Source organism: Chamaea fasciata, unplaced genomic scaffold (genome assembly GCF_029207755.1).
Source record: "Chamaea fasciata isolate MVZ Bird 193981 ecotype frontalis unplaced genomic scaffold, bChaFas1.0.hap1 SCAF_70, whole genome shotgun sequence".
In the NCBI taxonomy this organism is placed as follows: Eukaryota; Metazoa; Chordata; class Aves; order Passeriformes; family Sylviidae; genus Chamaea; species Chamaea fasciata.
Genome location: NW_027094155.1, coordinates 1 through 552,391, shown reverse-complemented (window position 1 = coordinate 552,391; position 552,391 = coordinate 1). Strand labels below are relative to the sequence as shown.

At 47.6% G+C, this 552,391-nt stretch overlaps 6 protein-coding genes across 6 annotated transcripts; 3 read left to right on the top strand and 3 right to left on the bottom strand.

Moving 5' to 3' along the window:
* Window positions 1-87,271: 87,271 nt before the first annotated feature.
* LOC136304305 (voltage-dependent anion-selective channel protein 2-like) lies at window positions 87,272-92,081 on the top strand. The gene is made up of 4 exons (XM_066207941.1): window positions 87,272-87,292; window positions 89,282-89,434; window positions 90,512-90,564; window positions 91,850-92,081. Exons 1-4 carry the CDS (start codon window positions 87,272-87,274, stop codon window positions 92,079-92,081), a joined length of 459 nt encoding a protein of 152 aa, XP_066064038.1.
* Window positions 92,082-175,782: 83,701 nt separating this feature from the next.
* On the bottom strand, window positions 175,783-177,396 carry LOC136304310 (serine/threonine-protein kinase pim-1-like; the record flags this gene model as incomplete). Its single annotated transcript, XM_066207945.1, has 5 exons — window positions 175,783-175,940; window positions 176,187-176,363; window positions 176,581-176,947; window positions 177,127-177,177; window positions 177,298-177,396. Coding segments are annotated over 5 exons (852 nt in total), but the record flags the coding sequence as incomplete, so codon positions are not given.
* Window positions 177,397-187,041: 9,645 nt separating this feature from the next.
* LOC136304308 (zinc finger protein 850-like) lies at window positions 187,042-487,829 on the bottom strand (the record flags this gene model as incomplete). The annotated part of the gene is made up of 10 exons (XM_066207944.1): window positions 487,078-487,829; window positions 484,067-484,318; window positions 483,452-483,814; window positions 482,997-483,283; window positions 379,418-379,437; window positions 200,793-200,954; window positions 196,343-196,355; window positions 194,385-195,778; window positions 190,833-191,808; window positions 187,042-188,276 (listed from the first exon to the last, which is right to left on the bottom strand). Coding segments are annotated over exons 1-10 (5,379 nt in total), but the record flags the coding sequence as incomplete, so codon positions are not given.
* Window positions 215,370-218,304, top strand: LOC136304307 (serine/threonine-protein kinase pim-1-like; the record flags this gene model as incomplete). The annotated part of the gene is made up of 6 exons (XM_066207943.1): window positions 215,370-215,888; window positions 216,009-216,059; window positions 216,239-216,605; window positions 216,823-216,999; window positions 217,246-217,399; window positions 218,301-218,304. Coding segments are annotated over 6 exons (1,272 nt in total), but the record flags the coding sequence as incomplete, so codon positions are not given.
* Window positions 471,763-474,652, bottom strand: LOC136304306 (serine/threonine-protein kinase pim-1-like). The gene is made up of 6 exons (XM_066207942.1): window positions 474,553-474,652; window positions 473,227-473,333; window positions 473,056-473,106; window positions 472,510-472,876; window positions 472,116-472,292; window positions 471,763-471,869 (listed from the first exon to the last, which is right to left on the bottom strand). Exons 1-6 carry the CDS (start codon window positions 474,650-474,652, stop codon window positions 471,763-471,765), a joined length of 909 nt encoding a protein of 302 aa, XP_066064039.1.
* A 20,073-nt stretch (window positions 487,830-507,902) lies between the features above and the next one.
* LOC136304304 (serine/threonine-protein kinase pim-1-like) lies at window positions 507,903-510,005 on the top strand. Its single transcript, XM_066207940.1, has 5 exons — window positions 507,903-508,490; window positions 508,611-508,661; window positions 508,841-509,207; window positions 509,425-509,601; window positions 509,848-510,005. The coding sequence occupies exons 1-5, from the start codon at window positions 507,903-507,905 to the stop codon at window positions 510,003-510,005; spliced, it is 1,341 nt and encodes a 446-aa protein (XP_066064037.1).
* Window positions 510,006-552,391: the final 42,386 nt, after the last annotated feature.

The following is a 552,391-nucleotide window of genomic DNA, read 5'->3' as shown; positions in this document are numbered from 1 at the left end:
TGCCAGATGTAGCCCGTCCTTTAACTTGATAAAATAATAGTTTAGGTGTAGGAAGTTCATTATCTACACTTAAGAAACATGTCTGTGTAGTTCTCTATGGGAAATTACAAAATAAGGTGTTAAAATGGTGGTTGGTAAACTGGACAGGGAATGACTGAAGGGGAGAGCAAGAAGCTGTACTTGGAAGGGAAGAATTGGTCTGTTAATACAGATCCTCAGGGTTTGTCTTGAGACCGTTCTTCAGGATGAACTAAATGCCATGGCACAGGATTAAGAGACTTTGGTAGGCTGGAGGAGCAGATAATTCCTGGAAGAACTGGATGGTCTCGACAGCCTGGAATGTAAAGCAGGGCACAGTTGAGTAACGTGGAGTGAAGTTCATGTGCTAGTGAGAATTGTTGTGAAGGAGAAGGTTTAAAACAAAAAAACCCACCCACCCAACAACCAGCTGTGAAGGTTCTGGCTCACAACAGGCTGGCCATAAGCAGGGAATGTGTAGATGCTGTGAAAAAGGTTTGGTTTCAGTGGAAAAGAAAACCAAGCTGTTTTAAGATGGAGAGCTGACAACACTGTCAGGCCACAAGTCACACGTGGGATTGGCACAGGTTGTGTACAGCGTGTTTATGGGATTTTTTTGCTGCTTCCCCTCACCAGATATACTGGAGTTGTTAATTTTTGCCCAAAGCCTAGACTCAAAACCCCCCTGTAATACTGTAACATCTACACCTGAAATGTACATTCAAATGTAGGCTAAAGAACATAAGTTCCAAATGGGCTTCTTATCCTTAATGTTCTTCTGCTGCAGTTCAAGGAAATGTAATGTATTAGTTGCTCATTGAATGCAGTACCACTTTTAAAAATTCAATTTGCTGTGCAGGATTTTTCCCAAGGTCCATTAGATAATGTCAAGTTTAAATCTGTCCGTGAGTCTAGAGAGATGGCCATGCAGATGGAGCTGTGGAAAGCCAAATGAAAGATTTTCATATAAGCACACTGGGCTTAAACAAATCTGTTTAATTTGTTTTCCTCCCAGCCCCTGTTTTCAACAACTTGAATTCCTCAGATATTCAAAGTTATTTTGGAAGTGTTTAACACAGGAAGTGAAAATGCTGCCGGAACAAAAGGATTGTTATTTTAAGAGAGGAATATTTTGAAAGCGGTGGGAACAAACAAAGGTACAAGTTCATTATGACATGAATTTAGTCTCAGACTAAATGCTTTTCTTCTGTGTCCATGCTAGGACAGAGAGATTGCTTCCCCCAGTTTGTCCTCCCCTTGCTGCATGAGGAAACTTCAGTCACCAAATACAAGATCTTGTGCATCTTCATGCGTCTTGGTACATAATGGCAGTTTAAACACTTTGCTTTGTGTAATTTTGTCAGTGGATGGGATAGGGAGAAAAATCTGATTCAGATGATTCCTGGATATTTTTTTCAGGTCAGGGCTGTAATACTGGCCACTGGTGAGTGGTAATTTATGTTAGGGGAGATTTCTTGTGTTTCATAGCTCCCCTAGATTAGTGTAGAGAGGATATTGAGAAAATGCTTGGGCTGAGGTTGGCATGAGTCTCATGGTCAGTCACTAGGTATTTCTAAGGGTTTTCTGAGCTTCTGTGTCTATCTGTGCATCATCCTGTTGCCCCAGTGCAAGGAATTAATTGATCCAGTCAGGATAATAAACTGCCAAGAACAGCAATCCTTTGGTAGATAGATGTACAAAATTCATTTTATCTGTCCAAGCACTGATGAAAAGCAGGACCTGAGCTGATGATTTGCCAGTGTAAACCAATTCTTGTGTTCGGTAAAAATACTTTCTTAAGGCATTAAAAAAACCCCTCAAATTTGTCTCTTCAACGGGCTGTAGTACAATTACGTGGTAGTAAATGCATCAACAAATATTGGTTTTAGTTATTTTTTGAAATAGCTCTTAAAAAGCATCCCAAATCTTGAGAATTCATTGGAGCCTTCCTTAATTGTTTGGCATTTCAGTGTGTGTAGGCAGTAGAGCATGTGAGCAGCTGTAACCACGTTCGTGCGGTCAGTTTTGCAAATACATGAAAAAACTTGCTCATGGGAGAGTCACAGCCCACTTGTGTTTACAACCTGAGACTGCTACAGTGAGTAAAAACAAGCTGGGATACTTGTAGGAACAACAAAAACCCAGGAAACCTTGAGAAATCTTTGGAATCAAAATTCTTGTGTGTTTATGGCCAATGCAGTGCTAAGAGAGCCAGGACATGTGGCATGTTAATGTTTGGGTTTGGTTTTTTAGTGTCCACTTAAAATTAGTAACATGGCTCAGATTTTTCAATACAGATCTCTTAGGTACTGGAGGTAGTTAAATGTGTCATACTAAACACTCTTGGAGTTGAAAATGTTGCTTTGTGTGAGTATTTGTATTTTCTGAAACTCAGCTGTGCATGCTTTTTGTTCGCCGTTGAAATGCTGTAACCACAGCTGAATTGAAATTGGTCGGTTCAAAGGAGCTGATACAATTTTATCTGTTTGCTCATCTAACTTAGAGCAAGAAATAGGCACAGACTATGGACTGAGGGATGTTCACTGGTATGTTTGAAAATTTGTGTTTGATAATTGAAGTTAAACATCATGAGAAAACCTCATAAACAGGGGTGAAATTCAACATGTAAAGTGCTTGTTTTCCTTTGTGGCCTTGTGTGAACTGTCTTGCAGATCAAACTTCTAACTCCTTCTATGTGAGTTAGCATTAGCAATAAGTGGCAAAGTCCATCCTGTTGTTAAGAATTTGGATGCTGTGTAGGGTAAATCCACCTTTTCCCCCTATTGTTCGGCCTCTCTTCTTACCATTTCTGTAATCATCAATGATTGAGTAAATCCCCAAGAGCATTTTGTGGTAGTGATGCAACCACACTTGCCATTTTGTGAGTGTGTGATAAATACGTATTAAATGGTACCAAATGAGCTCAGCAGAGATAATAGGTTGTGTGCTTTTCTCTGGAGGCAAGAACACCAGGTGTGGCCTGGTGTTGGGATCGTGGATCACAGGAATCAGTCGATGACCTCAGTTTTAAAACACCAGTCTGGCTGCATTTGGTCTGCTCTTCTCTCATCTGGAATCTCTGCTGTATGTGCAGCTACAAACCCTTGGTTTATAAATTTGCTTAAAACATTACAAATCTCATACTGATGTAAGACTGCTCCTGCGAGGAAAGGTTTATTAAAGAAACAAATCTTACGTGAGAAGAGTGCAGAGAAGAGATGCATTTTGCCATAGCTGTATGGCTGAACCTATGGGGGTGGACAGAAATTCTGAATCTTTTCTTCCGGCCCCTGTGTTGGAGGAAGGGTTAGGTTGGAATCCTGCAGTTTTCTAAAGTAGTGTCTTGGAAGAGAGAGGAATGAGTCCCAGACTGAGCCTTCCTTTAGGAGAGGAACTGCAGGTCCTGAGAGGGATATCTGCAAGGAGTTTTAGTAGTGTTTCTAGACAGAATATGTATATTTTAAAACAAAGATAACTGTGTTCTGATGGATTCCCTGTATAATACTTCCCAGGTGTTGATGGTACGGTTCATAATCTGGACCTGTGCAACTGTAGTTGCTTTTCTTGACAGTCTCAGTTCCAATTCTGCGTTATTGGCTTTTATAGCAACTGGTGAGAGCCAAGTGGCAGAGCAGTTTCCTGTGGATGGATGCTGAAAATGTCTGAGAAGAGATTGCTAGTTGGGTTTGAGTTGTTCTTTCAGTTATTCTGTAGAAGAAATCTCCTTTGAAAACTGCAGCTGGGTGAGTGGAGTTTCTCCAGGGTGATCTGGCCTGGGCTGTGGCTGTGGGTCACTGCTTATACTGGCTCCAGCTGCTCAGAGCACCGAGGAGAATTTGGGGTTCAGGCTGGCAGCACACAGGTCCTGCAGGGAGGGCAGGAGTGAGATTCCTGGTGTTTTCTGATCTTCTGCCTGATAGCTGGGCAGGGTGAGTTTTCAGGCCTCTCCTGCTTGGAATACAAGCTTGGGGTATAAGATATTGTTAAGTAGGGCACTCCACAAGCCACCATGCTTGTCTGCTTCTCTGCTTTCTTGCAGGGAGCAAATACAGCTGTTCTTTACAGATGGCTTTGCTACTACCCTTCATGTTGGGCCATGATCTGTTCATTCATTGACACTGGTAGAGGTTTGGTTGTGGGTGAGCTCTTTGGAGAACAATTACTATCCCCAATTACAGACAAAACCAAAATAATTAATTCTCCCACAAAATTGTGCCTCTACGAACATAGCTATAAAATGCAGGGATTACTGCTGCTGCTGCTCACTCGGTGACTTGTGTGAAAGCTGGATGTTGGCTCATGGGGCACAGTTTTATTAAAAGTGTATTGGGAGTTGTGGGAAGGTTCCAGGGGGTTAAATGTGGATTTTATTTTGTTTGTCTGTTTGTTTTCCAGTAATGGCGATTTTAGTCTTTGTAGTATCTGGGAAGCATTAAGTTGTCAGGTGCCTTGAACTGTGTTAATCCTCTCTGGCTGGAACAATTAGGCACTGAGAATCCCAAATGGCGAATGGTTTTGGTTAATGTGCTTCTAAAGAACTCATAACAGAGCTTCAGGTGCACAGTCAGGAAAAACAGGAATTGCAAAGTTTAAAGTTTTCATTCTTCTCTCTCTGTTGCTGATGTTTTTGCAGATTTGACAGTGTTTTGAAGAGGTCAGAAAGGTGAACACGCACACCCTCCTCACTGTGTTTGGTTGTGTCTTGTTATCCAATTAGATATTGAAGTCAGTATTTGGATTATTAATTGTTTAGCCAGGAGCAGAACCCTGAAATATATGAATTCCGTTCTTTGTATAAATGTTTTTCTAGAGATGTTTGCTGGATAAATATTGTGTTTTATTTTCATTAAGATGAGATTATGGAATCAAATTTAGAAGGAGGAAGATAATTTGCTCAGGGTAGCCCCATTTTCTTCTTAAAATGGTACTTGGGCATTATTTGTAATGGTATTTTTCAAGTACTGTCTGGATAAAATGTACTAAGGAAACAGCATGGCGCTGTCTGTAGCAGTGCCTCAAACTCATTAAAAATCTACACTTAAGGGAAAGAAATAGGAAACAGTAGGCAAGCTGAGATCAGAAGTTATTGATCGCTTTGATCTCACCAAAAATCAGTGGGGGTTTTGACTTGTATGTTATTAGTAGCAGGAACTGACTTTAGCTAAATAAAATTAGCTGGTTTTGGGGAAAAAACCCCAAACCAGGTGGTGGTGAAAAGTGGCCAAGTGAAGAAAAAAGTGTAAGTTATTCTGGCCTAAAAAAAGAGGGTTTGTGGTCAGTGGGAACAAGGAAATAACCTTCACTTTTTCGTTTTGAAAAGTGCCTTTTTCATTACTAGTGCAAGTGCTTTACCTTGAGGTGTGACCTTTGCGGTGAGCAGTTTTCTGAAACATCTTCCATGTGATGTGCCCTGTGGCACTGGCAATGAAAACGCAGTGTATTTTTAAATACTCTTAAAATAGGGATTGCTAAACTACTTCTCTGAAAGCATCTTCCCTTCAGTTCACCAGAAGTTACCAATTTGAGCAGTCAGGTGTACTGTATTGCTGTTTCTGCTTAGTGTTCTTAGTTCTCCAAACTGAAATGCCATTTGAAGGGATTGTGTGTTGCTCAGTAATGTTAGTGTTGTTCTAATGTCATAATCTCTGTGTGGAAAGCGAGAAATGTCCGAACTGGAGATAAGTGGTCTAACAGACAGCAGAAGATCAACCTCTCAACTCAGTATGTGCCTTTCACATATTTGGCTTATTTTTGCTCCTATTGTGCAGCCACTGCTTAAAGTTGTGTCAGGCTGCTGTGGTCAAGCTCCTTTTTTGTTTAGGGTTCACCTGGTTACCTGACATCAAAGCAATTTCATTCTAGGATGTTGGATGTTGGTTTTTTAGTATGTGGAATACCAGGTTCGGCATGAGCTGCAGAAGTGAGCTGCCTTGGAGCAGAGCATTGAGTCCCAATCTTGCAGATGTGCAAGTTGCACTCACAATTTCGGCGCCTTAGGTTCAGAAACGATTCTGTGGACAGTTCTGCCCAGTGTTCTGCTATTTAGAGTATCTGTGTGGAGAACTCTAAGGAGCCCTGGTCTTGGAATGGGTTATTCAGTTATCCTTTAAGTATTGCTGGAGTGCTGCTGGAAGAGCTGGCTGTGCTAGAAATGGCATTCTGCAACAGCGCAAAAGTGATTCATAACACAAGTAACCCTTTGAGACAATGTGATAAAGGAAAATACTGAATCTGTGTGTTCAAGATCATTCAGTTGTAGAGTTTAGTGGAGTTCTCACACCTGCAGTGCTGATTTATAGGCATCGTCTGTGGCGAAAGGCAAAGTCATCACAGACGTTAAGTGCAGCATATGGTTCTGTATAATAAAATTCAACTCGTGCTCTCCGCTTTAGCCTCTACCATATGGTTTTGACTTAATTTGTAGCCATTTGTTCTGCCAGATAAGTTTAAGAAAAAGTTACGCAGTGATTTATCATTTGAAGAAAACCTCCATGTTTCCTACCCTGTCATTAATGAACTTGGATCAATTATTTGATCAGTCTACCAAAGTTGTTTGAGTTTACCTATTAAACAGTTAAACAGCTATTAAATAGCTATTAAACAGTTCTGTTAAAGGTGTCAATAGCGCAAATAAGCATATGGTTTAGCTAGTCAGAGACAATCTGATATAGAAAACTTTGTATGTGATTCTCGTGACAGGATGAAAGAGTAACTTGGAGTTTGTTTGGTAGTAAAAGTACGTAATATTTTTTAGAATAACCGTGTGGGGGCTGAGCGTGTGTGTTTAAATACTTATACATGTCTACTCTGAGAAATGAGGGGTCAGACGTGTCTCTCCAGGGCTTTGAACATAATTCAGGTAATAGTTCCATGTTGTACCCCATCTTAATTTGAATGCCTAGGTCCAAGTGAATCTTTCAGTTCTGTTATGTAAATGGTGACATTTGAGTATTTTTCTTAACTATCATACATGAAAATGTAATGCTGAAGAAGTAAGAGTTGCCTCATTAGGCTGAAATATGGGCGTCCGTTGATCTAGCAAAGTTTCTGTGCTTATGAAATACAGGGAATGTATTTTTCTTTTTCTCCTGTTAGCAAGAGATTCTGTTAGTGATTCCTTCCTGGATCTTTAGGGGGGTGCAGGTAGTCCTGACTGCTCTGCTTTCTGACAAATTAATTTGGTGTGCTTTACCTTTGGTGGAAGATTAAAGGGGAAAATACTCTGGTATATCAGATTTTCCTTGGAGGCAACTCGTGACTTAGTAGTTTGGAACAAATGCTTTCCATGTGGAATAGGCAGTAAAGGGCTCCTTCTGTAACTGTGAGTGATAGTGAAAGAGTGCTTGTCACCTGATGCTTTGTTCCTTTAAGTATTGTGCATTTAGGGTATTTTATATTCTGTGTAAATGTGTACAGAAATGCTTTTAGAGCAACAAGTTTGTGTTAATATGAGCCTAAAAGAAAAGTCCTTATCTGGTGTAAATTTGATGTTTGTTGGTGGCTGTAAGGTAACACAGCTAGATGCGGTGTAATACAGGACGAACGCGCTTTCACAGGTGCTGGTTAGATTCTCCTTTATTTCATTTAGAATCTTCCTGACTGACAAGACAGGATTTCTTCACCGTGGCTTTTTATTTAGCATTTATTACATATTGACTGGCACTTTTCACTTAAAACAGCAGTGTTAGCTGGCCCCTTGTAACTGTATGAACATCTCAAACGTGAGGAGGTGAATCCAGTGCTTTGAACAGATAGCCAGAGCACGGAGTGCCAGAGGTGGTGCTAATGTGGGCAATGGCTTCCTGTATGCCTGAAGCCAGATTTTATCTTTATACTTTGTATTGGGATTTATAAAATGTAGCTGAGCAGTGTTTTTCTGGATTTGATGCATTTGGAAGGCAATTTTTCTTCTGAGCACGTCCCCGTGTGTTGTTTTTGGAATTTTAAGATGCCTGTCCTGGTGGGAAGTCAGTAATAAGCATAATGAGAAAAACCCAACCCTGTTCTTCAAATGAATTCACAAGCCCACTGGAACCCCTTGAGTTTGATGGAAAAGTGACATTAGTCAACAAAAATTACCTTCTAGTCTCACAGCTCATGTATTTTTTGGCACACTGCCATGTGCATCCTGCCTGCTGCACAGCAATATTGGGAACATCTGGAAATAAATTCGTGGGTAAAAGTGAAAATTAATTATGTGCCTAACTCATCTCTACATGCAGTAAATGATGATATGGAAGTATTCTCTCTGTTAAATGCTAGGCAGGTACTGGATTAGGTGAAGACAAAATTGAAGGAAATGGAATGTTTTGGTACTACCAAGGAGCTCGAGCTCAAAGGCTTGCCAGTCCTGGGAAAGAATAAACATCAGCAGTGGGGCTGCTCCAGTGCATAAGTGCTTCCCAGGAGTAGAAATACTGAAAACTGTACTTGGAACCTTGAAAAGGAATAATATCACCCTGATGCGAGTCCTGTTCTTAGTTTGTAGATGAATATGCCTGAGTAGCTCAAGGGGTAATTCAAATTGGATGACTGAAGGATGGGGTTGCATGGAGGAGCTCTTGGGGTAACATTCAAATGCTGTGGTTAGCTCTGGCTCGTGTTTATCTGTATTTTCTTCCTTCACTACCTTGAAATACCAAATATTCCCTGTGGTGTAATGAGATGCTGCGGTCCTAACTTCCCTATGTTTGCTGTTGAGTAATATTTTGATTGTCATAATTTCAACAAAGAAAGATGTAGAGGCAAAGAAAGGCCCTCAAAATGAATAATGAGCTGTCTTTCTATTAAGTTCACGTTGAATACTTAATATTATTCATTCTCTATGCTCCAACTGTGCTTGTAATGTTGTCTGATAGTGAAGTATGAGCTTCATACGTAAGAACATGAGACTCTTGCAGTGTGGGAGCACAAGCTCTCCTGGGACCAGATCAGGGTGTGGAGGTTCTGGTGGCTTTTTTTTTTTTAGAGCTTTTTTTGATATGTGGAGTTTCAGAGACGTTTTCAGTGACTCTTTTGAGCTCTGACAGAAGAGGGAGTATCTGGCTTTACTTTTCAAGACAAAGCAATAAGCTCAAAATGCGCATGTGTACTTTGTTAACAATACCTACTGAAATTTCCCCAAGTGCTTTGATTGAACATCCCGTGTAGCAAACTACAGAAAGAGAATGATTCATTACTTTTATTGCTTTTGACTAAAAAGGGGAGATAGAAAAGGGTGTGTTTTATTCATTGATCATTGAGAATTGTATTGGCATGGGTAGAACCATTTTTAATCTTTTGTCTCTGTTCCTTTATTAGGCAACAGCTGCAGTCGTTTGAAGTAAATTGTCCATTAAAGCACTCTTTTGGCTTTTGACAAATTGCATCAAACTGCCTCCTTCGGGGAGACACAGCCCTGAGTAGTTGTGCAAGTTTATTCTTGTTGCCAGAGGCAGAAATTGCCTGAATTTCAGAATCTGCATGCACAGAGGGCAGCAGAAATAAGCAAAGGGAAGCTTTATTTCTGGTCAAGTGCAAGTAGAGACATAAGAAGCCTGTCCTTGTTTGGTTTGATGGCACAAAATTGCATTTTCACTCATATTTGTTTCCAACACTTGTCAATCTGTAATAATCTGAGTAACTGTTAGAACCATGGAAACATTCTTGGATGAGTATCAGTCCCGTGCTTGTGTGTCTCTCCCCTGGGATAGTCCCCCTTACCTGGAAAATGAGGAACTCAAACAGGGGCAGCAGTGGGAGGAAAGTTGAGATGAGAAATTTAGAGATAGAACAGAGGCAGTCAGTTCTTCAAGCTTACAGTTGTCAAAAGTCACTGCTGACTTTAAAGTGTCCACCTTGGACACCTACTGTAGAGTACATGTGAAATATTCACATTGCTCAAGCAATTAATTTACTATCAAATGGATATGTCTTATAAGCTCAGAATGTAACCTTAATTAGCACAGGAAATTTAGTCAAAATGTTCTATTCTTATGAAAATTTTATTGCCTGATCTCATTAGTCTGTTTTGTCTCATTTCTGTGTTCATTTAATGGATTGGAAGCCTGTGTTTTCCCTAGATATGCTTTTAAGAGAAGCAATATCAGTTCAGCTCTTGTTCTTCCTGCAGTTTGTGCACGGGCAGGGACACTGACCAGGGCATCTCAGCTCTGCAGAATGACTGAGTAGGAATTTCGTGAGTGTTGATAAGTAGTCAATCTACAAGAGGTCAGCTGTGATTAGGGCTGTGAGGAAAAACTCCAGAGGGGAGGAAAGACAACTTGAGCATGTGGCACAGGTAGAGTTTGAGCTGAGAACAAAGTGCCAAATGAACAAGCCAGAACGAGTAAAATTGTAGGTTTTGGAGGAGAGCAGAGTCATGTCTGTACCTTGTGCATTTGCCAGTCATTGCTGGTAGTAGGATCTGGCTGCCATCTAACAATGGGTATATTCTTTCAAGAAAAGTGTCTTTCTTTGATATTTAAATTTTTTTGTGCTTGGGGAAGAAGGTTGCTCCACCTTTTTGCAGGTAGTATCTTGTGTGCAGGTGTGTGTCCAAAGCAATAAAAACAACCTGAGTAACCCTTTTAGGAGGCAGAGATGCAAACAGAGCTTGACAGAGTTATCTGCCTCAGGCTTTCTTAGCAAAGAAAATCTCCCTCAGGGGGCCCTAGGGGCAATTAACAGGAGAAAAAAAAATACCCCAAACCAAACAAAATTTAAAAAAAAAAAACAGGATCCAGATGTAATTCATTCTCACAACAAATATTTACAAAATCCTCAGCCTCAAAAAGGTGTTTAGACAGTGGAATGTTTTCTTATTTACGTTGAAAAAACTGCATGCAGAAGAGAAAAAGCCTTACTGGCCCTTAATAGACTTCCTTAAGAAAAATTTGATCATGTGAGACAAGATGGGACAGTCTTTGTTGGTTTTTGTCGGATTTCTGTGAAAAACAGAAAAACTCATGGGGTTTTTTGAAATGGACTCTAATGAAAAAGTGTACTATTGTCCACAGAGTCTGTCCAAAAGCTGAAGGCAGCTGCATCATGGGGATGGTTGTGGTTGGAAGGCACTTCTGGAGGTGGCTGAGTCCAACTGCTCTGCTTGGAGCAAGTTAACTGGGGCAGGTTGCTCAATGCTGTGTCCAGCTGGGTTTTGAATATATCTATACTTTGAATATAGCAGCAAGTTTGGGACTTGACAATCGTCCTGATGCTTAAGGAAGTTCTGTCTCTGATACAGTCTGTCTGACCACTTCTCCAGCCTGGAGAGGTGTCTTTGAAAGTCAGCACCACCAGCTTTTCTATCAGCCAGTCTTCCTAGTTTGGTATCTCCAAAGTGGTGAAGGCCCATGTGATGCCATCATCAAGGTGGTTAGTGAAGGACGGCCATATTTGCCCCAGTATTTGCCCCTGGGCTCTACCACTGCTGGCCTTTGTGCTGCTGACAACAACCCTTTGAACCCAGCAGCTGAGCCAGTTTTCAATCCAACTTACCCAGTCTGAACTTCAGCCGTTTGTTTGTCCTCTTTGCACATTTACCTTGGCAGTAGAGATTTTTGTTGTGTAACTTCCCTGTCGGCATCAAATAACAGAGGTTGAAATGCATCCTCTACTTTTAGCAAGTTTAGAGGTAGGTGCCATTGTATAACAGGATTTCTTCAACCCCTCAGGAAAGGAATTTTATTGAATGCTTTAGGTGATATTTAAGGAGTGTGAACTTTGGCAACTTCTTGAACATTTTCAAGTGGTTTAAACACATCCATACTGACTTGTGTTTTCGGAACTCGCCCTTGAAATGTACTAAAATATAACAGCCTGAGAAGCACAAGTTGAGGATCAATAGTGATGAAATAATTTTAATAGGCAGGAGTATTTGTTTAGCAGCAAACCTAAGGGCTCAGCAGTTACACTCATGTGTAGTGAAAAACCTCAGTTCCTAAAATATCAGATGATGTTCAGAAGTTGACTGTCCTGAAATCATTTCTGGAGTGCAGAAGCACAAAGCTGTTGAATACTCTCTTGTTCATGTAGAAGATATAGTTTTTAAAGTTTACAGTAGTCACAAATGCGGTGTTAAAGTATTTTTTCTTCATACTTTCCAACACATATTATCTTAAATGACTTGAAACCGCAAGTGAAGAGCAAAAGGGAAATTAGGAGGCTGGGAAAGAGAGGCCCACCTTTTCAAGTGTTTCTTTTTTTGTTTCTTTCAGTCACTTTTTAAGCATTAGTCGATAGCTCCATAATCTTCTCATTTATTGTAGCAGCAGTACTTTTTAGGCCAAGGAACAAGTTAAATAAAGATGAAACTCTCAGCTAGAGGGCTTGGGTTGGGCAGCTGAAAGCTATTGGAAAGGAGGGTTGTTTGGTTGTTCATCTTCTGGAATAGAAAATGGATTAGGGAAGGCCTGATGATGCGGCGTACTGAATTTCCATGAAGGAGCAAAGGTAGGGAAGATCTAAAACAGGGACAATTCTGCACAGGAAGGAAGAGGATAAATCAAGGTAGTTTAATTGCTGCTTCAGTGTTGGTTGTTCTCTCTCTGTTAGCAGAAGCAGGGGTGGGTTTTCCAGTTGACTTGCTTTGACTGACTGTGAGCCACTCACAGTGTGGCTAAGTGCCACTGCAGATTAAAGATGGGTCTGCAGTTCCTGAAGGAGTGAGGAGTGTTGCACTTCAGTCAATGTTGTCACTTACCTATAACTCATTTTTAAATGTTCTTGCTCGTAGTAAAGAGCAAAAACGGTGAACAGAAGGCTGGTGAGGTATTTTCAAGACATTCAGGTGCTCAGTCTGACACAGACTAGCATTGATTTGGTCTCTGTCCTTTTACTTTGGGCTGTTGCTTTTGGGTTTTATTTTACTACTCCTCTGATCAAGTGAAAAAGTATCCCATCTCTGCTAGTAAACACTTCCACATCTCCATTAGACCGCCTGTAACGTGGTTTCCAAACTGCAGTGCTGTATTTTAGTCTCCTCACTTAAAAGTTAAGGTTATTATCATAGAAATATTTTATTCCTGAGGGGTTCTGGAATTAAGGGGGGTTTTTTTGCAAAACTCTTCTCTTTAGTAAGCATTGATGTTGATATGATATTTTATGAAATTGATCATGATAATGATTGGTAATGTAAAACTAACCAGGTATTGTTTCACGTGGGCCCACTAGTATTTTTGTATAAACCCTTAACTGTTATGTTTGGCATAAAAGCACCTTCACCCTTCTCTTTCTTTCAAGTCCACTCTGGCAAAGGTTTATTATCAGAGAGTCTGCAGTGCTTAAGAACACAAGGAAAAATTTTGGTCTTCTGGAAGAAACAGCCTGTTAGCAATCCACATTTTTGAACAAGTTGAGGTAAATATGAAGATCAATTTTTGAAGTCTTTCAAATTATAGCCATCGGATAACATCTTCTTTCTTGTGCTCTTGAGTATATTTTTACACTGAGTAGAATTCAAATCATATTCTTAATTTGGCAAAGGCAGGCATGGCTGGGACAGTAACTGGCTGCTGGAATAGTAAGAAGAATACATACAGTAGAAGTACTGCTTCTCTGACTAGAGGGTTGCTTTATTAAACCTTTTCTTAAGTATCTCCTTTAATTAAAATTGTTCTAGCAGAGTGTTTACTTAGATTTGGTACCTAATTATGCTGTAATTGTTCATTTGTATGAAAATTTTGAAAACATATGTTTAAATCCGACCAAATAAAACAATTGTAATTATTCTTATACAACCATCAGCTGATGATGATCTTAACTTCCAGAGATGGGATCATAAGCCTAATGTGCCGCAGTTTGTCTGCTTCCGTCTTTGTCCCCTTTTGTATAGAACACTAGGGCACAGGAAAAGGATTAAAGACATGGAAATAACTCCATGAAGTTGTGCTTTCCTGAATGTAGTGATGTGCTGCTTATTCATGGAGTGGAAGGTTGCGACAGATGTGGGTATCTGAAGTGTCTGGGTTGTTTGTGCAAATAGCTAGAATGGCATTTGTTGAAGTGCCCCCATCAAGGTTCAGAGAAATTCTGTACTTGAAGTAAGCCATTTATTTGGTCTCTTAAAACCTGGCTTGAAAACCCTTAGAAATATTTAATATAAAAACTGAAGGTCCTATATGTGATAACTTGAAAACCATCTGCCATCTATATAGCTGGGACAAGAAACTTTAATACTTCATTTTCATGGTCATAGTTGCAAACCAGGCAGAGAATGCACAGTCACTGCCCTTTTTGGTTAACAATGCTAATTTATGGCGTCTTGATGTATTCTGTGACGGCGTCGAGAAAATTATCCTTAAAAAGGCGGTTACTGCCAAGTTAATGGTGAATATTCAGGAATCAATATGCTCCTTTCTTGATATTCCTTTGATTAGGTACCATGGTCAAAATGTTTTCATTTGTTTTCATACTCAATTTGGGAAATTGTTCAATTGCCCAAATTTCTGGGGGGCTGAAATATATATTGCAGTGAATGGTACTTTCTGAAAGTTGCAAAATGTAGAAGAAGCTGGTCATTTTGGGCATGGAGTACGAAACTGAAGACTTGGGGCATCTGCCTTCCCCTTTATTTGCTGCTGTTAAGGCTTTTGGTGGGGTTTTAGTCTCAGGGTAGGGAGGCGGCAGCTGACTGGGAATAACACAAACCCAGGCAAAGAACTTCTCAGAGCAGTGCTGCAGCTGAGCATGTCTATCCATGGAATAACAGAATAATATTTCTGTCCATCCACAGAAAGAACAAAGTGTGCATTTTTCTTATTAGAGAGTCAGGTTACTGTAAAGACTGATCATCTTAGTAGTTTTAAATTTGAGCTTTCATTAGATTAATTTGTTAATTTATGTCCTCTGTAAGTATCCAGTAGCACTGAGCTGAGGTCAGACAGACAGCACTGATGACTCTGGTCCTCATTAGTCCTTAGCCTGTGAGGTCAAAGCAATGAAGCTTGGAGGCAATTTTGCAAGAGAAGTTTGAGATGAAAGAGTTGTTTCCAGCTTTGGGCAGGGAGAGCCAGTCCTGTGCTCTTGCATCCCCCAATGCTCACTGTGAAAGTAAACACTGTGCAGTGGGAGATAACTTTTTTCAGAGTGCTTAGTGCAGTTGGAAATACTTCTGAAAGATGTTTTCTGAGCTAAGAGTGGAAGCAGGGTTTTACTTATATGAAGATTATTAGTGCTCTGTTATATCATCACAAAATAGAGTGATGCTGCCCTGCAGGCCAGAGCTTTTCCAAACTGTGCTGTGTCCATGCTGCAGGGCTGCTTAGATAGGAGTAGTATTTAGCAGTAAATGTGTTGTGAATTTCTGTATATGAAAATCTATTTCATGTGCCTTCATTCTACTCTTTGCAGGTGCTAGTACTGAATCTGAAACAAACACAATACCCAAATAAACCAAAAAATCAACCAAACAAAAAAGCCAAAGACAAAAAAAATCCCCCAAACCAACCAACTAAAAACCAACCAAAAAAAAAAATCCCTCAAATCAGCCAACCAAAAAACCAACCAAATGAAAAAACAACCAAAAAAGAAAAAAATCCCCCAAACCAATCAAATGAAAAAAACAACCAACCGCAATCCCCAAATCAACCAAAAAACCCCCCAACAAAACAAAACAAAAATAGTCCCCAACGAACCATAAAACCAAGAAACCAAAACCCACCCAAATAAAATCCACAAACCAAAAAATACCCCAACCAAAATCCCCAAAACGAGCAAATGAAAAACCAACCAAAGGAAATCCCAAACCAACTAAACAAATTCCCAACCGTACAAAAAAGCCTCCAGACAAATCCCGCCCCCCCAAAAAACAAACAAGATGAAAAATTCCAGTTAAGAAATTACCTTAAGGGATGAAGACTTTTCTGTTAGCTCATCTTCCTTTATGTAATGTTCCTCAAATAGATGATTTGTAATGAAGTAAACAGGTGGTGCCTGACCCTCCCTTTTTGGACCGAGTTGAGAATATTCAAGCATTTACATTTTTATTCACTAGAACTAAACCTGAAATAAGGCACATCACTCCTTGATAAGAATTTCACGTTAAGAGTCAACATTGGATGAGATCCTAGTGGTGAAACTGAATGTTAGCATGTGTTTAGGCTTTCAGCCTGTGTATCTGGAGATGGAACTCTGCTTTTTCTAGTTTGTAAAGGCTGGTACCCTGAAAAGGCTTTCAAGAAAGGAGAAGTTATACTTATAAAATGCCTAATCGATTAAAGGCTCAAAGGCCGTATGGCAATTTCCATGTAGAGAGGAGCAAATTTTACTTTGATAAAAATGATAGTGCTAATGAACAGTAACCCATGAATAACAGCAAAGATTAGTCCCTTTTAATCAACCCAATAAACACTGGAATTGGACACTCCCAGACAGTTCAAAGATGAGTGGCTCTCCTATATCTTGCTGTCATCTCATTTAAAAAAAGGCATTTTGTAGCTTGCAGGGAAGATGGATTTGAGGATTCATGCCTATTGTTTATTTCAAATATAATCTGTATGCACGTATCGGCCGTTGTACCTAATGCTGGTGCGTGATGCCCTGTGGTTATTCCCTAGTGGATTCCTCTGCTGAGATTAAGGTTTAGAGAGAATATTCCAGCAATTTGTGGTCCCCTGCCAGGTTAGTAATTTAAGGAGTGAGCTTCCTGAGCTCGTTGTAGGAGAGGAGTCGTCTTATTCCTTCCAAAACGAACCAAGTAGCTATATGCCTAGTAGTAGTCTATTTGTATCTTTGGCAGCTCCGTTTTTTAATTTCAAGCATTTGTTCAGCTCTTATTTAAGATGATCTTCAGGAGTGAAGTGATTGTTTAGTTAACTTCATGATATTGTGGATGAAGACTCTGGAAGACAGTTGTCTCAGTCTGAGAACAGATAAAAGCTTCTCAATAATGAGGAGAAATAACAAGGCTCAGCATGCTGGAGTGCCTCATATCAACAGCAGCTGATGTATTATGAAACAATTTACCTTCTGTAATGTCTCTGGAGGGCCGTTTTGTGCTGTGACTGACAGCTGGGGAGCCCTCTTGGTAAAGCTTTCAAAGAATGCCCTGGATGGCGTAGGACTTTTGTCTCCTGTGCAGAGAAACGATTCATTTATTCCGGTGGAAGTATCATCTTCCCTCTGACCTCAGTGCATTCTGCATTAAACAGAATGATTTTTCTGGGGGAGCTGGAGCTGATTGCTTTCTATGAGGTTTGGAATGAACCTTTGCCAGCACCGTGTAGCTTATTACTGCTGCATCTGTGACTTTGGAAAGGCTGGGGAAGAAGGGAAAGGGAGAGAAGTGGTTTTGAGTATATCAAATGAGTGTTTTATTGTTTTTCTAAGAAAGAGTGATGAAGTTGTTAGCAAATCATTGTTCAAGCACTTGTGCAGTGTGGTTTCCCTGATATGCTGTGTTTTCTGTAGCAGAATCACAGGAGTCCTAAGTATATTCAATGACAAAATTACATTTATTATCAAGAAAACACTGTAAATTGTATTCTGCAGCCCTCGAGCCAAAAAAAACCAGGCATGAACAAGGGTGTTATTCAAAAAGGCTGCTAAATAAAGAGATGAGAGTAATTAAACAGTTAAGTCTGAAACATACAGGTATTAAAAGAAATGCATTGCTGTTTTACTTAGAGGGGGGAAAAGCAAACATGAGGAACTTTAAAACTGAGGTAGAGGCGACATCTAAGACACAAAAATCCTTGAAAATTTTGAACAGATTTTGGTAGATAGCACAAGTTATGTACACAAAGTGGTAAGAGGTAATTCAAAGGTCACATATAGGCCTGGCTTTCAACTTCATTTGTGGTCAAACTTTGCTAATTTTGTGTACTTGGTAAAAGCAGGGGTGGAATGACAGACTGCAGAAACAGCCTGGGAGATCAGAGTGGGCAACCACCCTAAACTGATATCATGTGGAAAGAAACACCTGGATTTTCTGTTCAGATCAGTCACAAACAATTATGTTTCGTGTCAATGTTGATGGGGGAGGTGAAGAATCTGGTTCTGGTCCTCTGGACTCACACTAAATGAATTTTTGATTTACTTTTCTTAGCTTTCAGTGTAAATGTAGGGTTTTTGAATATTTATGAGATACTTATCAAGTTTGTGTTGTGGAAGATGCTCTAAAAACTCTATTATTGTTTCATCAAATCATTAAACTATTTGCAGGTGATAGTAAGGATTAACCGAATGATTGACTTATCCCTGTTTTACAGACACAGCACCTAATATTTACTTCATTTTTTTTTTTTAATCAAGAACCAAAATAGGAGGGGAAGGAGGAGAAGAAAAATAATCCCCGCCTGATCCTTTGCAGTCAGTAATTCCATGTTCATTTTTCAGCCCTGATTTCTTTGCCCCACCCCATTATTTGGTTCATTGTTTCAATGTGTCCTATTTCCTTCTATTTTCTCCTCGATGCAAACTGCCAGGCTGAAATAATAACTAGGCAAGTAGATTACACTATAAAAATATTCTCGTTACGAGATCTTGGTTGACTCCCAACCACAGTTCACATCACGGAAACATCACCAAGAACAAGAATTGATTCAGCCTCTGGAACAAGCCATCATATAAAATGCCACGGGCTTTTCTCAGCCCATAAAGTAAAACAGAAAGAATGCAGAGACAGAAATGATTTGTCTGGAGGGTTTAGGATGATGGAAACAGTTCCAACAGCTCTTCGGGTGTGGTTGTTTTCCAGTTTACTGGTCACCTTTTCCTCACACTTAGGACATGTAATTTTGGTTCTTGTCCACTAAAGACAGTGCCTGGTTTGGTGTTCTGAGTTCTGGGATATGTGCATGCACTGAACCTAAGTGTTATGGGGCTTGCCTGCCTTTGCTCTGTCTGGGGGATAGTTTATATTGCCTTTGTAGCCCAGTTTCCTGTTTCTTCAAAGTTTTATTTTGCTTTATTTATCTGTTAATAATACTTGACCATAAGTATTTGATCACTTAAGTGCACTATCAAGGCTGGCAAAAGCAAATTGGATCTAGGGCACAAATAACCTGCGTTTCATTTGCGTACTCTCAGTGTAAAAAACAGTTCTCTTGTCCCCAACTTCCCTTTCACATGTTCAAGGCACTTTGTAGCTCTGTGGACCAAAAGGGTATGGCACCGTGTCAGGGTCCGCAAACATGTGCGGGGAACCTGATGGTTCGTTTTAGGGATCTCAGGGCGCAAAAGACACAGCGGGGGACAACTCAGTTTGCTCCATCCAAAATGCAGCTTTATTTAGTGCCAACCAATGCGATAGAGGGAGTTTGAAGGGAAATAAAGGATAGCGAGAAAAGAGAAAGAGGGAGTGGGTTATAGCTACCAACGGAGAGACGAAATCCTCATGGTCCAGCCAATAGATCTGTCTTCTTCCGTGGGGAGATCTCAAAGTCTGTGCTTAACTCAGGAGTCCTTATAGTCCTCTTTGAAGCGGCAGGCAGTTGGCCAAAAAGGTGGGGGAAATCACTGCAGTGTGTTCATTTAGAGAACTCAGAGCAGGTCAGCCGTCAGCAGGTACAGTGTCAACCGGAACGAGTCAGCAGGCGCGGTCACTTCACCGTGACTTGCCCATTGTTTCTGCTCAGGTTCTGATGTTCCCATGTGGGTGCTGGGTTTTTCCATCAAACACACCTGCAGGCAGCACTCGGCCAACATCCCACCAACCTCAGCCAGGCCAGAACTCCTGTGTTGAGATTTTAGAGTCCCTTTTAGTGGTTTCAGTCTCTGTCCTTGGCGATGGTCGTGAGGCAGATGAGGGATCTTCCGACCGTCTCTTACACACCAGCACCTCCCGTGTCAGTGTTGTTGTGCTTCAACTCCTGTGCCAGTGTAAATATGTATTTTAATGTGTCATAACTATATAAATACATTTTAGTAGAGGTGGGGAGAGAGGCAAGGGAAGCAGCAGTTGGAGCAAAAGCTAGTGTCCTCCTGGTATTTTGAGGAGGAAGTTGGAGAATAATGTGTTTTCATAGAGCTTGGACACAAAATATTTGGTAGTTCACATGTGGAGGGTCTTGGGTGTTGCCATGCTTCTCACTTTTCCCTGTGGCATTTTTAAAGTTTGACTTAGCTAAACTGAATTTAGGATTGGGAACAAAACACTCCCATCCCAAAAAGACATCTTTTCCCAGATGAGAATTAGACTGTCTAAGTTCTTTGTTTGTATCCCAGAATTGCATTTGTTGTCATACCTAACAGAATTTATAATCATGGCTCTTGCTTTCAAGGGTGCACTGGTGTATGTGCAGGTGGGGAAATTATTACCTAGAAATATCAGAAGTAATTGATGAAAATTTGAACCTCTAAGCTTAAAGAATTTTAAGACTTTTTTTTTTCTTGTAGATGAAAAGAAAAAAGGTTTTCATTTCAGTTCAGTGGAAATACTGAATTTTGTGGAGTTTGAGACTCAGAGAAAATCTTGGTTCACTTAATTTTCGTTCCATTTGGTATTTGTGTTAGCAGCTACGCTTGTGATGTTAGGAATAAGACGCAATTTTTATTATGCACTGGAAATTTCTTTGAAATATATCTGTAGTGAAAATTGTTGCTGAAATCAAGAATGAATAAGCAACTTACTGCATTTGTCTGAAATTAATTCTTGGCTGTTGTAATCATGCAGATTAATAGATATGTTTGAGAGTGTTATGAGAACATAATGAACCTAAGATCCCAGTAGCAATAAAACAGTAGTTCTGTTTAAAGAATAATTTTATGGTTTCTAGAGAGAGCCTGTCAATTTGAAAGCTTGCATTTAGCTGTGTTCATTTCCCTGCGGGCTGAATCCAAACTGTGAACATGAATTAGTCATCAATGTTTTGAAAGGGAAGAGTAATACTTAGTTTATTACTGAATGCTTTTGAATGTAGAATTAGATCTTCAAGCAGAGTGCCAAATTTTCAATCTAATGTGAATTTATTACTTGTAAAATCATATTTTGAAATAAGCTTTAGGAGCTTTGTTACTGTCAGAGGCTCCACCAGAGTGCCAGGTTTTCTTGACTCAAACTTATTAAAGGACTGAGGACTATCTCTGTAGGATTTAGAGATCTGCTCAGTTTTTCCATGTCCATTTAATGTGTCTGTGAACCATTCTCTAATTGAGAGAATGGTTTGGAAAACTGGAGAATATACACAGTAGTAGAGTGTTGAAGGTGAACGAAATCAAATTTTAATAACTGCACTGAAAATCCTTTCCTTTTCGTAACCAGTGTGTTGACTGGCTTTGCACAGTGCAAAAAGATTTTTCATTTTTTGCCCACAGATATTTTTTCATAAGTACCCTGCCCACAAGCATCTAGACTAATATTCAATTACTGCTGTACTTATCTGGTGCTGGAATATTCAGTGTTCTGTAACCTAGAGGAAAATGTCATAGAGAACCAAAAAACCACAAAATTAACTTAAAAATAACATGATGACTCCTTAAATAGAGTAGAGCTGTTTATATTCACAATTATGGAGTTTCAAAATAAAATAGGAATGGTTGAGATAAAAACTAAAGAGTGTAAAAGGGCCAAATTAAGATGAAATAACTTCTTTTATTGAATCAAAAAGCAGGGTTTTGTAGCTGAAAACTGGAAGCAGTTTAAAAACCTGTGATTTCAGCATAATGAGCGATAGCCTACAAATACTGGGAATGTATTTCCAAAGATTTTGTAATACTTCTCATTCCTGCTTAAAACATTGAAGAAAACTTGTGTGGCCTCAGGAATGGTCTCCCATGTCAGTGTCAGCAGATGTTTTCATCCTCACACGACCCGTCCGAGTTTCAGCTGTCTATAAAACAGGCTTAAAACAACCCTGGTGTGTCAGGAGGCCCTTGGCCCTTCCTGTGACAGGGACAGCTTTGCTTCTGCAGCCCAGAAGAAAATGTGGTTGGCTGTAGGAGACGCTGGGTCTGTGTTTGCTTATGAGTGCAAAAGTGATGAAATTAAAGGTAATGTGGGTATTAATATACTTAGTACATGTTTCTCACTTAAATAAAGTGAAATGACAGCCATGTGACAGGAATTTATTTTCTGATGCGTAATGATATTTCCAGCATATAAACCTTAGCAGGACGAGATTCGACAGAATTTGATTTTTCTTTTCCATAAAACCAGTTTCTCAGGATTTTCAGGATCTCTGTTGGTCCTGCTCGGTGTGACATTGAGTCACTTGGATGTGGTGACCAATTGGACAGATGCTCTTTCCTGCTGTGCTGGCCTCTGGTCTCTGTTTTGATGCATTAGACTGAGGGGGAGAGAATTAACTGAGTGCCAGAAGTTTTATTTTGCATTTCTGATCACAGGGTTTTTTGAAATTTAGGGAAATCACCTGTACTTGGATTGTATCAGTGATTTTAGACTTAAGTATAGGTGACTTGTTTCTACTGGGACCAAGAGCTGTTTCCTGTCTGCAGCAATTTTCCTTTAATTACACTTTCATACACTGTCTAAATAGAACCTGTCGTCCTTCTAATCTATATTTGGTTCAAGGCTTATATGATGAAAGGGTGTTTGACATCAAATACTGATGTGTGAAAATACCAAAACACAATGAATGCATGCCTTCCTATGCCTAAAAACCCCCAAAATCTAGCATGTAAACGTTAAATTCAAAAATTCTTTGGAGTCTTATCTGATCATACAGTTGTTGCTATCGTATTGACATATATTTTGTGAAAGCTGGTGCTGGATATGTGGTATGCATGGGCTTTCCCATGGGTCTTTTCTAAATGTTTAGGTTTTGCAATAACTTTTCAAAACTTCATTCCTATGACAATGTCATTAGTACATACTATTGGGGGTGAAAAACAGCAAGGATCCAAACGTAGGGGGGAAAATATGGAAACTGCAGCTACAAAAAGATTTCTGCATCCAACAGTTAATGTGATTGCAGTGTTCTAGCCGGGCTTGTGCTCCACTTGCCACATACAGCTGTCTGCCTTTGAAAGGGAAATGTTCTGTCAGGTTTTTCCTTTACAGTAAGTTAAGCTACTCTGTGATCTTCTCTGCATTCAACAATTTTCTTATGAACCCTCCTGAAAAGCCCAGTAAATCAGACCTGTAACTTGATATCTCTTTTTCCTCTTGTTCTACTAATTCCCCCTGTGAGCCATTCTAGGCTTCTTAATGCCTATGGAACAATTTCTTATTGAATGGTGGCTATCATCCTGCAACTGGCACCCTTTTAACTTGACCTGACTTTGATGTTTTTATTGTTCAAGCATTTTGCTGCAGCTCTGCAGTGCCTGTTGCTTGGAGCCAGTGATGTGGCTTGTGATGATTGTACAAAGGGGCCAGTGGGAGTGACATGGATGCTACAGTAAAGGAAGAGACAGTGTTCTGCACGTGTTGGAGCAACTGAGACTTTTCTAGTTTGTGATGAGCTGTTAATCACGTTTTCTACGATGAAAAAAGCACTCAAGGTCATTTTCTTTATGACCCTGATGTCACAAGCCATATCAGTCATGCATTAGATGCAAATACAGTCGTATGATACCTTTGCTCTAGTTTAGTTAATCTGTCTTCAGCTGGAATCTGCCAGAAATGTCATCTGCATAGTGTAACTCGGGTCAAATATTGAAAATTGCAGTAGTGGCACCTGGGCTCTGCATCCAGCTCTGATATTGTGCAAAGCACTTGTGAGGACCTGCTCTGAATGCAACTGTGTCCCTTGCTGCTGCAAATTGCAATTCCATTAGCTCTCCTGAGAAGTCTTTTCCCTCTCTGTAATAGGAGATATCTCTGGCAAGTATTTATAACTGATTTGAGGTAACTAACTGGAGTGCTGGGATTCTTTTGATGTGGATGTCTACTTCTGTCTTTAATTGTTTTATAAATTACATAAAAGAGCGAAATTACATAAGCGGCTGCGCACCTGTGATGTGTGTCCCTCAGGGTACCTATTTCTTTAGAACACTAGGAAGACTAGAGAGAATTGAAATAAAACCAAACCTGAAGCAGGAAGTCCACTGCAGTTTAGGTTGTTCTTCACGAGATTGTTCAAGTCGAGCACAGCCATTCTGTTCAGCAGACCCATGGGCAGGGGCTTCCTGGAGCGCTGCTCTGGCACCCATTCTTCGGAGTAGGCGATTGCAGGAAAAAAGAAGAGAAGCCCATCAGCTACTGAAGAGGAAGAGTCACTGACAGGAAGCAGTGGGTTAAGAAATGTGAGGGGGAAAAAAGGCAGAAAACATGAGGTGACAAATGTGAGAAATGGGAGTGAAAAAAGGAGGGAAGTGTGAGGGAAGAAAAGGGTAGGAAACCTGAGTGGGAAAGGCTGAGAAAACTGAGGGGAAAATGGTGAAGATGTGAGTGAAAATAGGAGAGGAAGGTGAGAGGAGGAAAAGGCAGGAAATATGATGGGAAAATTCTAAGAAAGGTGAGTGGAGAAGGGTGAGACACATAGGGGAAAAAATGGAGGGAAATGTGCGGGGAAGAGAGTGAGAAAGTTTGCTGGCAAAGAGAGAGAAACAGGCTGCAAATGTGAGGGGAACCTGGTGAGAATCCTGAGGGGAACATTGTGAGAAACCAGAGGGCAGAAAAAGGCAGAAAACATGAAAGGAAAAAAAGGGTGGGACGTTTGATGGGAAAAGTGGCAGGAAACAAGAGTGAAAAAAGGGCACAAAATGCACAACAAAAGTATTAGGGACATGAGGGGGAAAGAACGATAAATGTGAGGGGAAAAGTGGGAGAAATGGGAGAGGGAAACGCTGGGAAACACGAGGGCAAAAGTGAGAAACATGAGGAGACAACTTCGAGAAAAATGACTGAGGAAAGGAGAAAAGCATGAAGGGAGAAAAGGGCAGGGTAAGCGAGGGAAAAATTGTGAGAATCATGAGAGAACAAAAAAGGAGGTAAGAGTGGGAAGGTGGGGAAATGTGAGAGGTAAAGTGTGAGGAAAGGGAGCTGAAAAGGGTGGGGAAAATGAGTAAAACTTGGGCGGCAAACATGACAGGAAAACTGTGAGACTCGAGAGGGGGAAGGAGTGGAAATGTGAGAGAGAAAAGAACAGGAAACGTGAAGGGAGAAAAGGAGCGAAGGCAGTATTGGCATGACAGCTGAAATGATTCCTAACACATTCCCCCATGCATTTGCCCATTTATTGCACTAGCCCAGGGCTTCTCTGTATGCCCGTCTCCCCCTGTGCCTTGATTCCTGTTCAGAAGCAGCAGAAGTGCAGGATGTGCCCACCAGCAGGAGCTGCTCCAGGCTGGGAAGGGGCCAGGTGGTGCTGATTTCCAGAGGCTTCTGTGTCCCAGGTGAGGCCAGGGCAGGAGTGGGTTGAAAGGTGCTGCTGCTGCTCCTCTGTGCCAGAGAGCCCTGGCTGGGCAGGGCACGGCGCCCACTGCACTGCGGGCTCCTTCTCCTGCCACAGCTGGGCACACCTGGCAACAAATCATGACGACTTGTGGGGAAACCAAGGGCTTTGTGGAGGCTGCATTGCTCTGCACACACGCGGGCCACCTGCAGCACAGAGCTTTGGCCCCCAGAAATGTAAACCCGAGGGGAACAGCTGGAAAAGGTTTCATTTTCACCTTTCAATAGAAGTGACTAAAATCAAAGTTACCAAGAAGGGCTCGATCCCTGGTGCCAGCTCGGTGTGAGAAAGGAGGCATGACTTTATTTCAGTGCTGGGTGCGTGGGGAATCACTTTCCTAACACGTGCTCAGCCAGAAATCCCACCTACTCATTTGTAACCATGGAAATAAGACCTACTCATTACTGTGCTGAAACTCACAGGCTAAACATTCCCTCAAATTAGTTGACAAATTTAAATCACTTCTCAGAAGTTACTGACAGGAGAGTAAGGGCTCTCTTGAGAGTCTCGGGTGGTCATTTGGGGAACATCCCATTCCTGCAATTCTCCTCCGATGCTCAAGAGCCTCCTACAACCACTCTTTTCCCCTTGAATGCATTCCAGCTACATTCTTAGGAAGACTACTCTATTCTCAAGGCTAAGGAAGCCACTTGCACACATCAATCACTGCACTGGGGGAATAGAGGGTTCAACACTGTTAATGGGAAGGGAATCCACGATTTGTTGCAGTTCAGCATTTTCTCAACCCTTTCTTTCTCTGGGAATTGCTCACAAGCATTTCCTCAATGCACCTTGAAAATGTTTTTGCTGACTGAAGCCACATTGTGTCTTTCCTTCAGCAATTCAGAAAGAAAACACAAATTGCCTACTGAAACCTTTCTACTCTCTTCCAAATCAGTTCACTGCTCAAGCAGAAGCCCCATTCCCTCAGTGAGATAGGAGGTAATATTTTGCTTCAGCTGAAGGGTTATTAGAAGAAAGAAGGAAAGCTGTTGGTTCTAGGTGTTGTTGTTTAGGGTTTGGATTTGTTCTAGTTAATTCGTTGGGTGTTGCTGTGAGCTGGGAGAGGGGCCAACTTGAAGACCAGACCAAAAGGGAAGTAGGGTAAGAGGGGAGGGGACAGAAAAGGAGGCGGTGGGGACAGAATACAAGTTTCCTTTTACCCAGCCAAAGGGAAAGGGGACATGGTTCACCCTGGGCTGGAAAAGGCAGTAAAAAGCAGCATTTTCTGTGTGTGTGTTGTGTGTGTTTGGCTCTTGGGAGAGGGAGATACACACCCAGCTCAGGTGAATCCTTCCTCAGAAACAGTTCTCTTTGACTTTGAGGACTTTGTCCCCATTTAATTTCATCTAAGAGTTGGCTCCTTTCTAACACCCCTCTCCCAGCAGCTCAGGGCTGCATTGCACAGTGCTTGCTGTGTGCCAGAGAGCTCAAAGCAGGCTGGCCTGGCACCCCGGAATATTTCTGCAGAACACTCTGCATTTCACCCCTTTGCTCTGGCTCAGTGCACAACTCCAGCACTGCAGGCGCTTCCTCCCAGAGCCGTGTGAGGCCCCGGCTCCTGCAGATGTGACCTGACAAGCTGTCCCTGCCTGCCGCTGGCCTCGCTTCCCCCGGCAGAAGCGCCGTGCCTGAAGGAGGCTGCCCTGTGCCGGAGCCTGCGGAGCAGCCCGGCTCCCTCCCCTGTGCCCAGAGCGCTGCACACACTGCTCGCCTTGGCCAGGAGTTAGAGGGCAGCCGGCACAAGGGTGGCAATCCTCAGCCAGGCCTGCAGCCCTCGGCTGTGGTTTGCCTTTCTCTGCTCCTGTGCACGCTCCGGACGGCCGATGCCACCGGTCTGTGCTGTGCCCAGCACGGCCACGCTTCCCCTCGGGAGCAGCCGGCTGCCAGCTGGGCTCTGAGAGCGCAGGATTCGCCCGGGGCCCCCAAGAGGCAACCAGGGCCGGGCTGCTGCCTCTTGCAGCTCCAAGGGCCTCCTTGCAGCTGCCTCTGCCCCGGCTCAGGCTGCTCCGGGCTCTGCCAGGGCTCTGCTGGGGCTCCAGCCTGGGCAAGGCGGGGCCTGGGCTCACCCTGCAGCCGCTGACAGCTCTGCACCAGCTCTGCGCCTTTCCCAGCAGCCTCCCTGATCTTTCTGCTGTCTCACTTGGGCAAAATTCTCCCCCAGACAAAGAGATTGCACTTAGGGATACAAATGCAAGTGGCAGCAACCCAAATGCTCTCGAGTCAGAGCTCAAGGCCTGCATCTGCACAGGGTATTTGGGCTGCCCCACTCGTCCTTTGGTTCTGCCTGCAAATGCCACTGCCCTTTCTGCCTCAAACACAAGTGCCACAGCTGGGTAAAACCCAGCCCCTGGGCCATATTCCAAAGGCACTGCGGTCCGGAGAGCATGACGAAAGAAGAGCCTACTCCCCCTTCAAACCGTACCAAAGAAGGCATCAATGTCACTTTCCACCTCTAAGCAAAAATGGACAGTTCAGAAGGAAATGTTGAGCATTCTCACAGGCTCAGAAGGAGGACAATCTTCAAAATGACTTGAGGTTTCAGAAACTTTATTTACAATCCTAGGCCAAAATACTACCCTACAATCCTAGGCTAAAATCCTACTCTACAATCCACTACAATGCTGGTGATGGAAGAAAAAGTTTTTAAGTGACTGATCCATTCCTGTCAACTCCTTCCACCTCTTAAAGGTAAGGATGAGTGGCACCAGGCTGGATGTAGGCTTGGCCGATGTTACAAATGGATGCTGCACAAAGGAAAACAAAAAAGCCAAGAATGAACCATTACTTTCCAAGCTAAGAGCCCCAAAGGCAGGGTAATCTTTTTTTCAATGAAAATGGGGATTGAGTCAGAGTAGGTCTAGGGAGCAACAGTGGGACAACAGTGGCACAGCTTACTGCAAGAGCTGCTAAATGCTCCCAGGCCTGGAAATATTTCAGATCTGACCATCCTGATCTCTTTAAAGACACCCCTGCTCATTGCAGGGCACTTGGACCAGATGACCCTTACAGGTCCCTGCCAGCCCAGCCCAGTCTAGGATTCCTGGCTGTTCTCATTTGAACAGCACCAAGAGTGGAGGTGAGGAGGAGGAGGTTCATCTGATGCCTGGCAGTTCAGTGCAGGAGGAGCCCGTCCCTGGGACACTGTTTCCCCTGCAGCCCCTTGGCATTTTACCTGCAGCAGCTCCTTGGCAGACCAGCGCCGCTCCTCGTCTCTCTGCAGGCAGCAGCTCAGGAAGTCACGCAGCAAAGGGGAGAGGAGCTTGGGCTGCTGCAGCTCTGGGATCCCTTTGGTGGCTATCAGGAATCGAGCCTGGAGAAAAGGAAAGACGAGTCTCTCAGCTGCTTCTTTCACATCTGGAACTGCTCTCCCAGATCCCATTGTTTCAGCTGCACTCTGCAGTGGCAGTTTCTGCTGTGGCACAGAGGCAGAGATGACTTTCCTGGACCAACAAAACCCAAAGCCTGATGCAGTCACAGCTTTTCCAGCATCCAGCAGATCTTGCCCTGGCAGCTGATTTCATTGACTGACCTCCTTAGTGGAAACTACATCAGCAAAAGCACCTTTGCCTCTCTGAGGATTCACCTGACCAGCTTGACAGGCTAGTTGGAAGAGGGACTTTGCTCTACTAACTCACTCTAGTATTTCCAAGGAGTATGACATGAAAAGCATCTCTGCAGCACTTGTTGGTCCCTTAAGCACAGCTGCTATAAATGTCATCAAGCTTTTTCCTTGGTTCTTGAAAACAATGGTAATTAAAAGTAAAGAAAGGAAATCCCTCAGTTAAGGCAAGTTCCCCTGTGAGAAGAATGGGGGTACACTTCTCTCCAAACCACTGCTTTAGAAACTTTGTTGGGTTTGGGTTTCTTTCCTTCATTTCAGGAAAGATAACAGCAGCTCTAAGATGCTTGTTTCCTGTTAGTAGGGCCATCTACACAGCCAAAAGAGCTGGAACGACTTCTAAGCCAAAGCCCAATGTTGCCTGAGAAGGGAGATTGTTTGCCTGGGCTAAGGCTTGAGTTCCCCCACGGATGCAACCAAAACCCCAGCAGATGCTGATGTGCTGCAGGGACATTTTCAGAAAGGGACCGTGGTGGAAGTAGTTCCAGCAGATGGCAATGGCATTTTGTCCAATGGCACACGGAACGTGGGATGGGGGAGAAAGACAGCGGGATCAGAGAGTATTTACACCTTACCATGAGAGGACCTTTATTCCCATAAGGAGGTTCTCCTTCCACCATTTCAATGCCCACAATTCCAAAAGACCAGATGTCTGCTTTGGGGCCATAGGACTCAGCTTTTGCAATTTCAGGCGCCATCCACCAAGCAGTCCCGGTCGCCGAGCTCCGTCTACTCTGCTCATAGGTGAGTTGAGCAGAGAGGCCAAAATCAGCTGGGGAGAGAACAAAAGAAGGTTTTGATTTGAATCCTGTGCAATTAGGAAAGCAAGGAAAAGAATTGCCCAGTTGAAGTTGGAGAATGTGCTGCTGAATCTCCTGGACAACTGTCCCTGCTCTGTTTCCTCAGGACTTTAGCCAAGGAAATATGGCATTGGCTGCTTCAAAAATCCCCACATTTTTTACACGGCCTCCAGCAGTGTCTTTTGTTCCCCTGAAGCTTTAGACTTGTAGCCCCCTCCCTCTGGAAGGGACACGCACAGAGCAATGCCACTGTGGACGGCTCGATCCTTGCCATAGGTCTGTGCACGTTGCCACCGCGTGGTCAGCTCACAACAGGCTCCCTGCACTGCCACAAGCACCGTTTTGGGGGGGCTGGCACTCACTCAAAAGCAGCCCCACAGCCCACATATTCCTGGAATGCTGCACCTGACCAAGAATATACTGACCCAGCTTGACAGAGCCATCCGTTTTGAGGAGGATGTTGAGGCTCTTCACATCTCGGTGTATCACGTGGTTGGAATGGAGAAAATGCAGTCCTTGCAGGCACTGAGAGAGAAACCAGAAACGGGAGGGCAAAAATCAGTGATGTGATTTCATCACACAAGAAAGGAAAGAGCTCTCCAAGATTCCCTCTGCAGGGGAATGGGGAGTAATGGCAGAAGACAGTGCCATTGAGGGCAAGAGCTCGCTGCTCCAACACAGGCAGGGCAGGACCTTTCTAAAGAAAGGCATGTCAGCTTGTCAAAGAGCAACAGCAACTGCTGGTGTAGACTCTGCCCTGCAAACCAGCCAGGATGACTGCTGCTGCAGTGGATGTGCTCAGAAGCACACAGCATTCTGGCTGCACTGCTAACCTTTCCAGCTGAGGACTCAGAGAAATGAGTCTCTCTTCTTTGCTGCTCCTTTCAAACAGTGCCACCCCCACCTTTGCTTTTACAGGCAAGGAATGCAGTGCAGACAGGCCAAAGTTTAGAGAGGCAAGATGGAGAAGAGCAAATACAAGAGCCAGACTGAAAGTGCAACAGCAGGAGAGAAGAGGACAAGAACAGAGTCCAGTGAGTGCAGGGGCACTGGCAGGCAGTTCGCTTGAGATGCTCTTGCTTGCCCAGAGCATATCAGCCACACAGAAACAAAGCCTGGCTCACGGAATCGCTCCTGTCCTGAGCCCCTTTCCCAGACAATACTGCCCAAGCCCTGGGACGCACAGATGGGATCCCTCACCTCTCGACTGATGGTTGCCACGTGGTGTTCACATATGCGAACCTCAGCGATGACATCATCCAGAGAGCCTCCATCCATGTACTCCATCACCAGCCAGAGTTCGTCGAGCACAAGGTAGCTGAAAGAAGGGAACAAGGCCATGCAGATGAACATGCATACATTGGTTTCTTTGCTTGATTCTTGTTTCCGGGTCCCTTTGTGACAAGGACAGAATTCAAGGAATAGACATGCCCTCCAGGCTGTGCATTGTTTGCAGTCTGTGCAGTCTCAAGGAGAACAGCACATCTGTGAGAAAGGAGATATTTTAGATGGCCAGCAAGCAAAAAGTACAGTTTAGTATCAGCCAAGATGAAAAACCTGTCCCGCATGGTATTTCTGGAAAGGAGCACCTAGTGTTCATGGCATGGCCAGCCCTGGAAAAGAGGGGCAACAATCCAAGGGAAATCCTCTCTAGCATGCTTCATCAGCATTGAAGAAACTTGAAAAAATCAATCCTGAGACAACATGGAGGCAGTGAGCTTACAAGGTATTGACTTAGTATGGGAGGGTTGATTCAGGTTTTTGGCCAATGTTCCAACTCAGTGTTTGAAAGCCAGGGAAGACACATGCAGGCAAAATACACTCTCTTCCCATCCATTGGAGATGAGTAGAGAAATAATAATTAACTGATTATTAACAGCTCTATTTTCTGCCAGTGTCCAAAGTGGGGTTTTAACCTCGCATGCTTTTACTATGGAAACAAACCTTCATGGGAAGAGACCATGACCACTCACCTGTCTAAATATTCCACAACGTGGGGACTCTTATTCTTCTTCATGACCATGATTTCATTAAGCGCTTGTTGATTCCTGTTCAGTCCTTGAAGATTGATTTTCTTGATGGCCACCTAGAATGACACAGAAAATCAGTAACTTTAGAAGCTGGTGGAATGAGACCACAACACACGTGGAGCGAGTGATTTTGCAATGCCACAGGTGAGCTCTGCCAAAGTGCCTTGCGATTAGACAAAGGAGTAATTAGGAACTGACATTCCTACAGCTCATTTCTCTGCTCCTTTGGGGGCCAGTTCCAGGACACGTGGCCACTGACCACAATTTGCCTTGTCCACTTGTTAAAAATGGTGTCTCAACTCTCACCCCCCAAAGCTCTGAGCACACTCTCTGTTTCTCTGTCCGTACTTCAGAGAAAGAAATGCGTGCCTTGGTACTCTGTGGATACATCTCGGGCTATAGGCAGGGCTTAGGGCTTTTAGGGACGCCTTGCAGATCTCTCCCCTACATGCAGTTCCCAAGTGCAGCACTGCAGGTGGCTAAGGAACTGCCAGGAACATTCAGATGTATTTGCTGGCAACCAGAAATGAGAATTCAGGACTCTGAAGCCGTGGCCCCAGAGAGCAGTGAGATGCCCCTTTGTTGGAGCAATTGAGAGCCAGGGAGAGCGTCCTTCTCTGAAAGGAACCGCTGCCCTCCTTGCCTTCCTTCTGGCAGCTGAGCAGGACAAAGACTGTCCCAAATGCAGCTGGCAGGCTGGCACCAGTCTGTGCTTCTTGTGCCTTTGCAGCACAGCTCTAGCCACAGCTGCAGCCACAGCTGACACGAGAGAGGAAAGCCCTGGAGAGCAGCAGAATCTGCAGGGGCTCTTGACATTTACCTGTCGTCCTGTGGCAGTGTTGATCGCTCTGCAAACCTCTCCAAAAGCCCTAGAAACAAAACAGCAGCAAAGAAAGGAGAAGCCATTTAGACCTTGGAGTGAAAGCCAGTCCAGACAGGAGATGTCTGCTGGAAATGCCTCCAACCTGCAGCATGCAGGAGGGCTCTGCCAGAAGGCAGATGATGCATTTTCCTCTCCAGTGCATGGGCACTGGGCCTGTTTCTGAAGCATTGGGGTTTAGTGCCTCAGCTCAAAAGGCCAGGTGATTCTTTCGTCTTGGATTTCAGTTTCTAAACTGGGCAGTTTTTATCCTGATCACACTATTTCCTTCAGCAAACTCTTGGGAAGAAATGTTCCTTCAAACAGTTATCTGCCTGCTACAAAAAGGGGTGGTTGCTGTTTCTGGCAATGAAATCCAAGTGTCTGACAATTCCTTCTGACCACACTTCCAGATTCTGGCTGGTACTGAGAGATGGGGCAGACTAACCCCAGTGTCTGAATATGTTTGCAGCTTGCCTGACTTCACCCTTGACAGATATTCCAGCAGCAAATCGTTGCCCCATGATTGTGTACAAGTAACTGTGGTTGGACTCACCCTCTGCCAACAATTTCCTCTTCAATGTATTTCCTTCGGGGATTTTCCATGCTCGCCATTTGCCCTGAGGGAAACAAAATGCAAGATGCTCACTTGAAAGCAGAGATCCCACTATCCAGGAGATACAAAAGGCAGCCCTGCTGGGGCTGTACAGTCTGGCCTTCTGAGTCCTTTGTGGCCAGCTGCGTAACAACAATAACTGCAAGAATTGCAACAAGACAGGCAGCTCTGCAGTACAAGCAGGCCAGCACTGATTTCTACAGTCCTTTGAAGAGATGCCTTGGCAGAAAACAAAGCACAGGGAGATGCATTCCCAGGAGAGGAGGGCATCTTCCCCACCTTGCAGCACTTTACCAAAAGAATGCCTTTCCCTTTGTAAACCCAAGCAGCTCATGCTCTAACCAATCCCAAGGGGCCTTCAGCAGCAGGACCCTCACCCTTGATGAGCAGGCTGAGCTGGAAGACGCCCTTGCCCGTGGCCCACGTGAAGAACCACACTGCTTCTCCTCCCCCTGACAGCAGGGATCAGTCCCTGCCATTGCACTCGCCCTCTCAGCCCCGCACACGTGCCCACCTTCCCGCAGCGGGCAAGGGCAGCAAGGACAGCAGTGCTCCTCAGGTGCCGGCGGGACACGGACAGCTGCCCAGAGGAGATGCTGACCCTCTGTGAGCCCAGCCCAGGCCGTGCAGGAGCCGGCCCAGAGCAGGGGCTGCTGCCTCGGGGCAGCTCCGCGCTGCAGCGGCCGGCCGGCAGCGGGACTCTCCCAGCTAAGGAAGGCTCCAGCCTCGGCACTCACACCAGCCCTCAGGGCCAGGGCAGCCACCGCCACAAAGCTGCCAAAGCCCAGGCACCAGCACTGACAAGCAATGGCAAGAAGGCACGGCCACACCCAGCCCCTTCCAAGCTGCTGCCCCCACTGAGGACACGGCAGGATTGGCTTGGAGAGCAGACACAGCCAGGTGCACGTCAGTGCCCTTTTGTGCCAACAGGTGACGGGAGACAGAGAGTCAGCTGGGCTCTCTTCTCAGCCCCACCAGCTCTTATCTGAGGGCACAGGACCGGCAGCTGCTCTGGGCAAGAAGCAGCTTCAATGACTTGTGCTGTAGAATCACAAAGGGCTTCATGTGTTTTCCTAGAGATTGATCTGAGCAGGGCTTGGGCCAGTGGGTAGCATTCTAACAGTCATGGGAATGACTGGGAATCAGGTAGGAAAAAGTGCCATGGATCTGAGGAATATACAGCAGAGGGGCTGGAGGCTCACTCCTGAGAAATGCCTACAGTGCACTTTTATCTGATCATGCCCCAGGCCTGTGTCTCTTGGATGTATGTTTCTAGGAACAAAACTAGGTTATTAAATACAGATTGTAATAAAAGGATCTGTTTTTTTCATTGGGGGCACAAAAAAACCAGCTCTTGCTCTCTGTTTCTGCTGTCACCTGATGTTCTTTCCAAAGAGTCCTCACTGACAAATATATAATCTTCTCATTAAAAAACCTGCAGATGTAGTAGTGGTAAATAGGAACAGTCATCAAAATGACGCCACTGAGACTCATGGGGCAGAAGAGCTCCTTCAAGATGGAGAAAAAACCTCTACCCAAAAAAAATCCGGAAAAAAACCCAAACTAAAACCACAACCAGAAGACAAAATGCCAAAACCAATCAATTTCCGTGAAGGTTTTTTTTGCTCGGATGGCAGATGAGAAGTCAGGAGTCTAAGGAGAATTTAGGAAGCTAACTATTCTGTCCAGTTTTGCCACAAGCACACAGGACTTGCCCAGATCATTTGCTAGCTCACAGCCTTCTGCTGATGCAAGGACAACCCCTGCTTCTGCCTTTAGCAGCTGGGGAAGCTCAGGCAAACCCCAGGCACGTCCAAGCTGCCCTCAGAGGCAGCGGGAACACCCAGAGCACTCTCTTGCTGCCTTGGAGCACAGCCTCTCCTGTGGGGAGCCCTAAATGCTCCTGGGACACCAAAGTGAGGAGGATCATTGGGTCCAGCTGTGCTGGCACGTGCACACAATACACTGTCCCTCAGAGAAGAAAGACACAAGACATACTCAGGAGCTCCAGGGACTCATCCTCATCATCCTCCATCTCCTGTTGCTGAGCAGAAGCCCTGTCAGTGCTGGAGATGAACGAACTGCCCGGCTTCCACTGCACAGCTTGGCCAGCACTAGTGCCTTCAGCTGACACTGCTGCTGCTGCAGGTTCAACAGAAGAGCCTGTGGAGATCTGAGACAACAAAGGAGTTGGTGTCAGAAAGAAAAGTGGCTGGCAGAGATTAGCCCCAGATCCCATTTCAAATGCAAGCCCTTAGCAAGATGCTGTCAGCCACATGCAGGGCTCTGCCATGGGTTTGTTCTGATGTCCGCTCCTCAAACTGGATGGCTCAAAGCCAAAGGCTGGTTTGACTGGAGTGCAAGGCCAGATTCATTGTCCATTTTCTCCAAAATGCATTTGCATGGATTTTCTGAAGGGTGACTGCCAAAATGACCATTCTGCTTTCTCCCAAGGACGCTTTTCCCCCTCCAAGGGCTGCAGACACACTTGCAGCTCTTTGTTCAAATGTTCTACCTTCTCCCATGGAGTCCTCTTTTCCTCCGGCATCTTCTGAACGTGTCCAACTGGCAGCGCTGCTGCTTGGGACAGTTTCTGTGCCTCACAGGAATCTTGGGGCTCCTTGCTGCCAGTCACTTGATGGAAATCTTTGCAGGCTGCCAGGCGAGATGTCAACACTTCCACCTCAAGTCAAAGAGAACAAAGCAGTCAGAGAGTCCAGCTTGTCCCTGTCAGCCAAGAGTCATCGACTGTGAGGAAAGGGAGAGGACCAGATTCACAAGGGATACAGACAGCTTCTTTCCAGATCCATCTGGGTCACCGTGTTCACCTGCAAGAACACCTCAAGAAACAAGGAGAGCAGGAAGAGGCCAGCAGGAATGCATTCAGATGACTGCTGGCCAAAAGGCCAAAGCACTAGTGCCACTGTGCAGGGCAGCAGCTGAGATTCAGCAGAGCAGGGAGTGTCCTTCAGAGTGCCTGTGGCACGCACTGGAGCAGGATGGCACTCAGAGGCATCACCCCACCCCCCTGCTGCTCTGCAGGGGAAAGGCAAGAAGGGCAGAAAGCACCAGGTTGGTGACTGCAGTGGCTATTGCTCATTCACTCACTTGTTTCTGTAGATCCTCTCGCTTCTCAAGGAGGAGACCAATTTTCGCTCGGTCTTCTGCTAGAATCTCTATTTCTTCCTCCAGCCTCTTCTCCCATGCCTTGATCCTAGCCCGAGTTTTCTGCAGCTCTGCCTCCAACTTGTCTCCAAAGTTCCGTAAAGAACAAGAGACAGAACCTTCCATCAGGGGAGTGGCTACTACTCCTCCGCTTACATGGTTTTGTTGATTGCCCCTCTCCTGATGGAGTTTCCATTGATCCTGAGTTCTTCTGATGTCTTCCCTGCTCTTCCTCCTTGCTGCCGTGGTGTCACTCGGAGGTTTGGGCGGCTCTGCTTGTGCCTCTGCCTCCACGTTCTGTACAAACAAATGCAGAGCAAGTGACTGGGAGATGCCATCAGGCTCAGCTTTTTCCTTTTTCAGCGTACAAATCATATTCATTCAGCCACTTCTTTCTGCTTCCCTGCCCACCTCTGCTTCCATTGTAACCCTCCTGTCCCAGTGCTGATCTCTGCAGATGACAAGGCTCTGTGCTTTCAGTGCCTGGGGGACTCCTGGCCTCCTCAGTCCCAAGAGCTCCATTGAATTCCCCTCTCCCTGCCCTTCACTCTGTCCCACTGTGACACTAGCAGTACAATCAGCCTCCATCTGGGGCTGAAGCTCCAACAGCCTCTTCGGAAGCTGACAGGGAACGTGTCTTTTGCCACACAAGAGAAGAGTGGCCCCCCAAAGATTCACGGACAACACATCATCTCTTAGCAGCTTATTAAAAGCCAAAAGACAGGTGGACTCCGAGTGCCTGTCAGCTCTGCTACTGACTGCTCTGCCTGAAGAGGCAAAAGAACAACCTGGCAACAAAGGCACCAAAATCCCTGTCTTCAAACAGCAACTCCACATCCCCAGTGTGTCTCTGAAGTGCTCCCGGGTAAGCACAGCCAAGAAGCTCCCGGGGACAAACCACCCCAAAGAGCTTGTGTTCTCAGATCAAGACTTTTGGTGCCTGTGGGTACTTGGCACGTCTGTGGAGAGGGACAGGTGTCCCCAGACCACAGCGTCCCCTACGTATCCACCAAGGCTGAGCACAGTGCCTTTGACATGCTCCCTCCTCTGCAGACAGGGAGCCTTCCTGCTCCAGGCTGGCCCCTATCAGAATCCCAGCAAGCTGGGGCCTAAACACGGCAGCTCAAAGCCCATTTTCCAGCTGTCACTGGCTGAGGGGAATGGCTAGGTCTGGCAGGACTGCAGCACTCAGCATCCTCAGCCACCAACAGCAAGAGCTGGCTGCTCGGAAACTTGCAGCTCTGCCTCGCACTAAAGACAGCACCCTCCAGAAGTGGCACTTACTGTCTGGGAAAGTTCCGGCTGTGGTGTGACCACAGCTGGAGCCTTGTGGTCATTTGGCTCCGCGTTAGCTTCTTGTCCAGGAGCAGAGGAAGCCAGAGGAGAGTCTGCTCTTGGTTCTGGGATCTGTGGACAGACAGGAGCGTGAGACACAGGCCATGACCTATCATTTAGAACCTTCTTTCTCTTCAGCTCTAGAACCAGCTCTACTAAGCACAAATCATCAACTTGGAGAGCAAGGGGATTCTAAGTCACTCTGACTAAATTCTAATGGGCTGATTCAACTGGACACTGCTCCAAATTAGATATTCCCCCCTGACTACTATCAGGAAGCACATTCTCTCTGCAAAACTGATCTTTTAGTTCTTTTAAAGCTCTGGAATGGAAAATTAGGAAATAGGCAGTGATGCCTTTGCTCTTGCTGCTGCAGACATGGAAAGGGATTTTCTTGCAGCCTACTCAGCTGGCCCTCTACACTCTACTGCCACAGGCCATGCTCACAGCTTGCCGCACAATTTTAAACACCAAGAACATCAAATGTTCTTTCCTTACTCACCTCGGGATCAGCACCTCTGAATACCCGGCTCAGGTGACCTGCAGTGGGCAAGGGAAAATGAAGCAGATGCTTTGAGAAAACTGGAGACAACCATTTTTAGAAGACTTTCCAAGAAGGCCTCCCAGTCTACATTTTCAAAGTTGTCCTGCTCGACCCAGCAATGGAGGAATTGGCAAACTCTGCTGCCACAGACTCTCCCACGGAGGGAACGCAACCCCTGCAGGCTCCCTTGCAAATGCTGCCCGCACGGCCGTGGCTACAGACACCCCCTTTTGAGCTGAACGTGTTGACAGGAGCTTTACCCAAGGGGCATCCCAATGGCCTTTCTGTTTCCAAATCAACTCAGTCACTAAGAAAGAGCAGGAAGACACAAAAACCAGGTTAGGTGACACCCAGGGAAAACCTCTACTTACCTGCCAGGTGAGTCAGGAAATAGCAGGAATAAGTAACTCCATAAACAGTGAAAACTGCAGCGGCGAGTTGCCCAATCATTGTGGCAACTGCTGTGCAAGTTTGCCAACTGTTCTCCAACACTATCAAAAAGCAAGTCTCCTGTCAGTGTGCACGTGCCCACTGACAGACGCCTCAAGCTGCAGGACGCTCCTGCACCGAGCAAGCTCAAGAGCTGCTCTGACACCCCTGAGGCCTTCCGGGCACCAAGGCAACCTTGCGATGTCACCATGACCACGTGGCAACCGTGCCCTGACATCACAAAGCAAAGCCCCGTGACGGCCTGTGAATCGATAGAGACGGATAGAGTGATGTTTGTGTTGGCCTAGGCTGCATTTTTACCTTTCCCCCCTCAGCTGCCTGTTTCAGCTCTTGTTTCTCCCCCTGTGCCCCCTGTGTCCCCTGTTGCTGTGCTGGGTCCGAGCTGGTGGCCGGGCCGGGCGGAGCAGCAGTTCCAGCCTCGGCTGTCCCTGGAGCGCTGGGAGCTGCCGGTGGCCCCAGGCACTGTCCCCTGAGCCAGTGCCATCTGCTGTCCTTGTCCAGGGGTGCTGCTCTGCAGGGGAGGAAGCAAGAACAGAGTGAAAGGCTTTGAAGATGGGGCGGCGGGAATCCCTCTGCTTAGATTTCTGTTTAAAGATATATGGACTGTAGCATAGAGAGGAATAATTTCATGGATATTTATATATGCAAGTTACTATTTGTATAGGAATATTTCTGTATGTATCTTGGTATATTTATAAATGTATGCTACATATATATGTGTCTGTATATATGCATACATCTTTGTAATAACATATGTATATATGGATGTAAGTATATGTATATGTAAGTATGCTGTTCTATGTGTGTTTTAATTCTATTTCCCATGAATACAGTTGTGTAGGTATTTCTATTTATGCAGTTGGAGTTACATGGCTCTTTAATTAGGTATATTGGTATTCCTAGAAGTAAATAGATCTAGTTTTCTATTTACATCTGTGTATTGACTTCTGTATTTTGAGGTGGGTGTATCTGGGTGTATCTTTCTATTTAAACATGTTTGGAGAGGTATAGTTGTGTCATTGTATCGATTGAGATCTTTGTAGACGACTGTTTAGATAGAAATACTGATATTTTTGTATTCCTAGATGGGCTTTAGGCTTGCAGTAATATGTAATAAATTAAGTTGCTAAACACCTAATTGATCTTTGTGTCTAGTGAGTTGTTGTAGATGTTGGCAATAAATTAAGGTTTTCTTAACTGAAGTAGATATTTGTATATTTTTACATAGCATTGTTGTAAAAATTTAAAAAATCCCTTTTTTAATTTAAATTGAGATATATAGTTAAATTAAATACATAGTTGTATAGTGTCAGCGCCGGTGAAGCAATTTGTAATAAATGACATTTTTCATGTGAAATCAATTCTGGTGTATTTGTCGATCAGCAGTGCAGCTGTAGGAATCTGCAAGAAAATGCAATGTCAACTGCAATGGGTGTTTTGTGATTTGTGCTGTCCAGAGCAATGAGCAGTTGTAAATACTGGAGGATTTTGGCCATGGAAATCTCCATCCATGCCCAGCACATGCCCCACTTGCACTCAGGCTGCGCAAGGAAAGCACAGATTTGGGATGGCAGCAGAGCCACACCTTGGCTGAGAACTCACTGCAAGGGCGGCTGAGAAAACTCCGGGACTCCACGGAGCCTTCAACTCCAACCAGAGGCACCCAGGGAGGACAAATCCACCCACCATGCCATGGGCAGCTCTTCAGGAAGCGCTCCAAGTGTCCCTCTGAAGGTCATCCTGAAGCCCAGGAGCCAACAGGGATCCTGAGCCAGCTCCGCTGCCTTTGGCAGCACTTTGCAAACGAGCTGCAGCAAGGGGGAGGCCGCAGGGACTGTGCTGCAGGCTGGGGATGAAGGAAGGGCCATGGACACTTGGGCTGAAATTCTCAGAAATCCACAAGGATGGTGAAGAACTGGGAAGCAACAAGTTCTCACAGCCACAACAATGACGAAAGCCCTTGGTGTGAAGTTCCCTGAGGGAACTCCCAGGGGAGTTGCTACTCGGATCAGCAGCAGCAGAAGCCAGCAGGATCTGCCCCTTTTCCTGGCTTTGTGTGCAGGGCACAGGCTGTGATGGCCCCTGCCCCACAAAACCCTTGCCCATGGAGGCTGCAGGCTCAAAGCAATCCCATTGCAGAGAGAGGCTTTGCAGTTGAAGTCCACTGCCCTTGTGTTTCGGGCTGGAATGGCTCTCGTGCCAAAGCACAGCAGGTAACCAGGGCTTTGGGAGGCACAGACTTTAGAGGGAAAGACAGATCAGGCACTCACACGCCTGAAACTCCTTCAGCTCTCTTCTTCTGTAGAATGAGAAAGAAGCAAGCTGGGGAGAGGCACATGCAGTCCTTTGAAAAAACACAGTGTCTAACAAGTCCTGTGGCAGAAGAAAAATGGGTCACAACCTTGCCTTGTTTTCATAGCCTGCATCTTCTGCAGAGGAGACAATGGGATGGACAGGAGGAAGGGGAGGGGAGGAATGACTGTGTTAACCCAGTCTGCCTTGCTGTGTACTACTATACTTTGCAGCAGTGAACATTAGAGGTAATGCCAAATTCCTATTTAGCACCATGACACGCTGCTGCTTCATTGCAAAACTGCCTCAGCGTTGTTATAAATACATATTAAGTGTTTGTCTTTTTACAAATATGAAAATGAATCTTAGATGTGTTATGGTAGAAAGTTATGCTACAGTAATATACCCTCTTGTAGTAGTGGGATAAATACAGTTTTTAGGCTATAGCAGATGCTTTTTGTAACTAGTTAAAAAAATTACAAAAAAATTGGAGAAGCAATGAAGAAATTCCTCACATAATCTCATGTGGATAGACACAATAGCAAGGACACCGACGACTCCAATGGGAAGAATTTATTGCCTTCGTTATCAAGAGATTTACGACTTTGTGGAGGCATGAAAAATTTATGTGCAAGAAAGAATGGTGGGAGAGAAAAGTTGCAATTAAGCAGGAACACCTAAAGTCAAAAGGAATGTGTAAATCACATACGAAATTTATGAATACGCAATAACCTATGGTATTTAAAGGAAAGATCCTTTGTTAGCAAGCTGTGCTTTGGGTGGAAACACCAGGCACCCAGACGTCTGTAGTTTTGCTTTTCTTATGTCTCTTCTTATTGTTTATTATTAAACTTTTAAAATTTTAACAAAAACTGAACTGTGTTTTTCTCAGAGAAAATCAGCTGAATTTCTTGTCAGTTTAAGCAGATGTGATGAGAAACAGTGACAGTGATTCAAACAGGTTTTCTAACCTTGTCATCCAGAGGGAATTTTGGCTTGCTTTTTCTTCACTGTATGCAAAACGTTTTGGAGTTGTTCTGGATCCTTCGAGGAGGTATCCACAACCGACCAAAATAGAAAAGGGGGATAATGGCATTCATTCTCTTTTAACACCTATTTGCACTAAGCTCTAGCTTCAGCTTAGTAAGGAAAAGGAGAGATTTTTCTTTAGTCATGCAGTGCGGAATCATTGGTGTAGGAACAGCCACAATTCCAGGTGTAAGAACAGTGTGTTCTTGCTCTTAACAGGACATTGTGGACAAAAAAAAGCCCCCAAATCCTCACGATTCACCTCTTAGGTAAAACCAGAATGGTTCATGGTGTCAAACTAGCAGGTGATGGAAATAACAAATGTCCCTGGGCTGGGGCAGAAGTCTGGGAGTCAAAGGCTTGGGAAAAGAGAGCTGGCAAAGCCAGCCCAAGCTGCAGGCTGGCATTGGGCTCAAGGCAAGAAGGAGCTTGTGCTGCCAGCACGGGAAGGGACTCCAGGCACAGGAGCTGGCCGGTGGCAGGAGCAGATGCTGCTGTCACCACCAGGGAAGGGCTGGCAGCGCGCAGGAGCAGCGGGCACATTGCTGGTGGGGACAGCTGGCAAGTTGGAGCGGGCCAAGCGAGGATCAAGAGAGGCTGCTGCTTGTTGTAGAAGTAGTTTTTGACATGGTTACACCAGTCTCACCAAGGTCAGAGCGTTACAGTCTGTGCCATTCTGCAAAATGGCTTCTAGCACAGAGTCCCCATGTGCCAAGCAGAAGCGGCAGCAGCAGCACCCCCAATCCAATGCATTCTATTCCTAAATCATCCAATCTGCTACAAACACGATGCTCTTCCTGTCTTTTTGCACCTGTCCTGGTCTAACACAGTTGTGGGACAATGGTGGTCGTTTCTTACACAAGGGCCTACGCCTACAGCCTTTCGATTCAGTCTAGCAATGTCAGCAATGCTCTGTTATGTTTATGATATGTCTAGGACTTAGTGAACTTTGCGCGAGGTAATGCTACTGAAGTTTAAACTGGACTTCAGGGCTTTTCTATCAACTAATACAGTGTCCGATGTGCTTAAGGCACTTAAGGCAGCTTTTTACTCACCTAAAACTAAAACTTCCATTCCCACTTCTTGCCTGTGTGACTTTATGGATCTCAGTTTTTCTGAGAGTTTCAAAGCAAGCCCTGCATTCTTTTCTGCCTCTTAGCCTGTGTGCACGGGGTCCTGGGAGATTTCTATCTGGTTTCCAACAGGGCTGGGACACAGCTCCATGGGTCCCTTCTCTTCTTGTTCCCAGGTCTCCACACGGTGCAGGTGGTTTCCAGCTGTGACCTCCTTTCCAATGAAGAATCCATGGATCCCCCCAGTACAGCTGCAAGGGGTAGGATTTGATCTCCTTCCAGCTGGGATCCAGGAGCCTTGCAGTGTCCCATGGTTCCAACTGGATGACCCCAAGGTCCTGGGAATGCAAAGGGATGATGGTGGAGCAGATGAAGCATTAGTTGCAACACACGTGTGTGGAAGACCCCTAAAAGGCATCAGATATGGTCAGGAAGCCGTGGAGCAGAGAGGTGGGTTTGGGAGAGGAAGGGCAATTCCTCTGGGAATGTGGGCTTGAGAAATGAGGCACCTGGGAATGGCGGAATTGCCGTGGAATTTCCATGGCTGTATCTCACTGTCATCTCTCCCGGCGCGGGGGATCAGGTGTAGCCAGGGTTGCGGCGGTCCGGTCCGGGGGCGGGACGAGGACGACTCGTGCAGGCGGGGTTTTGGGGCCGGGGCTGGCGCAAGGGAATGGGTCTTCCCGGGCTTCACCAACCAGGTCCGAAGGCCGACCCGGGAGAGCAGGTGTACCCAGGATTCACCAGCCAAGCCCTGGGTCAGAACGGCAGCGGACAACAGGTCTACCCAGGGTCCTGGAGGTCCAGGGACGGGACGAGCGGTCTAGCCAGGATTTTGGAGCCAGGTTTGGCGGGCGGCGCGGGGGAACAGGTCTACCCCGGCATTCACCAGCCAGGAACAAAGTCCGGCCGCGGACAACAGGTCTACCCAAGGGTTGGGCAGCCCGGCACCAAGTCCTGCCGCAGGCAACAGGTCTACCCAGGGGTTGTGCAGCAAGGGACGAAGTCCGGCGGCGGATACCAGGTCTACCTGGGGGTTGGAGAGCCATGGACCAAGTCCGGCCGCGGAAAACAGGTCTACACGGGACTTGGGCAGCCAAGAAACAAGTGAAGCGGTAGACAAGAGGTCTACCCCGAAGCCGGGCAGCCAGGGACCAAGTTCTGCCACGGAAAACGGGTCTACCCCGGGGCATTCGACAGCCAGGGACCAAGTCCTACCGCAGACAGCAGGTCTCCCCAGGGACTGTCTGGCGGCGGATAAAAAGTCTACCCAGGGACAAAGGCCTGCCGTGGACAGGAGGTCTACCCCAAGAAACGAGCCCTGCCGTGGATAACAGGTCTACCCAGGAAACAAGTCCGGCGGCGGAAAGCAGGTCTACCCAGGAAACGAGTCCTGCTGCGGACAGCAGGTCTACCCCGGGGCATTCGGCAGCCAGTGACCAAGTCCGACCGCAGACAGCAGGTCTCCCCAGGGACAAAGTCCTGCCGCGGACAACAGGACAGCTGCCGGTCCCTGTGCAGCAGAAGGAAGCCGCAGGGCGGGCGCCCGGGCGGCAGCGACAGCTGCTCCCTGGGCAGCGGCTTGAAGCCAGCGCGCCCGTCCCGCCCGTCCGGCAGCAGCCGCGCCCTGGGGAGCTGCTGGGAGCCGCAGGGCGGGTGCCTGCGCCCCTCCCGCCCCGCCGCCGGCCGCTGCCTGTTGGCCGTGCTCCGGCGCCTGATGCAGAGCAGGAGGTCGGGGCGGTCGCGGCAAAACCAGGGGTTCCTGTAGTGGAGCCAGGCGCCAGCATCGCCAAGCCAGCCCGGCACCTTGCGGAAGCCGTAGCGGTTGAGCTGGCGCAGGAAGTTGCATAACTGCGTGGCCCAGAAGGTGTGCGGGGCCGGGCCCTGGGAGCCGCCCGGGCTGAGCAGCTCCCGCTCCAAGAGGGAGCGGTCGATGAGCAGCCCCCGGGCCTGGCTGTCCCAGCGCACGGAGCGGACGCGGGGGCTGTTTGCCAGGCACCACAGCTTGGTGGGGAAGGTGCCGGCACTGAGCCCGGCGGGCAGCGGCAGCTCCGGCGTGGCGCCCATCGCCAACAGTGGCCACAACGGCCGGAGGGCAACGGCCGCAGCACAGCACGGCTCGGCACTTTGCGGTTCGGCTCGGCTCGGCACGGCACAGCCAAGCACAGCACGGCTCGGCACAGATCAGCACAACTCGGCTTGGCACGGTAGGGCACGGGAAGCCCGTGGCCAGGGTGGGCTCTGGGAGCAGTGGTGGACTCTGTCCCCACGCTGCATCCTGTGCCTGGGTCACCGTCGGTGATGGGGGAAAAGGACATTGCTTTGTCTTGGCTGGGGAAAGGATGAAAAGGGGACATGAGAAAGCATCCTTTTGGTCACCTTTTCAGCAGACTAACTGTTTTTTTCTCGCCATCTCTGCCTGTTTTTTGCAGAGTTGGAACATCTTTCATGATTTGGAGTCAGCAGCAGAAGCAGGAAGGGGCAGTGATTTTGTCAGCATTGTCATCAAAACGCTAGTGCTGCCCCATGGATGGATGTTGCTTGATGCAAGGGATGAAAGGCCTTCACTTGTAGGGCGCTCACGCCGGTGTCTTCCCAAAGGACGTTGCCATTTTCTTTCCTCAGGAATCGCTTCTTCTGTTTTTCCCCCCATCTGGGGAGATTTCCAATGCAAATGCCTCCTGCAGCCAGCTCTTGCCAATGCAGACTGACAAAGGAGATCTTGCAATGGACAGAGACTCCCTAGAGCTGGTGTGGAGAGGTGAGGGGGCAAGGTTTGTCCTTTAGTCTTGAAATCTTGTTGGGGATCTGATTGTGCTTTGGGGGACTGACAAAAATGTTGTGTCCTGAAAGACCACAGAGACTTTGGGGTTGTCATGTTGGGGCAGAAATTTATGTCTGAGAACTTTTTGAAATGCCTTTTTTTTTTTTTTTCCCCCTCCCCTGCAGAGAACCTTTTCCTACCTTTTGGGGAACTTCCGTCTGCTGGTCTCCCAGATCCAGCCGTTTCCCAGGGTTCCTTCCCAAACTGAGGAGTAGCCCATGGCCTCCACTCTCCAGCTGGAACAGAAAGAAGCACAGAGCTTGCTGTTGTGGGAGAAGAGCTTCTCTTTCCTCCCGGCTTTCCCTTTGGGGCAGGTTGGTATGTGCTCATTTAATAAAGGGAGGTTTAAACTCTGGAGGTGTTGCATTTCAAACTGCTCCAGCCTCGAGCTCTTGTGTGGGTATCCTTGGACAAAAGGCCTCCCTGTGTGAGCTCCCAGTGGGCTGGTTCAGTAAGGAAGTTGATATTTCAGGCTTGTGACTGCTGAAAGCAGTTGGTTTCTGGAGGTGTCCGGAGCTGGGAGCAACTACTTTTCTCGCCTGGCTGCAGAAAAGGTAGTGGGAAAGTGGGGATTTCACTTGCAGAGATGGCCATCAGGGGTGTTTTCTGAGAAATGGGCTGGCAGACAGGCAGGTCTTGTGCTCAACTGGCTGTGTGTTTGTTTTGGTGGTGGGGAGATGTTGTAATGAATCAGCCGAGACTCCATATCCTTCATGCAGATAAAGCCAATTCTTTATTCACATCACTTATTTTATCCAGTTTTCAGGGACCTCATGCACCACACCCATTGGCGGGTAGTTTTCTTACTGCCTCATTGATTGGTCAGAAGGTCATTTGTGTGTATGTGCTAAGTTTCAGGTTGTTTCCATTTTTCCTTGGTGGGTTCTGATGGAACAGAGCTAATATTTATGCAGATGCACTTGTTTTTCTCCCTAGGAACGGGCTGTTTTGTGAACAAACTTCACCTTCTCTAAACAGTTTTCAACTGGGAACTTGCAAGCTATTGCTAGCTGCTTAGCTAAAGTAGCATGGCCTCATCCATATTCCATAAGACCTTTCTTTAATAACATTTTTTATCTGTCTGCAGCAGGGAGAGTCACAGACACAGACACCAGCTGAAGGAACAGTGTCATTTACTATCATGCAGAAGTGCAAAGACAAATCAGAAAAGAAGAAGGTAAGCAATGCACCTCATCACTGGTACAAAAGATTGCCTCTAGTGATTAAGAAAGATACATCAGCAGACACCCTTCTGCTTTATCCTTCATCCAGATCCACTCATCAGGTGGGGAAAGCTGTCCCAGCAAAGCTCTGGAAAGTCCCTGCCAGGAACCAGGAAATCCTACACTGCCTCCCCCTTTCTTGGCCACCAGGCTTCTGCCTGCACTGTGAGAGTAGCCCAGCTTTGACAGTGGTGAACGAGCAATCTGACAGACCTTCTGGGGCAGCAGATCTGATTTCATCTTCCTCTTGGTTTTCTCCCTGAGCCTGTCCAGGGCTCAAAGAGGAACCAAGGGCAGATGTGGCCTTGTCTGGTTTCTTCATGCTGAAAGGTAAAGATGTGTTTCACCAAGTAGTGAATGCATAGATCCTATTGATAGTAACACTTGGTTAAGGAGCAGATCCATCGAACGTTTGGTTGGAAGGGTCATCCAGAGGGCAGATTTAGCTCAGGACCTGTTGTTCAGGCCTTAGTCCTTCAGTATTTTGTGGTGCAAATCAATGCCCTGGAAAGCTGGAAACAAACAAATCCCGCTTGAGCACGTTTCAGAGCGGGAGCAGGATTAGCCCTGCAAGGCCGGGCTAGGGCCAAGAGCAGAGGGCCAGCAGGCTGCATTTGCCCAGAGGCAGCCGTCCAGACCAAGAAGGCCACTGGTGCCCAGGGCCTGAGGTGCCCGAGGCTGCCTCCCCGCTGTGCAGCTCTGCAGAGCCCGTGGAGCGCAGGGTCCCGGGCAGCCAGGGCGGCCTGGCTGCCTTGGAGCACGAGGGGTGTCCCAGAGAAGCTGCGGCCCTTGGCTTTTTAACTGTTGCTCAGAGTCTTGTCATTAGTCCACACTGTCTGACATGTTTTCCTTTCCTCTGGCATATTGAAGAGAGCTTTTGGAGAAAAGTGGCTGATGTAGTTTTTGCTGGTGCTGGTGCTTTTGTCTGCAGGTCAGGGCAGGTGGTTTGAACCAAGGACGGAGTCCGCAGTTAACACTGCAGTTTTGCCGAGTCAAGAAAACCATTCACAACTGGGTGACCGATGCTGAGCAGCTTTGCTAGGTTTTGGAAAGTTATGACCTTAGAAAACCCAACAAATGTTCCTACATGAGGGTACCAGCAGTGTCCCAAAGATCCCAACTTTTTCCACCTCTTTTCTGTGTCTTTGGTGTTTCTAAGTTCCCCATTCCCCAGCAGGAATGAAAGCGTGTATGATAATGTGAGTGATTTGAGAGCTCTGTGTTGTGCCCTGCCACATCAGCGTTGATGACAGGCTGGACATGGACAGGTGTGTCGAGTTCAATTCATCCCAGTTCTGTGCCAACAGCAGCCCCAAGATGCTGAGAAGAACAAGGACGGTGGGTGGGTGTGCACGCACAGCCCTGTGGCCTGACTGCTGTGTGGGCAGAAGGTTCTCAACAGCAGTACATCTTCACTCCCCCAAGTGGGAAGAATCTATCAAATCTATATGAAATGAAAATATTTATGAAATTGCACTCAACGGTACATATTTATATGTATCATACATGTAATTTATAACATATAATGCTGCATATTATATATTTTTATATGCTATAATCAATAGAATATATCAAATATAGAGTTGATCTTTTCCTAAGCTATTGCCTGTGGGTCCTAGAGGCCATCTCCTAGTGTTCCTACATTTGTGCCTTCTGGTACTAGTTCTTATAGCAGCAACTCCCCTGGGAGTTCCTCCAGGGAACTTCACACCGAGGGCTTCCATCACTGTCGTGGCTGTGGGAACTTGTTGCTTGCCAGTTCTCCCCCAGAATCCTTGTGGATTCTGGGTCATGTCAGCACAAGTGTCCATGTGCTGGATTCTTGGAATCACTTGGTCCCTGTAGTGAGGGAACTCTGCTTGGAGCTGTTGGGCCAAAAGGAAAAGCATCAGTAAAGCAAGGACTTGCTGACTGTTTGGGGGAAAAGGGAGGGGTAATGACTGAGGCAGGTTTGTCTTGGATGCTACCCAAGTTTTCTGCTTCTTGTACTGCCGGTTTTTTCACAGCTCCTTCAGTTATTGAGAAGATGTTACAATAATGTTCAATCTGAGCATGCCACTTTCTTACTGAGGCCGTCTGGGCCACTCCATCAGGTGGGGGAGTCCCAGTAGTGACTGACTTAAAAACTTGGAAATGCTCTCTCCAAACAACTGGTTGTTGTTGTACAATCTTCTCTACTTGTATGAGAGCTAGGCTAGCCACAAACAAGCCTTTTTCCCGGGCAATATACCTCTTTTCAGCATCTCTGAAACCATGGGAATAAAAACCAACAGGCCATGTCGGACCACCAGGACCCCACTGCCATATGTGTACTGACAACCCTGAGGAAGCAAATCCCCATTCCCCCTGGAAAGGATCTATAGGATGAATAGGGCCAAGGGCTTGGTGAGCAGTTGCTTCAAAAATCAGTAATTGCATTGCTTCTTCTTGAGAAGCAGTCCGTTCCCATTTTACCCCTTTTCTCAGGAAGTTATTAAGAGGTCTGGCAATTATGGAAAAATCTGGAATGGTTTTTCTCCAAAACACTAATAATCCCAAGGCATGCTGTAAATCTTTCCTGGACTCAGGCACTTTAATTTGATCTCAGGAGGTTAGGGTGCCAGGTGGGCTGCATGTGATACCTCCTTTCCACCAGATACCCAAACATTTTACTTCTTGAGAAGGTTTTTGTCTTTTCTCAGAGGGGATCTGCAAACCAAGGCTTTCTAAGTGGGAAATTATTTTCTGTTGAACGCCCCCCACTTACTGTGTCTTATTGTTTAAAACTTGTGCTAGGGAGTGCTGTGGCTTGTTGCCCAAGGTTTGTGGAAGAGGAGGTGCACTGGGTTATCGCTTGGATGATTCCAACACAATAGGTTTGGGACAGGGCCAATTAGAAATTATTTTAGCCAGTTTATCATAAGGCAAGTTATCCATTGCTTCTGGTGGCACTCCCCTTTTCAGCCCTAGCGACCACAGTTGCTGCTGGTTGGAAATTTGTTTTCCCTTTTCTGATTTTTCATTAGGAGAGGCAATGTGCCTGACTCCTCTGGGTTTTTCTGGTTTGTCCTCTGGGTACTTCACTGGTCCACATTTTCTACTGTAACTTACTAACTCCTCTGCTACCTCACTCCATGTCCAAAGTTTATAACTGCTGTTAGGTTGTGTGCTAGGAGTTGTAAAAGGTGAGGAGTCAGTGGAGTCAGTGGAACCAGTTTGATCTCTTGTATGTCCAAGAAATCTTTCAAGTCTATCTACTGAAGCGATAGATGCTATTGTTTTTGGAAGAAAAATTGCTGTTGGTTTAAGAGACTCTGGTAAACCTCGAATGAGGGGGGTCATAATCTCAGGTTTAACAGGCTGTTGCATTGGTGACTCACAGCCAGAGATTAATTTTCTTTCCTGTATCATTTGCAAGCATGCAGCTTTGTGTATGTTTTCTAGGAGTTGGTCTGAGGTGCCGACTATTGCCAGAGGGTCGCCCGTCTCTAGGGGATTTAACCCCCCTGCCCAGTGAGCTGCACACTGTGTCAGGGAGCATGGAGCATGTGTGTTTCCTGTTGTTAAGAAAACTCCATGTCCCCAGTAGCCACTTGCTTCTTGTTCACTTAATTTAATTTGGTCACTCCCTGTGAGGGAAACTCTAAAAACATACTCCGTCTCTGATTCACTAGGGAGGCGGGAGTATTCTTTCTTTAATTTAGCTAATTCAGTGGCTGTGTATGGTATTTCTTTGGTGGTTATGTGGGGATCACCATCTTCTTCATTTATATAATTATATTCTGTTTTGATGAGAGGTCTCAAGTTGGAGCAACAGTGTTCCCCACAATTTTGCATGTGTACTAATTCTTTCTGAGGGTATATTTGTTTAATGTTGTATGTCTCCTTTCCTTCTGTTTTTCCTTCTGTGGGTGAATCTGCAGATTTTAAGTTTTTACTTCGCCCTTCTGCAAGGGAAATCTGCAGCAAATAATTCTGATTTCTTTCCTGTTCTAATTGTTTTTGCAAAGCTTCCACCAAATTCTGCAGGGATTCTATGACTGCTTTTTCTTCACTCACCCGTTCAAAACGGGTTTCTATGGCTGCCGAAAGACAGGCCCCCAAAACTGAGCAAAGAATGGTTTTATTTCTGCCCAGTTTGTATCTAGCATCATGTTGCAAAGAATATATTCTATCTACAATGTTTTCAAAGTTAAACCAATTATTCTGTGCCCACCTTTCTCCGTCTGGAGAAGGTCTAGCACCATGTTTCGCTAGCAAAGCATAAAATGCACTCTTATCTTTTTCACTCATTTTGTGCAGGGACCAAAACCACTCTCAGGGAGGTACGCTTCAAGTTACACCAAAGGCACAGCTAAAACTGTGTTTCCCTTTGCTTCCCTGGAATGGGCGAGGAGACCAAAACTGCCTGGGAGGTTCACCTTAGTTCCAAAGAGTTGTCTCCTCAACGACACCAAGCAGCCCAAAACACACAAAAACTAACTACAGTCCCATCTTTTGCACAATGAGACCTTTTTGTGAAATCCTGATGACAGGGAGTGCTATACGCCTGGGTGTATACAGTTTGCGGGAATTTTCCCTGGCCCCCTTGCTTTCTAACAGCGCTCACCGAAGTGGCGTGCTAGGTGCGGCTGAGACGAGGGTCCTTCCCCTGTTACAAACTATACAAAACCCGCAACCCCTCTGTCCATCAAGATCCTGTCCGTGACGCCAATTTCATGTCAGGGTCCGCAAATATATGCAGGGAACCTGATGGTTTGTTTTAGGGATCTCAGAGCGCAAAAGACACAGCGGGGAACAACTCAGTTTACTCCATCACAAATGCACCTTTATTTAGTGCCAACAAATGCCATAGTGGGGAGAGAAATAAAAAATAGTAGGAAAGAGAGAGAAAGAGGGGAAGGGGATTATAGCTACAAACGTGGAGGGTCGAGTCTTCGACGCCTAACGATGCCTATAGACGCGATCTTCTCCAGTGGGGTGATCACAAAAGTGAGCGGGGGTCTCCAGAGGTTTTATAGGTTGGTCAAGGCGGGAAGCAAAGCAAGGGGCACAGAGCCAAAGCGGGAACCAGCTGTGTAAAGGCTGAGTGCTCAGGAACAAGCTGCAAACCGTACTTCCAGTACGGACAGACCAGTTTGGACAGGCAGCCTTGGCTCAGTCCACTGTGACCAGTTCCATTGTTCTTGCACTCCGCTCTCATGGAGATGCACACCAGTCCTCCGAGACTTGGCAAGCGTTCCACCTCAGCCAGGCCAGGGGCTGCTTTCAGAGCCTGGGGTCTCAGTCCTCAATCATTGGAGACAGTCGTGAGGCATATCACATCCTTGGACAGACTCTGACAGCTTCCTGTCATGGGCAGAGTGGGAGCTTCAGGCAAAAGCTTCATTTCTTCACTGGAGAAACTCCTGCTGAGTCATGAGGTGGAGAAATGACACCCAACAGACACCATGGATCCTCATATCCCTCCAGGGTGCCTGACTTTTCAAATTCCATCTAAGAGAGGAGACTGGGAGTGGCTGGATCCAATCCTAGTCCCAGACTTTGTCAAAGGTTTACGTGTAAAAGACTGGACAGGTGGAATTGAACTGCAATGCAATTTGTCCCCCAGGATTACCGATTCAATACCAGATATATTTCCATAAATGCAGCTATGATTGATTCTGATCAGGATTAGACAGAAAGATTTATTTACACAACAGAGCAAATAGAGAAAAGAGAGTTATTTACTCCACAGTATAGGAGCTGTAACAATTATATAGAATATAGTGCTCTAGGAAGCAATTTTGAAGTAAACAGGGCCTTGTTGGACTTGTTTGAGCCCATTCCAGGCAGAGCCTCCTGCTCCATGAGGAACTGCCTTTCCTGTGCCATGACCAGGGCAGGTCCCGCTGCAGGAAAAGCCCCAGGCCAAGCCAACACAACGAAGGGCTCGGGCACAAGTGCAGAGTGCCGTGCTGGGAGCTGTGCCCGGGAGAGCCTGAGGCACCAAAGGCACCTTGGCAGCAGCAGCTGCTTCCAGCCCATGGCCAGAAGCCTCCCTTGGCAGCCCGGCCTGCTGGCCCCCACTGCACAGCTGCTGCTTCAGGGCTCATTTCTGCCTGGGCTCTGCCCCAGCCCGCAGAGTGACACCTCAGCCCTGACTCTGGCAGCAGCAGCCGCTGTGCCTGAGCCCTGCAAAGCCTCAAGGTCACCTGTGCCTCCCTGGCTCTGGCAGCCCCTGGGGCAGCGGGGGAAAGGCCAGAGAAGGGGCTGGCTTTGGCTGCTGGATGTGGGCTCCAGCAGAGACAAGGAGGAGTCAAGGGAGTGGATGGAGTCCAGCCAGCAGCCCCTTCTCCCCATGCAATCCTGGAATGGTTGGGATGGGAAGAGCTCTGCAGTGCTCATCTCATCCAAACGCCTGTGATGAGCAGGGACATCTTTCACCAGATCAGGTTGTTCAGAGCCCTGTCCCAGCTGGACTTGAATGTTTCCAGGGAGGGGGCATTGACCAGCTCTCTGGGAAAGCCTGTCCTGGTGGATCACCAGCCTCATCCTCAAAAATTTCTTCCTTATCTCTCCGCATCTGAACCTCCCTTCCTTCAGTTTAAAACCAGCACCCTTTGTCCTATTGGGACAGGCCCTCCTAAAACCTTTGTCCACCATTGCATTCCCAATGAGCCAGGTTTCCGTGGCAATTGCCGGGACAGGTGACCCAGGTGTGCTGTCCCAGTGAGGGTTGCCATGGAACCAGTGCCCAGCACTGCCCCTTTCTGCCTGACTGAGCTGCCCTTGGCCCTGGCAGCGGCGTTTGCTGCTGGTTCCGCGGCGCCTGAGCAGCCGGCGCGGCACAGGGCAGGTGGCCGTGGCACAGCCCCCAGCAAGGGATCCCCTCTGGCTCTGGCCACTGACACCAGCCCTGGGCAAGGGGCCCAGGCACTGGGCTCAGGCCAGTGTCCATGGCCACAGCCCCTTGCCATGGCCCCGGGCAGCTTGGGATGATGATCCAGCCTCCCTCCTGGCCCAGGCCTGGGCTGCAGCGCCCTTCCCCACAGCCTGTGTGCACAGAAGCACTTCCAGGGCTCTCTGCATTTCCCTTGCCCTCACTCTTGCCTCACTCACACACCTCCCAACAACCCACCTGGAGCTTTGACTTGCAAGGAGTTCAAAGCTTGTCTGTCCTTGAGGAGTTGGTCTAATTCTGCCTCCAGCCGACTCTAAATTTTTGTTTATCGTACATCTTCATTGGTGTCTAAAACATTCCTTGCATGGTTCTGCCTTGGGGAAGGGGAACCTCCTTGGTGACACCTTGGGCTTGCCACAAATTGAGGAGATTGTTTGGAACTTAGGAGGTTTTGATTGCTAAGAAAGGAAGAAAACCTCTCTTTGTCTGGGTGAACCCAGTTCTCTGAGCAAAGCAGGTCCCAGGTGAGTGAGGAGAGGCAGGATGGGGTTAGGGAATGTGGAGCATGGTTGTCCAAAGTGGATCAGACCTCAAGGCACAGCTCCTCTGACCAGGCCAGACTTCCTTAGGAGAGACCCTGGATCAGTATCAGTCACTTGAATGCTGCAATGACCTTTGCTCTCAAGAGAAAAATACCCCCTTTGAAAAGAAGAGTGTTGATTCCTTCGACGCTCTTTGAACTATTTCTCCATAACTCTAGGAAAAAAGACTTCCTAATGAAATGCACCAGGCCAGAAGGAAATCAAGGCACAGCCGTGGTTTGTCAGGACTTGCTTTCTCCTAATGAGCCCAGTGATGCATTTGGTGCTGAGCCCTGGAACCTCAGGGCCTGGGAAGAGATTCCACAAACCTTTCCAGGAGTCAGAGTCAGAGGAAAAACCCAAAGTGTCTGGAAGCATTAAAGGGTCACCCTGAGGTCCATCCCCAACACAGGTTCCTCATGGAGTCCTTGGAGGAGAGAATTGGAGGCCAGGATTGCACCAAAACCTCTCAGAGACTCAGTGTGGGAAGGAAAAACCCAAAGTACCTTAAACCCCCTGAGTATCTAAAAGCATTAATGAGCCCCACTGAGTGTCAATGCACAGCTCTCAAGGGACTCCTTAAAGCAGATAATTGGGGCCATGATTGCACAAACCTCTCAGAGACTCAGTGGCAAAAAGAAGTGCTTAAATGTCCCCGACTACCTTGAAGCATGAATGAGCTCCACCGAGTGTTGTTACTGAGTAAAAATCTCAAGGGACTGATTAGAGCAAATAAATGGAGGCCACGAGTGCACAAACCTCTCAGACTCAGTGTCAAAAAAATCCTCCAGTATTTACAACTGCTCATTGCTCTGGACAGCACAAATCACAAAACACCCATTGCAGTTGACAATTGTATTTTCTTGCAGATTCCTACAGCTGCACTGCTGATCAACAAATACACCAGAATTGATTTCACATGAAAAATGTCATTTATTACAAAATGCTTCACCGGCGCAGACACTATACAACTATGTATTTAATTTAACTATATATCTCAATTTAAGGTAAAAAAGGGATTTTTTAAATTTTTACAACAATGCTATGTAAAAATATACAAATATCTACTTCAGTTAAGAAAACCTTAATTTATTGCCAACATCTACAACAACTCACTAGACACAAAGATCAATTAGGTGTTTAGCAACTTAATTTATTACATATTACTGCAAGCCTAAAGCCCATCTAGGAATACAAAAATATCAGTATTTCTATCTAAACTGTCGTCTACAAAGATCTCAATCGATACAATGACACAACTATACATCTCCAAACATGTTTAAATAGAAAGATACACCCAGATACACCCACCTCAAAATACAGAAGTCAATACACAGATGTAAATAGAAAACTAGATCTATTTACTTCTAGGAATACCAATATACCTAATTAAAGAGCCATATAACTCCAACTGCATAAATAGAAATACCTACACAACTGTATTCATGGGAAATAGAATGAAAACACAGATAGAACAGCATACTTACATATACATATACTTACATCCATATATACATATGTTATTACAAAGATGTATGCATATATACAGACACATATATATGTAGCATACATTTATAAATATACCAAGATACATACAGAAATATTCCTATACAAATAGTAACTTGCATATATAAATATCCATGAAATTATTCCTCTCTGTGCTACAGTCCATATATCTTTAAACAGAAATCTAAGCAGAGGGATTCCCGCCGCCCCATCTTCAAAGCCTTTCACTCTGTTCTTGCTTCCTCCCCTGCAGAGCAGCACCCCTGGACAAGGACAGCAGATGGCACTGGCTCAGGGGACAGTGCCTGGGGCCACCGGCAGCTCCCAGCGCTCCAGGGACAGCCGAGGCTGGAACTGCTGCTCCGCCCGGCCCGGCCGCCAGCTCAGACCCAGCACAGCAACAGGGGACACAGGGGGCACAGGGGGAGAAACAAGAGCTGAAACAGGCAGCTGAGGGGGGAAAGGTAAAAATGCAGCCTAGGCCAACACAAATATCACTCTATCCATCTCTATCGATTCACAGACCATCACGGGGCTTTGCTTTGTGATGTCAGGGCACGGTTGCCACGTGGTCATGGTGACATCGCAAGGTTGCCTTGGTGCCCGGAAGGCCTCAGGGGTGTCAGAGCAGCTCTTGAGCTTGCTCAGTGCAGGAGCGTCCTGCAGCTTGAGGCGTCTGTCAGTGGGCACGTGCACACTGACAGGAGACTTGCTTTTTGATAGTGTTGGAGAACAGTTGGCAAACTTGCACAGCAGTTGCCACAATGATTGGGCAACTCGCCGCTGCAGTTTTCACTGTTTATGGAGTTACTTATTCCTGCTATTTCCTGACTCACCTGGCAGGTAAGTAGAGGTTTTCCCTGGGTGTCACCTAACCTGGTTTTTGTGTCTTCCTGCTCTTTCTTAGTGACTGAGTTGATTTGGAAACAGAAAGGCCATTGGGATGCCGCTTGGGTAAAGCTCCTGTCAACACGTTCAGCTCAAAAGGGGGTGTCTGTAGCCACGGCCGTGCGGGCAGCATTTGCAAGGGAGCCTGCAGGGGTTGCGTTCCCTCCGTGGGAGAGTCTGTGGCAGCAGAGTTTGCCAATTCCTCCATTGCTGGGTCGAGCAGGACAACTTTGAAAATGTAGACTGGGAGGCCTTCTTGGAAAGTCTTCTAAAAATGGTTGTCTCCAGTTTTCTCAAAGCATCTGCTTCATTTTCCCTTGCCCACTGCAGGTCACCTGAGCCGGGTATTCAGAGGTGCTGATCCTGAGGTGAGTAAGGAAAGAACATTTGATGTTCTTGGTGTTTAAAATTGTGCAGCAAGCTGTGAGCATGGCCTGTGGCAGTAGAGTGTAGAGGGCCAGCTGAGTAGGCTGCAAGAAAATCCATTTCCATGTCTGCTGCAGCAAGAGCAAAGGCATCACTGCCTATTTCCTAATTTTCCATTCCAGAGCTTTAAAAGAACTAAAAGATCAGTTTTGCAGAGAGAATGTGCTTCCTGATAGTAGTCAGGGGGGAATATCTAATTTGGAGCAGTGTCCAGTTGAATCAGCCCATTAGAATTTAGTCAGAGTGACTTAGAATCCCATTGCTCTCCAAGTTGATGATTTGTGCTTAGTAGAGCTGGTTCTAGAGCTGAAGAGAAAGAAGGTTCTAAATGATAGGTCATGGCCTGTGTCTCACGCTCCTGTCTGTCCACAGATCCCAGAACCAAGAGCAGACTCTCCTCTGGCTTCCTCTGCTCCTGGACAAGAAGCTAACGCGGAGCCAAATGACCACAAGGCTCCAGCTGTGGTCACACCACAGCCGGAACTTTCCCAGACAGTAAGTGCCACTTCTGGAGGGTGCTGTCTTTAGTGCGAGGCAGAGCTGCAAGTTTCCGAGCAGCCAGCTCTTGCTGTTGGTGGCTGAGGATGCTGAGTGCTGCAGTCCTGCCAGACCTAGCCATTCCCCTCAGCCAGTGACAGCTGGAAAATGGGCTTTGAGCTGCCGTGTTTAGGCCCCAGCTTGCTGGGATTCTGATAGGGGCCAGCCTGGAGCAGGAAGGCTCCCTGTCTGCAGAGGAGGGAGCATGTCAAAGGCACTGTGCTCAGCCTTGGTGGATACGTAGGGGACGCTGTGGTCTGGGGACACCTGTCCCTCTCCACAGACGTGCCAAGTACCCACAGGCACCAAAAGTCTTGATCTGAGAACACAAGCTCTTTGGGGTGGTTTGTGCCCAGGAGCTTCTTGGCTGTGCTTACCCGGGAGCACTTCAGAGACACACTGGGGAAGTGGAGTTGCTGTTTGAAGACAGGGATTTTGGTGCCTTTGTTGCCAGGTTGTTCTTTTGCCTCTTCAGGCAGAGCAGTCAGTAGCAGAGCTGACAGGCACTCGGAGTCCACCTGTCTTTTGGCTTTTAAAGAGCTTCTAAGAGATGATGTGTTGTCCATGAATCTTTGGGGGGCCACTCTTCTCTTGTGTGGCAAAAGACACGTTCCCTGTCAGCTTCCGAAGAGGCTGTTGGAGCTTCAGCCCCAGATGGAGGCTGATTGTACTGCTAGTGTCACAGTGGGACAGAGTGAAGGGCAGGGAGAGGGGAATTCAATGGAGCTCTTGGGACTGAGGAGGCCAGGAGTCCCCCAGGCACTGAAAGCACAGAGCCTTGTCATCTGCAGAGATCAGCACTGGGACAGGAGGGTTACAATGGAAGCAGAGGTGGGCAGGGAAGCAGAAAGAAGTGGCTGAATGAATATGATTTGTACGCTGAAAAAGGAAAAAGCTGAGCCTGATGGCATCTCCCAGTCACTTGCTCTGCATTTGTTTGTACAGAACGTGGAGGCAGAGGCACAAGCAGAGCCGCCCAAACCTCCGAGTGACACCACGGCGGCAAGGAGGAAGAGCAGGGAAGACATCAGAAGAACTGAGGATCAATGGAAACTCCATCAGGAGAGGGGCAATCAACAAAACCATGTAAGCGGAGGAGTAGTAGCCACTCCCCTGATGGAAGGTTCTGTCTCCTGTTCTTTACGGAACTTTGGAGACAAGTTGGAGGCAGAGCTGCAGAAAACTCGGGCTAGGATCAAGGCATGGGAGAAGAGGCTGGAGGAAGAAAGGGAGATTCTAGCAGAAGACCGAGCAAAAATTGGTCTCCTCCTTGAGAAGCAAGAGGCTCTACAGAAACAAGTGAGTGAATGAGCAATAGCCACTGCAGTCACCAACCTGGTGCTTTCTGCCCTTCTTGCCCTTCCCCTGCAGAGCAGCAGGGGGGTGGGGTGATGCCTCTGAGTGCCATCCTGCTCCAGTGCGTGCCACAGGCACTCTGAAGGACACTCCCTGCTCTGCTGAATCTCAGCTGCTGCCTTGCACAGTGGCACCAGTGCTTTGGCCTTTTGGCCAGCAGTCATCTGAATGCATTCCTGCTGGCCTCTTCCTGCTCTCCTTGTTTCTTGTGGTGTTCTTGCAGGGGAACACGGTGACCCAGATGGATCTGGAAAGAAGCTGTCTGTATCCCTTGTGAATCTGGTCCTCTCCCTTTCCTCAGAGTCGATGACTCTTGGCTGACAGGGACAAGCTGGACTCTCTGACTGCTTTGTTCTCTTTGACTTGAGGTGGAAGTGTTGACATCTCGCCTGGCAGCCTGCAAAGATTTCCATCAAGTGACTGGCAGCAAGGAGCCCCAAGATTCCTGTGAGGCACAGAAACTGTCCCAAGCAGCAGCGCTGCCGGTTGGGCACGTTCAGAAGATGCCGGAGGAAAAGAGGACTCCATGGGAGAAGGTAGAACATTTGAACAAAGAGCTGCAAGTGTGTCTGCAGCCCTTGGAAGGGGAAAAGTGTCCTTGGGAGAAAGCGGAATGGTCATTTTGGCAGTCACCCTTCAGAAAATCCATGCAAATGCCTTTTGGAGAAAATGGACAATGAATCTGGCCTTGCACTCCAGTCAAACCAGCCTTTGGCTTTGAGCCATCCAGTTTGAGGAGTGGACATCAGAACAAACCCATGGCAGAGCCCTGCATGTGGCTGACAGCATCTTGCTAAGGGCTTGCACTTGAAATGGGATCTGGGGCTAATCTCTGCCAGCCACTTTTCTTTCTGACACCAACTCCTTTGTTGTCTCAGATCTCCACAGGCTCTTCTGTTGAACCTGCAGCAGCAGCAGTGTCACCTGAAGGCACTAGTGCTGGCCAAGCTGTGCAGTGGAAGCCGGGCAGTTCGTTCATCTCCAGCACTGACAGGGCTTCTGCTCAGCAACAGGAGATGGAGGATGATGAGGATGAGTCCCTGGAGCTCCTGAGTATGTCTTGTGTCTTTCTTCTCTGAGAGACAGTGTATTGTGTGCACGTGCCAGCACAGCTGGACCTAATGATCCTCCTCACTTTGGGGTCCCAGGAGCATTTAGGGCTCCCCACAGGAGAGGCTGTGCTCCAAGGCAGCAAGAGAGTGCTCTGGGTGTTCCCGCTGCCTCTGAGGGCAGCTTGGACGTGCCTGGGGTTTGCCTGAGCTTCCCCAGCTGCTAAAGGCAGAAGCAGGGGTTGTCCTTGCATCAGCAGAAGGCTGTGAGCTAGCAAATGATCTGGGCAAGTCCTGTGTGCTAGTGACCAAACTGGATAGAATAGTTAGCTTCCTAAATTCTCCTTAGACTCCTGACTTCTCACCCACCATCAGAGCAAAAAAAAACTTCACAGAAAGTGATTGGTTTTGGCATTTTGTCTTTTGGTTGTGGTTTTAGTTTGGGTTTTTTATCGGATTTTTTTTGGGTAGAGGTTTTTTCTCCATCTTGAAGGAGCTCTTCTGCCCCATGAGTCTCAGTGGCGTAATTTTGATGACTGTTCCTATTTACCACTACTACATCTGCAGGTTTTTTAATGAGAAGATTATATATTTGTCAGTGAGGACTCTTTGGAAAGAACATCAGGTGACAGCAGAAACAGAGAGCAAGAGCTGGTTTTTTTGTGCCCCCAATGAAAAAAACAGATCCTTTTATTACAATCTGTATTTAATATCCTAGTTTTGTTCCTAGAAAGATATATCCAAGAGACATAGGCCTGGGGCATGATCAGATAAAAGTGCACTGTAGGCATTTCTCAGGAGTGAGCCTTCAGCCCCTCTGCTGTATATTCCTCAGATCCATGGCACTTTTTCCTACCTGATTCCCAGTCATTCCCATGACTGTTAGAATGCTACCCACTGGCCCAAGCCCTGCTCAGATCAGTCTCTAGGAAAACAAATCAAGCCCTTTGTGATTCTACAGCACAAGTCATTGAAGCTGCTTCTTGCCCAGAGCAGCTGCCGGTCCTGTGCCCTCAGATAAGAGCTGGTGGGGCTGAGAAGAGAGCCCAGCTGACGCTCTGTCTCCCGTCACCTGTTGGCACAAAAGGGCACTGACGTGCACCTGGGTGTGTCTGCTCTCCAAGCCAATCCTGCCGTGTCCTCAGTGGGGGCAGCAGCTTGGAAGGGGCTGGGTGTGGCCGTGCCTTCTTGCCATTGCTTGTCAGTGCTGGTGCCTGGGCTTTGGCAGCTTTGTGGCGGTGGCTGCCCTGGCCCTGAGGGCTGGTGTGAGTGCCGAGGCTGGAGCCTTCCTTAGCTGGGAGAGTCCCGCTGCCGGCCGGCCGCTGCAGCGCGGAGCTGCCCCGAGGCAGCAGCCCCTGCTCTGGGCCGGCTCCTGCACGGCCTGGGCTGGGCTCACAGAGGGTCAGCATCTCCTCTGGGCAGCTGTCCGTGTCCCGCCGGCACCTGAGGAGCACTGCTGTCCTTGCTGCCCTTGCCCGCTGCGGGAAGGTGGGCACGTGTGCGGGGCTGAGAGGGCGAGTGCAATGGCAGGGACTGATCCCTGCTGTCAGGGGGAGGAGAAGCAGTGTGGTTCTTCACGTGGGCCACGGGCAAGGGCGTCTTCCAGCTCAGCCTGCTCATCAAGGGTGAGGGTCCTGCTGCTGAAGGCCCCTTGGGATTGGTTAGAGCATGAGCTGCTTGGGTTTACAAAGGGAAAGGCATTCTTTTGGTAAAGTGCTGCAAGGTGGGGAAGATGCCCTCCTCTCCTGGGAATGCATCTCCCTGTGCTTTGTTTGCTGTCAAGAGATCTCTTCAAAGGACTGTAGAAATCAGTGCTGGCCTGCTTGTACTGCAGAGCTGCCTGTCTTGTTGCAATTCTTGCAGTTATTGTTGTTACGCAGCTGGCCACAAAGGACTCAGAAGGCCAGACTGTACAGCCCCAGCAGGGCTGCCTTTTGTATCTCCTGGATAGTGGGATCTCTGCTTTCAAGTAAGCATCTTGCATTTTGTTTCCCTCAGGGCAAATGGCGAGCATGGAAAATCCCCGAAGGAAATACATTGAAGAGGAAATTGTTGGCAGAGGGTGAGTCCAACCACAGTTACTCGTACACAATCATGGGGCAACAATCTGCTGCTGGAATATCTGTCAAGGGTGAAGTCAGGCAAGTTGCAAACATATTCAGACACTGGGGTTAGTCTGCCCCATCTCTCAGTACCAGCCAGAATTTGGAAGTGTGGTCAGAAGGAATTGTCAAAGACACTTGGATTTCATTGCCAGAAACAGCAACCACCCCTTTTTGTAGCAGGCAGATAACTGTTTGAAGGAACATTTCTTCCCAAGAGTTTGCTGAAGGAAATAGTGTGATCAGGATAAAAACTGCCAAGTTTAGAAACTGAAATCCAAGACGAAAGAATCACCTGGCCTTTTGAGCTGAGGCACTAAAGCCCAGTGCTTCAGAAACAGGCCCAGTGCCCATGCACTGGAGAGGAAAATGCATCATCTGCCTTCTGGCAGAGCCCTCCTGCATGCTGCAGGTTGGAGGCATTTCCAGCAGACATCTCCTGTCTGGGCTGGCTTTCACTCCAAGGTCTAAATGGCTTCTCCTTTCTTTGCTGCTGTTTTGTTTCTAGGGCTTTTGGAGAGGTTTGCAGAGCGATCGACACTGCCACAGGAGGACAGGTAAATGTCAAGAGCCCCTGCAGATTCTGCTGCTCTCCAGGGCTTTCCTCTCTCGTGTCAGCTGTGGCTGCAGCTGTGGCTAGAGCTGTGCTGCAAAGGCACAAGAAGCACAGACTGGTGCCAGGCTGCCAGCTGCATTTGGGACAGTCTTTGTCCTGCTCAGCTGCCAGAAGGAAGGCAAGGAGGGCAGCGGTTCCTTTCAGAGAAGGATGCTCTCCCTGGCTCTCAATTGCTCACACAAAGGGGCATCTCACTGCTCTCTGGGGCTACGGCTTCAGAGTCCTGAATTCTCATTTCTGGCTGCCAGCAAATTCATCTGAATGTTCCTGGCAGTTCCTTAGGCACCTGCAGTGCTGCAGTTGGGAACTGCATGTAGGGGAGAGATCTGCAAGGCGTCCCTAAAAGCCCCAAGCCCTGCCTAGGTCCCAAGATGTATCCACAGAGTACCAAGGCACGCATTTCTTCCTCTGAAGTACGGACAGAGAAACAGTGTGTGCTCAGAGCTTTGGGGGCTGAGAGTTGAGATACCATTTTTAACAAGTGGACAAGGCAAATTGTGGTCAGTGGCCACGTGTCCTGGAACTGGCCCCCAAAGGAGCAGGGAAATGAGCTGGAGGAATGTCAGTTCCTAATTACTCCTTTGTCTAATCGCAAGGCACTTTGGCAGAGCTCACCTGTGTCATTGCAAAATCACTCGCTCCATGTGTGTTGTGGTCTCATTCCACCAGCTTCTAAAGTTACTGATTTTCTGTGTCATTCTAGGTGGCCATCAAGAAAATCAATCTTCAAGGACTGAATAGGAATCAACAAGCGCTTAATGAAATCATGGTCATGAAGAAGAATAAGAGTCCCCACGTTGTGGATTATTTAGACAGGTGAGTGGTCATGGTCTCTTCCCATGAAGGTTTGTTTCCATAGTAAAAGCATGCGAGGTTAAAACCCCACTTTGGACACTGGCAGAAAATAGAGCTGTTAATAATCAGTTAATTATTATTTCTCTACTCATCTCCAATGGATGGGAAGAGAGTGTATTTTGCCTGCATGTGTCTTCCCTGGCTTTCAAACACTGAGTTGGAACACTGGCCAAAAACCTGAATCAACCCTCCCATACTAAGTCAATACCTTGTAAGCTCACTGCCTCCATGTTGTCTCAGGATTGATTTTTTCAAGTTTCTTCAATGCTGATGAAGCATGCTAGAGAGGATTTCCCTTGGATTGTTGCCCCTCTTTTCCATGACTGGTCATGCCAGGAACACTAGGTGCTCCTTTCCAGAAATACCATGCGGGACAGGTTTTTCATCTTGGCTGATACTAAACTGTACTTTTGGCTTGCTGGCCATCTAAAATATCTCCTTTCTCACAGATGTGCTGTTCTCCTTGAGACTGCACAGACTGCAAACAATGCACAGCCTGGAGGGCACGTCTATTCCTTGAATTCTGTCCTTGTCACAAAGGGACCCGGAAACAAGAATCAAGCAAAGAAACCAATGTATGCATGTTCATCTGCATGGCCTTGTTCCCTTCTTTCAGCTACCTTGTGCTCAACGAACTCTGGCTGGTGATGGAGTACATGGATGGAGGCTCTCTGGATGATGTCATCGCTGAGGTTCGCATATGTGAACACCACGTTGCAACCATCAGTCGAGAGGTGAGGGATCCCATCTGTGCGTCCCAGGGCTTGGGCAGGATTGTCTGGGAAAGGGGCCCAGGACAGGAGCGATTCCGTGAGCCAGGCTTTGTTTCTGTGTGGCTGATATGCTCTGGGCAAGCAAGAGCATCTCAAGCGAACTGCCTGCCAGTGCCCCTGCACTCACTGGACTCTGTTCTTGTCCTCTTCTCTCCTGCTGTTGCACTTTCACTCAGGCTCTTGTATTTGCTCTTCTCCATCTTGCCTCTCTAAACTTTGGCCTGTCTGCACTGCATTCCTTGCCTGTAAAAGCAAAGGTGGGGGTGGCACTGTTTGAAAGGAGCAGCAAAGAAGAAAGACTCATTTCTCTGAGTCCTCAGCTGGAAAGGTTAGCAGTGCAGCCAGAATGCTCTGTACTTCTGAGCACATGCACTGCAGCAGCAGTCATCCTGGCTGGTTTGCAGGGCAGAGTCTACACCAGCAGTTGCTGTTGCTCTTTGACAAGCTGACATGCCTTTCTTTAGAAAGGTGCTGCCCTGCCTGGGTTGGAGCAGCGAGCTCTTGCCCTCAATGGCACTGTCTTCTGCCATTACTCCCCATTCCCCTGCAGAGGGAATCTTGGAGAGCTCTTTCCTTTCTTGTGTGATGAAATCACATCACTGATTTTTGCCCTCCCGTTTCTGGTTTCTCTCTCAGTGCCTGCAAGGACTGGATTTTCTCCATTCCAACCACGTGATACACCGAGATGTGAAGAGCCTCAACATCCTCCTCAAAACGGATGGCTCTGTCAAGCTGGGTCAGTATATTCTTGGTCAGGTGCAGCATTCCAGGAATATGTGGGCTGTGGGGCTGCTTTTGAGTGAGTGCCAGCCCCCCCAAAACGGTGCTTGTGGCAGTGCAGGGAGCCTGTTGTGAGCTGACCACGCGGTGGCAACGTGCACAGACCTATGGCAAGGATCGAGCCGTCCACAGTGGCATTGCTCTGTGTGTGTCCCTTCCGGAGGGAGGGGGCTACAAGTCTAAAGCTTCAGGGGAACAAAAGACACTGCTGGAGGCCGTGTAAAAAATGTGGGGATTTTTGAAGCAGCCAATGCCATATTTCCTTGGCTAAAGTCCTGAGGAAACAGAGCAGGGAGAGTTGTCCAGGAGATTCAGCAGCACATTCTCAAACTTCAACTGGGCAATTCTTTTCCTTGCTTTTTCTTATTGCACAGGATTCAAATCAAAACGGTCTTTTGCTTTCTCCCCAGCTGATTTTGGCCTCTCTGCTCAACTCACCCCTGAGCAGAGTAGACGGAGCTTGGTGACCGGGACTGCTTGGTGGATGGCGCCTGAAATTGCAAAAGCTGAGTCCTATGGCCCCAAAGCAGACATATGGTCTTTTGGAATTGTGGGCATTGAAATGGTGGAAGGAGAACCTCCTTACGGGAATAAAGGTCCTCTCATGGTAAGGTGTAAATACTCTCTGATCCCGCTGTCCTTCTCCCCCATCCCACGTTCCGTGTGCCATTGGACAAAATGCCATTGCCATCTGCTGGAACTACTTCCACCACGGTCCCTTTCTGAAAATGTCCCGGCAGCACATCAGCATCTGCTGGGGTTTTGGTTGCATCCGTGGGGGAACTCAAGCCTTAGCCCAGGCAGACAATCTCCCTTCTCAGGCAACATTGGGCTTTGGCTTAGAAGGCATTCCAGCTCTTTTGGCCGTGTAGATGGCCCTACTAACAGGAAACAAGCATCTTAGAGCTGCTGTTATCTTTCCTGAAATGAAGGAAAGAAACCCAAACCCAACAAAGTTTCTAAAGCAGTGGTTTGGAGAGAAGTGTACCCCCATTCTTCTCACAGGGAAACTTGCCTTAACTGAGGGATTTCCTTTCTTTCCTTTTAATTACCATTGTTTTCAAGAACCAAGGAAAAAGCTTGATGACTTTTATAGCAGCTGTGCTTAAGGGACCAACAAGTGCTGCAGAGATGCTTTTCATGTCATACTCCTTGGAAATACTAGAGTGAGTTAGTAGAGCAAAGTCCCTCTTCCAACTAGCCTGTCAAGCTGGTCAGGTGAATCCTCAGAGAAGCAAAGGTGCTTTTGCTGATGTAGTTTCCACTAAGGAGGTCAGTCAATGAAATCAGCTGCCAGGGCAAGATCTGCTGGATGCTGGAAAAGCTGTGACTGCATCAGGCTTTGGGTTTTTTGTTGGTCCAGGAAAGTCATCTCTGCCTCTGCGCCACGGCAGAAAGAGCCACTGCAGAGTGCAGCTGAAACAATGGGATCTGGGAGAGCAGTTCCAGATGTGAGAGAAGCAGCTGAGAGACTCGTCTTTCCTTTTTCTCCAGGCTCGATTCCTGATAGCCACCAAAGGGATCCCAGAGCTGCAGCAGCCCAAGCTCCTCTCCCCTTTGCTGCGTGACTTCCTGAGCTGCTGCCTGCAGAGAGACGAGGAGCGGCGCTGGTCTGCCAAGGAGCTGCTGCAGGTAAAATGCCAAGGGGCTGCAGGGGAAACAGTGTCCCAGGGACGGGCTCCTCCTGCACTGAACTGCCAGGCATCAGATGAGCCTCGTCCTCCTCACCTCCACTCTTGGTGCTGTTCAAATGAGAACAGCCAGGAATCCTAGACTGGGCTGGGCTGGCAGGGACCTGTAAGGGTCATCTGGTCCAAGTGCCCTGCAATGAGCAGGGGCGTCTTTCAGGAGATCAGGATGCTCAGACCTGAAATATTTCCAGGCCTGGGGCATTTAGCAGCTCTTGCAGTAAGCTGTGCCACTGTTGTCCCACTGTTGCTCCTTAGACCTACTCTGACTCAATCCCCTTTTCATTGAAAAAAAGATTACCCTGCCTTTGGGGCTCTTAGCTTGGAAAGTAATGGTTCATTCTTGGCTTTTTTGTTTTCCTTTGTGCAGCATCCATTTGTAACATCGGCCAAGCCTACATCCAGCCTGGTGCCACTCATCCTTACCTTTAAGAGGTGGAAGGAGTTGACAGGAATGGACCAGTCACTTAAAAACTTTTTCTTCCATCACCAGCATTGTAGTGGATTGTAGAGTAGGATTTTAGCCTAGGATTGTAGGGTAGTATTTTGGCCTAGGATTGTAAATAAAGTTTCTGAAACCTCAAGTCATTTTGAAGATTGTCCTCCTTCTGAGCCTGTGAGAATGCTCAACATTTCCTTCTGAACTGTCCATTTTTGCTTAGAGGTGGAAAGTGACATTGATGCCTTCTTTGGTACGGTTTGAAGGGGGAGTAGGCTCTTCTTTCGTCATGCTCTCCGGACCGCAGTGCCTTTGGAATATGGCCCAGGGGCTGGGTTTTACCCAGCTGTGGCACTTGTGTTTGAGGCAGAAAGGGCAGTGGCATTTGCAGGCAGAACCAAAGGACGAGTGGGGCAGCCCAAATACCCTGTGCAGATGCAGGCCTTGAGCTCTGACTCGAGAGCATTTGGGTTCCTGCCACTTGCATTTGTATCCCTAAGTGCAATCTCTTTGTCTGGGGGAGAGTTTTGCCCAAGTGAGACAGCAGAAAGATCAGGGAGGCTGCTGGGAAAGGCGCAGAGCTGGTGCAGAGCTGTCAGCGGCTGCAGGGTGAGCCCAGGCCCCGCCTTGCCCAGGCTGGAGCCCCAGCAGAGCCCTGGCAGAGCCCGGAGCAGCCTGAGCCGGGACAGAGGCAGCTGCAAGGGGGCCCTTGGAGCTGCAAGAGGCAGCAGCCCGGCCCTGGGTGCCTCTTGGGGGCCCCGGGCGAATCCTGCGCTCTCAGAGCCCAGCTGGCAGCCGGCTGCTCCCGAGGGGAAGCGTGGCCGTGCTGGGCACAGCACAGCCCGGTGGCATCGGCCGTCCGGAGCGTGCACAGGAGCAGAGAAAGGCAAACCACAGCCGAGGGCTGCAGGCCTGGCTGAGGATTGCCACCCTTGTGCCGGCTGCCCTCTAACTCCTGGCCAAGGCGAGCAGTGTGTGCAGCGCTCTGGGCACAGGGGAGGGGGCCGGGCTGCTCCGCAGGCTCCGGCACAGGGCAGCCTCCTTCAGGCACGGCGCTTCTGCCGGGGGAAGCGAGGCCAGCGGCAGGCAGGGACAGCTTGTCAGGTCACATCTGCAGGAGCCGGGGCCTCACACGGCTGTGGGAGGAAGCGCCTGCAGTGCTGGAGTTGTGCATTGAGCCAGAGCAAAGGGGTGAAATGCAGAGTGTTCTGCAGAAATATTCCGGGGCGCCAGGCCAGCCTGCTTTGAGCTCTCTGGCACACAGCAAGCACTGTGCAATGCAGCCCTGAGCTGCTGGGAGAGGGGTGTTAGAAAGGAGCCAACTCTTAGATGAAATTAAATGGGGAAAAAGTCATCAAAGTCAAAGAGAACTGTTTCTGAGGAAGGATTCACCTGAGCTGGTTGTGTATCTCCCTCTCCCAAGAGCCAAACACAGACACAACACACACACAGAAAATGCTGCTTTTTATTGCCTTTCCCAGCCCAGGGTGAACCGTGTCCCCTTTCCCTTTGGCTGGGTAAAAGGAAACTTGTATTCTGTCCCCACCGCCTCCTTTTCTGTCCCCTCCCCTCTTACCCTACTTCCCTTTTGGTCTGGTCTTCACGCTGGCCCCTCTCCCAGCTCACAGCAACACCCAATGAATTAACTAGAACAAATCCAAACCCTAAACAACAACACCTAGAACCAACAGCTTTCCTTCTTTCTTCTAATAACCCTTCAGCTGAAGCAAAATATTACCTCCTATCTCACTGAGGGAATCAGGCTTGTGCTTGAGCAGTGAACTGATTTGGAAGGGAGTAGAAAGGTTTCAGTAGGCAATTTGTGTTTTCTTTCTGAATTGCTGAAGGAAAGACACAATGTGGCTTCAGTCAGCAAAAACATTTTCAAGGTGCATTGAGGAAATGCTTGTGAGAAATTCCCAGAGAAAGAAAGTGTTGAGAAAATGTTGAACTGCAACAAATCGTGGATTCCCTTCCCATTAACAGTGTTGAACCCTCTATTCCCCCAGTGCAGTGATTGATGTGTGCAAGTGGCTTCCTTAGCCTTGAGAATAGAGTAGTCTTCCTAAGAATGTAGCTGGAATGCATTCAAGGGGAAAAGAGTGGTTGCAGGAGGCTCTTGAGCATCGGAGGAGAATTACAGGAATGGGATGTTCCCCAAATGACCACCCGAGACTCTCAAGAGAGCCCTACTCTCCTGTCAGTTACTTCTGAGAAGTGATTTAAATATGTCAACTAATTTGAGGGAATGTTTAGCCTGTGAGTTTCAGCAAAGTAATGAGTAGGTCTTCTTTCCATGGTTACAAATGAGTAGGTGGGATTTCTGGCTGAGCACGTGTTAGGAAAGTGATTCCCCACGCACCCAGCACTGAAATAAAGTCATGCCTCCTTTCTCACACCGAGCTGGCACCAGGGATCGAGCCCTTCTTGGTAACTTTGATTTTAGTCACTTCTATTGAAAGGTGAAAATTAAACCGTTTCCAGCTGTTCCCCTCGGGTTTGCCTTTCTGGGGGCCAAAGCTCTGTGCTGCAGGTGGCCCGCGTGTGTGCAGAGCAATGCAGCCTCCACAAAGCCCTTGGTTTCCCCACAAGTCGTCATGATTTGTTGCCAGGTGTGCCCAGCTGTGGCAGGAGAAGGAGCCCGCAGTGCAGTGGGCGCCGTGCCCTGCCCAGCCAGGGCTCTCTGGCACAGAGCAGCAGCAGCAGCACCTTTCAACCCACTCCTGACCTGGCCTCACCTGGGACACAGAAGCCTCTGGAAATCAGCACCACCTGGCCCCTTCCCAGCCTGGAGCAGCTCCTGCTGGTGGGCACATCCTGCACTTCTACTGCTTCCGAACAGGAATCAAGGCACAGGGGGAGACGGACATACAGAGAAGCCCTGGGCTAGTGCAATAAATGGGCAAATGCATGGGGGAATGTGTTAGGAATCATTTCAGCTGTCATGCCAATCCTGCCTTCTCTCCTTTTCTCCCTTCACGTTTCCTGTTCTTTTCCCTCTCACATTTCCACCCCTTCCCCCTCTCGAGTCTCACAGTTTTCCTGTCATGTTTGCCTCCCAAGTTTTACTCATTTTCCCCACCCTTTACAGCTCCCTTTCCTCACACTTTACCTCTCACATTTCCCCACCTTCCCACTTTTTCCTGCTTTTTTGTTCTCTCATGATTCTCACAGTTTTTCCCTCATTAATCCTACCATTTTCTCCCTTCATGCTTTTCTCCTTTCATCAGTCATTTTTCTCCAGGTTGTCTCCTCATGTTTCTCACTTTTGCCCTCGTGTTTCCCAGCGTTTCCCTCTCCCATTCCTCCCACTTTTCCCCTCACATTTATCATTCTTTCCCCCTCATGTTCCTAATACTTTTCTTGTGCATTTTGTGCCCTTTTTTCACTCTTGTTTCCTGCCACTTTTCCCATCAAACGTCCTACCCATGAAAAAATGACTGTTGGAAGTATTTTTCCACAGTGCTCAGTTGTTTTGAGACAGAAATTGTCGAGCCTACTAGGAAGGGACACCTAGAAAGTGAAAAGATTCTCTGCCTAGTTTTCTTGGGCGCTTCCTGTGATGCTTTAATCCAAGGCAGCAATAGAGCTCTGCCTTGTCCCAAGGCCACATTCTGGAGCCTGACTCACGTGTTTGGATTCTTGCAGCCGCACCGGGCCCTTCAGCCCCTCATGCTCCAGCTGGCAGGGCTGGCAGTGCAGCATCAAGGACCTCCAGCTCAGCGCAGAATGCACCTGCGGAAGAGGAATCACCACCGCTGGATCTTGGCCTTGAAGTTGCAAAAATGATCCGGGACATCAGGAACTCCCTGCCTGAAAGGTCTCCCTCTGCTCAGGTAACCCCATTGAATGGCAATGAAAGAGGCTGCACTGAGAGCTTTTGAATGTTGTTCCATGGCTGAGAAGCAAAGGGTTCTTCAATTTCATTCTTTTCCTTCTTAGTTAATTAGCTAACTGTTCTTGGTCAAGCAAGAGTTCCAAAAGAAGAAGGGATGAAAAAGTCTTCCCTGACAGTGAGGATGAGAGGTGTGAGGCTGTGTTGGCCACATTTGCTTGTTCCTTTTCCTTGGGAAGAATGCCTCATGCAGGGCTGTTTGTGGTGATGCTCTGTAGGTTCTAACAGGCTTTGTTTGGTGGGAAAGAAGAGAAGAGAGAATTGCCACTGAAGGCCAAGAGTCCCATGCAGGGAGGGGCACGTGAGAGGTGTCTCTGTTCCAGCAGCAGATGTGGGCTCTGCCTCTTTTGGGTTGGAAGGCCAAGGCAAAGCAAGGGCTGCGCTGCAGCTGCTGCTGCTGCTGTGTGAGCCCTGCCGTGCGTGTAGGCGCTGCCAGAGCCGTGTGTGGGGATGGGCTGGAGCTGCAGCTTCCTTGTCCTTCTGTTGGACAGATTCAGTCTTTGGATTAGGAATGTCATTTCTCTTAATTCTTGCCTCTCACCAGACTTGCCTGGAGAGAAAGTGTTGGCACAGGCCTCTTTGTAGATTATTCTATCTACGTGTTGGCCAAAGAATGTCTCTCTTTCTCTTGATGTGCAGAGCCATTGCCTACAGTACATTTGTGATTGAGAAAGGGCAGACTTAAGGTGGGGAGTGAGATTCTCTGGATTTAGCAATATCTTCTTCTCAAGTGGCATATCTTTTGTCTTTTCTCAACTCCCACACAGCAGTTTTCAAAAGCGTTTTATTCCATAATAAAAGGAAACCTTGCAGGCTCTGAACCATCTTTAGAATCTTTAGGATTCTGATGGACAGGCTATTGCAGAAGGGAGGAATATTCTGCAGCTGGTCCTAGTGAGAATATCTTTCTGTCCAAAGGTAATTTGCAGGTGCTTAATTCTGGGAATTGACTTCCTCAGTGGAATAGAAACACTACTTGCTTGTGTGACTTTTCATGTGTTTGGGATTGGTTTTCTCTCCTGCCCTCCAAATGTACAGATTTTTGGCACTGGAAGATTGGACCCTGGAAATACCCTAGGTCCATCAATGTTTGCCTGGCTCCTACCTGTGGGGCAGGAGCAGAGGGCTCCAAAAAGCACCACCTTGTGCTGGACTGTCAGAGCGGTTGGGTGGGGGTGGTGAGACTCCCAGGCAGAAATGCGTGCTTTGCCTGTGGGTTTGCAGCACACAGCCCTGGGCAGTGCTGGGAGCCAGCTCTGCCCTTGCTGACAGTCACGTTGGCAACAAGGAGAGCCCTTGGCTTTCTGCTGGCTGATTGCTTCCAGCTGGTGGGATAAGCCAGGGTCAGAGCGTGTGTGAAGTGTGAAGACACCCTCACTTGGCGTCTTCTGGTTTTCTGCATTCATGTTTTCCACCAAAAGTCATTTTGTAAGAGCTTGAGTTTCACTTTGTGCACCCAAATCCTGAGTTTATGCTTGTCATCTGAACTGTGTGGGCAGTGTTCCCCTGGTGTTACACACCTTTTGGATGTGGAGAAGAACAGTTACTGTATCCCTGCTGTGATTCCAAGGAAATATTGAGTGACCTTTGGATTCCTTTCTTTCTGTTTTTCTTTCAAGGGGAATATTAATGTTGCCCCTGAGTCTTCAGCAGAGGAGGCTGTGAACAGGCCTGCAGCAGAGGAAGCTTCATCTGGCACCGAGAGCTGCGGGAACAGTTCCCCGGAGCCCGAGGAGCCTGCTAAGGAGAGAGCCCACAGTGCTTTAGAGAGGTGTGAGAGGGCTGCTCTGAGCCTGCCTGGGACAGGAAGGGAGATCAGAAGAGTTGACTTCTTGACTGCAGGGCTGCCGCTTCCCGGTGCCTTTAGTTCCAGTCCTGCTCGGGCACAACCTCCCCGAGCCCTGCCCTCCACGCTTCTGCAGAGGCTCTGAGTCCTTTGCTGTGGGGAGAGAGCAGGGACTAAACCTGACCTTGTGGGAGTTGTGTCACCAACCTGCATGTCCCAATTTGGTTCGTAACTCAGCTCACAACACCCTTCAGCTTCAGCCATTTCAGCGAGGACTGAGGTCTCTCTGTCAGCACAGGGAAAGAACAAGGCTGGGCTTCTTTGCGGGAGCTGGGACCGTGGTTTTCAAGCTCTCATGGGTGCCATTTGAACTGCGAGTGCTGAGACTTTATTGAGGCACTTCAAGGCTTTACAGAGTTTTGGAAACTTGGAAGGATCCCTGTTCTCCAAAGAGCAGGCTTCAAATTCCTAAGTGAGAGTCTGCCTTTCAGGCCATGTTTTACAGTCTGTGCTAGAAGGACAATTGCTGCCCAAGGGAAACATGCACAAGGGCCAATATTGACTCAGGGTTCTCTTTTCTTTCCAGATCCCATGTGATCGATGTCCTTGCAGGCACTGAGAGAGAAACCAGAAACAAGAGGGCAAATATCAGTGATGTGATTTCATCACACAAGAAAGGAAAGAGCTCTCCAAGATTCCCTCTGCAGGGGAATGAGGAGTAATGGCAGAAGACAGTGCCATTGAGGGCAAGAGCTCGCTGCTCCAACCCAGGCAGGGCAGCACCTTTCTAAAGAAAGGCATGTCAGCTTGTCAAAGAGCAACAGCAACTGCTGGTGTAGACTCTGCCCTGCAAACCAGCCAGGATGACTGCTGCTGCAGTGCATGTGCTCAGAAGTACAGAGCATTCTGGCTGCACTGCTAACCTTTCCAGCTGAGGACTCAGAGAAATGAGTCTCTCTTTCTTCTTTGCTGCTCCTTTCAAACAGTGCCACCCCCACCTTTGCTTTTACAGGCAAGGAATGCAGTGCCAACAGGCCAAAATTTAGAGAGGCAAGATGGAGAAGAGCAAATACAAGAGCCAGAGTGAAAGTGCAACAGCAGGAGAGAAGAGGACAAGAACAGAGTCCAGTGAGTGCAGGGGCACTGGCAGGCAGTTCGCTTGAGATGCTCTTGCTTGCCCAGAGCATATCAGCCACACAGAAACAAAGCCTGGCTCACGGAATCGCTCCTGTCCTGAGCCCCTTTCCCAGACAATCCTGCCCAAGCTCTGGAAAGCACAGCTGGGATCCCCGACTGACCTCCCGACTGATGATGGCGATCTCGTCTTCTGTCAGGCGAGTCTTTTGGATTGTGTTGTAAAGAGTGCCCCCATCCATGTACTCCATCACCAGCCACAGTTCTTCATGCACAAGGTAGCTGAAAGAAGGGAACAAGGCCATGCAGATGAACATGCATTCGTTGGTTCCTTAGCTTGATTCTTGTTTCCGGGTCCCTTTGTGACAAGGACAGAATTAAAAGAATTAAAGACATTCCCCCTAGGCTGTGGGTTGTTTGCAGTCTGTGCAGTCTCAAGGAGAACAGCACATCTGTGAAAAAGGAGATGTCTCTGATGGTCAGCAATCAAAAAGTGCAGTTTAGTAACAGCCAAGATGAAAAACCTGTCCCGCATGGTATTTCTGGAAAGGAGCACCTAGTGTTCCTGGCATGACCAGTCATGGAAAAGAGGGGCAACAATCCAAGGGAAATCCTCTCTAGCATGCTTCATCAGCATTGAAGAAACCTTAAAAAATCCATCCTGAGACAACATGGAGGCAGTGAACTTACAGGGTACTGACTTCTTATGGTAGAGTTGATGCAGGTTTTTGAACAATTTTTCAACTGTGTGTTGGAAAGCCAGGGATGACTCATGGAGACAAACTGCACTCTCTTCCCATCCATTGGAGATGAGTAGAGAAATAATAATGAACCAATAATTAACAGCTTTCTTTTCTGCCAGTGTCCAAAGTGGGGTTTTAACCTCGCATGCTTTTACTGTGTAAACAAACCTTCATGGGATGAGACCACGACCACTCACCCGTCTAAATAATGGACAAGATGGGGACTCATATTCCTCTTCATGACCGTGATTTCAGTAACAATATCCTCCATCTCGCTCGGTCCCCGAAGATTGATTTTCTTGATGGCCACCTAGAATGACACAGAAAATCAGTAACTTTAGAAGTTGGTGGAATGAGACCACAACACACGTGGAGCGAGTGATTTTGCAATGACACAGGTGAGCTCTGCCAAAGTGCCTTGTGATTAGACAAAGGAGTAATTAGGAACTGACATTCCTACAGCTCATTTCTCTGCTCCTTTGGGGGCCAGTTCCAGGACACGTGGCCACTGACCACATTTTGCCTTGTCCACTTGTTAAAAATGGTGTCTCAACTCTCACCCCCCAAAGCTCTGAGCACACTCTCTGTTTCTCTGTCCGTACTTCAGAGGAAGAAATGCGTGCCTTGGTACTCTGTGGATACATCTCGGGCTATAGGCAGGGCTTGGGACTTTTAGGGACGCCTTGCAGATCTCTCCCTACGTGCAGTTCCCAACTGCAGCACTGCAGGTGCCTAAGGAACTGCCAGGAACATTCCAATATATTTGCTGGCAGCCAGAAATGAGAATTCAGGACTCTGAAGCCGTAGCCCCAGAGAGCAGTGAGATGCTCCAAGGCACCACCTTTGTGTGAGCAATTGAGAGCCAGGGAGAGTGTCCTTCTCTGAAAGGAACCGCTGCCCCCCTTGCCTTCCTTCTGGCAGCTGAGCAGGACAAAGACTGTCCCAAATGCAGCTGGCAGCCTGGCACCAGTCTGTGCTTCTTGTGCCTTTGCAGCACAGCTCTAGCCACAGCTGCAGCCACAGCTGACACGAGAGAGGAAAGCCCTGGAGAGCAGCAGAATCTGCAGGGGCTCTTGACATTTACCCGTCCTCCTGTGGCAGTGTCGATCGCTCTGCAAACCTCTCCAAAAGCCCTAGAAACAAAACAGCAGCAAAGAAAGGAGAAGCCATTTAGACCTTGGAGTGAAAGCCAGCCCAGACAGGAGATGTCTGCTGGAAATGCCTCCAACCTGCAGCATGCAGGAGGGCTCTGCCAGAAGGCAGATGATGCATTTTCCTCTCCAGTGCATGGGCACTGGGCCTGTTTCTGAAGCACTGGGCTTTAGTGCCTCAGCTCAAAAGGCCAGGTGATTCTTTCATCTTGGATTTCAGTTTCTAAACTTGGCAGTTTTTATCCTGATCACAGTATTTCCTTCAGCAAACTCTTGGGAAGAAATGTTCCTTGAAGCAGTTATCTGCCTGCTACAAAAAGGGGTGGTTGCTGTTTCTGGCAATGAAATCCAAGTGTCTCTGACAATTCCTTCTGACCACACTTCCAAATTCTGGCTGGTACTGAGAGATGGGGCAGACTAATCCCAATGTGTGAATATGTTTGCAGCTTGCCTGACTTCACCTTGACAGATATTCCAGCAGCAAATCGTTGCCCCATGATTGTGTACAAGTAACTGTGGTTGGACTCACCCTCTGCCAACAATTTCCTCTTCAATGTATTTCCTTTGGGGATTTTCCATGCTCGCCATTTGCCCTGAGGGAAACAAAATGCAAGATGCTTACTTGAAAGCAGAGATCCCACTATCCAGGAGATACAAAAGGCAGCCCTGCTGGGGCTGTACAGTCTGGCCTTCTGAGTCCTTTGTGGCCAGCTGCGTAACAACAACAATAACTGCAAGAATTGCAACAAGACAGGCAGCTCTGCAGTACAAGCAGGCCAGCACTGATTTCTGCAGTCCTTTGAAGAGATCTCTTGACAGCAAACAAAGCACAGGGAGATGCATTCCCAGGAGAGGAGGGCATCTTCCCCACCTTGCAGCACTTTACCAAAGGAATGCCTTTCCCTTTGTAAACCCAAGCAGCTCATGCTCTAACCAATCCCAAGGGGCCTTCAGCAGCAGGACCCTCACCCTTGAGGAGCAGGCTGAGCTGGAAGACGCCCTTGCCCGTGGCCCACGTGAAGAACCACACTGCTTCTCCTCCCCCTGACAGCAGGGATCAGTCCCTGCCATTGCACTCGCCCTCTCAGCCCCGCACATGTGCCCACCTTCCCGCAGCGGGCAAGGGCAGCAAGGACAGCAGTGCTCCTCAGGTGCCGGCGGGACACGGACAGCTGCCCAGAGGAGATGCTGACCCTCTGTGAGCCCAGCCCAGGCCGTGCAGGAGCCGGCCCAGAGCAGGGGCTGCTGCCTCGGGGCAGCTCCGCGCTGCAGCGGCCGGCCGGCAGCGGCACTCTCCCAGCTAAGGAAGGCTCCAGCCTCGGCGCTCACACCAGCCCTCAGGGCCAGGGCAGCCACCGCCACAAAGCTGCCAAAGCCCAGGCACCAGCACTGACAAGCAATGGCAAGAAGGCACGGCCACACCCAGCCCCTTCCAAGCTGCTGCCCCCACTGAGGACACGGCAGGATTGGCTTGGAGAGCAGACACACCCAGGTGCACGTCAGTGCCCTTTTGTGCCAACAGGTGACGGGAGACAGAGCGTCAGCTGGGCTCTCTTCTCAGCCCCACCAGCTCTTATCTGAGGGCACAGGACCGGCAGCTGCTCTGGGCAAGAAGCAGCTTCAATGACTTGTGCTGTAGAATCACAAAGGGCACCAAAGTGAGGAGGGTCATTGGGTCCAGCTGTGCTGGCACGTGCACACAATACACTGTCCCTCAGAGAAGAAAGACACAAGACGTACTCATGAACCCCAGGAAGTCATCCTCATCATCCTCCATCTCCTGTTGCTGAGCAGCAGCTTTGTCAGTGCTGGAGATGAAGGAACTGCCCAGGCTCCACTGCTCAGCTGGGGCAGGCCAGGCCCCTTCAGGTGAGACCGCTGCTGCTGCTGCTGCAGCTGCAGCTTCAATAGAAGAGCCTGTGGAGATCTGAGACAACAAAAGAGTTTGTGTCAGAAAAGTGGCTGGCAGAGATTAGCCCAAGATCTCATTTTAAATGCAAGCCCTTAGGAAGGTGCTGTCAGCCAGTGACTGGGAGCTGCTGTCAGGCTCAGCTTTTTCACCTTTCTGCCCACGAATCACATTAATTCAGCCACTTCTTTCTGCTTCCCTGCCCACCTCTGCTTCCATTTTACCAAAAGAACAACCTGGCAACCAAGGCACCAAAATCCCTGACTTGAAGCAGAAACTCCACGTCCCCAGTGTATCTATATCTAAATATAAAATGATAATAATGTTAAATAGTGCCGACAATACTAATTTGGTAGCTTCGGCCACTCAAGGATGTAACACTAAATACCCTACAGAAAAGCATTGGCCAAGACCCAAATGTCAGTGGTCAACTTTATGAGATTGTATACAATGAAAAAAAGAGGAAGGGATAAAATTGGCTATTTCTACAGGCTTTGCTGATTCTGTGATGCAGAATGCTTTGTCTGTTACTGTGAAAAACACAGTGATTAAGACTGCTGGGTTGTTCATATCCCAGACATTCCCCAAGCTGCAGGATTGGTTGAATGGATGAAGGGGTTGTTAAAAGAGCAGTTGAAAAAAGGAGGAGATGGGAACCTGTCCTGATGGAAAACCCATCTCCCAGATGTGCTCCATGCCCTTAACAATGGGAAGACCTTCTCTAGACTTCTCTGGCTCTGGAGCGGGCTGAGGTCTGAGCACCGTGCAAGCCATGGGGGCGTTGGTTTAAAGTAGAGATGGAAGGTTCTGTTTGCCTCAAAAAGCCATCAGCCTGTTCATCCTACAGCTCTCCCACTCACACGCCATCAGCTCTGCACAGAGCAGGCAGCAAACTGGTCACTACTGGCGTTGCCTTGGTCTGAACTGGGAGCTGTGGATCACCATCAAGCTTCAAGTGTTTTCTAGTGTGATGTATTTTACACCGTTCCCTACAGATTCTGGTTCTGGGTCAGTCCCACAGCAGGTTTGGGGAGTGTTTTGGTCAACAGGGTCTCCCTAGGCTGCAGCTGGAGCTTGGGGCCTCCTTCTAAACTACAGCACAGTAAAAAATATGTACTAAGGTCACAATGAAAAATCCTCTGCTAAACCTTCTTTAGTGTCTCTCAACTCCTAATTCCAATTGTAAAATGCTATTTAGGAAGATCAGACTGATCAAAATCAGGACATTTTTGGTGGATTTTTGTAAAAATGCCTTTTGAAACTTTAAGATGGAGGGATTTTCACTGAAGTCAGTATTCCTCTTCAAAATTTTCCAGCATCCTGTTGTCTTCTTAACTTTCCACACTTATCTCCTGCCAACTTTTACCTGCCCAGAGCCAATCATTTTGGTGACAGCCGCCATGCCCATGTGCCATTTGCTGAGCATCACCTGCACAAGGCCTCAGGTGCTCACTAAGGAAAACTCACTTCTTCAGATTCTTTGCAGAACCAGGGAAGATCTTGCTTGCTCAGTTGGGCTGTGCAAGAGTTTTCTATTCAAACCTACTCTGTGTGGAATCACTGGTGTATTTTTGACTCAGAGAAAGCTGTTTATTTTCTGCTCCTAAATAAAGAGTGAGCAGCTCTGTGAGCAACACCACAGCAGAAGGAACACAAACAGACTGTTACTCAAACACCATCTCTGAAGGGCTTGCGCTCTGCTTTTCAGATGAGATTAAGAGCTCAGTTACAGCAGAGAAGGAGCCTTTCATTAAATCACACATAGAACATGATAGGAACAAATTACAAAGCTCTTCAGAAGCAAATCTGCGCAGACTGCTGGGTAAGAAGGCTCTTTAGGGGGAGCTTCAGTGGTTTCTCCTGCCCTTCTGCAGAAATGTGTCCTACACACCTCATCTAACCACATTCTTGAGGAAAGCTCACAACCAGAATCCTACGGGGCATCCAATTCTCTGAATGCCTCTCTTCCAGTGACACAGATGAGCAGTATAAGCAACATCCCCTCATGGATATAATGAGTGGGGTGAAGCCTTGGGTTAGTGCTGATGTGTATAGTTCAGAAGTGCAATGGTTTGTTCTGCTAACACAGGAAAAGCCCAAAAGCTCAGTGTTGTCTCAGTCCCACATGGGTAACAGGGGATAACCTGTGGAGTTTAAAGAATTTTAAGGCCCAGCAGCTAAGAGATGAATCAACTACCTAAAGCCAGACTCTGGACATAACTGTTTCATTCCAGCATTCTTGCCACACTCTCCTGTCTGCAAAAGCCTCCACCAAGAAAGCTGCAGACAGGGAGGCGAGGAAAGAGCAGATTCAAGCCCCTCACACCAAGGAGAGAGCCCAGAGACCCTCAAGCCAGAGAGATCCTTCCCTGCGCAGCCAGGCTGCCCAAACTTTCCAAGTCAAAGACCCAGTGTGCAAATCCCAGGCATACGAACCCCCGGCAGAAATGCCCCCTGGCCTCTGGATTTGCAGGTGACAGTACAAGCGTGAACCTGGACCTGAGGGATTGGTTGCTTTTCCCTCCCCAGAAATCCAAGGCACTGCATGGCAGAGCTCAAAGTGGACAGCCAAGGGTTACAGGGCTGCCCAGAGTCCTGCACCTGGGAAAGGGTAAGTCCAGGTTCAGTCACAAAGTTATCACCACTTGATTTTGTTCCCTTCTTGTTCTGCTCTCCTGGAATATATTATGGTTAATTAAAGACAGTTAGCTAATTGGATCATAAGCAGGTGCTGGTGAAAAAAAACAAACCACTGTTCCACTTTGAAATGCCACACAGGAGATTCATTGAAATTCCCTTGGAAAAGACATCCCAAAACCCCGTCATCTGTTGATGAAAACAGTCAAGGAAAAGTCAAGAGAGAAAGAACAATGTTTTTCAGGAGGTTTCACAACTCAGGCAACTGTAACCCCCATCAGGCGTTAGGATTGAGGATTGTCATTCCCTCACCAGGAAACCTTTGAAAGACACAAAAACTGTCATTGAAAAGCAGTGCCAGAATGCACAAAGGTGAACAATGATCCATGAAGGCTTAATATTTCCATCGAGGCCGGGATGAGATGAGTAGGAGAGGATGACTGAGGCTCTTCAAAAGCCAGACCTCAGAGCTGAGACAGGATTTAATCCTGAGAGCTCTCTAGTTATCCAGAAAAGGATCAAGACATGTGAGGGAGCTCAGAAAGCCAGAGTGCTCAAAACAGCAGCACGTACACCAAGGGAAGAAGAGGAAATACAGCTGGATACCTCCTAATGCTGTTCTGTGGTGTGACCTGACGGTCTGGTGCAGTGAGTCACAGACAACTTGCTCAAAACACGGGTGGCAGAGCTGAAAATGTTCACTGATAAGCAACAGAAAAAAATTAAGGGCATATAGGAGTGAGCATAGTCACGAGGACCTGGAGAAGCAAGAACTGCAAAAGGCCAGACAGGATGTAATATTGTGCATAATGGGGGTAAAATACATGTTGCTATTCATCATGTATCCAAAGAATTATAGAATAGTTTGGGTTGGAAGGGACCTTTAAAGGTCATCTAGAATGACAGACTATTGAAAGCAACAGAAAAACAGTATCTTAACTGCCAGGGGAAACTGTATTGAAAGCAACCTAGGATTAGAGCCAAAACAGCAACATCTTATCTTTGACCTAAAGATTTATCAGTAACTAGTGCTGTCCGCCACTGAGGGACACACCAAGCCAGAATCCCTCCACTCCAGTTTTCCCGTGCTGTGCTGTCAAACCTCTCCATGCTCCCCAGCTCCTGCAGAAACTGGACTTTGTGATGTGACCCCAGCATGGCAGCAGCCCACGTGAAGCATCACCTCAGAGAAGTGCATCAGCACTTCTACAGAATGAGGCCGTTTCTACCTGAACATCAAGCAACACTAAATTTCTCTGGGAAGCACTGGGTGCAGAATAATCAGGGACAGAAAAAGGATGTGTCTGTGGAGCACAGGGCTGGTTTAAATTCTCATTAGGTTGTTAACAGCTGGTTTCATTAGTCTCCTACAGACAATCGTAATTACTGAGTAGCTACTGCAGGGTGAAAAGCCAATTCAGCTTTTTAACATTCTCAGAGCTGCAAACCTGTCAGTGAAATTATTTTTCAAGTGGCTTGTAAAGTTTGTCTCTTCTCAAAGAACATGTCAGACTGAGAGACTGGAGTGTGAAATTTACACCCCAATAAAAGGGAGTTTGAATGCACTTTAATAGCACCTGAGGTGTTCTGCTCTGAGCAACTGTCCCCAAAGTCCAGGTGGACCTTTCTCCATTGGAACTCTTGAAAATTTGTGGAAGCTTTAACTTTGGCATTAATTTTACAGAAGCATTTACAGCCCAAGTGTCAAGACCATAGTCGTGAAATGCTGTGCAAGCCCTGAGCTTTCTCAAACCAGAGATAAACTTGTATTAAAGGTCTGTCTGGAGCCCAGGACTACTAAATTTGCTCTAGCAGAATTCCATTATAAAGCTTAGCCTGCAACGAAGGTAGAATTTTATCTTATCTTAGTTAAATATTCCCCCTAAACCAGCATAAATGATAATTTCCTCACTCTAATTCATGGTTTATCCACTCCTAATTACACGTCCTTCTTGTCCTAAGCACCATCCTTACTCCTACAACAGGTTGATGGCTTCCATTAAATTTATTATTCTACAGACATATGTTGGATTAAAGTTTACCCAAACAAAAGCTTTATCCACCTCCTGCCAGAGCTAATGGAGAAGATATTTCAGTTTATTCAAAGAAGCTGTTATCTCTGAAAGAGGATCATGCTTAAATTAGAATAAAAGTTCTGCCAGGATCCGTATTCCTTTGTTTCCCCCAACCATTCACTAAAAGCCCTCAGTCACTTCAGAGCTTTTAAAATCATTTCTAGTAGTCACTACATGGTCAATTATTAAAAGAGTCCTGAACGTGCAGTGCAGTTAATGACCGTCTCTGACGTATTTCTTACATGGGTTTTCTTTCCACATTTTCTTCAACTATAGCTAATCAGGTGCCTTCTCCTTTTTGTCTCCTGTTTATTTCATTGACTCTCATCCTCCATGACACAGCATACGATGTTTCCACAAAACCAGCCTGCACCAGCCACTGTTTCACAACTCACCCATAAAATCCCAACCTTTGACACTTCCACCTCTTCATCTTCCCATCCACGGAGGGGAGTCAAGGTCAGCCAAGATGCAAATGAGGCGTTTGAAGCTGAGGAGTGATGAGGTGGTGATTGCTTGATGAGTACAGGAGGAGGAAAGGTCTTGGCCGTGCCTCGGTTTTTAAATCATCCTCAGTGCGTGCAGGAGAATTAAGGACAGAGCAGAGATGCTCCTCTGATCAGCTTCCCCATGGCTTCGCTCCTATCACAAAGTCAAAGACAGGCAGGTCACACATATTCTCTTACTCTGACTCCTGCTGGGATGACAATGTTGAAAAACAGAAAAAAAACACTTATCAGGGATTTTCATTGTGTGAGCTCAGGATTCCCCATGCTCTTGCAAAGGGGGAATGTTCATCGGGCAAAGGATATGAGAAGGAGCCTCAAATTGTCCAAAATCCCGTTAAAAATATTTTTCCTATGGAAACCTTCACCAAGGCTCGTCACACTTCAGGCCGTTCTTACACCCATTTCCTGATGTGCATCTCACAGTCAGGTGTTCTCACTGTTCCAGGGACTCAACACAAACCTTACAGCCCCACACAAACACAGCCCGAGGAGCCGCAGCCTTCCCTCCAAATCTGGGTACCTGCAACAGCCACCCCTGTGCTGATCTGAGCCTGCTTCTCCCCAAAGCAAGATGGTCAATTTATCCTTGAAAAGATTGACAACAGCATTCTTGTCATCTCCAAACGAACCATCATTTCAAAACTGTAATCTCCACACTGAGACTTTATTCACTTAAAGTGTCCGAGTACACAGGCAGCATCAAGGAAGGCACTGAAGTGAGTCAAGTTTAACCCAAAAGAGCTCTCAGCTCCCTATGAAAGCTCAGACAAGCAGCAGAGAAAGAATTAATGCTCCCAGAACGGGCACCTAACAGCCACAGGGCAACTGAAATCTTGGTTTTAGAGAATGAAGGAAATACAGAAAAAGCACTAAGTAATCAAAGGTGAGAAAAATCCATCGCTCCAACAGCTACATGGAGGCTAACCACTTAAGAAACAGAGAGAGATAGAGGGGGAAAAAACCACAATTAATAGTGCCCATGACACCCAGAGCCTAAACAAGCCCAGGGGATCAGGAAAGAGGTAAGCACGTGCTCCAAACAACAGCAGAAATGAAGTGAGATCTCTGAAGGGAACCAAAGAAAGAGGCGGCCTGAAGAAAGGAAAAAATGCCTCCCCATCTTTCATTCCCTGCCCACAAGGTGTTTTGGTTTGTTTAGTCAGGAGTCCCTTGTATCATGTGGTAGAAATCCAGAAAAATAAAGGTCAGGAGAGGCATGGTTTAACATTCCTGCATAGCAGACAAGATATATCCTTGTGCAAATTATTCCATGCAGCACTCACATCTTTAATTGCTTCTTTTCTCTTCCTGGGGAAGCAGAGTTGCTTTATTTACTCCAAGCAATATTTTCTCCCTCCTCCCTGGCAAAGAGCAAGCTCCCGTCTTGGCAAGTGCTCACTGGTTTACTTCGTGCACATCACACGCCTGCTCAGGAGAGTGGAACAGGTTAATGTATCACTTGTGGCAATGATTAACTTGCCCAGCTGCCGGGTTCGAGAGCCCCAGAGTGCCTCAGGTTATACAGGATCACAGAAGGAAAAGCTCCATTGAACTAGGCTGCTGCCACACTGGCCCTCTTTGCCTGTCAAACACATTCAGTTGCTCTTGCACTGTCCTGTGAAAATCCCCCATAAAATACAAGTGAAAATCCTTCCTCACCTGTGAAAAAGCACAGCTAGGTTCTGCTCAGGGCATTTCAAATAACGTGGGCTGTTTGTGACCTCCCCTTGCAAAGGCAGCATCTCAGGAAAACCAAAAGTTTCTTTTTATGGACTCATAGGATGTGTTGGGTTGGAAGGGACCTTAAAGCTCCTCTTGTTGCAACTCTTGCTGCACTGAGGACACCTTCCCCTAGACCAGGTTGCTCCAAGCCCCATCCAACCTGGCCTTGAGCACTTCCAAGGCTGAGACAATCACAGCTTCTCTGCAACTGTTTTGTTCCTGCCAGATCTAAAATCATACCAAACTTAGTAGCCTCAGAGATAGATTTCTGCTAAACATCTCCATTTTTCTAGGAAAGAAATATGGCAAACCTTGTTTACATTTGACTGTGCCAAATCAAAACGAGCTCTTCAGAAAGGGCTGCCACCCACTTTTCTAATTTTTCCCTATTTGGTGCAATACGTTCATTCTGTTGTTGGTTGGAGCACTATTTTAATATATCTGGCTGAGGCTGCTTAAAATAGGACAGCAAGATACCAGAGTGAGGGGTGGAAAAGTGGAAAACAGAGCTCTATGGAAAACCAAAATCCAGTGTTTGTGTAGTTGGAAGTCTTAAATCCCACCTCTCTGGTGGGATGAAATAGGTGCTACTAATCCAATTACTAAAGTATCATGCATCAAGCTGACACTATTTTAAGACTTGAAAAACACATATATAAAAAAAAGCCAATTTAAACAAACCTCAGCTCCTTTCCATTGTCTCTGTTCCACAGTTTATGATAGCAGACAGGAGAGAAAGATTGTTCTGGGAACAATGCTTTCAAGACTCTAAAAATAATATAAAAACTGCTCTGCCACACTCTCAGCTGTTACAGCTCCAAAAAGCACTGCCTCTCTTTGCTCAGACTCACAATTGTGGTGAGATTTCTACCACACCACAGGACAATCTTTTTTGTTTTCTCCTGGAAAAAACTACAGCACTTCTGGGTAGCAAGGCAGACATGAGCCCCTTTTAATGGCCCTTGGAATTAGGCCTGTGGAATGAGGCACACAAAGCCAAAGGCCAGCTCAACCTGGGATATCTGAATGGATCTTCACATTCTTCCCAGGAAGATGAATGGGAATCACTGGTTTGCCAGGCAAACTGCATCAGCTGAATTTTGGGCTAGAAAATGTGCTTCCTGCTCCTCTCAAAGCCAAAATTCCTACACACTTCTTGTGAGTCCTTCTTAGATAAGGACCGTGTTCAACTGAGTGACAGGGAAGCAAAATGGCAATCCAGGAATGAACTTGCCTGTACACAATATCCTGCATCCATGTGCATGCTTACTCACTGGCACACAACAGTAAGGAAGGAACACAAATGCATCATTGTCTATAAAATCAGATGTGTTGAGGAATGAACAAAACTCGCAGAGATATCAAAACCTCCCCTGAAAACCCAGTTCAGGGAGAGCCTGAGCTCTTTTGTGGTTCTAGGCATGAAGGTGCTCAGGATGCAGTAGGATTGTGCCTGAATGTCACTTGGAAAATGCCAGTGGCTCAACTGAGAGCTGTGAAAATGATTTACATTGCATTGAGACGGGCCACAGTCCTGCAAGGGTCTTCCATCAGGAGCAAACAGCGGCCTGGAGGGTGGAGAATGCTGGATCTGTACCACCGCGTGCTCATCCTTCGCCTTCATGCAGAGCTGCCCCAAAGTTGCCATGTATCACTTCTAATATTTCTCCTGTTGGGTATATTTTGGAGCAGCTGTTACATGTGGCTCTTTATGGCGATCCTGTGGGAAGCAGCCATTCATTCGCCTGCTGTGATATCCTCACAGCTAATCCTAACTCCTCATTCCCTTTGCTTTTATTTGGAGGTTTTCATCTACTTGTTCCATTGCTTTGTTTGGGTTGGTTTGCTTGGGTTGGTTGGTTTGTTTTCTTCTTTGGGTTTTTATGGTTTTGGCTTGAGTTTTTTTGTTTGCTCTGTTATAAATGACTGGTGAAGTTGGCACAGCCAAACTCCAGAAAATGTAAACCAGGCTCAACTTTCCAGGAATTACTTTTGATTTGGTTAAGCTGCAGCCCCCAGGCTCAGGATCAGCACTGTATTTGCAGGTTTTGCTCTGCATCATCAGCCTGCCCAGACTCTGCTCACTGTTTTACAAATGGACAAGACAAGGGATATTGCAAAAAGCTTCCTTTCAAGCAGCAAAACCTGGGACAGCAGGACAGAAAAGCAGGGAGAAAAAAGAAAATATTCACCAGCTAGAAGAGAGCCAATGTCCCACCATCTTCCCCTCCACCATTATGAATTTTGGACATTTAGAGACACACCTGGCTCTAAAGCTCCCAGCTCTCAGTCCCTGGTGCTATTTGCAACCCTTCAGCCTTGACTCCCACTGATGTGACTGAGTGCTGGCCACGTGGGGCTGGGGATGCTCAGCCTGCAAAGAGAAGGCCATGGGGAGGCCTCACTGCAGCTGTGCAGGGCTTGAAGGGCCCCCTAGGAAAGATGGGCACAGAGTGTTCAACAGGGCCTGTGGTGAGAGGAGAAGGGGCAATGGCTTTCAGCTGCAGGAGGGCGATTTAAACTGCATCTAAGGAAGCTGCTGCTCTTTTACACTGAGGCTGGGGAGGCACTGGCCCAGTCCGGGGAAATCTACTATCACCGGTTCAACCTGAATCCTGAGTTTTCCCTGCCACCTGCGGGAGCTGGTCCAGGCCCTGCCTCGCCTTCGGCTCCTTCGGCGCTGCTCCTCTTGCTGCAGCGTGACCCTGCACCCCCTGCGCTGCCGGGACATCCTGCCCCTGCCTGCCGGGACACCCTGCCATCCCAGCGACCAGCCCGGGACTTTTCCACTGTTTCAGCTTGGTGCTCTGAGGATCCTGCGGGGACAGCGAAACCAAACTGCCCTGGGTTTTGTGAAACAAAGCCCTCAAGGTTCTTGGTACTGTTGTCGTTTGTCATTAATGCTGTAGTTGTTTGGTGGGGGGGGGGAGGGTTTTTTTGTGTTTGTTTGCTTTGTATTACATACTAGTAGAGAACTGCTATTCCTATTTCCCAAATCTTTGCCAAAGAGCCTCTGATTGTAATTTTACCTGGCAGATACCTGTCTTCCCAAACCAAGACACTGGCTGAGGTAATGAAAGAGAAGTTGTGGGGGAAGGTACTAAAGTCATCACCACAGTATGTGAAGAGTCTAAATGACAAGAGCATAAATGGTAGGGGGAACCACAATGTTAGGGTGCAGCAGTTGGTATGAAAAGCAGCAGTTCTCCAGAAAACATTTTCACTGCTGAAACACGGGGGGAAAAATGATTACAATGAAGAAACACATGAGATGTTTGGAGAAATGTGAGAAATAACTCTTTTTTCTTTTTGCTATACACCTAACTTGAATGTAGGATTGCTTTTCCTAAGGGGGAGAGGATTTTCAGGACTGCAATAGGTGCTTTTTCATCCACAGTTGGGACAGCAGTAGTAAGATGATAAAGGGAATTAGAGGAGATTGTGAAGAAAAATCCAGGAATATATACAGCTTCGTATCCCAAGCATCTTTTTACATCTGGGTATGGAGTCACGTGATGGTACAGAGCAAATTGTGGAATGTTGAAATAACTGCCATTTTGGCAGTGAAAATCAGAAAAAAGATCATTTTGATGCATAAGCTTGAGAAAAAGTGCGGTAAAGTTAAGGTGAGGGGTAGCAAGTAATCAAACCCCCATGATAAAAAGTAAATCAAGGTGTCAGGTCTTTGTGTAATAGGGCTTTTGCCAACCTAGGCAAGTTCCAAGGCTCTATCAGTACACCTCAATAAAAGAAACATTCGGAACAGAGCTGCCAGAAGGAGTAGCGTTTTGTGACGCAAAAGAAATTATTTAAGGTGGGGATAAGGAAGAGGAGGATGATGATTTTGAGGGTTCTGTCAAAAGGCCTAAGGGTGTGAGTACTGGCACTTGACAAGTGGAAAAACTGAATGTAATTAAATATAAAGAGTGCTGAAACTCCTGACCCTGTGATTAGCTCAGTAGATCAGAGCATGGTGCTAGTAACGCCAAGGTTGCGAGTTCAGTCTCCGTATGGGCCATTCACATGAGAACTGGACTCGATGATCCTTGTGGGTCCCTCCCAACTCAGACTGTTTTGTGATTCCGTGATATTGTGCTCTTGACAGGAATTCACTGCAACCGGTTCTTCCAATACGGACACAGGCAAGGCTTCAGGCAGTCTAGAGACCAAATACAAGGACAAAGACCATGGACTTGCATTCACCCAGAAGTGGAACACAGATAACACACTGGGAACAGAGGTTTCTCTCGAGGATCAGGTAAGACCAAGGAGATACTTTGGAAATGTTTCTGCAACTGGTATGAGACAGTATTGAGTTGAACAGGAAGCACTGGAGAATGAAAATTGCAGAAAAGTATCTGGAGTGTCAGAATTGCATATCTTTGCTGAACATGCAGGCTGGGAGTGGGGTTGCTGGCATTCTCAGTCATGTGCTGCTAGGTAATGATTTGGGGGTACAGTTACTGCAGTTACAGGTGTGTGGAATTACTTAGCTGGTTGAATGAATCTAGCTCTTTAGAACTGCCACTGCTGCAGTCAGGCAGGGAAACCAAAGATGGGTCTCATCATTTTAAATGCTTTCATGTGTAAGAACTCAAGTTTGGCTGCCTTGAGATTGAATATATTTTATAAGGTTGAAGAGAAAGATGAGTGTTTGCAGCTTGGCACTACTTACACAAAGGGTTGCTAGTGTACAGCACTCTCAAAACACAGTTCTTTTTGACATTAATAGGTTTATGCCTTTCACGTAATGCCTCAAGTATAAACTAACGATGCCAACGATAAAATTCAAAGTAAAAATTCTGTGGTGCTGTCCACCATGTATGGCCATTCATGTCCGTACTTTTACTTGTGCTTTAAAATGGAAAATGCTGTCTAGCTAGTAACAAAGGGGGAGGAAAATGAGATGGGTTTGTGCTTTGGCCTGTGAGAGGTACTGTGTCTTAACAGAGTACCTGTAGATTATGTGAGAGATTTTTGAGCTACTGTATGGACTGTTCCAACTATAAAGAATGAGCAAACGTGAACTGAGTAGTTTTCTTTCTGTCATTGTTCTGTGAATAACCTTCTTGTTGTCAGCACTAGGTGTGTCATTTTCCTGTGTGTAAAAACATACCTACAAAGTCTATGCTGTTAAAGGGCTTCATTGTGGGAAGAAAAGGTCCTATTTTAATCTGTCATCATGCAGCATCTTCAGATTTCGTTGTAAATCACGAGGGAGACATTATGGTCCTATTTTGTTTTCTCATTAGACAGGATGTAGAGTTCTAGTAGTGGAATATTAACAAAACATGATTCAACTGATTTTTGAGCAGATGTGTATTTTTCTTTGCAGGTGGCTCGAGGGTTGAAGCTGGCTACTGACACTACGTTTGTTCCCAACACAGGGTAAACATTTTCTATTACCTTTATCTAAGGAATGCTAGAATTTCCTGTAACTTCTAAAAATACTTATTCTGCTCATTGTGTAAAAGCTCAGCATTTATCGGAGAAGATTCTGCAGTCGCTCTAGATAATCTTCTGCAGGCAGTGGATAATACTCTGCTTGAAAGCATTCTTCAGCTTTTCGGCCAGTGGCAAATTTACTGTTTTGCAGTAGGTACTAGATCTCTAACTCTCCCTTAAACAATTAGTCTTCATGGTGTTGGCAGTCCTAAGGCTGTCAACTCCGTAAACCAATTTTTTTTTTTTTTTTTTTGCTGATGCTTTTGGCCAGATGTCTGTGCACAGCTGAATGAGGAGGTAGAATGGGCAGTGGAATAGCACTTAGATGTCTTTCTCAATTCTCACGTACTTAAATTTGGTAAGTAGTAGAGCAAAGGAGGGGTGTTTATGTCTGAATAATGCACAAAGATTGAGACTGCTTTGCAAATAATGACTGGTATTAATTTATTGTTGGGGAGGGCCTGTCAGAAGAATCTTGCGTTTGAAATACTGCTTGGATATGAGGAATTAGAAGCTAAGTGAAAAATGTGATCCTGAGGCCTAGGTGTGAGTGACAGGCAGCACAAGTGTTCTGCTGTGTCTTGAGTGGAAGAGAAAGGAGGTTGGGGAGAGAATTAGAGGTGGTAAAGTTTTGTCGTAGTTGTGTTTGAAGTGGTAGCAAAATCAACAGAGACATGCATTGGAGAGAGGAAGAGGTTTCACTAGAGGGACAGAAAAAGGCAGACTAAGTGGATGATGTCTGGAGGATGAAGAAATCTGTTTTCAGTAGATGAGACTGGTACCCAGCAGTGAAGAAAGGAAAGCAAGCACTGCACAAGGAAGGAACAGTGGAGAGAACCAAGCAGACAAAAATTTATTGACAGACAGCTGTTGGTGCAGGCTTACCGATGCTCCTGGAAGAAAATGATGATGCCATCATGCGTTAGACTCTCAGAGAAAAAAGATTTGAAACCAGATGGGTTTTAAAGCATTAAGGAGAAACAATTTTGTCTTTCTTGCTTCTTGAGGATTGTACAGACTTTGAGACGGTAGGGGGAAAAAGTGGCACCGTGTGAATATACGTAACACTGTTAACCTTATCCTGTGCCCTCTTCAGCAGCCGTTAAGTTTTGAGTAGGAGTTACAGTAGTTTCATTAGGTGGCCTTAAGGGAACTACATATTGGAATAAAACTACATATATTGCATACTCGTATACTACTGTGGATAAAACTGCATATTTCTCTGCAGGAAGAAGAGTGGAAAGTTGAAGACTTCCTACAAAAGGGATTATGTACATGCAGGCTGCAGTGTAGACATCGATCTCTCTGCACCAACCATTTATGGCTGGGCAGTATTGGGCTTTGAAGGCCGGCTTGCTGGCTACCAGATGGCTTTTGATACAACCAAGTATAAGCTTACACAAAATAATTTTGCCTGGGGATATAAGACAGGAGACTTTCAGCTGCACACTAATGTCTAAGTATTACCTGAGCCTAGAAAAACATTATCAGAGGAGCCAAACGATAGGAATAGTTAACAGTAATGGCCTTAGGTCAAAGGTGGGTGGAGGGAAGGGGATACTGATTTGTTTCCAATAAATTTATATTCAGTGTTTTCATTTCCAGTACAACTAAATAAGGTGCAACTTCCCAACTCTTGGCTGTCTTGATACCTTGTTTTAGGGAAATTTTGGGGTCTGTATATCTAAGATGGTGATGTAAAGGCACTTTATAGTAATTCGTAATTAAAAGCTCTGAGCTTAAACTGCTGTTATGGCACGAGACAAAAACCATCCATTAAACAACTGTACCTTCTCCCCCTCTCCATCAGACAGAAATGTGGGAAATCCACAGCGGGAGAAATGTGGCACTCAATATGAGTGATCAGCAAATCTCGTTTATTGATAATTCACACAATGCTTTTATAATAACACTAATAAGCTCATGCACATTGCAAAAGTTAAGCTCAGGATTGGTGCTCAGACTAAAAGTCAGCTACGCCTCTTTCTACATTTCTTTGTGGTTACATAGTTTGAGTAAGTTTTTGTTTTACTGTGCTTCTCCCTCATATCTTTCAGCTACAAGGTCTTGTTATTGTATCCCAGCTGTGCTCAAGGACATGCGAAGCTTGCCGCCTTGCTGGTTCTCATGAGAGTGCCTGTGTGCTCAGCAAAGCTCTCTCATGTCTGCGTGACCGTTTGCAGCTAGCCAGTTATCAATCACACTCTCCACATGTTCTATTCCAACTGTACAAGTCCTTGACCACGTAATTCCCATCTCCTGCGCTGGCCACTGACAGCTTTTCTACACAAAGCACATTAAGCAATCATCAACTCATTCAAGTTTGACTGCTGAAAAGTGCCATTAAGTATTAGCAAACATTAGACACAATTAGTTTTGCCTGAGGGCAGGTAATGTTCCTAATCACAATTCCCTCACTCCCACGTTTTAGGGATGAAAGTAGATCTTCTGACAGACCTGAGCTTCCTTCCATCATAAATCAAACAGGGTAAATTCCTGCAGCAATGGGTTCAGAGCTCTCTTCCCTGCTTTGGAGGAAGGAGGAGGCTGGACAAGCATGGATGGGGTTGCTGAGGATGCAAAGAGACTCTCCACAAACACTGTATGGACATGTCAGACCCCTGAATAGCTCAGCTCCTGTGAAATTCCCAAGCTCAAGGCATGATTCACTAATAAATTGTATGGATTATGCAGCATTTGCTTGAGGACAGATGTATCACTGCCTTCTGCAGGAGAAACTGTCAGACCCTCTCTGTGCTCATCAGTTTGCAATTTTCACACCTTCCAGTGGCTGATCTGGAAAACACATCAGCCGTTACCACAATGGATATAAACCACTAATATCCAAAATTCTTGTGAGGCAGCCCCTTCAGTACAGCTTGATAGCACAGGACATAGGTAGCCTAGGGTAAATGCCAAACAGAGCAGAGAATTTCACCACTGAACTGACATTTAAGAGTACATTTCAATGGCTTATGCAGTGCAGACTTTCTGATGTTCTTTCTCCATCATTTTGTTAGATTACACGTCCCAACTTTCAAAGCACAGTATCCAAAATACAGAAATGTTCTCCCTAGACTGAATTTCTCCCCAGAGTTAATGTTAGGATCAGATCAGCTGCAAAGCTACTGGTATTCAGATGTAAAACTTTGCAATTGGAGCAGACTCTTGTCTTGGACAAAATCAATTAAGTGCAATAAATTTCATATATAGGTCCCAAGGCTGGCAAGTGTCCCCTAACGTCACACTGAAGAAACCTGAGCCAAACAAATACCACCCTCCTCAGTCCTTTTCACGTGCTCTTTTTGCTCATCAGTTGCACGAGAAAAGAAAACGCCCATTTTTGCTGCTTGCTGGAGAATAGAGATACACATACCTTCAGTTAGACGTGGTTTTGGTAACACAAGTGATCTATAAAGTGTTCCTTCTGGGGTACAACCAAGAAAATAACACCTTCCAACAGTTTCCAACATAACCTTAACCAGCTGAGGAGACAATTCAGAGAGAAGAGCATTTAAATTACTGTATATGCTCAAATAGAACATTTTTGTTCCTCAGCACATTGCTAAGGTACGGACTGCTGCACCTTGTGACAACACCATGGAGATGGGCTGCTAAAAAACTGCCCTTTATTTTTTATCTTCTATTAGTAAGGGTGTACGACTTTTCATATGCTCCCAGATAGATGCAAGATAACAGAAACCCACTCCATAAAATATTTCAAAACACACTCAAGAAATTGACATTCCAGAAGCTTGGATTCTTGATGCCTATTCCTGCTACCTCGTGTAAAGACCTTTTAAGGAAAGCACACAGTAAGCAGTATTTCTGATTCTGTTTTTAAGAACTCCACCATTATAAGGAATTATTTATCTGCTTTTTTCTACAACTTCCTAAGAAAGTATCATTTATATTACACACTTAGATTATTTAGACTAAAAAGGACTGATTTCAGCATCAAGATTGTGTAGTGATCTCAGTTTCATCTTTCTATTCAATCTCTTTAAACTCACATGAAAAGAATATTTAAATGCATAGACAGAATATTGCAAATGCAAAAAAAAACTATGGCAAACACATGGATACAAATGTACAACAAAAACTCAGCCTGCCAGGCCTACATGCAATATTTTTCTCTCTCTCTTAGGTTAACTGTGCAATTTAACTAACACAAAAAATGGCACAAAAATTATGGATGTTGAATGTGAATGCTCTTGTAAATTGGGTGACACAGCAAACAAATCAAAATGAAAATACACTAAGAAAAAGAAAACTTGGAAATATTAACATAAAGCAGGCTTCACAAATGTATTCAGGAAATCCTAACAGTTGCTTAGGAAAAATGGGAAATTAGCAGCTGCATTTTTAAGGAACTATGTAGTGTTTCAATAATGTATATATGTGTGTGTATATATATATATCTCAAAGATACTGAAACAAGAATGGGGGGAACAAATTTTGAAAACACCTTAATGTACCTTGATAATGTTGAAAGGCAGAAGTCATTTAAACAACAGGAAACCCACAAACCCAATAGCCAACATGAAAGAAACAATACTAACACTTAAGATATTGATAACAAATATTAGTTTTCATTAGGAATGTAAGTGTACCATCAGGCCCATAGTTTTATTTAACCCCATCAGAAGGTGAAAACATTAATTTTTGGTAAATTTCTGCATAAGAGTTGAACTAGTAAATACTGAACCTCTCTGAGCAGAGGTGAGCAGGCAGGAGCAATACAGCATCACTCAGATCATGAAGGCCATCGTGACCCCAAAGAGCTGTGACAAACCTGCAGCAAGCAGAGGGTATGGCTCTCAGATATGGACACCAGGAGGATTAATGGTCAATTCAGTCTAAGACACAGGGTTCAGAGAGCTTTGCTCCCCAGACTGTCCTTTAAGCCCTACAGAATCTCCAGATTTATGAATTTATGCAGGGAGTCACAGAAAATACAACTCCCTTCTTTTAGAAGGTATATGGAAATGCAAAATACAACTCCCTTCTTGAAAAAGGTGTATGTAAATATATGGAAAACCTACACATGGACCCACCAACACAATCCAGTCATTTCAATGTTGGCCTGAATGCACCACCAACATGTAATTTTGGAATACATTCAAGTTACACTAGAAATGAGCATAAAAAACCACAGAAAATCCTGCCATATTTCTGGCATTCCTTGAACGTTAGGAGACTAAATTATTTTCCAACTTATTATCAACTCTATGAAAATAGAGAGTGACATTCCTTCTAGCTGGAAGAAAACATGTTTCTATTTAGTTTACTCAGAACTGCAACATTGAAAGAACATTTATTCTCCCAAATGTGAAATAGCCTCCTACCTTGAATGATCTGTTCAGCGTGTTGCTTTTCAAATCAGCGAAATGATCATTCTTTTTTTGACAGATCACTAAATAACCTGGAGAAGGCCGTGCATCGGCAGCACAGGACAGTTATTGCCTCCGACACCTGGCTGCAGCAGAGGAATTCCTTTGCAATGGAATGGAGAGTAACTAAGCCATGCCTCTGCTGACTCCAGCTGTCAGTCAGCACTGCCAGCTGGATGCATCACACACCTCAGAGATGGAACCAGAGCCCCACACTGGACAGACAGCAACATCACGGGACTGGATTTGGGCAGCCAGAGGAACACGAGTGGCACGATACAAACCACATCAATCAGAGAACTGGAACTGCTGTTGAAAAAGCACTAACTGAGGCCACAAAATGCAAGATTTTTGCAGAGCAACACTGGTTTCACACAGCTGACTTGCAAAGTCATCCTACTGCCTGATTGCAGACCTAGTGAGCTACTGCACATGTGTTATTGTTACATGGTCTCTGCACTGAGTTAAGTTTACAAGGGCCTTCAGCACCGAATTAATTTAGATTCTACAAATAAGTCAATGCTTTTTTAGTTCCAACACTTCACTACAGAAACAGATTTCCAGCATTTCAGTAACTAAAACAAAGAACTAAATGTATTCTAAATGTATTGACAAGGTATTTTTAAAGCGTATGTAAGTCTAAATGACACAGAAAGCAAGCATTCCCCAACAGCTAACATGTTCTTGTGACTGTGTAACTGTGACTCTTCGGTCTTTATATCAGTCGGTTATTTCCCAAAACAGAGCAAACAAATCAGGCCAGCAGACTCCTGGGCTAACAATGCCCACCAAGATGGATCTACAAGATGGACAAATGCAGCATCACACCAACATTACCATGCTGCCCCTTGGACTACTTGATCCCTGTCAGGACAGCAGTCACAAATCCTTCCTAAATCTCCACACCCATTCTCCTAGCACCTTGACTGCCCCTGCTTTTCCTCTGTTCCATGGGGTATCCCTCGAGTCCATTATCCCAGGCAACTGAGAGCCACCACATTTGACAGAAACAGGGGATGCTTCTGCCATGTTTTTAATGGACTTCAGGAGAAAAATTATTGGCGACTTTATTAACACGTTGTTACATTCCACTGCCCCCAGGCTCCCAAGCTGGTTTATCAATTCAGGCATCATCCAGCCTGAATAAAATTGGGAGCCAATGTAATTTATAAAACAGTTAAAGACAGAAGTAGACATCCACATCAGAAGAATCCCAGCACTCCAGTTAGTTACCTCAAATCAGTTATAAATACTTGCCAGAGATATCTCCTATTACAGAGAGGGAAAAGACTTCTCAGGAGAGCTAATGGAATTGCAATTTGCAGCAGCAAGGAACACAGTTGCATTCAGAGCAGGTCCTCACAAGTGCTTTGCACAATATCAGAGCTGGATGCAGAGCCCAGGTGCCACTACTGCAATTTTCAATATTTGACCCGAGTTACACTATGCAGATGACATTTCTGGCAGATTCCAGCTGAAGACAGATTAACTAAACTACAGCAAAGGTATCATACGACTGTATTTGCATCTAATGCGTGACTGATATGGCTTGTGACATCAGGGTCATCAAGAAAATGACCTTGAGTGCTTTTTTCATCGTAGAAAACGTGATTAACAGCTCATCACAAACTAGAAAAGTCTCAGTTGCTCCAACACGTGCAGAATACTGTCTCTCCCTTTACTGTAGCATCCATGTCACTCCCACTGGCCCCTTTGTACAATCATCACAAGCCACATCACTGGCTCCAAGCAACAGGCACTGCAGAGCTGCAGCAAAATGCTTGAACAATAAAAAAATCAAAGTCAGATCAAGTTAAAAGGGTGCCAGTTGCAGGATGATAGCCACCATTCAATAAGAAATTGTTCCACAGGCATTAAGAACCCTAGAATGGCTCACAGGGGGAATTAGTAGAACAAGAGGAAAAAGAGATATCAAGTTACAGGTCTGATTTACTGGGCTTTTCAGTAGGGTTCATAAGAAAATTGTTGAATGCAGAGAAGATCACAGAGTAGCTTAACTTACTGTAAAGGAAAAACCTGACAGAACATTTCCCTTTCAAAGGCAGACAGCTGTATGTGGCAAGTGGAGCACAAGCCCGGCTAGAACACTGTAATCACATTAACTGTTGGATGCAGAAATCTTTTTGTAGCTGCAGTTTCCATATTTTCCCCCCTACGTTTGGATCCTTGCTGTTTTTCACCCCCAATAGTATGTACTAAGACATTGTCATAGGAATGAAGTTTTGAAAAGTTATTGCAAAACCTAAACATTTAGAAAAGACCCATGGGAAAGCCCATGCATACCACATATCCAGCACCAGCTTTCAAAAAATATATGTCAATACGATAGCAACAAATGTATGATCAGATAAGACTCCAAAGAATTTTTGAATTTAACGTTTACATGCTAGATTTTGGGGGTTTTTAGGCATAGGAAGGCATGCATTCATTGTGTTTTGGTATTTTCACACATCAGTATTTGATGTCAAACACCCTTTCATCATATAAGCCTTGAACCAAATATAGATTAGAAGGACGGTAGGTTCTATTTAGACAGTGTATGAAAGTGTAATTAAAGGAAAATTGCTGCAGACAGGAAACAGCTCTTGGTCCCAGTAGAAACAAGTCACCTATACTTAAGTCTAAAATCACTGATACAATCCAAGTACAGGTGATTTCCCTAAATTTCAAAAAACCCTGTGATCAGAAATGCAAAATAAAACTTCTGGCACTCAGTTAATTCTCTCCCCCTCAGTCTAATGCATCAAAACAGAGACCAGAGGCCAGCACAGCAGGAAAGAGCATCTGTCCAATTGGTCACCACATCCAAGTGACTCAATGTCACACCGAGCAGGACCAACAGAGATCCTGAAAATCCTGAGAAACTGGTTTTATGGAAAAGAAAAATCAAATTCTGTCGAATCTCGTCCTGCTAAGGTTTATATGCTGGAAATATCATTACGCATCAGAAAATAAATTCCTGTCACATGGCTGTCATTTCACATTATTTAAGTGAGAAACATGTACTAAGTATATTAATACCCACATTACCTTTAATTTCATCACTTTTGCACTCATAAGCAAACACAGACCCAGCGTCTCCTTCAGCCAACCACATTTTCTTCTGGGCTGCAGAAGCAAAGCTGTCCCTGTCACAGGAAGGGCCAAGGGCATCCTGACACACCAGGGTTGTTTTAAGCCTGTTTTATAGACAACTGAAACTCGGACGGGTCGTGTGAGGATGAAAACATCTGCTGACACTGACATGGGAGACCATTCCTGAGGCCACACAAGTTTTCTTCAATGTTTTAAGCAGGAATGAGAAGTATTACAAAATCTTTGGAAATACCTTCCCAGTATTTGTAGGCTATCGCTCATTATGCTGAAATCACAGGTTTTTAAACTGCTTCCAGTTCTCAGCTACAAAACCCTGCTTTTTGATTCAATAAAAGAAGTTATTTCATCTTAATTTGGCCCTTTTACACTCTTTAGTTTTTATCTCAACCATTCCTATTTTATTTTGAAACTCCATAATTGTGAATATAAACAGCTCTACTCTATTTAAGGAGTCATCATGTTATTTTTAAGTTAATTTTGTGGTTTTTTGATTCTCTATGACATTTTCCTCTAGGCTACAGAACACTGAATATTCCAGCAGCAGATAAGTACAGCAGTAATTGAATATTAGTCTAGATGCTTGTGGGCAGGGTACTTATGAAAAAACATCTGTGGGCAAAAAATGAAAAATCTTTTTTCACTGTGCAAAGCCAGTCAACACACTGGTTACTAAAAGGAAAGGATTTTCAGTGCAGTTATTAAAATTTGATTTCATTCACCTTCAACACTCTACTACTGTGTATATTCTCCAGTTTTCCAAACCATTCTCTCAATTAGAAAATGGTTCACAGACACATTAAGACGGACATGGAAAAACTGAGCAGATCTCTAAATCCTACAGAGATAGTCCTCAGTCCTTTAATAAGTTTGAGTCAAGAAAACCTGGCGCTCTGGTGGAGCCTGTGACAGTAACAAAGCTCCTCAAGCTTATTTCAAAATATGATTTTACAAGTAATAACTTCACATTAGATTGAAAATTTGGCACTCTGCTTGAAGATCTAATTCTACATTCAAAAGCATTCAGTAATAAACTAAGTATTACTCTTCCCTTTCAAAACATTGATGACTAATTCATGCTCACAGTTTGGATTCAGCCCGCAGGGAAATGAACACAGCTAAATGCAAGCTTTCAAATTGACAGGCTCTCTCTAGAAACCATAAAATTATTCTTTAAACAGAACTACTGTTTTATTGCTACTGGGATCTTAGGTTCATTATGTTCTCATAACACTCTCAAACATATCTATTAATCTGCATGATTACAACAGCCAAGAATTAATTTCAGACAAATGCAGTAAGCTGCTTATTCATTCTTGATTTCAGCAACAATTTTCACTACAGATATATTTCAAAGAAATTTCCAGTGCATAATAAAAATTTTGTCTTATTCCTAACATCACAAGCGTAGCTGCTAACACAAATACCAAATGGAACGAAAATTAAGTGAATCAAGATTTTCTCTGAGTCCCAAACTCCACAAAATTCAATATTTCCACTGAACTGAAATGAAAACCTTTTTTCTTTTCATCTACAAGAAAAAAAAAAAAAAGTCTTAAAATTCTTTAAGCTTAGAGGTTCAAATTTTCATCAATTACTTCTGATATTTCTAGGTAATAATTTCCCCACCTGCCCATACACCAGTGCACCCTTGAAAGCAAGAGCCATGATTATAAATTCTGTTAGGCATGACAACAAATGCAATTCTGGGATACAAACAAAGAACTTAGACAGTCTAATTCTCATCTGGGAAAAGATGTCTTTTTGGGATGGGAGTGTTTTTTTCCCAATCCTAAATTCAGTTTAGCTAAGTCAAACTTTAAAAAGGCCACAGGGAAAAGTGAAAAGCATGGCGACAGCCAAGACCCTCCACATGTGAACTACCAAATATTTTGTGTCCAAGCTCTATGAAAACACATTATTCTCCAGCTTCCTCCTCAAAATACCGGGAGGACACTAGCTTTTGCTCCAACTGCTGCTTCCCTTGCCTCTCTCCCCACCTCTACTAAAATGTATTTATATAGTTATGACACATTAAAATACATATTTACACTGGCACAGGAGTTGAAGCACAACAACACTGACACGGGAGGTGCTGGTGTGTAAGAGACGGTCCAAAGATCCCTCATCTGCCTCACGACCATCGCCAAGGACAGAGACTGAAACCACTAAAAGGGACTCTAAAATCTCAACACAGGAGTTCTGGCCTGGCTGAGGTTGGTGGGATGTTGGCCGAGTGCTGCCTGCAGGTGTGTTTGATGGAAAAACCCAGCACCCACATGGGAACATCAGAACCTGAGCAGAAACAACGGGCAAGTCGCGGTGAAGTGACTGCGCCTGCTGACTCGTTCTGGTTGACACTGTACCTGCTGACGGCTGACCTGCTCTGAGTTCTCTAAATGAACACACTGCAGTGATTTCCCCCACCTGTTTGGCCAACTGCCTGTCGCTTCAAAGAGGACTATAAGGACCCCTGAGTTAACCAAAGACTTTGAGATCTCCCCACAGAAGAAGACAGATCTATTGGCTGGACCATGAGGATTTCGTCTCTCCGTTGGTAGCTATAACCCACTCCCTCTTTCTCTTTTCTCGCTATCCTTTATTTCCCTTCAAACTCCCTCTATCGCATTTGTTGGCACTAAATAAAGCTGCATTTTGGATGGAGCAAACTGAGTTGTCCCCCGCTGTGTCTTTTGCGCCCTGAGATCCCTAAAACGAACCATCAGGTTCCCCGCACATGTTTGCGGACCCTGACACGGTGCCATACCCTTTTGGTCCACAGAGCTACAAAGTGCCTTGAACATGTGAAAGGGAAGTTGGGGACAAGAGAACTGTTTTTTACACTGAGAGTACGCAAATGAAACGCAGGTTATTTGTGCCCTAGATCCAATTTGCTTTTGCCAGCCTTGATAGTGCACTTAAGTGATCAAATACTTATGGTCAAGTATTATTAACAAATAAATAAAGCTAAATAAAACTTTGAAGAAACAGGAAACTGGGCTACAAAGGCAATATAAACTATCCCCCAGACAGAGCAAAGGCAGGCAAGCCCCATAACACTTAGGTTCAGTGCATGCACATATCCCAGAACTCAGAACACCAAACCAGGCGCTGTCTTTAGTGGACAAGAACCAAAATTACACGTCGTAAGTGTGAGGAAAAGGTGACCAGTAAACTGGAAAACAACCACACCCTAAGAGCTGTTGGAACTGTTTCCATCATCCTAAACCCTCCAGACAAATCATTTCTGTCTCTGCATTCTTTCTGCTTTACTTTATGGGCTGAGAAAAGCCCGTGGCATTTTATATGATGGCTTGTTCCAGAGGCTGAATCAATTCCTGTTCTTGGTGATGTTTCCGTGATGTGAACTGTGGTTGGGAGTTAACCAAGATCTCGTAATGAGAATATTTTTATAGTGTAATCTACTTGCCTAGTTATTATTGCAGCCTGGCAGTTTGCATCGAGGAGAAAATAGAAGGAAATAGGACACATTGAAACAATGAACCAAATTATGGGGTGGGGCAAAGAAATCAGGGCTGAAAAATGATCATGGAATTACTGACTGCAAAGGATCAAGCGGGGATTATTTTTCTTCTCCTCCTTCCCCTCCTATTTCGGTTCTTGATTAAAAAAAAAATGAAGTAAATATTAGGTGCTGTGTCTGTAAAACAGGGATAAGTCAATCATTCAGTTAATCCTTACTATCACCTGCAAATAGTTTAATGATTTGATGAAACTTCATTACAAATCATCTATTTGAGAAACATTACATGAAGGAAGATGAGCTAACAGAAAAGTCTTCATCCCTTAAGGTAATTTCTTAACTGGAGTTTTTCATCTTGTTTGTTTTTTGTGGGGGTGGGATTTGTCTGGAGGCTTTTTTGTACGGTTGGGATTTTGTTTAGTTGGTTTGGGATTTTCTTTGGTTGGTTTTTCATTTGCTCATTTTGAGGATTTTGGTTGGGGTATTTTTGGTTTGTGGGTTTTATTTGGGTGGGTTTTGGTTTCTTGGTTTTATGGTTGGTTGGGGGGTATTTTTGTTTTGTTTAGTTGGGGGGTTTTTTGGTTGATTTGAGGATTGCGGTTGGTTGTTTTTTTCATTTGGCTGGTTTGGGGGATTTTTTTCTTTTTTGGTTGTTTTTTTCATTTGGTTGGCTTTTTGTTTGGTTGGTTTTGGTTCGTTGATTTAAAGGGATTCTTTTTTTTTGGTTGGTTTTTAGTTGGTTGGTTTGGGGGGATTTTTTTGTTGTTGGTTTTTTTGTTTGGTTGATTTTTTGGTTCATTTGGGTATTGTGTTTGTTTCAGATTCAGTACTAGCACCTGTAAAGAGTACAATGAAGGCACATGAAATAGATTTTCATATACAGAAATTCACAACACATTTACTGCTAAATACTACTCATATCTAAGCAGCCCTGCAGCATGGACACAGCACAGTTTGGAAAAGCTCTGGCCTGCAGGGCAGCATCACTCTATTTTGTGATGATATAACAGAGCACTAATAATCTTCATATAAGTAAAACCCTGCTTCCACTCTTAGCTCAGAAAACATCTTTCAGAAGTTTTTCCAACTGCACTAAGCACTCTGAAAAAAGTTATCTCTTACTGCACAGTGTTTACTTCCACAGTGAGCATTGGGGGATGCAAGAGCACAGGACTGGCTCTCCCTGCCCAAAGCTGAAAACAACTCTTCCATCTCAAACTTCTCTTGCAAAATTGCCTCCAAGCTTCATTGCTTTGACCTCACAGGCTAAGGACTAATGAGGACCAGAGTCATCAGTGCTGTCTGTACGACCTCAGCTCAGTGCTACGGGATACTTACAGAGGACATAAATTAACAAATTAATCTCATAAAAGCTCAAATTTAAAACTACTATGATGATCAGTCTTTACAGTAACCTGACTCTCTAATAAGAAAAATGCACACTTTGTTCTTTCTGTGGATGGACAGAAATATTATTCTGTTATTCCATGGATAGGCATGCTCAGCTGCAGCACTGCTCTGGGAAGTTCTTTGCCTGGGTTTGTGTTATTCCCAGTCAGCTGCCGCCTCCCTACCCTGAGACTAAAACCCCACCAAAAGCCTTAACAGCAGCAAATAAAGGGGAAGGCAGACGCCCCAAGTCTTCAGTTTCGTACTCCATGCCCAAAATGACCAGCTTCTTCTACATTTTGCAACTTTCACAAAGTACCTTTCACTGCAATATATATTTCAGCCCCTCAGAAATTTGGGCAATTGAACAATTTCCCAAATTGAGTATGAAAACAAATGAAAAAATTTTGACCATGGTACCTAATCAAAGGAATATCAAGAAAGGAGCATACTGATTCCTGAATATTCACCATTAACTTGGCAGTAACCGCCTTTTTAAGGATAATTTTCTCGACGCCGTCACAGAATACATCAAGACGCCTGAAATTAGCATTGTTAACCAAAAAGGGCAGTGACTGTGCATTCTCTGCCTGGTTTGCAACTATGACCATGAAAATGAAGTATTGAAGTTTCTTGTCCCAGCTATATAGATGGCAGATGGTTTTCAAGTTATCACATATAGGACCTTCAGTTTTTATATTAAATATTTCTAAGGGTTTTCAAGCCAGGTATTAAGAGATCAAATAAATGGCTTACTTCAAGTACAGAATTTCTCTGAACCTTGATGGGGGCACTTCAACAAATGCCATTCTAGCTATTTGCACGAACAACCCAGACACTTCAGATACCCACATCTGTCGCAACCTTCCACTCCATGAATAAGCAGCACATCACTACATTCAGGAAAGCACAACTTCATGGAGTTATTTCCATGTCTTTAATCTTTTTCCTGTGCCCTAGTGTTCTATACAAAAGGAGACAAAGATGGAAGCAGACAAACTGCGGCACATTAGGCTTATGATCCCATCTCTGGAAGTTAAGATCATCATCAGCTGATGGTTGTATAAGAATAATTACAATTGTTTTATTTGGTCAGATTTAAACATATGTTTTCAAAATTTTCATAGAAATTAACAATTACAGCATAATTAGGTACCAAATCTAAGTAAACACTCTGCTAGAACAATTTTAATTAAAGGAGATACTTAAGAAAAGGTTTAATAAAGCAACCCTCTAGTCAGAGAAGCAGTACTTCTACTGTATGTATTCTTCTTACTATTCCAGCAGCCAGTTACTGTCCCAGCCATGCCTGCCTTTGCCAAATTAAGAATATGATTTGAATTCTACTCAGTGTAAAAATACACTCAAGAGCACAAGAAAGAAGATGTTATCCGATGGCTATAATTTGAAAGACTTCAAAAACTGATCTTCATATTTACCTCAACTTCTTTAAAAATGTGGATTGCTAACAGGCTGTTTCTTCCAGAAGACCGAAATTTTTCCTTGTGTTCTTAAGCACTGCAGACTCTCTGATAATAAACCTTTGCCAGAGTGGACTTGAAAGAAAGAGAAGGGTGAAGGTGCTTTTATGCCAAACACAACAGTTAAGGGTTTATACAAAAATACTAGTGGGCCCACGTGAAACAATACCTGGTTAGTTTTACATTACCAATCATTATCATGATCAATTTCATAAAATATCATATCAATATCAATGCTTACTAACGAGAAGAGTTTTGCAAAAAAAAAAACCCTTAACTCCAGAACCCCTCAGGAATAAAATATTTCTATGATAATAACCTTAACTTTTAAGTGAGGAGACTAAAATACAGCACTGCAGTTTGGAAACCACGTTACAGGAGGTCTAATGGAGATGTGGAAGTGTTTACTAGCAGAGATGGGATACTTTTTCACTTGATCAGAGGAGTAGTAAAATAAAACCCAAAAGCAACAGCCCAAAGTAAAAGGACAGAGACCAAATCAATCCTAGTCTGTGTCAGACTGAGCACCTGAATGTCTTGAAAATACCTCACCAGCCTTCTGTTCACCGTTTTTGCTCTTTACTACTAGCAAGAACATTTAAAAATGAGTTATAGGTAAGTGACAACATTGACTGAAGTGCAACACTCCTCACTCCTTCAGGAACTGCAGACCCATCTTTAATCAGCAGTGGCATTTAGCCACAGTGTGAGTGGCTCTCAGTCAGTCAAAGCAAGTCAACTGGAAAACCCACCCCTGCTTCTGCTAACAGAGAGAGAACAACCAACACTGAAGCAGCAATTAAACTACCTTGATTTATCCCCTTCCTTCCTGTGCAGAATTGTCCCTGTTTTAGATCTTCCCTACCTTTGCTCCTTCATGGAAATTCAGTACGCCGCATCATCAGGCCTTCCCTAATCCATTTTCTATTCCAGAAGATGAACAACCAAACAACCCTCCTTTCCAATAGCTTTCAGCTGCCCAACCCAAGCCCTCTAGCTGAGAGTTTCATCTTTATTTAACGTGTTCCTTGGCCTAAAAAATATTGCTGCTACAATAAATGAGAAGATTATGGAGCTATCGACTAATGCTTCAAAAGTGACTGAAAGAAACAAAAAAAGAAACACTTGAAAAGGTGGGCCTCTCTTTCCCAGCCTTCTAATTTCCCTTTTGCTCTTCAGTTGCAGTTTCAAGTCATTTAAGATAATATTTGTTGGAAAGTACGAAGAAAAAATACTTTAACACCGTATTTGTGGCTACTGTAAACTTTAAAAACTATATCTTCTACATGAACAAGAGAGTATTCAACAGCTTTGTGCTTCTGCACTCCAGAAATTATTTCAGGACAGTCAACTTCTGAACATCATCTGATATTTTAGGAACTGAGGTTTTTCACTACACATTAGTGTAACTGCTGAGCCCTTAGGTTTGCTGCTAAATAAATACTCCTGCCTATTAAAATTATTTCATCACTACTGATCCTCAACTTGTGCTTCTCAGGCTGTTATATTTTAGTACATTTCAAGGGCGAGTTCCGAAAACACAAGTCAGTATGGATGTGTTTAAACCACTTGAAAATGTTCAAGAAGTTGCCAAAGTTCACACTCCTTAAATATCACCTAAAGCATTCATTAAAATTCCTTTCCTGAGGGGCTGAAGAAATCCTGTTATACAATGGCACCTACCTCTAAACTTGCTAAAAGTAGAGGATGCATTTCAACCTCTGTAATTTGATGCTGACAGTGAAGTTACACAACAAAAATCTCTACTGCCAAGGTAAATGTGCAAAGAGGACAAACAAACGGCTGAAGTTCAGACTGGGTAAGTTGGATTGAAAACTGGCTCAGCTGCTGGGTTCAAAGTGTTGTTGTCAGCAGCACAAAGGCCAGCAGTGGTAGAGCCCAGGGGCAAATACTGGGGCAAATATTGCCGTCCTTCACTAACCACCTTGATGATGGCATCACATGGGCCTTCACCACTTTGGAGATACCAAACTAGGAAGATTGGCTGATAGAAAAGCTGGTGGTGCTGACTTTCAAAGACACCTCTCCAGGCTGGAGAAGTGGTCAGACAGACTGTATCAGAGACAGAACTTCCTTAAGCATCAGGACGATTGTCAAGTCCCAAACTTGCCGCTATATTCAAAGTATAGATATATTCAAAACCCAGCTGGACACAGCATTGAGCAACCTGCCCCAGTTAACTTGCTCCAAGCAGAGCAGTTGGACTCAGCCACCTCCAGAAGTGCCTTCCAACCACAACCATCCCCATGATGCAGCTGCCTTCAGCTTTTGGACAGACTCTGTGGACAATAGTACACTTTTTCATTAGAGTCCATTTCAAAAAACCCCATGAGTTTTTCTGCTTTTCACAGAAATCCGACAAAAACCAACAAAGACTGTCCCATCTTGTCTCACATGATCAAATTTTTCTTAAGGAAGTCTATTAAGGGCCAGTAAGGCTTTTTCTCTTCTGCATGCAGTTTTTTCAACGTAAATAAGAAAACATTCCACTGTCTAAACACCTTTTTGAGGCTGAGGATTTTGTAAATATTTGTTGTGAGAATGAATTACATCTGGATCCTGTTTTTTTTTTTTAAATTTTGTTTGGTTTGGGGTATTTTTTTTTCTCCTGTTAATTGCCCCTAGGGCCCCCTGAGGGAGATTTTCTTTGCTAAGAAAGCCTGAGGCACATAACTCTGTCAAGCTCTGTTTGCATCTCTGCCTCCTAAAAGGGTTACTCAGGTTGTTTTTATTGCTTTGGACACACACCTGCACACAAGATACTACCTGCAAAAAGGTGGAGCAACCATCTTCCCCAAGCACAAAAAAATTTAAATATCAAAGAAAGACACTTTTCTTGAAAGAATATACCCATTGTTTGATGGCAGCCAGATCCTACTACCAGCAATGACTGGCAAATGCACAAGGTACAGACATGACTCTGCTCTCCTCCAAAACCTACAATTTTACTCGTTCTGGCTTGTTCATTTGGCACTTTGTTCTCAGCTCAAACTCTCCCTGTGCCACATGCTCAAGTCGTCTTTCCTCCCCTCTGCAGTTTTTCCTCACAGCCCTAATCACAGCTGACCTCTTGTAGATTGACTGCTTATCAACACTCAGGAAATTCCTACTCAGTCATTCTGCAGAGCTGAGATGCCCTGGTCAGTGTCCCTGCCCGTGCACAAACTGCAGGAAGAACAAGAGCTGAACTGATATTGCTTCTCTTAAAAGCATATCTAGGGAAAACACAGGCTTCCAATCCATTAAATGAACATACAAATGAGACAAAACAGACTAATGAGACCAGGCAATAAAATTTTCATAAGAATAGAACATTTTGACTAAATTTCCTGTGCTAATTAAGGTTACATTCTGAGCTTATAAGACATACCCATTTGATAGTAAATTAATTGCTTGAGCAATGTGAATATTTTACATGTACTCTACAGTAGGTGTCCAAGATGCACACTTTAAAGTCAGCAGTGACTTTTGACAACTGTAAGCTTACAGAACTGACTGCCTCTGTTCTATCTCTAAATTTCTCATCTCAACTTTCCTCCCAGTGCTGCCCCTTTTTGAGTTCCTCATTTTCCAGGTAAGGGGGACTATCCCAGGGGAGAGACACACAAGCACGGGACTGATACTCATCCAAGAATGTTTCCATGGTTCTAACAGTTACTCAGATTATTACAGATTGACAAGTGTTGGAAACAAATATGAGTGAAAATGCAATTCTGTGCCATCAAACCAAACAAGGACAGGCTTCTTATGTCTCTACTTGCACTTGACCAGAAATAAAGCTTCCCTTTGCTTATTTCTGCTGCCCTCTGTGCATGCAACTTCTGAAATTCAGGCAATTTCTGCCTCTGGCAACAAGAATAAACTTGCACAACTACTCAGGGCTGTGTCTCCCCGAAGGAGGCAGTTTGATGCAATTTGTCAAAAGCCAAAAGAGTGCTTTAATGGACAATTCACTTCAAATGACTGCAGCTGTTGCCTAATAAAGGAACAGAGACAAAAGATTAAAAATGGTTCTACCCATGCCAATACAATTCTCAATGATCAATGAATAAAACACACCCTTTTCTATCTCCCCTTTTTAGTCAAAAGCAATAAAAGTAATGAATCATTCTCTTTCTGTAGTTTGCTACACGTGATGTTCAATCAAAGCACTTGGGGAAATTTCAGTAGGTATTGTTAACAAAGTACACATGCGCATTTTGAGCTTATTGCTTTGTCTTGAAAAGTAAAGCCAGATACTCCCTCTTCTGTCAGAGCTCAAAAGAGTCACTGAAAACTTCTCTGAAACTCCACATATCAAAAAAAGCTCTAAAAAAAAAGCCACCAGAACCTCCACACCCTGATCTGGTCCCAGGAGAGCTTGTGCTCCCACACTGCAAGAGTCTCATGTTCTTACGTATGAAGCTCATACTTCACTATCAGACAACATTACAAGCACAGCTGGAGCATAGAGAATGAATAATATTAAGTGTTCAACATGAACTTAATAGAAAGACAGCTCATTATTCATTTTGAGGGCCTTTCTTTGCCTCTACATCTTTCTTTGTTGAAATGATGACAATCAAAATATTACTCAACAGCAAACATAGGGAAGTTAGGACAGCAGCATCTCATTAGACCACAGGGAATATTTGGTATTTCAAGGGAGTGAAGGAAGAAAATACAGATAAACACGAGCCAGAGCTAACCACAGCATTTGAATGTTACCCCAAGAGCTCCTCCATGCAACCCCATCCTTCAGTCATCCAATTTGAATTACCCCTTGAGCTACTCAGGCATATTCATCTACAAACTAAGAACAGAACTCGCATCAGGGTGATATTATTCCTTTTCAAGGTTCCAAGTACAGTTTTCAGTATTTCTACTCCTGGGAAGCACTTATGCACTGGAGCAGCCCCACTGCTGATGTTTATTCTTTCCCAGGACTGGCAAGCCTTTGAGCTCGAGCTCCTTGGTAGTACCAAAACATTCAATTTCCTTCAATTTTGTCCTCACCTAATCCAATACCTGCCTAGCATTTAACAGAGAGAATACTTCCATATCATCATTTACTGCATGTAGAGATGAGATAGGCACATAATTAATTTTCACTTTTACCCACGAATTTATTTCCAGATGTTCCCAATATTGCTGTGCAGCAGGCAGGATGCACATGGCAGTGTGCCAAAAAATACATGAGCTGTGAGACTAGAAGGTAATTTTTGTTGACTAATGTCACTTTTCCATCAAACTCAAGGAGTTCCAGTGGGCTTGTGAATTCATTTGAAGAACAGGGTTGGGATTTTCTCATTATGCTTATTACTGACTTCCCACCAGGACAGGCATCTTAAAATTCCAAAAACAACACACGGGGACGTGCTCAGAAGAAAAATTGCCTTCCAAATGCATCAAATCCAGAAAAACACTGCTCAGCCACATTTTATAAATCCTAATACAAAGTATAAAGATACAATCTGGCTCCAGGCATACAGGAAGCCATTGCCCACATTAGCACCACCTCTGGCACTCCGCGCTCTGGCTATCTGTTCAAAGCACTGGATTCACCTCCTCACGTTTGAGATGTTCATACAGTTACAAGGGGCCAGCTAACACTGCTGTTTTAAGTGAAAAGTGCCAGTCAATATGTAATAAATGCTAAATAAAAAGCCACGGTGAAGAAATCCTGTCTTGTCAGTCAGGAAGATTCTAAATGAAATAAAGGAGAATCTAACCAGCACCTGTGAAAGCGTGTTCGTCCTGTATTACACCGCATCTAGCTGTGTTACCTTACAGCCACCAACAAACATCAAATTTACACCAGATAAGGACTTTTCTTTTAGGCTCATATTAACACAAACTTGTTGCTCTAAAAGCATTTCTGTACACATTTACACAGAATATAAAATACCCTAAATGCACAATACTTAAAGGAACAAAGCATCAGCTGACAAGCACTCTTTCACTATCACTCACACTTACAGAGGAGCCCTTTACTGCCTATTCCACATGGAAAGCATTTGTTCCAAACTACTAAGTCACGAGTTGCCTCCAAGGAAAATCTGATATACCAGAGTATTTTCCCCTTTAATCTTCCACCAAAGGTAAAGCACACCAAATTAATTTGTCAGAAAGCAGAGCAGTCAGGACTACTTGCACCCCCCTAAAGATCCAGGAAGGAATCACTAACAGAATCTCTTGCTAACAGGAGAAAAAGAAAAATACATTTCCTGTATTTCATAAGCACAGAAACTTTGCTAGACCAATGGACGCCCATATTTCAGTCTAATGAGGCAACCCTTGCTTCCTCAGCATTATATTTTCATGTACGATAGTTAACAAAAATACTCAAATGTCACCATTTACATAACAGAACTGAAAGATTCACTTGGACCTAGGCATTCAAATTAAGATGGGGTACAACATGGAACTATTACCTGAAATATGTTCAAAGCCCTGGAGAGACACATCTGGCCCGTCATTTCTCAGAGTAGACATGTACAAGTATTTAAACACACATGCTCAGCCCCCACACAGTTATTCTAAAAAATATTACGTACTTTTACTACCAAACAAACTCCAAGTTACTCTTTCATCCTGTCACGAGAATCACATACAAAGTTTTCTATATCAGATTGTCTCTGACTAGCTAAACCATATGCTTATTTGCGCTATTGACACCTTTAACAGAACTGTTTAATAGCTATTTAATAGCTGTTTAACTGTTTAATAGGTAAACCCAAACAACTTTGGTAGACTGATCAAATAATTGATCCAAGTTCATTAATGACAGGGTAGGAAACATGGAGGTTTTCTTCAAATGATAAATCACTGTGTAACTTTTTCTTAAACTTACCTGGCATAACAAATGGCTACAAATTAAGTCAAAACCATATGGTAGAGGCTAAAGTGGAGAGCACGAGTTGAATTTTATTATACAGAACCATATGCTGCACTTAACGTCTGTGATGACTTTGCCTTTCGCCACAGACGATGCCTATAAATCAGCACTGCAGACGTGAGAACTCCACTAAACTCTACAACTGAATGATCTTGAACACACAGATTCAGTATTTTCCTTCATCACATTGTCTCAAAGGGTTACTTGTGTTATGGATCACTTTTGCGCTGTTGCAGAGTGCCATTTCTAGCACAGCCAGCTCTTCGAGCAGCACTCCAGCAATACTTAAAGGATAACTGAATAACCCATTCCAAGACCAGGGCTCCTTAGAGTTCTCCACACAGATACTCTAAATAGCAGAACACTGGGCAGAACTTTCCACAGAATCGTTTCTGAACCTAAAGAGCCGAAATTGTGAGTGCAACTTGCACATCTGCAAGATTGGGACTCAATGCTCTGCTCCAAGGCAGCTCACTTCTGCAGCTCATGCTGAGCCTGGTATTCCACATACTAAAAAACCAACATCCAACATCCCAGAATGAAATTGCTTTGATGTCAGGTAACCAGGTGAACCCTAAACAAAAAAGGAGCTTGACCACAGCAGCCTGACACAACTTTAAGCAGTGGCTGCACAATAGGAGCAAAAATAAGCCAAATATGTGAAAGGCACATACTGAGTTGAGAGGTTGATCTTCTGCTGTCTGTTAGACCACTTATCTACAGTTCTGACATTTCTCGCTTTCCACACAGAAATTATGACATTAGAACAACACTGACATTACTGAGCAACACACAATCCCTTCAAATGGCATTTCAGTTTTGAGAACTAAAAACACTAAGCAGAAACAGCAATACAGTACACCTGACTGCTCAAATTGGTAATTTCTGGTGAACTGAAGGGAAGATGCTTTCAGAGAAGTAGTTTAGCAATCCCTATTTTAAGAGTATTTAAAAATACACTGCGTTTTCATTGCCAGTGCCACAGGGCACATCACATGGAAGATGTTTCAGAAAACTGCTCACCGCAAAGGTCACACCTCACGGTAAAGCACTTGCACTAGTATTGAAAAAGGCACTTTTCAAAAGGAAAAAGTGAAGGTTATTTCCTTGTTCCCACTGACCACAAACCCTCTTTCTTTAGGCCAGAATAACTTACACTTTTTTCTTCACTTGGCCACTTTTCACCACCACCTGGTTTGGGGTTTTTTCCCCAAAACCAGCTAATTTTATTTAGCTAAAGTCAGTTCCTGCTACTAATAACATACAAGTCAAAACCGCCACTGATTTTTGGTGAGATCAAAGGGATCAATAACTTCTGATCTCAGCTTGCCTATTGTTTCCTATTTCTTTCCCTTAAGTGTAGATTTTTAATGAGTTTGAGGCACTGCTACAGACAGCGCCATGCTGTTTCCTTAGTACATTTTATCCAGACAGTACTTGAAAAATACCATTACAAATAATGCCCAAGTACCATTTTAAGAAGAAAATGGGGCTACCCTGAGCAAATTATCTTCCTCCTTCTAAATTTGATTCCATAATCTCATCTTAATGAAAATAAAACACAATATTTATCCAGCAAACATCTCTAGAAAAACATTTATACAAAGAAGAGAATTCATATATTTCAGGGTTCTGCTCCTGGCTAAACAATTAATAATCCAAATACTGACTTCAATATCTAATTGGATAACAAGACACAACCAAACACAGTGAGGAGGGTGTGCGTGTTCACCTTTCTGGCCTCTTCAAAACACTGTCAAATCTGCAAAAACATCAGCAACAGAGAGAGAAGAATGAAAACTTTAAACTTTGCAATTCCTGTTTTTCCTGACTGTGCACCTGAAGCTCTGTTATGAGTTCTTTAGAAGCACAGTAACCAAAACCATTTGCCATTTGGGATTCTCAGTGCCTAATTGTTCCAGCCAGAGAGGATTAACACAGTTCAAGGCACCTGACAACTTAATGCTTCCCACATACTACAAAGACTAAAATCGCCATTACTGGAAAACAAACAGACAAACAAAATAAAATCCACATTTAACCCCCTGGAACCTTCCCACAACTCCCAATACACTTTTAATAAAACTGTGCCCCATGAGCCAACATCCAGCTTTCACACAAGTCACCGAGTGAGCAGCAGCAGCAGTAATCGCTGCATTTTATAGTTATGTTCGTAGAGGCACAATTCTGTGGGAGAATTAATTATTTTGTTTTTGTCTGCCATTTGGGATAGTAATTGTTCTCCAAAGAACTCACCCACAACCAAACCTCTACCAGTGTCAATGAATGAACAGATCACGGCCCAATATGAAGGGTAGTAGCAAAGCCATCTGTAAAGAACAGCTGTATTTGCTCCCTGCAAGAAAGCAGAGAAGCAGACAAGCATGGTGGCTTGTGGAGTGCCCTACTTAACAATATCTTATACCCCAAGCTTGTATTCCAAGCAGGAGAGGCCTGAAAACTCACCCTGCCCAGCTATCAGGCAGAAGATCAGAAAATACCAGGAATCTTACTCCTGTCCTCCCTGCAGGACCTGTGTGCTGCCAGCCTGAACCCCAAATTCTCCTCGGTGCTCTGAGCAGCTGGAGCCAGTATAAGCAGTGACCCACAGCCACAGCCCAGGCCAGATCACCCTGGAGAAACTCCACTCACCCAGCTGCATTTTTCAAAGGAGACATCTTCAACAGAATAACTGAAAGAACAACTCAAACCCAACTAGCAATCTCTTCTCAGACATTTTCAGCATCCATCCACAGGAAACTGCTCTGCCACTTGGCTCTCTCCAGTTGCTATAAAAGCCAATAACGCAGAATTGGAACTGAGACTGTCAAGAAAAGCAACTACAGTTGCACAGGTCCAGATTATGAACTGTACCATCAACACCTGGGAAGTATTATACAGGGAATCCATCAGAACACAGTTATCTTTGTTTTAAAATATACATATTCTGTCTAGAAACACTACTAAAACTCCTTGCAGATATCCACCTCAGGACCTGCACTTCCTCTCTTAAAGGAAGGCTCAGTCTGGGACTCATTCCTCTCTCTTCCAAGACACCACTTTAGAAAACTGCAGGATTCCAACCTAACCCTTCCTCCAACACAGGGGCTGGAAGAAAAGATTCAGAATTTCTGTCCACCCCCATAGGTTCAGCCATACAGCTATGGCAAAATGCATCTCTTCTCTGCACTCTTCTCACGTAAGATTTGTTTCTTTAATAAACCTTTCCTCGCAGGAGCAGTCTTACATCAGTATGAGATTTGTAATGTTTTAAGTAAATTTATAAACCGAGGGTTTGTAGTTGCACATACAGTAGAGATTCCAGATGAGAGAAGAGCAGACCAAATGCAGCCAGACTGGTGTTTTAAAACTGAGGTCATCGACTGATCCCTGTGATCCACGATCCCAACACCAGGCCACACCTGATGTTCTTGCCTCTAGAGAAAAGCACACAACCTATTATCTCTGCTGAGCTCATTTGGTACCATTTAATACGTATTTATCACACACTCACAAAATGGCAAGTGTGGTTGCATCACTACCACAAAATGCTCTTGGGGATTTACTCAATCATTGATGATTACAGAAATGGTAAGAAGAGAGGCCAAACAATAGGGTGAAAAGGTGGATTTGCCCTACACAGCATCCAAATTCTTAACAACAGGATGGACTTTGCCACTTATTGCTAATGCTAACTCACATAGAAGGAGTTAGAAGTTTGATCTGCAAGACAGTTCACACAAGGCCACAAAGGAAAACAAGCACTTTACATGTTGAATTTCACCCCTGTTTATGAGGTTTTCTCATGATGTTTAACTTCAATTATCAAACACAAATTTTCAAACATACCGGTGAACATCCCTCAGTCCATAGTCTGTGCCTATTTCTTGCTCTAAGTTAGATGAGCAAACAGATAAAATTGTATCAGCTCCTTTGAACCGACCAATTTCAATTCAGCTGTGGTTACAGCATTTCAACGGCCAACAAAAAGCATGCACAGCTGAGTTTCAGAAAATATAAATACTCACACAAAGCAACATTTTCAACTCCAAGAGTGTTTAGTATGACACACTTAACTACCTCCAGTACCTAAGAGATCTGTATTGAAAAATCTGAGCCATGTTACTAATTTTAAGTGGACACTAAAAAACCGAACCCAAACATTAACATGCCACATGTCCTGGCTCTCTTAGCACTGCATTGGCCATAAACACACAATAATTTTGATTCCAAATATTTCTCAAGGTTTCCTGGGTTTTTGTTGTTCCTACAAGTATCCCAGCTTGTTTTTACTCACTGTACCAGTCTCAGGTTGTAAACACAAGTGGGCTGTGACTCTCCCATGAGCAAGTTTTTTCATGTATTTGCAAAACTGACCGCACGAACGTGGCCGCAGCTGCTCACATGCTCTACTGCCTACACACACTGAAATGCCAAACAATTAAGGAAGGCTCCAATGAATTCTCAAGATGTGGGATGCTTTTTAAGAGCTATTTCAAAAAATAACTAAAACCAATATTTGTTGATGCATTTACTACCACGTAATTGTACTAGAGCCCGTTGAAGAGACAAATTTGAGGGTTTTTTTTTAATGCCTTAACTTCATACTTGTACAGCAATCTAAACTGAAAAGCATCAAAATATACCACGTGGAATCACTAGTGCGACAACCAAGCCAAAAACAATCTCTGCTATCAATCTTCAGCAGCCAGCTCCCACTTTTTTACCCTGTTTTATAAACCATTTCTTCTTACAGAGTCACTGCCAGGCCCTCACTTTGAGTCCACTGTGTTTGACAGATCAGCTACAACATTTTTCTTCTGTAAAACAACAGAACTTAGACCAGATTTTACTCACCCACAGACTCTGCAAGCCCAGATGTCGTTGCTTTACACTCACTGTGTCAGGTTCTCCTACCACCAAGCCCAAAGGTGCCACAGTGAAGGAGCTCTGGAACTTGCTGCTCTGATGAAGGCACTTGCTCCAACTGCAGAGTTTCCACTCTGTCTAACTGAAACCTTGACTGATGCCAGCTGCGCCTCATTTGTTCCATCACCAGGTTTTCCTGAAGAGCAGCACTCACCCTCCAAATTTTAGCCCTGTAGGGGACAAAATTAAATTATATAAAAATATACAATGAACATCTATATTATTTATAAACTGAAGCATTTATGATTTATTTAATGAAACTGTAAAGTTTAGCCCTCTAGGGGCTAAAATTAAGGGGACAACAAGTAGAAAGACAAGAGAAGCACGGTCTGTCCAAGAAGTAAAAATCACTCGAGGCCCATCAGGAGTTTGAAAGTTTCCCTCAAATAGTAAAGATCACACAAGCAAAACAGAAGTCTCCAAAGTATCGAACAGAATCATTTTGTAGAGATTACATCAGTACATCCACCATTTATTTAATTCATTAACAGGTGCTAAAACCCCTCCTTTATCTGTCCAAAGACCAATCATGCACAGAAAAGAGGAACATATGGAAATGAAATAGAGTCTTGCAACATGCAGGCATGTGGGAGACAGACCTTTTGGGGATCCCGAAGGTGGCAGCACAATTACTAAATTACCTAAGCAAGAGTCAGCCGCCAAAAACTCCTGGGGAAGCACCACGGCCCACAGCTGCCCCTGCCAGTGTCACATGGGACAGCTGCAGCTTGTTTGGAGGAATACCTAAAGGTGATCCACCCAGAAGGAATGGGATCCTGCTTTAAGAGAAGTCTCTAGTTCTTAAAGGATTGCTGAAAGTAAGAGTACGTTTATTTGTATGTTTTACGCTTAATACTTGCTTGAATACCCCTCCAAAAATGTTGTTAATCTGATAACTAAGAACGTGCCATTTAAAAAAATGGCATGTTTTTGTCTCTTTCTTTCAAAAGTCAAATATTCCTTGTTGTTTAATGGAAAAGCAGGCTCCTCTCCAAACACATCCTGTGAGGCCTTTTCCAGTGAAGCAGTGTGCATAACGATAAATGAAAAAGGGAAAGGTTCTTGCAAGTATTTTTATCTGTAGTATGCAGGGGTTGATCTGTTACACCCAAAAATTATTTTCAACTTAAACAATTCACCTTTGCCAAATCCCTAACTCACTCTAAAACTCTAATAGGTACACACAGCATTTCTTGTGAATAAGTTTGCAACAAATCCTACAAGTTCACCCTCAGGAAAGGTGGCAAACACCCCAAGGGAGTATACAACGCACAATATACACTCCTTGGAAGTGGAGGGAGTGAGATTTGTCCTTCCTCCTTGTCTTGGTTTGGGAAGACAGGTATCTGCCAGGTAAAATTACAATCAGAGGCTCTTTGGCAAAGATTTGGGAAATAGGAATAGCAGTTCTTTACTAGTATGTAATACAAAGCAAACAAACACAAAAAACTCCCCCCCACCAAACAACTACAGCATTAATGACAAACGACAACAGTACCAAGAACCTCGAGGGCTTTGTTTCACAAAACCCAGGGCAGTTTGGTTTCGCTGTCCCCGCAGGATCCTCAGAGCACCAAGCTGAAACAGTGGAAAAGTCCCGGGCTGGTCGCTGGGATGGCAGGGTGTCCCGGCAGGCAGGGGCAGGATGTCCCGGCAGCGCAGGGGGTGCAGGGTCACGCTGCAGCAAGAGGAGCAGCGCCGAAGGAGCCGAAGGCGAGGCAGGGCCTGGACCAGCTCCCGCAGGTGGCCGGGAAAACTCAGGATTCAGGCTGAACCGGTGATAGTAGATTTCCCAGGACTGGATCCCTTTGGCCACAGTGAAACTCCTCCAGCCAGCAACAGCCGTTCTCCGCTCGGCGTGCTCTGCGGCGGCTGAGATCCTCGAGGAGCGGCAGACACGCGTCTCCCCGAACGCCGGAGAAAGAAAAGCACGCAGCTGCCTCAAGCTTTGTCTTTTACCGGCGTTATCTCCCCCTTCCACCTTTGTCCACCTCTTTGTTTCGGTTAAGTACTCTCAAGTATCCAACACTTGGTCTCCTTGGTAACGTGTCGGGAAAAAATTCTTTAGAGAAAGAAGGAACAAAGCTAACCCCCAACACTCCTCCTACTTTTTTTGCCAAGAGTGAGGGAGTCCCAAGGAACCATTTCAACACTTCAAGGAATGTCTCACATGCCAGGAAAGGCTCTGACACACTGACTGAAAACACTGGGAGGAGGGAGGACACACAACACATCAGCCAACGCAGATTTTGCAGATTTTCGGCTGCCTTGGACATTATTCCTTCCCAACAGCCACAATCTTTTTCCACAGACCTTCTCCCCAGGTAAAAATCCAGGCGTGATGGTGAAGGGGCTAATTCTTTACCCTGTTTAGAATCAGTCAGAGAACTTCACTGTGTTTGTGACTCGTGCTCTCTTCACTTGAAACAGCTCCCACAAGACCTTGAGGGACAACTTGCTTCAACTGCCAGGAGGTCAAACTTGATAAAATCTTCAATATTGTCCTTTCCGGTGTATTTCCTTATCCTCCTACCCTTATGAGATCTGCCTGTACTGCAGGACCAGCTATCTGCTCTAACAACATGGTTCTTGTATGAAAAATACAAGCCAAAATAGAAAATCTAGATGCTGAAAGGAATATCAACCAAGTCAAATCCAACTTTTAAAAACAGAATCCTCAAGAAATGATTCACCCACCCCAAAACAAATGCAGCAGGAGAGGCAACTTATTCATCTCACAGAGATCATTCTCCTATCTCTCCATGCTCTGCTCCAAAGTGTGTTCAAATCAAAGGATCTCATTTTTTTCCTCTTCCCCTCAATTCTATTTAATTAGGCTTTTTTTTTTTTTTTCCCTTTGAAGTCAAGGGAAAGAGGCCTATTTATTGCAAGGAATATTTAGCCTGGCCTTTTCCTTCCAGTGGTCTACCTCACTGCATCTTCAACCCCATTGTTCCATAGGGACAGGGAGGTATCCAAATAAAGATTAAGAAAAAGGCAATTCCTGTGGTGTTATCAATTGAAGAAACAGGATCACTTTTCCCAGTGTCAATGAACTTCAATACACTAATAAAATTAACAAATATCAAAGTGGTTTGGGTCTGAAATAGAAACATTTCCACTAAATCTGAGTAGCTTTTCCAAATACTGGGCAAATAGTTTGATACACTTTGAAATACTAAAATATCTCCAGTGCTCCAAGATGAAGCTGAGCAAATTTCACTGAGTGAAACGAGACTAGACATTGTTTGCACCTTCTAAGCATGCATTATATTTTCATCTTGGTGTTTAAAACAAGGCCACTGCAAGGAGAATTTCCACTGTCCCAGCTGTCAGTAACTGGTTTTGTGACTTACCTGCTGGGGAATTACTCACTTCCCACTGCAAATCTGAAATCACTGTTCATTTGGACAGATTGCTCCTGACTGCACCCTGATGATGTGTCCTCAGTCCAGCTCGTGGCACTGGCAAGATAAATGTGTAGAATGAGATTAGGGGCAAAACACTAACAAAATTTGCTTAGATCAAAGAGATGCACTCACACCCTGGCAGTACTACCTGACATCTTCCTGACAATATTATGAGGCAATTAATGTCTGTATGTCTTGGCTGATGGAGGTGAATTATGGTAAGTTCTAGGAGGCAACTGTCTAAAGCAGGGGAAGCTGATTAATTACCCAGCAATAATTCATTATTGAGACATTTAGGTCGACTTGTGCACCACAAAGTCAGAGGGAGCAGGAAACAATCAAACCGATGAATACTGTTCAGACTAAACTGTTGGCAGCTACAGCCACAGAGGCACATTTACAGAGAAAATGACACCATCTCAGAGAAATCAGGTGCCTGGAAGCAAATCCTCAAACCAAGTGGGCACTCTCCATCCCACACAAGGGACGCATCAGCACGTGCAGCAGGAGCCCCTGTGCTGGCATTCTCACTGTTTCTCAGGTCTACCTGTTCCCTGCCTCAAACAGGGGCACAAATGAGGAGCCAGTCTGCAAAGCCTTGGGCTTTCATCTCACACTGCTACACTGAAGCAAATGGACAGGAAAATAGAAGAAGCCTGAATACACCTCTGCTGATAAAGATCTCTATGTTAATACCATTAACATTGACTACATCGAATTTAAAGCTGATATCTGCCTGCATATCACATCCAAGTCTCTTTTCAGGTGTACAAAAAATGTGTCTATTTCACAGCATTTCTTCCTTTACTTCTCCACCTGGATCATACAGAAAATACATTTCTTGGCCACCAGCAAATCATTACCCCTCATGGGGACTGTTCCCTAAAGAGTTTCAGTACCAGAACAATGGACTACTGCACAGCACCAAATTTCAATTGTGACTTAACTATTCCACAAAGGGGATTTACTGTAGTAAATCACCTCTCAGGAATACACAATTATTTGAAATTTCACTGACATTTTCCACTAACAAAACAGCACTTCTACGTTAGCAGTGATTCGAAGATGGAAACTTTCCATTAAGCCTTTTCTTTCCTCTGGGTGTCAGAGTTGTCCTCAAAGTCCTTCTGTGTTAAAAATTAATTGTCTGCTTTGGTCTAACGCACCCAATGCATTCGTTAGGGAGTACACGCACAGTAATACCTCAGAAAGGTTACAACCCTCCTCCCCAAGATCTTGGATGGCAATTTTGGGTTACTCTGAACCTCTCTCCAGCTTTGGCTTCTGAACTTTTCCTTTAATCTACTTTTTCATTCACTTCGTGTATACCGATACAGTAGTTTTCCTCTTTTTGTAACCTGGTGTCCAAATACCAGAACGACCGCTTGACCATTTCCATAAGCAAACCATGCTCTGCAAAACTCTTCAGTCAGAATCTTATTATTAAAGCAAGTTTTTCCAAACAGTTTCTGCCGCAGAGCCAAAGGGCCCTCTGCTCAGAATCCTTTTCCTTAAAAGCACGGGGATATGGATGATTTCTGTGCCCCGTAAAGGTCCAGTGCCATTCACCTCTGGATACCAACCTGTTCTTCCATCTGACTGGGGATGGAGTCGCAGAAGATGAGAGGATTTCTCTCCAGCAATGATATCCTGCCCCTTGGCAGATATCAGGCAGTTCAAATCAAATTTCAGGTTTAGCTCACAACACTCAGGATGCTGACAGATGATGGAAGCACTGTCACAGCAGCTCTAGCTTGACTTTCTGCCTACACTACTGTACATTTTAAACCACTTCTGAACAGGATCGCTAGAAATGGGCAGCCATCCCTAAATCATCCCTGAAAACACAATGGCATCCAACAGGTGTTTGCTTGAGTTATCCCCCTAAGGGAAGGCAGTACTTAAACAGGCATAGAGAGGATAAAAGGAATAATTCTGTTCCTAAGAGCTGCCTCCTTCCCCTGTCTCCTCATTTGCCAAGGCCACGCACGAGGCCGATCAGCGCCGCCGGCGCCTCCGGAACCACCTGCAGCTGGCGGCCAAAGGTGACCAAAAAAACCCCCCCAAAAAAAACCCCAAAAAATTTGGGGGGAGGGGGAATCCCTCCCCAGAATGATATTTTTACCTTTTTATTTATTTCGGGGTTTTTTTGTTTGTTTAATCAGGCCCTCTCCGGCAAACCTTCGCTCAAAACCCGCTGAGCTCCCCCGGGGCCGCTCCGGCCGCGCCCTCAGACACCCCGAAAAGACCCTGGAAAGACACGTTGGGCTGAGGGGGGATCCTGAAAAATTCAAAAGAATTAAAAACCGGAAATATCCGACTCGTTTTTTGGGGCAAAAACCGGATAAAATCGGGAGGTTTTGGGGCGGTTTGGCCTCCGGGGCTTGCCGTACAAAATGGCGGCGCGGTGTGAGGGCGACAAAATGGCGGCTCGGAGATTTCGCCATACAGAATAGAGAAAACGGAGATTTGGGAGGAAAAAAGGGGATTTCGGGGGAAAAGGGGATTTTAGAGATAAAAATTGGATTTTCCGATTCTAAATTTGGAGAAAAAACGGATAAAATCGGGAGGTTTTGGGGCGGTTTGGCCGCTGGGGGTTGCCGTACAAAATGGCGGCGCTGTTTGAGGGAGACGTGAGGGCGACAGAATGGCGGCGTCTTGAGGATCGTGCCGTACAAAATGGAGAAAACGGAGATTTGGGTGGAAAAAGGGGGATTTGGGGAAAAACGTGGATTTTAGAGATAAAAATGGAAATCTCCGACTCTAAATTTGGGGGGAAAGGGGCAAAATTTAGGGAGTTTTGGGGTGGTTTGACCGCTGGGGGTTGCCGTACAAAATGGCGGCGCGGTGTGAGGGGTGAGGAGCGGGCGGCAAAATGGCGGCGCCCTGAGGATCTTGCCGTACGAGATGGCGGCGCGCGGGTTTTTTTTTGCCGTACAAAAACGAAGAAAATGGAGATTTGGGGAAAAAAAATGGGATTTAAGGGGAAAAAAAGAAATTTTAGAGAGAATAATGGAGATTTTTGTTGGGAAACGGGAAAATTTGTCGGGTTTGGGGTGGTTTGGCCGCTCGGGGTTGCCGTACAAGATGGCGGCGCGCGGGGGGTTTTGCCGGATAAGACGGAAATTTGGGGGGAAAATGGAGATTTTGGGGGAAAAAGGGAGATTTTAGGGGGGAAAATGGGGATTTTAGAGGGAAAAACGAAATTTTTTGGGGAAAAAAATCGCTTTAAAAAGAAAAAAAATCCCCAAATCGGCAAAACCTGAGGGGAAAAATTTTCCCAAAAACCGCCTCAAACTCCCACAAACAAACAAACAAACAAACAAACAAAAAAAAAATAAAAAGAAAGAAAAAAAGAAAAAAACCCGCGGCGACAGCAAAACAACAGCAACAAAAACCGGCGAGCTGAAAATTTCTTGGAATTTAATTTTATTTAATTTTAATTAAAACAATTAAATAATTAATTATTTGATTATTTTAATTAAAATTTTTCGATCCCAAAAAATCAAAAAAATTCACCCCAAAATTTCACCCCAAAATCCCAAAAAATGACCCGAAAATTTCCACTGAAAACTGAAAATTTTTAAGCCTCAAAATCCCTCAATTTTACCCCAAAATTCCCGCTAAAAATTGGGATTTTTAGAGCCTCAAAAATCCCCAAAATTCACCCCAAAATTGGAATTTTTGAAGTTCCAAAACCCCCAAAATTTCCACCCAAAATCCCAAAAATTCACCCCAAAATTCCCACCTAAAATCCCTCAAAAAACCCCAAAATTCCCACTAAAATTTAGGATTTTCAGAGCGCCAAAATCCCCAAAAATTCACCCCAAAATTTCCACCCAAAATCCCAAAAATTTACTCCAAAATTCCCTCCCAAAATTAAGATTTTTAAAGCCCCAAAATCCCCCAAAATTCACCCCAAAATTCCCTCCCAAAATTGGAACTTTTCGAGCCCCGAAATCCCCCAAAATTCACCGAAAATGCCCTAAAAATGACCCAAAAATTCCCACTAAAAATCAGGATTTCAGAGCCCCAAAATCCCAAAAAATGACCCCAAAATTCCGACTGAAAAATGGAGTTTTTTGAAGCCCCAAAATCCCTCAAATTCTCCCCAAAATTCCCACCCAAAACGCCAAAAATTCACCCCAAAAATTCCCATTAAAAATCAGGATTTCAGAGCCCCAAAATCCCAGAAAATGACCCCAAAATTCCCACGAAAAATTGGAATTTTTAGATCCCCAAAATCCCCCAAATTCTCCCCAAAAATCCCAAAAAACCCCCCAAACCCCCTCCCAGTACAAACCAGTACAAACCAGTAAAGAAAAACCCCAAACCAGTATAAACCAGTATAAACCAGTACAAACCAGTCACCCCAAATCCCTTCCCAGTTCATCCCAGTTCATCCCAGTGACCCCTAAAGCCCCTCCCAGTACAAACCAGTAAGGAAAACCCCCAAACCAGTACTAACCAGTATAACCCAGTACAAACCAGTACAAACCAGTATAAACCAGTAACTCCCAGTATCCCCCAGCGCCGGGCCCTGGCCCTGAGCCGCTCCATGGAGGTCGCCGAGCGTCGAGAGATCCCAGTTCAAACCAGTACGGACAGGTGAGGGCACTGGAATGGGGACTGGAGGGCACTGGTTTATACTGGGATGGACTGGGAGTGGGTTTGGGGGTCACTGGTTTGTACTGGGATAGACTGGGAGTGGGTTTGGGGTCACTGGTTTGTACTGGGATGGATTGGGAGTGGGTTTGGGATCACTGGTTTGTACTGGGATGGACTGGGAGTGGGTTTGGGGTAACTGGTTTATACTGGGATGGACTGGGAGTGGGTTTGACGTCACTGGTTTATACTGGGATGGACTGGGAGTGGGTTTGGGGGTCACTGGTTTATACTGGGATGAACTGGGAGTGGGTTTGGGGTCACTGGTTTATACTGGGATGAACTGGGAGTGGGTTTGGGGTCACTGGTTTATACTGGTTTAAACTGGTTTCGGGGTTTCTTGGCGTGGTTTAACCTTTGCCCCTCCCCCACATGTGAACCGATCACGCCCCTCATCAGGCCACGCCCCCTTCCCTTATATAGCTGGACAAGGGCGGGGCAAACTGGGCGGGGCCTGGGGGTTACTGGGTTCTACTGGGAGGGAGTGGGAGGGGCCAACACGGCTCTGACCCCGCCCACCGCGCCGATATGCAAACTTATGTAAATGAGAGCACAAATAAACGCGAATGACGTCACTGACCACAGGGACTGGGAGTTACTGGTTTGTACTGGGAGGGGCCTGGGCGTGACTCAGACCCCGCCCATCTCACCGAGGCGCCAGCCTTATGTAAACTTATGCAAATGAGAGGCGAAATAAACGCCAGTGACGTCATTTTTACGCAGAGGAGCAAAGCGGCGCCGCGGGGCATGACGGGATACACCGGGGCGCAAAGCGGCGCCGCAGGGCATGACGGGATACACCGAGGCGCAAACCAGCGCGGGGAATGACGGGATACACCGAGGCGCAAAGCGCCACAGGGCATGACGGGATACACCGAGGCGCAAACCAGCGCGGGGAATGACGGGATACACCGAGGCGCAAAGCGCCACAGGGCATGACGGGATACACCGAGGCGCAAAGCGCTACAGGGCATGACGGGATACACCGAGGCGCAAAGCGGCGCTACAGGGCATGACGGGATACACCGAGGCGCAAAGCGCTACAGGGCATGACGGGATACACCGAGGCGCAAAGCGGCGCCACAGGGCATGACGGGATACACCAAGGCGCAAAGCGGCGCAGGGAATGACGGGATACACCGAGGCGGAAAGCGCCACAGGGCATGACGGGATACACCGAGGCGCAAAGCGGCGCCGCGGAGCATGACGGGATACACCGAGGCGCAAAGCGGCGCCGCGGAGCATGACGGGATACACCGAGGCGCAAAGCGGCGCCGCAGGGCATGACGGGATACACCGAGGCGCAAAGCGGCGCGCGGCATGACGGGATACCTGCAGTTCCTCTCCTAAAGGAAGGCTCAGCCTGGGACTCACTCCTCTCTTTTCCAAGACACCACTTTAGAAAACTGCAGGATTCCAACCTAACCCTTCCTCCAACACAGGGGCTGGAAGAAAAGATTCAGAATTTCTGTCCACCCCCATAGGTTCAGCCATACAGCTATGGCAAAATGCATCTCTTCTCTGCACTCTTCTCACGTAAGATTTGTTTCTTTAATAAACCTTTCCTCGCAGGAGCAGTCTTACATCAGTATGAGATTTGTAATGTTTTAAGCAAATTTATAAACCAAGGGTTTGTAGTTGCACATACGGCAGAGATTCCAGATGAGAGAAGAGCAGACCAAATGCAGCCAGACTGGTGTTTTAAAACTGAGGTCATCGACTGATTCCTGTGATCCACGATCCCAACACCAGGCCACACCTGGTGTTCTTGCCTCTAGAGAAAAGCACACAACCTATTATCTCTGCTAAGCTCATTTGGTACCATTTAATACGTATTTATCACACACTCACAAAATGGCAAGTGTGGTTGCATCACTACCACAAAATGCTCTTGGGGATTTACTCAATCATTGATGATTACAGAAATGGTAAGAAGAGAGGCCAAACAATAGGGGGAAAAGGTGGATTTACCCTACACAGCATCCAAATTCTTAACAACAGGATGGACTTTGCCACTTATTGCTAATGCTAACTCACATAGAAGGAGTTAGAAGTTTGATCTGCAAGACAGTTCACACAAGGCCACAAAGGAAAACAAGCACTTTACATGTTGAATTTCACCCCTGTTTATGAGGTTTTCTCATGATGTTTAACTTCAATTATCAAACACAAATTTTCAAACATACCGGTGAACATCCCTCAGTCCAGAGTCTCTGCCTATTTCTTGCTCTAAGTTAGATGAGCAAACAGATAAAATTGTATCAGCTCCTTTGAACCGACCAATTTCAATTCAGCTGTGGTTACAGCATTTCAACGGCCAACAAAAAGCATGCACAGCTGAGTTTCAGAAAATATAAATACTCACACAAAGCAACATTTTCAACTCCAAGAGTGTTTAGTATGACACACTTAACTACCTCCAGTGCCTAAGAGATCTGTATTGAAAAATCTGAGCCATGTTACTAATTTTAAGTGGACACTAAAAAACCAAACCCAAACATTAACATGCCGCATGTCCTGGCTCTCTTAGCACTGCATTGGCCATAAACACACAAGAATTTTGATTCCAAAGATTTCTCAAGGTTTCCTGGGTTTTTGTTGTTCCTACAAGTATCCCAGCTTGTTTTTACTCACTGTACCAGTCTCAGGTTGTAAACACAAGTGGGCTGTGACTCTCCCATGAGCAAGTTTTTTCATGTATTTGCAAAACTGACCGCACGAACGTGGTTACAGCTGCTCACATGCTCTACTGCCTACACACACTGAAATGCCAAACAATTAAGGAAGGCTCCAATGAATTCTCAAGATTTGGGATGCTTTTTAAGAGCTATTTCAAAAAATAACTAAAACCAATATTTGTTGATGCATTTACTACCACGTAATTGTACTAGAGCCCGTTGAAGAGACAAATTTGAGGTTTTTTTTAATGCCTTAAGAAAGTATCTTTACCGAACACAAGAATTGGTTTACACTAGCAAATCATCAGCTCAGGTCCTGCTTTTTATCAGTGCTTGGACAGATAAAATGAATTTTGTACATCTATCTACCAAAGGATTGCTATTCTTGGCAGTTTATTATCCTGACTGGATCAATTAATTCCTTGCATTGGGGCAACAGGATGATGCACAGATAGACACAGAAGCTCAGAAAACCCTCAGAAATACCTAGTGACTGACCATGAGACTCTGGCCAGCCTCAGCCCAAGCATTTTCTCAGTATCCTCTGTACACTAATCTAGGGGAGCTATGAAACACAAGAAATCTCCCCTAACACAAATTACCACTCACCAGTGGCCAGTATTACAGCCCTGACCTGATAAAAATATCCAGGAATCATCTGAATCAGATTTTTCTCCCTATCCCATCCACTGACAAAATTACACAAAGCAAAGTGTTTAAACTGCCATTATGTACCAAGACACATGAAGATGCACAAGATCATGTATTTGGTAACTGAAGTTTCCTCATGCAGCAAGGGGAGGACAAACTGGGGGAAGCAATCTCTTTGTCCTAGCATGGACACAGAAGAAAACCATTTAGTCTGAGACTAAATTCATGTCATAATCAACTTGTACCTTTGTTTGTTCCCACCGATTCCAAAATATTCCTCTCTTAAAATAACAATCCTTTTGTTCAGGCTGCATTTTCACTTCCTGTGTTAAACACTTCCAAAATAACTTTGAATATCTGAGGAATTCAAGTTGTTGAAAACAGTGGCTGGGAGGAAAACAAATTAAACAGATTTGATTAAGCCCAGTGTGCTTATATGAAAATCTTTCATTTGGCTTTCCACAGCTCCATCTGCATGGCGATCTCTCTAGACTCACAGACAGATTTAAACTTGACATTATCTCATGTACCTTGGGAAAAATCCTGCACAGCAAATTGAATTTTTAAAAGTAGTACTGCATTCAATGAGCAACTAATACATTACATTTACTTGAACTGCAGCAGAAGAACATTAAGGATAAGAAGCCCATTTGGAACTTATGTTCTTTAGCCTACATTTGAATATACATTTCAGGTGTAGATGTTACAGTATTACGGGGGGTTTTGAGTCTAGGCTTTGTGCAAAAATAACAACTCCAGTATATTTGGTGAGGGGAAGCAGCAAAAAAGTCCCATAAACACGCTGTACACAACCTGTGCCAATCCCAGATGTCACTTGTGGCCTGACAGTGTTGTCAGCTCTCCATCTTAAAACAGCTTGGTTTTCTTTTCCACTGAAACCAAACCTTTTTCACAGCGTCAACACATTCCCTGCTTATGGCCAGCCTGTTGTGAGCCAGAACCTTCACAGCTGGTTGGTGGGTGGGTGGGTTTTTTTGTTTTGAACCTTCTCCTTCACAACAATTCTCACTAGCACATGAACTTCACTCCACGTTACTCAACTGTGCCCTGCTTTACATTCCAGGCTGTCGAGACCATCCAGTTCTTCCAGGAATTATCTGCTCCTCCAGCCTACCAAAGTCTCTTAATCCTGTGCCATGGCATTTAGTTCATCCTGAAGAACGGTCTCAAGACAAACCCTGAGGATCTGCATTAACACACCAATTCTTCCCTTCCAAGTACAGCTTCTTGCTCTCCCCTTCAGTCATTCCCTGTCCAGTTTACCAACCACCATTTTAACACCTTATTTTGTAATTTCCCATAGAGTACTACACAGACATGCTTCTTAAGTGTAGATAATGAACTTCCTACACCTAAACTATTATTTTATCAAGTTAAAGGACGGGCTACATCTGGCACCAATTACTTTGGACAAAAACCTCTCATCCATCTGTTATTTGCTGTTGAATCTGTCAATATGTTTTCAAGATAGGCTCTAGAAAGTCATCCATCCTCTTCAGACCAGAATAATTCTCTTGCCCATCTCCCTTCTCCATTTTTTTTTCTTCCTTTTACACATTTTTTGTCTCTCAAAATGTAGTCATGATGTTTGCCAATAGATTTCACAAGACTCTAAGGGCCTAGCTCTTGAGTAAAAACAAATTAGAGATAGATGTTGATATTTGTCACAAATATATTTAATTCCTCATTTTAGACAGAGCCCTTCTTTGGTTTGTTTAATCTCTGCAGTTCAGGCAACCTCTTGCACATATATCGACTCACTTAATCCTTGCCTTCTTCCCTTTCTCTGCCCTCTTCTCACCCCCACACACAAGCACATGGCTCTACAGACCTGATCAAAAATTAACTTTCATGAGCAAGCTACTTTAGTCTGCAAATCACCCTGAGCAAAATATTGCCAAGTAAGGGACACACTACAATTAAACATCAAGAAAAAGCTGCCCTAAAAAAGTGAAAAACGCTTATTAGAAAGGATAGACAGGAGTCAGGAAAAACAAAACTTATGGCAAAATCTGGTTTCTTAAAAGAATTCAATTTGAAGCAATACAAAAAGAAAAAAAACCCTATTTCTGTGTTTCCAACTGTCTTCGTATTTGTCCAATTCCTAACCCAGAAATGGAAACAAACCAGTGTAATGCACTTCAACTTGACCCCTGGAGACGCCTCCTTGAAATAAGATTCAAAACCACAACCTCTCAATTCCTATTAAAAATTCATTTCTTCGGAACACTGTTAGGCAGAACAGTGAGACAAAAACCTCTGAAAAAGAATGCACCACCAGAGACAGAAAATTATTTTGAATCTATTGAAAGCATTGATGTTAAATCTCGTTACAAGCTGAAGTCTGTAACAAAAAGTACTATTTCCTACAGGACACTTAAGGACTGTAGGACACCATGTCTCCATAGGCCTGGGAAATGTGTTTTTAAAGATACTCCTTCAAAGGCTTCATCCAGAGTTTGGACAAAACTAGATGTCCAAGTTTCCTGTCTCTTGAAGTAACAAGTAAAAACAATGGTTTGAAGACTGTTAGGACAATCCTGGAAACATAAGAGCAGTCCACACAACCTCAAATCGTTCTCTTTAAGGAAAATGCTGGAACTGCAAGTTGTCACAAGGCAAATTTGCAAAACTTAAACATTTCTACAAGTTTTCTCAGCTGTTCTGCAGTGTTGCTGCAGTGTCCTCTGCTCCCAAAAAAAACAGGTTTTCCACTGTTTTTAGCTGCAGCTTAGCAGTGGTGGGAAAAACTGTGTTTTTGCAGACAGAGCCATCAGCTGGAAGATCTGAAATACTTTTCAAGACAAAGTTCCTCCTCTCTCATTCCCCAAAAGCACTGTTATAGAGAACCTACGTTATGGAAAACTCTCCACATACAAACCTCTGCACATTAACAGGGAAAGAAAACAAGATTAAGAGAACACTGCAAGAACTGTAAAGTAAGAGGAATTCCCCTACAAATTGTTTTGGTTCTAATACTACTTCTAGTATGAACAGTTTTTCACTTCTATGATAATATCTTGCTTCATCCCCGAGTTCCCCAAAGCATAATAACAACTTCAGAAAAATAAAACAAGCACTGGGTTTTGTTTTGGTGGTTTTTTTGTTTGTTTGTTTTAAAACACAGCAGAACACAGCAACATTTTCCAAACTAAGCAAGACAAAGTCACATTGTTCATTGCCACTCTGCCTTTTCTAATTTCCTGGTGTAAGCAAAAGAGATTGCTCTAGCCTGAAAACAGGAGTTATCATCCAGCATCAAACTCAGCCTAAGGTATTAGCTCACATCTGTAATGATGATTCAAAGCTGCAGTGATCAATATCACATCACAAGTGTCTAATCCAGAGGGCATTAAAGGATCCTGTTACTGCCTATCTGAAGGATCACACCGGAGTTTCAGATGATATCAATGCAAAGGTAGAGAAAAGAGAAAATTCTCACCCCACAGAAGCAGCAAATTAAACTCTCTCTAGGAAGCTTCAAGCTTCTACTTTATGTGGAAACTATTTTACTTCAATTTGTCATTTCCGTGTTAAGACACAAGTTTGTCCCATGGAGGAGAATCCCTTCATAACCATCCACCACTACCTGAGGGGTTTTTTTTTCAGATGAGTGTCTAAATAACACACACACAAACAGCTGCAGGTAAACAGAACTTTGTCAACCCAGCTCAGCAGGGAATGGAAAAGGAAAAGCAGACACAGGGAAGTCAAAAGTCAACTAACAAAACTCAAAGCACATTAAAGAGAGCTGTATTTAAGCCAACACAGCTAAGAACTGCCAGCTGCACAAGATACAGGATTTTGTTCAGTGATACAAAATGCCAGTTTTTTTCTGCTGATTTACTAGATTTTGCGCAATTCTCTATTTTTAATAGAAAGATAAAGCTCATGAGTCACCCTGAAATCTGCAGCCAGGTTCCTTCACTCTCTCCTTTCCAAAGTGGCAAACATTTCAAATTAAGCTCTAATACAAAGAATACTGCATGCACTAAAAGCTGTCTGTTCTTGTGTACTGTATCAAGGTATGAAAATAAAAAAGGGTTCTCTGGTAAAAATAAAAAAGGGTTAAAAATAAAAAAGGGTTCTCTGGTACACAAAAAATGAGAATAGGCTAATTTTTACTACAGTGACTTTGCCACAAATCACTTTTTGCCCAATGCAAAGTTAAAACGCAAAGGGCAAAAAACAGTTCCCTGTAACTGGAGAAAGATCTACTTGACAAGTCAGTCACATTAGTGATCTTCTAGTCAAAAAAGGAACTTTTACCAAAACACAATATTCCCGTCCTGTTACACAGAGGGACTATTTGTAGATCTTCCACTGTAGTGCAGTCCGAAAACTTGTAATTTCCATTTCTGGCTAAAATTATTTTTTTTATCTTGACGTATGTTTGACATTAGAGAAATATTGGATGAGTTTAAAGTACAAGTAGGGCTTGTCTGCCCTCCTTTTCCTAAATTTATTCAGCCTTTTCCTTTGAAAGCAAACACCATTCTACATCTACAAATTCTACAAATCCTGCATCATAAGTCCCACACCTACAACTTCCCCACAATTCCTATGCAGCTCCATCCTCTACTGCCACAAGTACCTGGTGGCTCACTGAAGGAAACCATCACTTTTTTGGTTCCCCAGTTACTGTCAATCTTTCACTCCCTGTTCCGATTTAGTGGCACTACCCTGCTAAACTCCTATTTGGTTTGTGCCAGTTCTGCCCACTCCTTTTTCCTACCAACTTGTCTTGTCAGGCTCTTGCTGCTTTCTCTCTCCCCAGTCTAGCATGCATGAGGACCCTTTATGCCCAAGATATAACGCAGAGAAGCTTCCTGTCACCACATTTCAGAACCTCCAGAAAACCCACTTGTCATTAGGTGTAGCAGACTTATTCCAAGAGCAAAATGAAATCAGAGTTCGTTATTTCTAAATATACTTGTGATAGCTTTGATGGTTTTTTCCACCTCATTCCTCTCCTTACAGTCTAAAACATGAAGGTCTTAACCTTCTTTGTTGAGTAGAGAGTCAAGTTCTTGGCTACAAGCACAGTCAAGAGGGCAAAATTTTCCACAGCCCATCACTGACAATCAGCAGAAACACACTGTGCATGTACAACATCAGAACTGTAGGCAATTTCAAACCTTATTCTGCATCCCGACATACGAGTGACACTATACACAGGGCATGAAATGTAAACATGGCAAGAACTTTGTACATAAAACGTAGAAGGCCTCTGCCAGGAGTGAAGAGTAAAACTTTGTACAACACAAGCTTCAAATGTAATGATATTTACATGCTAAAACAAGGACAGCCACAAATGACATAACCTTGCTTTTCTGTATTACAGAAACAAAGGTCACTATTCCAAGTGGAACGTGAGGGTGGTCTGGCTGAAAAATCTATCACCTCACTGACCTCCACGGTTGATTTAACTGATTTGGAAGGCTTGATGAGTGCCCCATACAACACCAAGTCTGAGGGCATCCATCCTAAAGCTGTTTGCTCGCAGAGAACAACCCCCTGAGCAGACGAAACCATCCATGTGTCAACAGTACATGGTACCTGCACTCCCCAAATACAGCAGCCAACGAGGCCCAGGTGGATTTGGAAGAGAACGTGAGTAGTCCAGCTTCCAGGACTGCAGGACACATGGAAGTGAGACCACCCCCAAACAAGCTCAAAACTAATTTCTAAGAGAAAAACGGGTAGTCTATCTTCCAGGATTGCAGACACATGAAAGGGAGAGCCCCTAAACAAGCTCAAGATCCAGTTTTTGGAGAAAAAAGGGTAGTCAAACCACCATGACTGCAGACATACATTAGTGAGACCACCCCAAACCAATTCCAGTTTAATCTGCAGGAGAATATCAGGTGGTCAAGCTTCCAGGAACGGAGACACATGAAAGTGAGATGCCAACAAACAAGCTCAGGGTCCAAATGTAGGAGAAAAAAGGGCAGTCAAGCTACCTAGACAGCAGATATATCAAAGTGGGACCACCCCCCAACAAGCTCAAAGTTTAATTCTCCGAGAAAAAAGGGTAGCTGACATTCTAGAACTGCAGACACATGAAAGTGAGACCACCATGAAACAACCTCAAGGTTCAAATGAGGCAGAAAAAAGATTAGTCAAGCTTCCAGGACTGCAGGCACATCCAAGTGAGACCACACCTGTTATGAGTGGGCCAGGAGACAAATCTCCCTTTAAATGCCTGTATTAGGACAGCTTTGGGCGGGGAACCCAAGGGGTCACACACACCGCCACTGCTCCCTGGAGCGATGAGGACGAGGAGGTGAAACAGCTTTGCCAGGTGCCCGACAGAGCCGGGGCTTGCGTCCCCACGAGAGCCGCAGGAAAGCACAGGCTCGTTGACAAGCCGAGGGCAGTCACGCAGAGAGGGCACTATCTGACTTATGGCGACAAGACACGGAGCCCCAGCAAGCAGCCCCATGCTCTCCCTGCTCACTGGGGTAGTTTGGAGTCCTGTCTGGCTAATGGCTCACCGGCCCGAGGGGTTTTTAGGCGTCCACTCCACCTCCTGTGGGCACTGCAGTCCCAGGGAGTTCTCTGGTTTGCGTGTCGCCATCAGGGCTGTGAGGGGAGCAGCGGAAGCACGGCCCCATGGGAAGGAGACAGTTTCAAAATGGACGCCGGCATGAAATGGGGGGTGAGGGAGAGCGGAAAAGGTACACAAATGAACTTATTCACATGCAAACTGGGAACAATAACGGATACAAATGAATAAGTCTTTAAATAAGTCTTTAACCTAGCAAACGTGGAACAGTAACTTACGCCCCTACGGAACGGGGCATGAGCAACTACGAGCATTAACAAGGGTACAGGTGTGACGCGGCATTAACGATTCATACAAACATTTACAACACGGAACACAGTGATTACTTGAGTAGACACTTTATAAGAATCTTCTATTTCGAGATTTTATTCCCCATAAAACCCTAACAAGCTCAAGGTCCATTTATAATAAAAAAAAAGGGAAGTCAAGCTTCCAGGACTGTAGACACATGGAAGTGAGACCCCCAAAAACAAACACAAAGTCCTTTTGTCGGATAAAAAAGGGTAGTCAACCTTCCAGGACTGCAGACACATGGAGGTGAGATCACCCCCAAACAGGCTGAAGGTCCATTTGTAGGAGAAAAATGGGTAGACAAGCTTCCAGGACTGCAGGCACATGGAAGTGAGATCCCCAAAAACAAGCTCAAGGTCCATTTGTAGGAGAAAAACAGGTAGCAAAACTTCCAGGGCGTTCTCACTTTGATGTGTCTGCAGTCCAGGAGGTTTGACTATCCTTTTTTTTCTCCAAAAATTGGACCTTGAGCTTGTTTGGGGGGGGTCTCACTTCCATGTGTCTGCAGCCCTGGAAGCTTGACTACCCTTTTTTTCTCCAAAAATTGGATCTTGAGCTTGTTTGGGGTGGTCTCACCTCCATGTGTCTGCAGTCCTGGAAGCTGGACTACCCTTTTTTCTCATACAAATGGACGTTGAGCTTTTTTTGGGGGGGTGTCACTTTTCTCTGTCTGCAGTCCTGGAAACTTGACTACCATGTTTTCATTTGTAAATTGACCATAAGCTTGTTGACAGCAGACACATGAAAATGCCACCCATCTAAGAGACTGAAGGTGCAATTTTTAGAGAAAAAAGGGTGGTCAAGCTTCCAGGACTGCAGACAAATGGAAGTTAGACTGCCAAAAAGAAGCTCAAGGTCCATTTGTAGGAGAAAAAAGGGTAGTCAAACCTTCAGGACTGCAGACACATGGAAGTGAGACCACCCCCAAACAAGCTCAAGGTCCAATTTTTTTTGAGAAGAATGGGTAGTGAAGCTTCAAGGTCTGCAGATACATGGAAGTGAGACCACTCCCAAATAAGCTCAAGGTGTATTCATAGGAGAAAAAAGGGTACTCAAGCTTCCAGGACTGCAGACACATCCAAGTGGGTTGCTGCATGGGCCAGTGGTTTTTTGTTTGTTTGTTTTTCTTTTTTTTTCCTCCTCTTTTTTTTTTTCCTTTTTTCTTTTTTTTTCCCAAAAACCTCCTGGAGTGCTACGGGAAGAGGGCAGAATTGCTGGACAGTGCCCAGTCAAAAAGGCACCTGGGGGTGCTTGTTACAGCAGCTGAACATGATCCAGCATTGTGCCCTCGTGGCTACGAAGGCCAACAGACTTTTGCAAATATTAAGAACATGCTAAATTTTATTCAGAAAACATTTCCTTCCAAGTCAATATAAATTAAAATATAACAGTGTTAAGCAACTTTTGAAAACCTGTAACTAAAGCTCCCAAGGTTTTATTACTTTTTATTATTGAGCTTTTAACAGAGCTGTTCCAACATTCCATAAGTTTTTGCCCGAGATTTTATCTTGCCCTCATTCACACGGAATGAAATTCAGGAGGATCAGAAGTTGTTACACGAGTCACAGAAAGGCCACTATTCCCAAAGTAGTGCAGAGTTTTTAGGTTGCTTCTCATGTACCCCCAGGAAATATGCAAGAGTCTGGTTTAATAGGCCAGAGCATTAACTAGAAGCGTGACATGTAAGATTTGATCTCTTCCCCTTTCCCTCCTCCTACACTTGACAGTCTGGAACTGGGAGAGTGGCAGGGTTGCCCTCTTTAAAGTTTCACTGAAATGAAGTCTACAAAACAAGCTCCCATTTTTATGAAATCACATTTCCCCACTCCAGATAAATCCTGTTTCACCAGAAAACCTCTAGTCAGCTCCTTTTGTACATCCGTTCTATGGGATATCTGCTTTCTGGTCCAGAAGCACTCTGGACTGATGAGGTAAAACAGGTAAGAGAAGAGATCACAAAGACTTAGTAAAGGAAGACCTTGCCAACCCATTTGAAGAGTTAGACATAACTAACAGCATCTCCCACGTGAGCATCAATTAAAAAGTGACAAAGGGACAACACCTGAAAAAAAGCCTCCAGCAGACTTTGCCTGTCAGCCCCATCAGCCTCACTAACATCATTTTCATAAGGAGGACAATTTGTGTTCAAGGTTGCTTCCTGAACTCACTTCTCCAAACTGTCTGACCTGCAAAGGTGATGGCTTTGTTGTCACTGACTGCACCAACTGTCCTGATGGATCACTAAGCTCTCCAGCAGCTTCTCAGTATGTTTTAATAGGCACAGAAATGGGAAAGCAAATAAACTACAATAAAAAATTTAAAACAAACAAACAAAAAAACCACAAACAAACCATGGAGAGTCTTTGAACTTCAAAAAAAAGAAGGCAAATTGTTGTTAAAAAACCATAGCAAGCACCCAGGGCCAACCAAACTAATGCTTAGGAAAGCTTACAGAGTCTAAAACACAGTATTATTCTGCCTTCCTAATTGAGTGATACAGAGTCAAAGTTTCTATTTGACACATCCCACATAACTGCACTCAGTTGTAGCACTGCCATTCAACGGAAGCCAAGGATCCAGAAATGGAAAGAATTGCCCAATGTGGTATATTCAAGAATCTCTCCTTAATATTGAACCAGCTCCATGGCCTATGTTCTCATCACTTATGCCATGTGTTATACAATGCACTTAGGCTTAGGAAGTATTATCAGGACAGCTCTAAAAGTAGTATTTCTGAAAAGAAAGGGAAGAAGATGAAGACAAAAAGAACGTCTCTTCCAGGTGTTCCCAAACAGGGCCCAACTCTTCCGACAGACACTTCAGTTGGCTGCCTTTACCTTGGTTTGGTTTTTAAGCAGAGATACTCATTCCAAGCTCTTCATTTCCCTCTAGCTACAAATAATTTTTTCATTAGTGAACGGGACATCATTTTTATGCAAATCAAAGGCCCAAAGGAGTTTAGTTTATCACCAATACTTCTATCTGTTCAACAGGTATAAAGAGAGCAATACATCCACCCTAAACCTATCATCAAGGTGTCCTGCTGTGCTGCTGATCAATGATGCTCTCTCCAGTTCTGCCTCTCAAACAACACAGGGAAGAGTATTCCCAACCAGTTGAACTTCTTCAGGAGTAAAGTTGTCCTATTCCTTCCAATAATGAACTCTGGATCCCTGATGAGTAACTCACATTTAACCGGCAGCATTCTGGGCTGCTCCTATTAACTGCAGCAGCCTGGACAGCTTGAACCTCAACAAAATGTGCAGTCAGCCACTGAGCTAATTTAACCTCATTAATCCTCAAACCAATAGAATAATTTGATGTCCACACAGCAGCCTGTGCACCGCCTCCAACAGAAACATGGCCCTGCAGGAAATCCACACCAACAATGTGCTGCAGCCCTGCTGCCAGAGCTACCGGGGCTGGGAGAATCACTGCACAGTCTCCGAGCCCCCTCGCCAGCTGCACGGCATGGGTCGCACACTTTGTTTGTTCTTGTTAACAGTCAAGGGCTTGTTTCCAACCTGGATGTATCCTGACATCTCCCCAGTGCTGCAGTTTTATGGAGGAGGCTCCATTTTATCTGTAAACTGTTTACCTCCACTTTCGACGTGAACACAAAAAGCATTGCTAGGAGAGGCAAACACAGAAAACCAAGCAGCACTGGCACTTCTCAGGCAGGTACTTAGCTGAATTTAAGCTCCCTATTAATCATTAATTACAGCAGCATTTCAAAACTTTAGTTTTTGAAATAATTTCAGCACCGCTTAATCACAAAGGGTGTAAGGTCTCCCTGAATATTTATGAGCATCTACTTTCAGGGAGGCATTTTAAGGAATGTTCTTTATATATACTAATTGTTATTTAAATCACTGCTGAAAGCCAGGTGCTTCATTTTGTTCAATACAACACATTTAAAACAATAACATGAGATTTTGATAACAAAATCACCTAGCCCACAAAACACTCTTCTACGTTGACTAGGGTGGCAAAACAAGGGTAGTTTCTAAACACAGAAAAATAAATTTTAAAAAAGGATTTTTTCTAAGCATGTAAATGCAGGTCTTGGTACCACATACAAGAACTTCACTTGCAAAGGAACTTGGTCTTGCTAGAGTTTTAAGTACGGTGGTTTTTTAGCAGACCTGGCCTCGCTCATGCTTTGTGCCACTTGTAAAATGGAACAGGGCATTTTAGGAAAGAAGTAACTCCCTTCAACTTCTAAATGCTGTGACTGAAGCCTGTTAAGTTTCAGTGGCATTTCAGATATACCAGGGCATCCTCAGCTTTACCTTGTTCACAGGACAAGGTCCAGAAACCCACTGGCAGTTAGAGGAGCCACATAATCAGTCTTCAGGATTTCTACCAACCAAATTATCCCTGGTAAACAGATATGACCTAGCATGAGAATTCACTTTTCCTTCAGCATATTAAAAGTTATTTATTTGAAGGATAAATATATCTTTCTTTCACAACTACATTGCAACACGGACACAAGTCCAGCAACGAAACAGCATAACAAAAATACATCCCCCTAATATAGCATAGCCACTGTTTTTTCTTCATCAGCCATACAAGATTGATGGAAACAGGAGAGATTTCTCTTTCCTTCTAACACAGCAGGTTAAGCGTCTTGAGAGAAGTCAGATGTCACTATTATCTGCAAGCACACAAGAAAACAAACTCATGCCAAAAAAAGGGATAATAAAATTGAAGTCTAAATGGAAGTTGAGAGAAAAAAATGTCCTGCTCCAACAGGTTAATCTCTAGCTAATTCTTCTTGTGACAAGTAGCTTGAAATAATCATTTCACTCAAATTCTCCTACAACAAGTTTTCCTTGGAAATGAAACAATTTCCAGAACAAGCATAACGATCTTTGACCACACAAAACAGCATTACATTTTGAACTACTCTAGCAAAAAGTCAACTTTTTAAAAAAGATTTACTAAGAAGACAATTTGAAAAGTAACTTTAGTCAGAAGTGATAGAATCAGCTGTAAATACTGGATGGGAAATTCCTGAAGAGACAAGTTTTCCCTTGGAGAGAAATGAAATAATACAGCAATTTACATGTCCCAACAACAATACTGCCTTTCTTTCCAGTTCATCCAGAAAACTCGGAGTATAAACCAATGGCACAGATTTGGCTCTTACACACACCCAACTCCCAGGACATTTTGTCACGCTCATCGTGCTGCATTCACTGGCTCTCCCAAATATTAATTGCCTTCTATCTTCGATATCGACTCGTGACTTGGGGGATTTTGCTTCAGGTTTTAATGCTTGGGATTTTTTTACACAGGACTATACACCTCAATAATTGTATCCAGGAAAGACTGGGTTTGATGCCATTTTTACAGTAGAACCCAAATTTTCAGTACTTTCTACCTACTTGTCCATTAACTGCTGATATAACAGAAGGACAATAAAAGCCATAAACCTCTTACTTTAGTAGCCTTCTGGAGGAGTAATTCAATAACTTCTTGCAAAATAAACAGCAGCGTATAAAAATTAAAAAAAAAAAGTCTTCACCACAGTAATCATTACAGCAGGGCAACAACTATGCATTTGTTTAGTCCATCTAGACGTGGCAAAGGATTAAAACATGTAGACAGTAGCACAAGTCACCAGCACTTATTATCTAAGCCATAAACCTAAGCATACTTCTGTGGGAAAATTAATTACAGACATGGGGGAAATCAGATCAGTCACTATCAGGCAAAGTGAGCAGAAAATACAGCTATGTTGTCCACTCCTGATTGAGTCGCAGGATCAAACAGCACCAAGTGCAAGTGAACTGAGGGGGAATTATTATTATGCCTTTTCATCACTGGAATCGTGCTGCCCCAGACAACCTCGACTCCTGTGTCTGGGCTAATTACAGCCTGTTAAACGTCACGAGGAGACTGCAGCACAGCAACACCTCAGAGGGGGGAGAAAGACAGTTTAAGGAGGGAACAAGCCAACGAGAAAATCCTGTCCTACAGCTGAAGGAGAAGGAAACAGCCAAGCTAACAGGACACCTGCAAAACAAACAAGGGTCCACACCAGGCTGTGTGCACACACCCGCATGCACAGCCACACCAGCACTGCCTACTGGAAACACCTTCCCCTGTGATAAAATATCAATGCCAAAGGTCAAAGACTTTGAGAAAAAAAATATAAATTCAGTGATAAGGCAACTTTTCTAAATCCATTTCACAAATACTTGTTATTTCAAGCCTAAAGTTACAAGTGGTAGGACAATACAGCAGACTCGGAGATGTAGATTTATGCAATTTGCAGTTACTTAAGAAAAGGGCTTATCTGTACCTGTGTGTTTTTACCAAACCCAAGAACTGCGGGTGTCATTAAGCTACACTAAAAACTGCTCCCCCTTCAGTTCAATCACAGCCATGTCCTACAACTCATGCAGTCTGTTCTACCTCTAGGTCCACTAAGGATCGATTTCCAAATTGTGTCACAACTTCAGGGTGGCACAGCATCCAAGTATTACCAATAAATAACTAATAAAACTCTTTTTTTGAAGATGAGACACTAATTTACCAGCACATAATTGTAACTGAGCTGTTACATACTCCAGCTGAAACACTCCTGGTTTGGTGTTGGTAGAAGACGTTCACTGCACATGAAGCTTTACGCATCACATTGAACTAATTTAATTGTAGGTGAGCAATTCTCTCAAGCTCCTGACTGAACTTCCCTATTAATCAGTTATTTGTCCTTAAAAAATATACACCTGAATTTTACTCTCCCTCCCAACTCCCATAAAGAGGAGCGGACTAAAAATGGTTATAAAATGTCAGTAAGTTTGCCAGCCAGCAAGTATCCGAGTGGCTTAATCATTAAAGCTGCCGTTCATTTCCACTAACCACGTGGATGCTTTCAAATGTCTCAGTCCCAACCAGAAACTGTAAGATTTTTACAGACCATAGGAAAGCAAGATGGAAAATTACCTGCTGTACACTATGTTTGTGCACGTGAACATGGATGACATGGGGCATAACAACGGCAATTCTGTACTTGGATGTCCTTTCTGCTTGTTCAGTGTACTCTATACAGCTGCCTTACAAACATGTCAATGTAGGGTAGCAGTTAGGTTTAAAATCAGTTGCAACATGGCTTAAGGAACGAGTTATTTTTGTAATCCAAACTCACTGGGATCCACGTTTGTAAGAATTTCACAGAAAACCAGACAAGTGTATCTGCATATCAGCAGCTCCACAGCACAAACTGTGAGGAACAAAGGGCAGTGGCTTCTCAGGGACCCTTCCCATGAGGCAGCTGATGCACAGGAGCTGCTCTGTGTAGAGTGTGATAATTTACCCAGCCAGTGTTTAAAACGCCCATATTACCTGATATCTGCAGCCATTTTAAGAAGGGGAAGGACCGGGAGCAAAGTCCCTCATGGATTCCATGCAGAATTGCAAATTCCTCTGTTTGGGTGCAGAAAACTGTCTTTCCTAAGGTGACTAACTTAAATTTTTCCATATTTAATTTCACTGTTCCTCCTACATCCAGTATACTGTCAGAACGAGAGAAAACTGCATTCCACCCTAAGTGCAATTGCTACATTAGACAATTCTTTCAAATGCTGGTTTTGTTGAGCATCCTAGTAATTGTCCTATCTCAAAGACCGGCTTAATCCTTTCTGAAAACAGCTTCTCCTTTATGCTTTTAGAATTACTAAATTTTTTAAGTAATTAACATTTTCCCTCTGACTAGTTCTGTTGGCGGACATCAGCAATTTGAGGCTGTCCCCACAATTCACTTGCTTTGTTCTCTGCATTATCCGAGACTGATGTTTAGGTTTAGTTTGCAGGAGGTTTAAATCCATCACTCACCACGAAACCCAAATCAGTGATTTCAATAATGCCTGAAGCACCAAGGAATTTGGGAAAGGACAGGAAGGCACTCCCACACTTTAAGGGATCGGAGAGAAAGCTTTAAGCAGTTTCTCAAGCGTTCCCCCCTTTCTGACCACTGACCTTTGGTCTTGCTTGCTCTATGCTGGGTATTTCTCCTGGGCATTTCTGTAGGAATGGGCACTGCTGCAGTGAGAATAAAGGCACAGTTGAGTGTCATTGATTCACTGATTTGTAAACATCTAAAGCAGGTATTGATCCACTGTCTGACTGGGAAAAACAGCCTGTGGATCAGAAATAGCAATTAATTACCAAGACTTTTTTTTGCTGAATTGTGCATACAAAAAAAACCCTGAAAGATTCGATTATATTCATTTTACTGTAAGCCTTTCAAAGATGAACGAAAAGCCTCTTGGTCCATTTGAAAACACACGGATAACTGTGCTTTCTTTTAGAGTATCACAAATTTACAAAAGTTGCCAGAGGAAGTAAGAAAACAGTAACAAAACCCACCACAGATAAAACTTCACAAATCTCAATTCCAAGACACTGACAGAAATGGTTTACATCTAGCTCTGCTACTGAAGGCTCATTTGCAAAAATTGTGACCACAAAATGCATCACAAATTGGTTTTCTACCTCATGACTGCTGATTACTAGGTAATAGAATATTAATGGTGCTTCTTCAACATCTACTTTTTCTCAAGGTGCATAAATCTCTGTAAAATTGCTTTATCTTACTTTCCAAACATTTGAAAGGCTGGTCTTCAGATGTTTGAACAGCAATCTTTCCATTACAGGGCAGCACACTTCCTTTTCATACAAGTAACACACTCATCACATTATTTCCACCTCCTGATACAAAATCAGATGCACTCTCCAAAGAGGGAAGTGATTCTCCAGCTTCTACGCCTGAAGTATATTTACAAATTATTTATGAGCGTGACCAGATTGTACCATGTCCCTTCCTAAGAGCTTCTAAAACACACGGTGAATCCAAAGGAAGCAAAACAAGATTTCTAAAGCAGCTGAGTCAACTTTCATAGAAGCTCTTTCTTTATGCAGAAATACAAATGCTTTTTAGAAACCAGCAAGGGTATTGATGTTACCAACACAGAGCACATGGTTTGGTGTGACTTTTATCAATTTACAGCCTAAACTACTACTACCACTTGGGCATCTGGCTGAAATACTTCTCTCCACTAAACATTACTGTCTGCAGAGGTAAAAGTTAAACAGACTGTTTCCTTGAGGTTCTCAAGAAACCTTACTTCAAAAGGATAAGCAACTGAAGTTATTTTGTCAGCAGCAGCTCCCTCAGAAGTGCCCATTCTCCTGAGCAGGGGATATTTGTCAAGAAAGCAAACTGCACAGCCAGAGTAGGGAGCAGTTCAGTCACACCATCAATAGCGTAAGGATGAGAGACCCAGTGCTTTGGTACCAAAGCCCATCAGCCCAGTGAGAATCTGCATGAAGCACAACTGTCAGTGCTGACCGGGACAGGAACTGAACAGGGCTGCCTTTCACTGCTCTTTCCTTACCATAGTTATTATACCCGCAAGTGAAAGGTTTTACACGTTGTACAACCTACCCAAAAGAGGATCTCCTTGCAATGACGCCAAACATGAAAGACTGTTCTCACTATAGTACTACAAGGGAGGAGAAACACATCCCTAAAAGCTCTCCCCGACCTAAGAGGTGGTGTGGCAGACAGGTTTTTGCACCCTTATATTGGGATGGGGCAGAGACAACAGCTAACCAAATGCCATGAAGGATCTTTTCAGACAAAAAGGCAAACTTTGTCAATACCAGACAGAGAAGTTCAGACAGACCTTTTGAGCAAGAAGTAGGAATTTAACGCTAAATACCACCACTACATCTACTTTCAGATGAGGGTATTCATTGAGAATTTAACAGAAAAATAGATTTCAAAGACAATAAACCATAATCCTTAGCTCTGGACAAACTGCCCACAGTACCAAGACATGGCTCAATTCAAGTGACTTTGAGCGAAAAGCTCCTTTGAATGAGGCGCATGAAAGGCTTGACCTCAATTTTGCATTTCACAAGGCAGGTTATTTCTCAGAACAGCAAATAACCAACCAAAATACGGGTCAGTTGTTTGACCAGACTATGTTTCGTGAATGAAATCCAACAGCTCAATTACAACTTAGCAAACTCAAGCCATTTAATTCCAAAATCCTAAATCATGCTGGACATCTATGAATTGCAAAACTGCACAAGGTCAGGACCTCTCTTCTGATCCTTGGCCACTCGGAAGAAGGGAATTCCCGAGAACACCTACTGAACAGTACAAAATTGGAGCGCTGTTTTCTTTTGCAAGCATACCACTCTCTCTCTTGTCTCACTGATGGCAACGAGCTTATTTCAATCAACATGTTTACTGAAACACTTAAAAGATGAAGAAAAAAACTTATTGCTTGTGCTCTGAAGATACTACTTCAGTATTAGTGAATTCAGTGAAATTTCAGTGAAGATTACTGCCACAAGACAGCCTGAACTCCAAAACAGTCATTAACAAAGTGGCCAACTTGCATGGAGAGTCAATTTTACAAGAGTGGAAGGACTGAAACCAGAGAAATGACTTGAAGTGCTGCCTAATCTGCCCCTAGAGCTAGAGAAAAGCAGACAGTATTTGAGCCTGAATGCTCTCACTGTGTCATTCGTGGCTTCAGGCAGTCCACACAAAGTTGAGATTTGAATTTGGGAGTCAGCAAACAGGATTCAAGGCTTTGTAGCTACAGGTGGTCTCAGAGCTCTGAGATTTGACTTTCTCTAAAAGATATTCAAGAACTAAAAAGACGCAACAAAACTCAACTTACGACAACTTTCAAGGTTTTCCTTTACCCTACATTTGCCTGGTCATTAAACCTGTAAGAGGATTTAAATTTATTTCCGCTCTCTTAGAACTATAAATGCTTACACCAGCCAGGTTATTGTCCAATTTCTATTCATAGCATTCTGAATGATAGTGATGACCTTCTTTTTACATTTATTATAATACTTCAATGGACAGAAGTAGTGGTGATGCATAATTTTGGCTTTGTTAATTCAGCCGAGAGTGTCTTACGGATTTCATTAAAATTCTACTACAAAAGCTCTAAGCTTTTGACGTATTGGCAATGCAGAAATATCATCTTTTATTCATTTAATTGTGTAACCACCTCAACCCAAAAGTATCTTTACCCACAATCTGCTTGGTCATTCCATCACAACTATTAAGGACAACGGAGGAACCTGTTCCCATAAAGCACAAAGATTAACAAATGTTCGGTTGGGGTTTTTTTTTTGCCCGACACACAAAAAAAGTGCACATTTTCAACACATCTTTTGGGCAGAATGTGGTTGGGCATGGAGAATAACAGGAGGCCTATCCCTGATCAAATATGATAGCAAGAATTGTATTCAGACTAAAAACATTATTCTGCCATTGGAAAGAGGATTATTGGAAACAATACTGAGAGTCACTGCAATGAAAGACAAACAGGGATTGAAGGGAAAAAGTGTAGGTTACCATAACTGAGCAACTCTTCCTCATCACTAGTTTTTACGTTGAGTTGCTTATTTTACAGCACAAAGACTAATAAACAAACTTAAAAATATCCTAACTTGATGACTGATACGTAACGGTGATTCCATAATCCATTCAGCCAAGATTTCAAAGATGGAAAAATAGTACGTAACTGTCAAGTGGAACAACCTTTTAACAGAACTGACAGGAGCTACTTTGCCCTCCTATCTTGTATCATTTCAGAGTTAGAGAAACCAGAAAAAACAATAAGAAAAGCAAAACACAAGTTGTCAGAGTAGCTGCCCATCAAATTCGAATCAATTGAGTGATTATAAATTATGAAACAATAGGTCTGTAATTGCTCATAGGGGTCTTTTGCTCTTGACTGTGGCTCAATCAAGATCAGCCAAACACTTACTAATGCTCTGCTTCTTCAGCTCTAACTCTGCAACCACCCGTGCTCATTTATCCTTAAACCAGATACACTGCCAAAGAAAAATCAGACTGATCACAAGTTTAAGTCATTAGTACAAGCTGTATAAATAGCTTGTGTATATGCTTGTAATGATCAGAAGAAAATATCGCTCCGCTTCAAAGATATAGCACACAATGATCTGCATTTCTGGATTCTGTCTACAAACAAATTATTTGTTTGGTGCTCTAAGCAATTAGTTCTTGTTCCTGGAAATGCTATTTCACATGGGGGAATTCTTCATCCTAATATTTTCACCCCTTTGATGGGAGGCTTCTATTTATAGGTTTTTGGGGTTTTTTTTGTAAACGTACATGGAGTTTGCTTGTTTGGATAGGTTTTGTTATCTTTGTGTACTTAAGAGCAATTTTAAAACATTCCCATCCAAAGAAGTGTCATACAACAAAATAGGATTTGAAAGGTTACAAGATCCCCTGTTCTGACTATTACTTTCTGAAACTATTCCAGCAGTGCTTTCACTGGAATATTTCCTTAGTACTGATAGTGTTCTTGTGGCTATTGAAACAAAGCACCCAGGATACAGTGCCTTCCCATCATTCATGATGTTCAGTCATGCTCTAAACATTCCTGCCCATTCACAAGGCTCTCACGAGCCACAGGGACATTTCCCACTGCTCCTTACTTACCCCTGATGCCTTCATGTCTTCTAAATGCTCCCAACATTTAATGCTTTTTACAGCACTTCTGTCAACATCCAAGTTCCATATTTGTATTTAAAGTCATTTTCAGCTTCCTTAATATGGAGTTTTCCAACTGACACGTCTGTAAGTGCGCACTCTCCTGTTTAACTACTGGTCACCACAAATACTTAAAGGAATTCAGGCATGCTTTCTTCAGCAATCCCTTGAAAAGAAGAAACCTGGATTATCAGTCACAGGCTACAAAATGGCACTGATGATCTGGCTCAACACTGTGCCCTGAAGGCTGTTGCAGGCAGAGTAGTTCAGCAGCAAGATCATCGCCCCTTTCTACATTATCCGGAAATATTTCTTTAGCTCAACAGGGAGACAAGCTACACCAAAAATCCACACCTTATTGCCTATTTTCATTGTTTGTCTAACAGTTCTTTTGGTGGCTCTTCCCCAGCATAACACCTAAATTCCACAAACACGGGAATTCTATTTCAAACTGCACCCACTTCTCCTCATACCACATTGCTCCATATTCAGTAAAGCAAATGAAGTTCTGATGTATTTGAAACAAGACCACTGCCTGCAGGAGCTGTACTAGGGTACTACTGGTGCCTAAGAGAATCCAAAACTCCCTCAGAATAATGTCACTGCCCAAAAATACCTGGATTCCACTCAAATCTTCCCTAACACGTTACCAAGCCCTACAAGATCAGATGCTACTTAGATGTGAACGTTCCAGGGTGTTGCTCATTGCTCAAATTGTGACTGAACTTCAATCACAATTGAATCGGAGTGTTTTCAAGCCTCAATTTCCTCACTCGTATTTCCATAGAGAAATTTCATTTCTGCTGGAATCTACTACACTTTTTCCAAAGGCAGATAGAATACTGGTTCCAACCAACTTGGAGCTGCAGTAAAGAAAAACACTGGAAATACTTTAAGCAACTGCAGATGGCCTTCAGGACTTGTGGACAAATGCTCCTGGATCATTCAAGGAAGTACATTAATTCAAGACCTCTGGAAAAAGGTACCAGTCAAAATGTCTGCCATCTCTCCTTGCACTCACCAGGTGTATGTTTGGTGGCTGCTTGCTTGACTTCAGCACAAGGAAGAGTTGGCATTTTTAATTTACAAGCTGCAGGTAAACTTTGAAGATGTTACTTGCTGTTGGCAATACTGGCTGTTCAATTTGCTCTCTTCATACCTGCTTCTTTCTTCTCCACCTTGCCCCACACAGGGGAAAAAACCCAAAAAAACCTACCTAGGTGCTCTTCAGAGAGGAGAGACTAAATCACAAACACTTCAGGGCAGGAAGCTTGAACAGCTGAAGCTCTTATTTGCAAGTTCTGTAAATGCCATTTCATACAACTCGATATATTCGCCACCCCACCTTTTCCACAGGCAAACGCTGCATCCATCCCTCCACCCATGAAGCCCACCAGGGGCACTCTGGTATCTCTGCCACCATCTTGAGGAGACATAGACTCTGAAACATTAGTTTTAAGGAAACTGACAATTATACACACAGCATACGCTGTTTGCCTCTGCAAGTCACAGCCAACACTTCTATTCTTTCCTCCAACAATAAATTTAAAGTGTGTACTACGTTTATATAAGAAGAATATATAACCCAAGAGTGCTGGCTGCAGCCCCACAAAGCCACCAAAAGTTTATTTGGTCTCTCAAAAGAAGGCAAGCACCTTTCAGAGGCATCACCATTTCCTTCTCTCCTGGATACAGAGCCCTTCAGGCAGATTTGGCACACACGCTTGCATTAAGAGGACAAGATGGAGCAATTCTGTCAGTGCAGCAGATTAAAAAACCTGCCACCAAGAGGCTTTATTCCAAAGGCAATTCTCTGATTCACAAAAGGTCTGCCTACCATACAGCCAAGCAGAGGCTCCCAGATGGTGCTGGCAAAGCAATCTCCACTTTCTCCCAACAGCACAGCAGCATGTTGATGTCTAGTAAAAAATATTTCCAGCCCTGATCCCTTTGCTGTCAGTTGTGTAACAAGCACTGCCCTGATTAAATAAATATAAGCCTATCAACCACCAGCAGTTTCAAGACTTACATGAAGCCCTCCTACTCTTAGGGGAAAAACCCCATGAAGTCAGCATTTAAAACCAAGAGAAAGTGCTTGGAATTATATCTCTTTCTTAATGACAGTCCCACTGTTCCCTAAAGTTTGGGGAAGTTCTTTAAAGCAGCAACACTTTTGGCCAAGTGATCAATAGCTTGCTCCAGTAGGAGACAGGACTAATACTGGACAGGGACCTCTAAAGTCACCAGAAACCAGCAGATTGCAGTTGGCTTCTCCCACAGACACACCTCTAAGCGATCTTGGCTCCCAGTTCCAGTCTCCTCCACCCTGGCATCCACACATGAACAAATGGACGAAGCAGCATTGCTCAAATCCTGCTGCACTTGCTTAACCTCCATAAGATTTCCCAGGAGAACTTTACTTCGTGTCACTTCTGCTCTCCTTCAATCCTGCAGCTCTTCTGCAAGCTTCTGCTCAACACTTAGCACAGACTACTCAAGTAATCAGAACACAGGAACTTAGAAATATTTCAACAATTAAGCTTTCTTCTGGAGAAGAACCAACCATATAAATCATACAATTAGAATATTTCCCTGATTTTTATTTTAAACTTTAAAAAAAATCCACACTAATAAAAGGACCTTAATACATTGATAAAGTACTCACCATGTCAATGAATAAAAAGGTTGAAGTTTCTCTCAAAGGAAAAAAAACAAAAAAAAAAAAAAACAAAAAAAAAAAAAAAAAAAAAAAAAACAAAAAAAAACAAAAAAAAAAAACAACCAAACAAGTCTAGGTGGGAGATAACAGGCACAGCACCCTGTGTCACATTTTTCTGTCTTGAAGAAAAAATAATGGGGATGTTTGGACAAGTATTTATCAGAACAAAGCCTACAGTGGCCCCTGAGGGTAAAGTCAAAATTTTTCAATGCCAGCTAGTCAGTAACTCATTGTGACTGTTAAAAAACTGAACTCAAGGACACTGGCAAAAGCAAGATTGGAGAACTGTAGATATACTATCAAATTTCTACCATGCGAAACCTATTTTGATGGCCACAACCAGCAAGACACATTCCCTCATGAACACATTTGTCACACTCAGATTTGTTACACCAGGTGATTTAAAGTGACCCTGCAGAAAAACTGGTTTGCAGAGACAGCAGACAAGAAAAACTTAGAGGCCACAAAGAGTAGAAGAGGAAAAACTGAACCACCACTTGCTAATGATAGTTCAGTTCAGGCACTTGTGTATGCAGACCCAGCCAAGCCACCAGAAGGTGAATGAAAAATCTGAAAGCACAATTGAGTGAACCTTCAAAAAATATCTATCACTTAAGAGGCCAATTTGTTATGCACATGATGCTGAAAATTTAGAAGAAACAAAATAATTGAATACTGAAGCAGGAGGATAAGAGTCCACACCATTGACACAAGATCATTTTTTCCTCTTAAAACAATGGGAGAAATGTCTTGGATTAAAACACGTGCTTTCTTTAGGACTTCTAAACTGCACTAAATATTAACCTTCCTAAAACTGCACAATGGCAAACCCAAATTAAAAAAAAAAAAAAAAACAAACTTGGGACAAGAAGAAACAGTGATATATATGAACACAGTTCAACAGATCTCCATAGACACTCCTACGTTTCAGAATTGAGTTCATCTTGACTATCCACACACATTAATCTGAAATCCCAGCTTTAGTCTTTCATACAAGTTCTACTTCTCAGTATTTTTAATGAGGAACTAAGATCTTAATAAAGCCATTCATTTCATTGTATCCGAAAGTCCTTTGCCTGCTGTACATTTTCTCTGCAGCTGTAGGCATGCATGAGGATGCCTAGCATGTGCATCTGCGTATTTCTATTTACACTAGGAGTGCTTAAATATTCATCTGCAGTTATGTATTTATGTACACAGCTAAAACCACACAGCTATGTTAGATCTGATGTATTTTAATGGGGTCAAATCTTCAATCCATGCTGGGATTTTCTGCTATTTAAGAGAAACAGGCTGTGGAGCATTTGACCTTTTTCTCCAAGAGCAAGATAAAATGTCCCAGATGTGCCAAATTCTGGAATGCATTGTTTGTATCTCTTGTAAGAACAAGTCTCCAGGCACCTGAGCAAAGATAACCCACCTTACATGGATACCTCACAGACTGGCAGCAAAGTGCTGTCATCTTACCAACCAATTTTAAAAGCAGGCTACTGCATGAGGCTGCCAGAGAGGCTTAGGCAGTGCTGCTACATCTCACATTTCGCACTTGGTTTGCTACAAGAAGCAGCAAAAAACTGTTTCTTTGGCTCACCAATATCAACAGGAAAAGACCAAGTGCTTTCCGTAAAGAAGGATTCTCACCTGACACCAGGAGCCCCCTGGAATCTTGGATACAATCAAGCTCTATGAAATACACTGCTGATATACCTTGCAGATAAGACAGAATTTTACACCAATCTCAGTTTCCCATCTTAATATTTTCTCTTTGCTGTGACAGGTAATTATGCAGAGCAGGACAGCCCTCTGAATTCCTGTCTTGTGAAACAAAGATCGCCTTAATTAACATAACCAGTACAACAAAACTCCTTCTAAACTTGCACTCAAGAGAAAAGATTCCCTTCACTAAGACAGCAGCTTGAGGGCATTGAGAGGATTTTTTGGACTTGGGGGACAGGGACAGAGCAACATTACTTGTTTGTTTTCAGTTTTGTGCAGCTCCTCATCTGGTTCACCGGCTATTGAGAACTGACAGAAATGCCACCTATCTTATCTAAACAGTTCTTATCTGACCTTTTTTGCCTTCTCTTGAGACAGACAGCAGGACTCTGGTACTGCTAAAGGAAAAAGTACTGCCCGGTATCTCTAAAAACACAGATTCTCAGAAAGAAAAGAACAGTCGAATGCATCAAACAAGAACACTTTCTTCCCTCAATAATGCTTACATATTTTCACCTTTTCAAAGTCTCCAAATAAAGCTTAGAAATTAAACACGTCAATGCTACATTCAAATATTTCTCTCTTCTAACCTAAGCCAGAAAAAAAAGAAAACCAAATCAGGAAAAGAAATCCTTATTTTTACTACAAGAAGTCTCGGTTTTCCACATGAGAAGCCACATTCTCAACAAACCGATGCCAGAAGAGTCAACATTATTGAAGAGGGTTGAAGTGAGCTGTCAAATTACCTTCCGTCCTCTGAGGATGTGCACTACACTGCCAGCATGTTTCCAGCTCTCACATTCAGAGTAGGAGAGCCAGGACTAAAACATCTGCTGGGCCTAACGAGGTCCCTGTCACATCTCTGTGATAACACATTGCTCATGTCTATCATGTAACACAGGCAGAACATATTCTCCTGGTTTTAGTCCCTTAGATTCCTCGGTCTAAGCAAGAAATTGGCAGCCTGCCAGGCTTCCTATGGACCATTCTGGGGTGGGACCACCAGGTAAATCTCCCCGAGACAGGGCATGATATCCTAAAGAGAGACACTGCCCTCCTTCCCCATGGATAAATGGGGAGTGATAAATGAGCAGTGCAGCAGGAGCAGGAAGCTCTGCTAAGTTTCCACCACTGCCATGCATTTTCTCTTCACTAAACATCCATTTACTTGCAGGAAGAAAGGCTCCCCTAATAGAACCTGTTCTTTTGATGGCAACCAAGAGGGAAATGGGCAAAAAATAGCTTGAAACTATACCAGTTTCAAGCTATTATTAACTGGCAGGCATACACTGACAGTAGGAGAGATGAGCTGGCAAGAGGGCTTTCAACAGCCAAAGAGCCCTTTCATCATCTGACCAGCTTCATCTATTGTATTCAAATAAGTGTTAAAATACAGAGAAATCACAGTTATCTAGTGCCTTTACAACGAGTATCCAGGTGCAGATTTCTTTCTGCACGTGACTAAATTTAATGCATCCTTGCCGTGTACAAAAAAAAAAAAGCCTTGTGAAATGAGAGGTGCTAACATTTTCTAACAGATGGGATGACATTACAGAACAGGATCCTTTTTGTTACTCATGAAAACAACATGCTCTTGGTGCAATTGATTTCACACATAAATGGAAACAGTTTCAAAGCCCAACATTGCTATTTTGGGCCAGTTAGTAGAAATCCATTTCTAAAGCTGAGAGCAGCTCTGACAATTAATTACAAGCTCAAGATCAAGCATGTCAAATCCTTGGGAAATCCCTAGACATCAATCAGAATGACTCCTGAGGGCCTCCACAGAGTTCTGAGCAAGTATTCTCTCTTTTGGCAGATCATCTTTCAGTGCCTCTGAGCTGCACAGATTATCAGCATGAAGATTTTATGGAATAAGATCAAGGTAAATAGGGCCAGGAGGTGTACAATTTCCTGAGGTTAGGTACAACAGACTTGCCACAGGTAAATAACTGCTCACTTGGGCACTTATACATGTTACAGTTAGGTGAGGGGTGGGGAAACACTCACAAAGGAGACTAAAACACACTGCAGGGCAAACTGCAATTCCACCAATCCACACCTGCAAAACTCATTTACCACAACCCTGCTCAGCACTCCACAAGGACTCCTAATGAATTTATGCAGCACCAGTACAAGTTGACAAATACATGAAAAACATTTTAAAAAAATAACTATAATGTCATGATGTTCCTCATGCTGATCTAAGTCAGGGTAAGAGCTGAAGGGCATTTCCTTGTGAGCTGACAGGCCCACAGCAATAACCCAGCCACGACTGTCCCCAAGGACAACAAATGGGGCAGACCCCACTCTTCCAACAGGCTGAGCTAATCAACAGATCTGCACATCTACTGCAGAATCTGCATAAGAAATCGATTGAAACCATTGGTTGGTATGGATTCATTCTGCCAAAAAATTAACTGTGACGGGTTGGCACGGTAATGACTTGAACTTTTCCACAATACCATGAAGTACTGATGCTTCTGGAAAAACAAAGTAGATTCTGATGTACCATTCAGACTTCCTAGAAAGAAACCACGCCAACAAGATGAGGTAATCTTGAAATTGCCATCTCCAAGCTTCCTAAAACTGGAGAGAAGGTTTGAAATCTGTTCGGACTCTGATTAAACTCAGCAATCAACACGGTAAAAAATATATTAAATAGAGCTTTTAAATAGACAAACTGCAACAGTGTTTACTTATTTCCTTCTATTTCTCCTCCCTGGAATCCAGTACTCAGGCAAACTTCTCACTTCTACAACAGCATATTGACTTTTTGACACTATGATCATTAAACTCAACGTGGAACATACATGCCCAAACAGAAAATCTAGATGCTGAAAGGAATATCAACAAAGTCAAATCCAACTTCTAAAAATAAAATCCTCAAGAAGTGAGTCACCCACCCCCAAAACTGTACCACTTGTAGCTACTTTATAACAGAAATACAGGAAATATCAAAGGCCTTTTTCCACTTTGGAGGTTTATGCACAAAGCAGAAGTCCAGCACATGTTTGTTTGTTAATGGTTGAGACCTCAAGCAGAAAAAAAACCCACAAATAATCCCCAGCCAACAGTATAAAACAACATAAAGAAAGCTCATAATTTCCTGAGTATCATGGCCATAAAGCTGCCCAACAAAGAAAGGGCAAGACAAACTTCATACTTGTACAGCAATCTAAACTGAAAAGCATCAAAATATATCACGTGGAATCACTAGTGCGACAACCAAGCCAAAAAAAATCTCTGCTATCAATCTTCAGCAGCCAGCTCCCACTTTTTTACCCTGTTTTATAAACCATTTCTTCTTACAGAGTCACTGCCAGGCCCTCACTTTGAGTCTACTGTGTTTGACAGATCAGCTACAACATTTTTCTTCTGTAAAACAACAGAACTTAGACCAGATTTTACTCACCCACAGACTCTGCAAGCCCAGGTGTCGTTGCTTTACACTCACTGTGTCAGGTTCTCCTGCCACCAAGCCCGAAGGTGCCACAGTGAAGGAGCTCTGGAACTTGCTGCTCTGATGAAGGCACTTGGTCCAACTGCAGAGTTTCCACTCTGTCTAACTGAAACCTTGACTGATGCCAGCTGCGCCTCATTTGTTCCATCACCAGGTTTTCCTGAAGAGCAGCACTCACCCTCCAAATTTTAGCCCTGTAGGGGACAAAATTAAATTATATAAAAATATACAATGAACATCTATATTATTTATAAACTGAAGCATTTATGATTTATTTAATGAAACTGTAAAGTTTAGCCCTCTAGGGGCTAAAATTAAGGGGACAACAAGTAGAAAGACAAGAGAAGCACGGTCTGTCCAAGAAGTAAAAATCACTCAAGGCCCATCAGGAGTTTCAAAGTTTCCCTCAAATAGTAAAGATCACACAAGCAAAACAGAAGTCTCCAAAGTATCTAACAGAATCATTTTGTAGAGATTACATCAGTACATCCACCATTTAATTAATTCATTAACAGGTGCTAAAACCCCTCCTCTATCTGTCCAAAGACCAATCGTTCACAGAAAAGAGGAACGTATGGAAATGAAATAGAGTCGTGCAACATGCAGGCATGTGGGAGACAGACCTTTTGGGGATCCCGAAGGTGGCAGCACAATTACTAAATTACCTAAGCAAGAGTCAGCCGCCAAAAACTCCTGGGGAAGCACCACGGCCCAGAGCTGCCCCTGCCAGTGTCACATGGGACAGCTGCAGCTTGTTTGGAGGAATACCTAAAGGTGATCCACCCAGAAGGAAAGGGATCCTGCTTTAAGAGAAGTCTCTAGTTCTTAAAGGATTGCTGAAAGTAAGAGTACGTTTATTTGTATGTTTTACGCTTAATACTTGCTTGAATACCCCTCCAAAAATGTTGTTAATCTGATAACTAAGAACGTGCCATTAAAAAAATGGCATGTTTTTGTCTCTTTCTTTCAAAAGTCAAATATTCCTTGTTGTTTAATGGAAAAGCTGACTCCTCTCCAAACACATCCTGTGAGGCCTTTTCCAGTGAAGCAGTGTGCATAATGATAAATGAAAAAGGGAAAGGTTCTTGCAAGTATTTTTATCTGTAGTATGCAGGGGTTGATCTGTTACACCCAAAAATTATTTTCAACTTAAACAATTCACCTTTGCCAAATCCCTAACTCACTCTAAAACTCTAATAGGTACACACAACATTTCTTGTGAATAAGTTTGCAACAAATCCTACAAGTTCACCCTCAGGAAAGGTGGCAAACACCCCAAGGGAGTATACAACGCACAATATACACTCCTTGGAAGGGGAGGGAGTGAGATTTGTCCTTCCTCCTTGTCTTGGTTTGGGAAGACAGGTATCTGCCAGGTAAAATTACAATCAGAGGCTCTTTGGCCAAGATTTGGGAAATAGGAATAGCAGTTCTCTACTAGTATGTAATACAAAGCAAACAAACACAAAAAACTCCCCCCCCACCAAACAACTACAGCATTAATGACAAACGACAACAGTACCAAGAACCTCGAGGGCTTTGTTTCACAAAACCCAGGGCAGTTTGGTTTCGCTGTCCCCGCAGGATCCTCAGAGCACCAAGCTGGAACAGTGGAAAAGTCCCGGGCTGGTCGCTGGGATGGCAGGGTGTCCCGGCAGGCAGGGGCAGGATGTCTCCCCGAACGCCGGAGAAATAAAAGCACGCAGCTGCCTCAAGCTTTGTCTTTTACCGGCGTTATCTCCCCCTTCCACCTTTGTCCACCTCTTTGTTTCGGTTAAGTACTCTCAAGTATCCAACACTTGGTCTCCTTGGTAACGCGTGGGGAAAAAATTCTTTCGAGAAAGAAGGAACAAACCTAACCCCCAACACTCCTCCTACTTTTTTTGCCAAGAGTAAGGGAGTCCCAAGGAACCATTTCAACACTTCAAGGAATGTCTCACATTCCAGGAAAGGCTCTGACACACTGACTGAAAACACTGGGAGGAGGGAGGACACACAACACATCAGCCAACGCAGATTTTCGGCTGCCTTGGACATTATTCCTTCACAACAGCCACAATCTTTTTCCATAGACATTCTCCCCAGGTAAAAATCCAGGCGTGATGGTGAAGGGGCTAATTCTTTACCCTGTTTAGAATCAGTCAGAGAACTTCACTGTGTTTGTGACTCGTGCTCTCTTCACTTGAAACAGCTCCCACAAGACCTTGAAGGACAACTTGCTTCAACTGCCGGGAGGTCAAACTTGATAAAATCTTCAATATTGTCCTTTCCGGTGTATTTCCTTATCCTCCTACCCTTATGAGATCTGCCTGTACTGCAGGACCAGCTATCTGCTCTAACAACATGGTTCTTGTATGAAAAATACAAGCCAAAATAGAAAATCTAGATGCTGAAAGGAATATCAGCCAAGTCAAATCCAACTTTTAAAAAGAGAATCCTCAAGAAATGGTTCACCCACCCCAAAACAAATGCAGCAGGAGAGGCAACTTATTCATCTCACAGAGATCATTCTCCCATCTCTCCATGCTCTGCTCCAAAGTGTGTTCAAATCAAAGGATCTCATTTTTTTCCTCTTCCCCTCAATTGTATTTAATGAGGTTGGTTTTTTTTTTCCTTTGAAGTCAAGGGAAAGAGACCTATTTATTTCAAGGAATATTTAGCCTGGCCTTTTCCTTCCAGTGTTCTACCTCACTGCATCTTCAACCCCATTGTTCCATAGGGACAGGGAGGCACCCAAATAAAGATTAATAAAAAGGCAATTCCTGTGGTGTTATCAATTGAAGAAACAGGATCACTTTTCCCAGTGTCAATGAACTTCAATACACTAATAAAATTAACAAATATCAAAGTGGTTTGGGTCTGAAATAGAAACACTTCCACTAAATCTGAGTAGCTTTTCCAAATACTGGGCAAATAGTTTGATACACTTTGAAATACTAAAATATCTCCAGTGCTCCAAGATGAAGCTGAGCAAATTTCACTGAGTGAAATGAGACTAGACGTTGTTTGCACCTTCTAAGCATGCATTATATTTTCATCTTGGTGTTTAAAACAAGGCCACTGCAAGGAGAATTTCCACTGTCCCAGCTGTCAGTAACTGGTTTTGTGACTTACCTGCTGGGGAATTACTCACTTCCCATTGCAAATCTGAAATCACTGTTCATTTGGACAGATTGCTCCTGACTGCACCCTGATGATGTGTCCTCAGTCCAGCTCGTGGCACTGGCAAGATAAATGTGTAGAATGAGATTAGGGGCAAAACACTAACAAAATTTGCTTAGATCAAAGAGACGCACTCACACCCTGTCAGTACTACCTGACATCTTCCTGACAATATTATGAGGCAATTAGTGTCTGTATGTCTTGGCTGATGGAGGTGAATAATGGTAAGTTCTAGGAGGCAACTGTCTAAAGCAGGGGAAGCTGATTAATTACCCAGCAATAATTCATTATTGAGACATTTAGGTCGACTTGTGCACCACAAAGTCAGAGGGAGCAGGAAACAATCAAACCGATGAATACTGTTCAGACTAAACTGTTGGCAGCTACAGCCACAGAGGCACATTTACAGAGAAAATGACACCATCTCAGAGAAATCAGGTGCCTGGAAGCAAATCCTCAAACCAAGTGGGCACTCTCCATCCCACACAAGGGACGCATCAGCACGTGCAGCAGGAGCCCCTGTGCTGGCATTCTCACTGTTTCTCAGGTCTACCTGTTCCCTGCCTCAAACAGGGGCACAAATGAGGAGCCAGTCTGCAAAGCCTTGGGCTTTCATCTCACACTGCTACACTGAAGCAAATGGACAGGAAAATAGAAGAAGCCTGAATACACCTCTGCTGATAAAGATCTCTATGTTAATACCATTAACATTGACTACATCGAATTTAAAGCTGATATCTGCCTGCATATCACATCCAAGTCTCTTTTCAGGTGTACAAAAAATGTGTCCATTTCACAGCATTTCTTCCTTTACTTCTCCACCTGGATCATACAGAAAATACATTTCTTGGCCACCAGCAAATCATTACCCCTTATGGGGACTGTTCCCTGAAGAGTTTCAGTACCAGAACAATGGACTACTGCACAGCACCAAATTTCAATTGTGACTTAACTAGTCCACAAAGGGGATTTACTGTAGTAAATCACCTCTCAGGAATACACAATTATTTGAAATTTCACTGACATTTTCCACTAACAAAACAGCACTTCTACTTTAGCAGTGATTCGAAGATGGAAACTTTCCATAAAGCCTTTTCTTTCCTCTGGGTGTCAGAGTTGTCCTCAAAGTCCTTCTGTGTTAAAAATTAATTGTCTGCTTTGGTCTAACACACCCAATGTATTCGTTAGGGAGTACACGCACAGTAATACCTCAGAAAGGTTACAACCCTCCTCCCCAAGATCTTGGATGGCAATTTTGGGTTACTCTGAACCTCTCTCCAGCTTTGGCTTCTGAACTTTTCCTTTAATCTACTTTTTCATTCACTTCGTGTATACCGATACAGTAGTTTTCCTCTTTTTGTAACCTGGTGTCCAAATACCAGAACGACCGCTTGACCATTTCCATAAGCAAACCATCCTCTGCAAAACTCTTCAGTCAGAATCTTATTATTAAAGCAACTTTTTCCAAGCAGTTTCTGCCGCAGAGTCAAAGGGCCCTCTGCTCAGAATCCTTTTCCTTAAAAGCACGGGGATATGGATGATTTCTGTGCCCCGTAAAGGTCCAGTGCCATTCACCTCTGGATACCAACCTGTTCTTCCATCTGACTGGGGATGGAGTCGCGGAAGATGAGAGGATTTCTCTCCAGCAATGATATCCTGCCCCTTGGCAGATATCAGGCAGTTCAAATCAAATTTCAGGTTTAGCTCACAACACTCAGGATGCTGACAGATGATGGAAGCACTGTCACAGCAGCTCTAGCTTGACTTTCTGCCTACACTACTGTACATTTTAAACCACTTCTGAACAGGATCACTAGAAATGGGCAGCCATCCCTAAATCATCCCTGAAAACACAATGGCATCCAACAGGTGTTTGCTTGAGTTATCCCCCTAAGGGAAGGCAGTACTTAAACAGGCATAGAGAGGATAAAAGGAATAATTCTGTTCCTAAGAGCTGCCTCCTTCCCCTGTCTCCTCATTTGCCAAGGCCACGCACGAGGCCGATCAGCGCCGCCGGCGCCTCCGGAACCACCTGCAGCTGGCAGCCAAAGGTGACCAAAAAAACCCCCCCCAAAAAAAAACCCCAAAAAATTTGGGGGGAGGGGGAATCCCTCCCCAGAATGATATTTTTACATTTTTATTTATTTCGGGTTTTTTTTGTTTGTTTAATCAGGCCCTCTCCGGCAAACCTTCGCTCAAAACCCGCTGAGCTCCCCCGGGGCCGCTCCGGCCGCGCCCTCAGACACCCCGAAAAGACCCTGGAAAGACACGTTGGGCTGAGGGGGGATCCTGAAAAATTCAAAAGAATTAAAAACCGGAAATATCCGACTCGTTTTTTGGGGCAAAAAACGGATAAAATCGGGAGGTTTTGGGGCGGTTTGGCCTCCGGGGCTTGCCGTACAAAAAGGCGGCGCGGTGTGAGGGCGACAAAATGGCGGCTCGGAGATTTCGCCGTACAGAATAGAGAAGACAGGGATTTGGGAGGAAAAAAGGGGATTTCGGGGAAAAGGGGATTTTAGAGATAAAAATTGGATTTTCCGATTCTAAATTTGGAGAAAAAACGGATAAAATTGGGAGGTTTTGGGGCGGTTTGGCCGCTGGGGGTTGCCGTACAAAATGGCGGCGCTCTTTGAGGGAGACGTGAGGGCGACAGAATGGCGGCGTCTTGAGGATCGTGCCGTACAAAATGAAGAAAACGGAGATTTGGGTGGAAAAAGGGGATTTGGGGGAAAAAGTGGATTTTAGAGATAAAAATGGAAATCTCCGACTCTAAATTTGGGGGGGAAAGGGCAAAATTTAGGGAGTTTTGGGGTGGTTTGACCGCTGGGGGTTGCCGTACAAAATGGCGGCGCGGTGTGAGGGGTGAGGAGCGGGCGGCAAAATGGCGGCGCCCTGAGGATCTTGCCGTACAAGATGGCGGCGCGCGGGGTTTTTTTTGCCGTACAAAAACGAAGAAAATGGAGATTTGGGGGAAAAAAATGGGATTTAAGGGAAAAAAAAGAAATTTTAGAGAGAATAATGGAGATTTTGGTTGGGAAACAGGAAAATTTGTCGGGTTTGGGGTGGTTTGGCCGCTCGGGGTTGCCGTACAAGATGGCGGCGCGCGGGGGGTTTTGCCGGATAAGACGGAAATTTGGGGGGAAAATGGAGATTTTGGAGAAAAAAGGGAGATTTTAGGGGGGAAAATGGGGATTTTAGAGGGAAAAACGAAATTTTTTGGGGAAAAAAAATCGCTTTAAAAAGAAAAAAAATCCCCAAATCGGCAAAACCTGAGGGGAAAAATTTTCCCAAAAACCGCCTCAAACTCCCACAAACAAACAAACAAACAAACAAAAAAAAAAAAAAAAAAAAAAAAAAAAAAAAAGAAAACCGCGGCGACAGCAAAACAACAACAACAAAAACCGGCGAGCTGAAAATTTATTGAAATTTAATTTTATTTAATTTTAATTAAAATATTAAAATAATTAATTATTTGATTATTTTAATTAAAATTTTTCGATCCCAAAAAATCCCAAAAATTCACCCCAAAATTTCCACCCAAAATCCCAAAAAATGACCCGAAAATTTCCACTGAAAACTGAAAATTTTTAAGCCTCAAAATCCCTCAATTTTACCCCAAAATTCCCGCTAAAAATTGGGATTTTTAGAGCCTCAAAAATCCCCAAAATTCACCCCAAAATTGGAAGTTTTGAAGTTCCAAAACCCCCAAAATTTCCACCCAAAATCCCAAAAATTCACCCCAAAACTCCCACCTAAAATCCCTCAAAAAACCCCAAAATTCCCACTAAAAATTGGGATTTTCAGAGCCCCAAAATCCCCAAAAATTCACCCAAAAATTTCCACCCAAAATCCCAAAAATTTACTCCAAAATTCCCTCCCAAAATTGAGATTTTTAAAGCCCCAAAATCCCCCAAAATTCACCCCAAAATTCCCTCTAAAAATTGGAACTTTTAGAGCCCCGAAATCCCCCAAAATTCACCGAAAATGCCCTAAAAATGACCCAAAAATTCCCACTAAAAATCAGGATTTCAGAGCCCCAAAATCCCAAAAAATGACCCCAAAATTCCGACTGAAAAATGGGGTTTTTTGAAGCCCCAAAATCCCTCAAATTCTCCCCAAAATTCCCACCCAAAACGCCAAAAATTCACCCCAAAAATTCCCATTAAAAAACAGGATTTCAGAGCCCCAAAATCCCAGAAAATGACCCCAAAATTCCCACGAAAAATTGGAATTTTTAGATCCCCAAAATCCCCCAAATTCTCCCCAAAAATCCCAAAAAACCCCCCAAACCCCCTCCCAGTACAAACCAGTACAAACCAGTAAAGAAAAACCCCAAACCAGTATAAACCAGTATAAACCAGTACAAACCAGTCACCCCAAATCCCTTCCCAGTTCATCCCAGTTCGTCCCAGTGACCCCTAAAGCCCCTCCCAGTACAAACCAGTAAGGAAAACCACCAAACCAGTACAAACCAGTATAACCCAGTACAAACCAGTACAAACCAGTATAAACCAGTAACTCCCAGTATCCCCCAGCGCCGGGCCCTGGCCCTGAGCCGCCCCCTGGAGGTCGCCAAGCGTCGAGAGATCCCAGTTCAAACCAGTACGGACAGGTGAGGGCACTGGAATGAGGACTGGAGGGCACTGGTTTATACTGGGATGGACTGGGAGTGGGTTTGGGGGTCACTGGTTTGTACTGGGATGGACTGGGAGTGGGTTTGGGGTCACTGGTTTATACTGGGATGGACTGGGAGTGGGTTTGGGGTCACTGGTTTATACTGGGATGGACTGGGAGTGGGTTTGGGGTCACTGGTTTATACTGGGATGGACTGGGAGTGGGTTTGGGGGTCACTGGTTTATACTGGGATGGACTGGGAGTGGGTTTGGGGTCACTGGTTTATACTGGGATGGACTGGGAGTGGGTTTGGGGTCACTGGTTTATACTGGGATGGACTGGGAGTGGGTTTGGGGTCACTGGTTTATACTGGGATGGACTGGGAGTGGGTTTGGGGGTCACTGGTTTGTACTGGGATGGACTGGGAGTGGGTTTGGGGTCACTGGTTTATACTGGGATAGACTGGGAGTGGGTTTGGGGTCACTGGTTTATACTGGGATGGACTGGGAGTGGGTTTGGGGTCTCTGGTTTATACTGGGATGGACTGGGAGTGGGTTTGGGGGTCACTGGTTTATACTGGGATGGACTGGGAGTGGGTTTGGGGTCACTGCTTTATACTGGGATGGACTGGGAGTGGGTTTGGGGTCACTGGTTTATACTGGGATGGACTGGGAGTGGGTTTGGGGTCACTGGTTTATACTGGGATGGACTGGAAGTGGGTTTGGGGTCTCTGGTTTATACTGGGATGGACTGGGAGTGGGTTTGGGGGTCACTGGTTTATACTGGGATGGACTGGGAGTGGGTTTGGGGTCACTGGTTTATACTGGGATGGACTGGGAGTGGGTTTGGGGTCACTGGTTTATACTGGGATGGACTGGGAGTGGGTTTGGGGTCACTGGTTTATACTGGGATGGACTGGGAGTGGGTTTGGGGGTCACTGGTTTGTACTGGGATGGACTGGGAGTGGGTTTGGGGTCACTGGTTTATACTGGGATGGACTGGGAGTGGGTTTGGGGTCACTGGTTTATACTGGGATGGACTGGGAGTGGGTTTGGGGTCTCTGGTTTATACTGGGATGGACTGGGAGTGGGTTTGGGGTCACTGGTTTATACTGGGATGGACTGGGAGTGGGTTTGGGGTCACTGGTTTATACTGGGATGGACTGGGAGTGGGTTTGGGGTCACTGGTTTATACTGGGATGGACTGGGAGTGGGTTTGGGGTCACTGGTTTATACTGGGATGGACTGGGAGTGGGTTTGGGGGTCACTGGTTTGTACTGGGATGGACTGGGAGTGGGTTTGGGGTCACTGGTTTATACTGGGATGGACTGGGAGTGGGTTTGGGGTCACTGGTTTGTACTGGGATGGACTGGGAGTGGGTTTGGGGTCACTGGTTTATACTGGGATGGACTGGGAGTGGGTTTGGGGTCACTGGTTTATACTGGGATGGACTGGGAGTGCGTTTGGGGTCACTGGTTTATACTGGGATGGACTGGGAGTGGGTTTGGGGTCACTGGTTTATACTGGGATGGACTGGGAGTGGGTTTGGGGGTCACTGGTTTGTACTGGGATGGACTGGGAGTGGGTTTGGGGGTCACTGGTTTCTACTGGGATAGACTGGGAGTGGGTTTGGGGGTTACTGGTTTATACTGGTTTAAACTGGTTTCGGGGTTTGGGGGCGTGGTTTAACCTTTGCCCCTCCCGCACATGTGAACCGACCACGCCCCTCATCAGGCCACTCCCCCTTCCCTTATATAGCGCGACAATAAGGGCGGGACAAACTGGGCGGGGCCTGGGGGTTACTGGGTTCTACTGGGAGGGAGTGGGAGGGGCCAACACGGCTCTGACCCCGCCCACCGCACCGATATGCAAACTTATGTAAATGAGAACACAAATAAACGCGAATGACGTCACTGACCACGGGGACTGGGAGTTACTGGTTTGTACTGGGAGGGGCCTGGGCGTGACTCAGACCCCGCCCACCTCACCGAGGCGCAAGCCTTATGTAAACTTATGCAAATGAGAGGCGAAATAAACGCCGGTGACGTCATTTGTACGCAGAGGAGCAAAGCGGCGCCGCGGGGCATGACGGGATACACCGGGGCGCAGAGCGGCACCGCAGGGAATGACGGGATACAACGAGGCGCAAAGCGGCGCGGGGCATGACGGGATACACCGGGGCGCAAAGCGGCGCCGCAGGCCATGACGGGATACACCAAAGCGCAAAGCGGCGCGGGGCATGACGGGATACACCGAGGCGCAAAGCAGCGCGGTGAATGACGGGATACACCGAGGCGCAAAGCTGCGCCGCAGGGCATGACGGGATACATCGAGGCGCAAAGCGGCGCGCGGAATGACGGGATACACCGGGGCGCAGAGCGGCACCGCAGGGAATGACGGGATACACCGAGGCGCAAAGCGCCGCAGCGCATGACGGGATACACCGGGGCGCAGAGCGGCACCGCAGGGAATGACGGGATACACCGAGGCGCAAAGCGGCGCCGCAGGGCATGACGGGATACACCGAGGCGCAAAGCGGCGCGCGGCATGACGGGATACCTGCAGTTCCTCTCCTAAAGGAAGGCTCAGCCTGGGACTCATTCCTCTCTCTTCCAAGACACTACTTTAGAAAACTGCAGGATTCCAACCTAACCCTTCCTCCAACACAGGGGCCGGAAGAAAAGATTCAGAATTTCTGTCCACCCCCATAGGTTCAGCCATACACCTATGGCAAAATGCATCTCTTCTCTGCACTCTTCTCACGTAAGATTTGTTTCTTTAATAAACCTTTCCTCGCAGGAGCAGTCTTACATCAGTATGAGATTTGTAATGTTTTAAGCAAATTTATAAACCAAGGGTTTGTAGTTGCACATACGGCAGAGATTCCAGATGAGAGCAGAGCAGACCAAATGCAGCCAGACTGGTGTTTTAAAACTGAGGTCATCGACTGATTCCTGTGATCCACGATCCCAACACCAGGCCACACCTGGTGTTCTTGCCTCCAGAGAAAAGCACACAACCTATTATCTCTGCTAAGCTCATTTGGTACCATTTAATACGTATTTATCACACACTCACAAAATGGCAAGTGTGGTTGCATCACTACCACAAAATGCTCTTGGGGATTTACTCAATCACTGATGATTACAGAAATGGTAAGAAGAGAGGCCAAACAATAGGGGGAAAAGGTGGATTTACCCTACACAGCATCCAAATTCTTAACAACAGGATGGACTTTGCCACTTATTGTTAATGCTAACTCACATAGAAGGAGTTAGAAGTTTGATCTGCAAGACAGTTCACACAAGGCCACAAAGGAAAACAAGCACTTTACATGTTGAATTTCACCCCTGTTTATGAGCTTTTCTCATGATGTTTAACTTCAATTATCAAACACAAATTTTCAAACATACCAGTGAACATCCCTCAGTCCAGAGTCTGTGCCTATTTCTTGCTCTAAGTTAGATGAGCAAACAGATAAAATTATATCAGCTCCTTTGAACCGACCAATTTCAATTCAGCTGTGGTTACAGCATTTCAACGGCGAACAAAAAGCATGCACAGCTGAGTTTCAGAAAATATAAATACTCACACAAAGCAGCCCCATGATAGTGGGGGTAGGGGCCGAGTGCTGGTGTCCCCCTGCCTGCAGCAGATCCAGGGGTGAGGGAGTTCAGGGGAGCCCTTAGTATTTTGGGTCCCCTGGGAATTGGGGTGACCCTCGGGGTCCCCCAGGATCTCCCTGAACACGCTGACGCTGCCCAGTGAGAAGGTTCAGACCCGGCACGGGGTCCCAGCTCTGTCACCTGCCCTGCCCAGGTACCCCCCAGCCCCTCCCTGGGAACCTCCAATCTCCCCGTGACACCCCAACCTCCCCTGGAACCCCAAACACATCCCTGGGGCCCTCCAAAAACTCCCCAAGATTGCAAACGACCCGTACGAACCCCCTAAACCCTCTCAGGACATCACAATTCCCATGGGACCTCCCAACACGCCCCCAAGCCCCCTTGAGCAGGTTTATACTTGGCACGGGGTCCTCATCACCACCATCGGCATCACCCAGGTAGCCCCAGACCCCCCCGGGACCCCCAAACCCTCCCGGGACCCCCAAGCCCCCCATGGGGGCTCCACTACCGGAATCAACGGGAGTGGTGTCACCCTGTCAAGGGGAGTTAAAGCGGCGCCTGACTGTCGGGGGTTCTTAAAGCCGTGATGGTGGGGAGACCCCCAAAAATCCACCCTGGGGGGCACTCTCCCATTTGCTGCACTCGAGGGAGCCCCAGACAATGACGGGTCCTGGGCTGAGCCCCCCACTCAGCCGGGGCTGTGGAGGGAACTGTGGGCGCTGGGACAGGGCTTGGGAGTCCTGGGGTTTACTGGGGGACCCCTACTGGGAACTCCCTTCCCGCTGTCCCACCTCCCCCTATCCCCCCCTCTCACCCCTTTCCCATTGTTCCCGCAAACCTCCGCTGCCCCCGGCTCGGTTTGGGGGTGACCCACCCCTTTCCCATCGTGTCCCGGCCCGGCCCCGCTCACCCGAGAGCTCCCGGCCCGCGGCCGCACGGACGGAGGAGGAGGAGGAGGAGGAGGAGGGACAGAGAAGGAGGAAGAGGAGGGATGGAGGAGCTGGAGCCGGCAGAGGAGGCACTGCGTGACTTCACTGCTCTCTGGATCTGCAGCTCCTTCGCCCCGGGACCATCGCCCCCGTATCCTGCGGGTGACCGGGGAGGGGGAGCGCGCCCCAAATATCCTGGGCGGTTTTTTTGAAGCGGGGAGGGATGTTTGGAGCTCACAGAAAATATATTTATGGCTCCCGGGGCTTTTTTCTGTCGGGGCCGGGCAGCTTGATGTTTGGATCTCGCAGGGCTCCAGAGCTGAGGCGCAGATGCCCCTCAAGGGGACATGGGGGGTCCCCGGGAGGTGTTTTTGGGGGGTCCCGGTGGCGGTGCCGGCAGAGCCCCGGCGGGAGGCGGGTCCCCCCGCGGTGGGCTTGGGCTTCCTTAAGTTGGTGCGTGTCTCTTTGGTGCTGACCCTGCCCGCCAGCTAAACCCTGCGGGGCCCCATAGAACCAAAGGTGCCCTGGGAGCCTGCAGGGCCTTGTGGAGCCAGGGGACCGCAGTGACACTGTGGATCTCCTCTCTGCACAACTGTTTTTCAAACTGCAATATCAGTAATTGCTGCCACGCCATAGGCTTAAATAATCCACTCTGTTCACTATTGTTTCAAAGGATGACTTTGATTTCTCCTTGACAATCTGCATCAATTCCTTCTCCCATGACATCAACGCTTTTCAAGGCCAAGCTCCAGTGAGCAGTTCTCAAACCTCCAGTGTCCTGGAGAAATCTGAGTTCCTATTCCTGTATTGATAACTCTCATTTGCTTCTGATTTGTCCTAATTAATTCTAACGCATGAAGGTCCAGCCCTGCAGCCTCTGGGGTGGCCCTGTCAGGGGCCATCACACCCAGAACAATTTCCCCAGAAGTCAAAGTCTCACTGTGCACGGTTGTATTCGCAAACTGGGCGCAGCTGTGCACATCCAGGGGTTTCCATTTCCCCACTGGGTCCATTGTTAAGGGTATGGAGAACATCTGTGGGATGGGTTCTCCATCAGGACAGGTTCCCATCTCCTCATTTTTTCACCTGCTCCTTCAACTGCCCCTTTGTCTGTTTGATGATCCTGCAGCTTGTGAATAGTCTGGTACATGAAAACACCAGCAGTCCAAATCACTGTATTTTCACAGTAACAGACAAAGCATTCCACACCACAGTATCAGCAAACCCCATAAAAATCGCCAATTTCATCCCTTCCTCCTTTATTCCTTGCAAGCAGTCTCACAAAGTTTAGCACTGACATTTGAGTCGTGGCCAATGCTTTTCTGTAGGGTATTTAGTGTCACATCCCTGAGCAGCCAAAGGTGGCAAATCAGTATTGTCAGCATTACTGCACATTATTATTACTGTTTCACATATAAAGATAGAGATATAGATAGAAACATAGATTTAGACATAGTGTAACACGAGGCTGGTGGGTTGGAGACAGACACACCACACAGTATCTTCTTGAGTTCTGACCAACAGCCACAATTTATTGTTCCAAGCTCCCTTTTATGGTGAGTTTGAATTTCCCGGGCTTGGAAAGCCAACTGGTTGGGAATCTCTGCACTGCCCACATCTCTGGCCAGGGGTGTGTCTGCAGCCAGGGCTTGGATGGGCTTGGCTGAGCTCTTTGTTCCCCCAGGGACTTCTAGAACAAGCCAGGTCAGCCCAGTTGGGTCTGTTATGATCAGACTCATTATGCCCAGCTGTGAACCAGCTGGACCCTGCTACATCTCCTGCCTTTGCTTTTATTAAAATGCAGATTGTTTTCCGTTATCCCATTTGCAAGGGCCCTTTTGCAGACAGGGTAACACAAGACAGCATGGGTTTAATTGGAAGGAGGTTTTGACAAACTTAATTCTGCTCAGCCAGTGATGTGTCCCATGTACCACTGGAGCTGCAGCACTCACTCCCAGGAGCTGTCAGGCGAGATCACAATCTTCCGGGCTGGCATGTTACAGGTTAACTGCTTATGGTTCCAAACTACAACTTAACACTAAAACAAGAAAACGTTCAGCTTTTAAAACCCTGAGAAAAACCAATTAACAGAATTAACAAGATTAACAATTAACAGAAAAACAATTTGTAAACAGAAAAAACCACTCTGTAAACAGAAAACCATTTTGTAAACAAACAGAATCCTTAAATGCACCGTCACTCTAAGAGTCCCAGCTCTCCCCGAGGTCGGTGAACAAGCTGTTTCCAGCACTGTTCCACACACGGCTCCACACCGTCTGTGGAGGGGCCACCAGGAGAATGCTGCTGGTGGTCTTGGACAGGACGTAAGGTAGGACAGACACGTCGGGCAGGTGCCCAAAGCGTTCCAGTGTCCTTGCAAAGCACTTTGCAAGGCTGTACTGTTAGCAAAACACCATTAGAATTGCTCTTGTGTCACGGAGACAAGACAACTTTTGAAGCATCCGTAGCATTCAACTGAAAACACCTGCGACAACATTTGATAATTAACTGTGCAGTTAGTTCAAAGACGGTGGGTGCCGTCTTTTTTGCTTGATGAGGTGGAAGCATTCATTCTGGAATGTGCAAAGGATCAGGCCAGCGTGGATTCCACTGCCCAAGAACACCAGTAGGATGAAAACTAACAATGAGAATAAACACAGTGATCCACACCTCTGGGCATATCCGGTGGACTTGTCTGTTGGTGATAGCTTGCTCTGCTGTTTCAACAGCAGCTTTTGCCTCTAGGATTAATTTTCTGGGGGAAGTTAATTCAGAGTCACCCTTTAGGAGGTCAAATAAAGGTGCTAGTTGAGAGTCAGTCAGTCCTAGGTAAGGTCTGACCCAGTTGATGGTACCCAAGAGTTTTTGTGCATCGTTTAGAGTCAGAATTTTGGTTGGAAACGGAATTGTTTGTGGCTGTATGGTCTGGTTCATTATTTTGAGTCCCCAATATTTCCAGGGTGGTTGCTGCTGCACTTTCTCTGGTGCTACTTGCAGCCCAAGTGGTTTGAACGCTTGCAACAGGCTTGGCTGAATCAGTGAGAGTTCTTTTCTGGTTTGGGGTGCAATCAAAATGTCATCCAGGCCATGGTAACAGTATGCCCCTGGAAACTGTTCTCTCACTGATCAGAGTACCTGAGCAACACCCCACTGACACATCGTGGGGCTGTTTCCCACGCCCTGGGAAAGTTCTTTCCATCGGTAACGTTGCACTGGTGCAGTGTTATTAATAGAAGGCACGGTCAAGGCAAACTTTGGGGTATCATCTGGGGGTAATGGAAGAGTGAAAAAACAGCCCTTTAAGTCCACAGTCAGGATGTCCCAGGAGGCAGGCAGCATTGTGGGACATCGATGGCACACCAGGCTGCAATGTGCCCATTCTCTCCATCGTGGAATTGGTTTTTCTCAGGTCATGGAGTAACCTCCACTTAGCAGATTTCTTTTTTATAACAAATACTGGGGTGTTCCAAGGGCTCATAGATGGCTCTATGTGTCCTTGAGCCAGTTGTTCCTGTACCAGGGTTTTTAGGGCATCTAAGTCTCTCCTTTCCAAGAGACCACTGTGGTACCCACTCAGGCTGAGTAGTGAGCCATTTCAGAGCCAGTGTGGGGTACTTTACACCCTCTAATACAGTGGCCCCTGTCAAAAATCTGTTCCCACCTCAGCCCACTCCAGAGCCAGAGAACTCTAGGGAAGGGCTTCCCATCCGGGAATTTCGGATAGGACTGATTCCTCACCTTTAGATTTAAAAAGTGTCATTTTGTGCTGATCCGGCCAAGCTATGCCAATTTTGTTTTCGCAGTGGGCAGGCTCAGCACCAAGGACACAGACACCACCTGAAGGAATCAGTGAAATTTACTACAGTTCAAAGCAGCAAAGGAGCACAGAAGGAGCAGCTCAGCAATGCAGCCAGCCGTCACTACCACGGATTGCCCGCAGTGATTGAGAAAGATCCATCACCAGTTACCCTCAGCCTTTCCCATCACCCACACCCACACAGCAGCTGGGGAAGCTGTCACAGCCAAGGACTGCAGAGCCTCTCCCGGACACTGGGAATTCCTGCAGCTGCCTCCAGCCACAGCTGAGGCTCCAGCCTGGCTGGGAGAGGGCCCAGCTTTGATAGTGCTGAATAAACACACTGCCAGCAGCACTCCTAGTGCAGGAACATCTGGTTGCATCCTCCTCTTGGGTTTCTCCCAAAGCCTGGCCAGGGCCCAAGGAGGAACCAGGGGAGTTGCCTTTGACCCTACAGCCCCGAACAAGGCCAGATGTCAGACTTCATGGCCTTGTCTGGCTTCTAAATACAGAAAGGTCAATACATGTTTCACGGAGGAGAGGATGCATCTATTACAACGCTAATGACGGTGCCTATTTTGTTAACGAGCAGATACAAAGATAACCTTTGGCTGGAAGGTTCATCGAGAGGTCACCTTTGGCTCAGGGCCGCTTGTTCAGGCCTCAGTCAGGCCTCTTGTCCAGGCCTTGGCACTTCAGGCTTTAGTGCTGGGCTTGACACTGCTGGCTTAACACTGGGACTTGATGAGCTCCCAGGTCTTTCCCAACAGAAAGGATTCTGTATTTCCATGATTTTATCTGCTGGATTCAGTCAGGTCCATGTTAGCAGCATTACTTTGGTCAAAAAGTTCCCTCTTGGTCAGCTCTTGTGGCCTAAGGCTTCAGCTCCTTCAGCTCCTGGTGCTAAGCTGCTCACGCTGAACGAGACGACTCAGAGAGAAGAATACAGTTCATCCAATTCCTTCTGGGACACTGAGAGGGGAGGGTGTGCAAACAGGAGCATTGTCTGGTGTCCCCTCCTCTCTGCCCTTCACGCCTTTCAGCGCTTAGAAACAGCCGAGAGCTTTCTCCAAGAGTGCGATGAAGCAGCTGCTCCTGCTCCCAGGTCTGGCTCTCTCCAGTCTCTGACCTTGCCTGCTTTTGTCCCTCTTGCTGTGCCCTCTGTTCCCCCGGGGCTCGGTGGCTGCTGCCCAGGACTGTGGAAGTGGCACAGATCCAGGGGTCGAGACCCTCCTTTCTCTGCCCTTGCAGCTGCCTGCTCACAGCAGCCTTTTCCATCTGGAAGCTCCACGTGGAGAGGGAGTCCTCACCTCTGTTCCTTGCACAACCCCCAGGAGCCCAGGGCTGCCATCTCAAGTCCCTGCGGGCCCTGAGGGCTCCCGGGTGCCTCAGGCTGCTGTGACACCACTGCCCACGGGAGGGAACAGTGGCGGGGGCTGTGCTCAAAGTCAGCTCCATGTGCTGCTGCTGCTGCTGCTGCTGCTGCGGGGGTCGTTTGTCCAGCCCTGCCCCAGACTGAGGGATCGGATCCAGGCCCTGCTGCTGCTCCCTGGGGATCAGGCACAGTTTGGTTGTCGCCGTCAGGGCCAGCAGAAGCCGTGGCCGGAGCAGCGGGTGCTGACAGTGCCCCGAGGCGCGGGGCCGGAGGTGTTCCTGTGCTGGGGGCTGGCCGGAGCTGCCCCTTGTTCTCCCTCTGCCTCCCGCAGAGCTGGGCCGGGCACAAGTGGGGCAGCACAGCAAACAGGGAGCCTGCCAGTCTCTTCCAGCCCTGTCTGCTCAGAGTTTGGGCCTTGGAGCTGCAGCTGGACACAGGCAGCTGCTCCTGCTCCCTCTGCGTGTCCCCGTGTTCAGCAGTGCTGCTCCATCAGTCTGTGCCCAGCAACGGGGAAAAGCCTCAGCCCTGCAGGGCCAGGAGCTGCCGGGCTCTGCCTGGGGAGCTGCTCCACACGGGAACCAGCAGCAAAGGACATTCCTTCCCTAGGACAAGTTTTCTATTAGGAAAAAAAAAAAAAAAGAAAATTAAAAACAACACAGAAAAAAAGTGGAAGATAAAAACAAAACCCAAGTGCAGCGTAGTAAAAATACTTTATAGCTTTGGATAAAGAGATAACTGAACTTTTTCAAATGAGATCTCCGTTATTTACTCCATAGATGTGCTGATGGCATGGATCCATCCTGCTGACCTCAGCAGCCTTTTAAAAAAGATTTTGTGGTTTGTTTCCAGTATTATTTTAAATTGTGATTGAAGCAATAGGAAATTGCTTTGTGCCCCGCCAGCTCCAAGCAGGACTGGGAATCTAAACTTTGCCAAACCCCAAATCCTTTACAAGACGACCTTCCTTCTCACCCTGTGAATGAGCTGCACATTCCCTTTGAAATTGTCAGGGGTTTCTTAAAGACGCAAAGTCCCACTTACAGCTTTTTGCTCTGCTTGGGAAGTGCAGAAGGGCAATTCTTCATCCATCCGCTCCAGACTGCACTGCCTTAGGAACGCCGTCCACTCGCCAGGTTTTGCTCACTTGTGGCACTTCTGGAGGAGGAAGAAAGGGCAGTTGCACGATTCCAGCCAAAAAAGGCAGGAAGAGCGGGGCAGACAAAACATCCTGTGGAGATCCAGGCGTTCAGCTGGAACTGTGGAGTGCTTGGGTTCTTGCCAATTGGATGTGGATCCCTCACTGCAATCTCTTGGCCTGCAGGAGAGTCTCACTCACCTGCAAAAGCAGAAAGCTCACTCGGTGGGCTCAGAATGGGCTCGTCTGATGCAAAGCTGTCAGAGCAATGTGAGGGCAGAGCCGGCCCAGCCGTGCCTGGGGCTGAGCCCAGCAGAGCCCAGAGCAGCCTCAGCACCCGCAGAGCCCGGCTGGAAGGAGAGAAACCAGAAAGTGCCCGTCAGCCGAAGGCTCCTGTCCCCTCGTCCCGAGCGCCCGCAGTGCCCAGGCCACGCTGGCCGTGCTCAGAGCTGGGCCCAAAGCTGCCCATCACTGCTGCCTTTGGGGGCAGAGCAGGAGGGCAGGACACGTGCCCAGCCTGCAGCCGGCCACGGCACATCCAGCCCTCAGCAGCTGCGCAGAGCCAAAAGGCAGCTTGACGGCCGAGTGAAGAATCTGTGGCGTCTGCCCCAGCAAAGGGAGGAACCTTTGGTGCCCGGCCAGGCCGTGCCATGCCCACATCTGGGAGCATCCCCCCAGCTGTGGACTCACCTGCAAATTGGGCCCCAGGGAGCGTGTCTGAAGAAGGTGCCAGAATCCAAGTCGATCATCTTCAGCTGCCGGTGGCCAGGTCGAGGAAGAGCTTGGCATCCTTGGGGTTGTCCTTGGTGTCTCCAGCAGCAGCCCCACCTGATACAGCTTCTCCAGGGGCTCCTCCTTCCCTGGGGGCCAGACCAGGCTGTCAGTGCGCTGCCCAGGGCCCCAGCCACCAACGAACCAGGACAAGCATAACTAGGGTGGATGGTGGCCACCAGTGCTTGCTACACCAGGTCTCCAGCTCCGCCCCAGCACAGATGTTCCCATCTGGTCATCCCTGCTCAGAGCTACAGGCAGGACAAAAACACTCTGGTTTTCTTTAGCACTGATTGCCATGAGATGTGTGGAGCTCTTACCTGTCAGGTCTTTGGATCAAACTGTGCACATGGACCTCTCCCATCTTCTGGGGCAGATGAACACCCTGCAGCCAAGGATCACTGAAGAGGTCTTCTAAGGATGGCCTGTCCAAGGGTTGCATGGACAAACACCTCCTGATAACATTTTGGCACTCTGAAGAGAGAAACCAGAAACCAGCAGTCAGTTGGAGAAGGATCCCGTCTGCTTTGCCCCTCCATTCCCGTGCCCAGGCCATGCTGGGTGTGCCCAGAGCTGTGCCTAAACTTCCCCATGGATTCTCTGTTTGGAGGAGAGCAGGACATGTGCCACCTCCTCAGCAGCTGCCAGAGCAGGGTGCTCATCAGCCTGCTGCTGTCTCCCAGCACCGGGATTCCCCTGTGCCCAGAGATGAGGACCCACCTTGAGAGAGCCATCGTGGGAACAAGATGCGCCCCCAGATGAACTGCTGGCCCCTCCTGAACGGGTGCTTCCCCATGACCAGGTGGTACAGCAGGAGGCCCAGGGACCAGATGGTCGCTGCCTCGCCGTGGTAGCGTTGGTGGTGGATCCACTCTGGTGGGCTGTAGGGCAGGGTTCCTATGGAACACAGACGGAGTTCATCAGGGGATGCTGCAACTCCTAAAGCCTCGCCCCGGCATCCCTGGGCGTGTGGGGGCTGGCCCCCTCCCGCCCCCACCCAAAAGCAACTTGGCTCAAGAAATAACGCCGCTCCTAGCAGCGAGAGGGGGAAGCCGCGGTGCTACAGCCAGGCTGGGCCGTGAGATGCCCAGGAACATCCCCTGAGAGGGCTCACCTGCAAATTGCCTGTAGGCTGTGTCTTGGAGGAAGGCGCCACAGCCAAAGTCGATCAGTTTGAGCTGCCCGGTGGCCAGGTCGAGCAGGATGTTCTCGGGCTTGATGTCGCGGTGCAGGACCCCGCAGCTGGTGCAGTGCCGCACGGCCTCCAGCACCTGGCGGAACAGCCCCCGCGCCTCCTCCTCCGGCAGGAACCTCCGCTCCGCCAGGAAACCCGAGAGGTCCTGGCACCGCTCCGGACGCTCCAGCACCAACAGGAAGCCGTTGGGGAGCTCAACCCACTCCAGCAGCTGAATGATGCCACCACATCCAGAGGACAGCCTGTCCAGCAGCACGATTTCCAGGGGCGCACGGGCGCCGTTGGGCTGCCGAAGGACCACGATGCCGTCAGTGGGGCTGAGGCTGTGCCAGGGCTCGGGAACCCCTCACCCAGCCCCGGGTGCTCTGGGCCCCCCGCTCAGCCCACGCCCGCTCTCCCTGCAGGGCTCCCGCCGGCTCTTCCCCTGCCGGGCCCCAGCTTCTCCCGCCGGCCCCGCTCACTCACCAGCTCGCCCCAGTGCTGGACGCGGGCCCGGGGCACGCATTTGATGGCCACCTGCGAGCAAAGGCCAGCAGCGGGCTCAGCTCGCCGCCTGCCCCGCCGCGCCCCGATCTTCTCCTCCTCCTCCTCCGCCCTCCTCCTCCTCCCCCGCCCGCCGCCAGCCCCGCCGCTCACCGGGGTGCCGTCCGAGAGCCGCGTCCCCGAGTAGACGCTGCCGAAGCCTCCGCGCCCCAGCAGCGAACCCAGCCGGTACCGGTCCTGCAGGGCCTCCCGCGCCTCCCCTGCGGGCGACACGCGGCCCTCAGCGCTCGGCCCGGGGCCAGACACGGCCCCCGAGCGCCCCCCGAGCGCCCCGGGCCGGGCATCCCCACCCGCCCCGGGCCCCGGCGGCTCGAGGCCGGCGGCTGCGCTGCCGAGCGGCGGAGCTCGGGCCGGGGAAGCCGCGGCGGAGGCGGCGGGAGCGGCCGCGCCGCGTGTGTCCTTAGCGGGGCCCGGGAGGAGCCGGGGCCGGGGCCGGGGCCGGGGCCGGGGCCGGGGCCGGGGTCGGGGTCGGGGTCGGGTTCGGGGCCGGGGCCGGGGCCGGGGTCGGGGCCGGGGCCGGGGCCGGGCTCGGGACAGGCGCAGCCAAAGCGCAGCGATGCCGCCCCGGCCCCAGGCACTGATGCCCGCCCAGCACCGCCACAGCCAGCACCGCCAGAGCCGGGCGGAGCCCAGACCGCGGCGGGACGCCCGGGGCCGGGGGCGGGCCCGGGGCATGGCCCAGCCCTGCGGGGGGAGAGGGAGAGGCCGGGACGGGGACGCCGAGAGGGGCCGGGGGGGTCGGGAAAGGGACACCGGGAGAGGCTGCGGGACACCGAGGCTGAGTGCGGGACAGCGGGAGAGGGAGAGGAGGAACAAGAGAGGGACGGGGACGGGTCGTAGACGCCGTAGACTCGCTGCTGCCGCTGCTGCTGCCGCTGCCGCCGCTGCAACTGGAGCCCTGGGGCCGTTTGTCCGCGTGTCCGTTCCACGCTCCAGCCCCGCGCTCCCCGGGGGCAGCCCCCGAGCCGCTCCAAACACGGCAACTTGGCCGTGCTGAGCCCACATCCAGAGGCCTGACTCCTGCGCCGTGGCAGAGGAATTCCCTCGGTCGCTGCTGTGCATTGTCCCTGCTGAGGGTCAGACACTGTCAGGACACATTCCCTGCTTGTAGGATTCGTGCCCGACCCAAGCACTACGCTTATGTCTCCAGCGTTACTTTGCAGCAAAAACAGGGGAAGGCAAACTCTGTGTACGGCCCATGGTATTTTCGAGGGTCTAAAACTCACTAAGTCATCTATCTGAGAGGTGAGATCCATTTGGAATTAATGGCACGGAGAAGTAGTGCAACACGGAAAAGGGAAGCATAGAAATAAATAGAGGAAAACCTCTTGGTTTATTTCTTGCATTTTCATTTCACTTCTGGAAAGCTGTTGCAGTTTTCCAGCAACCTTCACCACAGTCCCAGCTGCTCTTTTCAAGAACCTTTGGTGGAGAACGAGGTCGAGCTTCTGGCACAAGATGTGCCACCAACTGCAGCTTCTCCTGGATTTCCATACTGAGTGCAGCACGACTTTTGCAGCAAAGCAGGACAAATGTTTGGTAAACTTTACAATTTGTCCTTTCTTTTTTCCTTGTGGGCTGGGGAGTTGTGCCTTTGGTAAGGTTTTCCTTGTTACTGTTTTAATCCAAGAAAACAGGAGGTGGCACCAGCACTTGTTGGGGAATGCAACCCTGACTGAATCCAGAGACAGAATCTCCCTGACACTGTGTGAGCTCCCCGGGCTGGGCTCAGGTTCCTGCTGGGACTCTGCAGAGAGCTCCAGCTGGGATCAGCAGCAGCTGGAAATACCTCTGGGCATCTCCCTTGTCTGCTGCTCGCAGGAAGCAATGAAGTGAGCCAAGAAGTTCTGGTTTTTCTTTCTCCGGGTGTATTTTTGCATTGTGTTTGACACCCCAGCGGCAATTTTTGTGATGGCCTCTCTAAGTTGATTCTATTTCAGCAGCACCAGCAGCAGAGCTGTGTTGGAGCGCTGTAAATGTGGCCTGTGTGGCTTTAATTCCCCTCGACTTAGTGCCCGGGGACTTGGGAGCATTTCAATCTCTTCTTTGCACGGTGCCTGCAACAGAAAGACTGAGTTCACTGTCACAAAAGCACAGCGGGCAGCAAGGATGGAAAAAGGCAATTGCAGTTGTCCTGATAAAATCCAGTCGGCAGCCAGAGGGGTGCAGCAGCAGCCGCGATCTCCAATCGCCAAGGCAAAGGCAGCAGCAGCCTCCTGCCGTCACCTCGGGCTGAGTGAAACAGTGCTGAAAACAGCGCTGGAAGCCGACCCTTCCTTTCTCTGGAGGCTGGGTCGGGGCAGCACAGGCGGGCCCTGAGCAGTCTGGGCTGTTGGCGGGTGAGCGTTGCTCCAGGCCGCAGTGGAGCCGGACAAAGGCCTTGGAAGGCGAGGCAGGAGCAGGTGGGAAGGGGCCGGCGCTGCTGCTGCTCCTGCCCGGGAGCCCCGGCCGGGCCGGGCCGGCGCCCGCTGCGCTGCGGCTCCTGCTGCTGCCAGAGCCGGGCGGGCCTCGGGGACAGGGAATGGACACGGGGGGACAGCAAAGGCCGGCGGGGCTGCGGGGATGCTGGTGCTGGGGCCAGCGCCGGCACGGAGCTTCGGCCGCAGTTGACCCGGAGGGAACCGCTGGGCAAAGGCTCCATTTCAGCCTTTCTTTCCTCACGGCTGCGAAACGACCGAAATAAAAGGAGAACCAGCAGGGCCCGGCCCCTTCTCCTTCGGGAGGAGCTCCACGCCTGGGGCCGGGAGGGGCCCTGAGGGGCCGGGAGGGGCAATGAAGGGCCATGAAGGGCTGTCGGGGGCCAGGAGAGGTTCTGTGTAGCCAGGAGGGGTTTGAGGGGCCGTGAGGAGCCTCAGCCCCGGCAGCAGCGGGGTCCCACCGTGTCCCCAGGGCAGGGCAGCCGTGAGGGGCCGCGAGTGCAGACGTGGCAGCAGAGCGGGCTTGGGGCACCTCCGGGAGGGGATGAGAGCCTTCCCCAGCTCCAAACCACACCAAACCCACCACTAACAGGATTTCCCATCTTTAGAATCCACTGGCAACTTGGAGTCCACTGAACCATTTAATCCCAGTGGAAAATGCAAGGGAATTTTCCTAATGACTTACATCCAGCCTTGGTTAATCGTGTCTAAGATTTAAAAATCTGACCAGTGAAAAGTAACACTAATAAATAATAAGAACAATAGCAAGAAATAAACTCCCAGATCCCAACACTCAGCACCACACCAAAATGACCAACCTCATTTTTCTTTACTAGCACAAGGTTCATGAAAACAAATGCTGTTAACTTTCTCCACCTCACATCTTCCCCACCAGACAAATGAGGCCGTTTGCAGTGTTTAATACAAGTCACAATGGAGGGCTGGAGGGAAGAACGGGGAGACACTACCAATTTACATGTCAAACCCAGCGGTCCAGCTTCAAAGTGGAGAGAATAAAATGGAATGGGGGCAGGGGCTGGTCAGATGTTCCTCTAAAGGATGGCAAAATCACCTCCAAGTGAACCGGAGGGGAAAATCAATCCATATAAACCACCCAGGGTGTTCAGGGACTCAGCTGTGAGGAGCTGGACATGGACAGAGGCATCTGGAACAGTTCTTTCCTCAGGCTGAGCTCTCCAGCCTGGCCCTGAAGTCAATCAAGTGCTTTCCCAGAGCATTCCATGGTTGCCAACCATCCTTCAAGATGTGGCTCACAGGAGCAGAGAACCTTTCTCAAGGTTCTGAGCAGAAAAAGTGGCAAGAGATGCCCAATTCCGAGCCCTGTTTAAAAACCTGGAAAATAAAAATCAGTTGAACTCTGAAGCCCAGCGGTGGCTCCCAGAATCTCAGAGCCAAGGGGAAACGGGAAAGGCTTTTTACAAGAACCAACGCTGAAGAGCTCCCAGATGAATGTGTGTGACATTTTGAGAGGCTTCCAATTTTCCACAGTTTTCCTTGAATTGTTGAAATTGATTTTGCCTTTGCCTCCTCTTGCACTAAAGGAGCCTCATTTCAGCAGCCAGGAAGGCAAAGCTCATTCCTGGCCCTGGCTGCTGCTGTCCGTGCAGCATTTCCATCCCTCCCGTGGCCTCTTCCCTCAGGGTTCCCAGCAGCAGCAGCTGCCGGAGCAGCACATGGAAGCTGCAGATGGAAGTGCTGCCCACCCCAGCCTGAAGCTGCACAAGGATCCTGCTGCCAGGAACCCCAGTATTCCCTCCCAGGGGCCCTGCAAACAGTCACCAATTTTCAGAAGAGCAGTGTGGACAGCAGCTGCACCTGGCCGTTATCCTCTATGAAAGGAAGAAAAAAAGACCTCAGCATCGGCTGCTCGGGGCTCAGCTGGGCGTGAGCCTGCAAACCCACAGGGCACCAAGTGTTTGGTGGGCACACAGTGGCCGTGGCTGGGGGCACAGAGCCTTGCATGGTCAGAGAGTGGCAGGAGCACCGCAACCAGCTGCAGGGCGACAGGGCTGGGTCTCAGCATGTCCTTGTCCAAAACTGCAAAGCTGAGCATCACGGCCGTCATCCTGACTGACTGTTCATCTGTGTCCCGCAGGAGCTCCACAAAATGTTCAGTCAGGGGCCACACTTTTTTGGTCTGTGAGGAGCACAAGTCGTGAAACGCCGCCCTGGTGCCAACAGGGCCCAGAGGCCAAAGGCCTGTCCCGAGGTACTCGGGCAGCCGAACCAGGAGGCAGAAGAGCTGGGAGCAGCTGCCTGAGCTCTCGAAGCCCAGCCAAGCCCAAGCGACTGCATTCCCCAGCTCAGCTCCAGCCACTGCCCCCTTGTCACCATTGAGGGAGGGATCCTCAGTGAGCTCGAGAAGGGCCCTGAGCGCAAGGTTACACCTTTCCCTGCACTCACTCCGCAGGTACTTTGGGGGAGCGCCAGAGCAGCCGGCTGGCAGGAACATGGCAGCTCCCCGGGGGCTGCTTGTGGCCTCTGACACCCAATTCCTCAGGGCTTCCCACCAGCCCAGCCCCTCAGAGTCTCCCCCAGCCCGGCCAGCCTGCCCGGCAGCAGAGGCGCAGCCCCACAGCAGCTCCAGAGGAGCCCGATCAAGAGGCACCGCGGAGCCCTCAGCAATCCGGCCAGCAGCACACGGGCAGGAGGACACAGACAGCGGTTCCTGGCTGGCACAGGGCTTGTGGCCATCTCCAGGCTCCGGCCTCGCAGGGATGCCCACAGCTCCGGCCCCCGCCCACGCGCTCTCTCGGCAGTGCAAAGGCTTCCGCAGGACCACCGAGGGCCGAGGGGCTTCTGGCCATTTTCCCTGCAAGGCTGCACGCCTGGGCAGCTTGCTGAGCACAAAGCACCCTTTTCCCCCTCTTCCCCTGTGCACCCAGGGCAGCAAAAGAAAAATCCTGGGAGTCTGTGTATTGTAACACATATCCTATATTTATATACTGAAGAAAAGAAAGAAGAAAAGAAGAATCCTTTAGAAGAAGAAAATCCCCGCTGGCTCAGTTGGCCCCAGCAGGCAGAGTGTCCCAGATCAGCTCTCCGCAGAGCTCCAGCAGCGCAGCCAGCCCAGGCCCGACAGTCGAGGCCGTGTCTTCCGTGCCCTGCGGAGCTGATCTCGCAGCTTCCGCAGGATGGAGTACGGAGCTCTCTGGACTGCCCGGAGGACCAAGGCTGTTTCAATGGCCAGGTTTCTGATGGCAGGGCTGCTGTCATCTGCCGTGTCTTCAAGGGCTGCAAGACAGAGGAACACGGGGCCATAGCCCTGATCAGCAGGGACCCGAGGAGAGCCCCCTGCCAGGGCCAGCCCAGCCCGCTCTTGCCATGGCCACGAGGGAGCAGGGACCAAGGGGATTGAAACATTAATTTTGAAGAATTACAGACTTTAACTGGATATTGCTGAAGTAAGACAGATAGACTTCCCCTTTGATAAGCAGAAGCCGGATTTAAGGAACTGATAAATCACGGGGCCTGTCAACTTATGTTTGTGTGTTCTGACTAATCAATAGGCTTCAAGAAGGACAATCAATTCAGAAATCAAATACTCCTGGGAAAACGGGATTCAGTCGTCACGCAACGCTAAAAGGTTAAAAAGTCAAAGCGAAGAAGACTCACTTACTTCATCATTTTGAGACCCCGCCCCATAAAAAAGACCACCGACCCATTTCAAAGAACAAACCACGCATGCTTAATAGCTTTTGGCTAATTACCATAGGAAGCGGGGAATGGGAGGTACTAAAGTCATGAATATACATTTGTGTTTTGGGTATTCAATCCTTCTGTACATAAGAAGACCCTGTGATCTTCTGTGAGCGCGCGTGTGTTCCGGAGCTATCCCGCACGCTGCCCGGCGTCGTAATTAAACATACACTTTCTAACTCTAAACTGCTGGAGAGTCTTTTGTCCGTCATTGTTGGATATCGGCATTAGGGCGATAGTCCTATTTTTTTTAATAATTCAATAGAACACCCCAAATTGCCCAATTTGGACCCCAAATTTCCAAGAATTAGCTGTACAGAGCCAAAAATTCACAAAAATTTCCTTTATGGGCCCCAAAACTCCACTATAGAGATGCCAAGACTCCCCCAGACCCCCTTACATCCCATGTAGAGAACCCCAGATCCCCTATAGGGTCCCCCAGGCGCCCCCGGACCCTCTATCGAGCCCCTATATATCCCCTCAGACCCCCCCCGGGGACCTCCAGACCCCCCCAGACCCCCCAAATCCCCCACAGACACCCAGACCCCATTTAGGGACGCCCCGACCCCCTTTACGGACCCCGCTGGACCCTCTACAGAGCCCCCAGACCCCGATAGAGCCCCGAGACCCGCCCAGCTCCCTTTAGGGATCCCCAGACCGCCCTAAAGCCCCTACAGACCGCCCCAAATCTCCTGCAGATCCCCCATAAAATCCTCTAAGGAGACTTCCAGGTCCCCCCAGACCCCTATAGATCCCCTAGAGATCCCCTATAGATCCCCCATTGCCCCACCGTAGGTCTCGGACACGCCGGAGCCGGCTCGGGGGACCCGGAATAAAGATGGCGGCGCCCGGGAGAGCCACCTCTGGGTAATGTACGCATGCGCTCGAGGAACGCGCCAGCAGATGGGCGGAGCCCAAGGGAAAAGAGGCGTGGCCAATTAAAGGGCGGGGAACGAATGGAACGAGGCGGGGTCAGAGAAGGGCGGGAACTGGGAGGGGAAAGGGGCGGGGTCCGGGAAACGGCGGGAATTCTGAGGGGAAATGGGCGGGGTCAGGGGAACGCGCGGTCCTAAAAGGGCCCGGTTTGGCTTAAAATCACCCAAAAGACCCTAAAATCTCCGGCACCGAGACCGAGACCGACACCAGAAACGGCACCGAGACCGAGACCGACACCGGAACCGAGACCGGCACCGCTCCGGGACCCGCACTGTGGGACCGACACCGAAACCGGCACCAGAACTGGTACCGGAACCAAGACTGAGACCGACACCGGCACTGGGACCGGCGCCGGGAGTGCTTCGGAACCGGCACCGGCACCAGGACTGCTCCAGGACTGCGGCCAGAACCCAGACCGGGAGCGCTCCGGGATCGAGACCGAGACCGGCACCGGAACCAGCACCGAGACTGGCACCGCTCCGGGACCAAGACTGGGATTGGCACTGGGAGCACTCCGGGACCAAAAACGGCACCGGCACCGCTCCGACACCGAGATTGAGACCAGGACTGAAACTGGAACCGGCACTGGCACCGAGACTGGCACCGCTCCGGGATCGAGATCGGCACCGCGACCGGAATCAGCACCGGGAGCGCTCCGGGACCGAGACTGAGACCGAGGCCGAAACAGGGACCGGGATCGGACCCGGAATCGCTCCGGGATCGGCTCCAGGATCGCTCCGGGACCGCCGCGTTCGCTCCGGGGAGTTTTGGCCGCGCCCCCGGGCGGGACTGGGAGGGACGGGGAGGTTGCCCTGGGCCGGGCGGGACCGCCTCGGTTCGCATCGTTCCGAGGCGGCCACCCCGGTCCAGATGATCCCAGTCTCTATGGTTCTGATCCAGATGGTCCAGCCTGTGAAATCCCAGTCCATGTGATCCCAGTCTGTAAAATCCCAGTCCATGTGACCAAGAACTCTCCAAGTTTGATTTACTCTCAAACCACATCCCACCCACCCAGCCCCACACAATCCCGATCCCAACATCCGCCCACAAAAATATCCCCAAACTCAGGAACCGCCCCCGGGATATTTGGGGCGAGCTCCCCCTCCCCGGGCACCTGCGGGATGGGGGCGATGATCCCGGCGGTGCCGCCAGTTCAGGGAGCGCTGGAGCCGCCGCTCCCTCCGCTCGTCTTCTCCTCCCGCTCCTGCTGCCGCTGCGCCTCTTCCTCCCTCCCTCCTCCTCCTCCCCCGGGCCCGGGCCCGGCCTGGGAGGGCGGGGCCAAGGAAAGGGCGGGAACTGGGAGGGGAAAGGGGCGGGGCCAAGGGGACGCGCGGTCCTAAAACCGCCCGGGTTCGCTTAAAATCGCCAGTTGTGCCGAAGATCCACCGTAAATCCACCAGGTTTAGCTTCAAATCATCCAAATGGGCCAAAAATCTCCGGGAACGGGACAAGATCAGCACCGGAACCCGCAGCAACACCAAGGCTGAGATCGTCACCGCAACTGAGACCGGCCCCGCACAGGCACCGGCACTGGGACCGACACCGAAACCGGCACCAGAACTGGTACCGGAACCAAGACTGAGACCACGACCGACAATGCGACCGGCGCCGGGAGCGCTCCGGAACCGGCCCCGGGAAGGCTCCAGGACCGCGGCCAGAACCGAGACCGGCAGCGCTCCGGGACAGACCGAGACCGGCACCGGAACCAGCTCCGAGACTGGCGCTGATCCGAAACCGAGACTGAGACCGAGCCCGAAACCGGGACGGGGATCGGACCCGGAATCGCTCCGGGATCGCTACGGGACCGCCGCGCTCGCTCCGGGGAGTTTTGGCCGCGTCCCCGAGCGGGACTGGGAGGGACTGGGAGGGACTGGGCGGTTCCCCGGGGCCGGGCGGGACCGCCTCGCTTCGCATCGTTCCGATGCAGCCATCCCAGTCCATGTGATCCCAGTTCGTATGATCCCAGCCTCCATGGTTCTGATCCAGATGGTCCAGCCTGTGAAATCCCAGTCCATGTGATCCCAGTCTGCACAATCCCAGTCTGCACAGTGCCAGTCTCTAAAATCGATGCTGTTTTACACCACAACAACACAGATTCTGATCTTCAGAAGGCTGAAAATGACTCCTTTAGTTTTTCGAATGTGTCTCCCTTAGTATTTTACACAGACCAATCTGATTGGTGACAAAAAGACAAACCTCGTCAATCACATTGGTCAGAGCAGAGGGACATCAAGAAGAAGTCCCTCCTAGGAAAAGGAATGAAAAACAATGCTACAGTTCTTAGAAAAACACTCCTCTTGTTTACAGAAAATTCCCTGAGAAAAGAATTTCACAAAACCAAAAGATCTCAGGCACGAAAGCAGGGCTACAATCTCTCTTGGCTTTTGCAGTACAAAGAGAGGGAGAAGAGAAAATAATTAAGGTCTAATCAAAAGGATAATCGGCAAGGTGACTTCCCAACACGGAACACAGGGAATGTGGGTCACCGGGGCTCTGCCCAGTGTGGCTCCTCCAGTGGGGGCTGGAGCTGGAGCCGAGCTCGAAGCTCTTTCTGCACTGGGGGCACTGGCAGGGCTTTTCTGATGGTGCCTTTGTTGGTGTTGGGTCAAGGCTGAGCTCTGTGAGAAGCTCTTCCCACACTGGGGACACTCTTGGGGCCCTCCCTCGTGTGGATGCGCCGGTGGATGATGAGGTTGGGGTTGTGCCTGAAGCCCTTCCTGCAGTGGGGGCAGCGGAAGGGCCTCTCCTCTGTGTGTGTCTGCTGGTGTTCAAGGAGCTTGCTGCTGACCCGAAACCCCTTCCCACACTGGCAACACTTGTAAGGCCTCTCCCCAGTGTGGATCCTCTGGTGGATAATCAGGTTGGGTGTGTGCCTAAAGCTCTTCCCACATTCCCCACATTCGTAGGGCCGTTCTCCTGTGTGGATCCTCTGGTGGCTGATCAGGCGGCACCGCCAGCTAAAGCTCTTCCCACATTCCCCACACTCAAAGGTTCGTTCCCCAGCGTGGGTCATCTGGTGATGGATCCGGTTGGACCCCATGCTGAAGCTCTTCCCACATTTCTCACTCTCATTGAGTCGTTCCCTGGTGTGGATCTTCTGGTGCTGGATGAGGTGTGAGCTCCGCTTGAAGCCCTTCCTGCAGTCGGGGCAGTGGAAGGGCCTCTCCTCTGCATGTGTCTGCTGATGTTCAAGCAGCAGGGTGCTGGTCACAAACCCCTTCCCGCACTGGCAACACTTGTAGGGCCTCTCCCCAGTGTGGATCCTCTGGTGGAACCTCAGGCTGCCGCTCTGCCTGAAGCCCTTCCCACACTCCCCACACTTGTACGGCCTTTCCCCAGTGTGGATGTTCTGGTGGTGGATCAGGTGGATTCTCTGGCTGAAGCTCTTCCCACATTCCCCACATTCGTAGGGCCGTTCTCCTGTGTGGATCCTCTGGTGGCTGATCAGACGGCACCGCCAGCTAAAGGTCTTCCCGCACTCCCCACACTCATAGGGTCGTTCCCCGGGGTGGGTCCTCTGGTGATGGATCCGGTTGGACCTCACGCTGAAGCTCTTCGCACATTCCTCGCTCTCATCGAGTCGTTCCCTGGTGTGGATCTTCTGGTGCTGGATGAGGTGTGAGCTCCGCTTGAAGCCCTTCCTGCAGTCAGGGCAATGGAAGGGCCTCTCCTCCGTGTGCGTGCTCTGGTGCACGAGGAGATAAGTGCTGGTCTGAAACCTCTTCCTGCATTGATCACACTCGTAGGGCCTCTCCCCACTGTGGGTCATCTGGTGACGGATCAGGTGGGATTTATGGCTGAAGCTCTTCCCACATTCCCCACACTCATACGGCTTTTCTCCGGTGTGGATCCTCTGGTGGCAGATCAGGTGGCACCGTCGGCTGAAGCTCTTCCCACACTCCCCACACTCGTAGGGTCTCTCCCCAGTGTGGGTCCTCTGGTGGCGGAGCAGGTCGCTCTGCCAGCGGAAGCTCTTCCCACACTCGGAGCACTTGTGGGGCTTCTCCCGATCACGAAGCTGCTCGTGGACCACCAGCTCTGAGCTCTGGCTCCATCTCCGGCCGCCTTCCCGGCCCGGCCTGGCTCTTTCCTCCTCACATCCTCGCCAGCTGCGTTTGCAGCCCCTCCTCCTCAGGGATCTCCGGCCCTTTTCCTCCCCGTTGCATTCCTGCGCCGTGGAGCCGCTCAAAACGGCCTCTGCCACGAGCTTCTGCCGCAGGGATTTGTCCTCCCTGCTCTCCATGCTCGGCTCCTTGTCTGGGGGAGGAAGGACAAGGACAGGATGGGATTTGCCTCCGTGTCACAGGGAAGGGGAAGGAGATCTCCCGTCTGCTCGGTGCCCGCCCTCCCCGGGCTGCGGCGAGTCCCAGGAACCCAAAAAGCTCCCCCCTCTTCTGTCTCCCCACCTACGGATACTGGGAGTGACCGGGCTCATACTGGGACTGACCAGTGTTATAAATGCATATTATAAACTTGGCTTTTTGCAAGATGTGTTCTATATGGTTAAGAATATTGTGTAATGATATAAGTTTTTTTAGTTCTGCTATTTGTAAAGAAAATTAGGCATAGAGGTACTAGATGATATAGTATGCTTAAACTGTCTGTTTGGTCGGGATAACATCTAGTGAACATGTAAAGGAGACTCTGCTATTGAGATACCAACTATCAGCATCTACCATCTGAAGAAAGTACGGACCAAGGCTCAACCTGGAGGTGATAAGGAAGACACAGCCAAGAAACACGCATGCCCTAAAACAGCGGACCCAAGGAGGGACCATGCAAAACAGTTCCCGGAATATGGAAACTAGTTTATGGAAAAATATGAACATTCAACAGGTTGATACAATGGCAATGGCATTTAAAGAATGACTCTGATACAGCAGAGTGTGGACTTGGCTAAATGCCAAGTCAACCGGCCAAACGTACTTAGCTTTTTTTTTTTATCTCCTAACTGACTCATTTTCTATTAAACCTATTTCTGAAAATTTACATAGAAAGTGAACCTTGTTTTTCACAGACTGGGCTCATACTGGGACTGACCGGGCTCATACTGGGAGCAGCCACTGCCGGCACCGGGACACCCCAAAAACACCTCCCGGGGAGCCCCCGATGTCCCCCCGAGGGGCATCTGCTGCTCGGCTTTGGATCCCCGCGAGCTCCAAACATCCCCCCAACAAACCCCAAACCCAGGGACCCCCCGGGATATTTGGGGCGAGCTCCCCCTCCCCGGCCACCTGCGGGATGGGGGGCGATGATCCCGGCGGTGCCGCCAGTTCAGGGAGCGCTGGAGCCGCCGCTCCCTCCGCTCGTCTTCTCCTCCCGCTCCTGCTGCCGCTGCGCCTCTTCCTCCCTCCCTCCTCCTCCTCCCCCGGGCCCGGGCCCGGCCTGGGAGGGCGGGGCCAAGGAAAGGGCGGGAACTGGGAGGGGAAAGGGGCGGGGCCAAGGGGACGCGCGGTCCTAAAACCGCCCGGGTTCGCTTAAAATCGCCAGTTGTGCCGAAGATCCACCGTAAATCCACCAGGTTTAGCTTCAAATCATCCAAATGGGCCAAAAATCTCCGGGAACGGGACCGGGACCGGGACCGAGACAAGATCAGCACCGGAACCCGGAGCAACACCAAGGCTGAGACCGTCACCGCAACTGAGACCGGCCCCGCACAGGCACCGGCACTGGGACCGACACCGAAACCGGCACCAGAACTGGTACCGGAACCAAGACTGAGACCACGACCGACAATGCGACCGGCGCCGGGAGCGCTCCGGAACCGGCCCCGGGAAGGCTCCAGGACCGCGGCCAGAACCGAGACCGGCAGCGCTCCGGGACAGACCGAGACCGGCACCTGAACCAGCTCCGAGACTGGCGCTGATCCGAGACCGAGCCCGAAACCGGGACGGGGATCGGACCCGGAATCGCTCCGGGATCGCTCCGGGACCGCCGCGCTCGCTCCGGGGAGTTTTGGCCGCGCCTCCGGGCGGGACCGAGCTGGGAGACTCGGAGCTTCCCAAGGCTGAAAATGACTCCTTTAGTTTTTCGGAATGTGTCTCCTTTAGTATTTTACACAGACCAATCTGATTGGTGACAAAAAGACAAACCTCGTCAATCACATTGGTCAGACCAGAGGGACATCAAGAAGTCCCTCCTAGGAAAAGGAATGAAAAACAATGCTACAGTTCTTAGAAAAACACTCCTCTTGTTTACAGAAAATTCCCTGAGAAAAGAATTTCACAAAACCAAAAGATCTCAGGCACGAAAGCAGGGCTACAATCTCTCTTGGCTTTTGCAGTACAAAGAGAGGGAGAAGAGAAAATAATTAAGGTCTAATCAAAAGGATAATCGGCAAGGTGACTTCCCAACACGGAACACAGGGAATGTGGGTCACCGGGGCTCTGCCCAGTGTGGCTCCTCCAGTGGGGGCTGGAGCTGGAGCCGAGCTCGAAGCTCTTTCTGCACTGGGGGCACTGGCAGGGCTTTCCTGATGGTGCCTTTGTTGGTGTTGGGTCAAGGCTGAGCTCTGTGAGAAGCTCTTCCCACACTGGGGACACTCTTGGGGCCTCTCCCCGGTGTGGATGCGCCGGTGGATGATGAGGTTGGAGTTGTGCCTGAAGCCCTTCCCGCAGTCGGGGCAGCGGAAGGGCCTCTCCTCTGTGTGTGTCTGCTGGTGTTCAAGGAGCTTGCTGCTGACCCGAAACCCCTTCCCACACTGGCAACACTTGTAGGGCCTCTCCCCAGTGTGGATTTTTAGGTGCAAGCTCAGGCTGGCTCTGTGGCTGAAGCCCTTCCCACATTCCCCACACTTGTACGGCCTTTCCCCAGTGTGGATGTTCTGGTGCTGGATCAGGTTGATTTTCTGGCTGAAGCTCTTCCCACATTCCCCACACTCGTAGGGCCGTTCCCCGGTGTGGGTCCTTTGGTGGAGGATCAGGTGGGAGCTCCGGCTGAAGCTCATCCCACATTCCCCACACTTGTAGGGCCTTTCCCCAGTGTGGATTCTATAGTGAAAGATCAGCCTGGACCTCAGACTGAAGCTCTTCCCACATTCCCCACACTCATAGGGTCTCTCCCCAGTGTGGATCTTTTGGTGTAGCCTCAGGTTGGCTCTCTGCCTGAAGCCCTTCCCACATTCCCCGCACGTGTACGGCCTTTCCCCAGTGTGGATGTTCTGATGCTCAGTCAGGGTGGCTCTCTCTGTGAAGCTCTTCCCACATTCCCCACACTCGTAGGGTCGTTCCCCTGTGTGGAACATCTGGTGGCGGAGTAGGCTGGACCTCTGGCTGAAGCTCATCCCACATTCCCCACACTCGTAGGGCTTCTCCCCAGTGTGGATCCTTTGGTGGAAGTTCAGGTTGGCTCTGTACCTGAAGCCCTTCCCACATTCCCCACACTTGTACGGCCTTTCCCCAGTGTGGATGTTCTGGTGCTGGATCAGGTTGATTCTCTGGCTGAAGCTCTTCCCACATTCCCCACACTCGTAGGGTCGTTCACCTGTGTGAATCCTTTGGTGGCAGATCAGGCGGTTGGCCTGGCTGAAGCTCTTCCCACACTCGGAGCACTTGTGGGGCTTCTCCCCATCACGAAGCTGCTCGTGGACCACCAGCTCTGAGCTCTGGCTCCATCTCCGGCCGCCTTCCCGGCCCGGCCTGGCTCTTTCCTCCTCACATCCTCGCCAGCTGCGTTTGCAGCCCCTCCTCCTCAGGGATCTCCGGCCCTTTTCCACCCCGTTGCATTCCTGCGCCATGGAGCCGCTCAAAACGGCCTCTGCCACGAGCTTCTGCCGCGGGGATTTGTCCTCCCTGCTCTCCATGCTCGGCTCCTTGTCTGGGGGAGGAAGGACAAGGACAGGATGGGATTTGCCTCCGTGTCACAGGGAAGGGGAAGGAGATCCCCCGTCTGCTCGGTGCCCGCCCTCCCCGGGCTGCGGCGAGTCCCAGGAACCCGAAAAGCTCCCCCCTCTTCTGTCTCCCACCTACGGATACTGGGACTGACCGGGCTTATACTGGGACTGACTGGGCTCATACTGGGACTGACCAGTGTTATAAATGCATATTATAAACTTGGCTTTTTGCAAGATGTGTTCTATATGGTTAAGAATATTGTGTAATGATATAAGTTTTTTTAGTTCTGCTATTAGTAAAGAAAATTAGGCATAGAGGTACTAGATGATATAGTATGCTTAAACTGTCTGTTTGGTCAGGATAACATCTAGTGAACATGTAAAGGAGACTCTGCTATTGAGATACCAACTATCAGCATCTACCATCTGAAGAAAGTATGGACCAAGGCTCAACCTGGAGGTGATAAGGAAGACACAGCCAAGAAACACGCATGCCCTAAAACAGCGGACCCAAGGAGGGACCATGCAAAACAGTTCCCGGAATATGGAAACTAGTTTATGGAAAAATATGAACATTCAACAGGTTGATACAATGGCAATGGCATTTAAAGAATGACTCTGATACAGCAGAGTGTGGACTTGGCTAAATGCCAAGTCAACCGGCCAAACGTACTTAGCTTTTTTTTTTTATCTCCTAACTGACTCATTTACTATTAAACCTATTTCTGAAAATTTACATAGAAAGTGAACCTTGTTTTTCACAGACTGGGCTCATACTGGGACTGACCAGGCTCATACTGGGAGCAGCCACTGCCGGCACCGGGACACCCCAAAAACACCTCCCGGGGAGCCCCCGATGTCCCCCCGAGGGGCATCTGCTGCTCGGCTTTGGATCCCCGCGAGCTTCAAACATCCCCCCAACAAACCCCAAACCCAGGGACCCCCCGGGATATTTGGGGCGAGCTCCCCCTCCCCGGCCACCTGCGGGATGGGGGGCGATGATCCCGGCGGTGCCGCCAGTTCAGGGAGCGCTGGAGCCGCCGCTCCCTCCGCTCGTCTTCTCCTCCCGCTCCTGCTGCCGCTGCGCCTCTTCCTCCCTCCCTCCTCCTCCTCCCCCGGGCCCGGGCCCGGCCTGGGAGGGCGGGGCCAAGGAAAGGGCGGGAACTGGGAGGGGAAAGGGGCGGGGCCAAGGGGACGCGCGATCCTAAAACCGCCCGGGTTCGCTTAAAATCGCCAGTTGTGCCGAAAATCCACCGTAAATCCACCAGGTTTAGCTTCACATCATCCAAATGGGCCAAAAATCTCCGGGAACGGGACCGGGACCGGGACCGAGACAAGATCAGCACCGGAACCTGCAGCAACACCAAGGCTGAGACGGTCACCGCAACTGAGACCGGCCCCGCACAGGCACCGGCACTGGGATCGACACCGAGACCGAGACCAAAACCGGCACCAGAACTGGTACCGGGACCAAGACTGAGACCACGACCGACAATGCGACCGGCGCCGGGAGCGCTCCGGAACCGGCCCCGGGAAGGCTCCAGGACCGCGGCCAGAACCGAGACCGGCAGCGCTCCGGGACAGACCGAGACCGGCACCGGAACCAGCTCCGAGACTGGCGCTGATCCGAAACCGAGACTGAGACCGAGCCCGAAACCGGGAGGGGGATCGGACCCGGAATCGCTCCGGGATCGCTACGGGACCGCCGCGCTCGCTCCGGGGAGTTTTGGCCGCGCCGCCGGGCGGGACCGAGCTAGGAGACTCGGAGCTTCAGAAGGCTGAAAATGACTCCTTTAGTTTTTCGGAATGTGTCTCCCTTAGTATTTTACACAGACCAATCTGATCGGTGACAAAAAGACAAACCTCGTCAATCACATTGGTCAGAGCAGAGGGACATCAAGAAGTCCCTCCTAGGAAAAGGAATGAAAAACAATGCTACAGTTTTTAGAGAAACACTCCTCTTGTTTACAGAAAATTCCCTGAGAAAAGAATTTCATAAAACCAAAAGATCTCAGGCACGAAAGCAGGGCTACAATCTCTCTTGGCTTTTGCAGTACAAAGAGAGGGAGAAGAGAAAATAATTAAGGTCTAATCAAAAGCATAATCGGCAAGGTGACTTCCCAACACGGAACACAGGGAATGTGGGTCACCGGGGCTCTGCCCAATGTGGCTCCTCCAGTGGGGGCTGGAGCTGGAGCCGAGCTCGAAGCTCTTTCTGCACTGGGGGCACTGGCAGGGCTTTCCTGATGGTGCCTTTGTTGGTGTTGGGTCAAGGCTGAGCTCTGTGAGAAGCTCTTCCCACACTGGGGACACTCTTGGGGCCTCTCCCCAGTGTGGATGCGCCGGTGGATGATGAGGTTGGAGTTGTGCCTGAAGCCCTTCCCGCAGTCGGGGCAGCGGAAGGGCCTCTCCTCTGTGTGTGTCTGCTGGTGTTCAAGGAGCTTGCTGCTGACCCGAAACCCCTTCCCACACTGGCAACACCTGTAGGGCCTCTCCCCAGTGTGGATTTTTAGGTGCAAGCTCAGGCTGGCTCTGTGGCTGAAGCCCTTCCCACATTCCCCACACTTGTACGGCCTTTCCCCAGTGTGGATGTTCTGGTGCTGGATCAGGTTGATTTTCTGGCTGAAGCTCTTCCCACATTCCCCACACTCGTAGGGCCGTTCCCCGGTGTGGGTCCTTTGGTGGAGGATCAGGTGGGAGCTCCGGCTGAAGCTCATCCCACATTCCCCACACTTGTAGGGCCTTTCCCCAGTGTGGATTCTATAGTGAAAGATCAGCCTGGACCTCAGACTGAAGCTCTTCCCACATTCCCCACACTCATAGGGTCTCTCTCCGGTGTGGATGCTTTGGTGGCTGATCAGACTTGAACTCTGGATGAAACTCTTCCCACATTCCCTACACTCATAGGGCCTCTCCCCAGTGTGGATCTTTTGGTGTAGCCTCAGGTTGGCTCTCTGCCTGAAGCCCTTCCCACATTCCCCGCACGTGTACGGCCTTTCCCCAGTGTGGATGTTCTGATGCTCAGTCAGGGTGGCTCTCTCTGTGAAGCTCTTCCCACATTCCCCACACTCGTAGGGTCGTTCCCCTGTGTGGAACATCTGGTGGCGGAGTAGGCTGGACCTCTGGCTGAAGCTCATCCCACATTCCCCACACTCGTAGGGCTTCTCCCCAGTGTGGATCCTTTGGTGGAAGTTCAGGTTGGCTCTGTACCTGAAGCCCTTCCCACACTCCCCACACTTGTACGGCCTTTCCCCAGTGTGGATGTTCTGGTGCTGGATCAGGTTGATTCTCTGGCTGAAGCTCTTCCCACATTCCCCACACTCGTAGGGTCGTTCACCTGTGTGAATCCTTTGGTGGCAGATCAGGCTGTTGGCCTGGCTGAAGCTCTTCCCACACTCGGAGCACTTGTGGGGCTTCTCCCCATCACGAAGCTGCTCATGGACCACCAGCTCTGAGCTCTGGCTCCATCTCCGGCCGCCTTCCCGGCCCGGCCTGGCTCTTTCCTCCTCACATCCTCGCCAGCTGCGTTTGCAGCCCCTCCTCCTCAGGGATCTCCGGCCCTTTTCCTCCCCGTTGCATTCCTGCGCCGTGGAGCCGCTCAAAACGGCCTCTGCCACGAGCTTCTGCCGCGGGGATTTGTCCTCCCTGCTCTCCATGCTCGGCTCCTTGTCTGGGGGAGGAAGGACAAGGACAGGATGGGATTTGCCTCCGTGTCACAGGGAAGGGGAAGGAGATCCCCCGTCTGCTCGGTGCCCGCCCTCCCCGGGCTGCGGCGAGTGCCAGGAACCCGAAAAGCTCCCCCCTCTTCTGTCTCCCCACCTACAGATACTGGGAGTGACTGGGCTTATACTAGGAGCAGCCACTTCCAGCACCGCGACTCCCGAACCCTCTTCCCGGCCATCCCGCCCCTCCAGCCCCTAACGGGGTCCCGGCAATCCCACGCGTTCCCCCCCCTCTCGGGGTCCCCGCTTTGCGGTTCGGGGCTCTCCTCTCTCTGGGCTCCCGCTCAGGGAAGCGGCGGCTCTCCCGGGCTCCCCAAACCCGGTGTTCCCCCGCCCCGGCTCTGCCGACACCGGGACACCCCAAAAACACCTCCCGGGGAGCCCCCGATGTCCCCCCGAGGGGCATCTGCTGCTCGGCTTTGGATCCCCGCGAGCTCCAAACATCCCCCCAACAAACCCCAAACCCAGGGACCCCCCGGGATATTTGGGGCGAGCTCCCCCTCCCCGGCCACCTGCGGGATGGGGGGCGATGATCCCGGCGGTGCCGCCAGTTCAGGGAGCGCTGGAGCCGCCGCTCCCTCCGCTCGTCTTCTCCTCCCGCTCCTGCTGCCGCTGCGCCTCTTCCTCCCTCCCTCCTCCTCCTCCCCCGGGCCCGGGCCCGGCCTGGGAGGGCGGGGCCAAGGAAAGGGCGGGAACTGGGAGGGGAAAGGGGCGGGGTCAGGGACAGGGCGGGAATCGTGAGGGCAATGGGCGTGGCCGAGGGGACGCGCGGTCCTAAAAGGGCCCGGTTCGAACGAAAAGCATTCAAACGGTACTGAAATTGTCTAAAGAAGCCTAAAATCCACCCTTCAACCGATCAGGTTTGGCCTCAAATCACCCTAAGAGGCCTGCAATCCCCACAAAGTGGCCTAAAATCACCCAAAGGGCACTAAAAGCCACCCTATAGCCACAGGGTTTGGCCTGAAATCAGCCACTTGGGGATAAAATCATCCAAAGGGGTGTAAAACCAGCCAATGCGGCCTAAAATTGCCAAACGTGGTTTCAAACCCACACAAAATGGCCAAGAATCCCCTCAAATCTCCTAAAACGCTGTGAAATCCTCCCTGAAAATACCGGGTGTGGCCTAAAATCAACAAAATGTACCTGAAGTCCACCCTAAAATCTAACAGATTTCAACTAAATTCACCCAAATGGGACTAAGCCCCACCGAAATGGGCCTAAAAACCATTCAAAGGGATCAGAAATCCACCCTAAAACTGCCCAGTTTATCTTAAAATCACTCAAATGGGACTAAACCCCACCAGATTTTGCCTAAAATCAGACAAAGGGGCCAAAAATCCACACTAAAAGGCTCAAAACCCCACCCTAAACCTGCCCAGTTTGGCCTAAAATTACCCAAACCCGCCTAAAATCTCCGGGACCTGGACCCAGACCAAAATCAGCAGCAGAAGCGGCACCAGCACCAGGAGTGAGACCGAGACCGGATCCGAGACTGGCTCCGAGAGCGGCACCGCTGCAGGACCGGGACCGGAACCGACAGCAGCACCCGCAGCGGCGCTGCACAGGCACCGGGACTGCGGCCGAGACCGGGACGGAAACCGGCACCAGAGCTGCCACCGGGACAAGACTGAGACCGGGACCGCAACCGGCAAAAAACGGCCCAAAAGTCACCAAACACGCCCCTAAAGAGACCGACAGTGCCTGAAAGGTGCCGGAAAATGGCCACAAAATGGCCCCCAAATGACCAAAACCTGACTAGAAATGCCCCTGAATTACAAAACATGTCTCAAAATGATTCAAAGCGTGACCAAAAATGACCCAAGAGTGACAGAAAATTGCCCAAAATGCCGCAGGATGGGGGAGAGCCCGGAGAGACACAGAATTCCCAAAAATTTTTTTAAAAAATCACCCCAAAACTGCATAAAAAAGGAAAATTATTTTTAAAAAATCCTGAAAAAAGCCTCAAAATAGCTCAGAAAAGAAAAAAACCCAGAAAATGCCTGCAAAACTTCCAGTAATAGTCCCAAATTTTCCCAGACTCCCCAGAATTTCCCAAATTCCCCAAAATTCCCCAGAAATTCAACCAAACTCCATCAAAAATCACCCAGAAAATGAAAAAAACCAAGCCAAACAAACCCTTCAAATGCTCAGAAATATTTTTTAAAATCCCTCAAAACTCCACAAAAATTCCCTGAAAACTCCCCAACTCCTCAGATTTCTCAAAATTCCCAACATATACCCCAAAGAAGCCCCCAAATAACAACAGAAAACAGTCTGAAAATGCAAAAACACCACCCCAAAGTTCCTAAAAATATTTTTAAGATCCCCGAAAGCACCCAGAAAGTCCCCCAAAATCCAAAGAAAATTTCCTGAAACTTCCACAAACTCACAGAATTCCTGAAATCCTTGACAATTGCCAAAATTTCCTACACGTGCTCTCGATGAAGTGGTGCAGCAGGCAGGACTTGCTCGTGCCGGTGCTGCAGATCACCAATAACTGCCGGAACTTCCCACGTTTGGTATCAAAATTCCCCAAAATCCCCTCTTGAGAGCCCAAAATTCCAAAGTTTGGACTCAGAATCTCCTCTGGGGACCCCAAAACTCCTGAAAATCCCCTTTAGAGATCCTAAAATTCCCACACTTGGACCCAAAGTCCCTGCTTTTGGATCCAAAATTCCCCCAAAATTCCCCTCAAAATTCCCAATAGAGGCCCCAAAATTCAAAAAAGTTCCCAATAGAAAACCCCAAATTGCCCCATTTGGACCTCTACATTTCCAAGAATTCCCTGTACAGAGCCCAAAATTCCCTCCAAGGATCCCAAAATTTCCCTACAGAGATCCCAAGACCCTCCCCAAACCCTCTATATGCTCCCCCAGGCTCCTATAGAAGCCCTATAGACCCACCCCAAACCCCTTTTAGGGACCCCCGCAGATCCCCTATAGACCCCCCAGACCCCCCCTAAATCCCCTATAGAGACCCCCAGACCCCTTCCCAATCCCCTGTGGGACCCTCCCCCCCAGCCCCTTTTAGGAAGCCCCAAGCCCTCCCCAAATCCCCTGCAGAGACCCTGAGATCCACTAAATGGACCCTCAGACCCCTTCCAGGGACCCCCAGGCCCTCCCAAAATCCCCTAGGGAGACCCCCAGATCCCCTGGAGAGACCCCCAGGCCACGCTGAACCCTCTCGAGATCCCCTATATATCCCCTGGAGCCCCCTCAGAGCCCCTTTGGGGACCCTCAGACCGCCCCAAAACCCCACACAGGGACCCACGGACACCCCCACACCTCCCCGGAGCCGCTACAGGCTCCCCCAGAACCCCGACAGACTCCCCAAGCCCCGGAAAGGCCACCCAGACCCCAATAATCCCCAAAAGAGACCCCCAGAGCCCCGGACTTAGGGACGCCCCGAGCCCCTTTACGGACCCCTACGGACCCTCTATAGACCCCTCAGACCCCTATGGAGCCCCTATGGCCCCCCAAACCCCCTTTAGGGACGCCCAGACCGCCCTAAATCCCCTATGGACCCCCTTAAACCCCTTACAGACCACCCACTAAACCCCCTAAAGACACCCCCAGGTCCCCCCAGACCCCTAGAGATCCCCTAGAGATCCCCTAGAGATCCCCTATAGATCCCCCATTGCCCCACCGTAGGTCTCGGACACGCCGGAGCCGGCTCGGGGGACCAGGAACAAAGATGGCGGCGCCTGGGGGAGCCACTCCTGGGTCATCTGCGCATGCGCTGGACGGAACGCGCCAGCAGATGGGCGGAGCCCAAGGGAAAAGAGGCGTGGCCAATGAAAGGGCGGGGAACGAACGGAACGAGGCGGGGTCAGAGAAAGGGCGGGAACTGGGAGGGGAAAGGGGCGGGGCCAAGGGGACGCGCGGCCCTAAAACCGCCGGGTTTGCCCTGAAATCACCCAAAATGCGCCTAAAACTCTCCAAAGGGGCCTCAAATCCACCCTAAACCCGATCAGGTTTGGCCTCAAATTATCCAAATGGGATTAAAATCCCCACAAAGTGGCCTAAAATTACCCAAAGGGCACTAAAATGCACCCTAAATCTCCATGGTTTGGCCTCAAATCAGCCCAATGGGGTTAAAAGAATCCAAAGGGCTCTAAAATCCGACCAAGGGGCCTAAAATTGAACAAACTGGTTTAAAAAAAACTCACACAAAATAGCCTGAAATCACTCCTAAATCTCCCAAATGGGTGTAAAATCCAAACTGAACGTACCCGGTTTGGCCTAAAATCAACCAAAAAGATCTAAAATCACCCAACATGGCCTGAAAGCCACACAAAAGGACCTAAAATCACCAGAGAAGGACTTTGTTTGACATGAAATTATCCAAAGAGGCTGAAAATCCACTCATAAGGGCCAAAAATAACCAAAAAGAAGGGGCCTAAAACCTCCCACGCACACCTAAGATCCACCCATGTGGGGCGAAAATCATTCAAAGGGACTTAAAATCCATCAAAAATATCCCAGTTTATCATAAAATCACCCAAATGAGGCGAAACCAGACCCAAATGGGCGTAAAATCATCCAAAGGGATAAAAAATCCACCCTAAAGCCCACCAGATTTGGCCTCAAACCACCCAAAGTTATCTAAAATCCACCCAACACGGAACACAGGGAATGTGGGTCACCGGGGCCCTGCCCAATGTGGCTCCTCCAGTGGGGGCTGGAGCTGGAGCCGAGCTCGAAGCTCTTTCTGCACTGGGGGCACTGGCAGGGCTTTCCTGATGGTGCCTTTGTTGGTGTTGGGTCAAGGCTGAGCTCTGTGAGAAGCTCTTCCCACACTGGGGACACTCTTGGGGCCCTCCCTGGTGTGGATGCGCCGGTGGATGATGAGGTTGGAGTTGTGCCTGAAGCCCTTCCCGCAGTGGGGGCAGCGGAAGGGCCTCTCCTCTGTGTGTGTCTGCTGGTGTTCAAGGAGCTTGCTGCTGACCCGAAACCCCTTCCCACACTGGCAACACTTGTAGGGCCTCTCCCCAGTGTGGATCTTTTGGTGCAAGCTCAGGCTGGCTCTGTGGCTGAAGCCCTTCCCACATTCCCCACACTTGTACGGCCTTTCCCCAGTGTGGATGTTCTGGTGCTGGATCAGGTTGATTCTGTGGCCGAAGCTCTGCCCACATTCACCACTCCTGCTCTGGCCATCTGTGAGGTGATGATGTAACTGGAGAAGCTCCAGTCCAGAGGAGGAGCTATGAAACCTGGTTCTGGGGTGGAGTGGCGACATGGACTAAATTCACGCTCTTTTGATGCAGGGCATGCCCTGAAGTTGGATGGGCTGCCTGCATCTCCCAGCTGAGCATCACCTTCCGTCTCCTGCTGCCGCTCAGCAGCTTTTCACCAATCCAGGGGTTGGGATGTATTTGTTGCATCAGCAACTCATCAAAGAAAACTTGTTTTGCAGTCACAAGTACGTTTCAGATTGTTTTATTCCCGAGCATCCCTGACAACTAATCACTGAGCTTTTGTTGTGCCTGAAGGCAAGTGAAGCAGCAGCACGGTGGCCGAGGCTGGGACGCGCGACCACCGTGCCAATTGCCCGGAGCGCCGTCAGGCAGTGCCGGGATCCCGGCTGCGGTTCTGGTCCCCACAACGGAGGAATCGCAGCCCCTGCCTCAGAGCCTGTCAGAAAGGCACCCAAGTGAGAGCAGAGGGAGGGCACCCTTCCAGTCTCTCTTGGGCATGGCCACAAAGCAGCCCCTGCTTCTCCTTCCTGCGCCCGTCTTTGGGGTGTGCTGATGGCAGCGCCAGCCAGGTTGTGCTCTGTGTTCCAAAGGCTGTGGAGAGCGGGCATGAAAAGTGCTGCGTGCACAGCGGAGAGTCCTGGAAGGTGCTGGCAAGAGCGTCCTGCGGGAACAGGGCTCTGGTCTCTGGCCGGGAACAGCCTGGTTTTGCTGCTGTGAGCGCAGGCAGGAGTGGAGGCAGGTGAAGAGGCAGCGGGCGGCTTGTGTTTGTAGAGGGCCTGGGGCTGCATGTGCGAACCTCCACCTGGAATCACACTGGGGGGAATACGAGCTAGAGCTGGAGCGCCTGGCCAGAAAGGACCAGAAGGAATTCAGCCTTGCCAGGGTTTCTTAGGAGTGTGTTGGTGTTCCCCAGGAAAGTTCCCAATGTGGGGAAACGCCTCTGGGGAAAAGAGACTTGCTTCTCAAGGAAAGCGCTTTCCATGGAGCTCCCAGTGAGGAAGGTGCAAGTGTCCCCCTTTAGCTGTCTGTGGTCCTTTCAGTCCTTGAGGCCCCTGGCACTTGGCAGATGGAGAAGGGAAGGGAGAAGGCTGTGAAGAGCAGGTTTGGAATCCACCTGAACCTGCAGAGACCAAGGCAAGCACCTGCAGCAGGGTGTGTTACCCCCACTGTGGACAGAGGTGTGAGCAGGAGCATCTCTGAACAGCTGCGAGCCCCAAAGCTGTCTTGGAGAGCTGTGAATTCAAAGGCCTTCATGCACACACGTCTCACATCTTACCTGTCTGCTGTGTTTCAACTCTTGGCAATATGCATTTCTGTCTTGCTCGCTGGAAGCGGCTCCGGCCCAGAGGGCCAGCACCGAGCTGGGCTGTGTGGGCCAGGCGGCACGGAGAGTCTTGGCTGATCTTGCTGTGTCCCTGGCCTCAGAAAAGGCTTGGAAGGTTTGCCTCCCAAGGCGCCCTCTCATCGGCTCTTCCTGTGCATCTTGGAGAGAACAAGGCAGACGTTTCTGGCAGCTGGGCATTAGCAGGCCTTCAAATGGGGGCGTGTTGTGGAGCAGGCCCAGCTGAGACACCCTGAGAGGAGGCCAGCGCTCCTTGCCCCTCTCCGCAGACACGTGAGCCTTGTCTGCTTTCGGGATGACCACGGCTGTGTCAGGGGGTGCTGCTACGTGGACACGAGACAGCTGGTCCTGTCCCGCCGGGTCCCAGCAGCGCCTCGCAGCAGTCCTGCATCCCCGTCAGGATGCTGGCCAAGAGAGGTCCTGCAAGCTGAGGCAGCTGATTTGAAGCTTGTGCGGGTGCCTACGGGTCAAGGCCAAGGGTGTTCCCTCAGGATAGAGCAGTGCTGAGGGGTCTCTAGAATTCAAAGAAATCAGCAGACAAATGCATCGTCCGCCAGAAGCTCTTTTATTGGCAGGAGGGAAGGGGTCTGCACTCCACCACAAGGCTTCTTTGCCTCGTCTAAATTTCAGTGGTTTTATGTAGGAATTCTATTAAAAATACCATCCATCTTTACACTGCTGAGGTGATTGGATAGGCAGGGGGTTTACAAAGAAATCCATTGTGTCAGATTCCTAGACTTGAAGCTAATGTCCACCTGCTGGCCAGGATCGGTCTCAGCGCACCAAAGCAGCTCGTCTTCCTCATCCCTTGCCTGCACAGGGCTGATTCTGTGGCCGCCCTTAGGTCTTCTGGAAGGTTATGTCTAAAGCTTTTTGTCAAGTCACTCTCCTGTCATGCTAGGCTTCCAGGTTTTTCTTATGTTAACTGGTGCTAAGTACTTAAGGATATCTGTGCTAAGTACTCTTTGCTTCTCTAAATTGCCTGTGCTTCCTTCCATCAAACAAAGGCCTTGTTTCATTCCTAAATGTGCCTGATGCCGCCCAGGTCTTTTGGCACCGCTTGCTTTCCTGTGGCAGGTTCTACCTCCCCCGAGAGTAAAGAGGGAGCTGGAGAAGGAGCTTGCCAGGCTGCTCTCCATCCTTTAGCAGCAGTCCTGGTGAAGTGGACAAGTCCCAGCTGAGCGCAAACGTGCAAATGGAAGAGCCGTGCGCAGGAAGGGTCGGCGGGAAGAATGATCCAGGAACCGATGGCCTGGCAGCCTGAGCTCGCTACCGGGGAAGGCCTTGGAGCACATCGTCCTGAGTGCCATCCCACGGCACGTGCGGGGAACCAGGGGGTCTGCTGGAAGACGGGAAAGCTCTGCTGAGGGATGGGGACACCTGGGGGACTTGGCAGGGTGCTGGCGAAGGAGTTGTCTGGAAGGTGAGAGGTTGAGGCTGGAATTGGAGTCAGTTTGAAGGCAGCATCTGTGGTTTAGCACAGCTTTGGTTATGGAGGACAGAAGGAATAGCTGGGACTTTTTCTGTTCGTGGTCCTGCTTCTCGTGCAGAGAAGAGGGGAGAGCTGTACTTTCTCGGCCACTTAGGTATCTGTAGCAGGATAGGGAGGATTAGTCCTCCTGCAGTCTACTCATTTGTTTGGGCTACTTTTGTAACACTGAGTGGACTTTCACTTGCTGGAGAGCCTTTATTCCTTAAGAGAATTAGGTTCTTATCATCATCCCTTCAGAGAAAAATGTTCGAAACCAAAGCAAGGCCTTTCTTTTGCCCCTGTGTAGTCTTATGTTTTGTACAGTGACATTCAATGGATGACCTTAAGGCAAATGTGTTGCTGCTTTGAGATGGCAAGGAAACTTCCAAACCTATCACCTTCTCGGGCCATTCCCATGAATTTAGGAAGTTTGCAACTTTTTGGAACTACTTGAGTTGAGCAATGGGACGTAAAGCTTTCCTGAACTGAGCATTCTTAAATGCCGGATCCTTCTATGCCTTCGCTGCCAGGGTGATTTTGTGCTGCAGGAAATTACTCCAATGAGAAAACAATTTCAGCATGGAGTAACAGCTTCTGACAAGAGACCAAGTGTTGCCAGCAGCTGCTCCAGGTGCTCCTGCTAACATCCCCTGGAGGAAGGAGCACAGCCCCCAATGCACCTGGGCTTTGGCTGCCCTGTGGCAGAGAAGCCCCCCGGGGCACAGGTCTCTGGGGCAGGAGATGACACCAGCACTGCCAGGGCTCAGGGGGTGGCAGCTCTGCTTGTGCGGGGACTCTGCCACACCTGCCGGTTTCAGCGCTCCCCTGGCCCCAGGGGTCAGAGCAGCGCTGGTGCCCTGGCCCACACGTTCCTCGTCTGTGTCACACCTGCGGGTTTAGGACGGCCACCGGCCGAGACGTGTCCCAAGGAGGCCGTGCCACCTTCTGTGCAAGGCCCCGTGCCCTTCCCGCTGCGGCTGTGTCGGCAGCCCTGGGGGCTCCTTCTGCTGCCCTGAGCCCGCAGAGCAGGGCAGCGTTTGCCCGTGGTTTGAGGCGCTCCGAAAGATCCTGTCTTAGGGCTGTCTTAGACGCTTGGGGCGAGGGATTCCTTCCAACCCGGGCCACTTTGGCTGGGCTGGGGGCGGCCCCAGGGCAGGTGGCAGTGTGTGCATTGGCCCTTTGTGACACGGTGCAGCAGCGTGGTCACTCACCGTGGCATGGAACGGCACAGGGTGTCCAAGGAGCCTTCGTGACACATGGTGACACAGGTGCTGGTGGTGATGCAGCTGTGCCACTGTGCTCGGAGCACGTGACGGGACAGGACAGGATAGAGCGGTGTCGTGAGGAGCCCCCTCACAGCACACTCGTTCGTGTCTGACCCGGAGCTTTTCCGAGGCGTTATTCCTGCCGCCGGTTGACCTCAAGGCCAAAGCACAATCCTTGACCAAGAGTCACCCGTCCTTGTGGCAGGAGCCCTCGAGAGCAGAGTGCAGGACTTGCTGTCCTGAACTCTTCCCAGCACTTCAGTTGTGTCGGTGCCTTCCAGGCACCGCTGCAGGACTTGCTGACTCGGAGCTTTTCCGAGGCATCTCTCCTGCAAGTCCCCATCAGTCCAGTCGCTGACATGGAGCAGAGATCCCCAAGAGTGCCCAAATTGGCCAGCGTGGAAGAGGAAGGTCCTGGAGCTGCCCCAGTAGAGGAGACTGGGCTCAGAGGATACTCTGAGGACCTCTTCAAAACCAAGTCCAGTGCTGCCCTGCTGGATATGCTTGTAGAGGAGGGATTTTCCAAGCCAAAGCAAGTAAGAAGCCTGTGACCAGGGTCTGATCCTCCCAGGAACTGCTTGGCCTCCCAAGCCACCCCTGCTGGTCCCTGTAACCCTCCCAGGCCACCCAGTGTGCGGAAAGGGAAGCACTTCTCTGGGGAAGCTGGGGACATTTCTCCCTCTGGCAGCTTTCCAAGTCTTCCCGTGCCTTCTCCAGGCGCCTGCCATGGTCAGGTACATCCACCAGTGGCTCCTGGCCAATGAGTACTCTGGGCACAAGCTGTTCAGGACCCTGCTGGATCTCACCGAGGCACAGCCTGCTGACGTGGTGATGACTCTCCTGCGTGTGGCCCCATCGTGTGACAGGTATGGGGCCCACCTGCCCAGAGGGCTCAGGGCTCCCCAGCCCATCATCCTGTACAGCCTGTCCCAGGTGTCTGAGCAAAGGAGAAATCCAGGGCCCTCCGGCTGCTCCCTTCTCCAGCTCTGGCATGGCAGGCCCCGAGCCTGCTGCCGTGCTCCCTCCCTGCCCCTCGGGGGTCTGTCCCCACAGGGCTGGGCTGCCTGCATGCTGCTGGCAAGGGCCAGTGGGCAGAGGCAGAGCTGGCAGCCAGCTCAGCTCCCCCCTGCAGCCCAGGCCACGGTGCTGTGTCCGAGGCCCCCCTGAGACAGAGTTCTGACCCTGCAGAGCTGCTTTGTCCATGTGGAAGGTCATCCTGTGCTCCCCCAGCACTGCGAAGCCGGCGCAGATGATGCTCCTCCGTGTGCTGGAGGACTGGCCAGAGCACAGCACGTGCACCTCGGATGGGGACAAAACTGGTGTCTTTGCCCTGGCTGTGAGTTTCTGGAACTGGCCCCAGCTCACCCCACGGCTGCCTTTCCAGCAGCTCTCCACCCTCCTTCCCCCACCGCATCTCCCTGCCTCAGGCGCTGGGATGAAGCCTGGCCTAGGGGCAGCTTCAGGGGCACCGGGCCCGGTGCTCCCCCTGCGTCTCCCCTGGCCTCTCCGTGCCACGCTGGGGCCCTGCCACACCAACACCTCAGCACTGTGTCGGGGGGATTCGTCCTTTGCAGGCAACTGCGGTGATGTGGAAGATCCTCCAGGAGCACTATGTCCCACTCGAAGTGAGGCTGTGTTTCCCCCGCCTACTTGTGCATCTGCTCTTCCAAGTGTTCTCCAGCACTTTGGATCCACCAGAGGAGATCGATACCTTCTGGAAGGCATGCCAGGAGCGAGACGGCCTTGCCACCAGCCCCAACAGGTGCTCCATCCCAGTCCTCCTGTCCCTGCCACATCTCCAGGGCAGGAGCCAGTGCTCCCAGCGTGACCTGGGCTTTGCTCTGCACATAGGTTTGCAGCGTGGACCCTCAAGTCCCTGCTCTGCCAAATGCGCTGTGAGAATGTGGTGGTGGCAATGGAACGCCAGCGTGGCTGGGACAAGCTGCTCCATGCTGACACCCACCACTATGCTTTGGGTCTGCTGGCCAGGTGAGACCCCCTTGACGCCGCCGCCCCCAGAATCTGTGCTCTGTGCTCGGGGTCCCCCACAGAGTCTCTGTGGTGATGAGCCAGAGGGCCTTGTCACCCCGGAACACCAAGCAGACTGGCAAAGGCTGGGAGAGGCGGGTGCCCACAAGGAGCCACCTCCCAAATGCCTGAGGTCCCCGTGCAGGATGGTGCTGAAAGAGCCGACCTCTGGGAGTCACTCCTGGGAAAGGTCTGTCCCCCTGGTTCACAGTGTTGGTTACTTTTTCTCCTGCCAGGCAGATGTCTTCTGTCTCCAAACCCTTGTGTTCCTGGATCATTCACTACCTGCTCCAGCTGCTCAGCACACGGCAGCCACGCTGGGATCTGCCCGCCCTGGTGTTCCTTGTGGAGGTGAGCCTGAAGGCCAGCGCTGCCTGGCTGAGCTGCCTCCCAGCTCTGTGCCCTCTCGTAGCCGCAGCTGCCTGGGACGGTGCCCGCGCCCTGTGCTGCTGCTGCTGCTGCTGCCTGGGCCCGGCCCTGTGCGGGTCTGGGCTGCTGTCGGCCGGGACCCCTGTCACTGCCCTGTGCCTTTCAGGTCCTCCAGTGCCTCAACTTGAGTAAGTGCAGCGGCATCGCTCTGGAGATCCTGTCCAAGAACCTGCGGAGCGAGTGCAGGGAGAGGCGTCTCTTGGCACTCAGAGGCCTCGTGGTGCTGGGCAAGAATCGCCTGATGGTGAGAAGGGGGCAGCGGCTGAGGCTGTGCGGGCAGCGTGGGGCTGGGGAAGGCAGTTGCTTGAGCTTGCCTTAGTTTTGGGTGCTGAGACAGCTGCTCCCAGCTCTCCTGCCTCCCACTTCAGCTGCCCGAGTGCTTCCACACAGGCCTTTGGCCTCTGAGCCCTGTGGCAGCAGGCTGGGCTTACACAGACTTGTGTTCCACACAGGCTAAAGAAATGTGGAACCTGACTGAAAGCCTCATCGAGCTCCTGCAGGAAAGTGATGGCGACATCATCAGGATGACCATTGTTCTACTGAAATATTTGTTTCTGTACAATGGCGTCCTGATACCCAGCCCCATCGCCCTGAGACTGGCTGAGGCGCTCCTGCCGCTCTTTGACAACGTAAGGCTCTGTGCCCCCAGCCACGGCCACCGAGTGCCGCATGGACACTTTGTGCCATGTGGATTTGCAGGCTGGTGCCCAGGTCAGCCAGAAGCAGCCCGTGATGAGGTCTTTTTTCCTTCCTTTCATACAGGATGATAGCCAGGTGCAGCTGTGCGCTATGTTTGCCTTTCAAGACATGATGGTTTCGTTAACGGAAGAGGGAAGAAAGGTGCTAAAGTCACATGTGCGCCAGAGCCTGCTCCCACTCTCCTTCCACTGCCATGACCAGAACAAGTGTGTGCTTGAGGTGAGCACTTGTGAGCTGCTGCTTCCCCCTGGGCAGGGGCTCGGCTGCCTCCTGCCCTGGAGCCTTGCAGGCTGGAGCCTCTTGCAGGCCTTGGCACAGGGACACTCCTGTGCCCTGAACTGTGGGGCCATCTGCGGCTCTCTGCTGCTCTCCAGGCCGCCCGGGAAACGCTGCATTCTTCAGCCAGATTCCTGAGGAGGAGGGATCTTGAACAGATGCTGCAGGTGGATCAGACGTGGAGGTTCGGCGAAGGACTGGTAAGGGACTGAAAGCCGCGGCCTCAGCCCGAAGAAGGCCCCCGAGTGCGGTGCCCACGGAGCCCCGGCCCAGCGGGGCCGCGGGGCGGGGCGGCACCGCGCCTCCCCGGGCAGCAGCCGGCCCTCTGTCCCCTGCAGAGCCCGGCGCCGGCGCCCGCTGGCCGGGCCTCGGGGCTGTGCGGGCAGGGGAGGCCGGGGCTGGGCGCGGCCAGAGCCCGGCCAGGGGCTGAGCCCGTGCCAACCCTTTCCTCCCTGCTGCCGCTCTCTCCAGCTGGCAGACGACAGGAGCCGAGCGGCCGAGCACCTGCGCCGGGCCCTGCCCTACCTGGAGCACCCACAGGAGCCCCTGCGAGAGGCGGCCATCAGGTTCATGGGTGAGCCACGAGCCCGAGCCCCCATCCCCGGCCCGCCGCAGCTCGGCCCCGGCCCCGGCTGCTGGCCCGGCTGCGGCGGCATCCGCGCCCGGCGCCGTGGAGCCGCGCCTGCCCTCGGGGCCGCTGCCGCCCTCTGGCAGCCGTGCCCTGGGGCGGCAGCGTGCGGCAAGGGCCCGGGCCGAGCCCCGCCGGGGCAGGAGGCCGTGTGGCCACAGGGCTGGCAGCGCCGCCGGCAGGGCGCCGTGCCGCTGGGGCCCTGACAGGCTCTGTGTTCCCAGGGATGGCCGGGCGGCACCTGAGGGGAAGGAAGGAAGAGCTCGAGCTCATCTGTGCGGGTGAGTGGGGGCAGCGGGCTGTCAGCGGGGGCTGCTGGGGGAAGCCGCACGCTCTGGCCCGGCTGCGGAGGGCTGTGCTCCCTGTGCGGACGAGGGGTGGTGAGGGCGGAGCACACGGAGAATTCGGGGACACGTCGGGGATTCATGGCCAGCAGCTTTGGGCTGATCCTGAATTATTAAAAAAAATAGGAATATCGCCCTAATGCCGATATCCAACAATGATGGACAAAAGACTCTCCAGCAGTTTAGAGTTAGAAAGTGTATGTTTAATTACGACGCCGGGCAGCGTGCGGGATAGCTCCCGAACACACGCGCGCTCACAGAAGATCACAGGGTCTTTTGATGTACAGAAGGATTGAATACCCAAAACACAAATGTATATTCATGACTTTAGTACCTCCCATTCCCCGCTCCCTATGGTAATTAGCCAAAAGCTATTAAGCATGCGTGGTTTGTTCTTTGAAATGGGTCGGTGGTCTTTTTTATGGGGCGGGGTCTCAAAATGATGAAGTAAGTGAGTCTTCTTCGCTTTGACTTTTTAACCTTTTAGCGTTGCGTGACGACTGAATCCTGTTTTCCCAGGAGTATTTGATTTCTGAATTCATTGTCCTTCTTGAAGCCTATTGATTAGTCAGAATACACAAACATAAGTTGACAGGCCCCATGATTTATCAGTTCCTTAAATCCGGCTTCTGCTTATCAAAAGGGAAGTCTATCTGTCTTACTTCAGCAATATCCAGTTAAAGTCTGTAATTCTTCAAAATTAATGTTTCAATCCCCTTGGTCCCTGCTCCCTCGTGGCCATGGCAAGAGCGGGCTGGGCTGGCCCTGGCAGGGGGCTCTCCTCGGGTCCCTGCTGATCAGGGCTATGGCCCCGTGTTCCTCTGTCTTGCAGCCCTTGAAAACACGGCAGATGACAGCAGCCCTGCCATCAGAAACCTGGCCATTGAAACAGCCTTGGTCCTCCAGGCAGTCCAGAGAGCTCCGTACTCCATCCTGCGGAAGCTGCGAGATCAGCTCCGCAGGGCACGGAAGACACGGCCTCGACTGTCGGGCCTGGGCTGGCTGCGCTGCTGGAGCTCTGCGGAGAGCTGATCTGGGACACTCTGCCTGCTGGGGTCAACTGAGCCAGCGGGGATTTTCTTCTTCTACAGGATTCTTCTTTTCTTCTTTTTTTTCTTCAGTATATAAATATAGGGTATGTGTTACAATACACAGACTCCCAGGATTTTTCTTTTGCTGCCCTGGGTGCACAGGGGAAGAGGGGGAAAAGGGTGCTTTGTGCTCAGCAAGCTGCCCAGGCGTGCAGCCTTGCAGGGAAAATGGCCAGAAGCCCCTCGGCCCTCGGTGGTCCTGCGGAAGCCTTTGCACTGCCGAGAGAGCGCGTGGGCGGGGGCCGGAGCTGTGGGCATCCCTGCGAGGCCGGAGCCTGGAGATGGCCACAAGCCCTGTGCCAGCCAGGAACCGCCGTCTGTGTCCTCCTGCCCGTGTGCTGCTGGCCGGATTGCTGAGGGCTCCGCGGTGCCTCTTGATCGGGCTCCTCTGGAGCTGCTGTGGGGCTGCGCCTCTGCTGCCGGGCAGGCTGGCCGGGCTGGGGGAGACTCTGAGGGGCTGGGCTGGTGGGAAGCCCTGAGGAATTGGGTGTCAGAGGCCACAAGCAGCCCCTGGGGAGCTGCCATGTTCCTGCCAGCCGGCTGCTCTGGCGCTCCCCCAAAGTACCTGCGGAGTGAGTGCAGGGAAAGGTGTAACCTTGCGCTCAGGGCCCTTCTCGAGCTCACTGAGGATCCCTCCCTCAATGGTGACAAGGGGGCAGTGGCTGGAGCTGAGCTGGGGAATGCAGTCGCTTGGGCTTGGCTGGGCTTCGAGAGCTCAGGCAGCTGCTCCCAGCTCTTCTGCCTCCTGGCTCAGCTGCCCGAGTACCTCGGGACAGGCCTTTGGCCTCTGGGCCCTCTTGGCACCAGGGCGGCGTTTCACGACTTGTGTTCCTCACAGGCCAAAAAAGTGTGGCCCCTGACTGAACATTTTGTGGAGCTCCTGCGGGACACAGATGAACAGTCAGTCAGGATGACGGCCGTGATGCTCAGCTTTGCAGTTTTGGACAAGGACATGCTGAGACCCAGCCCTGTCGCCCTGCAGCTGGTTGCGGTGCTCCTGCCACTCTCTGACCATGCAAGGCTCTGTGCCCCCAGCCACGGCCACTGTGTGCCCACCAAACACTTGGTGCCCTGTGGGTTTGCAGGCTCACGCCCAGCGGAGCCCCGAGCAGCCGATGCTGAGGTCTTTTTTTCTTCCTTTCATAGAGGATAACGGCCAGGTGCAGCTGCTGTCCACACTGCTCTTCTGAAAATTGGTGACTGTTTGCAGGGCCCCTGGGAGGGAATATTGGGGTTCCTGGCAGCAGGATCCTTGTGCAGCTTCAGGCTGGGGTGGGCAGCACTTCCATCTGCAGCTTCCATGTGCTGCTCCGGCAGCTGCTGCTGCTGCTGGGGACCCTGAGGGAAGAGGCCACAGGAGGGATGGAAATGCTGCACGGACAGCAGCAGCCAGGGCCAGGAATGAGCTTTGCCTTCCTGGCTGCTGAAATGAGGCTCCTTTAGTGCAAGAGGAGGCAAAGGCAAAATCAATTTCAACAATTCAAGGAAAACTGTAGAAAATTGGAAGCCTCTCAAAATGTCACACATTCATCTGGGAGCTCTTCAGCGTTGGTTCTTGTAAAAAGCCTTTCCCGTTTTCCCTTGGCTCTGAGATTCTGGGAGCCACCGCTGGGCTTCAGAGTTCAACTGATTTTTATTTTCCAGGTTTTTAAACAGGGCTCGGAATTGGGCATCTCTTGCCACTTTTTCTGCTCAGAACCTTGAGAAAGGTTCTCTGCTCCTGTGAGCCACATCTTGAAGGGTGGTTGGCAACCATGGAATGCTCTGGGAAAGCACTTGATTGACTTCAGGGCCAGGCTGGAGAGCTCAGCCTGAGGAAAGAACTGTTCCAGATGCCTCTGTCCATGTCCAGCTCCTCACAGCTGAGTCCCTGAACACCCTGGGTGGTTTATAGGGATTGATTTTCCCCTCCTGTTCACTTGGAGGTGATTTTGCCATCCTTTAGAGGAACATCTGACCAGCCCCTGCCCCCATTCCATTTTATTCTCTCCACTTTGAAGCTGGACTGCTGGGTTTGACATGTAAATTGGTAGTGTCTCCCCGTTCTTCCCTCCAGCCCTCCATTGTGACTTGTATTAAACACTGCAAACGGCCTCATTTGTCTGGTGGGGAAGATGTGAGGTGGAGAAAGTTAACAGCATTTATTTTCATGAACCTTGTGCTAGTAAAGAAAAATGAGGTTGGTCATTTTGGTGTGGTGCTGAGTGTTGGGATTTGGGAGTTTATTTCTTGCTATTGTTCTTATTATTTATTAGTGTTACTTTTCACTGGTCAGATTTTTAAATCTTAGACACGATTAACCAAGGCTGGATGTAAGTCATTAGGAAAATTCCCTTGCACTTTCCACTGGGATTAAACGGTTCAGTGGACTCCAAGTTGCCAGTGGATTCTAAAGATGGGAAACCCTGTTAGTGGTGGGTTTGGTGTGGTTTGGAGCTGGGGAAGGCTCTCACCCCCTCCCGGAGGTGCCCCAAGCCCGCTCTGCTGCCACGTCTGCACTCGCGGCCCCTCACGGCTGCCCTGCCCTGGGGACACGGTGGGACCCCGCTGCTGCCGGGGCTGAGGCTCCTCACGGCCCCTCAAACCCCTCCTGGCTACACAGAACCTCTCCTGGCCCCCGACAGCCCTTCATGGCCCTTCATTGCCCCTCCCGGCCCCTCAGGGCCCCTCCCGGCGCCAGGCATGGAGCTCCTCCCGAAGGAGAAGGGGCCGGGCCCTGCTGGTTCTCCTTTTATTTCGGTCGTTTCGCAGCCGTGAGGAAAGAAAGGCTGAAATGGAGCCTTTGCCCCGCGGTTCCCTCCGGGTCAACTGCGGCCAAAGCTCCGTGCCGGCGCTGGCCCCAGCACCAGCATCCCCGCAGCCCCGCCGGCCTTTGCTGTCCCCCCGTGTCCATTCCCTGTCCCCGAGGCCCGCCCGGCTCTGGCAGCAGCAGGAGCCGCAGCGCAGCGGGCGCCGGCCCGGCCCCGCCGGGGCTCCCGGGCAGGAGCAGCAGCAGCGCCGGCCCCTTCCCACCTGCTCCTGCCTCGCCTTCCAAGGCCTTTGTCCGGCTCCACTGCGGCCTGGAGCAACGCTCACCCGCCAACAGCCCAGACTGCTCAGGGCCCGCCTGTGCTGCCCCGACCCAGCCTCCAGAGAAAGGAAGGGTCGGCTTCCAGCGCTGTTTTCAGCACTGTTTCACTCCGCCCGAGGTGACGGCAGGAGGCTGCTGCTGCCTTTGCCTTGGCAATTGGAGATCGCGGCTGCTGCTGCACCCCTCTGGCTGCCGACTGGATTTTATCAGGACAACTGCAATTGCCTTTTTCCATCCTTGCTACCCGCTGTGCTTTTGTGACAGTGAACTCAGTCTTTCTGTTGCCGGCACCGGGCAAAGAAGAGATTGAAATGCTCCCAAGTCCCCGGGCACTAAGTCGAGGGGAATTAAAGCCACACAGGCCACATTTGCAGCGCTCCAACACAGCCCTGCTGCTGGTGCTGCTGAAATAGAATCAACTTAGAGAGGCCATCACAAAAATTGCCGCTGGGGTGTCAAACACAATGCAAAAATGCACCCGGAGAAAGAAAAACCAGAACTTCTTGGCTCACTTCATTGCTTCCTGCGAGCAGCAGAAAAGGGAGATGCCCAGAGGTATTTCCAGCTGCTGCTGATCCCAGCTGGAGCTCTCTGCAGAGTCCCAGCAGGAACCTGAGCCCAGCCCGGGGAGCTCACACAGTGTCAGGGAGATTCTGTCTCTGGATTCAGTCAGGGTTGCATTCCCCAACAAGTGCTGGTGCCACCTCCTGTTTTCTAGGATTAAAACAGTAACAAGGAAAACCTTACCAATGGCACAACTCCCCAGTCCACAAGGAAAAAAGAAAGGACAAATCGTAAAGTTTTCCAAACATTTGTGCTGCTTTGCTGCAAAAGTCGTGCTGCACTCAGTATGGAAATCCAGGAGAAGCTGCAGTTGGTGGCACATCTTGTGCCAGCAGCTCGACCTCGTTCTCCACCAAAGGTTCTTGAAAAGAGCAGCTGGGACTGTGGTGAAGGTTGCTGGAAAACTGCAACAGCTTTCCAGAAGTGAAATGAAAACGCAAGAAATAAACCAAGACGTTTTCCTCTATTTATTTCTATGCTTCCCTTTTCCGTGTTGCACTACTTCTCCGTGCCATTAATTCCAAATGGATCTCAGCTCTCAGATCGATGACTTAGTGAGTTTTAGACCCTCGAAAATACCATGAGCCGTACACAGAGTTTGCCTTCCCCTGTTTTTGCTGCAAAGTAACGCTGGAGACATAAACGTCGTGCTTGGGTCGGGCACGAATCCTACAAGCAGGGAATGTGTCCTGACAGTGTCTGAGCCTCAGCAGGGACAATGCACAGCAGCGACCGAGGGAATTCCTCTGCCACGGCGCAGGAGTCAGGCCTCTGGATGTGGGCTCAGCACGGCCAAGTTGCCGTGTTTGGAGCGGCTCGGGGGCTGCCCCCGGGGAGCGCGGGGCTGGAGCGTGGAACGGACACGCGGACAAACGGCCCCAGGGCTCCAGTTGCAGCGGCGGCAGCGGCAGCAGCAGCGGCAGCAGCGAGTCTACGGCGTCTACGGCGTCTACGACCCGTCCCCGTCCCTCTCTTGTTCCTCCTCTCCCTCTCCCGCTGTCCCGCACTCAGCCTCGGTGTCCCGCAGCCTCTCCCGGTGTCCCTTTCCCGACTCCCCCGGCCCCTCTCGGCGTCCCCGTCCCGGCCTCTCCCTCTCCCCCCGCAGGGCTGGGCCACGCCCCGGGCCCGCCCCCGGCCCCGGGCGTCCCGCCGCGGTCTGGGCTCCGCCCGGCTCTGGCGGTGCTGGCTGTGGCGGTGCTGGGCGGGCATCAGTGCCTGGGGCCAGGGCGGCATCGCTGCGCTTTGGCTGCGCCTATCCCGAGCCCGGCCCCGGCCCCGGCCCCGGCCCCGGCCCCGGCCCCGGCCCCGGCCCCGGCCCCGGCCCCGGCTCCTCCCGGGCCCCGCTAAGGACACACGCGGCGCGGCCGCTCCCGCCGCCTCCGCCGCGGCTTCCCCGGCCCGAGCTCCGCCGCTCGGCAGCGCAGCCGCCGGCCTCGAGCCGCCGGGGCCCGGGGCGGGTGGGGATGGCCGGCCCGGGGCGCTCGGGGGGCGCTCGGGGGCCGTGTCTGGCCCCGGGCCGAGCGCTGAGGGCCGCGTGTCGCCCGCAGGGGAGGCGCGGGAGGCCCTGCAGGACCGGTACCGGCTGCGTTCGCTGCTGGGGCGCGGAGGCTTCGGCAGCGTCTACTCGGGGACGCGGCTCTCGGACGGCGCCCCGGTGAGCGGCGGGGCTGGCGGCGGGCGGAGGAGGAGGAGGAGGGCGGAGGAGGAGGAGGAGAAGATCGGGGCGCGGCGGGGCAGGCGGCGAGCTGAGCCCGCTGCTGGCCTTTGCTCGCAGGTGGCCATCAAATGCGTGCCCCGGGCCCGCGTCCAGCACTGGGGCGAGCTGGTGAGTGAGCGGGGCCGGCGGGAGAAGCTGGGGCCCGGCAGGGGAAGAGCCGGCGGGAGCCCTGCAGGGAGAGCGGGCGTGGGCTGAGCGGGGGGCCCAGAGCACCCGGGGCTGGGTGAGGGGTTCCCGAGCCCTGGCACAGCCTCAGCCCCACTGATGGCATCGTGGTCCTTCGGCAGCCCAACGGCGCCCGTGCGCCCCTGGAAATTGTGCTGCTGGACAGGGTGTCCTCTGGATGTGGTGGCATCATTCAGCTGCTGGAGTGGGTTGAGCTCCCCGACAGCTTTCTGTTGGTGCTGGAGCGTCCGGAGCGGTGCCAGGACCTCTCGGGTTTCCTGGCGGAGCGGAGGTTCCTGCCGGAGGAGGAGGCGCGGGGGCTGTTCCGCCAGGTGCTGGAGGCCGTGCGACACTGCACCAGCTGCGGGGTCCTGCACCGCGACATCAAGCCCGAGAACATCCTGCTCGACCTGGCCACCGGGCAGCTCAAACTGATCGACTTTGGCTGTGGCGCCTTCCTCCAAGACACAGCCTACAGGCAATTTGCAGGTGAGCCCTCTCAGGGGATGTTCCTGGGCATCTCACGGCCCAGCCTGGCTGTAGCACCGCGGCTTCCCCCTCTCGCTGCTAGGAGCAGCGTTATTTCTTGAGCCAAGTTGCTTTTGGGTGGAGGCGGGAGGGGGCCAGCCCCCACACGCCCAGGGATGCCGGGGTGAGGCTTTAGGAGTTGCAGCATCCCCTGATGAACTCCGTCTGTGTTCCATAGGAACCCTGCCCTACAGCCCACCAGAGTGGATCCACCACCAACGCTACCACGGCGAGGCAGCGACGATCTGGTCCCTGGGCCTCCTGCTGTACCACCTGGTCATGGGGAAGCACCCGTTCAGGAGGGGCCAGCAGTTCATCTGGGGGCGCATCTTGTTCCCACGATGGCTCTCTCAAGGTGGGTCCTCATCTCTGGGCACAGGGGAATCCCGGTGCTGGGAGACAGCAGCAGGCTGATGAGCACCCTGCTCTGGCAGCTGCTGAGGAGGTGGCACATGTCCTGCTCTCCTCCAAACAGAGAATCCATGGGGAAGTTTAGGCACAGCTCTGGGCACACCCAGCATGGCCTGGGCACGGGAATGGAGGGGCAAAGCAGACGGGATCCTTCTCCAACTGACTGCTGGTTTCTGGTTTCTCTCTTCAGAGTGCCAAAATGTTATCAGGAGGTGTTTGTCCATGCAACCCTTGGACAGGCCATCCTTAGAAGACCTCTTCAGTGATCCTTGGCTGCAGGGTGTTCATCTGCCCCAGAAGATGGGAGAGGTCCATGTGCACAGTTTGATCCAAAGACCCGACAGGTAAGAGCTCCACACATCTCATGGCAATCAGTGCTAAAGAAAACCAGAGTGTTTTTGTCCTGCCTGTAGCTCTGAGCAGGGATGACCAGATGGGAACATCTGTGCTGGGGCGGAGCTGGAGACCTGGTGTAGCAAGCACTGGTGGCCACCATCCACCCTAGTTATGCTTGTCCTGGTTCGTTGGTGGCTGGGGCCCTGGGCAGAGCACTGACAGCCTGGTCTGGCCCCCAGGGAAGGAGGAGCCCCTGGAGAAGCTGTATCAGGTGGGGCTGCTGCTGGAGACACCAAGGACAACCCCAAGGATGCCAAGCTCTTCCTCGACCTGGCCACCGGCAGCTGAAGATGATCGACTTGGATTCTGGCACCTTCTTCAGACACGCTCCCTGGGGCCCAATTTGCAGGTGAGTCCACAGCTGGGGGGATGCTCCCAGATGTGGGCATGGCACGGCCTGGCCGGGCACCAAAGGTTCCTCCCTTTGCTGGGGCAGACGCCACAGATTCTTCACTCGGCCGTCAAGCTGCCTTTTGGCTCTGCGCAGCTGCTGAGGGCTGGATGTGCCGTGGCCGGCTGCAGGCTGGGCACGTGTCCTGCCCTCCTGCTCTGCCCCCAAAGGCAGCAGTGATGGGCAGCTTTGGGCCCAGCTCTGAGCACGGCCAGCGTGGCCTGGGCACTGCGGGCGCTCGGGACGAGGGGACAGGAGCCTTCGGCTGACGGGCACTTTCTGGTTTCTCTCCTTCCAGCCGGGCTCTGCGGGTGCTGAGGCTGCTCTGGGCTCTGCCAGGGCTCTGCTGGGCTCAGCCCCAGGCACGGCTGGGCTGGCTCTGCCCTCACATTGCTCTGACAGCTTTGCATCAGACCAGCCCATTCGGAGCCCACCGAGTGAGCTTTCTGCTTTTGCAGGTGAGTGAGACTCTCCTGCAGGCCAAGAGATTGCAGTGAGGGATCCACATCCAATTGGCAAGAACCCAAGCACTCCACAGTTCCAGCTGAACGCCTGGATCTCCACAGGATGTTTTGTCTGCCCCGCTCTTCATTCCTTTTTTGGCTGGAATCGTGCAACTGCCCTTTCTTCCTCCTCCAGAAGTGCCACAAGTGAGCAAAACCTGGCGAGTGGACGGCGTTCCTAAGGCAGTGCAGTCTGGAGCGGATGGATGAAGAATTGCCCTTCTGCACTTCCCAAGCAGAGCAAAAAGCTGTAAGTGGGACTTTGCGTCTTTACGAAACCCCTGACAATTTCAAAGGGAATGTGCAGCTCATTCACAGGGTGAGAAGGAAGGTCGTCTTGTAAAGGATTTGGGGTTTGGCAAAGTTTAGATTCCCAGTCCTGCTTGGAGCTGGCGGGGCACAAAGCAATTTCCTATTGCTTCAATCACAATTTAAAATAATACTGGAAACAAACCACAAAATCTTTTTTAAAAGGCTGCTGAGGTCAGCAGGATGGATCCATGCCATCAGCACATTTATGGAGTAAATAACGGAGATCTCATTTGAAAAAGTTCAGTTATCTCTTTATCCAAAGCTATAAAGTATTTTTACTACGCTGCACTTGGGTTTTGTTTTTATCTTCCACTTTTTTTCTGTGTTGTTTTTAATTTTCTTTTTTTTTTTCTTTCCTTAATAGAAAACTTGTCCTAGGGAAGGAATGTCCTTTGCTGCTGGTTCCCGTGTGGAGCAGCTCCCCAGGCAGAGCCCGGCAGCTCCTGGCCCTGCAGGGCTGAGGCTTTTCCCCGTTGCTGGGCACAGACTGATGGAGCAGCACTGCTGAACACGGGGACACACAGAGGGAGCAGGAGCAGCTGCCTGTGTCCACCTGCAGCTCCAAGGCCCAAACTCTGAGCAGACAGGGCTGGAAGAGACTGGCAGGCTCCCTGTTTGCTGTGCTGCCCCACTTGTGCCCGGCCCAGCTCTGCGGGAGGCAGAGGGAGAACAAGGGGCAGCTCCGGCCAGCCCCCAGCACAGGAACACCTCCGGCCCCGGGCCTCGGGGCACTGTCAGCACCCGCTGCTCCGGCCACAGCTTCTGCTGGCCCTGACGGCGACAACCAAACTGTGCCTGATCCCCAGGGAGCAGCAGCAGGGCCTGGATCCGATCCCTCAGTCTGGGGCAGGGCTGGACAAACGACCCCCACAGCAGCAGCAGCAGCAGCAGCACATGGAGCTGACTTTGAGCACAGCCCCCGCCACTGTTCCCTCCCGTGGGCAGCGGTGTCACAGCAGCCTGAGGCACCCGGGAGCCCTCAGGGCCCGCAGGGACTTGAGATGGCAGCCCTGGGCTCCTGGGGGTTGTGCAAGGAACAGAGGTGAGGACTCCCTCTCCACGTGGAGCTTCCAGATGGAAAAGGCTGCTGTGAGCAGGCAGCTGCAAGGGCAGAGGAAGGAGGGTCTCGACCCCTGGATCTGTGCCACTTCCACAGTCCTGGGCAGCAGCCACCGAGCCCCGGGGGAACAGAGGGCACAGCAAGAGGGACAAAAGCAGGCAAGGTCAGAGACTGGAGAGAGCCGGACCTGGGAGCAGGAGCAGCTGCTTCATCGCACTCTTGGAGAAAGCTCTCGGCTGTTTCTAAGCGCTGAAAGGCGTGAAGGGCAGAGAGGAGGGGACACCAAACAATGCTCCTGTTTGCACACCCTCCCCTCTCAGTGTCCCAGAAGGAATTGGATGAACTGTATTCTTCTCTCTGAGTCGTCTCGTTCAGCGTGAGCAGCTTAGCACCAGGAGCTGAAGGAGCTGAAGCCTTAGGCCACAAGAGCTGACCAAGAGGGAACTTTTTGACCAAAGTAATGCTGCTAACATGGACCTGACTGAATCCAGCAGATAAAATCATGGGAATACAGAATCCTTTAAGTTGGGAAAGACCTGGGAGCTCATCAAGTCCCAGTGTTAAGCCAGCAGTGTCAAGCCCAGCACTAAAGCCTGAAGTGCCAAGGCCTGGACAAGAGGCCTGACTGAGGCCTGAACAAGCGGCCCTGAGCCAAAGGTGACCTCTCGATGAACCTTCCAGCCAAAGGTTATCTTTGTATCTGCTCGTTAACAAAATACGCACCGTCATTAGCGTTGTAATAGATGCATCCTCTCCTTAGTGAAACATGTATTGACCTTTCTGTATTTAGAAGCCAGACAAGGCCATGAAGTCTGACATCTGGCCTTGTTCGGGGCTGTAGGGTCAAAGGCAACTCCCCTGGTTCCTCCTTGGGCCCTGGCCAGGCTTTGGGAGAAACCCAAGAGGAGGATGCAAGCAGATGTTCCTGCACTAGGAGTGCTGCTGGCAGTTTGTTTATTCAGCACTATCAAAGCTGGGCCCTCTCCCAGCCAGGCTGGAGCCTCACCTGTGGCTGGAGGCAGCTGCAGGAATTCCCAGTGTCCGGGAGAGGCTCTGCAGTCCTTGGCTGTGACAGCTTCCCCAGCTGCTGTGTGGGTGTGGGCGATGGGAAAGGCTGAGGGTAACTGGTGATGGATCTTTCTCAATCACTGCGGGCAATCCGTGGTAGTGACGGCTGGCTGCATTGCTGAGCTGCTCCTTCTGTGCTCCTTTGCTGCTTTGAACTGTAGTAAATTTCACTGATTCCTTCAGGTGGTGTCTGTGTCCTTGGTGCTGAGCCTGCCCACTGCGAAAACAAAATTGGCATAGCTTGGCCGGATCAGCACAAAATGACACTTTTTAAATGTAAAGGTGAGGAATCAGTCCTATCCGAAATTCCCGGATGGGAAGCCCTTCCCTAGAGTTCTCTGGCTCTGGAGTGGGCTGAGGTGGGAACAGATTTTTGACAGGGGCCACTGTATTAGAGGGTGTAAAGTACCCCACACTGGCTCTGAAATGGCTCACTACTCAGCCTGAGTGGGTACCACAGTGGTCTCTTGAAAAGGAGAGACTTAGATGCCCTAAAAACCCTGGTACAGGAACAACTGGCTCAAGGACACATAGAGCCATCTATGAGCCCTTGGAACACCCCAGTATTTGTTATAAAAAAGAAATCTGCTCAGTGGAGGTTACTCCATGACCTGAGAAAAACCAATTCCACGATGGAGAGAATGGGCACATTGCAGCCTGGTGTGCCATCGATGTCCCACAATGCTGCCTGCCTCCTGGGACATCCTGATTGTGGACTTAAAGGGCTGTTTTTTCACTATTCCATTACCCCCAGATGATACCCCAAAGTTTGCCTTGACCGTGCCTTCTATTAATAACGCTGCACCAGTGCAACGTTACCAGTGGAAAGAACTTTCCCAAGGCGTGGGAAACAGCCCCACGATGTGTCAGTGGGGTGTTGCTCAGGTACTCTGATCAGTGAGAGAACAGTTTCCAGGGGCATACTGTTACCATGGCCTGGATGACATTTTGATTGCACCCCAAACCAGAAAAGAACTCTCACTGATTCAGCCAAGCCTGTTGCAAGCGTTCAAACCACTTGGGCTGCAAGTAGCACCAGAGAAAGTGCAGCAGCAACCACCCTGGAAATATTGGGGACTCAAAATAATGAACCAGACCATACAGCCACAAACAATTCCGTTTTCAACCAAAATTCTGACTCTAAACGATGCACAAAAACTCTTGGGTACCATCAACTGGGTCAGACCTTACCTAGGACTGACTGACTCTCAACTAGCACCTTTATTTGACCTCCTAAAGGGTGACTCTGAATTAACTTCCCCCAGAAAATTAATCCTAGAGGCAGAAGCTGCTGTTGAAACAGCAGAGCAAGCTATCACCAACAGACAAGTCCACCGGATATGCCCAGAGGTGTGGATCACTGTGTTTATTCTCATTGTTAGTTTTCATCCTACTGGTGTTCTTGGGCAGTGGAATCCACGCTGGCCTGATCCTTTGCACATTCCAGAATGAATGCTTCCACCTCATCAAGCAAAAAAGACGGCACCCACCGTCTTTGAACTAACTGCACAGTTAATTATCAAATGTTGTCGCAGGTGTTTACAGTTGAATGCTACGGATGCTTCAAAAGTTGTCTTGTCTCCGTGACACAAGAGCAATTCTAATGGTGTTTTGCTAACAGTACAGCCTTGCAAAGTGCTTTGCAAGGACACTGGAACGCTTTGGGCACCTGCCCGACGTGTCTGTCCTACCTTACGTCCTGTCCAAGACCACCAGCAGCATTCTCCTGGTGGCCCCTCCACAGACGGTGTGGAGCCGTGTGTGGAACAGTGCTGAAAACAGCTTGTTCACCGACCTCGTGGAGAGCTGGGACTCTTAGAGTGACGGTGCATTTAAGGATTCTGTTTGTTTACAAACTGGTTTTCTGTTTACAGAGTGGTTTTTTCTGTTTACAAATTGTTTTTCTGTTAATTGTTAATCTTGTTAATTCTGTTAATTGGTTTTTCTCAGGGTTTTAAAAGTTGAACGTTTTCTTGTTTTAGTGTTAAGTTGTAGTTTGGAACCATAAGCAGTTAACCTGTAACATGCCAGCCCGGAAGATTGTGATCTCGCCTGACAGCTCCTGGGAGTGAGTGCTGCAGCTCCAGTGGTACATGGGACACATCACTGGCTGAGCAGAATTAAGTTTGTCAAAACCTCCTTCCAATTAAACCCATGCTGTCTTGTGTTACCCTGTCTGCAAAAGGGCCCTTGCAAATGGGATAACGGAAAACAATCTGCATTTTAATAAAAGCAAAGGCAGGAGATGTAGCAGGGTCCAGCTGGTTCACAGCTGGGCATAATGAGTCTGATCATAACAGACCCAACTGGGCTGACCTGGCTTGTTCTAGAAGTCCCTGGGGGAACAAAGAGCTCAGCCAAGCCCATCCAAGCCCTGGCTGCAGACACACCCCTGGCCAGAGATGTGGGCAGTGCAGAGATTCCCAACCAGTTGGCTTTCCAAGCCCGGGAAATTCAAACTCACCATAAAAGGGAGCTTGGAACAATAAATTTTGGCTGTTGGTCAGAACTCAAGAAGATACTGTGTGGTGTGTCTGTCTCCAACCCACCAGCCTCGTGTTACACTATGTCTAAATCTATGTTTCTATCTATATCTCTATCTTTATATGTGAAACCGTAATAATAATGTGCAGTAATGCTGACAATACTGATTTGCCACCTTTGGCTGCTCAGGGATGTGACACTAAATACCCTACAGAAAAGCATTGGCCACGACTCAAATGTCAGTGCTAAACTTTGTGAGACTGCTTGCAAGGAATAAAGGAGGAAGGGATGAAATTGGCGATTTTTATGGGGTTTGCTGATACTGTGGTGTGGAATGCTTTGTCTGTTACTGTGAAAATACAGTGATTTGGACTGCTGGTGTTTTCATGTACCAGACTATTCACAAGCTGCAGGATCATCAAACAGACAAAGGGGCAGTTGAAGGAGCAGGTGAAAAAATGAGGAGATGGGAACCTGTCCTGATGGAGAACCCATCCCACAGATGTTCTCCATACCCTTAACAATGGACCCAGAGGGGAAATGGAAACCCCTGGATGTGCACAGCTGCGCCCAGTTTGCGAATACAACCGTGCACAGTGAGACTTTGACTTCTGGGGAAATTGTTCTGGGTGTGATGGCCCCTGACAGGGCCACCCCAGAGGCTGCAGGGCTGGACCTTCATGCGTTAGAATTAATTAGGACAAATCAGAAGCAAATGAGAGTTATCAATACAGGAATAGGAACTCAGATTTCTCCAGGACACTGGAGGTTTGAGAACTGCTCACTGGAGCTTGGCCTTGAAAAGCGTTGATGTCATGGGAGAAGGAATTGATGCAGATTGTCAAGGAGAAATCAAAGTCATCCTTTGAAACAATAGTGAACAGAGTGGATTATTTAAGCCTATGGCGTGGCAGCAATTACTGATATTGCAGTTTGAAAAACAGTTGTGAAGAGAGGAGATCCACAGTGTCACTGCGGTGCCCTGGCTCCACAAGGCCCTGCAGGCTCCCAGGGCACCTTTGGTTCTATGGGGCCCGCAGGGTTTAGCTGGCGGGCAGGGTCAGCACCAAAGAGACACGCACCAACTTAAGGAAGCCCAAGCCCACCGCGGGGGGACCCGCCTCCCGCCGGGGCTCTGCCGGCACCGCCACCGGGACCCCCAAAAACACCTCCCGGGGACCCCCCATGTCCCCTTGAGGGGCATCTGCGCCTCAGCTCTGGAGCCCTGCCAGATCCAAACATCAAGCTGCCCGGCCCCGACAGAAAAAAGCCCCGGGAGCCATAAATATATTTTCTGTGAGCTCCAAACATCCCTCCCCACTTCAAAAAAACCGCCCAGGATATTTGGGGCGCGCTCCCCCTCCCCGGTCACCCGCAGGATACGGGGGCGATGGTCCCGGGGCGAAGGAGCTGCAGATCCAGAGAGCAGTGAAGTCACGCAGTGCCTCCTCTGCCGGCTCCAGCTCCTCCATCCCTCCTCTTCCTCCTCCTCTGTCCCTCCTCCTCCTCCTCCTCCTCCTCCGTCCGTGCGGCCGCGGGCCGGGAGCTCTCGGGTGAGCGGGGCCGGGCCGGGACACGGTGGGAAAGGGGTGGGTCACCCCCAAACCGAGCTGGGGGCAGCGGAGGTTTGGGGGAACAATGGGAAAGGGGTGAGAGGGGGGGATAGGGGGAGGTGGGACAGCGGGAAGGGAGTTCCCAGTCGGGGTCCCCCAGTAAACCCCAGGACTCCCAAGCCCTGTCCCAGCGCCCACAGTTCCCTCCACAGCCCCGGCTGAGTGGGGGGCTCAGCCCAGGACCCGTCATTGTCTGGGGCTCCCTCGAGTGCAGCAAATGGGAGAGTGCCCCCCAGGGTGGATTTTTGGGGGTCTCCCCACCATCACGGCTTTAAGAACCCCCGACAGTCAGGCGCCGCTTTAACTCCCCTTGGCAGGGCGACACCACTCCCGTTGATTCCGGTAGTGGAGCCCCCATGGGGGGCTTGGGGGTCCCGGGAGGGTCTGGGGGTCCCGGGGGGGTCTGGGGCTACCTGGGTGATGCCGATGGTGGTGATGAGGACCCCGTGCCAAGTATAAACCTTCTCAAGGGGGCTTGGGGGCGTGTTGGGAGGTCCCATGGGAATTTTGATGTCCTGAGAGGGTTTAGGGGGTTCGTACGGGGCATTTGCAATCTTGGGGAGTTTTTGGAGGGCCCCAGGGATGTTTTTGGGGTTCCAGGGGAGGTTGGGGTGTCACGGGGAGATTGGAGGTTCCCAGGGAGGGGCTGGGGGGTACCTGGGCAGGGCAGGTGACAGAGCTGGGACCCCGTGCCGGGTCCGAACCTTCTCACTGGGCAGCGTCAGCGTGTTCAGGGAGATCCTGGGGGACCCCGAGGGTCACCCCAATTCCCAGGGGACCCAAAATACTAAGGGCTCCCCTGAACTCCCTCACCCCTGGATCTGCTGCAGGCAGGGGGACACCAGCACTCGGCCCCTGCCCCCACTATCATGGGGGGGCTGTGGAAGAAACCAGGGGGGCACAGACAGGTCAGGGTGGAACCCCAGAGTCCTGGAGGAGGGGACATGGGGACAATCCCAGGAATCCCCATGAGGGGCTTAGGGGGGACCCAGGAGGATTTGGGGGCGGACTGGTGGGGTCATGGGGGCATTTCCAGGAGTCTTGGGAGGGGGGGAAGAACAGGGTGAGCCCCCAGGATGGGTTTGGGCAGAACCGGATTGGAGCTTCCAGACGCTGAATCCGATGAGGAGAATGACCACGATGGCAGCGATGACGGACACAACGACCACCAGGGTGAGATTCCTGCTGGATTCCGGCTCTGGGAAGCACGGGATGGTGAGGAGGGGCAGGGGAACCTCCATCCCACTGCGCCACATTCCCAAACTCCCAGTTACCACATTCCACATTCCCCGCCTCAGCCCAGGAGAAGATGCCGGGCTCCGGCATTCCGGGATGCTCCACCCGGCACCGGTGCTGCTCCCGCTCCTCCGGCAGCGCCTCGATCCTGGCCCGGGGGGGAAGGCGCCGTCACTGTTGGGAATGATCCCGGATTTCATCCCCCTTCATCCAGCTGATCCCCGTGGTGCTGGGGTAACATCTCTACGTGTGGCAGGACAACATTGGGAAACAAAGGTTTACTTAACCGAAACAAAGAGGTGGACAAAGGTGGAAGGGGGAGATAACGCCGGTAAAAGACAAAGCTTGAGGCAGCTGCGTGCTTTTCTTTCTCCGGCGTTCGGGGAGACGCGTGTCTGCCGCTCCTCGAGGATCTCAGCCGCCGCAGAGCACGCCGAGCAGAGAACGGCTGTTGCTGGCTGGAGGAGTTTCACTGTGGCCAAAGGGATCCAGTCCTGGGAAATCTACTATCACCAGTTCGGCCTGAATCCTGAGTTTTCCCTGCCACCTGCGGGAGCTGGTCCAGGCCCTGCCTCGCCTTCGGCTCCTTCGGCGCTGCTCCTCTTGCTGCAGCGTGACCCTGCACCCCCTGCGCTGCCGGGACATCCTGCCCCTGCCTGCCGGGACACCCTGCCATCCCAGCGACCAGCCCGGGACTTTTCCACTGTTTCAGCTTGGTGCTCTGAGGATCCTGCGGGGACAGCGAAACCAAACTGCCCTGGGTTTTGTGAAACAAAGCCCTCGAGGTTCTTGGTACTGTTGTCGTTTGTCATTAATGCTGTAGTTGTTTGGTGGGGGGGGAGTTTTTTGTGTTTGTTTGCTTTGTATTACATACTAGTAGAGAACTGCTATTCCTATTTCCCAAATCTTTGCCAAAGAGCCTCTGATTGTAATTTTACCTGGCAGATACCTGTTTTCCCAAACCAAGACAAGGAGGAAGGACAAATCTCACTCCCTCCACTTCCAAGGAGTGTATATTGTGTGTTGTATACTCCCTTGGGGTGTTTGCCACCTTTCCTGAGGGTGAACTTGTAGGATTTGTTGCAAACTTATTCACAAGAAATGTTGTGTGTACCTATTAGAGTTTTAGAGTGAGTTAGGGATTTGGCAAAGGTGAATTGTTTAAGTTGAAAATAATTTTTGGGTGTAACAGATCAACCCCTGCATACTACAGATAAAAATACTTGCAAGAACCTTTCCCTTTTTCATTTATCATTATGCACACTGCTTCACTGGAAAAGGCCTCACAGGATGTGTTTGGAGAGGAGCCAGCTTTTCCATTAAACAACAAGGAATATTTGACTTTTGAAAGAAAGAGACAAAAACATGCCATTTTTTTAATGGCACGTTCTTAGTTATCAGATTAACAACATTTTTGGAGGGGTATTCAAGCAAGTATTAAGCGTAAAACATACAAATAAACGTACTCTTACTTTCAGCAATCCTTTAAGAACTGTCAAACACAGTAGACTCAAAGTGAGGGCCTGGCAGTGACTCTGTAAGAAGAAATGGTTTATAAAACAGGGTAAAAAAGTGGGAGCTGGCTGCTGAAGATTGATAGCAGAGATTGTTTTTGGCTTGGTTGTCGCACTAGTGATTCCACGTGGTATATTTTGATGCTTTTCAGTTTAGATTGCTGTACAAGTATGAAGTTAAGGCATTAAAAAAAACCCCTCAAATTTGTCTCTTCAACGGGCTCTAGTACAATTACGTGGTAGTAAATGCATCAACAAATATTGGTTTTAGTTATTTTTTGAAATAGCTCTTAAAAAGCATCCCACATCTTGAGAATTCATTGGAGCCTTCCTTAATTGTTTGGCATTTCAGTGTGTGTAGGCAGTAGAGCATGTGAGCAGCTGCGGCCACGTTCGTGCAGTCAGTTTTGCAAATACATGAAAAAACTTGCTCATGGGAGAGTCACAGCCCACTTGTGTTTACAACCTGAGACTGGTACAGTGAGTAAAAACAAGCTGGGATACTTGTAGGAACAACAAAAACCCAGGAAACCTTGAGAAATCTTTGGAATCAAAATTATTGTGTGTTTATGGCCAATGCAGTGCTAAGAGAGCCAGGACATGTGGCATGTTAATGTTTGGGTTCGGTTTTTTAGTGTCCACTTAAAATTAGAAACGTGGCTCAGATTTTTCAATACAGATCTCTTAGGTACTGGAGGTAGTTAAGTGTGTCATACTAAACACTCTTGGAGTTGAAAATGTTGCTTTGTGTGAGTATTTATATTTTCTGAAACTCAGCTGTGCATGCTTTTTGTTCGCCGTTGAAATGCTGTAACCACATCTGAATTGAAATGGGTCGGTTCAAAGGAGCTGATACAATTTTATCTGTTTGCTCATCTAACTTAGAGCAAGAAATAGGCACAGACTCTGGACTGAGGGATGTTCACTAGTATGTTTGAAAATTTGTGTTTGATAATTGAAGTTAAATATCATGAGAAAACCTCATAAACAGGGGTGAAATTCAACATGTAAAGTGCTTGTTTTCCTTTGTGGCCTTGTGTGAACTGTCTTGCAGATCAAACTTCTAACTCCTTCTATGTGAGTTAGCATTAGCAGTAAGTGGCAAAGTCCATCCTGTTGTTAAGAATTTGGATACTGTGTAGGGTAAATCCACCTTTTCCCCCTATTGTTTGGCCTCTCTTCTTACCATTTCTGTAATCATCCATGATTGAGTAAATCCCCAAGAGCATTTTGTGGTAGTGATGCAAGCACACTTGCCATTTTGTGAGTGTGTGATAAATACGTATTAAATGGTACCAAATGAGCTTAGCAGAGATAATAGGTTGTGTGCTTTTCTCTAGAGGCAAGAACACCGGGTGTGGCCTGGTGTTGGGATTGTGGATCACAGGAATCAGTCGATGACCTCAGTTTTAAAACACCAGTCTGGCTGCATTTGGTCTGCTCTTCTCTCATCTGGAATCTCTGCCGTCTGTGCAACTACAAACCCTTGGTTTATAAATTTCCTTAAAACATTACAAATCTCATACTGATCTAAGACTGCTCCTGCGAGGAAAGGTTTATTAAAGAAACAAATCTTACGTGAGAAGAGTGCAGAGAAGAGATGCATTTTGCCATAGCTGTATGGCTGAACCTATGGGGGTGGACAGAAATTCTGAATCTTTTCTTCCGGCCCCTGTGTTGGAGGAAGGGTTAGGTTGGAATCCTGCAGTTTTCTAAAGTAGTGTCTTGGAAGAGAGAGGAATGAGTCCCAGACTGAGCCTTCCTTTAGGAGAGGAAGTGCAGGTCCTGAGGTGGATATCTGCAAGGAGTTTTAGTAGTGTTACTAGACAGAATATGTATATTTTAAAACAAAGATAACTGTGTTCTGATGGATTCCCTGTATAATACTTCCCAGGTGTTGATGGTACGGTTCATAATCTGGACCTGTGCAACTGTAGTTGCTTTTCTTGACAGTCTCAGTTCCAATTCTTCGTTATTGGCTTTTATAGCAACTGGAGAGAGCCAAGTGGCAGAGCAGTTTCCTGTGGATGGATGCTGAAAATGTCTGAGAAGAGATTGCTAGTTGGGTTTGAGTTGTTCTTTCAGTTATTCTGTAGAAGATATCTCCTTTGAAAAATGCAGCTGGGTGAGTGGAGTTTCTCCAGGGTGATCTGGCCTGGGCTGTGGCTGTGGGTCACTGCTTATACTGGCTCCAGCTGCTCAGAGCACCGAGGAGAATTTGGGGTTCAGGCTGGCAGCACACAGGTCCTGCAGGGAGGGCAGGAGTAAGATTCCTGGTGTTTTCTGATCTTCTGCCTGATAGCTGGGCAGGGTGAGTTTTCAGGCCTCTCCTGCTTGGAATACAAGCTTGGGGTATAAGATATTGTTAAGTAGGACACTCCACAAGCCACCATGCTTGTCTGCTTCTCTGCTTTCTTGCAGGGAGCAAATACAGCTGTTCTTTACAGATGGCTTTGCTACTACCCTTCATATTGGGCCGTGATCTGTTCATTCATTGACATTGGTAGAGGTTTGGTTGTGGGTGAGTTCTTTGGAGAACAATTACTATCCCAAATGACAGACAAAACCAAAATAATGAATTCTCCCACAAAATTGTGCCTCTACGAACATAACTATAAAATGCAGTGATTACTGCTGCTGCTGCTCACTCGATGACTTGTGTGAAAGTTGGATGTTGGCTCATGGGGCACAGTTTTATTAAAAGTGTATTGGGAGTTGTGGGAAGGTTCCAGGGGGTTAAATGTGGATTTTATTTTGTCTGTTTGTTTTCCAGTAATGGTGATTTTAGTCTTTGTAGTATCTGGGAAGCATTAAGTTGTCAGGTGCCTTGAACTGTGTTAATCCTCTCTGGCTGGAACAATTAGGCACTGAGAATCCCAAATGGCGAATGGTTTTGGTTACTGTGCTTCTCAAGTACTCATAAGAGAGCTTCAGGTGCACAGTCAGGAAAAACAGGAATTGCAAAGTTTAAAGTTTTCATTCTTCTCTCTCTGTTGCTGATGTTTTTGCAGATTTGACAGTGTTTTGAAGAGGCCAGAAAGGTGAACACGCACACCCTCCTCACTGTGTTTGGTTGTGTCTTGTTATCCAATTAGATATTGAAGTCAGTATTTGGATTATTAATTGTTTAGCCAGGAGCAGAACCCTGAAATATATGAATTCCCTTCTTTGTATAAATGTTTTTCTAAAGATGTTTGCTGGATAAATATTGTGTTTTATTTTCATTAAGATGAGATTATGGAATCAAATTTAGAAGGAGGAAGATAATTTGCTCAGGGTAGCCCCATTTTCTTCTTAAAATGGTACTTGGGCATTATTTGTAATGGTATTTTTCAAGTACTGTCTGGATAAAATGTACTAAGGAAACAGCATGGCGCTGTCTGTAGCAGTGCCTCAAACTCATTAAAAATCTACACTTAAGGGAAAGAAATAGGAAACAGTAGGCAAGCTGAGATCAGAAGTTATTGATCGCTTTGATCTCACCAAAAATCAGTGGGGGTTTTGACTTGTATGTTATTAGTAGCAGGAACTGACTTTAGCTAAATAAAATTAGCTGGTTTTGGGGAAAAACCCCAAAACCAGGTGGTGGTGAAAAGTGGCCAAGTGAAGAAAAAAGTGTAAGTTATTCTGGCCTAAAGAAGGAGGGTTTGTGGTCAGTGGGAACAAGGAAATAACCTTCACTTTTTCCTTTTGAAAAGTGCCTTTTTCATTACTAGTGCAAGTGCTTTACCTTGAGGTGTGACCTTTGCGGTGAGCAGTTTTCTGAAACATCTTCCATGTGATGTGCCCTGTGGCACTGGCAATGAAAACGCAGTGTATTTTTAAATACTCTTAAAATAGGGATTGCTAAATTACTTCTCTGAAAGCATCTTCCCTTCAGTTCACCAGAAGTTACCAATTTGAGCAGTCAGGTGTACTGTATTGCTGTTTCTGCTTAGTGTTCTTAGTTCTCCAAACTGAAATGCCATTTGAAGGCATTGTGTGTTGCTCAGTAATGTTAGTGTTGTTCTAATGTCATAATCTCTGTGTGGAAAGCGAGAAATGTCCGAACTGGAGATAAGTGGTCTAACAGACAGCAGAAGATCAACCTCTCAACTCAGTATGTGCCTTTCACATATTTGGCTTATTTTTGCTCCTATTGTGCAGCCACTGCTTAAAGTTGTGTCAGGCTGCTGTGGTCAAGCTCCTTTTTTGTTTAGGGTTCACCTGGTTACCTGACATCAAAGCAATTTCATTCTGGGATGTTGGATGTTGGTTTTTTAGTATGTGGAATACCAAGGTCGGCATGAGCTGCAGAAGTGAGCTGCCTTGGAGCAGAGCATTGAGTCCCAGTCTTGCAGATGTGCAAGTTGCACTCACAATTTTGGCTCCTTAGGTTCAGAAACGATTCTGTGGAAAGTTCTGCCCAGTGTTCTGCTATTTAGAGTATCTGTGTGGAGAACTCTAAGGAGCCCTGGTCTTGGAATGGGTTATTCAGTTATCCTTTAAGTATTGCTGGAGTGCTGCTCGAAGAGCTGGCTGTGCTAGAAATGGCACTCTGCAACAGCGCAAAAGTGATCCATAACACAAGTAACCCTTTGAGACAATGTGATAAAGGAAAATACTGAATCTGTGTGTTCAAGATCATTCAGTTGTAGAGTTTAGTGGAGTTCTCACGTCTGCAGTGCTGATTTATAGGCATCGTCTGTGGCGAAAGGCAAAGTCATCACAGACGTTAAGTGCAGCATATGGTTCTGTATAATAAAATTCAACTCGTGCTCTCCGCTTTAGCCTCTACCATATGGTTTTGACTTAATTTGTAGCCATTTGTTATGCCAGGTAAGTTTAAGAAAAAGTTACACAGTGATTTATCATTTGAAGAAAACCTCCATGTTTCCTACCCTGTCATTAATGAACTTGGATCAATTATTTGATCAGTCTACCAAAGTTGTTTGGGTTTACCTATTAAACAGTTAAACAGCTATTAAATAGCTATTAAACAGTTCTGTTAAAGGTGTCAATAGCGCAAATAAGCATATGGTTTAGCTAGTCAGAGACAATCTGATATAGAAAACTTTGTATGTGATTCTCGTGACAGGATAAAAGAGTAACTTGGAGTTTGTTTGGTAGTAAAAGTACGTAATATTTTTTTAGAATAACCGTGTGGGGGCTGAGCGTGTGTGTTTAAATACTTATACATGTCTACTCTGAGAAATGAGGGGTCAGACGTGTCTCTCCAGGGCTTTGAACATAATTCAGGTAATAGTTCCATGTTGTACCCCATCTTATTTTGAATGCCTAGGTCCAAGTGAATCTTTCAGTTCTGTAATGTAAATGGTGACATTTGAGTATTTTTGTTAACTATCGTACATGAAAATATGATGCTGAAGAAGTAAGAGTTGCCTCATTAGGCTGAAATATGGGCGTCCATTGGTCTAGCAAAGTTTCTGTGCTTATGAAATACAAGAAATGTATTTTTCTTTTTCTCCTGTTAGCAAGAGATTCTGTTAGTGATTCCTTCATGGATCTTTAGGGGGGTGCAGGTTGTCCTGACTGCTCTGCTTTCTGACAAATTAATTTGGTGTGCTTTACCTTTGGTGGAAGATTAAAGGGGAAAATACTCTGGTATATCAGATTTTCCTTGGAGGCAACTCGTGACTTAGTAGTTTGGAACAAATGCTTTCCATGTGGAATAGGCAGTAAAGGGCTCCTCTGTAAGTGTGAGTGATAGTGAAAGAGTGCTTGTCACCTGATGCTTTGTTCCTTTAAGTATTGTGCCTTTAGGGTATTTTATATTCTGTGTAAATGTGTACAGAAATGCTTTTAGAGCAACAAGTTTGTGTTAATATGAGCCTAAAAGAAAAGTCCTTACCTGGTGTAAATTTGATGTTTGTTGGTGGCTGTAAGGTAACACAGCTAGATGCGGTGTAATACAGGACGAACACGCTTTCACAGGTGCTGGTTAGATTCTCCTTTATTTCATTTAGAATCTTCCTGACTGACAAGACAGGATTTCTTCACCGTGGCTTTTTATTTAGCATTTATTACATATTGACTGGCACTTTTCACTTAAAACAGCAGTGTTAGCTGGGCCCTTGTAACTGTATGAACATCTCAAATGTGAAGAGTTGAATCCAGTGCTTTGAACAGATAGCCAGAGCGCTGAGTGCCAGAGGTGGTGCTAATGTGGGCAATGGCTTCCTGTATGCCTGGAGCCAGATTTTATCTTTATACTTTGTATTGGGATTTATAAAATGTGACTGAGCAGTGTTTTTCTGGATTTGATCCATTTGGAAGGCAATTTTTCTTCTGAGCACGTCCCCGTGTGTTGTTTTTGGAATTTTAAGATGCCTGTCCTAGTGGGAAGTCAGTAATAAGCATCATGAGAAAAACCCAACCCTGTTCTTCAAATTAATTCACAAGCCCACTGGAACTCCTTGAGTTTGATGGAAAAGTGACATTAGTCAACAAAAATTACATTCTAGTCTCACAGCTCATGTATCTTTTGGCACACTGCCATGTGCATCCTGCCTGCTGCACAGCAATATTGGGAACATCTGGAAATAAATTCGTGGGTAAAAGTGAAAATTAATTATGTGCCTACCTCATCTCTACATGCAGTAAATGATGATATGGAAGTATTCTCTCTGTTAAATGCTAGGCAGGTACTGGATTAGGTGAAGACAAAATGGAAGGAAATTGAATGTTTTGGTACTACCAAGGAGCTCGAGCTCAAAGGCTTGCCAGTCCTGGGAAAGAATAAACATCAGCAGTGGGGCTGCTCCAGTGCATAAGTGCTTCCCAGGAGTAGAAATACTGAAAACTGTACTTGGAACCTTGAAAACGAATAATATCACCCTGATGCGAGTTCTGTTCTTAGTCTGTAGATGAATATGCCTGAGTAGCTCAAGGGGTAATTCAAACTGGATGACTGAAGGATGGGGTTGCATGGAGGAGCTCTTGGGGTAACATTCAAATGCTGTGGTTAGCTCTGTCTCGTGTTTATCTGTATTTTCTTCCTTCACTACCTTGAAATACCAAATATTCCCTGTGGTCTAATGAGATGCTGCTGTCCTAACTTCCCTATGTTTGCTGTTGAGTAATATTTTGATTGTCATCATTTCAACAAAGAAAGATGTCGAGGCAAAGAAAGGCCCTCAAAATGAATAATGAGCTGTCTTTCTATTAAGTTCATGTTGAACACTTAATATTATTCATTCTCTATGCTCCAGCTGTGCTTGTAATGTTGTCTGATAGTGAAGTATGAGCTTCATACGTAAGAACATGAGACTCTTGCAGTGTGGGAGCACAAGCTCTCCTGAGACCAGATCAGGGTGTGGAGGTTCTGGTGGCTTTTTTTTTTTTTAGAGCTTTTTTTGATATGTGGAGTTTCAGAGAAGTTTTCAGTGACTCTTTTGAGCTCTGACAGAAGAGGGAGTATCTGGCTTTACTTTTCAAGACAAAGCAATAAGCTCAAAATGCGTATGTGTACTTTGTTAACAATACCTACTGAAATTTCCCCAAGTGCTTTGATTGAACATCACGTGTAGCAAGCTACAGAAAGAGAATGATTCATTACTTTTATTGCTTTTGACTAAAAAGGGGAGATAGAAAAGGGTGTGTTTTATTCATTGATCATTGAGAATTGTATTGGCATGGGTAGAACCATTTTTAATCTTTTGTCTCTGTTCCTTTATTAGGCAACAGCTGCAGTCGTTTGAAGTAAATTGTCCATTAAAGCACTCTTTTGGCTTTTGACAAATTGCATCGAACTGCCTCCTTCGGGGAGACACAGCCCTGAGTAGTTGTGCAAGTTTATTCTTGTTGCCAGAGGCAGAAATTGCCTGAATTTCAGAAGCTGCATGCACAGAGGGCAGCAGAAATAAGCAAAGGGAAGCTTTATTTCTGGTCAAGTGCAAGTAGAGACATAAGAAGCCTGTCCTTGTTTGGTTTGATGGCACAAAATTGCATTTTCACTCATATTTGTTTCCAACACTTGTCAATCTGTAATAATCTGAGTAACTGTTAGAACCATGGAAACATTCTTGGATGAGTATCAGACCCGTGCTTGTGTGTCTCTCCCCTGGGATAGTCCCCCTTACCTGGAAAATGAGGAACTCAAACAGGGGCAGCAGTGGGAGGAAAGTTGAGATGAGGAATTTAGAGATAGAACAGAGGCAGTCAGTTCTGTAAGCTTACAGTTGTCAAAAGTCACTGCTGACTTTAAAGCGTGCACCTTGGACACCTACTGTAGAGTACATGTAAAATATTCACATTGCTCAAGCAATTAATTTACTATCAAATGGATATGTCTTATAAGCTCAGAATGTAACCTTAATTAGCACAGGAAATTTAGTCAAAATGTTCTATTCTTATGAAAATTTTATTGCCTGATCTCATTAGTCTGTTTTGTCTCATTTCTATGTTCATTTAATGGATTGGAAGCCTGTGTTTTCCCTAGATATGCTTTTAAGAGAAGCAATATCAGTTCAGCTCTTGTTCTTCCTGCAGTCTGTGCACGGGCAGGGACACTGACCAGGGCATCTCAGCTCTGCAGAATGACTGAGTAGGAATTTCGTGAGTGTTGATAAGTAGTCAATCTACAAGAGGTCAGCTGTGATTAGGGCTGTGAGGAAAAACTGCAGAGGGGAGGAAAGACAACTTGAGCATGTGGCACAGGTAGAGTTTGAGCTGAGAACAAAGTGCCAAATGAACAAGCCAGAACGAGTAAAATTGTAGGTTTTGGAGGAGAGCAGAGTCATGTCTGTACCTTGTGCATTTGCCAGTCATTGCTGGTAGTAGGATCTGGCTGCCATCAAACAATGGGTATATTCTTTCAAGAAAAGTGTCTTTCTTTGATATTTAAATTTTTTTGTGCTTGGGGAAGATGGTTGCTCCACCTTTTAGCAGGTAGTATCTTGTGTGCAGGTGTGTGTCCAAAGCAATAAAAACAACCTGAGTAACCCTTTTAGGAGGCAGAGATGCAAACAGAGCTTGACAGAGTTATCTGCCTCAGGCTTTCTTAGCAAAGAAAATCTCCCTCAGGGGGCCCTAGGGGCAATTAACAGGAGAAAAAAAAAATACCCCAAACCAAACAAAATTAAAAAAAAAAACAGGACCCAGATGTAATTCATTCTCGCAACAAATATTTACAAAATCCTCAGCCTCAAAAAGGTGTTTAGACAGTGGAATGTTTTCTTATTTACGTTGAAAAAACTGCATGCAGAAGAGAAAAAGCCTTACTGGCCCTTAATAGACTTCCTTAAGAAATATTTGATCATGTGAGACAAGATGGGACAGTCTTTGTTGGTTTTTGTCGGATTTCTGTGAAAAACAGAAAAACTCATGGGGTTTTTTGAAATGGACTCTAATGAAAAAGTGTACTATTGTCCACAGAGTCTGTCCAAAAGCTGAAGGCAGCTGCATCATGGAGATGGTTGTGGTTGGAAGACACTTCTGGAGGTGGCTGAGTCCAACTGCTCTGCTTGGAGCAAGTTAACTGGGGCAGGTTGCTCAATGCTGTGTCCAGCTGGGTTTTGAATATATCTATACTTTGAATATAGCAGCAAGTTTGGGACTTGACAATCGTCCTGATGCTTAAGGAAGTTCTGTCTCTGATACAGTCTGTCTGACCACTTCTCCAGCCTGGAGAGGTGTCTTTGAAAGTCAGCACCACCAGCTTTTCTATCAGCCAATCTTCCTAGTTTGGTATCTCCAAAGTGGTGAAGGCCCATGTGATGCCATCATCAAGGTGGTTAGTGAAGGACGGCAATATTTGCCCCAGTATTTGCCCCTGGGCTCTACCACTGCTGGCCTTTGTGCTGCTGACAACAACCCTTTGAACCCAGCAGCTGAGCCAGTTTTCAATCCAGCTTACCCAGTCTGAACTTCAGCCGTTTGTTTGTCCTCTTTGCACATTTTACCTTGGCAGTAGAGATTGTTGTTGTGTAACTTCACTGTCGGCATCAAATTAGAGGTTGAAATGCATCCTCTACTTTTAGCAAGTTTAGAGGTAGGTGCCATTGTATAACAGGATTTCTTCAGCCCCTCAGGAAAGGAATTTTAATGAATGCTTTAAGTGATATTTAAGGAGTGTGAACTTTGGCAACTTCTTGAACATTTTCAAGTGGTTTAAACACATCCATACTGACTTGTGTTTTCGGAACTCGCACTTGAAATGTACTAAAGTATAACAGCCTGAGAAGCACAAGTTGAGGATCAGTAGTGATGAAATAATTTTAATAGGCAGGAGTATTTATTTAGCAGCAAACCTAAGGGCTCAGCAGTTACACTAATGTGTAGTGGAAAACCTCAGTTCCTAAAATATCCGATGATGTTCAGAAGTTGACTGTCCTGAAATCATTTCTGGAGTGCAGAAGCACAAAGCTGTTGAATACTCTCTTGTTCATGTAGAAGATATAGTTTTTAAAGTTTACAGTAGTCACAAATGCGGTGTTAAAGTATTTTTTCTTCATACTTTCCAACAAATATTATCTTAAATGACTTGAAACCGCAACTGAAGAGCAAAAGGGAAATTAGGAGGCTGGGAAAGAGAGGTACACCTTTTCAAGTGTTTCTTTTTTTGTTTCTTTCAGTCACTTTTTAAGCATTAGTCGATAGCTCCATAATCTTCTCATTTATTGTAGCAGCAGTATTTTTTAGGCCAAGGAACAAGTTAAATAAAGATGAAACTGTCAGCTAGAGGGCTTGGGTTGGGCAGCTGAAAGCTATTGGAAAGGAGGGTTGTTTGGTTGTTCATCTTCTGGAATAGAAAATGGATTAGGGAAGTACGCCTGAGATGCGGCGTACTGAATTTCCATGAAGGAGCAAAGGTAGGGAAGATCTAAACCAGGGACAATTCTGCACAGGAAGGAAGAGGATAAATCAAGGTAGTTTAATTGCTGCTTCAGTGTTGGTTGTTCTCTCTCTGTTAGCAGAAGCAGGGGTGGGTTTTCCAGTTGACTTGCTTTGACTGACTGAGAGCCACTCACACTGTGGCTAAGTGCCACTGCTCATTAAAGATGGGTCTGCAGTTCCTGAAGGAGTGAGGAGTGTTGCACTTCAGTCAATGTTGTCACTTACCTAGAACTCATTTTTAAATGTTCTTGCTAGTAGTAAAGAGCAAAAACGGTGAACAGAAGGCTGGTGAGGTATTTTCAAGACATTCAGGTGCTCAGTCTGACACAGACTAGCATTGATTTGGTCTCTGTCCTTTTACTTTGGGCTGTTGCTTTTGGGTTTTATTTTACTACTCCTCTGATCAAGTGAAAAAGTATCCCATCTCTGCTGGTAAACACTTCCACATCTCCATTAGACCGCCTGTAACGTGGTTTCCAAACTGCAGTGCTGTATTTTAGTCTCCTCACTTAAAAGTTAAGGTTATTATCATAGAAATATTTTATTCCTGAGGGGTTCTGGAATGAAGGGGTTTTTTTTGCAAAACTCTTCTCGTTAGTAAGCATTGATGTTGATATGATATTTTATGAAATTGATCATGATAATGATTGGTAATGTAAAACTAACCAGGTATTGTTTCACGTGGGCCCACTAGTATTTTTGTATAAACCCTTAACTGTTGTGTTTGGCATAAAAGCACCTTCACCCTTCTCTTTCTTTCAAGTCCACTCTGGCAAAGGTTTATTATCAGAGAGTCTGCAGTGCTTAAGAACACAAGGAAAAATTTCGGTCTTCTGGAAGAAACAGCCTGTTAGCAATCCACATTTTTGAAGAAGTTGAGGTAAATATGAAGATCAGTTTTTGAAGTCTTTCAAATTATAGCCATCGGATAACATCTTCTTTCTTGTGCTCTTGAGTATATTTTTACATTGAGTAGAATTCAAATCATATTCTTAATTTGGCAAAGGCAGGCATGGCTGGGACAGTAACTGGCTGCTGGAATAGTAAGAAGAATACATACAGTAGAAGTACTGCTTCTCTGACTAGAGGGTTGCTTTATTAAACCTTTTCTTAAGTATCTCCTTTAATTAAAATTGTTCTAGCAGAGTGTTTACTTAGATTTGGTACCTAATTCTGCTGTAATTGTTCATTTGTATGAAAATTTTGAAAACATATGTTTAAATCTGACCAAATAAAACAATTGTAATTATTCTTATACAACCATCAGCTGATGATGATCTTAACTTCCAGAGATGGGATCATAAGCCTAATGTGCCGCAGTTTGTCTGCTTCCATCTTTGTCTCCTTTTGTATAGAACACCAGGGCACAGGAAAAAGATTAAAGACATGGAAATAACTCCATGAAGTTGTGCTTTCCTGAATGTAGTGATGTGCTGCTTATTCATGGAGTGGAAGGTTGAGCCAGATGTGGGTATCTGAAGTGTCTGGGTTGTTTGTGCAAATAGCTAGAATGGCATTTGTTGAAGTGCCCCCATCAAGGTTCAGAGAAATTCTGTACTTGAAGTAAGCCATTTATTTGGTCTCTTAATACCTGGCTTGAAAACCCTTAGATATATTTAATATAAAAACTGAAGGTCCTATATGTGATAACTTGAAAACCATCTGCCATCTATATAGCTGGGACAAGAAACTTCAATACTTCATTTTCATGGTCATAGTTGCAAACCAGGCAGAGAATGCACAGTCACTGCCCTTTTTGGTTAACAATGCTAATTTCAGGCGTCTTGATGTATTCTGTGACGGCGTCGAGAAAATTATCCTTAAAAAGGCAGTTACTGCCAAGTTAATGGTGAATATTCAAGATTCAGTATGCTCCTTTCTTGATATTACTTTGATTAGGTACCATGGTCAAAATTTTTTCATTTGTTTCCATACTCAATTTGGGAAATTGTTCAATTGCCCAAATTTCTGGGGGGCTGAAATATATATTGCAGTGAAAGGTACTTTGTGAAAGTTGCAAAATGTAGAAGAAGCTGGTCATTTTGGGCATGGAGTACGAAACTGAAGACTTGGGGCGTCTGCCTTCCCCTTTATTTGCTGCTGTTAAGGCTTTTGGTGGGGTTTTAGTCTCAGGGTAGGGAGGCGGCAGCTGACTGGGAATAACACAAACCCAGGCAAAGAACTTCTCAGAGCAGTGCTGCAGCTGAGCCTGTCTATCCATGGAATAACAGAATAATATTTCTGTCCATCCACAGAAATAACAAAGTGTGCATTTTTCTTATTAGAGAGTCAGGTTACTGTAAAGACTGATAATCATAGTAGTTTTAAATTTGAGCTTTTATGAGATTAATTTGTTAATTTATGTCCTCTGTAAGTATCCAGTAGCACTGAGCTGAGGTCGTACAGACAGCACTGATGACTCTGGTCCTCATTAGTCCTTAGCCTGTGAGGTCAAAGCAATGATGCTTGGAGGCAATTTTGCAAGAGAAGTTTGAGATGAAAGAGTTGTTTCCAGCTTTGGGCAGGGAGAGCCAGTCCTGTGCTCTTGCATCCCCCAATGCTCACTGTGAAAGTAAACACTGTGCAGTGGAAGATCACTTTTTTCAGAGTGCTTAGTGCAGTTGGAAATACTTCTGAAAGATGTTTTCTGAGCTAAGAGTGGAAGCAGGGTTTTACTTATATGAAGATTATTAGTGCTCTGTTATATCATCACAAAATAGAGTGATGCTGCCCTGCAGGCCAGAGCTTTTCCAAACTGTGCTGTGTCCATGCTGCAGGGCTGCTTAGATAGGAGTAGTATTTAGCAGTAAATGTGTTGTGGATTTCTGTATATGAAAATCTATTTCATGTGCCTTCATTCTACTCTTTACAGGTGCTAGTACTGAATCTGAAACAAACACAATACCCAAATGAACCAAAAAATCAACCAAACAAAAAAACCAACAACAAAAAATCCCCCAAACCAACCAACTAAAAACCAACCAAAAGAAAAAAAATCCCTCAAATCAACCAACCAAAAAACCAACCAAACAAAAAGCCAACCAAATGAAAGAACAACCAAAAAAAGAAAAAAATCCCCCAAACCAACCAAATGAAAAAACAACCAAAAAAGGAAAAAAAATCCCCCAAACCAACCAAATGAAAAAACAACCAACCGCAATCCTCAAATCAACCAAAAAACCCCCCAACAAAACAAAACAAAAATAGTCCCCAACCAACCATAAAACCAAGAAACCAAAACCCACCCAAATAAAGTCCACAAACCAAAAAATACCCCAACCAAAATCCCCAAAACGAGCAAATGAAAAACCAACCAAAGAAAATCCCAAACCAACGAAACAAAATCCCAACCGTACAAAAAAGCCACCAGACAAATCCCGCCCCCACAAAAAACAAACAAGGTGAAAAATTCCAGTGAAGAAATTACCTTAAGGGATGAAGACTTTTCTGTGAGCTCATCTTCCTTTGTGTAATGTTCCTCAAATAGATGATTTGTAATGAAGTAAACAGGTGGTGCTTGACCCTCCCTTTTTGGACCGAGTTGAGAATATTCAAGCATTTACATTTTTATTCACTAGAACTAAACCTGAAATAAGGCACATCACTCCTTGATAAGAATTTCACGTTAAGAGTCAACATTGGATGAGATCCTAGTGGTGAAACTGAATGTTAGCATGTGTTTAGGCTTTCAGCCTGGGTATCTGGAGATGGAACTCTGCTTTTTCTAGTTTGTAAAGGCTGGTACCCTGAAAAGGCTTTCAAGAAAGGAGAAGTTATACTTATAAAATGCCTAATCGATTAAAGGCTCAAAGGCCGTATGGCAATTCCCATGTAGAGAGGAGCAAATTTTACTTTGATAAAAATGATAGTGCTAATGAACAGTAACCCATGAATGACAGCAAAGATTAGTCCCTTTTAATCAACCCAATAAACACTGGAATTGAACACTCCCAGACTCAGTTCAAAGATGAGTGGCTCTCCTATATCTTGCTGTCATCTCATTTAAAAAAAGGCATTTTGTAGCTTGCAGGGAAGATGGATTTGAGGATTCATGCCTATTGTTTATTGCAAATATAATCTGTATGCACGTATCGGCCGTTGTACCTAATGCTGGTGCGTGATGCCCTGTGGTTATTCCCTAGTGGATTCCTCTGCTGAGATTAAGGTTTAGAGAGAATATTCCAGCAATTTGTGGTCCCCTGCCAGGTTAGTAATTTAAGGAGTGAGCTTCCTGAGCTCGTTGTAGGAGAGGAGTCGTCTTATTCCTTCCAAAACGAACCAAATAGCTATCTGTCTAGTAGTAGTCTATTTGTATCTTTGGCAGCTCCGTTTTTTAATTTCAAGCATTTGTTCAGCTCTTATTTAAGATGATCTTCAGGAGTGAAGTGATTGTTTAGTTAACTTCATGATATTGTGGATGAAGCCTTTGGAAGACAGTTGTCTCAGTCTGAGAACAGATAAAAGCTTCTCAATAATGAGGAGAAATAACAAGGCTCAGCATGCTGGAGTGCCTCATATCAACAGCAGCTGATGTATTATGAAACAATTTACCTTCTGTAATGTCTCTGGAGGGCCGTTTTGTGCTGTGACTGACAACTGGGGAGCCCTCTTGGTAAAGCTTTCAAAGAATGCCCTGGATGGCGTAGGACTTTTGTCTCCTGTGCAGAGAAACGATTCATTTATTCCGGTGGAAGTATCATCTTCCCTCTGACCTCAGTGCATTCTGCATTAAACAGAATGATTTTTCTGGGGGAGCTGGAGCTGATTGCTTTCTATGAGGTTTGGAATGAACCTTTGCCAGCACCGTGTAGCTTATTACTGCTGCATCTGTGACTTTGGAAAGGCTGGGGAAGAAGGGAAAGGGAGAGAAGTGGTTTTGAGTATATCAAATGAGTGTTTTATTGATTTTCTAAGAAAGAGTGATGAAATTGTTGGCAAATCATTGTTCAAGCACTTGTGCAGTGTGGTTTCCCTGATATGCTGTGTTTTCTGTAGCAGAATCACAGGAGTCCTAAGTATATTCAATGACAAAATTACATTTATTATCAAGAAAACACTGTAAATTGTATTCTGCAGCCCTCGAGCCAAAAAAACCAGGCATGAACAAGGGTGTTATTCAAAAAGGCTGCTAAATAAAGAGATGAGAGTAATTAAATAGTTAAGTCTGAAACATACAGGTATTAAAAGAAATGCATTGCTGTTTTACTTAGAGGGGGGAAAAGCAAACATGAGGAACTTTAAAACTGAGGTAGAGGCGACATCTAAGACACAAAAATCCTTGAAAATTTTGAACAGATTTTGGTAGATAGCACAAGTTATGTACACAAAGTGGTAAGAGGTAATTCAAAGGTCACATATAGGCCTGGCTTTCAACTTCATTTGTGGTTAAACTTTGCTAATTTTGTGTACTTGGTAAAAGCAGGGGTGGAATGACAGACTGCAGAAATAGCCTGGGAGATCAGAGTGGGCAACCACCCTAAACTGATATCATGTGGAAAGAAACACCTGGATTTTCTGTTCAGATCAGTCACAAACAATTATGTTTCGTGTCAATGTTGATGGAGGAGGTGAAGAATCTGGTTCTGGTCCTCTGGACTCACACTAAATGAATTTTTGATTTACTTTTCTTAGCTTTCAGTGTAAATGTAGGGTTTTTGAATATTTATGAGATACTTATCAAGTTTGTGTTGTGGAAGATGCTCTAAAAACTCTATTATTGTTTCATCAAATCATTAAACTATTTGCAGGTGATAGTAAGGATTAACTGAATGATTGACTTATCCCTGTTTTACAGACACAGCACCTAATATTTACTTCATTTTTTTTTTTTTAATCAAGAACCGAAATAGGAGGGGAAGGAGGAGAAGAAAAATAATCCCCGCCTGATCCTTTGCAGTCAGTAATTCCATGTTCATTTTTCAGCCCTGATTTCTTTGCCCCACCCCATTATTTGGTTCATTGTTTCAATGTGTCCTATTTCCTTCTATTTTCTCCTTGATGCAAACTGCCAGGCTGAAATAATAACTAGGCAAGTAGATTACACTATAAAAATATTCTCATTACGAGATTATGGTTAACTCCCAACCACAGTTCACATCACGGAAACATCACCAAGAACAGGAATTGATTCAGCCTCTGGAACAAGCCATCATATAAAATGCCACGGGCTTTTCTCAGCCCATAAAGTAAAGCAGAAAGAATGCAGAGACAGAAATGATTTGTCTGGAGGGTTTAGGATGATGGAAACAGTTCCAACAGCTCTTAGGGTGTGGTTGTTTTCCAGTTTACTGGTCACCTTTTCCTCACACTTACGACATGTAATTTTGGTTCTTGTCCACTAAAGACAGTGCCTGGTTTGGTGTTCTGAGTTCTGGGATATGTGCATGCACTGAACCTAAGTGTTATGGGGCTTGCCTGCCTTTGCTCTGTCTGGGGGATAGTTAATATTGCCTTTGTAGCCCAGTTTCCTGTTTCTTCAAAGTTTTATTTTGCTTTATTTATTTGTTAATAATACTTGACCATAAGTATTTGATCACTTAAGTGCACTATCAAGGCTGGCAAAAGCAAATTGGATCTAGGGCACAAATAACCTGCGTTTCATTTGCGTACTCTCAGTGTAAAAAACAGTTCTCTTGTCCCCAACTTCCCTTTCACATGTTCAAGGCACTTTGTAGCTCTGTGGACCAAAAGGGTATGGCACCGTGTCAGGGTCCGCAAACATGTGCGGGGAACCTGATGGTTCGTTTTAGGGATCTCAGGGCGCAAAAGACACAGCGGGGGACAACTCAGTTTGCTCCATCCAAAATGCAGCTTTATTTAGTGCCAACCAATGCGATAGAGGGAGTTTGAAGGGAAATAAAGGATAGCGAGAAAAGAGAAAGAGGGAGTGGGTTATAGCTACCAACAGAGAGATGAAATCCTCATGGTCCAGCCAATAGATCCGTCTTCTTCTGTGGGGAGATCCCAAAGTCTGTGGTTAACTCAGGGGTCCTTATAGTCCTCTTTGAAGCAACAGGCAGTTGGCCAAACAGGTGGGGGAAATCACTGCAGTGTGTTCATTTAGAGAACTCAGAGCAGGTCAGCCGTCAGCAGGTACAGTGTCAACCAGAACGAGTCAGCAGGCGCAGTCACTTCACCGCGACTTGCCCGTTGTTTCTGCTCAGGTTCTGATGTTCCCATGTGGGTGCTGGGTTTTTCCATCAAACACACCTGCAGGCAGCACTCGGCCAACATCCCACCAACCTCAGCCAGGCCAGAACTCCTGTGTTGAGATTTTAGAGTCCCTTTTAGTGGTTTCAGTCTCTGTCCTTGGCGATGGTCGTGAGGCAGATGAGGGATCTTCCGACCGTCTCTTACACACCAGCACCTCCCATGTCAGTGATGTTGTGCTTCAACTCCTGTGCCAGTGTAAATATGTATTTTAATGTGTCATAACTATATAAATACATTTTAGTAGAGGTGGGGAGAGAGGCAAGGGAAGCAGCAGTTGGAGCAAAAGCTAGTGTCCTCCCGGTATTTTGAGGAGGAAGTTGGAGAATAATGTGTTTTCATAGAGCTTGGACACAAAATACTTGGTAGTTCACATGTGGAGGGTCTTGGCTGTTGCCATGCTTTTCACTTTTCCCTGTGGCCTTTTTAAAGTTTGACTTAGCTAAACTGAATTTAGGATTGGGAAAAAAACACTCCCATCCCAAAAAGACATCTTTTCCCAGATGAGAATTAGACTAAGTTCTTTGTTTGTATCCCAGAATTGCATTTGTTGTCATACCTAACAGAATTTATAATCATGGCTCTTGCTTTCAAGGGTGCACTGGTGTATGTGCAGGTGGGGAAATTATTACCTAGAAATATCAGAAGTAATTGGTGAAAATTTGAACCTCTAAGCTTAAAGAATTTTAAGACTTTTTTTCTTGTAGATGAAAAGAAAAAAGGTTTTCATTTCAGTTCGGTGAAAATATTGAATTTTGTGGAGTTTGGGACTCAGAGAAAATCTTGGTTCACTTAATTTTCGTTACATTTGGTATTTGTGTTAGCAGCTATGCTTGTGATGTTAGGAATAAGACATAATTTTTATTATGCACTGGAAATTTCTTTGAAATATATCTGTAGTGAAAATTGTTGCTGAAACCAAGAATGAATAAGCAACTTATTGCATTTGTCTGAAATTAATTCTTGGCTGTTGTAATCATGCAGATTAATAGATATGTTTGAGAGTGTTATGACAACATAATGAACCTAAGATCCCAGTAGCAATAAAACAGTAGTTCTGTTTAAAGAATAATTTCATGGTTTCTAGAGAGAGCCTGTTAATTTGAAAGCTTGCATTTAGCTGTGTTCATTTCCCTGCGGGCTGAATCCAAACTGTGAGCATGAATTAGTCATCAATGTTTTGAAAGGGAAGAGTAATACTTAGTTTATTACTGAATGCTTTTGAATGTAGAATTAGATCTTCAAGCAGAGTGCCAAATTTTCAATCTAATGTGAAGTTATTACTTGTAAAATCATATTTTGAAATAAGCTTGAGGAGCTTTGTTACTGTCAGAGGCTCCACCAGAGCGCCAGGTTTTCTTGACTCAAACTTATTAAAGGACTGAGGACTATCTCTGTAGGATTTAGAGATCTGCTCAGTTTTTCCATGTCCATCTTAATGTGTCTGTGAACCATTCTCTAATTGAGAGAATGGCTTGGAAAACTGGAGAATATACACAGTAGTAGAGTGTTGAAGGTGAACGAAATCAAATTTTAATAACTGCACTGAAAATCCTTTCCTTTTCGTAACCAGTGTGTTGACTGCTTTGCACACTGAAAAAAGATTTTTCATTTTTAGCCCACAGATATTTTTTCATAAGTACCCTGCCCACAAGCATCTAGACTAATATTCAATTACTGCTGTACTTATCTGGTGCTGGAATATTCAGTGTTCTGTAACCTAGAGGAAAATGTCATAGAGAACCAAAAAACCACAAAATTAACTTAAAAATAACATGATGACTCCTTAAATAGAGTAGAGCTGTTTATATTCACAATTATGGAGTTTCAAAATAAAATAGGAATGGTTGAGATAAAAACTAAAGAGTGTAAAAGGGCCAAATTAAGATGAAATAACTTCTTTTATTGAATCAAAAAGCAGGGTTTTGTAGCTGAAAACTGGAAGCAGTTTAAAACCCTGTGATTTCAACATAATAAGCGATAGCCTACAAATACTGGGAATGTATTTCCAAAGATTTTGTAATACTTCTCATTCCTGCTTAAAACATTGAAGAAAACTTGTGTGGCCTCAGGAATGGTCTCCCATGTCAGTGTCAGCAGATGTTTTCATCCTCACACGACCCGTCCGAGTTTCAGTTGTCTATAAAACAGGCTTAAAACAACCCTGGTGTGTCAGGATGCCCTTGGCCCTTCCTGTGACAGGGACAGCTTTGCTTCTGCAGCCCAGAAGAAAATGTGGTTGGCTGAAGGAGACGCTGGGTCTGTGTTTGCTTATGAGTGCAAAAGTGATGAAATTAAAGGTAATGTGGGTATTAATATACTTAGTACATGTTTCTCACTTAAATAATGTGAAATGACAGCCATGTGACAGGAATTTATTTTCTGATGCGTAATGATATTTCCAGCATATAAACCTTAGCAGGACGAGATTCGACAGTTTGATTTTTCTTTTCCATAAAACCAGTTTCTCAGGATTTTCAGGATCTCTGTTGGTCCTGCTCGGTGTGACATTGAGTCACTTGGATGTGGTGACCAATTGGACAGATGCTCTTTCCTGCTGTGCTGGCCTCTGGTCTCTGTTTTGATGCATTAGACTGAGGGTGAGAGAATTAACTGAGTGCCAGAAGTTTTATTTTGCATTTCTGATCACAGGGTTTTTTGAAATTTAGGGAAATCACCTGTACTTGGATTGTATCAGTGATTTTAGACTTAAGTATAGGTGACATGTTTCTACTGGGACCAAGAGCTGTTTCCTGTCTGCAGCAATTTTCCTTTAATTACACTTTCATACACTGTCTAAATAGAACCTACCGTCCTTCTAATCTATGTTTGGTTCAAGGCTTATATGATGAAAGGGTGTTTGACATCAAATACTGATGTGTGAAAATACCAAAACACAATGAATGCATGCCTTCCTATGCCTAAAAACCCTCAAAATCTAGCATGTAAACGTTAAATTCAAAAATTCTTTGGAGTCTTATCTGATCATACATTTGTTGCTATCGTATTGACATATATTTTGTGAAAGCTGGTGCTGGATATGTGGTATGCATGGGCTTTCCCATGGGTCTTTTCTAAATGTTTAGGTTTTGCAATAACTTTTCAAAACTTCATTCCTATGACAATGTCATTAGTACATACTATTGGGGGTGAAAAACAGCAAGGATCCAAACGTAGGGGGGAAAATATGGAAACTGCAGCTACAAAAAGATTTCTGCATCCAACAGTTAATGTGATTGCAGTGTTCTAGCCAGGCTTGTGCTCCACTTGCCACATACAGCTGTCTGCCTTTGAAAGGGAAATGTTCTGTCAGGTTTTTCCTTTATAGTAAGTTAAGCTACTCTGTGATCTTCTCTGCATTCAACAATTTTCTTATGAACCCTACTGAAAAGCCCAGTAAATCAGACCTGTAACTTGATATCTCTTTTTCCTCTTGTTCTACTAATTCCCCCTGTGAGCCATTCTAGGGTTCTTAATGCCTATGGAACAATTTCTTATTGAATGGTGGCTATCATCCTGCAACTGGCACCCTTTTAACTTGATCTGACTTTGATGTTTTTATTGTTCAAGCATTTTGCTGCAGCTCTGCAGTGCCTGTTGCTTGGAGCCAGTGATGTGGCTTGTGATGATTGTACAAAGGGGCCAGTGGGAGTGACATGGATGCTACAGTAAAGGAAGAGACAGTATTCTGCACGTGTTGGAGCAACTGAGACTTTTCTAGTTTGTGATGAGCTGTTAATCACGTTTTCTACGATGAAAAAAGCACTCAAGGTCATTTTCTTGATGACCCTGATGTCACAAGCCATATCAGTCATGCATTAGATGCAAATCCAGTAGTATGATACCTTTGCTGTAGTTTAGTTAATCTGTCTTCAGCTGGAATCTGCCAGAAATGTCATCTGCATAGTGTAACTCGGGTCAAATATTGAAAATTGCAGTAGTGGCACCTGGGCTCTGCATCCAGCTCTGATATTGTGCAAAGCACTTGTGAGGGCCTGCTCTGAATGCAACTGTGTTCCTTGCTGCTGCAAATTGCAATTCCATTAGCTCTCCTGAGAAGTCTTTTCCCTCTCTGTAATAGGAGATATCTCTGGCAAGTATTTATAACTGATTTGAGGTAACTAACTGGAGTGCTGGGATTCTTCTGATGTGGATGTCTACTTCTGTCTTTAACTGTTTTATAAATTACATAAAAGAGCGAAATTACATAAGCGGCTGCGCACCTGTGATGTGTGTCCCTCAGGGTACCTATTTCTTTAGAACACTAGGAAGACTAGAGAGAATTGAAATAAAACCAAACCTGAAGCAGGAAGTCCACTGCAGTTTAGGGTGTTCTTCACGAGATTGTTCAAGTCGAGCACAGCCATTCTCTTCAGCAGACACACGGGCAGGGGCTTCTTGGAGCGCTGCTCTGGCACCCATTCTTCGGAGTAGGGGATTGCAGGAAAAAAGAAGAGAAGCCCATCAGCTACTGAAGAGGAAGAGTCACTGACAGGAAGCAGTGGGTTAAGAAATGTGAGGGGGAAAAAAGGCAGAAAACATGAGGTGACAAATGTGAGAAATGGGAGTGAAAAAAGGAGGGAAGTGTGAGGGAAGAAAAGGGTAGGAAACCTGTGTGGGAAAGGCTGAGAAAACTGAGGGGAAAATGGTGAAGATGTGAGTGAAAATAGGAGAGGAAGGGGAGAGGAGGAAAAGGCAGCAAATATGATGGGAAAATTCTAAGAAAGGTGAGTGGAGAAGGGTGAGACACATAGGGGAAAAAATGGAGGGAAATGTGCAGGGAAGAGAGTGAGAAAGTTTACTGGCAAAGAGAGAGAAACAGGCAGCAAATGTGAGGGGAACATTGTGAGAATCCTGAGGGGAGCACTGTGAGAAACGAGAGGGCAGAAAAAGGCAGAAAACATGAAGGGAAAAAAAGGGTGGGACGTTTGATGGGAAAAGTGGCAGGAAACAAGAGTGAAAAAAGGGCACAAAATGCACAAGAAAAGTATTAGGGACATGAGGGGGAAAGAATGATAAATGTGAGGGGAAAAGTGGGAGAAATGGGAGAGGGAAACGCTGGGAAACACGAGGGCAAAAGTGAGAAACATGAGGAGACAACTTGGAGAAAAATGACTGAGGAAAGGAGAAAAGCATGAGGGGAGAAAAGGCCAGGGTAAGTAACGGAAAAATTGTGAGAATCATGAGAGAACAAAAGAGGAGGTAAGAGTGGGAAGGTGGGGAAATGTGAGAGGTAAAGTATGAGGAAAGGGAGCTGAAAAGGGTGGGGAAAATGAGTAAAACTTGGGCGGCAAACATGACAGGAAAACTGTGAGACTCGAGAGGGGGAAGGGGTGGAAATGTGAGAGGGAAAAGAACAGGAAATGTGAAGGGAGAAAAGGAGAGAAGGCAGGATTGGCATGACAGCTGAAATGATTCCTAACACATTCCCCCATGCATTTGCCCATTTATTGCACTAGCCCAGGGCTTCTCTGTATGTCCGTCTCCCCCTGTGCCTTGATTCCTGTTCGGAAGCAGCAGAAGTGCAGGATGTGCCCACCAGCAGGAGCTGCTCCAGGCTGGGAAGGGGCCAGGTGGTGCTGATTTCCAGAGGCTTCTGTGTCCCAGGTGAGGCCAGGGCAGGAGTGGGTTGAAAGGTGCTGCTGCTGCTCCTCTGTGCCAGAGAGCCCTGGCTGGGCAGGGCACGGCGCCCACTGCACTGCGGGCTCCTTCTCCTGCCACAGCTGGGCACACCTGGCAACAAATCATGACGACTTGTGGGGAAACCAAGGGCTTTGTGGAGGCTGCATTGCTCTGCACACACGCGGGCCACCTGCAGCACAGAGCTTTGGCCCCCAGAAATGTAAACCCGAGGGGAACAGCTGGAAACGGTTTCATTTTCACCTTTCAATAGAAGCGACTAAAATCAAAGTTACCAAGAAGGGCTCGATCCCTGGTGCCAGCTCGGTGTGAGAAAGGAGGCATGACTTTATTTCAGTGCTGGGTGCGTGGGGAATCACTTTCCTAACACGTGCTCAGCCAGAAATCTCACCTACTCATTTGTAACCATGGAAACAAGACCTACTCATTACTGTGCTGAAACTCACAGGTTAAGCATTCCCTCAAATTAGTTGACAAATTTAAATCACTTCTCAGAAGTTACTGACAGGAGAGTAGGGCTCTCTTGAGAGTCTCGGGTGGTCATTTGGGGAACATCCCATTCCTGCAATTCTCCTCCGATGCTCAAGAGCCTCCTGCAACCACTCTTTTTGCCTTGAATGCGTTCCAGCTACATTCTTAGGAGGACTATTCTATTCTCAAGGCTAAAGAAGCCACTTGCACACATCAATCACTGCACTGGGGGAATAGAGGGTTCAACACTGTTAATGGGAAGGGAATCCATGATTTGTTGCAGTTCAGCATTTTCTCAACCCTTTCTTTCTCTGGGAATTGCTCACAAGCATGTCCTCAATGCACCTTGAAAATGTTTTTGCTGACTGAAGCCACATTGTGTCTTTCCTTCAGCAATTCAGAAAGAAAACACAAATTGCCTACTGAAACCTTTCTACTCCCTTCCAAATCAGTTCACTGCTCAAGCACAAGCCCCATTCCCTCAGTGAGATAGGAGGTAATATTTTGCTTCAGCTGAAGGGTTATTAGAAGAAAGAAGGAAAGCTGTTGGTTCTAGGTGTTGTTGTTTACGGTTTGGATTTGTTCTAGTTAATTCGTTGGGTGTTGCTGTGAGCTGGGAGAGGGGCCAACTTGAAGACCAGACCAAAAGGGAAGTAGGGGAAGAGGGGAGGGGACAGAAAAGGAGGCGGTGGGGACAGAATACAAGTTTCCTTTTACCCAGCCAAAGGGAAAGGGGACACGGTTCACCTTGGGCTGGGCAAGGCAGTAAAAAGCAGCATTTTCTGTGTGTGTGTTGTGTGTGTGTTTGGCTCTTGGGAGAGGGAGATACACACCCAGCTCAGGGGAATCCTTCCTAAGAAACAGTTCCCTTTGGCTTTGAGGACTTTTTCCCCATTTAATTTCATCTAAGAGTTGGCTCCTTTCTAACACCCCTCTCCCAGCAGCTCAGGGCTGCATTGCACAGTGCTTGGTGTGTGCCAGAGAGCTCAAAGCAGGCTGGCCTGGCGCCCCGGAATATTTCTGCAGAACACTCTGCATTTCACCCCTTTGCTCTGGCTCAGTGCACAACTCCAGCACTGCAGGCGCTTCCTCCCAGAGCCGTGTAAGGCCCCGGCTCCTGCAGATGTGACCTGACAAGCTGTCCCTGCCTGCCGCTGGCCTCGCTTCCCCCGGCAGAAGCGCCGTGCCTGAAGGAGGCTGCCCTGTGCCGGAGCCTGCGGAGCAGCCCGGCTCCCTCCCCTGTGCCCAGAGCGCTGCACACACTGCTCGCCTTGGCCAGGAGTTAGAGGGCAGCCGGCACAAGGGTGGCAATCCTCAGCCAGGCCTGCAGCCCTCGGCTGTGGTTTGCCTTTCTCTGCTCCTGTGCACGCTCCGGACGGCCGATGCCACCGGTCTGTGCTGTGCCCAGCACGGCCACGCTTCCCCTCGGGAGCAGCCGGCTGCCAGCTGGGCTCTGAGAGCGCAGGATTCGCCCGGGGCCCCCAAGAGGCACCCAGGGCCGGGCTGCTGCCTCTTGCAGCTCCAAGGGCCTCCTTGCAGCTGCCGCTGCCCAGGCTCAGGCTGCTCCGGGCTCTGCCAGGGCTCTGCTGGGGCTCCAGCCTGGGCAAGGCGGGGCCTGGGCTCACCCTGCAGCCGCTGACAGCTCTGCACCAGCTCTGCGCCTTTCCCAGCAGCCTCCCTGATCTTTCTGCTGTCTCACTTGGGCAAAACTCTCCCCCAGACAAAGAGATTGCACTTCGGGATACAAATGCAAGTGGCAGCAACCCAAATGCTCTCGAGTCAGAGCTCAAGGCCTGCATCTGCACAGGGTATTTGGGCTGCCCCACTCGTCCTTTGGTTCTGCCTGCAAATGCCACTGCCCTTTCTGCCTCAAACACAAGTGCCACAGCTGGGTAAAACCCAGCCCCTGGGCCATATTCCAAAGGCACTGCGGTCCGGAGAGCATGACGAAAGAAGAGCCTACTCCCCCTTCAAACCGTACCAAAGAAGGCATCAATGTCACTTTCCACCTCTAAGCAAAAATGAACAGTTCAGAAGGAAATGTTGAGCATTCTCACAGGCTCAGAAGGAGGACAATCTTCAGAATGACTTGAGGTTTCAGAAACTTTATTTACAATCCTAGGCCAAAATACTACCCTACAATCCTAGGCTAAAATCCTACTCTACAATCCACTACAATGCTGGTGATGGAAGAAAAAGTTTTTAAGTGACTGGTCCATTCCTGTCAACTCCTTCCACCTCTTAAAGGTAAGGATGAGTGGCACCAGGCTGGATGTAGGCTTGGCTGATGTTACAAATGGATGCTGCACAAAGGAAAACAAAAAAGCCAAGAATGAACCATTACTTTCCAAGCTAAGAGCCCCAAAGGCAGGGTAATCTTTTTTTCAATGAAAAGGGGATTGAGTCAGAGTAGGTCTAAGGAGCAACAGTGGGACAACAGTGGCATAGCTTACTGCAAGAGCTGCTAAATGCCCCAGGCCTGGAAATACTTCAGGTCTGAGCATCCTGATCTCCTGAAAGACGCCCCTGCTCATTGCAGGGCACTTGGACCAGATGACCCTTACAGGTCCCTGCCAGCCCAGCCCAGTCTAGGATTCCTGGCTGTTCTCATTTGAACAGCACCAAGAGTGGAGGTGAGGAGGATGAGGCTCATCTGATGCCTGGCAGTTCAGTGCAGGAGGAGCCCGTCCCTGGGACACTGTTTCCCCTGCAGCCCCTTGGCATTTTACCTGCAGCAGCTCCTTGGCAGACCAGCGCCGCTCCTCGTCTCTCTGCAGGCAGCAGCTCAGGAAGTCACGCAGCAAAGGGGAGAGGAGCTTGGGCTGCTGCAGCTCTGGGATCCCTTTGGTGGCTATCAGGAATCGAGCCTGGAGAAAAAGGAAAGACGAGTCTCTCAGCTGCTTCTCTCACATCTGGAACTGCTCTCCCAGATCCCATTGTTTCAGCTGCACTCTGCAGTGGCTCTTTCTGCCGTGGCGCAGAGGCAGAGATGACTTTCCTGGACCAACAAAAAACCCAAAGCCTGATGCAGTCACAGCTTTTCCAGCATCCAGCAGATCTTGCCCTGGCAGCTGATTTCATTGACTGACCTCCTTAGTGGAAACTACATCAGCAAAAGCACATTTGCTTCTCTGAGGATTCACCTGACCAGCTTGACAGGCTAGTTGGAAGAGGGACTTTGCTCTACTAACCCACTCTAGTATTTCCAAGGAGTATTACATGAAAAGCATCTCTGCAGCACTTGTTGGTCCCTTAAGCACAGCTGCTATAAAAGTCATCAAGCTTTTTCCTTGGTTCTTGAAAACAATGGTAATTAAAAGGAAAGAAAGGAAATCCCTCAGTTAAGGCAAGTTTCCCTGTGAGAAGAATGGGGGTACACTTCTCTCCAAACCACTGCTTTAGAAACTTTGTTGGGTTTGGGTTTCTTTCCTTCATTTCAGGAAAGATAACAGCAGCTCTAAGATGCTTGTTTCCTGTTAGTAGGGCCATCTACACGGCCAAAAGAGCTGGAACGACTTCTAAGCCAAAGCCCAATGTTGCCTGAGAAGGGAGATTGTTTGCCTGGGCTAAGGCTTGAGTTCCCCCACGGATGCAACCAAAATCCCAGCAGATGCTGATGTGCTGCCGGGACATTTTCAGAAAGGGACCGTGGTGGAAGTAGTTCCAGCAGATGGCAATGGGATTTTGTCCAATGGCACATGGAACGTGGGATGGGGGAGAAAGACAGCGGGATTAGAGAGTATTTACACCTTACCATGAGAGGACCTTTATTCCCGTAAGGAGGTTCTCCTTCCACCATTTCAATGCCCACAATTCCAAAAGACCATATGTCTGCTTTGGGGCCATAGGACTCAGCTTTTGCAATTTCAGGCGCCATCCACCAAGCAGTCCCGGTCACCGATCTCCGTCTACTCTGCTCAGGGGTGAGTTGAGCAGAGAGGCCAAAATCAGCTGGGGAGAAAGCAAAAGACCATTTTTATTTTAATCCTGTGCAATTAGGAAAGTAAGGAAAAGAATTGCCCAGTTGAAGTTTGAGAATGTGCTGCTGAATCTCCTGGACAACTCTCCCTGCTCTGTTTCCTCAGGACTTTAGCCAAGGAAATATAGCATTGGCTGCTTCAAAAATCCCCACATTTTTTACACGGCCTCCAGCAGTGTCTTTTGTTCCCCTGAAGCTTTAGACTTGTAGCCCCCTCCCTCTGGAAGGGACACACACAGAGCAATGCCACTGTGGACGGCTCGATCCTTGCCATAGGTCTGTGCACGTTGCCACTGCGTGGTCAGCTCACAACAGGCTCCCTGCACTGCCACCAGCACCGTTTTGGGGGGGCTGGCACTCACTCAAAAGCAGCCCCACAGCCCACATATCCCTGGAACGCTGCACCTGCCCAAGAATATACTGACCCAGCTTGACAGAGCCATCTGTTTTGAGGAGGATGTTGAGGCTCTTCACATCTCGGTGTATCACGTGGTTGGAATGGAGAAAATGCAGTCCTTGCAGGCACTGAGAGAGAAACCAGAAACGGGAGGGCAAAAATCAGTGATGTGATTTTATCACACAAGAAAGGAAAGAGCTCTCCAAGATTCCCTTTGCAGGGGAATGAGGAGTAATGGCAGAAGACAGTGCCATTGAGGGCAAGAGCTCGCTGCTCCAACACAGGCAGGGCAGCACCTTTCTAAAGAAAGGCATGTCAGCTTGTCAAAGAGCAACAGCAACTGCTGGTGTAGACTCTGCCCTGCAAACCAGCCAGGATGACTGCTGCTGCAGTGCATGTGCTCAGAAGTACAGAGCATTCTGGCTGCACTGCTAACCTTTCCAGCTGAGGACTCAGAGAAATGAGTCTTTCTTCTTTGCTGCTCCTTTCAAACAGTGCCACCCCCACCTTTGCTTTTACAGGCAAGGAATGCAGTGCAGACAGGCCAAAGTTTAGAGAGGCAAGATGGAGAAGAGCAAATACAAGAACCAGAGTGAGAATGCAACCGCGGGAGAGAAGCAGACAAGAACAGAGTCCAGTGAGTGCAGGGGCACTGGCAGGCAGTTCGCTTGAGATGCTCTTGCTTGCCCAGAGCATACCAGCCACACAGAAACAAAGCCTGGCTCACGGAATTGCTCCTGTCCTGAGCCCCTTTCCCAGACAATACTGCCCAAGCCCTGGGACGCACAGATGGGATCCCTCACCTCTCGACTGATGGTTGCAACGTGGTGTTCACATATGCGAACCTCAGCGATGACATCATCCAGAGAGCCTCCATCCATGTACTCCATCACCAGCCAGAGTTCGTTGAGCACAAGGTAGCTGAAAGAAGGGAACAAGGCCATGCAGATGAACATGCATACATTGGTTTCTTTGCTTGACTCTTGTTTCCGGGTCCCTTTGTGACAAGGACAGAATTCAAGGAATAGACATGCCCTCCAGGCTGTGCATTGTTTGCAGTCTGTGCAGTCTCAAGGAGAACAGCACTTCTGTGAGAAAGGAGATATTTTAGATGGCCAGCAAGCCAAAAGTACAGTTTAGTATCAGCCAAGATGAAAAACCTGTCCCGCATGGTATTTCTGGAAAGGAGCACCTAGTGTTCCTGGCATGGCCAGCCCTGGAAAAGAGGGGCAACAATCCAAGGGAAATCCTCTCTAGCATGCTTCATCAGCATTGAAGAAACTTGAAAAAATCAATCCTGAGACAACATGGAGGCAGTGAGCTTACAAGGTATTGACTTAGTATGGGAGGGTTGATTCAGGTTTTTGGCCAGTGTTCCAACTCAGTGTTTGAAAGCCAGGGAAGACACATGCAGGCAAAATACACTCTCTTCCCATCCATTGGAGATGAGTAGAGAAATAATAATTAACTGATTATTAACAGCTCTATTTTCTGCCAGTGTCCAAAGTGGGGTTTTAACCTCGCATGCTTTTACTATGGAAACAAACCTTCATGGGAAGAGACCATGACCACTCACCTGTCTAAATAATCCACAACGTGGGGACTCTTATTCTTCTTCATGACCATGATTTCATTAAGCGCTTGTTGATTCCTGTTCAGTCCTTGAAGATTGATTTTCTTGATGGCCACCTAGAATGACACAGAAAATCAGTAACTTTAGAAGCTGGTGGAATGAGACCACAACACACATGGAGCGAGTGATTTTGCAATGCCACAGGTGAGCTCTGCCAAAGTGCCTTGCGATTAGACAAAGGAGTAATTAGGAACTGACATTCCTACAGCTCATTTCTCTGCTCCTTTGGGGGCCAGTTCCAGGACACCTGGCCACTGACCACAATTTGCCTTGTCCACTTGTTAAAAATGGTGTGTCAACTCTCATCCCCCAAAGCTCTGAGCACACTCTCTGTTTCTCTGTCCGTACTTCAGAGGAAGAAATGCGTGCCTTGGTACTCTGTGGATACATCTCGGGACCTAGGCAGGGCTTGGGGCTTTTAGGGACGCCTTGCAGATCTCTCCCTACATGCAGTTCCCAAGTGCAGCACTGCAGGTGCCTAAGGAACTGCCAGGAACATTCAGATGTATTTGCTGGCAGCCAAAAATGAGAATTCAGGACTCTGAAGCCGTAGCCCCAGAGAGCAGTGAGATGCCCCTTTGTTGGAGCAATTGAGAGCCAGGGAGAGCGTCCTTCTCTGAAAGGAACCGCTGCCCCCCTTGCCTTCCTTCAGGCAGCTGAGCAGGACAAAGACTGTCCCAAATGCAGCTGGCAGCCTGGCACCAGTCTGTGCTTCTTGTGCCTTTGCAGCACAGCTCTAGCCACAGCTGCAGCCACAGCTGACACGAGAGAGGAAAGCCCTGGAGAGCAGCAGAATCTGCAGGGGCTCTTGACATTTACCTGTCCTCCTGTGGCAGTGTCGATGGCTCTGCAAACCTCTCCAAAAGCCCTAGAAACAAAACAGCAGCAAAGAAAGGAGAAGCCATTTAGACCTTGGAGTGAAAGCCAGTCCAGACAGGAGATGTCTGCTGGAAATGCCTCCAACCTGCAGCATGCAGGAGGGCTCTGCCAGAAGGCAGATGATGCATTTTCCTCTCCAGTGCATGGGCACTGGGCCTGTTTCTGAAGCACTGGGCTTTAGTGCCTCAGCTCCAAAGGCCAGGTGATTCTTTCGTCTTGGATTTCAGTTTCTAAACTGGGCAGTTTTTATCCTGATCACACTATTTCCTTCAGCAAACTCTTGGGAAGAAATGTTCCTTCAAACAGTTATCTGCCTGCTACAAAAAGGGGTGCTTGCTGTTTCTGGCAATGAAATCCAAGTGTCTTTGACAATTCCTTCTGACCACACTTCCAAATTCTGGCTGGTACTGAGAGATGGGGCAGACTAACCCCAGTGTCTGAATATGTTTGCAGCTTGCCTGACTTCACCCTTGACAGATATTCCAGCAGCAGATCGTTGCCCCATGATTGTGTACAAGTAACTGTGGTTGGACTCACCCTCTGCCAACAATTTCCTCTTCAATGTATTTCCTTCGGGGATTTTCCATGCTCGCCATTTGCCCTGAGGGAAACAAAATGCAAGATGCTCACTTGAAAGCAGAGATCCCACTATCCAGGAGATACAAAAGGCAGCCCTGCTGGGGCTGTACAGTCTGGCCTTCTGAGTCCTTTGTGGCCAGCTGCGTAACAACAACAACTGCAAGAATTGCAACAAGACAGGCAGCTCTGCAGTACAAGCAGGCCAGCACTGATTTCTACAGTCCTTTGAAGAGATCTCTTGACAGCAAACAAAGCACAGGGAGATGCATTCCCAGGAGAGGAGGGCATCTTCCCCACCTTGCAGCACTTTACCAAAAGAATGCCTTTCCCTTTGTAAACCCAAGCAGCTCAAGCTCTAACCAATCCCAAGGGTCCTTCAGCAGCAGGACCCTCACCCTTGAGGAGCAGGCTGAGCTGGAAGACGCCCTTGCCCGTGGCCCACGTGAAGAACCACACTGCTTCTCCTCCCCCTGACAGCAGGGATCAGTCCCTGCCATTGCACTCGCCCTCTCAGCCCCGCACACGTGCCCACCTTCCCGCAGCGGGCAAGGGCAGCAAGGACAGCAGTGCTCCTCAGGTGCCGGTGGGACACGGACAGCTGCCCAGAGGAGATGCTGACCCTCTGTGAGCCCAGCCCAGGCCGTGCAGGAGCCGGCCCAGAGCAGGGGCTGCTGCCTCGGGGCAGCTCCGCGCTGCAGCGGCCGGCCGGCAGCGGGACTCTCCCAGCTAAGGAAGGCTCCAGCCTCGGCACTCACACCAGCCCTCAGGGCCAGGGCAGCCACCGCCACAAAGCTGCCAAAGCCCAGGCACCAGCACTGACAAGCAATGGCAAGAAGGCACGGCCACACCCAGCCCCTTCCAAGCTGCTGCCCCCACTGAGGACACGGCAGGATTGGCTTGGAGAGCAGACACACCCAGGTGCACGGCAGTGCCCTTTTGTGCCAACAGGTGACGGGAGACAGAGAGTCAGCTGGGCTCTCTTCTCAGCCCCACCAGCTCTCATCTGAGGGCACAGGACCGGCAGCTGCTCTGGGCAAGAAGCAGCTTCAATGACTTGTGCTGTAGAATCACAAAGGGCTTGATTTGTTTTCCTAGAGACTGATCTGAGCAGGGTTTGGGCCAGTGGGTAGCATTCTAACAGTCATGGGAATGACTGGGAATCAGGTAGGAAAAAGTGTCATGGATCTGAGGAATATACAGCAGAGGGGCTGAAGGCTCACTCCTGAGAAATGCCTACAGTGCACTTTTATCTGATCATGCCCCAGGCCTGTGTCTCTTGGATGTATCTTTCTAGGAACAAAACTAGGATATGAAATACAGATTGTAATAAAAAGATCTGTTTTTTTTCATTGGGGGCACAAAAAAACCAGCTCTTGCTCTCTGTTTCTGCTGTCACCTGATGTTCTTTCCAAAGAGTCCTCACTGACAAATATATAATATTCTCATTAAAAAACCTGCAGATGTAGTAGTGGTAAATAAGAACAGTCATCAAAATGACGCCACTGAGACTCATGGGGCAGAAGAGCTCCTTCAAGATGGAGAAAAAACCTCTACCCAAAAAAAATCTGGAAAAAACCCCAAACTAAAACCACAACCAAAAGACAAAATGCCAAAACCAATCAATTTCCGTGAAGGTTTTTTTTGCTCTGATGGCAGATGAGAAGTCAGGAGTCTAAGGAGAATTTAGGAAGCTAACTATTCTATCCAGTTTGGCCACTAGCACACAGGACTTGCCCAGATCATTTGCTAGCTCACAGCCTTCTGCTGATGCAAGGACAACCCCTGCTTCTGCCTTTAGCAGCTGGGGAAGCTCAGGCAAACCCCAGGCACGTCCAAGCTGCCCTCAGAGGCAGCAGGAACACCCAGAGCACTCTCTTGCTGCCTTGGAGCACAGCCTCTCCTGTGGGGAGCCCTAAATGCTCCTGGGACACCAAAGTGAGGAGGATCATTGGGTCCAGCTGTGCTGGCACGTTCACACAATACACTGTCCCTCAGAGAAGAAAGACACAAGACATACTCAGGAGCTCCAGGGACTCATCCTCATCATCCTCCATCTCCTGTTGCTGAGCAGAAGCCCTGTCAGTGCTGGAGATGAACGAACTGCCCGGCTTCCACTGCACAGCTTGGCCAGCACTAGTGCCTTCAGGTGACACTGCTGCTCCTGCAGGTTCAACAGAAGAGCCTGTGGAGATCTGAGACAACAAAGGAGTTGGTGTCAGAAAGAAAAGTGGCTGGCAGAGATTAGCCCCAGATCCCATTTCAAGTGCAAGCCCTTAGCAAGATGCTGTCAGCCACATGCAGGGCTCTGCCATGGGTTTGTTCTGATGTCCACTCCTCAAACTGGATGGCTCAAAGCCAAAGGCTGGTTTGACTGGAGTGCAAGGCCAGATTCATTGTCCATTTTCTCCAAAATGCATTTGCATGGATTTTCTGAAGGGTGACTGCCAAAATGACCATTCCGCTTTCTCCCAAGGACGCTTTTCCCCTTCTAAGGGCTGCAGACACACTTGCAGCTCTTTGTTCAAATGTTCTACCTTCTCCCATGGAGTCCTCTTTTCCTCCGGCATCTTCTGAACGTGCCCAACCGGCAGCGCTGCTGCTTGGGACAGTTTCTGTGCCTCACAGGAATCTTGGGGCTCCTTGCTGCCAGTCACTTGATGGAAATCTTTGCAGGCTGCCAGGCGAGATGTCAACACTTCCACCTCAAGTCAAAGAGAACAAAGCAGTCAGAGAGTCCAGCTTGTCCCTGCAGCCAAGAGTCATCGACTGTGAGGAAAGGGAGAGGACCAGATGCACAAGGGATACAGACAGCTTCTTTCCAGATCCATCTGGGTCACCGTGTTCACCTGCAAGAACACCTCAAGAAACAAGGAGAGCAGGAAGAGGCCAGCAGGAATGCATTCAGATGACTGCTGGCCAAAAGGCCAAAGCACTAGTGCCACTGTGCAGGGCAGCAGCTGAGATTCAGCAGAGCAGGGAGTGTCCTTCAGAGTGCCTGTGGCACGCACTGGAGCAGGATGGCACTCAGAGGCATCACCCCACCCCCCTGCTGCTCTGCAGGGGAAAGGCACGAAGGGCAGAAAGCACCAGGTTGGTGACTGCAGTGGCTATTGCTCATTCACTCACTTGTTTCTGTAGAGCCTCTCGCTTCTCAAGGAGGAGACCAATTTTCGCTCGGTCTTCTGCTAGAATCTCCATTTCTTCCTCCAGCCTCTTCTCCCATGCCTTGATCCTAGCCCGAGTTTTCTGCAGCTCTGCCTCCAACTTGTCTCCAAAGTTCCGTAAAGAACAGGAGACAGAACCTTCCATCAGGGGAGTGGCTACTACTCCTCCGCTTACATGGTTTTGTTGATTGCCCCTCTCCTGATGGAGTTTCCATTGATCCTCAGTTCTTCTGATGTCTTCCCTGCTCTTCCTCCTTGCTGCCATCGTGTCACTCGGAGGTTTGGGCGGCTCTGCTTGTGCCTCTGCCTCAACGTTCTGTACAAACAAATGCAGAGCAAGTGACTGGGAGATGCCATCAGGCTCAGCTTTTTCCTTTTTCAGCGTACAAATCATATTCATTCAGCCACTTCTTTCTGCTTCCCTGCCCACCTCTGCTTCCATTGTAACCCTCCTGTCCCAGTGCTGATCTCTGCAGATGCCAAGGCTCTGTGCTTTCAGTGCCTGGGGGACTCCTGGCCTCCTCAGTCCCAAGAGCTCCATTGAATTCCCCTCTCCCTGCCCTTCACTCTGTCCCACTGTGACACTAGCAGTACAATCAGCCTCCATCTGGGGCTGAAGCTCCAACAGCCTCTTTGGAAGCTGACAGGGAACGTGTCTTTTGCCACACAAGAGAAGAGTGGCCCCCCAAAGATTCATGGACAACACATCATCTCTTAGCAGCTCTTTAAAAGCCAAAAGACAGGTGGACTCCGAGTGCCTGTCAGCTCTGCTACTGACTGCTCTGCCTGAAGAGGCAAAAGAACAACCTGGCAACAAAGGCACCAAAATCCCTGTCTTCAAACAGCAACTCCACGTCCCCAGTGTGTCTCTGAAGTGCTCCCGGGTAAGCACAGCCAAGAAGCTCCCGGGGACAAACCACCCCAAAGAGCTTGTGTTCTCAGATCAAGACTTTTGGTGCCTGTGGGTACTTGGCACGTCTGTGGAGAGGGACAGGTGTCCCCAGACCACAGCGTCCCCTACGTATCCACCAAGGCTGAGCACAGTGCCTTTGACATGCTCCCTCCTCTGCACACAGGGAACCTTCCTGCTCCAGGCTGGCCCCTATCAGAATCCCAGCAAGCTGGGGCCTAAACACGGCAGCTCAAAGCCCATTTTCCAGCTGTCACTGGCTGAGGGGAATGGCTAGGTCTGGCAGGACTGCAGCACTCAGCATCCTCAGCCACCAACAGCAAGAGCTGGCTGCTCAGAAACTTGCAGCTCTGCCTCGCACTAAAGACAGCACCCTCCAGAAGTGGCACTTACTGGCTGGGAAAGTTCCGGCTGTGGTGTGACCACAGCTGGAGCCTTGTGGTCATTTGGCTCCTCTTCGGCTTCTTGTCCAGGAGCAGAGGAAGCCGGAGGAGAGTCTGCTCTTGGTTCTGGGATCTGTGGACAGACAGGAGCGTGAGACACAGGCCATGACCTATCATTTAGAACCTTCTTTCTCTTCAGCTCTAGAACCAGCTCGACTAAGCACAAATCATCAACTTGGAGAGCAAGGGGATTCTAAGTCACTCTGACTAAATTCTAATGGGCTGATTCAACTGGACACTGCTCCAAATTAGATATTCCCCCCTGACTACTATCAGGAAGCACATTCTCTCTGCAAAACTGATCTTTTAGTTCTTTTAAAGCTCTGGAATGGAAAATTAGGAAATAGGCAGTGATGCCTTTGCTCTTGCTGCAGCAGACATGGAAAGGGATTTTCTTGCAGCCTACTCAGCTGGCCCTCTACACTCTACTGCCACAGGCCAAGCTCACAGCTTGCTGCACAATTTTAAACACCAAGAACATCAAATGTTCTTTCCTTACTCACCTCAGGATCATCACCTCTGAATACCCGGCTCAGGTGACCTGCAGTGGGCAAGGGAAAATGAAGCAGATGCTTTGAGAAAACTGGAGACAACCATTTTTAGAAGACTTTCCAAGAAGGCCTCCCAGTCTACATTTTCAAAGTTGTCCTGCTCGACCCAGCAATGGAGGAATTGGCAAACTCTGCTGCCACAGACTCTCCCACGGAGGGAACGCAACCCCTGCAGGCTCCCTTGCAAATGCTGCCCGCACGGCCGTGGCTACACACACCCCCTTTTGAGCTGAACGTGTTGACAGGAGCTTTACCCAAGCAGCATCCCAATGGCCTTTCTGTTTCCAAATCAACTCAGTCACTAAGAAAGAGCAGGAAGACACAAAAACCAGGTTAGGTGACACCCAGGGAAAACCTCTACTTACCTGCCAGGTGAGTCAGGAAATAGCAGGAATAAGTAACTCCATAAACAGTGAAAACTGCAGCGGCGAGTTGCCCAATCATTGTGGCAACTGCTGTGCAAGTTTGCCAACTGTTCTCCAACACTATCAAAAAGCAAGTTTCCTGTCAGTGTGCACGTGGCCACTGACAGACGCCTCAAGCTGCAGGACGCTCCTGCACTGAGCAAGCTCAAGAGCTGCTCTGACACCCCTGAGGCCTTCCGGGCACCAAGGCAACCTTGCGATGTCACCATGACCACGTGGCAACCGTGCCCTGACATCACAAAGCAAAGCCCTGTGACGGTCTGTGAATCGATAGAGATGGATAGAGTGATATTTGTGTTGGTCTAGGCTGCATTTTTACCTTTCCACCCTCAGCTGCCTGTTTCAGCTCCTGTTTCTCCCCCTGTGCCCCCTGTGTCCCCTGTTGCTGTGCTGGGTCCGAGCTGGCGGCCGGGCCGGGCGGAGCAGCAGTTCCAGCCCCGGCTGTCCCTGGAGCGCTGGGAGCTGCCGGTGGCCCCAGGCACTGTCCCCTGAGCCAGTGCCATCTGCTGTCCTTGTCCAGGGGTGCTGCTCTGCAGGGGAGGAAGCAAGAACAGAGTGAAAGGCTTTGAAGATGGGGCGGCGGGAATCCCTCTGCTTAGATTTCTGTTTAAAGATATATGGACTGTAGCAGAGAGAGGAATAATTTCATGGATATTTATATATGCAAGTTACTATTTGTATAGGAATATTTCTGTATGTATCTTGGTATATTTATAAATGTATGCTACATATATATGTGTCTGTATATATGCATACATCTTTGTAATAACATATGTATATATGGATGTAAGTATATGTATATGTAAGTATGCTGTTCTATCTGTGTTTTCATTCTATTTCCCATGAATACAGTTGTGTAGGTATTTCTATTTATGCAGTTGGAGTTATATGGCTCTTTAATTAGGTATATTGGTATTCCTAGAAGTAAATAGATCTAGTTTTCTATTTACATCTGTGTATTGACTTCTGTATTTTGAGGTGGGTGTATCTGGGTGTATCTTTCTATTTAAACATGTTTGGAGATGTATAGTTGTGTCATTGTATCGATTGAGATCTTTGTAGACGACTGTATAGATAGAAATACTGATATTTTTGTATTCCTAGATGGGCTTTAGGCTTGAAGTAATATGTAATAAATTAAGTTGCTAAACACCTAATTGATCTTTGTGTCTAGTGAGTTGTTGTAGATGTTGGCAATAAATTAAGGTTTTCTTAACTGAAGTGGATATTTGTATATTTTTACATAGCATTGTTGTAAAAATTTAAAAAATCCCTTTTTTAATTTAAATTGAGATATATAGTTAAATTAAATACATAGTTGTATAGTGTCAGCGCCGGTGAAGCATTTTGTAATAAATGACATTTTCCATGTGAAATCAATTCTGGTGTATTTGTCGATCAGCAGTGCAGCTGTAGGAATCTGCAAGAAAATACAATTGTCAACTGCAATGGGTGTTTTGTGATTTGTGCTGTCCAGAGCAATGAGCAGTTGTAAATACTGGAGGATTTTGGCCATGGAAATCTCCATCCATGCCCAGCACATGCCTCACTTGCACTCAGGCTGCGCAAGGAAAGCACAGGTTTGGGATGGCAGCAGAGCCACACCTTGGCTGAGAACTCACTGCAAGGGCGGCTGAGAAAACTCCGGGACTCCACGGAGCCTTCAAGTCCAACCAGAGCCACCCAGGGAGGACAAATCCACCCGCCATGCCATGGGCAGCTCTTCAGGAAGCGCTCCAAGTGTCCCTCTGAAGGTCATCCTGGAGCCCAGGAGCAGAAGAAAAATGGGTCACAACCTTGCCTTGTTTTCATAGCCTGCATCTTCTGCAGAGGAGACAATGGGATGGACAGGAGGAAGGGGAGGGGAGGAATGACTGTGTTAACCCAGTCTGCCTTGCTGTGTACTACTATACTTTGCAGCAGTGAACATTAGAGGTAATGCCAAATTCCTATTTAGCACCATGACACGCTGCTGCTTCATTGCAAAACTGCCTCAGCATTGTTATAAATACATATTAAGTCTTTGTCTTTTTACAAATATGAAAATGAATCTTAGATGTGTTATGGTAGAAAGTTATGCTACAGTAATATACCCTCTTGTAGTAGTGGGATAAATACAGTTTTTAGGCTATAGCAGATGCTTTTTGTAACTAGTTAAAAAAATTACAAAAAAAATTGGAGAAGCAATGAAGAAATTCCTCACATAATCTCATGTGGATAGACACAATAGCAAGGACACCGACGACTCCAATGGGAAGAATTTATTGCCTTCGTTATCAAGAGATTTACGACTTTGTGGAGGCATGAAAAATTTATGTGTAAGAAAGAATGGTGGGAGAGAAAAGTTGCAATTAAGCAGGAACACCTAAAGTCAAAAGGAATGTGTAAATCACATACGAAATTTATGAATACGCAATAACCTATGGTATTTAAAGGAAAGATCCTTTGTTAGCAAGCTGTGCTTTGGGTGGAAACACCAGGCACCCAGACGTCTGTAGTTTTGCTTTTCTTATGTCTCTTCTTATTGTTTATTATTAAACTTTTAAAATTTTAACAAAAACTGAACTGTGTTTTTCTCAGAGAAAATCAGCTGAATTTCTTGTCAGGTTAAGCAGATGTGGTGAGAAACAGTGACAGTGATTCAAACAGGTTTTCCAACCTTGTCATCCAGAGGGAATTTTGGCTTGCTTTTTCTTCACTGTATGCAAAACGTTTTGGAGTCGTTCTGGATCCTTCGAGGAGGTATCCACAACCGACCAAAATAGAAAAGGGGGATTATGGCATTCATTCTCTTTTAACACCTATTTGCACTAAGCTCTAGCTTCAGCTTAGTAAGGAAAAGGAGAGATTTTCTTTAGTCATGCAGTGCGGAATCATTGGTGTAGGAACAGCCACAATTCCAGGTGTAAGAACAGTGTGTTCTTGCTCTTAACAGGACATTGTGGACAAAAAAAAGCCCCCAAATCCTCACGATTCACCTCTTAGGTAAAACCAGAATGGTTCATGGTGTCAAACTAGCAGGTGATGGAAATAACAAATGTCCCTGGGCTGGGGCAGAAGTCTGGGAGTCAAAGGCTTGGGAAAAGAGAGCTGGCAAAGCCAGCCCAAGCTGCAGGCTGGCATTGGGCTCAAGGCAAGAAGGAGCTTGTGCTGCCAGCACGGGAAGGGACTCCAGGCACAGGAGCTGGCCGGTGGCAGGAGCAGCTGCTGCTGTCACCACCAGGGAAGGGCTGGCAGCGCGCAGGAGCAGCGGGCACATTGCTGGTGGGGACAGCTGGCAAGTTGGAGCAGGCCAAGCGAGGATCAAGAGAGGCTGCTGCTTGTTGTAGAAGTAGTTTTTGACATGGTTACACCAGTCTCACCAAGGTCAGAGCGTTACAGTCTGTGCCATTCTGCAAAATGGCTTCTAGCACAGAGTCCCCATGTGCCAAGCAGAAGCGGCAGCAGCAGCACCCCCAATCCAATGCATTCTATTCCTAAATCATCCAATCTGCTACAAACACGATGCTCTTCCTGTCTTTTTGCACCTGTCCTGGTCTAACACAGTTGTGGGACAATGGTGGTCGTTTCTTACACAAGGGCCTACGCCTACAGCCTTTCGATTCAGTCTAGCAATGTCAGCAATGCTCTGTTATGTTTATGATATGTCTAGGACTTAGTGAACTTTGCGCGAGGTAATGCTACTGAAGTTTAAACTGGACTTCAGGGCTTTTCTATCAACTACTACAGTGTCCGATGTGCTTAAGGCACTTAAGGCAGCTTTTTACTCACCTAAAACTAAAACTTCCATTCCCACTTCTTGCCCGTGTGACTTTATGGATCTCAGTTTTTCTGAGAGTTTCAAAGCAAGCCCTGCATTCTTTTCTGCCTCTTAGCCTGTGTGCACGGGGTCCTGGGAGATTTCTATCTGGTTTCCAACAGGGCTGGGACACAGCTCCATGGGTCCCTTCTCTTGTTGTTCCCAGGTCTCCACACGGTGCAGGTGGTTTCCAGCTGTGACCTCCTTTCCAATGAAGAATCCATGGATCCCCCCAGTACAGCTGCAAGGGGTAGGATTTGATCTCCTTCCAGCTGGGATCCAGGAGCCTTGCAGTGTCCCATGGTTCCAACTGGATGACCCCAAGGTGCTGGGAATGCAAAGGGATGATGGTGGAGCATATGAAGCATTAGTTGCAACACACGTGTGTGGAAGAGCCCCTAAAAGGCATCAGATATGGTCAGGAAGCCGTGGAGCAGAGAGGTGGGTTTGGGAGAGGAAGGGCAATTCCTCTGGGAATGTGGGCTTGAGAAATGAGGCACTTGGGAATGGCGGAATTGCCGTGGAATTTCCATGGCTGTATCTCACTGTCATCTCTCCCGGCGCGGGGGATCAGGTGTAGCCAGGGTTGCGGCGGTCCGGTCCGGGGGCGGGACGAGGACGACTTGTGCAGGCGGGGTTTTGGGGCCGGGGCTGGCGCAAGGGAATGGGTCTTCCCGGGCTTCACCAACCAGGTCCAAAGGCCGACCCGGGAGAGCAGGTGTACCCAGGATTCACCAGCCAAGCCCTGGGTCAGAACGGCAGCGGACAACAGGTCTACCCAGGCTCCTGGAGGTCCAGGGACGGGACGAGCGGTCTAGCCAGGATTTTGGAGCCAGGTTTGGCGGGCGGCGCGGGGGAACAGGTCTACCCCGGCATTCGGCAGCCAGGGACCAAGTCCGGCGGCGGACAACAGGTCTACCCATGCATTCGCCGGCAAGGGACTGTCTGGCCGAAGAGAACAGGTCTACCCAGGCCTTGGGCAGCCAGTTAGAGTCTGGCGGCAGAAACAGGTCTACCCCGGCATTCACCAGCCAGGAACAAAGTCCGGCCGCGGACAACAGGTCTACCCAAGGGTTGGGCAGCCCGGCACCAAGTCCTGCCGCAGGCAACAGGTCTAAGCAGGGGTTGTGCAGCAAGGGACTAAGTCCGGCGGCGGATACCAGGTCTACCTAGGGGTTGGAGAGCCATGGACCAAGTCCGGCCGTGGAAAACAGGTCTACACGGGACTTGGGCAGCCAAGAAACAAGTGAAGCGGTAGACAAGAGGTCTACCCCGAGGCTGGGCAGCCAGGGCCCAAGTCCTGCCGCGGACAGCAGGTCTACCCCGGGGCATTCGGCAGCCAGGGTCCAAGTCCGGCGACGGATAACAGGTCTACCCAGGGACCAAGTCCTGCCGCGGAAAACAGGTCTACCCCGGGGCATTCGACAGCCAGGGACCAAGTCCTACCGCAGACAGCAGGTCTCCCCAGGGACTGTCTGGCGGCGGATAAAAAGTCTACCCAGGGACAAAGGCCTGCCGTGGACAGGAGGTCTACCCCAAGAAACGAGCCCTGCCGCGGACAACAGGTCTACCCAGGAAACAAGTCCGGCGGCGGAAAGCAGGTCTACCCAGGAAACGAGTCCTGCTGCGGACAGCAGGTCTACCCCGGGGCATTCGGCAGCCAGTGACCAAGTCCGACCGCAGACAGCAGGTCTCCCCAGGGACAAAGTCCTGCCGCGGACAACAGGACAGCTGCCGGTCCCTGTGCAGCAGAAGGAAGCCGCAGGGAGGGCGCCCGGGCGGCAGCGACAGCTGCTCCCTGGGCAGCGGCTTGAAGCCAGCGCGCCCGTCCCGCCCGTCCGGCAGCAGCCGCGCCCTGGGGAGCTGCTGGGAGCCGCAGGGCGGGCGCCTGCGCCCCTCCCGCCCCGCCGCCGGCCGCTGCCTGTTGGCCGTGCTCCGGCGCCTGATGCGGAGCAGGAGGTCGGGGCGGTCGCGGCGAAACCAGGGGTTCCTGTAGTGGAGCCAGGCGCCGGCATCGCCAAGCCAGCCCGGCACCTTGCGGAAGCCGTAGCGGTTGAGCTGGCGCAGGAAGTTGCATAACTGCGTGGCCCGGAAGGTGTGCGGGGCCGGGCCCTGGGAGCCGCCCGGGCTGAGCAGCTCCCGCTCCAAGAGGGAGCGGTCGATGAGCAGCCCCCGGGCCTGGCTGTCCCAGCGCACGGAGCGGACGCGGGGGCTGTTTGCCAGGCACCACAGCTTGGCGGGGAAGGTGCCGGCACTGAGCCCGGCGGGCAGCGGCAGCTCCGCCATGGCGTCGATCGCCAACAGTGGCCACAACGGCCGGAGGGCAACGGCCGCAGCACAGCACGGCTCGGCACTTTGCGGTTCGGCTCGGCTCGGCACGGCACGGCCAAGCACAGCACGGCTCGGCACAGATCAGCACAACTCGGCTCGGCACGGTAGGGCACGGGAAGCCCGTGGCCAGGGTGGGCTCTGGGAGCAGTGGTGGACTCTGTCCCCACGCTGCATCCTGTGCCTGGGTCACCGTCGGTGACGGAGGAAAAGGCCATTGCTTTGTCTTGGCTGGGGAAAGGATGAAAAGGGGACATGAGAAAGCATCCTTTTGGTCACCTTTTCAGCAGACTAACTGTTTTTTTCTCGCCATCTCTGCCTGTTTTTTGCAGAGTTGGAACATCTTTCATGATTTGGAGTCAGCAGCAGAAGCAGGAAGGGGCAGTGATTTTGTCAGCATTGTCATCAAAACGCTAGTGCTGCCCCATGGATGGATGTTGCTTGATGCAAGGGATGAAAGGCCTTCACTTGTAGGGCGCTCACGCCAGTGTCTTCCCAAAGGACGTTGCCATTTTCTTTCCTCAGGAATCGCTTCTTCTGTTTTTCCCCCCATCTGGGGAGATTTCCAATGCAAATGCCTCCTGCAGCCAGCTCTTGCCAATGCAGACTGACAAAGGAGATCTTGCAATAGACAGAGACTCCCTAGAGCTGGTGTGGAGAGGTGAGGGGCCAAGGTTTGTCCTTTAGTCTTGAAATCTTGTTGGGGAGCTGATTGTGCTTTGGGGGACTGACAAAAATGTTGTGTCCTGAAAGACCACAGAGACTTTGGGGTTGTCATGTTGGGGCAGAAATTTATGTCTGAGAACTTTTTGAAATGCCTTTTTTTTTTTTTTCCCCTCCCCTGCAGAGAACCTTTTCCTACCTTTTGGGGAACTTCCGTCTGCTGGTCTCCCAGATCCAGCCGTTTCCCAGGGTTCCTTCCCAAACTGAGGAGTAGCCCATGGCCTCCACTCTCCAGCTGGAACAGAAAGAAGCACAGAGCTTGCTGTTGCGGGAGAAGAGCTTCTCTTTCCTGCCGGCTTTCCCTTTGGGGCAGGTTGGTATGTGCTCATTTGATAAAGGGAGGTTTAAACTCTGGAGGTGTTGCATTTCAAACTGCTCCAGCCTCGAGCTCTTGTGTGGGTATCCTTGGACAAAAGGCCTCCCTGTGTGAGCTCCCAGTGGGCTGGTTCAGTAAGGAAGTTGATATTTCAGGCTTGTGACTGCTGAAAGCAGTTGGTTTCTGGAGGTGTCCGGAGCTGGGAGCAACTACTTTTCTCGCCTGGCTGCAGAAAAGGTAGTGGGAAAGTGGGGATTGCACTTGCAGAGATGGCAATCAGGGGTGTTTTCTGAGAAATGGGCTGGCAGACAGGCAGGTCTTGTGCTCAACTGGCTGTGTGTTTGTTTTGGTGGTGGGGAGATGTTGTAATGAATCAGCCGAGACTCCATATCCTTCATGCAGATAAAGCCAATTCTTTATTCACATCACTTATTTTATCCAGTTTTCAGGGACCTCATGCACCACACCCATTGGCTGGTAGTATTCTTACTGCCTCATTTATTGCTCAGAAGGTCATTTGTGTGGATGTGCTAAGTTTCAGGTTGTTTCCATTTTTCCTTGGTGGGTTCTGATGGAACAGAGCTAATATTTATGCAGATGCACTTGTTTTTCTCCCTAGGAACGGGCTGTTTTGTGAACAAACTCCACCTTCTCTAAACAGTTTTCAACTGGGAACTTGCAAGCTATTGCTAGCTGCTTAGCTAAAGTAGCATGGCCTCATCCATATTCCATAAGACCTTTCTTTAATAACATTTTTTACCTGTCTGCAGCAGGGAGAGTCACAGACACAGACACAGACACCAGCTGAAGCAACAGTGTCATTTACTATCATGCAGAAGTGCAAAGACAAATCAGAAAAGAAGAAGGTAAGCAATGCACCTCATCACTGGTACAAAAGGTTGCCTCTAGTGATTAAGAAAGATACATCAGCAGACACCCTTCTGCTTTATCCTTCATCCAGATCCACTCATCAGGTGGGGAAAGCTGTCCCAGCAAAGCTCTGGAAAGTCCCTGCCAGGAACCAGGAAATCCTACACTGCCTCCCCCTTTCTTGGCCACCAGGCTTCTGCCTGCACTGTGAGAGTAGCCCAGCTTTGACAGTGGTGAACGAGCAATCTGACAGACCTTCTGGGGCAGGAGATCTGATTTCATCTTCCTCTTGGTTTTCTCCCTGAGCCTGTCCAGGGCTCAAAGAGGAACCAAGGCCAGATGTGGCCTTGTCTGGTTTCTTCATGCTGAAAGGTAAAGATGTGTTTCACCAAGTAGTGAATGCATAGATCCTATTGATAGTAACACTTGGTTAAGGAGCAGATCCATCGAACGTTTGGTTGGAAGGGTCATCCAGAGGGCAGATTTAGCTCAGGACCTGTTGTTCAGGCCTTAGTCCTTCAGTATTTTGTGGTGCAAATCAATGCCCTGGAAAGCTGGAAACAAACAAATCCCGCTTGAGCACGTTTCAGAGCGGGAGCAGGATTAGCCCTGCAAGGCCGGGCTAGGGCCAAGAGCAGAGGGCCAGCAGGCTGCATTTGCCCAGAGGCAGCCGTCCAGACCAAGAAGGCCACTGGTGCCCAGGGCCTGAGGTGCCCGAGGCTGCCTCCCCGCTGTGCAGCTCTGCAGAGCCCGTGGAGCGCAGGGTCCCGGGCAGCCAGGGCGGCCTGGCTGCCTTGGAGCACGAGGAGTGTCCCAGAGAAGCTGCGGCCCTTTGCTTTTTAACTGTTGCTCAGAGTCTTGTCATTAGTCCACACTGTCTGACATGTTTTCCTTTCCTCTGGCATATTGAAGAGAGCTTTTTGAGAAAAGTGGCTGATGTAGCTTCTGCTGGTGCTGGTGCTTCTGTCTGCAGGTCAGGGCAGGTGGTTTGAACCAAGGACGGAGTCCGCAGTTAACACTGCAGTTTTGCCAAGCCAAGAAAACCATTCACAACTGGGTGACCGATGCTGAGCAGCTTTGCTAGGTTTTGGAAAGTTATGACCTTAAAAAAGCCAACAAGTGTTCCTACATGAGGGTACCAGCAGTGTCCCAAAGATCCCAACTTTTTCCACCTCTTTTCTGTGTCTTTGGTGTTTCTAAGTTCCCCATTCCCCAGCAGGAATGAAAGCATGTATGATAATGTGAGTGATTTGAGAGCTCTGTGTTGTGCCCTGCCACATCAGCGTTGATGACAGGCTGGACATGGACAGGTGTGTTGAGTTCAATTCATCCCAGTTCTGTGCCAACAGCAGCCCCAAGATGCCGAGAAGAACAAGGACGGTGGGTGGGTGTGCACGCACAGCCCTGTGGCCTGACTGCTGTGTGGGCAGAAGGTTCTCAACAGCAGTACATCTTCACTCCCCGAAGTGGGAAGAATCTATCAAATCTATATGAAATGAAAATATTTATGAAAATGCACTCAATGGTACATATTTATATGTATCATATATGCAACTGATCAAATAGAATGCTGCATATTCTATATTTTGATATGCCATAATCAATAGAATATATCAAATATAGAGTTGATCTTTCCCTAAGCTATTGCCTGTGGGTCCTAGAGGCCATCTCCTAGTGTTCCTACATTTGTGCCTTCTGGTACTAGTTCTTATAGCAGCAACTCCCCTGGGAGTTCCTCCAGGGAACTTCACACCAAGGGCTTCCATCACTGTCGTGGCTGTGGGAACTTGTTGCTTGCCAGTTCTCCCCCAGAATCCTTGTGGATTCTGGGTCATGTCAGCACAAGTGTCCATGTGCTGGATTCTTGGAATCACTTGGTCCCTGTAGTGAGGGAACTCTGCTTGGAGCTGTTGGGCCAAAAGGAAAAGCATCAGTAAAACAAGGACTTGCTGACTGTTCGGGGGCAAAGGGAGGGGTAATGAGTGAGGCAGGTTTGTCTTGGATGCTACCCAAGTTTTCTGCTTCTTGTACTGCCGGTTTTTTCACAGCTCCTTCAGTTATTGAGAAGATGTTACAATAATGTTCAATCTGAGCATGCCACTTTCTTACTGAGGCCGTCTGGGCCACTCCGTCAGGTGGGGGAGTCCCAGTAGTGACTGACTTAAAAACTTGGAAATGCTCTCTCCAAACAACTGGTTGTTGTTGTACAATCTTCTCTACTTGTATGAGAGCTAGGCTAACCACAAACAAGCCTTTTTCCCGGGCAATATACCTCTTTTCAGCATCTCTGAAACCACGGGAATAAAAACCAACAGGCCATGTCGGACCACCAGGACCCCACTGCCATATGTGTACTGACAACCCTGAGGAAGCAAATCCCCATCCCCCCTGGAAAGGATCTATAGGATGAATAGGGCCAAGGGCTTGGTGAGCAGTTGCTTCAAAAATCAGTAATTGCATTGCTTCTTCTTGAGAAGCAGTCCGTTCCCATTTTACCCCTTTTCTCAGGAAGTTATTAAGAGGTCTGGCAATTATAGAAAAATCTGGCATGGTTTTTCTCCAAAACACTAATAATCCCAAGGCATGCTGTAAATCTTTCCTGGACTCAGGCACTTTAATTTGATCTCAGGAGGTTAGGGTGCCAGGTGGGCTGCATGTCATACCTCCTTTCCACCAGATACTCAAACATTTTACTTCTTGAGAAGGTTTTTGTCTTTTCTCTGAGGGGATCTGCAAACCAAGGCTTTCTAAGTGGGAAATTATTTTCTGTTGACCGCCCCCCACTTGCTGTGTCTTATTGTTTAAAACTTGTGCTAGGGAGTGCTGTGGCTTGTTGCCCAAGGTTTGTGGAAGAGGAGGTGCACTGGGTTATTGCTTGGATGATTCCAACACAATAGGTTTGGGACAGGGCCAATTAGAAATTATTTTAGCCAATTTATCATAAGGCAAGTTATCCATTGCTTCTCCCCTTTTCAGCCCTAGCGACCACAGTTGCTGCTGGTTGGAAATTTGTTTTCCCTTTTCTGATTTTTCATTAGGAGAGGCAATGTGCCTGACTCCTCTGGGTTTTTCTGGTTTGTCCTCTGGGTACTTCACTGGTCCACATTTTCTACTGTAACTTACTAACTCCTCTGCTACCTCACTCCATGTCCAAAGTTTATAACTGCTGTTAGATTGTGTGCTAGGAGTTGTAAAAGGTGAGGAGTCAGTGGAGTCAGTGGAACCAGTTTGATCTCTTGTATGTCCAAGAAATCTTTCAAGTCTATCTACTGAAGCGATAGATGCTATTGTTTTTGGAAGAAAAATTGCTGTTGGTTTAAGAGACTCTGGCAAACCTCGAATGAGGGGGGTCATAATCTCAGGTTTGACAGGCTGTTGCATTGGTGACTCACAGCCAGAGATTAATTTTCTTTCCTGTATCATTTGCAAGCATGCAGCTTTGTGTATGTTTTCTAGGAGTTGGTCTGAGGTACCGACTATTGCCAGAGGGTCGCCCGTCTCTAGGGGATTTAACTCCCCTGCCCAGTGAGCTGCACGCTGTGTCAGGGAGCATGGAGCATGTGTGTTTCCTGTTGTTAAGAAAACTCCATGTCCCCAGTAGCCACTTGCTTCTTGTTCACTTAATTTAATTTGGTCACTCCCTGTGAGGGAAACTCTAAAAACATACTCCGTCTCTGATTCACTAGGGAGGCGGGAGTATTGTGTCTTTAATTTAGCTAATTCAGTGGCTGTGTATGGTATTTCTTTGGTGGTTATGTGGGGATCACCATCTTCTTCATTTATATAATTATATTCTGTTTTGATGAGAGGTCTCAAGTTGGAGCAACAGTGTTCCCCACAATTTTGCATGTGTACTAATTCTTTCTGAGGGTATATTTGTTTAATGTTGTATGTCTCCTTTCCTTCTGTTTTTCCTTCTGTGGGTGAATCTGCAGATTTTAAGTTTTTACTTCGCCCTTCTGCAAGGGAAATCTGCAGCAAATAATTCTGATTTCTTTCCTGTTCTAATTGTTTTTGCAAAGCTTCCACCAGATTCTGCAGGGATTCTATGACTGCTTTTTCTTCACTCACCCGTTCAAAACGGGTTTCTATGGCTGCCGAAAGACAGGCCCCCAAAACTGAGCAAAGAATGGTTTTATTTCTGCCCAGTTTGTATCTAGCATCATGTTGCAAAGAATATATTCTATCTACAATGTTTTCAAAGTTAAACCAATTATTCTGTGCCCACCTTTCTCCGTCTGAAGAAGGTCTAGCACCATGTTTCGCTAGCAAAGCATAAAATGCATTCTTATCTTTTTCACTCATTTTGTGCAGGGACCAAAACCACTCTCAGGGAGGTACGCCTAAAGTTACACCAAAGGCACAGCTAAAACTGTGTTTCCCTTCGCTTCCCTGGAATGGGCGAGGAGACCAAAACTGCCTGGGAGGTTCACCTTAGTTCCAAAGAGTTGTCTCCTCAACGACACCAAGCAGCCCAAAACACACAAAAACTAACTACAGTCCCATCTTTTGCACAATGAGATCCTTTTGTGAAATCCTGATGAGAGGGAGTGCTATACGCCTGGGTGTATACAGTTTGCGGGAATTTTCCCTGGCCCCCCTTGCTTTCTAACAGCGCTCACCCAAGTGGCGTGCTAGGTGCGGCTGAGACGAGGGTCCTTCCCCTGTTAAAAGCTATACAGAACCCGCAACCCCTCTGTCCATCAAGATCCTGTCCGTGACGCCAATTTCATGTCAGGGTCCGCAAATATATGCAGGGAACCTGATGGTTTGTTTTAGGGATCTCAGAGTGCAAAAGACACAGTGGGGAACAACTCAGTTTACTCCATCAAAAATGCACCTTTATTTAGTGCCAACAAATGCCATAGTGGGGAGAGAAATAAAAAATAGTAGGAAAGAGAGAGAAAGAGGGGAAGGGGATTGTAGCTACAAACGTGGAGGGTCGAGTCTTCGACGCCTAACGATGCATATAGACGCGATCTTCTCCAGTGGGGTGATCACAAAAGTGAGCGGGGGTCTCCAGAGGTTTTATAGGTTGGTCAAGGCGGGAAGCAAAGCAAGGGGCACAGAGCCAAAGCAGGAACCAGCAGTGTAAAGGCTGAGTGCTCAGGAACAAGCTGCAAACCGTACCTCCAGTACGGACAGACCAGTTTGGACAGGCAGCCTTGGCTCAGTCCACTGTGACCAGTTCCATTGTTCTTGCACTCCGTTCTCATGGAGATGCACACCAGTCCTCCGAGACTTGGCAAGCGTTCCACCTCAGCCAGGCCAGGGGCTGCTTTCAGAGTCTGGGGTCTCAGTCCTCAATCATTGGAGACAGTCGTGAGGCATATCACATCCTTGGACAGACTCTGACAGCTTCCTGTCATGGGCAGAGTGGGAGCTTCAGGCAAAAGCTTCATTTCTTCACTGGAGAAACTCCTGCTGAGTCATGAGGTGGAGAAATGACACCCAACAGACACCATGGATCCTCATATCCCTCCAGGATGCCTGACTTTTCAAATTCCATCTAAGAGAGGAGACTGGGAGTGTCTGGATCCAATTCTAGTCCCAGACTTTGTCAAAGGTTTACGTGTAAAAGACTGGACAGGTGGAATTGAACTGCAATGCAATTTGTCCCCCAGGATTACCGATTCAATACCAGATATATTTCCATAAATGCAGCTATGATTGATTCTGATCAGGATTAGACAGAAAGATTTATTTACACAACAGAGCAAATAGAGAAAAGAGAGTTATTTACTCCACAGTATAGGAGCTGTAACAATTATATAGAATATAGTGCTCTAGGAAGCAATTTTGAAGTAAACAGGGCCTTGTTGGACTTGTTTGAGCCCATTCCAGGCAGAGCCTCCTGCTCCATGAGGAACTGCCTTTCCTGTGCCATGACCAGGGCAGGTCCCGCTGCAGGAAAAGCCCCAGGCCAAGCCAACACAACGAAGGGCTCGGGCACAAGTGCAGAGTGCCGTGCTGGGAGCTGTGCCAGGGAGAGCGTGAGGCACCAAAGGCACCTTGGCAGCAGCAGCTGCTTCCAGGCCATGGCCAGAAGCCTCCCTTGGCAGCCCGGCCTGCTGGCCCCCACTGCACAGCTGCTGCTTCAGGGCTCATTTCTGCCTGGGCTCTGCCCCAGCCCGCAGAGTGACACCTCAGCCCTGACTCTGGCACAGCCGCTGTGCCTGAGCCCTGCAAAGCCTCAAGGTCACCTGCGCCTCCCTGGCTCTGGCAGCCCCTGGGGCAGGGGGGGAAAGGCCAGAGAAGGGGCTGGCTTTGGCTGCTGGATGTGGGCTCCAGCAGAGACAAGGAGGAGTCAAGGGAGTGGATGGAGTCCAGCCAGCAGCCCCTTCTCCCCATGCAATCCTGGAATGGTTGGGATGGGAAGAGCTCTGCAGTGCTCATCTCATCCAAACGCCTGCGATGAGCAGGGACATCTTTCACCAGATCAGGTTGTTCAGAGCCCTGTCCCAGCTGGACTTGAATGTTTCCAGGGAGGGGGCATTGACCAGCTCTCTGGGAAAGCCTGTCCTGGTGGATCACCAGCCTCATGCTCAAAAATTTCTTCCTTATCTCTCCGCATCTGAACCTCCCTTCCTTCAGTTTAAAACCAGCACCCTTTGTCCTATTGGGACAGGCCCTCCTAAAACCTTTGTCCACCATTGCATTCCCAATGAGCCAGGTTTCCGTGGCAATTGCCGGGACAGGTGACCCAGGTGTGCTGTCCCAGTGAGGGCTGCCATGGAACCAGTGCCCAGCACTGCCCCTTTCTGCCTGGCTGAGCTGCCCTTGGCCCTGGCAGCGGCGTTTGCTGCTGGTTCCGCGGCGCCTGAGCAGCCGGCGCGGCACAGGGCAGGTGGCCGTGGCACAGCCCCCAGCAAGGGATCCCCTCTGGCTCTGGCCACTGACACCAGCCCTGAGCAAGGGGCCAAGGCACTGGGCTCAGGCCAGTGCCCATGGCCACAGCCCCTTGCCATGGCCCCGGGCAGCTTGGGATGATGATCCAGCCTCCCTCCTGGCCCAGGCCTGGGCTGCAGCACCCTTCCCCACAGCCTGTGTGCACAGAAGCACTTCCAGGGCTCTCTGCATTTCCCTTGCCCTCACTCTTGCCTCACTCACACACCTCCCAACAACCCACCTGGAGCTTTGACTTGCAAGGAGTTCAAAGCTTGTCTGTCCTTGAGGAGTTGGTCTAATTCTGCCTCCAGCCGACTCTAAATTTTTGTTTATTGTACATCTTCATTGGTGTCTAAAACATTCCTTGCATGGTTCTGCCTTGGGGAAGGGGAACCTCCTTGGTGACACCTTGGGCTTGCCACAAATTGAGGAGATTGTTTGGAACTTAGGAGGTTTTGATTGCTAAGAAAGGAAGAAAACCTCTCTTTGTCTGGGTGAACCCAGTTCTCTGAGCAAAGCAGGTCCCAGGTGAGTGAGGAGAGGCAGGATGGGGTTAGGGAATGTGGAGCATGGTTGTCCAAAGTGGATCAGACCTCAAGGCACAGCTCCTCTGACCAGGCCAGACTTCCTTAGGAGAGACCCTGGATCAGTATCAGTCACTTGAATGCTGCAATGACCTTTGCTCTCAAGAGAAAAATACCCCCTTTGAAAAGAAGAGTGTTGATTCCTTCAACACTCTTTGAACTATTTCTCCATAACTCTAGGAAAAAAGACTTCCTAATGAAATGCACCAGGCCAGAAGGAAATCAAGGCACAGCCGTGGTTTGTCAGGACTTGCTTTCTCCTAATGAGCCCAGTGATGCATTTGGTGCTGAGCCCTGGAACCTCAGGGCCTGGGAAGAGATTCCACAAACCTTTCCAGGAGTCAGAGTCAGAGGAAAAACCCAAAGTGTCTGGAAGCATTAAAGGGTCACCCTGAGGTCCATCCCCAACACAGGTTCCTCATGGAGTCCTTGGAGGAGAGAATTGGAGGCCAGGATTGCACCAAAACCTCTCAGAGACTCAGTGTGGGAAGGAAAAACCCAAAGTACCTTAAACCCCCTGAGTATCTAAAAGCATTAATGAGCCCCACTGAGTGTCAATGCACAGCTCTCAAGGGACTCCTTAAAGCAGATAATTGGGGCCATGATTGCACAAACCTCTCAGAGACTCAGTGGCAAAAAGAAGTGCTTAAATGTCCCCGATTACCTTGAAGCATGAATGAGCTCCACCGAGTGTTGTTACTGAGTAAAAATCTCAAGGGACTGATTAGAGCAAATAAATGGAGGCCACGAGTGCACAAACCTCTCAGACTCAGTGTCAAAAAAATCCTCCAGTATTTACAACTGCTCATTGCTCTGGACAGCACAAATCACAAAACACCCATTGCAGTTGACAATTGTATTTTCTTGCAGATTCCTACAGCTGCACTGCTGATCAACAAATACACCAGAATTGATTTCACATGAAAAATGTCATTTATTACAAAATGCTTCACCGGCGCTGACACTATACAACTATGTATTTAATTTAACTATATATCTCAATTTAAGGTAAAAAAGGGATTTTTTAAATTTTTACAACAATGCTATGTAAAAATATACAAATATCTACTTCAGTTAAGAAAACCTTAATTTATTGCCAACATCTACAACAACTCACTAGACACAAAGATCAATTAGGTGTTTAGCAACTTAATTTATTACATATTACTGCAAGCCTAAAGCCCATCTAGGAATACAAAAATATCAGTATTTCTATCTAAACAGTCGTCTACAAAGATCTCAATCGATACAATGACACAACTATACATCTCCAAACATGTTTAAATAGAAAGATACACCCAGATACACCCACCTCAAAATACAGAAGTCAATACACAGATGTAAATAGAAAACTAGATCTATTTACTTCTAGGAATACCAATATACCTATTTAAAGAGCCATATAACTCCAACTGCATAAATAGAAATACCTACACAACTGTATTCATGGGAAATAGAATGAAAACACACATAGAACAGCATACTTACATATACATATACTTACATCCATATATACATGTGTTATTACAAAGATGTATGCATATATACAGACACATATATATGTAGCATACATTTATAAATATACCAAGATACATACAGAAATATTCCTATACAAATAGTAATTTGCATATATAAATATCCATGAAATTATTCCTCTCTATGCTACAGTCCATATATCTTTAAACAGAAATCTAAGCAGAGGGATTCCCGCCGCCCCATCTTCAAAGCCTTTCACTCTGTTCTTGCTTCCTCCCCTGCAGAGCAGCACCCCTGGACAAGGACAGCAGATGTCACTGGCTCAGGGGACAGTGCCTGGGGCCACCGGCAGCTCCCAGCGCTCCAGGGACAGCCGAGGCTGAAACTGCTGCTCCGCCCGGCCCGGCCGCCAGCTCAGACCCAGCACAGCAACAGGGGACACAGGGGGCACAGGGGGAGAAACAAGAGCTGAAACAGGCAGCTGAGGGGGGAAAGGTAAAAATGCAGCCTAGGCCTACACAAACATCACTCTATCCATCTCTATCGATTCACAGACCGTCACGGGGCTTTGCTTTGTGATATCAGGGCACGGTTGCCACGTGGTCATGGTGACATCGCAAGGTTGCCTTGGTGCCCGGAAGGCCTCAGGGGTGTCAGAGCAGCTCTTGAGCTTGCTCAGTGCAGGAGCGTCCTGCAGCTTGAGGCATCTGTCAGTGGGCACGTGCACACTGACAGGAGACTTGCTTTTTGATAGTGTTGGAGAACAGTTGGCAAACTTGCACAGCAGTTGCCACAATGATTGGGCAACTCGCCACTGCAGTTTTCACTGTCTATGGAGTTACTTATTCCTGCTATTTCCTGACTCACCTGGCAGGTAAGTAGAGGTTTTCCCTGGGTGTCACCTAACCTGGTTTTTGTGTCTTCCTGCTCTTTCTTAGTGACTGAGTTGATTTGGAAACAGAAAGGCCATTGGGATGCTGCTTGGGTAAAGCTCCTGTCAACACGTTCAGCTCAAAAGGGGGTGTGTGTAGCCACGGCCGTGCGGGCAGCATTTGCAAGGGAGCCTGCAGGGGTTGCGTTCCCTCCGTGGGAGAGTCTGTGGCAGCAGAGTTTGCCAATTCCTCCATTGCTGGGTCGAGCAGGACAACTTTGAAAATGTAGACTGGGAGGCCTTCTTGGAAAGTCTTCTAAAAATGGTTGTCTCCAGTTTTCTCAAAGCATCTGCTTCATTTTCCCTTGCCCACTGCAGGTCACCTGAGCCGGGTATTCAGAGGTGCTGATCCTGAGGTGAGTAAGGAAAGAACATTTGATGTTCTTGGTGTTTAAAATTGTGCAGCAAGCTGTGAGCTTGGCCTGTGGCAGTAGAGTGTAGAGGGCCAGCTGAGTAGGCTGCAAGAAAATCCCTTTCCATGTCTGCTGCAGCAAGAGCAAAGGCATCACTGCCTATTTCCTAATTTTCCATTCCAGAGCTTTAAAAGAACTAAAAGATCAGTTTTGCAGAGAGAATGTGCTTCCTGATAGTAGTCAGGGGGGAATATCTAATTTCGAGCAATTTGCAGTGTCCAGTTGAATCAGCCCATTAGAATTTAGTCTGAGGGACTTAGAATCCCCTTGCTCTCCAAGTTGATGATTTGTGCTTAGTAGAGCTGGTTCTAGAGCTGAAGAGAAAGAAGGTTCTAAATGATAGGTCATGGCCTGTGTCTCACGCTCCTGTCTGTCCACAGATCCCAGAACCAAGAGCAGACTCTCCTCTGGCTTCCTCTGCTCCTGGACAAGAAGCCAAAGAGGAGCCAAATGACCACAAGGCTCCAGCAGTCGTCACACCACAGCCGGAACTTTCCCAGCCAGTAAGTGCCACTTCTGGAGGGTGCTGTCTTTAGTGCGAGGCAGAGCTGCAAGTTTCTGAGCAGCCAGCTCTTGCTGTTGGTGGCTGAGGATGCTGAGTGCTGCAGTCCTGCCAGACCTAGCCATTCCCCTCAGCCAGTGACAGCTGGAAAATGGGCTTTGAGCTGCCGTGTTTAGGCCCCAGCTTGCTGGGATTCTGATAGGGGCCAGCCTGGAGCAGGAAGGTTCCCTGTGTGCAGAGGAGGGAGCATGTCAAAGGCACTGTGCTCAGCCTTGGTGGATACGTAGGGGACGCTGTGGTCTGGGGACACCTGTCCCTCTCCACAGACGTGCCAAGTACCCACAGGCACCAAAAGTCTTGATCTGAGAACACAAGCTCTTTGGGGTGGTTTGTCCCCGGGAGCTTCTTGGCTGTGCTTACCCGGGAGCATTTCAGAGACACACTGGGGATGTGGAGTTGCTGTTTGAAGACAGGGATTTTGGTGCCTTTGTTGCCAGGTTGTTCTTTTGCCTCTTCAGGCAGAGCAGTCAGTAGCAGAGCTGACAGGCACTCGGAGTCCACCTGTCTTTTGGCTTTTAAAGAGCTGCTAAGAGATGATGTGTTGTCCATGAATCTTTGGGGGGCCACTCTTCTCTTGTGTGGCAAAAGACACGTTCCCTGTCAGCTTCCGAAGAGGCTGTTGGAGCTTCAGCCCCAGATGGAGGCTGATTGTACTGCTAGTGTCACAGTGGGACAGAGTGAAGGGCAGGGAGAGGGGAATTCAATGGAGCTCTTGGGACTGAGGAGGCCAGGAGTCCCCCAGGCACTGAAAGCACAGAGCCTTGGCATCTGCAGAGATCAGCACTGGGACAGGAGGGTTACAATGGAAGCAGAGGTGGGCAGGGAAGCAGAAAGAAGTGGCTGAATGAATATGATTTGTACGCTGAAAAAGGAAAAAGCTGAGCCTGATGGCATCTCCCAGTCACTTGCTCTGCATTTGTTTGTACAGAACGTGGAGGCAGAGGCACAAGCAGAGCCGCCCAAACCTCCGAGTGACACGATGGCAGCAAGGAGGAAGAGCAGGGAAGACATCAGAAGAACTGAGGATCAATGGAAACTCCATCAGGAGAGGGGCAATCAACAAAACCATGTAAGCGGAGGAGTAGTAGCCACTCCCCTGATGGAAGGTTCTGTCTCCTGTTCTTTACGGAACTTTGGAGACAAGTTGGAGGCAGAGCTGCAGAAAACTCGGGCTAGGATCAAGGCATGGGAGAAGAGGCTGGAGGAAGAAATGGAGATTCTAGCAGAAGACCGAGCGAAAATTGGTCTCCTCCTTGAGAAGCAAGAGGCTCTACAGAAACAAGTGAGTGAATGAGCAATAGCCACTGCAGTCACCAACCTGGTGCTTTCTGCCCTTCGTGCCTTTCCCCTGCAGAGCAGCAGGGGGGTGGGGTGATGCCTCTGAGTGCCATCCTGCTCCAGTGTGTGCCACAGGCACTCTGAAGGACACTCCCTGCTCTGCTGAATCTCAGCTGCTGCCCTGCACAGTGGCACTAGTGCTTTGGCCTTTTGGCCAGCAGTCATCTGAATGCATTCCTGCTGGCCTCTTCCTGCTCTCCTTGTTTCTTGAGGTGTTCTTGCAGGTGAACACGGTGACCCAGATGGATCTGGAAAGAAGCTGTCTGTATCCCTTGTGAATCTGGTCCTTTCCCTTTCCTCACAGTCGATGACTCTTGGCTGACAGGGACAAGCTGGACTCTCTGACTGCTTTGTTCTCTTTGACTTGAGGTGGAAGTGTTGACATCTCGCCTGGCAGCCTGCAAAGATTTCCATCAAGTGACTGGCAGCAAGGAGCCCCAAGATTCCTGTGAGGCACAGAAACTGTCCCAAGCAGCAGCGCTGCCGGTTGGGCACGTTCAGAAGATGCCGGAGGAAAAGAGGACTCCATGGGAGAAGGTAGAACATTTGAACAAAGAGCTGCAAGTGTGTCTGCAGCCCTTGGAAGGGGAAAAGTGTCCTTGGGAGAAAGCGGAATGGTCATTTTGGCAGTCACCCTTCAGAAAATCCATGCAAATGCATTTTGGAGAAAATGGACAATGAATCTGGCCTTGCACTCCAGTCAAACGAGCCTTTGGCTTTGAGCCATCCAGTTTGAGGAGTGGACATCAGAACAAACCCATGGCAGAGCCCTGCATGTGGCTGACAGCATCTTGCTAAGGGCTTGCACTTGAAATGGGATCTGGGGCTAATCTCTGCCAGCCACTTTTCTTTCTGACACCAACTCCTTTGTTGTCTCAGATCTCCACAGGCTCTTCTGTTGAACCTGCAGGAGCAGCAGTGTCACCTAAAGGCCAAGCTGTGCAGTGGAAGCCGGGCAGTTCGTTCATCTCCAGCACTGACAGGGCCTCTGCTCAGCAACAGGAGATGGAGGATGATGAGGATGAGTCCCTGGAGCTCCTGAGTATGTCTTGTGTCTTTCTTCTCTGAGGGACAGTGTATTGTGTGCACGTGTCAGCACAGCTGGACCCAATGATTCTCCTCACTTTGGGGTCCCAGGAGCATTTAGGGCTCCCCACAGGAGAGGCTGTGCTCCAAGGCAGCAAGAGAGTGCTCTGGGTGTTCCCGCTGCCTCTGAGGGCAGCTTGGACGTGCCTGGGGTTTGCCTGAGCTTCCCCAGCTGCTAAAGGCAGAAGCAGGGGTTGTCCTTGCATCAGCAGAAGGCTGTGAGCTAGCAAATGATCTGGGCAAGTCCTGTGTGCTAGTGGCCAAACTGGATAGAATAGTCAGCTTCCTAAATTCTCCTTAGACTCCTGACTTCTCATCCGCCATCAGAGCAAAAAAAAACTTCACAGAAAGTGATTGGTTTTGGCATTTTGTCTTTTGGTTGTGGTTTTAGTTTGGGGTTTTTTCCAGATTTTTTTGGGTAGAGGTTTTTTCTCCATCTTGAAGGAGCTCTTCTGCCCCATGAGTCTCAGTGGCGTCATTTTGATGACTGTTCTTATTTACCACTACTACATCTGCAGGGTTTTTAATGAGAATATTATATATTTGTCACTGAGGACTCTTTGGAAAGAATATCAGGTGACAGCAGAAACAGAGAGCAAGAGCTGGTTTTTTTGTGCCCCCAATGAAAAAAAACAGATCTTTTTATTACAATCTGTATTTCATATCCTAGTTTTGTTCCTAGAAAGATAAGTCCAAGAGACACAGGCCTGGGGCATGATCAGATAAAAGTGCACTGTAGGCATTTCTCAGGAGTGAGCCTTCAGCCCCTCTGCTGTATATTCCTCAGATCCATGACACTTTTTCCTACCTGATTCCCAGTCATTCCCATGACTGTTAGAATGCTACCCACTGGCCCAAGCCCTGCTCAGATCAGTCTCTAGGAAAACAAATCAAGCCCTTTGTGATTCTACAGCACAAGTCATTGAAGCTGCTTCTTGCCCAGAGCAGCTGCCGGTCCTGTGCCCTCAGATAAGAGCTGGTGGGGCTGAGAAGAGAGCCCAGCTGACTCTCTGTCTCCCGTCACCTGTTGGCACAAAAGGGCACTGACGTGCACCTGGCTGTGTCTGCTCTCCAAGCCAATCCTGCCGTGTCCTCAGTGGGGGCAGCAGCTTGGAAGGGGCTGGGTGTGGCCGTGCCTTCTTGCCATTGCTTGTCAGTGCTGGTGCCTGGGCTTTGGCAGCTTTGTGGCGGTGGCTGCCCTGGCCCTGAGGGCTGGTGTGAGCGCCGAGGCTGGAGCCTTCCTTAGCTGGGAGAGTCCCGCTGCCGGCCGGCCGCTGCAGCGCGGAGCTGCCCCGAGGCAGCAGCCCCTGCTCTGGGCCGGCTCCTGCACGGCCTGAGCTGGGCTCACAGAGGGTCAGCATCTCCTCTGGGCAGCTGTCCGTGTCCCGCCGGCACCTGAGGAGCACTGCTGTCCCTGCTGCCCTTGCCCGCTGCGGGAAGGTGGGCACGTGTGCGGGGCTGAGAGGGCGAGTGCAATGGCAGGGACTGATCCCTGCTGTCAGGGGCAGGAGAAGCAGTGTGGTTCTTCACGTGGGCCACGGGCAAGGGCCTCTTCCAGCTCAGCCTGCTCCTCAAGGGTGAGGGTCCTGCTGCTGAAGGCCCCTTGGGATTGGTTAGAGCTTGAGCTGCTTGGGTTTACAAAGGGAAAGGCATTCTTTTGGTAAAGTGCTGCAAGGTGGGGAAGATGCCCTCCTCTCCTGGGAATGCATCTCCCTGTGCTTTGTTTGCTGTCAAGAGATCTCTTCAAAGGACTGTAGAAATCAGTGCTGGCCTGCTTGTACTGCAGAGCTGCCTGTCTTGTTGCAATTCTTGCAGTTGTTGTTGTTACGCAGCTGGCCACAAAGGACTCAGAAGGCCAGACTGTACAGCCCCAGCAGGGCTGCCTTTTGTATCTCTTGGATAGTGGGATCTCTGCTTTCAAGTGAGCATCTTGCATTTTGTTTCCCTCAGGGCAAATGGCGAGCATGGAAAATCCCCGAAGGAAATACATTGAAGAGGAAATTGTTGGCAGAGGGTGAGTCCAACCACAGTTACTTGTACGCAATCTTGGGGCAACGATTTGCTGCTGGAATATCTGTCAAGGGTGAAGTCAGGCAAGTTGCAAACATATTCAGACACTGGGGTTAGTCTGCCCCATCTCTCAGTACCAGCCAGAATTTGGAAGTGTGGTCAGAAGGAATTGTCAGACACTTGGATTTCATTGCCAGAAACAGCAACCACCCCTTTTTGTAGCAGGCAGATAACTGTTTGAAGGAACATTTCTTCCCAAGAGTTTGCTGAAGGAAATAGTGTGATCAGGATAAAAACTGCCCAGTTTAGAAACTGAAATCCACGATGAAAGAATCACCTGGCCTTTTGAGCTGAGGCACTAAAGCCCAATGCTTCAGAAACAGGCCCAGTGCCCATGCACTGGAGAGGAAAATGCATCATCTGCATTCTGGCAGAGCCCTCCTGCATGCTGCAGGTTGGAGGCATTTCCAGCAGACATCTCCTGTCTGGGCTGGCTTTCACTCCAAGGTCTAAATGGCTTCTCCTTTCTTTGCTGCTGTTTTGTTTCTAGGGCTTTTGGAGAGGTTTGCAGAGCGATCGACACTGCCACAGGAGGACAGGTAAATGTCAAGAGCCCCTGCAGATTCTGCTGCTCTCCAGGGCTTTCCTCTCTCGTGTCAGCTGTGGCTGCAGCTGTGGCTAGAGCTGTGCTGCAAAGGCACAAGAAGCACAGACTGGTGCCAGCCTGCCAGCTGCATTTGGGACAGTCTTTGTCCTGCTCAGCTGCCAGAAGGAAGGCAAGGAGGGCAGCGGTTCCTTTCAGAGAAGGACGCTCTCCCTGGCTCTCAATTGCTCCAACAAAGGGGCATCTCACTGCTCTCTGGGGCTACGGCTTCAGAGTCCTGAATTCTCATTTCTGGCTGCCAGCAAATTCATCTGAATGTTCCTGGCAGTTCCTTAGGCACCTGCAGTTCTGCACTTGGGAACTGCACGTGGGGAGAGATCTGCAAGGCGTCCCTAAAAGCCCTAAGCCCTGCCTAGAGCCCGAGATGTATCCACAGAGTACCAAGGCACGCATTTCTTCCTCTGAAGTACGGACAGAGAAACAGAGAGTGTGCTCAGAGCTTTGGGGGGTGAGAGTGGAGACACCATTTTTAACAAGTGGACAAGGCAAATTGTGGTCAGTGGCCACATGTCCTGGAACTGGCCCCCAAAGGAGCAGAGAAATGAGCTGTAGGAATGTCAGTTCCTAATTACTCCTTTGTCTAATCACAAGGCACTTTGGCAGAGCTCACCTGTGTCATTGCAAAATCACTCGCTCCATGTGTGTTGTGGTCTCATTCCACCAGCTTCTAAAGTTACTGATTTTCTGTGTCATTCTAGGTGGCCATCAAGAAAATCAATCTTCAAGGACTGAACAGGAATCAACAAGCGCTTAATGAAATCATGGTCATGAAGAAGAATAAGAGTCCCCACGTTGTGGATTATTTAGACAGGTGAGTGGTCATGGTCTCTTCCCATGAAGGTTTGTTTCCATAGTAAAAGCATGCGAGGTTAAAACCCCACTTTGGACACTGGCAGAAAATAGAGCTGTTAATAATCAGTTAATTATTATTTCTCTACTCATCTCCAATGGATGGGAAGAGAGTGTATTTTGCCTGCATGTGTCTTCCCTGGCTTTCAAACACTGAGTTGGAACACTGGCCAAAAACCTGAATCAACCCTCCCATACTAAGTCAATACCTTGTAAGCTCACTGCCTCCATGTTGTCTCAGGATTGATTTTTTCAAGTTTCTTCAATGCTGATGAAGCATGCTAGAGAGGACTTCCCTTGGATTGTTGCCCCTCTTTTCCAGGGCTGGCCATGCCAGGAACACTAGGTGCTCCTTTCCAGAAATACCATGCGGGACAGGTTTTTCATCTTGGCTGATAGTAAACTGTACTTTTGGCTTGCTGGCCATCTAAAATATCTCCTTTTTCACAGATGTGCTGTTCTCCTTGAGACTGCACAGACTGCAAACAATGCACAGCCTGAAGGGAGTGTCTATTCCTTGAATTCTGTCCTTGTCACAAAGGGACCCGGAAACAAGAATCAAGCAAAGAAACCAATGTATGCATGTTCATCTGCATGGCCTTGTTCCCTTCTTTCAGCTACCTTGTGCTCGACGAACTCTGGCTGGTGATGGAGTACATGGATGGAGGCTCTCTGGATGATGTCATCGCTGAGGTTCGCATATGTGAACACCACGTGGCAACCATCAGTCGAGAGGTGAGGGATCCCATCTGTGCGTCCCAGGGCTTGGGCAGGATTGTCTGGGAAAGGGGCTCAGGACAGGAGCGATTCCGTGAGCCAGGCTTTGTTTCTGTGTGGCTGGTATGCCCTGGGCAAGCAAGAGCATCTCAAGCGAACTGCCTGCCAGTGCCCCTGCACTCACTGGACTCTGTTCTTGTCCTCTTCTCTCCTGCTGTTGCACTTTCACTCTGGCTCTTGTATTTGCTCTTCTCCATCTTGCCTCTCTAAACTTTGGCCTGTCTGCACTGCATTCCTTGCCTGTAAAAACAAAGGTGGGGGTGGCAGTGTTTGAAAGGAGCAGCAAAGAAGAGAGACTCATTTCTCTGAGTCCTCAGCTGGAAAGGTTAGCAGTGCAGCCAGAATGCTCTGTACTTCTGAGCACATGCACTGCAGCAGCAGTCGTCCTGGCTGGTTTGCAGGGCAGAGTCTACACCAGCAGTTGCTGTTGCTCTTTGACAAGCTGACATGCCTTTCTTTAGAAAGGTGCTGCCCTGCCTGTGTTGGAGCAGTGAGCTCTTCTCCTCAGTGGCACTGTCTTCTGCCATTACTCCTCATTCCCCTGCAGAGGGAATCTTGGAGAGCTCTTTCCTTTGTTGTGTGATGAAATCACATCACTGATTTTTGCCCTCCTGTTTCTGGTTTCTCTCTTAGTGCCTGCAAGGACTGGATTTTCTCCATTCCAACCACGTGATACACCGAGATGTGAAGAGCCTCAACATTCTCCTCAAAACGGATGGCTCTGTCAAGCTGGGTCAGTATATTCTTGGTCAGGTGCAGCGTTCCAGGGATATGTGGGCTGTGGGGCTGCTTTTGAGTGAGTGCCAGCCCCCCCAAAACGGTGCTGGTGGCAGTGCAGGGAGCCTGTTGTGAGCTGACCACGCGGTGGCAACGTGCACAGACCTATGGCAAGGATCGAGCCGTGCACAGTGGCATTGCTCTGTGTGTGTCCCTTCCAGAGGGAGGGGGCTACAAGTCTAAAGCTTCAGGGGAACAAAAGACACTGCTGGAGGCCGTGTAAAAAATGTGGGGATTTTTGAAGCAGCCAATGCCATATTTCCTTGGCTAAAGTCCTGAGGAAACAGAGCAGGGAGAGTTGTCCAGGAGATTCAGCAGCACATTCTCCAAATTCAACTGGGCAATTCTTTTCCTTGCTTTCCTAATTGCACAGGATTCAAATCAAAACCTTCTTTTGCTCTCTCCCCAGCTGATTTTGGCCTCTCTGCTCAACTCACCCCTGAGCAGAGTAGACGGAGCTCGGCGACCGGGACTGCTTGGTGGATGGCGCCTGAAATTGCAAAAGCTGAGTCCTATGGCCCCAAAGCAGACATATGGTCTTTTGGAATTGTGGGCATTGAAATGGTGGAAGGAGAGCCTCCTTACGGGAATAAAGGTCCTCTCTGGGTAAGGTGTAAATACTCTCTGATCCCGCTGTCTTTCTCCCCCATCCCACGTTCCGTGTGCCATTGGACAAAATGCCATTGCCATCTGCTGGAACTACTTCCACCACGGTCCCTTTCTGAAAATGTCCCGGCAGCACATCAGCATCTGCTGGGGTTTTGGTTGCATCCGTGGGGGAACTCAAGCCTTAGCCCAGGCAGACAATCTCCCTTCTCAGGCAACATTGGGCTTTGGCTTAGAAGGCGTTCCAGCTCTTTTGGCCGTGTAGATGGCCCTACTAACAGGAAACAAGCATCTTAGAGCTGCTGTTATCTTTCCTGAAATGAAGGAAAGAAACCCAAACCCAACAAAGTTTCTAAAGCAGTGGTTTGGAGAGAAGTGTACCCCCATTCTTCTCACAGGGAAACTTGCCTTAACTGAGGGATTTCCTTTCTTTCCTTTTAATTACCATTGTTTTCAAGAACCAAGGAAAAAGCTTGATGACTTTTATAGCAGCTGTGCTTAAGGGACCAACAAGTGCTGCAGAGATGCTTTTCATGTCATACTCCTTGGAAATACTAGAGTGAGTTAGTAGAGCAAAGTCCCTCTTCCAACTAGCCTGTCAAGCTGGTCAGGTGAATCCTCAGAGAAGCAAAGGTGCTTTTGCTGATGTAGTTTCCACTAAGGAGGTCAGTCAATGAAATCAGCTGCCAGGGCAAGATCTGCTGGATGCTGGAAAAGCTGTGGCTACATTGGGCTTTGGGTGTTTTGTTGGTCCAGGAAAGTCATCTCTTCCTCTGTGCCACGGCAGAAAGAGCCACTGCAGAGTGCAGCTGAAACAATGGGATCTGGGAGAGCAGTTCCAGATGTGAAAGAAGCAGCTGAGAGACTCGTCTTTCCTTTTTCTGCAGGCTCGATTCCTGATAGCCACCAAAGGGATCCCAGAGCTGCGGCAGCCCAAGCTCCTCTCCCCTTTGCTGCGTGACTTCCTGAGCTGCTGCCTGCAGAGAGACGAGGAGCGGCGCTGGTCTGCCAAGGAGCTGCTGCAGGTAAAATGCCAAGGGGCTGCAGGGGAAACAGTGTCCCAGGGACGGGCTCCTCCTGCACTGAACTGCCAGGCATCAGATGAGCCTCGTCCTCCTCACCTCCACTCTTGGTGCTGTTCAAATGAGAACAGCCAGGAATCCTAGACTGGTCTGGGCTGGCAGGGGCCTGTAAGGGTCATCTGGTCCAAGTGCCCTGCAATGAGCAGGGGCGTCTTTAAAGAGATCAGGATGCTCAGACCTGAAATATTTCCAGGCCTGGGGCATTTAGCAGCTCTTGCAGTAAGCTGTGCCACTGTTGTCCCACTGTTGCTCCTTAGACCTACTCTGACTCAATCCCCTTTTCATTGAAAAAAAGATTACCCTGCCTTTGGGGCTCTTAGCTTGGAAAGTAATGGTTCATTCTTGGCTTTTTTGTTTTCCTTTGTGCAGCATCCATTTGTAACATCGGCCAAGCCTACATCCAGCCTGGTGCCACTCATCCTTACCTTTAAGAGGTGGAAGGAGTTGACAGGAATGGACCAGTCACTTAAAAACTTTTTCTTCCATCACCAGCATCATAGTGGATTGTAGAGTAGGATTGTAGTTAGGATTGTAGAGTAGGATTTTAGCCTAGGATTGTAGGGTAGTATTTTGGCCTAGGATTGTAAATAAAGTTTCTGAAACCTCAAGTCATTTTGAAGATTGTCCTCCTTCTGAGCCTGTGAGAATGCTCAACATTTCCTTCTGAACTGTCCATTTTTGCTTAGAGGTGGAAAGTGACACTGATGCCTTCTTTGGTACGGTTTGAAGGGGGAGTAGGCTCTTCTTTCGTCATGCTCTCCGGACCGCAGTGCCTTTGGAATATGGCCCAGGGGCTGGGTTTTACCCAGCTGTGGCACTTGTGTTTGAGGCAGAAAGGGCAGTGGCATTTGCAGGCAGAACCAAAGGACGAGTGGGGCAGCCCAAATACCCTGTGCAGATGCAGGCCTTGAGCTCTGACTCGAGAGCATTTGGGTTCCTGCCACTTGCATTTGTATCCCGAAGTGCAATCTCTTTGTCTGGGGGAGAGTTTTGCCCAAGTGAGACAGCAGAAAGATCAGGGAGGCTGCTGGGAAAGGCGCAGAGCTGGTGCAGAGCTGTCAGTGGCTGCAGGGTGAGCCCAGGCCCCGCCTTGCCCAGGCTGGAGCCCCAGCAGAGCCCTGGCAGAGCCCGGAGCAGCCTGAGCCTGGGCAGAGGCAGCTGCAAGGAGGCCCTTGGAGCTGCAAGAGGCAGCAGCCCGGCCCTGGGTGCCTCTTGGGGGCCCCGGGCGAATCCTGCGCTCTCAGAGCCCAGCTGGCAGCCGGCTGCTCCCGAGGGGAAGCGTGGTCGTGCTGGGCACAGCACAGCCCGGTGGCATCGGCCGTCCGGAGCGTGCACAGGAGCAGAGAAAGGCAAACCACAGCCGAGGGCTGCAGGCCTGGATTGCCAGCCTTGTGCCGGCTGCCCTCTAACTCCTGGCCAAGGCGAGCAGTGTGTGCAGCGCTCTGGGCACAGGGGAGGGAGCCGGGCTGCTCCGCAGGCTCCGGCACAGGGCAGCCTCCTTCAGGCACGGCGCTTCTGCCGGGGGAAGCGAGGCCAGCGGCAGGCAGGGACAGCTTGTCAGGTCACATCTGCAGGAGCTGGGGCCTCACGCGGCTCTGGGAGGAAGCGCCTGCAGTGCTGGAGTTGTGCACTGAGCCAGAGCAAAGGGGTGAAATGCTGAGTGTTCTGCAGAAATATTCCGGGGCACCAGGCCAGCCTGCTTTGAGCTCTCTGGCACACAGCAAGCACTGTGCAATGCAGCCCTGAGCTGCTGGGAGAGGGGTGTTAGAAAGGAGCCAACTCTTAGATGAAATTAAATGGGGACAAAGTCCTCAAAGCCAAAGAGAACTGTTTCTTAGGAAGGATTCACCTGAGCTGGGTGTGTATCTCCCTCTCCCAAGAGCCAAACACACACACAACACACACACAGAAAATGCTGCTTTTTACTGCCTTTCCCAGCCCAGGGCGAACCGTGTCCCCTTTCCCTTTGGCCGGGAAATAGGAAACTTGTATTCTGTCCCCACCGTCTCCTTTTCTGTCCCCTCCCCTCTTCTCCTACTTCCCTTTTGGTTTGGTCTTCACGCTGGCCCCTCTCCCAGCTCACAGCAACACCCAACAAATCAACTAGAACCAATCCAAACCCTAAATAACAACCCCAAGAACCAACAGCTTTCGTTCTTTCTTCCAATAACCCTGCAGCTGCAGCCAAATATTACCTCCTATCTCACTGAGGGAATCGGGCATGAGGCTGTGGCTCGTGCTTGAGCAGTGAACTGATTTGGAAGAGAGTAGAAAGGTTTCAGTAGGCAGTTTGTGTTTTTCTTCTGAATTGCTGAAGGAAAGACACAATGTGGCTTCAGTCAGCAAAAACATTTTCAAGGTGCATTGAGGACATGCTTGTGAGCAATTCCCAGAGAAGGCAGGTTTTGAGAAAATGTTGAACTGTAACAAATTGTGAATTCCCTTTGCATTAACAGTGTTGAGCCCTCTATTCCTCCGGAGCAGTGATTGATGTGTGCAAGTGGCTTCCTTAGCCTTGAGAATAGAGTAGTCTTCCTAAGAATGTAGCTGGAACGCATTCAAGGGGAAAAGAGTGGTTGTAGGAGGCTCTTGGGCATCAGAGGAGAATTGCAGGAATGGGATGTTCCCCAAATGACCACCAGAGACTCTCAAGAGAGCCCTACTCTCCTGTCAGTAACTTCTGAGAAGTGGTTTAAATATGTCAACTAATTTGAGGGAATGTTTAGCCTGTGAGTTTCAGCAAAGTAATGAGTAGGTCTTATTTCCATGGTTACAAATGAGTAGGTGGGATTTCTGGCTGAGCACGTGTTAGGAAAGTGATTCCCCATGCACCCAGCACTGAAATAAAGTCATGCCTCCTTTCTCACACCGAGCTGGCACCAGGGATCAGAGCCCTTCTTGGTAACTTTGATTTTAGTTGCTTCTATTGAAAGGTGAAAATGAAACCTTTTCCAGCTGTTCCCCTCGGGTTTACATTTCTGGGGGCCAAAGCTCTGTGCTGCAGGTGGCCCGGGTGTGTGCAGAGCAATGCAGCCTCCACAAAGCCCTTGGTTTCCCCACAAGTCGTCATGATTTGTTGCCAGGTGTGCCCAGCTGTGGCAGGAGAAGGAGCCCGCAGTGCAGTGGGCGCCGTGCCCTGCCCGGCCAGGGCTCTCTGGCACAGAGGAGCAGCAGCAGCACCTTTCAACCCACTCCTGCCCTGGCCTCACCTGGGACACAGAAGCCTCTGGAAATCAGCACCACCTGGCGCCTTCCCAGCCTGGAGCAGCTCCTGCTGGTGGGCACATCCTGCACTTCTACTGCGTCCGAACAGGAATCAAGGCACAGGGGGAGACGGACATACAGAGAAGCCCTGGGCTAGTGCAATAAATGGGCAAATGCATGGGGGAATGTGTTAGGAATCATTTCAGCTGTCATGCCAATCCTGCCTTCTCTCCTCTTCTCCCTTCACGTTTCCTGTTCTTTTCCCTCTCACATTTCCACTCCTTCCCCCTCTCGAGTCTCACAGTTTTCCTGTCATGTTTGCCTCCCAAGTTTTACTTCTTTTCCCCACCCTTTTCAGCTCCCTTTCCTCACACTTTGCCTCTCACACTTCCCCAACTTCCCGCTTTTTCCTGCTTTTTTGTTCTCTCATGATTCTCACAATTTTCCCCTCACTTACCCTGCCCTTTTCTCCCCTCATGCTTTTCTCCTTTCCTCAGTCATTTTTCTCCAAGTTGTCTCCTCATGTTTCTCACTTTTGCCCTCGTGTTTACCAGGCTTTCCTACTCCCATTTCTCCCACTTTTCCCCTCACGTTTATCATTCTTTCCCCCTCATGTTGCTTATACTTTTCCTCTAGCATTTTGTGCCCTTTTTTCACTCCTGTTTTCTGTCACTTTTCCCATCCAACTTCCCACACTTTTTTCCCCCCTAATGTTTTCTGCCTTTTTCTGCCCTCTGGTTTCTCCCTCTTTTCCCCTCAGGATTCTCACAATGTTCCTCTCACATTTGCTGCCTGTTTCTCTCTCTCTGCCAGTAATTTTCTCACTCTTTTCCCCTCACATTTCCCTCCATTTTTTCCTCTATGTTTTTCAGCCTTCCCTGATCATGTTTCTTAGAATTTTCCCATCATATTTCCTGCCTTTTCCTCCTCTCACCTTCCTCTCCTACTTTCACTCACATCTTCACCATTTTCCCCTCAGTTTTCTCAGCCTTTCCCACTCAGGTTTCCTTCCCTTTTCCTCCCTCACACTTCCCTCCTTTTTCCACTCCCATTTCTCACACTTGTCACCTCATGTTTTCTGCCTTTTTTCCCCTCACATTTCTTAACCCACTGCTTCCTGTCAGTGACTCTTCCTCTTCAGTAGTTGATGAGCTTCTTTTCTTCTTTCCTGCAATCCCCTCCTCCAAAGAATGGGTGCCAGAGCAGCGCTCCAAGAAGCCCCTGCCCGTGTGTCTGCTGAACAGAATGGCTGTGCTCGACTTGAACAATCTCGTGAAGAACAACCTAAACTGCAGTGGACTTTCAATTCCCTCTAGTCTTCATAGTGTTCTAAAGAAATGGGTACCCTGAGGGATACAGGTCGCAGGTGAGCAGCCGCTGCACCATCCGCCTCAAGCAGATCCCATCTCCGTTTTCATCACCTCACACTCACTGTGACTCCTGCCTGGACGAAACCACTTGTGATGCTGCTTGATGCTAATTGAAGTCCACGTGGACATTCCCAGCACTTTTTCCTGCACTTTCTGCCCACCAAGCAGAAATGGAGCTTTTTAGAAGCTTCTTACAGTGACACCTGAAAGAGCAGTGCTGCCGTCAGCACGTTCCCAGCCTTTCTTCCCTGGGAATATTTCTTTCCCAGAGCCAGCCTCACACCCTGTGTGCCCCGTAGGAAAAGTGCTTTCCCTACAAAGCTGAAGGGATTTTCAGGGAGTCCCACCCAGCAGAAAATGCCTGAGAGGGGCTGTGGATGGTGTCCAGCAGCTCCTCGTGGCCCAGCAACCTTCCCCAAACACCGAGCGCTTCCAGGAAACGGGAAAGAAACACACATCCCATGGGCCTGGGAAGAGGGCCTGGCTGAATCTCTGCTCCTCACACACATCTTCAGGGGAAGGAGAAAAATAAACGGGCTCCAAACAGGATAAATGGCTCCCTGCGGGGCTTGGCTGGGGGTTTATCCTACAGCCACAGCATCCCAGTCCCAATGGATGCAGGGCCTGGCTCAATCCCAGTTTGGGGCTGGAAGAAAAGCACCAACAATCAGCTTTGCTGAGGCAGCAGCCTGTGGTGGAGCTGTGAGAAAACCTTGGTGCTGTTGCAATGTTTTCCTCGTTGCTTTTGTGCGCTCTGCAAACAGATTTGGCAAGCAGGCATGGTTACCCTGGGATCCTCCTCCAGGATTTATTGGGGGTGTTTAATACCTGCCACAACCACCCTGCATTTCCCTGAGCTGGCACTAAATGCTGGCCCTGAAGTGACAATTTATGGTTGGGTCTGTTGTCTCAGGATAAACCACAAAGCCAATAGTGGTTGTAAAAGTGCCACTCCCAAAGCGTCCCACTCCCAAAGAGTCCCCTTCCCAAACTGTCCCAAACTGTCCCATTCCCAGTGTCCCATTCCCAAAGTGTCCCATTCCCAAAGAGTCCCATTCCCACAGTGTCCAATTCCCAAAGTGTCTCCACTCCCAAAATGTCCCAATGTGTCCCACTCCCAGTGTCCCATTTCCAGTGTCTCACTCCCAAAGTATCCCATTCCCAAAGTGTCCCATTCCCAAAGAGTCCCATTCCCACAGTGTCCAATTCCCAAAGTGTCTCCACTCCCAAAATGTCCCAATGTGTCCCACTCCCAGTGTCCCATTTCCAGTGTCTCACTCCCAAAGTATCCCATTCCCAAAGTGTCCCACTCCCAGTGTCCCCTTCCCAGTGTTCCACTCCCAGGGCCTGGGGAAGCTCCTGCTGGTCGTTCCCATCACCTCCCAGCTGAGGGACAAGGAAGAAAACCCAGGGATAAAATGTCTGCAACTCCTGTTCTGATAACAGCTGGGAAGGTGCTTTAGCCCCCAGGCACTGCTGCCTCCAATCCAGGTTATCTTTGGGTTGGAATCATGGAATTTGGGATGGAAGGACCTTCAAGCCCCACCCTGCCACGGGCAGGGACACCTCCCACTGTCCCAGGGGCTCCAAGCTGGCCTTGGACACTCCCAGGGATCCAGGGGCAGCCACAGCTGCTCTGGGAATTCCAGCCCAGCCCTCCCCACCCTCCCAGGGAGGAATTCCTTCCCAAGATCCCATCTAAATCTCTCCTCCTGTAGTTTAAAGCCATTCCCCCTTGTCCTGGTGCTCCAGGTCCTTGTCCAAGGTCCCTCTGCAGCTCTTTCAGGCTCCCTTGTGGTCTTGGGAGGCCCCAATGAAATCTCCCCAGGTCTTTCTCTTCTCCAGGCTGGACAGCCCCAACCCCCGGTCTGAGCAAAGTCTCCTGCAGCCAGCTGCAGAAAAACGCAAAAATATCCAACAACTTCTCCAATTCTGCATTTTTAGTTAATGAAAGAGATTGATGAGGGAAAACCCAAATTGCTTTATCAGCAAGGCTGAGCTGAACCAGCCCCTCCTAAACTCCTGCCCCTTCCTTGCTTTGGAAACACAGCAAATGGAAAGATGGAAACAGATGGAAACACAGCAAAACCAAAAGAAGGAAGGAATTATTTGGTTTGATTTTTGGTATTGACCTTCTACCCCCTCACATTTCTTTTAGCACACATCCCATTTCTGTTGCCTTCTCCAGCTCACTGAAACCTTCTGTGACTGCAGTGATGGCCCCTCCTGAGCCAGGCTTCTCCTGCCCTGGGGCAGATTTGTTTTCTGTTCCGTTCATGATGAGCAATGAGATCTTTCCTGCCAGAAAAACCTGGGTGAGTTCAGCCCAGGTGATGTGACTCTTCCCCTGGCACTGCCAGGCGTTTCCTCTCCCAGCCACATGAAATATTAACATCCCTCCCCTCCCTTTTCAGAGTCTTGTGAAGAAATGGCAATTTATCCCTAAATCAAATTTACTCTGCTGCCCCTCAAACCCTGCAACCACCACAACAAACATGGAAAGCTGATCATTAGACTTCAGAAGGCTGGGAAAAGGAATTGATTACAAAGAAATCTCTGACCTTTGGAGCTGTTCAGATCAGTGTCACTCCCCCAGCAGCACCTTCTGAATGCACCAGGGAGGTGGATCTCGGATGTCTCCTTGTGCCACTGGAATACAGGAGTTTTCCAGGTTGATAACAATTCCCTCAGGGAAGAGGCTCGTGGATGCCGAGGCTGGAGCAGAGCCAGAGGATTTGCCAGGGGAAGGAAAAGGGCTCAGTGGTGAGGGGAGCGTTTCCCATGATTGTGCTGTAAATACCCTCAGCACTCACTCCCCTCCCATTGTTCTCCTCTGGAATCAAGGGCAGGCAGGATCAGGGAAAGAAGGAAAGCAAAATGTCAACACAGGTTGGAGCTTTCTGCAGGGAAACTCTGCAATGGCTAACACACACAAAAAGGGGAAAGTTCTCCCTTAAATACTCAAATTAAAAATCCTTCCAGAGGGAAAGGTGGGTGACATCAGGGATTCAGGCACAACATCACTTCAATCATGGGTTACACTATATATATATAGATGTATTTATTTATAATTTATGTAGATGTGGCACTGTGGTGTTGGTAAACACATCACCAATCTAAAGAAATCTATGCTGAATAAATAATTATAGCAGCAGGCTCTTAACTGGCAGCAAATTATTTCATCTGGGATAATTTCATTCATTTCATCCATACAAATAGTTCAGCACATTCTAGAACCTGGAAGAATAAAATTCCACAATTCTGAAGGGATTTTTGTTTTGGAAAAAAACCCAAATTATCTAACCCATCCTGGACATGCTTTTATATCCTAAGCCAAACCCAAATATTATAACCCAAATCCCTCCCTGGGAGGGTGGTGAGGGCTGGGATGGAATTCCCAGAGAAGCTGGGGGTGCCCCTGGATTCCTGGAAGTGTCCCAGGCCAGGCTGGAGCAGCCTGGGACAGTGGGAGGTATCCCTGCCCATGGCAGGGCTTGGGAATGAGAGATTTAAGATCTCTTCCAACCCATCCAGCGTGGAATTCCATGGTTCTGTGAACATTTGAAGGTACCGAATCCTCATTTGCCTCCACCCACCATGCCACCGACGCCACATAGAGCAAATAGACTGCCCTCATCACACAGCGCGCCCGTATTAAAAACACAAATCACCCATAAATTTTAAAAATAATTACAAACTGACCAGAAAAAAGAAACAACTTTAGTCTCACAGACAAAGAAAAGCAAGAACAAATGACACAAGCTAAAAAAGCTCCTCCGTACAACCAACTGCCGGCAAAAAAACCACGCTACGCCCTTTTCACTGACGGTTCCTGTCGCATCGTAAAAATGAACCGTAAGTAGAAAGCAGCCGTATAAAACCCCACACGACAAGTTGCAAAAGCCACTGAAAGGAAAAAAAAAATCAAGTCAGCATGCTAAACTCAAAGCTGTCCAATTAACCCCTGACATTACTAAAAACAAAGAGTAGCCAAAGCTCTACCTCTACACTAATTCGTAAGTAGCAGCCAATGCTCCGTAGAGTTGGCTAAAAAAGTAGAAAAAGGCCAACTAGCAACGTAAAAAAACCCCAATCTAGGCTACTGATGAATAAAAAAACATTGCCACTCGCGTAAAAAAACTACCTGTAAAAATCCGGCACGTAAATCCCCATGTTCCCAAGAATCGAGCTAATAAAAAACACCAAAATAATAAGCAAGTCAATCAAGCTGCCAAAATAAAAGTATCAAAAATAAATTTAAATTAGCAAGACAGAAAAAAGTTGTTCCTAGCTCAATAAGCCCATAATGCCTTGAATCATCCAAGCAAAAATGCCACCTCTAAGTGAGCCCAAAACCAAGAAGTAAATTTAACCATAGACAGCATTTCTCAAGTTATCCATAACTATAGAACACATGCTGCAATCAAGCAAGCCAAGCAAGTAAAGCCCTTATGGTATAGTAAGCAGTAGTCCAAATATAAATATAAAAAAACCTAACAAATTAACTACATCACCCTTCCCCAAACCCACCAGGGCAGGTGCTGTGTACTAACCATAGGAAAAGCCACCACTAAATAGTTAAAAACCTACCCTGTGCCTCATGCTACTGTCCAAAACACCATCCTGAGCCTAAAAAAACAAGTCCTGTGAAAACACAGCACCCCTGAAAAAATCAAATCAAACAATAAAACCCATTTCAAAAATTGTCTTATAAGCACCTAAGCGAAAAAACACAGCATTAAGTAAGTATGCCATATTCCTTATCATGCACCAGCGGTCGAAAAAATTAAACAGTGCAATAACCTGCTTAAAGCTACCTTAAAAGCACTAAGTAAAAAAAACTTTCAAAACCTAAAGTATTAATTTAGCAAAAGCCACATAGCTAGTAAACACTCAAAGTTTCACCAACCGAGCAAATCCTGCCCAATCTAAGCCCGTGCAAACAACAACAAAAAATAAAGTTCCAATAGTACACATGAAAAGTATACTGAGAAAAACTGTTTAAATTAATCCTGCCTCCAGCAGAAACAATCCCATCCGTGAAATTGTCTTCGCTCAGAAACCAAGTTGCACCTGAGAAAAGCCCGTGGCATTTTATATGATGGCTTGTTCCAGAGGCTGAATCAATTCCTGTTCTTGGTGATGTTTCCGTGATGTGAACTGTGGTTGGGAGTTAACCAAGATCTCGTAATGAGAATATTTTTATAGTGTAATCTACTTGCCTAGTTATTATTTCAGCCTGGCAGTTTGCATCGAGGAGAAAATACAAGGAAATAGGACACATTGAAACAATGAACCAAATTATGGGGTGGGGCAAAGAAATCAGGGCTGAAAAATGAACATGGAATTACTGACTGCAAAGGATCAGGCGGGCATTATTTTTCTTCTCCTCCTTCCCCTCCTATTTTGGTTCTTGATTAAAAAAAAAAATGAAGTAAATATTAGGTGCTGTGCCTGTAAAACAGGGATAAGTCAATCATTCGGTTAATCCTTACTATCACCTGCAAATAGTTTAATGATTTGATGAAACAATAATAGAGTTTTTAGAGCATCTTCCACAACACAAACTTGATAAGTATCTCATAAATATTCAAAAACCCTACATTTACACTGAAAGCTAAGAAAAGTAAATCAAAAATTCATTTAGTGTGAGTCCAGAGGACCAGAACCAGATTCTTCACCTCCTCCATCAACATTGACACGAAACATAATTGTTTGTGACTGATCTGAACAGAAAATCCAGGTGTTTCTTTCCACATGATATCAGTTTGGGGTGGTTGCCCACTCTGATCTCCCAGGCTATTTCTGCAGTCTGTCATTCCACCCCTGCTTTTACCAAGTACACAAAATTAGCAAAGTTTAACCACAAATGAAGTTGAAAGCCAGGCCTATATGTGACCTTTGAATTACCTCTTACCACTTTGTGTACATAACTTGTGCTATCTACCAAAATCTGTTCAAAATTTTCAAGGATTTTTGTGTCTTAGATGTCGCCTCTACCTCAGTTTTAAAGTTCCTCATGTTTGCTTTTCCCCCCTCTAAGTAAAACAGCAATGCATTTCTTTTAATACCTGTATGTTTCAGACTTAACTATTTAATTACTCTCATCTCTTTATTTAGCAGCCTTTTTGAATAACACCCTTGTTCATGCCTGGTTTTTTTGGCTCGAGGGCTGCAGAATACAATTTACAGTGTTTTCTTGATAATAAATGTAATTTTGTCATTGAATATACTTAGGACTCCTGTGATTCTGCTACAGAAAACACAGCATATCAGGGAAACCACACTGCACAAGTGCTTGAACAATGATTTGCTAACAACTTCATCACTCTTTCTTAGAAAAACAATAAAACACTCATTTGATATACTCAAAACCACTTCTCTCCCTTTCCCTTCTTCCCCAGCCTTTCCAAAGTCACAGATGCAGCAGTAATAAGCTACACGGTGCTGGCAAAGGTTCATTCCAAACCTCATAGAAAGCAATCAGCTCCAGCTCCCCCAGAAAAATCATTCTGTTTAATGCAGAATGCACTGAGGTCAGAGGGAAGATGATACTTCCACCGGAATAAATGAATCGTTTCTCTGCACAGGAGACAAAAGTCCTACGCCATCCAGGGCATTCTTTGAAAGCTTTACCAAGAGGGCTCCCCAGCTGTCAGTCACAGCACAAAACGGCCCTCCAGAGACATTACAGAAGGTAAATTGTTTCATAATACATCAGCTGCTGTTGATATGAGGCACTCCAGCATGCTGAGCCTTGTTATTTCTCCTCATTATTGAGAAGCTTTTATCTGTTCTCAGACTGAGACAACTGTCTTCCAAAGGCTTCATCCACAATATCATGAAGTTAACGAAACAATCACTTCACTCCTGAAGATCATCTTAAATAAGAGCTGAACAAATGCTTGAAATTAAAAAACGGAGCTGCCAAAGATACAAATAGACTACTACTAGGCAGATAGCTATTTGGTTAGTTTTGGAAGGAAACAGACAACTCCTCTCCTACAACGAGCTCAGGAAGCTCACTCCTTAAATTACTAACCTGGCAGGGGACCACAAATTGCTGGAATATTCTCTCTAAACCTTAATCTCAGCAGAGGAATCCACTAGGGAATAACCACAGGGCATCACGTACCATCATTAAGTACAACGGCCGATACGTGCATACAGATTATATTTGCAATAAACAATAGGCATGAATCCTCAAATCCATCTTCCCTGCAAGCTACAAAATGCCTTTTTTTAAATGAGATGACAGCAAGATATAGGAGAGCCACTCATCTTTGAACTGAGTCTGGGAGTGTCCAATTCCAGTGTTTATTGGGTTGATTAAAAGGGACTAATCTTTGCTGTCATTCATGGGTTACTGTTCATTAGCACTATCATTTTTACCAAAGTAAAATTTGCTCCTCTCTACATGGAAATTGCCATACGGCCTTTGAGCCTTTAATCGATTAGGCATTTTATAAGTATAACTTCTCCTTTCTTGAAAGCCTTTTCAGGGTACCAGCCTTTACAAACTAGAAAAAGCAGAGTTCCATCTCCAGATACCCAGGCTGAAAGCCTAAACACATGCTAACATTCAGTTTCACCACTAGGATCTCATCCAATGTTGACTCTTAACGTGAAATTCTTATCAAGGAGTGATGTGCCTTATTTCAGGTTTAGTTCTAGTGAATAAAAATGTAAATGCTTGAATATTCTCAACTCGGTCCAAAAAGGGAGGGTCAAGCACCACCTGTTTACTTCATTACAAATCATCTATTTGAGGAACATTACCTAAAGGAAGATGAGCTCACAGAAAAGTCTTCGTCCCTTAAGGTAATTTCTTAACTGGAGTTTTTCATCTTGTTTGTTTTTTGTGGGGGTGGGATTTGTCTGGAGGCTTTTTTGTACAGTTGGGATTTTGTTTGGTTGGTTTGGGATTTTCTTTGGTTGGTTTTTCATTTGCTCGTTTTGGGGATTTTGGTTGGGGTATTTATTGGTTTGTGGATTTTATTTGGGTGGGTTTTGGTTTCTTGGTTTTATGGTTGGTTGGGGCATATTTTTGTTTTGTTTTGTTGGGGGTTTTTTGGTTGATTTCGGGATTGCGGTTGGTTGGTTTTTTCATTTGGTTGGTTTGGGGGATTTTTTTCTTTTTTTGGTTGTTTTTTCATCTGGTTGGTTTGGGGGATTTTTTTCTTTTTTTGGATTTTTTTTCATTTGGTTGAATTGGGGGATTTTTTTCTTTTTTGTTTTTTTTTTTCATTTGGTTGACTTTTTAGATGGTTGGTTTGGGGGATTTTTTTTGGTTGGTTTTTTTGGTTGGCTGATTTGAGGGATTTTTTCTTTTGGTTGGTTTTTACTTGGTTGGTTTGGGGGATTTTTTTGTTGTTGGTTTTTTTGTTTGGTTGATTTTTTGGTTCATTTGGGTATTGTGTTTGTTTCAGATTCAGTACTAGCACCTGTAAAGAGTAGAATGAAGGCACATGAAATAGATTTTCATATACAGAAATTCACAACACATTTACTGCTAAATACTACTCCTATCTAAGCAGCCCTGCAGCATGGACACAGCACAGTTTGGAAAAGCTCTGGCCTGCAGGGCAGCATCACTCTATTTTGTGATGATATAACAGAGCACTAATAATCTTCATATAAGTAAAACCCTGCTTCCACTCTTAGCTCAGAAAACATCTTTCAGAAGTATTTCCAACTGCACTAAGCACTCTGAAAAAAGTTATCTCCCACTGCACAGTGTTTACTTCCACAGTGAGCATTGGGGGATGCAAGAGCACAGGACTGGCTCTCCCTGCCCAAAGCTGAAAACAACTCTTTCATCTCAAACTTCTCTTGCAAAATTGCTACCAAGCTTCATTGCTTTGACCTCACAGGCTAAGGACTAATGAGGACCAGAGTCATCAGTGCTGTCTGTCTGACCTCAGCTCAGTGCTACTGGATACTTACAGAGGACATAAATTAACAAATTAATCTCATAAAAGCTCAGATTTAAAACTACTATGATGATCAGTCTTTACAGTAACCTGACTCTCTAATAAGAAAAATGCACACTTTGTTATTTCTGTGGATGGACAGAAATATTATTCTGTTATTCCATGGATAGACATGCTCAGCTGCAGCACTGCTCTGAGAAGTTCTTTGCCTGGGTTTGTGTTATTCCCAGTCAGCTGCCGCCTCCCTACCCTGAGACTAAAACCCCACCAAAAGCCTTAACAGCAGCAAATAAAGGGGAAGGCAGATGCCCCAAGTCTTCAGTTTCGTACTCCATGCCCAAAATGACCAGCTTCTTATACATTTTGCAACTTTCAGAAAGTACCTTTCACTGCAATATATATTTCAGCCCCTCAGAAATTTGGGCAATTGAACAATTTCCCAAATTGAGTATGAAAACAAATGAAAAAATTTTGACCATGGTACCTAATCAAAGGAATATCAAGAAAGGAGCATACTGATTCCTGAATATTCACCATTAACTTGGCAGTAACTGCCTTTTTAAGGATAATTTTCTGGACGCTGTCACAGAATACATCAAGACGCCTGAAATTAGCATTGTTAACCAAAAAGGGCAGTGACTGTGCGTTCTCTGCCTGGTTTGCAACTATGACCATGAAAATGAAGCATTAAAGTTTCTTGTCCCAGCTATATAGATGGCAGATTGTTTTCAAGTTATCACATATAGGACCTTAAGTTTTCATATTAAATATTTCTAAGGGTTTTCAAGCCAGGTATTAAGAGACCAAATAAATGGCTTACTTCAAGTACAGAATTTCTCTGAACCTTGATGGGGGCACTTCAACAAATGCCATTCTAGCTATTTGCACAAACAACCCAGACACTTCAGATACCCACATCTGGCTCAACCTTCCACTCCATGAATAAGCAGCACATCACTACATTCAGGAAAGCACAACTTCATGGAGTTATTTCCATGTCTTTAATCTTTTTCCTGTGCCCTAGTGTTCTATACAAAAGGAGACAAAGATGGAAGCAGACAAACTGCGGCACATTAGGCTTATGATCCCATCTCTGGAAGTTAAGATCATCATTAGCTGATGGTTGTATAAGAATAATTACAATTGTTTTATTTGGTCAGATTTAAACATATGTTTTCAAAATTTTCATAGAAATGAACAATTACAGCACAATTAGGTACCAAATCTAAGTAAACACTCTGCTAGAACAATTTTAATTAAAGGAGATACTTAAGAAAAGGTTTAATAAAGCAACCCTCTAGTCAGAGAAGCAGTATTTCTACTGTATGTATTCTTCTTACCATTCCAGCAGCCAGTTACTGTCTCAGCCATGCCTGCCTTTGCCAAATTAAGAATATGATTTGAATTCTACTCAGTGTAAAAATATACTCAAGAGCACAAGAAAGAAGATGTTATCCGATGGCTATAATTTGAAAGACTTCAAAAACTGATCTTCATATTTACCTCAACTTCTTCAAAAATGTGGATTGCTAACAGGCTGTTTCTTCCAGAAGACCGAAATTTTTCCTTGTGTTCTTAAGCACTGCAGACTCTCTGATAATAAACCTTTGCCAGAGTGGACTTGAAAGAAAGAGAAGGGTGAAGGTGCTTTTATGCCAAACACAACAGTTAAGGGTTTATACAAAAATACTAGTGGGCCCACGTGAAACAATACCTGGTTAGTTTTACATTACCAATCATTATCATGATCAATTTCATAAAATATCATATCAACATCAATGCTTACTAACGAGAAGAGTTTTGCAAAAAAACCCCCTTCATTCCAGAACCCCTCAGGAATAAAATATTTCTATGATAATAACCTTAACTTTTAAGTGAGGAGACTAAAATACAGCACTGCAGTTTGGAAACCACGTTACAGGCGGTCTAATGGAGATGTGGAAGTGTTTACCAGCAGAGATGGGATACTTTTTCACTTGATCAGAGGAGTAGTAAAATAAAACCCAAAAGCAACAGCCCAAAGTAAAAGGACAGAGACCAAATCAATGCTAGTCTGTGTCAGACTGAGCACCTGAATGTCTTGAAAATACCTCACCAGCCTTCTGTTCACCGTTTTTGCTCTTTACTACTAGCAAGAACATTTAAAAATGAGTTCTAGGTAAGTGACAACATTGACTGAAGTGCAACACTCCTCACTCCTTCAGGAACTGCAGACCCATCTTTAATCAGCAGTGGCACTTAGCCACAGTGTGAGTGGCTCTCAGTCAGTCAAAGCAAGTCAACTGGAAAACCCACCCCTGCTTCTGCTAACAGAGAGAGAACAACCAACACTGAAGCAGCAATTAAACTACCTTGATTTATCCTCTTCCTTCCTGTGCAGAATTGTCCCTGGTTTAGATCTTCCCTACCTTTGCTCCTTCATGGAAATTCAGTACGCCGCATCTCAGGCGTACTTCCCTAATCCATTTTCTATTCCAGAAGATGAACAACCAAACAACCCTCCTTTCCAATAGCTTTCAGCTGCCCAACCCAAGCCCTCTAGCTGAGAGTTTCATCTTTATTTAACTTGTTCCTTGGCCTAAAAAATACTGCTGCTACAATAAATGAGAAGATTATGGAGCTATCGACTAACGCTTAAAAAGTGACTGAAAGAAACAAAAAAAGAAACACTTGAAAAGGTGGGCCTCTCTTTCCCAGCCTCCTAATTTCCCTTTTGCTCTTCAGTTGCGGTTTCAAGTCATTTAAGATAATATTTGTTGGAAAGTATGAAGAAAAAATACTTTAACACCGCATTTGTGACTACTGTAAACTTTAAAAACGATATCTTCTACATGAACAAGAGAGTATTCAACAGCTTTGTGCTTCTGCACTCCAGAAATGATTTCAGGACAGTCAACTTCTGAACATCATCTGATATTTTAGGAACTGAGGTTTTTCACTACACATTAGTGTAACTGCTGAGCCCTTAGGTTTGCTGCTAAATAAATACTCCTGCCTATTAAAATTATTTCATCACTACTGATCCTCAACTTGTGCTTCTCAGGCTGTTATATTTTAGTACATTTCAAGGGCGAGTTCCGAAAACACAAGTCAGTATGGATGTGTTTAAACCACTTGAAAATGTTCAAGAAGTTGCCAAAGTTCACACTCCTTAAATATCACCTAAAGCATTCATTAAAATTCCTTTCCTGAGGGGCTGAAGAAATCCTGTTATACAATGGCACCTACCTCTAAACTTGCTAAAAGTAGAGGATGCATTTCAACCTCTGTAATTTGATGCTGACAGTGAAGTTACACAACAAAAATCTCTACTGCCAAGGTAAAATGTGCAAAGAGGACAAACAAACGGCTGAAGTTCAGACTGGGTAAGTTGGATTGAAAACTGGCTCAGCTGCTGGGTTCAAAGGGTTGTTGTCAGCAGCACAAAGGCCAGCAGTGGTAGAGCCCAGGGGCAAATACTGGGGCAAATATTGCCGTCCTTCACTAACCACCTTGATGATGGCATCACATGGGCCTTCACCACTTTGGAGATACCAAACTGGGAAGACTGGCTGATAGAAAAGCTGGTGATGCTGACTTTCAAAGACACCTCTCCAGGCTGGAGAAGTGGTCAGACAGACTGTATCAGAGACAGAACTTCCTTAAGCATCAGGACGATTGTCAAGTCCCAAACTTGCTGCTATATTCAAAGTATAGATATATTCAAAACCCAGCTGGACACAGCATTGAGCAACCTGCCCCAGTTAACTTGCTCCAAGCAGAGCAGTTTGACTCAGCCACCTCCAGAAGTGCCTTCCAACCACAACCATCCCCATGATGCAGCTGCCTTCAGCTTTTGGACAGACTCTGTGGACAATAGTACACTTTTTCATTAGAGTCCATTTCAAAAAACCCCATGAGTTTTTCTGCTTTTCACAGAAATCCGACAAAAACCAACAAAGACTGTCCCATCTTGTCTCACATGATCAAATATTTCTTAAGGAAGTCTATTAAGGGCCAGTAAGGCTTTTTCTCTTCTGCATGCAGTTTTTTCAACGTAAATAAGAAAACATTCCACTGTCTAAACACCTTTTTGAGGCTGAGGATTTTGTAAATATTTGTTGTGAGAATGAATTACATCTGGATCCTGTTTTTTTTTTTTAAATTTTGTTTGGTTTGGGGTATTTTTTTTTCTCCTGTTAATTGCCCCTAGGGCCCCCTGAGGGAGATTTTCTTTGCTAAGAAGGCCTGAGGCACATAACTCTGTCAAGCTCTGTTTGCATCTCTGCCTCCTAAAAGGGTTACTCAGGTTGTTTTTATTGCTTTGGACACACACCTGCACACAAGATACTACCTGCAAAATGGTGGAGCAACCTTCTTCCCCAAGCACAAAAAAAATTTAAATATCAAAGAAAGACACTTTTCTTGAAAGAATATACCCATTGTTAGATGGCAGCCGAGATCCTAATACCAGCAATGACTGGCAAATGCACAAGGTACAGACATGACTCTGCTCTCCTCCAAAACCTACAATTTTACTCATTCTGGCTTGTTCATTTGGCAGTTTGTTCTCAGCTCAAACTCTACCTGTGCCACATGCTCAAGTCGTCTTTCCTCCCCTCTGCAGTTTTTCCTCACAGCCCTAATCACAGCTGACCTCTTGTAGATTGACTACTTATCAACACTCACGAAATTCCTACTCAGTCATTCTGCAGAGCTGAGATGCCCTGGTCAGTGTCCCTGCCCGTGCACAAACTGTAGGAAGAACAAGAGCTGAACTGATATTGCTTCTCTTAAAAGCATATCTAGGGAAAACACAGGCTTCCAATCCATTAAATGAACACAGAAATGAGACAAAACAGACTAATGAGATCAGGCAATAAAATTTTCATAAGAATTGAACATTTTCACTAAATTTCCTGTGCTAATTAAGGTTACATTCTGAGCTTATAAGACATACCCATTTGATAGTAAATTAATTGCTTGAGCAATGTGAATATTTTACATGTACTCTACAGTAGGTGTCCAAGATGCACACTTTAAAGTCAGCAGTGACTTTTGACAACTGTAAGCTTACAGAACTGACTGCCTCTGTTCTATCTCTAAATTTCTCATCTCAACTTTCCTCCCACTGCTGCCCCTTTTTGAGTTCCTCATTTTCCAGGTAAGGGGGACTATCCCAGGGGAGACACACACAAGCACGGGACTGATACTCATCCAAGAATGTTTCCATGGTTCTAACAGTTACTCAGATTATTAGAGATTGACAACTGTTGGAAACAAATATGAGTGAAAATGCAATTTTGTGCCATCAAACCAAACAAGGACAGGCTTCTTATGTCTCTACTTGCACTTGACCAGAAATAAAGCTTCCCTTTGCTTATTTCTGCTGCCCTCTGTACATGCAGCTTCTGAAATTCAGGCAATTTCTGCCTCTGGCAACAAGAATAAACTTGCACAACTACTCAGGGCTGTGTCCCCCCGAAGGAGGCAGTTTGATGCAATTTGTCAAAAGCCAAAAGAGCGCTTTAATGGACAATTGACTTCAAACGACTGCAGCTGTTGCCTAATAAAGGAACAGAGACAAAAGATTAAAAGTGGTTCTACCCATGCCAATACAATTCTCAATGATCAATGAATAAAACACACCCTTTTCTATCTCCCCTTTTCAGTCAAAAGCAATAAAAGTAATGAATCATTCTCTTTCTGTAGCTTGCTACACGTGATGTTCAATCAAAACACTTGGGGAAATTTCAGTAGGTATTGTTAACAAAGTACACATACGCATTTTGAGCTTATTGCTTTGTCTTGAAAAGTAAAGCCAGATACTCCCTCTTCTGTCAGAGCTCAAAAAAGTCACTGAAAACTTCTCTGAAACTCCACATATCAAAAAAAGCTCTAAAAAAAAAGCCACCAGAACCTCCACACCCTGATCTGGTCCCAGGAGAGCTTGTGCTCCCACACTGCAAGAGTCTCATGTTCTTACGTATGAAGCTCATACTTCACTATCAGACAACATTACAAGCACAGCTGGAGCATAGAGAATGAATAATATAAAGTGTTCAACGTGAACTTAATAGAAAGACAGCTCATTATTCATTTTGAGGGCCTTTCTTTGCCTCTACATCTTTCTTTGTTGAAATGATGAGAATCAAAATATTACTCAACAGCAAACATAGGGAAGTTAGGACAGCAGCATCTCATTAGACCACAGGGAATATTTGGTATTTCAAGGTAGTGAAGGAAGAAAATACAGATAAACACGAGACAGAGCTAACCACAGCATTTGAATGTTACCCCAAGAGCTCCTCCATGCAACCCCATCCTTCAGTCATCCAATTTGAATTACCCCTTGAGCTACTCAGGCATATTCATCTACAAACTAAGAACAGAACTCGCATCAGGGTGATATTATTCCTTTTCAAGGTTCCAAGTACAGTTTTCAGTATTTCTACTCCTGGGAAGCACTTATGCACTGGAGCAGCCCCACTGCTGATGTTTATTCTTTCCCAGGACTGGCAAGCCTTTGAGCTCGAGCTCCTTGGTAGTACCAAAACATTCAATTCCCTTCAATTTTGTCTTCACCTAATCCAGTACCTGCCTAGCATTTAACAGAGAGAATACTTCCATATCATCATTTACTGCATGTAGAGATGAGTTAGGCACATAATTAATTTTCACCTTTACCCACGAATTTATTTCCAGATGTTCCCAATATTGCTGTGCAGCAGGCAGGATGCACATGGCAGTGTGCCAAAAAATACATGAGCTGTGAGACTAGAATGTAATTTTTGTTGACTAATGTCACTTTTCCATCAAACTCAAGGAGTTCCAGTGGGCTTGTGAATTAATTTGAAGAGCAGGGTTGGGTTTTTCTCATTATGCTTATTACTGACTTCCCACCAGGCCAGGCATCTTAAAATTCCAAAAACAACACACGGGGACGTGCTCAGAAGAAAAACTGCCTTCCAAATGCATCAAATCCAGAAAAACACTGCTCAGCCACATTTTATAAATCCCAATACAAAGTATAAAGATAAAATCTGGCTCCAGGCATACAGGAAGCCATTGCCCACATTAGCACCACCTCTGGCACTCCGCGCTCTGGCTATCTGTTCAAAGCACTGGATTCAACTCTTCACGTTTGAGATGTTCATACAGTTACAAGGGGCCAGCTAACACTGCTGTTTTAAGTGAAAAGTGCCAGTCAATATGTAATAAATGCTAAATAAAAAGCCACGGTGAAGAAATCTTGTCTTGTCAGTCAGGAAGATTCTAAATGAAATAAAGGAGAATCTAACCAGCACCTGTGAAAGCGTGTTCGTCCTGTATTACACCGCATCTAGCTGTGTTACCTTACAGCCACCAACAAACATCAAATTTACACCAGATAAGGACTTTTCTTTTAGGCTCATATTAACACAAACTTGTTGCTCTAAAAGCATTTCTGTACACATTTACACAGAATATAAAATACCCTAAAGGCACAATACTTAAAGGAACAAAGCATCAGGTGACAAGCACTCTTTCACTATCACTCACACTTACAGAGGAGCCCTTTACTGCCTATTCCACATGGAAAGCATTTGTTCCAAACTACTAAGTCACGAGTTGCCTCCAAGGAAAATCTGATATACCAGAGTATTTTCCCCTTTAATCTTCCACCAAAGGTAAAGCACACCAAATTAATGTGTCAGAAAGCAGAGCAGTCAGGACTACCTGCACCCCCCTAAAGATCCAGGAAGGAATCACTAACAGAATCTCTTGCTAACAGGAGAAAAGTAAAAATACATTTCCTGTTTTCATAAGCACAGAAACTTTGCTAGACCAATGGACGCCCATATTTCAGCCTAATGAGGCAACTCTTACTTCTTCAGCATTATATTTTCATGTACAATAGTTAACAAAAATACTCAAACGTCACCATTTACATTACAGAACTGAAAGATTCACTTGGACCTAGGCATTCAAATTAAGATGGGGTACAACATGGAACTATTACCTGAATTATGTTCAAAGTCCTGGAGAGACACATCTGACCCCTCATTTCTCAGAGTAGACATGTATAAGTATTTAAACACACACGCTCAACCCCCGCACAGTTATTCTAAAAAAATATTACGTACTTTTACTACCAAACAAACTTCAAGTTACTCTTTCATCCTGTCACGAGAATCACATACAAAGTTTTCTATATCAGATTGTCTCTGACTAGCTAAACCATATGCTTATTTGCACTATTGACACCTTTAACAGACCTGTTTAATAGCTATTTAATAGCTGTTTAACTGTTTAATAGGTAAACCCAAACAACTTTGGTAGACTGATCAAACAATTGATCCAAGTTCATTAATGACAGGGCAGGAAACACGGAGGTTTTCTTCGAATGATAAATCACTGCGTAACTTTTTCTTAAACTTATCTGGCAGAACAAATGGCTACAAATTAAGTCAAAACCATATGGTAGAGGCTAAAGCAGAGAGCACGAGTTGAATTTTATTATACAGAACCATATGCTGCACTTAACGTCTGTGATGACTTTGCCTTTCGCCACAGACGATGCCTATAAATCAGCACTGCAGACGTGAGAACTCCACTAAACTCTACAACTGAATGATCTTGAACACACAGATTCAGTATTTTCCTTTATCACATTGTCTCAAAGGGTTACTTGTGTTATGGATCACTTTTGTGCTGTTGCAGAGTGCCATTTCTAGCACAGCCAGCTCTTCGAGCAGCACTCCAGCAATACTTAAAGGATAACTGAATAACCCATTCCAAGACCAGGGCTCCTTAGAGTTCTCCACACAGATACTCTAAATAGCAGAACACTGGGCAGAACTTTCCACAGAATCGTTTCAGAACCTAAGGAGCCGAAATTGTGAGTGCAACTTGCACATCTGCAAGACTGGGACTCAATGCTCTGCTCCAAGGCATCTCACTTCTGCAGCTCATGCCGAGCCTGGTATTCCACATACTAAAAAACCAACATCCAACAACCTAGAATGAAATTGCTTTGATGTCAGGCAACCAGGTGAACCCTAAACAAAAAAGGAACTTGACCACAGCAGCCTGACACAACTTTAAGCAGTGGCTGCACAATAGGAGCAAAAATAAGCCAAATATGTGAAAGGCACATACTGAGTTGAGAGGTTGATCTTCTGCTGTCTGTTAGACCACTTTTCTCCAGTTCGGACATTTCTCGCTTTCCACACAGAGATTATGACATTAGAACAACACTGACATTACTGAGCAACACACAATCCCTTCAAATGGCATTTCAGTTTGGAGAACTAAGAACACTAAGCAGAAACAGCAATACAGTACACCTGACTGCTCAAATTGGTAACTTCTGGTGAACTGAAGGGAAGATGCTTTCAGAGAAGTAGTTTAGCAATCCCTATTTTAAGAGTATTTAAAAATACACTGCGTTTTCATTGCCAGTGCCACAGGGCACATCACATGGAAGATGTTTCAGAAAACTGCTCACCGCAAAGGTCACACCTCAAGGTAAAGCACTTGCACTAGTAATGAAAAAGGCACTTTTCAAAAGGAAAAAGTGAAGGTTATTTCCTTGTTCCCACTGACCACAAACCCTCTTTTTTGAGGCCAGAATAACTTACACTTTTTTCTTCACTTGGCCACTTTTCACCACCACCTGGTATTGGGGTTTTCCCCCAAAACCAGCTAATTTTATTTAGCTAAAGTCAGTTCCTGCTACTAATAACATACAAGTCAAAACCTCCACTGATTTTTGGTGAGATCAAAGGGATCAATAACTTCTGATCTCAGCTTGCCTATTGTTTCCTATTTCTTTCCCTTAAGTGTAGATTTTTAATGAGTTTGAGGCACTGCTACAGACAGCGCCATGCTGTTTCCTTAGTACATTTTATCCAGACAGTACTTGAAAAATACCATTACAAATAATGCCCAAGTACCATTTTAAGAAGAAAATGGGGCTACCCTGAGCAAATTATCTTCCTCCTAAATTTGATTCCATAATTTCATCTTAATTAAAATAAAACACAATATTTATCCAGCAAACATCTTTAGAAAAACATTTATACAAAGAAGAGAATTCATATATTTATGGGTTCTGCTCCTGGCTAAACAATTAATAACTCAAATACTGACTTCAATATCTAATAGGATAACAAGACACAACCAAACACAGTGAGGAGGGTGTGCGTGTTCTTCTTTCTGGCCTCTTCAAAACACTGTCAAATCTGCAAAAACATCAGCAACGGAGAGAGAAGAATGAAAACTTTAAACTTTGCAATTCCTGTTTTTCCTGACTGTGCACCTGAAGCTCTGTTATGAGTACTTGAGAAGCACAGTAACCAAAACCATTTACCATTTGGGATTCTCAGTGCCTAATTGTTCCAGCCAGAGAGGATTAACACAGTTCAAGGCACCTGACAACTTAATGCTTCCCAGATACTACAAAGACCAAAATCGCCATTACTGGAAAACAAACAGACAAACAAAATAAAATCCACATTTAACCCCCTGGAACCTTCCCACAACTCCCAATACACTTTTAATAAAACTGTGCCCCATGAGCCAACATCCAGCTTTCACAAAAGTCACCGAGTGAGCAGCAGCAGCAGTAATCACTGCATTTTATAGTTATGTTCGTAGAGGCACAATTTTGTGGGAGAATTAATTATTTTGTTTTTGTCTGTCATTTGGGATAGTAATTGTTCTCCAAAGAACTCACCCACAACCAAACCTCTACCAATGTCAATGAATGAACAGATCACGGCCCAATATGAAGGGTAGTAGCAAAGCCATCTGTAAAGAACAGCTGTATTTGCTCCCTGCAAGAAAGCAGAGAAGCAGACAAGCATGGTGGCTTGTGGAGTGCCCTACTTAACAATATCTTATACCCCAAGCTTGTATTCCAAGCAGGAGAGACCTGAAAACTCACCCTGCCCAGCTATCAGGCAGAAGATCAGAAAACACCAGGAATCTTACTCCTGCCCTCCCTGCAGGACCTGTGTGCTGCCAGCCTGAACCCCAAATTCTCCTCGGTGCTCTGAGCAGCTGGAGCCAGTATAAGCAGTGACCCACAGCCACAGCCCAGGCCAGATCACCCTGGAGAAACTCCACTCACCCAGCTGCATTTTTCAAAGGAGATATCTTCTACAGAATAACTGAAAGAACAACTCAAACCCAACTAGCAATCTCTTCTCAGACATTTGCAGCATCCATCCACAGGAAACTGCTCTGCCACTTGGCTCTCTCCAGTTGCTATAAAAGCCAATAACGCAGAATTGGAACTGAGACTGTCAAGAAAAGCAACTACAGTTGCACAGGTCCAGATTATGACCCGTACCAGCAACACCTGGGAAGTATTATACAGGGAATCCATCAGAACACAGTTATCTTTGTTTTAAAACATACATATTCTGTCTAGTAACACTACTAAAACTCCTTGCAGATATCCACCTCAGGACCTGCACTTCCTCTCCTAAAGGAAGGCTCAGTCTGGGACTCATTCCTCTCTCTTCCAAGACACTACTTTAGAAAACTGCAGGATTCCAACCTAACCCTTCCTCCAACACAGGGGCCGGAAGAAAAGATTCAGAATTTCTGTCCACCCCCATAGGTTCAGCCATACAGCTATGGCAAAATGCATCTCTTCTCTGCAGTCTTCTCACGTAAGATTTGTTTCTTTAATAAACCTTTCCTCGCAGGAGCAGTCTTACATCAGTATGAGATTTGTAATGTTTTAAGCAAATTTATAAACCAAGGGTTTGTAGTTGCACATACAGCAGAGATTCCAGATGAGAGCAGAGCAGACCAAATGCAGCCAGACTGGTGTTTTAAAACTGAGGTCATCGACTGATTCCTGTGATCCACGATCCCAACACCAGGCCACACCTGGTGTTCTTGCCTCTAGAGAAAAGCACACAACCTATTATCTCTGCTAAGCTCATTTGGTACCATTTAATACGTATTTATCACACACTCACAAAATGGCAAGTGTGGTTGCATCACTACCACAAAATGCTCTTGGGGATTTACTCAATCATTGATGATTACAGAAATGGTAAGAAGAGAGGCCAAACAATAGGGTGAAAAGGTGGATTTACCCTACACAGCATCCAAATTCTTAACAACAGGATGGACTTTGCCACTTATTGCTAATGCTAACTCACATAGAAGGAGTTAGAAGTTTGATCTGCAAGACAGTTCACACAAGGCCACAAAGGAAAACAAGCACTTTACATGTTGAATTTCACCCCTGTTTATGAGGTTTTCTCATGATGTTTAACTTCAAATATCAAACACAAATTTTCAAACATACCAGTGAACATCCCTCAGTCCATAGTCTGTGCCTATTTCTTGCTCTAAGTTAGATGAGCAAACAGATAAAATTGTATCAGCTCCTTTGAACCGACCAATTTCAATTCAGCTGTGGTTACAGCATTTCAACGGCCAACAAAAAGCATGCACAGCTGAGTTTCAGAAAATACAAATACTCACACAAAGCAACATTTTCAACTCCAAGACTGTTTAGTATGACACACTTAACTACCTCCAGTGCCTAAGAGATCTGTATTGAAAAATCTGAGCCATGTTACTAATTTTAAGTGGACACTAAAAAACCAAACCCAAACATTAACATGCCACATGTCCTGGCTCTCTTAGCACTGCATTGGCCATAAACACACAAGAATTTTGATTCCAAAGATTTCTCAAGGTTTCCTGGGTTTTTGTTGTTCCTACAAGTATCCCAGCTTGTTTTTACTCACTGTACCAGTCTCAGGTTGTAAACACAAGTGGGCTGTGACTCTCCCATGAGCAAGTTTTTTCATGTATTTGCAAAACTGACCGCACGAACGTGGCTACAGCTGCTCACATGCTCTACTGCCTACACACACTGAAATGCCAAACAATTAAGGAAGGCTCCAATGAATTCTCAAGATTTGGGATGCTTTTTAAGAGCTATTTCAAAAAATAACTAAAACCAATATTTGTTGATGCATTTACTACCACGTAATTGTACTAGAGCCCGTTGAAGAGACAAATTTGAGGGGTTTTTTTAATGCCTTAAGAAAGTATCTTTACCGAACACAAGAATTGGTTTACACTAGCAAATCATCAGCTCAGGTCCTGCTTTTCATCAGTGCTTGGACAGATAAAATGAATTTTGTACATCTATCTACCAAAGGATTGCTATTCTAGGCAGTTTATTATCCTGACTGGATCAATTAATTCCTTGCACTGGGGCAACAGGATGATGCACAGATAGACACAGAAGCTCAGAAAAGCCTTAGAAATACCTAGTGACTGACCGTGAGACTCTGGCCAACCTCAGCCCAAGCATTTTCTCAATATCCTCTGTACACTAATCTAGGGGAGCTATGAAACACAAGAAATCTCCCCTAACACAAATTACCACTCACCAGTGGCCAATATTACAGCCCTGACCTGATAAAAATATCCAGGAATCATCCGAATCAGATTTTTCTCCCTATCCCATCCGCTGGCAAAATTACACAAAGCAAAGTGTTTAAACTGCCATTATGTACCAAGACGCATGAAGATGCACAAGATCCTGTATTTGGTAACTGAAGTTTCCTCATGTAGCAAGGGGAGGACAAACTGGGGGAAGCAATCTCTTTGTCCTAGCATGGACACAGAAGAAAACCATTTAGTCTGAGACTAAATTCATGTCATAATCAACTTGTACCTTTGTTTGTTCCCACCGATTCCAAAATACTCCTCTCTTAAAATAACAATCCTTTTGTTCAGGCTGCATTTTCACTTCCTGTGTTAAACACTTCCAAAATAACTTTGAATATCTGAGGAATTCAAGTTGTTGAAAACAGTGGCTGGGAGGAAAACAAATTAAACAGATTTGATTAAGCCCAGTGTGCTTATATGAAAATCTTTCATTTGGCTTTCCACAGCTCCATCTGCATGGCGATCTCTCTAGACTCACGGACAGATTTAAACTTGACATTATCTAATGGACCTTGGGAAAAATCCTGCACAGCAAATTGAATTTTAAAAATGGTACTGCATTCAATGAGCAACTAATACATTACATTTCCTTGAACTGCAGCAGAAGAACATTAAGGATAAGAAGCCCATTTGGAACTTATGTTCTTTAGCCTACATTTGAATATACATTTCAGGTGTAGATGTTACAGTATTACAGGGGGGTTTTGAGTCTAGGCTTTGTGCAAAAATTAACAACTCCAGTATATCTGGTGAGGGGAAGCAGCAAAAAAATCCCATAAACACACTGTACACAACCTGTGCCAATCCCACATGTGACTTGTGGCCTGACAGTGTTGTCAGCTCTCCATCTTAAAACAGCTTGGTTTTCTTTTCCACTGAAACCAAACCTTTTTCACAGCGTCGACACATTCCCTGCTTATGGCCAGCCTGTTGTGACCCAGAACCTTCACAGCTGGTTGTTGGGTGGGTGGGTTTTTGTGTGTTGAACCTTCTCCTTCACAACAATTCTCACTAGCACATGAACTTCACTCCACGTTACTCAACTGTGCCCTGCTTTACATTCCAGGCTGTCGAGACCATCCAGTTCTTCCCGGAATTATCTGCTCCTCCAGCCGACCAAAGTCTCTTAATCCTGTGCCATGGCATTTAGTTCATCCTGAAGAACAGCCTCAAGACAAACCCTGAGGATCTGCATTAACACACCAATTCTTCCCTTCCAAGTACAGCTTCTTTCTCTCCCCTTCAGTCATTCCCTGTCCAGTTTACCAACCACCATTTTAACACCTTATTTTGTAATTTCCCATAGAGTACTACACAGACATGTTTCTTAAGTGTAGATAATGAACTTCCTACACCTAAACTATTATTTTATCAAGTTAAAGGACGGGCTACATCTGGCACCAATTACTTTGGACAAAAACCTCTCATCCATGTGTTATTTGCTGTTGAATCTGTCAATATGTTTTCAAGATAGGCTCTAGAAAGTCATCCATCCTCTTCAGACCAGAATAATTCTCTTGCCCATCTCCCTTCTCCATTTTTTTTTCTTCCTTTTACACATTTTTTGTCTCTCAAAATGTAGTCATGATGTTTGCCAATAGATTTCACAAGACTCTAAGGGCCTAGTTCTTGAGTAAAAACAAATTAGAGATAGATGTTGATATTTGTCACAAATACATTTAATTCCTCATTTTAGACAGAGCCCTTCTTTGGTTTGTTTAATCTCTGCAGTTCAGGCAACCTCTTGCACATATATTGACTCACTTAATCCTTGCCTTCTTCCCTTTCTCTGCCCTCTTCTCACCCCCACACACAAGCACATGGCTGTACACACCTGATCAAAAATTAACTTTCATGAGCAAGCTACTTTAGTCTGCAAATCACCCTGAGCAAAATATTGCCAAGTAAGGGACACACTACAATTAAACATCAAGAAAAAGCTGCCCTAAAAAAGTGAAAAATGCTTATTAGAAAGGATAGACAGGAGTCAGGAAAAACTAAACTTATAGCAAAATCCGGTTTCTTAAAAGAATTCAATTTGAAGCAATACAAAAAGAAAAAAAACCCTATTTCTGTGTTTCCAACTGTCTTCGTATTTGTCCAATTCCTAACCCAGATATGGAAACAAACCAGTGTAATGCACTTCAACTTGACCCCTGGAGACGCCTCCTTGAAATAAGATTCAAAACCACAACCTCTCAATTCCTATTAAAAATTCATTTCTTCGGAACACTGTTAGGCAGAACAGTGAGACAAAAACCCCTGAAAAAGAATGCACCACCATGGACAGAAAATTATTTTGAATCTATTGAAAGCATTGATGTTAAATCTCGTTACAAGCTGAAGTCTGTAACAAAAAGTACTATTTCCTACAGGACACTTAAGGACTGTAGGACACCATGTCTCCATAGGCCTGGGAAATGTGTTTTTAAAGATACTCCTTCAAAGGCTTCATCCAGAGTTTGGACAAAACTAGATGTCCAAGTTTCCTGTCTCTTGAAGTCACAAGTAAAAACAATGGTTTGAAGACTGTTAGGACAATCCTGGAAACATAAGAGCCGTCCACACAACCTCAAATTGCTCTCTTTAAGGAAAATGCTGGAACTGCAAGTTGTCACAAGGCAAATTTGCAAAACTTAAACATTTCCACAAGTTTTCTCAGCTGTTCTGCAGGGTTGCTGCAGTGTCCTCTGCTCCCAAAAAAACAGACTTTCCACCGTTTTTACCTGCAGCTTAGCAGTGGTGGGAAAAACTGTGTTTTTGCAGACAGAGCCATCAGCTGGAAGATCTGAAATACTTTTCAAGACAAAGTTCCTCCTCTCTCATTCCCCAAAAGCAGTGTTATAGAGAACCTACGTTCTGGAAAACTCTCTACATACAAACCTCTGCACATTAACAGGGAAAGAAAACAAGATTAAGAGAACACTGCAAGGACTGTAAAGTAAGAGGAATTCCCCTACAAATTGTTTTGGTTCTAATACTACTTCTAGTATGAACAGTTTTTCACTTCTATGATAATATCTTGCTTCATCCCCGAGTTCCCCAAAGCATAATAACAACTTCAGAAAAATAAAACAAGCACTGGGTTTTGTTTTGGTGGTTTTTTTGTTTGTTTGTTTTAAAACACAGCAGAACACAGCAACATTTTCCAAACTAAGCAAGACAAAGTCACATTGTTCATTGCCACTCTGCCTTTTCTAATTTCCTGGTGTAAGCAAAAGAGATTGCTCTAGCCTGAAAACAGGAGTTATCATCCAGCATCAAACTCAGCCTAAGGTATTAGCTCACATCTGTAATGATGATTCAAAGCTGCAGTGATCAATATCACATCACAAGTGTCTAATCCAGAGGGCATTAAAGGATCCTGTTACTGCCTATCTGAAGGATCACACCGGAGTTTCAGATGATATCAATGCAAAGGTAGAGAAAAGAGAAAATTCTCACCCCACAGAAGCAGCAAATTAAACTCTCTCTAGGAAGCTTCAAGCTTCTACTTTATGTGGAAACTATTTTACTGAAATTTGTCATTTCCGTGTTAAGACACAAGTTTGTCCCATGGAGGAGAATCCCTTCATAACCATCCACCACTACCTGAGGGTTTTTTTTTTCAGATGAGTGTCTAAATATTACACACACACAAACAGCTGCAGGTAAACAGAACTTTGTCAACCCAGCTCAGCAGGGAATGGAAAAGGAAAAGCAGACACAGGAAGTCAAAAGTCAACTAACAAAACTCAAAGCACATTAAAGAGAGCTGTATTTAAGCCAACACAGCTAAGAACTGCCAGCTGCACAAGATACAGGATTTTGTTCAGTGATACAAAATGCCAGTTTTTTTCTGCTGATTTACTAGATTTTGTGCAATTCTCTATTTTTAATAGAAAGATAAAGCTCATGAGTCACCCTGAAATCTGCAGCCAGGTTCCTTCACTCTCTCCTTTCCAAAGTGGCAAACATTTCAAATTAAGCTCTAATACAAAGAATACTGCGTGCACTAAAAGCTGTCTGTTCTTGTGTACTGTATCAAGGTATGAAAATAGCACAACGGTGTTAAAAATAAAAAAGGGTTCTCTGGTACACAAAAAATGAGAATAGGCTAATTTTTACTACAGTGACTTTGCCACAAATCACTTTTTGCCCAATGCAAAGTTAAAACGCAAAGGGCAAAAAACAGTTCCCTGTAACTGGAGCAAGATCTACTTGACAAGTCAGTCACATTAGTGATCTTCTAGTCAAAAAAGGAACTTTTACCAAAACACAATATTCCCGCCCTGTTACACAGAGGGACTATTTGTAGATCTTCCACTGTAGTGCAGTCCGAAAACTTGTAATTTCCATTTCTGGCTAAAATTATTTTTTTTATCTTGACGTATGTTTGACATTAGAGAAATATTGGATGAGTTTAAAGTACAAGTAGGGCTTGTCTGCCCTCCTTTTCCTAAATTTATTCAGCCTTTTCCTTTGAAAGCAAACACCATTCTACATCTACAAATTCTACAAATCCTGCATCATAAGTCCCACACCTACAACTTCCCCACAATTCCTATGCAGCTCCATCCACTACTGCCACAAGTACCTGGCAGCTCACTGGAGGAAACCATCACTTTTTTGGTTCCCCAGTTACTGTCAATCTTTCACTCCCTGTTCCGATTTAGTGGCACTACCCTGCTAAACTCCTATTTGGTTTGTGCCAGTTCTGCCCACTCCTTTTTCCTACCACATTGTCTTGTCAGGCTCTTGCTGCTTTCTCTCTCCCCAGTCTAGCATGCATGAGGACCCTTTATGCCCAAGATATAACGCAGAGAAGCTTCCTGTCACCACATTTCAGAACCTCCAGAAAACCCACTTGTCATTAGGTGTAGCAGACTTATTCCAAGAGCAAAATGAAATCAGAGTTCCTTATTTCTAAATATACTTGTGATAGCTTTGATGGTTTTTTCCACCTCATTCCTCTCCTTACAGTCTAAAACATGAAGGCCTTAACCTTCTTTGTTTAGTAGAGAGCAAGTTTTTGACTACAAGCACAGCCAAGAGGGCACAATTTTCCACAGCACATCACTGACAATCAGCAGAAACACACTGTGCATGTACAACATCAGAACTGTAGGCAATTTCAAACCTTATTCTGCATCCCGACATATGAGTGACACTATACACAGGGCATGAAATGTAAACATGGCAAGAACTTTGTACATAAAACGTAGAAGGCCTCTGCCAGGAGTGAAGAGTAAAACTTTGTACAACACAAGCTTCAAATGTAATGATATTTACATGCTAAAACAAGGACAGCCACAAATGACATAACCTTGCTTTTCTGTATTACAGAAACAAAGGTCACTATTCCAAGTGGAACATGAGGGTGGTCTGGCTGAAAAATCTATCACCTCACTGACCTCCACGGTTGATTTAACTGATTTGGAAGGCTAGATGAGTGTCCCATACAACACCAAGTCTGAGGGCATCCATCCTAAAGCTGTTTGCTCGCAGAGAACAACCCCCCTGAGCAGACGAAACCATCCATGTGTCAACAGTACATGGTGCCTGCACTCCCCAAATACAGCAGCCAACGAGGCCCAGGTGGATTTGGAAGAGAACATGAGTAGTCCAGCTTCCAGGACTGCAGGACACATGGAAGTGAGACCACCCCCAAACAAGCTCAAAACTAATTTCTAAGAGAAAAACGGGTAGTCTATCTTCCAGGATTGCAGACACATGAAAGGGAGAGCCCCTAAACAAGCTCAAGATCCAGTTTTTGGAGAAAAAAGGGTACTCAAACCACCATGACTGCAGACATACATTAGTGAGACCACCCCAAACCAATTCCAGTTTAATCTGCAGGAGAATATCAGGTGGTCAAGCTTCCAGGAACGGAGACACATGAAAGTGAGATGCCAACAAACAAGCTCAGGGTCCAAATGTAGGAGAAAAAAGGGCAGTCAAGCTACCTAGACAGCAGATATATCAAAGTGGGACCACCCCCCAACAAGCTCAAAGTTTAATTCTCCGAGAAAAAAGGGGGAGTCAACATTCTAGAACTGCAGACACATGAAAGTGAGACCACCATGAAACAACCTCAAGGTTCAAATGAGGCAGAAAAAAGATTAGTCAAGCTTCCAGGACTGCAGGCACATCCAAGTGAGACCACACCTGTTATGAGTGGGCCAGGAGACAAATCTCCCTTTAAATGCCTGTATTAGGACAGCTTTGGGCGGGGAACCCAAGGGGTCACACACACCGCCACTGCTCCCTGGAGCGATGAGGACGAGGAGGTGAAACAGCTTTGCCAGGTGCCCGACAGAGCCAGGGCTTGCGTCCCCACGAGAGCCGCAGGAAAGCACAGGCTCGTTGACAAGCCGAGGGCAGTCACGCAGAGAGGGCACTATCTGACTTATGGCGACAAGACACGGAGCCCCAGCAAGCAGCCCCATGTTCTCCCTGCTCACTGGGGTAGTTTGGAGTCCTGTCTGGCTAATGGCTCACCGGCCCTAGGGGTTTTTAGGCGTCCACTCCACCTCCTGTGGGCACTGCAGTCCCAGGGAGTTCTCTGATTTGCGTGTCGCCATCAGGGCTGTGAGGGGAGCAGTGGAAGCACGGCCCCATGGGAAGGAGACAGTTTCAAAATGGACGCCGGCATGAAATGGGGGGTGAGGGAGAGCGGAAAAGGTACACAAATGAACTTATTCACATGCAAACTGGGAACAATAACGGATACAAATGAATAAGTCTTTAAATAAGTCTTTAACCTAGCAAACGTGGAACAGTAACTTACGCCCCTACGGAACGGGGCATGAGCAACTACGAGCAATAACAAGGGTACAGGTGTGACGCGGCATTAACGATTCATACAAACATTTACAACACGGAACACAGTGATTACTTGAGTAGACACTTTATAAGAATCTTCTATTTCGAGATTTTATTCCCCATAAAACCCTAACAAGCTCAAGGTCCATTTATAATAAAAAAAAAGGGAAGTCAAGCTTCCAGGACTGTAGACACATGGAAGTGAGACCCCCAAAAACAAACACAAAGTCCTTTTGTCGGATAAAAAAGGGTAGTCAACCTTCCAGGACTGCAGACACATGGAGGTGAGACCACCCCCAAACAGGCTGAAGGTCCATTTATAGGAGAAAAATGGGTAGACAAGCTTCCAGGACTGCAGGCACATGGAAGTGAGATCCCCAAAAACAAGCTCAAGGTCCATTTGTAGGAGAAAAACAGGTAGCAAAACTTCCAGGGCGTTCTCACTTTGATGTGTCTGCAGTCCAGGAGGTTTGACTATCCTTTTTTTTCTCCAAAAATTGGACCTTGAGCTTGTTTGGGGGGGGTCTCACTTCCATGTGTCTGCAGCCCTGGAAGCTTGACTACCCTTTTTTTCTCCAAAAATTGGATCTTGAGCTTGTTTGGGGGTGGTCTCGCCTCCATGTGTCTGCAGTCCTGGAAGCTGGACTACCCTTTTTTCTCATACAAATGGACGTTGAGCTTTTTTTGGGGGGGTGTCACTTTTCTCTGTCTGCAGTCCTGGAAACTTGACTACCATGTTTTCATTTGTAAATTGACCATAAGCTTGTTGACAGCAGACACATGAAAATGCCACCCATCTAAGAGACTGAAGGTGCAATTTTTAGAGAAAAAAGGGTGGTCAAGCTTCCAGGACTGCAGACAAATGGAAGTTAGACTGCCAAAAAGAAGCTCAAGGTCCATTTGTAGGAGAAAAAAGGGTAGTCAAACCTTCAGGACTGCAGACACATGGAAGTGAGACCACCCCCAAACAAGCTCAAGGTCCAATTTTTTTTGAGAAGAATGGGTAGTGAAGCTTCAAGGTCTGCAGATACATGGAAGTGAGACCACTCCCAAACAAGCGCAAGGTGTATTCATAGGAGAAAAAAGGGTACTCAAGCTTCCAGGACTGCAGACACATCCAAGTGGGTTGCTGCATGGACCAGTGGTTTTTTGTCTGTTTGTTTTTCTTTTTTTTTCCTCCTCTTTTTTTTTTTCCTTTTTTCTTTTTTTTTCCCAAAAACCTCCTGGAGTGCTACGGGAAGAGGGCAGAATTGCTGGACAGTGCCCAGTCAAAAAGGCACCTGGGGGTGCTTGTTACAGCAGCTGAACATGATCCAGCATTGTGCCCTCGTGGCTACGAAGGCCAACAGACTTTTGCAAATATTAAGAACATGCTAAATTTTATTCAGAAAACATTTCCTTCCAAGTCAATATAAATTAAAATATAACAGTGTTAAGCAACTTTTGAAAACCTGTAACTAAAGCTCCCAAGGTTTTATTACTTTTTATTACTGAGCTTTTAACAGAGCTGTTCCAACATTCCATAAGTTTTTGCCCGAGATTTTATCTTGCCTTCATTCACATGGAATGAAATTCAGGAGGATCAGAAGTTGTTACACGAGTCACAGAAAGGCCACTATTCCCAAAGGAGTGCAGAGTTTTTAGGTTGCTTCTCATGTACACCCAGGAAATATGCAAGAGTCTGGTTTAATAAGCCAGAGCATTAACTAGAAGCATGACATGTAAGATTTGATCTCTTCCCCTTTCCCTCCTCCTACATTTGACAGTCTGGAACTGGGAGAGTGGCAGGGTTGCCCTCTTTAAAGTTTCACTGAAATGAAGTATACAAAACAAGCTCCCATTTTTATGAAATCACATTTCCCCACTCCAGATAAATCCTGTTTCACCAGAAAACCTCTGCTCAGCTCCTTTTGTACATCCGTTCTATGGGATATCTACTTTCTGGTCCAGAAGCACTCTGGACTGATGAGGTAAAACAGGTGAGAGAAGAGATCACAAAGACTTAGTAAAGGAAGACCTTTCCAATCCATTTGAAGAGTTAGACAGAACTAACAGCATCTCCCACGTGAGCATCAATTAAGAAGTGACAAAGGGACGACACCTGAAAAAAAGCCTCCAGCAGACTTTGCCTGTCAGCCCCATCAGCCTCACTAACATCATTTCCATAAGGAGGATAATTTGTGTTCAAGGTTGCTTCCTGAACTCACTTCTCCAAACTGTCTGACCTGCAAAGGTGATGGCTTTGTTGTCACTGACTGCACCAACTGTCCTGATGGATCACTAAGCTCTCCAGCAGCTTCTCAGTACTTTTTAATAGGCACAGAAATGGCAAAGCAAATAAACTACAATAAAAAATTTAAAACAAACAAAAAAACCACAAACAAACCGTGGAGAGTCTTTGAACTTCAAAAAAAAGAAGGCAAATTGTTGTTAAAAAACCATAGCAAGCACCCAGGGCCAACCAAACTAATGCCTAGGAAAGCTTACAGAGTCTAAAACGCAGTATTATTCTGGCTTCCTAATTCAGTGATACAGAGTCAAAGTTTCTATTTGACATATCCCACATAACTGCACTCAATTGTAGCACTGCCATTCAACAGAAGCCAAGGACCCAGAAATGGAAAGAATTGCCCAATGTGGTATATTCAAGAATCTCTCCTTAATATTGAACCAGCTCCATGGCCTATGTTCTCATCACTTATGCCATGTGTTATATAATGCACTTAGGCTTAGAAAGTATTATCAGGACAGCTCTAAAAGTAGTATTTCTGAAAAGAAAGGGAAGAAGATGAAGACAAAAAGAACGTCTCTTCCAGGTGTTCCCAAACAGGGCCCAACTCTTCCGACAGACACTTCAGTTGGCTGCCTTTACCTTGGTTTGGTTTTTAAGCAGAGATACTCATTCCAAGCTCTTCATTTCCCTCTAGCTACAAATAATTTTTTCATTAGTGAACGGGACATCATTTTTATGCAAATCAAAGGCCCAAAGGAGTTTAGTTTATCACCAATACTTCTATCTGTACAACAGGTATAAAGAGAGCAATACATCCACCCTAAACCTATCGTCAAGGTGTCCTGCTGTGCTGCTGATCAATGATGCTCTCTCCAGTTCTGCCTCTCAAACAACACAGGGAAGAGTATTCCCAACCAGTTGAACTTCTTCAGGAGTAAAGTTGTCCTATTCCTTCCAATAATGAACTCTGGATCCCTGATGAGTAACTCACATTTAACCGGCAGCATTCTGGGCTGCTCCTATTAACTGCAGCAGCCTGGACAGCTTGAACCTCAACAAAATGTGCAGTCAGCCACTGAGCTAATTTAACCTCATTAATCCTCAAACCAATAGAATAATTTGATGTCCACACAGCAGCCTGTGCACCGCCTCCAACAGAAACATGGCCCTGCAGGAAATCCACACCAACAATGTGCTGCAGCCCTGCTGCCAGAGCTACCGGGGCTGGGAGAATCACTGCACAGTCTCCGAGCCCCCTCGCCAGCTGCACGGCATGGGTCACACACTTTGTTTGTTCCTGTTAACAGTCAAGGGCTTGTTTCCAACCTGGATGTATCCTGACATCTCCCCAGTGCTGCAGTTTTATGGAGGAGGCTCCATTTTATCTGTAAACTGTTTACCTCCACTTTCGACGTGAACACAAAAAGCATTGCTAGGAGAGGCAAACACAGAAAACCAAGCAGCACTGGCACTTCTCAGGCAGGTACTTAGCTGAATTTAAGCTCCCTATTAATCATTAATTACAGCAGCATTTCAAAAATTTAGTTTTTGAAATAATTTCAGCACCACTTAATCACAAAGGGTGTAAGGTCTCCCTCAATATTTATGAGCATCTACTTTCAGGGAGGCATTTTAAGAAATGTTCTTTATATATACTACTTGTTATTTAAATTACTGCTGAAAGCCAGGTGCTTCATTTTGTTCAATACAACACATTTAAAACAATAACATGAGATTTTAATAGCAAAATCACCTAGCCCACAAAACACTGTTCAATGTTGACTAGGGTGGCAAAACAAGGGTAGTTTCTAAACACAGAAAAATAAATTTTTAAAAAGGATTTTTTCTAAGCATGTAAATGCAGGTCTTGGTACCACATACAAGAACTTCACTTGCAAAGGAACTTGGACTTGCTAGAGTTTTAAGTATGGTGGTTTTTTAGCAGACCTGGCCTCGCTCATGCTTTGTGCCACTTGTAAAATGGAACAGGGCATTTTAGGAAAGAAGTAACTCCCTTCAACTCCTAAATGCTGTGACTGAAGCCTGTTAAGTTTCAGTGGCATTTCAGATATACCAGGGCATCCTCAGCTTTACCTTGTTCACAGGACAAGGTCCAGAAACCCACTGGCAGTTAGAGGAGCCACATAATCAGTCTTCAGGATTTCTACCAACCAAATTATCCCTGGTAAACAGATATGACCTAGCATGAGAATTCACTTTTCCTTCAGCATATTAAAAGTTATTTATTTGAAGGATAAATATATCTTTCTTTCACAACTACATTGCAACACGGACACGAGTCCAACAACGAAACAGCAGAACAAAAATACATCCCCCTAATATAGCATATCCACTGTTTTTTCTTCATCAGCCATACAAGATTGATGGAAACAGGAGAGATTTCTCTTTCCTTCTAACACAGCAGGTTAAGCGTCTTGAGAGAAGTCAGATGTCACTATTATCTGCAAGCACACAAGAAAACAAACTCATGCCAAAAAAAGGGATAATACAATTGAAGTCTAAATGGAAGTTGAGAGAAAAAAAAGTCCTGCTCCAACAGGTTAATCTCTAGCTAGTTCCTCTTGTGACAAGTAGCTTGAAATAATCATTTCACTCAAATTCTCCTACAACAAGTTGTCCTTGGAAATGAAACAATTTCTAGAACAAGCAGAACTATCTTGGACCACACAAAACAGCATTACATTTTGAACTACTCTAGCAAAAAGTCAACTTTTTAAAAAAGATTTACTAAGAAGACAATTTGAAAAGTAACTTTACTCAGAAGTGATAGAATCAGCTGTAAATACTGGATGGGAAATTCCTGAAGAGACAAGTTTTCCCTTGGAGAGAAATGAAATAATACAGCAATTTACATGCCCCAACAACAATACTGCCTTTCTTTCCAGTTCATCCAGAAAACTCGGAGTATAAACCAATGGCACAGATTTGGCTCTTACACACACCCAACTCCCAGGACATTTTGTCACGCTCATCGTGCTGCATTCACTAGCTCTCCCAAATATTAATTGCCTTCTATCTTCGATATCGACTCGTGACTTGGGGGATTTTGCTTCAGGTTTTAATGCTTGGGATTTTTTTACACAGGACTATACACCTCAATAATTGTATCCAGGAAAGACTGGGTTTGATGCCATTTTTCCAGTAGAACCCAAATTTTCAGTACTTTGTACCTACTTGTCCATTAACTGTTGATATAACAGAAGGACAATAAAAGCCATAAACCTCTTACTTTCGTAGCCTTCTGGAGGAGTAATTCAATAACTTCTTGCAAAATAAACAGCAGCGTATAAAAATCAAAAAAAAAATGTCTTCACCACAGTAATCATTACAGCAGGGCAGATGCAAAAACTATGCATTTGTTTAGTCCATCTAGACGTGGAAAAGGATTAAAACATGTAGACAGTAGCACAAGTCACCAGCACTTATTATCTAAGCCATAAACCTAAGCATACTTCTGTGGGAAAATTAATTACAGACATGGGGGAAATCAGATCAGTCACTATCAGGCAAAGTGAGCAGGAAAATACAGCTATGTTGTCCACTCCTGATTGAGTCGCAGGATCAAACAGCACCAAGTGCAAGTGAACTGAGGGGGAATTATTATTATGCCTTTTCATCACTGGAATCATGCTGCCCCAGACAACCTCGACTCCTGTGTCTGGGCTAATTACAGACTGTTAAACATCACAAGGAGACTGCAGCACAGCAACACCTCAGAGGGGGGAGAAAGACAGTTTAAGGAGGGAACAAGCCAACGAGAAAATCCTGTCCTACAGCTGAAGGAGAAGGAAACAGCCAAGCTAACAGGACACCTGCAGAACAAACAAGGGTCCACACCAGGCTGTGTGCACACACCCGCATGCACAGCCACACCAGCACTGCCTACTGGAAACACCTTCCCCTGTGAGAAAATATCAATGCCAAAGGTCAAAGGCTTTGAGAAAAAAAATATATATAAATTCAGTGATAAGGCAACTTTTCTAAATCCATTTCACAAATACTTGTTATTTCAAGCCTTAAATCACTAGTGGTAGGATAATACAGCAGACTCGGAGATGTAGATTTATGCAATTTGCAGTTACTTAAGAAAAGGGCTTATTTATACCTGTGTATTTTCACCAAACCCAAGAACTGCGGGTGTCGTTAAGCTACACTAAAAACTGCTCCCCCTTCAGTGAAATCACAGCCATGTCCTACAACTCATGCAGTCTGTTCTACCTCTAGGTCCACTAAGGATTGATTTCCACATTGTGTCACAACTTCAGGGTGGCACAGCATCCAAGTATTACCAATAAATAAATAATAAAAGCTCTTTTTTTGAAGATGAGACCCTAATTTACCAGCACATAATTGTAACTGAGCTGTTTCATACTCCAGCTGAAACACTCCTGGTTTGGTGTTGGTAGAAGACGTTCACTGCATATGAAGCTTTACGCATCACATTGAACTAATTTAACTGTAGGTGAGCAATTCTCTCAAGCTCCTGACTGAACTTCCCTATTAATCAGTTATTTGTCCTTAAAAAATATACACCTGAATTTTACTCTCCCTCCCAACTCCCTTAAAGAGGAGTGGACTAAAACTGGTTATAAAATGTCAGTAAGTTTGCCAGCCAGCAAGTATCCGAGTGGCTTAATCATTAAAGCTGCCGTTCATTTCCACTAACCACGTGGATGCTTTCAAATGTCTCAGTCCCAACCAGAAACTGTAAGATTTTTACAGACCACAGGAAAGCAAGATGGAAAATTACCTGCTGTACACTATGTTTGTGCACATGAACATGGATGACATGGGGCATAACAACGGCAATTCTGTACTTGGATGTCCTTTCTGCTTGTTCAGTGTACTCTATACAGCTGCCTTACAAACATGTCAATGTAGGGTAGCAGTTAGGTTTAAAATCAGTTGCAACATGGCTTAAGGAACGAGTTATTTTTATAATCCAAACTCACTGGGATCCACGTTTGTAAGAATTTCACAGAAAACCAGACAAGTGTATCTGCACATCGGCAGCTCCACAGCACAAACTGTGAGGAACAAAGGCCAGTGGCTGCTCAGGGACCCTTCCCATGAGGCAGCTGATGCACAGGAGCTGCTCTGTGTAGAGTGTGATGATTTACCCAGCCAGTGTTTAAAACGCCCATATTACCTGATATCTGCGCCCATTTTAAGAAGGGGAAGTACTGGGAGCAAAGTCCCTCATGGATTCCATGCAGAATTACAAATTCCTCTGTTTGGGTGCAGAAAACTGTCTTTGCTAAGGTGACTAACTTAAATTTTTCCACATTTAATTTCACTGTTCCTCCTACATCCAGTATACTGTCAGAACGAGAGAAAACTGCATTCTACCCTAAGTGCCATTGCTACGTCAAACAATTCTTTCAAATGCTGTTTTTGTTGAGCATCCTAGTAATTGTCCTATCTCAAAGACTGGCTTAATCCTTTCTGAAAACAGCTTCTCCTTTATGCTTTTAGAATTACTAAATTTTTTAAGTAATTAACATTTTCCCTCTGACAAGTTCTGTTGGCGGACATCAGCAATTTGAGGCGGTCCCCACAATTCACTTGCTTTGTTCTCTGCATTATCCCAGACTGACATTTAGGTTTAGTTTGCAGGAGGTTTAAATCCATCACTCACCACGAAACCCAAATCAGTGATTTCAATAATGCCTGAAGCACCAAGGAATTTGGGAAAGGACAGGAAGGCACTCCCACACTTTAAGGGACCGGAGAGAAAGCTTTAAGCAGTTTCTCAAGCGTTCCCCCCTTTCTGACCACTGACCTTTGGTCTTGCTTGCTCTATGCTGGGTGTTTCTCCTTGGCATTTCTGTAGGAATGGGCACTGCTCCAGTGAGAATAAATGCACAGCTGAGTGTCATTAATATACTGATCTGTAAACATCTAAAGCAGGTATTGAACCACTGTCTGACTGGAGAAAAACAGCCTGTGGATCAGAAACAGCAATTCATTACCAAGACATTTTTTTTGCTGAATTGTGCATACAAAAAAAACCCTGAAAGAGTCAATCAAATTCATTTTACTGTAACCCTTTCAAAGATGAACGAAAAGCCTCTTGGTCCATTTGAAAACACAGGGATAACTGTGCTTTCTTTTAGAGTATCACAAATTTACAAAAGTTGCCAGAGGAAGTAAGAAAACAGTAACAAAACCCACCACAGATAAAACTTCACAAATCTCAATTCCAAGACACTGACAGAAATGGTTTACATCTAGCTCTGCTACTGAAGGCTCATTTGCAAAAATTGTGACCACAAAATGCATCACAAATTGGTTTTCTACCGCATGACTGCTGATTACTAGGTAATAGAATATTAATGGTACTTTTTCAACATCTACTTTTTCTCAAGGTGCATAAATCTCTGTAAAATTGCTTTATCTTACTTTCCAAACATTTGAAAGGCTGCTCTTCAGACGTTTGAACAGCCATCTTTCCACTACAGGGCAGCACACTTCCTTTTAATATAAGTAACACACTCATCAGATCATTTTCACCTCCTGATACAAAATCAGATGCACTCTCCAAAGAGGGAAATGATTCTCCAGCTTCTATACCTGAAGTATATTTACAAATTATTTACGAGCGTGACCAGATTGTACCATGTCCCTTCCTAAGAGCTTCTAAAACACACAGTGAATCCAGAGGAAGCAAAGCAAGATTTCTAAAGCAGCTGAGTCAACTTTCATAGAAGCTCTTTCTTTATGCAGAAATACAAATGCTTTTTAGAAACCAGCAAGGGTATTGATGTTACCAACACAGAGCACATGGTTTGGTGTGACTTTTATCAATTTACAGCCTAAACTACTACTACCACTTGGGCATCTGGCTGAAATACTTCTCTCCACTAAACATTACTGTCTGCAAAGAGGTAAAAGTTAAACAGACTGTTTCCTTGAGGTTCTCAAGAAACCTTACTTCAAAAGGATAAGCAACTGAAGTTATTTTGTCAGCAGCAGCTCCCTCAGAAGTGCCCATTCTCCTGAGCAGGGGATATTTGTCAAGAAAGCAAACTGCACAGCCAGAGCAGGGAGCAGTTCAGTCACACCATCAATAGCGTAAGGATGAGAGACCCAGTACTTTGGTACCAAAGCCCATCAGCCCAGTGAGAATCTGCATGAAGCACAACTGTCAGTGCTGACCGGGACATGAACTGAACAGGGCTGCCTTTCACTGCTCTTTCCTTACCATAGTTATTATACCCGCAAGTGAAAGGTTTTACACGTTGTACAACCCACCCAAAAGAGGATCTGCTTGCAATGACGCCAAACATGAAAGACTGTTCTCACTATAGTACTACAAGGGAGGAGAAACACATCCCTAAAAGCTCTCTCCGACCTCCTAAGAGGTGATGTGGCAGACAGGTTTTTGCACCCTTATATTGGGATGGGGCAGAGACAAGAGCTAACCGAATGCCATGAAGGATCTTTTCAGACAAAAAGGCAAACTTTGTCAATACCAGATAGAGAAGTTCAGACAGACCTTTTGAGCAAGAAGTAGGAATTTAACGCTAAATACCACCACTACATCTACTTTCAGATGAGGGTATTCATTGAGAATTTAACAGAAAAATAGATTTCAAAGACAATAAACCATAATCCTTAGCTCTAGACAAACTCCCCACAGTACCAATTCAAGTGATTTTGAGCGAAAAGCTCCTTTGAATGAGGCACATAAAAAGCTTGACCTCAATTTTGCATTTCACAAGGCAGGTTATTTTTCAGAACAGCAAATAACCAACCAAAATACAGGTCAGTTGTTTGACCAGACTATGTTTCGTGAATGAAATCCAACAGCTCAATTACACCTTAGCAAACTCAAGCCATTTAATTCCAAAATCCTAAATCATGCTGGACATCTATGAATTGCAAAACTGCACAAGGTCAGGACCTCTCTTCTGATCCTTGGCCACTTGGAAGAAGGGAATTCCCGAGAACACCTACTGAACAGTACAAAATTGGAGCGCTGTTTTCTTTTGCAAGCATACCACTCTCTCTCTTGTCTCACTGATGGCAACGAGCTTATTCCAATCAACATGTTTTCTGAAACACTTAAAAGATGAAGAAAAAAACTTATTGCTCATGCTCTGAAGATACTACCATTCATTACTGCCACAAGACAGCCTGAACTCCAATACAGTCATTAACAAAGTGGCCAACTTGCATGGAGAGTCAATTTTACAAGAGTGGAAGGACTGAAACCAGAGAAATGACTTGAAGTGCTGCCTAATCTGCCCCTAGAGCTAGAGAAAAGCAGACAGTATTTGAGCCTGAGTGCTCTCACTGTGTCATTCGTGGCTTCAGGCAGTCCACACAAATTTGAGATTTGAATTTGGGAGTCAGCAAACAGGATTCAAGGCTTTGTAGCTACAGGTGGTCTCAGAGCTCTGAGATTTGACTTTCTTTAAAAGATATTCAAGAACTAAAAAGACGCAACAAAACTCAACTTACGACAACTTTCAAAGTTTTCCTTTACCCTATATTTGCCTGGTCATTAAACCTGTAAGAGGATTTAGATTTATTTCCGCTCTCTTAGAATTATAAATGCTTACACCAGCCAGGTTATTGTCCAATTCCTATTCATAGCATTCTGAATGATAGTGATGACTTTCTTTTTACATTTTTTATAATACTTCAATGGACAGAAGTAGTGGTGATGCATAATTTTGGCTTTGTTAATTCAGCCGAGAGTGACTTACGGATTTCATTAAAATTCTACTACAAAAGCTCTAAGCTTTTGACGTATTGGCAATGCAGAAATATCACCTTTTATTCATTTAATTGTGTAACCACCTCAACCCAAAAGTATCTTTACCCACAATCTGCTTGGTCATTCCATCACAACTATTAAGGACAACGGAGCAACCTGTTCCCATAAAGCACAAAGATTAACAAATGTTCGGTTGGGGGTTTTTTTATGCCCAACACACAAAAAAGTGCACATTTTCAACACATCTTTTGGGCAGAATGTGGTTGGGCATGGAGAATAACAGGAGGCCTATCCCTGATCAAACATGATAGCAAGAATTGTATTCAGACTAAAAACATTATTCTGCCATTGGAAAGAGGATTATTGGAAACAATACTGAGAGTCACTGCAATGAAAGACAAACAGGGATTGAAGGGAAAAAGTGTAGGTTACCATAACTGAGCAACTCTTCCTCATCACTAGTTTTTACGTTGAGTTGCTTATTTTACAGCACAAAGACGAATAAAGAAACGTAAAAATATCCTAAGTTGATGACTGATACGTAACGGTGATCCCATAATCCATTCAGCCAAGATTTCAAAGACAGAAAAATAGTACGTAACTGTCAAGTGGAACAACCTTTTAACAGAACTGACAGGAACTACTTTGCCCTCCTAACTTGTATCATTTCAGAGTTAGAGAAACCAGAAAAAGCAATAAGAAAAGCAAAACACAAGTTGTCAGAGTAGCTGCCCATCAAATTCGAATCAATTGAGTGATTATAAATTATGAAACAATAGGTCTGTAATTGCTCATAGGGGTCTTTTGCTCTTGACTGTGGCTCAATCAAGATCAGCCAAACACTTACTAATGCTCTGCTTCTTCAGCTCTAACTCTACAACCACCTCTGCTCATTTATCCTTAAACCAGATACACTGCCAAAGAAGTCTGACTGATCACAAGTTTAAGTCATTAGTACCAGCTGTATAAATAGCTTGTGTATATGCTTGTAATGATCAGAAGAAAATGTCGCTCCGCTTCAAAGATATAGCACACAATGATCTGCATTTCTGGATTCTGTCTACAAACAAATTATTTGTTTGGTGCTCTAAGCAATTAGTTCTTGTTCCTGGAAATGCTATTCTACATGGGGGAATTCTTCATCCTAATATTTTCACCCCCTTGATGGGAGGCTTCTATTCATAGGTTTTTGGGGTTTTTTTTGTAAACATACATGGAGTTTGCTTGTTTGGATAGGTTTTGTTATCTTTGTGTACTTAAGAGCAATTTTAAAATATTCCCATCCAAAGAAGTGTCATACAACAAAATAGGATTTGAAAGGTTACAAGATCCCCTGTTCTGACTATTACTTTCTGAAACTATTCCAGCAGTGCTTTCACTGGAATATTTCCTTAGTACTGATAGTGTTCTTGTGGCTATTGAAACAAAGCACCCAGGATACAATGCCTTCCCATCATTCATGATGTTCAGTCATGCTCTAAACATTCCTGCCCATTCACAAGGCTCTCACGAGCCACAGGGACATTTCCCACTGCTCCTTACTTACCCCTGATGCCTTCATGTCTTCTAAACGCTCCCAACATTTAATGCTTTTTACAGCACTTCTGTCAACATCCAAGTTCCATATTTGTATTTAAAGTCATTTTCACCTTCCTTAATATGGAGTTTTCCAACTGACACGTCTGTAAGTGCACACTCTCCTGTTTAACTACTGGTCACCACAAATACTTAAAGGAATTCAGGCATGCTTTCTTCAGCAATCCCTTGAAAAGAAGAAACCTGGATTATCAGTCACAGGCTACAAAATGGCACTGATGATCTGGCTCAGCACTGTGCCCTGAAGGCTGTTGCAGGCAGAGTAGTTCAGCAGCAAGATCATCGCCCCTTTCTACATTATCCGGAAATATTTCTTTGGCTCAACAGGGAGACAAGCTACACCAAAAATCCACACCTTATTGCCTATTTTCATTGTTTGTCTAACAGTTCTTTTGGTGGCTCTTCCCCAGCATAACACCTAAATTCCACAAACACGGGAATTCTATTTCAAACTGCACCCACTTCTCCTCATACCACATTGCTCCATATTCAGTAAAGCAAATGAAGTTCTGATGTATTTGAAACAAGACCACTGCCTGCAGGAGCTGTACTAGGGTACTACTGGTGCCTAAGAGAATCCAAAACTCCCTCAGAATAATGTCACTGCCCAAAAATACCTGGATTCCACTCAAATCTTCCCTAACACGTTACCAAGCCCTACAAGATCAGATGCTACTTAGATGTGAACGTTCCAGGGTGTTGCTCACTGCTCAGATTGTGACTGAACTTCAATCACAATTGAATGGGAGTGTTTTCAAGCCTCAATTTCCTCACTCGTATTTCCATAGAGAAATTTCATTTCTGCTGGAATCTACTACATTTTTTCCAAAGGCAGATAGAATACTGGTTCCAACCAACTTGGAGCTGCAGTAAAGAAAAACACTGGAAATACTTTAAGCAACTGCAGATGGCCTTCAGGACTTGTGGACAAATACTCCTGGATCATTCAAGGAAGTACATTAATTCAAGACCTCTGGAAAAAGGTACCAGTCAAAATGTCTGCCATCTCTCCTTGCACTCACCAGGTGTATGTTTGGTGGCTGCTTGCTTGACTTCAGCACAAGGAAGAGTTGGCATTTTTAATTTACAAGCTGCAGGTAAACTTTGAAGATGTTACTTGCTGTTGGCAATATTGGCTGTTCAATTTGCTCTCTTCATACCCGCTTCTTTCTTCTCCACCTTGCCCCACACAGGGGAAAAAAACCAAAAAAACCTACCTAGGTGCTCTTCAGAGAGGAGAGACTAAATCACAAACACTTCAGGGCAGGAAGCTTCAACAGCTGAAGCTCTTATTTGCAAGTTCTGTAAATGCCATTTCATACAACTCGATATATTCGCCACCCCACCTCTTCCACAGGCAAACACTGCATCCATCCCTCCACCCCTGAAGCCCACCAGGGGCACTCTGGTATCTCTGCCACCATCTTGAGGAGACACAGACTCTGAAACATTATTTTTAAGGAAACTGACAATTATACACACAGCATACGCTGTTTGCCTCTGCAAGTCACAGCCAACACTTCTATTCTTTCCTCCAACAATAAATTTAAAGTGTGTACTACGTTTATATAAGAAGAATATATAACCCAAGAGTGCCAGCTGCAGCCCCACAAAGCCACCAAAAGTTTATTTGGTCTCGCAAAAGAAGGCAAGCACCTTTCAGAGGCATCACCATTTCCTTCTCTCCTGGATACAGATCCCTTCAGGCAGATTTGGCACACACGCTTGCATTAAGAGGACAAGATGGAGCAATTCTGTCAGTGCAGCAGATTAAAAAACCTGCCACCAAGAGGCTTTATTCCAAAGGCAATTCTCCTCTGATTCACAAAAGGTCTGCCTACCATACAGCCAAGCAGAGGCTCCCAGATGGTGCTGGCAAAGCAATCTCCACTTTCTCCCAACAGCACAGCAGCATGTTGATGCCTGGTAAAAAATATTTCCCGCCCTGATCCCTTTGCTGTCAGTTGTGTAACATGCACTGCCCTGATTAAATAAATAAAAGCCTATCAACCACCAGCAGTTTCAAGACTTACATGAAGCCCTCCTACTCTTAGGGGAAAAACCCCATGAAGTCAGCATTTAAAACCAAGAGAAAGTGCTTGGAATTATATCTCTTTCTTAATGACAGTCCCACTATTCCCTAAAGTTTGGGGAAGTTCTTTAAAGCAGCAACATTTTTGGCCAAGTGATCAATAGCTTGCTCCAGTAGGAGACAGGACTAACACTGGACAGGTACCTCTAAAGTCACCAGAAACCAGCAGATTGCAGTTGGCTTCTCTCACAGACACACCTCTAAGCGATCTTGGCTCCCAATTCCAGCCTCCTCCACCCTGGCATCCACACATGAACAAGTGGACTGAGCAGCATTGCTCAAATCCTGCTGCACTTGCTTAACCTCCATAAGATTTCCCAAGAGAACTTTACTTCGTGTCACTTCTGCTCTCCTTCAATCCTGCAGCTCTTCTGCAAGTTTCTGCTCAAGACTTAGCACAGACTACTCAAGAAATCAGAACACAGGAACTCAGAAATATTTCAACAATTAAGCTTTCTTCTGGAGTAGAACCAACCATATAAATCATAGAATTAGAATATTTCCCTGATTTTTATTTTAAACTTTAAAAAAAATCCACACTAATAAAAGGACTTTAATACATTGATAAAGTATTCACCAGGTCAATGAATAAAAAGGTTGAAGTTTCTCTCAAAGGAAAAAAAAAAAAAAACAACAAACCAACCAAACAAGTCTAGGTGGGAGATAACAGGCACAGCACCCTGTGTCACATTTTCTGTCTTGAAGAAAAAATAATGGGGAGGTTTGGACAAGTATTTATCAGAACAAAGCCTACAGTGGCCCCTGAGGGTAAAGTCAAATTTTTTCAATGCCAGCTAGTCAGTAGCTCATTGTGACTGTTAAAAAACTGAACTCAAGGACACTGGCAAAAGCAAGATTGGAGAACTGTAGATATACTATCAAATTTCTACCATGTGAAACCTATTTTGATGGCCACAACAAGCAAGACACATTCCCTCATGAACACATTTGTCATACTCGGATTTGTTACACCAGGTGATTTAAAGTGACCCTGCAGAAAAACTGGTTTGCAAAGACAGCAGACAAGAAAAACTTAGAGGCCATGAAGAGCAGAAGAGGAAAAACTGAACTTGCTAATGATAGTTCAGTTCAGGCACTTGTGTATGCAGACCCAGCCAAGCCACCAGAAGGTGAATGAAAAATCTGAAAGCACAATTGAGCAAACCTTCAAAAAATATCTATCACTTAAGAGGCCAATTTGTTATGCACATCATGCTGAAAATTTAGAAGAATCAAAATAATTGAATACTGAAGCAGGAGGATAAGAGTCCATACCATTGACACAAGATCATTTTTTCCTCTTAAAACAGTGGGAGAAATGTCTTGTATTAAAACACTTGCTTTCTTTAGGACTTCTAAATTGCACTAAATATTAACCTTCCTAAAACTGCACAACGGCAAACCCAAATTAAAAAAAAAAAACCTTGGGACAAGAAGAAACAGTGATATACATGAACACAGTTCAACAGATCTCCATAGACACTCTTACGTTTCAGAATTGAGTTCATCTTGACTATCCACACACATTAATCTGAAATCCCAGCTTTAGTCTTTCATACAAGTTCTACTTCTCAGTACTTTTAATGAGGAACTAAGATCTTAATAAAGCCATTCATTTCATTGTATCCGAAAGTCCTTTGCCTGCTGTACATTTTCTCTGCAGCTGTAGGCATGCATGAGGATGCCTAGCATGTGCATCTGCGTATTTCTATTTACACTAGGAGTGCTTAAATATTCATCTGCAGTTCTGTATTTATGTACACAGCTAAAACCACACAGCTATGTTAGATCTGATGTATTTTAATGGGGGTCAAATCTTCAATCCATGCTGGGATTTTCTGCTATTTAAGAGAAACAGGCTGTGGAGCATTTGACCTTTTTCTCCAAGAGCAAGATAAAATGTCCCAGATGTGCCAAATTCTCAAATGCATTGTTTGTATCTCTTGTAAGAACAAGTCTCCAGGCACCTGAGCAAAGATAACCCACCTTACATGGATACCTCACAGACTGGCAGCAAAGTGCTGTCATCTTACCAACCAATATTAAAAGCAGGCTACTGCATGAGGCTGCCAGAGAGGCTTAGGCAGTGCTGCTACATCTCACATTTCGCACTTGGTTTGCTACAAGAAGCAGCAAAAAACAGTTTCTTTGGCTCACCAATATCAATAGGAAAAGAGCAAGTGCTTTCCATAAAGAAGGATTCTCACCTGACACCAGGAGCCCCCTGGAATCTTGGATACAATCAAGCTCTATGAAATACACTGCTGATATACCTTGCAGATAAGACAGAATTTTACACCAATCTCAGTTTCCCATCTTAATATTTTCTCTTTGCTGTGACAGGTAATGATGCAGAGCAGGACAGCCCTCTGAATCACTGTCTTGGAAAACAAACATCGCTTTAATTAACATAACCAGTACAACAAAACATTTTCTAAACTTGCACTCAAGACGAAAGATGCCCTTCACTAAGACAGCAGCTTGAGGGCATTGAGAGGATTTTTTGGACTTGGGGGACAGGGACAGAGCAACATTACTTGTTTGTTTTCAGTTTTGTGCAGCTCCTCATCTGGTTCACCGGCGGCTATTGAGAACTGACAGAAATGCCACCTATCTTATCTAAACAGTTCTTATCTGACCTTTTCTGCCTTCTCTTGAGACAGACAGCAGGACTCTGGTACTGCTAAAGGAAAAAGTACTGCCTGGTATCTCTAAAAACACAGATTCTCAGAAAGAAAAGAACAGTCGAATGCATCAAACAAGAACACTTTATTCCTTCAATAATGCTTACGTATTTTCACTATTTCAAAGTCTCCAAATAAAGCTTAGAAATTAAACACGTCAATGCTACATTCAAATATTTCTCTCTTCTAACCTAAGCCAGAAAAAAAAGAAAACCAAATCAGGAAAAGAAATCCGTATTTTTACTACAAAAAGTCTCGGTTTTCCACATGAGAAGCCACATTCTCAACAAACCGATGCCAGAAGAGTCAACATTATTGAAGAGGGTTACAGTGAGCTGTCAAATTACCTTCCGTCCTCTGAGGATGTGCACTACACTGCCAGCATGTTTCCAGCTCTCACATTCAGAGTAGGAGAGCCAGGACTAAAACATCTGCTGGGCCTAACAAGGTCCCTGTCACATCTCTGTGATAACACGTTGCTCATGTCTATCACGTAACACAGGCAGAACATATTCTCCTGGTTTTAGCCCCTTAGATTCCTCAGTCTAACCAAGAAATTGGCAGCCTGCCAGGCTTCCTATGGACCATTCTGGGGTGGGACCACCAGGTAAATCTCCCCGAGTCAGGGCATGATATCCTAAAGAGAGACACTGCCCTCCTTCCCCACGGATAAATGGGATGATGAGCAGTGCAGCAGGAGCAGGAAGCTCTGCTAAGTTTCCACCACTGCCATGCATTTTCTCTTCACTAAACATCGATTTACTTACAGGAAGAAAGGCTCCCCTAATAGAACCTGTTCTTTTGATGGCAACCAAGAGGGAAATGGGCAAAAAATAGCTTGAAACTATACCAGTTTCAAGCTATTATTAACTGGCAGGCATACACTGACAGTAGGAGAGATGAGGTGGCAAGAGGACTTTCAATAGCCAAAGAGCCCTTTCATCATCTGACCAGCTTCATCTATTGTATTCAAATAAGTGTTAAAATACAGAGAAATCACACATATCTAGTGCCTTTACAACGAGTATCCAGGTGCAGATTTCTTTCTGCACGTGACTAAATTTAATGCATCCTTGCCGTGTACAAAAAAAAAGCCTTGTGAAATGAGAGGTGCTAACATTTTCCAACAGATGGGATGACATTACAGAACAGGATCCTTTTTGTTACTCATGAAAACAGCATGCTCTTGGTGCAATTGATTTCACACATAAACGGCAACAGTTTCAAAGCCCAACATCGCTATTTTGGGCCAGTTAGTAGAAACCCATTTCTAAAGCTGAGAGCAGCTCTGACAATTAATTACAAGCTCAAGATCAAGCATGTCAAATCCTTGGGAAATCCCTAGACATCAATCAGAATGACTCCTGAGGGCCTCCACAGAGTTCAGAGCAAGTATTCTCTCGTTTGGCAGATCATCTTTCAGTGCCTCTGAGCTGCGCAGATTATCAGCATGAAGATTTTATGGAATAAGATCAAGGTAAATAGGGCCAGGAGGTGTACAATTTCCTGAGGTTAGGTACAACAGACTTGCCACAGGTAAATAACTGCTCACTTGGGCACTTATACATGTTACAGCCAGGTGAGGGGTGGGGAAACACTCACAAAGGAGACTAAAACACACTGCAGGCCAAACTGCAATTCCACCAATCCACACCTGCAAAACTCATTTACCACAACCGTGCTCAGCACTCCACAAAGACTCCTAACGAATTTATGCAGCAGCAGTACAAGTTGACAAATACATGAAAAACATTTTTAAAAAAATAACTATAATGTCATGATGTTCCTCATGCTGATCTGAGTCAGGGTAAGAGCTGAAGGGCATTTCCTTGTGAGCTGACAGGCCCACAGCAATAACCCAGCCACGACTGTCCCCAAGGACAACAAATGGGGCAGACCCCACTCTTCCAACAGGCTGAGCTAATCAACAGATCTGCACATCTACTGCAGAATCTGCATGAGAAATCGATTGAAACCATTGGTTGGTATGGATTCATTCTGCCAAAAAATTAACTGTGACGGGTTGGCACGGTAATGACTTGAACTTTTCCACAATACCATGAAGTACTGATGCTTCTGGAAAAACAAAGCAGATTCTGATGTACCATTTAGCCTTCCTAGAAAGAAACCACGCCAACAAGATGAGATAATCTTGAAATTGCCATCTCCAAGCTTCCTAAAACTGGAGAGAAGCTTTGAAATCTATTCGGACTCTGATTAAACTCAGCAAGCAACACGGTAAAAAATATATTAAATAGAGCTTTTAAATAGACAAACTGCAACAGTATTTACTTATTTTCTTCTATTTCTCCTCCCTGGAATCAAGCACTCAGGCAAACTTCTCACTTCTACAACAGCATATTGACTTTTTGACACTATGATCATTAAAGTCAACGTGGAAAATACATGCCCAAATAGAAAATCTAGATGCTGAAAGGAATATCAACCAAGTCAAATCCAACTTCTAAAAATAAAATCCTCAAGAAGTGAGTCACCCACCCCCAAAACTGTACCACTTATAGCTACTTTATAACAGAAATGCAGGAAATATCAAAGGCCTTTTTCCACTTTGGAGGTTTATGCACAAAGCTGAAGTCCAGCACACGTTTGTTTGTTAATGGTTGAGACCTCAAGCAGAAAAAAAAACCACAAATAATCCCCAGCCAACAGTATAAATCAACCTAAAGAAAGCTCATAATTTCCTGAGTATCATGGCCATAAAGCTGCCCAACAAAGAGAGGGCAAGACAAACTTCATACTTGTATAGCAATCTAAACTGAAAAGCATCCAAACATACCACGTGGAATCACTAGTGCGACAACCAAGACAAAAAAAAATCTCTGCTATCAATCTTCAGCAGCCAGCTCACACTTTTTTACCCTCTTTTATAAGCCATTTCTTCTTACAGAGTCACTTCCAGGCCCTCACTTTGAGTCTACTGTGTTTGACAGATCAGCTACAACATTTTTCTTCTGTAAAACAACAGAACTTAGACCAGATTTTACTCAGCCACAGACTCTGCAAGCTCAGGTGTCGTTGCTTTACACTCACTGTGTCAGGTTCTCCTTCCACCAAGCCCGAAGGTGCCACAGTGAAGGAGCTCTGGAACTTGCTGCTCTGATGAAGGCACTTGGTCCAACTGCAGAGTTTCCACTCTGTCCAACTGAAACCTTGACTGATGCCAGCTGCACCTCATTTGTTCCATCACCAGGTTTTCCTGAAGAGTAGCACTCACCCTCCAAATTTTAACCCTGTAGGGGACAAAATTAAATTATATAAAAATACACAATGAACATCTATATTATTTATAAACTGAACTATTTATGATTTATTTAATGAAACTGGAAAGTTTAGCCCTCTAGGGGCTAAAATTAAGGGGACAACAAGTAGAAAGACAAGAGAAGCATGGTCTGTCCAAGAAGTAAAAATCACTCAAGGCCCATCAGGAGTTTGAAAGTTTCCCTCAAATAGTAAAGATCACACAAGCAAAACAGAAGTCTCCAAAGTATCTAACAGAATCATTTTGTATAGATTACATCAGTACATCCACCATTTAATTAATTCATTAACAAGTGCTAAAACCCCTACTTTATCTGTACAAAGACCAATCATGCACAGAAAAGAGGAACATATGGGAAAGAAATATAGTCTTGCAACATGCAGGCACGTGGGAGACAGACCTTTTGGGGATCCCGAAGGTGGCAGCACAATTACTAAATTACCTAAGCAAGAGTCAGCCGCCAAAAACTCCTGGGGAAGCACCACGGCCCAGAGCTGCCCCTGCCAGTGTCACATGGGACAGCTGCAGCTTGTTTGGAGGAATACCTAAAGGTGATCCACCCAGAAGGAAAGGGATCCTGCTTTAAGAGAAGTCTCTAGTTCTTAAAGGATTGCTGAAAGTAAGAGTACGTTTATTTGTATGTTTTACGCTTAATACTTGCTTGAATACCCCTCCAAAAATGTTGTTAATCTGATAACTAAGAACGTGCCATTTAAAAAAATGGCATGTTTTTGTCTCTTTCTTTCAAAAGTAAAATATTCCTTGTTGTTTAATGGAAAAGCTGGCTCCTCTCCAAACACATCCTGTGAGGCCTTTTCCAGTGAAGCAGTGTGCATAATGATAAATGAAAAAGGGAAAGGTTCTTGCAAGTATTTTTATCTGCAGTATGCAGGGGTTGATCTGTTACACCCAAAAATTATTTTCAACTTAAACAATTCACCTTTGCCAAATCCCTAACTCACTCTAAAACTCTAATAGGTACACACAACATTTCTTGTGAATAAGTTTGCAACAAATCCTACAAGTTCACCCTCAGGAAAGGTGGCAAACACCCCAAGGGAGTATACAACACACAATATACACTCCTTGGAAGCGGAGGGAGCGAGATTTGTCCTTCCTCCTCCTACTTTTTTTGCCAAGAGTGAGGGAGTCCCAAGGAACCATTTCAACACTTCAAGGAATGTCTCACATGCCAGGAAAGGCTCTGACACACTGACTGAAAACACTGGGAGGAGGGAGGACACACAACACATCAGCCAATGCAGATTTTCGGCTGCCTTGGACATTAGTCCTTCAGAACAGCCACAATCTTTTTCCATAGACATTCTCCCCAGGTAAAAATCCAGGCGTGATGGTGAAGGGGCTAATTCTTTACCCGATTTAGAATTAGTCAGAGATCTTCACTGTGTTTGTGACTCGTGCTCTCTTCACTTGAAACAGCTCCCACAAGACCTTGAGGGACAACTTGCTTCAACTGCCAGGAGGTCAAACTTGATAAAACCTTCAATATTGTCCTTTCCGGTGTATTTCCTTATCCTCCTGCCCTTATGAGATCTGCCTATACTGCAGGACCAGCTATCTGCTCTAAAAACATGGTTCTTGTATGAAAAATACAAGCCAAAATAGAAAATCTAGATGCTGAAAGGAATATCAACCAAGTCAAATCCAACTTTTAAAAAAAAAATCCTCAAGAAATGATTCACCCACCCCAAAACAAATGCAGCAGGAGAGGCAACTTATTCATCTCACAGAGATCATTCTCCTATCTCTCCATGCTCTGCTCCAAAGTGTGTTCAAATCAAAGGATCTCATTTTTTTCCTCTTCCCCTCAATTGTGACAATTTATTGTGACAGCTCATTTTCCTTTTCATTTGATGCCCTCATATACACCTTGTCACTCTATTAAACTAGAAAGATTTAGTTTCTTAAAGAGCCCTCAATGATGCTGTTATAAAGCCTTTTCTCAAAACAACATATATGGAGCCTGAACACATGAGATTACATTCTTTTAGTTTATGTTGCTTTTTTGAGGAAATAAAAACAGGAGAGAGCAAGAGTTTATTGCTTAATAAGTATCAGCTATTTTCATAAAAAGGGTTCATAATTTTGAGTTTCATTTTTATTTTGACCAGAACACTTTTAGATAATAAATGTTGCAATTGAATCTTGTTTTTTTTAGGAAGTTGTTAAGACAAGCTAAATGCTTTCCATTTATGGATAACAAACTGATGCTCTAAGTTTAGGAATTACTGTGCCAAAATTTGAGTATTTCTTTGATTTCCTTGTAACCTGTAAAACTGACTGTTTCTGGTTATTCTGGGACCTTTGAACTAGGGGTCTTACCTCAGGTGGGATGTCAAAAGAATATATAGATTGTGATGCTGTTTTCTCTCCATTACTAGGAACAGTTTTTGATCTGGGCAAGTTGTGATTCAGACAATGCCACTAGATTTCTACTTGAGAATCTGCCTTTTGTGGCCTGTTTTATGGGTATTTTCACTTTTTTCATTGCAAGTTGTTAGGATTTTCTAAGCGTGTGTTTCTAAAAAAGCAGCACCCAAATTAATTGCATCTTCTGAGTACGTAAGAACTACTTTATGGCATTTTAACCTGCAAACGCTATGATAGCGTATGTGGAAATGGAATTTACCTCACTTGGTGGACTTGAAACATATCCCTAAGCAGTAATTGCAACATCTTATCAAATTCTCGAGCAGGAAACCAACCTTTTTCTAAATGGAATTTTTATGAACTGTTTTAAGGACTGTTTACTGGAAAGCTGCCTAATCACTGCATTCCCTGGGTAATGGCTGAAATATGTGTGCTGAATTAGTAGCAGGAAGATGCTCAACTACTCTGGCAGGGAAGAGTTGATACTGCTTTTGCTAATGCATGTAAATCACAGGAAAAATTCTGAATATGGAGAAAATTTTTATCAATAGCCCCATTTAATTGTATCCTTCATTTGAATGGTGCCTTGCTTCAGCGATTTTTAAGGAAATTATTGAGACTATTTTTTAAGTGGTAGAAGTAATAACTAAAACCCATCCATTAAAAGATTTGGGAATACATTTAATTGATAGAAAGATTAGGTATATCAGGGGAAAAATCCACTTTGCTGGCATTCTTCTGGTTTTGGGTCTTGGCAAAGGAACTAAAATGGGTTAAGAGGAAATTGCTTGTTCCACAGTGTGCTGTGTGTGGCTTCCTGGGGATTTTACCTTTACGGTGAGTGTTCCTCTGATCACAATGAAGCTGCAGACATGTGCTAAATCCAGTTAAGGAGATTTCCAGTCTAGTCTTTTGGCTCTGGAAGAGTCCCTAGCTGTGCACCTGGGACATAGGATTGTCCAAAAGTGTCCCCATTGCACATTGCGAGGAATCCTGGTCTTCATTCTGCTGGTTTAGTTTGATGTTTCCATATTCTTCTAAAAAAGAATAATTGCTTTCTGTTCAGTGCCTGCATTCACAGCTGTCTGGTTTTTACCTTTTCTTCAGCTGCCTCTTCTCCACACAAGTGCCCTTGTCTACTTAACTCTTTCTTTTATGGCAGCTGTTCAATAGCTGGAGTTAAGCTTCTTGCCCTACTCTGAATTTCCAATTTCCCGTTTGAGGATGAGGCAATCACCGCTGACTTCCCAGAGGGCACTCCTTCGCTTAGTTATCCAGCTCTCAGCAGCTTTGAAAGGGACAGAGAAATGGAAGGGAATAGCTTTGGTTCATAAATATTTTTGCATTAATAATAATTAAAGTTAAGATCAATGATTGTAGTACAGATGACTACCAATAGTGCTATATAGCCCCTTTGGGAACTGAAATTGTGTGAAATAATTCAAAATAGCCTCCCTCGAATGGTTATTCTGTGAGCAGCAGTAGCTCTGTTTTAAGGCTGGCGTGGTGTCAGGAGGTCTCTGGGCATGCCAGGAGTTTCAGGTTGCTCACTTTTCTATTATTTTTGCCCATCTCCAAGTGTTTCCATTCTACATTCGGTCTTCCTGAAAATATTTGTGTGTCTTCCTTCATTTGGACATTGCAAAGCATGACTGCTTTTGTGGAGGACTTTTCACCCTTTCCCAGTCTTGTGCCTTTTGTTTCTTTTGGATGTAAATCCAAGCAAGCTGCAAATCTTTTATATCTTATTGGGATTTAGCAGTGGTGTCAGCGAGTACAAAAAAGAGTTCAACATGTTTTATTGTTATCAAAAGCATTTCCAGGAGTGGGAATGAGGGATAGGAATCCAGGGCACAGGGATGGTGGATCCCTGTTTATCTCTGTAGTATTTTAGAGTGTGTTTCAGTGTATCCCTCAACCTCTTTTGCAAATATTGTTAAAAAGGCAGTGCTTCCCAAAGCAAGAAATGAACCCAGGAAAAAAAAATCTCACAGTCTTATCACAGCATGCTTTTTCTTTCTTATAAAACCAACATAATCAAAATAAAAACCAACCAAACCAAAACCAAAACCAACAAAAAACCTCAAAAACTAACCAAGCAAAAAAACCCCCCAAAGCCCCCAAAAAACTAAAACAAAAAACCCCAAGCTTCTATCCAGTAAATAAGACTTAAGTTTTAAGATTTATAACTACAGAAGGTGTCTTGATCACAGCTGAAAGAGGTTTGTAGTTATGCACGGCAGGCCTGTGAATTCCTTAGCAAACCTATGATTTTCTTCTTTTCTGAAGTATGTCTGTGAAATGTTTTGAAGTTTTGTATTGGAAAATATTTTTCTGCAAAACACATTTTAGTGGGAATAAATAAAAACGCCAACTAGTATAAAGATGGAATCATGTCTTTAGGAATTTATACTAGAATAATCTTGAATCTAGAGGAAACTTGAATGTGGGGAGGAGAGTGGAGGTATTGAAAACCTGAGAGGGTTTTTGCTCGCACCAGTTGTGTTTTCATGCTGTTTACTTGGGCTAATATAGTTCATGCTGCACTGCAAAACTTTTAGGTGCCTTCAGCATGTTGAATAAGAAGCTGTAGTTTTATAAAATAGCATTTATTTTGTTGTGGATGGGCTGCTTTATCACCTACATACAAGGACTTGCAATCACATACGTTATATCTCGTGTTAAACAAGGATTTAGGAGAACTCCATGGAGTTCAATGAGCCCATTTCTAGCTGTGTTGACAGCAGATTTCTACCCAGATGCCGGATAAGCATACTTGGTATTTTGAAAAGTTTTTCCAGGCTCCAGCTCTTTTGAAGCAGGCACTTAATGAGCTTCTGTGTATTTAGCAACCTTCATCAGATGCCTTTACATCAACTTGTGCAGGCTGCCTTTGGGCTCGTATGAAAAATCAGGCGTACGTTCTAAAATGTGAGAATGCTTTTTTTTCTCTGTGAATGTTTGAGGGATCTCGTGCTCTTTTAGCACAATTTAGTCGTTCAAGCCTGAGGTGCTCTGGTCCCAGGGAAGATCGATAGGATGTTGCCATTACGGCCGTGTCTGTCAATTACAGCCAGATTCAGGCGGTCAGGTAGGATTGTAAATTTGTGCCAACCAGTCACAGATGTTCCAGCTGTGCAGACATGTGGCACTATTTATTGTACTCTTTTTTCATAAAGGCCACAGGGGGGAAAACATTGTCGCTACCCAGAGACTGCAGCCGTTCTCCTGAAAGCACCTTTCAATCTTCCTCTCCACGCTGGGATGATGGCATTAGGTCTTTTTAGCCCTCACATGTTTGTTTCAAACTCCCACAGCTCACAAAATTAATTTCTGTTGGGAACACAATGTGATGATGAGGCAGGTTATTCTGGCTGGGCTTTTCCTTTATCTGCTATACAAAGCAACTGATTCACTTTCTATTAATTACCACCAGCTCTGGGGACTGCCTGGTGTTTTTCCTTTGGACTTTCAGCCTTTTGAGCTTGTTCTCAGGTTTGCTGTTTGGAAAAGCAGAGATGACAGGAGCGGGAAGGAAGGATACAGGAGAAAGAGGCTGACTTACCCAAACCTTAAAGCACATCTCAGCTGGGAATGGTTATTGTGTGTGGAGCACTATATTTTACTTATATGCAGCACAATATTACTTGTCTCAACTTCCCTCCTCCCCCAACCCTATGAAAGGAAATTCTAAAAAATTGCTTTTTAACTAATTATAAGAAATCCAATAACACTAGCAGCTTGTTTCTTTCTGACTAAATGTAATGAGATTGGAGCATTGCTTCATCAGGAGAATGACCTAATACAATAGCTCATTGAACCATGAAAGATTCATTAAAACTACCTTGCAAGGGGATTTTTTGGGCAATGTTTTATGTGGTGGACTTTTTTTCTTTTAAAAATAACTCCCAAGTCTAAAGCAGTTACTGCATGTAGTTGTAATCAATTTTGTAACACTAGGCAACAGAACTGGTTTTAGTTACCTCTTATGTTCTAAAGATGTTACAGAAAAATCCTCACAGCTGAGCTGCACTTCATTTGTTGGAGGCTGAGGTTTGCAGCCAGGTGACTTTGCAAAATACCCAGATGTTACACACTGGGATTTTGCACAAAACTTCAGGAGTTGGTGATAAGTTTCAAACTGCCAGAAAATTTCCATTTCCTGCTGACCTAAATGAAAAAATCTATCCCTTCCCTGAGATGTGAGTGGCAATGTGTCTGTACAGCTTTTAGAGTTGGTTTCTCACAAAGGGTACATGATGCCCATTTGCCCCTCAGCTTTGTATCTATTACTGAATGATGCATTTTAAACTGTTCTTTGTATCCATGATAACTGTGGGTTCTGAAACAGTAGAGACTTTAATACACTAAGCTTGAGGTATAAAAATGAGGCATCTGTCAGAAAAAAATACGGACTGACTTACAACCTCTATAATTAAGGTGTCAGGAAATCTCAAGCTGTTAAAATTTATTTTGAGCTACCCTAAAACATTACATCCAACAAGACAATATCCAATAACAGTAAGAGAAGGGGCAGAAGGTAAGATGATGGTTTGCAAATGCATAAAAAAAGGAACTAAAAAACTAGATATGGAATTCTAGAGTTCAGTTCAATTGATGTAACTGTCCCCATCATCCTTTCTGCTGCCAGTAGGAAAATGTCCAGAGCATGTGTTTAAGCAACACGCACTAAAGCCTGTGGGCATGTTTGACTCTTTCTGGCAGTGTGCACAAACCCAGGCTGCTTCCACAGGTGAGAGAGGTAAATGCTCTTTCCTCCTGAGATACATCTGAAAAAATCCTAAAAGGAGCACCTTGTAATCTGGGGAAAAACCAAAAGGTTTCTCTTTCTACTGAAATCTTGGAGTGAAATAAAAGGAACCTGCAGAAATCAGCCTCTCTCTTTCTTTACACTGAGTTACTGAGCCCTGCGCCTCTCAGGGTCGTTCACCTGCTGCCCCAAAGCGTTTCCTAGGTGTTCAAACAACAACAACAACATTAAAATATGAACTAACACTCAAATAACAGCAGTTCCCTGCTTTGGCAGGCTTTTCCCTCAGGGCAAACCATCTTTCGCCGCTTTCCTTTTGCAGAGCAGAAGAGCAGGAGAGGCTCAGGAGACAGAAGGACGATGATTTGGCCAAATTGCTGCCAAAAACTGATGCCTTTAGTTTAAGGAATAAATACCTGTCCAAACTTGGAACTCAGGTATCACTGATTAAAAACCAGAATGCTGAGGGGTTTATTTAAAGGATTTGGCGGGTTTTACCAGCCAGCAACTCCACCTCTGAGTGAAATCCCTGGGATTTGTTCTCAGGAAGAAACCTCCCAGTAATGAAAAATCTAATGAAGAGAAAGGATTCGAAGGTTGGCCCATTTCAGAAGCTGAGGAATGTCTTGAATTTTATTTTTTTGCGGCTCCCAGCTCATTACTCCTCCTGTTTCTCAACCCTGGCCCACAGAAGTGTGTTGAAATAGCAGCTTGGCCCTGTGGAGAAGCAGGAATCCACTGAATTTCCTGGGACGCAGAGCCCAGCGCCAGCAGATGCTCCGTGCTTTGCTGCAAGCCTAGATCCTAGATTTCCAATATTGCCTAAAAACTCCTCCTTCCTGGGCAATCCAGAGGATCCTGATGGGGGATTGTGGCTCTGGTGGAACCTCTGAGTACCTGCTCCAGCCTCTTGGCTCGAATTACTCCGTGAGTAGCTGAGTCAGGGGCCAGGGGTTGCTCTCTGGCTGTGAAATGGGAAAATTCCATCAGGAAAGTGCTGGGATGAGCCTGGAGGGAGGTGGGGCTTCTCCAGCCTCTCCTTCTTGGACACCTTCCTTGCTCTGCTTCGTTTTTCTGGGGGAGGAAAAGGTGAGGAGAGGCTCCCCAGGGAATATTGCAGAGGAATCTCCAGTTCCAGAAGTACAAAAAGTGCCCAGCCTCAGGAATTTATCCCAGCTCAGGAACAGCACTAACCTCTCCAAGCCTGAACAATGTGAAAACCGATTTATTTTTTAAGACTTAGTGACTAAAACCAATAAAAAGAGGTAATGCAAGGACTGGATTTTGCTTCCAGAGGGAAAAGCCTTGAATTCTATGCTGGAACTCATCATTTTCCCATCATTTCAGTGGAAAGCTTCTTGCTGAACAGGGACTTCCCAGGGCTTCTGCAGAGTGCGCTTTGCTTTGCTTTCATTCCTCCTGGAGGTAATTGGATCAATTATCTCTGACCCGAGCTGAGCTTGCTGTAAAGGGGCAGGAGGTTTGTGGAGCCCCAGGAATGGGGAACATTCCTGGGATACTCCAGGAAATGTTCCTGGGATGGCTCCAGGGAATCCTGGTGTGCCACAAAAAGCTCAGGAGCCTTTGACGTTTGTTTGGCTGCAGGGAGAGGAGTCCGTTAGAATCAAAAAGCTGCATTTGATGTAGAATATCCTGAATTTCATCGTTTCAATCTAAGCAGAACTCCCAGTCTTAAAGCTTGGTTTTAAAAGAGATTTTTGTGCAGTGGAGATTTCTTTGACTTGCCTGGAAAATTCTCATCTTCCCGAGGGACATTTTGGGTGAAAGTTCTGGATTCTGGAGGACAATGAGGGGACCCAAAGGAGCAGTTTGGGAGCTCCCTGTCCCCCTGAGCTGTCCTGGTCCTTTCTGGGCTCCTCGGGACCAGCCCTGAGGCTTTGATTGGACGCTTTCCTTGTGAATTTGGGGTGTTTTTTAAAGAAAACCTTTCGTTGGACACTGTCACCCGTGCTTTTTGGTTTTTGAGGGTTCTGGTGTTGCCTTCGGAGGCTTTGGGAAGGGAACTTTATCCCAAGAAATCCTCCCTTTTCCAGTGACCTCTCACTAGAGGTCAGCACTGCCATGCTGCCGGCTCGGAAATGTTGGATGGTTGGGATTAAAACCACCGAGGCTGCAGCTGCTGGGGCTTGTTTGGGTGCCTGATGTGCACCAGCCTTGGTCCTGGCACGAGGTGTCCATCCTGGGGTGTCCATCCCTGGCAGTGTCCAAGGCCGGGCTGGACATTGGGGTTTGGAGCACCCTGGCGTGGTGGAAGGTGATTTTGAAGGTCCTTCCAGCCCAAACCAGTCTGTGATCCCATGGAACCGAGTCCAGTCTTTGGGAAAAGCACCTCAGTGCCTTCAATCAGCTTCTCTTTGAATGTTTATTAATGGAAGGCAAAGCAAAGGGATGAGCTGGGAGGGAAAAAAGGGGAGGGGCATGGTCTGAGGGCTGAAGACATGGAGCTGTCAAAAGGGAGGAAGGGTGGAGGGAAAAGGGACGGATGGTGTAGCAAGGCAGGGAGAGGGTTGAAGGCACGGGAGCTTCCCACAGGCATCAGCTGTGTCAATCATCAGCTGTGCCTGGAGCTCTGGCTCCTCCGTCTCCAGGCGGTCTCATCTTCTGTGGCCCCTGAAGGTCTTCTAAGGCCACCGGTTTTTCTGAGCCAGCAGATGACTGCAGTTCTGCAATTCGCTCCTCGAACATCAGCTGGACAAAGAGGCTTATCTGGGAGGGGCTGTCGTCGTCTCTCAGGGCCTGAAGAGCTGGAAGAGACAGGCACAGAGCCCCGGTCAGAGCCCGGATGTGCGGGAGTCCAAGGAGACCCTCCTGCCAAGGGCCATCCGAGCCAGCTCCTGCCATGGCCACCACAAGAGAGGAGAGAGGGGCCAACGGGATTCGCCGCAAGGTGCTAAACACGAATCGCCCCGCCCGCGTCCCCGAAATCTCTCCGTGTTCTGCGCACGCCAGCCCTTGTCCGCACAGGGAGCCAGGCCCTCCGCAGGCAGGACAGGGATTGCAGCCCCCTGCGCGAGCATTGCGGCTCCCCCCGGCAGCCCCGCTGAGAACCCGCTGCCCTCACTCACCCTCGCTGAGGGCCTGGAGCTCTTCCTTCTGCCTCCTCAGGCGCACCCCGGCGATCCCTGGGAACACAGAGCCTGTCAGGGCCCCAGCGGCACGGCGCCCTGCCAGCGGCGCTGCCAGCCCTGTGGCCACACGGCCTCCTGCCCCGGCGGGGCTCGGCCCGGGCCCTTGCCGCACGCTGCCGCCCCAGGGCACGGCTGCCAGAGGGCGGCAGCGGCCCCGAGGGCAGGCGCGGCTCCACGGCGCCGGGCGCGGATGCCGCTGCCGGGACGGGGGCTGGGGCTGGGGCTGGGGCTGGGAGGGAGCCCGGGCTCGTGGCTCACCGATGAGCTTGATGGCCGCCTCTCGCAGGGGCTCCTGTGGGTGCTCCAGGTAGGGCAGGGCCAGGCGCAGGTGTTCGGCCGCTCGACTCTTGTCGTCTGCCAGCTGGAGAGAACGGCAGGAGGGAGGGAAGGGTTGGCGCGGGCTCAGCCCCTCAGCCGGGCGCTCCCGGCGCCCAGCCCCGGCCTGCGCTGCCCGCACAGCCCCGAGGCCCGGCCAGCGGGCGCCGGGCTCCGGAGGGGGCGGAGGGCCGGGCGCTGCCCGGGGAGCCGCGGTGCCGCCCCGCCCCGCGGCCCCGCTGGGCCGGCGCTCCGTCGGCGCCCGACTCGGGGCACAGGAGCCTGGAGAAGAGCCCGCGCGGCCCCACGGAAGGGAGCGGCGTGTGGGGCGCAGGCCGGAGCCCCTGCGTGCGGCGCTGGGCAGGGGCCACGGCTGCCAGCCCCGCACACCGAGCCCCGCCGTCAGGGGGCTTCTCCAGAGGCCGTCCTTACCACGCACTCGGTGAACTTGAACAGCTTCTCCGTCTTCAGCACGTGCTCGAGGTCGCTCCTCTTCAGGAAGCCGGCCGCACAATGCAGCGTTTCCCGAGAGGCCTGGGGAGCAGCAGAGACGGGAGCTGGCAGCGCAGCCCAGCCCAGGGCACGGGCCCTGCGTCCCTGCGCCAGGGCCAGCAGGAGGCTGCGAGCCGGGAGAGGTGCCCGGGCAGGAGGCAGCCGAGCCCCCTGTCAGGGATGCACCGGCATCACACAACGCCTCACCTTGGCCACGCGCTCGTTCACCTCGTGGCAGTGCAAGTAGAGTGGGAGCAGGCTCTGGCTCACAACTGTGTTCAGTGGCTCTTTGCCCTCATCCGCTACCAAGCCCATCACCTTTTGGAAAAGCTGAATGGAGAGCAGCTGCACCTGGCTGTTGTCCTGAAGGAAAGGAAGGAGAAGAGGCCTCAGCACCAATTTCTCCAGCCCAGCCGGGCAAAAGCCTAAAAATCCCCAGGGCACAAAGTTTCTGGGCAGCAGCTAATGCCCGTGGCACACAGAGCCTTACGTTTCCGAAGAGTGACAGGAGGCGGTTGGCTAGCTTCAGGGCAGTGGTCCTGCCGATCGCGGAGTCTTTCCGCTGGCACACATTGGTGAGCACAGAGAGGGACATGGCGACCACCTCTCCGTCGGCATCACCAAGCCGCTCCAGGAGGCTTGGAAGCAGGCTGCGTACACCTCCGGCCTGTATGGAACACAAGGCTGTGCTGGGAAGCCACCAACAGCTGCAGCGCCAACACCGCCCTGGCTCTGCTAGCCCACCCTGCCGCTGCAGGGCCCAGAGGCCAAAGGCCTGTCCCGAAGCACTCGAGCAGCTGGAGCAGGAGGCAGGAGAGCTGGGAGCAGCTGCCTCAGCTCCTGAAGCCCAGCCAGCCCAAGGGGCTGCTTTCCCCAGCGCAGCTTCAGCCGCTGCCCCCTTCTCACCATCGAGGGCTCCTCGCTGAGCAGCACAAGGCCTTTGAGCGCCAGGTGACGTCTCTGCCTGCACGTGCCCCGCAGGTGCCTTGACATCTCCTCCAGGACACGGCCTGCACATTCCCTCAGGTCCAGGAACTTGATGACCTGAAAGGCACAGGGCAGTGACAGGTGACCCGAACAGCAGGAGCCCAGAAGCGCACAGGGCCGGGCCCAGGCAGCAGCAGCAGCAGCAGCACAGGGCTCGGGCACCGGCCCAGGCAGCTGCAGCTACGAGAGGGCAGAGGGCTGAGAGGCAGCTGAGCGAGGCAGCGCTGGCTCACCTCCACCAGGAATGCCAGGGAGGGCAGATCCCAGCGTGGCTCCTCCCTGCTTAGTGGCTGGAGTAGGTAGAAGCCAATGCGGGAACAGGTGTGGCCCAAGTGACGGCGCATCTCCCTGTCAGGGGGAAAAAGGCAGCAAGAGCCTGAGGTGGGGGGGACAGTCTTCTCCCAGGAGGTCTAACTCACAGGTCCGGTCTTTCCCCAGTATCTCTGGAGGGGGATGTGGGCGCTTTGGGAGGCGGCCCCTTCTGGGCACCCTCCTCTGCCAGCCTTTTCCAGTCGGCTTGGCCGTCCCTCGGTGACGAGGCCCTCGAGGCCATGAGCACAGGGACTGTGTGGGGCACAGGGGACAAATGTGGGAGAGAAGGGGTTCTCACCTGGCCAGCAGACCCACGGCATAGTGCTGGGTGTCAGCACAGAGCAGCGTGTCCCAGCCACGCTTGCGCTCCATAGCCATCATCTCTGTGTTCCACCACATTTGGCTGAACAGAGCCTTCATGGCCTGCACTGCAAACCTGTGTGCAGAGCAAAACCCAGGTCACACGGCGAGCGCTGGCGCCGGCCACAAGGACATTGAAAAGACAGGAGGACTGGCACCTGTTGGGGTTGCTGGGAAGGCCGTGTTCCTCCTGGCACGCTCTCCAGAAGTTAGCAACTTCCACTGGCATCTCTTGTGTGGTGATGACAATGTGGAAGAGGAGAGCAACAAACAGACGGGCTGAATGAAGGAGCACTGCCCTGTGGCATTTGGGCACCTGGACAGTCAGCCACAGCCCCAGAGTTGCCTGCAAAAGAAGCAGCCCGAGACAGAGCTCAGTGCTAAGATGTCCGTGTGGCAGGGCCCGAGGGGAGACGCAGGGGGAGCGACGGGCCTGGAGCCCCCTGAGCCTGCCCTAAGCCAGTGCCTGAGGCAGGGAGAGGACGGAGAGCTGATGGAGAGGCGACCGGGGAGCGAGCAGAGGCCGGTTCCAGAAGCTCACCGCCAGGGCAAAAACGTCCTCGTCGTCGCCATCGGAGGTGGTCGTTGTATGCAGAGGCCAATCCTCCATCACGCGGATGAGTGCTGGCAGCACCTTCTCCGCTGTCACAGCCGACGAGCCTATGGCTCTCCACATGCTTGCAGCAGCTCTGTGGGATTGGAGCTCTGTGTCAGGGCCGTCTCAGTCACAGTAGCATGCCCTGTGCAGCTGTGGAGGCCCAGGTGACAGAGCCCTGGTGTCCTGAGGGGCAGGGAGGGAGCATGGCAGCAGGCTGGTGGAACAGAGGGGCCCAAGGGTCCTGGACCGCTCCGCCTGTCTGGCAGAGCCCATTGGACAGGCTCTGCAGGGCAATGGGCCCTAAAGTCTGCTGAGCCCTGAGCTCTCAAGGCAGGTGGGCCCCATACCTGTCACACGTTGGGGCACAGCGCAGGAGGGTCAGCACAACATCAGCAGGTTGCTCTTCGGCCAGCCTCAGAAAGTCCAAGCGCATCCTGGCATCCAAAGTGACACAGGCCGCCAGTCTCTGGTGAAGGTCCTTCACCATGGCTGGCACCTGGAGGAGACATGGGGAAGACCTGGAGCGCTGTCCAAGGGAGCAGCTTTCCCCAAGAAGTGCTTCCCCTCCTGCCACACTCTCCTGGCCTCCAAGACTCAGGGTCTCTTTTGTGTTGGTGTTTCTGAAGGCCACGCACTCAGTCACTGCCATGTCCGTATTTGCTGCGTCATTGATTGCAGCATCCAAGCTCTGAGCCAAATCTGGGCTGACATTGGGCTCTGCCTGGAGCTCAGTCAGCCTGCGGTCAGGCCCAGCTGTTGCACGGCTTCTGGTCATCCTAAGGCGAACGGGCACGAGCCTCCGGAACATCTGCAGGAGAGCAAAGGACAGGGAAGAGAGACACGTTCCATGGAGTGCTCCAAGCGCGGAGCTCGGCCGAGCAGTGACAGCAGGCCCAGCCCAGGCGGGGATGGCTGCACGTACCTTCAGTGATCTGCGGAAGCGGCCACGGGTGGGCTTCTTCTCCTGTGTCTGCTCCATGGTTGCATCTGGCAAAGAGCGAGCGCAGCCAGAGCTGAGGGCTTGCAGGAGAGGCCAGAGAAGCCAGCCCTGCTCTCCCCAGGCAGGGACAGCCCCGGGATGCCCCAGGGGATGGAGCACAGCTGCTGCAGGGGCAGCCTCGGCCCCTCTTCCATCCTGTCAGTGGGCGGAATGGGAACGGGGATGGGATGGGGCCAAGCTGTCCGCAGCCATCGGCCTTGTGGCCCGGCTCTGCCACTCACCATCCTGCTGTGGCTGGAACTGCTCCAGCTCTTGAGGGGGTTGTGCTGGAGCATCTCCAGGGCTTGTATTTCTTCTCCCCCAGCAAATTGTGAAGAGGTCGCGAAATCTGCCCGCCATGTCAGCGTCTGGCCTCGAGGGCACCTTCAGACAGATGTCGCTGAGGAAACTAGGGAAAACGCTGCGGCAACAAGTCGTGCAGTTGTGCCTTGAAGGCACCTGCGACAAAGAAGCCTCAGGAAGGCTGCAGGACAGCAAGTCCTGCACACTGGTCTTGAGGGCTCCTGCCACAACGACAGGAGACTCCTTGTGGTGCTTCAGGTCACCAGATCCTGTGGTCTGGCCGCGAGGGCACCGACCGCAGGGTTGGGAGATGCCTTGGGAAAGCTCCGAGTCACCAAGTCCCGCAGTCTGGCCGCGAGGTCAGCTGCAGGAGCAGCGCTTCGGAAAGGCTCCGGGTCGGGCACAAACGAGCGGGCTGTGTGGGAACTCCTCACAGCACCTCTCTGGCGCGTCCTGTCCCGTGGCGTGCTCCGAGCACTGTGGCGTGGCTGCGTTGTTGCCAGCACCTATGTCACCGCGTGTCACAAAGGCTCCTCGGACACCCTGTGCTGTTCCCTGCCACGGTGACCACGCTGCTGCACCGTGTCACAAAGGGCCCATGCACACCCTGCCACCTGCCCCGGCCCTGCCCCCGCTCCACCCAAAGTGGCCCAGGTCGGAAGGAATCCCTCGGCCCAAGTGTCTAAGAGAGCCCAACAGGACCTTGAATGATTTGATGGCTCGAGCCATCGGCAACCGCTGCCCTGCTCTGCGGGCTCAGGGCGGCAGAAGGAGCCCCAGGGCTGCCGACGCAGCCGCAGCGGGAAGGGCACGGGGCTTGCTGCAGAAGCTGGCACGGCCTCCCTTCTCTCAGCTGATAATTGTCTTCAACCAAAGTCAGGCTTTCACTTCAAACCCAGCTCAGTGCAGGCAAACCCTTGGGCAGCTAAGATCTCCAAAAGGCTGCTCGATCCAAAATGACCAATTGCTCTTTAATTTCTCTTTTTGGGTCACTGCTGATCCTCTCCTCCTCTTCCCCCTTCCACTCAGCTGAGTTGGCAAAGGCTGGATTAGCCACTTTATCCTTATGGATGAGCATGGCAACTTGTTTTGGTTTGGGAAGACAGGTATTTGCTAGGTAAAAGTTGGAGGTTTTTTTGGAATGGAGAGCGTAAACTTTTTTTTTGCTAAATTATAAATTTACAATTTGAGGTTTTTAGGCAAAGATGTGGGAAATAGGAATAGCAGTTTTTTATTAGTATGTATTACAAAGTAAACAAACAAACCCCCTTCAAATAACTACAGTATTAATAACAAAAGAAAAACAGTATTAAGAACTTTGAGGGCTTTGTTTTACAAAACTTAGGGCAGTTTGGTTTGGGTGTTCTTGCAGGATTTTTAGAGCAGCAAGCTGAAAGAGTGGAAAGTTTCGGGCTGGTAGCTGGGATGGCAGGGTGTCCCGGCAGCGCCGGGCTGCAGGGTCACTCTGCAGCAAGAGGAGCAGCGCTGAAGAAGCCAAAGGCGGGGCAGGGCTGGCTTAACTCCTGCGGGTGGCAGAGAAGGCTCCGGATTCCGGCTGAACTGGCGAGAGTAGATTTTTGAGGACTGGATTTTTTTTGGCTACAGTGAAACTTTTCCAGTTAGCAACAGTTTAGCCGGTTTTTTTCTTTTTTTTTTTGAAGGTCCGGAGGGGGGGGGGGGAAAAAAAAAGGACAGCTTCTAGCTGCTTTAAGGTTTGTTTTTTACTTGCGTGGGGGTTTTTTGTTACTTTGTTTCTGTTTTTGTTTCGGCTAAGTATTTTGAAGTGTTTAACCTTTGGTCTCTTTGGTAACTTATGGGGAAAAAATTCTTTAGAGAAAGAAGGAACAAACCTAACTCCCAACATTATCTACTTTGAATTTTTTTTTTATACTAACATATTATATTGAGTTTAAACTGTTAAAATATATATATATATTTATATATATATACATGCAAATATGGATACAGTCACATTGTCATGGGTAGTTTACTTTAAGACAAGGTTTTTTTGAGGTATGCATTGGGGTTTTTTTTTTATTTTTTTGCATTATTTGCCAGGTGCAACTTGGTTTCTGAGCGAAGACAATTTCACGGATGGGATTGTTTTTGCTGGAGGCAGGATTAATTTAAACAGTTTTTCTCAGTATACTTTTCATGTGTACTATTGGAACTTTATTTTTTGTTGTTGTTTGTATGGGCTTAGATTGGGCAGGATTTGCTCGGTTGGTGGAACTTTGAGTGTTTACTAGCTATGTGGCTTTTGCTAAATTAATACTTTAGTTTTTGAAAGTTTTTTTACTTAGTGCTTTTAAGGTAGCTTTAAGCAGGTTATTGCACTGTTTAATTTTTTCGACCGCTGGTGCATGATAAGGAATATGGCATGCTTACTTAATGCTATGTTTTTTAGCTTAGGTGCTTATAAGACAATTTTTGAAATGGGTTTTATTGTTTGATTTGATTTTTTCAGGGGTGCTGTGTTTTCACAGGACTTGTTTTTTTTAGGCTCAGGATGGTGTTTTGGACAGTAGCATGAGGCACAGGGTAGGTTTTTAACTATTTAGTGATGGCTTTTTCTATGGTTAGTACATAGCGCCTGCCCTGGTGGGTTTGGGGAAGGGTGATGTAGTTAATTTGTTAGGTTTTTTTATATTTATATTTGGACTACTGCTTACTATACCATAAGGGCTTTACTTGCTTGGCTTGCTTGATTGCAGCACGTGTTTTATAGTTATGGATAACTTGAGAAATGCTGTCTATGGTTAAATTTACTTCTTGGTTTTGGGCTCACTTAGAGGTGGCATTTTTGCTTGGAGGATTTGAGGCATTATGGGCTTATTGAGCTAGGAACAACTTTTTTCTGTCTTGCTAATTTAAATTTATTTTTGATACTTTTATTTTGGCAGCTTGATTGACTTGCTTATTATTTTGGTGTTTTTTATTAGCTCGATTCTTGGGAACATGGGGATTTACGTGGCAGATTTTTACAGGTAATTTTTTTACGCGAGTAGCAATGGTTTTTTTTTCATCAGCAGCCTAGATTGGGTTTTTTTTACGTTGCTAGTTGGCCTTTTTCTACTTTTTTAGCCAACTCTACGGAGCATTGGCTACTATTTACGAATTAGTGTAGCGGTAGAGCTTTGGCTACTCTTTGTTTTTAGCAATGTCAAGGGTTAATTGGACAGCCTTGAGTTTAGCAAGCTGACACGATTTTTTTTTTTCCTTTCAGTGGCTTTTGCAACTTGTTGTGTGGGGTTTTATACGGCTGCTTTCTACTTGCGGTTCATTTTTACAATGTGACGGGAACCGTCAGTGAAAAGGGCGTAGCGTGTTTTTTTTGCCGGCAGTTGGTTGTACAGAGGAGCTTTTTTAGCTTGTGTCACTTGTTCTTGCTTTTCTTTGTCTGTGAGACTAAAGTTTTTTTTTTTTTTCTTTTCTGGTCAGTTTGTAATTATTTTTAAAATTTATGGGTGATTTGTGTTTTTAATACGGGTGCGCTGTGTGATGAGGGCAGTCTATTTGCTCTATGTGGCGTCGGTGGCATGGTGGGTGGAAGCAAATGAGGATTCGGTACCTTCAAATGTTCACAGAACCATGGAATTCCACGCTGGATGGGTTGGAAGGGACCTTAAATCTCTCATTCCCAAGCCCTGCCATGGGCGGGGACACCTCCCACTGTCCCAGGCTGCTCCAGCCTGGCCTGGGACACTTCCAGGGATCCAGGGGCAGCCACAGCTTCTCTGGGAATTCCATCCCAGCCCTCATCACCCTCCCAGGGAGGGATTTGGGTTATAGTATTTGGGTTTGGCTTAGGATATAAAACCATGTCCAGGATGGGTTAGGTAATTTGGGTTTTTTCCAAAACAAAAATCCCTACAGAATTGTGGAATTTTATTCTTCCAGGTTCTAGAATATGCTGAATTATTTGTATGAATGAAATGAATGAAATTATCCCAGATGAAATAATTTGCTGCCAGTTAAGAGCCTGCTGCTCTAATTATTTATTAAGCATAGATCTCTTTAGATTGGTGATGTGTTTACCAACACCACAGTGCCACATCTACATAAATTATAAATAAATACATCTATATATATAGAGTGTAACCCATGATTGAAGTGATGTTGTGCCTGAATCCCTGATGTCACCCACCTTTCCCTCTGGAAGGATTTTTAATTTGAGTATTTCAGGGAGAACTTTCCCCTTTTTGTGTGTGTTAGCCATTGCAGAGTTTCCCTGCAGAAAGCTCCAACCTGTATTGACATTTTGCTTTCCTTCTTTCCCTGATCCTGCCTGTCCTTGATTCCAGAGGAGAACAATGGGAGGGGAGTGAGTGCTGAGGGTATTTACAGCACAATCATGGGAAACGCTCCCATCACCACTGAGCCCTTTTCCTTCCCCTGGCAAATCCTCTGGCTCTGCTCCAGCCTCGGGATCCACAAGTCTCTTCCCTGAGGGAATTGTTATCAACCTGGAAAACTCCTGTATTCCAGTGGCACAAGGAGACATCCGAGATCCACCTTCCTGGTGCATTCAGAAGGTGCTGCTGGGGGAGTTACACTGATCTGAACAGCTCCAAAGGTCAGAGATTTCTTTGTAATCAATTCCTTCTCCCAGCCTTCTGAAGTCTAATGATCAGCTTTCCATGATTGTTGTGGTGGTTGCAGGGTTTGAGGGGCAGCAGAGTAAATTTGATTTAGGGATAAATTGCCATTTCTTCACAAGACTCTGAAAAGGGAGGGGAGGGATGTTAATATTTCATGTGGCTGGGAGAGGAAACGCCTGGCAGTGCCAGGGGAAGAGTCACAGCACCTGGGCTGAATTCACCCAGGTTTTTTTGGCAGCAGTGATCTCATTGCTCATCATGAAGGGAACAGAAAACAATTCTGCCCCAGGGCAAGAGAAGCCTGGCTCAGGAGGGGCCATCACTGCAGTCACAGAAGGTTTCAGTGAGCTGGAGAAGGCAACAGAAATGGGATGTGTGTGTAAGAGACGGTCTGCAGATCCCTCATCTGCCTCACGACCATCGTCAAGGACAGAGACTGAAACCCCTAAAAGGGACTTTAAAATCTCAACACAGGAGTTCTGGCCTGGCTGAGGTGGGATGTTGGCCAAGTGCTGCCTGCAGGTGTGTTCGATGGAAAAACCCAGCACCCATATGGGAACATCAGAACCTGAGCAGAAACAATGGGCAAGTCACGGTGGACTGTGCCTGCCGACTTGTACTGGTTGACACTGTACCTGCTGACGACCGACTTGTTCTGAGCTCTCTAAATGAACACACCGCAATGATTTCCCCCACCTGTTTGGCCAACTGCCTGTCGCTTCGGAGAGGACTATAAAAACCCTGGAGACCCCCGCTCACTTTTGAGATTTCCCCACTGGAGAAGATCGCGTCTATAGGCATCTTCAAAAGCCTCGAGGACTCGACCCTCCATGTTGGTAGCTATAATCCCCTTCCCCTCTTTTTCTGTCTTTCTTACTATTCTCTTTTCTCTCCCCACTATGGCATTTGTTGGCACTAAATAAAGGTGCATTTGTGATTGAGTAAACTGAGTTTGTCCCCCGCTGTGTCTTTTGCGCTCTGAGATCCCTAAAACGAACCATCACGAACCCCACTTGTGTGAGCGGATCGTGACAGTGTGCTAAAAGAAATGTGAGGGGGTAGAAGGTCAATACCAAAAATCAAACCAAATGAATCCTTCCTTTTTTTGTTTTTGCTGTGTTTCCATCTGTTTCCATCTTTCCATTTGCTGTGTTTCCAAAGCAAGGAAGGGGCAGGAGTTTAGGAGGGGCTGGTTCAGCTCAGCCTTGCTGATAAAGCAATTTGGGTTTTCCCTCATCAATCTGTTTCATTAACTAAAAATGCAGAATTGGAGAAGTTGTTGGATATTTTTGCGTTTTTCTGCAGCTGGCGGCAGGAGACTTTGCTCAGACCGGGGGTTGGGGCTGTCCAGCCTGGAGAAGAGAAAGACCTGGGGAGATTTCATTGGGGCCTCCCAAGACCACAAGGGAGCCTGAAAGAGCTGCAGAGGGACCTTGGACAAGGACCTGGAGCACCAGGACAAGGGGGAATGGCTTTAAACTACAGGAGGAGAGATTTAGATGGGATCTTGGGAAGGAATTCCTCCCTGGGAGGGTGGGGAGGGCTGGGCTGGAATTCCCAGAGCAGCTGTGGCTGCCCCTGGATCCCTGGGAGTGTCCAAGGCCAGCTTGGAGCCCCTGGGACAGTGGGAGGTGTCCCTGCCCGTGGCAGGGTGGGGCTTGAAGGTCCTTCCATCCCAAATTCCATGATTCCAACCCAAAGATAACCTGGATTGGAGGCAGCAGTGCCTGGGGGCTAAAGCACCTTCCCAGCTGTTATCAGAACAGGAGTTGCAGACATTTTATCCCTGGGTTTTCTTCCTTGTCCCTCAGCTGGGAGGTGATGGGAACGACCAGCAGGAGCTTCCCCAGGCCCTGGGAGTGGAACACTGGGAAGGGGACACTGGGAGTGGGACACTTTGGGAATGGGATACTTTGGGAGTGAGACACTGGAAATGGGACACTGGGAGTGGGACACATTGGGACATTTTGGGAGTGGAGACACTTTGGGAATTGGACACTGTGGGAATGGGACTCTTTGGGAATGGGACACTTTGGGAATGGGATACTTTGGGAGTGAGACACTGGAAATGGGACACTGGGAGTGGGACACATTGGGACATTTTGGGAGTGGAGACACTTTGGGAATTGGACACTGTGGGAATGGGACTCTTTGGGAATGGGACACTTTGGGAATGGGACACTGGGAATGGGACAGTTTGGGACAGTTTGGGAAGGGGACTCTTTGGGAGTGGGACGCTTTGGGAGTGGCACTTTTACAACCACTATTGGCTTTGTGGTTTATCCTGAGACAACAGACCCAACCATAAATTGTCACTTCAGGGCCAGCATTTAGTGCCAGCTCAGGGAAATGCAGGGTGGTTGTGGCAGGTATTAAACACCCCCAATAAATCCTGGAGGAGGATCCCAGGGTAACAATGCCTGCTTGCCAAATCTGTTTGCAGAGCGCACAAAAGCAACGAGGAAAACATTGCAACAGCACCAAGGTTTTCTCACAGCTCCACCACAGGCTGCTGCCTCAGCAAAGCTGATTGTTGGTGCTTTTCTTCCAGCCCCAAACTGGGATTGAGCCAGGCCCTGCATCCATTGGGACTGGGATGCTGTGGCTGTAGGATAAACCCCCAGCCAAGCCCCGCAGGGAGCCATTTATCCTGTTTGGAGCCCGTTTATTTTTCTCCTTCCCCTGAAGATGTGTGTGAGGAGCAGAGATTCAGCCAGGCCCTCTTCCCAGGCCCATGGGATGTGTGTTTCTTTCCCGTTTCCTGGAAGCGCTCGGTGTTTGGGGAAGGTTGCTGGGCCACGAGGAGCTGCTGGACACCATCCACAGCCCCTCTCAGGCATTTTCTGCTGGGTGGGACGCCCTGAAAATCCCTTCAGCTTTGTAGGGAAAGCACTTTTCCTACGGGGCACACAGGGTGTGAGGCTGGCTCTGGGAAAGAAATATTCCCAGGGAAGAAAGGCTGGGAACGTGCTGACGGCAGCACTGCTCTTTCAGGTGTCACTGTAAGAAGCTTCTAAAAAGCTCCATTTCTGCTTGGTGGGCAGAAAGTGCAGGAAAAAGTGCTGGGAATGTCCATGTGGACTTCAATTAGCATCAAGCAGCATCACAAGTGGTTTCGTCCAGGCAGGAGTCACAGTGAGTGTGAGGTGATGAAAACGGAGATGGGATCTGCTTGAGGCGGATGGTGCAGCGGCTGCTCACCTGCGACGTGTATCCCTCAGGGTACCCATTTCTTTAGAACACTATGAAGACTAGAGGGAATTGAAAGTCCACTGCAGTTTAGGTTGTTCTTCACGAGATTGTTCAAGTCGAGCACAGCCATTCTGTTCAGCAGACACACGGGCAGGGGCTTCTTGGAGCGCTGCTCTGGCACCCATTCTTTGGAGGAGGGGATTGCAGGAAAGAAGAAAAGAAGCTCATCAACTACTGAAGAGGAAGAGTCACTGACAGGAAGCAGTGGGTTAAGAAATGTGAGGGGAAAAAAGGCAGAAAACATGAGGTGACAAGTGTGAGAAATGGGAGTGGAAAAAGGAGGGAAGTGTGAGGGAGGAAAAGGGAAGGAAACCTGAGTGGGAAAGGCTGAGAAAACTGAGGGGAAAATGGTGAAGATGTGAGTGAAAGTAGGAGAGGAAGGTGAGAGGAGGAAAAGGCAGGAAATATGATGGGAAAATTCTAAGAAACATGATCAGGGAAGGCTGAAAAACATAGAGGAAAAAATGGAGGGAAATGTGAGGGGAAAAGAGTGAGAAAATTACTGGCAGAGAGAGAGAAACAGGCAGCAAATGTGAGAGGAACATTGTGAGAATCCTGAGGGGAAAAGAGGGAGAAACCAGAGGGCAGAAAAAGGCAGAAAACATTAGGGGGGAAAAAAGTGTGGGAAGTTGGATGGGAAAAGTGACAGAAAACAGGAGTGAAAAAAGGGCACAAAATGCTAGAGGAAAAGTATAAGCAACATGAGGGGGAAAGAATGATAAACGTGAGGGGAAAAGTGGGAGAAATGGGAGTAGGAAAGCCTGGTAAACACGAGGGCAAAAGTGAGAAACATGAGGAGACAACTTGGAGAAAAATGACTGAGGAAAGGAGAAAAGCATGAGGGGAGAAAAGGGCAGGGTAAGTGAGGGGAAAATTGTGAGAATCATGAGAGAACAAAAAAGCAGGAAAAAGCGGGAAGTTGGGGAAGTGTGAGAGGCAAAGTGTGAGGAAAGGGAGCTGAAAAGGGTGGGGAAAAGAAGTAAAACTTGGGAGGCAAACATGACAGGAAAACTGTGAGACTCGAGAGGGCAAGGGGTGGAAATGTGAGAGGGAAAAGAACAGGAAACGTGAAGGGAGAAGAGGAGAGAAGGCAGGATTGGCATGACAGCTGAAATGATTCCTAACACATTCCCCCATGCATTTGCCCATTTATTGCACTAGCCCAGGGCTTCTCTGTATGTCCGTCTCCCCCTGTGCCTTGATTCCTGTTCGGAAGCAGTAGAAGTGCAGGATGTGCCCACCAGCAGGAGCTGCTCCAGGCTGGGAAGGCGCCAGGTGGTGCTGATTTCCAGAGGCTTCTGTGTCCCAGGTGAGGCCAGGGCAGGAGTGGGTTGAAAGGTGCTGCTGCTGCTCCTCTGTGCCAGAGAGCCCTGGCTGGGCAGGGCACGGCGCCCACTGCACTGCGGGCTCTTTCTCCTGCCACAGCTGGGCACACCTGGCAACAAATCATGACGACTTGTGGGGAAACCAAGGGCTTTGTGGAGGCTGCATTGCTCTGCACACACCCGGGCCACCTGCAGCACAGAGCTTTGGCCCCCAGAAATGTAAACCCGAGGGGAACAGCTGGAAAAGGTTTCATTTTCACCTTTCAATAGAAGCAACTAAAATCAAAGTTACCAAGAAGGGCTCTGATCCCTGGTGCCAGCTCGGTGTGAGAAAGGAGGCATGACTTTATTTCAGTGCTGGGTGCCTGGGGAATCACTTTCCTAACACGTGCTCAGCCAGAAATCCCACCTACTCATTTGTAACCATGGAAATAAGACCTACTCATTACTTTGCTGAAACTCACAGGCTAAACATTCCCTCAAATTAGTTGACATATTTAAACCACTTCTCAGAAGTTACTGACAGGAGAGTAGGGCTCTCTTGAGAGTCTCTGGTGGTCATTTGGGGAACATCCCATTCCTGCAATTCTCCTCTGATGCCCAAGAGCCTCCTACAACCACTCTTTTCCCCTTGAATGCGTTCCAGCTACATTCTTAGGAAGACTACTCTATTCTCAAGGCTAAGGAAGCCACTTGCACACATCAATCACTGCTCCGGAGGAATAGAGGGCTCAACACTGTTAATGCAAAGGGAATTCACAATTTGTTACAGTTCAACATTTTCTCAAAACCTGCCTTCTCTGGGAATTGCTCACAAGCATGTCCTCAATGCACCTTGAAAATGTTTTTGCTGACTGAAGCCAGAGTGTGTCTTTCCTTCAGCAATTCAGAAGAAAAACACAAACTGCCTACTGAAACCCTTCTGCTCCCTTCCAAATCAGTTCACTGCTCAAGCACGAGCCACAGCCTCATGCCCGATTCCCTCAGTGAGATAGGAGGTAATATTTTGCTGCAGCTGCAGGGTTATTGGAAGAAAGAACGAAAGCTGTTGGTTCTTGGGGTTGTTATTTAGGGTTTGGATTGGTTCTAGTTGATTTGTTGGGTGTTGCTGTGAGCTGGGAGAGGGGCCAGCGTGAAGACCAAACCAAAAGGGAAGTAGGAGAAGAGGGGAGGGGACAGAAAAGGAGACGGTGGGGACAGAATACAAGTTTCCTATTTCCCGGCCAAAGGGAAAGGGGACACGGTTCGCCCTGGGCTGGGAAAGGCAGTAAAAAGCAGCATTTTCTGTGTGTGTGTTGTGTGTGTGTTTGGCTCTTGGGAGAGGGAGATACACACCCAGCTCAGGTGAATCCTTCCTAAGAAACAGTTCTCTTTGGCTTTGATGACTTTGTCCCCATTTAATTTCATCTAAGAGTTGGCTCCTTTCTAACACCCCTCTCCCAGCAGCTCAGGGCTGCATTGCACAGTGCTTGCTGTGTGCCAGAGAGCTCAAAGCAGGCTGGCCTGGCACCCCGGAATATTTCTGCAGAGCACTCTGCATTTCACCCCTTTGCTCTGGCTCAGTGCACAACTCCAGCACTGCAGGCGCTTCCTCCCAGAGCCGTGTGAGGCCCCGGCTCCTGCAGATGTGACCTGACAAGCTGTCCCTGCCTGCCGCTGGCCTCGCTTCCCCCGGCAGAAGCGCCGTGCCTGAAGGAGGCTGCCCTGTGCCGGAGCCTGCGGAGCAGCCCGGCTCCCTCCCCTGTGCCCAGAGCGCTGCACACACTGCTCACCTTGGCCAGGAGTTAGAGGGCAGCCGGCACAAGGGTGGCAATCCTCAGCCAGGCCTGCAGCCCTCGGCTGTGGTTTGCCTTTCTCTGCTCCTGTGCACGCTCCGGACGGCCGATGCCACCGGGCTGTGCTGTGCCCAGCACGGCCACGCTTCCCCTCGGGAGCAGCCGGCTGCCAGCTGGGCTCTGAGAGCGCAGGATTCGCCCGGGGCCCCCAAGAGGCACCCAGGGCCGGGCTGCTGCCTCTTGCAGCTCCAAGGGCCTCCTTGCAGCTGCCTCTGCCCCGGCTCAGGCTGCTCCGGGCTCTGCCAGGGCTCTGCTGGGGCTCCAGCCTGGGCAAGGCGGGGCCTGGGCTCACCCTGCAGCCGCTGACAGCTCTGCACCAGCTCTGCGCCTTTCCCAGCAGCCTCCCTGATCTTTCTGCTGTCTCACTTGGGCAAAACTCTCCTCCAGACAAAGAGATTGCACTTAGGGATACAAATGCAAGTGGCAGGAACCCAAATGCTCTCGAGTCAGAGCTCAAGGCCTGCATCTGCACAGGGTATTTGGGCTGCCCCACTCGTCCTTTGGTTCTGCCTGCAAATGCCACTGCCCTTTCTGCCTCAAACACAAGTGCCACAGCTGGGTAAAACCCAGCCCCTGGGCCATATTCCAAAGGCACTGCGGTCCGGAGAGCATGACGAAAGAAGAGCCTACTCCCCCTTCAAACCGTACCAAAGAAGGCATCAGTGTCACTTTCCACCTCTAAGCAAAAATGGACAGTTCAGAAGGAAATGTTGAGCATTCTCACAGGCTCAGAAGGAGGACAATCTTCAAAATGACTTGAGGTTTCAGAAACTTTATTTACAATCCTAGGCCAAAATACTACCCTACAATCCTAGGCTAAAATCCTACTCTACAATCCACTACAATGCTGGTGATGGAAGAAAAAGTTTTTAAGTGACTGGTCCATTCCTGTCAACTCCTTCCACCTCTTAAAGGTAAGGATGAGTGGCACCAGGCTGGATGTAGGCTTGGCCGATGTTACAAATGGATGCTGCACAAAGGAAAACAAAAAAGCCAAGAATGAACCATTACTTTCCAAGCTAAGAGCCCCAAAGGCAGGGTAATCTTTTTTTCAATGAAAAGGGGATTGAGTCAGAGTAGGTCTAAGGAGCAACAGTGGGACAACAGTGGCACAGCTTACTGCAAGAGCTGCTAAATGCCCCAGGCCTGGAAATATTTCAGGTCTGAGCATCCTGATCTCTTTAAAGACGCCCCTGCTCATTGCAGGGCACTTGGACCAGATGACCCTTACAGGCCCCTGCCAGCCCAGACCAGTCTAGGATTCCTGGCTGTTCTCATTTGAACAGCACCAAGAGTGGAGGTGAGGAGGACGAGGCTCATCTGATGCCTGGCAGTTCAGTGCAGGAGGAGCCCGTCCCTGGGACACTGTTTCCCCTGCAGCCCCTTGGCATTTTACCTGCAGCAGCTCCTTGGCAGACCAGCGCCGCTCCTCGTCTCTCTGCAGGCAGCAGCTCAGGAAGTCACGCAGCAAAGGGGAGAGGAGCTTGGGCTGCCGCAGCTCTGGGATCCCTTTGGTGGCTATCAGGAATCGAGCCTGCAGAAAAAGGAAAGACGAGTCTCTCAGCTGCTTCTTTCACATCTGGAACTGCTCTCCCAGATCCCATTGTTTCAGCTGCACTCTGCAGTGGCTCTTTCTGCCGTGGCACAGAGGAAGAGATGACTTTCCTGGACCAACAAAACACCCAAAGCCCAATGTAGCCACAGCTTTTCCAGCATCCAGCAGATCTTGCCCTGGCAGCTGATTTCATTGACTGACCTCCTTAGTGGAAACTACATCAGCAAAAGCACCTTTGCTTCTCTGAGGATTCACCTGAGCAGCTTGACAGGCTAGTTGGAAGAGGGACTTTGCTCTACTAACTCACTCTAGTATTTCCAAGGAGTATGACATGAAAAGCATCTCTGCAGCACTTGTTGGTCCCTTAAGCACAGCTGCTATAAAAGTCATCAAGCTTTTTCCTTGGTTCTTGAAAACAATGGTAATTAAAAGGAAAGAAAGGAAATCCCTCAGTTAAGGCAAGTTTCCCTGTGAGAAGAATGGGGGTACACTTCTCTCCAAACCACTGCTTTAGAAACTTTGTTGGGTTTGGGTTTCTTTCCTTCATTTCAGGAAAGATAACAGCAGCTCTAAGATGCTTGTTTCCTGTTAGTAGGGCCATCTACACGGCCAAAAGAGCTGGAACGACTTCTAAGCCAAAGCCCAATGTTGCCTGAGAAGGGAGATTGTCTGCCTGGGCTAAGGCTTGAGTTCCCCCACGGATGCAACCAAAACCCCAGCAGATGCTGATGTGCTGCAGGGACATTTTCAGAAAGGGACCGTGGTGGAAGTAGTTCCAGCAGATGGCAATGGCATTTTGTCCAATGGCACACGGAACGTGGGATGGGGGAGAAAGACAGCGGGATCAGAGAGTATTTACACCTTACCATGAGAGGACCTTTATTCCCGTAAGGAGGTTCTCCTTCCACCATTTCAATGCCCACAATTCCAAAAGACCATATGTCTGCTTTGGGGCCATAGGACTCAGCTTTTGCAATTTCAGGCGCCATCCACCAAGCAGTCCCGGTCGCCGATCTCCGTCTACTCTGCTCAGGGGTGAGTTGAGCAGAGAGGCCAAAATCAGCTGGGGAGAGAGCAAAAGAAGGTTTTGATTTGAATCCTGTGCAATTAGGAAAGCAAGGAAAAGAATTGCCCAGTTGAATTTGGAGAATGTGCTGCTGAATCTCCTGGACAACTGTCTCTGCTCTGTTTCCTCAGGACTTTAGCCAAGGAAATATGGCATTGGCTGCTTCAAAAATCCCCACATTTTTTACACGGCCTCCAGCAGTGTCTTTTGTTCCCCTGAAGCTTTAGACTTGTAGCCCCCTCCCTCTGGAAGGGACACGCACAGAGCAATGCCACTGTGCACGGCTCGATCCTTGCCATAGGTCTGTGCACGTTGCCACCGCGTGGTCAGCTCACAACAGGCTCCCTGCACTGCCACCAGCACCGTTTTGGGGGGGCTGGCACTCACTCAAAAGCAGCCCCACAGCCCACATATCCCTGGAATGCTGCACCTGCCCAAGAATATACTGACCCAGCTTGACAGAGCCATCCGTTTTGAGGAGAATGTTGAGGCTCTTCACATCTCGGTGTATCACGTGGTTGGAATGGAGAAAATCCAGTCCTTGCAGGCACTAAGAGAGAAACCAGAAACAGGAGGGCAAAAATCAGTGATGTGATTTCATCACACAACAAAGGAAAGAGCTCTCCAAGATTCCCTCTGCAGGGGAATGAGGAGTAATGGCAGAAGACAGTGCCACTGAGGAGAAGAGCTCACTGCTCCAACACAGGCAGGGCAGCACCTTTCTAAAGAAAGGCATGTCAGCTTGTCAAAGAGCAACAGCAACTGCTGGTGTAGACTCTGCCCTGCAAACCAGCCAGGACGACTGCTGCTGCAGTGCATGTGCTCAGAAGTACAGAGCATTCTGGCTGCACTGCTAACCTTTCCAGCTGAGGACTCAGAGAAATGAGTCTCTCTTCTTTGCTGCTCCTTTCAAACAGTGCCACCCCCACCTTTGCTTTTACAGGCAAGGAATGCAGTGCAGACAGGCCAAAGTTTAGAGAGGCAAGATGGAGAAGAGCAAATACAAGAGCCAGAGTGAAAGTGCAACAGCAGGAGAGAAGAGGACAAGAACAGAGTCCAGTGAGTGCAGGGGCACTGGCAGGCAGTTCGCTTGAGATGCTCTTGCTTGCCCAGAGCATATCAGCCACACAGAAACAAAGCCTGGCTCACGGAATCACTCCTGTCCTGAGCCCCTTTCCCAGACAATCCTGCCCAAGCCCTGGGACGCACAGATGGGATCCCTCACCTCTCGACTGATGGTTGCCACGTGGTGTTCACATATGTGAACCTCAGCGATGACATCATCCAGAGAGCCTCCATCCATGTACTCCATCACCAGCCAGAGTTCGTTGAGCACAAGGTAGCTGAAAGAAGGGAACAAGGCCATGCAGATGAACATGCATACATTGGTTTCTTTGCTTGAGTCTTGTTTCCGGGTCCCTTTGTGACAAGGACAGAATTCAAGGAATAGACATGCCCTCCAGGCTGTGCATTGTTTGCAGTCTGTGCAGTCTCAAGGAGAACAGCACATCTGTGAGAAAGGAGATATTTTAGATGGCCAGCAAGCCAAAAGTACAGTTTAGTATCAGCCAAGATGAAAAACCTGTCCCGCATGGTATTTCTGGAAAGGAGCACCTAGTGTTCCTGGCATGGCCAGCCCTGGAAAAGAGGGGCAACAATCCAAGGGAAATCCTCTCTAGCATGCTTCATCAGCATTGAAGAAACTTGAAAAAATCAATCCTGAGACAACATGGAGGCAGTGAGCTTACAAGGTATTGACTTAGTATGGGAGGGTTGATTCAGGTTTTTGGCCAATGTTCCAACTCAGTGTTTGAAAGCCAGGGAAGACACATGCAGGCAAAATACACTCTCTTCCCATCCATTGGAGATGAGTAGAGAAATAATAATTAACTGATTATTAACAGCTCTATTTTCTGCCAGTGTCCAAAGTGGGGTTTTAACCTCGCATGCTTTTACTATGGAAACAAACCTTCATGGGAAGAGACCATGACCACTCACCTGTCTAAATAATCCACAACGTGGGGACTCTTATTCTTCTTCATGACCATGATTTCATTAAGCGCTTGTTGATTCCTGTTCAGTCCTTGAAGATTGATTTTCTTGATGGCCACCTAGAATGACACAGAAAATCAGTAACTTTAGAAGCTGGTGGAATGAGACCACAACACACATGGAGCGAGTGATTTTGCAATGCCACAGGTGAGCTCTGCCAAAGTGCCTTGCGATTAGACAAAGGAGTAATTAGGAACTGACATTCCTACAGCTCATTTCTCTGCTCCTTTGGGGGCCAGTTCCAGGACACGTGGCCACTGACCACTATTTGCCTTGTCCACTTGTTAAAAATGGTGTGTCAACTCTCATCCCCCAAAGCTCTGAGCACACTCTCTGTTTCTCTGTCCGTACTTCAGAGGAAGAAATGCGTGCCTTGGTACTCTGTGGATACATCTCGGGACCTAGGCAGGGCTTGGGGCTTTTAGGGACGCCTTGCAGATCTCTCCCTACATGCAGTTCCCAAGTGCAGCACTGCAGGTGCCTAAGGAACTGCCAGGAACATTCAGATGTATTTGCTGGCAGCCAAAAATAGGAATTCAGGACTCTGAAGCCGTAGCCCCAGAGAGCAGTGAGATGCCCCTTTGTTGGAGCAATTGAGAGCCAGGGAGAGCATCCTTCTCTGAAAGGAACCGCTGCCCCCCTTGCCTTCCTTCAGGCAGCTGAGCAGGACAAAGACTGTCCCAAATGCAGCTGGCAGGGTGGCACCAGTCTGTGCTTCTTGTACCTTTGCAGCACAGCTCTAGCCACAGCTGCAGCCACAGCTGACACGAGAGAGGAAAGCCCTGGAGAGCAGCAGAATCTGCAGGGGCTCTTGACATTTACCTGTCCTCCTGTGGCAGTGTCGATCGCTCTGCAAACCTCTCCAAAAGCCCTAGAAACAAAACAGCAGCAAAGAAAGGAGAAGCCATTTAGACCTTGGAGTGAAAGCCAGCCCAGACAGGAGATGTCTGCTGGAAATGCCTCCAACCTGCAGCATGCAGGAGGGCTCTGCCAGAATGCAGATGATGCATTTTCCTCTCCAGTGCATGGGCACTGGGCCAGTTTCTGAAGCATTGGGCTTTAGTGCCTCAGCTCAAAAGGCCAGGTGATTCTTTCGTCTTGGATTTCAGTTTCTAAACTGGGCAGTTTTTATCCTGATCACACTATTTCCTTCAGCAAACTCTTGGGAAGAAATGTTCCTTCAAACAGTTATCTGCCTGCTACAAAAAGGGGTGCTTGCTGTTTCTGGCAATGAAATCCAAGTGTCTTTGACAATTCCTTCTGACCACACTTCCAAATTCTGGCTGGTACTGAGAGATGGGGCAGACTAACCCCAGTGTCTGAATATGTTTGCAGCTTGCCTGACTTCACCCTTGACAGATATTCCAGCAGCAGATCGTTGCCCCATGATTGTGTACAAGTAACTGTGGTTGGACTCACCCTCTGCCAACAATTTCCTCTTCAATGTATTTCCTTCGGGGATTTTCCATGCTCGCCATTTGCCCTGAGGGAAACAAAATGCAAGATGCTTACTTGAAAGCAGAGATCCCACTATCCAGGAGATACAAAAGGCAGCCCTGCTGGGGCTGTACAGTCTGGCCTTCTGAGTCCTTTGTGGCCAGCTGCGTAACAACAACAACTGCAAGAATTGCAACAAGACAGGCAGCTCTGCAGTACAAGCAGGCCAGCACTGATTTCTACAGTCCTTTGAAGAGATCTCTTGACAGCAAACAAAGCACAGGGAGATGCATTCCCAGGAGAGGAGGGCATCTTCCCCACCTTGCAGCACTTTACCAAAAGAATGCCTTTCCCTTTGTAAACCCAAGCAGCTCATGCTCTAACCAATCCCAAGGGGCCTTCAGCAGCAGGACCCTCACCCTTGATGAGCAGGCTGAGCTGGAAGACGCCCTTGCCCGTGGCCCACGTGAAGAACCACACTGCTTCTCCTCCCCCTGAAAGCAGGGATCAGTCCCTGTCATTGCACTCGCCCTCTCAGCCCCGCACACGTGCCCACCTTCCCGCAGCGGGCAAGGGCAGCAGGGACAGCAGTGCTCCTCAGGTGCCGGCGGGACACGGACAGCTGCCCAGAGGAGATGCTGACCCTCTGTGAGCCCAGCCCAGGCCGTGCAGGAGCCGGCCCAGAGCAGGGGCTGCTGCCTCGGGGCAGCTCCGCGCTGCAGCGGCCGGCCGGCAGCGGGACTCTCCCAGCTAAGGAAGGCTCCAGCCTCGGCGCTCACACCAGCCCTCAGGGCCAGGGCAGCCACCGCCACAAAGCTGCCAAAGCCCAGGCACCAGCACTGACAAGCAATGGCAAGAAGGCACGGCCACACCCAGCCCCTTCCAAGCTGCTGCCCCCACTGAGGACACGGCAGGATTGGCTTGGAGAGCAGACACAGCCAGGTGCACGTCAGTGCCCTTTTGTGCCAACAGGTGACGGGAGACAGAGAGTCAGCTGGGCTCTCTTCTCAGCCCCACCAGCTCTTATCTGAGGGCACAGGACCGGCAGCTGCTCTGGGCAAGAAGCAGCTTCAATGACTTGTGCTGTAGAATCACAAAGGGCTTGATTTGTTTTCCTAGAGACTGATCTGAGCAGGGCTTGGGCCAGTGGGTAGCATTCTAACAGTCATGGGAATGACTGGGAATCAGGTAGGAAAAAGTGCCATGGATCTGAGGAATATACAGCAAAGGGGCTGGAGGCTCACTCCTGAGAAATGCCTACAGTGCACTTTTATCTGATCATGCCCCAGGCCTATGTCTCTTGGATATATCTTTCTAGGAACAAAACTAGGATATTAAATACAGATTGTAATAAAAGGATCTGTTTTTTTCATTGGGGGCACAAAAAAACCAGCTCTTGCTCTCTGTTTCTGCTGTCACCTGATGTTCTTTCCAAAGAGTCCTCACTGACAAATATATAATATTCTCATTAGAAAACCTGCAGATGTAGTAGTGGTAAATAGGAACAGTCATCAAAATGACGCCACTGAGACTCATGGGGCAGAAGAGCTCCTTCAAGATGGAGAAAAAACCTCTACCCAAAAAAAAATCCGGAAAAAAACCCAAACTAAAACCACAACCAAAAGACAAAATGCCAAAACCAATCAATTTCCGTGAAGGTTTTTTTTGCTCTGATGGCGGATGAGAAGTCAGGAGTCTAAGGAGAATTTAGGAAGCTAACTATTCTATCCAGTTTGGCCACTAGCACACAGGACTTGCCCAGATCATTTGCTAGCTCACAGCCTTCTGCTGATGCAAGGACAACCCCTGCTTCTGCCTTTAGCAGCTGGGGAAGCTCAGGCAAACCCCAGGCACGTCCAAGCTGCCCTCAGAGGCAGCGGGAACACCCAGAGCACTCTCTTGCTGCCTTGGAGCACAGCCTCTCCTGTGGGGAGCCCTAAATGCTCCTGGGACGCCAAAGTGAGGAGGATCATTGGGTCCAGCTGTGCTGGCACGTTCACACCATACACTGTCCCTCAGAGAAGAAAGACACAAGACATACTCAGGAGCTCCAGGGACTCATCCTCATCATCCTCCATCTCCTGTTGCTGAGCAGAAGCCCTGTCAGTGCTGGAGATGAACGAACTGCCCGGCTTCCACTGCACAACTTGGCCAGCACTAGTGCCTTCAGGTAACACTGCTGCTGCTGCAGGTTCAACAGAAGAGCCTGTGGAGATCTGAGACAACAAAGGAGTTGGTGTCAGAAAGAAAAGTGGCTGGCAGAGATTAGCCCCAGATCCCATTTCAAGTGCAAGCCCTTAGCAAGATGCTGTCAGCCACATGCAGGGCTCTGCCATGGGTTTGTTCTGATGTCCACTCCTCAAACTGGATGGCTCAAAGCCAAAGGCTGGTTTGACTGGAGTGCAAGGCCAGATTCATTGTCCATTTTCTCCAAAATGCATTTGCATGGATTTTCTGAAGGGTGACTGCCAAAATGACCATTCCGCTTTCTCCCAAGGACGCTTTTCCCCTTCCAAGGGCTGCAGACACACTTGCAGCTCTTTGTTCAAATGTTCTACCTTCTCCCATGGAGTCCTCTTTTCCTCCGGCATCTTCTGAACGTGCCCAACTGGCAGCGCTGCTGCCTGGGACAGTTTCTGTGCCTCACAGGAATCTTGGGGCTCCTTGCTGCCAGTCACTTGATGGAAATCTTTGCAGGCTGCCAGGCGAGATGTCAACACTTCCACCTCAAGTCAAAGAGAACAAAGCAGTCAGAGAGTCCAGCTTGTCCCTGCAGCCAAGAGTCATCGACTGTGAGGAAAGGGAGAGGACCAGATTCACAAGGGATACAGACAGCTTCTTTCCAGATCCATCTGGGTCACCGTGTTCCCCTGCAAGAACACCTCAAGAAACAAGGAGAGCAGGAAGAGGCCAGCAGGAATGCATTCAGATGACTGCCGGCCAAAAGGCCAAAGCACTAGTGCCACTGTGCAAGGCAGCAGCTGAGATTCAGCAGAGCAGGGAGTGTCCTTCAGAGTGCCTGTGGCCCACACTGGAGCAGGATGGCACTCAGAGGCATCACCCCACCCCCCTGCTGCTCTGCAGGGGAAAGGCACGAAGGGCAGAAAGCACCAGGTTGGTGACTGCAGTGGCTATTGCTCATTCACTCACTTGTTTCTGTAGAGCCTCTCGCTTCTCAAGGAGGAGACCAATTTTCGCTCGGTCTTCTGCTAGAATCTCCATTTCTTCCTCCAGCCTCTTCTCCCATGCCTTGATCCTAGCCCGAGTTTTCTGCAGCTCTGCCTCCAGCTTGTCTCCAAAGTTCCGTAAAGAACAAGAGACAGAACCTTCCATCAGGGGAGTGGCTACTACTCCTCCGCTTACATGGTTTTGTTGATTGCCCCTCTCCTGATGGAGTTTCCATTGATCCTCAGTTCTTCTGATGTCTTCCCTGCTCTTCCTCCTTGCTGCCATGGTGTCACTCGGAGGTTTGGGCGGCTCTGCTTGTGCCTCTGCCTCCACGTTCTGTACAAACAAATGCAGAGCAAGTGACTGGGAGATGCCATCAGGCTCAGTTTTTTCCTTTTTCAGCGTACAAATCATACTCATTCAGCCACTTCTTTCTGCTTCCCTGCCCACCTCTGCTTCCATTGTAACCCTCCTGTCCCAGTGCTGATCTCTGCAGATGACAAGGCTCTGTGCTTTCAGTGCCTGGGGGACTCCTGGCCTCCTCAGTCCCAAGAGCTCCATTGAATTCCCCTCTCCCTGCCCTTCACTCTGTCCCACTGTGACACTAGCAGTACAATCAGCCTCCATCTGGGGCTGAAGCTCCAACAGCCTCTTTGGAAGCTGACAGGGAACGTGTCTTTTGCCACACAAGAGAAGAGTGGCCCCCCAAAGATTCACAGACAACACATCATCTCTTAGCAGCTCTTTAAAAGCCAAAAGACAGGTGGACTCCGAGTGCCTGTCAGCTCTGCTACTGACTGCTCTGCCTGAAGAGGCAAAAGAACAACCTGGCAACAAAGGCACCAAAATCCCTGTCTTCAAACAGCAACTCCACGTCCCCAGTGTGTCTCTGAAGTGCTCCCGGGTAAGCACAGCCAAGAAGCTCCCGGGCACAAACCACCCCAAAGAGCTTGTGTTCTCAGATCAAGACTTTTGGTGCCTGTGGGTACTTGGCACGTCTGTGGAGAGGGACAGGTGTCCCCAGACCACAGCGTCCCCTACGTATCCACCAAGGCTGAGCACAGTGCCTTTGACATGCTCCCTCCTCTGCACACAGGGAACCTTCCTGCTCCAGGCTGGCCCCTATCAGAATCCCAGCAAGCTGGGGCCTAAACACGGCAGCTCAAAGCCCATTTTCCAGCTGTCACTGGCTGAGGGGAATGGCTAGGTCTGGCAGGACTGCAGCACTCAGCATCCTCAGCCACCAACAGCAAGAGCTGGCTGCTCAGAAACTTGCAGCTCTGCCTCGCACTAAAGACAGCACCCTCCAGAAGTGGCACTTACTGGCTGGGAAAGTTCCGGCTGTGGTGTGACCACAGCTGGAGCCTTGTGGTCATTTGGCTCCTCTTCGGCTTCTTGTCCAGGAGCAGAGGAAGCCGGAGGGGAGTCTGTTCTTCCTTCAGTGATCTGTGGACAGACAGGAGCGTGAGACACAGGCCATGACCTATCATTTAGAACCTTCTTTCTCTTCAGCTCTAGAACCAGCTCTACTAAGCACAAATCATCAACTTGGAGAGCAAGGGGATTCTAAGTCCCTCAGACTAAATTCTAATGGGCTGATTCAACTGGACACTGCTCCAAATTACATATTCCCCCCTGACTACTATCAGGAAGCACATTCTCTCTGCAAAACTGATCTTTTAGTTCTTTTAAAGCTCTGGAATGGAAAATTAGGAAATAGGCAGTGATGCCTTTGCTCTTGCTGCAGCAGACATGGAAATGGATTTTCTTGCAGCCTACTCAGCTGGCCCTCTACACTCTACTGCCACAGGCCAAGCTCACAGCTTGCTGCACAATTTTAAACACCAAGAACATCAAATGTTCTTTCCTTACTCACCTCAGGATCAGCACCTCTGAATACCCGGCTCAGGTGACCTGCAGTGGGCAAGGGAAAATGAAGCAGATGCTTTGAGAAAACTGGAGACAACCATTTTTAGAAGACTTTCCAAGAAGGCCTCCCAGTCTACATTTTCAAAGTTGTCCTGCTTGACCCAGCAATGGAGGAATTGGCAAACTCTGCTGCCACAGACTCTCCCACGGAGGGAACGCAACCCCTGCAGGTTCCCTTGCAAATGCTGCCCGCACGGCCGTGGCTACAGACACCCCCTTTTGAGCTGAACGTGTTGACAGGAGCTTTACCCAAGGGGCATCCCAATGGCCTTTCTGTTTCCAAATCAACTCAGTCACTAAGAATGAGCAGGAAGACACAAAAACCAGGTTAGGTGACACCCAGGGAAAACCTCTACTTACCTGCCAGGTGAGTCAAGAAATAGCAGGAATAAGTAACTCCATAAACAGTGAAAACTGCAGCGGCGAGTTGCCCAATCATTGTGGCAACTGCTGTGCAAGTTTGCCAACTGTTCTCCAACACTATCAAAAAGCAAGTCTCCTGTCAGTGTGCACGTGCCCACTGACAGACGCCTCAAGCTGCAGGACGCTCCTGCACTGAGCAAGCTCAAGAGCTGCTCTGACACCCCTGAGGCCTTCCGGGCACCAAGGCAACCTTGCGATGTCACCATGACCACGTGGCAACTGTGCCCTGACATCACAAAGCAAAGCCCCGCGACGGTCTGTGAATCGATAGAGATGGATAGAGTGATATTTGTGTTGGCCTAGGCTGCATTTTTACCATTCCCCGCTCAGCTGCCTGTTTCAGCTCGTGTTTCTCCCCCTGTGCCCCCTGTGTCCCCTGTTGCTGTGCTGGGTCCCAGCTGGTGGCCGGGCCGGGCGGAGCAGCAGTTCCAGCCCCAGCTGTCCCTGGAGCGCTGGGAGCTGCCGGTGGCCCCAGGCACTGTCCCCTGAGCCAGTGCCATCTGCTGTCCTTGTCCAGGGGTGCTGCTCTGCAGGGGAGGAAGCAAGAACAGAGTGAAAGGCTTTGAAGATGGGGCGGCGGGAATCCCTCTGCTTAGATTTCTGTTTAAAGATATATGGACTGTAGCATAGAGAGGAATAATTTCATGGATATTTATATATGCAAGTTACTATTTGTATAGGAATATTTCTGTATGTATCTTGGTATATTTATAAATGTATGCTACATATATATGTGTCTGTATATATGCATACATCTTTGTAATAACATATGTATATATGGATGTAAGTATATGTATATGTAAGTATGCTGTTCTATCTGTGTTTTCATTCTATTTCCCATGAATACAGTTGTGTAGGTATTTCTATTTATGCAGTTGGAGTTATATGGCTCTTTAATTAGGTATATTGGTATTCCTAGAAGTAAATAGATCTAGTTTTCTATTTACATCTGTGTATTGACTTCTGTATTTTGAGGTGGGTGTATCTGGGTGTATCTTTCTATTTAAACATGTTTGGAGAAGTATAGTTGTGTCATTGTATCGATTGAGATCTTTGTAGACGACTGTTTAGATAGAAATACTGATATTTTTGTATTCCTAGATGGGCTTTAGGCTTGCAGTAATATGTAATAAATTAAGTTGCTAAACACCTAATTGATCTGTGTGTCTAGTGAGTTGTTGTAGATGTTGGCAATAAATTAAGGTTTTCTTAACTGAAGTAGATATTTGTATATTTTTACATAGCATTGTTGTAAAAATTTAAAAAATTCCTTTTTTAATTTAAATTGAGATATATAGTTAAATTAAATACATAGTTGTATAGTGTCAGCGCCGGTGAAGCAATTTGTAATAAATGACATTTTTCATGTGAAATCAGTTCTGGTGTATTTGTCGATCAGCAGTGCAGCTGTAGGAATCTGCAAGAAAATACAATTGTCAACTGCAATGGGTGTTTTGTGATTTGTGCTGTCCAGAGCAATGAGCAGTTGTAAATACTGGAGGATTTTGGCCATGGAAATCTCCATCCATGCCCAGCACATGCCCCACTTGCACTCAGGCTGCGCAAGGAAAGCACAGGTTTGGGATGGCAGCAGAGCCACACCTTGGCTGAGAACTCACTGCAACGGCGGCTGAGAAAACTCCGGGACTCCACGGAGCCTTCAAGTCCAACCAGAGGCACCCAGGGAGGACAAATCCACCCACCATGCCATGGGCAGCTCTTCAGGAAGCGCTCCAAGTGTCCCTCTGAAGGTCATCCTGGAGCCCAGGAGCAGAAGAAAAATGGGTCACAACCTTGCCTTGTTTTCATAGCCTGCATCTTCTGCAGAGGAGACAATGGGATGGACAGGAGGAAGGGGAGGGGAGGAATAATTGTGTTAACCCAGTCTGCCTTGCTGTGTACTACTATACTTTGCAGCAGTGAACATTAGAGGTAATGCCAAATTCCTATTTAGCACCATGACACGCTGCTGCTTCATTGCAAAACTGCCTCAGCGTTGTTATAAATACATATTAAGTGTTTGTCTTTTTACAAATATGAAAATGAATCTTAGATGTGTTATGGTAGAAAGTTATGCTACAGTAATATACCCTCTTGTAGTAGTGGGATAAATACAGTTTTTAGGCTATAGCAGATGCTTTTTGTAACTAGTTAAAAAAATTACAAAAAAATTGGAGAAGCAATGAAGAAATTCCTCACATAATCTCATGTGGATAGACACAATAGCAAGGACACCGACGACTCCAATGGGAAGAATTTATTGCCTTCGTTATCAAGAGATTTATGACTTTGTGGAGGCATGAAAAATTTATGTGCAAGAAAGAATGGTGGGAGAGAAAAGTTGCAATTAAGCAGGAACACCTAAAGTCAAAAGGAATGTGTAAATCACATACGAAATTTATGAATACGCAATAACCTATGGTATTTAAAGGAAAGATCCTTTGTTAGCAAGCTGTGCTTTGGGTGGAAACACCAGGCACCCAGACGTCTGTAGTTTTGCTTTTCTTATGTCTCTTCTTATTGTTTATTATTAAACTTTTAAAATTTTAACAAAAACTGAACTGTGTTTTTCTCAGAGAAAATCAGCTGAATTTCTTGTCAGTTTAAGCAGATGTGGTGAGAAACAGTGACAGTGATTCAAACAGGTTTTCTAACCTTGTCATCCAGAGGGAATTTTGGCTTGCTTTTTCTTCACTGTATGCAAAACATTTTGGAGTTGTTCTGGATCCTTCGAGGAGGTATCCACAACCGACCAAAATAGAAAAGGGGGATTATGGCATTCATTCTCTTTTAACACCTATTTGCACTAAGCTCTAGCTTCAGCTTAGTAAGGAAAAGGAGAGATTTTCTTTAGTCATGCAGTGCGGAATCATTGGTGTAGGAACAGCCACAATTCCAGGTGTAAGAACAGTGTGTTCTTGCTCTTAACAGGACATTGTGGACAAAAAAAAGCCCCCAAATCCTCACGATTCACCTCTTAGGTAAAACCAGAATGGTTCATGGTGTCAAACTAGCAGGTGATGGAAATAACAAATGTCCCTGGGCTGGGGCAGAAGCCTGGGAGTCAAAGGCTTGGGAAAAGAGAGCTGGCAAAGCCAGCCCAAGCCGCAGGCTGGCATTGGGCTCAAGGCAAGAAGGAGCTTGTGCTGCCAGCACGGGAAGGGACTCCAGGCACAGGAGCTGGCCGGTGGCAGGAGCAGCTGCTGCTGTCACCACCAGGGAAGGGCTGGCAGCGCGCAGGAGCAGCGGGCACATTGCTGGTGGGGACAGCTGGCAAGTTGGAGCGGGCCAAGCGAGGATCAAGAGAGGCTGCTGCTTGTTGTAGAAGTAGTTTTTGACATGGTTACACCAGTCTCACCAAGGTCAGAGCGTTACAGTCTGTGCCATTCTGCAAAATGGCTTCTAGCACAGAGTCCCCATGTGCCAAGCAGAAGCGGCAGCAGCAGCACCCCCAATCCAATGCATTCTATTCCTAAATCATCCAATCTGCTACAAACACGATGCTCTTCCTGTCTTTTTGCACCTGTCCTGGTCTAACACAGTTGTGGGACAATGGTGGTCGTTTCTTACACAAGGGCCTACGCCTACAGCCTTTCGATTCAGTCTAGCAATGTCAGCAATGCTCTGTTATGTTTATGATATGTCTAGGACTTAGTGAACTTTGCGCGAGGTAATGCTACTGAAGTTTAAACTGGACTTCAGGGCTTTTCTATCAACTAATACAGTGTCCGATGTGCTTAAGGCACTTAAGGCAGCTTTTTACTCACCTAAAACTAAAACTTCCATTCCCACTTCTTGCCCGTGTGACTTTATGGATCTCAGTTTTTCTGAGAGTTTCAAAGCAAGCCCTGCATTCTTTTCTGCCTCTTAGCCTGTGTGCACGGGGTCCTGGGAGATTTCTATCTGGTTTCCAACAGGGCTGGGACACAGCTCCATGGGTCCCTTCTCTTCTTGTTCCCAGGTCTCCACACGGTGCAGGTGGTTTCCAGCTGTGACCTCCTTTCCAATGAAGAATCCATGGATCCCCCCAGTACAGCTGCAAGGGGTAGGATTTGATCTCCTTCCAGCTGGGATCCAGGAGCCTTGCAGTGTCCCATGGTTCCAACTGGATGACCCCAAGGTGCTGGGAATGCAAAGGGATGATGGTGGAGCAGATGAAGCATTAGTTGCAACACACGTGTGTGGAAGAGCCCCTAAAAGGCATCAGATATGGTCAGGAAGCCGTGGAGCAGAGAGGTGGGTTTGGGAGAGGAAGGGCAATTCCTCTGGGAATGTGGGCTTGAGAAATGAGGCACTTGGGAATGGCGGAATTGCCGTGGAATTTCCATGGCTGTATCTCACTGTCATCTCTCCCGGCGCGGGGGATCAGGTGTAGCCAGGGTTGCGGCGGTCCGGTCCGGGGGCGGGACGAGGACGACTCGTGCAGGCGGGGTTTTGGGGCCGGGGCTGGCGCAAGGGAATGGGTCTTCCCGGGCTTCACCAACCAGGTCCGAAGGCCGACCCGGGAGAGCAGGTGTACCCAGGATTCACCAGCCAAGCCCTGGGTCAGAACGGCAGCGGACAACAGGTCTACCCAGGCTCCTGGAGGTCCAGGGACGGGACGAGCGGTCTAGCCAGGATTTTGGAGCCAGGTTTGGCGGGTGGCGCGGGGTAACAGGTCTACCCCGGCATTCACCAGCCAGGAACAAAGTCCGGCCGCGGACAACAGGTCTACCCAAGGGTTGGGCAGCCCGGCACCAAGTCCTGCCGCAGGCAACAGGTCTAAGCAGGGGTTGTGCAGCAAGGGACTAAGTCCGGCGGCGGATACCAGGTCTATCTAGGGGTTGGAGAGCCATGGACCAAGTCCGGCCGCGGAAAACAGGTCTACACGGGACTTGGGCAGCCAAGAAACAAGTGAAGCGGTAGACAACAGGTCTACCCCGAGGCTGGGCAGCCAGGGCCCGTCCTGCCGCGGACAGCAGGTCTACCCCGGGGCATTCGGCAGCCAGGGACAAAGTCCGGCGACGGATAACAGGTCTACCCAGGGACCAAGTCCTGCCGCGGAAAACGGGTCTACCCCGGGGCATTCGACAGCCAGGGACCAAGTCCTACCGCAGACAGCAGGTCTCCCCAGGGACTGTCTGGCGGCGGATAAAAAGTCTACCCAGGGACAAAGGCCTGCCGTGGACAGGAGGTCTACCCCAAGAAACGAGCCCTGCCGCGGACAACAGGTCTACCCAGGAAACAAGTCCGGCGGCGGAAAGCAGGTCTACCCAGGAAACGAGTCCTGCTGCGGACAGCAGGTCTACCCCGGGGCATACGGCAGCCAGTGACCAAGTCCGACCGCAGACAGCAGGTCTCCCCAGGGACAAAGTCCTGCCGCGGACAACAGGACAGCTGCCGGTCCCTGTGCAGCAGAAGGAAGCCGCAGGGCGGGCGCTCGGGCGGCAGCGACAGCTGCTCCCTGGGCAGCGGCTTGAAGCCAGCGCGCCCGTCCCGCCCGTCCGGCAGCAGCCGCGCCCTGGGGAGCTGCTGGGAGCCGCAGGGCGGGCGCCTGCGCTCCTCCCGCCCCGCCGCCAGCCGCTGCCTGTTGGCCGTGCTCCGGCGCCTGATGCGGAGCAGGAGGTCGGGGCGGTCGCGGCAAAACCAGGGGTTGGTGTAGTGGAGCCAGGCGCCGGCATCGCCAAGCCAGCCCGGCACCTTGCGGAAGCCGTAGCGGTTGAGCTGGCGCAGGAAGTTGCATAACTGCGTGGCCCGGAAGGTGTGCGGGGCCGGCCCCTGGGAGCCGCCCGGGCCGAGCAGCTCCCGCTCCAAGAGGGAGCGGTTGATGAGCAGCCCCCGGGCCTGGCTGTCCCAGCGCACGGAGAGGACACGGGGGCTGTTCGCCAGGCACCACAGCTTGGCAGGGAAGGTGCCGGCACTGAGCCCGGCGGGCAGCAGCAGCTCCGGCATGGCGTCCATCACCAACAGTGGCCACAACGGCCGGAGGGCAACGGCCACAGCACAGCACGACTCGGCACTTTGCGGTTCGACTCGGCTCGGCACGGCACGGCCAAGCACAGCACGGCTCGGCACAGATCAGCACAACTCGGCTCGGCACGGTAGGGCACGGGAAGCCCGTGGCCAGGGTGGGCTCTGGGAGCAGTGGTGGACTCTGTCCCCACGCTGCATCCTGTGCCTGGGTCACCGTCGGTGACGGGGGAAAAGGACATTGCTTTGTCTTGGCTGGGGAAAGGATGAAAAGGGGACATGAGAAAGCATCCTTTTGGTCACCTTTTCAGCAGACTAACTGTTTTTTTCTCGCCATCTCTGCCTGTTTTTTGCAGAGTTGGAACATCTTTCATGATTTGGAGTCAGCAGCAGCAGCAGGAAGGGGCAGTGATTTTGTCAGCATTGTCATCAAAACGCTAGTGCTGCCCCATGGATGGATGTTGCTTGATGCAAGGGATGAAAGGCCTTCACTTGTAGGGCGCTCACGCCAGTGTCTTCCCAAAGGACGTTGCCATTTTCTTTCCTCAGGAATCGCTTCTTCTGTTTTTCCCCCCATCTGGGGAGATTTCCAATGCAAATGCCTCCTGCAGCCAGCTCTTGCCAATGCAGACTGACAAAGGAGATCTTGCAATGGAGAGACTCCCTAGAGCTGGTGTGGAGAGGTGAGGGGCCAAGGTTTGTCCTTTAGTCTTGAAGTCTTGTTGGGGAGCTGATTGTGCTTGGGGGGACTGACAAAAATGTTGTGTCCTGAAAGACCACAGAGACTTTGGGGTTGTCATGTTGGGGCAGAAATTTATGTCTGAGAACTTTTTGAAATGCCTTTTTTTTTTTTTTTTCCCCTCCCCTGCAGAGAACCTTTTCGTACCTTTTGGGGAACTTCCGTCTGCTGGTCTCCCAGATCCAGCTGTTTCCCAGGGTTCCTTCCCAAACTGAGGAGTAGCCCATGGCCTCCACTCTCCAGCTGGAACAGAAAGAAGCACAGAGCTTGCTGTTGCGGGAGAAGAGCTTCTCTTTCCTGCCGGCTTTCCCTTTGGGGCAGGTTGGTATGTGCTCATTTGATAAAGGGAGGTTTAAACTCTGGAGGTGTTGCATTTCAAACTGCTCCAGCCTCGAGCTCTTGTGTGGGTATCCTTGGACAAAAGGCCTCCCTGTGTGAGCTCCCAGTGGGCTGGTTCAGTAAGGAAGTTGATATTTCAGGCTTGTGACTGCTGAAAGCCGTTGGTTTCTGGAGGTGTCCGGAGCTGGGAGCAACTACTTTTCTCGCCTGGCTGCAGAAAAGGTAGTGGGAAAGTGGGGATTGCACTTGCAGAGATGGCAATCAGGGGTGTTTTCCGAGAAATGGGCTGGCAGAGAGGCAGGTCTTGTGCTCAACTGGCTGTGTGTTTGTTTTGGTGGTGGGGAGATGTTGTAATGAATCAGCCGAGACTCCATATCCTTCATGCAGGAAAAGCCAATTCTTTATTCACATCGCTTCTTTTGTCCAGTTTTCAGGGACCTCATGCACCACACCCATTGGCGGGTAGTTTTCTTACTGCCGCATTTATTGGTCAGAAAGTCATTTGTGTGTATGTGCTAAGTTTCAGGTTGTTTACATTTTTCCTTGGTGGGTTCTGATGGAACAGAGCTAATATTTATGCAGATGCACTTGTTTTTCTCCCTAGGAACGGGCTGTTTTGTGAACAAACTTCACCTTCTCTAAACAGTTTTCAACTGGGAACTTGCAAGCTATTGCTGGCTGCTTAGCTAAAGTAGCATGGCCTCATCCATATTCCATAAGACCTTTCTTTAATAACATTTTTTACCTGTCTGCAGCAGGGAGAGTCACAGACACAGACACCAGCTGAAGGAACAGTGTCATTTACTATCATGCAGAAGTGCAAAGACACATCAGAAAAGAAGAAGGTAAGCAATGCACCTCATCACTGGTACTAAAGGTTGCCTCTAGTGATTAAGAAAGATACATCAGCAGACACCCTTCTGCTTTATCCTTCATCCAGATCCACTCATCAGGTGGGGAAAGCTGTCCCAGCAAAGCTCGGGACAGTCCCTGCCAGGAACCAGGAAATCCTACACTGCCTCCCCCTTTCTTGGCCACCAGGCTTCTGCCTGCACTGTGAGAGTAGCCCAGCTTTGACAGTGGTGAACGAGCAATCTGACAGACCTTCTGGGGCAGCAGATCTGATTTCATCTTCCTCTTGGTTTTCTCCCTGAGCCTGTCCAGGGCTCAAAGAGGAACCAAGGGCAGATGTGGCCTTGTCTGGTTTCTTCATGCTGAAAGGTAAAGATGTGTTTCACCAAGTAGTGAATGCATAGATCCTATTGATAGTAACACTTGGTTAAGGAGCAGATCCATTGAACGTTTGGTTGGAAGGGTCATCCAGAGGGCAGATTTAGCTCAGGACCTGTTGTTCAGGCCTTAGTCCTTCAGTATTTTGTGGTGCAAATCAATGCCCTGGAAAGCTGGAAACAAACAAATCCCGCTTGAGCACGTTTCAGAGCGGGAGCAGGATTAGCCCTGCAAGGCCGCGCTAGGGCCAAGAGCAGAGGGCCAGCAGGCTGCATTTGCCCAGAGGCAGCCGTCCAGACCAAGAAGGCCACTGGTGCCCAGGGCCTGAGGTGCCCGAGGCTGCCTCCCCGCTGTGCAGCTCTGCAGAGCCCGTGGAGCGCAGGGTCCCGGGCAGCCAGGGCAGCCTGGCTGCCTTGGAGCACGAGGAGTGTCCCAGAGAAGCTGCGGCCCTTGGCTTTTTAACTGTTGCTCAGAGTCTTGTCATTAGTCCACACTGTCTGACATGTTCTCCTTTCCTCTCGCATATTGAAGAGAGCTTTTTGAGAAAAGTGGCTGATGTAGCTTCTGCTGGTGCTGGTACTTCTGTCTGCAGGTCAGGGCAGGTGGTTTGAACCAAGGACGGAGTCCGCAGTTAACACTGCAGTTTTGCCAAGCCAAGAAAACCATTCACAACTGGGTGACCGATGCTGAGCAGCTTTGCTAGGTTTTGGAAAGTTATCACCTTAAAAACCCAACAAATGTTCCTCCATGAGGGTACCAGCAGTGTCCCAAAGATCCCAACTTTTTCCACCTCTTTTCTGTGTCTTTGGTGTTTCTAAGTTCCCCATTCCCCAGCAGGAATGAAAGCATGTATGATAATGTGAGTGATTTGAGAGCTCTGTGTTGTGCCCTGCCACATCAGCGTTGATGACAGGCTGGACATGGACAGGTGTGTCGAGTTCAATTCATCCCAGTTCTGTGCCAACAGCAGCCCCAAGATGCCGAGAAGAACAAGGACGGTGGGTGGGTGTGCACGCACAGCCCTGTGGCCTGGCTGCTGTGTGGGCAGAAGGTTCTCAACAGCAGTACATCTTCACTCCCCCAAGTGGGAAGAATCTATCAAATCTATATGAAATGAAAATATTTATGAAAATGCACTCAATGGTACATATTTATATGTATCATATATGCAACTGATCAAATAGAATGCTGCATATTCTATATTTTGATATGCCATAATCAATAGAATATATCAAATATAGAGTTGATCTTTCCCTAAGCTATTGCCTGTGGGTCCTAGAGGCCATCTCCTAGTGTTCCTACATTTGTGCCTTCTGGTACTAGTTCTTATAGCAGCAACTCCCCTGGGAGTTCCTCCAGGGAACTTCACAGCAAGGGCTTCCATCACTGTCGTGGCTGTGGGAACTTGTTGCTTGCCAGTTCTCCCCCAGAATCCTTGTGGAATCTGGAGCATGTCAGCACAGGTGTCCATGGCCCTTCCTTCATCCCCAGCCTGCAGCACTCACAGCCCTGCGGCCTCCCCCTTGCTGCAGCTCGTTTGCAAAGTGCTGCCAAAGGCAGCGGAGCTGGCTCAGGATCCCTGTTGGCTCCTGGGCTCCAGGATGACCTTCAGAGGGACACTTGGAGCGCTTCCTGAAGAGCTGCCCGTGGCATGGCGGGTGGATTTGTCCTCCCTGGGTGCCTCTGGTTGGAGTTGGAGGCTCCGTGGAGTCCCAGAGTTTTCTCGGCGGCCTTTGTAGCGAGTTCTCAGCCAAGGTGTGGCTCTGCTGCCATCCCAAATCTGCACCTGCCTTGGCCAGCCTGAGTGCAAGTGGGGCATGTGCTGGGCACGGATGGAGATTTCCATGGCCAAAATCCTCCAGTATTTACAACTGCTCATTGCTCTGGACAGCACAAATCACAAAACACCCATTGCAGTTGACAATTGTATTTTCTTGCAGATTCCTACAGCTGCGCTGCTGATCGACAAATACACCAGAATTGATTTCACATGGAAAATGTCATTTATTACAAATTGCTTCACCGGCGCTGACACTATACAACTATGTATTTAATTTAACTATATATCTCAATTTAAGTTAAAAAAGGGATTTTTTAAATTTTTACAACAATGCTATGTAAAAATATAGAAATATCCACTTCAGTTAAGAAAACCTTAATTTATTGCCAACATCTACAACAACTCACTAGACACAAAGATCAATTAGGTGTTTAGCAACTTAATTTATTACATATTACTGCAAGCCTAAAGCCCATCTAGGAATACAAAAATATCAGTAGTTCTATCTAAACAGTCATCTACAAAGATCTCAATCGATACAATGACACAACTATACATCTCCAAATATGTTTAAATAGAAAGATACACCCAGATACACCCACCTCAAAATACAGAAGTCAATACACAGATGTAAATAGAAAACTAGATCTATTTACTTCTAGGAATACCAATATACCTAATTAAAGAGCCATATAACTCCAACTGCATAAACAGAAATAACTACACAACTGTATTCATGGGAAATAAAATTAAAACACAGATAGAACAGCATACTTACATATACATATACTTACATCCATATATACATATGTTATTACAAAGATGTATGCATATATACAGACACATATATATGTAGCATACATTTATAAATATACCAAGATACATATAGAAATATTCCTATACAAATAGTAACTTGCATATATAAATATCCATGAAATTATTCCTCTCTATACTACAGTCCATATATCTTTAAACAGAAATCTAAGCAGAGGGATTCCCGCCGCCCCATCTTCAAAGCCTTTCACTCTGTTCTTGCTTCCTCCCCTGCAGAGCAGCACCCCTGGACAAGGACAGCAGATGGCACTGGCTCAGGGGACAGTGCCTGGGGCCACTGGCAGCTCCCAGTGCTCCAGGGACAGCCGGGGCTGGAACTGCTGCTCCGCCCGGCCCGGCCGCCAGCTCGGACCCAGCACAGCAACAGGGGACACAGGGGGCACCGGGGGAGAAACAAGAGCTGAAACAGGCAGCTGAGCGGGGAATGGTAAAAATGCAGCCTAGACCAACACAAATATCACTCTATCCGTCTCTATCGATTCACAGACCATCACGGGGCTTTGTTTTGTGATGTCAGGGCACGGTTGCCACGTGGTCATGGTGACATCGCAAGGTTGCCTTGGTGCCCGGAAGGCCTCAGGGGTGTCAGAGCAGCTCTTGAGCTTGCTCAGTGCAGGAGCGTCCTGCAGCTTGAGGCGTCTGTCAGTGGGCACGTGCACACTGACAGGAGACTTGCTTTTTGATAGTGTTGGAGAACAGTTGGCAAACTTGCACAGCAGTTGCCACAATGATTGGGCAACTCGCCGCTGCAGTTTTCACTGTTTATGGAGTTACTTATTCCTGCTATTTCCTGACTCACCTGGCAGGTAAGTAGAGGTTTTCCCTGGGTGTCACCTAACCTGGTTTTTGTGTCTTCCTGCTCTTTCTTAGTGACTGAGTTGATTTGGAAACAGAAAGGCCATTGGGATGCCCCTTGGGTAAAGCTCCTGTCAACACGTTCAGCTCAAAAGGGGGTGTGTGTAGCCACGGCCGTGCGGGCAGCATTTGCAAGGGAACCTGCAGGGGTTGCGTTCCCTCCATGGGAGAGTCTGGGGCAGCAGAGTTTGCCAATTCCTCCATTGCTGGGTCGAGCAGGACAACTTTGAAAATGTAGACTGGGAGGCCTTCTTGGAAAGTCTTCTAAAAATGGTTGTCTCCAGTTTTCTCAAAGCATCTGCTTCATTTTCCCTTGCTCACTGCAGGTCACCTGAGCCGGGTATTCAGAGGTGCTGATCCTGAGGTGAGTAAGGAAAGAACATTTGATGTTCTTGGTGTTTAAGAATTGTGCAGCAAGCTGTGAGCTTGGCCTGTGGCAGTAGAGTGTAGAGGGCCAGCTGAGTAGGCTGCAAGAAAATCCATTTCCATGTCTGCTGCAGCAAGAGCAAAGGCATCACTGCCTATGTCCTAATTTTTCATTCCAGAGCTTTGAAAAAACTAAAAGATCAGTTTTGCAGAGAGAATGTGCTTCCTGATAGTAGTCAGGGGGGAATATCTAATTTGGAGCAGTGTCCAGTTGAATCAGCCCATTAGAATTTAGTCTGAGTGACTTAGAATCCCCTTGCTCTCCAAGTTGATGATTTGTGCTTAGTAGAGCTGGTTCTAGAGCTGAAGAGAAAGAAGGTTCTAAATGATGGGTCATGGCCTGTGTCTCACGCTCCTGTCTGTCCACAGATCCCAGAACCAAGAGCAGACTCTCCTCCGGCTTCCTCTGCTCCTGGACAAGAAGCCGAAGAGGAGCCAAATGACCACAAGGCTCCAGCTGTGGTCACACCACAGCCGGAACTTTCCCAGACAGTAAGTGCCACTTCTGGAGGGTGCTGTCTTTAGTGCAAGGCAGAGCTGCAAGTTTCTGAGCAGCCAGCTCTTGCTGTTGGTGGCTGAGGATGCTGAGTGCTGCAGTCCTGCCAGACCTAGCCATTCCCCTCAGCCAGTGACAGCTGGAAAATGGGCTTTGAGCTGCCGTGTTTAGGCCCCAGCTTGCTGGGATTCTGATAGGGGCCAGCCTGGAGCAGGAACGCTCCCTGTGTGCAGAGGAGGGAGCATGACAAAGGCACTGTGCTCAGCCTTGGTGGATACGTAGGGGACGCTGTGGTCTGGGGACACCTGTCCCTCTCCACAGACGTGCCAAGTACCCACAGGCACCAAAAGTCTTGATCTGAGAACACAAGCTCTTTGGGGTGGTTTGTCCCCGTGAGCTTCTTGGCTGTGCTTACCCGGGAGCATTTCAGAGACACACTGGGGATGTGGAGTTGCTGTTTGAAGAGAGGGATTTTGGTGCCTTTGTTGCCAGGTTGTTCTTTTGCCTCTTCAGGCAGAGCAGTCAGTAGCAGAGCTGACAGGCACTCGGAGTCCACCTGTCTTTTGGCTTTTAATAAGCTGCTAAGAGATGATGTGTTGTCCGTGAATCTTTGGGGGGCCACTCTTCTCTTGTGTGGCAAAAGACACGTTCCCTGTCAGCTTCCAAAGAGGCTGTTGGAGCTTCAGCCCCAGATGGAGGCTGATTGTACTGCTAGTGTCACAGTGGGACAGAGTGAAGGGCAGGGAGAGGGGAATTCAATGGAGCTCTTGGGACTGAGGAGGCCAGGAGTCCCCCAGGCACTGAAAGCACAGAGCCTTGTCATCTGCAGAGATCAGCACTGGGACAGGAGGGTTACAATGGAAGCAGAGGTGGGCAGGGAAGCAGAAAGAAGTGGCTGAATGAATATGATTTGTACGCTGAAAAAGGAAAAAGCTGAGCCTGATGGCATCTCCCAGTCACTTGCTCTGCATTTGTTTGTACAGAACGTGGAGGCAGAGGCACAAGCAGAGCCGCCCAAACCTCCGAGTGACACGATGGCAGCGAGGAGGAAGAGCAGGGAAGACATCAGAAGAACTGAGGATCAATGGAAACTCCATCAGGAGAGGGGCAATCAACAAAACCATGTAAGCGGAGGAGTAGTAGCCACTCCCCTGATGGAAGGTTCTGTCTCTTGTTCTTTACCGAACTTTGGAGACAAGTTGGAGGCAGAGCTGCAGAAAACTCGGGCTAGGATCAAGGCATGGGAGAAGAGGCTGGAGGAAGAAAGGGAGATTCTAGCAGAAGACCGAGCGAAAATTGGTCTCCTCCTTGAGAAGCGAGAGGCTCTACAGAAACAAGTGAGTGAATGAGCAATAGCCACTGCAGTCACCAACCTGGTGCTTTCTGCCCTTCTTGCCTTTCCCCTGCAGAGCAGCAGGGGGGTGGGGTGATGCCTCTGAGTGCCATCCTGCTCCAGTGTGGGCCACAGGCACTCTGAAGGACACTCCCTGCTCTGCTGAATCTCAGCTGCTGCCTTGCACAGTGGCACTAGTGCTTTGGCCTTTTGGCCAGCAGTCATCTGAATGCATTCCTGCTGGCCTCTTCCTGCTCTCCTTGTTTCTTGAGGTGTTCTTGCAGGGGAACACGGTGACCCAGATGGATCTGGAAAGAAGCTGTCTGTATCCCTTGTGAATCTGGTCCTCTCCCTTTCCTCACAGTCGATGACTCTTGGCTGACAGGGACAAGCTGGACTCTCTGACTGCTTTGTTCTCTTTGACTTGAGGTGGAAGTGTTGACATCTCGCCTGGCAGCCTGCAAAGATTTCCATCAAGTGACTGGCAGCAAGGAGCCCCAAGATTCCTGTGAGGCACAGAAACTGTCCCAAGCAGCAGCGCTGGCGGTTGGGCACGTTCAGAAGATGCCGGAGGAAAAGAGGACTCCATGGGAGAAGGTAGAACATTTGAACAAAGAGCTGCAAGTGTGTCTGCAGCCCTTGGAAGGGGAAAAGCGTCCTTGGGAGAAAGCGGAATGGTCATTTTGGCAGTCACCCTTCAGAAAATCCATGCAAATGCATTTTGGAGAAAATGGACAATGAATCTGGCCTTGCACTCCAGTCAAACCAGCCTTTGGCTTTGAGCCATCCAGTTTGAGGAGTGGACATCAGAACAAACCCATGGCAGAGCCCTGCATGTGGCTGACAGCATCTTGCTAAGGGCTTGCACTTGAAATGGGATCTGGGGCTAATCTCTGCCAGCCACTTTTCTTTCTGACACCAACTCCTTTGTTGTCTCAGATCTCCACAGGCTCTTCTGTTGAACCTGCAGCAGCAGCAGTGTTACCTGAAGGCACTAGTGCTGGCCAAGCTGTGCAGTGGAAGCCGGGCAGTTCGTTCATCTCCAGCACTGACAGGGCTTCTGCTCAGCAACAGGAGATGGAGGATGATGAGGATGAGTCCCTGGAGCTCCTGAGTATGTCTTGTGTCTTTCTTCTCTGAGGGACAGTGTATTGTGTGCACGTGTCAGCACAGCTGGACCCAATGATTCTCCTCACTTTGGGGTCCCAGGAGCATTTAGGGCTCCCCACAGGAGAGGCTGTGCTCCAAGGCAGCAAGAGAGTGCTCTGGGTGTTCCCGCTGCCTCTGAGGGCAGCTTGGACGTGCCTGGGGTTTGCCTGAGCTTCCCCAGCTGCTAAAGGCAGAAGCAGGGGTTGTCCTTGCATCAGCAGAAGGCTGTGAGCTAGCAAATGATCTGGGCAAGTCCTGTGTGCTAGTGACCAAACTGGATAGAATAGTTAGCTTCCTAAATTCTCCTTAGACTCCTGACTTCTCATCCGCCATCAGAGCAAAAAAAAACTTCACAGAAAGTGATTGGTTTTGGCATTTTGTCTTTTGGTTGTGGTTTTAGTTTGGGTTTTTTTCCGGATTTTTTTGGGTAGAGGTTTTTTCTCCATCTTGAAGGAGCTCTTCTGCCCCATGAGTCTCAGTGGCGTCATTTTGATGACTGTTCCTATTTACCACTGCTACATCTGCAGGTTTTTTAATGAGAAGATTATATATTTGTCAGTGAGGACTCTTTGGAAAGAACATCAGGTGACAGCAGAAACAGAGAGCAAGAGCTGGTTTTTTTGTGCCCCCAATGAAAAAAACAGATCCTTTTATTACAATCTGTATTTAATATCCTAGTTTTGTTCTTAGAAAGATTAAGTCCAAGAGACACAGGCCTGGGGCATGATCAGATAAAAGTGCACTGTAGGCATTTCTCAGGAGTGAGCCTCCAGCCCCTCTGCTGTATATTCCTCAGATCCATGGCACTTTTTCCTACCTGATTCCCAGTCATTCCCTTGACTGTTAGAATGCTACCCACTGGCCCAAGCCCTGCTCAGATCAGTCTCTAGGAAAACAAATCAAGCCCTTTGTGATTCTACAGCACAAGTCATTGAAGCTGCTTCTTGCCCAGAGCAGCTGCCGGTCCTGTGCCCTCAGATAAGAGCTGGTGGGGCTGAGAAGAGAGCCCAGCTGACGCTCTGTCTCCCGTCACCTGTTGGCACAAAAGGGCACTGACGTGCACCTGGCTGTGTCTGCTCTCCAAGCCAATCCTGCCGTGTCCTCAGTGGGGGCAGCAGCTTGGAAGGGGCTGGGTGTGGCCGTGCCTTCTTGCCATTGCTTGTCAGTGCTGGTGCCTGGGCTTTGGCAGCTTTGTGGCGGTGGCTGCCCTGGCCCTGAGGGCTGGTGTGAGCGCCGAGGCTGGAGCCTTCCTTAGCTGGGAGAGTCCCGCTGCCGGCCGGCCGCTGCAGCGCGGAGCTGCCCCGAGGCAGCAGCCCCTGCTCTGGGCCGGCTCCTGCACGGCCTGGGCTGGGCTCACAGAGGGTCAGCATCTCCTCTGGGCAGCTGTCCGTGTCCCGCCGGCACCTGAGGAGCACTGCTGTCCTTGCTGCCCTTGCCCGCTGCGGGAAGGTGGGCACGTGTGCGGGGCTGAGAGGGCGAGTGCAATGGCAGGGACTGATCCCTGCTGTCAGGGGCAGGAGAAGCAGTGTGGTTCTTCACGTGGGCCACGGGCAAGGGCGTCTTCCAGCTCAGCCTGCTCCTCAAGGGTGAGGGTCCTGCTGCTGAAGGCCCCTTGGGATTGGTTAGAGCATGAGCTGCTTGGGTTTACAAAGGGAAAAGCATTCTTTTGGTAAAGTGCTGCAAGGTGGGGAAGATGCCCTCCTCTCCTGGGAATGCATCTCCCTGTGCTTTGTTTGCTGTCAAGAGATCTCTTCAAAGGACTGTAGAAATCAGTGCTGGCCTGCTTGTACTGCAGAGCTGCCTGTCTTATTGCAGTTCTTGCAGTTGTTGTTGTTACGCAGCTGGCCACAAAGGACTCAGAAGGCCAGACTGTACAGCCCCAGCAGGGCTGCCTTTTGTATCTCCTGGATAGTGGGATCTCTGCTTTCAAGTAAGCATCTTGCATTTTGTTTCCCTCAGGGCAAATGGCGAGCATGGAAAATCCCCGAAGGAAATACATTGAAGAGGAAATTGTTGGCAGAGGGTGAGTCCAACCACAGTTACTTGTACGCAATCTTGGGGCAACGATTTGCTGCTGGAATATCTGTCAAGGGTGAAGTCAGGCAAGCTGCAAACATATTCAGACACTGGGGTTAGTCTGCCCCATCTCTCAGTACCAGCCAGAATTTGGAAGTGTGGTCAGAAGGAATTGTCAGACACTTGGATTTCATTGCCAGAAACAGCAACCACCCCTTTTTGTAGCAGGCAGATAACTGTTTGAAGGAACATTTCTTCCCAAGAGTTTGCTGAAGGAAATAGTGTGATCAGGATAAAAACTGCCCAGTTTAGAAACTGAAATCCACGATGAAAGAATCACCTGGCCTTTTGAGCTGAGGCACTAAAGCCCAGTGCTTCAGAAACAGGCCCAGTGCCCATGCACTGGAGAGGAAAATGCATCATCTGCCTTCTGGCAGAGCCCTCCTGCATGCTGCAGGTTGGAGGCATTTCCAGCAGACATCTCCTGTCTGGGCTGGCTTTCACTCCAAGGTCTAAATGGCTTCTCCTTTCTTTGCTGCTGTTTTGTTTCTAGGGCTTTTGGAGAGGTTTGCAGAGCCATCGACACTGCCACAGGAGGACAGGTAAATGTCAAGAGCCCCTGCAGATTCTGCTGCTCTCCAGGGCTTTCCTCTCTTGTGTCAGCTGTGGCTGCAGCTGTGGCTAGAGCTGTGCTGCAAAGGCACAAGAAGCACAGACTGGTGCCAGCCTGCCAGCTGCATTTGGGACAGTCTTTGTCCTGCTCAGCTGCCAGAAGGAAGGCAAGGGGGGCAGCGGTTCCTTTCAGAGAAGGACGCTCTCCCTGGCTCTCAATTGCTCCAACAAAGGTTGTGCCTTGGAGCATCTCACTGCTCTCTGGGGCTACGGCTTCAGAGTCCTGAATTCTCATTTCTGGCTGCCAGCAAATTCATCAGAATGTTCCTGGCAGTTCCTTAGGCACCTGCAGTGCTGCAGTTGGGAACTGCATGTAGGGGAGAGATCTGCAAGGCGTCCCTAAAAGCCCCAAGCCCTGCCTAGGTCCCAAGATGTATCCACAGAGTACCAAGGCACGCATTTCTTCCTCTGAAGTACGGACAGAGAAACAGAGTGTGTGCTCAGAGCTTTGGGGGCTGAGAGTTGAGACACCATTTTTAACAAGTGGACAAGGCAAATTGTGGTCAGTGGCCACGTGTCCTGGAACTGGCCCCCAAAGGAGCAGAGAAATGAGCTGTAGGAATGTCAGTTCCTAATTACTCCTTTGTCTAATCACAAGGCACTTTGGCAGAGCTCACCTGTGTCATTGCAAAATCACTCGCTCCATGTGTGTTGTGGTCTCATTCCACCAGCTTCTAAAGTTACTGATTTTCTGTGTCATTCTAGGTGGCCATCAAGAAAATCAATCTTCAAGGACTGAACAGGAATCAACAAGCGCTTAATGAAATCATGGTCATGAAGAAGAATAAGAGTCCCCACGTTGTGGATTATTTAGACAGGTGAGTGGTCATGGTCTCTTCCCATGAAGGTTTGTTTCCATAGTAAAAGCATGCGAGGTTAAAACCCCACTTTGGACACTGGCAGAAAATAGAGCTGTTAATAATCAGTTAATTATTATTTCTCTACTCATCTCCAATGGATGGGAAGAGAGTGTATTTTGCCTGCATGTGTCTTCCCTGGCTTTCAAACACTGAGTTGGAACACTGGCCAAAAACCTGAATCAACCCTCCCATACTAAGTCAATACCTTGTAAGCTCACTGCCTCCATGTTGTCTCAGGATTGATTTTTTCAAGTTTCTTCAATGCTGATGAAGCATGCTAGAGAGGATTTCCCTTGGATTGTTGCCCCTCTTTTCCAGGGCTGGCCATGCCAGGAACACTAGGTGCTCCTTTCCAGAAATACCATGCGGGACAGGTTTTTCATCTTGGCTGATAGTAAACTGTACTTTTTGCTTGCTGGCCATCTAAAATATCTCCTTTCTCACAGATGTGCTGTTCTCCGTGAGACTGCACAGACTGCAAACAATGCACAGCCTGGAGGGCATGTCTGTTCCTTGAATTCTGTCCTTGTCACAAAGGGACCCGGAAACAAGAATCAAGCAAAGAAACCAATGTATGCATGTTCATCTGCATGGCCTTGTTCCCTTCTTTCAGCTACCTTGTGCTCAACGAACTCTGGCTGGTGATGGAGTACATGGATGGAGGCTCTCTGGATGATGTCATCGCTGAGGTTCGCATATGTGAACACCACGTGGCAACCATCAGTCGAGAGGTGAGGGATCCCATCTGTGCGTCCCAGGGCTTGGGCAGTATTGTCTGGGAAAGGGGCTCAGGACAGGAGCGATTCCGGGAGCCAGGCTTTGTTTCTGTGTGGCTGATATGCTCTGGGCAAGCAAGAGCATCTCAAGCGAACTGCCTGCCAGTGCCCCTGCACTCACTGGACTCTGTTCTTGTCCTCTTCTCTCCTGCTGTTGCACTTTCACTCTGGCTCTTGTATTTGCTCTTCTCCATCTTGCCTCTCTAAACTTTGGCCTGTCTGCACTGCATTCCTTGCCTGTAAAAGCAAAGGTGGGGGTGGCACTGTTTGAAAGGAGCAGCAAAGAAGAGAGACTCATTTCTCTGAGTCCTCAGCTGGAAAGGTTAGCAGTGCAGCCAGAATGCTCTGTACTTCTGAGCACATGCACTGCAGCAGCAGTCATCCTGGCTGGTTTGCAGGGCAGAGTCTACACCAGCAGTTGCTGTTGCTCTTTGGCAAGCTGATATGCCTTTCTTTAGAAAGGTGCTGCCCTGCCTGTGTTGGAGCAGCGAGCTCTTGCCCTCAATGGCACTGTCTTCTGCCATTACTCCCCATTCCCCTGCAGAGGGAATCTTGGAGAGCTCTTTCCTTTCTTGTGTGATGAAATCACATCATGGATTTTTGCCCTCCTGTTTCTGGTTTCTCTCTCAGTGCCTGCAAGGACTGCATTTTCTCCATTCCAACCACGTGATACACCGAGATGTGAAGAGCCTCAACATCCTCCTCAAAACGGATGGCTCTGTCAAGCTGGGTCAGTATATTCTTGGTCAGGTGCAGCATTCCAGGGATATGTGGGCTGTGGGGCTGCTTTTGAGTGAGTGCCAGCCCCCCCAAAACGGTGCTGGTGGCAGTGCAGGGAGCCTGTTGTGAGCTGACCACGCGGTGGCAACGTGCACAGACCTATGGCAAGGATCGAGCCGTCCACAGTGGCATTGCTCTGTGCGTGTCCCTTCCAGAGGGAGGGGGCTACAAGTCTAAAGTTTCAGAGGAACAAAAGACACTGCTGGAGGCCGTGTAAAAAATGTGGGGATTTTTGAAGCAGCCAATGCCATATTTCTTTGGCTAAAGTCCTGAGGAAACAGAGCAGGGAGAGTTGTCCAGGAGATTCAGCAGCACATTCTCCAACTTCAACTGGGCAATTCTTTTCCTTGCTTTCCTAATTGCACAGGATTCAAATCAAAACCTTCTTTTGCTCTCTCCCCAGCTGATTTTGGCCTCTCTGCTCAACTCACCCCTGAGCAGAGTAGACGGAGCTCGGCGACCGGGACTGCTTGGTGGATGGCGCCTGAAATTGCAAAAGCTGAGTCCTATGGCCCCAAAGCAGACATATGGTCTTTTGGAATTGTGGGCATTGAAATGGTGGAAGGAGAACCTCCTTACGGGAATAAAGGTCCTCTCATGGTAAGGTATAAATACTCTCTGATCCCGCTGTCTTTCTCCCCCATCCCACGTTCTGTGTGCCATTGGACAAAATGCCATTGCCATCTGCTGGAACTACTTCCACCACGGTCCCTTTCTGAAAATGTCCCTGCAGCACATCAGCATCTGCTGGGGTTTTGGTTGCATCCGTGGGGGAACTCAAGCCTTAGCCCAGGCAGACAATCTCCCTTCTCAGGCAACATTGGGCTTTGGCTTAGAAGTCGTTCCAGCTCTTTTGGCCGTGTAGATGGCCCTACTAACAGGAAACAAGCATCTTAGAGCTGCTGTTATCTTTCCTGAAATGAAGGAAAGAAACCCAAACCCAACCAAGTTTCTAAAGCAGTGCTTTGGAGAGAAGTGTACCCCCATTCTTCTCACAGGGAAACTTGCCTTAACTGAGGGATTTCCTTTCTTTACTTTTAATTACCATTGTTTTCAAGAACCAAGGAAAAAGCTTGATGACATTTATAGCAGCTGTGCTCAAGGGACCAACAAGTGCTGCAGAGATGCTTTTCATGTCATACTCCTTGGAAATACTAGAGTGAGTTAGTAGAGCAAAGTCCCTCTTCCAATTAGCCTGTCAAGCTGGTCAGGTGAATCCTCAGAGAAGCAAAGGTGCTTTTGCTGATGTAGTTTCCACTAAGGAGGTCAGTCAATGAAATCAGCTGCCAGGGCAAGATCTGCTGGATGCTGGAAAAGCTGTGACTGCATCAGGCTTTGGGTTTTTTGTTGGTCCGGGAAAATCATCTCTGCCTCTGTGCCACGGCAGAAAGAGCCACTGCAGAGTGCAGCTGAAACAATGGGATCTGGGAGAGCAGTTCCAGATGTGAGAGAAGCAGCTGAGAGACTCGTCTTTCCTTTTTCTCCAGGCTCGATTCCTGATAGCCACCAAAGGGATCCCAGAGCTGCAGCAGCCCAAGCTCCTCTCCCCTTTGCTGCGTGACTTCCTGAGCTGCTGCCTGCAGAGAGACGAGGAGCGGCGCTGGTCTGCCAAGGAGCTGCTGCAGGTAAAATGCCAAGGGGCTGCAGGGGAAACAGTGTCCCAGGGACGGGCTCCTCCTGCACTGAACTGCCAGGCATCAGATGAGCCTCGTCCTCCTCACCTCCACTCTTGGTGCTGTTCAAATGAGAACAGCCAGGAATCCTAGACTGGGCTGGGCTGGCAGGGACCTGTAAGGGTCATCTGGTCCAAGTGCCCTGCAATGAGCAGGGGCGTCTTTCAAGAGATCAGGATGCTCAGACCTGAAATATTTCCAGGCCTGGGGCATTTAGCAGCTCTTGCAGTAAGCTGTGCCACTGTTGTCCCACTGTTGCTCCTTAGACCTACTCTGACTCAATCCCCTTTTCATTGAAAAAAAGATTACCCTGCCTTTGGGGCTCTTAGCTTGGAAAGTAATGGTTCATTCTTGGCTTTTTTGTTTTCCTTTGTGCAGCATCCATTTGTAACATCGGCCAAGCCTACATCCAGCCTGGTGCCACTCATCCTTACCTTTAAGAAGTGGAAGGAGTTGACAGGAATGGACCAGTCACTTAAAAACTTTTTCTTCCATCACCAGCATTGTAGTGGATTGTAGAGTAGGATTTTAGCCTAGGATTGTAGGGTAGTATTTTGGCCTAGGATTGTAAATAAAGTTTCTGAAACCTCAAGTCATTTTGAAGATTGTCCTCCTTCTGAGCCTGTGAGAATGCTCAACATTTCCTTCTGAACTGTCCATTTTTGCTTAGAGGTGGAAAGTGACATTGATGCCTTCTTTGGTACGGTTTGAAGGGGGAGTAGGCTCTTCTTTCGTCATGCTCTCCGGACCGCAGTGCCTTTGGAATATGGCCCAGGGGCTGGGTTTTACCCAGCTGTGGCACTTGTGTTTGAGGCAGAAAGGGCAGTGGCATTTGCAGGCAGAACCAAAGGACGAGTGGGGCAGCCCAAATACCCTGTGCAGATGCAGGCCTTGAGCTCTGACTCGAGAGCATTTGGGTTGCTGCCACTTGCATTTGTATCCCTAAGTGCAATCTCTTTGTCTGGGGGAGAGTTTTGCCCAAGTGAGACAGCAGAAAGATCAGGGAGGCTGCTGGGAAAGGCGCAGAGCTGGTGCAGAGCTGTCAGCGGCTGCAGGGTGAGCCCGGGCCCCGCCTTGCCCAGGCTGGAGCCCCAGCAGAGCCCTGGCAGAGCCCGGAGCAGCCTGAGCCTGGGCAGAGGCAGCTGCAAGGGGGCCCTTGGAGCTGCAAGAGGCAGCAGCCTGGCCCTGGGTGCCTCTTGGGGGCCCCGGGCGAATCCTGCGCTCTCAGAGCCCAGCTGGCAGCTGGCTGCTCCCGAGGGGAAGCGTGGCCGTGCTGGGCACAGCACAGCCCGGTGGCATCGGCCGTCCGGAGCGTGCACAGGAGCAGAGAAAGGCAAACCACAGCCGAGGGCTGCAGGCCTGGCTGAGGATTGCCACCCTTGTGCTGGCTGCCCTCTAACTCCTGGCCAAGGCGAGCAGTGTGTGCAGCGCTCTGGGCACAGGGGAGGGAGCCGGGCTGCTCCGCAGGCTCCGGCACAGGGCAGCCTCCTTCAGGCACGGCGCTTCTGCCGGGGGAAGCGAGGCCAGCGGCAGGCAGGGACAGCTTGTCAGGTCACATCTGCAGGAGCCAGGGCCTCACGCGGCTCTGGGAGGAAGCGCCTGCAGTGCTGGAGTTGTGCACTGAGCCAGAGCAAAGGGGTGAAATGCAGAGTGTTCTGCAGAAATATTCCGGGGCGCCAGGCCAGCCTGCTTTGAGCTCTCTGGCACACAGCAAGCACTGTGCAATGCAGCCCTGAGCTGCTGGGAGAGGGGTGTTAGAAAGGAGCCAACTCTTAGATGAAATTAAATGGGGAAAAAGTCCTCAAAGTCAAAGAGAACTGTTTCTGAGGAAGGATTCACCTGAGCTGGGTGTGTATCTCCCTCTCCCAAGAGCCAAACACACACACAACACACACACAGAAAATGCTGCTATTTATGGCCTTTCCCAGCCCAGGGCGAACCGTGTCCCCTTTCCCTTTGGCCGGGAAATAGGAAACTTGTATTCTGTCCCCACCGTCTCCTTTTCTGTCCCCTCCCCTCTTACCCTACTTCCCTTTTGGTTTGGTCTTCACGCTGGCCCCTCTCCCAGCTCACAGCAACACCCAACAAATCAACTAGAACAAATCCAAACCCTAAACACAAACACCTAGAACCAACAGCTTTCCTTCTTTCTTCTAATAACCCTTCAGCTGAAGCAAAATATTACCTCCTATCTCACTGAGGGAATGGGGCTTGTGCTTGAGCAGTGAACTGATTTGGAAGAGAGTAGAAAGGTTTCAGTAGGCAATTTGTGTTTTCTTTCTGAATTGCTGAAGGAAAGACACAATGTGGCTTCAGTCAGCAAAAACATTTTCAAGGTGCATTGAGGAAATGCTTGTGAGCAATTCCCAGAGAAAGAAAGGGTTGAGAAAATGCTGAACTGCAACAAATCATGGATTCCCTTCCCATTAACAGTGTTGAACCCTCTATTCCCCCAGTGCAGTGATTGATGTGTGGAAGTGGCTTCTTTAGCCTTGAGAATAGAACAGTCCTCCTAAGAATGTAGCTGGAATGCATTCAAGGGGAAAAGAGTGGTTGCAGGAGGCTCTTGAGCATCAGAGGAGAATTGCAGGAATGGGATGTTCCCCAAATGACCACCAGAGACTCTCAAGAGAGCCCTACTCTCCTGTCAGTTACTTCTGAGAAGTGATTTAAATTTGTCAACTAATTTGAGGGAATGTTTAGCCTGTGAGTTTCAGCAAAGTAATGAGTAGGTCTTATTTCCATGGTTACAAATGAGTAGGTGAGATTTCTGGCTGAGCACGTGTTAGGAAAGTGATTCCCCACGCACCCAGCACTGAAATAAAGTCATGCCTCCTTTCTCACACCGAGCTGGCACCAGGGATCGAGCCCTTCTTGGTAACTTTGATTTTATTCGCTTCTATTGAAAGGTGAAAATGAAACCTTTTCCAGCTGTTCCCCTCGGGTTTACATTTCTGGGGGCCAAAGCTCTGTGCTGCAGGTGGCCCGCGTGTGTGCAGAGCAATGCAGCCTCCACAAAGCCCTTGGTTTCCCCACAAGTCGTCATGATTTGTTGCCAGGTGTGCCCAGCTGTGGCAGGAGAAGGAGCCCGCAGTGCAGTGGGCGCCGTGCCCTGCCCGGCCAGGGCTCTCTGGCACAGAGGAGCAGCAGCAGCACCTTTCAACCCACTCCTGCCCTGGCCTCACCTGGGACACAGAAGCCTCTGGAAATCAGCACCACCTGGCGCCTTCCCAGCCTGGAGCAGCTCCTGCTGGTGGGCACATCCTGCACTTCTGCTGCTTCCGAACAGGAATCAAGGCACAGGGGGAGACGGACATACAGAGAAGCCCTGGGCTAGTGCAATAAATGGGCAAATGCATGGGGGAATGTGTTAGGAATCATTTCAGCTGTCATGCCAATACTGCCTTCGCTCCTTTTCTCCCTTCACGTTTCCTGTTCTTTTCCCTCTCACATTTCCACCCCTTGCCCTCTCGAGTCTCACAGTTTTCCTGTCATGTTTGCCTCCCAAGTTTTACTCATTTTCCCCACCCTTTTCAGCTCCCTTTCCTCACACTTTACCTCTCACATTTCCCCACCTTCCCACTCTTACCTCCTTTTTTGTTCTCTCATGATTCTCACAATTTTTCCCTCCCTTACCCTGCCCTTTTCTCCCCTCATGCTTTTCTCCTTTCCTCAGTCATTTTTCTCCAAGTTGTCTCCTCATGTTTCTCACTTTTGCCCTCGTGTTTCCCAGCGTTTCCCTCTCCCATTTCTCCCACTTTTCCCCTCACATTTATCATTCTTTCCCCCTCATGTCCCTAATACTTTTCTTGTGCATTTTGTGCCCTTTTTTCACTTTTGTTTCCTGCCACTTTTCCCATTAAACGTCCCACCCTTTTTTTCCCTTCATGTTTTCTGCCTTTTTCTGCCCTCTCGTTTTTCACAATGTTCCCCTCAGGATTCTCACAATGTTCCCCTCACATTTGCTGCCTGTTTCTCTCTCTTTGCCAGTAAACTTTCTCACTCTCTTCCCCGCACATTTCCCCCATTTTTCCCCCTATGTTTCTCACCCTTCTCCACTCACCTTTCTTAGAATTTTCCCATCATATTTGCTGCCTTTTCCTCCTCTCACCTTCCTCTCCTATTTTCACTCACATCTTCACCATTTTCCCCTCAGTTTTCTCAGCCTTTCCCACACAGGTTTCCTACCCTTTTCTTCCCTCACACTTCCCTCCTTTTTTCACTCCCATTTCTCACATTTGTCACCTCATGTTTTCTGCCTTTTTTCCCCCTCACATTTCTTAACCCACTGCTTCCTGTCAGTGACTCTTTCTCTTCAGTAGCTGATGGGCTTCTCTTCTTTTTTCCTGCAATCGCCTACTCCGAAGAATGGGTGCCAGAGCAGCGCTCCAAGAAGCCCCTGCCCATGGGTCTGCTGAAGAGAATGGCTGTGCTCGACTTGAACAATCTCGTGAAGAACAACCTAAACTGCAGTGGACTTCCCGCTTCAGGTCTGGTTTTATTTCAATTCTCTCTAGTCTTCCTAGTGTTCTAAAGAAATAGGTACCCTGAGGGACACACATCACAGGTGCGCAGCCGCTTATGTAATTTCGCTCTTTTATGTAATTTATAAAACAATTAAAGACAGAAGTAGACATCCACATCAAAAGAATCCCAGCACTCCAGTTAGTTACCTCAAATCAGTTATAAATACTTGCCAGAGATATCTCCTATTACAGAGAGGGAAAAGACTTCTCAGGAGAGCTAATGGAATTGCAATTTGCAGCAGCAAGGAACACAGTTGCATTCAGAGCAGGTCCTCACAAGTGCTTTGCACAATATCAGAGCTGGATGCAGAGCCCAGGTGCCACTACTGCAATTTTCAATATTTGACCCGAGTTACACTATGCAGATGACATTTCTGGCAGATTCCAGCTGAAGACAGATTAACTAAACTAGAGCAAAGGTATCATACTACTGTATTTGCATCTAATGCATGACTGATATGGCTTGTGACATCAGGGTCATCAAGAAAATGACCTTGAGTGCTTTTTTCATCGTAGAAAAAGTGATTAACAGCTCATCACAAACTAGAAAAGTCTCAGTTGCTCCCACACGTGCAGAATACTGTCTCTTCCTTTACTGTAGCATCCATGTCACTCCCACTGGCCCCTTTGTACAATCATCACAAGCCACATCACTGGCTCCAAGCAACAGGCACTGCAGAGCTGCAGCAAAATGCTTGAACAATAAAAACATCAAAGTCAGATCAAGTTAAAAGGGTGCCAGTTGCAGGATGATAGCCACCATTCAATAAGAAATTGTTCCATAGGCATTAAGAACCCTAGAATGGCTCACAGGGGGAATTAGTAGAACAAGAGGAAAAAGAGATATCAAGCTACAGGTCTGATTTACTGGGCTTTTCAGGAGGGTTCATAAGAAAATTGTTGAATGCAGAGAAGATCACAGAGTAGCTTAACTTACTATAAAGGAAAAACCTGACAGAACATTTCCCTTTCAAAGGCAGACAGCTGTATGTGGCAAGTGGAGCACAAGCCCGGCTAGAACACTGCAATCACATTAACTGTTGGATGCAGAAATCTTTTTGTAGCTGCAGTTTCCATATTTTCCCCCCTACATTTGGATCCTTGCTGTTTTTCACCCCCAATAGTATGTACTAATGACATTGTCATAGGAATGAAGTTTTGAAAAGTTATTGCAAAACCTAAACATTTAGAAAAGACCCATGGGAAAGCCCATGCATACCACATATCCAGCACCAGCTTTCACAAAATATATGTCAATACGATAGCAACAAATGTATGATCAGATAAGACTCCAAAGAATTTTTGAATTTAACGTTTACATGCTAGATTTTGGGGGTTTTTAGGCATAGGAAGGCATGCATTCATTGTGTTTTGGTATTTTCACACATCAGTATTTGATGTCAAACACCCTTTCATTATATAAGCCTTGAACCAAATATAGATTAGAAGGACGGTAGGTTCTATTTAGACAGTGTATGAAAGTGTAATTAAAGGAAAATTGCTGCAGACAAGAAACAGCTCTTGGTCCCAGTAGAAACAAGTCACCTATACTTAAGTCTAAAATCACTGATACAATCCAAGTACAGGTGATTTCCCTAAATTTCAAAAAACCCTGTGATCAGAAATGCAAAATAAAACTTCTGGCACTCAGTTAATTCTCTCCCCCTCAGTCTAATGCATCAAAACAGAGACCAGAGGCCAGCACAGCAGGAAAGAGCATCTGTCCAATTGGTCACCACATCCAAGTGACTCAATGTCACACCGAGCAGGACCAACAGAGATCCTGAAAATCCTGAGAAACTGGTTTTATGGAAAAGAAAAATCAAATTCTGTCGAATCTCGTCCTACTAAGGTTTATATGCTGGAAATATCATTACGCATCAGAAAATAAATTCCTATCACATGGCTGTCATTTCACATTATTTAAGTGAGAAACATGTACTAAGTATATTAATACCCACATTACCTTTAATTTCATCACTTTTGCACTCATGAGCAAACACAGACCAAGCGTCTCCTTCAGCCAACCACATTTTCTTCTGGGCTGCAGAAGCAAAGCTGTCCCTGTCACAGGAAGGGCCAAGGGCATCCTGACACACCAGGGTTGTTTTAAGCCTGTTTTATAGACAACTGAAACTCGGACGGGTCGTGTGAGTATGAAAACATCTGCTGACACTGACATGGGAGACCATTCCTGAGGCCACACAAGTTTTCTTCAATGTTTTAAGCGGGAATGAGAAGTATTACAAAATCTTTGGAAATACATTCCCAGTATTTGTAGGCTATCGCTTATTATGCTGAAATCATGGATTTTTAAACTGCTTCCAGTTTTCAGCTACAAAACCCTGCTTTTTGATTCAATAAAAGAAGTTATTTCATCTTAATTTGGCCCTTTTACACTCTTTAGTTTTTATCTCAACCATTCCTATTTTATTTTGAAACTCCATAATTGTGAATATAAACAGCTCTACTCTATTTAAGGAGTCATCATGTTATTTTTTAGTTAATTTTGTGGTTTTTTGGTTCTCTATGACATTTTCCTCTAGGCTACAGAACACTGAATATTCCAGCACCAGATAAGTACAGTAGTAATTGAATATTAGTCTAGATGCTTGTGGGCAGGGTACTTATGAAAAAATATCTGTGGGCAAAAAATGAAAAACCTTTTTTCACTGTGCAAAGCCAGTCAACACACTGGTTACGAAAAGGAAAGGATTTTCAGTGCAGTTATTAAAATTTGATTTCGTTCACCTTCAACACTCTACTACTGTGTATATTCTCCAGTTTTCCAAACCATTCTCTCAGTTAGAGAATGGTTCACAGACACATTAAGATGGACATGGAAAAACTGAGCAGATCTCTAAATCCTACAGAGATAGTCCTCAGTCCTTTAATAAGTTTGAGTCAAGAAAACCTGGTGCTCTGGTGGAGCCTGTGACAGTAACAAAGCTCCTCAAGCTTATTTCAAAATATGATTTTACAAGTAATAACTTCACATTAGATTGAAAATTTGGCACTCTGCTTGAAGATCTAATTCTACATTCAAAAGCATTCAGTAATAAACTAAGTATTACTCTTCCCTTTCAAAACATTGATGACTAATTCATGCTCACAGTTTGGATTCAGCCAGCAGGGAAATGAACACAGCTAAATGCAAGCTTTCAAATTGACAGGCTCTCTCTAGAAACCATAAAATTATTCTTTAAACAGAACTACTGTTTTATTGCTACTGGGATCTTAGGTTCATTATGTTGTCATAACACTCTCAAACATATCTATTAATCTGCATGATTACAACAGCCAAGAATTAACTTCAGACAAATGCAGTAAGTTGCTTATTCATTCTTGATTTCAGCAACAATTTTCACTACAGATATATTTCAAAGAAATTTCCAGTGCATAATAAAAATTATGTCTTATTCCTAACATCACAAGCGTAGCTGCTAACACAAATACCAAATGGAACGAAAATTAAGTGAATCAAGATTTTCTCTGAGTCCCAAACTCCACAAAATTCAATATTTCCACTGAACTGAAATGAAAACCTTTTTTCTTTTCATCTACAAGAAAAAAAAAAAAAAGTCTTAAAATTCTTTAAGCTTAGAGGTTCAAATTTTCATCAATTACTTCTGATATTTCTAGGTAATAATTTCCCCACCTGCACATACACCAGTGCACCCTTGAAAGCAAGAGCCATGATTATAAATTCTGTTAGGTATGACAACAAATGCAATTCTGGGATACAAACAAAGAACTCAGACAGTCTAATTCTCATCTGGGAAAAGATGTCTTTTTGGGATGGGAGTGTTTTTTTCCCAATCCTAAATTCAGTTTAGCTAAGTCAAACTTTAAAAATGCCACAGGGAAAAGTGAAAAGCATGGCAACACCCAAGACCCTCCACATGTGAACTACCAAATATTTTGTGTCCAAGCTCTATGAAAACACATTATTCTCCAACTTCCTCCTCAAAATACCAGGAGGACACTAGCTTTTGCTCCAACTGCTGCTTCCCTTGCCTCTCTCCCCACCTCTACTAAAATGTATTTATATAGTTATGACACATTAAAATACATATTTACACTGGCACAGGAGTTGAAGCACAACAACACTGACATGGGAGGTGCTGGTGTGTAAGAGACGGTCGGAAGATCCCTCATCTGCCTCACGACCATCGCCAAGGACAGAGACTGAAACCACTAAAAGGGACTCTAAAATCTCAACACAGGAGTTCTGGCCTGGCTGAGGTTGGTGGGATGTTGGCCAAGTGCTGCCTGCAGGTGTGTTTGACGGAAAAACCCAGCACCCACATGGGAACATCAGAACCTGAGCAGAAACAATGGGCAAGTCGCGGTGAAGTGACTGCGCCTGCTGACTCGTTCTGGTTGACACTGTACCTGCTGACGGCTGACCTGTTCTGAGTTCTCTAAATGAACACACTGCAGTGATTTCCCCCACCTGTTTGGCCAACTGCCTGTCGCTTCAAAGAGGACTATAAGGACCCCTGAGTTAACCACAGACTTTGGGATCTCCCCACAGAAGAAGACGGATCTATTGGCTGGACCATGAGGATTTCGTCTCTCCGTTGGTAGCTATAACCCACTCCCTCTTTCTCTTTTCTCGCTATCCTTTATTTCCCTTCAAACTCCCTCTATCGCATTTGTTGGCACTAAATAAAGCTGCATTTTGGATGGAGCAAACTGAGTTGTCCCCCGCTGTGTCTTTTGCGCCCTGAGATCCCTAAAACGAACCATCAGGTTCCCCGCATATGTTTGCGGACCCTGACACAGTGCCATACCCTTTTGGTCCACAGAGCTACAAAGTGCCTTGAACATGTGAAAGGGAAGTTGGGGACAAGAGAACTGTTTTTTACACTGAGAGTACGCAAATGAAACGCAGGTTATTTGTGCCCTAGATCCAATTTGCTTTTGCCAGCCTTGATAGTGCATTTAAGTGATCAAATACTTATGGTCAAGTATTATTAACAGATAAATAAAGCAAAATAAAACTTTGAAGAAACAGGAAACTGGGCTACAAAGGCAATATAAACTATCCCCCAGACAGAGCAAAGGCAGGCAAGCCCCATAACACTTAGGTTCAGTGCATGCACATATCCCAGAACTCAGAACACCAAACCAGGCACTGTCTTTAGTGGACAAGAACCAAAATTACATGTCCTAAGTGTGAGGAAAAGGTGACCAGTAAACTGGAAAACAACCACACCCTAAGAGCTGTTGGAACTGTTTCCATCATCCTAAACCCTCCAGACAAATCATTTCTGTCTCTGCATTCTTTCAGCTTTACTTTATGGGCTGAGAAAAGCCCGTGGCATTTTATATGATGGCTTGTCCCAGAGGCTGAATCAATTCCTGTTCTTGGTGATGTTTCCATGATGTGAACTGTGGTTGGGAGTTAACCAAGATCTCGTAATGAGAATATTTTTATAGTGTAATCTACTTGCCTAGTTATTATTTCAGCCTGGCAGTTTGCATCGAGGAGAAAATAGAAGGAAATAGGATACATTGAAACAATGAACCAAATTATGGGGTGGGGCAAAGAAATCAGGGCTGAAAAATGAACATGGAATTACTGACTGCAAAGGATCAGGCGGGGATTATTTTTCTTCTCCTCCTTCCCCTCCTATTTTGGCTCTTGATTAAAAAAAAAAAAAATGAAGTAAATATTAGGTGCTGTGCCTGTAAAACAGGGATAAGTCAATCATTCGGTTAATCCTTACTATCACCTGCAAATAGTTTAATGATTTGATGAAACAATAATAGAGTTTTTAGAGCATCTTCCACAACACAAACTTGATAAGTATCTCATAAATATTCAAAAACCCTACATTTACACTGAAAGCTAAGAAAAGTAAATCAAAAATTCATTTAGTGTGAGTCCAGAGGACCAGAACCAGATTCTTCACCTCCTCCATCAACATTGACACGAAACATCATTGTTTGTGACTGATCTGAACAGAAAATCCAGGTGTTTCTTTCCACATGATATCAGTTTGGGGTGGTTGCCCACTCTGATCTCCCAGGCTATTTCTGCAGTCTGTCATTCCACCCCTGCTTTTACCAAGTACACAAAATTAGCAAAGTTTAACCACAAATGAAGTTGAAAGCCAGGCCTATATGTGACCTTTGAATTACCCCTTACCACTTTGTGTACATAACTTGTGCTATCTACCAAAATCTGTTCAAAATTTTCAAGGATTTTTGTGTCTTAGATGTCGCCTCTACCTCAGTTTTAAAGTTCCTCATGTTTGCTTTTCCCCCCTCTAAGTAAAACAGCAATGCATTTCTTTTAATACCTGTATGTTTCAGACTTAACTATTTAATTACTCTCATCTCTTTATTTAGCAGCCTTTTTGAATAACACCCTTGTTCATGCCTGGTTTTTTTGGCTCGAGGGCTGCAGAATACAATTTACAGTGTTTTCTTGATAATAAATGTAATTTTGTCGTTGAATATACTTAGGACTCCTGTGATTCTGCTACAGAAAACACAACATATCAGGGAAACCACACTGCACAAGTGCTTGAACAATGATTTGCTAACAACTTCATGACTCTTTCTTAGAAAAACAATAAAACACTCATTTGATATACTCCAAACCACTTCTCTCCCTTTCCCTTCTTCCCCAGCCTTTCCAAAGTCACAGATGCAGCAGTAATAAGCTACACGGTGCTGGCAAAGGTTCATTCCAAACCTCATAGAAAGCAATCAGCTCCAGCTCCCCCAGAAAAATCCTTCTGTTTAATGCAGAATGCACTGAGGTCAGAGGGAAGATGATACTTCCACCGGAATAAATGACTCGTTTCTCTGCACAGGAGACAAAAGTCCTACGCCATCCAGGGCATTCTTTGAAAGCTTTACCAAGAGGGCTCCCCAGCTGTCAGTCACAGCACAAAACGGCCCTCCAGAGACATTACAGAAGGTAAATTGTTTCATAATACATCAGCTGCTGTTGATATGAGGCACTCCAGCATGCTGAGCCTTGTTATTTCTCCTCATTATTGAGAAGCTTTTATCTGTTCTCAGACTGAGACAACTGTCTTCCAAAGGCTTCATCCACAATATCATGAAGTTAACTAAACAATCACTTCACTCCTGAAGATCATCTTAAATAAGAGCTGAACAAATGCTTGAAATTAAAAAACGGAGCTGCCAAAGATACAAATAGACTACTACTAGGCAGATAGCTATTTGGTTCGTTTTGGAAGGAATAAGACGACTCCTCTCCTACAACGAGCTCAGGAAGCTCACTCCTTAAATTACTAACCTGGCAGGGGACCACAAATTGCTGGAATATTCTCTCTAAACCTTAATCTCAGCAGAGGAATCCACTAGGGAATAACCACAGGGCATCACGCACCAGCATTAGGTACAACGGCCGATACGTGCATACAGATTATATTTGCAATAAACAATAGGCATGAATCCTCAAATCCATCTTCCCTGCAAGCTACAAAATGCCTTTTTTTAAATGAGATGACAGCAAGATATAGGAGAGCCACTCATCTTTGAACTGAGTCTGGGAGTGTCCAATTCCAGTGTTTATTGGGTTGATTAAAAGGGACTAATCTTTGCTGTTATTCATGGGTTACTGTTCATTAGCACTATCATTTTTATCAAAGTAAAATTTGCTCCTCTCTACATGGAAATTGCCATACGGCCTTTGAGCCTTTAATCGATTAGGCATTTTATAAGTATAACTTCTCCTTTCTTGAAAGCCTTTTCAGGGTACCGGCCTTTACAAACTAGAAAAAGCAGAGTTCCATCTCCAGATACCCAGGCTGAAAGCCTAAACACATGCTAACATTCAGTTTCACCACTAGGATCTCATCCAATGTTGACTCTTAACGTGAAATTCTTATCAAGGAGTGATGTGCCTTATTTCAGGTTTAGTTCTAGTGAATAAAAATGTAAATGCTTGAATATTCTCAACTCGGTCCAAAAAGGGAGGGTCAAGCACCACCTGTTTACTTCATTACAAATCATCTATTTGAGGAACAATACACAAAGGAAGATGAGCTAACAGAAAAGTCTTCATCCCTTAAGGTAATTTCTTAACTGGAATTTTTCATCTTGTTTGTTTTTTGTGGGGGCGGGATTTGTCTGGTGACTTTTTTGTACGGTTGGGATTTTGTTTGGTTGGTTTGGGATTTTCTTTGGTTGGTTTTTCATTTGCTCGTTTTGGGGATTTTGGTTGGGGTATTTATTGGTTTGTGGATTTTATTTGGGTGGGTTTTGGTTTCTTGGTTTTATGGTTGGTTGGGGACTATTTTTGTTTTGTTTTGTTGGGGGGTTTTTTGGTTGATTAGGGGATTGCGGTTGGTTGTTTTTTTCATTTGGTTGGTTTAGGGGATTTTTTTCTTTTTTGGTTGTTTTTTCATTTGGTTGGTTTGGGGGATTTTTTTCTTTTTTGGTTGTTTTTTTCATTTGGTTGGCTTTTTGTTTGGTTGGTTTTTTGGTTGGTTGATTTGAGGGATTTTTCTTTTGGTTGGTTTTTAGTTGGTTGGTTTGGGGGATTTTTTTGTTGTTGGTTTTTTTGTTTGGTTGATTTTTTGGTTCATTTGGGTATTGTGTTTGTTTCAGATTCAGTACTAGCACCTGTAAAGAGTAGAATGAAGGCACATGAAATAGATTTTCATCTACAGAAATTCACAACACATTTACTGCTAAATACTACTCCTATCTAAGCAGCCCTGCAGCATGGACACAGCACAGTTTGGAAAAGCTCTGGCCTGCAGGGCAGCATCACTCTATTTTGTGATGATATAACAGAGCACTAATAATCTTCATATAAGTAAAACCCTGCTTCCACTCTTAGCTCAGAAAACATCTTTCAGAAGTATTTCCAACTGCACTAAGCACTCTGAAAAAAGTTATCTCCCACTGCACAGTGTTTACTTCCACAGTGAGCATTGGGGGATGCAAGAGCACAGGACTGGCTCTTCCTGCCCAAAGCTGAAAACAACTCTTTCATCTCAAACTTCTCTTGCAAAATTGCTACCAAGCTTCATTGCTTTGACCTCACAGGCTAAGGACTAATGAGGACCAGAGTCATCAGTGCTGTCTGTACGACCTCAGCTCAGTGCTACTGGATACTTACAGAGGACATAAATTAACAAATTAATCTCATAAAAGCTCAGATTTAAAACTACTATGATGATCAGTCTTTACAGTAACCTGACTCTCTAATAAGAAAAATGCACACTTTGTTATTTCTGTGGATGGACAGAAATATTATTCTGTTATTCCATGGATAGACATGCTCAGCTGCAGCACTGCTCTGAGAAGTTCTTTGCCTGGGTTTGTGTTATTCCCAGTCAGCTGCCGCCTCCCTACCCTGAGACTAAAACCCCACCAAAAGCCTTAACAGCAGCAAATAAAGGGGAAGGCAGACGCCCCAAGTCTTCAGTTTCGTACTCCATGCCCAAAATGACCAGCTTCTTATACATTTTGCAACTTTCAGAAAGTACCTTTCACTGCAATATATATTTCAGCCCCTCAGAAATTTGGGCAATTGAACAATTTCCCAAATTGAGTATGAAAACAAATGAAAAAATTTTGACCATGGTACCTAATCAAAGGAATATCAAGAAAGGAGCATACTGATTCCTGAATATTCACCATTAACTTGGCAGTAACTGCCTTTTTAAGGATAATTTTCTGGACGCTGTCACAGAATACATCAAGACGCCTGAAATTAGCATTGTTAACCAAAAAGGGCAGTGACTGTGCATTCTCTGCCTGGTTTGCAACTATGACCATGAAAATGAAGCATTAAAGTTTCTTGTCCCTGCTATATAGATGGCAGATTGTTTTCAAGTTATCACATATAGGACCTTAAGTTTTCATATTAAATATTTCTAAGGGTTTTCAAGCCAGGTATTAAGAGACCAAATAAATGGCTTACTTCAAGTACAGAATTTCTCTGAACCTTGATGGGGGCACTTCAACAAATGCCATTCTAGCTATTGGCACAAACAACCCAGACACTTCAGATACCCACATCTGGCTCAACCTTCCACTCCATGAATAAGCAGCACATCACTACATTCAGGAAAGCACAACTTCATGGAGTTATTTCCATGTCTTTAATCTTTTTCCTGTGCCCTAGTGTTCTATACAAAAGGAGACAAAGATGGAAGCAGACAAACTGCGGCACATTAGGCTTATGATCCCATCTCTGGAAGTTAAGATCATCATTAGCTGATGGTTGTATAAGAATAATCACAATTGTTTTATTTGGTCGGATTTAAACATATGTTTTCAAAATTTTCATTTCAATGAACAATTACAGCATAATTAGGTACAAAATCTAAGTAAACACTCTGCTAGAACAATTTTAATTAAAGGAGATACTTAAGAAATGGTTTAATAAAGCAACCCTCTAGTCAGAGAAGCAGTACTTCTACTGTATGTATTCTTCTTACTATTCCAGCAGCCAGTTACTGTCCCAGCCATGCCTGCCTTTGCCAAAATAAGAATATGATTTGAATTCTACTCAGTGTAAAAATATACTCAAGAACACAAGAAAGAAGATGTTATCCGATGGCTATAATTTGAAAGACTTCAAAAACTGATCTTCATATTTACCTCAACTTGTTCAAAAATCTGCATTGCTAACAGGCTGTTTCTTCCAGAAGACCGAAATTTTTCCTTGTGTTCTTAAGCACTGCAGACTCTCTGACAATAAACCTTTGCCAGAGTGGACTTGAAAGAAAGAGAAGGGTGAAGGTGCTTTTATGCCAAACACAACAGTTAAGGGTTTATACAAAAATACTAGTGGGCCCACGTGAAACAATACCTGGTTAGTTTTACATTACCAATCATTATCATGATCAATTTCATAAAATATCATATCAACATCAATGCTTACTAACGAGAAGAGTTTTGCAAAAAAAACCCCCTTCATTCCAGAACCCCTCAGGAATAAAATATTTCTATGATAATAACCTTAACTTTCAAGTGAGGAGACTAAAATACAGCACAGCAGTTTGGAAACCACGTTACAGGTGGTCTAATGGAGATGTGGAAGTGTTTACTAGCAGAGATGGGATACTTTTTCACTTGATCAGAGGAGTAGTAAAATAAAACCCAAAAGCAACAGCCCAAAGTAAAAGGACAGAGACCAAATCAATGCTAGTCTGTGTCAGACTGAGCACCTGAATGTCTTGAAAATGCCTCACCAGCCTTCTGTTCACCGTTTTTGCTCTTTACTACTAGCAAGAACATTTAAAAATGAGTTATAGGTAAGTGACAACATTGACTGAAGTGCAACACTCCTCACTCCTTCAGGAACTGCAGACCCATCTTTATTAACAGTGGCACTTAGCCACAGTGTGAGTGGCTCACAGTCAGTCAAAGCAAGTCAACTGGAAAACCCACCCCTGCTTCTGCTAACAGTGAGAGAACAACCAACACTGAAGCAGCAATTAAACTACCGTGATTTATCCCCTTCCTTCCCGTGCAGAATTGTCCCTGTTTTAGATCTTCCCTACCTTTGCTCCTTCATGGAAATTCAGTACGCCGCATCATCAGGCCTTCCCTAATCCATTTTCTATTCCAGAAGATGAACAACCAAACAACCCTCCTTTCCAAGAGCTTTCAGCTGCCCAACCCAAGCCCTCTAGCTGAGAGTTTCATCTTTATTTAACTTGTTCCTTGGCCTAAAAAATACTGCTGCTACAATAAATGAGAAGATTATGGAGCTATCGACTAATGCTTAAAAAGTGACTGAAAGAAACAAAAAAAGAAACACTTGAAAAGGTGGGCCTCTCTTTCCCAGCCTCCTAATTTCCCTTTTGCTCTTCAGTTGCGGTTTCAAGTCATTTAAGATAATATTTGTTGGAAAGTATGAAGAAAAAATACTTTAACACCGCATTTGTGACTACTGTAAACTTTAAAAACTATATCTTCTACATGAACAAGAGAGTATTCAACAGCTTTGTGCTTCTGCACTCCAGAAATGATTTCAGGACAGTCAACTTCTGAACATCATCTGATATTTTAGGAACTGAGGTTTTTCACTACACATTAGTGTAACTGCTGAGCCCTTAGGTTTGCTGCTAAATAAATACTCCTGCCTATTAAAATTATTTCATCACTACTGATCCTCAACTTGTGCTTCTCAGGCTGTTATATTTTAGTACATTTCAAGGGCGAGTTCCGAAAACACAAGTCAGTATGGATGTGTTTAAACCACTTGAAAATGTTCAAGAAGTTGCCAAAGTTCACACTCCTTAAATATCACCTAAAGCATTCATTAAAATTCCTTTCCTGAGGGGCTGAAGAAATCCTGTTATACAACGGCACCTACCTCTCAACTTGCTAAAAGTAGAGGATGCATTTCAACCTCTGTTATTTGATGCCGACAGTGAAGTTACACAACAAAAATCTCTACTGCCAAGGTAAATGTGCAAAGAGGACAAACAAACGGCTGAAGTTCAGACTGGGTAAGTTGGATTGAAAACTGGCTCAGCTGCTGGGTTCAAAGGGTTGTTGTCAGCAGCACAAAGGCCAGCAGTGGTAGAGCCCAGGGGCAAATACTGGGGCAAATATTGCCATCCTTCACTAACCACCTTGATGATGGCATCACATGGGCCTTCACCACTTTGGAGATACCAAACTAGGAAGACTGGCTGATAGAAAAGCTGGTGGTGCTGACTTTCAAAGACACCTCTCCAGGCTGGAGAAGTGGTCTGACAGACTGTATCAGAGACAGAACTTCCTTAAGCATCAGGACGATTGTCAAGTCCCAAACTTGCCGCTATATTCAAAGTATAGATATATTCAAAACCCAGCTGGACACAGCATTGAGCAACCTGCCCCAGTTAACTTGCTCCAAGCAGAGCAGTTGGACTCAGCCACCTCCAGAAGTGCCTTCCAACCACAACCATCCCCATGATGCAGCTGCCTTCAGCTTTTGGACAGACTCTGTGGACAATAGTACACTTTTTCATTAGAGTCCATTTCAAAAAACCCCATGAGTTTTTCTGTTTTTCACAGAAATCCGACAAAAACCAAAAAAGACTGTCCCATCTTGTCTCACATGATCAAATTTTTCTTAAGGAAGTCTATTAAGGGCCAGTAAGGCTTTTTCTCTTCTGCATGCAGTTTTTTCAACGTAAATAAGAAAACATTCCACTGTCTAAACACCTTTTTGAGGCTGAGGATTTTGTAAATATTTGTTGTGAGAATGAATTACATCTGGATCCTGTTTTTTTTTTTAAATTTTGTTTGGTTTGGGGTATTTTTTTTTCTCCTGTTAATTGCCCCTAGGGCCCCCTGAGGGAGATTTTCTTTGCTAAGAAAGCCTGAGGCACATAACTCTGTCAAGCTCTGTTTGCATCTCTGCCTCCTAAAAGGGTTACTCAGGTTGTTTTTATTGCTTTGGACACACACCTGCACACAAGATACTACCTGCAAAATGGTGGAGCAACCTTCTTCCCCAAGCACAAAAAAAATTTAAATATCAAAGACACTTTTCTTGAAAGAATATACCCATTGTTAGATGGCAGCCGAGATCCTAATACCAGCAATGACTGGCAAATGCACAAGGTACAGACATGACTCTGCTCTCCTCCAAAACCTACAATTTTACTCGTTCTGGCTTGTTCATTTGGCAGTTTGTTCTCAGCTCAAACTCTACCTGTGCCACATGCTCAAGTCGTCTTTCCTCCCCTCTGCAGTTTTTCCTCACAGCCCTAATCACAGCTGACCTCTTGTAGATTGACTGCTTATCAACACTCACGAAATTCCTACTCAGTCATTCTGCAGAGCTGAGATGCCCTGGGCAGTGTCCCTGCCCGTGCACAAACTGCAGGAAGAACAAGAGCTGAACTGATATTGCTTCTCTTAAAAGCATATCTAGGGAAAACACAGGCTTCCAATCCATTAAATGAACACAGAAATGAGACAAAACAGACTAATGAGATCAGGCAATAAAATTTTCATAAGAATTGAACATTTTCACTAAATTTCCTGTGCTAATTAAGGTTACATTCTGAGCTTATAAGACATACCCATTTGATAGTAAATTAATTGCTTGAGCAATGTGAATATTTTACATGTACTCTACAGTAGGTGTCCAAGATGCACACTTTAAAGTCAGCAGTGACTTTTGACAACTGTAAGCTTACAGAACTGACTGCCTCTGTTCTATCTCTAAATTTCTCATCTCAACTTTCCTCCCACTGCTGCCCCTTTTTGAGTTCCTCATTTTCCAGGTAAGGGGGACTATCCCAGGGGAGACACACACAAGCACGGGACTGATACTCATCCAAGAATGTTTCCATGGTTCTAACAGTTACTCAGATTATTAGAGATTGACAACTGTTGGAAACAAATATGAGTGAAAATGCAATTTTGTGCCATCAAACCAAACAAGGACAGGCTTCTTATGTCTCTACTTGCACTTGACCAGAAATAAAGCTTCCCTTTGCTTATTTCTGCTGCCCTCTGTACATGCAGCTTCTGAAATTCAGGCAATTTCTGCCTCTGGCAACAAGAATAAACTTGCACAACTACTCAGGGCTGTGTCTCCCCGAAGGAGGCAGTTTGATGCAATTTGTCAAAAGCCAAAAGAGTGCTTTAATGGACAATTTACTTCAAACGACTGCAGCTGTTGCCTAATAAAGGAACAGAGACAAAAGATTAAAAATGGTTCTACCCATGCCAATACAATTCTCAATGATCAATGAATAAAACACACCCTTTTCTATCTCCCCTTTTTAGTCAAAGGCAATAAAAGTAATGAATCATTCTCTTTCTGTAGTTTGCTACACGTGATGTTCAATCAAAGCACTTGGGGAAATTTCAGTAGGTATTGTTAACAAAGTACACATATGCATTTTGAGCTTATTGCTTTGTCTTGAAAAGTAAAGCCAGATACTCCCTCTTCTGTCAGAGCTCAAAAGAGTCACTGAAAACTTCTCTGAAACTCCACATATCAAAAAAAGCTCTAAAAAAAAAAAAGCCACCAGAACCTCCACACCCTGATCTGGTCCCAGGAGAGCTTGTGCTCCCACACTGCAAGAGTCTCATGTTCTTACGTATGAAGCTCATACTTCACTATCAGACAACATTACAAGCACAGCTGGAGCATAGAGAATGAATAATATTAAGTGTTCAACATGAACTTAATAGAAAGACAGCTCATTATTCATTTTGAGGGCCTTTCTTTGCCTCTACATCTTTCTTTGTTGAAATGATGAGAATCAAAATATTACTCAACAGCAAACACAGGGAAGTTAGGACAGCAGCATCTCATTAGACCACAGGGAATATTTGGTATTTCAAGGGAGTGAAGGAAGAAAATACAGATAAACACGAGCCAGAGCTAACCACAGCATTTGAATGTTACCCCAAGAGCTCCTCCATGCAACCCCCTCCTTCAGTCATCCAATTTGAATTACCCCTTGAGCTACTCAGGCATATTCATCTACAAACTAAGAACAGAACTCGCATCAGGGTGATATTATTCCTTTTCAAGGTTCCAAGTACAGTTTTCAGTATTTCTCCTCCTGGGAAGCACTTATGCACTGGAGCAGCCCCACCGCTGATGTTTATTCTTTCCCAGGACTGGCAAGCCTTTGAGCTCGAGCTCCTTGGTAGTACCAAAACATTCAATTTCCTTCAATTTTGTCCTCACCTAATCCAATACCTGCCGAGCATTTAACAGAGAGAATACTTCCATATCATCATTTACTGCATGTAGAGATGAGATAGGCACATAATTAATTTTCACTTTTACCCACGAATTTATTTCCAGATGTGCCCAATATTGCTGTGCAGCAGGCAGGATGCACATGGCAGTGTGCCAAAAAATACATGAGCTGTGAGACTAGAAGGTAATTTTTGTTGACTAATGTCACTTTTCCATCAAACTCAAGGAGTTCCAGTGGGCTTGTGAATTCATTTGAAGAACAGGGTTGGGTTTTTCTCATTATGCTTATTACTGACTTCCCACCAGGACAGGCATCTTAAAATTCCAAAAACAACACACGGGGACGTGCTCAGAAGAAAAATTGCCTTCCAAATGCATCAAATCCAGAAAAACACTGCTCAGCCACATTTTATAAATCCCAATACAAAGTATAAAGATACAATCTGGCTCCAGGCATACAGGAAGCCATTGCCCACATTAGCACCACCTCTGGCACTCCGCGCTCTGGCTATCTGTTCAAAGCACTGGATTCAACTCTTCACATTTGAGATGTTCATACAGTTACAAGGGGCCAGCTAACACTGCTGTTTTAAGTGAAAAGTGCCAGTCAATATGTAATAAATGCTAAATAAAAAGCCACGGTGAAGAAATCCTGTCTTGTCAGTCAGGAAGATTCTAAATGAAATAAAGGAGAATCTAACCAGCACCTGTGAAAGCGTGTTCGTCCTGTATTACACCGCATCTAGCTGTGTTACCTTACAGCCACCAACAAACATCAAATTTACACCAGATAAGGACTTTTCTTTTAGGCTCATATTAACACAAACTTGTTGCTCTAAAAGCATTTCTGTACACATTTACACAGAATATAAAATACCCTAAAGGCACAATACTTAAAGGAACAAAGCATCAGGTGACAAGCACTCTTTCACTATCACTCACACTTACAGAGGAGCCCTTTACTGCCTATTCCACATGGAAAGCATTTGTTCCAAACTACTAAGTCACGAGTTGCCTCCAAGGAAAATCTGATATACCAGAGTATTTTCCCCTTTAATCTTCCACCAAAGGTAAAGCACACCAAATTAATTTGTCAGAAAGCAGAGCAGTCAGGACTACCTGCACCCCCCTAAAGATCCAGGAAGGAATCACTAACAGAATCTCTTGCTAACAGGAGAAAAAGAAAAATACATTTCCTGTATTTCATAAGCACAGAAACTTTGCTAGACCAATGGACGCCCATATTTCAGCCTAATGAGGCAACTCTTACTTCTTCAGCATTATATTTTCATGTACGATAGTTAACAAAAATACTCAAATGTCACCATTTACATTACAGAACTGAAAGATTCACTTGGACCTAGGCATTCAAATTAAGATGGGGTACAACATGGAACTATGACCTGAATTATGTTCAAAGCCCTGGAGAGACACGTCTGACCCCTCATTTCTCAGAGTAGACATGCATAAGTATTTAAACACACACGCTCAACCCCCACACAGTTATTCTAAAAAAATATTACGTACATTTACTACCAAACAAACTCCAAGTTACTCTTTCATCCTGTCATGAGAATCACATACAAAGTTTTCTATATCAGATTGTCTCTGACTAGCTAAACCATATGCTTATTTGCACTATTGACACCTTTAACAGAACTGTTTAATAGCTATTTAATAGCTGTTTAACTGTTTAATAGGTAAACCCAAACAACTTTGGTAGACTGATCAAATAATTGATCCAAGTTCATTAATGACAGGGCAGGAAACACGGAGGTTTTCTTCGAATGATAAATCACTGTGTAACTTTTTCTTAAACTTATCTGGCAGAACAAATGGCTACAAATTAAGTCAAAACCATATGGTAGAGGCTAAAGCGGAGAGCACGAGTTGAATTTTATTATACAGAACCATATGCTGCACTTAACGTCTGTGATGACTTTGCCTTTCGCCACAGACGATGCCTATAAATCAGCACTGCAGACGTGAGAACTCCACTAAACTCTACAACTGAATGATCTTGAACACACAGATTCAGTATTTTCCTTTATCACATTGTCTCAAAGGGTTACTTGTGTTATGGATCACTTTTGCGCTGTTGCAGAGTGCCATTTCTAGCACAGCCAGCTCTTCGAGCAGCACTCCAGCAATACTTAAAGGATAACTGAATAACCCATTCCAAGAGCAGGGCTCCTTAGAGTTCTCCACACAGATACTCTAAATAGCAGAACACTGGGCAGAACTTTCCACAGAATCGTTTCTGAACCTAAGGAGCCGAAATTGTGAGTGCAACTTGCACATCTGCAAGATTGGGACTCAATGCTCTGCTCCAAGGCAGCTCACTTCTGCAGCTCATGCCGAGCCTGGTATTCCACATACTAAAAAACCAACATCCAACATCCTAGAATGAAATTGCTTTGATGTCAGGTAACCAGGTGAACCCTAAACAAAAAAGGAACTTGACCACAGCAGCCTGACACAACTTTAAGCAGTGGCTGCACAATAGAAGCAAAAATAAGCCAAATATGTGAAAGGCACATACTGAGTCGAGAGGTTGATCTTCTGCTGTCTGTTAGACCACTTATCTACAGTTCTGACATTTCTCGCTTTCCACACAGAGATTATGACATTAGAACAACACTGACATTACTGAGCAACACACAATCCCTTCAAATGGCATTTCAGTTTTGAGAACTAAGAACACTAAGCAGAAACAGCAATACAGGACACCTGACTGCTCAAATTGGTAACTTCTGGTGAACTGAAGGGAAGATGCTTTCAGAGAAGTAGTTTAGCAATCCCTATTTTAAGAGTATTTAAAAATACACTGCGTTTTCATTGCCAGTGCCACAGGGCACATCACATGGAAGATGTTTCAGAAAACTGCTCACCGCAAAGGTCACACCTCACGGTAAAGCACTTGCACTAGTAATGAAAAAGGCACTTTTCAAAAGGAAAAAGTGAAGGTTATTTCCTTGTTCCCACTGACCACAAATCCTCTTTTTTTAGGCCAGAATAACTTACACTTTTTTCTTCACTTGGCCACTTTTCACCACCACCTGGTATTGGGGTTTTTCCCCAAAACCAGCTAATTTTATTTAGCTAAAGTCAGTTCCTGCTACTAACAACATACAAGTCAAAACCCCCACTGATTTTTGGTGAGATCAAAGGGTTCAATAACTTCTGATCTCAGCTTGCCTATTGTTTCCTATTTCTTTCCCTTAAGTGTAGATTTTTAATGAGCTTGAGGCACTGCTACAGACAGCGCCATGCTGTTTCCTTAGTACATTTTATCCAGACAGTACTTGAAAAATACCATTACAAATAATGCCCAAGTACCATTTTAAGAAGAAAATGGGGCTACCCTGAGCAAATTATCTTCCTCCTTCTAAATTTGATTCCATAATCTCATCTTAATGAAAATAAAACACAATATTTATCCACCAAATATCTTTAGAAAAACATTTATACAAAGAAGGGAATTCATATATTTATGGGTTCTGCTCCTGGCTAAACAATTAATAACCCAAATACTGACTTCAATATCTAATTGGATAACAAGACACAACCAAACACAGTGAGGAGGGTGTGCATGTTCACCTTTCTGGCCTCTTCAAAACACTGTCAAATCTGCAAAAACATCAGCAACGGAGAGAGAAGAATGAAAACTTTAAACTTTGCAATTCCTGTTTTTCCTGACTGTGCACCTGAAGCTCTGTTATGAGTACTTGAGAAGCACAGTAACCAAAACCATTCGCCATTTGGGATTCTCAGTGCCTAACTGTTCCAGCCAGAGAGGATTAACACAGTTCAAGGCACCTGACAACTTAATGCTTCCCAGATACTACAAAGACTAAAATCACCATTACTGGAAAACAAACAGACAAACAAAATAAAATCCACATTTAACCCCCTGGAACCTTCCCACAACTCCCAATACACTTTTAATAAAACTGTGCCCCATGAGCCAACATCCAGCTTTCACACAAGTCACCGAGTGAGCAGCAGCAGCAGTAATCACTGCATTTTATAGTTATGTTCGTAGAGGCAGAATTTTGTGGGAGAATTCATTATTTTGTTTTTGTCTGTAATTGGGGATAGTAATTGTTCTCCAAAGAGCTCACCCACAACCAAACCTCTACCAGTGTCAATGAATGAACAGATCATGGCCCAACATGAAGGGTAGTAGCAAAGCCATCTGTAAAGAACAGCTGTATTTGCTCCCTGCAAGAAAGCAGAGAAGCAGACAAGCATGGTGGCTTGTGGAGTGCCCTACTTAACAATATCTTATACCCCAAGCTTGTATTCCAAGCAGGAGAGGCCTGAAAACTCACCCTGCCCAGCTATCAGGCAGAAGATCAGAAAATACCAGGAATCTTACTCCTGTCCTCCCTGCAGGACCTGTGTGCTGCCAGCCTGAACCCCAAATTCTCCTCGGTGCTCTGAGCAGCTGGAGCCAGTATAAGCAGTGACCCACAGCCACAGCCCAGGCCAGATCACCCTGGAGAAACTCCACTCACCCAGCTGCATTTTTCAAAGGAGACATCTTCTACAGAATAACTGAAAGAACAACTCAAACCCAACTAGCAATCTCTTCTCAGACATTTGCAGCATCCACCCACAGGAAACTGCTCTGCCACTTGGCTCTCTCCAGTTGCTATAAAAGCCAATAACGCAGAATTGGAACTGAGACTGTCAAGAAAAGCAACTACAGTTGCACAGGTCCAGATTATGAACCGTACCAGCAACACCTGGGAAGTGTTATACAGGGAATCCATCAGAACACAGTTATCTTTGTTTTAAAATATACATATTCTGTCTAGAAACACTACTAAAACTCCTTGCAGATATCCACCTCAGGACCTGCACTTCCTCTCCTAAAAGAAGGCTCAGTCTGGGACTCATTCCTCTCTCTTCCAAGACACCACTTTAGAAAACTGTAGGATTCCAACCTAACCCTTCCTCCAACACAGGGGCTGGAAGAAAAGATTCAGAATTTCTGTCCACCCCCATAGGTTCAGCCATACAGCTATGGCAAAATGCATCTCTTCTCTGCACTCTTCTCACGTAAGATTTGTTTCTTTAATAAACCTTTCCTCGCAGGAGCAGTCTTACATCAGTATGAGATTTGTAATGTTTTAAGTAAATTTATAAACCAAGGGTTTGTAGTTGCACATACAGCAGAGATTCCAGATGAGAGCAGAGCAGACCAAATGCAGCCAGACTGGTGTTTTAAAACTGAGGTCATCGACTGATTCCTGTGATCCACGATCCCAACACCAGGCCACACCTGGTGTTCTTGCCTCTAGAGAAAAGCACACAACCTATTATCTCTGCTAAGCTCATTTGGTACCATTTAATACGTATTTATCACACACTCACAAAATGGCAAGTGTGGTTGCATCACTACCACAAAATGCTCTTGGGGATTTACTCAATCATTGATGATTACAGAAATGGTAAGAAGAGAGGCCAAACAATAGGGGGAAAAGGTGGATTTACCCTACACAGCATCCAAATTCTTAACAACAGGATGGACTTTGCCACTTATTGCTAATGCTAACTCACATAGAAGGAGTTAGAAGTTTGATCTGCAAGACAGTTCACACAAGGCCACAAAGGAAAACAAGCACTTTACATGTTGAATTTCACCCCTGTTTATGAGGTTTTCTCACGATATTTAACTTCAATTATCAAACACAAATTTTCAAACATACCAGTGAACATCCCTCAGTCCATAGTCTGTGCCTATTTCTTGCTCTAAGTTAGATGAGCAAACAGATAAAATTGTATCAGCTCCTTTGAACCGACCAATTTCAATTCAGCTGTGGTTACAGCATTTCAACGGCGAACAAAAAGCATGCACAGCTGAGTTTCAGAAAATATAAATACTCACACAAAGCAACATTTTCAACTCCAAGAGTGTTTAGTATGACACACTTAACTACCTCCAGTACCTAAGAGATCTGTATTGAAAAATCTGAGCCACGTTACTAATTTTAAGTGGACACTAAAAAACCAAACCCAAACATTAACGTGCCACATGTCCTGGCTCTCTTAGCACTGCATTGGCCATAAACACACAATAATTTTGATTCCAAAGATTTCTCAAGGTTTCCTGGGTTTTTGTTGTTCCTACAAGTATCCCAGCTTGTTTTTACTCACTGTACCAGTCTCAGGTTGTAAACACAAGTGGGCTGTGACTCTCCCATGAGCAAGTTTCTTCATGTATTTACAAAACTGACCGCACGAACGTGGTTACAGCTGCTCACATGCTCTACTGCCTACACACACTGAAATGCCAAACAATTATAGAAGGCTCCAATGAAGTATCAAGATTTGGGATGCTTTTTAAGAGCTATTTCAAAAAATAACTAAAACCAGTATTTGTTGATGCATTTACTACCACGTAATTGTACTAGAGCCCGTTGAAGAGACAAATTTGAGGGGTTTTTTTAATGCCTTAAGAAAGTATCTTTACCGAACACAAGAATTGGTTTACACTAGCAAATCATCAGCTCAGGTCCTGCTTTTCATCAGTGCTTGGACAGATAAAATGAATTTTGTACATCTATCTACCAAAGGATTGCTATTCTTGGCAGTTTATTATCCTGACTGGATCAATTAATTCCTTGCATTGGGGCAACAGGATGATGCACAGATAGACACAGAAGCTCAGAAACCCTTAGAAATACCTCGTGACTGACCATGAGACTCTGGCCAACCTCAGCCCAAGCATTTTCTCAATATCCTCTGTACACTAATCTAGGGGAGCTATGAAACACAAGAAATCTCCCCTAACACAAATTACCACTCACCAGTGGCCAATATTACAGCCCCGACCTGATAAAAAATATCCAGGAATCATCCGAATCAGATTTTTCTCCCTATCCCATCCGCTGGCAAAATTACACAAAGCAAAGTGTTTAAACTGCCATTATGTACCAAGACGCATGAAGATGCACAAGATCCTGTATTTGGTAACTGAAGTTTCCTCATGCAGCAAGGGGAGGACAAACTGGGGGAAGCAATCTCTTTGTCCTAGCATAGACACAGAAGAAAACCATTTAGTCTGAGACTAAATTCATGTCATAATGAACTTGTACCTTTGTTTGTTCCCACCACTTTCAAAATATTCCTCTCTTAAAATAACAATCCTTTTGTTCAGGCTGCATTTTCACTTTCTGTGTTAAACACTTCCAAAACAACTTTGAATATCTGAGGAATTCAAGTTGTTGAAAACAGGGGCTGGGAGGAAAACAAATTAAACAGATTTGTTTAAGCCCAGTGTGCTTACATGAAAATCTTTCATTTAGCTTTCCACAGCTCCATCTGCATGGCGATCTTGATAGACTCACGGACAGATTTAAACTTGACATTATCTAAGGTACCTTGGGAAAAATCCTGCACAGCAAATAGAATTTTTAAAAGTGGTACTGCGCATTCAGTGAGCAACTAATACATTACATTTACTTGAACTGCAGCAGAAGAACATTAAGGATAAGAAGCCCATTTGGAACTTACGTTCTTTAGCCTCCATTTGAATATACATTTCAGGTGTAGATGTTACAGTATTACGGGGCGGTTTTGAGTCTAGGCTTTGTGCAGAAATTAACAACTCCAGTATATTTGGTGAGGGGAAGCAGCAAAAAAATCCCATAAACACACTGTACACAACCTGTGCCAATCCCACATGTGACTTGTGGCCTGACAGTGTTGTCAGCTCTCCATCTTAAAACAGCTTGGTTTTCCATTCCACTGAAACCAAACCTTTTCCACAGCATCGACACATTCCCTGCTTATGGCCAGCCTGTTGTGACCCAGCACCTTCACAGCTGGTTGTTGGGTGGGTGGGTTTTTTTGTTTTGAACCTTCTCCTTCACAACAATTCTCACTAGCACATGAACTTCACTCCACGTTACTCAACTGTGCCCTGCTTTACATTCCAGGCTGTCGAGACCATCCAGTTCTTCCAGGAATTATCTGCTCCTCCCCCCTACCAAAGTCTCTTAATCCTGTGCCATGGCATTTAGTTCATCCTGAAGAACGGTCTCAAGACAAACCCTGAGGATCTGTATTAACAGACCAATTCTTCCCTTCCAAGTACAGCTTCTTGCTCTCCCCTTCAGTCATTCCCTGTCCAGTTTACCAACCACCATTTTAACACCTTATTTTGTAATTTCCCATAGAGTACTACACAGACATGCTTCTTAAGTGTAGATAATGAACTTCCTACACCTAAACTATTATTTTATCAAGTTAAAGGACGGGCTACATCTGGCACCAATTACTTTGGACAAAAACCTCTCATCCATGTGTTATTTGCTGTTGAATCTGTCAATATTTTTTCAAGACAGGCTCTAGAAAGTCATCCATCCTCTTCAGACCAGAATAATTCTCTTGCCCATCTCCCTTCCCCATTTTTTTTTCTTCCTTTTACACATTTTTTGTCTCTCAAAATGTAGTCATGATGTTTGCCAATAGATTTCACAAATCTCTAAGGGCCTAGTTCTTGAGTAAAAACAAATTAGAGATAGATGTTGCTATTTGTCACAAATACATTTAATTCCTCATTTTAGACAGAGCCCTTATTTGGTTTGTTTAATCTCTGCAGTTCAGGCAACCTCTTGCACATATATCGACTCACTTAATCCTTGCCTTCTTCCCTTTCTCTGCCCTCTTCTCACCCCCACACACAAGCACATGGCTCTACAGACCTGATCAAAAATTAACTTTCATCAGCAAGCTACTTTAGTCTGCAAATCACCCTGAGCAAAATATTGCCAAGTAAGGGACACACTACAGTTAAACATTAAGAAAAAGCTGCCCTAAAAAAGTGAAAAATGCTTCTTAGAAAGGATAGACAGGAGTCAGGAAAAACTAAACTTATAGCAAAATCTGGTTTCTTAAAATAATTAAATTTGAAGCAATACAAAAAGAAAAAAAAACCTATTTCTGTGTTTCCATCTGTCTTCGTATTTGTCCAATTACTAACCCAGATATGGAAACAAACCAATGTAATGCACTTCAACTTTATCCCTGGAGATGCCTCCTTGAAATAAGATTCAGAACCACAACTTCTCAATTCCTGTTAAAAATTCATTTCTTCGGAACACTGTTAGGCAGAACAGTGAGACAAAAACCTCTGAAAAAGAATGCACCACCAGAGACAGAAAATTATTTTGAATCTATTGAAAGCATTGATGTTAAATCTCATTACAAGCTGAAGTCTGTAACAAAAAGTACTATTTCCTACAGGACACTGAAGGACTGTAGGACACCATGTCTCCATAGGCCTGGGAAATGTGTTTTTAAAGATACTCCTTCAAAGGCTTCATCCAGAGTTTGGACAAAACTAGATGTCCAAGTTTCCTGTCTCTTGAAGTAACAAGTAAAAACAATGTTTTGAAGACTGTCAGGACAATCCTGGAAACATAAGAGCAGTCCACACAACCTCAAATCGTTCTCTTTAAGGAAAATGCTGGAACTGCAAGTTGGCACAAGGCAAATTTGCAAAACTTAAACATTTCCACAAGTTTTCTCAGCTGTTCTGCAGGGTTGCTGCAGTGTCCTCTGCTCCCAAAAAAACCAGGTTTTCCACTGTTTTTAGCTGCAGCTTAGCAGTGGTGGGAAAAACTGTGTTTTTGCAGACAGAGCCATCAGCTGGAAGATCTGAAATACTTTTCAAGACAAAGTTCCTCCTCTCTCATTCCCCAAAAGCACTGTTATAGAGAACCTACGTTATGGAAAACTCTCCACATACAAACCTCTGCACATTAACAGGGAAAGAAAACAAGATTAAGAGAACACTGCAAGAACTGTAAAGTAAGAGGAATTCCCCTACAAATTGTTTTGGTTCTAATACTACTTCTAGTATGAACAGTTTTTCACTTCTATGATAATATCTTGCTTCATCCCCGAGTTCCCCAAAGCATAATAACAACTTCAGAAAAATAAAACAAGCACTGGGTTTTGTTTTGGTGGTTTTTTTGTTTGTTTGTTTTAAAACACAGCAGAACACAGCAACATTTTCCAAACTAAGCAAGACAAAGTCACACTGTTCATTGCCACTCTGCCTTTTCTAATTTCCTGGTGTAAGCAAAAGAGATTGCTCTAGCCTGAAAACAGGAGTTATCATCCACCATCAAACTCAGCCTAAGGTATTAGCTCACATCTGTAATGATGATTCAAAGCTGCAGTGATCAATATCACATCACAAGTGTCTAATCCAGAGGGCATTAAAGGATCCTGTTACTGCCTATCTGAAGGATCACACCGGAGTTTCAGATGATATCAATGCAAAGGTAGAGAAAAGAGAAAATTCTCACCCCACAGAAGCAGCAAATTAAACTCTCTCTAGGAAGCTTCAAGCTTCTACTTTATGTGGAAACTATTTTACTGAAATTTGTCATTTCTGTGTTAAGACACAAGTTTGTCCCATGGAGGAGAATCCCTTCATAACCATCCACCACTACCTGAGGGTTTTTTTTTTCAGATGAGTGTCTAAATAACACACACACAAACAGCTGCAGGTAAACAGAACTTTGTCAACCCAGCTCAGCAGGGAATGGAAAAGGAAAAGCAGACACAGGGAAGTCAAAAGTCAACTAACAAAACTCAAAGCACATTAAAGAGAGCTGTATTTAAGCCAACACAGCTAAGAACTGCCAGCTGCACAAGATACAGGATTTTGTTCAGTGATACAAAATGCCAGTTTTTTTCTGCTGATTTACTAGATTTTGTGCAATTCTCTATTTTTAATAGAAAGATAAAGCTCATGAGTCACCCTGAAATCTGCAGCCAGGTTCCTTCACTCTCTCCTTTCCAAAGTGGCAAACATTTCAAATTAAGCTCTAATACAAAGAATACTACGTGCACTAAAAGCTGTCTGTTCTTGTGTACTGTATCAAGGTTTGAAAATGGCACAACAGTGTTAAAAAAGAAAAGTGTTCTCTGGTACACAAAAAATGAGAATAGGCTAATTTTTACTACAGTGACTTTGCCACAAATCACTTTTTGCCCAATGCAAAGTTAAAACGCAAAGGGCAAAAACGGTTCCCTGTAACTGGAGCAAGATCTACTTGACAAGTCAGTCACATTAGTGATCTTCTAGTCAAAAAAGGAACTTTTACCAAAACACAATATTCCCGCCCTGTTACACAGAGGGACTATTTGTAGATCTTCCACTGTAGTGCAGTCCGAAAACTTGTAATTTCCATTTCTGGCTAAAATTATTTTTTTTATCTTGACGTATGTTTGACATTAGAGAAATATTGGATGAGTTTAAAGTACAAGTAGGGCTTGTCTGCCCTCCTTTTCCTAAATTTATTCAGCCTTTTCCTTTGAAAGCAAACACCATTCTACATCTACAAATTCTACAAATCCTGCATCATAAGTCCCACACCTACAACTTCCCCACAATTCCTATGCAGCTCCATCCTCTACTGCCACAAGTACCTGGCGGCTCACTGGAGGAAACCATCACTTTTTTGGTTCCCCAGTTACTGTCAATCTTTCACTCCCTGTTCCGATTTAGTGGCACTACCCTGCTAAACTCCTATTTGGTTTGTGCCAGTTCTGCCCACTCCTTTTTCCTACCACCTTGTCTTGTCAGGCTCTTGCTGCTTTCTCTCTCCCCAGTCTAGCATTCATGAGGACCCTTTATGCCCAAGATATAACGCAGAGAAGCTTCCTGTCACCACATTTCAGAATCTCCAGAAAACCCACCTGTCATTAGGTGTAGCAGACTTATTCCAAGAGCAAAATGAAATCAGAGTTCGTTATTTCTAAATATACTTGTGATAGCTTTGATGGTTTTTTCCACCTCATTCCTCTCCTTACAGTCTAAAACATGAAGGCCTTAACCTTCTTTGTTGAGTAGAGAGTCAAGTTCTTGGCTACAAGCACAGTCAAGAGGGCAAAATTTTCCACAGCCCATCACTGACAATCAGCAGAAACACACTGTGCATGTACAACATCAGAATTGTAGGCAATTTCAAACCTTATTCTGCATCCCGACATACGAGTGACACTATACACAGGGCATGAAATGTAAACATGGCAAGAACTTTGTACATAAAACGTAGAAGGCCTCTGCCAGGAGTGAAGAGTAAAACTTTGTACAACACAAGCTTCAAATGTAATGATATTTACATGCTAAAACAAGGACAGCCACAAATGACATAACCTTGCTTTTCTGTATTACAGAAACAAGGGTCACTATTCCAAGTGGAACGTGAGGGCGGTCTGGCTGAAAAATCCATCACCTCACTGACCTCCACGGTTGATTTAACTGATTTGGAAGGCTAGATGAGTGCCCCATACAACACCAAGTCTGAGGGCATCCATCCTAAAGCTGTTTGCTCGCAGAGAACAACCCCCCTGAGCAGACGAAACCATCCATGTGTCAACAGTACATGGTACCTGCACTCCCCAAATACAGCAGCCAACGAGGCCCAGGTGGATTTGGAAGAGAACGTGAGTAGTCCAGCTTCCAGGACTGCAGGACACATGGAAGTGAGACCACCCCCAAACAAGCTCAAAACTAATTTCTAAGAGAAAAACGGGTAGTCTATCTTCCAGGATTGCAGACACATGAAAGGGAGAGCCCCTAAACAAGCTCAAGATCCAGTTTTTGGAGAAAAAAGGGTACTCAAACCACCATGACTGCAGACATACATTAGTGAGACCACCCCAAACCAATTCCAGTTTAATCTGCAGGAGAGTATCAGGTGGTCAAGCTTCCAGGAACGGAGACACATGAAAGTGAGATGCCAACAAACAAGCTCAGGGTCCAAATGTAGGAGAAAAAAGGGCAGTCAAGCTACCTAGACAGCAGATATATCAAAGTGGGACCACCCCCCAACAAGCTCAAAGTTTAATTCTAGGAGAAAAAAGGGTAGCCGACATTCTAGAACTGCAGACACATGAAAGTGAGACCACCATGAAACAACCTCAAGGTTCAAATGAGGCAGAAAAAAGATTAGTCAAGCTTCCAGGACTGCAGACACATCAAAGTGAGACCACACCTGTTATGAGTGGGCCAGGAGACAAATCTCCCTTTAAATGCCTGTATTAGGACAGCTTTGGGCGGGGAACCCAAGGGGTCACACACACCGCCACTGCTCCCTGGAGCGATGAGGACGAGGAGGTGAAACAGCTTTGCCAGGTGCCCGACAGAGCCGGGGCTTCCGTCCCCACGAGAGCCGCAGGAAAGCACCGGCTCGTTGACAAGCCGAGGGCAGTCACGCAGAGAGGGCACTATCTGACTTATGGCGACAAGACACGGAGCCCCAGCAAGCAGCCCCATGCTCTCCCTGCTCACTGGGGTAGTTTGGAGTCCTGTCTGGCTAATGGCTCACCGGCCCTAGGGGTTTTTAGGTGTCCACTCCACCTCCTGTGGGCACTGCAGTCCCAGGGAGTTCTCTGGTTTGCGTGTCGCCATCAGGGCTGTGAGGGGAGCAGCGGAAGCACGGCCCCACGGGAAGGAGACAGTTTCAAAATGGACACCGGCACGAAATGGGGGGTGAGGGAGAGCGGAAAAGGTACACAAATGAACTTATTCACATGCAAACTGGGAACAATAACGGATACAAATGAATAAGTCTTTAAATAAGTCTTTAACCTAGTAAACGTGGAACAGTAACTTACGCCCCTACGGAATGGGACATGAGCAACTACGAGCATTAACAAGGGTACAGGTGTGACGCGGCATTAACGATTGATACAAACATTTACAACACGGAACACTGTGATTACTTGAGTAGACACTTTATAAGAATCTTCTATTTCGAGATTTTATTCCCCATAAAACCCTAACAAGCTCAAGGTCCATTTATAATAAAAAAAAAAGGAAGTCAAGCTTCCAGGACTGTAGACACATGGAAGTGAGACCCCCAAAAACAAACACAAAGTCCTTTTGTCGGATAAAAAAGGGTAGTCAACCTTCCAGGACTGCAGACACATGGAGGTGAGACCACCCCCAAACAGGCTGAAGGTCCATTTGTAGGAGAAAAATGGGTAGACAAGCTTCCAGGACTGCAGGCACATGGAAGTGAGATCCCCAAAAACAAGCTCAAGGTCCATTTGTAGGAGAAAAACAGGTAGCAAAACTTCCAGGGCGTTCTCACTTTGATGTGTCTGCAGTCCAGGAGGTTTGACTATCCTTTTTTTTCTCCAAAAATTGGACCTTGAGCTTGTTTGGGGGTGGTCTCACCTCCATGTGTCTGCAGTCCTGGAAGCTGGACTACCCTTTTTTCTCATACAAATGGACGTTGAGCTTTTTTTGGGGGGGTGTCACTTTTCTCTGTCTGCAGTCCTGGAAACTTGACTACCATGTTTTCATTTGTAAATTGACCATAAGCTTGTTGACAGCAGACACATGAAAATGCCACCCATCTAAGAGACTGAAGGTGCAATTTTTAGAGAAAAAAGGGTGGTCAAGCTTCCAGGACTGCAGACAAATGGAAGTTAGACTGCCAAAAAGAAGCTCAAGGTCCATTTGTAGGAGAAAAAAGGGTAGTCAAACCTTCAGGACTGCAGACACATGGAAGTGAGACCACCCCCAAACAAGCTCAAGGTCCAATTTTTTTTGAGAAGAATGGGTAGTGAAGCTTCAAGGTCTGCAGATACATGGAAGTGAGACCACTCCCAAACAAGCTCAAGGTGTATTCATAGGAGAAAAAAGGGTACTCAAGCTTCCAGGACTGCAGACACATCCAAGTGGGTTGCTGCATGGGCCAGTGGTTTTTTGTTTGTTTGTTTTTCTTTTTTTTTCCTCCTCTTTTTTTTTTTCCTTTTTTCTTTTTTTTTCCCAAAAACCTCCTGGAGTGCTACGGGAAGAGGGCAGAATTGCTGGACAGTGCCCAGTCAAAAAGGCACCTGGGGGTGCTTGTTACAGCAGCTGAACATGATCCAGCATTGTGCCCTCGTGGCTACGAAGGCCAACAGACTTTTGCAAATATTAAGAACATGCTAAATTTTATTCAGAAAACATTTCCTTCCAAGTCAATATAAATTAAAATATAACAGTGTTAAGCAACTTTTGAAAACCTGTAACTAAAGCTCCCAAGGTTTTATTACTTTTTATTACTGAGCTTTTAACAGAGCTGTTCCAACATTCCATAAGTTTTTGCCCGAGATTTTATCTTGCCCTCATTCACACGGAATGAAATTCAGGAGGATCAGAAGTTGTTACACGAGTCACAGAAAGGCCACTATTCCCAAAGTAGTGCAGAGTTTTTAGGTTGCTTCTCATGTACCCCCAGGAAATATGCAAGAGTCTGGTTTAATAGGCCAGAGCATTAACTAGAAGCGTGACATGTAAGATTTGATCTCTTCCCCTTTCCCTCCTCCTACACTTGACAGTCTGGAACTGGGAGAGTGGCAGGGTTGCCCTCTTTAAAGTTTCACTGAAATGAAGTCTACAAAACAAGCTCCCATTTTTATGAAATCACATTTCCCCACTCCAGATAAATCCTGTTTCACCAGAAAACCTCTGCTCAGCTCCTTTTGTACATCTATTCTATGGGATATCTGCTTTCTGGTCCAGAAGCACTCTGGACTGAAGAGGTAAAACAGGTGAGAGAAGAGATCACAAAGACTTAGTAAAGGAAGACCTTGCCAACCCATTTGAAGAGTTAGACATAACTAACAGCATCTCCCACGTGAGCATCAATTAAAAAGTGACAAAGGGACAACACCTGAAAAAAAGCCTCCAGCAGACTTTGCCTGTCAGCCCCATCAGCCTCACTAACATCATTTTCATAAGGAGGACAATTTGTGTTCAAGGTTGCTTCCTGAACTCACTTCTCCAAACTGTCTGACCTGCAAAGGTGATGGCTTTGTTGTCACTGACCGCACCAACTGTCCTGATGGATCACTAAGCTCTCCAGCAGCTTCTCACTATGTTTTAATAGGCACAGAAATGGGAAAGCAAATTAACTACAATAAAAAATTTAAAACAAACAAACAAAAAAAACCACAAACAAACCATGGAGAGTCTTTGACCTTCAAAAAAAAGAAGGCAAATTGTTGTTAAAAAACCATAGCAAGCACCCAGTGCCAACCAAACTAATGCTTAGGAAAGCTTACAGAGTCTAAAACACAGTATTATTCTGGCTTCCCAATTCAGTGATACAGAGTCAAAGTTTCTATTTGACATATCCCACATAACTGCACTCAGTTGTAGCACTGCCATTCAACAGAAGCCAAGGATCCAGAAATGGAAAGAATTGCCCAATGTGGTATATTCAAGAATCTCTCCTTAATATTGAACCAGCTCCATGGCCTATGTTCTCATCACTTATGCCATGTGTTATATAATGCACTTAGGCTTAGAAAGTATTATCAGGACAGCTCTAAAAGTAGTATTTCTGAAAAGAAAGGGAAGAAGATTAAGACAAAAAGAACGTCTCTTCCAGGTGTTCCCAAACAGGGCCCAACTCTTCCGACAGACACTTCAGTTGGCTGCCTTTACCTTGGTTTGGTTTTTAAGCAGAGATACTCATTCCAAGCTCTTCACTTCCCTCTAGCTCCAAATAATTTTTTCATTAGTGAACGGGACATCATTTTTATGCAAATCAAAGGCCCAAAGGAGTTTAGTTTATCACCAATACTTCTATCTGTACAACAGGTATAAAGAGAGCAATACATCCACCCTAAACCTATCATCAAGGTGTCCTGCTGTGCTGCTGATCAATGATGGTCTCTCCAGTTCTGCCTCTCAAACAACACAGGGAAGAGTATTCCCAACCAGTTGAACTTCTTCAGGAGTAAAGTTGTCCTATTCCTTCCAATAATGAACTCTGGATCCCTGATGAGTAACTCACATTTAACCGGCAGCATTCTGGGCTGCTCCTATTAACTGCAACAGCCTGGACAGTTTGAACCTCAACAAAATGTGCAGTCAGCGACTGAGCTAATTTAACCTCATTAATCCTCAAACCAATAGAATAATTTGATGTCCACACTGCAGCCTGTGCACCGCCTCCAACAGAAACATGGCCCTGCAGGAAATCCACACCAACAATGTGCTGCAGCCCTGCTGCCAGAGCTATCAGGCTGGGAGAATCACTGCACAGTCTCCGAGCCCCCTCGCCAGCTGCACGGCATGGGTCACACACTTTGTTTGTTCCTGTTAACAGTCAAGGGCTTGTTTCCAACCTGGATGTATCCTGACATCTCCCCAGTGCTGCAGTTTTATGGAGGAGGCTCCATTTTATCTGTAAACTGTTTACCTCCACTTTCGACGTGAACACAAAAAGCATTGCTAGGAGAGGCAAACACAGAAAACCAAGCAGCACTGGCACTTCTCAGGCAGGTACTTAGCTGAATTTAAGCTCCCTATTAATCATTAATTACAGCAGCATTTCAAAAATTTAGTTTTTGAAATAATTTCAGCACCACTTAATCACAAAGGGTGTAAGGTCTCCCTGAATATTTATGAGCATCTACTTTCAGGGAGGCATTTTAAGAAATGTTCTTTATATATACTACTTGTTATTTAAATTACTGCTGACAGCCAGGTGCTTCATTTTGTTCAATACAACACATTTAAAACAATAACATGAGATTTTGATAGCAAAATCACCTAGCCCACAAAACACTGTTCAATGTTGACTAGGGTGGCAAAGCAAGGGTAGTTTCTAAACACAGAAAAATAAATTTTTAAAAAGGATTTTTTCTAAGCATGTAAATGCAGGTCTTGGTACCACATACAAGAACTTCACTTGCAAAGGAACTTGGTCTTGCTAGAGTTTTAAGTACGGTGGTTTTTTAGCAGACCTGGCCTCGCTCATGCTTTGTGCCACTTGTAAAATGGAACAGGGCATTTTAGGAAAGAAGTAACTCCCTTCAACTCCTAAATGCTGTGACTGAAGCCTGTTAAGTTTCAGTGGCATTTCAGATATACCAGGGCATCCTCAGCTTTACCTTGTTCACAGGACAAGGTCCAGAAACCCACTGGCAGTTAGAGGAGCCACATAATCAGTCTTCAGGATTTCTACCAACCAAATTATCCCTGGTAAACAGATATGACCTAGCATGAGAATTCACTTTTCCTTCAGCATATTAAAAGTTATTTATTTTAGGGATAAATATATCTTTCTTTCACAACTACATTGCAACACGGACACGAGTCCAGCAACGAAACAGCAGAACAAAAATACATCCCCCTAATATAGCATAGCCACTGTTTTTTCTTCATCAGCCATACAAGATTGATGGAAACAGGAGAGATTTCTCTTTCCTTCTAACACAGCAGGTTAAGCGTCTTGAGAGAAGTCAGATGTCACTATTAACTGCAAGCACACAAGAAAACAAACTCATGCCAAAAAAAGGGATAATAAAATTGAAGTCTCAATGGAAGTTGAGAGAAAAAAAAGTCCTGCTCCAACAGGTTAATCTCTAGCTAGTTCCTCTTGTGACAAGTAGCTTTAAATAGTCATTTCACTCAAATTCTCCCACAACAAGTTTTCCTTGGAAATGAAACAATTTCCAGAACAAGCATAACTATCTTTGACCACACAAAACAGCATTACATTTTGAACTACTCTAGCAAAAAGTCAACTTTTTAAAAAAGATTTACTAAGAAGACAATTGGAAAAGTAACTTTACTCAGAAGTGATAGAATCAGCTGTAAATACTGGATGGGAAATTCCTGAAGAGACAAGTTTTCCCTTGGAGAGAAATGAAATAATACAGCAATTTACACGTCCCAACAACAATACTGCCTTTCTTTCCAGTTCATCCAGAAAACTCGGAGTATAAACCAATGGCACAGATTTGGCTCTTACACACACCCAACTCCCAGGATATTTTGTCACGCTCATCGTGCTGCATTCACTGGCTCTCCCAAATATTAATTGCCTTCTATCTTCGATATCTACTCGTGACTTGGGGGATTTTGCTTCAGGTTTTAATGCTTGGGATTTTTTTACACAGGACTATACACCTCAATAATTGTATCCAGGAAAGACTGGGTTTGATGCCATTTTTACAGTAGAACCCAATTTTTCAGTACTTTCTACCTACTTGTCCATTAACTGTTGATATAACAGAAGGACAATAAAAGCCATAAACCTCTTACTTTAGTAGCCTTCTGGAGGAGTAATTCAATAACTTCTTGCAAAATAAACAGCAGCTTATAAAAATCAAAAAAAAATGTCTTCACCACAGTAATCATTACAGCAGGGCAGATGCAACAACTATGCATTTGTTTAGTCCATCTAGACGTGGCAAAGGATTAAAACATGTAGACAGTAGCACAAGTCACCAGCACTTATTATCTAAGCCATAAACCTAAGCATACTTCTGTGGGAAAATTAATTACAGACATGGGGGAAATCAGATCAGTCACTATCAGGCAAAGTGAGCAGAAAATACAGCTATGTTGTCCACTCCTGATTGAGTCGCAGGACCAAACAGCACCAAGTGCAAGTGAACTGAGGGGGAATTATTATTATGCCTTTTCATCACTGGAATCATGCTGCCCCAGACAACCCCGACTCCTGTGTCTGGGCTAATTACAGCCTGTTAAACGTCACGAGGAGACTGCAGCACAGCAACACCTCAGAGGAGGGAGAAAGACAGTTTAAGGAGGGAACAAGCCAACGAGAAAATCCTGTCCTACAGCTGAAGAAGAAGGAAACAGCCAAGCTAACAGGACACCTGCAAAACAAACAAGGGTCCACACCAGGCTGTGTGCACACACCCGCATGCACAGCCACACCAGCACTGCCTACTGGAAACACCTTCCCCTGTGAGAAAATATCAATGCCAAAGGTCAAAGGCTTTGAGAAAAAAAATATAAATTCATTGATAAGGCAACTTTTCTAAATCCACTTCACAAGTACTTGTTATTTCAAGCCTAAAGTTACAAGTGGTAGGATAATACAGCAGACTCGGAGATGTAGATTTATGCAATTTGCAGTTACTTAAGAAAAGGGCTTATCTGTACCTGTGTGTTTTTACCAAACCCAAGAACTGCGGGTGTCATTAGGCTACACTAAAAACTGCTCCCCCTTCACTGAAATCACAGCCATGTCCTACAACTCATGCAGTCTGTTCTACCTCTAGGTCCACTAAGGATTGATTTCCAAATTGTGTCACAACTTCAGGGTGGCACAGCATCTAAGTATTACCAATAAATAACTAACAAAAGCTCTTTCTTTGAAGATGAGACACTAATTTACCAGCACATAATTGTAACTGAGCTGTTTCATACTCCAGCTGAAACACTCCTGGTTTGGTGTTGGTAGAAGACATTCACTGCATATGAAGCTTTACCCATCACATTGAACTAATTTAATTGTAGGTGAGCAATTCTCTCAAGCTCCTGACTGAACTTCCCTATTAATCAGTTATTTGTCCTTAAAAAATATACACCTGAATTTTACTCTCCCTCCCAACTCCCATAAAGAGGAGCGGACTAAAACTGGTTATAAATGTCAGTAAGTTTGCCAGCCAGCAAGTATCCGAGTGGCTTAATCATTAAAGCTGCCGTTCATTTCCACTAACCACGTGGATGCTTTCAAATGTCTCAGTCCCAACCAGAAACTGTAAGATTTTTACAGACCATAGGAAAGCAAGATGGAAAATTACCTGCTGTACACTATGTTTATGCACATGAACATGGATGACATGGGGCATAACAACCGCAATTCTGTACTTGGATGTCCTTTCTGCTTGTTCAGTGTACTCTATACAGCTGCCTTACAAACATGTCAATGTAGGGTAGCAGTTAGGTTTAAAATCAGTTGCAACATGGCTTAAGGAACGAGTTATTTTTGTAATCCAAACTCACTGGGATCCACGTTTGTAAGAATTTCACAGAAAACCAGACAAGTGTATCTGCACATCGGCAGCTCCACAGCACAAACTGTGAGGAACAAAGGGCAGTGGCTTCTCAGGGACCCTTCCCATGAGGCAGCTGATGCACAGGAGCTGCTCTGTGTAGAGTGTGATGATTTACCCAGCCAGTGTTTAAAACGCCCATATTACCTGATATCTGCGCCCATTTTAAGAAGGGGAAGTACTGGGAGCAAAGTCCCTCATGGATTCCATGCAGAATTGCAAATTCCTCTGTTTGGGTGCAGAAAACTGTCTTTGCTAAGGTGACTAACTTAAATTTTTCCATATTTAATTTCACTTTTCCTCCTACATCCAGCATACTGTCAGAACGAGAGAAAACTGCATTCTACCCTAAGTGCAATTGCTACATTAGACAATTCTTTCAAATGCTGGTTTTGTTGAGCATCCTAGTAATTGTCCTATCTCAAAGACCGACTTAATCCTTTCTGAAAACAGCTTCTCCTTTATGCTTTTAGAACTACTAAATGTTTTAAGTAATTAACATTTTCCCTCTGACTAGTTCTGTTGGCGGACATCAGCAATTTGAGGCTGTCCCCACAATTCACTTGCTTTGTTCTCTGCATTATCCGAGACTGACGTTTAGGTTTAGTTGGCAGGAGGTTTAAATCCATCACTCACCACGAAACCCAAATCAGTGATTTCAATAATGCCTGAAACACCAAGGAATTTGGGAAAGGACAGGAAGGCACTCCCACACTTTAAGGGATCGGAGAGAAAGCTTTAAGCAGTTTCTCAAGCGTTCCCCCCTTTCTGACCACTGACCTTTGGTCTTGCTTGCTCTGTGCTGGGTGTTTCTCCTTGGCATTTCTGTAGGAATGGGCACTGCTCCAGTGAGAATAAATGCACAGTTGAGTGTCATTGATTCCCTGATTTGTAAACATCTAAAGCAGGTATTGATCCACTGTCTGACTGGAGAAAAACAGCCTGTGGATCAGAAATAGCAATTAATTACCAAGACTTTTTTTTGCTGAATTGTGCATACAAAAAAAACTCCTGAAAGATTCGATTATATTCATTTTACTGTAAGCCTTTCAAAGATGAACGAAAAGCCTCTTGGTCCATTTGAAAACACACGGATAACTGTGCTTTCTTTTAGAGTATCACAAATTTACAAAAGTTGCCAGAGGAAGTAAGAAAACAGTAACAAAACCCACCACAGATAAAACTTCACAAATCTCAATTCCAAGACACTGACAGAAATGGTTTACATCTAGCTCTGCTACTGAAGGCTCATTTGCAAAAATTGTGACCACAAAATGCATCACAAATTGGTTTTCTACCTCATGACTGCTGATTACTAGGTAATAGAATATTAATGGTGCTTCTTCAACATCTACTTTTTCTCAAGGTGCATAAATCTCTGTAAAATTGCTTTATCTTACTTTCCAAACATTTGAAAGGCTGGTCTTCAGATGTTTGAACAGCAATCTTTCCATTACAGGGCAGCACACTTCCTTTCCATACAAGTAACACACTCATCAGATTATTTCCACCTCCTGATACAAAATCAGATGCACTCTCCAAAGAGGGAAGTGATTCTCCAGCTTCTACGCCTGAAGTATATTTACAAATTATTTACGAGCGTGACCAGATTGTACCATGTCCCTTCCTAAGAGCTTCTAAAACACACAGTGAATCCAAAGGGAGCAAAACAAGATTTCTAAAGCAGCTGAGTCAACTTTCATAGAAGCTCTTTCTTTATGCAGAAATACAAATACTTTTTAGAAACCAGCAAGGGTATTGATGTTACCAACACAGAGCACATGGTTTGGTGTGACTTTTATGAATTTACAGCCTAAACTACTACTACCACTTGGGCATCTGGCTGAAATACTTCTCTCCACTAAACATTACTGTCTGCAAAGAGGTAAAAGTTAAACAGACTGTTTCCTTGAGGTTCTCAAGAAACCTTACTTCAAAAGGATAAGCAACTGAAGTTATTTTGTCAGCAGCAGCTCCCTCAGAAGTGCCCATTTTCCTGAGCAGGGGATATTTGTCAAGAAAGCAAACTGCACAGCCAGAGCAGGGAGCAGTTCAGTCACACCATCAATAGCGTAAGGATGAGAGACCCAGTGCTTTGGTACCAAAGCCCATCAGCCCAGTGAGAATCTGCATGAAGCACAACTGTCAGTGCTGACCAGGACATGAACTGAACAGGGCTGCCTTTCACTGCTCTTTCCTTACCATAGTTATTATACCCGCAAGTGAAAGGTTTTACACGTTGTACAACCTACCCAAAAGAGGATCTCCTTGCAATGACGCCAAACATGAAAGACTGTTCTCACTACAGTACTACAAGGGAGGAGAAACACATCCCTAAAAGCTCTCCCCGACCTCCTAAGAGGTGGTGTGGCAGACAGGTTTTTGCACCCTTATATTGGGATGGGGCAGAGACAAGAGCTAACCAAATGCCATGAAGGATCTTTTCAGACAAAAAGGCAAACTTTGTCAATACCAGATAGAGAAGTTCAGACAGACCTTTTGAGCAAGAAGTAGGAATTTAACGCTAAATACCACCACTACATCTACTTTCAGATGAGGGTATTCATTGAGAATTTAACAGAAAAATAGATTTCAAAGACAATAAACCATAATCCTTAGCTCTAGACAAACTCCCCACAGTACCAAGACATGGCTCAATTCAAGTGACTTTGAGCGAAAAGCTCCTTTGAATGAGGCGCATGAAAGGCTTGACCTCAATTTTCCATTTCACAAGGCAGGTTATTTTTCAGAACAGCAAATAACCAACCAAAATACGGGTCAGTTGTTTGACCAGACTATGTTTCATGAATGAAATCCAACAGCTCAATTACAACTTAGCAAACTCAAGCCATTTAATTCCAAAATCCTAAATCATGCTGGACATCTATGAATTGCAAAACTGCACAAGGTCAGGACCTCTCTTCTGATCCTTGGCCACTCGGAAGAAGGGAATTGCCGAGAACACCTACTGAACAGTACAAAATTGGAGCACTGTTTTCTTTTGCAAGCATACCACTCTCTCTCTTGTCTCACTGATGGCAACGAGCTTATTTCAATCAACATGTTTTCTGAAACACTTAAAAGATGAAGAAAAAAACTTATTGCTCATGCTCTGAAGATACTATCATTCATTACTGCCACAAGACAGCCTGAACTCCAATACAGTCATTAACAAAGTGGCCAACTTGCACGGAGAGTCAATTTTACAAGAGTGGAAGGACTGAAACCAGAGAAATGACTTGAAGTGCTGCCTAATCTGCCCCTAGAGCTAGAGAAAAGCAGACAGTATTTGAGCCTGAATGCTCTCACTGTGTCATTCGTGGCTTCAGGCAGTCCACACAAAGTTGAGATTTGAATTTGGGAGTCAGCAAACAGGATTCAAGGCTTTGTAGCTACAGGTGGTCTCAGAGCTCTGAGATTTGACTTTCTCTAAAAGATATTCAAGAACTAAAAAGACGCAACAAAACTCAACTTACGACAACTTTCAAGGTTTTCCTTTACCCTACATTTGCCTGGTCATTAAACCTGTAAGAGGATTTAAATTTATTTCCGCTCTCTTAGAACTATAAATGCTTACACCAGCCAGGTTATTGTCCAATCCCTGTTCATAGCATTCTGAATGATAGTGATGACTTTCTTTTTACATTTATTATAATACTTCAATGGACAGAAGTAGTGGTGATGCATAATTTTGGCTTTGTTAATTCAGCCGAGAGTGTCTTATTAATTTCATTAAAATTCTACTACAAAAGCTCTAAGCTTTTGACGTATTGGCAATGCAGAAATATCATCTTTTATTCATTTAATTGTGTAACCACCTCAACCCAAAAGTATCTTTACCCACAATCTGCTTGGTCATTCCATCACAACTATTAAGGACAACGGAGCAACCTGTTCCCATAAAGCACAAAGATTAACAAATGTTCGGTTGGGGGGTTTTTTTTGCCCGACACACAAAAAAAGTGCACATTTTCAACACATCTTTTGGGCAGAATGTGGTTGGTCATGGAGAATAACAGGAGGCCTATCCCTGATCAAATATGATAGCAAGAATTGTATTCAGACTAAAAACATTATTCTGCCATTGGAAAGAGGATTATTGGAAACAATACTGAGAGTCACTGCAATGAAAGACAAACAGGGATTGAAGGGAAAAAGTGTAGGTTACCATAACTGAGCAACTCTTCCTCATCACTAGTTTTTACGTTGAGTTGCTTATTTTACAGCACAAAGACTAATAAACAAACTTAAAAATATCCTAACTTGATGACTGATACGTAACGGTGATTCCATAATCCATTCAGCCAAGATTTCAAAGATGGAAAAATAGTACGTAACTGTCAAGTGGAACAACCTTTTAACAGAACTGACAGGAGCTACTTTGCCCTCCTATCTTGTATCATTTCAGAGTTAGAGAAACCAGAAAAAACAATAAGAAAAGCAAAACACAAGTTGTCAGAGTAGCTGCCCATCAAATTCGAATCAATTGAGTGATTATAAATTATGAAACAATAGGTCTGTAATTGCTCATAGGGGTCTTTTGCTCTTGACTGTGGCTCAATCAAGATCAGTCAAACACTTACTAATGCTCTGCTTCTTCAGCTCTAACTCTGCAACCACCTGTGCTCATTTATCCTTAAAACAGATACACTGCCAAAGAAAAGTCTGACTGATCACAAGTTTAAGTCATTAGTACCAGCTGTAAAAATAGCTTGTATATATGCTTGTAATGATCAGAAGAAAATATCGCTCAGCTTCAAAGATACAGCACACAATGATCTGCATTTCTGGATTCTGTCTACAAACAAATTATTTGTTTGGTGCTCTAAGCAATTAGTTCTTGTTCCTGGAAATGCTATTCTACATGGGGGAATTCTTCGTCCTAATATTTTCACCCCTTTGATGGGAGGCTTCTATTCATAGGTTTTTGGGGGTTTTTTTGTAAACGTACATGGAGTTTGCTTGTTTGGATAGGTTTTGTTATCTTTGTGTACTTAAGAGCAATTTTAAAACATTCCCATCCAAAGAAGTGTCATACAACAAAATAGGATTTGAAAGGTTACAAGATCCTCTGTTCTATTTCTTTCTGAAACTATTCCAGCAGTGCTTTCACTGGAATATTTCCTTAGTACTGGTAGTGTTCTTGTGGCTATTGAAACAAAGCACACAAAGGATACAATGCCTTCCCATCATTCATGATGTTCAGTCATGCTCTAAACATTCCTGCCCATTCACAAGGCGCTCTCACGAGCCACAAGGACATTTCCCACTGCTCCTTACTTACCCCTGATGCCTTCATGTCTTCTAAACGCCCCCAACATTTAATGCTTTTTACAGCACTTCTGTCAACATCCAAGTTCCATATTCGTATTTAAAGTCATTTTCACCTTCCTTAATATGGAGTTTTCCAACTGACACGTCTGTAAGTGCACACTCTCCTGTTTAACTACTGGTCACCACAAATACTTAAAGGAATTCAGGCACGCTTTCTTCAGCAATCCCTTGAAAAGAAGAAACCTGGATTATCAGTCACAGGCTACAAAATGGCACTGATGATCTGGCTCAGCATTGTGCCCTGAAGGCTGTTGCAGGCAGAGTAGTTCAGCAGCAAGATCATCGCCCCTTTCTACATTAGCTGGAAATATTTCTTTAGCTCAACAGGGAGACAAGCTACACCAAAAATCCACACCTTATTGCCGATTTTCATTGTTTGTCTAACGGTTCTTTTGGTGGCTCTTCCCCAGCATAACACCTAAATTCCACAAATACGGGAATTCTATTTCAAACTGCACCCACTTCTCCTCATACCACATTGCTCCATATTCAGTAAAGCAAATGAAGTTCTGATGTATTTGAAACAAGACCACTGCCTGCAGGAGCTGTACTAGGGTACTACTGGTGCCTAAGAGAATCCAAAACTCCCTCAGAATAATGTCACTGCCCAAAAATACCTGGATTCCACTCAAATCTTCCCTAACACGTTACCAAGCCCTACAAGATCAGATGCTACTTAGATGTGAACGTTCCAGGGTGTTGCTCATTGCTCAAATTGTGACTGAACTTCAATCACAATTGAATCGGAGTGTTTTCAAGCCTGAATTTCCTCACTCGTATTTCCATAGAGAAACTTCATTTCTGCTGGAATCTACTACATTTTTTCCAAAGGCAGATAGAATACTGGTTCCAACCAACTTGGAGCTGCAGTAAAGAAAAACACTGGAAATACTTTAAGCAACTGCAGATGGCCTTCAGGACTTGTGGACAAATGCTCCTGGATCATTCAAGGAAGTACATTAATTCAAGACCACTGGAAAAAGGTACCAGTTAAAATGTCTGCCATCTCTCCTTGCACTCACCAGGTGTATGTTTGGTGGCTGCGTGCTTGACTTCAGCACAAGGAAGACTTGGCATTTTTAATTTACAAGCTGCAGGTAAACTTTGAAGATGTTACTGGCTGTTGGCAATATTGGCTGTTCAATTTGCTCTCTTCATACCTGCTTCTTTCTTCTCCACCTTGCCCCACACAGGGGAAAAAAACCAAAAAAACCTACCGGGGTGCTCTTCAGAGAGGAGAGACTAAATCACAAACACTTCAGGGCAGGAAGCTTGAACAGCTGAAGCTCTTATTTGCAAGTTCTGTAAATGCCATTTCATACAACTCGATATATTCGCCACCCCACCTTTTCCACAGGCAAACACTGCATCCATCCCTCCACCCCTGAAGCCCACCAGGGGCACTCCGGTATCTCTGCCACCATCTTGAGGAGACACAGACTCTGAAACATTATTTTTAAGGAAACTGACAATTATACACACAGCATACGCTGTTTGCCTCTGCAAGTCACAGCCAACATTTCTATTCTTTCCTCCAACAATAAATTTAAAGTGTGTACTATATTTATATAAGAAGAATATATAACCCAAGAGCGCCGGCTGTAGCCCCACAAAGCCACCAAAAGTTTATTTGGTCTCTCAAAAGAAGGCAAGCACCTTTCAGAGGCATCACCATTTCCTTCTCTCCTGGATACAGATCCCTTCAGGCAGATTTGGCACACACGCTTGCATTAAGAGGACAAGATGGAGCAATTCTGTCAGTGCAGCAGATTAAAAAAACCTGCCACCAAGAGGCTTTATTCCAAAGGCAATTCTCCACTGATTCACAAAAGGTCTGCCTACCATACAGCCAAGCAGAGGCTCCCAGATGGTGCTGGCAAAGCAATCTCCCCTTTCTCCCAACAGCACAGCAGCATGTTGATGCCTAGTAAAAAATATTTCCCGCCCTGATCCCTTTGCTGTCAGTTCTGTAACATGCACTGCCCTGATTAAATAAATAAAAGCCTATCAACCACCAGCAGTTTCAAGACTTACATGAAGCTCTCCTACTCTTAGGGGAAAAACCCCATGAAGTCAGCATTTAAAACCAAGAGAAAGTGCTTGGAATTATATCTCTTTCTTAATGACAGTCCCACTATTCCCTAAAGTTTGGGGAAGTTCTTTAAAGCAGCAACATTTTTGGCCAAGTGATCAACAGCTTGCTCCAGTAGGAGACAGGACTAACACTGGACAGGTACCTCTAAAGTCACCAGAAACCAGCAGATTGCAGTTGGCTTCTCTCACAGACACACCTCTAAGCGATCTTGGCTCCCAGTTCCAGTCTCCTCCACCCTGGCATCCACACATGAACAAATGGACTGAGCAGCATTGCTCAAATCCTGCTGCACTTGCTTAACCTCCATAAGATTTCCCCAGAGAACTTTACTTTTGTCACTTCTGCTCTCCTTCAATCCTGCAGCTCTTCTGCAAGTTTCTGCTCAAGACTTAGCACAGACTACTCAAGAAATCAGCACACAGGAACTCAGAAATATTTCAACAATTAAGCTTTCTTCTGGAGTAGAACCAACCATATAAATCATACAATTAGAATATTTCCCTGATTTTTATTTTACACTTTAAAAAAAATCCACACTAATAAAAGGACCTTAATACATTGATAAAGTATTCACCAGGTCAATGAATAGAAAGGTTGAAGTTTCTCTCAAACGAAAAAAAAAAACAAACCAAAACAACCAAACAACCAAACAAGTCTAGGTGGGAGATAACAGGCACAGCACCCTGTGTCACATTTTTCTGTCTTGAAGAAAAAATAATGGGGAGGTTTGGACAAGTATTTATCAGAACAAAGCCTACAGTGGCCCCTGAGGGTAAAGTCAAATTTTTTCAATGCCAGCTAGTCAGTAACTCATTGTGACTGTTAAAAAACTGAACTCAAGGACACTGGCAAAAGCAAGATTGGAGAACTGTAGATATACTATCAAATTTCTACCATGTGAAACCTATTTTGATGGCCACAACCAGCAAGACACATTCCCTAATGCACACATTTGTCACACTCAGGTTTGTTACACCAGGTGATTTAAAGTGACCCTGCAGAAAAACTGGTTTGCAGAGACAGCAGACAAGAAAAACTTAGAGGCCACAAAGACCAGAAGAGGAAAAACTGAACCACCACTTGCTAATGATAGTTCAGTTCAGGCACTTGTGTATGCAGACCCAGCCAAGCCACCAGAAGGTGAATGAAAAATCTGAAAGCACAATTGAGCAAACCTTCAAAAAAATATCTATCACTTAAGAGGCCAATTTCATGTGCACATGATGCTGAAAATTTAGAAGAATCAAAATAATTGAATACTGAAGCAGGAGGATAAGAGTCCATACCATTGACACAAGATCATTTTTTCCTCTTAAAACAATGGGAGAAATGTCTTGTATTAAAACGCTTGCTTTCTTTAGGACTTCTAAATTGCACTAAATATTAACCTTCCTAAAACTGCACAATGGCAAACCCAAATTTAAAAAAAAAAAAAAAAAAAAAAAAAACTTGGGACAAGAAGAAACAGTGATATATATGAACACAGTTCAACAGATCTCCATAGACACTCCTACGTTTCAGAATTGAGTTCATCTTGACTATCCACACACATTAATCTGAAATCCCAGCTTTAGTCTTTCATACAAGTTCTACTTCTCAGTACTTTTAATGAGGAACTAAGATCTTAATAAAGCCATTCATTTCATTGGATCAGAAAGTCCTTTGCCTGCTGTACATTTTCTCTGCAGCTGTAGGCATGCATGAGGATGCCTAGCATGTGCATCTGCGTATTTCTATTTACACTAGGAGTGCTTAAATATTCATCTGCAGTTCTGTATTTATGTACACAGCTAAAACCACACAGCTATGTTAGATCTGATGTATTTTAATGGGGTCAAATCTTCAATCCATGCTGGGATTTTCTGCTATTTAAGAGAAACAGGCTGTGGAGCATTTGACCTTTTTCTCCAAGAGCAAGAGAAAATGTCCCAGATGTGCTAAATTCTGGAATGCATTGTTTGTATCTCTTGTAAGAACAAGTCTCCAGGCACCTGAGCAAAGGTAACCCACCTTACATGGATACCTCACAGACTGGCAGCAAAGTGCTGTCATCTTACCAACCAATATTAAAAGCAGGCTACTGCATGAGGCTGCCAGAGAGGCTTAGGCAGTGCTGTTACAGCTCACATTTCACACTTGGTTTGCTACAAGAAGCAGCAAAAAACAGTTTCTTTGGCTCACCAATATCAATATGAAAAGAGCAAGTGCTTTCCATAAAGAAGGATTCTCACCTGACACCAGGAGCCCCCTGGAATCTTGGATACAATCAAGCTCTATGAAATACACTGCTGATATACCTTGCAGATAAGACAGAATTTTACACCAATCTCAGTTTCCCATCTTAATATATTCTCTTTGCTGTGACAGGTAATGATGCAGAGCAGGACAGCCCTCTGAATCGCTGTCTTGGAAAACAAACATCGCTTTAATTAACATAACCAGCACAACAAAACATTTTCTAAACTTGCACTCAAGAGAAAAGATGCCCTTCACTAAGACAGCAGCTTGAGGGCATTGAGAGGATTTTTTAGACTTGGGGACAGGGACAGAGCAACATTACTTGTTTGTTTTCAGTTTTGTGCAGCTCCTCATCTGGTTCACCGGCTATTGAGAACTGACAGAAATGCCACCTATCTTATCTAAACAGTTCTTATCTGACCTTTTTTGCCTTCTCTTGAGACAGACAGCAGGACTCTGGCACTGCTAAAGGAAAAAGTACTGCCTGGTATCTCTAAAAACACAGATTCTCAGAAAGAAAAGAACAGTCGAATGCATCAAACAAGAACACTTTAGTCCTTCAATAATGCTTACGTATTTTCACTATTTCAAAGTCTCCAAATAAAGCTTAGAAATTAAACACGTCAATGCTACATTCAAATATTTCTCTCTTCTAACCTAAGCCAGAAAAAAAAAAGAAAACCAAATCAGGAAAAGAAATCCTTATTTTTACTACAAGAAGTCTCGGTTTTCCACATGAGAAGCCACATTCTCAACAAACTGATGCCAGAAGAGTCAACATTATTGAAGAGGGTTAAAGTGAGCTGTCAAATTACCTTCCGTCCTCTGAGGATGTGCACTACACTGCCAGCATGTTTCCAGCTCTCACATTCAGAGTAGGAGAGCCAGGACTAAAACATCTGCTGGGCCTAACGAGGTCCCTGTCACATCTCTGTGATAACACGTTGCTCATGTCTATCATGTAACACAGGCAGAACATATTCTCCTGGTTTTAGCCCCTTAGATTCCTCGGTCTAAGCAAGAAATTGGCAGCCTGCCAGGCTTCCTATGGACCATTCTGGGGTGGGACCACCAGGTAAATCTCCCCGAGTCAGGGCATGATATCCTAAAGAGAGACACTGCCCTCCTTCCCCATGGATAAATGGGGAGTGATAAATGAGCAGTGCAGCAGGAGCAGGAAGCTCTGCTAAGTTTCCACCACTGCCATGCATTTTCTCTTCACTAAACATCCATTTACTTGCAGGAAGAAAGGCTCCCCTAATAGAACCTGTTCTTTTGATGGCAACCAAGAGGGAAATGGGCAAAAAATAGCTTGAAACTATACCAGTTTCAAGCTATTATTAACTGTCAGGCATACACTGACAGTAAGAGAGATGAGGTGGCAAGAGGGCTTTCAATAGCCAAAGAGCCCTTTCATCATCTGACCAGCTTCATCTATTGTATTCAAATAACTGTTAAAATACAGAGAAATCACACATATCTAGTGCTTTTACAACGAGTATCCAGGTGCAGATTTCTTTCTGCACGTGACTAAATTTAATGCATCCTTGCCGTGTACAAAAAAAAAGCCTTGTGAAATGAGAGGTGCTAACATTTTCTAACAGATGGGATGACATTACAGAACAGGATCCTTTTTGTTACTCATGAAAACAACATGCTCTTGGTGCAATTGATTTCACACGTAAACGGCAACAGTTTCAAAGCCCAACATTGCTATTTTGGACCAGCTAGTAGAAACCCATTTCTAAAGCTGAGAGCAGCTCTGACAATTAATTACAAGCTCAAGATCAAGCATGTCAAATCCTTGGGAAATCCCTAGACATCAATCAGAATGACTCCTGAGGGCCGCCACAGAGTTCAGAGCAAGTATTCTCTCTTTTGGCAGATCATCTTTCCGTGCCTCTGAGCTGCGCAGATTATCAGCATGAAGATTTTATGGAATAAGATCAAGGTAAATAGGGCCAGGAGGTGTACAATTTCCTGAGGTTAGGTACAACAGACTTGCCACAGGTAAATAACTGCTCACTTGGGCACTTATACATGTTACAGCCAGGTGAGGGGTGGGGAAACACTCACAAAGGAGACTAAAACACACTGCAGGGCAAACTGCAATTCCACCAGTCCGCACCTGCAAAACTCATTTACCACAACCCTGCTCAGCACTCCACAAGGACTCCTAATGAATTTATGCAGCACCAGTACAAGTTGACAAATACATGAAAAACATTTTTAAAAAAATAACTATAATGTCATGATGTTCCTCATGCTGATCTGAGTCAGGGTAAGAGCTGAAGGGCATTTCCTTGTGAGCTGACAGGCCCCCAGCAATAACCCAGCCACGATTGTCCCCAAGGACAACAAATGGGGCAGACCCCACTCTTCCAACAGGCTGAGCTAATCAACAGATCTGCACATCTACTGCAGAATCTGCATAAGAAATCGATTGAAACCATTGGTTGGTATGGATTCATTCTGCCAAAAAATTAACTGTGACGGGTTGGCACGGTAATGACTTGAACTTTCCCACAATACCATGAAGTACTGATGCTTCTGGAAAAACAAAGTAGATTCTGATGTACCAGTTAGCCTTCCTAGAAAGAAACCACGCCAACAAGATGAGGTAATCTTGAAATTGCCATCTCCAAGCTGCCTAAAACTGGAGAGAAGGTTTGAAATCTGTTCGGACTCTGATTAAACTCAGCAATCAACACGGTAAAAAATATATTAAATAGAGCTTTTAAATAGACAAACTGCAACAGTGTTTACTTATTTCCTTCTATTTCTCCTCCCTGGAATCCAGTACTCAGGCAAACTTCTCACTTCTACAACAGCATATTGACTTTTTGACACTATGATCATTAAACTCAACGTAGAACATACATGCCCAAACAGAAAATCTAGATGCTGAAAGGAATATCAACAAAGTCAAATCCAACTTCTAAAAATAAAATCCTCAAGAAGTGAGTCACCCACCCCCAAAACTGTACCACTTGTAGCTACTTTATAACAGAAATACAGGAAATATCAAAGGCCTTTTTCCACTTTGGAGGTTTATGCACAAAGCAGAAGTCCAGCACATGTTTGTTTGTTAATGGTTGAGACCTCAAGCAGAAAAAAAACCCACAAATAATCCCCAGCCAACAGTATAAAACAACATAAAGAAAGCTCATAATTTCCTGAGTATCATGGCCATAAAGCTGCCCAACAAAGAAAGGGCAAGACAAACTTCATATTTGTACAGCAATCTAAACTGAAAAGCATCAAAATATATCACGTGGAATCACTAGTGCGACAACCAAGCCAAAAAAAATCTCTGCTATCAATCTTCAGCAGCCAGCTCCCACTTTTTTACCCTGTTTTATAAACCATTTCTTCTTACAGAGTCACTGCCAGGCCCTCACTTTGAGTCTACTGTGTTTGACAGATCAGCTACAACATTTTTCTTCTGTAAAACAACAGAACTTAGACCAGATTTTACTCACCCACAGACTCTGCAAGCTCAGGTGTCGTTGCTTTACACTCACTGTGTCAGGTTCTCCTGCCACCAAGCCCGAAGGTGCCACAGTGAAGGAGCTCTGGAACTTGCTGCTCTGATGAAGGCACTTGGTCCAACTGCAGAGTTTCCACTCTGTCTAACTGAAACCTTGACTGATGCCAGCTGCGCCTCATTTGTTCCATCACCAGGTTTTCCTGAAGAGCAGCACTCACCCTCCAAATTTTAGCCCTGTAGGGGACAAAATTAAATTATATAAAAATATACAATGAACATCTATATTATTTATAAACTGAAGCATTTACGATTTATTTAATGAAACTGTAAAGTTTAGCCCTCTAGGGGCTAAAATTAAGGGGACAACAAGTAGAAAGACAAGAGAAGCACGGTCTGTCCAAGAAGTAAAAATCACTCAAGGCCCATCAGGAGTTTGAAAGTTTCCCTCAAATAGTAAAGATCACACAAGCAAAACAGAAGTCTCCAAAGTATCTAACAGAATCATTTTGTAGAGATTACATCAGTACATCCACCATTTAATTAATTCATTAACAGGTGCTAAAACCCCTCCTCTATCTGTCCAAAGACCAATCGTGCACAGAAAAGAGGAACGTATGGAAATGAAATAGAGTCGTGCAACATGCAGGCATGTGGGAGACAGACCTTTTGGGGATCCCGAAGGTGGCAGCACAATTACTAAATTACCTAAGCAAGAGTCAGCCGCCAAAAACTCCTGGGGAAGCACCACGGCCCAGAGCTGCCACTGCCAGTGTCACATGGGACAGCTGCAGCTTGTTTGGAGGAATACCTAAAGGTGATCCACCCAGAAGGAAAGGGATCCTGCTTTAAGAGAAGTCTCTAGTTCTTAAAGGATTGCTGAAAGTAAGAGTACGTTTATTTGTATGTTTTACGCTTAATACTTGCTTGAATACCCCTCCAAAAATGTTGTTAATCTGATAACTAAGAACGTGCCATTTAAAAAAATGGCATGTTTTTGTCTCTTTCTTTCAAAAGTAAAATATTCCTTGTTGTTTAATGGAACAGCTGGCTCCTCTCCAAACACATCCTGTGAGGCCTTTTCCAGTGAAGCAGTATGCATAATGATAAATGAAAAAGGGAAAGGTTCTTGCAAGTATTTTTATCTGTAGTATGCAGGGGTTGATCTGTTACACCCAAAAATTATTTTCAACTTAAACAATTCACCTTTGCCAAATCCCTAACTCACTCTAAAACTCTAATAGGTACACACAACATTTCTTGTGAATAAGTTTGCAACAAATCCTACAAGTTCACCCTCAGGAAAGGTGGCAAACACCCCAAGGGAGTATACAACGCACAATATACACTCCTTGGAAGCGGAGGGAGTGAGATTTGTCCTTCCTCCTTGTCTTGGTTTGGGAAGACAGGTATCTGCCAGGTAAAATTACAATCAGAGGCTCTTTGGCAAAGATTTGGGAAATAGGAATAGCAGTTCTCTACTAGTATGTAATACAAAGCAAACAAACACAAAAAACTCCCCCCCCACCAAACAACTACAGCGTTAATAACAAACGACAACAGTACCAAGAACCCTGAGGGCTTTGTTTCACAAAACCCAGGGCAGTTTGGTTTCGCTGTCCCTACAGGATCCTCAGAGCACCAAGCTGAAACAGTGGAAAAGTCCCGGGCTGGTCGCTGGGATGGCAGGGTGTCCCGGCAGGCAGGGGCAGGATGTCCCGGCAGCGCAGGGGGTGCAGGGTCACGCTGCAGCAAGAGGAGCAGCGCCGAAGGAGCCGAAGGCGAGGCAGGGCCTGGACCAGCTCCCGCAGGTGGCAGGGAAAACTCAGGATTCAGGCTGAACTGGTGACAGTAGATTTCCCAGGACTGGATCCCTTTGGCCACAGTGAAACTCCTCCAGCCAGCAACAGCCGTTCTCTGCTCGGCGTGCTCTGCGGCGGCTGAGATCCTCGAGGAGCGGCAGACACGCGTCTCCCCGAACGCCGGAGAAAGAAAAGCACGCAGCTGCCTCAAGCTTTGTCTTTTACCGGCGTTATCTCCCCCTTCCACCTTTGTCCACCTCTTTGTTTCGGTTAAGTAAACCTTTGTTTCCCGATGTTGTCCTGCCACACGTACAGATGTTACCCCAGCACCACGGGGATCAGCTGGATGAAGGGGGATGAAATCCGGGATCATTCCCAACAGTGACGGCGCCTTCCCCCCCCGGGCCAGGATCGAGGCGCTGCCGGAGGAGCGGGAGCAGCACCGGTGCCGGGTGGAGCATCCCGGAATGCCGGAGCCCGGCATCTTCTCCTGGGCTGAGGCGGGGAATGTGGAATGTGGTAACTGGGAGTTTGGGAATGTGGCGCAGTGCGATGGAGGTTCCCCTGCCCCTCCTCACCATCCCGTGCTTCCCAGAGCCGGAATCCAGCAGGAATCTCACCCTGGTGGTCGCTGTGTCCGTCATCGCTGCCATCGTGGTCATTCTCCTCATCGGATTCAGCGTCTGGAAGCTCCAATCCGGTTCTGCCCAAACCCATCCTGGGGGCTCACCCTGTTCTTCCCCCCCTCCCAAGACTCCTGGAAATCCCCCCATGACCCCACCAGTCCGCCCCCAAATCCTCCTGGGTCCCCCCTAAGCCCCTCACGGGGATTCCTGGGATTGTCCCCATGTCCCCTCCTCCAGGACTCTGGGGTTCCACCCTGACCTGTCTGTGCCCCCCTGGTTTCTTCCACAGCCCCCCCATGATAGTGGGGGCAGGGGCCGAGTGCTGGTGTCCCCCTGCCTGCAGCAGATCCAGGGGTGAGGGAGTTCAGGGGAGCCCTTAGTATTTTGGGTCCCCTGGGAATTGGGGTGACCCTCGGGGTCCCCCAGGATCTCCCTGAACACGCTGACGCTGCCCAGTGAGAAGGTTCGGACCTGGCACGGGGTCCCAGCTCTGTCACCTGCCCTGCCCAGGTACCCCCCAGCCCCTCCCTGGGAACCTCCAATCTCCCCGTGACACCCCAACCTCCCCTGGAACCCCAAAAACATCCCTGGGACCCTCCAAAAACTCCCCAAGATTGCAAACGCCCCGTACGAACCCCCTAAACCCTCTCAGGACATCAAAATTCCCATGGGACCTCCCAACACGCCCCCAAGCCCCCTTGAGAAGGTTTATACTTGGCACGGGGTCCTCATCACCACCATCGGCATCACCCAGGTAGCCCCAGACCCCCCCGGGACCCCCAAACCCTCCCGGGACCCCCAACCCCCCATGGGGGCTCCACTACCGGAATCAACGGGAGTGGTGTCGCCCTGCCAAGGGGAGTTAAAGCGGCGCCTGACTGTCGGGGGTTCTTAAAGCCGTGATGGTGGGGAGACCCCCAAAAATCCACCCTGGGGGGCACTCTCCCATTTGCTGCACTCGAGGGAGCCCCAGACAATGACGGGTCCTGGGCTGAGCCCCCCACTCAGCCGGGGCTGTGGAGGGAACTGTGGGCGCTGGGACAGGGCTTGGGAGTCCTGGGGTTTACTGGGGGACCCCTACTGGGAACTCCCTTCCCGCTGTCCCACCTCCCCCTATCCCCCCCTCTCACCCCTTTCCCATTGTTCCCCCAAACCTCCGCTGCCCCCAGCTCGGTTTGGGGGTGACCCACCCCTTTCCCATCGTGTCCCGGCCCGGCCCCGCTCACCCGAGAGCTCCCGGCCCGCGGCCGCACGGACGGAGGAGGAGGAGGAGGAGGAGGAGGGACAGAGGAGGAGGAAGAGGAGGGATGGAGGAGCTGGAGCCGGCAGAGGAGGCACTGCGTGACTTCACTGCTCTCTGGATCTGCAGCTCCTTCGCCCCGGGACCATCGCCCCCGTGTCCTGCGGGTGACCGGGGAGGGGGAGCGCGCCCCAAATATCCTGGGCGGTTTTTTTGAAGTGGGGAGAGATGTTTGGAGCTCACAGAAAATATATTTATGGCTCCCGGGGCTTTTTTCTGTCGGGGCCGGGCAGCTTGATGTTTGGATCTCGCAGGGCTCCAGAGCTGAGGCGCAGATGCCCCTCAAGGGGACATGGGGGGTCCCCGGGAGGTGTTTTTGGGGGGTCCCGGTGGCGGTGCCGGCAGAGCCCCGGCGGGAGGCGGGTCCCCCCGCGGTGGGCTTGGGCTTCCTTAAGTTGGTGCGTGTCTCTTTGGTGCTGACCCTGCCCGCCAGCTAAACCCTGCGGGCCCCATAGAACCAAAGGTGCCGTGGGAGCCTGCAGGGCCTTGTGGAGCCAGGGGACCGCAGTGACACTGTGGATCTCCTCTCTGCACAACTGTTTTTCAAACTGCAATATCAGTAATTGCTGCCACGCCATAGGCTTAAATAATCCACTCTGTTCACTATTGTTTCAAAGGATGACTTTGATTTCTCCTTGACAATCTGCATCAATTCCTTCTCCCATGACATCAACGCTTTTCAAGGCCAAGCTCCAGTGAGCAGTTCTCAAACCTCCAGTGTCCTGGAGAAATCTGAGTTCCTATTCCTGTATTGATAACTCTCATTTGCTTCTGATTTGTCCTAATTAATTCTAATGCATGAAGGTCCAGCCCTGCAGCCTCTGGGGTGGCCCTGTCAGGGGCCATCACACCCAGAACAATTTCCCCAGAAGTCAAAGTCTCACTGTGCACGGTTGTATTCGCAAACTGGGCGCAGCTGTGCACATCCAGGGGTTTCCATTTCCCCACTGGGTCCATCGTTAAGGGTATGGAGAACATCTGTGGGATGGGTTCTCCATCAGGACAGGTTCCCATCTCCTGATTTTTTCACCTGCTCCTTCAACTGCCCCTTTGTCTGTTTGATGATCCTGCAGCTTGTGAATAGTCTGGTACATGAAAACACCAGCAGTCCAAATCACTGTATTTTCACAGTAACAGACAAAGCATTCCACACCACAGTATCAGCAAACCCCATAAAAATCGCCAATTTCATCCCTTCCTCCTTTACTCCTTGCAAGCAGTCTCACAAAGTTTAGCACTGACATTTGAGTCGTGGCCAATGCTTTTCTGTAGGGTATTTAGTGTCACATCCCTGAGCAGCCAAAGGTGGCAAATCAGTATTGTCAGCATTACTGCACATTATCATTATTGTTTCACATATAAAGACAGAGATATAGATAGAAACATAGATTTAGACATAGTGTAACACAAGGCTGGTGGGTTGGAGACAGACACACCACACAGTATCTTCTTGAGTTCTGACCAACAGCCACAATTTATTGTTCCAAGCTCCCTTTTATGGTGAGTTTGAATTTCCCGGGCTTGGAAAGCCAACTGGTTGGGAATCTCTGCACTGCCCACATCTCTGGCCAGGGGTGTGTCTGCAGCCAGGGCTTGGATGGGCTTGGCTGAGCTCTTTGTTCCCCCGGGGACTTCTAGAACAAGCCAGGTCAGCCCAGTTGGGTCTGTTATGATCAGACTCATTGTGCCCAGCTGTGAACCAGCTGGACCCTGCTACATCTCCTGCCTTTGCTTTTATTAAAATGCAGATTGTTTTCCGTTATCCCATTTGCAAGGGCCCTTTTGCAGACAGGGTAACACAAGACAGCATGGGTTTAATTTGAAGGAGGTTTTGACCAACTTAATTCTGCTCAGCCAGTGATGTGTCCCATGTACCACTGGAGCTGCAGCACTCACTCCCAGGAGCTGTCAGGCGAGATCACAATCTTCCGGGCTGGCATGTTACAGGTTAACTGCTTATGGTTCCAAACTACAACTTAACACTAAAACAAGAAAACGTTCAACTTTTAAAACCCTGAGAAAAACCAATTAACAGAATTAACAAGATTAACAATTAACAGAAAAACAATTTGTAAACAGAAAAAACCACTCTGTAAACAGAAAACCAGTTTGTAAACAAACAGAATCCTTAAATGCACCGTCACTCTAAGAGTCCCAGCTCTCCCCGAGGTCGGTGAACAAGCTGTTTCCAGCACTGTTCCACACACGGCTCCACACCGTCTGTGGAGGGGCCACCAGGAGAATGCTGCTGGTGGTCTTGGACAGGACGTAAGGTAGGACAGACACGTCGGGCAGGTGCCCAAAGCGTTCCAGTGTCCTTGCAAAGCACTTTGCAAGGCTGTACTGTTAGCAAAACACCATTAGAATTGCTCTTGTGTCACGGAGACAAGACAATTTTGAAGCATCCGTAGCATTCAACTGTAAACACCTGCGACAACATTTGATAATTAACTGTGCAGTTAGTTCAAAGACGGTGGGTGCCGTCTTTTTTGCTTGATGAGGTGCAAGCATTCATTCTGGAATGTGCAAAGGATCAGGCCAGCGTGGATTCCACTGCCCAATAACACCAGCAGGATGAAAACTAACAATGAGAATAAACACAGTGATCCACACCTCTGGGCATATTCGGTGGACTTGTCTGTTGGTGATAGCTTGCTCTGCTGTTTCAACAGCAGCTTTTGCCTCTAGGATTAATTTTCTGGGGAAAGTTAATTCAGAGTCACCCTTTAGGAGGTCAAATAAAGGTGCTAGCTGAGAGTCAGTCAGTCCTAGGTAAGGTCTGACCCAGTTGATGGTACCCAAGAGTTTTTGTGCATCGTTTAGAGTTAGAATTTTGGTTGGAAACGGAATTGTTTGTGGCTGTATGGTCTGGTTCATTATTTTGAGTCCCAAATATTTCCAGGGTGGTTGCTGCTGCACTTTCTCTGGTGCTACTTGCAGCCCAAGTGGTTTGAACGCTTGCAACAGGCTTGGCTGAATCAGTGAGAGTTCTTTTCTGGTTTGGGTTGCAATCAAAATGTCATCCAGGCCATGGTAACAGTATGCCCCTGGAAACTGTTCTCTCACTGATCAGAGTACCTGAGCAACACCCCACTGACACATCGTGGGGCTGTTTCCCACGCCTTGGGAAAGTTCTTTCCATCGGTAACGTTGCACTGGTGCAGCGTTATTAATACAAGGCACGGTCAAGGCAAACTTTGGGGTATCATCTGGGGGTAATGGAAGAGTGAAAAAACAGCCCTTTAAGTCCACAGTCAGGATGTCCCAGGAGGCAGGCAGCATTGTGGGACATCGATGGCACACCAGGCTGCAATGTGCCCATTCTCTCGATCGTGGAATTGGTTTTTCTCAGGTCATGGAGTAACCTCCACTTAGCAGATTTCTTTTTTATAACAAATACTGGGGTGTTCCAAGGGCTCATAGATGGCTCTATGTGTCCTTGAGCCAGTTGTTCCTGTACCAGGGTTTTTAGGGCATCTAAGTCTCTCCTTTTCAAGAGACCACTGTGGTACCCACTCAGGCTGAGTAGTGAGCCATTTCAGAGCCAGTGTGGGGTACTTTACACCCTCTAATACAGTGGCCCCTGTCAAAAATCTGTTCCCACCTCAGCCCACTCCAGAGCCAGAGAACTCTAGGGAAGGGCTTCCCATCCGGGAATTTCGGATAGGACTGATTCCTCACCTTTAGATTTAAAAAGTGTCATTTTGTGCTGATCCGGCCAAGCTATGCCAATTTTGTTTTCGCAGTGGGCAGGCTCAGCACCAAGGACACAGACACCACCTGAAGGAATCAGTGAAATTTACTACAGTTCAAAGCAGCAAAGGAGCACAGAAGGAGCAGCTCAGCAATGCAGCCAGCCGTCACTACCACGGATTGCCCGCAGTGATTGAGAAAGATCCATCACCAGTTACCCTCAGCCTTTCCCATCACCCACACCCACACAGCAGCTGGGGAAGCTGTCACAGCCAAGGACTGCAGAGCCTCTCCCGGACACTGGGAATTCCTGCAGCTGCCTCCAGCCACAGCTGAGGCTCCAGCCTGGCTGGGAGAGGGCCCAGCTTTGATAGTGCTGAATAAACAAACTGCCAGCAGCACTCCTAGTGCAGGAACATCTGGTTGCATCCTCCTCTTGGGTTTCTCCCAAAGCCTGGCCAGGGCCCAAGGAGGAACCAGGGAAGTTGCCTTTGACCCTACAGCCCCGAACAAGGCCAGATGTCAGACTTCATGGCCTTGTCTGGCTTCTAAATACAGAAAGGTCAATACATGTTTCACTAAGGAGAGGATGCATCTATTACAACGCTAATGACGGTGCCTATTTTGTTAACGAGCAGATACAAAGATAACCTTTGGCTGGAAGGTTCATCGAGAGGTCACCTTTGGCTCAGGGCCGCTTGTTCAGGCCTCAGTCAGGCCTCTTGTCCAGGCCTTGGCACTTCAGGCTTTAGTGCTGGGCTTGACACTGCTGGCTTAACACTGGGACTTGATGAGCTCCCAGGTCTTTCCCAACAGAAAGGATTCTGTATTCCCATGATTTTATCTGCTGGTTTCAGTCAGGTCCATGTTAGCAGCATTACTTTGGTCAAAAAGTTCCCTCTTGGTCAGCTCTTGTGGCCTAAGGCTTCAGCTCCTTCAGCTCCTGGTGCTAAGCTGCTCACGCTGAACGAGACGACTCAGAGAGAAGAATACAGTTCATCCAATTCCTTCTGGGACACTGAGAGGGGAGGGTGTGCAAACAGGAGCATTGTTTGGTGTCCCCTCCTCTCTGCCCTTCACGCCTTTCAGCGCTTAGAAACAGCCGAGAGCTTTCTCCAAGAGTGCGATGAAGCAGCTGCTCCTGCTCCCAGGTCCGGCTCTCTCCAGTCTCTGACCTTGCCTGCTTTTGTCCCTCTTGCTGTGCCCTCTGTTCCCCCGGGGCTCGGTGGCTGCTGCCCAGGACTGTGGAAGTGGCACAGATCCAGGGGTCGAGACCCTCCTTCCTCTGCCCTTGCAGCTGCCTGCTCACAGCAGCCTTTTCCATCTGGAAGCTCCACGTGGAGAGGGAGTCCTCACCTCTGTTCCTTGCACAGCCCTCAGGAGCCCAGGGCTGCCATCTCAAGTCCCTGCGGGCCCTGAGAGCTCCCGGGTGCCTCAGGCTGCTGTGACACCGCTGCCCACGGGAGGGAACAGTGGCGGGGGCTGTGCTCAAAGTCAGCTCCATGTGCTGCTGCTGCTGCTGCTGCTGTGGGGGTCGTTTGTCCAGCCCTGCCCCAGACTGAGGGATCGGATCCAGGCCCTGCTGCTGCTCCCTGGGGATCAGGCACAGTTTGGTTGTCGCCGTCAGGGCCAGCAGAAGCCGTGGCCGGAGCAGCGGGTGCTGACAGTGCCCCAGGGCCCGGGGCCGGAGGTGTTCCTGTGCTGGGGGCTGGCCGGAGCTGCCCCTTGTTCTCCCTCTGCCTCCCGCAGAGCTGGGCCGGGCACAAGTGGGGCAGCACAGCAAACAGGGAGCCTGCCAGTCTCTTCCAGCCCTGTCTGCTCAGAGTTTGGGCCTTGGAGCTGCAGGTGGACACAGGCAGCTGCTCCTGCTCCCTCTGCGTGTCCCCGTGTTCAGCAGTGCTGCTCCATCAGTCTGTGCCCAGCAACGGGGAAAAGCCTCAGCCCTGCAGGGCCAGGAGCTGCCGGGCTCTGCCTGGGGAGCTGCTCCACACGGGAACCAGCAGCAAAGGACAATCCTTCCCTAGGACAAGTTTTCTATTAAGGAAAGAAAAAAAAAGAAAATTAAAAACAACACAGAAAAAAAGTGGAAGATAAAAACAAAACCCAAGTGCAGCGTAGTAAAAATACTTTATAGCTTTGGATAAAGAGATAACTGAACTTTTTCAAATGAGATCTCCGTTATTTACTCCATAAATGTGCTGATGGCATGGATCCATCCTGCTGACCTCAGCGGCCTTTTAAAAAAGATTTTGTGGTTTGTTTCCAGTATTATTTTAAATTGTGATTGAAGCAATAGGAAATTGCTTTGTGCCCTGCCAGCTCCAAGCAGGACTGGGAATCTAAACTTTGCCAAACCCCAAATCCTTTACAAGACGACCTTCCTTCTCACCCTGTGAATGAGCTGCACATTCCCTTTGAAATTGTCAGGGGTTTCTTAAAGACGCAAAGTCCCACTTACAGCTTTTTGCTCTGCTTGGGAAGTGCAGAAGGGCAATTCTTCATCCATCCGCTCCAGACTGCACTGCCTTAGGAACGCCGTCCACTCGCCAGGTTTTGCTCACTTGTGGCACTTCTGGAGGAGGAAGAAAGGGCAGTTGCACGATTCCAGCCAAAAAAGGAAGGAAGAGCGGGGCAGACAAAACATCCTGTGGAGATCCAGGCGTTCAGCTGGAACTGTGGAGTGCTTGGGTTCTTGCCAATTGGATGTGGATCCCTCACTGCAATCTCCTGGCCTGCAGGAGAGTCTCACTCACCTGCAAAAGCAGAAAGCTCACTCGGTGGGCTCAGAATGGGCTCGTCTAATGCAAAGCTGTCAGAGCAATGTGAGGGCAGAGCCGGCCCAGCCGTGCCTGGGGCTGAGCCCAGCAGAGCCCTGGCAGAGCCCAGAGCAGCCTCAGCACCCGCAGAGCCCGGCTGGAAGGAGAGAAACCAGAAAGTGCCCGTCAGCCGAAGGCTCCTGTCCCCTCGTCCCGGCCGCCCGCAGTGCCCAGGCCACGCTGGCCGTGCTCAGAGCTGGGCCCAAAGCTGCCCATCACTGCTGCCTTTGGGGGCAGAGCAGGAGGGCAGGACACGTGCCCAGCCTGCAGCCAGCCACGGCACATCCAGCCCTCAGCAGCTGCGCAGAGCCAAAAGGCAGCTTGACGGCCGAGTGAAGAATCTGTGGCGTCTGCCCCAGCAAAGGGAGGAACCTTTGGTGCCCGGCCAGGCCGTGCCATGCCCACATCTGGGAGCATCCCCCCAGCTGTGGACTCACCTGCAAATTGGGCCCCAGGGAGCGTGTCTGAAGAAGGTGCCAGAATCCAAGTCGATCGTCTTCAGCTGCCGGTGGCCAGGTCGAGGAAGAGCTTGGCATCCTTGGGGTTGTCCTTGGTGTCTCCAGCAGCAGCCCCACCTGATACAGCTTCTCCAGGGGCTCCTCCTTCCCTGGGGGCCAGACCAGGCTGCCAGTGCTCTGCCCAGGGCCCCAGCCACCAACGAACCAGGACAAGCATAACTAGGGTGGATGGTGGCCACCAGTGCTTGCTACACCAGGTCTCCAGCTCCGCCCCAGCACAGATGTTCCCATCTGGTCATCCCCGCTCAGAGCTACAGGCAGGACAAAAACACTCTGGTTTTCTTTAGCACTGATTGCCATGAGATGTGTGGAGCTCTTACCTGTCAGGTCTTTGGATCAAACTGTGCACATGGACCTCTCCCATCTTCTAGGGCAGATGAACACCCTGCAGCCAAGGATCATTGAAGAGGTCTTCTAAGGATGGCCTGTCCAAGGGTTGCATGGACAAACACCTCCTGATAACATTTTGGCACTCTGAAGAGAGAAACCAGAAACCAGTAGTCAGTTGGAGAAGGATCCCGTCTGCTTTGCCCCTCCATTCCTGTGCCCAGGCCATGCTGGGTGTGTCCAGAGCTGTGCCTAAACTTCCCCATGGATTCTCTGTTTGGAGGAGAGCAGGACATGTGCCACCTCCTCAGCAGCTGCCAGAGCAGGGTGCTCATCAGCCTGCTGCTGTCTCCCAGCACCGGGATTCCCCTGTGCCCAGAGATGAGGACCCACCTTGAGAGAGCCATCGTGGGAACAAGATGCGCCCCCAGATGAACTGCTGGCCCCTCCTGAACGGGTGCTTCCCCATGACCAGGTGGTACAGCAGGAGGCCCAGGGACCAGATCGTCGCTGCCTCGCCGTGGTAGCGTTGGTGGTGGATCCACTCTGGTGGGCTGTAGGGCAGGGTTCCTATGGAACACAGACGGAGTTCATCAGGGGATGCTGCAACTCCTAAAGCCTCGCCCCGGCATCCCTGGGCGTGTGGGGGCTGGCCCCCTCCCGCCCCCACCCAAAAGCAACTTGGCTCAAGAAATAACGCCGCTCCTAGCAGCGAGAGGGGGAAGCCGCGGTGCTACAGCCAGGCTGGGCCGTGAGATGCCCAGGAACATCCCCTGAGAGGGCTCACCTGCAAATTGCCTGTAGGCTGTGTCTTGGAGGAAGGCACCACAGCCAAAGTCGATCAGTTTGAGCTGCCCGGTGGCCAGGTCGAGCAGGATGTTCTCGGGCTTGATGTCGCGGTGCAGGACCCCGCAGCTGGTGCAGTGCCGCACGGCCTCCAGCACCTGGCGGAACAGCCCCCGCGCCTCCTCCTCCGGCAGGAACCTCCGCTCCGCCAGGAAACCCGAGAGGTCCTGGCACCGCTCCGGACGCTCCAGCACCAACAGGAAGCTGTTGGGGAGCTCAAGCCACTCCAGCAGCTGAATGATGCCACCACATCCAGAGGACAGCCTGTCCAGCAGCACGATTTCCAGGGGCGCACGGGCGCCGTTGGGCTGCCGAAGGACCACGATGCCGTCAGTGGGGCTGAGGCTGTGCCAGGGCTCGGGAACCCCTCACCCAGCCCCGGATGCTCTGGGCCCCCCGCTCAGCCCACGCCCGCTCTCCCTGCAGGGCTCCCGCCGGCTCTTCCCCTGCCGGGCCCCAGCTTCTCCCGCCGGCCCCGCTCACTCACCAGCTCGCCCCAGTGCTGGACGCGGGCCCGGGGCACGCATTTGATGGCCACCTGCGAGCAAAGGCCAGCAGCGGGCTCAGCTCGCCGCCTGCCCCGCCGCGCCCCGATCTTCTCCTCCTCCTCCTCCGCCCTCCTCCTCCTCCTCCGCCCGCCGCCAGCCCCGCCGCTCACCGGGGCGCCGTCCGAGAGCCGCGTCCCCGAGTAGACGCTGCCGAAGCCTCCGCGCCCCAGCAGCGAACGCAGCCGGTACCGGTCCTGCAGGGCCTCCCGCGCCTCCCCTGCGGGCGACACGCGGCCCCCAGCGCTCGGCCCGGGGCCAGACACGGCCCCCGAGCGCCCCCCGAGCGCCCCGGGCCGGGCATCCCCACCCGCCCCGGGCCCCGGCGGCTCGAGGCCGGCGGCTGCGCTGCCGAGCGGCGGAGCTCGGGCCGGGGAAGCCGCGGCGGAGGCGGCGGGAGCGGCCGCGCCGCGTGTGTCCTTAGCGGGGCCCGGGAGGAGCCGGGGCCGGGGCCGGGGCCGGGGTCGGGGCCGGGGTCGGGATCGGGGCCGGGGTCGGGGCCGGGGCCGGGGCCGGGGCCGGGGCCAGGGCCGGGGCCGGGGCCGGGGCCGGGGCCGGGGTCGGGGTCGGGACAGGCGCAGCCAAAGCGCAGCGATGCCGCCCTGGCCCCAGGCACTGATGCCCGCCCAGCACCGCCACAGCCAGCACCGCCAGAGCCGGGCGGAGCCCAGACCGCGGCGGGACGCCCGGGGCCGGGGGCGGGCCCGGGGCATGGCCCAGCCCTGCGGGGGGAGAGGGAGAGGCCGGGACGGGGACGCCGAGAGGGGCCGGGGAGGTCGGGAAAGGGACACCGGGAGAGGCTGCGGGACACCGAGGCAGAGTGCGGGACAGCGGGAGAGGGAGAGGAAAAACAAGAGAGGGACGGGGAGGGGTCGTAGACGCCGTAGACGCCGTAGACTCGCTGCTGCCGCTGCTGCTGCCGCTGCCGCCGCTGCAACTGGAGCCCTGGGGCCGTTTGTCCGCGTGTCCGTTCCACGCTCCAGCCCCGCGCTCCCCGGGGGCAGCCCCCGAGCCGCTCCAAACACGGCAACTTGGCCGTGCTGAGCCCACATCCAGAGGCCTGACTCCTGCGCCGTGGCAGAGGAATTCCCTCGGTCGCTGCTGTGCATTGTCCCTGCTGAGGCTCAGACACTGTCAGGACACATTCCCTGGTTGTAGGATTCGTGCCCGACCCAAGCACTACGCTTATGTCTCCAGCGTTACTTTGCAGCAAAAACAGGGGAAGGCAAACTGTGTACGGCCCATGGTATTTTCGAGGGTCTAAAATTCACTAAGTCATCGATCTGAGAGGTGAGATCCATTTGGAATTAATGGCACGGAGAAGTAGTGCAACACGGAAAAGGGAAGCATAGAAATAAATAGAGGAAAACCTCTTGGATTATTTCTTGCGTTTTCATTCCACTTCTGGAAAGCTGTTGCAGTTTTCCAGCAACCTTCACCACAGTCCCAGCTGCTCTTTTCAAGAACCTTTGGTGGAGAACGAGGTCGAGCTGCTGGCACAAGATGTGCCACCAACTGCAGCTTCTCCTGGATTTCCATACTGAGTGCAGCACGACTTTTGCAGCAAAGCAGGACAAATGTTTGGTAAACTTTACGATTTGTCCTTTTTTTTTTCCTTGTGGGCTGGGGAGTTGTGCCATTGGTAAGGTTTTCCTTGTTACTGTTTTAATCCAAGAAAACAGGAGGTGGCACCAGCACTTGTTGGGGAATGCAACCTTGACTGAATCCAGAGACAGAATCTCCCTGACACTGTGTGAGCTCCCCGGGCTGGGCTCAGGTTCCTGCTGGGACTCTGCAGAGAGCTCCAGCTGGGATCAGCAGCAGCTGGAAATACCTCTGGGCATCTCCCTTTTCTGCTGCTCGCAGGAAGCAATGAAGTGAGTCAAGAAGTTCTGGTTTTTCTTTCTCCGGGTGCATTTTTTCATTGTGTTTGACACCCCAGCGGCAATTTTTGTGATGGCCTCTCTAAGTTGATTCTATTTCAGCAGCACCAGCAGCAGGGCTGTGTTGGAGCGCTGTAAATGTGGCCTGTGTGGCTTTAATTCCCCTCGACTTAGTGCCCGGGGACTTGGGAGCATTTCAATCTCTTCTTTGCACGGTGCCTGCAACAGAAAGACTGAGTTCACTGTCACAAAAGCACAGCGGGTAGCAAGGATGGAAAAAGGCAATTGCAGTTGTCCTGATAAAATCCAGTCGGCAGCCAGAGGGGTGCAGCAGCCGCCGCGATCTCCAATTGCCAAGGCAAAGGCAGCAGCAGCCTCCTGCCGTCACCTCGGGCTGAGTGAAACAGTGCTGAAAACAGCGCTGGAAGCCGACCCTTCCTTTCTCTGGAGGCTGGGTCGGGGCAGCACAGGCGGGCCCTGAGCAGTCTGGGCTGTTGGCGGGTGAGCGTTGCTCCAGGCCGCAGTGGAGCCGGACAAAGGCCTTGGAAGGCGAGGCAGGAGCAGGTGGGAAGGGGCCGGCGCTGCTGCTGCTCCTGCCCGGGAGCCCCGGCCGGGCCGGGCCGGCGCCCGCTGCGCTGCGGCTCCTGCTGCTGCCAGAGCCGGGCGGGCCTCGGGGACAGGGAATGGACACGGGGGGACAGCAAAGGCCGGCGGGGCTGCGGGGATGCTGGTGCTGGGGCCAGCGCCGGCACGGAGCTTCGGCCGCAGTTGACCCGGAGGGAACCGCGGGGCAAAGGCTCCATTTCAGCCTTTCTTTCCTCACGGCTGCGAAACGACCGAAATAAAAGGAGAACCAGCAGGGCCCGGCCCCTTCTCCTTCGGGAGGAGCTCCACGCCTGGGGCCGGGAGGGGCCCTGAGGGGCCGGGAGGGGCAATGAAGGGCCATGAAGGGCTGTCGGGGGCCAGGAGAGGTTCTGTGTAGCCAGGAGGGGTTTGAGGGGCCGTGAGGAGCCTCAGCCCCGGCAGCAGCGGGGTCCCACCGTGTCCCCAGGGCAGGGCAGCCGTGAGGGGCCGCGAGTGCAGACGTGGCAGCAGAGCGGGCTTGGGGCACCTCCGGGAGGGGATGAGAGCCTTCCCCAGCTCCAAACCACACCAAACCCACCACTAACAGGGTTTCCCATCTTTAGAATCCACTGGCAACTTGGAGTCGACTGAACCGTTTAATCCCAGTGGAAAATGCAAGGGAATTTTCCTAATGACTTACATCCAGCCTTGGTTAATCGTGTCTAAGATTTAAAAATCTGACCAGTGAAAAGTAACACTAATAAATAATAAGAACAATAGCAAGAAATAAACTCCCAAATCCCAACACTCAGCACCACACCAAAATGACAAACCTCATTTTTCTTTACTAGCACAAGGTTCATGAAAACAAATGCTGTTAACTTTCTCCACCTCACATCTTCCCCACCAGACAAATGAGGCCATTTGCAGTGTTTAATACAAGTCACAATGGAGGGCTGGAGGGAAGAACGGGGAGACACTACCAATTTACATGTCAAACCCAGCGGTCCAGCTTCAAAGTGGAGAGAATAAAATGGAATGGGGGCAGGGGCTGGTCAGATGTTCCTCTAAAGGATGGCAAAATCACCTCCAAGTGAACAGGAGGGGAAAATCAATCCCTATAAACCACCCAGTGTGTTCAGGGACTCAGCTGTGAGGAGCTGGACATGGACAGAGGCATCTGGAACAGTTCTTTCCTCAGGCTGAGCTCTCCAGCCTGGCCCTGAAGTCAATCAAGTGCTTTCCCAGAGCATTCCATGGTTGCCAACCACCCTTCAAGATGTGGCTCACAGGAGCAGAGAACCTTTCTCAAGGTTCTGAGCAGAAAAAGTGGCAAGAGATGCCCAATTCAGAGCTCTGTTTAAAAACCTGGAAAATAAAAATCAGTTGAACTCTGAAGCCCAGCGGTGGCTCCCAGAATCTCAGAGCCAAGGGAAAACGGGAAAGGCTTTTTACAAGAAACAACGCTGAAGAGCTCCCAGATGAATGTGTGACATTTTGAGAGGCTTCCAATTTTCCACAGTTTCCCTTGAATTGTTGAAATTGATTTTGCCTTTGCCTCCTCTTGCACTAAAGGAGCCTCATTTCAGCAGCCAGGAAGGCAAAGCTCATTCCTGGCCCTGGCTGCTGCTGTCCGTGCAGCATTTCCATCCCTCCCGTGGCCTCTTCCCTCAGGGTCCCCAGCAGCAGCAGCAGCTGCCGGAGCAGCACATGGAAGCTGCAGATGGAAGTGCTGCCCACCCCAGCCTGAAGCTGCACAAGGATCCTGCTGCCAGGAACCCCAATATTCCCTCCCAGGGGCCCTGCAAACAGTCACCAATTTTCAGAAGAGCAGTGTGGACAGCAGCTGCACCTGGCCGTTATCCTCTATGAAAGGAAGAAAAAAAGACCTCAGCATCAGCTGCTCGGGGCTCAGCTGGGCGTGAGCCTGCAAACCCACATGGCACCAAGTGTTTGGTGGGCACACAGTGGCCGTGGCTGGGGGCACAGAGCCTTGCATGGTCAGAGAGTGGCAGGAGCACCGCAACCAGCTGCAGGGCGACAGGGCTGGGTCTCAGCATGTCCTTGACCAAAACTGCAAAGCTGAGCATCACGGCCGTCATCCTGACTGACTGTTCATCTGTGTCCCGCAGGAGCTCCACAAAATGTTCAGTCAGGGGCCACACTTTTTTGGCCTGTGAGGAACACAAGTTGTGAAACGCCGCCCTGGTGCCAACAGGGCCCAGAGGCCAAAGGCCTGTCCCGAGGTACTCGGGCAGCCGAACCAGGAGGCAGGAGAGCTGGGAGCAGCTGCCTGAGCTCTCGAAGCCCAGCCAAGCCCAAGCGACTGCATTCCCCAGCTCAGCTCCAGCCACTGCCCCCTTGTCACCATTGAGGGAGGGATCCTCAGTGAGCTCGAGAAGGGCCCTGAGCGCAAGGTTACACCTTTCCCTGCACTCACTCCGCAGGTACTTTGGGGGAGCGCCAGAGCAGCCGGCTGGCAGGAACATGGCAGCTCCCCAGGGGCTGTATGTGGCCTCTGACACCCAATTCCTCAGGGCTTCCCACCAGCCCAGCCCCTCAGAGTCTCCCCCAGCCCGGCCAGCCTGCCCGGCAGCAGAGGCGCAGCCCCACAGCAGCTCCAGAGGAGCCCGATCAAGAGGCACCGCGGAGCCCTCAGCAATCCGGCCAGCAGCACACGGGCAGGAGGACACAGACGGCGGTTCCTGGCTGGCACAGGGCTTGTGGCCATCTCCAGGCTCCGGCCTCGCAGGGATGCCCACAGCTCCGGCCCCCGCCCACGCGCTCTCTCGGCAGTGCAAAGGCTTCCGCAGGACCACCGAGGGCCGAGGGGCTTCTGGCCATTTTCCCTGCAAGGCTGCACGCCTGGGCAGCTTGCTGAGCACAAAGCACCCTTTTCCCCCTCTTCCCCTGTGCACCCAGGGCAGCAAAAGAAAAATCCTGGGAGTCTGTGTATTGTAACACATATCCTATATTTATATACTGAAGAAAAAAAAGAAGAAAAGAAGAATCCTGTAGAAGAAGAAAATCCCCGCTGGCTCAGTTGGCCCCAGCAGGCAGAGTGTCCCAGATCAGCTCTCCGCAGAGCTCCAGCAGCGCAGCCAGCCCAGGCCCGACAGTCGAGGCCGTGTCTTCCGTGCCCTGCGGAGCTGATCTCGCAGCTTCCGCAGGATGGAGTACGGAGCTCTCTGGACTGCCCGGAGGACCAAGGCTGTTTCAATGGCCAGGTTTCTGATGGCAGGGCTGCTGTCATCTGCCGTGTCTTCAAGGGCTGCAAGACAGAGGAACACGGGGCCATAGCCCTGATCAGCAGGGACCCGAGGAGAGCCCCCTGCCAGGGCCAGCCCAGCCCGCTCTTGCCATGGCCACGAGGGAGCAGGGACCAAGGGGATTGAAACATTAATTTTGAAGAATTACAGACTTTAACTGGATATTGCTGAAGTAAGACAGATAGACTTCCCTTTTGATAAGCAGAAGCCGGATTTAAGGAACTGATAAATCATGGGGCCTGTCAACTTATGTTTGTGTATTCTGACTAATCAATAGGCTTCAAGAAGGACAATGAATTCAGAAATCAAATACTCCTGGGAAAACAGGATTCAGTCGTCACGCAACGCTAAAAGGTTAAAAAGTCAAAGCGAAGAAGACTCACTTACTTCATCATTTTGAGACCCCGCCCCATAAAAAAGACCACCGACCCATTTCAAAGAACAAACCACGCATGCTTAATAGCTTTTGGCTAATTACCATAGGAAGCGGGGAATGGGAGGTACTAAAGTCATGAATATACATTTGTGTTTTGGGTATTCAATCCTTCTGTACATAAAAAGACCCTGTGATCTTCTGTGAGCGCGCGTGTTCGGGAGCTATCCCGCACGCTGCCCGGCGTCGTAATTAAACATACACTTTCTAACTCTAAACTGCTGGAGAGTCTTTTGTCCGTCATTGTTGGATATCGGCATTAGGGCGATATTCCTATTTTTTTTAATAATTCAATAGAACACCCCAAATTGCCCAATTTGGACCCCAAATTTCCAAGAATTAGCTGTATAGAGCCAAAAATTCACAAAAGTTTCCTTTATGGGCCCCAAAACTCCACTATAGAGATGCCAAGACTCCCCCAGACTCCCTTACATCCCATGCAGAGAACCCCAGATCCCCTATAGGGTCCCCCAGGCGCCCCCGGACCCTCTATCGAGCCCCTATATATCCCCTCAGACCCCCCTGGGGACCTCCAGACCCCCCCAGGCCCCCCAAATCCCCCACAGGGACCCACAGACACCCCCAGACCTCTCCGGACACGCTACAGGCTCCCGCTCACCCCTAGAGATCCCCTACAGACCCCCCAAGCCCCCAAAACGCCACAGAAACCCCCCAAATCCTCCACAGACACCCAGACCCCATTTAGGGACGCCCGGACCCCTTTACGGACCCCGCTGGACCCTCTACAGAGCCCCCAGACCCCGATAGAGCCCCTAGACCCGCCCAGCCCCCTTTAGGGATCCCCAGACCGCCCTAAAGCCCCTACAGACCGCCCCAAATCTCCTGCAGATCCCCCATAAAATCCTCTAAGGAGACTTCCAGGTCCTCTCAGACCCCTATAGATCCCCTAGAGATCCCCTATAGATCCCCCATTGCCCCACCGTAGGTCTCAGACACGCCGGAGCCGGCTTCAGGGACCGGGAACAAAGATGGCGGCGCCCGGGGAAGCCACTTCTGGGTCATCTGCGCATGCGCTCGAGGGAACGCGCCAGCAGATAGGCGGGGCCCAAGGGAAAAGAGGCGTGGCCAATGAAAGGGCAGGGAACGAAGGGAACGAGGCGGGGTCAGAGAAAGGGCGGGAACTGGGAGGGGAAAGGGGCGGGGTCCAGGAAACGGCGGGAATTCTGAGGGGAAATGGGCGGGGTCAAGGGAATGCGCGGTCCTAAAAGGGCCCGGTTTGGCTTAAAATCACCCAAAAGACCCTAAAATCTCCGGCACCGAGACCGAGACCAGCACCAGAAACGGCACCGAGACCGAGACCGACACCAGAACCGAGACCGGCACCGCTCCGGGACCCGCACTGTGGGACCGACACCGAAACCGGCACCACAACTGGGACCGGAACCAAGACTGAGACCGACACCGACACTGCGACCGGCGCCGGGAGCGCTTCGGAACCGGCACCGGCACCAGGACTGCTCCAGGACTGCGGCCAGAACCCAGACCGGGAGCGCTCCGGGATCGAGACCGAGACCGGCACCGGAACCAGCACCGAGACTGGCACCGCTCCGGGACCAAGAGTGGGATTGGCACTGGGAGCACTCCGGGACCAAAAACGGCACTGGCACCGCTCCGACACCGAGACTGAGACCAGGACCGAAACTGGAACCGGCACTGGCACCGAGACTGGCACCGCTCCGGGATCGAGATCGGCACCGCGACCGGAATCAGCACCGGGAGCGCTCCGGGACCGAGACTGAGACCGAGGCCGAAACAGGGACCGGGATCGGACCCGGAATCGCTCCGGGATCGGCTCCAGGATCGCTCCGGGACCGCCGCGTTCGCTGCGGGGAGTTTTGGCCGCGCCCCCGGGCGGGACTGGGAGGGACGGGGAGGTTGCCCTGGGCCGGGCGGGACCGCCTCGGTTCGCATCGTTCCGAGGCGGCCACCCCGCTCCAGATGATCCCAGTCTCTATGGTTCTGATCCAGATGGTCCAGCCTGTGAAATCCCAGTCCATGTGATCCCAGTCTGTAAAATCCCAGTCCATGTGACCAAGAACTCTCCAAGTGTGATTTACTCTCAAACCACATCCCACCCACCCAGCCCCACACAATCCCGATCCCAACATCCGCCCACAAAAATATCCCCAAACCCAGGGACCCCCCCGGGATATTTGGGGCGAGCTCCCCCTCCCCGGCCACCTGCGGGATGGGGGCGATGATCCCGGCGGTGCCGCCAGTTCAGGGAGCGCTGGAGCCGCCGCTCCCTCCGCTCGTCTTCTCCTCCCGCTCCTGCTGCCGCTGCGCCTCTTCCTCCCTCCCTCCTCCTCCTCCCCCGGGCCCGGGCCCGGCCTGGGAGGGCGGGGCCAAGGAAAGGGCGGGAACTGGGAGGGGAAAGGGGCGGGGCCAAGGGGACGCGCGGTCCTAAAACCGCCCGGATTCGCTTAAAATTGCCAATTGTGCCGAAAATCCACCGTAAATCCACCAGGTTTAGGTTCAAATCATCCAAATGGGCCAAAAATCTCCGGGAACGGGACAAGATCAGCACCGGAACCCGCAGCAACACCAAGGCTGAGACCGTCACCGCAACTGAGACCGGCCCCGCACAGGCACCGGCACTGGGACCGACACCGAAACCGGCACCAGAACTGGTACCGGGAGCAAGACTGAGACCACGACCGACACTGCGACCGGCACCAGGAGCGCTTCGGAACCGGCCCCGGGAAGGCTCCAGGACCGCGGCCAGAACCGAGACCGGCAGCGCTCCGGGACAGACCGAGACCGGCACCGGAACCAGCTCCGAGACTGGCGCTGATCCGAGACCGAGACTGAGACCGAGCCCGAAACCGGGACGTGGATCGGACCCGGAATGGCTCCGGGATCGCTACGGGACCGCCGCGCTCGCTCCGGGGAGTTTTGGCCGCGTCCCCGAGCGGGACTGGGAGGGACTGGGAGGGACTGGGCGGTTCCCCGGGGCCGGGCGGGACCGCCTCGCTTCGCATCGTTCCGATGCAGCCATCCCAGTCCATGTGATCCCAGTTCGTATGATCCCAGCCTCCATGGTTCTGATCCAGATGGTCCAGCCTGTGAAATCCCAGTCCATGTGATCCCAGTCTGCACAATCCCAGTCTGCACAGTGCCAGTCTCTAAAATCGATGCTGTCTTACACCACAACAACACAGATTCTGATCTTCAGAAGGCTGAAAATGACTCCTTTAGTTTTTCGAATGTGTCTCCCTTAGTATTTTACACAGACCAATCTGATCGGTGACAAAAAGACAAACCTCGTCAATCACATTGGTCAGAGCAGAGGGACATCAAGAAGTCCCTCCTAGGAAAAGGAATGAAAAACAATGCTACAGTTTTTAGAAAAACACTCCTCTTGTTTACAGAAAATTCCCTGAGAAAAGAATTTCACAAAGCCAAAAGATCTCAGGCACGAAAGCAGGGCTACAGTCTCTCTTGGCTTTTGCAGTATAAAGAGAGGGAGAAGAGAAAATAATTAAGGTCTAATCAAAAGGATAATCGGCAAGGTGACTTCCCAACACGGAACACAGGGAATGTGGGTCACCGGGGCTCTGCCCAGTGTGGCTCCTCCAGTGGGGGCTGGAGCTGGAGCCGAGCTCGAAGCTCTTTCTGCACTGGGGGCACTGGCAGGGCTTTCCTGACGGTGCCTTTGTTGGTGTTGGGTCAAGGCTGAGCTCTGTGAGAAGCTCTTCCCACACTGGGGACACTCTTGGGGCCCTCCCTGGTGTGGATGCACCGGTGGATGATGAGGTTGGGGTTGTGCCTGAAGCCCTTCCCGCAGTCGGGGCAGCGGAAGGGCCTCTCCTCTGTGTGTGTCTGCTGGTGTTCAAGGAGCAGGGTGCTGGTCACAAACCCCTTCCCACACTGGGAACACTTGTAGGGCCTCTCCCCAGTGTGGATCCTCTGGTGGATAATCAGGTTGGGTGTGTGCCTAAAGCTCTTCCCACATTCCCCACATTCGTAGGGCCTTTCTCCTGTGTGGATCCTCTGGTGGCTGATCAGGCGGCACCGCCAGCTAAAGCTCTTCCCACATTCCCCACACTCAAAGGTTCGTTCCCCAGTGTGGGTCATCTGGTGATGGATCCGGTTGGACCCCATGCTGAAGCTCTTCCCACATTTCTCACTCTCATTGAGTCGTTCCCTGGTGTGGATCTTCTGGTGCTGGATGAGGTGTGAGCTCCGCTTGAAGCCCTTCCTGCAGTCGGGGCAGTGGAAGGGCCTCTCCTCTGCATGTGTCTGCTGATGTTCAAGCAGCAGGGTGCTGGTCACAAACCCCTTCCCGCACTGGCAACACTTGTAGGGCCTCTCCCCAGTGTGGATCCTCTGGTGGAACCTCAGGCTGCCGCTCTGCCTGAAGCCCTTCCCGCACTCCCCACACTTGTACGGCCTTTCCCCAGTGTGGATGTTCTGGTGCTGGATCAGGTGGATTCTCTGGCTGAAGCTCTTCCCACATTCCCCACATTCGTAGGGCCGTTCTCCTGTGTGGATCCTCTGGTGGCTGATCAGACGGCACCGCCAGCTAAAGCTCTTCCCGCACTCCCCACACTCATAGGGTCGTTCCCCGGGGTGGGTCCTCTGGTGATGGATCCGGTTGGACCTCACGCTGAAGCTCTTCGCACATTCCTCGCTCTCATCGAGTCGTTCCCTGGTGTGGATCTTCTGGTGCTGGATGAGGTGTGAGCTCCGCTTGAAGCCCTTCCTGCAGTCAGGGCAATGGAAGGGCCTCTCCTCCGTGTGCGTGCTCTGGTGCACGAGGAGATAAGTGCTGGTCTGAAACCTCTTCCTGCATTGATCACACTCGTAGGGCCTCTCCCCACTGTGGGTCATCTGGTGACGGATCAGGTGGGATTTATGGCTGAAGCTCTTCCCACATTCCCCACACTCATACGGCTTTTCTCCGGTGTGGATCCTCTGGTGGCAGATCAGGTGGCACCGTCGGCTGAAGCTCTTCCCACACTCCCCACACTCGTAGGGTCTCTCCCCAGTGTGGGTCCTCTGGTGGCGGAGCAGGTCGCTCTGCCAGCGGAAGCTCTTCCCACACTCGGAGCACTTGTGGGGCTTCTCCCCATCACGAAGCTGCTCATGGACCACCAGCTCTGAGCTTTGGCTCCATCTCTGGCCGCCTTCCCAGCCCGGCCTGGCTCTTTCCTCCTCACATCCTCGCCAGCTGCGTTTGCAGCCCCTCCTCCTCAGGGATCTCCGGCCCTTTTCCTCTCCGTTGCATTCCTGCGCCGTGGAGCCGCTCAAAACGGCCTCTGCCACGAGCTTCTGCCGCGGGGATTTGTCCTCCCTGCTCTCCATGCTCGGCTCCCTGTCTGGGGGAGGAAGGACAAGGACAGGATGGGATTTGCCTCCGTGTCACAGGGAAGGGGAAGGAGATCCCCCGTCTGCTCGGTGCCCGCCCTCCCCGGGCTGCGGCGAGTCCCAGGAACCCAAAAAGCTCCCCCCTCTTCTGTCTCCCCACCTACGGATACTGGGAGTGACTGGGCTCATACTGGGACTGACTGGGCTCATACTGGGACTGACCAGTGTTATAAATGCATATCATAAACTTGGCTTTTTGCAAGATGTGTTCTATATGGTTAAGAATATTGTGTAATGATATAAGGTTTTTTAGTTCTGCTATTAGTAAAGAAAATTAGGCATAGAGGTACTAGATGATATAGTATGCTTAAACTGTCTGTTTGGTCGGGATAACATCTAGTGAACATGTAAAGGAGACTCTGCTATTGAGATACCAACTATCAGCATCTACCATCTGAAGAAAGTACGGACCAAGGCTCAACCTGGAGGTGATAAGGAAGACACAGCCAAGAAACACGCATGCCCTAAAACAGCGGACCCAAGGAGGGACCATGCAAAACAGTTCCCGGAATATGGAAACTAGTTTATGGAAAAATATGAACATTCAACAGGTTGATACAATGGCAATGGCATTTAAAGAATGACTCTGATACAGCAGAGTGTGGACTTGGCTAAATGCCAAGTCAACCGGCCAAACGTACTTAGCTTTTTTTTTTATCTCCTAACTGACTCATTTTCTATTAAACCTGTTTCTGAAAATTTACATAGAAAGTGAACCTTGTTTTTCACAGACTGGGCTCATACTGGGACTGACCGGGCTCATACTGGGAGCAGCCACTGCCGGCACCGGGACACCCCAAAAACACCTCCCGGGGAGCCCCCGATGTCCCCCCGAGGGGCATCTGCTGCTCGGCTTTGGATCCCCGCGAGCTCCAAACATCCCCCCAACAAACCCCAAACCCAGGGACCCCCCGGGATATTTGGGGCGAGCTCCCCCTCCCCGGGCACCTGCGGGATGGGGGCGATGATCCCGGCGGTGCCGCCAGTTCAGGGAGCGCTGGAGCCGCCGCTCCCTCCGCTCGTCTTCTCCTCCCGCTCCTGCTGCCGCGGCGCCTCTTCCTCCCTCCCTCCTCCTCCTCCCCCGGGCCCGGGCCCGGCCTGGGAGGGCGGGGCCAAGGAAAGGGCGGGAACTGGGAGGGGAAAGGGGCGGGGCCAAGGGGACGCGCGGTCCTAAAACCGCCCGGGTTCGCTTAAAATCGCCAGTTGTGCCGAAAATCCACCGTAAATCCACCAGGTTTAGCTTCAAATCATCCAAATGGGCCAAAAACCTCCGGGACCGGGACCGGGACCGAGACAAGATCAGCACCGGAACCCGCAGCAACACCAACACTGAGACCGTCACCGCAACTGAGACCGGCCCCGCACAGGCACCGGCACTGGGACCGACACCGAGACCAAAACCGGCACCAGAACTGGTACCGGGACCAAGACTGAGACCACGACCGACAATGCGACCGGCACCAGGAGCGCTCCGGAACCGGCCCCGGGAAGGCTCCAGGACCGCGGCCAGAACCGAGACCGGCAGCGCTCCGGGACAGACCGAGACCGGCACCGGAACCAGCTCCGAGACTGGCGCTGATCCGAAACCGAGACTGAGACCGAGCCCGAAACCGGGACGGGGATCGGACCCGGAATCGCTCCGGGATCGCTCCGGGACCGCCGCGCTCGCTCCGGGGAGTTTTGGCCGCGTCCCCGAGCGGGACTGGGCGGGACCGAGCTGGGAGACTCGGAGCTTCCCAAGGCTGAAAATGACTCCTTTAGTTTTTCGGAATGTGTCTCCCTTAGTATTTTACACAGACCAATCTGATCGGTGACAAAAAGACAAACCTCGTCAATCACATTGGTCAGAGTAGAGGGACATCAAGAAGTCCCTCCTAGGAAAAGGAATGAAAAACAATGCTACAGTTTTTAGAAAAACACTCCTCTTGTTTACAGAAAATTCCCTGAGAAAAGAATTTCACAAAGCCAAAAGATCTCAGGCACGAAAGCAGGGCTACAGTCTCTCTTGGCTTTTGCAGTACAAAGAGAGGGAGAAGAGAAAATAATTAAGGTCTAATCAAAAGGATAATCGGCAAGGTGACTTCCCAACACGGAACACAGGGAATGTGGGTCACCGGGGCTCTGCCCAGTGTGGCTCCTCCAGTGGGGGCTGGAGCTGGAGCCGAGCTCGAAGCTCTTTCTGCACTGGGGGCACTGGCAGGGCTTTCCTGATGGTGCCTTTGTTGGTGTTGGGTCAAGGCTGAGCTCTGTGAGAAGCTCTTCCCACACTGGAGACACTCTTGGGGCCTCTCCCCAGTGTGGATGCGCCGGTGGATGATGAGGTTGGAGTTGTGCCTGAAGCCCTTCCCGCAGTCGGGGCAGCGGAAGGGCCTCTCCTCTGTGTGTGTCTGCTGGTGTTCAAGGAGCTTGCTGCTGACCCGAAACCCCTTCCCACACTGGGAACCCTCGTAGGGCCTCTCCCCAGTGTGGATCTTTTGGTGCAAGCTCAGGCTGGCTCTGTGGCTGAAGCCCTTCCCACATTCCCCACACTTGTACGGCCTTTCCCCAGTGTGGATGTTCTTGTGCTGGATCAGGTTGATTTTCTGGCTGAAGCTCTTCCCACATTCCCCACACTCGTAGGGCCGTTCCCCGGTGTGGGTCCTTTGGTGGAGGATCAGGTGGGAGCTCCGGCTGAAGCTCATCCCACATTCCCCACACTTGTAGGGCCTTTCCCCAGTGTGGATTCTATGGTGAAAGATCAGCCTGGACCTCAGACTGAAGCTCTTCCCACATTCCCCACACTCATAGGGTCTCTCTCCGGTGTGGATGCTTTGGTGGCTGATCAGACTTGAACTCTGGATGAAACTCTTCCCACATTCCCTACACTTATAGGGCCTCTCCCCAGTGTGGATCTTTTGCTGTAGCCTCAGGCTGGCTCTCTGCCTGAAGCCCTTCCCACATTCCCCACACGTGTACGGCCTTTCCCCAGTGTGGATGTTCTGATGCTCAATCAGGGTGGCTCTCTCTGTGAAGCTCTTCCCACATTCCCCACACTCGTAGGGTCGTTCCCCTGTGTGGAACATCTGGTGGCGGAGTAGGCTGGACCTCTGGCTGAAGCTCATCCCACATTCCCCACACTCGTAGGGCTTCTCCCCAGTGTGGATCCTTTGGTGGAAGTTCAGGTTGGCTCTGTACCTGAAGCCCTTCCCACACTCCCCACACTTGTACGGCCTTTCCCCAGTGTGGATGTTCTGGTGCTGGATCAGGTTGATTCTCTGGCTGAAGCTCATCCCACATTCCCCACACTCGTAGGACCGTTCACCTGTGTGAATCCTTTGGTGGCAGATCAGGCTGTTGGCCTGGCTGAAGCTCTTCCCACACTCGGAGCACTTGTGGGGCTTCTCCCCATCACGAAGCTGCTCATGGACCACCAGCTCTGAGCTCTGGCTCCATCTCCGGCCGCCTTCCCGGCCCGGCCTGGCTCTTTCCTCCTCACATCCTCGCCAGCTGCGTTTGCAGCCCCTCCTCCTCAGGGATCTCCGGCCCTTTTCCTCCCCGTTGCATTCCTGTGCCGTGGAGCCGCTCAAAACGGCCTCTGCCACGAGCTTCTGCCGCGGGGATTTGTCCTCCCTGCTCTCCATGCTCGGCTCCCTGTCTGGGGGAGGAAGGACAAGGACAGGATGGGATTTGCCTCCGTGTCACAGGGAAGGGGAAGGAGATCCCCCGTCTGCTCGGTGCCCGCCCTCCCCGGGCTGCGGCGAGTCCCAGGAACCCGAAAAGCTCCCCCCTCTTCTGTCTCCCCACCTACGGATACTGGGAGTGACCGGGCTTACACTGGGAGCAGCCACTTCCAGCACCGCGACTCCCGAACCCTCTTCCCGCCCATCCCGCCCCTCCAGCCCCTAACGGGGTCCCGGCAATCCCAGGCGTTCCCCCGCCTCTCGGGGTCCCCGCTTTGCGGTTCGGGGCTCTCCTCTCTCTGGACTCCCGCTCAGGGAAGCGGCGGCTCTCCCGGGCTCCCCAAACCCGGTGTTCCCCCGCCCCGGCTCTGCCGACACCGGGACCCCCCAAAAACACCTCCCGGGGAGCCCCCGATGTCCCCCCGAGGGGCATCTGCTGCTCGGCTTTGGATCCCCGCGAGCTCCAAACATCCCCCCAACAAACCCCAAACCCAGGGACCCCCCGGGATATTTGGGGCGAGCTCCCCCTCCCCGGGCACCTGCGGGATGGGGGGCGATGATCCCGGCGGTGCCGCCAGTTCAGGGAGCGCTGGAGCCGCCGCTCCCTCCGCTCGTCTTCTCCTCCCGCTCCTGCTGCCGCTGCGCCTCTTCCTCCCTCCCTCCTCCTCCTCCCCCGGGCCCGGGCCCGGCCTGGGAGGGCGGGGCCAAGGAAAGGGCGGGAACTGGGAGGAGGAAAGGGGCGGGGCCAAGGAAAGGGCGGGAACTGGGAGGGGAAAGGGGCGGGGTCAGGGACAGGGCGGGAATCGTGAGGGCAATGGGCGTGGCCGAGGGGACGCGCGGTCCTAAAAAGGCCCGGTTCGAACGAAAAGCATTCAAACGGGCCTGAAATTGTCTAAAGAAGCCTAAAATCCACCCTTACACCGATCAGGTTTGGCCTCAAATCACCCTAAGAGGCCTGCAATCCCCACAAAGTGGCCTAAAATCACCCAAAGGGCACTAAAAGCCAACCTACAGCCACAGGGTTTGGCCTGAAATCAGCCACTTGGGGATAAAATCATCCAAAGGGGTCTAAAACCAGCCAATGCGGCCTAAAATTGCCAAACGTGGTTTCAAACCCACACAAAATGGCCAAGAATCCCCTCAAATCTCCTAAAAGGCTGTGAGATCCTCCCTGAAAATACCGGGTGTGGCCTAAAATCAACAAAATGTACCTGAAGTCCACCCTAAAACCTAACAGATTTCAACTAAATTCACCCAAATGGGACTAAACCCCACCGAAATGGGCCTAAAAACCATTCAAAGGGATCAGAAATCCACCCTAAAACTGCCCAGTTTATCTTAAAATCACTCAAATGGGACTAAACCCCACCAGATTTTGCCTAAAATCAGACAAAGGGGCCAAAAATCCACACTAAAAGGCTCAAAACCCCACCCTAAACCTGCCCAGTTTGGCCTAAAATTACCCAAACCCGCCTAAAATCTCCGGGAGCTGGACCCAGACCAAAATCAGCAGCAGAAGCGGCACCAGCACCAGGAGTGAGACCGACACCGGATCCGAGACTGGCTCCGAGAGCGGCACCGCTGCAGGACCGGGACCGGAACCGACAGCAGCACCCGCAGCGGCGCTGCACAGGCACCGGGACTGCGGCCGAGACCGGGACGGAAACCGGCACCAGAGCTGCCACCGGGACAAGACTGAGACCGGGACCGCAACCGGCAAAAAACGGCCCAAAAGTCACCAAACGCGCCCCTAAAGAGACCGACAGTGCCTGAAAGGTGCCGGAAAATGGCCACAAAATGGCCCCCAAATGACCAAAACCTGACTAGAAATGCCCCTGAAATTACAAAACATGTCTCAAAATGATTCAAAGCGTGACCAAAAATGACCCAAGAGTGACAGAAAATTGCCCAAAATGCCGCAGGATGGGGGAGAGCCCGGAGAGACACAGAATTCCCAAAAATTTTTTTAAAAAATCACCCCAAAACTGCATAAAAAAGGAAAATTATTTTTAAAAAGTCCTGAAAAAAGCCTCAAAATAGCTCAAAAAAGAAAAAAAGCCAGAAAATGCCTGCAAAACTTCCAGTAATATTCCCAAATTTTCCCAGACTACCCAGAATTTCCCAAATTCCCCAAAATTCCCCAGAAATTCAACCAAACTCCATCAAAAATCACCCCGAAAATGAAAACAAACAAGCCAAACAAACCCTTCAAATGCTCAGAAATATTTTTTAAAATCCCTCAAAACTCCACAAAAATTCCCTGAAAACTCCCCAACTCCTCAGATTTCTCAAAATTCCCAACATATAACCCAAAGAAGCCCCCAAATAACAACAGAAAACAGTCTAAAAATGCAAAAACACCACCCCAAAATTCCTAAAAATATTTTAAAAATCCCCGAAAGCACCCAGAAAGTCCCCCAAAATCCAAAGAAAATTTCCCGAAACTTCCACAAACTCACAGAATTCCTGAAATCCTTGACAATTGCCGAAATTTCCTACATGTGCTCTCGATGAAGTGGTGCAGCAGGCAGGACTTGCTCGTGCCGGTGCTGCTGATCACCAAGAACTGCCGGAACTTCCCACATTTGGTATCAAAATTCCCCAAAATCTCCTCTTGAGAGCCCAAAATTCCAAAGTTTGGACTCAGAATCTCCTCTGAGGACCCCAAAACTCCTGAAAATCCCCTCTAGAGATCCCAAAATTCCCACACTTGGACCCAAAGTCCCTGCTTTTGGATCCAAAATTCCCCCAAAATTCCCCTCAAAATTCCCAATAGAGGCCCCAAAATTCAAAAAAGTTCCCAATAGAAAACCCCAAATTGCCCCATTTGGACCTCTACATTTCCAAGAATTCCCTGTACAGAGCCCAAAATTCCCTCCAAGGATCCCAAAATTTCCCTACAGAGATCCCAAGACCCTCCCCAAAGCCTCTATATGCTCCCCCAGGCTCCTATAGAAGCCCTATAGACCCACCCCAAACCCCTTTTAGGGACCCCCGCAGATCCCCTATAGACCCCCCAGACCCCCCCTAAATCCCCTATAGAGACCCCCAGACCCCTTCCCAATCCCCTGTGGGACCCTCCCCCCCAGCCCCTTTTAGGAAGCCCCAAGCCCTCCCCAAATCCCCTGCAGAGACCCTGAGATCCCCTAAATGGACCCTCAGACCCCTTCCAGGGACCCCCAGGCCCTCCCAAAATCCCCTAGGGAGACCCCCAGATCCCCTAGGGAGACCCCCAGGCCACGCTGAACCCTCTCGAGATCCCCTATATATCCCCTGGAGCCCCCTCAGAGCCCCTTTGGGGACCCTCAGACCGCCCCAAAACCCCACACAGGGACCCACGGACACCCCCACACCTCCCCGGAGCCGCTACAGGCTCCCCCAGAACCCCGACAGACCCCCCAAGCCCCGGAAAGGCCACCCAGACCCCAATAATCCCCAAAAGAGACCCCCAGAGCCCCGGACTTAGGGACGCCCCGAGCCCCTTTACGGACCCCTACGGACCCTCCACAGACCCCTCAGACCCCTATGGAGCCCCTATAGCCCCCCAAACCCCCTTTAGGGACGCCCAGACCGCCCTAAATCCCCTATGGACCCCCTTAAACCCCTTACAGACCACCCACTAAACCCCCTAAAGACACCCCCAGGTCCCCCCAGACCCCTAGAGATCCCCTAGAGATCCCCTAGAGATCCCCTAGAGATCCCCCACTGCCCCACCGTAGGTCTCGGACACGCCGGAGCCGGCTCGGGGGACCAGGAACAAAGATGGCGGCGCCCGGGGGAGCCACTTCTGGGTCATCTGCGCATGCGCTGGACGGAACGTGCCAGTAGATGGGCGGGGCCCAAGGGAAAAGAGGCGTGGCCAATGAAAGGGCGGGGAACGAACGGAACGAGGCGGGGTCAGAGAAAGGGCGGGAACTGGGAGGGGAAAGGGGCGGGGCCAAGGGGACGCGCGGCCCTAAAACCGCCGGGTTTGCCCTGAAATCCCCCAAAATGCGCCTAAAACTCTCCAAAGGGGCCTCAAATCCACCCTAAACCCGATCAGGTTTGGCCTCAAATTATCCAAATGGGATTAAAATCCCCACAAAGTGGCCTAAAATTACCCAAAGGGCACTAAAATGCACCCTAAATCTCCATGGTTTGGCCTCAAATCAGCCAAATGGGGTTAAAAGAATCCAAAGGGCTCTAAAATCCAACCAAGGGGCCTAAAATTGAACAAACTGGTTTAAAAAAACCCACACAAAATAGCCTGAAATCACTCCTAAATCTCCCAAATGGGTGTAAAATCCAAACTGAACGTACCCGGTTTGGCCTAAAATCAACCAAAAAGATCTAAAATCACCCAGCATGGCCTGAAAGCCACACAAAAGGACCTAAAATCACCAGAGAAGGACTTTGTTTGACATGAAATTATCCAAAGAGGCTGAAAATCCACTCATAAGGACCAAAAATAACCAAAAAGAAGGGGCCTAAAATCTCCCACGCACACCTAAGATCCACCCATGTGGGGCGAAAATCATTCAAAGGGACTTAAAATCCACCAAAAATATCCCAGTTTATCATAAAATCACCCAAATGAGGCGAAACCAGACCCGAATGGGCCTAAAATCATCCAAAGGGATAAAAAATCCACCCTAAAGCCTACCAGATTTGGCCCCAAACCACCCAAAGTTATCTAAAATCCACCCAACACGGAACACAGGGAATGTGGGTCACCGGGGCTCTGCCCAATGGGGCTCGTCCAGTGGGGGCTGGAGCTGGAGCCGAGCTCGAAGCTCTTTCTGCACCGGGGGCACTGGCAGGGCTTTCCTGATGGTGCCTTTGTTGGTGTTGGGTCAAGGCTGAGCTCTGTGAGAAGCTCTTCCCACACTGGGGACACTCTTGGGGCCTCTCCCCGGTGTGGATGCGCCGGTGGATGATGAGGTTGGAGTTGTGCCTGAAGCCCTTCCCGCAGTCGGGGCAGCGGAAGGGCCTCTCCTCTGTGTGTGTCTGCTGGTGTTCAAGGAGCTTGCTGCTGACCCGAAACCCCTTCCCACACTGGGAACCCTCATAGGGCCTCTCCCCAGTGTGGATCTTTTGGTGCAAGCTCAGGCTGGCTCTGTGGCTGAAGCCCTTCCCACATTCCCCACACTTGTACGGCCTTTCCCCAGTGTGGATGTTCTGGTGCTGGATCAGGTTGATTCTGTGGCCGAAGCTCTGCCCACATTTACCACTCCTGCTCTGGCCATCTGTGAGGTGATGATGTAACTGGAGAAGCTCCATTCCAGAGGAGGAGCTATGAAACCTGGTTCTGGGGTGGAGTGGCGACATGGACTAAATTCACGCTCCTTTGATGCAGGGCATGCCCTGAAGTTGGATGGGCTGCCTGCATCTCCCAGCTGAGCATCACCTTCTGTCTCCTGCTGCCGCTCAGCAGCTTTTCACCAATCCAGGGGTTGGGATGTATTTGTTGCATCAGCAACTCATCAAAGAAAACTTGTTTTGCAGTCACAAGTACGTTTCAGATTGTTTTATTCCCGAGCATCCCTGACAACTAAACACTGAGCTTTTGTTGTGCCTGAAGGCAAGTGAAGCAGCAGCATGGTGGCCGAGGCTGGAACGCGTGACCACCGTGCCAATTGCCCGGAGCGCCGTCAGGCAGTGCCGGGATCCCGGCTGCGGTTCTGGTCCCCACAACGGAGGAATCGCAGCCCCTGCCTCAGAGCCTGTCAGAAAGGCACCCAAGTGAGAGCAGAGGGAGGGCACCCTTCCAGTCTCTCTTGGGCATGGCCACAAAGCAGCCCCTGCTTCTCCTTCCTCCGCCTGTGTTTGGGGTGTGCTGACGGCAGCGCCAGCCAGGTTGTGCTCTGTGTTCCAAAGGCTGTGGAGAGCGGGCATGAAAAGTGCTGCGTGCACAGCGGAGAGTCCTGGAAGGTGCTGGCAAGAGCGTCCTGTGGGAACAGGGCTCTGGTCTCTGGCCGGGAACAGCCTGGTTTTGCTGCTGTGAGCGCAGGCAGGAGTGGAGGCAGGTGAAGAGGCAGCGGGCGGCTTGTGTTTGTAGAGGGCCTGGGGCTGCATGTGCGAACCTCCACCTGGAATCACACTGGGGGGAATACGAGCTAGAGCTGGAGCGCCTGGCCAGAAAGGACCAGAAGGAATTCAGCCTTGCCAGGGTTTCTTAGGAGTGTGTTGGTGTTCCCCAGGAAAGTTCCCAATGTGGAGAAACGCCTCTGGGGAAAAGAGGCTTGCTTCTCAAGGAAAGCACTTTCCATGGAGCTCCCAGTGAGGAAGGTGCAAGTGTCCCCCTTTAGCTGTCTGTGGTCCTTTCAGTCCTTGAGGCCCGTGGCACTTGGCAGATGGAGAAGGGAAGGGAGAAGGCTGTGAAGAGCAGGTTTGGAATCCAGCTGGACCTGCAGAGACCAAGGCAAGCACCTGCAGCAGGGTGTGTTACCCCCACTGTGGACACAGGTGTGAGCAGGAGCATCTCTGAACAGCTGCGAGCCCCAAAGCTGTCTTGGAGAGCTGTGAATTCAAAGGCCTTCATGCACACACGTCTCACATCTTACCTGTCTGCTGTGTTTCAACTCTTGGCAATATGCATTTCTGTTTTGCTCGCTGGAAGCGGCTCCGGCCCAGAGGGCCAGCACCGAGCTGGGCTGTGTGGGCCAGGCGGCACGGAGAGTCTTGGCTGATCTTGCTGTGTCCCTGGCCTCAGAAAAGGCTTGGAAGGTTTGCCTCCCAAGGCGCCCTCTCATCGGCTCTTCCTGTGCATCTTGGAGAGAACAAGGCAGGCGTTTCTGGCAGCTGGGCATTAGCAGGCCTTCAAATGGGGGCGTGTTGTGGAGCAGGCCCAGCTGAGACACCCTGAGAGGAGCCCAGCGCTCCTTGCTCCTCTCTGCTGACACGTGAGCCTTGTCTGCTTTCGGGATGACCCCGGCTGTGTCAGGGGGTGCTGCTACGTGGACACGAGACAGCCGGTCCTGTCCTGCTGGGTCCCAGCAGTGCCTCGCAGCAGTCCTGCATCCCCGTCAGGATGCCGGCCAAGAGAGGTCCTGCAAGCTGAGGCAGCTGATTTGAAGCTTGTGCGGGTGCCTACGGGTCAAGGCCAAGGGTGTTCCCTCAGGATAGAGCAGTGCTGAGGGGTCTCTAGAATTCAAAGAAATCAGCAGACAAATGCATCGTCCGCCAGAAGCTCTTTTATTGGCAGGAGGGAAGGGGTCTGCACTCCACCACAAGGCTTCTTTGCCTCGTCTAAATTTCAGTGGTTTTATGTAGGAATTCTATTAAAAATACCATCCATCTTTACACTGCTGAGGTGATTGGATAGGCAGGGGGTTTACAAAGAAATCCATTGTGTCAGATTCCTAGACTTGAAGCTAATGTCCACCTGCTGGCCAGGATCGGTCTCAGCGCACCAAAGCAGCTCGTCTTCCTCATCCCTTGCCTGCACAGGGCTGATTCTGTGGCCGCCCTTAGGTCTTCTGGAAGGTTATGTCTAAAGCTTTTTGTCAAGTCACTCTCCTGTCATGCTAGGCTTCCAGGTTTTTCTTATGTTAACTGGTGCTAAGTACTTAAGGATATCTGTGCTAAGTACTCTTTGCTTCTCTAAATTGCCTGTGCTTCCTTCCATCAAACAAAGGCCTTGTTTCATTCCTAAATGTGCCTGATGCCGCCCAGGTCTTTTGGCACCGCTTGCTTTCCTGTGGCAGGTTCTACCTCCCCCGAGAGTAAAGAGGGAGCTGGAGAAGGAGCTTGCCAGGCTGCTCTCCATCCTTTAGCAGCAGTCCTGGTGAAGTGGACAAGTCCCAGCTGAGCGCAAACGTGCAAATGGAAGAGCCGTGCGCAGGAAGGGTCGGCGGGAAGAATGATCCAGGAACCGATGGCCTGGCAGCCTGAGCTCGCTACCGGGGAAGGCCTTGGAGCACATCGTCCTGAGTGCCATCCCACGGCACGTGCAGGGAACCAGGGGGTCTGCTGGAAGACGGGAAAGCTCTGCTGAGGGATGGGGACACCTGGGGGACTTGGCAGGGTGCTGGCGAAGGAGTTGTCTGGAAGGTGAGAGGTTGAGGCTGGAATTGGAGTCAGTTTGAAGGCAGCATCTGTGGTTTAGCACAGCTTTGGTTATGGAGGACAGAAGGAATAGCTGGGACTTTTTCTGTTCGTGGTCCTGCTTCTCGTGCAGAGAAGAGGGGAGAGCTGTACTTTCTCGGCCACTTAGGTATCTGTAGCAGGATAGGGAGGATTAGCCCTCCTGCAGTCTACTCATTTGTTTGGGCTACTTTTGTAACACTGAGTGGACTTTCACTTGCTGGAGAGCCTTTATTCCTTAAGAGAATTAGGTTCTTATCATCATCCCTTCAGAGAAAAATGTTCGAAACCAAAGCAAGGCCTTTCTTTTGCCCCTGTGTAGTCTTATGTTTTGTACAGTGACATTCAATGGATGACCTTAAGGCAAATGTGTTGCTGCTTTGAGATGGCAAGGAAACTTCCAAACCTATCACCTTCTCGGGCCATTCCCATGAATTTAGGAAGTTTGCAACTTTTTGGAACTACTTGAGTTGAGCAATGGGACGTAAAGCTTTCCTGAACTGAGCATTCTTAAATGCCGGATCCTTCTATGCCTTCGCTGCCAGGGTGATTTTGTGCTGCAGGAAATTACTCCAATGAGAAAACAATTTCAGCATGGAGTAACAGCTTCTGACAAGAGACCAAGTGTTGCCAGCAGCTGCTCCAGGTGCTCCTGCTAACATCCCCTGGAGGAAGGAGCACAGCCCCCAATGCACCTGGGCTTTGGCTGCCCTGTGGCAGAGAAGCCCCCCGGGGCACAGGTCTCTGGGGCAGGAGATGACACCAGCACTGCCAGGGCTCAGGGGGTGGCAGCTCTGCTTGTGCGGGGACTCTGCCACACCTGCCGGTTTCAGCGCTCCCCTGGCCCCAGGGGTCAGAGCAGCGCTGGTGCCCTGGCCCACACGTTCCTCGTCTGTGTCACACCTGCGGGTTTAGGACGGCCACCGGCCGAGACGTGTCCCAAGGAGGCCGTGCCACCTTCTGTGCAAGGCCCCGTGCCCTTCCCGCTGCGGCTGCGTCGGCAGCCCTGGGGGCTCCTTCTGCTGCCCTGAGCCCGCAGAGCAGGGCAGCGTTTGCCCGTGGTTTGAGGCGCTCCGAAAGATCCTGTCTTAGGGCTGTCTTAGACGCTTGGGGCGAGGGATTCCTTCCAACCCGGGCCACTTTGGCTGGGCTGGGGGCGGCCCCAGGGCAGGTGGCAGTGTGTGCATTGGCCCTTTGTGACACGGTGCAGCAGCGTGGTCACTCACCGTGGCATGGAACGGCACAGGGTGTCCAAGGAGCCTTCGTGACACATGGTGACACAGGTGCTGGTGGTGATGCAGCTGTGCCACTGTGCTCGGAGCACGTGACGGGACAGGACAGGATAGAGCGGTGTCGTGAGGAGCCCCCTCACAGCACACTCGTTCGTGTCTGACCCGGAGCTTTTCCGAGGCGTTATTCCTGCCGCCGGTTGACCTCAAGGCCAAAGCACAATCCTTGACCAAGAGTCACCCGTCCTTGTGGCAGGAGCCCTCGAGAGCAGAGTGCAGGACTTGCTGTCCTGAACTCTTCCCGGCACTTCAGTTGTGTCGGTGCCTTCCAGGCGCCGCTGCAGGACTTGCTGACTCGGAGCTTTTCCGAGGCATCTCTCCTGCAAGTCCCCATCAGTCCAGTCGCTGACATGGAGCAGAGATCCCCAAGAGTGCCCAAATTGGCCAGCGTGGAAGAGGAAGGTCCTGGAGCTGCCCCAGTAGAGGAGACTGGGCTCAGAGGATACTCTGAGGACCTCTTCAAAACCAAGTCCAGTGCTGCCCTGCTGGATATGCTTGTAGAGGAGGGATTTTCCAAGCCAAAGCAAGTAAGAAGCCTGTGACCAGGGTCTGATCCTCCCAGGAACTGCTTGGCCTCCCAAGCCACCCCTGCTGGTCCCTGTAACCCTCCCAGGCCACCCAGTGTGCGGAAAGGGAAGCACTTCTCTGGGGAAGCTGGGGACATTTCTCCCTCTGGCAGCTTTCCAAGTCTTCCCGTGCCTTCTCCAGGCGCCTGCCATGGTCAGGTACATCCACCAGTGGCTCCTGGCCAATGAGTACTCTGGGCACAAGCTGTTCAGGACCCTGCTGGATCTCACCGAGGCACAGCCTGCTGACGTGGTGATGACTCTCCTGCGTGTGGCCCCATCGTGTGACAGGTATGGGGCCCACCTGCCCAGAGGGCTCAGGGCTCCCCAGCCCATCATCCTGTACAGCCTGTCCCAGGTGTCTGAGCAAAGGAGAAATCCAGGGCCCTCCGGCTGCTCCCTTCTCCAGCTCTGGCATGGCAGGCCCCGAGCCTGCTGCCGTGCTCCCTCCCTGCCCCTCGGGGGTCTGTCCCCACAGGGCTGGGCTGCCTGCATGCTGCTGGCAAGGGCCAGTGGGCAGAGGCAGAGCTGGCAGCCAGCTCAGCTCCCCCCTGCAGCCCAGGCCACGGTGCTGTGTCCGAGGCCCCCCTGAGACAGAGTTCTGACCCTGCAGAGCTGCTTTGTCCATGTGGAAGGTCATCCTGTGCTCCCCCAGCACTGCGAAGCCGGCGCAGATGATGCTCCTCCGTGTGCTGGAGGACTGGCCAGAGCACAGCACGTGCACCTCGGATGGGGACAAAACTGGTGTCTTTGCCCTGGCTGTGAGTTTCTGGAACTGGCCCCAGCTCACCCCACGGCTGCCTTTCCAGCAGCTCTCCACCCTCCTTCCCCCACCGCATCTCCCTGCCTCAGGCGCTGGGATGAAGCCTGGCCTAGGGGCAGCTTCAGGGGCACCGGGCCCGGTGCTCCCCCTGCGTCTCCCCTGGCCTCTCCGTGCCACGCTGGGGCCCTGCCACACCAACACCTCAGCACTGTGTCGGGGGGATTCGTCCTTTGCAGGCAACTGCGGTGATGTGGAAGATCCTCCAGGAGCACGATGTCCCACTCGAAGTGAGGCTGTGTTTCCCCCGCCTACTTGTGCATCTGCTCTTCCAAGTGTTCTCCAGCACTTTGGATCCACCAGAGGAGATCGATACCTTCTGGAAGGCATGCCAGGAGCGAGACGGCCTTGCCACCAGCCCCAACAGGTGCTCCATCCCAGTCCTCCTGTCCCTGCCAAATCTCCAGGGCAGGAGCCAGTGCTCCCAGCGTGACCTGGGCTTTGCTCTGCACACAGGTTTGCAGCGTGGACCCTCAAGTCCCTGCTCTGCCAAATGCGCTGTGAGAATGTGGTGGTGGCAATGGAACGCCAGCGTGGCTGGGACAAGCTGCTCCATGCTGACACCCACCACTATGCTTTGGGTCTGCTGGCCAGGTGAGACCCCCTTGACGCCGCCGCCCCCAGAATCTGTGCTCTGTGCTCGGGGTCCCCCACAGAGTCTCTGTGGTGATGAGCCAGAGGGCCTTGTCACCCCGGAACACCAAGCAGACTGGCAAAGGCTGGCAGAGGCGGGTGCCCACAAGGAGCCACCTCCCAAATGCCTGAGGTCCCCGTGCAGGATGGTGCTGAAAGAGCCGACCTCTGGGAGTCACTCCTGGGAAAGGTCTGTCCCCCTGGTTCACAGTGTTGGTTACTTTTTCTCCTGCCAGGCAGATGTCTTCTGTCTCCAAACCCTTGTGTTCCTGGATCATTCACTACCTGCTCCAGCTGCTCAGCACACGGCAGCCACGCTGGGATCTGCCCGCCCTGGTGTTCCTTGTGGAGGTGAGCCTGAAGGCCAGCGCTGCCTGGCTGAGCTGCCTCCCAGCTCTGTGCCCTCTCGTAGCCGCAGCTGCCTGGGACGGTGCCCGTGCCCTGTGCTGCTGCTGCTGCTGCTGCCTGGGCCCGGCCCTGTGCGGGTCTGGGCTGCTGTCGGCCGGGACCCCTGTCACTGCCCTGTGCCTTTCAGGTCCTCCAGTGCCTCAACTTGAGTAAGTGCAGCGGCATCGCTCTGGAGATCCTGTCCAAGAACCTGCGGAGCGAGTGCAGGGAGAGGCGTCTCTTGGCACTCAGAGGCCTCGTGGTGCTCGGCAAGAATCGCCTGATGGTGAGAAGGGGGCAGCGGCTGAGGCTGTGCGGGCAGCGTGGGGCTGGGAAAGGCAGTTGCTTGAGCTTGCCTTAGTTTTGGGTGCTGAGACAGCTGCTCCCAGCTCTCCTGCCTCCCACTTCAGCTGCCCGAGTGCTTCCACACAGGCCTTTGGCCTCTGAGCCCTGTGGCAGCAGGCTGGGCTTACACAGACTTGTGTTCCACACAGGCTAAAGAAATGTGGAACCTGACTGAAAGCCTCATCGAGCTCCTGCAGGAAAGTGATGGCGACATCATCAGGATGACCATTGTTCTACTGAAATATTTGTTTCTGTACAATGGCGTCCTGATACCCAGCCCCATCGCCCTGAGACTGGCTGAGGCGCTCCTGCCGCTCTTTGACAACGTAAGGCTCTGTGCCCCCAGCCACGGCCACCGAGTGCCGCATGGACACTTTGTGCCATGTGGATTTGCAGGCTGGTGCCCAGGTCAGCCAGAAGCAGCCCGTGATGAGGTCTTTTTTCCTTCCTTTCATACAGGATGATAGCCAGGTGCAGCTGTGCGCTATGTTTGCCTTTCAAGACATGATGGTTTCGTTAACGGAAGAGGGAAGAAAGGTGCTGAAGTCCCACGTGTGCCAGAGCCTGCTCCCACTCTCCTTCCACTGCCATGACCAGAACAAGTGTGTGCTTGAGGTGAGCACTTGTGAGCTGCTGCGTCCCCCTGGGCAGGGGCTCGGCTGCCTCCTGCCCTGGAGCCTTGCAGGCTGGAGCCTCTTGCAGGCCTTGGCACAGAGACACTCCTGTGCCCTGAACTGTGGGGCCATCTGCGGCTCTCTGCTGCTCTCCAGGCCGCCCGGGAAACGCTGCATTCCTCAGCCAGATTCCTGAGGAGGAGGGATCTTGAACAGATGCTGCAGGTGGATCAGACGTGGAGGTTCGGCGAAGGACTGGTAAGGGACTGAAAGCCGCGGCCTCAGCCCGGAGAAGGCCCCCGAGTGCGGTGCCCACGGAGCCCCGGCCCAGCGGGGCCGCGGGGCGGGGCGGCACCGCGCCTCCCCGGGCAGCAGCCGGCCCTCTGTCCCCTGCAGAGCCTGGCGCCGGCGCCCGCTGGCCGGGCCTCGGGGCTGTGCGGGCAGGGGAGGCCGGGGCTGGGCGCGGCCAGAGCCCGGCCAGGGGCTGAGCCCGCGCCAACCCTTCCCTCCCTGCTGCCGCTCTCTCCAGCTGGCAGACGACAGGAGCCGAGCGGCCGAGCACCTGCGCCGGGCCCTGCCCTACCTGGAGCACCCACAGGAGCCCCTGCGAGAGGCGGCCATCAGGTTCATGGGTGAGCCACGAGCCCGAGCCCCCATCCCCGGCCCGCCGCAGCTCGGCCCCGGCCCCGGCTGCTGGCCCGGCTGCGGCGGCATCCGCGCCCGGCGCCGTGGAGCCGCGCCTGCCCTCGGGGCCGCTGCCGCCCTCTGGCAGCCGTGCCCTGGGGCGGCAGCGTGCGGCAAGGGCCCGGGCCGAGCCCCGCCGGGGCAGGAGGCCGTGTGGCCACAGGGCTGGCAGCGCCGCCGGCAGGGCGCCGTGCCGCTGGGGCCCTGACAGGCTCTGTGTTCCCAGGGATGGCCGGGCGGCACCTGAGGGGAAGGAAGGAAGAGCTCGAGCTCATCTGTGCGGGTGAGTGGGGGCAGCGGGCTGTCAGCGGGGGCTGCCGGGGGAAGCCGCACGCTCTGGCCCGGCTGCGGAGGGCTGTGCTCCCTGTGCGGACGAGGGGTGGTGAGGGCGGAGCACACGGAGAATTCGGGGACACGTCGGGGATTCATGGCCAGCAGCTTTGGGCTGATCCTGAATTATTAAAAAAAATAGGAATATCGCCCTAATGCCGATATCCAACAATGACGGACAAAAGACTCTCCGGCAGTTTAGAGTTAGAAAGTGTATGTTTAATTACGATGCCGGGCAGCGTGCGGGATAGCTCCCGAACACACGCGCGCTCACAGAAGATCACAGGGTCTTTTTATGTACTGAAGGATTGAATACCCAAAACACAAATGTATATTCATGACTTTAGTACCTCCCATTCCCCGCTTCCTATGGTAATTAGCCAAAAGCTATTAAGCATGCGTGGTTTGTTCTTTGAAATGGGTCGGTGGTCTTTTTTATGGGGCGGGGTCTCAAAATGATGAAGTAAGTGAGTCTTCTTCGCTTTGACTTTTTAACCTTTTAGTGTTGCGTGACAACTGAATCCTGTTTTCCCAGGAGTATTTCATTTATGAATTTACTGTGCTTCTTGAAGCCTATTGATTAGTCAGAAAACACAAACATAAGTTGACAGGCCCCATGATTTATCAGTTCCTTAAATCCGGCTTCTGCTTATCAAAAGGGAAGTCTATCTGTCTTACTTCAGCAATATCCAGTTAAAGTCTGTAATTCTTCAAAATTAATGTTTCAATCCCCTTGGTCCCTGCTCCCTCGTGGCCATGGCAAGAGCGGGCTGGGCTGGCCCTGGCAGGGGGCTCTCCTCGGGTCCCTGCTGATCAGGGCTATGGCCCCGTGTTCCTCTGTCTTGCAGCCCTTGAAGACACGGCAGATGACAGCAGCCCTGCCATCAGAAACCTGGCCATTGAAACAGCCTTGGTCCTCCGGGCAGTCCAGAGAGCTCCGTACTCCATCCTGCGGAAGCTGCGAGATCAACTCCGCAGGGCACGGAAGACACGGCCTCGACTGTCGGGCCTGGGCTGGCTGCGCTGCTGGAGCTCTGCGGAGAGCTGATCTGGGACACTCTGCCTGCTGGGGCCAACTGAGCCAGCGGGGATTTTCTTCTTCTACAGGATTCTTCTTTTCTTCTTTTTTTTTCTTCAGTATATAAATATAGGGTATGTGTTACAATACACAGACTCCCAGGATTTTTCTTTTGCTGCCCTGGGTGCACAGGGGAAGAGGGGGAAAAGGGTGCTTTGTGCTCAGCAAGCTGCCCAGGCGTGCAGCCTTGCAGGGAAAATGGCCAGAAGCCCCTCGGCCCTCGGTGGTCCTGCGGAAGCCTTTGCACTGCCGAGAGAGCGCGTGGGCGGGGGCCGGAGCTGTGGGCATCCCTGCGAGGCCGGAGCCTGGAGATGGCCACAAGCCCTGTGCCAGCCAGGAACCGCCGTCTGTGTCCTCCTGCCCGTGTGCTGCTGGCCGGATTGCTGAGGGCTCCGCGGTGCCTCTTGATCGGGCTCCTCTGGAGCTGCTGTGGGGCTGCGCCTCTGCTGCCGGGCAGGCTGGCCGGGCTGGGGGAGACTCTGAGGGGCTGGGCTGGTGGGAAGCCCTGAGGAATTGGGTGTCAGAGGCCACAAGCAGCCCCTGGGGAGCTGCCATGTTCCTGCCAGCCGGCTGCTCTGGCGCTCCCCCAAAGTACCTGCGGAGTGAGTGCAGGGAAAGGTGTAACCTTGCGCTCAGGGCCCTTCTCGAGCTCACTGAGGATCCCTCCCTCAATGGTGACAAGGGGGCAGTGGCTGGAGCTGAGCTGGGGAATGCAGTCGCTTGGGCTTGGCTGGCCTTCGAGAGCTCAGGCAGCTGCTCCCAGCTCTCCTGCCTCCTGGTTCGGCTGCCCGAGTACCTCGGGACAGGCCTTTGGCCTCTGGGCCCTCTTGGCACCAGGGCGGCGTTTCACGACTTGTGTTCCTCACAGGCCAAAAAAGTGTGGCCCCTGACTGAACATTTTGTGGAGCTCCTGCGGAACACAGATGAACAGTCAGTCAGGATGACGGCCGTGATGCTCAGCTTTGCAGTTTTGGACAAGGACATGCTGAGACCCAGCCCTGTCGCCCTGCAGCTGGTTGCGGTGCTCCTGCCACTCTCTGACCATGCAAGGCTCTGTGCCCCCAGCCACGGCCACTGTGTGCCCACCAAACACTTGGTGCCCTGTGGGTTTGCAGGCTCACGCCCAGCTGAGCCCCGAGCAGCCGATGCTGAGGTCTTTTTTTCTTCCTTTCATAGAGGATAACGGCCAGGTGCAGCTGCTGTCCACACTGCTCTTCTGAAAATTGGTGACTGTTTGCAGGGCCCCTGGGAGGGAATATTGGGGTTCCTGGCAGCAGGATCCTTGTGCAGCTTCAGGCTGGGGTGGGCAGCACTTCCATCTGCAGCTTCCATGTGCTGCTCCGGCAGCTGCTGCTGCTGCTGGGGACCCTGAGGGAAGAGGCCACGGGAGGGATGGAAATGCTGCACGGACAGCAGCAGCCAGGGCCAGGAATGAGCTTTGCCTTCCTGGCTGCTGAAATGAGGCTCCTTTAGTGCAAGAGGAGGCAAAGGCAAAATCAATTTCAACAATTCAAGGGAAACTGTGGAAAATTGGAAGCCTCTCAAAATGTCACACACATTCATCTGGGAGCTCTTCAGCGTTGGTTCTTGTAAAAAGCCTTTCCCGTTTCCCCTTGGCTCTGAGATTCTGGGAGCCACCGCTGGGCTTCAGAGTTCAACTGATTTTTATTTTCCAGGTTTTTAAACAGGGCTCGGAATTGGGCATCTCTTGCCACTTTTTCTGCTCAGAACCTTGAGAAAGGTTCTCTGCTCCTGTGAGCCACATCTTGAAGGGTGGTTGGCAACCATGGAATGCTCTGGGAAAGCACTTGATTGACTTCAGGGCCAGGCTGGAGAGCTCAGCCTGAGGAAAGAACTGTTCCAGATGCCTCTGTCCATGTCCAGCTCCTCACAGCTGAGTCCCTGAACACCCTGGGTGGTTTATAGGGATTGATTTTCCCCTCCTGTTCACTTGGAGGTGATTTTGCCATCCTTTAGAGGAACATCTGACCAGCCCCTGCCCCCATTCCATTTTATTCTCTCCACTTTGAAGCTGGACCGCTGGGTTTGACATGTAAATTGGTAGTGTCTCCCCGTTCTTCCCTCCAGCCCTCCATTGTGACTTGTATTAAACACTGCAAACGGCCTCATTTGTCTGGTGGGGAAGATGTGAGGTGGAGAAAGTTAACAGCATTTGTTTTCATGAACCTTGTGCTAGTAAAGAAAAATGAGGTTGGTCATTTTGGTGTGGTGCTGAATGTTGGGATTTGGGAGTTTATTTCTTGCTATTGTTCTTATTATTTATTAGTGTTACTTTTCACTGGTCAGATTTTTAAACCTTAGACACGATTAACCAAGGCTGGATGTAAGTCATTAGGAAAATTCCCTTGCATTTTCCACTGGGATTAAACGGTTCAGTGGACTCCAAGTTGCCAGTGGATTCTAAAGATGGGAAATCCTGTTAGTGGTGGGTTTGGTGTGGTTTGGAGCTGGGGAAGGCTCTCATCCCCTCCCGGAGGTGCCCCAAGCCCGCTCTGCTGCCACGTCTGCACTCGCGGCCCCTCACGGCTGCCCTGCCCTGGGGACACGGTGGGACCCCGCTGCTGCCGGGGCTGAGGCTCCTCACGGCCCCTCAAACCCCTCCTGGCTACACAGAACCTCTCCTGGCCCCCGACAGCCCTTCATGGCCCTTCATTGCCCCTCCCGGCCCCTCAGGGCCCCTCCCGGCCCCAGGCGTGGAGCTCCTCCCGAAGGAGAAGGGGCCGGGCCCTGCTGGTTCTCCTTTTATTTCGGTCGTTTCGCAGCCGTGAGGAAAGAAAGGCTGAAATGGAGCCTTTGCCCCGCGGTTCCCTCCGGGTCAACTGCGGCCGAAGCTCCGTGCCGGCGCTGGCCCCAGCACCAGCATCCCCGCAGCCCCGCCGGCCTTTGCTGTCCCCCCGTGTCCATTCCCTGTCCCCGAGGCCCGCCCGGCTCTGGCAGCAGCAGGAGCCGCAGCGCAGCGGGCGCCGGCCCGGCCCGGCCGGGGCTCCCGGGCAGGAGCAGCAGCAGCGCCGGCCCCTTCCCACCTGCTCCTGCCTCGCCTTCCAAGGCCTTTGTCCGGCTCCACTGCGGCCTGGAGCAACGCTCACCCACCAACAGCCCAGACTGCTCAGGGCCCGCCTGTGCTGCCCCGACCCAGCCTCCAGAGAAAGGAAGGGTCGGCTTCCAGCGCTGTTTTCAGCACTGTTTCACTCAGCCCGAGGTGACGGCAGGAGGCTGCTGCTGCCTTTGCCTTGGCGATTGGAGATCGCGGCTGCTGCTGCACCCCTCTGGCTGCCGACTGGATTTTATCAGGACAACTGCAATTGCCTTTTTCCATCCTTGCTGCCCGCTGTGCTTTTGTGACAGTGAACTCAGTCTTTCTGTTGCCGGCACCGTGCAAAGAAGAGATTGAAATGCTCCCAAGTCCCCGGGCACTAAGTCGAGGGGAATTAAAGCCACACCGGCCACATTTGCAGCGCTCCAACACAGCCCTGCTGCTGGTGCTGCTGAAATAGAATCAACTTAGAGAGGCCATCACAAAAATTGCCGCTGGGGTGTCAAACACAATGAAAAAATGCACCCGGAGAAAGAAAAACCAGAACTTCTTGACTCACTTCATTGCTTCCTCCGAGCAGCAGAAAAGGGAGATGCCCAGAGGTATTTCCAGCTGCTGCTGATCCCAGCTGGAGCTCCCTGCAGAGTCCCAGCAGGAACCTGAGCCCAGCCCGGGGAGCTCACACAGTGTCAGGGAGATTCTGTCTCTGGATTCAGTCAGGGTTGCATTCCCCAACAAGTGCTGGTGCCACCTCCTGTTTTCTTGGATTAAAACAGTAACAAGGAAAACCTTACCAATGGCACAACTCCCCAGCCCACAAGGAAAAAAGAAAGGACAAATCGTAAAGTTTTCCAAACATTTGTGCTGCTTTGCTGCAAAAGTCGTGCTGCACTCAGTATGGAAATCCAGGAGAAGCTGCAGTTGGTGGCACATCTTGTGCCAGCAGCTCGACCTCGTTCTCCACCAAAGGTTCTTGAAAAGAGCAGCTGGGACTGTGGTGAAGGTTGCTGGAAAACTGCAACAGCTTTCCAGAAGTGAAATGAAAATGCAAGAAATAAACCAAGAGGTTTTCCTCTATTTATTTCTATGCTTCCCTTTTCCGTGTTGCACTACTTCTCCGTGCCATTAATTCCAAATGGATCTCACCTCTCAGATCGATGACTTAGTGAGTTTTAGACCCTCGAAAATACCATGGGCCATAGACAGAGTTTGCCTTCCCCTGTTTTTGCTGCAAAGTAAGGCTGGAGACATAAGCGTAGTGCTTGGGTCGGGCACGAATCCTACAAGCAGGGAATGTGTCCTGACAGTGTCTGAGCCTCAGCAGGGACAATGCACAGCAGCGACCGAGGGAATTCCTCTGCCACGGCGCAGGAGTCAGGCCTCTGGATGTGGGCTCAGCACGGCCAAGTGTCCGTGTTTGGAGCGGCTCGGGGGCTGCCCCCGGGGAGCGCGGGGCTGGAGCGTGGAACGGACACGCAGACAAACGGCCCCAGGGCTCCAGTTGCAGCGGCGGCAGCGGCAGCAGCAGCGGCAGCAGCGAGTCTACGGCGTCTACGGCGTCTACGACCCGTCCCCGTCCCTCTCTTGTTCCTCCTCTCCCTCTCCCGCTGTCCCGCACTCTGTCTCGCTGTCCCGCAGCCTCTCCCGGTGTCCCTTTCCCGACCCCCCCGGCCCCTCTCGGCGTCCCCGTCCCGGCCTCTCCCTCTCCCCCCGCAGGGCTGAGCCATGCCCCGGGCCCGCCCCCGGCCCCGGGCGTCCCGCCGCGGTCTGGGCTCCGCCCGGCTCTGGCGGTGCTGGCTGTGGCGGTGCTGGGCGGGCATCAGTGCCTGGGGCCAGGGCGGCATCGCTGCGCTTTGGCTGCGCCTGTCCCGAGCCCGGCCCCGGCCCCGGCCCCGGCCCCGGCCCCGACCCCGACCCCGGCCCCGGCCCCGGCCCCGGCCCCGGCCCCGGCCCCGACCCCGGCCCCGACCCCGGCCCCGGCCCCGGCTCCTCCCGGGCCCCGCTAAGGACACACGCGGCGCGGCCGCTCCCGCCGCCTCCGCCGCGGCTTCCCCGGCCCGAGCTCCGCCGCTCGGCAGCGCAGCCGCCGGCCTCGAGCCGCCGGGGCCCGGGGCGGGTGGGGATGGCCGGCCCGGGGCGCTCGGGGGGCGCTCGGGGGCCGTGTCTGGCCCCGGGCCGAGCGCTGAGGGCCGCGTGTCGCCCGCAGGGGAGGCGCGGGAGGCCCTGCAGGACCGGTACCGGCTGGGTTCGCTGCTGGGGCGCGGAGGCTTCGGCAGCGTCTACTCGGGGACGCGGCTCTCGGACGGCGCCCCGGTGAGCGGCGGGGCTGGCGGCGGGCGGAGGAGGAGGAGGAGGGCGGAGGAGGACGAGGAGAAGATCGGGGCGCGGCGGGGCAGGCGGCGAGCTGAGCCCGCTGCTGGCCTTTGCTCGCAGGTGGCCATCAAATGCGTGCCCCGGGCCCGCGTCCAGCACTGGGGCGAGCTGGTGAGTGAGCGGGGCCGGCGGGAGAAGCTGGGGCCCGGCAGGGGAAGAGCCGGCGGGAGCCCTGCAGGGAGAGCGGGCGTGGGCTGAGCGGGGGGCCCAGAGCATCCGGGGCTGGGTGAGGGGTTCCCGAGCCCTGGCACAGCCTCAGCCCCACTGACGGCATCGTGGTCCTTCGGCAGCCCAACGGCGCCCGTGCGCCCCTGGAAATCGTGCTGCTGGACAGGCTGTCCTCTGGATGTGGTGGCATCATTCAGCTGCTGGAGTGGCTTGAGCTCCCCAACGGCTTCCTGTTGGTGCTGGAGCGTCCGGAGCGGTGCCAGGACCTCTCGGGTTTCCTGGCGGAGCGGAGGTTCCTGCCGGAGGAGGAGGCGCAGGGGCTGTTCCGCCAGGTGCTGGAGGCCGTGCGGCACTGCACCAGCTGCGGGGTCCTGCACCGCGACATCAAGCCGGAGAACATCCTGCTCGACCTGGCCACCGGGCAGCTCAAACTGATCGACTTTGGCTGTGGCGCCTTCCTCCAAGACACAGCCTACAGGCAATTTGCGGGTGAGCCCTCTCAGGGGATGTTCCTGGGCATCTCACGGCCCAGCCTGGCTGTAGCACCGCGGCTTCCCCCTCTCGCTGCTAGGAGCAGCGTTATTTCTTGAGCCAAGTTGCTTTTGGGTGGGGGCGGGAGGGGGCCAGCCCCCACACGCCCAGGGATGCCGGGGCGAGGCTTTAGGAGTTGCAGCATCCCCTGATGAACTCCGTCTGTGTTCCATAGGAACCCTGCCCTACAGCCCACCAGAGTGGATCCACCACCAACGCTACCACGGCGAGGCAGCGACGATCTGGTCCCTGGGCCTCCTGCTGTACCACCTGGTCATGGGGAAGCACCCGTTCAGGAGGGGCCAGCAGTTCATCTGGGGGCGCATCTTGTTCCCACGATGGCTCTCTCAAGGTGGGTCCTCATCTCTGGGCACAGGGGAATCCCGGTGCTGGGAGACAGCAGCAGGCTGATGAGCACCCTGCTCTGGCAGCTGCTGAGGAGGTGGCACATGTCCTGCTCTCCTCCAAACAGAGAATCCATGGGGAAGTTTAGGCACAGCTCTGGGCACACCCAGCATGGCCTGGGCACGGGAATGGAGGGGCAAAGCAGACGGGATCCTTCTCCAACTGACTGCTGGTTTCTGGTTTCTCTCTTCAGAGTGCCAAAATGTTATCAGGAGGTGTTTGTCCATGCAACCCTTGGACAGGCCATCCTTAGAAGACCTCTTCAGTGATCCTTGGCTGCAGGGTGTTCATCTGCCCCAGAAGATGGGAGAGGTCCATGTGCACAGTTTGATCCAAAGACCTGACAGGTAACAGCTCCACACATCTCATGGCAATCAGTGCTAAAGAAAACCAGAGTGTTTTTGTCCTGCCTGTAGCTCTGAGCAGGGATGACCAGATGGGAACATCTGTGCTGGGGCAGAGCTGGAGACCTGGTGTAGCAAGCACTGGTGGCCACCATCCACCCTAGTTATGCTTGTCCTGGTTCGTTGGTGGCTGGGGCCCTGGGCAGCGCACTGACAGCCTGGTCTGGCCCCCAGGGAAGGAGGAGCCCCTGGAGAAGCTGTATCAGGTGGGGCTGCTGCTGGAGACACCAAGGACAACCCCAAGGATGCCAAGCTCTTCCTCGACCTGGCCACCGGCAGCTGAGGATGATCGACTTGGATTCTGGCACCTTCTTCAGACACGCTCCCTGGGGCCCAGTTTGCAGGTGAGTCCACAGCTGGGGGGATGCTCCCAGATGTGGGCATGGCACGGCCTGGCCGGGCACCAAAGGTTCCTCCCTTTGCTGGGGCAGACGCCACAGATTCTTCACTCGGCCGTCAAGCTGCCTTTTGGCTCTGCGCAGCTGCTGAGGGCTGGATGTGCCGTGGCCGGCTGCAGGCTGGGCACGTGTCCTGCCCTCCTGCTCTGCCCCCAAAGGCAGCAGTGATGGGCAGCTTTGGGCCCAGCTCTGAGCACGGCCAGCGTGGCCTGGGCACTGCGGGCGCTCGGGATGAGGGGACAGGAGCCTTCGGCTGACGGGCACTTTCTGGTTTCTCTCCTTCCAGCCGGGCTCTGCGGGTGCTGAGGCTGCTCTGGGCTCTGCCAGGGCTCTGCTGGGCTCAGCCCCAGGCACGGCTGGGCCGGCTCTGCCCTCACATTGCTCTGACAGCTTTGCATCAGACGAGCCCATTCTGAGCCCACCGAGTGAGCTCTCTGCTTTTGCAGGTGAGTGAGACTCTCCTGCAGGCCAGGAGATTGCAGTGAGGGATCCACATCCAATTGGCAAGAACCCAAGCACTCCACAGTTCCAGCTGAACGCCTGGATCTCCACAGGATGTTTTGTCTGTCCCGCTCTTCATTCCTTTTTTGGCTGGAATCGTGCAACTGCCCTTTCTTCCTCCTCCAGAAGTGCCACAAGTGAGGAAAACCTGGCGAGTGGACGGCGTTCCTAAGGCAGTGCAGTCTGGAGCGGATGGATGAAGAATTGCCCTTCTGCACTTCCCAAGCGGAGCAAAAAGCTGTAAGTGGGACTTTGTGTCTTTAAGAAACCCCTGACAATTTCAAAGGGAATGTGCAGCTCATTCACAGGGTGAGAAGGAAGGTCGTCTTGTAAAGGATTTGGGGTTTGGCAAAGTTTAGATTCCCAGTCCTGCTTGGAGCTGGCGGGGCACAAAGCAATTTCCTATTGCTTCAATCACAATTTAAAATAATACTGGAAACAAACCACAAAATCTTTTTTAAAAGGCTGCTGAGGTCAGCAGGATGGATCCATGCCATCAGCACATCTATGGAGTAAATAACGGAGATCTCATTTGAAAAAGTTCAGTTATCTCTTTATGCAAAGCTATAAAGTATTTTTACTACGCTGCACTTGGGTTTTGTTTTTATCTTCCACTTTTTTTCTGTGTTGTTTTTAATTTTCTTTTTTTTTTTTTTTCCTAATAGAAAACTTGTCCTAGGGAAGGAATGTCCTTTGCTGCTGGTTCCCGTGTGGAGCAGCTCCCCAGGCAGAGCCCGGCAGCTCCTGGCCCTGCAGGGCTGAGGCTTTTCCCCGTTGCTGGGCACAGACTGATGGAGCAGCGCTGCTGAACATGGGGACACGCAGAGGGAGCAGGAGCAGCTGCCTGTGTCCACCTGCAGCTCCAAGGCCCAAACTCTGAGCAGACAGGGCTGGAAGAGACTGGCAGGCTCCCTGTTTGCTGTGCTACCCCACTTGTGCCCGGCCCAGCTCTGCGGGAGGCAGAGGGAGAACAAGGGGCAGCTCCGGCCAGCCCCCAGCACAGGAACACCTCCGGCCCCGGGCCCTGGGGCACTGTCAGCACCCGCTGCTCCGGCCACGGCTTCTGCTGGCCCTGACGGCGACAACCAAACTGTGCCTGATCCCCAGGGAGCAGCAGCAGGGCCTGGATCCGATCCCTCAGTCTGGGGCAGGGCTGGACAAACGACCCCCACAGCAGCAGCAGCAGCAGCAGCAGCACATGGAGCTGACTTTGAGCACAGCCCCCGCCACTGTTCCCTCCCGTGGGCAGCGGTGTCACAGCAGCCTGAGGCACCCGGGAGCCCTCAGGGCCCGCAGGGACTTGAGATGGCAGCCCTGGGCTCCTGGGGGTTGTGCAAGGGACAGAGGTGAGGACTCCCTCTCCACGTGGAGCTTCCCGATGGAAAAGGCTGCTGTGAGCAGGCAGCTGCAAGGGCAGAGGAAGGAGGGTCTCGACCCCTGGATCTGTGCCACTTCCACAGTCCTGGGCAGCAGCCACCGAGCCCCGGGGGAACAGAGGGCACAGCAAGAGGGACAAAAGCAGGCAAGGTCAGAGACTGGAGAGAGCCAGACCTGGGAGCAGGAGCAGCTGCTTCATCGCACTCTTGGAGAAAGCTCTCGGCTGTTTCTAAGCGCTGAAAGGCGTGAAGGGCAGAGAGGAGGGGACACCAGACAATGCTCCTGTTTGCACACCCTCCCCTCTCAGTGTCCCAGAAGGAATTGGATGAACTGTATTCTTCTCTCTGAGTCGTCTCGTTCAGCGTGAGCAGCTTAGCACCAGGAGCTGAAGGAGCTGAAGCCTTAGGCCACAAGAGCTGACCAAGAGGGAACTTTTTGACCAAAGTAATGCTGCTAACATGGACCTGACTGAACCCAGCAGATAAAATCATGGAAATATAGAATCCTTTCTGCTGGGAAAGACCTGGGAGCTCATCAAGTCCCAGTGTTAAGCCAGCAGTGTCAAGCCCAGCACTAAAGCCTGAAGTGCCAAGGCCTGGACAAGAGGCCTGACTGAGGCCTGAACAAGCGGCCCTGAGCCAAAGGTGACCTCTCGATGAACCTTCCAGCCAAAGGTTATCTTTGTATCTGCTCGTTAACAAAATAGGCACCGTCATTAGCGTTGTAATAGATGCATCCTCTCCTCAGTGAAACATGTATTGACCTTTCTGTATTTAGAAGCCAGACAAGGCCATGAAGTCTGACATCTGGCCTTGTTCGGGGCTGTAGGGTCAAAGGCAGCTCCCCTGGTTCCTCCTTGGGCCCTGGCCAGGCTTTGGGAGAAACCCAAGAGGAGGATGCAACCAGATGTTCCTGCACTAGGAGTGCTGCTGGCAGTTTGTTTATTCAGCACTATCAAAGCTGGGCCCTCTCCCAGCCAGGCTGGAGCCTCAGCTGTGGCTGGAGGCAGCTGCAGGAATTCCCAGTGTCCGGGAGAGGCTCTGCACTCCTTGGCTGTGACAGCTTCCCCAGCTGCTGTGTGGGTGTGGGTGATGGGAAAGGCTGAGGGTAACTGGTGATGGATCTTTCTCAATCACTGCGGGCAATCCGTGGTAGTGACGGCTGGCTGCATTGCTGAGCTGCTCCTTCTGTGCTCCTTTGCTGCTTTGAACTGTAGTAAATTTCACTGATTCCTTCAGGTGCTGTCTGTGTCCTTGGTGCTGAGCCTGCCCACTGCGAAAACAAAATTGGCATAGCTTGGCCGGATCAGCACAAAATGACACTTTTTAAATCTAAAGGTGAGGAATCAGTCCTATCCGAAATTCCCGGATGGGAAGCCCTTCCCTAGAGTTCTCTGGCTCTGCAGTGGGCTGAGGTGGGAACAGATTTTTGACAGGGGCCACTGTATTAGAGGGTGTAAAGTACCCCACACTGGCTCTGAAATGGCTCACTACTCAGCCTGAGTGGGTACCACAGTGGTCTCTTGAAAAGGAGAGACTTAGATGCCCAAAAACCCTGGTACAGGAACAACTGGCTCAAGGACACATAGAGCCATCTATGAGCCCTTGGAACACCCCAGTATTTGTTATAAAAAAGAAATCTGCTAAGTGGAGGTTACTCCATGACCTGAGAAAAACCAATTCCACGATGGAGAGAATGGGCACATTGCAGCCTGGTGTGCCATCGATGTCCCACAATGCTGCCTGCCTCCTGGGACATCCTGATTGTGGACTTAAAGGGCTGTTTTTTCACTCTTCCATTACCCCCAGATGATACCCCAAAGTTTGCCTTGACCGTGCCTTCTATTAATAACGCTGCACCAGTGCAACGTTACCAATGGAAAGAACTTTCCCAAGGCGTGGGAAACAGCCCCACGATGTGTCAGTGGGATGTTGCTCAGGTACTCTGATCAGTGAGAGAACAGTTGCCAGGGGCATACTGTTACCATGGCCTGGATGACATTTTGATTGCACCCCAAACCAGAAAAGAACTCTCACTGATTCAGCCAAGCCTGTTGCAAGCGTTCAAACCACTTGGGCTGCAAGTAGCACCAGAGAAAGTGCAGCAGCAACCACCCTGGAAATATTTGGGACTCAAAATAATGAACCAGACCATACAGCCACAAACAATTCCCTTTCCAACCAAAATTCTAACTCTAAACGATGCACAAAAACTCTTGGGTACCATCAACTGGGTCAGACCTTACCTAGGACTGACTGACTCTCAACTAGCACCTTTATTTGACCTCCTAAAGGGTGACTCTGAATTAACTTCCCCCAGAAAATTAATCCTAGAGGCAAAAGCTGCTGTTGAAACAGCAGAGCAAGCTATCACCAACAGACAAGTCCACCGGATATGCCCAGAGGTGTGGATCACTGTGTTTATTCTCATTGTTAGTTTTCATCCTACTGGTGTTCTTGGGCAGTGGAATCCACGCTGGCCTGATCCTTTGCACATTCCAGAATGAATGCTTCCACCTCATCAAGCAAAAAAGACGGCACCCACCGTCTTTGAACTAACTGCACAGTTAATTATCAAATGTTGTCGCAGGTGTTTACAGTTGAATGCTACGGATGCTTCAAAAGTTGTCTTGTCTCCGTGACACAAGAGCAATTCTAATGGTGTTTTGCTGACAGCACAGCCTTGCAAAGTGCTTTGCAAGGACACTGGAACGCTTTGGGCACCTGCCCGACGTGTCTGTCCTACCTTACGTCCTGTCCAAGACCACCAGCAGCATTCTCCTGGTGGCCCCTCCACAGACGGTGTGGAGCCGTGTGTGGAACAGTGCTGGAAACAGCTTGTTCACCGACCTCGTGGAGAGCTGGGACTCTTAGAGTGACGGTGCATTTAAGGATTCTGTTTGTTTACAAACTGGTTTTCTGTTTACAGAGTGGTTTTTTCTGTTTACAAATTGTTTTTCTGTTAATTGTTAATCTTGTTAATTCTGTTAATTGGTTTTTCTCAGGGTTTTAAAAGTTGAACGTTTTCTTGTTTTAGTGTTAAGTTGTAGTTTGGAACCATAAGCAGTTAACCTGTAACATGCCAGCCCGGAAGATTGTGATCTCGCCTGACAGCTCCTGGGAGTGAGTGCTGCAGCTCCAGTGGTACATGGGGCACATCACTGGCTGAGCAGAATTAAGTTTGTCAAAACCTCCTTCAAATTAAACCCATACTGTCTTGTGTTACCCTGTCTGCAAAAGGGCCCTTGCAAATGGGATAACGGAAAACAATCTGCATTTTAATAAAAGCAAAGGCAGGAGATGTAGCAGGGTCCAGCTGCTTCACAGCTGGGCATAATGAGTCTGATCATAACAGACCCAACTGGGCTGACCTGGCTTGTTCTAGAAGTCCCCGGGGGAACAAAGAGCTCAGCCAAGCCCATCCAAGCCCTGGCTGCAGACACATCCCTGGCCAGAGATGTGGGCAGTGCAGAGATTCCCAACCAGTTGGCTTTCCAAGCCCGGGAAATTCAAACTCACCATAAAAGGGAGCTTGGACCAATAAATTGTGGCTGTTGGTCAGAACTCAAGAAGATACTGTGTGGTGTGTCTGTCTCCAACCCACCAGCCTCGTGTTACACTATGTCTAAATCTGTGTTTCTATCTATATCTCTATCTTTATATGTGAAACAATAATAATAATGTGCAGTAATGCTGACAATACTGATTTGCCACCTTTGGCTGCTCAGGGATGTGACACTAAATAACCTACAGAAAAGCATTGGCCACGACTCAAATGTCAGTGCTAAACTTTGTGAGACTGCTTGCAAGGAATAAAGGAGGAAGGGATGAAATTGGCGATTTTTATGGGGTTTGCTGATACTGTGGTGTGGAATGCTTTGTCTGTTACTGTGAAAATACAGTGATTTGGACTGCTGGTGTTTTCATGTACCAGCCTATTCACAAGCTGCAGGATCATCAAACAGGCAAAGGGGCAGTTGAAGGAGCAGGTGAAAAAATGAGGAGATGGGAACCTGTCCTGATGGAGAACCCATCCCACAGATGTTCTCCATACCCTTAACAATGGACCCAGTGGGGAAATGGAAACCCCTGGATGTGCACAGCTGCGCCCAGTTTGCGAATACAACCGTGCACAGTGAGACTTTGACTTCTGGGGAAATTGTTCTGGGTGTGATGGCCCCTGACAGGGCCACCCCAGAGGCTGCAGGGCTGGACCTTCATGCATTAGAATTAATTAGGACAAATCAGAAGCAAATGAGAGTTATCAATACAGGAATAGGAACTCAGATTTCTCCAGGACACTGGAGGTTTGAGAACTGCTCACTGGAGCTTGGCCTTGAAAAGCGTTGATGTCATGGGAGAAGGAATTGATGCAGATTGTCAAGGAGAAATCAAAGTCATCCTTTGAAACAATAGTGAACAGAGTGGATTATTTAAGCCTATGGCGTGGCAGCAATTACTGATATTGCAGTTTGAAAAACAGTTGTGCAGAGAGGAGATCCACAGTGTCACTGCGGTCCCCTGGCTCCACAAGGCCCTGCAGGCTCCCAGGGCACCTTTGGTTCTATGGGGCCCGCAGGGTTTCGCTGGCGGGCAGGGTCAGCACCAAAGAGACACGCACCAACTTAAGGAAGCCCAACCCCACCGCGGGGGGACCCGCCTCCCGCCGGGGCTCTGCTGGCACCGCCACCGGGACCCCCAAAAACACCTCCCGGGGACCCCCCATGTCCCCTTGAGGGGCATCTGCGCCTCAGCTCTGGAGCCCTGCCAGATCCAAACATCAAGCTGCCCGGCCCCGACAGAAAAAAGCCCCGGGAGCCATAAATATATTTTCTGTGAGCTCCAAACATCCCTCCCCGCTTCAAAAAAACCGCCCAGGATATTTGGGGCGCGCTCCCCCTCCCCGGTCACCCGCAGGATACGGGGGCGATGGTCCCGGGGCGAAGGAGCTGCAGATCCAGAGAGCAGTGAAGTCACGCAGTGCCTCCTCTGCAGGCTCCCGCTCCTCCATCCCTCCTCTTCCTCCTTCTCTGTCCCTCCTCCTCCTCCTCCTCCTCCTCCGTCCGTGCGGCCGCGGGCCGGGAGCTCTCGGGTGAGCGGGGCCGGGCCGGGACACGATGGGAAAGGGGTGGGTCACCCCCAAACCGAGCTGGGGGCAGCGGAGGTTTGGGGGAACAATGGGAAAGGGGTGAGAGGGGGGGGATAGGGGGAGGTGGGACAGCGGGAAGGGAGTTCCCAGTCGGGGTCCCCCAGTAAACCCCAGGACTCCCAAGCCCTGTCCCAGCGCCCACAGTTCCCTCCACAGCCCCGGCTGAGTGGGGGGCTCAGCCCAGGACCCGTCATTGTCTGGGGCTCCCTCGAGTGCAGCAAATGGGAGAGTGCCCCCCAGGGTGGAGTTTTGGGGGTCTCCCCACCATCACGGCTTTAAGAACCCCCGACAGTCAGGCGCCGCTTTAACTCCCCTTGACAGGGCGACACCACTCCCGTTGATTCCGGTAGTGGAGCCCCCATGGGGGGCTTGGGGGTCCCGGGAGGGTTTGGGGGTCCCGGGGGGGTCTGGGGCTACCTGGGTGATGCCGATGGTGGTGATGAGGACCCCGTGCCAAGTATAAACCTTCTCAAGGGGGCTTGGGGGCGTGTTGGGAGGTCCCATGGGAATTTTGATGTCCTGAGAGGGTTTAGGGGGTTCGTACGGGTCGTTTGCAATCTTGGGGAGTTTTTGGAGGGCCCCAGGGATGTTTTTGGGGTTCCAGGGGAGGTTGGGGTGTCACGGGGAGATTGGAGGTTCCCAGGGAGGGGCTGGGGGGTACCTGGGCAGGGCAGGTGACAGAGCTGGGACCCCGTGCCGGGTCTGAACCTTCTCACTGGGCAGCGTCAGCGTGTTCAGGGAGATCCTGGGGGACCCCGAGGGTCACCCCAATTCCCAGGGGACCCAAAATACTAAGGGCTCCCCTGAACTCCCTCACCCCTGGATCTGCTGCAGGCAGGGGGACACCAGCACTCGGCCCCTGCCCCCACTATCATGGGGGGGCTGTGGAAGAAACCAGGGGGGCACAGACAGGTCAGGGTGGAACCCCAGAGTCCTGGAGGAGGGGACATGGGGACAATCCCAGGAATCCCCGTGAGGGGCTTAGGGGGGACTCAGGAGGATTTGGGGGCGGACTGGTGGGGTCATGGGGGCATTTCCTGGAGTCTTGGGAGGGGGGGAAGAACAGGGTGAGCCCCCAGGATGGGTTTGGGCAGAACCGGATTGGAGCTTCCAGACGCTGAATCCGATGAGGAGAATGACCACGATGGCAGCGATGACGGACACAGCGACCACCAGGGTGAGATTCCTGCTGGATTCCGGCTCTGGGAAGCACGGGATGGTGAGGAGGGGCAGGGGAACCTCCATCGCACTGCGCCACATTCCCAAACTCCCAGTTACCACATTCCACATTCCCCGCCTCAGCCCAGGAGAAGATGCCGGGTTCTGGCATTCCGGGAGGCTCCACCCGGCACCGGTGCTGCTCCCGCTCCTCCGGCAGCGCCTCGATCCTGGCCCGGGGGGGGAAGGCGCCGTCACTGTTGGGAATGATCCCGGATTTCATCCCCCTTCATCCAGCTGATCCCCGTGGTGCTGGGGTAACATCTGTACGTGTGGCAGGACAACATCGGGAAACAAAGGTTTACTTAACCGAAACAAAGAGGTGGACAAAGGTGGAAGGGGGAGATAACGCAGGTAAAAGACAAAGCTTGAGGCAGCTGCGTGCTTTTCTTTCTCCGGCGTTGGGGAGACGCGTGTCTGCCGCTCCTCGAGGATCTCAGCCGCCGCAGAGCACGCCGAGCAGAGAACGGCTGTTGCTGGCTGGAGGAGTTTCACTGTGGCCAAAGGGATCCAGTCCTGGGAAATCTACTATCACCAGTTCAGCCTGAATCCTGAGTTTTCCCGGCCACCTGCGGGAGCTGGTCCAGGCCCTGCCTCGCCTTCGGCTCCTTCGGCGCTGCTCCTCTTGCTGCAGCGTGACCCTGCACCCCCTGCGCTGCCGGGACATCCTGCCCCTGCCTGCCGGGACACCCTGCCATCCCAGCGACCAGCCCGGGACTTTTCCACTGTTTCAGCTTGGTGCTCTGAGGATCCTGCAGGGACAGCGAAACCAAACTGCCCTGGGTTTTGTGAAACAAAGCCCTCGAGGTTCTTGGTACTGTTGTCGTTTGTCATTAATGCTGTAGTTGTTTGGTGGGGGGGGAGTTTTTTGTGTTTGTTTGCTTTGTATTACATACTAGTAGAGAACTGCTATTCCTATTTCCCAAATCTTTGCCAAAGAGCCTCTGATTGTAATTTTACCTGGCAGATACCTGTCTTCCCAAACCAAGACAAGGAGGAAGGACAAATCTCACTCCCTCCGCTTCCAAGGAGTGTATATTGTGTGTTGTATACTCCCTTGGGGTGTTTGCCACCTTTCCTGAGGGTGAACTTGTAGGATTTGTTGCAAACTTATTCACAAGAAATGTTGTGTGTACCTATTAGAGTTTTAGAGTGAGTTAGGGATTTGGCAAAGGTGAATTGTTTAAGTTGAAAATAATTTTTGGGTGTAACAGATCAACCCCTGCATACTACAGATAAAAATACTTGCAAGAACCTTTCCCTTTTTCATTTATCATTATGCACACTGCTTCACTGGAAAAGGCCTCACAGGATGTGTTTGGAGAGGAGCCTGCTTTTCCATTAAACAACAAGGAATATTTGACTTTTGAAAGAAAGAGACAAAAACATGCCATTTTTTTAATGGCACGTTCTTAGTTATCAGATTAACAACATTTTTGGAGGGGTATTCAAGCAAGTATTAAGCGTAAAACATACAAATAAACGTACTTTTACTTTCAGCAATCCTTTAAGAACGAGAGACTTCTCTTAAAGCAGGATCCCTTTCCTTCTGGGTGGATCACCTTTAGGTATTCCTCCAAACAAGCTGCAGCTGTCCCATGTGACACTGGCAGGGGCAGCTCTGGGCCGTGGTGCTTCCCCAGGAGGTTTTGGCGGCTGACTCTTGCTTAGGTAATTTAGTAATTGTGCTGCCACCCTCGGGATCCCCAAAAGGTCTGTCTCCCACATGCCTGCATGTTGCAAGACTCTATTTCATTTCCATATGTTCCTCTTTTCTGTGCACGATTGGTCTTTGGACAGATAAAGGAGGGGTTTTAGCACCTGTTAATGAATTAATTAAATGGTGGATGTACTGATGTAATCTCTACAAAATGATTCTGTTAGATACTTTGGAGACTTCTGTTTTGCTTGTGTGATCTTTACTATTTGAGGGAAACTTTGAAACTCCTGATGGGCCTTGAGTGATTTTTACTTCTTGGACAGACCGTGCTTCTCTTGTCTTTCTACTTGTTGTCCCCTTAATTTTAGCCCCTAGAGGGCTAAACTTTACAGTTTCATTAAATAAATCATACATGCTTCAGTTTATAAATAACATAGATGTTCATTGTATATTTTTATATAATTTAATTTTGTCCCCTACAGGGCTAAAATTTGGAGGATGAGTGCTGCTCTTCAGGAAAACCTGGTGATGGAACAAATGAGGCGCAGCTGGCATCAGTCAAGGTTTCAGTTAGACAGAGTGGAAACTCTGCAGTTGGAGCAAGTGCCTTCATCAGAGCAGCAAGTTCCAGAGCTCCTTCACTGTGGCACCTTCGGGCTTGGTGGTAGGAGAACCTGACACAGTGAGTGTAAAGCAACGACACCTGGGCTTGCAGAGTCTGTGGGTGAGTAAAATCTGGTCTAAGTTCTGTTGTTTTACAGAAGAAAAATGTTGTAGCTGATCTGTCAAACACAGTAGACTCAAAGTGAGGGCCTGGCAGTGACTCTGTAAGAAGAAATGGTTTATAAAACAGGGTAAAAAAGTGGGAGCTGGCTGCTGAAGATTGATAGCAGAGATTTTTTTTGGCTTGGTTGTTGCACTAGTGATTCCACGTGGTATATTTTGATGCTTTTCAGTTTAGATTGCTATACAAGTATGAAGTTTGTCTTGCGCTCTCTTTGTTGGGCAGCTTTATGGTCATGATACTCAGGAAATGATGAGCTTTCTTTATGTTGATTTATACTGTTGGCTGGGGATTATTTGTGGGTTTTTTTCTGCTTGTGGTCTCAACCATTAACAAACAAACATGTGCTGGACTTCTGCTTTGTGCATAAACCTCCAAAGTGGAAAAAGGCCTTTGATATTTCCTGTATTTCTGTTCTAAAGTAGCTATAAGTGGTACAGTTTTGGGGGTGGGTGACTCACTTCTTGAGGATTTTATTTTTAGAATTTGGATTTGACTTTGTTGATATTCCTTTCAGCATCTAGATTTTGTATTTGGGCATGTATTTTCCACGTTGACTTGAATGATCATAGTGTCAAAAAGTCAATATGCTGTTGTAGAAGTGAGAAGTCTGCCTGAGTACTGGATTCCCGGGAGGAGAAATAGAAGAAAATAAGTAAATACTGTTGCAGTTTGTCTATTTGAAAGCTCTATTTAATATATTTTTTACCGTGTTGCTTGCTGAGTTTAATCAGAGTCCGAATAGATTACGAACCTTCTCTCCAGTTTTAGGAAGCTTGGAGATGGCAATTTCAAGATTACCTCATCTTGTTGGCGTGGTTTCTTTCTAGGAAGGCTAACTGGTACATCAGAATCTACTTTGTTTTTCCAGAAGCATCAGTACTTCATGGTATTGTGGAAAAGTTCAAATCATTACCGTGCCAACCCGTCACAGTTAATTTTTTGGCAGAATGAATCCATACCAACCAATGGTTTCAATCGATTTCTCATGCAGATTCTGCAGTAGATGTGCAGATCTGTTGATTAGCTCAGCCTGTTGGAAGAGTGGGGTCTGCCCCATTTGTTGTCCTTGGGGACAGTCGTGGCTGGGTTATTGCTGTGGGCCTGTCAGCTCACAAGGAAATGCCCTTCAGCTCTTACCCTGACTCAGATCAGCATGAGGAACATCATGACATTATAGTTATTTTTTTAAAAATGTTTTTCATGTATTTGTCAACTTGTACTGCTGCTGCATAAATTCATTAGGAGTCCTTGTGGAGTGCTGAGCAGGGTTGTGGTAAATGAGTTTTGCAGGTGTGGACTGGTGGAATTGCAGTTTGCCCTGCAGTGTGTTTTAGTCTCCTTTGTGAGTGTTTCCCCACCCCTCGCCTGGCTGTAACATGTATAAGTGCCCAAGTGAGCAGTTATTTACCTGTGGCAAGTCTGTTGTACCTAACCTCAGGAAATTGTACACCTCCTGGCCCTATTTACCTTGATCTTATTCCATAAAATCTTCATGCTGATAATCTGCGCAGCTCAGAGGCACTGAAAGATGATCTGCAAAAAGAGGGAATACTTGCTCTGAACTCTATGGAGGCCCTCAGGAGTCATTCTGATTGATGTCTAGGGATTTCCCAAGGATTTGACATGCTTGATCTTGAGCTTGTAATTAATTGTCAGAGCTGCTCTCAGCTTTAGAAATGGGTTTCTACTAACTGGCCCAAAATAGCAATGTTGGGCTTTGAAACTGTTGCCGTTTATGCGTGAAATCAATTGCACCAAGAGCATGTTGTTTTCATGAGTAACAAAAAGGATCCTGTTCTGTAATGTCATCCCATCTGTTAGAAAATGTTAGCACCTCTCATTTCACAAGGCTTTTTTTTTTGTACACGGCAAGGATGCCTTAAATTTAGTCACGTGCAGAAAGAAATCTGCACCTGGATACTCGTTGTAGAGGCACTAGATATGTGTGATTTCTCTGTATTTTAACACTTATTTGAATACAATAGATGAAGCTGGTCAGATGATGAAAGGGCTCTTTGGCTATTGAAAGTCCTCTTGCCACCTCATCTCTCCTACTGTCAGTGTATGCCTGACAGTTAATAATAGCTTGAAACTGGTATAGTTTCAAGGTATTTTTTGCCCATTTCCCTCTTGGTTGCCATCAAAAGAACAGGTTCTATTAGGGGAGCCTTTCTTCCTGCAAGTAAATCGATGTTTAGTGAAGAGAAAATGCATGGCAGTGGTGGAAACTTAGCAGAGCTTCCTGCTCCTGCTGCACTGCTCATCATCCCATTTATCCGTGGGGAAGGAGGGCAGTGTCTCTCTTTAGGATATCATGACCTGACTCGGGGAGATTTACCTGGTGGTCCCACCCCAGAATGGTCCATAGGAAGCCTGGCAGGCTGCCAATTTCTTGCTTAGACCGAGGAATCTAAGGGACTAAAACCAGGAGAATATGTTCTGTCTGTGTTACATGATAGACATGAGCAATGTGTTATCACAGAGATGTGACAGGGACCTCGTTAGGCCGAGCAGATGTTTTAGTCCTGGCTCTCCTACTCTGAATGTGAGAGCTGGAAACATGCTGGCAGTGTAGTGCACATCCTCAGAGGACGGAAGGTAATTTGACAGCTCACTTTAACCCTCTTCAATAATGTTGACTCTTCTGGCATCTGTTTGTTGAGAATGTGGCTTCTCATGTGGAAAACCGAGACTTTTTGTAGTAAAAATAAGGATTTCTTTTCCTGATTTGGTTTTCTTTTTTTTTTCTGGCTTAGGTTAGAAGAGAGAAATATTTGAATGTAGCATTGACGTGTTTAATTTCTAAGCTTTATTTGGAGACTTTGAAATAGTGAAAATACGTAAGCATTATTGAAGGAATAAAGTGTTCTTGTTTGATGCATTCGACTGTTCTTTTCTTTCTGAGAATCTGTGTTTTTAGAGATACCAGGCAGTACTTTTTCCTTTAGCAGTGCCAGAGTCCTGCTGTCTGTCTCAAGAGAAGCCAAAAAAGGTCAGATAAGAACTGTTTAGATAAGATAGGTGGCATTTCTTTCAGTTCTCAATAGCCGGTGAAGCAGATGAGGAGCTGCGCAAAACTGAAAACAAACAAGTAATGTTGCTCTGTCCCTGTCCCCCAAGTCCAAAAAATCCTCTCAATGCCCTCAAGCTGCTGTCTTAGTGAAGGGCATCTTTCGTCTTGAGTGCAAGTTTAGAAAATGTTTTGTTGTACTGGTTATGTTAATTAAAGCGATGTTTGTTTTCCAAGACAGCGATTCAGAGGGCTGTCCTGCTCTGCATAATTACCTGTCACAGCAAAGAGAAAATATTAAGATGGGAAACTGAGATTGGTGTAAAATTCTGTCTTATCTGCAAGGTATATCAGCAGTGTATTTCATAGAGCTTGATTGTATCCAAGATTCCAGGGGGCTCCTGGTGTCAGGTGAGAATCCTTCTTTATGGAAAGCACTTGCTCTTTTCCTATTGATATTGGTGAGCCAAAGAAACTGTTTTTTGCTGCTTCTTGTAGCAAACCGAGTGTGAAATGTGAGCTGTAACAGCACTGCCTAAGCCTCTCTGGCAGCCTCATGCAGTAGCCTGCTTTTAATATTGGTTGGTAAGATGACAGCACTTTGCTGCCAGTCTGTGAGGTATCCATGTAAGGTGGGTTATCTTTGCTCAGGTGCCTGGAGACTTGTTCTTACAAGAGATACAAACAATGCATTCCAGAATTTAGCACATCTGGGACATTTTCTCTTGCTCTTGGAGAAAAAGGTCAAATGCTCCACAGCCTGTTTCTCTTAAATAGCAGAAAATCCCAGCATGGATTGAAGGTTTGACCCCCATTAAAATACATCAGATCTAACACAGCTGTGTGGTTTTAGCTGTGTACATAAATACATAACTGCAGATGAATATTTAAGCACTCCTAGTGTAAATAGAAATACGCAGATGCACATGCTAGGCATCCTCATGCATGCCTACAGCTGCAGAGAAAATGTACAGCAGGCAAAGGACTTTCTGATCCAATGAAATGAATGGCTTTATTAAGATCTTAGTTCCTCATTAAAAATACTGAGAAGTAGAACTTGTATGAAAGACTAAAGCTGGGATTTCAGATTAATGTGTGTGGATAGTCAAGATGAACTCAATTCTGAAACGTAAGAGTGTCTATGGAGATCTGTTGAACTGTGTTCATGTATATCACTGTTTCTTCTTGTCCCAAGTTTGTTTTTTTTTTTTAATTTGGGTTTGCCATTGTGCAGTTTTAGGAAGGTTAATATTTAGTGCAATTTAGAAGTCCTAAAGAAAGCAAGTGTTTTAATACAAGACATTTCTCCCACTGTTTTAAGAGGAAAAAATGATCTTGTGTCAATGGTATGGACTCTTATCCTCCTGCTTCAGTATTCAATTATTTTGATTCTTCTAAATTTTCAGCATGATGTGCATAACAAATTGGCCTCTTAAGTGATAGATATTTTTTGAAGGTTTGCTCAATTGTGCTTTCAGATTTTTCATTCACCTTCTGGTGGCTTGGCTGGGTCTGCATACACAAGTGCATGAACTGAACTATCATTAGCAAGTTCAGTTTTTCCTCTTCTGCTCTTCATGGCCTCTAAGTTTTTCTTGTCTGCTGTCTTTGCAAACCAGTTTTTCTGCAGGGTCACTTTAAATCACCTGGTGTAACAAATCCGAGTATGACAAATGTGTTCATGAGGGAATGTGTCTTGCTTGTTGTGGCCATCAAAATAGGTTTCACATGGTAGAAATTTGATAGTATATCTACAGTTCTCCAATCTTGCTTTTGCCAGTGTCCTTGAGTTCAGTTTTTTAACAGTCACAATGAGTTACTGACTAGCTGGCATTGAAAAAATTTGACTTTACCCTCAGGGACCACTGTAGGCTTTGTTCTGATAAATACTTGTCCAAACCTCCCCATTATTTTTTCTTCAAGACAGAAAATGTGACACAGGGTGCTGTGCCTGTTATCTCCCACCTAGACTTGTTTGGTTGGTTTGTTTTGTTTTTTTTTTTTTTTTCCTTTGAGAGAAACTTCAACCTTTTTATTCATTGACCTGGTGAATACTTTATCAGTGTATTAAAGTCCTTTTATTAGTGTGGATATTTTTTAAAGTTTAAAATAAAAATCAGGGAAATATTCTAATTGTATGATTTATATGGTTGGTTCTACTCCAGAAGAAAGCTTAATTGTTGAAATATTTCTGAGTTCCTGTGTTCTGATTTCTTGAGTAGTCTATGCTAAGTCTTGAGCAGAAACTTGCAGAAGAGCTGCAGGATTGAAGGAGAGCAGAAGTGACAAAAGTAAAGTTCTCTTGGGAAATCTTATGGAGGTTAAGCAAGTGCAGCAGGATTTGAGCAATGCTGCTTAGTCCATTTGTTCATGTGTGGATGCCAGGGTGGAGGAGGCTGGAATTGGGAGCCAAGATCGCTTAGAGGTGTGTCTGTGAGAGAAGCCAACTGCAATCTGCTGGTTTCTGGTGACTTTAGAGGTACCTGTCCAGTGTTAGTCCTGTCTCCTACTGGAGCAAGCTATTGATCACTTGGCCAAAAATGTTGCTGCTTTAAAGAACTTCCCCAAACTTTAGGGAATAGTGGGACTGTCATTAAGAAAGAGATATAATTCCAAGCACTTTGTCTTGGTTTTAAATGCTGACTTCATGGGGTTTTTCCCCTAAGAGTAGGAGGGCTTCATGTAAGTCTTGAAACTGCTGGTGGTTGATAGGCTTTTATTTATTTAATCAGGGCAGTGCATGTTACAGAACTGACAGCAAAGGGATCAGGGCGGGAAATATTTTTTACTAGACATCAACATGCTGCTGTGCTGTTGGGAGAAAGGGGAGATTGCTTTGCCAGCACCATCTGGGAGCCTCTGCTTGGCTGTATGGTAGGCAGACCTTTTGTGAATCAGAGGAGAATTGCCTTTGGAATAAAGCCTCTTGGTGGCAGGTTTTTTAATCTGCTGCACTGACAGAATTGCTCCATCTTGTCCTCTTACTGCAAGCGTGTGTGCCAAATCTGCCTGAAGGGCTCTGTATCCAGGAGAGAAGGAAATGGTGATGCCTCTGAAAGGTGCTTGCCTTCTTTTGCAAGACCAAATAAACTTTTGGTGGCTTTGTGGGGCTGCAGCCGGCGCTCTTGGGTTATATATTCTTCTTATATAAATGTAGTACACACTTTAAATTTATTGTTGGAGGAAAGAATAGAAATGTTGGCTGTGACTTGCAGAGGCAAACAGCGTATGCTGTGTGTATAATTGTCAGTTTCCTTAAAAATAATGTTTCAGAGTCTGTGTCTCCTCAAGATGGTGGCAGAGATACCAGAGTGCCCCTGGTGGGCTTCAGGGGTGGAGGGATGGATGCAGTGTTTGCCTGTGGAAAAGGTGGGGTGGCGAATATATCGAGTTGTATGAAATGGCATTTACAGAACTTGCAAATAAGAGCTTCAGCTGTTGAAGCTTCCTGCCCTGAAGTGTTTGTGATTTAGTCTCTCCTCTCTGAAGAGCACCCCGGTAGGTTTTTTTTGGTTTTTTTCCCCTGTGTGGGGCAAGGTGGAGAAGAAAGAAGCAGGTATGAAGAGAGCAAATTGAACAGCCAATATTGCCAACAGCCAGTAACATCTTCAAAGTTTACCTGCAGCTTGTAAATTAAAAATGCCAACTCTTCCTTGTGCTGAAGTCAAGCACGCAGCCACCAAACATACACCTGGTGACTGCAAGGAGAGATGGCAGACATTTTAACTGGTACCTTTTTCCAGAGGTCTTGAATTAATGTACTTCCTTGAATGATCCAGGAGTATTTGTCCACAAGTCCTGAAGGCCATCTGCAGTTGCTTAAAGTATTTCCAGTGTTTTTCTTTACTGCAGCTCCAAGTTGGTTGGAACCAGTATTCTATCTGCCTTTGGAAAAAATGTAGTAGATTCCAGAAGAAATGAAGTTTCTCTATGGAAATACGAGTGAGGAAATTGAGGCTTGAAAACACCCCGATTCAATTGTGATTGAAGTTCAGTCACAATTTGAGCAATGAGCAACACCCTGGAACGTTCACATCTAAGTAGCATCTGATCTTGTAGGGCTTGGTAACGTGTTAGGGAAGATTTGAGTGGAATCCAGGTATTTTTGGGCAGTGACATTATTCTGAGGGAGTTTTGGATTCTCTTAGGCACCAGTAGTACCCTAGTACAGCTCCTGCAGGCAGTGGTCTTGTTTCAAATACATCAGAACTTCATTTGCTTTACTGAATATGGAGCAATGTGGTATGAGGAGAAGTGGGTGCAGTTTGAAATAGAATTTCCGTGTTTGTGGAATTTAGGTGTTATGCTGGGGAAGAGCCACCAAAAGAACCGTTAGACAAACAATGAAAATCGGCAATAAGGTGTGGATTTTTGGTGTAGCTTGTCTCCCTGTTGAGCTAAAGAAATATTTCCAGCTAATGTAGAAAGGGGCGATGATCTTGCTGCTGAACTACTCTGCCTGCAACAGCCTTCAGGGCACAGTGCTGAGCCAGATCATCAGTGCCATTTTGTAGCCTGTGACTGATAATCCAGGTTTCTTCTTTTCAAGGGATTGCTGAAGAAAGCGTGCCTGAATTCCTTTAAGTATTTGTGGTGACCAGTAGTTAAACAGGAGAGTGCACACTTACAGACGTGTCAGTTGGAAAACTCCATATTAAGGAAGGTGAAAATGACTTTAAATACAAATATGGAACTTGGATGTTGACAGAAGTGCTGTAAAAAGCATTAAATGTTGGGAGCGTTTAGAAGACATGAAGGCATCAGGGGTAAGTAAGGAGCAGTGGGAAATGTCCCTGTGGCTCGTGAGAGCCTTGTGAATGGGCAGGAATGTTTAGAGCATGACTGAACATCATGAATGATGGGAAGGCATTGTATCCTGGGTGCTTTGTTTCAATAGCCACAAGAACACTATCAGTACTAAGGAAATATTCCAGTGAAAGCACTGCTGGAATAGTTTCAGAAAGTAATAGTCAGAACAGAGGATCTTGTAACCTTTCAAATCCTATTTTGTTGTATGACACTTCTTTGGATGGGAATGTTTTAAAATTGCTCTTAAGTACACAAAGATAACAAAACCTATCCAAACAAGCAAACTCCATGTACGTTTACAAAAAAAACCCCAAAAACCTATAAATAGAAGCCTCCCATCAAAGGGGTGAAAATATTAGGATGAAGAATTCCCCCATGTGAAATAGCATTTCCAGGAACAAGAACTAATTGCTTAGAGCACCAAACAAATAATTTGTTTGTAGACAGAATCCAGAAATGCAGATCATTGTGTGCTATATCTTTGAAGCTGAGCGATATTTTCTTCTGATCATTACAAGCATATACACAAGCTATTTATACAGCTGGTACTAATGACTTAAACTTGTGATCAGTCAGACTTTTCTTTGGCAGTGTATCTGGTTTAAGGATAAATGAGCACAGGTGGTTGCAGAGTTAGAGCTGAAGAAGCAGAGCATTAGTAAGTGTTTGGCTGATCTTGATTGAGCCACAGTCAAGAGCAAAAGACCCCTATGAGCAATTACAGACCTATTGTTTCATAATTTATAATCACTCAATTGATTCGAATTTGATGGGCAGCTACTCTGACAACTTGTGTTTTGCTTTTCTTATTGCTTTTTCTGGTTTCTCTTACTTTGAAATGATACAAGATAGGAGGGCAAAGTAGCTCCTGTCAGTTCTGTTAAAAGGTTGTTCCACTTGACAGTTACGTACTATTTTTCCATCTTTGAAATCTTGGCTGAATGGATTATGGAATCACCGTTACGTATCAGTCATCAAGTTAGGATATTTTTAAGTTTGTTTATTAGTATTTGTGCTGTAAAATAAGCAACTCAACGTAAAAACTAGTGATGAGGAAGAGTTGCTCAGTTATGGTAACCTACACTTTTTCCCTTCAATCCCTGTTTGTCTTTCATTGCAGTGACTCTCAGTATTGTTTCCAATAATCCTCTTTCCAATGGCAGAATAATGTTTTTAGTCTGAATACAATTCTTGCTATCATATTTGATCAGGGATAGGCCTCCTGTTATTCTCCATGACCAACCACATTCTGCCCAAAAGATGTGTTGAAAATGTGCACTTTTTTTGTGTGTCGGGCCAAAAAAAAACCCCAACCGAACATTTGTTAATCTTTGTGCTTTATGGGAACAGGTTGCTCCATTGTCCTTAATAGTTGTGATGGAATGACCAAGCAGATTGTGGGTAAAGATACTTTTGGGTTGAGGTGGTTACACAATTAAATGAATAAAAGGTGATATTTCTGCATTGCCAATACGTCAAAAGCTTAGAGCTTTTGTAGTAGAATTTTAATGAAATTAATAAGACACTCTCGGCTGAATTAACAAAGCCAAAATTATGCATCACCACTACTTCTGTCCATTGAAGTATTATAATAAATGTAAAAAGAAAGTCATCACTATCATTCAGAATGCTATGAACAGGGATTGGACAATAACCTGGCTGGTGTAAGCATTTATAGTTCTAAGAGAGCGGAAATAAATTTAAATCCTCTTACAGGTTTAATGACCAGGCAAATGTAGGGTAAAGGAAAACCTTGAAAGTTGTCGTAAGTTGAGTTTTGTTGCGTCTTTTTAGTTCTTGAATATCTTTTAGAGAAAGTCAAATCTCAGAGCTCTGAGACCACCTGTAGCTACAAAGCCTTGAATCCTGTTTGCTGACTCCCAAATTCAAATCTCAACTTTGTGTGGACTGCCTGAAGCCACGAATGACACAGTGAGAGCATTCAGGCTCAAATACTGTCTGCTTTTCTCTAGCTCTAGGGGCAGATTAGGCAGCACTTCAAGTCATTTCTCTGGTTTCAGTCCTTCCACTCTTGGAAAATTGACTCTCCGTGCAAGTTGGCCACTTTGTTAATGACTGTATTGGAGTTCAGGCTGTCTTGTGGCAGTAATGAATGATAGTATCTTCAGAGCAGGAGCAATAAGTTTTTTTCTTCATCTTTTAAGTGTTTCAGAAAACATGTTGATTGAAATAAGCTCGTTGCCATCAGTGAGACAAGAGAGAGAGTGGTATGCTTGCAAAAGAAAACAGTGCTCCAATTTTGTACTGTTCAGTAGGTGTTCTCGGGAATTCCCTTCTTCTGAGTGGCCAAGGATCAGAAGAGAGGTCCTGACCTTGTGCAGTTTTGCAATTCATAGATGTCCAGCATGATTTAGGATTTTGGAATTAAATGGCTTGAGTTTGCTAAGTTGTAATTGAGCTGTTGAATTTCATTCATGAAACATAGTCTGGTCAAACAACTGACCCGTATTTTGGTTGGTTATTTGCTGTTCTGAAAAATAACCTGCCTTGTGAAATGGAAAATTGAGGTCAAGCCTTTCATGCGCCTCATTCAAAGGAGCTTTTCGCTCAAAGTCACTTGAATTGAGCCATGTCTTGGTACTGTGGGGAGTTTGTCTAGAGCTAAGGATTATGGTTTATTGTCTTTGAAATCTATTTTTCTGTTAAATTCTCAATGAATACCCTCATCTGAAAGTAGATGTAGTGGTGGTATTTAGCGTTAAATTCCTACTTCTTGCTCAAAAGGTCTGTCTGAACTTCTCTATCTGGTATTGACAAAGTTTGCCTTTTTGTCTGAAAAGATCCTTCATGGCATTCGGTTAGCTCTTGTCTCTGCCCCATCCCAATATAAGGGTGCAAAAACCTGTCTGCCACATCACCTCTTAGGAGGTCGGGGAGAACTTTTAGGGATGTGTTTCTCCTCCCTTGTAGTACTGTAGTGAGAACAGTCTTTCATGTTTGGCGTCATTGCAAGGAGATCCTCTTTTGGGTAGGTTGTACAACGTGTAAAACCTTTCACTTGCGGGTATAATAACTATGGTAAGGAAAGAGCAGTGAAAGGCAGCCCTGTTCAGTTCATGTCCCGGTCAGCACTGACAGTTGTGCTTCATGCAGATTCTCACTGGGCTGATGGGCTTTGGTACCAAAGCACTGGGTCTCTCATCCTTACGCTATTGATGGTGTGACTGAACTGCTCCCTGCTCTGGCTGTGCAGTTTGCTTTCTTGACAAATATCCCCTGCTCAGGAAAATGGGTACTTCTGAGGGAGCTGCTGCTGACAAAATAACTTCAGTTGCTTATCCTTTTGAAGTAAGGTTTCTTGAGAACCTCAAGGAAACAGTCTGTTTAACTTTTATCTCTTTGCAGACAGTAATGTTTAGTGGAGAGAAGTATTTCAGCCAGATGCCCAAGTGGTAGTAGTAGTTTAGGCTGTAAATTGATAAAAGTCACACCAAACCATGTGCTCTGTGTTGGTAACATCAATACCCTTGCTGGTTTCTAAAAAGCATTTGTATTTCTGCATAAAGAAAGAGCTTCTATGAAAGTTGACTCAGCTACTTTAGAAATCTTGTTTTGCTTCCTTTGGATTCACCGTGTGTTTTAGAAGCTCTTAGGAAGGGACATGGTACAATCTGGTCACGCTCATAAATAATTTGTAAATATACTTCAGGCGTAGAAGCTGGAGAATCACTTCCCTCTTTGGAGAGTGCATCTGATTTTGTATCAGGAGGTGGAAATAATCTGATGAGTGTGTTACTTGTATGAAAAGGAAGTGTGCTGCCCTGTAATGGAAAGATTGCTGTTCAAACATCTGAAGAGCAGCCTTTCAAATGTTTGGAAAGTAAGATAAAGCAATTTTACAGAGATTTATGCACCTTGAGAAAAAGTAGATGTTGAAGAAGCACCATTAATATTCTATTACCTAGTAATCAGCAGTCATGAGGTAGAAAACCAATTTGTGATGCATTTTGTGGTCACAATTTTTGCAAATGAGCCTTCAGTAGCAGAGCTAGATGTAAACCATTTCTGTCAGTGTCTTGGAATTGAGATTTGTGAAGTTTTATCTGTGGTGGGTTTTGTTACTGTTTTCTTACTTCCTCTGGCAACTTTTGTAAATTTGTGATACTCTAAAAGAAAGCACAGTTATCCGTGTGTTTTCAAATGGACCAAGAGGCTTTTCGTTCATCTTTGAAAGGCTTACAGTAAAATGAATATAATCGAATCTTTCAGGGTTTTTTTTGTATGCACAATTCAGCAAAAAAAAGTCTTGGTAATTAATTGCTATTTCTGATCCACAGGCTGTTTTTCCCAGTCAGACAGTGGATCAATACCTGCTTTAGATGTTTACAAATCAGTGAATCAATGACACTCAACTGTGCATTTATTCTCACTGCAGCAGTGCCCATTCCTACAGAAATGCCCAGGAGAAATACCCAGCATAGAGCAAGCAAGACCAAAGGTCAGTGGTCAGAAAGGGGGGAACGCTTGAGAAACTGCTTAAAGCTTTCTCTCCGATCCCTTAAAGTGTGGGAGTGCCTTCCTGTCCTTTCCCAAATTCCTTGGTGTTTCAGGCATTATTGAAATCACTGATTTGGGTTTCGTGGTGAGTGATGGATTTAAACCTCCTGCAAACTAAACCTAAACATCAGTCTCGGATAATGCAGAGAACAAAGCAAGTGAATTGTGGGGACAGCCTCAAATTGCTGATGTCCGCCAACAGAACTAGTCAGAGGGAAAATGTTAATTACTTAAAAAATTTAGTAATTCTAAAAGCATAAAGGAGAAGCTGTTTTCAGAAAGGATTAAGCCGGTCTTTGAGATAGGACAATTACTAGGATGCTCAACAAAACCAGCATTTGAAAGAATTGTCTAATGTAGCAATTGCACTTAGGGTGGAATGCAGTTTTCTCTCGTTCTGACAGTATACTGGATGTAGGAGGAACAGTGAAATTAAATATGGAAAAATTTAAGTTAGTCACCTTAGGAAAGACAGTTTTCTGCACCCAAACAGAGGAATTTGCAATTCTGCATGGAATCCATGAGGGACTTTGCTCCCGGTCCTTCCCCTTCTTAAAATGGCTGCAGATATCAGGTAATATGGGCGTTTTAAACACTGGCTGGGTAAATTATCACACTCTACACAGAGCAGCTCCTGTGCATCAGCTGCCTCATGGGAAGGGTCCCTGAGAAGCCACTGCCCTTTGTTCCTCACAGTTTGTGCTGTGGAGCTGCTGATATGCAGATACACTTGTCTGGTTTTCTGTGAAATTCTTACAAACGTGGATCCCAGTGAGTTTGGATTACAAAAATAACTCGTTCCTTAAGCCATGTTGCAACTGATTTTAAACCTAACTGCTACCCTACATTGACATGTTTGTAAGGCAGCTGTATAGAGTACACTGAACAAGCAGAAAGGACATCCAAGTACAGAATTGCCGTTGTTATGCCCCATGTCATCCATGTTCACGTGCACAAACATAGTGTACAGCAGGTAATTTTCCATCTTGCTTTCCTATGGTCTGTAAAAATCTTACAGTTTCTGGTTGGGACTGAGACATTTGAAAGCATCCACGTGGTTAGTGGAAATGATCGGCAGCTTTAATGATTAAGCCACTCGGATACTTGCTGGTTGGCACACTTACTGACATTTTATAACCAGTTTTAGTCCACTCCTCTTGATGGGAGTTGGGAGGGAGAGTAAAATTCAGGTGTATATTTTTTAAGGACAAATAACTGATTAATAGGGAAGTTCAGTCAGGAACTTGAGAGAATTGCTCACCTACAGTTAAATTAGTTCAATGTGATGCGTAAAGCTTCATGTGCAGTGAACATCTTCTACCAACACCAAACCAGGAGTGTTTCAGCTGGAGTATGTAACAGCTGATTTACAATTATGTGCTGGTAAATTAGTGTCTCATCTTCAAAAAAAGAGCTTTTGTTAGTTATTTATTGGTAATACTTGGATGCTGTGCCACCCTGAAGTTGTGACACAATTTGGAAATCGATCCTTAGTGGACCTAGAGGTAGAACAGACTCCCTGAGTTGTAGGACATGGCTGTGATTGAACTGAAGGGGGAGTAGTTTTTAGTGTAGCTTAATGACACCCGCAGTTCTTGGGTTTGGTAAAAACACACAGGTATAGATAAGCCCTTTTCGTAAGTAACTGCAAATTGCATAAATCTACATCTCCGAGTCTGCTGTATTATCGCTCCACTTGTAACTTTAGGCTTGAAATAACAAGTATTTGAGAAATGGATTTAGAAAAGCTGCCTTATCGCTGAATTTATATTTTTTTTCTCAAAGCCTTTGACCTTTGGCATTGATATTTTGTCACAGGGGAAGGTGTTTCCAGTAGGCAGTGCTGGTGTGGCTGTGCATGCGGGTGTGTGCACACAGCCTGGTGTGGACCCTTGTTTGTTCTGCAGGTGTCCTGTTAGCTTGGCTGTTTCCTTCTCCTTCAGCTGTAGGACAGGATTTTCTCATTGGCTTGTTCCCTCCTTAAACTGTCTTTCTCCCTCCTCTGAGGTGCTGCTGTGCTGCAGTCTCCTTGTGATGTTTAACAGGCTGTAATTAGCCCAGACACAGGAGTCGGGGTTGTCTGGGGCAGCATGATTCCAGTGATGAAAAGGCATAATAATAATTCCCCCTCAGTTCACTTGCACTTGGTGCTGTTTGATCCTGCGACTCAATCAGGAGTGGACAACATAGCTGTATTTTCTGCTCACTTTGCCTGATAGTGACTGATCTGATTTCCCCCATGTCTGTAATTAATTTTCCCACAGAAGTATGCTTAGGTTTATGGCTTAGATAATAAGTGCTGGTGACTTGTGCTACTGTCTACATGTTTTAATCCTTTGCCACGTCTAGATGGACTAAACAAATGCATAGTTGTTGCATCTGCCCTGCTGTAATGATTACTGTGGTGAAGACATTTTTTTTTAAATTTTTATAAGCTGCTGTTTTATTTTGCAAGAAGTTATTGAATTACTCCTCCAGAAGGCTACTAAAGTAAGAGGTTTATGGCTTTTATTGTCCTTCTGTTTTATGAACAGTTAATGGACAAGTAGGTAGAAAGTACTGAAAATTTGGGTTCTACTGTAAAAATGGCATCAAACCCAGTCTTTCCTGGATACAATTATTGAGGTGTATAGTCCTGTGTAAAAAAATCCCAAGCATTAAAACCTGAAGCAAAATCCCCCAAGTCACGAGTCGATATCGAAGATAGAAGGCAATTAATATTTGGGAGAGCCAGTGAATGCAGCACGATGAGCGTGACAAAATGTCCTGGGAGTTGGGTGTGTGTAAGAGCCAAATCTGTGCCATTGGTTTATACTCCGAGTTTTCTGGATGAACTGGAAAGAAAGGCAGTATTGTTGTTGGGACATGTAAATTGCTGTATTATTTCATTTCTCTCCAAGGGAAAACTTGTCTCTTCAGGAATTTCCCATCCAGTATTTACAGCTGATTCTATCACTTCTGACTAAAGTTACTTTTCCAATTGTCTTCTTAGTAAATCTTTTTTAAAAAGTTGACTTTTTGCTAGAGTAGTTCAAAATGTGATGCTGTTTTTTGTGGTCCAAGATAGTTATGCTTGTTCTAGAAATTGTTGCATTTCCAAGGAAAACTTGTTGTAGGAGAATTTGAGTGAAATGACTATTTAAAGCTACTTGTCACAAGAGGAACTAGCTAGAGATTAACCTGTTGGAGCAGGACTTTTTTTTCTCTCAACTTCCATTTAGACTTCAATTGTATTATCCCTTTTTTGGCATGAGTTTGTTTTCTTGTGTGCTTGCAGATAATAGTGACATCTGACTTCTCTCAAGACACTTAACCTGCTGTGTTAGAAGGAAAGAGAAATCTCTCCTGTTTCCATCAATCTTGTATGGCTGATGAAGAAAAAACAGTGGCTATGCTATATTAGGGGGATGTATTTTTGTTATGCTGTTTCGTTGCTGGACTCGTGTCCGTGTTGCAATGTAGTTGTGAAAGAAAGATATATTTATCCTTCAAATAAATAACTTTTAATATGCTGAAGGAAAAGTGAATTCTCATGCTAGGTCATATCTGTTTACCAGGGATAATTTGGTTGGTAGAAATCCTGAAGACTGATTATGTGGCTCCTCTAACTGCCAGTGGGTTTCTGGACCTTGTCCTGTGAACAAGGTGAAGCTGAGGATGCCCTGGTATATCTGAAATGCCACTGAAACTTAACAGGCTTCAGTCACAGCATTTAGGAGTTGAAGGGAGTTACTTCTTTCCTAAAATGCCTTGTTCCATTTTACAAGTGGCACAAAGCATGAGCGAGGCCAGGTCTGCTAAAAAACCACCGTACTTAAAACTCTAGCAAGACCAAGTTCCTTTGCAAGTGAAGTTCTTGTATGTGGTACCAAGACCTGCATTTACTTGCTTAGAAAAAATCCTTTTTTAAAATTTATTTTTCTGTGTTTAGAAACTACCCTTGTTTTGCCACCCTAGTCAACGTAGAAGAGTGTTTTGTGGGCTAGGTGATTTTGTTATCAAAATCTCATGTTATTGTTTTAAATGTGTTGTATTGAACAAAATGAAGCACCTGGCTTTCAGCAGTGATTTAAATAAAAATTAGTATATATAAAGAACATTCCTTAAAATGCCTCCCTGAAAGTAGATGCTCATAAATATTCAGGGAGACCTTACACCCTTTGTGATTAAGCGGTGCTGAAATTATTTCAAAAACTAAAGTTTTGAAATGCTGCTGTAATTAATGATTAATAGGGAGCTTAAATTCAGCTAAGTACCTGCCTGAGAAGTGCCAGTGCTGCTTGGTTTTCTGTGTTTGCCCCTCCTAGCAATGCTTTTTGTGTTCACGTCGAAACTGGAGGTAAACAGTTTACAGATAAAATGGAGCCTCCTCCATAAAACTGCAGCACTGGGGAGATGTCAGGATACATCCAGGTTGGAAACAAGCCCTTGACTGTTAACAGGAACAAACAAAGTGTGTGACCCATGCCGTGCAGCTGGCGAGGGGGCTCGGAGACTGTGCAGTGATTCTCCCAGCCCCGGTAGCTCTGGCAGCAGGGCTGCAGCACATTGTTGGTGTGGATTTCCTGCAGGGCCATGTTTCTGTTGGAGGCGGTGCACAGGCTGCTGTGTGGACATCAAATTATTCTATTGGTTTGAGGATTAATGAGGTTAAATTAGCTCAGTGGCTGACTGCACATTTTGTTGAGGTTCAAGCTGTCCAGGCTGCTGCAGTTAATAGGAGCAGCCCAGAATGCTGCCGGTTAAATGTGAGTTACTCATCAGGGATCCAGAGTTCATTATTGGAAGGAATAGGACAACTTTACTCCTGAAGAAGTTCAACTGGTTGGGAATACTCTTCCCTGTGTTGTTTGAGAGGCAGAACTGGAGAGAGCATCATTGATCAGCAGCACAGCAGGACACCTTGACGATAGGTTTAGGGTGGATGTATTGCTCTCTTTATACCTGTTGAACAGATAGAAGTATTGGTGATAAACTAAACTCCTTTGGGCCTTTGATTTGCATAAAAATGATGTCCCGTTCACTAATGAAAAAATTATTTGTAGCTAGAGGGAAATGAAGAGCTTGGAATGAGTATCTCTGCTTAAAAACCAAACCAAGGTAAAGGCAGCCAACTGAAGTGTCTGTCGGAAGAGTTGGGCCCTGTTTGGGAACACCTGGAAGAGACGTTCTTTTTGTCTTCATCTTCTTCCCTTTCTTTTCAGAAATACTACTTTTAGAGCTGTCCTGATAATACTTCCTAAGCCTAAGTGCATTATATAACACATGGCATAAGTGATGAGAACATAGGCCATGGAGCTGGTTCAATATTAAGGAGAGATTCTTGAATATATCACATTGGGCAATTCTTTCCATTTCTGGATCCTTGGCTTCTGTTGAATGGCAGTGCTACAACTGAGTGCAGTTATGTGGGATATGTCAAATAGAAACTTTGACTCTGTATCACTCAATTAGGAAGCCAGAATAATACTGTGTTTTAGACTCTGTAAGCTTTCCTAAGCATTAGTTTGGTTGGCCCTGGGTGCTTGCTATGGTTTTTTAACAACAATTTGCCTTCTTTTTTTTGAAGTTCAAAGACTCTCCATGGTTTGTTTGTGGTTTTTTTGTTTGTTTGTTTTAAATTTTTTATTGTAGTTTATTTGCTTTCCCATTTCTGTGCCTATTAAAACATACTGAGAAGCTGCTGGAGAGCTTAGTGATCCATCAGGACAGTTGGTGCGGTCAGTGACAACAAAACCATCACCTTTGCAGGTCAGACAGTTTGGAGAAGTGAGTTCAGGAAGCAACCTTGAACACAAATTGTCCTCCTTATGAAAATGATGTTAGTGAGGCTGATGGGGCTGACAGGCAAAGTCTGCTGGAGGCTTTTTTTCAGGTGTTGTCCCTTTGTCACTTTTTAATTGATGCTCACGTGGGAGATGCTGTTAGTTATGTCTAACTCTTCAAATGGGTTGGCAAGGTCTTCCTTTACTAAGTCTTTGTGATCTCTTCTCTTACCTGTTTTACCTCATCAGTCCAGAGTGCTTCTGGACCAGAAAGCAGATATCCCATAGAACGGATGTACAAAAGGAGCTGACTAGAGGTTTTCTGGTGAAACAGGATTTATCTGGAGTGGGGAAATGTGATTTCATAAAAATGGGAGCTTGTTTTGTAGACTTCATTTCAGTGAAACTTTAAAGAGGGCAACCCTGCCACTCTCCCAGTTCTAGACTGTCAAATGTAGGAGGAGGGAAAGGGGAAGAGATCAAATCTTACAAGTCACGCTTCTAGTTAATGCTCTGGCCTATTAAACCAGACTCTTGCATATTTCCTGGCTGAGGATTGCCACCCTTGTGCCGGCTGCCCTCTAACTCCTGGCCAAGGCGAGCAGTGTGTGCAGCGCTCTGGGCACAGGGGAGGGAGCCGGGCTGCTCCGCAGGCTCCGGCACAGGGCAGCCTCCTTCAGGCACGGCGCTTCTGCCGGGGGAAGCGAGGCCAGCGGCAGGCAGGGACAGCTTGTCAGGTCACATCTGCAGGAGCCGGGGCCTCACACGGCTCTGGGAGGAAGCGCCTGCAGTGCTGGAGTTGTGCACTGAGCCAGAGCAAAGGGGTGAAATGCAGAGTGTTCTGCAGAAATATTCCGGGGCGCCAGGCCAGCCTGCTTTGAGCTCTCTGGCACACAGCAAGCACTGTGCAATGCAGCCCTGAGCTGCTGGGAGAGGGGTGTTAGAAAGGAGCCAACTCTTAGATGAAATTAAATGGGGACAAAGTCCTCAAAGAGGCAGAACCCACATCTGCTGCTGGAACAGAGACACCTCTCACGTGCCCCTCCCTGCACGGGACTCTTGGCCTTCAGTGGCAATTCTCTCTTCTCTTCTTTCCCACCAAACAAAGCCTGTTAGAACCTACAGAGCATCACCACAAACAGCCCTGCATGAGGCATTCTTCCCAAGGAAAAGGAACAAGCAAATGCGGCCAACACAGCCTCACACCTCTCATCCTCACTGTCAGGGAAGACTTTTTCATCCCTTCTTCTTTTGGAACTCTTGCTTGACCAAGAACAGTTAGCTAATTAACTAAGAAGGAAAAGAATGAAATTGAAGAACCCTTTGCTTCTCAGCCATGGAACAACATTCAAAAGCTCTCAGTGCAACCTCTTTCATTGCCATCCAATGGGGTTACCTGAGCAGAGGGAGACCTTTCAGGCAGGGAGTTCCTGATGTCCCGGATCATTTTTGCAACTTCAAGGCCAAGATCCAGCGGTGGTGATTCCTCTTCCGCAGGTGCATTCTGCGCTGAGCTGGAGGCCCTTGATGCTGCACTGCCAGCCCTGCCAGCTGGAGCATGAGGGGCTGAAGGGCCCGGTGTGGCTGCAAGAATCCAAACACGTGAGTCAGGCTCCAGAATGTGGCCTTGGGACAAGGCAGAGCTCTATTGCTGCCTTGGATTAAAGCATCACAGGAAGCGCCCAAGAAAACTAGGCAGAGAATCTTTTCACTTTCTAGGTGTCCCTTCCTAGTAGGCTCGACAATTTCTGTCTCAGAACAACTGAGCACTGTGGAAAAATACTTCCAACAGTCATTTTTTCATGGGTGGGATGTTTGATGGGAAAAGTGGCAGGAAACAAGAGTGAAAAAAGGGCACAAAATGCGCAAGAAAAGTATTAGGAACATGAGGGCGAAAGAACGATAAATGTGAGGGGAAAAGTGGGAGAAATGGGAGAGGGAAACGCTGGGAAACACGAGGGCAAAAGTGAGAAACATGAGGAGACAACTTGGAGAAAAATGACTGAGGAAAGGAGAAAAGCATGAAGGGAGAAAAGGGCAGGGTAAGTGAGGGAAAAATTGTGAGAATCATGAGAGAACAAAAAAGGAGGTAAGAGTGGGAAGGTGGGGAAATGTGAGAGGTAAAGTGTGAGGAAAGGGAGCTGTAAAGGGTGGGGAAAATGAGTAAAACTTGGGAGGCAAACATGACAGGAAAACTGTGAGACTCGAGAGGGCAAGGGGTGGAAATGTGAGAGGGAAAAGAACAGGAAACGTGAAGGGAGAAAAGGAGAGAAGGCAGGATTGGCATGACAGCTGAAATGATTCCTAACACATTCCCCCATGCATTTGCCCATTTATTGCACTAGCCCAGGGCTTCTCTGTATGTCCGTCTCCCCCTGTGCCTTGATTCCTGTTCGGAAGCAGTAGAAGTGCAGGATGTGCCCACCAGCAGGAGCTGCTCCAGGCTGGGAAGGGGCCAGGTGGTGCTGATTTCCAGAGGCTTCTGTGTCCCAGGTGAGGCCAGGGCAGGAGTGGGTTGAAAGGTGCTGCTGCTGCTCCTCTGTGCCAGAGAGCCCTGGCTGGGCAGGGCACGGCGCCCACTGCACTGCGGGCTCCTTCTCCTGCCACAGCTGGGCACACCTGGCAACAAATCATGACGACTTGTGGGGAAACCAAGGGCTTTGTGGAGGCTGCATTGCTCTGCACACACCCGGGCCACCTGCAGCACAGAGCTTTGGCCCCCAGAAATGTAAACCCGAGGGGAACAGCTGGAAACGGTTTCATTTTCACCTTTCAATAGAAGCGACTAAAATCAAAGTTACCAAGAAGGGCTCGATCCCTGGTGCCAGCTCGGTGTGAGAAAGGAGGCATGACTTTATTTCAGTGCTGGGTGCGTGGGGAATCACTTTCTTAACACGTGCTCAGCCAGAAATCTCACCTATTCATTTGTAACCATGGAAATAAGACCTACTCATTACTTTGCTGAAACTCACAGGCTAAACATTCCCTCAAATTAGTTGACATATTTAAATCACTTCTCAGAAGTAACTGACAGGAGAGTAGGGCTCTCTTGAGAGTCTCGGGTGGTCATTTGGGGAACATCCCATTCCTGCAATTCTCCTCTGATGCTCAAGAGCCTCCTGCAACCACTCTTTTCCCCTTGAATGCATTCCAGCTACATTCTTAGGAGGACTGTTCTATTCTCAAGGCTAAAGAAGCCACTTGCACACATCAATCACTGCACTGGGGGAATAGAGGGTTCAACACTGTTAATGGGAAGGGAATCCATGATTTGTTGCAGTTCAGCATTTTCTCAACACTTTCTTTCTCTGGGAATTGCTCACAAGCATTTCCTCAATGCACCTTGAAAATGTTTTTGCTGACTGAAGCCACATTGTGTCTTTCCTTCAGCAATTCAGAAAGAAAACACAAATTGCCTACTGAAACCTTTCTACTCTCTTCCAAATCAGTTCACTGCTCAAGCACAAGCCCGATTCCCTCAGTGAGATAGGAGGTAATATTTTGCTTCAGCTGAAGGGTTATTAGAAGAAAGAACGAAAACTGTTGGTTCTAGGTGTTGTTGTTTAGGGTTTGGATTTGTTCTAGTTAATTCGTTGGGTGTTGCTGTGAGCTGGGAGAGGGGCCAGCGTGAAGACCAAACCAAAAGGGAAGTAGGAGAAGAGGGGAGGGGACAGAAAAGGAGGCGGTGGGGACAGAATACAAGTTTCCTATTTCCCGGCCAAAGGGAAAGGGGACACGGTTCGCCCTGGGCTGGGAAAGGCCATAAATAGCAGCATTTTCTGTGTGTGTGTTGTGTGTGTGTTTGGCTATTGGGAGAGGGAGATACACACCCAGCTCAGGTGAATCCTTCCTCAGAAACAGTTCTCTTTGACTTTGATGACTTTTTCCCCATTTAATTTCATCTAAGAGTTGGCTCCTTTCTAACACCCCTCTCCCAGCAGCTCAGGGCTGCATTGCACAGTGCTTGCTGTGTGCCAGAGAGCTCAAAGCAGGCTGGCCTGGCGCCCCGGAATATTTCTGCAGAACACTCTGCATTTCACCCCTTTGCTCTGGCTCAGTGCACAACTCCAGCACTGCAGGCGCTTCCTCCCAGAGCCGTGTGAGGCCCCGGCTCCTGCAGATGTGACCTGACAAGCTGTCCCTGCCTGCCGCTGGCCTCGCTTCCCCCGGCAGAAGCGCCGTGCCTGAAGGAGGCTGCCCTGTGCCGGAGCCTGCGGAGCAGCCCGGCTCCCTCCCCTGTGCCCAGAGCGCTGCACACACTGCTCGCCTTGGCCAGGAGTTAGAGGGCAGCCGGCACAAGGGTGGCAATCCTCAGCCAGGCCTGCAGCCCTCGGCTGTGGTTTGCCTTTCTCTGCTCCTGTGCACGCTCCGGACGGCCGATGCCACCGGGCTGTGCTGTGCCCAGCACGGCCACGCTTCCCCTCGGGAGCAGCCGGCTGCCAGCTGGGCTCTGAGAGCGCAGGATTCGCCCGGGGCCCCCAAGAGGCACCCAGGGCCGGGCTGCTGCCTCTTGCAGCTCCAAGGGCCTCCTTGCAGCTGCCTCTGCCCCGGCTCAGGCTGCTCCGGGCTCTGCCAGGGCTCTGCTGGGGCTCCAGCCTGGTCAAGGTGGGGCCTGGGCTCACCCTGCAGCCGCTGACAGCTCTGCACCAGCTCTGCGCCTTTCCCAGCAGCCTCCCTGATCTTTCTGCTGTCTCACTTGGGCAAAACTCTCCCCCAGACAAAGAGATTGCACTTCGGGATACAAATGCAAGTGGCAGGAACCCAAATGCTCTCGAGTCAGAGCTCAAGGCCTGCATCTGCACGGGGTATTTGGGCTGCCCCACTCGTCCTTTGGTTCTGCCTGCAAATGCCACTGCCCTTTCTGCCTCAAACACAAGTGCCACAGCTGGGTAAAACCCAGCCCCTGGGCCATATTCCAAAGGCACTGCGGTCCGGAGAGCATGACGAAAGAAGAGCCTACTCCCCCTTCAAACCATACCAAAGAAGGCATCAATGTCACTTTCCACCTCTAAGCAAAAATGGACAGTTCAGAAGGAAATGTTGAGCATTCTCACAGGCTCAGAAGGAGGACAATCTTCAAAATGACTTGAGGTTTCAGAAACTTTATTTACAATCCTAGGCCAAAATACTACCCTACAATCCTAGGCTAAAATCCTACTCTACAATCCACTACAATGCTGGTGATGGAAGAAAAAGTTTTTAAGTGACTGGTCCATTCCTGTCAACTCCTTCCACCTCTTAAAGGTAAGGATGAGTGGCACCAGGCTGGATGTAGGCTTGGCCGATGTTACAAATGGATGCTGCACAAAGGAAAACAAAAAAGCCAAGAATGAACCATTACTTTCCAAGCTAAGAGCCCCAAAGGCAGGGTAATCTTTTTTTCAATGAAAAGGGGATTGAGTCAGAGTAGGTCTAAGGAGCAACAGTGGGACAACAGTGGCACAGCTTACTGCAAGAGCTGCTAAATGCCCCAGGCCTGGAAATATTTCAGGTCTGAGCATCCTGATCTCTTTAAAGACGCCCCTGCTCATTGCAGGGCACTTGGACCAGATGACCCTTACAGGTCCCTGCCAGCCCAGCCCAGTCTAGGATTCCTGGCTGTTCTCATTTGAACAGCACCAAGAGTGGAGGTGAGGAGGACGAGGCTCATCTGATGCCTGGCAGTTCAGTGCAGGAGGAGCCCGTCCCTGGGACACTGTTTCCCCTGCAGCCCCTTGGCATTTTACCTGCAGCAGCTCCTTGGCAGACCAGCGCCGCTCCTCGTCTCTCTGCAGGCAGCAGCTCAGGAAGTCACGCAGCAAAGGGGAGAGGAGCTTGGGCTGCCGCAGCTCTGGGATCCCTTTGGTGGCTATCAGGAATCGAGCCTGGAGAAAAGGAAAGACGAGTCTCTCAGCTGCTTCTTTCACATCTGGAACTGCTCTCCCAGATCCCATTGTTTCAGCTGCACTCTGCAGTGGCTCTTTCTGCCGTGGCACAGAGGCAGAGATGACTTTCCCGGACCAACAAAAAACCCAAAGCCTGATGCAGTCACAGCTTTTCCAGCATCCAGCAGATCTTGCCCTGGCAGCTGATTTCATTGACTGACCTCCTTAGTGGAAACTACATCAGCAAAAGCACCTTTGCTTCTCTGAGGATTCACCTGAGCAGCTTGACAGGCTAGTTGGAAGAGGGACTTTGCTCTACTAACTCACTCTAGTATTTCCAAGGAGTATTACATGAAAAGCATCTCTGCAGCACTTGTTGGTCCCTTAAGCACAGCTGCTATAAAAGTCATCAAGCTTTTTCCTTGGTTCTTGAAAACAATGGTAATTAAAAGGAAAGAAAGGAAATCCCTCAGTTAAGGCAAGTTTCCCTGTGAGAAGAATGGGGGTACACTTCTCTCCAAACCACTGCTTTAGAAACTTGGTTGGGTTTGGGTTTCTTTCCTTCATTTCAGGAAAGATAACAGCAGCTCTAAGATGCTTGTTTCCTGTTAGTAGGGCCATCTACACGGCCAAAAGAGCTGGAACGACTTCTAAGCCAAAGCCAAATGTTGCCTGAGAAGGGAGATTGTCTGCCTGGGCTAAGGCTTGAGTTCCCCCATGGATGCAACCAAAACCCCAGCAGATGCTGATGTGCTGCAGGGACATTTTCAGAAAGGGACCGTGGTGGAAGTAGTTCCAGCAGATGGCAATGGCATTTTGTCCAATGGCACACGGAACGTGGGATGGGGGAGAAAGACAGCGGGATCAGAGAGTATTTACACCTTACCATGAGAGGACCTTTATTCCCATAAGGAGGTTCTCCTTCCACCATTTCAATGCCCACAATTCCAAAAGACCAGATGTCTGCTTTGGGGCCATAGGACTCAGCTTTTGCAATTTCAGGCGCCATCCACCAAGCAGTCCCGGTCACCGAGCTCCGTCTACTCTGCTCAGGGGTGAGTTGAGCAGAGAGGCCAAAATCAGCTGGGGAGAAAGCAAGAGAAGGTTTTTATTTGAATCCTGTGCAATTAGGAAAGTAAGGAAAAGAATTGCCCAGTTGAAGTTTGAGAATGTGCTGCTGAATCTCCTGGACAACTCTCCCTGCTCTGTTTCCTCAGGACTTTAGCCAAGGAAATATGGCATTGGCTGCTTCAAAAATCCCCACATTTTTTACACGGCCTCCAGCAGTGTCTTTTGTTCCCCTGAAGCTTTAGACTTGTAGCCCCCTCCCTCCGGAAGGGACACACACAGAGCAATGCCACTGTGGACGGCTCGATCCTTGCCATAGGTCTGTGCACGTTGCCACTGCGTGGTCAGCTCACAACAGGCTCCCTGCACTGCCACCAGCACCGTTTTGGGGGGGCTGGCACTCACTCAAAAGCAGCCCCACAGCCCACATATCCCTGGAATGCTGCACCTGCCCAAGAATATACTGACCCAGCTTGACAGAGCCATCCGTTTTGAGGAGGATGTTGAGGCTCTTCACATCTCGGTGTATCACGTGGTTGGAATGGAGAAAATCCAGACCTTGCAGGCACTGAGAGAGAAACCAGAAACAGGAGGGCAAAAATCAGTGATGTGATTTTATCACACAAGAAAGGAAAGAGCTCTCCAAGATTCCCTTTGCAGGGGAATGAGGAGTAATGGCAGAAGACAGTGCCATTGAGGGCAAGAGCTCGCTGCTCCAACACAGGCAGGGCAGCACCTTTCTAAAGAAAGGCATGTCAGCTTGCCAAAGAGCAACAGCAACGGCTGGTGTAGACTCTGCCCTGCAAACCAGCCAGGATGACTGCTGCTGCAGTGCATGTGCTCAGAAGTACAGAGCATTCTGGCTGCACTGCTAACCTTTCCAGCTGAGGACTCAGAGAAATGAGTCTCTCTTCTTTGCTGCTCCTTTCAAACAGTGCCACCCCCACCTTTGCTTTTACAGGCAAGGAATGCAGTGCAGACAGGCCAAAGTTTAGAGAGGCAAGATGGAGAAGAGCAAATACAAGAACCAGAGTGAGAATGCAACCGCGGGAGAGAAGCAGACAAGAACAGAGTCCAGTGAGTGCAGGGGCACTGCCAGGCAGTTCGCTTGAGATGCTCTTGCTTGCCCAGAGCATATCAGCCACACAGAAACAAAGCCTGGCTCACGGAATTGCTCCTGTCCTGAGCCCCTTTCCCAGACAATACTGCCCAAGCCCTGGGACGCACAGATGGGATCCCTCACCTCTCGACTGATGGTTGCAACGTGGTGTTCACATATGCGAACCTCAGCGATGACATCATCCAGAGAGCCTCCATCCATGTACTCCATCACCAGCCAGAGTTCGTCGAGCACAAGGTAGCTGAAAGAAGGGAACAAGGCCATGCAGATGAACATGCATACATTGGTTTCTTTGCTTGACTCTTGTTTCCGGGTCCCTTTGTCACAAGGACAGAATTCAAGGAATAGGCATGCCCTCCAGGCTGTGCATTGTTTGCAGTCTGTGCAGTCTCAAGGAGAACAGCACTTCTGTGAGAAAGGAGATATTTTTGATGGCCAGCAAGCCAAAAGTACAGTTTAGTATCAGCCAAGATGAAAAACCTGTCCCGCATGGTATTTCTGGAAAGGAGCACCTAGTGTTCCTGGCATGGCCAGCCCTGGAAAAGAGGGGCAACAATCCAAGGGAAGTCCTCTCTAGCATGCTTCATCAGCATTGAAGAAACTTGAAAAAATCAATCCTGAGACAACATGGAGGCAGTGAGCTTACAAGGTATTGACTTAGTATGGGAGGGTTGATTCAGGTTTTTGGCCAGTGTTCCAACTCAGTGTTTGAAAGCCAGGGAAGACACATGCAGGCAAAATACACTCTCTTCCCATCCACTGGAGATGAGTAGAGAAATAATAATTAACTGATTATTAACAGCTCTATTTTCTGCCAGTGTCCAAAGTGGGGTTTTAACCTCGCATGCTTTTACTATGGAAACAAACCTTCATGGGAAGAGACCATGACCACTCACCTGTCTAAATAATCCACAACGTGGGGACTCTTATTCTTCTTCATGACCATGATTTCATTAAGCGCTTGTTGATTCCTGTTCAGTCCTTGAAGATTGATTTTCTTGATGGCCACCTAGAATGACACAGAAAATCAGTAACTTTAGAAGCTGGTGGAATGAGACCACAACACACATGGAGCGAGTGATTTTGCAATGCCACAGGTGAGCTCTGCCAAAGTGCCTTGTGATTAGACAAAGGAGTAATTAGGAACTGACATTCCTACAGCTCATTTCTCTGCTCCTTTGGGGGCCAGTTCCAGGACACGTGGCCACTGACCACAATTTGCCTTGTCCACTTGTTAAAAATGGTGTGTCAACTCTCATCCCCCAAAGCTCTGAGCACACTCTCTGTTTCTCTGTCCGTACTTCAGAGGAAGAAATGCGTGCCTTGGTACTCTGTGGATACATCTCGGGACCTAGGCAGGGCTTGGGGCTTTTAGGGACGCCTTGCAGATCTCTCCCTACATGCAGTTCCCAAGTGCAGCACTGCAGGTGCCTAAGGAACTGCCAGGAACATTCAGATGTATTTGCTGGCAGCCAAAAATAGGAATTCAGGACTCTGAAGCCGTAGCCCCAGAGAGCAGTGAGATGCCCCTTTGTTGGAGCAATTGAGAGCCAGGGAGAGCGTCCTTCTCTGAAAGGAACCGCTGCCCTCCTTGCCTTCCTTCTGGCAGCTGAGCAGGACAAAGACTGTCCCAAATGCAGCTGGCAGGCTGGCACCTGTCTGTGCTTCTTGTGCCTTTGCAGCACAGCTCTAGCCACAGCTGCAGCCACAGCTGACACGAGAGAGGAAAGCCCTGGAGAGCAGCAGAATCTGCAGGGGCTCTTGACATTTACCTGTCGTCCTGTGGCAGTGTTGATCGCTCTGCAAACCTCTCCAAAAGCCCTAGAAACAAAACAGCAGCAAAGAAAGGAGAAGCCATTTAGACCTTGGAGTGAAAGCCAGTCCAGACAGGAGATGTCTGCTGGAAATGCCTCCAACCTGCAGCATGCAGGAGGGCTCTGCCAGAAGGCAGATGATGCATTTTCCTCTCCAGTGCATGGGCACTGGGCCTGTTTCTGAAGCACTGGGCTTTAGTGCCTCAGCTCAAAAGGCCAGGTGATTCTTTCGTCTTGGATTTCAGTTTATAAACTGGGCAGTTTTTATCCTGATCACACTACTTCCTTCAGCAAACTCTTGGGAAGAAATGTTCCTTCAAACAGTTATCTGCCTGCTACAAAAAGGGATGGTTGCTGTTTCTGGCAATGAAATCCAAGTGTCTTTGACAATTCCTTCTGACCACACTTCCAAATTCTGGCTGGTACTGAGAGATGGGGCAGACTAACCCCAGTGTCTGAATATGTTTGCAGCTTGCCTGACTTCACCCTTGACAGATATTCCAGCAGCAGATCGTTGCCCCATGATTGTGTACAAGTAACTGTGGTTGGACTCACCCTCTGCCAACAATTTCCTCTTCAATGTATTTCCTTCGGGGATTTTCCATGCTCGCCATTTGCCCTGAGGGAAACAAAATGCAAGATGCTCACTTGAAAGCAGAGATCCCACTATCCAGGAGATACAAAAGGCAGCCCTGCTGGGGCTCTACAGTCTGGCCTTCTGAGTCCTTTGTGGCCAGCTGCGTAACAACAACAACTGCAAGAATTGCAACAAGACAGGCAGCTCTGCAGTACAAGCAGGCCAGCACTGATTTCTACAGTCCTTTGAAGAGATCTCTTGACAGCAAACAAAGCACAGGGAGATGCATTCCCAGGAGAGGAGGGCATCTTCCCCACCTTGCAGCACTTTACCAAAAGAATGCCTTTCCCTTTGTAAACCCAAGCAGCTCAAGCTCTAACCAATCCCAAGGGTCCTTCAGCAGCAGGACCCTCACCCTTGAGGAGCAGGCTGAGCTGGAAGACGCCCTTGCCCGTGGCCCACGTGAAGAACCACACTGCTTCTCCTCCCCCTGACAGCAGGGATCAGTCCCTGCCATTGCACTCGCCCTCTCAGCCCCGCACACGTGCCCACCTTCCCGCAGCGGGCAAGGGCAGCAGGGACAGCAGTGCTCCTCAGGTGCCGGCGGGACACGGACAGCTGCCCAGAGGAGATGCTGACCCTCTGTGAGCCCAGCCCAGGCCATGCAGGAGCCGGCCCAGAGCAGGGGCTGCTGCCTCGGGGCAGCTCCGCGCTGCAGCGGCCGGCCGGCAGCGGCACTCTCCCAGCTAAGGAAGGCTCCAGCCTCGGCGCTCACACCAGCCCTCAGGGCCAGGGCAGCCACCGCCACAAAGCTGCCAAAGCCCAGGCACCAGCACTGACAAGCAATGGCAAGAAGGCACGGCCACACCCAGCCCCTTCCAAGCTGCTGCCCCCACTGAGGACACGGCAGGATTGGCTTGGAGAGCAGACACAGCCAGGTGCACGTCAGTGCCCTTTTGTGCCAACAGGTGACGGGAGACAGAGAGTCAGCTGGGCTCTCTTCTCAGCCCCACCAGCTCTTATCTGAGGGCACAGGACCGGCAGCTGCTCTGGGCAAGAAGCAGCTTCAATGACTTGTGCTGTAGAATCACAAAGGGCTTGATTTGTTTTCCTAGAGACTGATCTGAGCAGGGCTTGGGCCAGTGGGTAGCATTCTAACAGTCATGGGAATGACTGGGAATCAGGTAGGAAAAAGTGCCATGGATCTGAGGAATATACAGCAGAGGGGCTGGAGGCTCACTCCTGAGAAATGCCTACAGTGCACTTTTATCTGATCATGCCCCAGGCCTGTGTCTCTTGGATGTATCTTTCTAGGAACAAAACTAGGATATTAAATACAGATTGTAATAAAAGGATCTGTTTTTTTCATTGGGGGCACAAAAAAACCAGCTCTTGCTCTCTGTTTCTGCTGTCACCTGATGTTCTTTCCAAAGAGTCCTCACTGACAAATATATAATATTCTCATTAGAAAACCTGCAGATGTAGTAGTGGTAAATAAGAACAGTCATCAATATGACGCCACTAAGACACATGGGGCAGAAGAGCTCCTTTAAGATGGAGAAAACGTCTCTACCCAAAAAAAAATCCGGAAAAAAACCCAAACTAAAACCACAACCAAAAGACAAAATGCCAAAACCAATCAATTTCCGTGAAGGTTTTTTTTGCTCTGATGGCGGATGAGAAGTCAGGAGTCTAAGGAGAATTTAGGAAGCTAACTATTCTATCCAGTTTGGCCACTAGCACACAGGACTTGCCCAGATCATTTGCTACTTCACAGCCTTCTGCTGATGCAAGGACAACCCCTGCTTCTGCCTTTAGCAGCTGGGGAAGCTCAGGCAAACCCCAGGCACGTCCAAGCTGCCCTCAGAGGCAGTGGGAACACCCAGAGCACTCTCTTGCTGCCTTGGAGCACAGCCTCTCCTGTGGGGAGCCCTAAATGCTCCTGGGACCCCAAAGTGAGGAGAATCATTGGGTCCAGCTGTGCTGGCACGTTCACACCATACACTGTCCCTCAGAGAAGAAAGACACAAGACATACTCAGGAGCTCCAGGGACTCATCCTCATCATCCTCCATCTCCTGTTGCTGAGCAGAAGCCCTGTCAGTGCTGGAGATGAACGAACTGCCCGGCTTCCACTGCACAGCTTGGCCAGCACTAGTGCCTTCAGGTAACACTGCTGCTGCTGCAGGTTCAATAGAAGAGCCTGTGGAGATCTGAGACAACAAAGGAGTTGGTGTCAGAAAGAAAAGTGGCTGGCAGAGATTAGCCCCAGATCCCATTTCAAGTGCAAGCCCTTAGCAAGATGCTGTCAGCCACATGCAGGGCTCTGCCATGGGTTTGTTCTGATGTCCACTCCTCAAACTGGATGGCTCAAAGCCAAAGGCTGGTTTGACTGGAGTGCAAGGCCAGATTCATTGTCCATTTTCTCCAAAATGCATTTGCATGGATTTTCTGAAGGGTGACTGCCAAAATGACCATTCCGCTTTCTCCCAAGGACGCTTTTCCCCTTCCAAGGGCTGCAGACACACTTGCAGCTCTTTGTTCAAATGTTCTACCTTCTCCCATGGAGTCCTCTTTTCCTCCGGCATCTTCTGAACGTGCCCAACCGGCAGCGCTGCTGCTTGGGACAGTTTCTGTGCCTCACAGGAATCTTGGGGCTCCTTGCTGCCAGTCACTTGATGGAAATCTTTGCAGGCTGCC

Excerpts from the sequence above, each read along its gene's own strand:
- LOC136304305 (XM_066207941.1), top strand. The coding sequence starts at position 87,272 with ATGGACAAGACAAGGGATATT. Across the intron at positions 89,435-90,511 it reads AGGTTTCTCTCGAGGATCAG|GTGGCTCGAGGGTTGAAGCT; the intron begins GTAAGACCAAGG and ends TTTTCTTTGCAG. Across the intron at positions 90,565-91,849 it reads ACGTTTGTTCCCAACACAGG|GAAGAAGAGTGGAAAGTTGA; the intron begins GTAAACATTTTC and ends ATTTCTCTGCAG.
- LOC136304306 (XM_066207942.1), bottom strand. The coding sequence starts at position 474,652 with ATGGAAATCCAGGAGAAGCTGCAGTTGGTGGCACATCTTGTGCCAGCA. Across the intron at positions 473,334-474,552 it reads AAAGAGCAGCTGGGACTGTG|GGGAGGCGCGGGAGGCCCTG; the intron begins GTGAAGGTTGCT and ends TGTCGCCCGCAG. Across the intron at positions 472,877-473,055 it reads TCCAGCACTGGGGCGAGCTG|CCCAACGGCGCCCGTGCGCC; the intron begins GTGAGTGAGCGG and ends GTCCTTCGGCAG.
- LOC136304304 (XM_066207940.1), top strand. The coding sequence starts at position 507,903 with ATGCCCCGGGCCCGCCCCCGGCCCCGGGCGTCCCGCCGCGGTCTGGGC. Across the intron at positions 508,491-508,610 it reads GGCTCTCGGACGGCGCCCCG|GTGGCCATCAAATGCGTGCC; the intron begins GTGAGCGGCGGG and ends CTTTGCTCGCAG. Across the intron at positions 508,662-508,840 it reads TCCAGCACTGGGGCGAGCTG|CCCAACGGCGCCCGTGCGCC; the intron begins GTGAGTGAGCGG and ends GTCCTTCGGCAG.